A 478,174-nucleotide genomic window follows, 5' to 3' on the forward strand; every position below is an offset into this window, starting at 1 on the left:
CTCCTTGCCGGCCTTGAAGGTGCCAGGCACCCGGCCAACCCCGTGTGAGTGATGACCCCATCACCGAAGAGGGAAGCGTAACCACACCCCGAACACTGTCCATAAAATCATGCGGTTACGAGTCCTGAGTGGGGAACCTGGACCAGAGCTGCTGCTGGGCAGTGAGACCCAGGACCCCGCGGTGCCCAGGGACACCTCCGCCGCCCTCTGCTCCCTCTGCAGTCTGAGTGAGTGACTCGTATTCTTTTATACGATTTTCCAGCCTAGCCCATGACTGCTACACTGATACAGCAAACCATGTGTTAAGATCTGACCCAATCTGCAGAGGGTCCAGGTGATTAGAAATTATGAGTTAAATTGTAGTATTAACTCTGTATTACGCACATATAAATTGTACTATATTGATTTTGCTTGTAGAAATCCTGTGCCATTCTAAGAATAAATTCTGTGCTGTACTAATCATAATATTCTGTTAAGAACATAAAGCTTTCATTGTAACCACAATTTAATGCCACCATAATTCTGCCAAGGATCCCTAAAAGAACCTGTCTGTCCCTCAGTGACAGGTGACAGTGCATCAGCCACTTTACAGGAAAATGCACATTACCCAAGAACCTCTCATAAAGAAACAGGGAACTCTAGAAGATGTGTTTGGCACAACTGGAAAAGGGTTGGATACAGTGTTTAGCAAATGGGAAGGGATGGTATTCTGAGGAGTTGGACTCTGGATGCTGAGAAATTTGTGTGTTGCACATCCTAGCTACCTTGCTTAGAGGAATATCACTAAATTAAAACTTACTGCTTCAAATCTTAAGTTACTGGTTGTTTTCTTTGTTTTGAAGGAGGTTAACTGAGAGTGCTAAAGCTGAAAGATATGCAGCAGGAAATTTTTATCTTTTTTGGTCATTTGGCAGCTCTCTACATAGAATCACTTTAGCTATTTTATTCTGCAAAACCATCTGTAGTTAAATTTTGATAGGTATACAGTGTTTTTCTATTTTCAACACCTAACTTGAGAGAGTCTTGACTTTCAGAGATCACATGAACTTAAAACTCTTGTTGATTTGGTGGGAAGTCTTAGGAGTCCAGCACCTCTGGAAATCAGGTGTCTCATGCCTGTCTTTCAGAGATCTCAGATTTTGTGTATATTGGATAATAAATGTAGATAGTACCACTACAGCACTCTTCTAATTTTTGCAATGGCTGGCTTGTATATTTAATATATATATATTTGGAAATCAGGGCATTATGGAAAGTTCATTGTAGAAAATAGTCTAATATTGAAAAAATTATGTGTTCATTTAACCTAGATGAAAAGATAAACAAAGAACAACATTGGCAGTTAAGATCCCCAGTTTCAAAATTAAAATCTACAAACTCTCTTCCTTTGAGAAATATCAAGCCTATTTTCTGAGAGGGGACAGGCAGCAGTATGGAGATCATACTCCTTGCCCTCCTTCCTTGTTCTCTCTTCATAAGTTTCTGGACACCACACTCCCTTCCCACTAGTCAGAATGCAATTCAGGAAGGATTGTACCTTCTACTGCACAGTTTTAAACATATTTTTTGCCATCTGAAACTCACATTTTTGGGTGCAGGAGTGAACTGACACATAATTCATAGCAGGCACCAGAATGTGGGGAACTACAGCTTAAGAGTGCTGCTTCCCAACCGATGTGATACATCTTTTTAAAAGTTAGATTTCAATCACGACACCAAGCCAGCAATCTCATCTGGTTTTACTGTGTTGCATGCCATACCACAGCTAGGATATCAGCTGTTCCTATCAGCTAGGAGGAACTAGTGCGAGTGATTTTTTTATTAGGAAAAGTCAGAGACTGCTCCACTAGGTTTTCTTGGGACTTACCTTGAAGATGCAAAAATTAACTGCAGTTGATCCCCCAGATGGGGAAAAGCTGGCAGGAAAAACTCAACATATAAATAACCAACTCAGAGAGGTCATTAGCAAGGAGCAGAGAGAATATAAGGAATGGATGAATTCCTGATCTGCGAAGAATGCTACTGCATGAAGCGTGCAAATAAGATGAGAACAAAAGATAAAATGCCAACTGGGAAATTTAGATAGATTAGAGAAGATGTGGGGGATTAGTTTAAATAAAGAAAAATGTAAGAAGTGGCTGTGAGGCTTGGCAGATAGCATCAGTGCAGTGGGAGGTCATTCTCAGAGGCTCTCATTGCTATGTTTTGGATCCGATCTTGCTACATTGCACTGGTGGCTTTGTCAGGAAACACTGTTTTAGGACTCTGTGTGGTTAAGAATTTTAATTCTAAATAAGAAGTGTGTGCTGTATTTGCAGAATGTGTGCAAGAATTCTTGTGTGTGGTGTTGAACAACTAGTCTATGTGATCTGGCTGAAGAAAACAGCCTTGTGACTGCCCAGCTAATCCAATCTTCAATGTAAAACAAACAGCTGCAGTAAACAACCACTCTCACATATGAGCAACATCCTACATAGGACTGAGAAAAAGCACATGCGAAGACCAAGAGTGAGACCATTGTAGGTCAAAAGATGGAACGTAATACAAATTTTCAAAGATTACACACACCTGTATGAAAGAAGGATACTTGCAGTATTCTCTGTGCTCATTGTCCTGAAAGAGTATGGGAGTGTGTTGGCTCCATACTCCAGTGCTCCAGTCATCCAGCAAGAACCAGCGTGAGCAACGCAATTTGGAAAAAGGCAGAGACTGAGAGAATATGAGAGTGACTGTATGCATGCTTGCACTTGCAAGTAGTTTTAGTTAATAAAACACCATAGAGGCTCTTTGCCTTGTAATGACTTACTCAAACAAGGTACAATAAATATTAACAGAAGCTATTGCCATCAGTTAATATGCCTGAAAGGGACTGTGCAATAACAGCAGTGTGATAATTTTGCTGACTTTACATATTCATTAACCATTGTCAATAAGAAGGAAGATCAAGTTGTTATGTGGGAAGAACTGGATGTCTTCAAAGACTGAAGGAATAGGAGAAGGGTAATATCTGATAGTATAAGACAAATGCGTGTCCTTAATAGCAAGATTTTATTTCCAAGTAGAGATTAGGTCAGCTAATTAATCACAGGATGATGGAATAAGAAACGTAATGCTACTTTGAAACTGGCAAATGCTGTTCTAGACTGTTTCAAAGCACCCATTTCCAGTAGAGATAAAAGACACTGCCTTGAGTCCTGTTCACATGAATAAGAGAAAGAGGACTGATTAAAACGTAACCAGATGTTGAAAAGGGTGCCAACGATACTAAAGGAAATTAGGAAGCTGTCCTACACATGAGATGAAAATGTTTTATCTGGCAACATTAAGCCTGCAAAGAAAATTACATTTCTCTAAAGGAGACAGAAAGACAGTGAGAGGTATAAGCCATGAACAAGTTCAGAGCATCACCTGACCATGCGCTGTTGGAGCAGAAAAAGAAGGGATGTTCATTTGAGGCAAAATCCCATCAGTGGAAGGGAACTGGATGTCAAGAGGGGCTGGCGCTCTGTGCCCCAGAACGGTCCCACCCATTCAATACCCCATCCAACGGCCCCAAGTGCGAACACAGGGCTACTGAAAACGTTGGGGTTTGTTGTAGTTTGCCTGGGGTTGGCTTCCACAGGCCGGCCAAAGGCAAGCGAGGCCGCAGCACCCCCGAAAAAGAGGGCGGTGGGGCTGCCCAGGGAAAGGAAGGCAAGCGACCCCCGGACGACCAGACCGAGCGAGGTTCGCCCAGCACTCGGCGGCTGGACCCCGGCGGGGTGCGTGGCCGTAATCAGGAGGGCGGCGAGCCCTGGTTTGGCAAGGCCACGCCGCAGCGGCCGGCACCGGGAAAGAGGCCGGCGGAAAGATGGGGGTGGGTGCAGGCAGGCCGGTGGGGTGCCCTCCCCCCGCCCTGGGCCCAGGCGCCGGCGCTGCGGGTGCCGCAGGGCCCGGGCCGCGGCGGGGGGCGGCAGGCGGGGCTCGGCATCCCCCGGCCAGGCCACTCCGGCCGCACCGCCCCGGCCCCGCGGGGCCGCGCCTGGGCTCGGCGGGGGGTGGATGCGGGGCCGGGGCGGCGCGGCGGGGCTCCCCGCCCCCGCGTTGTGCTGCTGCCCGCACTTCGCCGGCGCGGCGGGATTGGGAATCCCGGGCGCCCGAGGCAGCCTCGCCGCCGCCGCCTCCTCCGGGACTGGGCGCATGATGGCGGCAGCCGCCGTAGCGGAGGTGAGCAGCGCCGGCAGTAGCAGCAGCGATACCTCCAGCACGGGCGAGGAGGAGAGGATGAGGCGCCTCTTCCAGACCTGCGACGGCGATGGGGATGGCTTCATCAGCAGGTAGCGACAGCGGGAGGGGGTTGTTTGCGCCGCTGGTACGGAGCCCTCCCGTCCTTCCCCCACACACACACCCTCAACCCCCCCCCCCCCCCGCTCCCCTGCCGCCCGCGAAGCGGCGTCTCAACTTCTCGGCGAGTTGGAGGAGTTACCAGAGCGCAGCCGCCGCCGCGCCGGACCCTTCGGGCCACCGTCCCCCTTGCCCGCCGCGGCCGGCCCCAGCCTCCGCCTCGGCGGGCACCGCGGCCGGCCCCGCCGCCTCCCGGAGCCGGGGGCGAGAGCCGGGCGCTGGCTGCGCCGAGGGCGGTTGGGCAGCGGGGGCGAGGGCGGACAGACGCCGACATCCAGCCGGCCTTGTAACCTGGGCGGGGTTTGTCGCCTCATGACCTAGGCAGGTGATTCTTGCGAGTGAGCAAAGAAAGCTGGTCACAGGTAATATGAGAGAAATTTCTGTTTTTTAATATGCTTTTGTCGATATCCTTGTTACACGGTCTCATTTAAACTTCTCTGCTGGTCGCCAGTTACGTTTTAGGGTCGAGACCCGGGCTGATAGGTTTTGAGGGGGAGGTGGTGAGCTTGTACGTTTGCAGTAAGTAGTTGGAAATAAGCCGTAATGAAATGTTGATGTATCTTGAAGTACTGGTGATGTGTTTTGCTCAGGACTGGGTTTTGTTGGAAGGATATTTCTGCAGCTAGTCCTCTGCTCTCACACCGTAATTTAAAAAACATGGAACTTCTAAAGGTGAGATTTCCCAGAGACATGGGAACTTGCATTTTCAACATTAAACTTATGCTAGTTGCAGCTAGTAAGTGCATCCAGAGAGCTGAGTCAGAGTGAAGGAATTCCAAGTCTGTCATCTAACCTGGAACCTAAGAAAATGACCCTGCAAAAAGGCTAAGTAATCTTCAAACTCCACTGTCATCTCTTTGGAGCCAGAAAGTTGTTGAAAGTCTCTAGCAGCTGGCAGTCACTTTAAAAATAAAATTTAAGGGTCATGATATTTCTTATCTAAACAGCTCCCCAAACACTCTTTTTTCCCTCAGTCTAATGATTATTTTGACAGTTGTGGTTCTGAATGTAAACTTTGAAAATGTATACTTTCCAACCAGTGTGTTAAAATCGCTTCTCTTTCCATTTGCTTACTGTCTTCATGGAAATTATTCTGATGTCTGAAAATGTAAGATGTTCACTTCAAAGCGCGTGCTGCCTCCTCAGAGCACACTTGCTGATAGGTACTGTGATGCTTTCCTGCAATGTAAACTCGACAGACTTCTGTATATTTATATTTTAAAGACCTTACTGAGGGACTGTTAATGTTTTCGTGCATCATGTGAACAGTTGAGAGATGCTGCCATGACATAAGCCACTCCTTTCTGATTGCCTTTTCTACACTGCCTAAGTTTTGTTCCAAGTTTGTACTCAATTTATTTCAAAATGGGTGTTTCTGAATGTTGCTTGAAAGCTTTGGAAACTCGGGCATATCTGAGGGGGGACACTGGATTTCATCGGGAAATGGAAATAAAGCCTAGAGGATAGTGGTTGAAAGTCCTTCAGGAGATGGTGGATACCTTGTTGAAGGTTGCTAGTACATTGTTTCAGAAGGGCCTTAGAGGCAGTACTGGTAAGGCCTAGATCAGAGATCATAGTGTTAGAAGTTACTGTCTTCCCTTAGATTTCCATATTTGTGAGAAAGTAGTGAATGAATATTTAACAAATGATCTTTGACATGAGAGGGAGTCATTTACTTTTCTTGACTTCATTAGCTACCCTGGGTAATCAGTCTCATAAATGGAATGCCTTCCTTGCTTTGTGTAACATCTCAATATCCCTCATGATCAGCTTAATGGCAGTGGTTTAGCAGGAGCTGACTTGCCCAGTGGTTTTTGGATACATTTGTAGTATGCACCACCAAAGTCTTACAGACAGATCTTTCTCATTCATGGACACGCAGTGTCCCTGTTAAAAGTATAGCGGCCAGGGTTTTGTTGTTGTTTACAGTCTTAGTGTTTAGGTAATTGTATCTTTTTTAATGTAATGAACTAAAATAAAGACAAAAAAGTTATGTCTGCTTTTGCACTAAACTTCATCTTGCAGTTCTGTGCATACTGTTTGTTTTGCTTCTGCTTGTTTTTTCACACAGGCCAGTTGCTTGGTTTTCCTGGTCCCTCTTGCCCTGCTTTCTTGGACTTTCCATTGCTCATTCTCGAGGTCAACAATTTCTTTGTTGCTTTCCTTTAAGCTCCAGTGGAGGTGGCAGGCGGACTTCTGCACATTACTGTGCCTTTTACAGCAGGCTAAACATTGCAATAAACGCCAGGGCATCTGTATAAAGAGCTGCAAACAGAGAAGCCAGCACTGTAAAATTGGCTGCTTCCTTGTGGACTGGAACTGGTGTATAGCTTTTTACTAATTTGAGCCTCTTTTTCAGAACTTATTTTCAATGCAGTGGCAGTTTTGCAGCTGTTACTCAGCATAAGTTGTCATATCTTTCAAAATTAGTGTCCCTTCTTGTTTGCTTGCAGGGCTGAAGCTTGGTCAGTTATTTGTTTGTGTAACACATACAGTAGTTTGTTTATAAGATTTCTTTCCAGCTCCAGAGCTGTTATGGAAATAGAAGATCTTTATTCTTGCAACAAAGGCAGGCATTTTGTATGCATATTTATTTAGTTCATATTTCATGGGGAAAAGAGCTATTTGCATTCCTAATCAAGTAACATGGTGTCTCAGCTGTGGAAATGCTTTATTGTGCATCAAACTGTAAACCTCTTCAGATAATAGGGAAGTAAAGGCACAGATGGAAAGGAGGAGCATGTTCCAAGATTGTGATTAATTTTCAGGCTCTCACCTGAGATACTGATTAATTTTCAGGCTCTAAATAGTTAGGATGATATAAAAATTATAAAGCATAATTAAGTGTGTACTGTTGGTGGTTATAACCCAAAATAAGCCGAATGTTGGGGTATGAAATGCTAAGCTTGCATCTGAGCATTGCATTTGACATGTGCATATTGAAATTTTGCAACATCCAGCTAAACAAAAATACTAAGCAAACACAAGAGTTTTAACTCGGTTTGTATTGTGAATGGCTTTTGCTTCTTTTGAGATTGATATTAGTTGCTTAATTATTTTAACATCTTGCAAGTGCTTGACATTCTTCTGATACTTCAACGATGAGAGGTAACTTCACCCAAAAAAAAAAGAAGACTGCAAAGCAGTCCATGGTTAAGGCTGGATTCTGAACACTTGGGATCAGTTGGTTCAGTCTTGCTGAGAGTGAAAGGCAGCCTTAAACACTGTTTAAAGCAGGCCTTTGTTTTTGCAGCTGTAGCTGGATTGTGTTGTTATTAACAAAAAGCTGTTAACTAAAAAAACACTAATTGCATTTGTTTTGCTTTTTATTCTTTTTGCTTTGAAAAGCTTAAGAACCTGATGTTACAGTTAAAAATATATTCAGCTTCAGAAGGTTGGTGCATTGGGGAGGACACCTACTACTTTTTTGTTTTGTTTGTTCCTTTTTTTTTTTTTAAGGTCATATGTGGCCTTGGTTGATGTCAGTGACAAAAGTTGAGAGCACGATGGATTTTTACAGGTGGCAGACTAGATTGGTGTCTTCTTTAGAAACTTAATTGCCTTGTAGCTTTATTATATGCGGATTGTACTGAAGTTCCATTTAGCATATAATGAATTTAATCTTTATTGCAGAAGTCACTAAATGGGTTTCCAAATTATTCTATTCTAACACTGCAAGGTCTAAATAAGGTAACTGAATCTGCAGGAAACACTCTTGGTTAAAAAATGAAGCTATAAGCAATGGAGATAATGGGTGAAGAAAAATTAAGTTCATTACTAAGTTACAAACGTGCTAGTTTTCTGATTTTCAACTTTACATGGATAAATAATTTCTAGGGTTATGAAGCAGAAAGGTAAAGCTAGTGTTAAATTCAGAGGGAGAATTGTCATATTAACAATAATGGAATGGAGTTCTATTTGTAGAGTTTGTTTTAAAATATCTTCTTCTGTGTGCACAGATTTTTTTACAGTGGAGTCAATGTCTTACAGAAAATCTCTTGTAAAAGTAGAATAAGATGTTTGAAAACCCGTAAACCTACTGATTTTGTATTGAGCTTATACAGCCCATTAAAAGGACATGCTGAAAGACTGCCTCTGTTGCAAGCCCTTAGCAGAAGCAATTAAAAGGAATTGGTTAGATTTGATCTGTTATGAGTGGTTGTAGTGGTACATAGCATGGGGAACTCAAAACCTGTGCAAGGACAGGCTGCTACTTCCCGTTTTTATGGGCTGCAGTAGTAGGGTTTTCCCAGCTCTCTTGCTGGGTATGATTTGGCACATGCCCTCCAGTGCTTTGGCATCTAGTGGACACATGGTACTAGAAAAGGAAAAAAAACTCGTTTCAAGAAAGCAAAATATGTATCTCTTCATTGTGTTTTTAAGGGAGGAGATTATACTTGTGTTCTCTGTTATTCTTCACTACAGCCATTACCATTTAACTTTTTTTTTAAGGCGGTTGCTCTTGCTAATGTGTTTGAAGTTCAGTGTTTTTTAGAGATACCTGTTGAAGCACAAAAGGACCAATTAAATAAAAGGAACAAAATCAGTGTGGGTTGTATGTGCCAGCCAAGTTACTGCCTTGACTGTTGTGCTGTTGTTATCTGGGGCATATAAGACTCAAAATATGTATGAAGGTTAGTAATTCAGGCTGACAGCCGGTTACAACTTTTCTTGTATAATTAAATAATCTGGGATTTTATAGGCATGGAAGAAACTGTGGAAGTATTTATAGCTATAATCCAGGTTGCAAAGTAGTGTTCATGTAAATTAATTTATTACCTTGGTGGAACGAAATCCATTTACAGGATTCTTGATTCTTTAAAAAAAGTTTTTTTTTTCTTTTCTTCAAATGTTCTGCAAGTAAAATCAGTACTGCTGAGAGGTATAAGTGCCCAAACTAACTGCCTTGGAATCTTCTTAGATAAAGGGTTAGAGAGTGGCCTTACAACTGGAGAATTTTTGAATAAAAATTATCCTCTAGTTATTTAAAACATACGGTCTTTATGTAAAACATGAGATGTTTTACTCTTTGCTGCCTGAATGTGGGCCAAACTTTTAATTGCTTATAGTATAGTAGCACAGAATTTGTCCTATTGAGTTTGATTTGTTGGGTCTTCAGGAGAGAACGTGTATGACACAGAACTATGAAATTATTAAAAGTGCCCGTGATTTTTGTGTTTAAAAAGTAGTATCAAAGTTACCTTGTCCCTAAAACAACCTTTTGCTATTTATTTTTTTCACTATCCCCTTTAAAATAAGTAATTACTGCAAAGTGTTTGAAGTGAATATAGATATTTCTTAGGACTGTAGTCTGACTTTTCTCCTTGCAGCTGTTCAAAGAGCATACAATATAATGTAGACTATAGCTCCATGTGAAACCATAAATCAGGTTCATACAAAGCATTGTCAGAGATACTGTCCAATCATCTGATGTTTTAAAATTCATATATAAATTGGAGGTAGTGATCTGAATGTCATAGAAGATGAGTAAATGATGAGCTCAGAGCTGTGCTGTACATTGTTATGGGGGGAGGAAGAAAGCCATGAAGAAGCTACTGATGTGGGGTAAATTGTGATGAACTTGTGAAAAGTCCTGTAAATTAAACAAGTGTGTAGTATTTAACATAAATACTGAATGAGAACTAAATGGATAGGTACAGAGTTCCAACTTCATCAATAGGGTAATTGCTGCACTTTTAATATAATTAAAGAAGAGGGAGGTCTGGCTTTGTCTGGTTGCTAGCCTATCTCTTCAGTGTGCAGAGGCATGCTGTGTTAATGTTGAGGTGAAACATTCACTGTTCCCAAGGGGGCTGACTGCAATGTGTCAAGGTCTTCAACCATGTAAAGAATATGTCTACTGCATGGCTATGACTTTCTCAGATTCTTCATTTCTACTGTGATTTCTGTGATGAGCAATTAATAATTTCCCCGTGCTGGTGGGAGTTGTCAAGCAAACAGCTCTGTTGACAAGAGAAAAAGGCCTTTTATCTCAAAGGCTGTACTTACCAAAGCAGTTTTGACAGTGGTAGCCACAAGTGGTTTCCACATATGTGAAAAAAAAAACATGAGCAGGCTCTTACTGTCGCTATATTTTGTTCCTTTAACTTCTGGTTATGCTTTGCTGGGATTAAATTGTTTTCCTTTCATAGATAGTCTCAGGACAACTAGGGGAAAGGTGAGCAGAGGCACCTCTATGGGTGTAATAATGTGGATTTAAAGTATAACGTTAAAATGATCCCTTTTCTGAAGTAAGCCCTATATGCAGACTTTGGAAAAAGATCGGAACAAGGAGCTTTGCTATTATTTGGTTCATATATGCTCTAGTAACCTCCTGGAGGCTGTTCTAACTTGCTAATTGCCTCTAAAATTATACTAAACTCTGTAAATGTACAAATTGTCAAACATACAGATTGACAGAGGTTTTATCAGCTTCTTTTGCTGTTGAGGACATGAAGTTTTACATACTGTACATACAGTTCTGCAGCCCTGTGGTGGTAAAACATGGGATTTACCCATAAGATGATCATTTATGAGCCCATGCAAATATGTTCAGTCAGGATCTCTGAAAACTTAATTTGGGCATGAGTTAATAGGCTATTCTGTGCTGGTTGGAAGCAGCATCAGGAACGAAACATGTAAGTAGAAGCTTCTGTGAGTGCTCAGATGTCAGCAGACTAGGAAATAATAAAATTGTCTATCCTGAAAACAAAAGGTTTAGAAAAAACCAAGTCTGTAACAGAACAGATGGAAATAAAAAAACTGCCTTTGAAGACTTGTGAGAGAAGTAATATTATTCTGCTAGCTTTGCAGGTATTGGGGTTTCAGATTTCAAAAGCAGTTTGGTCCTGGTACTGTACAGCTCTAAGTCTAGCCTCAATCTGTTGTCCCATGAGTGGGGTCATTTACCTGGTGTGCAAGATGCCAGTATACACACAGAGCAGAGGTATTTATTTATTCCATGTTTGCGCAAAGACAGGTGTTAGCTGCTAATTCCACAAAGCTAGCACACCACACCAAAGAACTTCAATGTATTTAAACACTTTGGACAACATGAATACACATTTACTGTAGTGACCACTGGTTAGTTTCTTACTACTTTGTCCCTCATTGTTTAACCATATGCCTCATCTCAATTTAAAGTCAGAGTGTCTTTTAATTATTCTGCACAAACTCAAAGGTTGAGGGAGGTCAAGTCTTCTTGGTTTTAAATCGAATTCGTCGTCACGGTCTCACCCCACCATCTTTACCTTTCCTCCAGTTACTGTGGATTTTCCACTGACTTCATGCTTCTCGGTCATCCAGCCTCTGGTGCCTTCTGGGGAAGTTTGTTTCCGTTTTATCAGTCTTTTAGCTCCTCTTCAGTGCTATAGTTGTTTGCAAGACATGCATTGTTTATGCAGAGTTGGAGTACCTCACTCCCTTAGCTCCTGGTTCCTTTTTTTGACCACAATATTCTTAAATCAGTAAAGTGCCATGTCATTGTTCTATTTACAAGTTCTTGTTTCAGCAGAATAAGCAGAGTAGAAAATTGAGACATCAAATCCAGCTATCTAACAAGAGAACATCATTTAGAAGCATCTGCAAAATATCACCAAGATATTGTTAGGCTTTTCTTAGCCCTTGCATTCAATCTGGCTCTTCATATTGATGGGCTGTTCTTACCATGGAGTTGGAGAAACTGTTAGACCCCACTACAAGATTGTATTCTCACTTGAAATCTGGACTTCTTGCTCTGTGCATTCTTTAACCACCTGAAAGCTTCACACAACTCAGTTTTAGGGATTCCAGAAAAAAAATGCCTGAACCTTGGTCAAAAGACCTGAGAGGTACAAAGGCACCATTTGCCAACCTGACACACTCTCTAGAGGTGTGTGGCTTACCAGGGGCTCATATCGGTGATATCACTGAGAGATCGCCAAGCCTTGTACAGTCCTCTGGCTATTATCTGGTGCTGCTGTTTCACATGGGCTCCAGTGGTACAGCCAGGAGCACTCTGAGGAGTTTCAAGTCTAGAGAGCCCTGGGAGCAGCAGTAAGGGACTCTGTAGCACAGGTAGTTTCTTCATCAATCCTCTGGGTCAAAGCAAAGGGGTTTGAAAGGACCCCTTGAATCTGGCAAATCAACAGTTGGTTACGGGAATGGTTCTGCTACTTAGACCATGAGACTTGCCTTGAGAAGCATGGTGTACTGGGGGCTGATGGGGTCCATCTGTCAGAGAAGGGGAAGAGCATCATCAGTCATAGGCTTGTTAAGCTGGTGAAGAGAACTTTAAATTAAAGTTGCTGGGGGAGGGGAACCTCAATCAATCCCACTCCTACCAGCTTGATGCCAGTGCCAGCAATAGATGCCCAGAGCCTGGAGAGGTGTCACAGCTCAGCAGGAGAGCACCTGAAGAGCAGCACAAAGGAATTTCATCCAGTCAGTCAGCTTCACTGGGGACCCCACTTAAATGCCTCTGTGCAAATAAGAGGATCTAAACACATGCACATGCCTGCAGGGCTACAGTGTTACCTGCATCACTGAGAAGTGGTGGGATGGTTCCTATGACTTGCTTGTTGGAATGGAAGGTTACAGGCTTTTTAGGAAGGACAGGTAGGGGAGATGGGAAGGGGCGGTTGTCTTCTATGTCAATGACCAGCTGGAGTGAATGGAGTTCTGCCTGGGGGTGGATGAGGAGCCAACCGCAATCTTATGGGTCAGGATTAAAGGGAAGGCAGGGAGAGGAGATGTTATAGTAAGGATCCGCTACAGGCCACCCAACCAAGTAGACCAGACCAATGAAGCCCTGTATAGACAGATAGCCTTAAGTTCACAAGCCCTGGTCCTCATGGGGGACTTCAGCTACCTTGATATGTGTTGGAGGCATGACACAGTAGGGCATAAGCAATCCAGGAGGTTCCTCCAATGCATTGATGATAAGTTCCTTCCCCAAGTGATAGAGGACCCAAGGAGGAGAGGTGCTATGATGGCCCTTGTTCTCACCAACAAGGAGTGTGAAGCTCAAGGGCAGCCTTGGCTGCAGTGACCATGAAATGGTGGAGTTGAAGATCCTTAAGGCAGCAAATAGGGTGCACAGCAAGTTAGCTACTATGGACTTCAAGAGAGCAGACTTTGTCCTCTTCAGGGTTCTGCTTGGCAGAGTATCATGGGATAAATCCCTGGAGGGAAGAGGGGCCCAATGAAGCTGGTTGATATTCAAGGATCACCTCCTCCCAGCTCAGGAGCGATGCATCCCAACAAAGAGGAAGTTAGGTAAGAACACCAGGAGACCTCCATGGATGAACGATTTGTTCCTGGGTGAGCTCAGTCATAAAAGGAAAGCCCGTAGAGGGTGGAAGCAAGCACAGGTTGTCTGGGAAGAATACAGAGAAACAATTTGGGTAGCCAGCGATCAGGTTAGGAGGGCTAGAGCCCTGATAGAATTAAATCTGGCCAGGGACATAAAGGGCAACAAGAAAAGCTTCTATAGGTACATCAATGGTAAAAGGAGTAGGGAAAATGTGGGCTCTCTCTGGATGGAAAAGGTCACCCAGGATATGGAAAAGGCTGAGGTACTCAGTGATTATTTTTTTTTTTGCCTTGGTCTTCACTGGCAAGTGCTCCAGCCACACCATCCAAGGTGGAGAAGGTAAAGTTGGGGATTGGGTGAAGGAATAACTGCCCACTGTAGGAGACCAGATTCAAGACCATCTAAGGAACCTGAAGGTGCACAAGTTCATGGGACCCCATGAGATGCATCCACAGGTCCTGATGATGATCTGTGGGCAGATGAAGTGGCTAAGCTACTATCCATTGTATTTGAGAAGTTGTGGCAGTCTGGTGAAGTTATCACTGAATGGATAAGGGGAAACATAACCCCCATTTTTAAAAAGGGAAATAAAGAAGACCCTGGAAACTACAGGCCAGTCAGTCTCACCACTATGCCCAGCAGGATCACGGAGTGGATCCTCCTGGAAGCTATGCTATGGCATATGGGAAATAAGGAGGTGATTGGTGACAGCCAACATGGCTTCACTAAGGGCAAATTGTGCCTGATGAATTTGGTGGCCTTCTATGATGGGATTAGTGCATTGGTAGATGAGGGAAGAGCAATTGATGTCATTTACCTGGACTTATGCAAAGTTTTTGACACTGCCTCATGTGACATCTTTGTCTCTAAATTGGAGAGACATGAATTTGATGGATGGACCACTTGGTGGATAAGGAATTAGCTGGATGATTGCACTCAAAGGGTTGCTGTTAACAGCTTGATGCCCAAGTGGATAGCAGTGACAAGTGGCGTTCCTCAGGGGCAAGTGTTGGGCCCAGTGCTGTTTAACGTCTTTGTTGGACACTGGGTTTGAGTGCGCCCTCAGCAAGTTCACTGACAACACCAAGCTGTGTGGTGTGGTCAACATGCTGGAGAGAAGGGATGTCATTCAGAGGGTCCTTGACTGGCTTGAGAGGTGGGCCTGTGCAAATGTCATGAACTTCAACAAGTGCAAGGTCCTGCACATGGGTCGAGGCAATCCCAAGCACAAATACAGGCTGGGTGATGGGTGGATTGGGAGCAGCCCTGTGAAGGACTTGGGAGTTCACATGCATGAGCTCATCATGCAGGCCTACTAAGATGAAAATTTTGAAAGTTCAGGTTCCCCCAAACCTTTTGGTATCTCCATCCACCTAAAACTAATACCAAGTTCTGGGTCATGACATGTGACAAAAAGACCACTTATCTTCTAGCTGTAGGCTAGGGACTTAAGCATTAAGCGGTTGTGAATTGCTCTCCAATTGCTCTCCTGAATCGCTCTTCTTATCCTTATCAGGCTTGTCACTCGAAAACAACATTCTTTCCCTTATAGTACCCAACTGGATGGTGCTTAAAAAAACCACTTCTATAACAGGATGGCAGGTGTTCCTGTGTAACATGTAGTTAGCTAGTACTTTCAGAGCATCCCAGTAGCTTTAAGTGATGGAGATGAGCTAGCACCAGGTGGTTGAGACATGCTGTTTGTCTGATAAGATTGTTTGTTAAAACATGCCCTTTGTTTGTTAGGACATGCCGTTTATCTGTTGAGACATGACCTTTGTTTGTTAAGACATGCCGTTTATCTGGTAACATGGGAGTTGCTAAGGGAGGGTTGGTTTTGTGCCTTGGATGAGCACAGAGGGCCCAGAGGGCTGGCGCCGAGGTTGTAGCTGAGGAAATCTGGCACTGATATGTTAATAATTTCTCAGAACTAATTGTAATATTCCCTCCCTATTCCTGGAATTGTAATGAATATGTAACATTCTACATAATAAAAAGGAGCTGCTTTTTGCTCCAAGTCTGCATGCTTGTGGAGGAGTGATCCCCTGTGCACCCAGCGCTGAATAAACATACCTTCTTTATATCCTTACTGGTTGTAAAGTCGTTATTCCGCACATCATAAGTGCCTTTGGGCTCTGAAAAAATCCTACCTTTGAATAGACGTGAGAATTCATTTGCAATATGTTTGGATGGGTTGAGTGGGTTCTCCAGCAGAGAGACTTCCTGTTCCCAACTGTCTCTCATGTGTCTGTCACCATAAAAATGGATCCAAGTTTTTTAGTAGTTAGTAGAAAGATGCCAGTTCACTCCCACAGAATAGAGAATTTTTAGGTTTAAGAGCAGATGTACTGGAATTATGTAAAACTCTCTGCCAAAGCTCAGGTTTTTTTCTGCATTGAACTGAAGTTTTAGGAGAGATTTTTATAGTTACCTTGATTTTAAAAGTTGAATCAAAATAGGTGGGTGGATTATTTTATAAATAAAGGTATTTTCATTAAAAGAAGAGGATTCTTTGGTTTTGTTCTTAAACAGTAGGACCATATATGCAGTAGAACCTTCTGGTGTCATAATGATTGGTTGTGGAATTTTATGTTCCTGAGTGTTTTATTTTTATTACATTTCAGAATGCTTCTGATACAATTTTCTTTTAAAGCAACCAGAGGTTCCAATTAGTTGTGCTTCTCAACATGTAGGTATTTACATGGAGAAACTCCTGCAGATTTACATGGGAATGTTTGTCGAATTTAATACGAAAATGTTCTTCATTACTTAAAAATCCTTTTGATAACGTTTGTAAGTGGAGATTAGGAAAACTCTTGGTGTTTCAGGTTGCATGGTGAACTCAAGGTAAACTAAATCTGTTTTCAGTAGTGCTTGTAGTCCTCAGTTACTCCAATAGTGTACCAATTATTACGTTTTGTAATTCATTACATCTTTTCTTCTGCTTCAATAGGTTGCTTCAGACAATGCACTCAGGCTGCAGACGCTGCAAATGATACTTAGTTCACATTTGCATAACAGGAGAGAAAGTTTAGCATCTTTTGCCTGTCAGAACCGGATCTGGATTTGGATACGCCCTTTGTGGGCGGTATTGGGAGGGAGGTTTATGGGGCTGTGTAGGGCGAGCCTTGCCTTAAGCCGGTGCCAAGGCCTCATCCCAAAGCCTTATCCCACTCCAGTGTGGCAACATGGTGCTTCTGAGGCTAGGGCAGCAGGCCTTTGACCGGGAACCCCCTGGCAGCATCACCCTGTGCTGCTTCTCCTGGTACTTATTCCAAAATCAGTCACACCTCTGAAGAGTCCTTTAGTCTGTGGTGCTAGATCTGATTTTTTACAAGAGAACACGCATAGACATTGCTTAATTGTATCTGTCATTCCCCTTGTAAAAATTTGAATGTCTTGTCATCCTTACTTTTCTTTGCAACATCCGTGTGAGATTGGTTTGTATTGTTGTCTTAATTTTTAAAAACGGGGAACTGAGCCATGCTAAGATTATTTAATCTATTCATTGACCAGATTCAAAGTTGAGAGCAAAACTCTGACCAAAATTCTATCTGCAAGTATCAGTCACTTATATTTGTTCCGTGTAATGTAATTTAATTCTCTTGTAATAAAGCTAATTTGTCATAAACAGAGATTTTTTTTTTTCTGCTAAAATACATGGTCATAATGTAATTATTGTTATTATACTCCAGTTATACTGTAAACATCTCTGCGAAGAATTTTCTTGAGGCAGCCCTGGAATTCCTCTGTAGAACTCATTTACAAAGCTCCACCCAATGTACAACTTCTTTCTGTAGAATAGACGGACCTTGGTTGTGATAACAAATTACCTTAGTGCAACTGTTCATGCAAGAACTTTGGATATTTCACTGTATCACGTTTTCATAGAAACCTTCTGGATGATGGTCAGATACTAGTAATGAAATAATACTACTACTAAATATGCTAATATAATTCACATAATATTAATATTATTATACATTTCCTTTACTTTCATCCTACAGAAGGATTTTGTACAGCATAAAAATAAGCAACACTTAAAAGAAGTCATGACATTCATATTATTTGTAGTATGAATTGGTGTGGTCATATTGTGCAGTCCAACTCAAAAAGTAGTTAAGAAAAGGGTGGCAGGAAAGAAAAAGTGAAGTGTGAGAGTGGCAAAGTAGTGGTAATTTCTTTTAACTTTTGAAATGTGAGAGAATGGGAAACCAAGAAGATTTTGATAATGTGGAACAGTTGCTTCTTCAGATCTGACTGAACTGGGTTACGCACATTTTATTTAGAATTTAATTAGTTGTCGTTTGACAAATATGTATCTGTCATCCTTCAGTTGCTGGAGAAGTAATTTCAATATTTTGTTTCCTTCTCTCTCCCCATACCTCTTCCTCTCTAAGATGAGATAGAGATAGGTGGGAGAAGAACAGGAAGAAAAGATGATAAAAGAGGGGTTTTTTGCTCTACCTTTTTTTGGTGCCTGAGTTTCTGAATAGTAGCAGAATGAGGCAGGCCTGAGTTTATCAACTTTGTCTCCCACTGTTTATAAAAACTGTTGACATCTGGAAAGGAGTAGAGGTGCTTTCTCTGTATGCTCAGTGAGGTTATTTGGTCTGGGTTTACAGTTGCAGAGTTGTAGCAGTGGGTTTTTTAGTGGTTTACACGTTGAAAGAAAGACAGTGTGACAATATCTTCAAAAAAACCCTTCCTTTTCTGAGGGGTTGATTTTGTCTCTGATACAGCAAATGACTGAGGAATTTCATTGAGGTGCGTATGGACCACTATTAGAGAGTATCAGGTGTTTGTCTAATAGGCCACTAACATTCAAATCCAATTAACATCTAATACCTTATTTCCTGTTGTTCCCTGAGTAGACTTGTTAATTATTATTCACCTTTGTTTAGTTATCAACTTCTGATTAATGATTTTTCTACCAGTTGGTACGGTTGAGAATGCCTTTAAAATACTTAATCTTACCTTAGTTTTGAAAAAGAAAAAAAACCAGAGGGGTGAGGAACAAACCCCCCAGAATATTTTCTCCCAAGACTACTGTTATACCCCAAATTAAGCCCAAGGTATGTTCCTGAGGTTCTTGTCTTCACATAAAATACAAAATGGCATTGATCATAGTGTTGCTGACTCTTTTTTTTTTTGCCTGGGTAGTATGTTTAGGGTTATTTGCATTCATCTCCCCTAAAAGCACATTGCATAAATTCGTAAATGTGTCATATCCTGTAAGTATCTTTCATGTTGATTTGGTTGCAGCTGTCTCAGACACTTACAGTCAGTGCCAGAGTGTTTTTTCATAGTACTGCCCTCTTCCCCCTTTTGTGAGTTTCGTTAAAGTATTGGACCAAGCAAGCTTCTGAAGAGGGTTTCATAGTCAAGAGTGTTTGGAGAGAGGCTTGAAGCCAGATAATCAAAATAGTATTTATATTTTCTGCTGTTTTCTTTGTCCTTTATACGTTTTTCCCTCCTTAGCTTACTGCTGTTCAGTGGCAAAAGGAAATTCCTTGGCCTGCCCTGATTAAAATGGAAATTTAAGTAGTCATTGATCTTGTCAAATAATTATTTAGGTTGTTATTATGTCACCTTCTCAGAAGTTACTGTGAAGATCAACAGCAAGATTCAGCTCTCCCTTGTGTCGGTCTCTGCTAGTGGAAGTGTTAATAATGGCATGAAATAGAGGTTAGCACTTAAACAAAAATGTTCCCTTCTTTTCCACAGTCTTTCTGTGTTGTAATTTCTTGCCAACCTCATAGTTCCATTGCTGGATTAACAAAAACAATAATTGGCTTACTGTTTTTAAATGTCTGTTAATTAATGCATTTCCAGATTAGATAGTTAGTATTCCTTTTCTAACTAAATTGTTGTTTTTTTCTTCTCTATTCCCACTTCTCCAATCTTTCTTCCACTTCCATCCTTCCCTTGCCCCCATTTTCCCTCTGAAAATATCCTCAGGAATGACTTGCTGATGGTGTGCCGACAGCTGAATATGGAGGAGTCTGTTGCAGAGATCATGCACCAGCTGGGAGCAGATGAAAATGGAAAAATTTCCTTCCAGGATTTTAGTCAGTGCCGCATGGAACTGGTACAAGAAATCAGGAAGGAGGAAGTGGAACTTTCTGTGAAATCGGATGACTCTTGTAAAAAGAAAAAGTTAAGGGATAGGATAGCTTCCTGGCCAACTAGCAGCAATAACAGTTTAGGTAGGTATGACTTTTAAATGTTCTGTTGGTGTAATGTAACAAAAGATAAACTCTGGGGTTTTGTTACCAATTTTACTGATATGAGGATTTCCCCTAAAGAGCCTTATGAATATGCTTTGGCATAATTTTGTCATATATTAGAGTGCTCTTGTAACTAATGCAGTCTGGTCATTGGTATGTAGACTAGAATGCGTTCAGAACATCCTCTTCTAACAACCCTACTTGCACAAAACAACAATCTTTCTTGAAGGGACAAGAGCTGTGAAGCTCTGCTGGTAACTGAGGATCCAGTGAGCTCTTTGTTGTCTGTAAAGCCCAGATACGTAGATAGGTAGAAATATTAAAAATGAGGAGAGAAAAAAATCTTAGTCCTTTGTCTTTCAGATGTAATATACTGTAGGAATGTGGATGCTTCTTGGATGCTTTGAAAATCATTCCACATTGGGGATCTGAGTGCTGGAAGTGCCTCATGGTTTAGAGAATACAAAAATTCTCCTTTCTTTTTACCCAGGGGAAAAAAAAAAGGGGGGGTAAAACCCCCTTGCTATGCCATCTACAGGAACATGGTATGTAGGAAGGGATTGTTTGTGCCATTGAATCCAGTCCTTGATAGCACTGTGATCAATCGGCATTATATCAGAAATGTTAACACCTACAAAATGCTTCCTTTCACCCTGCAACAGATGCAAGAGACCAGAGAACACAGTTTCTGTGGTCAAAAATCTCAGAATGCAAAGTACTGTGGAAAAAGCTGGAGATGTTCTCAGTGTTCTAGCCCTCTGTAGCAGCTGCATACCAGATAAACATGTCAGTTGGCCCATGATCTGAAACTGACCTACATCCATGCTTCAGAAAGCCATTGACCTTTGAATGTATTATTAGCTGTGTCCCCTCAACCTTCTGCTTAGACTACTTGGGCCTAATTTTTAAAAAATACTCTTTTCATGAGAGATTTTCCATCAGTTATCCAAATAGTCTTTCTTTGCATGTATCCTAAATTAAATTAGGAATATTTTTTACATTCAGATATACTTCGTACATCTTCCTGGGGAGTTTGCTTATCTGTGTTCTGGTTCATGTAACCGACCTGTTGTCAGAGACCAGTTCTCTTTGACCAGGTTCTTTTAGATGTTCCATGCATGGAGGGTGTCATGCTTAACATCAGATTTACTTATTTGAAGATAGTTGATGTTACACAGGATTTCTGATTTAGCAGTCAGAAAGATTAGATTCTAATCCCCAGTCTCACCAGTGAGACATGTGTTGAAGCCAGCTCAAGCCCTTTGCTCCCTTTTAAATTCTTTTGTTAGCTGTTTACATTTTTATAGTCTTCATGTTGGGCTGTGCCATGTGTACACCTCCTTCACTTTTGGGTTGGCTGTCTCACAGAGACATTCACACTCTTCTGATGAACTTGGTGCACCACGAGTTGATTCGCTCAGCTGCTGATGGCTGCTTCTCTGAAGCAAAGACCACCCTTGGGTCCACTTGGTGTTGAGATCAAGTCAGCTTCTTTGAAGCAGTTGTGAGTAGTCCCAGCCTGCATTATTTTATGAGCTTCATGGGCACATCACCCTGGCCCATCTCTCTGAGCCTTCTTCTGTTGTAGGGGTTTGTTGGTCAGTCACACCTGTCTTTTTTATTTTTTCAGTAGTCAGTCTTCTAGGATGTAAAACTGAGCATGTATTGGTTTTAGGGTTTGGTTTTGTGTTTGGGTTTTTAATTATTTATCTATTTTTGGGGGGTGGGTTTAGCATGTTGTTCTGTCTTCTAGTAACTCTGCACATGTTTTTTGCGGGTCATCTCAGACAATCAAATTTTCCTTGTTTGTTCTGTATCCTTGGTGAATTCCTTATCTTCCTGCTTTTTAGATTAACTGCACTTTTTACTCACCATCCCATCATCTCATGTTCATTGACTTTTCTTTTTGGATTCTCAGCATAGCAAATCTGTTTCATAGCTCTGTTTATTCTCCATCTCATCTCTTTTACTGCTTAATAGTCATATTTTGTTGTAGAGATGTTCTGTTGTTAACATTTCCTCTGTTTATCCTTCTTCCTTCTTGAATTGCAAGATGTTTAACTCTGTAATTTTTACGCCCATTTCTCCATCACTGTCTATACTGGATCTTCAGAATCCTTGGGCTCAATTGCATTTCCACCCCATGAATCTCTTTCAGGAGCTGTATCAGACAACAGTTCAAAACCAAGATTGTGCCTAATATCTTTTTTTATTGGATTAAGGATGGTGTGTGTTCCCTAGCTCATATAATTATCTTCTGCCTCTGTTGGCTGTTTTTTCAGTGCTGCTGCTGTTGTATTTTTCTGCAAAACAGAAAATGTCTTGTCTCCTCAGGCTGCTTTACAAAGTTGCTGTGTTTGCTGACTAGATTTCTGGCAACTGGGTTTTAAAAACCTTCTTTCTTAGACAAACAAGCCTAATAATTGTGGGTTTTAATAATCAGGGGTAAAAGATAGGTCCTAAACTTTACTGGACAAAGGTCTGCCTTAGAGTCTTAATGTATCCCACAAAGAAATATTATTAATTACTGCCAAAAAATAGTCACAGATGAACATTCAAATTTGTTAATATATACAATTCAATCTCTACTCTTTTTTCCTATTTTTCAGTTTCTGTTAGTTGTACAAGAGTAATTTAATGCATTTTTAAAGTTGGTGAGTAAATTCATATTTCTTTTCTTTTTTTTTTTTGTTTTTTTTTTTCCAAAAGTTAACTCCATAAGACCTTTGCCTGCCGTGGTGTATTTCACTCTGTGCTGGTGAAGCCTGACTATTTTACTGTACTGTGTTTTCAAACCTATAGGGAATTCATTGGTTTTGTAGTTGTCCTGCCTTGACTCTTGCAGATTCTGTAAGACTTTTTAATAATTAGAGAACATATGGAGATGCTCCACCATGTAAACAAAAAACAGAATGGGAGGAAATAATAATAGTGAGCATTTAAATGCAACTGGTTTTAATTTGGTTGTAAAAGAAAACCATTGTGGCAGCACTGTTCAAGATGTTCTACAGATCTTTTGTTTAAAGAGGCAAAGAAACACCACTGTAGTGTATTTCTGTGATATAAACACTGCACAGAGTATGAACATAACCACAGCTGAGGAATTATACTTGCAGCCAAGCTTGAATTATGATCTGCATATGCTTCCATGCCTTTCATGTCTTTGAGGGCTCACGTATGTACTCACTAGTGATCAAAGATCTGATTGTGTTAATTGACTGTTTGATATTGCTTTCTAAACATTGTTTAAAATGGGAGACATCTTCATGTGCAAATTCAGACATATAAACTTGGTGGATGTTCTTTCTTTGTGTCTCTTTTTTATTTTTTTTTTTTTTTTTGAACAAAGAACACGGGTTTTAATAAACATTATTTAAAGATAGTTTACAGGGCTTTTTTCAAGACTAATTTCTACATAATGTGTCAGATGCTGATAATCCTTGAAAGCTGTTATGTATCCATGTGGGGTGCATAAATTACAAAATTTCAAAATTAATTTGATGGTTACTGAGCCTTGGTGATCAGAAGCAAAGGAACCCAGCTACTGTCATGGATGTTTCTACACTGCAAGTTTGTATGTAATTGTGCAGAGATTACCAGTCAGACATTTTGTGCAGGCTTTTCTTGTAGCTGTTCACAATTTCTTAACAAAGAGTGAAAAAATGTATGCATATACTGAAATAAAATGTTTTCTTTGCTACCTATAATCTTTGCATGTCGTTATAAAGAAAACAACTGGAAAAAAGGTCTTAAGAAATAATTACATCTAAAAGACTACTGAACTTTGTTTCACTCATCATTTTTTGTCACTGATACACTTATCCTAATAATTTTACCCAATTTTACCCAACCAATGTTTCACTCCTGTGTTTCCAGGTGGGATGCAAAAGTAAGGAAACTGACCAACTGTTTTAGTCAAGGTACAGAACTGGGGCTTATTAATACCCAGGGATATGTGTGCTCAGTAAGGAAAACCTGCATCCATATCTACCATCTTGACAATCAAATGAGTATATGGATTTAAAAGTTTAATCTTTTATTCAAATGTGTGAAAAGGGACATTATTCCGGTTATTAGAATGATGGTTTTTGTTGCTTGATTATCAGCAATGCAGAGCTATTATAATGTATTGTAGTTCTTACCCTACACTATTCATGTAAATGGGAGCTTTAACAATAATTTGCAAGTAATAACCAGTAGTTTTTCTATAAGTGGAATGGAATGTGAACTCTGTTAATGGTCTTCTCACATTGTTTAAAATATAATAAAAATTAATAAAATAACTTTTGAAAGTGTTGCTGGAGTCTTGCAGTGACCATATGCTACCTGACTCTTTATAATTTCAGTAGGAAATACAGAAAGAATGTCAGTTACTGACCAGATCTGTGAGTCCTATTTCCAGTTATGGAGATTGAAAACCATGATGGGTACAGTAATTCTGTGTCAGTCATCTGGTGAGTGATAGAAGTGTATTGCTTGGTGAAGGAGAGCCAAGAACAGCAGAACTACACCTCTAATGATTTAAGGAAGAAAGTTCCCTGTACGGCTGTGGCTTTCATCAGGTTTTTCAGTGTTATATAGTTTTATATGTCTTATATAAAATCTAGAATTAGAATTATTTATATTACATGTTGTATAGATTTATCTACCTCTTTACAGGTAATTAGCAAATTGCCATTTTTTCCCATAATAAAGAATAGTCTATTTCTAGTATCCATTGTTTTTGAGGAAGAACAAGAAATGATACTGTTTATTAGTAAACTCTTTCTTCAGACAGGTGAATGGTTTCCTGTCCCACTGAAAGCTGCATGTACTTATTGATCTGATTTTATATTCTAGATAGATAGCTATGAATACATGAGTCCATAAGCAATCTTTGGCAGTGGGTTACTAGTTATTAATTCATAGCCAACTCCCCTGTTCTCTTTACTGAAAATAAGTCCCTTGAAAATTTGATGTGATAAGTTATTTACATTGTAGATCAAGCTTGGGAATTAGTCAAAGGAATGGTAGAAATCCCTTTGATTCAAATAAATCTTATGGGTAAACTTGAGAAGCAGGCCAGTTGGGGCTGAAAAATCATAACTTCTGCTTTGCATTAATTCCATGTTTGATCTTACTGCAAATAAACTGCTTTCAATAAACTGATGCAGTTATTACATTTATTTATGCTATATTTAATTAAAAACTAGAGAACTCAGATGGACTCAAAGTTGTGCTGCAGGTTTTCTTGGAATTGATGAGCAAAGTTTCACCTTAGATTTGTTTGACTGGAAAAGCTGTGAATACCCACTAGGGCAAATTTAACTAGATGTGAACTTCTGGTAACTAAGTGATTCAGTTTATTACTTTTAAATATTCTGATACTGCTACCTTTGTGCAAAGCAGCAAAGTATAGGTAATTTTTTTTTTTTTTTTTTAGAACTGTAGAGTGCTAATTGCTATGAGCAGTAGAACAAATTAACCTGGATTTCCAAGTGATTTCTATTTGACAGCTGACTAATCTTATTAAAACTGCAATGTATACGAAATACTAGTGAATCTACAAAGGATGGAAGTCATCCCTGCAGAGTGGGTTCTCTGGTGTCTAACAGGGCAACAAACTTGGTTGAAGGTTTCTTACGGTTTGAATATTTGTAAAATGTAAGAACAACTAATCTGCGTTAGACCAGAGGTTATTTTGAAATGGTATCCTGCCTCTTAGAGTGGTGCAAATCAGATGGTTAGAGAAAATAATAGGAATTGGGTGAACATGTAATGATACTTCCCTATTAAATTTCAGTCCAGGGACTTTGAACTAGAGATAGTTGCACTTGGTCATGAATTCGTTGCCTCCCTCCTTCCCTCTGTAACACTGTCTTACAGAACTGATTCTCTGAACCCATGCTGGTCCTTAGCATTTGCCATGTCCTGCCGCCAGGAGTAGCACAGCTTACCCTTATGTTCTATGAGGAACAAACTCCTTTTTCTTTGCTTCAATTCTTCAATATCCTGACCTCCATCTGTGTGTGGCGTTTTTTATCTTCCCCCCCCCAGTGTGTCTCTTCAAGGTTGAGCATTCCATCATATTATTTTTCACAGCAGAAGCACTGTCAGAGTCTGTCATCCCTGTGCTTTCCATAGAATTTACAGGAATTTAGAATTTAGTATATTCGAGACTTTGACACCACTATCAAATGTCATTGAAATTACAAAATAGCTTAAAAAACTGGAAGGAAAGACAGAGCAGTAGGCAAATCATGTTTATAGGGGAAACATAGGAAGCTGCCCTTCTTGATAGCTGCTGCTACCAAGAGTCAATAGAATGGCTGGACCAGACACAAGCATGGAGCTAGAGCTGGAGCCAGGTCCTTGACCTTCTTAGCACCACACAGCTCTAGAGCACCACAGATCTGTCTTGTTCCAAAGTAATGTTACTGCTCTTCATGCTTCTTGGCCAACTCCAGGGGCAAGACATGGATCTGTGGCTTGCCATAGGGAGTGTGGAACTGGATTACAGCATCACTTCATCACTTTTGTCCCAGATTATGCTTTCTACACAAACTGGGACAAGCTTGAGAAACCAAAAGGGTACAGCTGGGATTTTCATAGAGGCCATGCTTCATTCGGCTCGGAGATGAGCACTGTGGTATATTCCACTCTCTAGCTTTTGTAAAACAAGGCTTACCTCTCAGCACATTTCTGCCTACCCTCTCCTGACTTATGTGGTGGTGTGCTCTTCACCTGCCCATTTCTAGTATCATCAGTGTAGGTCTGACATATGGTTCATAAAACATCAAACAACAAAATGACAATGACAGACAACATGCTCAGGATGTTTTGTTTGTTTGCTTTGGTACATATGATTTGAAGTCAGATCGGAATTGAGATTGTCTTGAGTAGAAGATAGTCTGGGGAAGCTGATTGTTCACATATAGAAAAAATGGTCACGAGGGAAATATTTTTTTTTTTAAAGTACAGTGCATACAGTACAAATACTGTACTTAGAAGGTATGTTGGAAATTCATCTAGCCTCTGTATGATTTAATATTTTATGTGCCCTTTTTTCCTATTATATATATACCCCTTTTTGCTAGAGATTATTAATTTCCAGGAAAAAAAGGGTTATCTCCCTTACTATAAACTTCAAATGAGAGATTGAGTTACCGAGTACAATGCAGTTGTTAGCCATCAGCATTCTGGCAAAATTTAGTTTGGTAATTAAACAACACTGGGTTTTGGGAGACCTTGGGTTCTGGGCTGTTGTTGAGTCATTCCTGTCGTCCATTTTTTATGCCTGAATAGAGGAAATGGTTGTGGTGTCTCAGCAATAATCTTAAATCATTTCAGATTCAAGGACAGGTGTATGAAGGTGTCATGAATAGTGTGTGCTTTTTTTTTGTTTTCTGTTTCATCGTTTCCTGTATGGTCAATGCCAGTCAGCTGGCAAGTACTGCAACCACGATAGTTTACAGATATGTGTTTCTACAGTAATTGAAACAAATTTGAAGAAGGTAATTTGACTGAAATTCCATGAACATTTGCTAATATGCATGGCTTGGGCTACTGGGTTAACATGGCCAGCTTCTTCATTCACATAGCTGTGTTACATGACTGGGAAATTGTAATGTCATAAACTTTTTCCTTCACTAGACATTACTAAATGTTTTACTTTCTAAAGACTTTATAAGGAATGAGTTACCTGGTACAAACTTTGACTGTTTATGGTTTTGTTCTTCACAAGCTCATTCTTTTATCTGTCCTAATTTTCTTGTAGCTATTCAGTTCATTTTTCCTAAGATTTCATGTAGTTTTTATACTTGGTAAAAATCTGCTTAGAAAAATATGTCGTAGAGTGTAAAAAACCAAAAGCCTAAAAAAAGAAATGTTAGCATTACTTTAGGAAGTGAGAGTGCTGGTTAAGTTTCTAACTGTTCTAATTTCTTTAAAGATGCATTTAAGTATTTCCCAGATTTACTCCATAGTTACACCCTATAGTGAATCTGGCAGCACAGAATTCCAGAATTCCTGAAATCTGAATGTACCAATATTGAGGATATGTCCGTGAACCTGGAATGCAGTTGAGGTTTTATGGTGATTTGAAGAAATGTACCAGTAGAAATTGAAAAGGTTGTAACTGTAGTTTGGGGACACTGTGGAGACAAAAAGTGAGCTGACTGCACTTGGTATATGTACTACACTTACAATATGCACCTAAAACTGTGCATGAGCTTTCAGTGGACATTGAGAAACCTAACTGGAGAAGATTTATTTTACTGAGTTATGCCTACAAGAGAATTCTTGTCTATTGTGAGTATTGTTTTTATACATTCTCAAAGGCAAATAATTTTACACTTTCAGTCAGATCTTGACTTCTCTTTCCTTTTGTTCTTTGTCTTATTTTCATGCCAAAAACATTATGCTCTGTTAGGTCATTTGCTTGACACTGATGGGTATTTTTGTGATCTTTGCAATGCTATCTGGCATGTGCATTGTATTGCATGTTACTAGTAAAGGCATGTAAAATGCTTCTCATATTCTTTCAAAGTATACTTGCTTATCTTGGCATAATATCAAGCTGTTATGGAGCATTTTGTTGTTTGAGGGGTTTAGAAATCACTAAACAAAAATTATCAAAGGTATCAGATGCATTTTTCTGAGAAGTCCAAAGCTTCTCTTTTTTTAGAGCAAAAAATGATTGATTTAGTTCAATTTTCCTCTAAGATCTAATGTCATGAAACAGATTTCTCCCATGCAGTAAGTTGTCTTAGTTAGGGTGGGGTATAGCCATGTCTTCCTTCCCTTAGAGCTTGTTATCCTCACTTCCAATCCTAGTGAGAAGAGGACTGAAATAACACAGCCTAATACAGTATCTTCTATTCAGTGTGCCTCAAAGCACATAAGAATATGATGGGAGGAACAAGACCTAGATTCCACAGACCCTTGTCTCAGAGATTCCTCATTTCCCATAACACAGCAAATTATTTTCTTGTAGGTCACTGGAGAAGAGTTGCAAAAAGTTCCAATGAGAACTTTCTCTTAAGACTGATGAGATGAGAATGCGTTTAAAAATTATGCCTGCTGGGCTGGGCGAGCCGAGGACCCAGGCCAGGGAGGAAGAACGCAGCCGACTCAGTATGAGTGATAAAGCATGCTTCAATTTATTGATTTTTGTTACAGCTTTTTATAATCCTTCTACTAATTATGCCTACTAGTCACTAACTGATTGGCTTAAAGCTCTAAGGGTCGTATTCTCACGGTCCACCTACTTGCAGTTAGCTTACAGCACAAGTTTCTCATAACACTAAGTTTCTCATGCTACTATTTCTAATTCCTCTTGACTTGTTTTCGATACACTACAGTACCATAACACAATGTTTCTCAGACCACCGTTATCATAACACTAGGTTTCTCAGACCACTATTCCTAATTCCCCTTAACCTGTTTTCGACACACCACGGTACACAGGGCTGAAGCATCCTTGACATTCCTCCTGTATCAGCAGCTGCGAGCAGCTGCAGGCAAACCCTAGTGAGGCTCAGCATCAGCAGCTAGAGCAGGCTCTGATCATACAATTGCTCGGTGGGCTCAGGACCCTTGTCTCTGAGCCATTCTCCAACATATGCCTCTGCAAACTTTTTTTTTTTTTCAAAAAAGGACAAGCTCTTTTATTCTGAATTCTTCTAGAACTTGTAATGGGTGTTTAACAGACAGCTTTCTGTATTTTTCAATAAACATTCTCACCCATGTGTGCATGCAAGGATCACTTATCACCACTCAGTTGCCATGCTATCATTCATATATTTTTGTTATCTGATGCAAAATAATAAATAGAATTAGAAGTGGGTTTCCTTTTAAATAGGAGAGAGTTACTCTAGCTGACACGCAATGGGCATGCACAGGTTGTAACCATGGACAGTGAAGCTGGAGCCTTTGGTCTTTGATTCTTGTATGGGAGTGATTCCCTGGCTTGCATAGAGCCTTTTGTGGTTATCTGGTGGTTTTAAGTAGGTTCCATTCCAGACATAAACAGTTCTACCAGAAGGTTTTTATGAACAAAAAAGCTATCCCCACTTCCTCATTAGTTTTCTATCACTCTTCTGGGAAAAATGTTGCAGACAACAGGACGTGAGAAAAAGCACTTGTTTTCTAATGTGTTATGGAGAACATTGATTTTATGGAGACAGATGTTATGTAGAAAACAATGGAAATAGTTTCAGTAAGCTCCAAATGTGACTTAATAATTTTAATTTCTCTAGTCAAGTTGCCTTAGTATAAAGTTGGTCCCTTTTTGGAGGCTAGCTTCTTTTCACTTGTTTTGGTTTATTTTACTTCATATATTGCTTGAGCAATCGGAACTCTCTTCAACTTCTGAATTTTCTTTAAAGTGCATTTGGCCCCTGTACTTTTTTCATCAGCCTATAGGAGTTGAATGTCTGAATGTCCAAAGACTTATTTTCCATTCCTCTTAGTTTCCTGCCCTACCACCCATTTTTAATATCTAGGCCTCTTCACATTTTATTCAGCTGACTACTAAGTGCAAAAATGACAATTCTTTGTTCATTTTGTACTTTTTTCCTTCATTCAGTCATACTCTTACCTCCAAAACCATTTTTGTTGAAGTTAGTAAGGAGCTTTGAAATTGCTAGTGCTTGTAGCAAATCTTCCTCTTGCCTTTACTGAATAATAGAATAATAATAGAATAAGTGTTCATAATTCCCACTCTTTTTAATAGGTTGTCACATTTTAACTGTTGAATGAAAGATTAGCAAAAAAAAAAAAAAATAGCCATTCTTTTGGTAAGATCATGCTTTTGGTATACAGAAGGATACTGTCTTCAGTCAGTCAGAATCTGAATTTTGAATATTGAACAAAATGGAAGTAGAAAAGAGAGGAATTGTGTGGCTCACCTTAGAAAACTGCGAAGTCACTGATTGCCAAAATCTATATCCTGTTTATGCCTATTGAGTGATTAGGTATGTGAAATGAGATGGTAAAATCTGATGGATCATGTCTTCAGAAATTGCTGTATACACATAGTAAGGCACAAAGAAAATATTTTAAAATAATTATGCAACTTCTGATTACAAAATCATGGCTGGTTGAAATAGGTTTTGAGACCAGAAGCTAACACTGAACTAAGAGGACTTAAATCTCTGCCCACTCAGCAATGAACTCATCATATTCTAGAATAAAATTTCCAGAAGTTGCAAGCTGTGCTCAGTATACATATAAATTATATTATGTGTTAAATGTCAGAGTTCTTCAAATAAATTTAAATAACTAAATGTCACTGACATCTCATGGAAAACAGTGATCACACTTTGAATTTCTGCTGTTAAGAGTCTCCATATTGAGTGAGGTGTAGTTATGTGACCTAGAGGCTGGTTGTGCTCATAGCGTCTTACATTGTCAGCAGTCTTCGCAGAATCATAAAGTCATAGAACAGTTTTGGTTGGAAGGGACCTTAAAGATCATCTAGTTCCAACCCCCCTGCCACAGGCAAGGACACCTTTCACTAAATCAGGTTACTTAAAAGCCTCATCCAACCTGGTCTTGAATACTTTCAGGGAGAACACTTCATGTTTGTCATTCGTAAGCCAGACTCTGAGAAGCTGATACAGGGCTAATCTTACAGTACCTTGCTTTTCCCAATATCCCAGATCCTTTCAGCAACTAATACATCTTCAGCACCTTACCATCTTAGTGGGTTATCTCTCCTACTCTGTGACCAAAGATGAAAGCACATAATACTTGGTCTGTCAGCATAGCCTGGTAAAGTTGACCTTTAGCAAACCAAAAAGCCTAGCTGTATGGGTAGACTTGCAGTTACGGTAGGCATCTGCTTCTCTGTTGCAGAGTACAAGCCTTCTAGGCAGGAAGTTAACTGTTAGTAGAGAAGATGAAATGCCATCTTCTTTCAGTTCAGCATGGTGGGATAACACCAGTAGCAGAACATAGACCTCTGTGCTGTTACTGAAAGCTTTGGAGGTGATAAAGGAAGATTAGGCAACCAAGAAGTATCAATTCAGATGGGCAAGGTATCCTATCATAGTGATACTTGTCAAGGGAACTGATTAAAGTTACTTTAAGCAGCTTTGGTGCAATTCAACTAAAATTTTATCTGTGATTAAGGAATCTTGTATGTGTGTTAGTCGTCAAACTAAACTGTCATTTGTTTTTCTTAAATGTGATATCATTTGTCAAAGTTTAAACAGTTGCAAATTGTATGAAAATAAGTAAGAGCTGGGGCTGACGAAATGAACAGGAAAACCTTCAAAAGACAAGATCTTTAAATAAATCAGGCAAGATTTAGGTTCCCTGCTGTGATTGACCTGACTGATCCTAATGGATCCACATGTACTCAGATGGTCCACTCATCTACTCTACAGAAGGCTAGAAGCAAAAAGTTCTGTTAGGTACTAGATGTTTGCTATAACATGATTTTCACCCAGATTTAATTACAGGTGAAGACAGGCAAGTTCTAGTAGTACTAGGAAGGCAATTAAAGAAATACATATATAGAAGATTGTATAGAATACATATATAGAAGATTGTATAGCTTTTATACTGCACTTTTAGAGAAATTTATTGTATCCATTCAGTCCAAAAAGGATTGATTTAACTGTCTTATTCTGGAATTGAAACATTACTTACATAGTTTGAAAGTAATTATATGCTCTTATATTACTTGGCTCATGCAAATATTGTGTAACTGTTTTTTGTTTTGTTTTGTTTTTTTTTCTGCTTAGTAGTTGTAATAACATCAATTTTCCATCATGCTTATTACCTGGGCATTTTCATGATAACAATTTTGTTTCATTTAATACAGAAATTTCATGTTTCAAAAGGTTGTAAGTGTAGAGTGACAGGGAAGACTACTATGGGTTGTGCGTAGTTCTGTAAAGACTAATTCTTAAACACGGATTTAGGAACCGTAGATTCCTACTTACCAGCTCAGCTATTGGCTTTTAGTGTGCCATCATGCCTAATGATCCCTTCTTTCTGATTACTACTGTAAGAGCAAGAGTTGTATGTTACTTAGAGCAACATACAAGAGCTGTATGTTAATTCCTGACTGAATTTTCATACAACTGAAATCTCGGTTTTGACAGCTCCAGTGTTTCCCAGCAGAGCTGAGACTTGAAACATGCATGACCCAGGAGGACAGCAGCTCAGTAGCTAGAGTTTTGGAATCTGCTGGGAAAATAGTGGGCAAATTTAGAGATTGGGGTTAAGGCCAAAATGAAATACTGGAAATACCTTCCTTTGTCACATTCTCCTCCTTGTATTTTTAGTATGTATGTTTTAAATTAGGGGTACAGAGTTGAACTTCTAAGAAAACTTGGCTTAAAAATACAGTTGCAATACGGTAATAAAGAACCAATCTTTCCTGAAGCCATCTGTGACTGACGGGTGACTTCTGATCCAGCTGAGTGTTGTAAGTGCTTCCAATCTGATAGCAGATGGTGCAATCTATGAAGGCCACTTGGGCCTTCAGCAAAGCTACCGTTGTTAATTGAATGAATGGGAAAGCTCTTTTGCAGAAAAACATCGTTGAGTAATAGAAATCTAGTACATGTCCTCTGTTGAAATACGTGCAATATTTAGCTCTGTAAAAAGAGGAATATCTATATGATATAACCAGCTCTCTTAATTCTGTGGCTACACTTGTGCAGATAGAGTTGTTTCCTGTGTTCTTATCTAGCCTGGGAGATGGCAGAACTGATCCCCTCTCTCCCTCAGGCTCCTGAGACAATTCTGCTGCTTCAGCTCTGTGGGCTGCTCATTTTTTTTTGCTGTACGGTATACTGTAGCCACAAGAGGGCAGAGATACCTAACCCTGTGCATAGTCACTAGTCATTGTACACCACGCACAATGTAAATGTTGCTGGTAGCACTATCTTAGTTCAGCTCTGTTGGAGAGCTTGCAGCAGGTAGCTAGATTAAGTACAGTGGTTCATGCTCTTAGTGTAAAAGTAATTGATTTAATCTTTAATTGTTACCTGTACCTGTGGTAATGAATCATGGTAATTATATCAGTATACAAGGTAATACTTTTTTGTTTTGTGTTGTTTTCGACTAGCATATTCTCATTACAGTAAGGCAGGGAAACCACCTCTGGGTTTCCTAAATGGGTTTGTCATGCATAAACTGCTTTACAGGGTGGTAGGGTGTTTATATAAAGCTACGGATTAGTTGCTGTCTTACCTTCTGGCTGGTTTTTTGTTTGCACTTTTGTAGCTTCAACTTTCTTGTCAAGTGGGAGGCTTTCTCCTAGTAATTCATTATGTTGTTTATTGTTTCTCTCTGGCATTGCAGTGAATAAGTAATAACCACAGATTAGTAAATGCTCATTTAGAATGCTAATGAGTATTTGAGGGAAAGAACTAGCTCATGAAAAGATTTCCAACTAAGAGGATGGCATTACATAAAATTACTTAGGGTTTGAGGATTGCATGGTGGGTTTGGAGTTTTGCTCTAGTCTGTAGCTCTGGATTCTGTTCTGACTTTTCTATTAACTTAGAATGAGTGCTTGGACAAGTTACTTAATTGGTTTTTATCCTCATTATGCTATATATGAAATTTTGCAGTGCTGCCCAGGTTTATTAAATAATCTAGTGTCTATTGGGGAATGTTTTGCCATAGGAAATCGTTGAGTCTAAAACTTAGTAAGATTTTAAAAGGAGTGGGACAGTTGTATGGGAAGCAGAAGCACCCAGGAATTAAATAGTTACAGATCAAATTAGAAAATTTTGTTAAATTTGTTTTAGAGTTTAAGTCTGTCTCTGGCTGTAGGAAACTGGAAGAATTGTACATACAGAAACAGCAACCCTACAGCTTCATGATACAGAAACTTTCTCTGAAGCATTAATTGTTTCTCACTAGTTGCATAATATTCTTGCATTGATTTGCAGTGAAACACCTTGTGATTGATGTGTCTCTGAAACTTGAACTGAACCAAGCAAACCTGAGATAATAAGAAAGGCAGTGCAACATAAAAAGTGATTAACTATACAGCTAAAACATTCACTTACTGTGTTGGTATTCAGTAAACTAAAAGAGGTTAATTATGTTTTTTCTCTTATTCTTTGATCAGTGCTGCTTTTCAATCTGACGTAGTAACTGACGCTCTTTCAGTGGTCCTTAGCTATTTTATGTTACACCGTTTTTACTCTGTAGTAAATAATATATGCAAATGCTTCTATTTTTCCTTCTGGATCTTGTAATTTAGTAAATGATCTGTTCATTGAAAGTATTACTTTTTTTTTTTCCTGGCTTTATCAGCATGTGCCAGAAAGGGAATAATGGTGTTGGAGCTGTTTGCTTTTTTCTTTCTGGAAAGACAAGCAGGCTTATTCATGTGTCAGCGGTGTTTTTCTCTGGCAGCCAAGAGGACCAGCTGTGTCCCGGGGTGCATTGAGCACGGCCAGTCAAGGGAGGTGGTTGTCCCCCTCTGCACTGCACTGGTGCGGCCCCACCTCAAGTACTGTGTGCAGTTCTGGGCAGCTCAATACAAGAAGGACATCAAACTATTGGAGTGTGTCCAGAGGAGAGTGACCAAGCTGGTGAAAGGCCTCGAGGGCAGGACTTACAAGCAGTGGCTGAGGTCACTTGGCTTGTTCAGCTTGGAGAAGAGAAGGCTGAGGGTGACCTCATCGCAGCCTACAACTTCCTACGGGTGGGCAGTGGAGGGGAAGGTGCTGATCTCCTCTCTCTGGTGACCAGCTGTAGGACACAAATGGAGTGAAGCTGTGTCAGGAAGTTCAGACTGGACATGAAGAAAAGGCTCTTCACTGAGAGGGGAGTTGGTCACTGGAACAGGCTCCCCAGGGAAGTGGTCAAGGCACCAAGCCTGCCAGAGTTCCAGGAGCATCTGGACAATGCCCTTAGTCATATAGTTTAGTTTTAGGTTGTCCTGCAGGGAGCAGGGAATTGGACTGATGATTCTTATGGGTCCCTTCCAACTCGAATTATTCTGTGGTTCTATGTGTTTTTTATGCACAGTCCATACTAGAATGTTTTTTCATTTCTGCATTTTAGGTGCCTTATCAGGAGCCAGAGAAAGCTGGGAGTATGATTCAGGAGCAAGAGACCTTCAGAGTCCAGACCTCCAGAGTCATTTTACACTACAAAAGGCATTGGAGTACGGCGGAAGCAATGTGACTCAACAGGCTGCTCTGCAAAGACTTCTAGCTCAGGCCTCAAATTTTAGCAGCTCTGTTGGAGGAAGCTACTTAGAACTTGCCAATACTGTAAGTGCATTTTGCCTCTGCTTTTAAGTTTTGTAGAAATTTTTTCTTGTTTTTTTGTTGTTTTTTTTTTTTCCCAAAGAAGCATATTAATTTCAGCCTTAGAACCTTTGAGCCTTCATGGAAACAATGCCATGCTGCTCTTGCTTTTCTTTTACCAGAAAACCAATATGATTTTAGCAGTTGGTAGGTGCACAGTATTTCCAAAGCTTGTATAACTTTCATCAAAAAGGGTAGGAGTCTGTGAGGAGCCTAACTGAAGTTCTTAATTTATACAGTTTAACAGAAGAAGAGTTGTGTCTGAAAACTTCTTACCATTAATTTTTTTTAACTATGGTGTCAGATTGTTCAGAACTGTTGTGCAGAAAAATTCTTCCCATGTTATTTCATTACTCTCCACTAAATTCTTTGATAATTGTTCTAAACCCTTGGTCTGCTAGCACTGTGCTTATTCTACAGGCAAGAATTATACTTATTTCTACAGGCAAGAACTGTTCTCTGTTGTAAAAAAAAACATGTAACTGTTGAAGTAGGACATTATTTTTTGTTTCCTCATCAGTGTATTGGGATCAAGTTTGTGTTTTAATTTTAAGCCAGGTGTGTTATAAAAGACCACCCATTTTGTAGCATGTTTCTGATTTATGTTGCACAGGAGTTTCAAATGGAGGAGTAAGAAATGCTAAAATGAAAGGGAAAAGGTTCCAATTTTTAAAATGATTGTTTATTGGCATGCTTGACTGATGAAATAGTCTCGTTGTTCATAGTATTTTAGGATAATTCAAGCTGTAAGAGAACCTCAGAAATTTATCTAGTCCAGCATCCCAGCATCATGACTTAATGTCTAATGGAAGTGATTGCTAGCAACAGAGGAAAATCAACATCTTTAAGCCTCATTTTTTAAAAAGAAAATGGTGAAAAATATTCTAGAAGTGTTTTCAAAAGCCTTCTAAGTTTTATTCAAGTTCCTGATCATGAGCTGATATAGGACCTAAAGTTTCAATAGACAGAGTGAAAATATGTAGATATTAAAACTTAGATAAGGGAGAAAGTTGACGGTTCCTTAAAGGAATTGTGCCCTCGTTTTCCCTAGGAAGGATAGTAAGGGATCAACTGCAGTAAATCATGAGCTCCTTGATCGTCAAAACTGGACAGAAGCATATGGAAACTGGAAACAGCAGAAAACAAGCAGGCACACATATTTATAAAGAGGGTAAGATGGACCTGGGAAATTATAAGTCAGTTAGCAGCTTTATTTATACATTCCATTAGTTTTCTGGAAATGTGAGCAATTTTAAGTCAGTAAGAGAGAACCTCTAGATTCGTAAAAGAACAATCATGTCCATCCAATCTATTACCTCCTTTAATGGAATAGTAGACTTTGAAGATAGAAACAGTTTCTTTGAAGAGAAACAGTAGATATGTGTTTCTCCAGTAAGATATCTGACCCTGCCTTGAGTAACATTATCATCTTCAAGGCATGAAACATCATCTAAATGTAGCTACTAATAGTTGGATATTGAACTGGTTTGAAAATTGTGAGGCACTGTTTTTTGTTTCCTGAGGTTTGTTTTTCCTGTGTTCTCTGACTTGTATGAAAACACTGCCAAACTCTAATAAAACTATACTGGTTAAACAAGTACTTGCCCCACACTGAAAACTGCTCTCACAATAATGCATGTTAAAAAGATGCAAGTCTAGGTCTAAGGAAGATAGTGAGTGAATCAGTGTACAATTTCCTGTTCAGTTATACATGTTACATAGCCTTGACTGACTTGCTTAAAAATTATGATTTTGGAAAGACATGAGCTGTTTCACATTTGATTATTTTAAAGGATGTGGCATGCACTTTAGCAGAAGTTTAGATAGAGCTGCTTAAGACCAATATAGCTGTGCAAAAAGAGTGGCTTGCATACTTTTATTTCTGGATTGGGAACTGTGAGTTGCTGTATCCTTTTTGGATCTAGAGTTCATTCAAGTTTCAAGGTGGGTGTGTACTAATGTGTCATCTGTCTATGCTTCTGACTGATGAAGATTCAGAAATGCTGGGCTTTGGTAATCTGCTGTACATTTGCAAATATGGAGACACAAGTGTACAGTGTTATTCAAGAATGCACTGTGTGAAGGCTACTGCATTGTCAAGGCATGTAGAAATCCTAAAAATAAAAATGCTGAAGGCTCATACGAAATAAAGATCCCCAGGTTTTATGGCTTTCTTTTTATTCTCATCTCTAAATTTCTTCTATGCTTACTGTCATGAAAGTTGCCTGATCTCTGTTTTAACAAGCATCTGTTAAACTTCTGCTTTTAAATATTCTATGTTATTTCAAACCATAGTAGAATCAGCAGTCTCTCATTTATATGTAGATGAATACAGAAACATCTCTATTTGACTCCTGCTGAGCACTGGTGTCATGGGTCATATGTAAATTTTTGCTTTGGCTTTATTAAAATGGAGAGAGAAAGAAATAGGAGAAAATGGAGAGAATGGTTTATTTTGTTTTTCATTAGTTACATTTGGTTTCCTTTACACAGTTTTTAATAATGAGGGGCATGCTTACTGCCATCTACGTTTAGACTCTTTAAAGAGATAAACAGAACATTCTTAGAGCTGTGATTTAATATGGGTACTTCATTCTCTGTCTCAGATTGTTTTACCAAACTGCATTTGCCACAACGACAAGCCAAGCTGCTCCCTTGTATTCATTTTCAGAAATGGCAGATCTCAGCTTTCACATTTTTATGGGTTGAATCCATGGAACTTTTCCAGTTGTATGCAAGGAGCTGGGCAGACTTCTTTGTACTGTAACCAGAATTACTTCAGAAAAAATTATTGAGGTTTAATAACTGCATTTCTTCCCTTCAGGAGTTGATTGTATTCCTTTTTATGAAGCTGTGTAATGTAAGGACAGATTTAAAAACAGACTCTGAGGGGGTGTCTCTCTCTGAAACTCTAAATGCTCCTGAAGTTAACCAGAGAGGTTTATCTTCTTCAGAACACTTAAGAAAAAAGCAGAGCCAAGCCTTTGTGTGTCATCTTACTTCCAAATGGACAGTTCCTGGCAGCTTCTCCCAAAGGCATCTACACAGGCCACATGGACACACTCTTGAATGCAGTGTTTTTTACATTTCTTTGTATATATTTAGACTATTGACTCAGAGGTCTAACAGAGTAACTATTGTACGGGTGAACATAAATCAGTGAGGTGCTCTCTGGTTAGAATTCATGTGATTGTTTTTCTCTCAGCACCTTAAAGTGCTTTTCCCCATTGGAGTGTCAATTCTTGCTACTTAATTTCCTGTTTTTCTTTCTGACAGCCTTTTTTTTTTAGTTTTAAACTGTGCAGTCAGGCTGAAGACATCCCTGTGGTGATTATGTACTTCTACAGCATAGATTATACTCCTCAGTCAGTACAGAGAGTCTCCACGCTTCCCTTAACATTTAAGTTTTCCATTTACCAAAGCTAAATTAACATCAGTCCACTATCATTTTGCTTAGTTTTTATAAAGTGAATATTTTTAATGTATTTTTGTAATCCTGTGAATGTACAGCTTTGCAGAGCTTTATAAAAACATAATACCTGCTCTGAAGCATCATTCCTATTCCTTCATAGCAACAATGCAATTTTTTAAGAGATGGCAATAGAAATTTAACCATTCATACTCATTGCGTATGTTGTTATGTGTTCATCTCACATCATTTTGCTACATTCTGATTTATTAACACATGTTCATATTCAGCTTTTGTTTTACATCAATAATTTATACTGTAGTCTTTATAGGATATGTAACTCCTTCAGCATTTTTCAGATTCACATTTTTACAGCTAAATATTAACACATTTCTCTTTATAGCTCTTCATCTTGATACCAATATTTATGGCTAACATATTAACCTTTAACAAGACCTGTCAGCACTTACAGATGATGTACCTGTTCATGCCAGTAGGTTAAATACTACAGCAAATATTTCTGTTGGGAGCCCTTGTGTGTGTTCCAAAAGCAATAATTTATGAACTTGGTTTGTATTGCATTGGGATGTAAATAGTTTAAATATTCTTCATGGCTAGAAAAGAATTCAAGCGTTTCTTTGTGTGTGTGCATGTTTGGGAGCTGTTTTTATTTGTACTTGAATCCTCCAAGTTGGACAAGGATCACTAATGTGGATAGTCGTATAAATGTAGTGAAAGAGCTGATTCATGTGGTGTCACATCTGTTCACTTCCCAGGCAGCCATGTGATGTTGATGTGTTCCCTGCGGTGCCATCAGGAGGGATAGCACTCTGTGGTAGGAGCTGAAGTACTGCTGTTCGCTGAAAACATCACACAGGGCAGCATCTCGTTATGATAGGCATATTTCACATTAGAATTCCAGTGAAGTTTAATAAGCTGAAGCAATAAGATTTGGATATCTTTAATTCTCTCTTCATATTCTCTGTGCATGTGATTAAAATAGACTAGATTAACTTGATTTTGTTTTTTTAGTAGAATGTGTGCATCTAAATGCTAATACATATCTTCATGCTCACTGTTAGTTTCCATTGCCTTAATTCAGTGTTGTTTTAAGATCAATGTATTTGTTGTGACAAGTAACTACATTTACATAAGTAAACCCAATTGAGATTGCTTCATTTACCCCGATGATATGATCTCATACCTCTGGTTTTTAGCTATAAATAACTCTGCTTTGCTGAGAAAGTCTCTGCACAAAGATCTTACATTTTTAAAATGTGACCCCAAGTATGTGTATATATGTGAGGGTTTTTAAAACTATTTAGTCTCTGTATTGATGTGATCCAGGATCCCTTAATCTCTGATTTTCCCTTCCAAAGACACTCCAGCTATATTGGATAGTCTTTGACTGCATCTTCCTTGCCAGAGCTCTTTTGGTTGAAAACATTTAGAGAAATTTGATGAGAGTATGGTTGACTTGCAGAAGAGAAGAGCACAGCTGTATTTTTGAGAATAGAGTGTAGTAAGATTTCCTCATGACCACTTGCTTTTAGAAGTCTGTGTTGTTATTTCCCCCTCAAAGCAGCCATGCAAGTGCCACAGATGTTGTTCATACTAACTCTGAGAGAAGGGCTTGTTCTTACTAACTCAGAGCTGCCAGCATCACTTCCTGTGGCATCTCGTTGTTCTGGGCAGGATAATCCTGCTTTATTTTGTGCAGGGCTGTCAGTACAAAATGGATGCGTCTGGGTAGGAGGGCATTGGCGCACATTACTCCACCTGCCAAATGTGCACTTACTTCTCATTTTAAGGGGAGCTGGTTGTGGAGTGTCTCCATCAAGAACAAAACAGAAAGCTAATGCAACATAATTCTTAACGCATCTTCTTGTAACTACTCTGGTATATGCTCTTCTGCAGATATTCCTGTCTGATTTGCATGTGTGTGTGTACCTTATTTGGAGATACTAAAGACTTTGTTGAGCTTGGGAATGGACCATTTTGATTATGCATCTGTGTGACAGGGTATGCTTTCTGTACAGCAGAATTAAGGTGGCTAAACCGATTTGTTTTGACAGTGGACTGTGCCAAATGCAGATATCATCTCTGTTGGGTACACAACCCATAAGTACGAAGGCATACTGAAAATAATCATAGCAAAGCGATATGTAGTTGTATTAACATTAGTTTCTCAGCATCATCACTAGCAGATGAGAACTTAATTTTTTAGTCAGTGAATGTTTGCATTGCTAATTTTTCCTCCTTAAGAACATTGAGCTTCAAGTTATGACAGACAGAACTATTGTTTGGAGAAAGCTATTCTTTTTAGTTGACAAAGGTTATACTGAATGATAATACTCCAAAAGTCACAATTACATTTTTCAGAGGCAGGTGGCTTTTTCTTTCCCACCTAGATTATCTGTTCCATAGTCACGAAAACCTAACTTGCTGTGGCCTATTTATACAAATAGCTTTTGCATATAAAAGAGCACACTTAATGTCATCGTTGTGTTTACATTTATGTGAGTCTGTAGTGCTGCTGGTTCTGGATAACTGCTTGAAACAGCATTAGTGGACTGTTTCATCCTGAGTCACAACAACCATCTGTGTGCTCTGAGATGTGCGCAAATGTAAATTAAGTGATCTGCATGTAAATTCTGTACTGCTGTCATGTTATTGAGCATGTAATGATTTCTTGCAATGCTTTAACGCTATAAAGTGTACTTAATACTTTAGCAAGAGCATATTATAGAGATGCTTGGTATTTGGCATATATTCACATATGACATTCTGTGATGAAGTTCACAATGCTGAATTTAATCTCTTTGTCCAGCCCTTTCTCCAGCTTTTCAGACCATTTGACGATATATCAATTATTCTGTTACTTCCTACCTTACCTCCCAGTTTGGCTGTAAAACAGCCAGCTGATATTTCTAGTGTCCTTTGCTGTGTGACTAGCAGGGGATGTGCCTATGTAACCAACAGTCTTTCCTTACAAAGACTGATATTATCACATTATCCACTGATAACAGCTGTCTGCTTGTCCATATTATGTGTGTAAGTTTTTATTTGGCAAAAGTCACTGTAATGTTAGCATGTTTAGAGAGTAAAAATGATACTGCTTAAAAACCCCATACCACTCACCCTCCCTAAAAGCTGTAAACCTTATATGTGTGCTGTAATTTTTTTTAAGCTACATTAATGGCTCATTTTAACTAAGCTAGTAAATGCAAATTTTAAAATTGACTCCTTAAAACCAGGAAGGATTGTCTGGTTGCCAGAGAAAACAAAAATACTTTTGTAGGGGATGGGGAAAAAAAGGCTTCATAAAGATTTGTGGCAGTCCTAAGTATACTCTGATAGCTATCCTAAATATGAACCATTTTCTCTATTGTTTAATTTATAGCCATTAGCTGTAAAATAAATCTGAGTTTTATTGAAATCACACAGATATTTCTTTTTGGAGAAGGTCTTTTAAGGGAAAGAATCAAGGAAGATGGAACTGTACAGTGAAAGGTAATTCTATGGTTGTTCTGTAGGCTATTTTTGTATGGTGCCCTGTTAATGAGAACCTACTGTAAAGTGTCTCATTTAATTTTGAAAGTTTTTGTGGTTTTATAACTCAGTAATATTGGTATGTCCTTTTCTGGCAAAGTCTGTCCCTTTTTCTTCTCCCCCTCTCTCTCCAAATCTTCTCTGTTTTTAGCAAGCAATTAAGCTTGTCTGTTCCTTCTTTTGAGAAGCTCTTTTCCTTCAGCTTCCCCATCCTTTCCCGTATTGACAGAGAGATTTGGCCCCAAAGTATCAGGTCCCATGCTCTGAAGGCACATCTTTTTGGATGGAAGAGTTCTGCATGAGGCTAGTGTGGGTAAGAAACACTTAGATTCTGTGTATTTCAAACAATTTATTCAGTGCTCTAGCCACTTTGTAGGCTATGGCAATTCAGTTACTTGTGCACAGATGGATTTTTCCTAGGTTATTTTGTTGGGGAGTCTGTTCAGTGTTTGGGAACCAGTGCATACTGTTACAGTAAATCACAGGAGCTGGGTCTCTTCCCCTCCTCCCTTTACAGCCATTTGTCTTCCATGTCCTATTACAATTTCTTTTTCATGCCAATAATAGCTATTACTGTAAAAATGTAGCCTCATGATTCCTTCAGCTGGAACCCTAGTAGGTAGGAAGGCCTGAAGTTGAAGATTCTAGTTGTAGGGACAGTAGAGCCTACTCTTTATAAAAGATTTGTGCCCAAGGTAACCTTGGCTTTTGTGCCTTTTACTTCAGAACTAGGAGTTGTTTCCATTCTGCAAGGCTAAAAGTAGAATCTGAGAATTCCGTTAAAGCAAGAACTGATCATTGGAATATGGATTCAGGAGGCTTGGCTTGTCAGAAAGCAGTCATAAAGGCAGTTTAGTGTGACAGATGGTTTTTATGTTTAGGGATGTGGAAAGCTGTTTTCTGTTTGCCTTTGATTTCAAGTCAGCATTGTAATGGAATTTGTTTGCATGAAGGAGGCATCAGGTGTAATAGAATTATGCATGGTGTTTATACAGTCCTGGCTTCCATAGCTCTCTACTAGTGCTCAGTTACTCATTTTTCCCATGTAAGTTAAAATGGACACTATGGATTAGGTCTGCTAGGACTCATCTATTTTATATGAAGAGTAGTTTTTCTGTCTTTTGAACTTACTGGATCATAACAGACGTAGAGCTAAGCAAAAGGCAAATTATAAACTTTATTGAAAATTCCCTTTGGTAGCATATATGCTGAGGTTCTTTTTTTGGTGTTTTTTGGGGGGAGGTGGTGGGTGGGAGGATTGAATTCTGTTACTATTTCCATCTGCAGATGATCACAGCACAACGTGATGGATGTTAGCACAGGGCACATCTGTTCAGACAGCCTTTTAACAGATTCTGTTGACTGAGGCTTTTAGTTGGATCTTTTATGTGACAGTTGAACAATATCTCTTACAAGCATATAACGAAGGTGAAGTGCACAGAATGATGGGTTTTGACACAGCTCTGCAGTTGTAATTGGATGATGGTAACTGGCGTGTGGCAATCAGGTGCTATAGAAAAAGGCGTCTTACAAGTGTGTGTAAGTAGATGTTTTGAAGGTCTATGGAAGAAGTTTTAAAACATCTAATTTAACTTAGTTGCAGTGACTTTGTATCTTGCCCCACCTCATTGCTTAGAAACTGTCCTTATGCATCCCATTTTGTTTGCTGGAGTTAAGGGAGCTCTGGCTCCAGTGCAGGCATTCAGATCTATTTCCTTTTCCAAACTTTTTTTTTTTTCCAGTTGACTGAAATGAAGAGCAATTCACCTGGTACATTGGGCCAGCACCACTGCACACAGCTATACAGAATATAGTATTAATATTATTACCTTGCTTGGAAGTGGTGAGCTGGGCTCAAGGCCCAGGATTAGTGTGTTGAAGCAACATTAAGGTCCTGGATTCTGGTGTGCCAGAAGGATTACCATGTAGCTCTTGTCACACAGTCTTCTGCTTTACCAGCTTCTCTGCCTGTTCTCTGAGTGTGAACTGTTGACCTGGCATAGTTGCAGTTGGCAAAGATGAGCTTCTGTGAGTCCTCATGTATCAAAAAGATGAGACAACTTACTCCCTCTTCCATTCTACACATATACTGATCTCTTATGTTTTGGTTACATGGTATGTAGGAATTTTGATAATAAAGTGAAGATCTTCACTGCAGTGCACAATTGAAAATGGACTTCAAATGCTTCTGCAGTTCAGTGCTTGTTCAGTTATAACAGAGTAATCAACAATTATCCTGCCAACCAAGCAAGACAAGGCAGGATTTCCATAGAAGACTGTCAGTGCCATGGTTAAATTCATCAAAATGCTCCTGCTCCCTGCAATTATTTCTCTATCACTGTCAGGTCTGAGACATTGACCTGAGGCAGTTCAGGATGCTGCCACTGTTCAAGCTCCCTGCTTTTCTTTATGTTCTGGGGGTTTTGGGGAACTGTTTTGGTGCCAATGCAGAGAAAATGGGAGGTAAGTACTTCTGCACAGACGCTCTCTTGCACTTACTGTTTCTACTTTTTTTGAAGAACTGTGTCAGCATGATTGCTTCATTTCGGGCTAGAAAACCACATTATCACTTCTCAGCTGGGAGACAGATTATGATAATAGCTATGTTGCAGTGCATTGGTAAACTCCACTTTTCATCATGGTAGGAGTCAACCAAAGTAAACTTTGAGTTCAAAGAAGGGTGGTGTCCTGTGAAGAGTTCATAATGAAATAAGATTCATGAATATGAAATAAATACATTGATGTACTCAAGTGAGGTTTGTGCCTTTAAGCTAAATAGCCATCTCTCATTTCCTACACTGAGTTTTGTATTGCTTTACCTACTTGAGGCTATAATTCTAGGGAAGTGACTGGAAAAAAAGACATTGACTCTTTCTACCCTATGAATTTTTATAGAGATTTTAAATTCATATTATTGGTTTAATCTAATTTTTACATGTATATTGATTGTGTGGTATGCATTGTAGAAAAGGAGATAAAAGTCTTTGTGTAGCACCTACAGGGGTGCCAGGTGTTTCTTCATAATGATAAAATGACTTGTGCCAGGACTAAATTGTGAAGACAGGACAAACAATACTTTTTTTTTTTTTTTTTTTTTCTTTCCCCAGAGATGGCTTGGTTTGTTTGCTTTGGATTAGTTGGTTGATAGACCCATATCTGAGAGTAAACACAAGAAGTATTTAGCAAGTCATTTCTAAACTTAGTGAAGTAAGGAACCATCCAGATGAGGCCTGAAAGTAAAGAACATTTTGGCTTTGTAATCATGTTTCATGAACCTGAAATAAGTCTAAGTGGCTTGGGAAAAGTATGAACAGGTCTTGGGTTGCAGAACCGAATAGAACATACAAGAAGGTCAGAGATACCATAAATGCTGAAGCAGAGCTATTTGCTGTCCCTCTCAGTGTAAAGTGAAATTGACAGTTATGAAGACTGAAATATAAATGATTGAGGCAGAGGTAAGGCAGTCTTGAAGATTATGATAAGACACATAAATGTAGGAAGATGTATAGGAAAAAAGTCACTGGAGAGATTTAAATGTTACATGGCAAAGCAACTAGAAGGGCAAAAAACTGAACTTTATACACCAGACGAAGGGTTAGAATAGAGAGCTTGAATTTTATGTTTAGATATCCAGGGAGAGAAAGAACACAAACACACACATCTTTAGGAAAATAAAGAAATACTCATATTTACTGCATAGTAGATAGTTAGGGTGTTGAGAAGTGTTCTGCAGACTAACACACTGATCTTCATGAGCAGCCACCAAACTATGTAGCAAAGGAAGACAGCAAGTCAAATAAACTCAGATGAGGTCTGTAGGACTTCAGTTACAATAATCTTAATTTTGCTGAGAGTAAAATAGATCTGGTTGAAAACCAGGGGGTTTGATTCACCAGAGGTTTCATATATATCATTTCAGCTCACAACACTGTTGAAATAATTTTTATTATAATTTCTGCCAAAATGAAAGCTCCTCAGACCCTGTAAGTGCTCAGTGAAGTTGGTGCTCTTGTTACTTAAATGTTCATGCCAGCCAAAAAGTCCTGTAGAACTTCAAGTAGGGATTTGTCAGACACATGCCTTGCATTTGCCGGAATTCATCTGATTGAAAATGTTTCGAATGGAACTTTTTGTTGAATTCAAACTTTCAAATGCTTATGTATACCTACATGTATATGTTAATTTATATAGGTAAGTGTGTGTACACACATGTACGTAATATGAGTGTACATTTGTATATACTTGTTTGTGTAAGTATGCATATATACAAACACACACACTACATATACAGTAATATGTATATATCTCTGTGTGTGTATGTATATACATGTAGTCAGAAAGTGTGCATCAGTTCATCTGTTAAACACTCAGAAGAGGTCTTGACCACAGACAGTGAAATGGGATGCTTGGCAAGGTGGGGGGTGAAGCATCCAAGTACAGCTGTGATGTAAACCCCAGGGTCTCTTTGTGTCATTGTGGGCACTTACCTGATCACCGATCCAGGTCAGGGACTTGTGCGTTCAATATGCCAGTGGTAACGGAAGTCAGAGTGGACAGAAATCTTATAATTAGGGAAGATAATTACAGAGTGACCACACATACATGTCTTGGAAGAGTTCAAGAGTAAAAGTGAAGTGGGCAGCTGATGAATAGGGTTGCTGAATGTTTGCAGAGATGAGATCGTGACTGTGGAGTGGGGACTGGAACTGGACATGAGAGTATATGAAGGACAATATACAAACCCAAGAGAGTTTAGGAGTAAGGAGGGAGTGTAAATGAGGAAATCCCACTGTCAAGCATTGGGAAAAATAGGAGAGGCTTAGCAGGGAAGTCCTGGCAAATCTTTCTTATGCAAATGAGAATTTTTGAAAGAGGTTCAGTTCACAACTGATAAACGTGAGGGAATACAAATTCTGATAAAGTAGAAGAGTAGGTATCTTAAATGTAGGATTAATCCACAGGCATTTTACTAAGAGTGGTCATATTTTGACTGCAATAAGTATGCAAAACCACAGGCTGTATCTAGAGAAGCTAAATCAGAATGGCTACCAAGATTGTAGGGACTAGAAGTGAAATCTGTGAATTTACCTTGTGATTAATAATGGGAGCAATGCCTGACTGAACTGAGGGAATGCTGGATGGTGAAGGGAAGCTAAGCAGAAATATGATGGTATGAATTGTAGTTTACAGAATGGCCTTGTTTGTGTTTTTAAGGAAGGAGCAAATGAACAGTGATGATAATTAGTTGGCTGCGACATGAAAGGAGCATAGAAATTGCTACTGTCTCTCCCTGTTGTCCTCACAGACAGCTCTCTGACATGAATAACAGGCACATATCGACTCCCCGGTCCTTTTCCTGTCCTGACCTGATGCTAAAGCTCTGTTGGGTCAGAGGGAATCAAAATGAATGTGATGGCTTTGGATGAAATGACAGAAAATGAGAGTGGCTGTTTGACAGGCTGCTGAGTGGCTTCATGGCATGAAATACTGGAGGGTGGAAAAGGGATCAAATGTGAACTCCCAAGGAGACTGGTTAGGTCAAGGACATGACTTTTTAAGTGGATTAAGTATTTAAGGAAGGGTGAACAGGTAAGAGGAGCTGATTGAAGTGCTATTTGGAAATTACTTTATTCTAGACATGTTATCTGTTTTAGACTAATTGAGATAGTGTGATTGAAGGAAAGAAGAGAAGTTTTCTTCTATTTTCTTCAGAGTGCTTCATTCTTCAGTATAAGGTTACTTGCAATTGTTTCAAATGAGTTGGATTTCTTTCTCTCAACCTAGGTGCATAACATTCGCTAGCATTAATGAGAACAGTTTGCATCAAGAAGAACGTACCATCCCTTTCAGCCTCTCCCTTTTAAATCATAGTGCATTAGTGCTATTGAATAAAGAATTTTCTGGAAACATTATCCAACTACTGTATTGAATTTCCACTTCCAAGTTTAGCCTTCATGCTAACCTTCTGAGTGCTACTATTTTGTCCATGGAGATATAAACTTTGGCACTACACCTGTGTATTTTGTGCCAGAATGAGAACAAAACCATGTTGTACTCAAATTGTGTGTAGTAGATTTGCAGTATTTGAAGGCGTAATTTATTTGTGTGTGGAACTGTGCAGTGTGCTGCTCTAACTGTAGAGGCAATACTGAAACAAGCAAACACGAACTAAATGCTCAGTGGACTTCAGTTAGTTGCATTTCAACTACAAAGCTAATTAAACAGAGCGAACCAAGAAGGCCTTATTTTGTACATCCTGGAATTGCTATCAGCTAATCGTGAATGTTGTACGCAGAGTGAAACTCTTTCTCAGAAAGTGGTACACACTATGCTGAAGTATGTGATACATATGTATTTAATAGATAATTGGTTTTATGCTGTAGTTTTCACTCTTCATCTGTCAAAACAAAGAAGGAACATTCATGTGTAGCAGTTGTCACACCTGCTCCAATAACTGTTAAGAAACATAGAGTGTTGTAATTACTGAGACATACTATGAGCAAGAAACATTGTAAAATAACTACAGTGCTAATTTTTTCAATATTCTGTGTCGGTTTTAAAAGTAAAGGTGAGAAGGGCAAGGGAGTTGTATCTTATCCCGAAAGAATCCTTTTACACCAAGTGATAGAGTAAATTTTATTAAATGATTATTCAGATGCAATCAGAAGGTGTCTTCTACTCCTCAGTGAATCTCAGATACACATCAATGATTCTTCTACTACAGTTTGATAAGAGTAAACAAATGGAATAGAGTAGCCATAGGATTGTTAGATCAACAATTAGCAAACTGGCCACACTAATGGTTGTTACTGGATAATTCTGAAATTATCTTGGGAAGAATCTGTTAGTGCCAATGTACTTACCTACAAGCGTTATGCGTCATGAGTGCTTTAGAGGTACGGAAAGCAGTAATTGATCAGAATGCACTGAGACTGAGTGGAAGCCCAGCCCCGTGCCTCTGCCTGGGCCAAACATGTCAGGTGGGTGTTGTTTCTGAAAGTGTTGGTGACAGGTTTGTCCAGCTTCTTATTTCTCCCTTCTTGTTTGCCAAGTACACATACACTGAGGCATCCACTGAGACTGTGTCCTTTTGGGCTGAGAAATGTACATCTGTAGGTTAAGAGATTCCTCTTTCCATTCCCACACCACGCCCCCACACACACCTACCCCTGCCCCCAGACTGCAGAGGCTAAAGAAGACAGAAAAAAGGTTGAGGGCAAGGGAACATCACTATCCTAGGCGAGGAACTGAGTCAGGGAGAGAGGGAATGAACAGTCAGCTGCCAAACAGAAACAGAGGGACTGAGTCCAGCAGGCACCTCTCTCCTGCTGAATCACAGGGTGCTCTGTTCTTTTCCTGACAACGCAAAATTGGCATACTTGAGATTTTCTTTTGTTTTCTTTGAAGCCTGCCTTTTCCACAAGCCAATGGGAAAATATAGTTCAGCTTCAACAAAGTTCTTAATACCCTGCTACTGTATTAGATCATTTACTTGTATTTGAAAACAGTGAAACTGCCTGGAGACAATTGGTCAGGTCTACCTGGGAATTTAATTTTGTGATGTAATGTTTCTGTTCAGTTCATAAATGGACTTGTAGGAATGCTAGATAATACGACACTTCACAGAGGAACAAGTTCTACATCTTCAGGTATTCAGAATATGTTCTTGATGCTACCGAGTATTTAAGAAAGGTGATATACTAGTAATTATTGTAGAAGAATGAATACATTTAGTCTTAGCTTGCCCTCCATAGTGAAAAAATGCCTGCAAAGTTTATAAGGGCATTGAAACAAGCAGTGCCAGTACTTACGGATTACTTAAAAGTAACAGTTGATGCTTTCCCGTACCACTCAGTGCAAGCATGCAGATATTGCAGTGGGAGTCAGCTGGGGTTAAAGTAAAATAATTTTTCATCAGAGTTGGGTTTAACTGTTTCATTAATCTGCACATTTGAGTTACAAATAATTTTTAAATTTTAAATAAACTTTGTTCCAAAAGTACCTGCGCATATCTCTCGTGTTCTTGTGCACGTCTGAAACTCTGATTTCTGCTGTTATTTTTCAGTAGATACCTCTTTCCACCCTGTATGGAGTAGGAAGGAGGCAGAAAAAAAATCCTGTGCAGCATATGGGTATGGAGTGGATCTCGTTCAGATCCTCAAGTGTCCTACACCATTATGCTTGGGATGCATCTGTAGCACCATGTGCTGTGGTCTGTGACAGCTAGTCTGCCTGGAATGGACAGCAACGGAGAGCGAGGAAAGCAGATCAAAACTTTTAGTTTCTAAATGCCTGTTTATAGTCGGCTGAGAAGTATTTGGCAGTATAGGAATATAGTATGGGAAATGCAGTATATTGAAGCTGTAATTAATCTGGCTTTTCCTTTAGAAAAGGAAAACCATAGAACTTTATTCTTAAGTAATTCTGAGTCTCAGCCCTGCGTGGGTGAACCTGCGATACAAGTGAGGGAACTGGACAAAGATCAGATCAGAGCAGATGCTAAGCAGACAAGGAGAGGGAATATGAAAGTTGATAGGTGTGGTGATGCAAAATACAAAACCTTGCCACCCTCCCATTTGTGAAGACATAACTTGGAAAAGTAAAATGTACCGCGTCAGCTGCCGGACTTTTTGAGCTGCAGGCGGTTTTCTTCTCACGCATGAGAAATGAGGCGAGTCGTCACCGCGTCCCTTTGTTCCGGGGTGTAACGCACGGGGGGTCAGCGCGCAGGACTGCAGCGCTGTGCTACGCTGCGCTCCGCTGCGCTCCGCAGCCCGGAGGCATCGGCACCTTCGCGGCTGCCCCCGCCACACCGCCCCCACCCCCCCCCCCCCCTCCAAAAAAAAAAAAAAAACAACAAACAAAAAAAAAACGGGGGGGGGGGCTGTGCGCGCTTTGCCCGCGGCGCGGCGCCCCTCGCGTGGCCGAGAGAGCAGCCGCCCGCCGGCAGGGGGCGGTGCCGCCCGCGCGCCGGGAGCCGCCGGGACCCGCGGGGGGTGGGGGGAGCGCTAAAAGCGGGGACAGAACCCGGCGTGAAGGTGGGGCGGAGAAGGGAGGGTGTTCTGCAGCGAGAAAATAACGAAGAGCGGAGGCAGCGCAGGAGAGAGTAAGGGGAACCCAAAAATACGGACCGCTAGAGAGCGAGCCGGGGAAGAGGAGAGATACGGGAAAGGGAAGGCTGGAAAATAGACCTGGAGGATGAAAGTAAAAACTGTTGTAAAGAGATTGTGGCATTCCCCTTACCCCCCTGAGCCGGAGGAGAGTTGCAGTTCCTGACGCTGAGCACGGAGGAGGGACAGGGACCCAGAAAGTGCTACTGCTTTTTAGTATCATAGAGCGATATGTATGTGTTTATCTCAGGCGTTTTTCTTAATGCATTTTCTCTACTGTCATTTGGATAAATTACCCCTATGTCCGCAAACTGATATTAATCTGTGATTAACAGAGGAGAAAAAAAGATACCACAAGGTTATTTTCAAAGTGTTGCTCTTGGAGAGCATTGTTTCCCATGTAAATGTTTTTGCCAGTGTGCAGGAATTGTGCCAGACCTTGTATAGCATTTATTCCTGTTTCTCATGTGTTGGTTTTTGGTTGTTTTGTTTTTTTGGTTTTTTTTTTTTTTTCCCTTGAACTCATTTGTCACTTAATAATACATTGTACTAAGATGATCAGCTAAATTGCAGATGCAGTATGGTATTTTCTATTTGTAGTTCCAAAAGTACATCATAATTCAGCATCACGAAGTGTGTGATGCTGTCACTGTTTTAGGGAATGGAAGGAAGGGGAAAGGAGGTTGTCACTTCTTGCAATGAGTGCAGCATGTTCACAAATCCATCTTGTTAAGGATTTCTCTAGATTATTGAACGTTGAAAACAAAGCCTTTTTTCTCCGCTTCTTCTGGTAGTATCACCCCAAAGTCTTTGTTGAAAGTCGGCATGTTATGTAAAATCTTCAGCTTTATAATGGCACTTTTGGGCTTACTATGACCTTTGAAATCCTTACAACCCCCACCCCCCAAAAGCTCCCCAACTTTCTTTAATTGCACATGGGAATAAGGAAACAGGGATCCGAATTATTGTTCTCCAGGTGGCATTTCCTGTTACTTAGCTTTATAGTTTTGTGTATAGTAATTAGCATGCAGAAAGCTGGAAAGATGCCTCTAGTTCCAAAATGAACTCTCTGTAGCTCTCTCCCTCCCACTTACACTCTCCTTTTAGTACCACCCCTTCCATGCACCCTTTAGCCAGCAGCAAGACAGCTGTGTTTGATCATAAACCACTTAAACTCCAGGCTCACTGGCAGGGGAAACTTTAGCGTGAAGTGCAGCATTGGTTTGTCTCGGGGAGGGGAGCTTTATTCTCTTTTCCCTTCTCTCTCCCCGAACACTGAAGACTGTAGCAGCACTCTTCTTTTAATTTCTCTGTGAACTTGAGTGAAGCTCATCACATTTTTCTGAGCACGTTAAGCAGCACCGGGAGATGCCCTTAAACAGAGTTGTGGAGAAGAGGAGCATAAAACAGACAGCAGAGATGAAGCACGCCTTGCAGATGGACTAAGACAGCCCTGGGATCCTGGCAAGCAGATCCTTCCCTGCATTCTCTGAGCACTTCACAGTCTTAGTAAGTCTCTCACAGCAATGGATTGTCTGTGAAGTCAAAACCAGTTTGGCTCTTTTAGAAGGTCTTGCATCATTAATTTAAACTATCAATGTGGAGTAAAAATGGCTGTCTAGAGCAAAATGTGTAAGGTGGAAAATTTTTGGAGAAGAAAGTACTGAATCAGTTGAACACAGCTTTGAAGCATTAAAATCTGCAGAAATCATCAAGCCCTGAGAAGTCTAATCATGAATTCTGGAGTTGCTATGAAATATGGAAATGACTCCCCTGCAGAGCTGAGTGAGGTAAGCAGTTTCAGTGCCCTTCTTTATGCTTTAAAAAGAAACGCTCCCCTTTTGGGCTTTCAGTCTGCAAGCAATGCAATTAAAAATTAATAGAATGTGTATCTTGCTATAACTTGCTGTGCCAGTCAGGAAATGACCTGAACTTTTTTGCTGCTTTACTCTGAATAAGTGGTGAAAAGCAAATACTTGTAACCATGTAGAGACATTTTTCCTATTATCCTGCAGCAGAGATTGCCTTGCCTCCCAAACGCTCTGCTTATACCCAACATTCATCTTTGCAGTAGGTGAAATATGGAGATCTCAATTGAGATTAAGCAGATGGTGACTAATTTAGGAGGGAAGAGGGGTGAGTGGAAGATGACAAATATTTATTGATAAGACAACAACATTGGCAAAAGTTGTGTTTGCTTGCATCTAGCCAAGGTGATGTTTCTTCAGGTTAGATGAATTAGGTTACTTTCATTCCTTGCCTAAAGAAAACAAGCCATGGGAAACTTTCTGCTTTTCCATTGGAAACCATAGTAAGCTGTTATTTCTTATAGTTGTGGGTATGTCTGGTTTTTGTATAACATGATTGTATGTGTGTTTTTAATAACGTTGAAATTAGAGCCATATCAGATGTTATGCAAATGCTTAATACATATTTTAGAAGTGGCATATTTTGTCAGTTACTGAAATGTCTTAGATATGTTATCCTTATGTGAGCCATAGTGAGAACTGCTAATTTAATTATGCTATGAAATCCTAAGCGTTTGATTAAGGTAATTTTGTAGAAAATTGAATCTTCAGTCTGCATTGTCCCAATTTAATTGAAATGCTTCTCTTTCCCTTTTACCCATTCCTTTGATACACCTTTTACTGTAACATATCCTTTGTTTAGTTTATATGTTTATTTTTTTTAAGAATATTAGATAGGATATGCTTGACAAAATGAGTTAGTTAAGAATTTATTAAGTTAATTGTACAGAGAAAAGAGTCACTGAGGTATAGAATGGAAAATAAATCAGTAGGCTAGTGAGAGGGACAAGAGTGTAGGGGGAAGCAGAGTAAATGTGTGAGACCTAAGCAAGTGCAGTAATACACTGCCATGAAAGATGACCAGTAGGTTTATGACTGGCAGTTCTTGTGAAAGAAATTTCTTATGTGTTCCGCCTTTAAGTACAAAAGAGTTCCACTTCATTTACTCTGTGTTACTTTTTCAAAGGATTGCTTAGAAATTGTGTATTGGCAATGGAGCATAAATGGAGTTCATAAACCCAGCATAAAAGCTCAGGTTACTTTTGGTAGAAGTCTGCCACAGTGTTTCTGGATACGGTTGCACTGGTGGCATGCAGATCACTGCTTTCTATCTCCTCAGCATTTAAATTTCAAGACTGTGCAGGATCACATAAAACATAGTGTCGCAAAGTTTTAATACTTGGGTCATTGCTGGGAGCAGGCAGTATTTACTGGTAGCGCTGCTAGTTTGAAATATTACCTATTCAAGTTTACTTCACACATCCACAGAGTAAGACTTTTGTTGACAGAAATACCTTTTTCTGATGTTTTAATGTGGGAAATATTGTAAGAAGCCTTTGTGCACCATGCAACATTTTCATTGGGGTTTTTTGTTTTTTTTTTTTTTTTTTTCCAACATGCTTACTTTAATACCTAATTTACATTCATAATCTGGCACTACAGGTGAGTTAGAAATAGACCCCCTTTCTCACTGCAGACTTACTAGGGAAGATCTTACGCTCTTAACTTTCCTCAGCTGCTAATTGTAATTTCTTTGCGGCTAGTCTTCATCTTTGACATTTAAGCTGCTCGTATGAGCATGCATTAGCCTGAGTCAGAGGGCCAGGTCAGCTTCAGCACTGGTCTTGGATAAAACAGTGTGTTTTGAATGAAACATGGAGGCCTTACAGAAGCATCACATTCTGCCTGTCACAGGGGAGAAGATGCTTTAGTACTCTGAGATGCAGTTAGTTATTCACCTCTAACTGTTACCTTCTCAACCAACTCCCTGTGATTTGTATGCTCATATTAGTCCTTTTCCTGTTGGTGACTGGTACTGTGTTTCTTGCTGTAACTGAAGATAGAAAGCCCTGGGTAAAGGCTGTACCTACGGCTTACATATCTGTGTTTCTCACCTCTTTGTCATGCTCTCCCCCTTTTCCTTCCTTTCTGACTCTATCTTCTGTATGCCGTGTTTATTTTTGATCAACGGAAGACCATAGCATTGTGTTCATTTAAACAATGGAAACATTTGGAACTGGCTACAATAGGCTTTGATTAAATGACTTCTGTCTTAGTGTTTTCACCTGCACCTCTATTTCTCCAGTCAGCTCAGATTTTCACATTACACTGGGCAGCTACCACTGTGTATGTCTGAACGGCAAATATAATAATAGACCAAAAAAGACTGTGATTCACATGATGTACAGTGGGTTTTGATGTAGGTTCCTTGATCTCTTTATCTCAGTACATGGAGCTCTAGGTCTGAAACCACTGCTATTAAAATAAACAGGAAAACTACAAATCCCTGAAGATATAGTAAATGCATTATTGTATGGATGCATTAAACAAAATAGAAAATGAAATTGTTGCAACTCATTCCATTTGTGTTGAAACTTTCTACTTGAGATTTACATCTCTGTTTGGGAAATGGGCAAAAATTAAGGCTTTTTTTTTTTTTTTTTTCAAGACACAGCGTATTGTAGAAACTGTCTGGTTGACATTTGCTATTCCTAAACTCTTGTCCAGGTAAACAGAGATCTTGATAGTCTTTATTTACACCCCTTGCCCCTGTCCAAAGGTCAGGCAGAAAGCAGAAAAAAAAATCTGATTCCTGCCGTAGGTCTGTCAGATTTCTACATATCTCATGCTTTGTGCTTCTCTCGCTCCAGAGTTCAAACTGCTGTTTATCAATACATGTATTGGTACATGTTACCCCATTTCTTCTGCTTTTCTCTCCCTTCAACGGCCTTCTCTTTCTTCTGTCCGAAGAAAGAACAATTAGCCAGTGTGCTGTTGGCGGGGTAGATTCAGTGTGTTGTAACTGCATAGAGAGGTAGAAGAAGCGGTCGTCTTACATAGCAAGGTTTGCTTAGTGGTGGTGTTAGGTTTGGGGTGTTTAAAATTTATGATACATTGAGAGAGGCAAATCTAAAAAATCTGGAGTTTGCAGGTGACTGTTGCTGTACTCCATGAGAACATGCAACAGCCTTTGGTATGTTTGTAAATAAATGACAATGTCCAACCAAGCTTCATTATACTATTATGAAACGGGCCTTCACCTGTCAATATTATGGCTTAACATGATTCGCAGAGTTTGCTTTTTAAGGCTTGATCAAGGAAGGATGTGATTTTTATGCAATACATGACACCCAAATTAAGTAAGTGCTGTTTGGATCCTTTCAATTTTTCAGTCATACAGTACTGTAAACCTTTAAGGTAATCACAAGGCATAGTTCTAAAGCCAACATCATGAACGTTACTGAAAATGTGTACAGGTAAACAGTTTTGTGCACAGAAACTGCAATTACAGACTGTTTTTTACATAGTTAAAAATGAAACATTATATAAAAATTTATGTGCTTTGTATGTATTCAGTTTTTCTGCAGAAAGAGGTGTTCATCTAGAAGAAGCTGTATTGTCTAATCTGTATTTTCTTATTCTTCTTCCAAATTCAAAGACACTGCATGGCTTTATGCCCTGGCATTCTGAGGAGGTATTACTACATATTAGCTTTGTTCTTATATGCTCTCCTGGCCATCCACTGTTCAGATGGTGTGCTGAGGTAGGGAGATCTGTGGTCTCACCTAGTACTTCTGTTGGGCTTAATGTGGTCAGCAGTTATGCCCATGCCTAATTCTGGGACAGTTTAAATTAGTAGTATAGGAAAATGAAGGAAATTTGGGTACCGAGCTTAATGATATTTTTCCCAGTTGTATACTTAAGGGCTAAATTCTATCCTTCGATTAAAAGCCAGATTATGGTCTTGGATATAATTTTCATTAAAGTGAGCCTTGTGAATTTGCTGATGGTAAGATTGTGCCTAAGAGATTTTGCTGTGGGATAAGGGCTGATATTATAGTATTGCAATACATTCAGCACTTTAGATGCAGATGATTTCTGTAATGTGATTATTGTGTTGGTTTAGCACTTGCTGTAATAAGTTGATGGTGTATAACTTCTAAAAATAATATATTATTTTCTGCACAGCAGAGTCGGAAGATACCATGATGCTGTAGCTGCATATTTTTGCATATTTGCTTTTTCTTTGTGCTTGGAAGTCAAGTGTTTAGGATGTGAATATTGTGGCTTGCAACATTAGATACAGCTATATGTCCTTTAACCCCTTATTGGAATAAACTCTTACTGGGATAAACAGACTATTTGTCTTGGAAAAATGAGTAACTTCTTTGTTTACTTGTTTATTTTAACAATGGGTTATTTAAAATTTTGGGAAGGGAAGACAGAATTCAAAGTCTGTATTTGTGTAGGAAGCAGAATAGTGAGTTCATAAAAAAAGTTTCACCAAATCTTATGTGTAATACCAGATGTGAAGAAGTAAAGAGAGAGACAAGTTTGAAAGGCTTAAATTTATACTTCCTTTATAATTTTACAGTAGGACAATATTGCACTTTCTTGTTCCGCTGCTGCTATACTTAGAAATTGCACTTTGAGATAAAAACGATGTGGAAGAATAATTACAGAGACAAAAGGGGCTGCGTGGCTTGGAGTTATATACGTGAGGCCAGTGAGTAAGTCTGAGGGGAGCTGTGGGGAGAGGTGGATAACCAGCAGAAGAGCAGGATATTGGGCCAAGCCTCACTGGCAAGGGAAAAGTTCAGCAGTGGCAATCCCCACCCTGAGGTAATTTTCCATGTGTTCCTTTAGAACAAGCATCAGCTTGTGCTCACACTGTACATACCTGTGAGGAAATAGCACAAGTTTCGTATGTGTTCAAGGGTAGGATTAAATCTCACTTGTTTCATCTTCCTGGGTTTGGTAGCCTTCTCATTAAGGCAGTCGGTGAATGAATGCATCTGCTTCCTGAATAGTCTCTGGCCATGCAACAAGCGTGCCAGTGCACTTCAGTACTTCTCATGAGCAGATAAACACCATTTTCTACTGCAATGCTGTCTCTGCTACTGGACATGGCCTTGGCTGTCAGTGTCAAAGGCATATGCAGCTTGAAATGTAGAAGAGTTTACTGCATCTTGCCACCAGAGAAGGTGCACATTTTCCTCGATCAGAACATGTTTTGAGAAGTGTGATCAATCATTATTGTTAAACCTTTAAAATATTGCAGCCTTTCAATAGAACAGAGTGGAATGTGGTTATCAAATACTAAATATGGCATATTTTAAGATTATGTTAACCTTGAGAAAATTATGTAACAGATTTATTTGGTAACAGTAAACAAGCCAAAAAGGTCAGCAGTGTTTGTGAACTGCTAAAGTCTTAGAAAAGTGAGCACCCATATGATTAGATCAGAGTATCTTAAGGAGAAACTTTAAATGAATTGTAGTGGAGATCTAAATAAAACTTTCATCTGATGGGAGAAATAACATCTGCAGCCTTACAGGAGTGTTCTCAGCTTTATTGCTTCAGAAATGCTGAAGTAAAATTTACAGATTTTCTTTGGGTGAACTCTCTCGTCTTTCCTGGTTCAGATGGGCTTTGTGAAGTATGGGTCAACCCTGCAAACCTGACATTTTCCCATACTGTTGTCTTGAAGGGTGCTGAGACAGTGTATGTGAAATGTAAGTACAGAATTTAGAGTTACTCAATTACACTGATGTATCTATGCTAATTTAAAGAAAAGATTCCAATGAGAAACTTTAATGGACATGCTTCTGGACAGTGACCATCAAGTCTGAATGCAACTTCTAAATTGTATATAATTTTGTTCTATTTCATAGATCTACTACAGATAATTTATCTCTTTGAAAAATGTAATTTAATTTTATAGCTTACTTTTAAATCTTATGTTAAATTATGTAGGTGAAATCATCCTTTGAAAGGGGAAGGTCAGCTTTTCTGGAGTCTTTTGGACATCTGCAGTTTTTTAGTAGCCAGGTTTTCTGGTATATTACCAGTGAGCTGTACTGCTGATTTTAGGAAAGTGGGTTAGAACATGAACGTACATCCATAGTCAAGCTGAGGGGTCTCTGGCATGATCAACACAGGTAATTTACCGTGTGACTGATGCATGGTATTTCCAGTGTAAAAACCGTAGTGACAAAACATAGTGACTTCAAAGAAATTTTTTTCCTGGATTTGTGTGAGCTGCTTATCAGGCACAGAATGCGTTCCAGGCTTGGATGTTATTAAATTGAAGCACTATAAAAAGATTAGTCAAAATGCCCAGACACTGTCAGCACAGATAATGTTCTTCTGTAGCTTCCTAATGAAAAAAAGACAAAGATTATGTAACTTATCTGCCTGATATTTTAATATTCCTTGCTAATTTTTAGGAGCAATCATGTTTGAAAAATGCCTTATGGGCTGAAAAATCAGTTAAGACAAATGTGTGCTGTGAAAGTAACATTAACAATGTATTGTATCCTCTAAACGCTTTTAGAGACTTGATGTTTTTACTCTTAGATAAAAAAAAACAGAGTCCATTCCTGGGAGATTTTTGGAGATGAAGATCATTGTCCTTTCCCTTCTCCCCTTCCAACCTGTGTTGGAAAAGGAAAATGTATTTTTGTCCCTGGTCAGGCTTGGACATACTAGGACATGGCTCTGTGTGGGAACAAGTGCAAGATTCTCCTTTCAGAATGTATTTTTGAGTGTTTCCCTGCCATCTATGGACTTGTAGTCTATAAAGGAACACATAAACAAAAGCTTCTGAAAGAAGAATCCATAGATTGCAGAATTAATGTTTGGAAAGGCAGAAGTGACTATACTGTATGTATGTGTGAAGAAGGGACGTGGAGAGAGGCGTTGTAATGGGATTGGACAGCTATGGAGGGGTGTAATGAAGTATTTTTATTTTGGAGCTCTGAGTAGTTAGATATATGATTGAAAAGGAAATTGATTCTTGTCACTTCTGTTGTTTTTCCTCATGTTTAAATTTTATTGTCGTTAGGACATTGTATTTCTAGTTGCGGGTTTTACTTGTGCTGGGAATTTCTGCTTCCTAAATAGCATGGAAAAGCCTATCTGAGCTTTTCCATTACATGTAGTAATAATATACTGACTTATGAACTCTGTAAGGAAATGTGATGACCTCTGAATTCAAAGATTCTCTGTGATGGAAGGATGGAGGTTTGGTCTGGGGATCTGGTGCTGGGAAAGATAGTGTTTTGATGCTGGTGGCAGTCTGCATTAGTCAGTCCCTTGTCAGGATTTGCCATATAAAGGAAACTTCTTCTGCAGGAATGACTTCCATTTTTTGAAGATTTAAAATTCTACCATGTCTAATGAATAGAAATATTCATTAAGATTATGGAAATCGGCTTACATTTTGCAACTCTGTTCTTGTAATTATAAATGAAAATTTGTCATTGAAATTAAAATATTAATTGACAGGAATATTTTCAGTCCTTCCAAATTTAATGAAATACAGAAAGAAGTATTTTTTCAGTATGCTTAGGTATACCCCATCTGTGTACAAATTTTTATCCTAGATTGTAAAGTTGACTAGAGAGTATTGTCTTTTGTTTTTCTTTTGGCAAATTAAAGCTTCTGAAGGCATATTGTTGAGATCTAACATTCTAGAGAAGAATTATAAATGGGTTTTATTTTTCCTCAGCTTTTCAGTATTGCTATTTGTGATTACGGTTTTTATTTATTTTTTTTTTATTTTTCCCCCAGGTAAGACAGTAAACCAACATCTTGTCTGAAGGGAGGCCTCGGTAGTAGAATAGAGATGGCACCAGAGCTATCTGGGACTTGGGCTGTGTCTCCTTGTGGTGACTGAGTAAATCCCCCTGCTTCTCTGTGCATATCTTTTCTTTGTCTTGCTTGCCTTCACTGTAAACTCCCCTAAACTAAGGATTGTTTCTTATTGTTAGTATGGTGAAGCTGTGGTGGGACTGATGGTTGTTATTTGAATGTGCATAATTAACAATGATTTGAGTCATTTCAAGATCCCAAGATACTTATAATGAAAAGTCAGATGTCAGCAAAGAGTAGTAGAATTCAGAATCTGGCATTACAGATCCATTATGTGAGCTGGAAGCAATCATAGTAACAGGGAACAGTTTCCACAGTGGCATTAAGTCATCCACAGTCCAGTTCTCCATTTCATGGTCTGAAATTTTGTTTGGAGTGCTGCTCTGTGCTGTTGACCTGCTGCCTTGACATGAACATCGAAAAAGCTACTTCTTTCAGGGCAAGCCTATATTATACAAAATGTTTTTTAAAAAAATATGTATGTAAATATTTGTCTTTAGGAGGTGAACCTGAAATAGAAGCAGGAAAGCTTATGATGTTTAAATTTGTGCTTTTAAGCAGGACTTAACTTTTTTCAGGTGTTTCTTACTGCAACATCCAGATGTCTCTTTTAAATATTATGCAGATAAAAAGGTGATCAGTTTGTGATGACTGAAGAATTACTGGCATTACTTGCTATATTAAGAGCTTTCTACTTTGAGTATGTCAATGCTTGATTGTGCTTTTGTTGTTCCACTATTTTCAGCTAAATGAGAAGGTGCTGTAAAGAGCGGTTAATTATTAATGGCTGCTACCATAATAATAAACACAATTTTTGTTATTAAAGTATAGAACATTGCACAAAATATGGTAGAAATAATTTACCCCTCTTAAAATACTAGGTTTGTCCTTGGGTGTTAAATTTGCATAGTCTTTATGAAATTCCAAAACTTTCGTTGGCCTTGCCTTTTATTTTAAAGCTTTTTAAAAATTTGTATTGTAATAAAATGACAAAGTTAATATTTTTATGTGGAACTGATACTGACATCTGTTAGTGTTGCTTTCTAATGTAAACTCCTGTTGCATTCTGGCTTTGCAAGACTTTGACCATTGAAATTGCAGTCTTGCATAAGCTGAATTTCTTGGGAAAATTATCAGATGAAATCTTACGTTTGTTTCCACAAATTAAGCTAGTGAAACAGAGAAAGCTTCCTCATGTTAAAAATACATCCGGTGATTCTTTCTGCTGCCACGCAGGTTTGCGATAGAAATTGGAATTTGCCAGGGTATTAGCTTTTACGTGATTTTTCTTTTAACTGATCTTGAGAAACTATTTGGGAAAAGAAGCAAAAATGTTTGAAAGTGCTCACTAAAAGATTTGTCTAGATCACTGGAGCTAAATCTTTCACAGTGAAGATTTCACTGTTTGCTTTATCTCAGGCATTATTGGAAGTCTTCCACAGTTGTTCCCTGGGTTTTTGTGTTAGGCTATAATCACTGTGACAAGGTGTGAAGATGTCTGCTCTTTTCTGGCTCCAGACAATTCCCACTCTTACCCGTCCAGTCCAGCCTTGTCAGTTGCTGAAGATCATGCTTTCTGATTAAAAGTTGTAAAGGACAGGAGCTGGACTTGGAAATCAGGAAAAGGCACGAGGGACAGTAGGCTCTGGCTGGCAGGTACAAAGGAGGCTGGGAGGTGGGCTGGCAGGAGAAACCGGGACTTGAAGTGAGGAGGTAGCTTAGAAGGACGTGGTAGCAGAGGTCACTGGGAATGCTCCTTGTGCAGGAAGCTGGGTATGTGACAAGGTGTCTGTCCTGGGAGGTGAGGACGGGGACCTGTGAGTTTGGGGAGAGAGAGTGGCTGAGAAGGGTATGGGTGAGACCTGGCTGTAGGCCATGAAACAAAGAGTTGTGGGTAGAGGAGAATGCAAGAGAAGCTCAGAAAGGCGATACTAGACCTGAATATACGCGGATATAGGAAATATATGCAAGCTTCCCATCTGTGCAGAGGAAAAGCAACGTGCAGTTGTAGTGCCCATTTCAATGCATCAGTGCAAAGGCTTTGAATTATGTTTATGTTAACATTGTAAATCCAGCACATATTCAGTATTGAATCATGATAATATTTCCTTTTTAAAAAAACTGGTTGTTTATAGTATTATCGATTGCACGCTAAATTTTGTAAATTACCATCACTAACCTTCGTAGAATTTTAGAAATGCTTCAGCAGGTGGTTGCTGGATTTTATTACAGATTGCCAGATTATAACTAGAATGTAATACATGACAAAGTAGAAATTTGCATCAGGTTTATGGAAAATGGCCATCTGCTGATAACTGAAATGAGATACTGTTTTAAAAACAGGCCATTTATTCATTTTAAAATGTGAGGATATTTCAGTGTTAGGTGTAACTGTAACAGCACCTCTGGTTTCTGATCTGCCAGAGCAACTTTTTAAAATGTTTACAAAAGACTAAGTTATTTAGTTGCAGTGATGGAATTATAATTGTCAACACAGAACTATAATACATGGCTGTGATGGCAGAGAAATATAAGATCATTACTGTGCTATTTGATTAAGTCCAAAATTATTTCACTGATGACTCGCTGCCCTTCTGAACCATGTTTACAGCGGTTTGGATGAAGCTGGTGTTCCCACAAAACAGAACAGGTGCCTATTTTGCAAAGTCTATCCTTTGCAGACTGTAAGCCCAAATGAATCATTTGCCTGCAAAGACATTATATTATCTGACCTTCATCCACAAGAGTCTGAGATAACTCTACTCCAAACTGTTCTCGCTTGCTATTAAGAGTTACACTTCAGAGGGCTGAATGAATAGTTTTATAATCTTTTGTGCTTTGTATCCTATCTAAATTGCACAGGTTGCTTACACTTAAACTGTTGCCAGGTATGAATTAGTAGAATCTAGCTTGTTGACTCTAGTTGGGGTTGATACTACCATTCTTCAAGTGGCATGTGGTCTATGTCATCCTTTCTTGGACTGCCCAGGCTAGTGTGCTTGAGATGGGTTTTGCAGTGATGTCCAGAAAGCAAAGTGGTTATTGTCATATGCAGAAAAGACCAGGTACCCACTTCAGAATTTACTGACTTAGGTGGTTCTTTTTATTTAGAGTGATTTGCAGACATACTTAGTTCTTTTTATTTAAACTCATGTTGGTCTGCCTGTTCATCAGCTGATTCTCTCTTTTTATATATGGTAATCTGATTACTGTAGGAACAAAAGATTCTCTCGTGATGCTTGGTGTACTGGAAGTCAATGTTCTGCCAGGTATAACTAACCTGGTGGAAAGTCTGGCCCATGCTGAATAAGCATGCAGTTTCTTTCAATAAAATCAGTAAATAAATTAAATCTTTGAGGGAAAATTTATCTCTGCCTGTAACATGAAGTGTCAGTTAACTCCTATGGACTAAACCAGTGTGATAGCAATATTGAGGTGACTGCTATACATGAAGGAAAAGAAATGTTACAGTATTTCCAATTATTCTTTTTTTCTATCTTATGAGATGCTGGTTTTAAGGATGGATAGAATCTATTTCTCTTCCTCTGCTGATGGATATCTTCCCTGTGGTGCAAAGAAGAAGTGTATTGATTCATAACAGTCAAGCCATGATGGCATGGAGATCTCTATTAAATTAGTTTTGCAGCGATCTCTTACAGGGTAACACAGAACTCTTTTTTTCATACTTTTTAAAATGTACAGATTCTGTCTTGCATCCTGCAGGGCTGAATACCTGTGAACACCCATAATTACCTTTCTTTGTGAAACTCCATGTGATTGAATTTCAATACCTACCCTTTCTGCAAAGGAAATAAATATGCTAATTGCTTTTAATGAAAGTAGGTTTTCTCCTTTCCTGTGAGAATTTCTTTAGTTTCCTATATTTCTGTATTGTGTTATGCTGAATTTCTTTTTATGTCTTATTTAAACAGTTTTAAACCTACTAATTTATGCCAATGAGGTATTAGGTCAGTGTCATATCTCATTCAGAATGTTACATGACAATATTCTCAGTAATGAGATTTCAGTTTCCATCACAGAATCACAGAATGGCTGAGGCTGGCAGAGACCTCTGGCCAACCCCTCTGCTCAAGTGAGGTCACCTAAAGCCAGTTGCCCAAGACCATGTCCAGACAGCTTTTCAGTATATCCAAGGCGGGAAACCACCACCTTTCTGGGCAACCTGTGCCAGTGCTTGTCACCCTCACAGTGAAAAAGTTTTTCCTGATGTTTAGAGGGAACCTCCTGTGTTTCAGTGTGTGCCCATTGCCTCTGGTCCTGTCACTGGGCATCACTGAAAAGCCACTGGCTCTGTCCTTTTTGCACCCTCCCTTCAGGTATTTATATACATTGATGAGATCCCCCTGGACCTTCTCTTCTCCAGGCTGAGCAGTCCCAGATCTCTCAGCCTTTCCTCGTGTGAGAGATGTTCCAGTCCCTTCATCATCTTATTGGCCTTTTGTGGGACTTTGTCCATTGTGTCCATTTCTATCTTGTACTGGGGAGTCCAGAACTGGACCCAGCACTCCAGGTGTGGCCTCATCAGTGCTGAGTAGAACAAAAGGATCACCTCCCTCAACCTGCTGGAAATACTTTGTCTAATGTAGCCCAGAATACCATTGGCCTTCTTTGCAGCAAGAGCATGTTGCTGGCTCGTGTTCAACTTTGTGTTCACCAGGACCCTCAGGGCCTTTTCTGCAAAGCTGTTTTCCAGCTGGGCAACCCCCAGCATGTATTGGTGCCTTGGGGTTGTTCCTCCCCAGGTGTTGAACTTCATGAGGTTCTTCTTGGCCCATTTCTCCAACCTGTCCAGGTCCCTCTGGGCAGAAGTATGACCCTCTGACATATCAGCCCCTCCTCCCAGCTTGTTATCATCAGCAAACTTGATGAGGTTGGACTCTGCCCCATCATCCACATCATTAATGAAGATGATAAACAGTATTGGAACCAGTAATGACCCCTGGGGTAACTGCTACTTACTGTCATCCAACCAGACTTTGTTCTACTGATAACCACTCTCTGAGCCTGGCCATTAAGATGATTTTCAGTCCACTTCACTGTTTTGCTCATCCAGTCCACACGAGAGCAAATTCTTTAGGCAGATCTCATGAGAGATGCTGTCAGAGGCATTCCTCAAGTCCAGGTAGACAATATCTACTGCTGTCAGCTGATCTACCACACTATTGTAGTAGCTGATCATGTTGGTCAAGCATGACTTGCTCTTGGTGAAGTGATGCTGACAACTCCTGATGGTTTTCTCATCCTTAATTTTGAGGATTAGCTACTCCATCACCTTGCCAGTGGTCAAGGTAAAGCTGAACAGCCTGTAGTTCCCCAAGTGTTTCTTCTTGCCCTTCTTGAAGATAGGAGTGACATTTGCTTTCCTTCACTCTTCGGTCACCCCTCCCAGTCACCATGATCAATCAAAGATTATCAAGAGTGGCCTCACAATGACACGTGCCAACTCCCTCAGCACTTCTGGGTATGCTCTTATGTGTGTCCGGTTTGCTTAAGTCTTCCCTGACCTGATCCTCTTCCACCAAGGGTACATCTTCCTTGCTCCATCCTTTCCCCCTGGTGTCTGGGGCCTGGGATTCCTGAAGGCAGGTCTTGCTAGTAAAGACTGACGTGAAGGAGGCATTCAGTCCCTCAGCCTTTTCCATGTCCTGTGTCACCAGGTCCCCTGTCTCCTTCAGCAGCAGGCCCTAGCCTTCCTTTTGTCACCTGTCTACTTACAGAAGCCCTTCTTGCTGCCTTTATCCCTGGCCAGATTCAATTCCATTTGGGCTTTGGCTTTCTTAACCTCATTCCTGCGTGCTTGGGTAATGTCTCTATTCCTTCCACATTTCCTGCCGTCACTTCCACCTTCTGTAGGCTTCCTTTTTGTGTTTGAGTTTTGCCAGGAGTTCCTTATTCATCCATATACGCGTCCTGACATTTTTGCCTGGCTTCCTACTTGCTCGGGTGGACTTCTCTTGAGCTCGCGGGAGGTGATCCTTGAATACAAACCAGCTTTCTTGGAACTCTTTCCCTCCAGGACCTTATCCCGTGAGACTTTTCCAAGGAGATGTTTGAGGAAGGCAAAGGATGCTCTCCTGAAGTTTAGGGTTGTGATCTTGATTTTGACCTTCTCTCTTCTCTCAGGACCCTGAACTCCACCATCTTGAGGTCATGAATGATCAAATAATATTTCTGTAAGTGCATGAGCTATGGTGCCTTTGAAGATGATAGGAGCATAATATATATTGGAACCAAAAAGGAAAAAAAAAGAAAAAATTTTGAAAAAGGACTAGGGAACTTTTTGTGAATAAAAAATATTTACCTGCAAGACCATCTAATAAGTTAATTCCGTCAGAAAATTCTCTGTCTTGGAGTGGCAAGAGAGAGTAGTATCCTATCATGATTACTTTCTTACAACAAATGTGCATCAGAAATTGTCAGTTTATTTAAACATTTCATTTCATTCTGTAGAATGGTATGATTAGGATCTAGCAGATTTTGCAAGGTTCTGCTTTAAAAAAGCAACAAAAAATAAATTACAAATTACTACAAAGGATGACCTATACTGCTTAAGAAAAAAAAAAAAGAGGAAAACCGTTCCACTGCTCCTCTTTGTGCCCTTGCTGCTAATTTTTAGAGTAAGTTATAGTGGCTTTGCATGGAAGAAGTTTTCCTTCTATGAGAACAAAGGGAAAATTTTGCAGTTTTAGTTCTTACCATATGTAGACATTATGTATGTTCTATCACATGTACTGCTGTCTTCATAAGGATCTGAAAAAGCAGTACTATAGAAATCACAGTAGGAAAGTTTAAATTTAGATTTTGTTTTTGAAATGCAGTAATGTGGAAATTTCTAGTGATAATGAGTTTGCTGTTAATCTAGAATCCAGCTTGGTTTGGTCACCTAAATCAGTTTTGAAATTAAACTTCCATTTCAAAGACATACTCATAGTAAATTCAGTCTAAGAAGAATGTAAATATTTCCTGATGTGGGTATAGGTGTCTTAGTTTAGTACTGCATAATACCAAGTTCATTGGAGATGACAAGCCTATTTGGCATATGTATGTGTTACTGTCAGCAACTAATGGGACACCATTTCTGAGAAGCAAGAAATTCTGCAGTCATCAAAGTTCCTATATACTCTGGTTATTTCACAGTTTATCAGCACAGCTCCTAATGGATTAAAACAAAGTTTAAAATTTGTAATCCCCTTTTCCTTTCCCATGGAATGGACTGTCCTGCTGTGTGAACACTCAGTTTGGTACTTGGCACAATCAGGAGTGGAGTACCATCAGCAGTGTGGGGAAAGCAGAGAACCGGAGTTAGCATCCATTGGGAGAGGGGAGGAAGAAGTGGGAAGATGCCTAGAGGAAATGGACCTCAAACTTACCATAAGAAGTTAAGTGAGTTTCTCATTTGTGAATATTTTCCACTACTGCTAATTCATGACTTCAGAGGCATTTCAGGGCATCATTCTGAAAACTGAGTTAGTGTTGATTTTATAAATCTAACAGTAGAGATTTTTTTCCCCTACCTCTTGACTGTTTAAACTCCATCTATGCTCTTCTATTCATGTGGTCTCTTTCTTTTTCATGTGTCACCACCAGAGCTTAATGGCTTTTAGTGTGAAAAAAAATTGCAGACGAGCAATATTAATTTGCTGCAAAACAATACAGTATCTATGGTACAAAATGCTATGTATATAGGAAGTTAAGATAATGTAAAATATTTAAATAAAAAAAATATTCCCTACTTATAGAAATGTAGATAAAGACATAAGAGGACACTCAAGAATCCCTTTTTGAGTGTTTTTTTTGAAAGGTTTTTTTAGCTGTTTTGAACCACCTATGGATTTCCCCTGCCTTTCTTCTACAGTGGAAAATACATGATCAAAACCAGGTTTGCCATTGGGTTGCTGAGAAATTGAAATGATTAATTCAAGTGATCTTTTGGAATCAATGAAGTAATTCACAGTCCAGTTATAGTTCTGGTTTTCAGTATTTTCTAGATTTTTTTTTTCCCATCCAACTGGACTCTGTCTAAAGCTGCATTATTTTATTTGGCTAAATGGGAACTGTGAACAGCTGGTAAACATAAATTATCTATCTCACTTATCTTGGAATTGTTAAACAACCAAGTTGCAAAGATTTAGTGGGTATTATTTAGGCCGAAGTATAATACCCTGTCTTTTTTTACAGAAAAAATAAATAGAACAACTGATAGAGTAAGTTTTATTTCAAATTTGTTACATTTGAAATGCTAATAATATACAGTACCATTGCAATGACAACGATGCTTTGTACTTTGCGTTTCATTTGAAGAGCTGAGATAAGCTGTACACCATTATTGATGCAATTCTGTCACTGTAGTGTATGAGAACTTACATTTCAATTTGTTAATTACATTATGTCACATGCTTTATCAGAAATCTTGTTAGTCAAACTGATAACTCAATTCCAGTTGCCTGGCTTGGTCTTGCAGAGAGGAATGTGTCTTATTCGGGCATGGTTATGAAATTACACTTAAAAAATAAAATATAGAAAAGGTTTTTAGAGGATTTTAATGGTAGGCTGAGTTGGGACAGTTTTACTTTTTAAGAATGACAGTGTTGCAGCTTTTAAGCAGATTTTATGGCATTGCTTGAAAAGATATTGTGATTCAGTAATTTTGAGATAGATTTAAAAAAAATAGATTTAAAAAAAAAAAGGTGACTGTGATACATAGGAGTGTTAGACCATGGTGTCTTATATTTCTATGTTTACAGATAAATTGTTAGCAAAACTGTTGGCAGTCCTTTTTCTCCTACCTCATAATAGTTGTATCTAGAGCCTGGAGGCTCAATCAGCAGATGTTTATAGAATTTTATAGTTTACCTCTGGGCAGGCTTTTTCTTCTCAGTTTTCTGTGCCCACAGCTCATTCTCTTCTCTCTTATAGCTTTACTAAATGTCATGTGTGTTCTCAGCTTTCATTTGCCCTTTCTTTCAGCTCTCTTGCAGTTGCTAAGTTATTGTTGCTGCCTTTGATCCCTTTGCTTTTTACATGTGCCCATCTCCCTCTTTTCTGTCTCAGTCTTTTTATTTATGTTACACTCCAAGATTGTGCACCATACTCTGGAGTTCTCACTGATAGCCTTCAGTAAAGGAAGAAGGAATCCTGTCTCTTGCGGGGTTGACTGTATGAGGCTGCAACTGCTTGGAGAAAGGGGCCAATTCTTTTGGCACAATGGCATGTTTCTGCCCTGCGGTTAATTAGTGTAATATTGTAGCAAATGAATAGTCACAATTAAACCAGTGTAATAAATAAGCGCAATGGGCGTGTAATGTGAAAGCTAGCACAGACGTGGTCAGGGTGATGCCAGGTGGTGTTGGTCAAGGCATAACGCAGTGCTGTGCTTTCACTCAAAACCACTCCTGGTTGTGTTCTTGTAGATTTATAGTTCCTGAGGATTACACACTACTTTCAATTCTAATGCTAAAAGTAAAATTTCTGGAGAATTTATGGTTGTTTTGCTTTAGGAGTAGCTTTTTTATTGCAGAGTACTCTGAAAAGTCAAGATGCCTTGGCAGATTTTGACATTCTGTGGAGTGGTTTTCCTGGAGAACTCACAAGTGCTGATGACCAGGTTGAGTTTTGCTGAAATTTGAGTGTGTCAGACTATTACTTTGTAAATAGCTATTTCTTTAGATTTTAAGCTGGATTACTACTCTGACGACCATAAATGATAATAGATCATATGAGGATACCTTTACCTTTTCCCTGTGAGCCCTCCTGCAATCTTCTGAAATACTGTCTTCAATAATTTTTTCCTGCTGTAGCATTTGAGAGCTGTCTGAATGTAGTTAGTTCTGGTCATTCTGAGCTAGATTCCTAATAGGAATTTGCAAATATCATATGTGTAGTAGTTCCCTAGCCCCAGTGTCACTACTGTTTCTTCTTCTTGCCTACAGCCAGAGTTTGATGTCAGTTTAAAAGGGAAAACAAAATATTTTAAGCAGAGAAGAAAACATAACTGAATGTTTTGATGTTATTCTACCAAATACTGTTGTTTCCTTATAAAAGAAGAAATTACTTTGAAGTTTAACTTGGTTCTATTCAGTCTGGTGGTCTACTAACTTCTCTTTGACATTTTAATAGAAATTATAAAAAACAACTGATCTAGATAAACTGACACTTCTGTGACCAGAGTGAAGTCATGGACATTTTAGCATTGCTACACTCATTAGTGGTACTAACTCAACTGTTTTGCTTTCAGTGCTGCTGCATTTCATGCATAAAATTTTATATGCAGAAAGATAAAGACCTTGCAGCCTCCTAATTAGCAAATCTAATAAGTGGTACACAATTTACTGTTATACGCCAAGTATATTGAATATGATTATGAAGTCATTGCGATATAATAATGTAATTTGTCAATATGAATCAAAATCTTCCTCGTTTAGTGAAAATTTTTATAAGCCACAATGAAACATTGATTCTCATTAGGCTGAAATAAAATGAACATTGAAGTAAGAAGAGAATGCAAAGGACAAGAAAATACAGTTCTTTTGTAGGTCATATTCCAAGAAATATTTTTTGCAAGTCTGGCAACGTGTTCAAATTTTAATTGAAACATATCCATTTATAATTTGGCAAACATAAAAATAATACCCCTATTTTTCTTCACTTTTTTTGGTGACTGTTTTTGTCAAAGTGCTTTTAAAAAAAACCCAAAGAGCAATCCTAAAGCATCTGAAAGCTGCTGTTTCTATAGTACTGCTGAGAGGGTTCTGTTTGATTTTAGTAGATAGAATACTCCTATCTAAGACTGGGTGACATGAAAAAAGTAATTAATTGATGTTGTTGCTTGATCAATAGTTGCTGGCAAAAAATATCGATTGTCTTAATAGTAGACCAATAAAAATCATGTTATTTTATTTTAGTTGACTAGATGAGGATTTACAGTCATTTTTCCTTGGAACAATTATATCTTTCCTCATTTATTTCTCACTTTCATTTGAATTCCTAAGCTTTCCCTGGATTCATATTGCTATGTTTGAAAGGGAAGTTATTTCCTGAATATCAGAACCTTACTCTTAAGCCTACTGTGTTGGGTTTTTTTTTTAACCAAACAAGGCAGTACATTTTTTAAGCTCTTTGTCATACTGATATAACCTACAAAGTAGGTTATATAAATACACCAACTTTGTAGGTTACATCAGAGCCACCAGAACAATAGGGCTCCCAATGTCTTCTGGTTTGCTGGTAAATACCATGCACTTACAAAGCAGTCATTGCAGTTAAGAATGGTAATAAGCAATGGCTGAATTTTTGTATTACAGTGCACACTGAGTTTGGTCCTATACTGCAGTTCAGTGACACAGTAAATTTAACTTCAGGAGCCCTGTAGAATGTAGAGGGGAGAGAAAGGGAGAGGGATGGGAAGGAAACAGAAGGAAAAAACTGTACTCAGTTGGAGCTTTTAAAAATATGTCGATGTGTTCATTTTTTACCATCACATTTCGTACCAGATCAGGTAATGACTGAACTACCTTACTTTTGTGCTTGATTATCGGTTGTCTATGCTCCAGTAGTCAGTATAAAGGTACAAGCTGGTATAAATACTGCTGTCATTTCTTCTGGATTATTCATTGGAAATACAGAAATGTGACCTTCCCCAATCCAAATGGAATTTATTCTACTAGGGATTTGGTGGTGTTGAGATACGGTTTTAATAATTGTGGTACCACAGCCTAAGCAGTAGCTTTCACACATCTGTAAAGTACAGAGATAGGGAGGGGCACAGAGATGCTTGAGCTCCGTACTCTGCTTCCAGTGTTACACAGCTGTAATAGTAAAGTATGGAAGGAGATTAAAATCTGAGTAGAAGGAGCTTTTCCTACCGATAATCTGAAAAATTTCTGCTATTTTTTCACAGAAGACTGGAGGATAGAGCTAGATGCAGAGGGCAAGCTTCAAAGAGAAGTAATAATAAAATACAATAACTTTTTTTTTTTTATATATATTGGGACTCAACATGCTAACACAGTAAAACATTAAAACAAACTAACATTTGATGGTATAACGAATTTTTCACAACAGATATTTACTGAGGTAGGCCTACACATGTTCTTAATGAGTTTTTATATGAAAGCTGAAGTTACCAGTATGAAATTAATTCCTATTTTTATTAAAAAGCTCAGTGCAGCTTTTAGTAGAGTACTTGCCAAATGTTCTGTGGCAGAATAACTGGACTAGTGTCATGTGATTCTGTTGAATAGTTCTTACAAGTTTTGGGAAACATTGTACAGGGGTTTTTTAACTGTTTCAGAAAATAGGTGTTGTTTGTAATTTAGAAAAAAAAAAAAATTAAAAGGGGTCTCATTGTCCACTTCATTAAAGCCTGTGAACCAACTGGCAATGGGTGGATTCCACACACAGAGAAAAAAAATATTTTAAATTCCTTCAGGAAAAGGCAAATCAGTATATTGAAGCTGAACACAAGTAAAAGATAAAGTACTTTCCTTCTGGGTCCCAAATGACAATGTATATTATCTGTTAGAGAGTTTTATGCTGGGTAGCTGCAGGATGTGAGCAGAAACACACGAGAATATTAAATTCTCGCGTCTTCTAAAGCTGCAATCCAGTCCACTGTTGTTTGTGGCATACAGCTTTCAAGAAGTACAGCAGGATTATTTGGACCTTTTTTAATGTGTAAGATTCTTGGCATAAATTCCAGTTGAGGTGGAGCAGAAAGCCATTAGAGACATCAGAGATTCCAAATGGCTAATTGTTTTAAAAGGAAGAGCAGTAAGTGCATGTATTGCATTTGTCCCGGGACAAGGGGAAACTTTGTGATCCTCCCTTCCCATGCTTAATTTAATCAGAAGAAATTACTCTTATTTGTGTCTATATATCTACCTTTACAGGGTTATTCTGAGTATTAATTAGTGTTTGTACAGTGTTTTGAAAACAGAAAATATTACACCTTTAAAACCTCACTTGTATTGGGAAAAAAGATGGCTGTTTTTTATTTAAGTTAGAAGAAGGTCCTCTGTAGGAACAGTATTTGCTGATGGAAAGATCCAGTCATTGTTTGGATATTTTTTTTTTCTTGATTTTTTTTTTTTTTTTTAAACTGTAATATTTGCAGAATAATGTTTTGGGAAACACGGCTGACACATTATGCTCTGTAAGTGTCTGGATTTAATTTCTATCTTCTTTGCACAATTGACTTGAACCTTCAGAGTCTGGCCATTTGTTTCTTGTAAACTGCTGGTCAGTAATATTCTAGCTTTTTCCTCCCCTTGTTGTAGTCTAAATGGACTGCTGTACTATCTTTTTTGGCTTTTGGAATATTTTATTTTAGGGCTTTATCAGCCTCTCTAAAATGTTTCTTCCCCCCCTTGAGTTTTGAATATATGAAAAATCCAGATATTTTGAGCAATGCCATGCACTTTTTAAATTGCTGTTGTACTGATATGTTTTCCTTTGTTAACAGTGTGATATTAAATACGTTTTTTTCACGTGTTTTTCTTCATGTTTTCCTACTCCTTTGAGCCTTGCTTTCTCTGGCAGCATTCCAGAGAAAAGGATGCTGTTTCCCCAAAGGATTACTTGATTTATATATATAATTTAAAACCTGACGATCTCGAGGTCTGTTTCTTCATGTCAAAATACTGGTCTTCGTTAGACTGAGCGCATTAGAGAACATGTCTGACAGGCATGTCTGAAGTCTTACAGCCACCGTGAAAGTAGGTAGGATTAATTTTTTTAAAAAGGCCCCTCTTTGCTTTTTACCAATTCTCATCTTGATTAGTTTTTTGTCCTTTTTGAAGCCTGATCATTTGACCTATTAAATTAATATGCTGTTTTATTGTGGTAGCAGCAATAATCTAAAAGCAATTACTTGGGCAGCTGTCTGAAGGGCTCTGGTATTTTGAAAACCTTATCTGCTATGAATCATGGAGCAGATTTGGCTGTTATTGAAAATCCAGGCTGCCCAGTGTTCCAAAGAAATGTTCTGTCTGGCATCTTCTGAACAGGGCATAGCTATCAACGAAGCAAGTGATATGGCAATAATTAGACCAAGTCTTTATCTCTGCTCTGATACGTAGCTAACAATAAAGGATGTGGGAAATAAATGTATTCATATTAATGCATCCATTTATGCTGCATGTCTTTAAATAAGGTGGCAATACAGAACAGTTTTCACTCTCATAGTAGATTCTAGCAGATTTTAGATTTTATTTTTAAATAATTACCTGTTTCATAAACTCAGTGTTTCCATGCTTCTTTCCGGGTTAAATTATATTGTTTGATAATAGTGTACTTCTGTAGATTTGGCTGAGGTTCTTAGGATGAGAGTCTAACATCTCTCCTTGGCACTTGGTTCTCTTGAAAAGTTTGTTACATTAATGGCTATTTAATCTCAAATCAATTAAGAATTTATTTTGCACTGTATTTTCTCCAGGTTTTATCTGTGCCTCATGGTTACATCATGCTTTCTTGACTACAGCAAGTTCACTATCTTGATAAAGCAAAGATTTAAGAGAACTACTCTGCCTTGGTGACTCATCTCCTAAAGAATAACAAAAGGTCTTGACACAGAAATAAATTCTTCTTTAGCAGACAGTGATTGGTCTTGATGGAGATGAAAACTGGGTGAAATAAAACAAGAATGTCAAGCTCATTTCATAAAAACTATACTGGTATAATCAGCATGGCTTTCAGGAATCAGGGGTCTGTGCAAGCCAGGAGGACTCATAATTTGCACAAACCGTGTCTTTTTGGTCTTACTGACTGTATCTTGTAAAAGTCACAATTATACAATGCAATTAATCATCAAGGGAGTTTGGGTTTATGTTATATATTCAAAATAAACTTTTTGGTTTTTAATTGCTGGAAGTTTGTCTTGTGTGTTTTGAGTAAGTGTAGTAATAAATGCTTCATTTCAAGGTATGCTGTCAAGCTGAACCTTACTCCTTTTTTTATTTTATTTTTTTTAGCTGAGAGGAGCCTCAGAGACAATGCCAGTTCCCTTGTCAGCATTGTGATTTCATGGCCACTCTGCTTTTTGCTTCTTTCAAGGTGTTTTTCTTTCCAGCAGACAATAAGAAAATTACTAGCGTATAATATGCTTTATAAAATATGCAAAATGTAGAATACATAGAGTTAACTGTTTTCCCTAAGTAATAATTATTCTTGATAGATCTAGTGTTGTACCTCAATATTTATTTATTTATTTTAATTTAGGGAGTTTCTGAACCTTCCCAGCATTCAGATTCTCAATAGTTTTGTTATAGCATACTACATTCATTAGATAGCTGAAACTTCAAACGTACTATGTTAAGGAGCTGACAGACAAGCTCCTGCACATCTTGCTGCAGCAGTCCAAGAGGCTGCCATTTTTCCAGCTGTCTTCACCACCTCTGTTGGAGACTGCTGTTCCAACCGATGCCTCTGCTTTAACTCTCCTCAGTCTAAAGTCCAGCTCCTTTTAAGTCCCTCTTCATTAGAAGCATTGCCCTCCCTTGAACCAGTGAAGAATACAGGTAGGACATCCAGAAGTGCTTTAGGCTCACCACTGCTTGGAATGCTCGTGCTGCCACTGATGTCTGAGAAGTTAGTTTCCTGTGATATGCCACAGATAATGTTGTGATTATGTTCTTGCTTTAATGCAGCCTTGCTGGTCTATCTTAAAGTCCCAGCTGAATCTTAGACTCCTGTCTGAAATGATCCTCAGCTTCTCTTTCATCCATGCTCTCCCTTCTTACAGCCTGGCAGATAGTTTACAATGCATGCTTCTGCTGTCCTTTGCTTTCTTCTTTCCAGAACAGTATGTGTCGTCCAATGCCTGTGTTCAACTCATTGTTTTCCTATAGTGCCTGTTAGCTGTATATGCATGAATGTATAGACTCACCAGTTGTTCCCATTGTGATGTCCTTCAAGTCCTAGCTGTGTTCTGCAGACACAGCTCAGCTGCTGTCAGCTCTTGCCACACTGCACAATGCTCTTTTGTGTTTGGAAAGTGTGGCCATTGACAGATAAATTAGTTGCTGCCCGAGGTCAGAGGCTGACTCTTGTGTTCTTTGTTTTAAAGAACAGTATACTGCCACTGACTGCATTGAAACTGGGAGCAAACCTTCACTGCAGAACGGAACAAACTTTCAGTTGCGTTTTCTGAATATCAGTACAGCAGCTGATATTGATGCCATGACAAATTCATTGAACAAAAGCAATCTTTAGAAATATATCTGGTATGTTACTCAGTACCTGAAAACACTTTAAATATATCTTTTTTTAAAATCTCAGAAACAATCTTTGTTTTTTTTCAAGAAATAAAATTTGAGTATTTTTATGAGTTTCTATGTCTGTATGTACGTTTGTAAATACTTCCAGGTAAGACATTAAACAATACTTTCTTGTATTGTTTAATTCTTGTATTGATGATTGAATCCTGCAATATTTCTAGTAACTACATTATGTTGGTATTGCTTGGGTGAACTTGGGTCTTGAGAAGTATCCATTTCTTTCCTCTTCTAGGTACCTATTTCATGAGCTGTTTTAACAGTGATTTTTCAGTAGGCAGTGGTATATTGGTGATTTAGTCTGACAGAGACAATGGCAACTAAACCCCTTCTCCGAATTCAGAGCAATCACTGCATCCATTTCTCTGTTGGTCACAGTTCACATTTTGCTTTGAGGCTCCACAAGCTGTTCCACAGACATTTATAACCACACACAAGTAAAATGTTCTGTTCTCTGAGATTTTTGAAGTCTTGGTGAGACTGCTATAAATTTATTTTAATGCATTTAAGGTTGCAATAGACAAACATAAAATGAAATTGTCATGTTTATGCATCCCATTTTTTTCACTAGGAGACTAATATGAGACTTTAAGGATGTGGTATTGTGCCAAGTGTTGCCAGCATTTGCTGAAGTTCAACTTCAGCAAAAATCTGCATGTTTTGGTCAATCCATCATCTCCTGCCTACTGTACTGAAATGAGTACATGCTAATACCACTTCAGTGTAAAACTTATTGTTATAAATTGAGACCACAATGGATCATAATCCAATTATAATTTTATTAATTATAGCAAGTAGAATATGAGCAAAGACAGCGCTGGACGACAGGGGAGTCTGCGCTCCGCCAACTGCCGTACTGATCAGTTCAAACAGTTCCTTTTTATACATTTTTACATTCGTGGTTGTCTTTGATCAGTACCCCTTCTGCTTGCACAAGTATCTGGTTTGTGTAAGCAATTGCGGTTATCTTGTCTCACGCGGTCATCTTGTCTCACAGGTTATCTTGTCTCACACAAGCGGTGTCTGGCAGCTATTTGCATAAGCAGTTTTTCTGTCTTTTGCCGCCTAACCTTTACATTGAGCTTAACATAAATTTCAATAAACAATACCCTTAGTTCATAGTTTCTTACAATCCCCCCTTTTTCTTTTATCCTATTATTGTTTATTAGATGCTACTTTCATTTTCGTCACTGCAAACAAACCTTTTTCCACAATTCCAACATTTATCATAACACTCTCAAGATAATACCTTACAATTACAATCATAGTTTTCACGTGGCATAACGCATTCACAACAATCTTTTCCACCAGGAAGCTCCTAATAGATCATCCCACCATTCTGAGTCTAACATTGAGGGTGTTTTCAGAGCACCATAGGTAAAACAGCTCTTATTCTATCTGCTATGTGCAGTTGTCGCCTTAATGTTTTTGCCGTGTGTTATTTATTCCTTGCTTTGTTCAGTTAATCCAACAAGTTGTGACCAACATGCAATTTGCTACTACTGTTTCACCTGTTGGTGTTAAGCAAATTCGAGCTGTGTGCCGAACTGCACAGTCAACCGTACTATCAGACACTCTGTAAACAATAATCAACAATTTATTAGCAAACAAGAACCTGAAATAATTAACTGTATAACAATCCAGCAAAGTCCCACGCGACACAATCAGAAAGAGAAAAAGTAAGAACCAAAGATATCAGCACTGTCCTTTGGATGTTGTCCTTCGATGTCTTGTTACCCTTACTCACGGGGCGATAGCGACAGAAAGATAGAGTCCAAGAACAACAGTCACACGCCGCGCGGTAACTCCTCTGATCAATAACATTTTCTTTGAACTATAAGTCTGTTTCCATCACCTCATCACGGTTTCGAGGGCGTCTTAGTTGTCTTCGTGATCTTGGAGGATTGGGGGGAGGAGGTGATCTTCTCCGACACCAGCCACGAGACATTCCCTCGCATACCGCGATGGCAACGACAGTCACCACCAATATAATGAAAAATCCTAACAGCAGGCCGGCGCACACGGGATCGTCCCCTACTCCCATCTTCCCAAGATTGCAATCCAGCGGGATCAGTAAGATTAGTGGGATAGTCCAGCCCCAGGCTAGCGGCTTGACCGAGGAAGGTCCAAGTGCGCAATGAGCGGAAGTTTCTCTTTCACCCAGAATGCCTGTGCTGCCTAGATCTGGGCGGGCCTGGCAGGTGTTTTTGCCATCCGGGTATAGCCGAACTTTCGAGACCCTCCAACAACACATGCGCTTTGGACTGGGGGCGTGGAAATCCATTTTCCTGCTGCGTATGTGGACCCTGACTCCTGATCCCTACAGACCAGGCAGGTTCGCCACTCGCGCTCTCACTCTTGTACCTCCGATACCGCGAAAACAATGGAGCGTGCTTATGCATGGGCAGCAATTTATTGTGCAGCCTTGATGTTGGTAGCCCTCACTTTGTTTGCCTTTTTACTACATATCTTTTGCCCTTGTAAATGTTCCTCTTTCAAGTGCCCATGTAGTTGTATCTGCTGATGTAAACCACCATCTCCTTTGGTTAACCATGTCGAAAATTCTGTTATAGGTCTTTTCGGCGGTTTTTTTGGTACTGGCTGTTTTACTTCTGTCACATCTTTTACTTGGATTCTCTTCTTCCCACTAAAAATATCTCCATCCACCCTTCTGTCTTTGGGAAAGCAAAGCCACTCTGATGTTGGACATAACAGTAAAGCACTTGCTGCACAAATTTGCCACTATTAAAGCAAACCATACCAGGATGATTAGCAGAGGTCCGGTATAACATATGCTCCCACCTCTCATGCCTATGGGGTTGCAGCCCACAGCTGAGAAAAAGGTCTTCTTGGTGGCGAGCACAGAGGTTAACCCGGTCTTGCCCTCTACTGTTTAACAAATCCGTGTGTTAAGAGTTAGTCAATTCAAGTGCAGCTCCTTTGTAGCCACTTCCTTTGTTTCTAAGCAAAGCAAAATTTTGGCACTTTCCGATAGTGTCCTCCCATCAACTCTCAGGGACATCACAAATTCTGGGGACTAACCTCTTTTTCCCCGTAAATCAAGGTTACAGTTCATGCCCCTTCCCTATACAGTTATAAGACAATTTTCTCCATCTGCAAGAAATACCACATCCGGTAACACATTTCACATTCACACAAAACCCATGCTTCATGACATCCATGCATACACTCGAGACAAGGTATTACTCAATTAGGTTGATTTTCTAGCAATGCCTAATTGACTCCAAAATGCTCATAATCTCACATGTCTGTCAGTTAATGCTCGGTAAACGCCAGCTTTTCCCTGACAGTTTTTTTTGTTTGGTTTTGTCTGTTTTTTTGTTTTTGTTTCCTCATACAGCAAGTAAGTAAATGAATAAGTAAATTTTCACAGTGTTACCTCTGAACCCAGTCAAAAACCCAGTCAAACCACTGGTTAAGAGTCATTCAATCCCCTCCTGATGAATTTACTTAGTCCTTTGAGGGTGACTTGTAGTTGGTCAGTTGATGGTACCACAGTCCACTCCTGAGGCTTTTCCACCGGTCCTTTTCCTCAGGAGGCAAGAGTCCACCCCTTTTCTTTTGTTCGGATCGCTGTCTCGGTGGTCAGCAGCACCCGAAATGCACCTTCCCACTCGGGAGTTAATGATTAATCTTTCCACACTTTTATCAATACCCAATCACCTGGTTTTACATTGTGGATATTAAAAGCCAATAGTGGTATTTGAGGCAGAAGTCCTTTCTTTCTTAATTTCATTAAAGTGTTACCAATTCTTATTACATACTTTCTTACATATTGATCTCCTACTTCAGGGATGACAATATCCCTGTCATTACTCATACATGGTAATCCAAGCATCATTTCATAGGGAGAAATACCCAGGTCTGTTCGTGGCTGAGTATTGATCCTTAATAAGGCCAATGGCAGGCATTTAATCCAAGACATCTGAGTCTCAATCATTAACTTAGTCAAGGTTTGTTTTGAAGTTTGATTCATTCTTTCTCCTCTTCCAGAACTCCGAGGATGCCATGGGGTGTGCCATGCCCATTCGATCCCTAAGGCTTCAGATAGCTGTTGTATATAATTTTTAAAATGAAATGTGTTCCTCCGCCCAAGTCTATTCTTTCTATTAATCCATATCTGGGGATAATGTTTTCCAGTAACACCTTGGATACCATGCTTGCCATTGCCCTTGGTGTGGGGGATTGCTTCCACCCAATGAGTTAAGTGAGCCACTAATACCAACAAATACTTTCACCCTTGTATTTGAGGTAGCTCTGTTAAGTCTACCTGGAGGCTTTGTATGGCTAGCTCCTATTCCCCAGCCACCCTTTTTTTTTTATCTCATTACCTTTTTGTTCACTTTTTAACAAATCAAACATCGATCAACTACTTGTTTAGCCACCATATATATATTCCTATACACCCATATTGTCTAAGAAAATGATCACAAAGTGATTGTGTTCCCCAATGTATTTTCTAATGTATTAATGACAGAATTTCTCATGATCTGAATTTCTCATGATCTTGTTTTGTTTAACATCTGCCTTCCATCTGCTAAAGTCCATTTTCCTTCTGAATCTTTTCCCCCCTTATTTTTAAGTATATCCTTTTCTTGTTCTGTGAAATTTGGGGCTAAATTCTCATAATCCCCTGGTATTATTACCAATAAAACTACCAGTGATGATTCTGTAGCTGCTTCTCTGGCTACTTAATCTGCTAAATTATTCCCCCTTATTTCCATTGATGCTCCCCTCTGATGTCCTTTCACATGCACAATTGCAATTTCTGTGGGGAGCTTCAGGGCTTCTAAAACTTCTCTGATCAGCCGCTTGTGTACTAGCTCCTTCCCTTTTGTATTTATAAGCCCTCTTTCTTCCCATATTTTTCCAAATGTGTGGACCACTCCAAATGCATACTTTGAGTCTGTGTACACTGTCCCTTCCTTATCTCTCAAATATACCAATGTCTGTTTTAGGGCATAGAGTTCACAGACTTGTGCTGACCACCCAGCAGGTAATTTCCCCTTTTCAAACACTTCCATCTTCTGCCTCTCGATAATTACATAACCCAATATTTTTCCTTCTAGGCATCGAGAGGACCCATCAATAAATAGTTTTTCTCTATAGGGCAAAGGTTTATTTAACAGATCTTCTCTTATTTTCGTTTGATAATTTATAAAATCCAAACAGTTATGCTCTGGTTCCTAAATATCCTCCCCGATTCTCCTCCCATAATTCTAGTAATTTAACCACTAGTTTTCCTTCACCCAGCACCACACCTATTCCTAATTGCACTTGTAAATCTCTACCTAGCAAATTACATCCTACCCCTGGCATTAACAACAAATCATTAACAGCATATTGATCTTCCCCTTGTATTAACACATTCTTTATAACTGGGACCAAAAACCCCTTCACCTTTAGCCCCTACAGCCCAAGTTGTATCTTTTACATAATCTTCCTCCTGGGGTCTTAATTTCAAATTTATCAAGGGCTCTTCTGTTGGTATATCCCCCAGGAGGTAGAGTCCCTGACACCCCTAGTGATTACCACCCTCATCCTGTTGGGTTACTTCAAACACCAACAGGTCCCGTATTCTCTGGGGGCATTCTTGTTTATAATGCCCCCCCTCCCCACAATAAAAACATTCCCTTGTGATTTCCCTAGCCAGTGGTGCCTCTTGGTTCCACCTTCCCTTTCATTCCCTTGCCTGTTTCAAATTGTGATTTCCCGTCTGAGATTTCTTGTGTTTATTTCTAACAGCTTCTTGTGCAGTTATCATAATTTTAGCTTTAGTTTTAGCCTTTTCTTCATCCTTCCTAATATCTACTTTCTGTGCTTCTCTCAGGAGTTCCTCCAGACACTTATTATAATGACCTAGAGTCACTCATATCTCTCCTCCGCTCTTGTTCATTCTGATTCCACTGCAGAGGGGTTACAGGGAGTTTCCTTTCCCCGGGTATCCCCTGCTGATTTTCTCTCTCCCATATCCACATTCCAACCGTTCTGATCATCTGTGTTTCCTCAGGAGAGAAAAAAAAAAAAATTCCCGTAATCGACTGCATCTCCTCCCATGTATATATATACTGGGTCCCAAAAATTGATCAATCTTCTCTGACAGCCCCACAGGGTCCTCTAAAAACCTCCTAAATTCATTCTTATACGCCCTCACTTCTACATTAGTGAGCGGCACATCCACAAATCCCATCCCCCCTTGAATTCCTGCCGCTGGGACTTCCCCGCAAGGGATTAACCCTAGCCGCCCCGTGCTCCCTTAAACGATTTCCCTTAAATCATGTACGAGCCGATATTTCCCATTTGGTTTCTTTACAGGCAGAATGGGGGTGTTAAAGGGTGACATACAAGGCTCTAAGATTCCTTGTGCTAATAATCGATCAATTTCTGGTTTTAATCCTCTCCGTCCGTCTAGGGAAATGGGATATTGCTTTACCCTCACAGGTATGTGGGGTTCAGAAACTTGGATTTTAATCGGTGGGATTTCCAGTCTACTAATTGTGTCCGGAGAGTACCAGACATCGGGGTTAATTTGTTTTTGCTCATCCACGGTCAAAGGATAAGTAGACACTGTTAGCTCTTGATTTTTCACTTTAATTTCTAATTGTAATTCAACAATTAATCTCGTCCTAGCAGATTAAATTCTGCTTCAGGGACGAGCAAGAGTTCACCCATTCCAAATTTATTTTCAGTTTCGAATACCACATTTTTGATTTTGTTTACTTTAAATGGTTCTCCTTTTGCCCCAATTACTTGTACTTTTTTCCGAGGAAATTTTACATCCCTCAGGTATTTGTTTAATAGTCGATTTTTCAGCCCCAGTGTCTACTAAAAAGGTGAACTCTTGTTTATGGGGACCTATTTTTAATTTTATCAAGGGCTCATGATGACTCCGGTCCCCTAAGATATAGAGCCCCTGGCTCTCCTATTCCGTTTTCAATATTTCCTCATCCCTGATCCTTTCTCTGCAATTCTTCTTTATATGTCCCTTCTTTCCACAATAAAAACAACATCTCTGTTCCTTCTTTACTACTACGTTCCCTTGTTTCGTTCCAGCAGATCTGTGTTTACCAGTTCGTCCTTTACGATCCTCTCTGACCGCTGCTACCATCATTTTTACTTGTCGCTTGCTGCTCTCTTTCTCTCACCTTACATAGACTTTCTGAGCTTCTCTCAATAATTCATCCAACCCTCTATTCTGCCAGTCTTCTAACTTTTCAATCTTCTTTCTGATATCTTCCCATGATTTTGCCACAAACTGAGTTTTGAGGAGTGCTTGCCCTAAAGGGTCGTCTGGATTTACCCCAGAATACAGCTGAAGGGCTTTCCTCAGTCGTTCCAGCCACTCAGTAGGGCTCTCATCTTTCTTTTGCATTTCATTAAATGCTTTATTAATATTCTGGCCACAGGGTACTGCTTCTCTAATTCCCTGAATTACTATAGTTCTCAGGTCCTGCATATGAGTTCTATGCACCGGATCCTGATTATCCCAGTTAGGTCTTTGGAGTGGCCATTTAATATCCGCTTGAGGTCCCTGGGCATGTTGAGCATCCCACAGTCTCATTCCTGCTCGTCTAATCATATCTCTTTCCTCGGTAGTAAATAATTGACCAAGGATAGATTGCATCTCATCCCAAGTATAAAGGTTTGGTCCAAAAAATTGATTTAATCTTTCTGCCACTCCGAGTGGGTCCTCAATTAAGTTTCCCATCTCGGTTCTTTTAAAATCTCATAGGTCAGCCGAGTTTAGGGGTACGGAAATATATCCGATCACGGGTTGAGGTCCCCCCATGGGTATTTCCCTTAGGGGGTACATCTGAGCTGCCCCTTTTTGGCTTCTAGTTACACGTCTAGGAGGAGGGGGAGACTCTTGTTCCGACTCCGGTGGGGGAGTGGGCGCTCTGGGGACCTCTGGAGGGGCTGTGGGAGCAGGAGGGGAAATGTAAGGAGGGGGGGTTAGAAGGGTTTCGTCTAACCCTTCCTTCTTTTTCTTTTGTTTAGTTTTTATTTCATTCAGCGGGTAAAGTCTAGCTCCCGGTCTTTTTAGCCACACTCCCGCATACTGACTTTCTTCCGGGTTAAGGGGTTTTTTATTATTAACCCAGAGATTTAATTGTTGCCTTATCCAATCTTCTTCTGACCCGCAGACTGGCCAAAAGACATTTTTAGAAATCTTCTTCCCTCCCCATATCTTAGTACAATATTCTATCATTTTCTGCTTATCTTTCCCTAGTGTTCCAGGGAAATATCTCCAATTGTCTAAGATATATGCCAGAGGGGTATTCTTAGGTACAGTGGGTACCCTTCCCATGGGAGTCGAAGGCTTGCTGCCCTTCGCCCCCATCTTCTGGATTATCCACAAACACACACTCACTTGCTCCCCTTGTTCCTGGCCCAGTCCCTCGCGGGAGATGGGAAACGCAGTACTTAAGGGTCCGCACTCGCTTGGTTCAGTATATCGAACCTCTCATTCGTTATAATCCAGGAAACCCAATCCCGCCCGAACGGTAAACCCGCGAACAAATTCGCAATATACTTACGCATCCTGCGTCTTCGTCCGGACTCCCGTGCACAGAATTTTTATGGGATTTTACCGGTTTCTCCTTTGCTCATTATTCTAGAATTTAGGTTCGTCGGTAAGGATGGGGTGGGCTATCAATCGCGGGGCCGCGGATTGCCGCGGGGCGCCTCCCCGGAGGACAGAAGCCCACCGTTCCTTATCCGAGTCACGGCACCATGAAATTGTTATAAATTGAGACCACAATGGATCATAATCCAATTATAATTTTATTAATTATAGCAAGTAGAATATGAGCAAAGACAGCGCTGGACGACAGGGGAGTCTGCGCTCCGCCAACTGCCGTACTGATCAGTTCAAACAGTTCCTTTTTATACATTTTTACATTCGTGGTTGTCTTTGATCAGTACCCCTTCTGCTTGCACAAGTATCTGGTTTGTGTAAGCAATTGCGGTTATCTTGTCTCACGCGGTCATCTTGTCTCACAGGTTATCTTGTCTCACACAAGCGGTGTCTGGCAGCTATTTGCATAAGCAGTTTTTCTGTCTTTTGCCGCCTAACCTTTACATTGAGCTTAACATAAATTTCAATAAACAATACCCTTAGTTCATAGTTTCTTACACTTATCAATGGGGTTTGAGCGCAGATAAACATGAGATCTTATAAGAGACCATGGTTTGTAAGGAAGTCACTGGGTTTCTGGAATGTCTTCTCCTGACTCTGCTCTAAGAATGGCAAATGGGGGAGCTGGAGAGTTGTCGCTTTGTAAATGTTTTCCATGATATCTTGTCTGAGTGCTATGAAACCAGGTTTGTGGCTAATGTCTCTCTTCGGTTGTGTTGTTCAGAACCGTGCAAATGCCGTACTGAGGGACTGCATGTTCTGTTTATGTGCACCCTTGAAGGGATACTGTGGTTATTGACACAAGTGAAGTGCTCTCAGGTAAAGTTTTTTAGCTGTTTTTCTTGTTATGAAAGGCTCAATCCGGGTAGGCATGCATTCTTTTCTTGTGTCTTGTCTATGTCAGTGTATTTGCTCACTTTCTGAATGGACATGTCACTCATACTATATATCCAGAATAATTTTTCTTTGTTGTCTTGTCAGTTTAACTGCAACTGCTGTGAAGTTTTTGTCAGCTCAGTTAGGATAGCTAGAAACGTGGTTTTTCTTTGCTGTTAGCTAAGGTAGGTGTGCTATCAAAACTCTCAAAGCGTAGACATGATGTGGAATTCCCATTTATTTCCTCTACCTGAATGAGTATTGTAAAGTTATGCTCGTAACTATACTTCAGTTGAGAGTACAGAAAAATACATTGGTACCACAGGAAGAACCCCCTCAAAGCAGCATCAGTCAGTTTCCGCAACAAAGTAACTTTTTTTTTTTTTTTTCCCCCTTGTTTGTAAATTGTACCACGTTTTCTAGAAATATTTTCATGGAGATTGGATAGTCTGTGAAAGCTTAGTCTGTGCCAAATGAGGATCTCTTTTGTTTTTTGAAGTTCTACATTCAGCACCTAGACAAGTATGTGAAGGAAGCTTGATAATACGTTTGAGGAGACTGGTTGCAAACAGACTGTTAAAGAGGTAAAGGCCTAGGTGCTTCCTACCCCTCTTTTTGTATATATCGGCATGTGCAGCACCTTAACATTGTTATCCCAAAAGAAGGGTTCTTTCACCCAGTATGCAAGACAATACACACGGGGTTGAGGTATTTCCTTTATTTCATGTCTGCACAGAGGTGAGTGCAAGGTGGTAATTCCACACAGCTAGCACGCTGCACAAAGGAACTACAGCCTATTTATCTTCTTACATGATGAGTAAAAACCTACCTAAATTTACAATCATTGGTCCATAATTACCACTCCATCTGCTATTGGTTAGTTATATTTAAATCACCCTAGCTTGCTATGTAAAGTATCACACATGCACCTTACAAGCGTGTTGGGGTAAATCTTTGGTCTTGAATTGTGTCACGGTCTCCCCCTGCCACCTTTACCTTTCCCCTAGTTATCCCCGATTTTTGCTGACTTCATGCTTCTTGGGCAATCATCCAGCCTTTGGTGCCTTCTGGGGCAGAATGTTCCGCTCTTACCAATTTTCTAGCTCTTCTTCAAGGGCATAGTCATTAGCAAGGCCTGCTTCATTTATACAAAGTATCAGGTTTAGGCAATAGAGCCAGTGATTAGTGGTATCTATAGTTTAGGCATTTACCTCAACACATGATTTTACTCAGTCTAGGGGTGAAATCTGAAAACTTAAAGAATGAAGTAGACACTTCGGAGTTTTATGCAAATGCCTTACAAACACAAACTGAGTGTGCTTAAAATAAAAGCTGTTGGAGAAACTATGAATAGATACCATAGGTACTGACATGGCTGCTATAACTTTTAGCATCTACGGGGTGCTTTTTGCACATAACATGCACATAACATTTGTCACTTGTTTTAGAACTCATCTCGTATCATCTGGCATGTATTTTTTTATCCCAGTTTCCACAAATCAAATAGAAAGTTTTCTTGTTGACTTGAATTGTTATTTTTCCAGCCAACCTCTGTCGGTAGCAGAAGAAACAGCCATAAAGTATTTCCAGTGCTTTTACTGCTTCGTGACACCCTTTGTACCACAGCCTGTACGCCATAAGGATCCTTGTGCAATACCAGGCAGAGAGACTCTGTGAACGAGAGTGCACATCAGACCAGATAGTATCAGTCACGGGTTTGCAGCTTTACTCTGAGAGAGTAAAACCCTCTTCACATCCTTTTCTGCAGAGTTAAGTGTTGACACAAAGTGTCATGATTTCAAATGTACTTAATGCATTGATGCAAGCAAGCTCTGTTCCAGATGGAAGTCCTCAAGCTCATCTCTGAAGTGTCTCAGCCAGGTGGATTCTTTGCCTGTGTGTTAAGTTATGGATCTTTTCTTGTACCATTTTACCCTTGCCACCAGAAACATCTTAAATCTATTTAAATACACAAAACAGAAATTGATTATCTATCTCTCGTTATTAAATAAAATATAGATAATAGAGCTTGCAAAATTATTGTGGAGAAGTAATTTCTAAAACATATAAAATCATCTGCTTTAAGTAAGCTGTTTCCTACATAGCATAGCTTTATTATACCAACGTTTAATAAATAATGTTGTTGAGTTGGTTTTGTTTTGTTTTGTTTTTCAAAAAGCACGGCAGTGGCTTCAGTTATTTACATTCTATTCTAATAGAAAAAGTTAAGTCTGTAGCTTTTATTTATGTACTTCTCACAGTCCAGACATTCCCTTTGCAAGTATGCAGCATTTCTGAAAATAAGTTCTAGACTCCAACGGACTTATTTCAGACTACTCTGATGTGGTTATAACATCTGCCAGTCAGAAGCGGGGTGCTTATTGCACTGAACTAATCCCTGTCTACAGCAAATTCCTGAGGCTTAGAAGTTAATGGCATGAATAACTTAATTCTTTCACAGTGGTGTTAATATTTTTGCTTTCTGAAGTTAGGAGAGTCGAGTAGCTCATTCCATTGATACATTACTTTGAAAGTGTCTTCTGAGTAACAGTCAGCCTGCTCTATTAACATTATTTTGTATCTTGCTCTTTTGCAAAAAAAATATATTATTGGGAAAAAAACAAACCAAAAAAACCTTCAGGGACTGTTTTTCTCTTACGTGTTTTTCCACAAACTGCTTGTGAAGACTGTGAGATGATCTGAATGTTCCCAGTCATCCTGCAAATATCCTCACAGGAATTACTCTGGTCCTTGTACACTTTTAGTATCCTGTCCAATAAAAGAATTCCTAAGGTCACATAGTTTTGGGCACTTCTCTGGGTCATTTCTTCCTTAAATTAACTTTTCAACATTTCCATTTATTATGGAGACTCATATGTACATATAATTATGTATTCTTGAATATCAATTTCCAGATGTCCTGTTTATTGAAATACAAATTTCAGTAAAAAGATTGTTGTCCCAGAATCTGGGTTATTTCACCCAGTGTGCAATGAGCCAAAACCCACACAGGGTCGAGGTATTTGTTTAATCTGTATCTGCACAGAAATGGGTGCTAGGTGGTAATTCCACAAAGCTAGCACACCACACAGAACTTCAGTGTATTTGTACGCTTCAGACCACACGAATACACATTTACTGTAGTGATCACTGGTTAGTTTCTTACCACTTTGTCCCTCGTAGGTTAACAATATGTCTCATCTCAATTTAAAGTATCCTCTTTTTTAACTTTGCCAGTTTAGTGAGGAAGGGGCTTTTCTTGGTAGGGGGCTTTTTCTTACTGGAGGGCTCATTTTTACTATGTTAATGAGGAAAGCTCACTCATAGTTCACATAGTCTCTCCTTGGTTCAATTAGCAGCTTTTGTTGCTGTGCGCTTATCTTGGCATTTCCCTGCTTGATGGTTTTATGGTGTCATCCCTTGAGTTTATCTCAGTATTTCCTTATTTTAATGATAGTGTTGCTTCTTCAGTGTCACTCTGTCAGCTTTACCAGTTCCTGGCATTCCTTTGGTCATTTTATTAATTAAGATGTTTCAAGATCACTGAAGAAACTACACTTAAACAGTTGCTGCCTTGAGATGATAGTAAGTTCTGCAATTGTATGATGCATTTTACATAAAGACCATGTCTTAATTTTTCTCTGTTTTAAGAACATAACATAATAAGGAAGCCAAAAGTGCAAGAGGACCACATGATAAAAATAGTACTGTCACCTCATTTATCCATTTGGCATTTTAATTTTAAGACAAATATTAGAAATTACTGCCTGGCTTGGGAGGGAGTTAAAGTTGCACATATATATCTCTAAAATTACTTATTTAGTCTTAGAATGGACCTAATTTATCTAAGTAAAAATAATATTGTATAGTTTATTCATCATAAAATATATTTTTACACCTATGAATATATATTTCATTATCAGATAAACCCTGAGGAATTAGCTATTTTGCAAATAGTGAAACTGAGCTATAACATGTCAATTATGAAATGTTCCTACTCCCCTAATTTTTGCTACTCTGAAGTTAAACACTGCTGTCAGTGATATGCCATTGCCCAGTTCTCACCACAGCATTGGCATTGATTCTGTAAATAGTTTTAGTCAAATTGCTTAATTTCTGCTTCTGAATTGCCTCTTTTTTCATGGACACAGTATTTTTTTACAGTTGGTATTTTTCTGTAGATACCTACAGTTTATGTTTAAGTACAAGCATCCAGATATGATTAAAAAAAAAAAAAAAAAAAAGAAAAGAAAAAACCCCAAACAAACAGAAAAGCCCCACAAACTTAAGGCAAGAGAGGAGCATAGGTTAAAAACAGTAATGTGGTATGAATATTAAAACTATTCCCTCCATTTAAGTGCAGGTTGTTCTCTGTTTTTTTTTTTTTTAATTTATTGTTATTTGTATTTTTCCTGCTAGCAAAATGCCACTGAATAGGCAATGTGGATATAAGAGAAAACACCACAAACTCCTGTCTGTGATCACATGAAGCTTACAAGAAAGTTTATGGATTTCTGTCACTCTTTTTTTTTTAATCTGTTGCTTAGGGAGATAGGCATCAGATATGGTTTAATCAAAAGCAAGGGGCAAAAAAGGAAGGACAGGACAGGTGGAAGGAAAATTTCATCCTTTATATCTCACATCCAGTTCAAGGTTCTGTACAGACTGTAGAGTTGAACCTTCAAGTACTTTGTCATCCAGTTCAAGCTATCATTTCCACAGTCAGGGATGTCTGACCTTCAACCAAAGCCTAGCAAACCAAACCAAATGAGATACTAACCTGTACTTTCAGGCAACAAGGTTACTCGTGTATTACCTGTGACTGATTTGTAGTGCATCAAAAGCAGCAGTAAGAGGTATAGCACTTTCAAGGAAAAAAAATTTGCAGTTGGAGGGAGGAGGGAAAAACGTGAGACTACAGTATACATGAACACACCGACATGGTCTGAATGGGCTTAATTGTTAATAATGTGACTAAATCTTTAGCTGATGGAGCAACAGAAGAGTAGGAGAGACAAATAAGTGTTTATCTGTCCTCTTAGAGCTGAATCTATTTAGTTCATAGACAGGAGACCAACACAATTGTGAATGAGAATGCACTTCATGTTTGCAAAATGGAAGTGTAGCAAAAATGGGGAAAAAGTATTCCCATTAAAAGTGTGCTTACTTAAGGAACTTCTGCTGACAAAACTTTAGTGCCTTATCTACAGACTGTATAGTTGTGTTGAGTATTCTGTACATCATCCTGTATTACTTGGTCTTGGACAAGCGGTATACTGCGTGTCAGGTTTTCTTACTTATAATGTGTAGTTCTCCTACCCTGCCCTTGTGAATTTCAGTTATAAAATGACACAGCCCCTATTACAGCTCACCTCCCCATCCCCTACTAAGGAAGTCCCAAACCTCACATCAGTGAGCTGATTTGCTACTGTGACCTTCAGGTATTTAGGCCTTGGAATTAATTGCACATCCATTGGGAGCACCTGTACCTCGTCTGTAAAGTGTACTTCATAGGCCTAGAAGCAGTAGCAGGGGCCTTCTAGATAGGAATCTCTAGATGCTGTAGTAGTCCCTGTTGTAATCTGAAATAAATGTGGTATTCTTTTACAGCTGTTTTTTGAAAGAGCCTGTGGAAGCTAAATACCTAAATCCCAGGGAAATCAGGTTGTACTCTGAAATTGTTAGACTCCTTGGAAAACTCCAATTTGTATTTCTGGAGGCAGATTCCAAAATTGTCTCTAAATCTGTGCAAGACTATAATCATGTTTCAAGTGAGCTTTCTTCAGCCATATATTTTCAGTTCAGAAAAATGTAACTTTCCTTGTGACGTTTAAGGGAGGTACCAGTACAGTCCAATATTAGACTCCATATATAAACAAACAGGAAACATATGGGTGAGTATGTGCCCTACTCTTCTCCGTGCAGCAATTTATAGCTACTAATATGTAAATAGCAGAGTGCTAATTTGGTGACTGAAATACCTAAAGTTAGATGGTTAAATACACTTTTAATATATGTGTCTAATCAAGTCTCAAAAAACAGTAAATCAAGTCAGTTTCTGTCCTTTTCTTAATTAATTTCTTCAAAAAACAGCCCATCTCAACACTTACCAGGCGAGATGTTTAAGATAGTCTTCTATATTCTTTCAAGCATTTCACATTCCTCCCAAATCTGTTTTTTTTTTTTGTTTTGTTTGTTTGTTTGCTTGTCCATATGAAGGATATTTGAACTTTTGAGCCATGAGATAGTTCAAAATTACTTTGTTTCATATCTGAGGTGGCCATCCTTATACTGGTCCAAGTTTTTATCTTATTCCAGAAGGAGTAGTGATAGGCATAACCAAGCATTTGAATTTCTTTGTTGTTTTAAAAAGTTTCTGTAGGTTCTCTCAGTATCATGTTTCAGATGACTATCAAAGAGGTAAAGTATTACAGTATACCTTTTCTTGGCATTGTAGAATCCTTTAACTGTATTTTTTTTAAGTCCATGTCAAGCATTTTGACTTCAGAGCTTTGCTGACCACGATCTGCTCATTTAAAGAATAAACACAACAGTCTTGTTTAACGTGCCTCTGTGTGTGGCACGTTAGCTAGTTACTGGTTACGCATTGTGTGCCACCCTGGCTTCAGTGTGTCTGGGATGTCTGAAGCTGGGAATGTTCCAGTGGTGGCATCAGCTACAGCAGCAGTTTTAATTCTGGGTAGTGCCAAGTGACTTTTTTAATGATCCTTCCAGATGACTTAAGTAAACAACTTCAGCAACATTTTCATGCAAGACACATCAGCCTTAGCTAAAGGAAGAGTTATCGTACTGAGGGGCTGCTAAAGTAAGTAATTTTTGGAAAAAAGCTTAAGAAAACAGTCCCACCTGAAAAAAAAGTTGGTGAGATTTAATATTCGTGTGAAAAAAATGCATGTTCTGTTATCTAGAGTGCTGTAATTAATTAAAACCCTTGCGATGAAAGGAAGTAGAGGTATTCCTGTATTATATGTGGAAAAACAGTAAGGGCTTGTCTACACAGGGCTGTTTTGCAGTTGTACTGTTAGCCAGTGCACTGCTGTGTTTAAACAGCTGTAGTTATACTGGTAGAATTCCCTGAGTGAGACTCTCCTCTGAGTAGAAACATGCCTTTTCTGATTTGAGGTGTACTGCTTTGGAAGCAATTTAAACTGAGCCAAAAAAAAGAAAACAATCCCAACTTTTTGGCTAAATACGAAATAAGGCCAACTACACAGTAAGTTATACTCAGTAACTATGGTGTTTTAAATATTTCTCTCATCCTGTAGAGCTTTCCTGGCTAGACAAGCCTTGAATAAGTTAGTAATGTGCTTGTGTCACTTTTTATTCTGCTTGTTAATACTGTATTAGTGTTTCCTTGTGTCTGCTGTGCTCTCCCTGTATCATTTCTATGTACATTGTAGATCTTTTGCTTGGCCTAGAGGGCTTCTTTTACAGAAGAGTTCATACGTACAACAGTAGTACAAAAGCAGATCCAAGTGCAGTATTTTGACCTGTATCATCTTTATTATAGGATGGATAATATTTATTTGTGTTAATGTTAGATGTTAAATACAATCCTATTAACATTTAGCTGAAACTAAAAATATCCATGTGGCATGCTCTGCAACTCAAGTCCTACCTGTTAGATCAAACCCATTCCCAGAAAGCTAAAAAGTCTACTGCAGACTAAGCAAATCCTTGCTGATGATGCAGAGCTGGGAATAAAGTGGAAAAAGAGAATCATAGAAGGGTTTGGGTTGGAAAGGACCTTAAAGGTCATCTAGTTCCAACCCCCTTACCATGGGCAGGGACACCTTCGACTAGACCAGGTTGTTCAAAGCGGGCCTTGGACACTTCCTGGGATGGGGCATCCACAACTTTTCTGGGTAACCTGCTCCAGTGTCTCATCACCCTCACAGTAAAGAATTTCTTCTTTATATCTGATTAAAAACTACCCTCTTTCAGTTTAAAACCACTATCCTTTGTCCTATCATTACACTCCCTGATAGAGTCCCTCCCTATCTTTCCTGTATGCCCATGTTAGGTACTGGAGTTGGCTATAAGGTGTTCCTGGAGCCTTCTCTTCTCCAGGATGAGCAACCCCAACTCTCTCAGTTAACACTCCCAAGTCCTTCTCTGCAGGGCTGCTCTCAATCCACTGATTGCCCAGCCTGTATTTATACTTGGGATTGCCTTGACCCATGTGCAGGCCCTTGTTGAACTTCATGAGGATTGAATGGGCCCACCTCTCAAGCCTGTCAAGGTCCCTCTGGATGGCATTCCTTCCCTCTAGCGTGTCAATCGTACCACATTAAGAAGACACTAAATGCAGCAGAAATTGTGTCTTAATCTATTTTTCATTATTCCTTTGGGTATTTTCATCATACAGCTAGGGTAAGTCACTCCAAATGTTCCTCTTTGCAATCTGGTATAGCTGGTATTTTTGCTTTTGATTTTTTAGAGGATGCAGATAATTTTTTATGGTTTCTTGATGACCTTGGAAATTATGTCAAGTGGAAAACTATACAGGTTAGAGATGGAAAGATCCATAAAATCTATCCCACATCTCTGCCAGTGTAGGAGTGCTTTCTAATGTGTATTTTGTTATCTAGTCTAGGTGTACACTTCCCAAGTCATGGAATCTTTAGCGTTTCCCTTGGGAGGTCATTATACAACTCTTCTGAATTTTGTTGTCAGGAACCCATTTTTTCACACTTTGTCTAAGTATTCTTTGTTTTACTCAAATGTTCTTATATCTACCTTTAAGAAAAAAAACCACAAAAACTAACCCTGCATTTCTGTGTTTTCCTGTGCATAAGACAGTTGTGATTTTTTTCTTTTTCTTTTTTTTTTTTTTTTTAAATTCTAATGCTAATGTGAGTGCCCTAGCCAAATTTACAAGTTAAAAAATTGAAAATTCAGCTGCAAAGTAGTTCCACCTGGACAATCATTCATCCCCCATCTTCAAACTGGTTTTGCTCATTTCTTTCTTTTCTTCTTTCCACCCTTAATGTGGTTAAATTACATGGTTGCTTAGATAGGTTCTTCTACCTAGTAACACCTTGTAATAGCAAATGACCAATAAACCAATTAATATTCAGTGTGCAACCTTTGTCTCTCAAAATCGTAATTATTTTCTTGCCTTTCAGTGATATTTTCCACTGTTTATAAATGCTTGTGGTCATATTTTTCTTCATCTGCCTATTGGCTCATATAAACTACCACATCATCAATTAATGGGTACAAGCCCTGCATTTATAGGAAAATGAGTGAGGTGGCCTCTTCTGCTCCCAGTGAAGGGACAAAAGTTGAAGTTATTTCTTTCAGCTCTTCATGAGAGTTCTCTTTCACAGATGAGTGCTCTTTTTTCTATATCTTTGTGTGGCTATGTAGTTCTTTACATCTGGGTGCTGTTGGAGAGGTCTTTAATAGTCTTGCAGTCACGCTGTGAGAAGGCGTTAGACAAAGTCTTTCTTATGAAGAGCACTTACAACTCTTGAATTACACCCAGTGTAATTTCACAGTGGGAAAGTTGTTCCAAGATATAGGCCAGAGAATATCTCATATTTTGCTATATATTCTGTATATTTGAGTTTCCCTGTTTGTTGTTTTTTTTTGGTTTTGTTTTTTTTAAAAAAAAAAAAAAAACCAAACAAAAAACAAAACAACGACTAGTGATTGTCTTATCCCAGGGGTGGTAATTGGTATAAACTTTTATCTATGATCATTTAAAGTGGCAGTATTTACCCACTGTGGTGTTGGCAGGCTGAGAGAGGATGGAAAGATATATGAGGGGGCAGTCTACTTGTTAACTTATGACTAGCAGAGCCAAGGTTTTTTGTTGTTGAGATTTTTTTCTTTTTTTACAAATGGTGAAATAAAATCTGTGTTAGCACACAGATTTTTGTGCTGTCTGTCATCCCTTGGCTTGTTGCTACTTCATCAGTTTCTATCTTGTATTTCTGACCCATTGGTGAAGATTTCCAACCTAAGGCTGCAAAATCATTGAATATTCTGCGTCCTTTCAAGAAATATTCTTGGGTAGCCACCAGTTCAGGCACAAGAGAAAAGGTGCCAAAAATGTTTGTTGCAGAGTTACATAAGCAAGCAATTCTCATTGGAAAGATAGTATTTGGGAATCTTCCCATCTCACCACAGCAGTTACACCCCATAATCCCATTCTGACCCATATGGAACTTTAAGATTGAAGATTAAGGCAGCAGTGATGGCTAGTAGGTTGCACTTTCATCAGCATTTATGTAATCTTCCAATTATGTGAAAGGGTGAACCCTTTAATTTTTGAAACTCATTACTGGTTAGTGCTGGTTTGAAGAGCTGCTTGTTTAAAGGGTAGAACAGTGGATGATAACTGATGCATTAACTTTGTGAATCAATGTTTTCATCGTTATTTTGTTGAGACCAGTGGCTGAAAACCATTCTGACATGTTGACATTGTTTGAAGGAAAAAATGGTCTTAGACTGTCTTGAATTAACTAATATGATTGTAGTTAGTTTTCTCATTTTAGCATTCAAATACTTCACATATTATTACAAAACATGATGTGTTGGAGGAGGAACATTCAGTTTCAAGCATTTAACATGACTAAAATTAGATTTAGCCATAATGTGATGAATGTTTTTGTGCATGTCATTGATTTCATAGAATCATTTAAGTTGGAAAAGACCTTTAAGATCATTGAGTCCAACCATATAGCTAACACTGCCAGGTCCACCACTAAACCATGTCCCCAAGTGCCACGTCTACATGTCTTTCAAATACTTCCAGGGATGATGACTCAACCATTTCCTTGGGCAGCCTGTTCCAATGCTTGGCAACCCTTTCAGTGAAGAAATTTTTCCTAATATCCAATCTAAACCGCTCCTGGTGCAACTCAGGGCCATTTCCTCTCATCTTACCACTTGTTACTCGGAAAAGGTGACACCTTCCTCACTACAACTTCCTTTCAGGTAGTTGTAGAGAGCGATAAGGTCTCCCCTCAGACTTCTTTTCTCCAGACTAAACAATCCCAGTTCCCTCAGCCGCTCCTCATAAGATTTGTGCTCTAGACCAGATTTATTGCTCTTTGGACGTGCTGCAGCACCTCAACGTCTTTCTTGTCGTGAGGCGCCCAAAACTGCACACAGCATTTGAGGTGTGGTCTCACCAGTGCCAAGCACAGGGGGACAATCACTTCCCTAGTCCTGCTGGCCACATTTCTGATACAAGCCAGGATGCCACTGGCCTTCTTGGCTACCTGGGCACACTGCTGGCTCATATTCAGCTGGATGTTGACCAACACCCCCAGGTCCTTTTCCGCTGGGCACCTTTCCAGTCACTCTTCCCCAAACCTGTTTCATGGGGTTGTTGTGATTCAAGTGCAGGACCCAGCACTGAGCCTTGTTGAACCTCATACAACTGGCCTTGGCCCATCAGTCCACCCTGTCCAGATCCCTCTGTAGACCCTTTCTACCCTTGAGCGGATCAACTCACCCACCCAATTTAGTGTTGTCTGCAAACTTACTGAGGGTGTACTCGATCCCCTCATTCAGGTCACTGATAAATATATTAAACAGAACTGGCCCCAGTAGTGAGCCCTGGGGAACACCACTTGGGGCCAACCTCCAACTGGATTTAGCTCCATTCACCACAACTCTTTGGGCTTGGTCATCCAGCCAGTTTTTTGCCCAGCAAAGAGTACACCCGTCCAAGCCATGAGCAGCCAGGAGAGTGCTCTGGCAAACAGTGTCAAAGGCTTTACTAAAGTCCATGTAAACAACATCCACAGCCTTTCCCTCATCCACTAAGCAGGTCGTCTTGACATAGGAGATCAGTTTAGTCACGCAGGGCCTGCCTTTCATAAACCCATGCTTGTTTATCTTCATAGAAGCTAATTCCATTTGTAAGCATATTTATTTTTGTTCTGTGGTCCAAGTTCTAACCTGTTATAGGAAGTTGGACCTTTCATCATCATTACTGAGTTTAATTCTAGTCCTTCTTGTACTTACTACTGCTTTTAAAAAACAAACAAACAAACAAAAACAAAACACAAACCAATACTGGTAGAGAATCCTAACACTGAAGCTTAAGAAATTGTGATTCTGAGGAAAGCTTTCTGGACTAAGAGACTATAAAGAGCTACTCCTACCTGTGAGCAAACTGCCTTTGTTTGAGGAAACAAAACTTACATTTCTTCTTAATTTCTGTATCATTGTTAAAATGCAAATTCCTGGATGGATAATGGAATATGATGTTATTTATACACTAAATTTTTTGTAAAATTTTTTTTTTTTTTTTTTTGCATCTCGCTGCTGAGGGTGCACACACATATATGTTGCCTTGACTCATGATAATCCATACAATGCTTTGATCAGAATTTTTATTTCTTGACTTCTGATATTAATCTAGCCAGAAGTAGTTTAGCACTGATGATAGTTGACAGGAAGAACAGGAAATACTGAAAGAAACTTATTTCCTAGTTCATTTGATTTTGCTGCTGTTACTGAAGAGTGTAATTCAGATACAGGATGCAGGGCAACTGCAATAAGATTTCCATTATGTTTAACAGTTTAAGAATTTTTCAGGTTTTTCTTTATCTCCCTTAGGATAAATATGGCACATGCCACTTTTTCTCCTGCTTGCATCTACATCTTTTCTTTAACTTTCCTAAACCAGTATACTTCATGAGAAAGGAGAGGTCAGAGAGACAAATGGTTTTCTCAAATTACATACTGCTCATATGTGGCTGGTTTTGTATGTATATTATAGTTGTTGCTTTGTCTCAATAACAGGTCTGAATCTAGATAATTTTATTCAGCCTCTGATCTCCTATTTTGAGAGTACAGTCTTTAGTAAAATAATCAGAATGCTGTCATATATATAGACATTAAAATCAGGTTATGTTCCTTTCTGGAAATCCAGGGACCTAAACCCATTTCACTCTGACAAAGATTCTGCTTTCCTCTCCTTTTATTCTGGCTTTCTGGAGTAGAAGCTGGCCCTTTCTGTAAGATAAAACATCTTACCAAAAATAGTTTTTAATTGTTTTACAAATAGTGCAGAGTGGGATCAGTAAATAAAGCTTACGCTGGTAATCCGTAAATGTTGGAGGAAGTTTAATAAAATCTATTTATACAAATACAAACTGTCTCTCATGTTCAATTCAGCTGTTCATTATAATAAAATACTTTGTGATTTGCAGAAGATAATGTTTCTGTCAAACAGCTGCAGAGTCTGTGACAAATGCTCTTTTAGATCAAGGTGAAGATGGAGCTTTGGCCACCACCAATAGTGGGTCATATCTGTAGTATGAAGAGAAGCTGCACGCAAAGGGATCTTCTGGGGGCTTGATTTACTGACATTGTTTCCCTGAGACCTGTGTAACTGTTTTTTTTGCGATCTGTACAGCTGTAGCGAATAACTAGACCAAGGATTCAACAGTGCCTCTGTATGGAAGCTGGACTACAGATAATTGGCAATATCAGATTCCTGGCCTGGTGTTCAGGCCACATTCAGTTCTGCGACTGCCATGTTTTGAACTGTGGATTCCACAAGGGCTTGTAGGCTGTTGTGAATTCAGCCTGAGGTGAGGCTGGAAGTGCCTTCTGCTTATCCCATACTTCCAATCAAAACAGAAGACAAAGTAAATAGCTGTCCTTTTCAACCTTTCTGTGCCACTCAGGGTTTTGAATACTTGCTTGAACAATGAACAGATGAGTGGTTATAGATACAGACTAATTTTTAATGGTGTTTTAATACTGAACTTCTGATAGGTGGTGGCTTGTCTGTGACTAAATTCTACCAGGTTCTGTTTCATGGAGCAGCAGTTGTGTATCAGAATTAGTCAAGCTGGGAGGGACCTCGGGGAATCTCTAAACCAACTTATTGCTCACAGCAGAGTCAACACTCAATTCAGGCCAGGCAGCTCAAGGCTTTATTCAGTTAGATCTGGAAACCAATAAGGAGATTTCCTCTATCAGCACCTCATGGCAACCCCTTATGCTGCTTGGCTGTCCTCACAGGGAAGCAGTTGTTCCATACCTCTGGCTGAAATCTCCTTTGTTTCAACTTCTTTCCATTTTCTCTTGTCCTCCCACCACCCACCTCAGTAGAGAGCATGGCTATATCTTACTGACAGCCTCTTCGCAGATATTGACAGGCTGCATGAGGTTCTCCAAAGCTCTGTCATGTCGAGTCTGAACAAGCAGAGTTCTTACAGCCTTTCCTCAAGTGCTCCAGCCCCCTGACCATCTTACCAGCCCTTGGCTAGACTTGTTCAAGTTCACTGATGTTTTCCAGGTACTGTGAGGCCCAAAACCAAACACACATTTTCAGATGTGGTCTGAAGAGTATAGAGTAAATGGGAGTATTCACATATCTTAATCTCCTCTCTGCATTCATGTTGGTTCAGTCCAGGTTGCTGTTAGTCTTCATTGCTGCCTTTGTGCAATGATGGTTCCTGTTTAGCTGGCTCTTCACCAGTACCCCCAGCCCCTCTTCATCAGAGCTGTTCCCTAGTGAGACAGTTCCCACCATGCCCTGTTGCAGTTCATCTTGTCTGCCAGACATTGCATTTGTCTTTGTTGAATTTAATGACGTTGCTGCTGGCCCACCTCTCCAGCCTCTTTATGTCCATCTCAATAGCAACCCTGCCCTCGTGTGTATCATTGCAAAGAAGGAACAAAAGATACCGTAATCTTTTTATACCTTCTGTGTTAAAATACAGACATTTTCAGGCACAATGCTACAATGCACCAAGCAGCTGTCAATGGTAAATTGGAGGGAAGGGAATATAACTATGTTTTCTCTACTAAGAGAAAACATGTGGTTATGTTGAGGTATTGTCCTCGTTTTGGCTGGGATAGAGTTAATTTTTCTTCTTAGTAGCTAGAATAGTGCTGTATTTTGGATTCAGTATGGGATTTGGTATGAGAAGAATGCTGATAACACACTGATGTTTTCAGTTGTTGCTGAGAGATAAAGGACTCTCCAACTCCCCATGTCCTGCCCAAGTGCGTGTGTACAAGAAGCTGGGAGGGAGCAGAGGCAGAGCACCGGACCCAAACTGGCCAATCAAATATTCCATATCATGTAATGTCATGCTCAGTATATAAAGGAGGGTTGGCTGGGAAGGGAGTGGTTCTCTCTTTCTTCCAGGACTGTGATTGTGGAATCTCAGGACTTCACGATCACTAGCCAGGAACGGGCTGGGTATTGGTCAGTGGGTGGTGAGCAATTGCATTGTACATTACCCATTTGGACTTTCTATTATTTTTGTTCTTTGTTTTCCCCCTATTTTATTACAATTATTAAACTGTTTTTATTTCAACGTATGAGTCTCCCTTTACCCCTCCAATTCCCTCCCCCATCCCCCAGGCATGGGGAGGGTGAGTGAGTGGCTGCGTGGTGTTTGGCCCAGCTGGGTTTAAACCATGTCAGGTACGTAGCTACTTGTCCATTGTCACATAGCTTCTGTGTTAGCACTGAACATACTTTGCTGTTGGCTTCTGTCAGTTACTGGTTTTACTTTCAACCATATATTCATATATGTACAGTACACTGCTATGTAGGAGAAATTGAGTGTGAGTTCCTACATTATTCTTAATGGAATGGGCTGGAGGATAAGCCCGGTTTTTAACTCCCAGTGTGATACGTATTTATGTGTGTATGTGTCATCAAAGCTTTATTTAATGTCTGCTTTCCCTGTCTGAAATAGGAAGTCACAAAATAAAATGGGAAATTGAGAAAAGTAGAAAGAATTAAAAAAATCTTTGATGGGCTACAATAAAGCTTCCAGAGCAAAATCCCATGTTGGTACTAAATAATAACCTTTACTGTCAGAAATACATGGCTTAGTTATGAAGTATTGTGAAGTGTATTTTCAGAACACTTGTCTGGAGTCAGAGATCTGATAAACTTTTGTAGATAATGGGAAATATTTCTGGGAATACTTCTACTAAAGAGGAACTGCTTGTGCCAATGGGAACTTAAGATTTAAAAAACAACAAAACAAAAACAACATTTAAGAAGCAGCTTTCTTTTATGCATGTAGCCTGAGTGTTTATGAAGATTTCTAAGAAACAAAGGCATACTTAGAAGTAAATTAAAACCTTGTTATGGGTGAAGTATTGACAGTGTGGTTCAAGTATAATTTAAAGTAGTTCTGCAAAATGAGGAGTGCCAAGAAGATCAAAGTTAGTAATTGTCCTCAGTGAGTTGCTTGAGTTATATCCATTACTGATACATATTTAAGTAGGGGGAAAAGCGGTTAGGAAGATTTTGTTGTTGCTGTTATTTCTTTTAGAAGAGTTTTTAAAAATCTTTTGATTATATGGATCTTTTTCTATAAAAGCTCTTTCTTCCTCTCATATGGTTTGTGTTCCTTCTGTAATTTCATGTTGTATTTGCCCCTTTTCGTCATACCTTCTGTGAAGTTCACAAGATTTTAATTATCTTCTGCAAGAGTGAGTTAGTGGTGTATGTAGGGATGAGTGTAGGGTCCAGAGATGTGTCGTAGGATTTTCTTTGTGACCTCCTATAATGACAGTTTACTGATTAAGTTTCAGTAAAACTTTTGATTTTATTATAAGTTATCATTTTGACATCTTAGTGTAGCATTACTTGGTTGTTATGACATGCTGCCTTGGTTAATTAGCTTTGAAATTACTTGCTTACCTCTTATTTTAATTTGCCTATAATGGAAATATGACTGTATAAATAAGCAAGTTAATGTCCCACTGTTAAGCACTGTATAAGTTGTAAATATTGTGTGGTTGGCTATTGTTAATAAATAATAAAGAATGTTTCAGTCAAATGGAGGGGGGAGGGAGGAGGGAATCTTCTGATATGGGGAATTACCAGAGTAACAGAAAACTGCTTTTACTAGAATTGCTCTCATAACTTTCTTGGTCTTTTGTGGCCACTCTAGATTGTTCCTGGTAGGGTACCTATTTTCCAGATGCTATTTTTACCTTTGATTGGAATATGTAGTGTCCAGAAATTATTTTCAAAAAGCACTATATGAAATACCTTTTGCAGAATAAACTGGGTTTGGTCAACTGAATTTAAGTATAATTTCAGGTTTAGTTTGGTAATGATTTTACCCAAATAAGTAAATAATGCCAGCTTTCCCGAGACTTTATTTTTTGCATTTTTTGAGTAGATCACAGAGGTATTCATGAACACATAGGGAACAACTCAATTTAAAAAATCAACTGATGGCAGAAGTTGCATACATAATCCAATTAAAATCCCTGGGTTTTTAAATTACAGGAAAAAATACTGAGGTCGGACCTCACTGAAAAGAAAGTCTACCTGAGTGTCATTTGAAATTGGATGATTGGAAGCTTTATCACTATTGCAGTTCTAGCCATGTTAACTTTATATCAGATTAGGGACTAATTTTGAAACTACAGTAGTGACCTTGAGTTTGCCAGAGTAACTGAAGAATTGGATACAGTATTTGTCAATATGAAGACACATTGATATAATATGTTGATTCCATTTGTGGATATGCCAGAGTTTGGCTATGGCTTTTCATGCCTGGGTGCCTTTTTAAATTTTGTCAGTTTTACAGGTCATCATAAGCTTTTTCTGTGTGATTTCTGTGGCAGAAGGAAGGGAAGTGGGTTTTTTTGTTTTTTTGAAGAATGAAAGATGCTGAAAATGATATGGTTCCTGAAGCTACAAGTGAAAATAAAATATCAAAGACAACTATCGCTTATTAAACCACTTAAAATGAATGAAGAGTTTTCCTCTTTAAATTTAAAATTTGAACAGGCTTTGCAAAACAGTGTCAATTAATGAGTTCTTCATTACAGAAGAGACCAGACATTAGTGCAAATAGAATTGACATGTAGTATAGTCAGATGTAGCTTGGACATTTTAAAATATGCTGACCAGATTAAATAATCTGAAAGCAAATTTAGAACAGCACATATACTAAACCCTTCCTGATTGCTGCTTAAAGTCCACTTCTAAATCACAACATCTCAAGCCATTCCTTTCAGAGTTACTGACAAGTTGGCAAGGATAGACTGTACTACACTGTTTAAAGTTTCACAGCTGTCAAGAAAATTTGCCTGAATTTGAGCAGGATTTCCTTCTGGAAATCAGACTAACAAGGAAGTAGCAAAAGTGGTTAAATGATGTTTCATAACAGACTTGGCTGCACATAAGGAATGTAACAGGTAAAAGGTCATATCCTGTAAACAAAGCTCTCATTTCTCACTTGCCAGCAGTTAGCAAGTTGTAACCAGATATAGTATGCAGTGTGTTGAATGTGGAATTTTAAGAGAACATTTTAGTGGATTAATTGAATTATGTAGTGCTTACAAAAAAAAACAAACAAACAAACAAAAAAAAACATTTCGAAATCTTGGACTAGAATATGGAGGCACGAAGACTTTTCTTATCTTGATTAGAAAAACAGTGCTGGTCTTGATTGTGCCACATAGTTTGAACAGTAACATGGGCAGGTCGGACAGATTTTTGCTTCTTGCAGAAAATAAGGCCGGATAATATTAGCATGACCTGGAAGACACTGGAGCAATCCAGGATATTTTCTGTGTTTCTAAGATAATGAAAACCTCATCTTCAACAGCAGTCCTACAGCGTTGTCACAATCAAGTGAATTTAGTCTATGCATATGGGTTTTTTTAATCTATGCTATGCTTTTCTCTGGACCTTCTGTATAATAGAATTTCTCCATGAGTCAAATGCTTGATGAAGAAATATAGACTGAATCACCCACTTACTCCCCTAACCATCCCTTTTAGGACCCACTGGAAAGATACAGGAGGTAAGCATATGGTGGTGTTCTCTGCTTTTCATGGGAGGAAGTCATGTTTTCCTGTCTTTCTCTTCTGGGTGTACAAAATGTACTGTTTTTAATCAATATTACTTTAAGAAAAAAAAAGGAGGGAAAAAAAAAGGGGGGGGGGGAAATATCAGTGTATTGCTTCAGAGAACAACATTTTGCTTGTTTTGACAAGGTAAATCCAGTGATTTTTCCCTTCACTCCTTTTCCCATTGAAAATAAAGGAATTTCAGAAACCTGCTCATACGTGGATAGAAAAATTCACTTGAAAGTTGGGTTAGAAGTTAAATTATTTAAGTTAGAATTAAGTTCATTCAGAATTAATTTTAAAGAGCAGATACTACACTGATAGACACTTTCATGTCCTGAATACATCAGACAGATGCATCTAATAGAAATTTACACAGAGTAGGTAATAAACCTTTTGACTTTGTAACTCCTTGTTGCTCTTAATTTGTTTATTGACTCTTGGCTACGGGAACAAAGACAGAATTTTTTCTCTCATGACATAGTTATATACTGGGACCCTGTGGCATTTAGTTCTATATGTTTGTATCACTGCACACAAATGGCATGGACAACTACAAAGTCAGCCTCCTAAATTGTCAGTTCCCCACAGTCTTTCAGAGCACAGACAGGTTGAATGCTTAAAATCTTCCATGGGAGGAAGACCCAGCCAAGCCATTGTCTCCCAGGAAGGATGAGATGTCTGGCTGTCCTGACGTTTGTGAATGCTAGTAGTTGCTAGGCTGATGCCTTTTCTGGATTGGGGATTTTAGGAGGCTGCTGGCTGGACTAGTTTTCTGTGAACTGAAGTCTATTTGCCTATAAAAATAGTGAGTAAAATATAAGGGGTAATAAAACAAACATCAACTGTCTCCAAGGGAAGCATGGTTTGTGAAGGAAAAATATGCCTTTGGATTAAAAACAGGTTTTGTGTTTTTCTGAGAATTGTTCTGTTGTCACTTAGTATTTCTGTAGTTTTTATACATCTTTTTTCTGTTACATTTTTTTTTTTCCCTTTTTGGCTCTTCTGAGGAGATTGATTGATTCACAAATTATTTAAAATTGAGTAGTATTCTACAGACAAATCCAAAGCAAACTATGCAGGCCATACTCTTGAGGCCATGATCTTGAGTACACTCACTAATCAGTATCACAAGGAGAGAATAAAGTACAGGTTCACTTCTAAGTGAGACCCTCAGAAGAGTCTTTCTAAAATAAACATCTGTGAAAAGAGAAATATATCAAACAGTATGAGTGTGTGTGCTCTGCTGGGTCCCTTTATGCTCTCTCCATCTCTGTAGAACTTAAAATAATGTTATGCTCTGTTGCAAAAAGAGAAATGGACTCCTAGCCCTTTCAAACAGAGAATAAAAATAAAAGTTAGTATTTGATGCTACTTGCTTTGTGCTGCCCTGATCCACTGCCATTTGCAGTGTGCCAGGAAGACTGTTGATCATCCCCCAATCAAATAAGCAGTGCAGAAGTTAGTGATTCACACTTTCCAAATCACTACTATCACTAGCACCTAAGCTAATTCCTGTCAGAGAGCAGTTGTTCACATCTTTCAAAAGTTGAACTTGTCAGTCTCCACAGTTGCTTCTGCGTCAATTACATCCCATCACATTTTGCAGTTTTCACTGTGGTAGTAACAGCTGAAGACCAGTTATTACTTTTTAAAATTTGAATATAGAGGAGAGAAAGCATCTTTGCAAAGGAGCTGATGTCATATTGGAGCTCACCATACAGTTTTCTGAGTGTTAATTCTCCTTTGCAGGAATAGTATCTTGAAGTTGCATTTTATGGGTAGAGGTTGAGTGAAAGATCAAAGTCTCTAAGAGAGCAGGGCTTTTCCTGAATTTCCCATTCTCTTAGAATTGTAATTTAGGCATTACTTTAGTTTATTGCCTAGCATAGAGGAAGCACTAGTGAAACTGCCAGCTGCTGTGCTAGATAAATAAAGGCTAAGGTGCAGTGGAGTACCAACTGACACCATGATCCTTTTTGTAATGTATTAACTACAGAGGATGTAGAATAGCAAAGAAATAATTATGCAAGTCAGCTGAAGAATGGAAAACAGAAGTACTGCAAAGGAATACTAGTCCCAGTATAGCATGAAATGCTTTTGCTGTTCAAAGTCCAGGAAAAGTTTCCCAAAGAAAAGAAAGGTGGATCTTTGCTTATTTTAGCAATGGGCTAATTGCATGCACAGACCACTGCATCTATTAAACAGTGATGGAAAAACTTACTGATTACCCCATGTGTGTATCCTATTATTAAAATTAAATATACACACAAATATAAACAGGTCTCCCCAGGAACTATTACTTTGTCATAGAGGTATAGCAGTCTTTGGATTCTACTAAAACAGTAATGCTGTTAGCATCTTAGAATACAATAGAATAGTTCAGTTGGAAAGGACCTGCAGTGATCATCTAGTCCAATTGCCTGGGCTGACCAAAAGTTAAACCAAATTATTAGGGGCATTGACCAAATGCCTCTTAAACACTGACAGGCTTGGGGCACCAGCCACCTCTCTAGGAAGTCTGTTCCAGTGTTTGACCACCCTCTTGGTAAAGAAATGTTTTTTAATGTCCAATTTAAACCTCCACTGGCGCAGCTTTGAACCATTCCCAGGTGTCCTGTCACTGGATCCCAGGGAGAAGAGCTCAGCACCTCCCTCTCCACTTCCCACCCCCCAGGAAGCTGTAGAGAGCAATGAGGTCACCCCTCAGCCTCCTTTTCTTCAAACCAGACAAACCCAAAGTCCTCAGCCCCTCCTCACAGGACATGCCTTCCAGCCCTTCCACCAGCTTTGTTTCCCTCCTCTGGACACGTTCAAGGACCTTCACATCCTTCTGAAATTGTGGGGCCCAGAACCACCCACAGCACTCAAGGTGAGGCCGCCCCAACGCTGAATACAGTGGGATAATCACCTCTTTTGACCGGCTGGCTACGCTGTGTTTGATGCACCCCAGGAGGCAGAGGTTTGCCCTCTGGGCTGCCAGGGCACACTGCTGGTTCACATGGAGCCTGCTGTTGACCAGTGTTCCCAGATCCCTTTCTGCAGGCCTGCTTCATAGCTACTCCTCTCCCAATTTATACTTGCGCCTGGCATTACTCCATCCCAAGTGCAGAGTCTGGCATTTGTTTTGCTAAATTTCACCCAGTGCTCCAATCTATCTAGATTTGTCTGCAAGGCCTCTTGTCCCTTGAGAGAGTGAACAGCACCCTCCAGTTTGGTATCATCAGCCAAGTTGCTAATGGTGCATTCAACTCCTGCAGTTGGAACACTGATGAGTATATGGAACAGAACTGGTCCTAGGATTGAGCCCTGAAGAACACTGCGGGTGACCAGTCACCAGACAGATGTAGCCCCATTCACTACAACCCTTTGAGCCCTGATATTCAGTCAGTTTATCACCCAGCACACTGTGAATCTGCTCATCCCACAGCTGGACAACTTGTCCAGAAGGAGGTACAGTATCAAAAGCCTTACTAAAATCCAGAAGAAATACATCCACCACCTTCCCTACATTCACTAGGCAGGTGACCTTATCATAGAAGGACATCAAATTAGTTAAACAGGACCTTCCCTTTGCAAACCAGTGTTGACTGTCTGATGATTGCCTTGTTCTTTCAATGCATTTCAGTAGTACCCAGTATGATCTTCTCTAATTTTTCCAGGACCTGGGGTTAGACTAACAGGTCTATAGTTCCCAGGGTCTACCCTCGCACCCTTCTTATAAACTGGAATAACACTGGCTAGCTTCCAGTCACCAGGGGCCTCCCCAGACTCCCAGGACCTTTGATAGATGATTCAGAGGGGTCCTACCATAACATCCGCTAGCTCCTTCAGTACCCTGGAATGTATTCCATCAGGCCCCATGAACTTAGGAACATTCAGCTGATCCAGCTGGTCCTTTACAATTTCAGCATCCACAAGTGGAAAGTCACTGTTCCCACACTCACGGTCCTTTGATTCAGGGGAGTGGGAACCCCAGGGTATCTATATTACTGAAGACTGACACAAAAAAAGGCATTGAATGTCTCTGCTTTTTCTTCAACAAGTAGTGGTCTGATGTTTTCTTTAGATCTCCTCTTGCTATTAACGTACATAAAATGCTTGTTGTCTGACACAACACTGGCCAGGTTCAACTCTAATTGGGCTTTGTCCTGTCGTGTCTTCTTTCTACCTATATGAACCACAGCTCTGTAAATTTTCTGTGAAGCCTGACCTTGCTTCCAGAGATCATATAATTTCTTTTTTCTCTTGATCTCCATGAGGATTTCCCTGTTCAGTCAAGCAGGTCTTCCGTCTCACTTGCTTGACTTATGACAGAGTGGAATTGCCTGCTCCGGTGCTTCTAAAATGTGGTTCTTGAAGACTGACCAGCACTCATGGAGCCCTAAGCCCTCAAAAGCAGATTCTCAGGGTACTCTGCTTAGTAGATCCCTGAATAGTTTAAAGTTTGCCCTCCTGAAGTCCAGGGTAGAAATTCTGTTACCTTTTTTTCTCATTACACTGAAAATTTTAAACTCAACCATTTCATGATCACTGTGGCCAAGATAGCCACCTACTATCACATCCCCCCCATGAGTCCTTCTCTGTTCACAAACCACAAGGAGGGCATCTTTCCTAATTGGCTCACTGAGTACTTGTGACAGGAAGTTATCTCCTACAAACTTTTAGAATTTCCAAGACCTGCTCATCACAGCAATATGATATTCCTAGTTGATGTGTGGGAAGTTAAAATTACCCATAAGGACAAGGACTGCTGATCCAGCAATTTCTCCTAATTGCCTATAGAAGAACACATCAGTGCTAACATTGTGGCTGTGCAATCGGTAGTAAGACACCCACTACATCTCCTTTGCTTTCCATCCCCCTAATCCTCACGCAGAAGCTCTCAACCACATCACCGCAAACTTTAAGGGCTGCATAATCAAACCTCTCCCTTAGATATGGTGCAACACTTCCACCTTGCCTGCCCTGCCCTTCCTTCCTGAACAGCTTGTAGCCCTCCATCCCAGCACTGCAGTCATAGGACTCATTCCACCAAGTCTCACTAACACTAATGATATCATAGTTCTGGGAACTAACCAACACTTCCAGTTCATTCTGTTTGTTTCTCATACTGCATGCATTGGTGTACAAGCATTTTAGATATGCTCCTGAGCCCTCTGTGCTCCCAGGAACAGCATAAATGGTAGCATTGCCACCCTCAGGTGATGCCATTGCCATTCCAATCCTTGGCTTACCTTCAGCAATCCTGTTGCTATCCCCTTCCACCCTAGATTCCAGTTTATAGTCTTCTTGATCAATCCCACCAGTTTATATCCAAAGATGCGTTTTCCCCATCTGGACAGGTGGATTCTGTCAGGCCCCAGCATACCTTGTACTTTGAAGACTCTACCATGGTTTAAAGACCCACAGTTTTGATGGAGGCACTGGTTCTGGAGCCAGATACTGATATCTTGGATTTGCCTTGTTTCTTCCAAAGTCTCTCCTTATTACTGTTGCAATATTGATAGTGACTACTATCACTGGTTGTGCTCCTGAATTTTTTAGCGTTCTTCCCAAGACCCTGAAATCTCTCTTGATCGACCTTAAACTTTTTGTTGTGATGTCATTAGTAACCACAATCTTCCCTGGTTTCAGCTGGGACCTTTTTTTATCTTAAAGACTATTTTGACTAAACATTTTATCTTAAAAACTATGTCAAACAGAGCATTTATCTCATTATGCCCTTCAAATACATGCACAGTTGCAGACAGTTATCTATGGAGTGTGATGGCAGTGGTACTGTTGTGTTTGTAACAGTTTTCTACTTCTACTCTTCCTTTGGTTCTATGCATATGTAAAAAGTCATTGTATAAAGAAATGGCAGTAAGAATTGATCAAAAGCAGTAATTACCTGTGGGTTCAACTCATATTGAGGTTGAAGTTTAATAATTCAGGAGTGTTGCATTGGATTACTGAAATATTTTGGTCTCTTGATCCTGCTGTAACACAAGAATTGCTGGTTGTGTATGATTGTGTGTTACCTGTTGTGTATGTGTGTCTACACGTGTGCTTACTTACTCATGTTACAACTCTGAAAGCCGAAGAAATGCCTGCCTTAGATACTGCTGTCTGAACTCTGCCAGTTTAACAAACAGACCTTCTCCTTAAACTGCAAAGAGAATAGATGGTCTCACAGATGAAGAATTAGTAATTTAAAAAGTTTGTCAGATGTGCTGCCAAGTCCTCCTATCTTCATAGTTTTGTGCAAACAAAAAGTCCCAAGCAACATTTAAGCAGAAATCTGATGGTTAATACTTGCTACTAGGAAAGGTCATTTTTCTTTCAGAATGGTTACTGTGGAAAATCAGTAACAGTATGTCTTCTCTACTTCCACTTGCATAATGTGCTTCTCCTCCTGACACTTTAAACTTTTAAAGTACCTGAACAAAATTAAGCAGTAACACTGTGTCATGTATTTCAGTTTACTCCTGATTTGCATGCTAGCTTGTTTTTGGAAAGGTTAGGTCTTTTGTATTCAAAATGGACACTATTTGGAATTGCTTGTGTAAGGCTAAAGTGAGCCTTATTGAAGGAGGGCCTGCTACAAGTTTGAAAGGTTTTAAACATACCTGACACAATGATTGATGATTGTTCAGCATTCAAAAGAATCCTTCTGCTATTCTCTTTATACTTCCTTGTGATGTTTTCTTAGTTCAGATTATTTCTCTGGTATTTACAAAATGCAAATACATGGGTAGATTTCACAAAGCTTGCACATTCAGTGATTTGCTACTCTTCATGTAGTTGTCATACGTGCATATGGTAGTGTGCATAACTCCAGTCCTGAAAATAACCTTAGCAATAATCCTAGTAGTTTAAAAAAAAACAAAACAAAACAAAACAACAACAAGAAAAGCCTTCTCTCCTAAATTTAGCCAAATTCACATAGCTACTATTTCCACAGAATATTTCAATGATGGAATGTGGGTAGAAATTTTATCATTTAGTGTTTTATTTATTGATTTTGGAAATTGTTCTTGTATTGCTCATTATGTTTTGTGATCTGCATGTGAACGACCCTTTCCTTTTGGATGACTGAAATGCAATCATCTCAGTCACTGAACAACTGTACATCTCACTGTTGATGAGAGGTTGGTATCATAGGCTCCTGGGGACTGTTGTGTCCCTCAGCAGAACAATTCATCTTGCTTTACTCCCAGCTCACATATAAATGTCCCTAGGAAAAACAGTAGCTAGAAGCAGGTTGTGTGAATTGTTCTTGTGTCAGTCCAATTTTTAATGCTAGGGGGTGGTCAGGAAATCTAGGTATATGCACTGAAAATCTTTTCTGAGATTTGTTCGATTCACTAGACATGGCCAGAGGGTCTTTGTTGGGCTTGGGTACACACCAGTGCTTTGGCAGTGTATGGTTTCGTCATGGCTTTGTGGCAATCAAGGTTGTTCCCTGCTATGGCAAGGTTGCTCTAATGGGTATTGCCCTCTGTTTAAGTATTCACAGGGAGTAAGTGCTGGGCTCCTGCATATTCCAGTAAAACTTCAAAGTGATTTATTTGGCTTTGGTAAGGGAAAGATCATGAAGCTTGGTTACACCTCAATTCTATTCAGATATGTGCTCAAATGTGTCATCATATGTCTGCAGACATCTTAGTGCACAAGTGTGACCAGTACCTGCTGCTCCCAACCCGTGGTAACGTGTTTGTCGTAACTAATGCCATTTTATAAGGCAAGCAACCGTTCTCTGTGACCCAGTGGGTCACGTATGGGTCCCCTTTCTCTCATGATCAGGCTCTGGCAGTCCTGTGAAGCAAGTAGGCAAAATAATAAATAGATTTATTCTTCCCCCCTCCTTCCCAGCCCCAAGTTTCCTGGGCGCCAGAGTGATCACCCCCCTCCTTGCCGGCCTTGAAGGTGCCAGGCACCCGGCCAACCCCGTGTGAGTGATGACCCCATCACCGAAGAGGGAAGCGTAACCACACCCCGAACACTGTCCATAAAATCATGCGGTTACGAGTCCTGAGTGGGGAACCTGGACCAGAGCTGCTGCTGGGCAGTGAGACCCAGGACCCCGCGGAACCCAGGGACACCTCCGCCGCCCTCTGCTCCCTCTGCAGTCTGAGTGAGTGACTCGTATTCTTTTATACGATTTTCCAGCCTAGACCGTGACTGTTACACTGATACAGCAAACCATGTGTTAAGATCTGACCCAATCTGCAGAGGGTCTAGGCAATTAGAAATTATAAATTAAGCTGTGATATAAATTCTGTATTACAGTACTTATAGATTGTACTATATTGATTCTGCTTGTAGAAATTCTGTGCCATTCTAATCACAGGTTCTGTGCTATACTAATCATAATATTCTGTTGTGATTTAGTGCCATCATAATTCTGCCAAGGATCCCTTAAAGAACACATCTGTTCCCTCAGTGTCGGGTGACAACAAATGATAATATTTCATACACAAAATGCTTTTGAATCATTAGTTAGATTAAGGCTCATAAAAAAGTATGTCTGGGGTCCTGAGTTATCATGAGACCATCAGCAAAAATCTCTGTGCTAGCTTTGTTTTTCCCCTGAGCTTTACGGACTGTTACTATGGAGAAGTATTTTCTTCTGAAACAGACTTCATCTTGTTTCTGCTTGAAAACCTTCACTGCCACAGAGGGTTCTGCCGGCATGTCTGGTTCAATCCATCTCCACATTTTGAATGTTTCTGAATAAAAGTTGGTAGCATATTGTTTTCTTTGGGTCATTTTGAGACACTACCCATTGCTTAATTTTGGGGAGAGATGGAGAGATGTGCAGAGAGAAATAGATAAGTAGATAAGTGGAAATAAAGATACACTTCTGATGTCTCATGCTGCTGGCCATTGATTAAAGGATCCTTCTGCTTCTGTTCTTACTTGAGTGCCACTGTTTGCTGTTAGTGGATCATTGCTGCTGTCACAGGGTGGAAACTCTTCTAATAACACAGTGTTCATGTGATGTTTAAACTTCTGCTGATGCACTGCTACACACGTGAAGAAAATTTGACTTTTTAATTTTTTTGGTAGACAAAACTCGTCTAGGTCTTTTATGTTTAATAGTGTAGAGATTTAGCTTTCAATTAACTTACTTTAGGCTGAATTTTGACTGGGGTATAAGCCAGAGGGATTCACAGGGCTGCTACATAGCTTACATGTCCATGGTGATTAAGTTTCACATTGCAGCTGCAATTCTTTTTTCCAGGAGTACTTCTAACAGTACTAATCTCAGCAAGGTGTGACATAAATGGAGAACAACCAAAAGGTTCCTGATAGCAGGAGTAGTAGTCCTGGGGGCCTGGTTCATTCAGTGGGAGTGAAGGACATTCCACTCCTCTTCACTAGTCTTCATACCTGTGTTTGTGCAGCTGAGCAGCTCTGGAGAAAGCCCTGTGCAGAATTTGTCCTTTACCTCTTTAAATTATATCCTCCCTTGCAGCCCTGGTTTCTTTAGCCGTGGAAAGAAACAGTACCATTCTTAGCATACCAGTGAACATTTTACTTCTGTAGGCACAAACTTCCCTCTCCTGTAATGTTCACTGGTTGGTTGCAACTGATGCCATTGCCAAAGTGGTAGTTCTGACTGCAGCTGGATGGAAATTACTGCTGTTCATCTCTCCTCTCTTTCCTCCCACAATATTTTCTGCACTCTCTCAAATGCAGGTTGTGTAAAACCAAGCTGTCCTTTCTTCCTTCACACACTGCATTCTTGGCTGATTTGATGTATGAAACCTGTATGATGATGTAATCCCAGTTTCAAGGACTTCAAACTCTTCAAAAATCCTGATCTTCTCCTCTATGTTTTGCAGTCTTTGTTAACTGCTCTGTATTCCATTCTCCCAGAGGAAATTTTTCCTTTTAAAATTACTTTTTTCCTCATTCCCTTAGTGTTTCCTGCCAAACTTATGTGCTGTTTAGCTACCTAAATCCCAAAGATACCTTGGTAGAACCTCAGTGTGTATGCTTGAAGTACTCGCCTTGCTAATCGGTCACTGATCTCATCACCTGCTTCTTCTGTACTATGTTGGATTTGCGCTTCCAGTCCTCACCTTCAATTTCCTAAAGAACTTCTCTCCCTCTATTTTCCTCTCCTATTTCTCTTACTCTTTGTGCTCTTCCAGATTCTTTTCCTTTTCAGCCAATATCCTGCTGGAGTTGTTGTTGTTAGTGAAAACAAGCAGCACTGAACTTGAGGGGAAGTGAGGTAAAAGAAATTCTTCATGCCCACTCAGGCAGCAGCCAAACAAGCTGGCGTACAAACCAAATGATTTGGCATGGGTGAGGAAGGAGGTGGAATGCTCTGGGAAGAAAGCAGGAACAGGGATGGCATTTTCCTGTCCTGAGAGGAGAGTTTCACTAGTGTCTGCTCTGCTTCTGGAGGCTTATGCTTTTCTGCCTGCAAGGCACTGCGTCCTGTTGGGGCTGAATCATTAGGCTGCACACACTGTGAGAGTCTGGAAACAAACTTGTGGGAGTGGGACCAAATAGCTCTGTGCTGAAATGGAAAATCTTTAATAAGGAAAACAAGGTTTTGGGAGTTGTAACATTTAAATTGATAAATGAGAAAATAATTTCTTAAGCTGTATTTCTTGAGCTAAGCCCTTACGACATCAGACCAGAAGTCCAACTACCCCATGGTCTGGTTTCAGATGTTGGCTGAGAATAGTTGCCTGTTCAGAAGTAAGGCAGTGAGGTACTGCTGTGCCCTGCCAACCGTGATCAGCAGGGGACTTCCTAAGATAGAGCTGTTTTGCAGGTAGGCTGTTCTGCTTAATGGTTTTTGAAGGATTTTTCTTGCATTAATGGAAGTATTAGTTCTTTGAATCCATGGAAACTGAAAATATTAACGTGTCAGGGCAGTCATCCCAAAGCCTGGTGGCACATTGTGTGAAGATAACTTTTTGTTTGTACTCAACCTGGCATCTAATCGTTTCCAGCGTCACAACTTTATTTTTCTATTATGAGACAATAAACAGTCATTCCTTGATTTTCTTCCTCTTAACAGTCAGGATTTCCTTAACAGTCAGCTCTTTTATAGTCTTAATTACTTTTCTTGTTGCAGCCTTGGATTGTCCTTGTCATCCATCTTTGTTTTATTTTTGGCTCACTAATGTCTTTGCATAGTTGAGGTAGTTATCACTTAATAGCCTCATCCTCAGATTAGCACATTGGGTTTTGTGTTTGTTCACTCCTTTTACCAGAAACATTTTTAAAACAGATTTTCTTAACATTTCCTCCTTATTTTATTTTACAGTTACAGGTATTTTTTCTTGTATTAGCATGTGATTTGTGCACATTAATTTTTTTATTCTTGTATCTTGCCTGGCTGGGATAGTTAACTTTCTTCATATCAGCTCGTATGGTGCTGCATTTTAGATTTTTAACCAAAACAGTGCAGGTAAGACACTAATGTCTTAGCTGTTGCAGAACAGTGCTTGCACAGGGTCAAGGATTTTTCTGTTTCTCCCTCTGCCAATGCTCAGCGAATAGACTCGGGGTGTGTGCAAGAGGCTTGGAGGGGACACAACCAGGCAGGTGACCCAAACTAACCAAAGAGATACTCCATGACATATAATGTCACACTCTGCAGTAAGAAGGAAGAGGAGAGATTTTGAGGGGGTTAGCCATCTTTAGCTCAGGAACTGGCTGGACATTGGTCTGCCCATGGGAGGTGGTGAGCCAATGCCTTTGCATCCCTTGTTTAGTTTTCTTTCTCTCTTCTTCTACGTCTCCACTTATTAAACAATTTTCATCCTGACCCACAAGTTTTCTTGCTTTTACTATTCCCTTCCTCTTACCCTGTCCTGTGAGTGAGTGCCTGTGTGGTCCTTAGCTGCCTACTGGGGTTAAGCCACAATAACTCTATAGATATTTTATTTTTAAATAAAATGTGTTTGGTTCCACCTTCTTGGGGAATAGATCATGTCTATGTTCTGACACTACAGATAAAGGCATAAAAAGGAGTTAGGGCTGGACTTGCAAGTGCTTCACTGTCACTTTCATTAAAACATGCAAGTGCTTCACTGTCATTTTCATTACAACAAAAGAGCATTGGTTTTAACTTTAAAAAAAGGTGAAAAATTATTTGCTGCATCTTTTGTAATATATGGTGATGTCTGAAGGCCTCTAACCAGAAGCAGTTATGAACATTTGAGTTTTCAATGTTATTTCCTTAATTTTTAATAAGCTATGCTATTATTCAGATAGAGCTTTGCAGTATTGCACATCTGTAGTTTACTGGAGGTCGTACTGCATCACCTCAGCATTATTCCTAACAGCTTTGGCACACACTGAAACACGGGAGGTTCCTCCTGAACGTCAGGAAACACTTCTTCCCTGTGAGGGTATGTATTGGGTTTGCATGGCAAGGTTTCGGTAGTGGTGGCCGGGGGACTACATGGGTGGCTTCTGTGACAAGATGCCAGAAGCTCGCCCTGCGTCCGACAGAGCCAACACCACCCAGCTCCAAGACAGACCTGCTGCTGGCCAAGGCCGAGCACATCAGTGACAGTGGTAGTGCCTCTGTGATAAGATATTTAAGAAGGGGGCAAAAGCTGCTGCGCAACAGCAGCTGTAAGAGGAGTGAGAATACGTGAGAGAAACAGTCCTGCAGACACCAAGGTGAGGGGAGCAGGAGGGGAGGAGTTGCTCCAGGTGCCAGAGCAGAGATTCCCGGGCAGCCCGTGGTGCAGCCCACGGTGAGGCAGGCTGTGCCCTGCACCCACGGAGGTCCAGGGGGGAGCAGGTCTCCACCTGCAGCCCACGGAGGACCCCACGCTGGAGCAGGTGGCTGCACCCGAAGGAGGCTGTGACCCCACGGGAAGCCTGTGCTGGAGCAGGGTCCTGACGGGGCCCGTGGACCCGTGGAGAGAGGAGCCCACGCGGGAGCAGGTTTGCTGGCAGGACTCCTGACCCCGTGGGGGACCCACGCTGGAGCAGTCTGCTCCTGAGGGACTGCACCCCGTGGAAGGGACCCCACACTGGAGCAGGGGAAGAGTGCGAGGAGGAAGGAGTAGCAGAGACAACACATAATGAACTGACCACAACCCCCCTTCCCTATCCTGCTGCGCTGCTTGGGGGGCGAGAGAGGGGGGAGAGGACAGTGTAGAAGCCAGGAGTGGAGCTGAGCCTGGGAAGTGGGAGGAAGGCAGGGTTTTTTTAGATTTATTTTTATTTCTTATTATCCTATTGTGACTTTTGATTGGCAATAAATTAATTTCCCCAAGCCACATCTGTTTTGCCCATGATGGTAATTGGTGAGTGATCTCCCTGTGCTGAGGAGGGGGAGTGTAAGAATCACATCTGGTACTGAAAAATGCAAGTGTAAAATTTACTTAATTGCTATTTTATTATCTCACACCTGGGCAGACCATGTGATCTGCTCTTAATAAATATGCATATAGTGGATATATATCTGCACGTATAGTATGTGAACCTCTTGGGGGAAAGTAAAAAACATTTTTAAAAGAGATTATTTTGACTCTCAGTCAAGTTCTCAGGCAGAGTGAGTTTTCATGGCTGTGACCATCCAGCTGCTGTTACAGCCTTTCTGAGGTTGCTGTCATCTTTAAGAGGTCTGGCTCAGCTGGACATCGCTTGGGCTTCTCAGCCACATCATTGACATTGTTATACAGTGATGCAGCCAGAAGCTGGCAATGATTCATACTCGGTGGCGATGGCTGTGAGCTGCAACGGCTCGGGAAGAGGTATGTATTCTGGAGGTAACTGGAGAGGTCGGCTGGGGGGAAGAGCTGCCTCAGCTGCACAGTCCAGCTCTTCCCAGCAGTGTGAGTCAGTGCCATTGGCTATGCCTCCTGCCCTCCTTTCACAGTTCAAAAAGGATACAGCTGCAGTTTTTTGTTACAAGAAATGTTTTTGTATTTCATTACAAATTCCTAATGGAGAGGAGACGAGGTTGTTTGCAGAGCAGCTGAGCTAAACTCCTGCAGTCATCTGCTATAAGCCACCTTACCTGTTCTATCCAGTGATAAATAAAAACTTCAGTGTAAGACTTGTTATATACCAAGTTTTCTGAACACCAAAATACATCTTTTTTGTGGTCAAGAAGGTGATACCGACATCTACACAACCTTGCTTTTTCAACCATGAACCTATTTGAAATTATTTACCCATCTGAAATGTGGAACACTGTATGATATCATGGAAGTATGGAGTCAGCACAACTTAGTAGGATTTTAAAAATTAGAAGCTGGTAGAATACTTGTATAACTTTTTACAACTAAATCAGTGACCTGAGATCAGAGCATTCTGCTGGAAACTTCTCCCTCCAGCAATGATGCCTGTTGGCCCATAAAACCACATCTCTGTTTGCCTAAGGATTTCGTGCTCTCGCACTCTGTCACTGTATTTTTATCTAAAAATTAAAAGCATGAAAATAGTATTCCTGCATAAAATATTTTATGCTGTTTTCTCTAAAGGATTACTGTATTTGGAAAAGAACAAACATAGCGCTTGTCTTTAGTTTATACACTTGTAATTATTATACACTTATGAGTTGACTGTGTCTCCTCTGATTAGTGCTGAAAATGTTCTTCAAAAAATTATGGTGGACTGACTCTAATGTTGAACAGGGATTAGGCAGAAGTGCCTCCAGAATAGAGAGACCTGAAATACTGTGTCCCTCACTATGATGGCTGTCAGGTTGGAAGCTGCCAAAAAACATACCTACACATCAGTAAAATAGAAAAGCCCTTGTATTTTGTTAGGGATTTTATCTTTGCACTTTTGTATCAGTATTAAACATCTAGACCCTACGTGTAACTCAAAAAGAAAACCTGGAATGTAAAAGGCATATGGTGTGTTTGTTCCATCTCTTGTGGAAATGCTTCAGCATTTAGAACTTGACTGGTGGTTTTGTTAGTGATAAATGAAGCAGAATTGAGTATAGTAGCTAACTTAATTAGCTCATATAGCAACAGGGAAAAAAAAATCAGAAAAAATCTTTTAACAGTACAGTTAAGATGTTTTTACCTGAGGGGGCAGAAGGAGAAGGTGCACAGAGTTGAAAGATGTAGCTACAGCACTGTGGGTTTTCTAACTCTACTCGTGCTTTAGCTGTTTTGCCTCCACATTCCAAGCAATTTGTAATGCTGCCGATCCTCCGACCAGTTTTTATTGTCTGAAATGACTAGGAAGACAGGTACAGTACACAAAAGCTTTCAGTCTAATGCTGTATCTGCTGATTACCACTGCACTTGAAAGGGCAGGAGAGATAGTTAACCTGAAGTTAGATTTCTGAGGTAGACCACTTTGGTTATCTTCTCTTCTTCTGACTCATGATAAATAGCGAAGGAGCAAATCCTGAGCAGAGAACATAAGTAGGTTGCAGTAAGAAGGCAGATGTTTTTCTGGGAGAGTTTTCTCAGTATTTAAATGCTCGTGGGTATAAAGAATGTATTTAATTTAAAAACAAACAAACAAATGCTCATGGGTATAAATGTTACCGGAAAGTGGCAATTAATTCACTCTCTAAGACTCAATTTTGGAGTTTTAGAAAGCAGGCATTCTTTATTATAGCACCGGACACACAGGGGATAGCTCCTCCTAATATGTGTGTGTGAGAATGAAATCAACACGCATTTATACTACCTTAATCATACATATTCATTGCATTTTTATCATATTCATAACTTTTCTGGGAACTCATTTAGCTTATGTTAATGTCTCTTGCGCATGTCTGTTGGAGTCTTCGGGTGGTCGTCGGGGGTCTTCAGGTGAAGGCTCATAGTCTTCTTCACTGTGTTCGCCAGCTAACCCTTACCTCTGCGCAAACTCAGTCCTGTGGTCGTGTACATCTTGTCCTTCAAGGCTGGCCTGGTCTGGTTTTGTTGCTAATTTGCAGTTTCTTTATCTTCATGTTTCTTTGCACCTGCCACTACAAGGCCAAACCATCTCCAGTAAGATTATTTATGAGTGCCTTATCCTACAGTTATTCCAACTGTTCCTCAAAAGATCGGTATTTGTTCTGCAGCACAATTGTTAAATGGTTAAAACATCTTAAATTGATCTGAATAATTCTATCCCACAAATACATATTTTCTAATAATCTTAGTTTGCAGGTATCATGAAGAAAATATTTAATTTCAAAACAAATAAACAGAAACAAAAAACCAAGCTTTTAAAATCTTGTAGGTTTGAAAAATATAACAGTTAAATTAATTCCATGGAAAATCCTGTGTCCTAAAGAAAGCAAGTGTTTAAAACTCAATTTCAAATAGATTTCTGTATATGGGCTCAGGCTGCCAAACAAATTGGTTGAAATAATCATATAAGATATTAGGTATGTACAAAACCTAATTTAATGAAGAATTTGAAAACTTGAAATAATTTTATCTTGTCAATATAATTGGTTTTGTCTCTGTGACACAAAAATGTCTTTATACTTACAAAACATACCTTCAACATAAATCTTACTAAAATGTTTGTGTTGAAAGGGTAGGTGTCTGCTAGTCTATCTGAATAAATTATTTTACAATGCCAAAAACAATTAGAAGTTGGACAAATGTTTTGCTCAGGTTGTTCAATTTAGGTGTTAGGACTGTGGGATACCTTGCTCTCGCAAGGCTTGTGGAAGACCACCAAAGTCATGCAAGAGAGCTGCCTTGGGTCATCCCCAGGAGTTCATCCTAAGGCAGGGTGCAAATCTTTGAGCTGGAACAGTGCATTTGGCTTTATCTGCTGTCTGGAGAGCTGCTTGGCTTGACAGTTGCAACTGTTGGTGCTAATGCCTTGGGTGTTGCACCCAGCGCGTGCTCTCCGTGAGGCACTAGACAGACGATTGCTCTGCTGAAGGGTGAGCTAATTCGGCTGCTTTGTGCAAGTTAGTGAGGGACTGCTCTGTCAGCACAACCGTGGGGTGGTAACGCGGGGCAGTAATCTCTGGATCCAGAAGAGGACATACCTCCGTCTTCTGGGAAGCGTGTTTGGGAGGTGCAGAATCTGCCTGATGCAGCATGCTTCAAATTAGCATTGTAGGTGAATGTTTCAAAATGGATCTGGCAAAACCAGTGTTGGTGAGTTACCATATCAAATTTGTCACAGAGGCAGGTAATTGCTAGGTGCGGTTGTACAGCCTGTGTTATGCAGGAGGTCAGATTAGATCATCACTGTTTCTTCTGGTTTTAAATTCTGTGACTCTATTGCAACCAGTTGTTCCATGCGATCACTGTCCATACTTGTTTATCACCGACACACCCAAACTGACTTGCATCCATGTGTGGCTCACACTGTAATACAGCTGCCTGTTTTCCAGGGCATGAAGAGCTTTTCCATAGGTCAATGTGGTAAGCAAAATGGAACTTTAAAAATTACATACTTCTGTGACATAGATTTAATTCAGGGGGAGAGAGGCAAATTGAAAATTATGGAATTTTGAATTAGAAATTCAGGTATTCTTGACTAACTTAAGCTAAAATCGATAGAACCTGTTTAAAACTAAGGCAGCACTTCACTCAGCTTTAGAAACAGGAATAATAAAAACACACGATGCAGAATTGTGTGTTATGTAGAATTATGTTATTATTATGTATTGTGTATGTTACGTATATTATAACATATAACTTGTTTTTACTATATATTATTGTGTTCTTAATGCGGAATTAAGGACAAAGTAAATGGGTCAGCTTGCAGTAAACTGCTGTTTCTTGAAAGCCTTTTGTATGATGTTGGCTGTGTTCAAATGAACATTTAGTTTGTTTCCTTCATAGGGATTTCAGAGTACAAGTCAGGATTGGCCAAAAGATGGGCTTGATTGGAAGTATTTGGTATTCTTGAAAATAATGCCTTTTTGCAGTTCAGATATGTGTAAGCAGCGCTATACTTGTTCTGGTAAATCTTCATCTCTCCCTTTATTTTTACAAATGCTGGTTACAAGAATTAATTTACCTCTGCATGCAATTTTAGGCCAAATCTGAAGGCCTGAGTAGCTAAAGTTTAACCCTGTTTGCATGAGAATTACTGAGAGAGAGGTAAGGCTAGTTTTTCACGCACCTGGTTTTTAGACAGAGTTTGTATGCATGAAATACATAAAAGCTGCTAGATAAATGTACATATATAAAAATACAAAACATGAAACTAATGGTTGACAAAGTTGCTGATTTTTTTCTTCTTTTTTAAGAAATTTTTTTTTCACATAAATAAGTATGAGTTAATTTTTAGTTCTGCAGATTGAAATCTGTTGGTCATATTGAACTGGTTAATGTTTCTGTAGCGCTGTCTGCCGTGTTTGTTAGATATAAAGCACTCCTCTCCCCGAGTTCGTTGCTTCCCGGAAATTGTTTTGCCAGGCACATTGCTTTTAGAAGAAGGGAAGACATAATTTTCAAAGAAGGACAAGACTGGGATGCATGTCAGTGGACTGCTCCCATTTTAATACATTTCAGTCAGCACTACTCTGTGCACTTACTGCCCAGCCCCAGTTGATCTGTAATACTTAGTTTTATTTGGCGTAATTCAAATGGTAGAGTTACAACGGGTAGAGTGATTGTCATGTAATATTAATTAGTTTGCTGGTAGCAGTACATTTCCCTCCTTTTTTGTAGGGTCTGGGATAGGATGATGAGTCAGTGTTTTCCTCAGTCAAACAAATACTACATTTGAGATGGTATATAAATTTTACTCAACAAAGCTCATTAAAAAAATTACTGAGAAGGCTTATTTTTAATGGACAGATGAATAAATACTGCACTCACTCTTATCTTTGATATGTTCCAAACATTTTTTAAATGTCTTTCTGACAGATGGTCTGCATAGCTCTTCTCTGGAATCAGCTATGCCCATTAAAAGAGGGAATATAAATAGGTCAGATGAAACTGCTAACTGTTCCAATGTAATTCAGGAGCACTGGGCATAACACAGCCTTTTGGTACAACAGCACATCTTTCCGATTATTGTCTGAGGAATATGTTGCAACCTATCCAAAGGAAATTTGTGTATAGAGCTGTTGCTTTTATTGTATTTTCTCTGACACCCCTTGCTGGTTTTGTTTATATGGTTTGGCTGGATATTTGGTGTGGTTTGGCTGGATATTGATTTAGTTTCTCTGAAACAGAAATACAGATTTAAAAAGTAATGATTAAAAAAAAAAAACTTTTTAAAAATCCAGTTTCCCTTTAGAAGAACAGGAAGAAGGTTTAAAAGCTGAAAGTAAAAAAAAAAAAAAAAAAAAAAAAAAAAAAAAAAGGAGGATTTGCTACCAGAGATTATTTTTGAGTTTACCATTTCTGCAAGGTGGCCAGGCATTACTCTGGTATTATGATTTTACTTCTTTGTTAGCTGTAAACAGATATATTTTGGGTAAGTGGGGAGGTGGTTATAGCTACTTACAGCTTTTAGGGTTATCATTACTGGTTGGCAGGATGCCTGTCTGTGTCTCATGTCAAATATTTTCCAAATGTGAGTGCTTCAGAGGCTGGTCTGCCATAACCCACACACTTGTGCGCTCATTGGCTTTGGCTGCTTCATTGTACTATAAATGTGAAGTTTTTACCATTCTCCTTCAGAAGTTCATTCTGATAGTATGCGAATTAGTTGTTCCTGGTGGCATAAACCATTGGCAGAAGCACCTATCTCTGCTCTGATTATTTCATAACAGTTTTATTAAAGTTCTTTGATGATGTCAGTGTGCTGGTCAGAACCTTGTGTTTTTAAGGATACGTTTTAATGAGGATATCAGAGAGAGTTTTTCACTTTAACTACTAGGAAGCACTTTAAGCAACTTTATTCGGCTGATTTCAGTTGGTTTGTGTATTATTTATTTATAGCACAAAGGGGAAAAAAAAATATCCAGAAGGAAGCTTTTGAGCATGCAAGTGTGTGAAGCAAATAAATCCTGAGAAGTTGCACGTCATCTAAACCACCTTTTAAAATACTGAAATTTGATGATGAACCCAGAAGAGTTCCTCAGGGTAGCAGAGGCATTCTGGTATCAGTTATGAGGAAGGAAATTGGAAGCGCAACTTGGCATGCATCACAAATGCAGAACTCAGTGGTGGTATGGCACTTGGCAGGGGCAGAGTCTGAAACAGCTTTGGAAGCGAGCAGTTACAGAGAAATTTCTATGAAGAGTGGACTGGAGATACCTGTGCACTCAATACTGGCATAGCAGAACAGCAGGACTACATGGATAACATGGTATTTATTTATTTATGTAATCCTGTAATGGTAAAGCTTGCAAGGTGGACTGTTGTGGAGTGTATACAGAGACAGTGACTTGGAGAGATAAACCTAGAATGACTACCAGGGCCATTCACCTGGAGGGTAAGGAGCTCCAAAAACAGTCTGTCGGAGGAAGCTCCATGTCATTTAAGACAGCTAACAGCCATTACTTGGAAACATTGTCAAAGAATTAAATTTTGTTTAAATATGTCGCTGATCTTTAAGTAATTAACAAAATTTAATTTTTAATTTAATCAGGTTTCCATATCATTGCTTATAACAGGAACATGTATCTATACAAAACTGTTCATGTATTTATACAAAAGTATTAATGTATTGCAGTGTTTAACTCCCTATGTGTGAGACTATGTAATTAGGGGATTCAGGTCATTCATATTCAAACCAAACTTGTGATGAAATTTATCATCCAGCCATGTAGTTCCAATTAATACAGATTTTTTTTGTGTGATGATTTGTGCAAGAGGCGGGCATTCTCTTGCAAATGACTCTCTTAGAGTGGCTTCCTTCCATACGAAAGCACTTTGTAGTGTTTTTGTACTAAGCCATAGGGAAAGAGACAAAAATACCAGTCTGACCGCTGGTTCGTTGCCTTTCTAGACAAACGCTGGCAAGCAGCAGTGGCAAATAGCATGTGAGTTTTCAAATATAAGAGATCATATGTGGATAGTAATGACAGTCTATGCTGTGATGTACTGAAGTTGGCTGTGTTGTTAGGATCTGGTACCCAGAACTTTATTTGGAATGGATTTCAGCATGGTGGCATTTGTAAGTTGAGTATTGACAATGACATATGCTCATTTTACTGGTCTTCTGATTAACTTTAGGACCATCTTGTGTATGTCATGTTCGCATGCTTTCTTATTTTTTCATTAATCATAACAGCTACAGATTTAAGAACCCAGATACTTCACAGAAAAAGAGACTATCTTCCTGTGTGCTTTTACACGTCTTATAGTACTTTCTGGATGCTCCTTGAATGGAAAAATCATGTTTTGATCTGCCTTATTAAATAATGTAGTGCTGTTTTGTCAAGGCGATATTTAGCTCTGCAAAAACATATGAATATGCATGTCTTTAGATTAAAATAATAGTTTCCCATTCTTTAATTTCTAACCTGTGACTTCTAACCTTATGTTGAACTTTAGAGTGTTTTGTCCTCTGTTGTTGTACATGCATGCTCATTATTGTAGGTTTGTTACTTGGGAATTTACTACAAATGTGAGCACCTGTAAATAGATATTTTCCAAATCTGGAAATGTGATATGCAAAGGCAATGCTCTCCAGCCTCTAGATAAGGTCTGCAAAGTACCATTGAGACATGAAGTAATCAGTGGTTTGGGTCCTCCTGAAAGCTCTTATTGATATGAGTCTCAGTGGAGAAGTCCGGCTGTCACATGTTCATCATATACCGACTGCAAGCAGGGGGATCGACTCAGAGGGAGGGCTGAAGCTTTTTCCTATGCTGCAGAGACTGAGGGTGTGAAAGGAGCTAATGCTTCATTAAGCTGCACTGATTAAAAAAATTGCAGTTTGTTAGACCTAAGATACTCTGTTCACTGCAAATGGGACAAGTAAGCAGTTTATTAAGGTAAGGGTTCTTCAGCAGATACAAGAAGCTTTGTTTGTTGTGTATGTGTGTGTGGGGGGTGGTTAAGAGCAGTTTGCTGCTTTGGTATCGGAAATGAAATTGGCTGCTCTGTAACATAGCATTGTCAGAGAAACAACTGGAATGCAGAAATGCCTTTGAACTCAGGATGGATTTGTTTTTGCTTCCCAGGCAGTCAGCATCAGTGTTTTTAACAAAAGGGAGGAGGCTGATTACCACAAGGTTTCCTGTTCATGTGGATAAGGAGGTTTCATAAAGAAACAGGAAAACAGAAATTCCCTCAAATAATCGGTATTCTGCTGCGTTCTGAGACATTCTGCACAAATTGCAAACGAAGCCGAAATAAGTGTCTGCAGAATACGGAGGGCCGTGCGGAAGGTACTGAGAGAAAAGAACGGCCAAACATGCTGAATTATGCAAAGTGCCTCCCCCGGTATTGGATTTACGTGCTTGAAGGTACTTGGTGAGAGATGCCTCGATGGGTGTTCACGCAGGGCACACAGGGCGGCCTGAGGTCTGTACCCTGAGGGGGTAGAGCGGGAGAAGGGTTTCGTCCCGTGTGAGGAAGGCAACTTTCCTGCTGCTCGGGGAGCACGGCACTCACCCGGGGGGCTCCCGCGGGACCAGCGGCCGGACTGGCCACTCCTCTCTTCCCGGGGCACGTAGCTCTCGCCCCTTCCTCTCCCAAGTATGTATACACGTACGTGCACACGCTCGTAAACGAGAAGGGCTTCGCAGCGGCAGCGCGCGGCCGCCGGGACTGCCGGCGGTGCGTGGGTTGTGCCGGGGGGGCCGCCGGGGGGGGCTGGGGGCGGGGGTGCTGCCGCCGCTTCGCCTCGGGGACCCCAGGGAGCCCGCAGCCAGCAGCACCCCCCGGGGGGAAACAAGCAAGACGCAACAAGCCGTGCGTTCTAGGTGAGTTTATGCATTGATTTTTTTTTTTTTTTTTTTTTTTTTTTTTTTTCCCCCCTCCTTCCAAAAGCAGGACGGGGCAGTCCTCGTGCCGTGCAGCAGCTCTGTAGACACGAGGGCAGAACGCGACGGCGTCTTTATATCCCCCCGCCGGCGTTCCCCGCTCTTCCTCCCACAACTTGCCGGGGCTCAGACGTGGTGCTGCAGGCACCGCCCGGCCCCGGCCCCGGCCCCGGCCCCGGCGCTTCCCCGTGGGGCGGTGCGGGGAGGGGGGGGGGGGGGGCGGCCGGGCTGGGGGCAGGGCGGGAGAGGCGGGGCAGGAGGTGGGGGCAGGGAGGGGGAAGCGAGCGGAGGGGATCCCGGGGGGGCTGCTGTGGGCCGACGGCTCGCTTTTGTGCGAGAAGCCCCCTGCGGCCGGACGGCCCGTGGCACCGGCCGGGTGCGCCCGCTGCAGCGCTGAGGGCGAGACCCGGGTAAGGCGGAGGGTTGGTGGCTGCGTGCGTTTTCTAGGCTCCCCCTCCCGCCCCGCCTTCTTCGCGACCGAAGCTTTTTTTGCTCTGCTTTATAGCAGGGCAAGTACCTAGGTGGGCCTCGGACAGGTGCCAGCCTGCGTGAACAAGACATAACTTTTTAAAATCTAAATTTGAACATAAGAGCGTTAGCCTTTGGATAATAAATGTTTCCATCCTGCATGTTTAACTCCTGTGTGAGCTTAACTGGGAGGAGCAGCAACTTAAAACGTGATTCTGATTTTTTTCTGCAGTGTAAATACCTTTATGTTTGTGTGAATGTGGGAATGATTAACTAGCTCTCTGTGTATCTCCGAAAGGATTGGGAGCAGTCTTTACAAATCATAAATTCTCTCAGTTGTGCGCTGAGACTGCTACCCTGTATTTCAGAAATAGATGAAGGTTACATGGAGAGGAAATGCTGGTGGTGCTGTGTGGCAGTTAAGCGGCTTGAATATAAAGAGTTCAGATGTGTGAGGTGTTGGGAATGGGAGTTCCATCAAAAGAATGGAAGATCACATACTGGACACACAGGTGAGATGAATTACATGACTAAGCTGACCATAGAAACTTTAAAAATGAGAAAGAATTTTGGCTGATGAGGAAAGTTAAGTAGTGAAGGATCTAGAGAGTTACAGGGAAACTTTGTGTTTATAAAAAATATATCAAACAAAACCTCATGTCATAGTAAATTTATTCTTTCCTTTGTTCCAAAAGCTTCTCCATAGCTTTTAATCACCTCCATCCCCACAAATAATACAAGAGAAACAATTAACAAGCTTATTTTATATAAAAAGTTCAGAAAGTGTTTGCAGCAGTTACGTCGTAGAAATAAATACAGCATCTTGAAGTCTTTAACTAATTTTTTTTTTTTAAATAAATTATTTAACAAATTCTGCCTGCACTTGCGTTAAAGTACCAATTGCAATGAATACGGACAGTATAGCAAAATGGCTTTTTACCAAATTTTACGTGAGTATAAAAAATTTATACAATTACATTTTGATTGGCATTATACTTGCATTGCCAGCTGGAAACATGGCAGAGGTCAGCTGCAAGAATAGACTTGTTTTCAGTCATCAGTCCTTTTAATTCACATCAGTACATTTATTGTGACGCCCAATACCGGTAGATTGTAAATGGTGTTTTGATGTGAACCTACCTGGCAGTACAGAAGAGCTAGAGACAAATAAAAAATAAAAGATAATACTTAATTACAGTAATCATTAGCATTTAGACCACACAGCTGAATATACTGTATTTCAGGGAAACTTAATTTCTGCGCATTCTTATCTAGAGCATAAACTCTTTTGGACCAGACTACATTGGTGTTTTCTGTGTGTGGCAGGGCCCACGCAAAATGGTCTGTTGCAACAAATAATGGTAATAAAGTTTTCTGACACAAAACTTTTTTTTTTTTCAGTAAGCATTTCCCTTTTAATCTCAATCATTGTATAACAGCTATTATTACAGCCTTAGCCTGCTTCCATATCTTTGCATACAGTAGATTATTTTACTAGAAAACAAAGCAAACCTCACCAGTCAGCTCATGTGTGTGCTAGTACAGGTAAGCCCCACCAGCCTGTCATGCATTTGCTTTATTTCGGTCTTAGGACAAAGGGCACAAAGGGCACTGGTGAAGACTTCTGGAACCCTCTCTAATTTAGTGCTCCTGTGGCAGCCATAAAGCTCCCGAGAACTCGAGCAGGTGTAGGAAGGGGAGGAATTGTACACAGTTTGCTCAAAGAGGAAAAGTTCTTGTTACCAAGTCCACAATAAAGAAGGTAGAAAAGAGCAGTCCATTACACTCCTTCCTTCCATCTGTGTGTTAAGAGTAATGAATGTGCCTGTACTACATCCAGGATTGCTTCTGAACCTCAGTTTTCAATTTGAGTTGGCCAGCACTTCTGAAGAATGCTGCAAACCTCTGCGTTGTTCAGTAGTTGTTACTTGCTTTGGGAGGCTGAGACAAGGCAGAAAGCATTAGAGTACAGGATCCTCTGTTCACTTCTGTGTGTCTTAGCTACTTTCCTGTTGCTGAGGAAGTTGGGAGAGAGCTGGTTCCAAAACGTGCTCTTGGGAAATCCAGAGAATCTTTTATTTTTGAAAGATACTTATGCTTTAAAATTTACTTTTTTTTTTCCCCCAGCCTGATTCTCAAGTTTGAAGGCTCGTTAGCAGTTATGATAAGAGAAAGATGTACAGCAGCCTTCCCTTTCGCTGTATTGTCTGTGCCCTTTGGCATCGTCTCAGTAACACTGTGAACAATTCTTGCTTTGTTTTATGCCTAGCTTACTGTTTTGTTGGTGAAGGCCTTTCAAAGTGTCTGACCTTGTTTGTTTGTTTTCTTTTTTCCCCACTTCCTTTTGAAGGTGCTTGGGCTGGTTTAAGTTAGCACTGTATCCATCAGGTATGAATCACTATACACCAAAAGGTCACACCCAGAGAGGAAACCACCATGTGTCTTTCTGCTGTGTTCCTTCTCCTCCTGTTAAAGGAAGGTCTTTCCAAACTTTGAGTAAGAATGAGAGGTATGATGGATGCAGTGCCCTTTGCCACTCTGGATTTAGGGAAGTCACATTCACCATTTACCACTCTATTACTAAGTCAGTTCGCCCTGCATCAACAGTGACAGAAGTTCAAACGCATTATTCACTTCCTTCGTTGCTATCTCAAGGGCAGCTGTTGCATAGACAGGACTCAGGTGTTTTTATTTTTACCAGTACATTGTCTAATCCTCAATATTAGAAGATGATGTGATACAGATTACCTCATCCCAAGTACAGTATGGAATAAGGAATAATTTTGATCTTCCATGCAGGATATTTAATTAACTACATAAAATTTATAGTCATTGTTTTCTCTGAAATGCAGGATTTTAATCAATACTAAAGGCACCTCAGACAGGTTGCTTTCTGATCCAGTGTGGTAAATCCTCTATTTCCAGCCAAAATAGACACATTATTGCTGCTATTAGAGTCCTCCTTTCCCGTCCCTTTGTCATTGTGTAACACTATAGCAAAGTGAACAATGAGAGCTAGTATGTGTGATCTGAATGTTCAGCCATGTCCACAGGCCTTCCTCTTATGCATTCTTCCTCTTCCTTGTTTGAACTCATTGCATGCTTTACAGCTGTTCCTGAGACACCGGCCTGTGTGTGCCTGGAGAGACCGATGTGCACGTCTTGACACTCTTGCTTGCTCACATGCTGTCTCTGACTGTCTTTTATTTACACCCCCGGACCAGTTGTTCACACAGTCTGTCACTCAAAGAGAGGATAAATTTCACCTTCCTATGGACAGGATGCCCTGGGAAGCATAAACAAACATCTAAAGGCTGAGAAAGAGCACAGCCCAGTAGCAGACTTGCTCATTTCTCACTAGGGTTGCCGTTCTGCTTTTCAGAATTTGGGTACACCATATTTATTTTTGCACCGTTAATTTTCAGATTTAAATTTGGGGAAATCTGTCACAGTCCTGCTTACCTTGACAGCTTTTTTTCATCCTCTAGGGGATGGCTTTAGTAGTTCAAAAACCAGGCAAAAGTGAGCCTTTCCCCATGGAACTCTATAACCTGAATAAAACGCCTGTGATGATGAAAAAATTCACCACAGAGACAGCAGAGATGTTTTGAGAGGTGGTACAGGCTGGGATGGGAAGACAACAACATTTTTACATGCTGTTTTAGGTATTCTGGAGGAATTATGGGAACAATCAAGGTGACTAAAGCACAAAGCAGATCTTTAACGATAGAGGAAGGTGCTGGAGAGGAAGAAATTACAAGCTTCAGGAAGAATCTCACTGTGAAGGAAGCAGAATTAGCCCCTCTGTCTCACTGATGAGTGTTGCCGAAACAATGGTGCTAGCTTTCCCACTCCAAGGGAGATGGAGATCAGGCAAAGACAGAGATCATTGATACGTTCTTTATATGGGATGTGAACAGAAGGCGCAGGTAGTCAGTACGATGTGACAGATTGGAAACACAATGCGGGTAGGAAGTAGCAGCATAAATCTGTAGGGATTTATGAAGCTGGAGGTACACATTGAAGAGAGGATGATAACAAGAAACTCAGCGCAGCTGTGACCCACTGAGTTTCCTAGTGACTCGTGGAGGGTGGTCACGAGGACTAAGAAAATAGGTATTTCCTGGAAGTACCTCAGCTGAGAGTCTTGTTCTGTTCGGTTGAAACTTTTCAGAAGGAGAAAGAGATGCCATTCTCTGACCATGGAGACAGCATTTGCCTCCTTAATGCTGGGACTTGTTTCACTGTTGCAGGCTAGTCCCATGCTCTTGACTAAGAACCAAGGTCCATGGTCACAGAATCTCCTGGGTGTGCTTGTTAAGCAGAGTTTGCTTGGCTTCCTCTGTGATTTGATAGACCTGCTTTCGTTTTTGTCCAGTTTTTACTTCCGTTAGAATTTCCATAAAAACCAGAGGTTTAATTGTAAAGAATCTGGAAGAAGTTTTATGGCCGTGGCCTTTTGTCAGTGTTCACTCCAATACAAGGAACCTTTAGATGTGGTAAAACTCATTTCAGATGAGTTCTGAAAAGCTACAGTGCACATGACCCCTGTGTGCTCTACCCATAAGTCATTTTGTGTTCTGACCATTATAGAATAAAGAACAGATTGGTATTTGATGATTTTCCAAGTTGCTTCTCTCTGAAATTAGCTGTACGTTAGTCAGACCTGCAGAGGCAAGCCCCTTTCTTGCCGAGTTGGATTACAGCCAGCATGTGAAGGCAGCAAAGTCAGAATCGCTCATTTGGAAGTGAACTCACTCATTTTTTAAAAGCTATTTTTAGACGATTGTTGGAAGTCTCCTCCTCAGGCACAGAGTAGTTTTTCTGTGTCTCGGTGAGTTACAGAACATCTCACTTAGGTTTTTGAAAGTTCATTTTAACAGGCTGGATTATCGCATCTTTTCACTCTTAAACTGCGGTAGGCTTAAAAACCAAATTCCTGGACTTAGTTACTTCCTGATGCTACTTACTCATTTGCCCTCTTTGTCATTGCTCTTGCTGTAATCACGTACTGAAATGAAGTTAGTCTTCGGAGCATGTCTGGAAGAAGGGGGAGGATGAAGGTGCGGTAGGTGGTACGGGTTCCCTCACTGGGGAGCTCACTGGGTCTCTCAGCGCTGCGCAGCGCCGTGGTGGGCTGAGCCCCTCTGGCAGCCGAGCCCCCGGCCGGCGCTGCGGGGTGGGGGGAGAATCGGGAGGGCAGGCATTCCGAGGGCGCCTTCTGTCGCGAGCCAGGAATAACACCAACCTACTGCAAGATTAGACGAGTGCCAATCAAAACTATACTAGGCTATCCAGTTAATGCATTTGCATGCTTTCCCGCAGCGGTGCTCATTTACGACAAGTATGGCTCTTCTAAAGAATTCAGGCACAATTCTTTTATTCTGACCAGAGATGGATTGCAAGAGAAGCTATTCACTTGTGCACAAGAGGTAGTAATACTGTAATCAAGATTTGTTGGTATAAATCTAGTCATGCTGGTAAATTTTCTTTCTTCTAAATGTAAGTTGTATTTTTTTAAGGCTTTTAGGGAGAGAATATTTCTGTACTTCCATTTTTTAACCGGCTTTTTCTCATTTTTTTTGTTTTTACATATACTTTTATGTTTTAAAGAGATTAAGAGGACTAAATGCAAGGACAATATTTAAAGGTGTCGTAGAACACTAGCTGTGTCAAAGACCTCAGAGATTGCTTGCTTGGCTGTTGCAGGCCATTGTGTTTTTAAAACCATCATGCTTTGTACTCTAGATCCATTATTTTATATGCCCATTATGGCTATGCATTCAGTTTGGGGCCCATCAGTACCAGAAAAATGAGTCATTCCTCATGAGGAGGGCTACCAGGATGATCAGGGACTGGAGCACTTGCTGTGGGAGGAAAGAGTGAGGAAACTGGGCTTGTTCAGTCTGTAGAAAGCATGACTTCAAGTTGATATAAGAGAAGCCCTCTGTGCTTGCAGGGTGGTTATGGTGAGGGAGTCAGGCTCCTTCTGAGGTGCACAATGGGAAGGTGCATAGACAATATGCATAAATTGAAATGAGACTTAACTGAATATATGGGAAAAATTTTTCCCGGTGAGCACAGTCAGGCAAGGGAACTTGATTACTCAGAGGGGCTGTGCAGTCTCCATCCATGGAGGTTTTCAAGACCCAACGGTACCAAAAGTCTGGAGCAATCTCCTGTGAGCAGATTTGGGTAGAGAGCTACTGTCCCATGTGAATCATTCCACAGTTCTGTACTGTTCATCAGCCTTATACCACTGCCGATGTTTCAGACTGTTGGTGTCTCAGTATTTGCTTCCCTGTTTAACACTGAGTATGTTGGATTAGCTCTAGTTTCATAGGTCTTTTAAAATCCAAGTTGTATTTCCAAACATACCTCTCATGTAAACGGACAGATACATTTTTATCTACCGATAGGTGCTTTGTCAAGAACTAATTTGTTCATCTTTTAAAATGAAGGCAAGAACTCTCTCAGCTGGTCCTGTATTTCCATGATGTCTGACAACAGAGCACACTACTGTGATTAATTTATAAAAGAAAACAGGGTGTTCTGAAACATCCGCAGGGCTTCCATGAACTGTGATCGAGTTGGAAATAACTTAAGCTATATCTATTATTATGATCTATTATCAATTTCCATCTGAGGTCCTGCTTTCTGTACTATATATAATGTCCAGCCTCTTTTACATACTCTGTTCTGGACACTAGTGCTCAGTGTCGCTTGTGTATATCTTTGTTCCTTTTTAGTTTACTTTTTTCTCTGTGTTGTAGTTGCTGCATTCAAATATTTTAAGGTATAGGATGATGATCTAGAAAGCCTTTTTTGTTTGTTTCTGGTATGGGGGCGGTGGCTGCGTAAGCTCTTCTTGTTTCTCTGTTCAGCAAAGACAGATTGAAGTATCTTGACTTTAATTCCTACTGCAGAATTTCCAAAAAAGTGTTACCAAATTTTAATGTCTACAGTGAAAAAACCCCTCATTTCCCATTTCCATATTCATTGTAGTACAATAAAGATTTTTCTTTCATTCCCTTGATGTTTTTCTTCAGACAGCTAAAATTGCTGGTGCATTTGTGGTTTTATGTGAATGAAGTGTTTCTTCTCAATTACAATTTCAAAACAAGCTTGCTAATTCCCATTGTCCTCATCTAAAAAATCTGTAATTTCTTACCAGAAACATGGCAATGTCACCTCACTTTTTATTTAAAAAAAAAAAAAAAAAAAAAAAAAAAGATTTGCTTTAGAGTTTTATTAGATTCTAAGAACTAACCATTTCTATATCAATATTGTAGTGTATAATTCATGCACAGTAGAATAGGATAGTAAGTAGTGTTAACACTGTTGCACCTGCCAAAATATATTCCTAAGATTCATTGGGGGCCAAGATGGTTGAATGATTAGAGCACTGGTCTGGGAAATGAAACACCTGGCTTCCAGTGCCAAGTCTGCCATTGCCTGTCAAATGTTTGCAAAAGAAAAGCAATCTCATTTATTCTTGTCTATGGAGGGAAATATCATTTCCCACTTCTGTGAAGTGTTTATATGGTACTTCTCACTCAAAGATTTTAAAGTATTATTAATATTACTGTCTGACTCAGTTTAGGAAATCCCTAGGATCTTTAACCAGTAGCATGTGGTGTTTGCAGTCTTTAATTCAGAAGAGTTGACCATAATGAGTCTCCCAACTCTGTCTTTAAATGTTGTGTGGGAGTTTCTAGATGTAATGCTATTGTCACAGTTATTTGGAAGGTCAGAGTAAATGGCTTGGACTCCAAGAATTTGAAATTGTCTGGGATTTTTTGTTGTTGTAGTTTTGGGGAGGTAGGGGCATGGTGTGTTGTCTGGTTTGTTGTTGGATTTTTTTTTGGTGTAACATGTAAACTGCATCAGTTAAATGCCCTGATGCTATTTTGATTTTACCAAGCTGAGAGACTTGAGTGAGGGGTGATTAAGGACTTTCTTCTTAAATCTCTGCCCATGTAATAATTTTTTCAAATTGTTTGAAAGACCATAGTGTAATTCCGTCACACTAGAAGAGTCTCCAGTCTTCCCATGATCTGTGAGGTAGTGTGGAGGAGGAGGATGTATTAGTTTCAAAGTGGATGTTTCAGACTCATGGAAGAAACAGCGTTGTCCCATGTGTAAGGATTAGAAACCCAAAATCAGCTCAGATAGAAATTAAGCTACAATGTGTAAGGCCTGCTGGGATTTCAGAGGGCTGGGGCCTTACCATCTGCATGTATTCTGCCTGTGGCTGAGGAGTGGGATGAGTAGACTGAGTGGTTGATTCTCACAGTTTCCATAATTTTTGTTGGCAGTTCAAATCAGTCCATTGATATTCACATAGCTGAAGATGTAAAACAAACCCAAATTCTCCCTTGGCTGATTATGCAGCATTTGTATCTCCCGGAGTATATAGTACTGGGATATGGGATAACACTGGAACTGTTAAGCTGGTAACGCTGCAAAAATGTGCTTGAGTTATGCAGAAATATGTTTATGTTTAAATGTAATGTTCTTGCCTAGAGCCATCTGGTTTATACTGTCCTCGAATGCTTTTCCAGATCTCTGTCTTATTTTCTGATTCTGTAATGTAATGTAACATTTGTTATTAATTAGAAAAGCAAAGCCCTTAATGTCCTTACTCAAAGAAAAGCAGCTAACTTAAATTTCAGAGAACTTGGTTATATTAATCAGGAGCAGGATGGTTTAATTCACAGCACCATTTGCAGACCAAGTCCACACAGTCTGCCCTCACAACCTTTGGTTGAAAAGCGGGGTGACTGCAGGGGAAGCATGCGTAAGCCCTACAGCTGAATGTCTCCCTAGGTGCTTGTACACAGACTGATAAGGAAGCTGAGTTGCTGTTGCTGTATCTTTCTACGAAAAGGAAGAGAATGCAGAATTGGCAATTCCAGAGTATGACTGGTGGACAGCCCTGAATTACACAGCCAGCTGCTTCTATCTGAGAGGAGGGACATACAATAGCCACTGTCACCGCTGGAAAGTCCGGACCGCTGTAACTCAGAAAAAGCTCTGCTGGTCACAATACATTCCTGCTCTGTTTTCTCACAGCAGCCCAAACTGGCATTTATTCTTACCTATATGAGGGAAAGGGGGGAAGATTGAGAAGATACGGGCTTCTGTGGTATCCCACATGTTGCACACTTGTAGACTTAAGTCTCGAATCTTGTGCTTTCACCAGGCAGTGGAACTGGCCTCAGCAAAAAGATTTAACCAGGTAATACGAATCCAGTTTTCACCCATAGCACCTTGAGGAGACGGTGTAATGTTCTGCTGGTGCAGGGGGGCTGTTTCAGTCTCATAATGCATACATAAATGGAGCTTCAGTGAAGGTTTTCTGTGTCTATGAACTGCATGATCAGAGCTCAGACAAGCAGATTATAAATTTCTCTGGTTCTCTGCTGTTGAGACTGGACAAATGGGAAATCTCAGTAACAGGATTGAAGAGTGCTACAGATTAAATCCACAGAAATACTCTACTGGAGTTATTTGAGAAGTTAAATTTGACAGTGTCATATGGTTGCTGGATACAATCTGAGGAAACATTTCTTCCCTTTCTGCCCCTCACCTCCCTTCCTTCAAGAAATACCTGCACTTAAATTTGACCAGATACATATCGATGGTATGTTAGGAACATGAAAAATTGCAGTAAAATTTACATATCCTTGACAACTAAACCACACTGTACATGCAATTAAACTTGTGATTACAATTTCTTTGAAGTGGGGAGGGAGCAATAGGACTGAGGCTTGCTTTATCTCCACTATGGAAATTTGGTGGAGTATGTTTTTTATAAACTTTCTATCTCAGTCCAGTCCTTAGAAATAGCTCTTACAAAGTGTGTCCTAACAGAGGTTGACACCTTTTTACTCTAGATACATACAGTGTGTATCAGTAGGTCTTTATTTAGAGTGGCACAGACTTTTCTGGTTCTGGAACCTTAGAACATGAGAAGAAAATTACTTACTTCCCCCCTTTTTCTAGGTCAAATCCAATTTTATTTTTTCCACTTTGTTATAGTGGATGTTTGGATTCCTGATGATTAGATTGCCTTAGAGTGATGTTACAGCAACTAAGTTGTCAGGAAGGTATGCCACTGTGTGGCTGAACTAAGAGCAAATTTGCAGTGGCATCTGTAGCTCTTTTACCCTTTCATTTGTTGAGACTGCAAGAGCAATTTGTGGAGTGCTTTGAGATCTGCTCAATGACTGAAACTGAACCGTGGCCAGAGCCTTAAGCTGAGATCACAAGGTGAGGATTCTTTTTTCAGAAGGAGACTGTTGGCTTGCTTTTGGTTTGCTTCCTAATCTTAACGCCCTCAGAAATTTCAACATCTGCATGAGTAGAAGAGAGAGTCCCGAATAATCTTAGGTTCACTTAGGGAAATTGAGTAAACAATTGAGTGTATGTTTCAGAATCAGTTGTGTGATGCCAAGAGCTTGCTCCATGAGTCCCAGGTTCTGCAATGAGATTTCCTGCAACGTGGAACGATAGGGCCTCTGGCGGGATTAGAGGAAGGTTAAAAGAAAGCAGTGGTGAAAGCCTGTTGGCCAAGACAGCAAGCCTTGTACCAAGCACAGAATGCTGTCCTGTGATTGTTCTGGGAGTGCAGGGAGAGCTGGAGGAGGGATGTGCGCATTTGGCTGATCACGGTTTGGTTTGCAGACACACTGAACAGGTGCTGCTTCTGCCCAGGTAGTCATTTCCAGTTTTGCTGCTTGTACTTCATTGAGAGCTGTGCAACTTGTTTCAAGCTTGGCTGTTTTTTAATAATAGTTTTGTGTAAAATTCAGTCTGGGTCCATCTCATTACAAATTCAACTTTTGAGAATTGGATGAGACGCTTGAGGCATAGCTGTATATGAAAGGTATCCAGCAATATCTTCTTGTGTAGGTTCATCGAACAGACAAAATGCTTTTATGTTACTTGAAAATAGACTGAGAAATATGGGGGGTGAGGTTGGGAAAAGGAGGAACAAGCACCTTCTTACTGCAGAGTAAGAATATCCTTCTGAAGAATTAATGACAGCTTAATTAATGTTAGTTTTCCATGACTATCACTTTTTCTAAAAGGCTGATTTAGCAGGGTTTTAAAACTTTGTTTTTCAATCCACAATATTCTGGCATATGATTTAACAGTTAAATGCATTTCAGCTAAGTTAAATCATGAAGCATTCCACAATTTTGAGCAGGTTAAAAAAACAAAACCAAACTGAAACTGAACAGGTTACTTCTTAATGTTGCTGCTCTTTTTCAGTGATAACACATTTAGATTAGTCCTTCTGTTGTAAATCTGATCCTTGTCACAAAGTCTTTTAAAATACCTGTTTATGAACTTAAGTTTCTAGAAAGAGCCTTTGAGATTTTTGTGTTCTCTGGGGCTTAGGTATATGTGGCAGCTGAGAGTGCTTCTTCTACTGCATACTCAGCATTGCAGCTGAAAAAGGCAAAACGGTGCCTGCAGAGACAGTATTAATTGCTAACTGCAGTTAGGTAAATAGCTGCACTGGTGCATAACGGCAGGAGGGAGAGGGTTAATGAGGGGCTAATTCCTTCCTCAGAGGGACCACAGTGCTGATTGGAAGCAGCTGCTGTACAGCAGGCTCTAGGCTGCATGGGGTGATGCAGTGGTGAGCCGGGCAGCTTTGGTGAAGAGCAGAAACAGGAGACAAATGGTATGTAGGGAAGATAGTAAACAATCCAGAAAAGGACATAGAAAACTATCCTAGGCCTGGATTGCTGAGAGAGGAGAAATTGTAACAGACAGGAGGGAAGGAAGGAAGGAGGGTTCAGGCTGGAATTGTAGGAGGAGATGCCACCACCTGCATGTCCTTGACCTCTGTGTGAATGTCATGGCTTAAAATTAAGTCGACATGGTAGGTGTAGCTTGGATATTAAAACAACACAGATGTGTTAATCTCGTGTTTAGCAGAGCTAGCTGGTTCTGTTAGAAAGTGAGGGAGTGTTGCTCAGGATGGATGTTGGGTCTTATGTGGCAGTGATTCACGAGAACTGATGAATTTGATGATGGCAGTTGTCAAAATTTTAATGAAAATACAACACAGGAATCAAGTTATCCACAGCTCTGTAGTATATGAATAGTTCGGGTAATTGTCTTCTCTGGTACATACCCTGATGTTGTCACCTGAAGTTGGCTTCTTTCTCTTTCTACACCTGTACTGTGCATCAACCTGTCTTGTGTTCTTATTTACGTAACTAGTTGTTACCAATATTCATATACAAAAGCTTTCAGCAGATGGCTGTCTGCATTTTGAACTGATGTGGCTGAGGATACTTATTAAAGCCCCAGAAATGCTTTAGCTTAAGCCACAGCCTGCCCACTCCACAGAGAGGAAACTGCTGATGCCTTTCCCACTGCTTTTTCCTAAAGACAAACATTTTTTGCTGCAATTGCTACAGTTAGCTGGAGCTGGTGGGACACCAACTTCAAACTTCTCAGCACAAAGAGCCATGGAATATACCCCAGAGATGTACTTGAGAACGTGAGGATTTCTTATGTACGGGCTAGACTGACCCAAATGTGAATATTGCAGAGGCCGGTGATGTAATAAATGCATAGATTTAGTTTGCTGACAGCAAAAAATAGTTAGCCTTGTCAACCATGCAGCCAGGCAGTGTCCCACAGGGCTGTAACATGTCAGGCACCAGAACTGTAAAACCAGAGTGCTCCAAAGAGAGGTGAAAGGGAGGATCAAAAGTGAAAGAGCACCTTCTGTTAAATAGATTAGGGCATGTCAGCCTCGGATGGTAAGGGAGGAAAAGGGGTATATGTTTTGAGAGAGCATTACAAATTCATGTGTGATAGAAAGAAGATCAAAAGGGACCAAAGTTATCCTTGAGGTGCAGAATGTGCAAAGCAATACCAGGGAAGCATTATAAAGGTGTGCCCAGTTCTTAGGCTTTTTCTTCAATTTATGTGATTCACTGCTCTCAGAGGCAGGATGCTGGACTGTCAGTGCGTGGTCTGGCCTGACACAGCACTTCTTAAGTATGCTTTTTGAACAAGGAAACTTGCTTTAAGATGGGAAAGATACGATGCTATTTTTACCCCCTGATGTTTCTTCAGTTAGATTGGAGTGGTTACTGTTTACTTGTTAAAATGATGTTAAAGATAATACTTTTTAATATCTTGGGATTTTAGAGCCTGCAGAAAATATTTTTGAGAATGTAAATTAAAAATAAAATAATGCAGCAATGTAACTATTCACCTGAATTGTGAAGTATCATGTTATACAAATGGTGAAGCCATGGAATATATAAAAAGTAACTTCCACTTTCATTCTACCAAATTACGTGAGCATGCTACCTAAAGACACAAATGAAAATGATCTATGAGTGAGGAACATGCTGTATGAAGAATTAACACAGAATATCTTTAGCTTTGGTATCAGCATATGTTTGGGCTTATGTAATGTGCAGGGTTGAAAAATAAGCCATATATTAAATGGATTAATGCAGTGTTGATCCTTTTCTGTCAGGACAATTAACATGAGTAAAATATTTGCCCTACTTGAAACCGATAAGGAGGTACTGTATTGTGTTCCTCTTAAGATTAATGTTCCTATATGAGCAGCAGAGAGCACAGGATTTATTTCCTGAACCTTATGTAGATTTATAGCTGTGCCAGTTACTGCGTGAAAGCTCTTTGAGCTATGTTCACAGCGAGTCTTCTCTTGTGTATGTTAGTGAAAGTGGTCATATAAAGGATGCAGACATTTTGAAGTGTTAAATGGGATGTGTGACACATACAATGCCTTTAAATTATAAATTTTGTCTTGTCGTGCCCCCTGATTTTCTTTTGTATATGTGCATATGTTGGCATGCATTTGTATGATATACACATAAAAAATGTATTTTAATAAATGCTTTAGAAGTAACTCCCTGTGCTGTCCTGACTTCCTTAGAGAATTAGTAATGTTTTTTGTGTTATTATTTGATGATTTAAAGCAAAGAAAATTACACTCAAGGAGAGAATGGCAATCTCATGGGATGTGCACTTTCCATGGAACCATGCTCTGAACTCATAAATATCTAGGCAACTCCTGTTTATTTAATAAGATAGCATGGATGAAATATGGGGTCAAATTTGGCATTCAGAGTCCAAGATAAGGAGTGAACCTGGCTTGGGCTTAGTAGAGGCAGGCACGTAATGGTAGAAATACTGTGTAAATTAATCTCAAAATGTTAAAGCAATTGCTATTTTTAATTTTTGTTTGACTGAAGCTTTCAACTTTGCTAATTAGAAGCATCTGTAATTTCATTTAAGTGCAATTAAGTTTTGAGTGTGCGTATATACCTGTGAAGATTAATTGTCCAGTGGACCCTCTAAAACATTTAAATCTTAGCTTTTATTATTTTTCAGAGAAATTGCAGGGAAAATGTCATATTAAATGAGTAATCTTAACCAAAATACATATAGTAGTCTGGTTAGAAAATGGCTTTTCCATTTGCAGAAATTTTTGACATTTAAGAAAATTGTTATGCACTTTTTCCTGACAAACAAGGGATTTTATTTTTTTTTAAATGTCAGTTGAAAAGAAAATGAAGGCATCTTCACTTGAAGAACTAACACTGTCAAGTCCCTGCATCTGAACTTACAATACAGAAGAACAAAACTGAGTTCATTGGGGGGGGGAGAGTTTATGAGACACAGATTTAATCTTGTACGAGGATTTACCAGACACCTTTTCCCACTCATGAGTTGTGCAGAGTTGTGAACTGGATTGAAATTCTAACCATTACATTCAAGAATGGCATTTAGTTTGATTAGCTTTAGGTTTGTAATCACTGGCTACCTGTACCTTTGAATTACTTTTGATGCTATCTTTACAAATTGCTATCACCAGTTGACTAAAATGTTCTAGTATGGTTTTGTCATGCTACAGACACTTGATTCTCTGCAGATTTTACAGCTGCTTGGTTTTGTGTTTGGAGAAGCCTGCTGAATAAATGACTGAAAAAGTATGAAGCCACTTGAACAAAATGCTATAGGCAAAGATACAGTGTTGGATTATTAGTCCAGTGTGCCACAAAAGAAAATATTTCTACTGAATGGAATATGTCCAGGTAGTATTGAAATACTAAAGAACCTATCTACAAAAATTCCTATTCAGTAAACAGATTGAAGCGTGCCAGCTATGCAGACTTGTCTGTGCTAGTGCAATTGATAATAAACATTTATCACTGTTTGTTTTGACCTTTTCATTTGCTTGTGCACTGGAGGTTCCACTGCTTAAAATATAAGTCTTACAGTGACTCAGAAAGAAAAATACATTAATGCAATTTAATTTCTGTCAAAAAGTCTGATTCACAAATGGTATATCTCTGTGCTGTCTGCTTCTTTCTAAAGGTAGTTGACTTAAGGAGGGAGTTTGAGGCATCATGCAGAAATCTTGCATAAAGTTTTCTGATAGTTAGCACCAGATATGAACATGCAAATAACTGGGGCTAATGGGAGGATGACAGGGTGGTGGAGGGCATTTTCAGTTTCTCAATCCTTTGACTCATTGCTTTGGTCTTGCAAAAAAAAAAAAATCCTAGTGGTTTTCACTAATGCAAATTTCTTTCCCGACTTATTCCTGAAGGAGGAAGAGGTTTTAAGTAGAATTCTTCAATTAGAGATTTATTTCAAATGAGTTATACCATTGAGAGCAAGAACTTCCTCAGATAGACCTATGGACTCTTTTTAGAAGGAAGGGAGTTAGGATAGAACTCAGAAATTGTGCTGGAGAATTTTCTTTGTTTAAGATGCTGTCATTGAGAATTGGGCTTAGTTGTTTATCTAAATATGAAAAGAGCAGATACTAGTTACTGATGTACTAAAACACAGCTAAGCAGGTGCTTTTTTTAGTTTTTTCAGTTGCAAACAAATTCCCCTAATAGTATTGTAGTGACTGGTTTTGAACCTTTTCTCTGTAACATACTAATTTTTAAAGCTGGTTCATCACAGAGCCTTATCAGGGCTGCATTTTGCAACAGTGATTGTTTTCAATCCAATTTGTTAAAATTATTTTTCCAGTAATAACATGCAGTGCAGTGGGAAAACTCAACAGGAAGTAATGCAAAGTCTCCCGCAGTTTGCCATCGCAAAGCTTTCAGTAAAATCAGTCAGCTTTTCCCTCCTGTATTGACTAGGTAGTAAGAAAGAAGAGGCAATGAAAGATGCAGGACTTGAGAAGTCTGGAAATGCCAGAATGCACTGGTCGTTGCTTATGACTGAAATAATCCAAGAGAACTTTTACAAAGGTTTCTGGCATGGAGCTAGACGGAAATTGTCAAAGCTTCCTGCAAGAGCTGAAGTTACAGTGGGACAGGTAATTTTCCTGCCTAGGGATTTGTATTAAGTTTGAAGAAGTTAATTCCCATTGGTGAAATTGTACATCCAGTTTTGAACTGGTTGGCTGGTAAAGATTGCTAGGCAAAAGAACTGAGATCTGCCTAAAATGGCAAGTCTGACACAGGGGAATGTCGCTTGTGCCAAGGATTGACCTGCAGTAGTGAGATGCTGACCTTGGCACGTAGCACAGAGATTTACAGCCTGGAGTGTAAAGGTGGGTGATCCTTGGTAAACCATATACAGTGTGAGTGTTGTTTTTAGAAAGATAATATGCTATAAATATTTAAAAAAACACTACTTAGTTTTGTAAGCTGGGAGGTCACTGGAGATCTCAACTCATTCTCCACTTGTTCTCCACTCACCCTGGAGAGCACATATCTGGTAACCTGCTATTGCAGGGGAAGGGGTCATGGGAGAGGCAGCCACCAGAAGCCCTGTGAAGAGGGTATGGCTGGTGGTCTGAGGTTAAAGAAGCATGGAGGAGAATGTGAAGGTCTCAGAGATGCGCCTAATTTTGGAAAGATGAAATAATTAAGAACCAAACTGAATTTTTTTTTTTTGTTAAGCACGTGCTCATCCAGGGAATTTTGCTGCCACAACGGGGGGTTCTAAAGTTGTTCAGTTGCTTTTAGAAATCATTTTAGAGCTGTAGTTTTGGAAGCTACATAATGGATGTTCTAATGAAGTACTTGAGGGCATGAACTAACTAAGAAAAGCTGGGAAGATGTTTTCATTCTATGAATTTCAAATAATTGGACAAATACATTCTAGTATTTAGGGGGTTAGCTGATGGATTTGGTGGGGCTTTTTTTTTTTTTTTTCCTTGCTAAATGATCAGATTTTGGCATATGGCAGAAGCAGAATACTGGATGTGGTGGATCACTGTTTTGACTTGGCAATACAACTTTTGTTTCTCTCAGTTTGTGGTGACAGCAGATCATGCTGGTCATCCTGGAGACAAAGGTCCTTGCATCACTCTAAGTACAGCTTTGTTGCTAGTCCAAAGTCTTGTCTTTGGAAATTAGAAGTCATTTTCAGGTTGAGAAGTTTTGAAAAGAACACAAGAACCCTGCGATGCTTTTTAAAATTATTAAATTAGCATAATAAGTAATATATAATTTTTGAATGGCTCTTGAATGGTGATCTCTGTTTTGGACATTGTGAGTTGTTCTCAGTCAGAAGAGACTGAGGTTGAAGGAGCAAATTAAAGTGATAAGAAAAATGATGAGACTCTTGGAAAAGAAGTCGATGTGGATGAATTTACACCCCATCTGTGACATTGTTCTATTCAGCACTAGAATGTGGGTCACTTTAATGCTGAATGCAGAGGATTGAGTGAGGTGTGTTCTTGGGATTAGGTTTTCACTCCTTTCTTTCCTGAGGGAAGAATGGTATGCCTGTCACATCAGCGGTTTTCCTTGCAAGCTGGAGAAGAACAGAGAGAAGGATTTTTGCATCCTGAGATTTACAAGGGATAAGGTCCAGCGCAGAACCTCACTGTTTTTCTCCCTTTTTGGTTAATTTTCTCCAGTTGTGTGGGGCAGAAGGAGAGAGAGAAAAAAATAGGTCTGTTTCCTCTTTCCATCAATTCAGTGATAAAAACAAAGAGATAATTTGCCTTACTTAAATTATATTGAGAATAATTGTAAGGAGGTTAGGAATGCCTAATGGGTTCACTGAAGTGGGATCAAATCCTCTTTAGTATGGACATATTAAGCCCTCCCTAGTTTATAATGGTGTATTAATACCAGTTTTTTATTTTTACTTAAAGAAAGGCTGTGGTTGCAGTGTATTGAGACTGAGTTGAAATGAAGACAGTATTTTGTCCCAAGCAGGGTCTCCCCACCACCTCATTTCCATCCCCTTCATTACTTGTACTTTTCTCCCGCACTGGGAGTGGAAGTGGCAACAGGTTCCTCCTCTGGAAGGCAAAAGCAAGGCTGAGCCTTCATACATGGTACAAAAGACAGGAAAGAGGCTCTCGGTGTGGACATGTGGGCTGCCCGCACTGGGACAGTTGAGGTTCTTAAGAATCCCCAGAGAGTAAACTTTGCAAAGTGTAGTTGTTTTGTGCAGTCTTCAGTTTCAGATGTGTGTCTCTTTTGGTTACTTTTAGATGTCATTTTTTAGGCTTTTTTTCCTCATGTCGCCTAAAATTTTCTTTTCCATGAAGGTGTAAACATCTGTTTTAATAGAAGTAGAGCCATTAGTCTGGCCCTCAGGCATGCTCAGAAGTACAAATTAGCACCATGCTCCATTCATAAAGTGTGAATTGTCAGATTAATTTTTCAAAGGAAGATCTTTTCCATGATTACATCTTTTTTTTTTTTTTTTTTTTTGAGATGTTCTAAACCTGCTCCTACTCACTGGAATAGCATTGGATTACCTGTTCCATGACATTTTTTGAACAACAGTTGTAGTGTATTTTCTTTATCAAACACTTTTTACTGTGATTAAGGTGGGAGGGTTTTGTTTGTTTGTTCTAAGAAATGGTTTGAAATACTCAATAGTAATGTTAATTTCTAGTTTAAATAAAAAAAAATCAGTTGACATTGTTTATAAATAGTGCAGACAGATTGAACACATCTTCTGCAGATTTTTCAAATTAAAACAAAGTATGTCTTACAAACACTTGGTCTTTATTTTTCTAGAATTTAAATGGCTCCGTCCTGGCTTGTGTTGGCACATCATTTGTTCAGTATTACACAAGGATATGAAGTAACTGTCTAATGTCTAATGTGACAACAATTGCTTTGACAACATCGTCACAAAATGTCCATTTTGTATGTCACTCTAAATATTTGTAGGCTTTTTATTAGCACATAATGGTTGTTTCAAACATATAGTTTCAGGGCATGTTTGTAGGCACATCCAACAATCCAGTGGTACCACTTTTTTAGTCATTCTGACTTTGCCTTAGCTAATTACTTAAAGGACTGTTGACTGTGATATTTCAGGGCAATGCTCTAGCGATTATACAACTGAAATTGCCTAGAGAATATCAATCTGTCCTGTCACTGCTTCTAGGAGATGGTGGTTCCTTTAGAGTTTTTCCACTCCATCTTGTCAGTACATTCACAGAAATGCAATTTGATTGCATTTATCTCATCACTTGGACCATAAAAATGCATTTTTTCATGGAGTGTGACCAGATGTGCTCCTGATAAAATGTAAACTTGACAATGCCTTTGAGTTTTTATGTACGTATATTTAACTTCTCTCTTAGAAAGCTTTTTAAGCTTTGCCTAGATTTTCCTTTGTTTTGAACAGTTTTTTTGAAGGTGTTTCCTGCTTGTGTGATCATGTGCTATAATTTCTTGTTCTGTGTAAGTTTTTCCTCTTGTACCTTTCTTACATGTCTTAAGCATATATGCCATGTGTTCGCATACCAGGTTCTCATTCACTTCAGCAAATGAGTGCCAGCCTTGTCCAAGCTTTTCCTGGGCTAACCCTGATACTGTTCTCTGCTGCCATTAATGAAGTTTAGAAATGCACAGCACAATCACAGCCCTAAGATTCACGAAGTCAAAATCCAGGCATGTTTTTTTTGTTCTGTGTCTTAAAATGTGTTTTTCATTATGAATTTACATTACCAGCCTTTTGATTTCCTTGACAGTGATTGTAGGTTTTAGTCATATTTCCCTCTTTCCCTTGAAGAAGGGTGTCAGAAAATATAATGTATAGTCATTTGTTTTTGTTTTGCCCTTCCTGCAGTTTTAGCTGGAATTCTAACTGGATATTCCATGCTATCCTCTGCAACTCCCATCTCTCATCTTACCAAGCAGCTTGGGTTTTCAAATCCAGAGTAGTGTCCAGTGTCATTTGATAACAGAAAAAAATGGGGAGGTTTTCAGAGTTGAGGCAGCATTCTGAATATTTGATCAGGTGTTTCTGTGTATACAGCCTGCCATTAAAATAAGTAGTAACAATACACAGAAAACATCTGTGTTGTAATCTGTTTGCACTAAACCATGCAAAATGAAGCATGGGAAACAAAAGGGAGGAGAGGATGTCAGAGCCCAGTACTATTTGACCAAGTTCTTTTAGATGTTCCAAGCATGGAGAGTGTCACATTTAACATCAGATTTACGTATCTGAAGATAGTTGATATGACAGGGGATTTCTTATTTATCAGATTGATACTGAAAACACAATAAAAATATAAGTTACACATAGCAGAATACAGCAATTGCAATATATAGCTCAGTCCTGATTCCAGTGTGATTCCCACTGCCGGTCTCCATAATATTCACTGTCACAGTGCTGGGTGTCCCCAGTTTTGGTAGGACGGTGTCTATGGGTTGAAGCCAGCTCAAGCCCATTTCTCTCTTTTATTTTGCTAGTTTCCTGGGTTTTATACACTATGTTGTGCTGAGCCACATATACACTGCAGACAAGGAAGGCAGGAAACGAGGAAGAAGATAACATTAGTTCTTCAGTTTCACAGAGAAGAATGTGATTAGGTCCTTTTTGTGACTTTTCTGTTGAAAATAGCGAACATATGCAGTGAATACAACTGATTTTAGCAGTATGATTTAATTAATCTGGTTCCAGGCTGAGAGAAGGAAAAATGTGGATCACAGTTCACAATGACAGTGCTGAATATAAGAGTAACTGGACTGCTTTGCAGTGCTTTAACCTTATAATTTTTCTAGCACCCTCCTTCATTGCTCTTTGCATCTTTCTCTTGTTTTGTACATGACCTTAGAATACTTTCAGCAATATGTACTACAGATCTGTAGTAGTCCTCTACTTCCTCGGGGTTCTGTTCATATTACTAACCCATCTGCTTTTGTATTCTTTTCCCTGCAAAATTCTTGAGAAACCTGACTGCCAGCAAATACTGTTTTTAATTGTACCTGCATAGAATATTTCACAAAGCCCAGCACCAAAAGCAGTGTTTAAAGCACTGTGCAAAATATACATCATTAAATCAGTGTTACACGAGATGTTTGTGGAAGCAGGTATAATGGGGAAGAAAGTGCAGTCACAAAGGAGTCTGGAAGAGAGGTCAGGAGGTTGCTTTCCTAAGGTTGTGCTTTTTTTTTTTTTTTAATTCAGTCTTTCAAAACATTGCTGTACAGTGCTTTGCATTTTAAAAATAGCATGCTATGCACAGCTATTTATATTGTTAATAATAAATGATTATAATAATAATTGTTATTACATATTTAATATATAAGAACCTGGCAGGATAGTACTGGGTATAAAATGTGGTGTATATGTTTCATTAAACAACCTGCAGTTGTCCTTGCAGAAAATTTTGTAGAAATTATAGCTTCTAAGTTAAGATGGGTGATGCATTTTCTAATTAATATTATGCATCTAATTTCTTTTCTGAAAGAATTCTTATTTCCTTGGATGATGGTAGTCAAGCAAGTTGGTTGACTCGTCTGATGCCTTTTCAATCACTGCTCTCACAGGTGTTGAACTTGCCTGTCCTGTTGGACAGTTTGGGTGCATCAGCATCACATAGTGGGTTTTTTCTGCTGCAATTCAATAGTAGCTGTATTGGATCAGTATAAGGCTTATGAATAATACAGGCTTGTCAGTGAACTGTCTTCTCTGTATGAAGTAGTTCTCTGTGGGAGGTGTTGCTTAAAGATTCAGACCAATGTGTTGTACAGACGGGAGTCTTAGTGGTGTCTGTGTTAACATTTACAAACTACTGAGTTTTTGATCTGTTTCATAATCTTGTGTCATTAAGAGGCAGCCCAGCTTGAGCTATAAATATCTGTTCTAAATGTTAGTGATAGTAACTCTGACTTATCTATCACTGTTTGCTGAGGGGGATTAAAAAAGCAGTATGCCATATGGTTACCTCCATTTTATTCTCTCTTTCTCAGTTGTCATATCCCATAGTGATTCGGGGCTGCAGAGTTACAGTCATGACTGACCTCCTGCCTTCGGTTCAGATTTTTAAATGCAATCTTTCCAACTTTAATATTTTGAATTTTTAAATTTGAATTATAAAAGTGAGCTTTTTTCCCCCAGAATTACTCCCCTGTTGACTGTAGCTCTTTGCTCAGATGTTTCCTTGTCTGTGTTAAAGCAACATCCAAAGATCTGTGTTCCAGCTCCCACCCTGCTGTGTGGTGTACAGACACACAGGAATGCTCACACCTTAAAGGAAGATGCCACAATACTTTGTAACACCTTTTTTAAGGAATTGGGGAGGAGAGCTTGGCTCTGCCAAGAGTATACAGCTACACTAGCCATGTTAATCTTATTATATATTGCAGTAGTAGCTGGAGGCACCACCTGCATGTGACTTACTGCTGTGTGCAGTGGGATCATACATGAAACGGAAGAGTATCTCAAGCAGCTCTCCTCTGTGTAGGGTAAATTCCTATTGTCTAGCCTGCACTTTCAGTAACTTTCTGGTTTTTAAGATTGTTTTATTAGTACTTGAACACTGGAGTGGGTCAGTTTATGAAAGGAAAATTTTGGATAGTAAAAGATGCAACAAATTTTACTTATAATTAGTAAAGAAATCCTTTGGTTACCTGAAGAAGAGAGACCCTATATTGGACTAATATAACTCCAGTATTGGATACCCTTGTTTGACAGGAGCTGCCAGACCAGGCAGCAGTGTTGCTGTAAAACTAGATACAATTCATGCTGTTTCTTACCCAGTTTGGGGTGTGCTAGGGCACGTACAGAAGAGCTGAGCTGACTGCAGTGTGGCAAGAGGACAGAGACAAATTCATAGGAAGCCCACCTCATTAGTTCCACTGTTCAAAGAACCAGTTGTTTTTCACTGAGATTTTTAAATTAACAGTGTCCATTTATATTACAGTGCCATGTGTGTGGACATTATCGGTCTGCTATTTAATTAAAACCACAGCTGGTGATCATTTAATTATAGTGTACAAAAGGGAATGATACTTACTTGACTATGTAGCGTTGTCTTATTCAATTTAGAGAATTGTAGCCATTTTTTCATATATTATTTGAAAGCTGTGGTGAAGGATGCATGATCATGAACAAACTGGTGAGCTTCATTGCAACACTTCCCCTCTGTTAAGGGAATAAGGTGAAACAGTGGCTTATAAATTCACCAGCTTTCCTGAAAATTGGAAGTAAATTATGAACAGATTGGTACAGTTAGGCTGGTTTTTGTTTCTCCACACTGTAAAACCACTGCATAGTTTCCTGTGGTAGGAAGGAAGTCCTTCTGCTGAAGGCCAAGAATACTTAAGAATATTCAGGTTATTTCTGGCTTTGTTAAGAGATATAAGTGTACATACTTGAAAGAAACTCTGTAGCATATGCCTGTAACAGGACTGAATTACTGCTTTTTCACTTGAAAAATTAGACTGCCTTGAGAATCTTAAACCTGCTGTAACACAAAATTGTGTATATTCGTACTGAAACGAGTAACTGCATGTGAGTAAGAAGTTTCTGTAGCTGACTTAAAAATACTTTCAACTGCAGTCACAAATGAAGATGTCCAGAGCTTCTAGGATAACTAGTTACACTACACGTAACACTGCAAAATTCACATCTAAAAATCTTTATAAAACTATCTTTTCTGTCTTGAAGCCAGAGGTGGCCCTTTCTATAACAATGGGAATACTGTATGTGAAGAAGCTATTGCTGAATGATCTAGTCTTTCTGCTGTCATACATCTACTTTCACATGTCATCACATGCAAACACCTATAGTTTTGTCTTTCACTATTGTAAAGGTAAAATGATATCAAAATAGGACTCGTTAGAACATTAACTAGAAATGGAACAAGAAAAATAACTTAAAAGTGACCCACCCAATAAAATGTCAGAGTGAAGAACTGAAACTGGCTGAAGGACTAGGAACAGGTTTTGTATTTCAATGTGAATCTTGGCAGCAGAGCAGTGTTTGCTGAGTTACTTGGTCTGGTGTGAAAGGTCACTTTTGTTTTCTCATCGAGTATAACTTGGACTTCTTTATTACTACAGAAGAAAGACTTCAGAATTAGTAGCTAGTTTTCTTCCTGGACTTTTTGGTCATAGTTGTCAGTACTGAGTGTTGAATTCTAGCTGATGCCTTTGGTGTAATGATGGATGGGATATTTAAGGACAGGAAGAGAGTGTGAATGAGTCACAAGTATAGGATTCTTTTAAGAATTCTTCTTCATTTCTGAGTTATGTAGCTAAAGTAATTCAGATGATGTTAGTTATCCTAGTCTGCTCTATGTTTCCACATCCTATCAGTAAACTGTAGAATGTGTCTTTCTTCAAAAGGATCTACAGCAAAAATAAAAACAGTTCTTCATGTGTGGCTTCAGTTGATTACAGTTATTGAAACTCACTGGTGTGGGACAGAGAAGAATAAATACAGAGCAGTAGCTCAAAGTAGAGTAAACTTTACTTGCAAAATAAAAACAAATACTATGCATGGAGTTACTCCCTTCACCAAACTGATAACCTCTATATGTCTGAAGACATCAAAACATACACCTTCTTTTATAATACAAATCTGAGTCAACATTTAATGTAAGGTTTTATAACACAAGACTCAAACTACTTTCTGTTAAACTAATGTTAGAACTAATGTACACATTTCCAGCTGAATTACACTTTTTTGTATTTATTCTTATAATGTGTTTTCTGATGAAGGAACATGTGTGCTGTCTGGGGAGAATTCCATGTAAAAAGTATTTAGTAGCATGTGGATTTTTTTTAAACTTTTGTATACTAAAGTTCCTGCTATGGCAGAAATCCACAGATACTGTGGCTTCAGTATAATACTATATCTTCTTTCAAATGCTACTGGTGCTACATGGCTTGTGAACTGGTTAATTTTTTTCTTTCCTTTTGTCTTCTAGCTTCATTTAGCAGCCCTGGCTTCATTAAAGGGAGACATAGTGGAGCTTAATAAACGTCTACAACAAACAGAAAGGGAGCGTGACCTGCTGGAAAAGAAATTGGCAAAAGCACAGGTGAGCAATAGTTCAAGATTCTGAAGATGGTCCTCTGTTTTGTGTTGTCCTTGTTCTTCAGAGGGGAGTGGGGTATGTGGGGAGAGGATAAAATATGTGAACAATGTCACAGGTGAAAAGAATTTTAAGACTGCAAGAAGCATAGTTGCTGTGGGGTTTAAGTTTTATGTGCTGATGACATTCTTCTGAAAATTACAAAGAAATAATTAGATCAGTTTTGTTTTGAAGCCAATATGAACCGCGACTACTTTGAAATATTTTATAACACAGAAATTACTGCATACTCCCAGTAGATTAAGTAACTGATTGCAGAGCCTTCCACTCCTGCATCAGATTCAAACACAGCACAAATTAACACTGATCAAAAGCTATTGCCAATTGGCAGTGCTTGAGTGGTATGTGAGAAATTATTTGTGATCTCAGTCTAGCTTCTAGTAAGCCAGTTTGTATGTATCTATTGTGGAAAACACAGTCAGTGGAAAGCCAAGGGATTAAATAAGAATGAGGTCTGAACTCTAAGGCTTTCATAGCTCTTAAAAAACTGTCTTTTCAAATCAAGATAAATGTAGAGAGCCAAATGCAAACAAGGAAAACTGAACTGTTGTTCTTAATATTTCTTCTATAAATGAAACCTTTGTTTTCAGATACTGTCATTCCAGCAAATACCTTTTATGAGTACTTGACATTTCAAAACTAATTCAAGATATATACTCATTTATACTTGCATAGAGACAGTCAAAACATTTTGTCCTGTAAAGTATAGCATCTTATTTGTTGCCCAGAGAGGTGCAGTCTCCCGTCTTGGAAGTACTGAATCCACTGGGACCTGATCTTGAGCAACCCGCTCTAGGTGACCCTCTTTGAGTTGTGTAAGGGGCTGGATGAATGTTCTCCAGAGGTACCTGTCAACCTCAACCATTCAGTGATTTTGCAAATTTAGAATCTTCAGTATTCAGTGTATTTTGGTAGGGGCTTGTATCTGTGTCTTACTTTGTGGCAGACGCACCTGCCCAATGAAATTGTGGCTCCCTGGCTGTTGAACCTTTCCTGTGCCCTTGTTCTCAGGGCTTTACGGTATTTGGGGTCTTTGGCCAACAGGGGCTGGTATTGACCGCAGGTCAGATTCAGCTGGGGTATCAATGGAGTCCCGGGGGGAGCCATTTGGAGCTCGTCCCGCCCGGAGCCGTGTGCTGCAGGTAAGGACTCTCCCCTTGGGTTGGGACTCCCCCCAAGGAGACTCCTCGGGGTTCCTACGGGTTGGGACGCTGCCCGGAGATGTTCCCCGAGGTTGAGAGTCCTCACCTTTTATTAGGGGAGTGATTGAGCGTTTTGGGTTGTCGTTAAACCCCTGGTTGGTGTTTTGGGTGGTTGTTAAACCCCAGAAGTTTGTGTGGTGATAGTTTGTTCTCCTCTTACGGACATTTGGAACCATTGTCTGTATGTTTGAGGAATGTTGATTAATTGTGTATAAAAATAAATGTTAGGGTTTTTTTAATTGTTAATTGGTTTGGGAGTTTCCACAACGTACTTAAGCCAAGTGTAGAAATGTTTAAGCAGTCTAGATTTGAAGGCTCTTACTTCAGTCCTCCAACCATATTCTGGCCTTTGTCTGCATTCTCTGATGTTTTTTCAGCCACCTTTAAAGTTTTGGGGCTTTTAAGTGGTAGTCTTATTGCAGACCATCAGTGCAACATCCAGAAATAAGACATGCTTTCCTCCCAATATGTGAACCAGAACCACACTGGCAGTTAACATTGTTTATCAACTATAATTCTGAGAGCCTTTTCTAAGATACTCTCAAATAGAGTCCTCTTTCTGACACAGTTTGATAGGAGGCTGCATCTGACAATCGCTAAACAGTCAGATGAATCCACTGTATCCAAACAATCCACATCATGACTACACTGACTTTGTTGTTACTTATAACTGCAGAGTCTTGTGTTAACCACAGGTTTTTGTTAGTGTTTTAGTTTTATTTCCAGATTTTTGTTTAAAAATACATATAACATCTCTCAGCCAATGAAGAGTGCCTTTTAGGTGCTCCCATACAGTAATGAATACCCACTGATGATGACTGTGATTAAGGATCAGTCTTTAATCCCTATTAACATGTGCTCTGTTAGCATGAGATTGGTGTTTTCTTTGATAGGTTACCAGTTATGCATGTGTATGTAGTGCTCTATTTGTAATGCTGAGGGTTTTTACATGATCTTGGGCTGTGTGCTTGTAAACACAAGTATAGTGATGACTGCCACCCAAACTGTGAATAACACAAGCACACTAGCTTTCAGATTAAAAAATTACTTTTTAAAGAACAATTTCTATAAAGTTTTAATGTCTTAGCTTTTCTCAAATTTATTTTCTTTTAAAAAGCCCTCAAGTAGGTAGAAATGTTTTGGAGTGTGTATTAAATATATATTTTTTTTTAAGGAATAAGCCATTAAACAAGCACAATTCATATTCACTGTGCTGACCATGTTTAAGTACTGAGACAGACTCTGATGAAACCACTTTACCTTTTCTTCTTTTTCTAACTGAATCACTTCCATGTAGATGCTCCACTTAACATAATTTTTTGAACTTTTCCTCCCACTCCACAGAGATTCATCCAAATTCAGATCATGTGTCATATAATACAATTTTTGCCTCTACAACCTCTGTCTAATGTATTTCTTCCTCACTACCGCAAATCAAGAGATTCAGAAGGCATGAATTAAATAAGAGGTGTTTGAGGTTCTGCATAACCATATTCAGATGCTAGTGGGTCAGTATTAAATCTCTATTCTGCATCTGGACTATACTTAGAAAGGCAGCACATGTTTCATTTCAGCTGGCATGGTAAATGCTCTCTGGAACAAATAACTCTTAAAACACATTTTTGGTGTTACCTTTCCCATCATTTCATGAGGCATGTGAGGCACTTTGGAAGAAAGGATTAGTGATTTGCAGAGCAGAGGTGATTTGGGGAACCACAATTCAAGTAATAGATGACAAATGGTGAAGAAAGATAGTTGGAGAGCCTGTGCTTAAAATTTTGTACAAGGACGTAATTGATTTCTGGTTGTTGTATCATGCTCGTTTCCAAAACTGCAGTCTGTGGAGACCTGCTATAGCATTTGACTACACCCTTCTATTATTTCAGTAAGACAGCAGATTTCCTTGCCTCTGTGTTGTACAATTTGGCAATGGAGAAATCTCTTGAATGAAATTTGCTGTAAAGTACTGGTCAACCACAACTAATGTCTTCTTCCAAAAATCTTCCTGTGGTTATGAGAAGAAAAGTAGTGCTTTTTACTAGCTCTGTCTGGCACGATATCCTGGCTTTGATAATGATAAATAGTGGAAGTCTGGAGGGAAGAGCAAAAGAAACACATATAAAGAATTGTCCTCCTTCATACTCCCCCACCTTTCTGCCAACATCTGTGAGTAGGATGCTGCATCTCATTTAATAGTCCTCTATGGTCCTATCCTCAATGGATTTCTCTAATCTTCTTTCTAATTCGTCTGCATTCTTGGCATTTCCTACATCCTGTGACATTGAGTTCTGCAGTTTTATGATAGAACATGGGATTTAATAACTTGCTGAACATTTCAGCAAATACAAGAAGAATAGACAATTCATTTTACTACATCTTTCTCATAATTTCATCTCCTTTCACAAGGTAGTCCTGTTCTCTCCTTCTTTGTGCTTAGTCCTTACAATTTTGGAATTTTGTAAAAGCTCTAGACACAGGGTAACAAAGGCTGTGCTGCATCATTCTGGATCCTGTATCACACAGCAGCGAGTCCCATTACTGCAGTAACAATTCTTTACCATCCTGTCAATTACTCAGAATATAGAGAGGGACAGCAGAATTTCAGTATAACAATAAAACCAACACTGTAGGCATGTAAGAACATGTGAACCTCACAGAAAGGTTTCAGTTTCTCATTTAACACAGTAACTTGAAATAGAAATGCATGGTGTTCAGGTGAACAATGAAATTACTAATTCTGTTGTGTGATGTCCGTATTTCACATGGATTAGTCCTGTGTGCTTGTATTCTTCTAGTATACACAGAATATACCATCAAACAGTTAATTCTGATGATGCATGTGTTTTTGTGATTGAGGATTTGGAATAATGGATTTGAGTTTGTACTCAAAATTAGATTAATGGATTGCCGCTTTAAAATTTGCCACTCCTCTTGAAACACTGTATTAATTGAGCAAAGATTGTTAGCTCCAGCCTGTTAGGCAGGTTTATCATTGTGGCTCATTCAGGTGATGACTTGTATTCTTGGTGAACAATGCCATAGCCACTGTTTGTCGCTTCAGGGCCTGAGGCACTGGGGCATCTCCTAGGAGCACTGCTGCTGGTGCCTCTTTTTTTTTGTACTCTGACTGGCACTGCAAATTTAACATCAAGGTTTGCACTGGTAGTGTTTCTGGGGCTAGGAATTTGTGTACATTAATAGACAGTAGAATCATGTGTTGAGATGAGATCCTTGGGTTAAACTATTTTCTCTTGTCACCCTTCTCCGTCATACTCTTCTTGTTCTTGTAGTTGTTTCCCAGCATCAAGAGGTCAGACAAAGGTGTTTCCAGGCATTGCTAATTTATACTGTAATTGAAATAACCTTTTTAGTCTGTACTAAAAGCTGCCAAGGGTCACTTACACCGAGAACTGTGTTGGAAACTTCTCTCCTGACCTCAGCAATTGATCATCTTTTGCAGCCTCTCGGTGGATTATCCCTGTGTTTGCTTTATCAGAGAATTAGAGCTCTTAATGGTTTTGATCAGAACAAGTATGAGGCTGGAAGAGGGATGAGGAAAAGGATGTAAAGTATTTATCTTAAAAAGTTGATGTGAGTGACATGCAAATAAATTGCAAGAGCTGAATGTGTACATCTTGGAAAGAAATAGGAACTGGTGGCAGGTGGTCGTTCTGAGACTCAAAGGGCACAGAAACTAAAGAGGATGATGAACATGTTCAGTATCCCAGAAAAATATTTTATCAATGGGTACCAAAACACGCATCTGTCCCTTTTCCCTTTAAGCTTTGGGATGAATGTGCCATAATAAGGAGCAATCCTGCATAACCAGAAGAATTTTCCATTGCTGCATTTTGGGATTCATACTGAACTATGTTTCCATTGTTTGGTTGCTTTTGCCTTTTTTAGTTGAGTCTTGTCATGGCTGACCAGAACTTACAAGATGTAACTCTGTACCCACCTCCAAGGCACAGCAGTCCTTCATGTCCTGTCTTTCACAGTTTTCCTTTCTGCCTTTTCCAGTTACTTTTGCCCAAGATAATTCAAGAGCCCTTTAAAAAAATCAGATGTGAAGCTGTTGTCCTTCCTATACTGCAAGACTGATAGTGGTTCACAAAGTGTGTCTGCTACTAAATGATGGTTATCCTGAAAAATGGTGACTGAGAAGTGGCTGGAGAAAACAGAAAGCAAGTCTGGTAATGTGAGTGAGGTCCATTAGCAAGAGCCCATATATCTTCAGTCAAGATAAACTAATTCTGCTTTTCAGTGCACAGCTTAGAAAGACAAAAATTGTTGTGATAGGGTCTTTATTTATTGTCTGAAAATAATTATTATCCACTACATCTGAAACATCCTTTTGGTTTAAAAGAGAAAAAACAGTGCACGTAATTGATTGATTTGGATTATGCTTAAGTATTTGCAGGTATCAATGTATGTTATAGGAAATTTAGGTTTGGAAAGGCAGAATAAGCAACTCCTTTTATTGCACTTAAATCTATTCTAAAGCTTTTGTTAAACATTTTCTCTGTGTTATTTCTGCACTTTGAAAGCTATGGTATTTCTTCAGCCAGATACAATGTTAAGATACAGAAACATGAGAAACAAGTTGTGGAATTATCCTACAATAAAGAGACATTATAATATACATGTATAACCGTGTCAGTTGCCAGCATGAAGTCTTAAAAGCCCAGGTGAACATTACCAGTCTTCTAAAATGTGACCCTTTGCTCTCCTCTTCACTGTGAAAATATGGTCTGTTTGCCTTAGTGTAGGTGAAAGTGCTTTTGACTCCAGCTGGAGTAAGAAACTATTTTGTTGTAGTCTGTGAAAGGGTGCTCTAATGACTGGGCTACCTTTAAATGTGCATATTCCTGGAACTTAAAGTATTGAAATACATATTATTTAAAATTTAGAAGAAAAATGTTATTGAACTCAATGTGAAATTTAGTTTTCCAGCAGCCTCTTATGTAGAAGATGTTCTCAAGCTGTGAATGTGAGCAGCCAAAAAATACTAGGGCAAGCTATGAAAATTCTGGTATACCTGCTAGTTTGGGTATGATTTTTGTATTTATGATAGAAAGAGTTGAAGGAGTTACCTCTGCATAGAGTGTTTACTTGATTTGAAAATACTAGTTTTGATGTAGTAATGTTAGAGGAACTGACAGATTAGTATAAATTGTAGCCTTTAGAAATGTTAATAGGATCTTATATTGTAGGTCTTCAGTTAACGAGTATGGATTTTATACTGTCAGTTGGCTTGTGAGTTTTCTTTTATTGACAGCATAGTACATACCATTCTGTGGCTGCAAGGAGGCTTGACTGTTTCCTGCAGAGGGTCAGAAGCAAAATGTTAAAAGCTCTTTACAGCCACTACCAAGCATAACTTCAGTCAACATGCACTGCCGGATTGTAGTTGCAGTAGATTGTGTTTGCTGTAACTGAAGTAGAGTGTTTGCTGACCAGAGAAGCTAGATTTAAAATTCTATTGGAAAGAAGAAGGACAATTTTGTGATACATATAAAAACCAAGCAGCCATGTAGCCTTTTAATTGTTCAAATAATAGGCATTTTATTGGAGAGGATTACAATAATAAAAACCATGCTATGTTATCTTTAAAGGCTAATAAAAACAAATACTCATACTAGAGAAGAAGTCATAACCTCAAAGTATGGTTACTTTTCTTTATAATCATGTGGTTTCTGCCTTAGAACTTGTTCTAACTCAGACCATGTTGGGAAGGTTCTTGAAGATTCATGATGCATCATGAATCTCACAGATTCAAATATGAGATATTTTTAGCTATTTTGAGTTGTAAAATGGTAATTTTGTTCAAGCAGGAAGGTTAACTGCTGCCCTTTAGAAAAAAATAATAATAAAAGTGCACTGCACAGTCATTTCAGTTTCCTTCAATCTTGTAATTACATACCTTTGTGTACCTGTTGGTATTTTGCATGTCCTTTTCTCTTGCTAAGGCATTGTTGGGTTGATGAGTAAGGAAACCATTAATGGCGTGCAGTTTGTCCTTTTGTCTGATCTCTGTGTAGTTATTCATAAGATGCTTTCTGTTCCTTGCTTCTCTGCTTTAGTGTGAACAATCCCACCTAATGAGAGAGCATGAAGATGTGCAGGAGAGAACAACACTACGCTACGAGGAACGAATCACAGAGCTGCACAGTATCATTGCTGAATTAAATAAGAAAATTGATCGACTACAGGGAGCAACAATAAGGTACAGAAGCTTGTTGGAAATTCTGGGCCAGTGCAAGAATGGTGCAAAACATTCTGTGAATTATACTCTAAATATAATTTCATGATGACTTCAATGTAGTTAGGCTTGTTATGACTGGTACTGAGTAGCTGCCCGTAGTTAAGGTACGTGTTCTGAAGTGTATCATCCAGAGGCTCAAAAGTGCTACATTCTCTATGGCAAAATCACACTTTGCAAAGCCTAAAAAGAACTACGAAGAGCTGTACTATGCCATCTAAATATTCCTTTAATGTAACATACATGCCAGGGTACCAGATAAGTGTTGGCCACCCAGCCTGCACCTCTCCTTTTAACATTATCTTGTGGTATCCTATTGATCATCTCAGTCAAATCACTTGTGGAGAAAAATATGTCTCAAATGGATTTCAGTAGGTTTTGCATCTACTTGTACTGGTATTTGTGACAAAACACAATGATACAAAATCATATTGCTTGTCCTTAGAGCAGCAAAGCTTGGGATATTACACTAGGTCATTAATTGTTACTGTGTTAAAATTAACTTTATATTTGACTACAGGAAAATACTTATTTTTCCTCACTTGCTTTTACTCACTATTCTCAACCTAGACAAAGTTGGACTAGAACAAGGAAGGAGCTTCTTAAAATTCAGCTTGTGAGGATGCAACTAATCTACGAGTCTGTGAATTTTCCAGAGGTCACCAAATCAGATTTGGCACTCGTAGGTGATGTTGACATGGTGCTCTACCCGTGTAGCAAACTTTCAGTTTTCCTTGTCTGTTACCTGCAATTTTTTGATAACTGCTTCATTTGTTCTTCTTTCGAAACGTTTCACTTAGCACAAGTCAGTGTTACAACTACTCACTTAGCCTTTCATGAAAATATTTATAGGCAAAAAGAAAAAGGTTTGGTGTAACATAAATTAGAGAAAGTACCATCACACATATGTACCACTATAAAAACAGTGATAGAATCATATTATGTTAATGTTATTTAAGAAGATGAATCCTGCCAACTCTTGAGATTATTGTAACTAATAATGATCATGGTGAGATATTTCAGGTAAGTATTTTCTAAAATGGTAGTACTTCTCTGCAAAAATCCCTGTGACTCCTTTGTTCATTCATGCTTGATACCTCTGCAGACAAACTTCCCATTCATCTCGTTTCAAGTCACCTTTCTTTTCAGCATGATTCTGGCTGCCCATCCCACCCTCCTCTCTGGTAAAGCTCTACCAATTGCAAAGGCTGGTTGAAAAGCAAAATCTGAGAAGCGTGAGAGCTGCGTTGATTTTCCTTTTTTTTTTTTTTTTCCTTGAATGGCAGAAGAACTCTATGGCATTTAAGAAGGATATTACATAGAATCCATAAAAATGTTTAGCTAGACGTCCCATGGCAAGCCAAATGCCAAGTTGTCTTCAATTACAAAATACTGGAATCGAGTGGATACTGTGGATGTTTAACCATGTTGATAAACAGGTCAGCTGCGGCATGCAGAGGAAAGTGAGGTATAAGAACCGAGCTTGATGGGAAGCACGTGCTGCTTCTCTTGAGAAGTGCAGCTTTGCTGCCCCTTTGGAGGGTGCAGGCTTTTGAAAGCATCAGAACAATACTGCTGCAAGAGGTGCCACACCTCTGTCCTGTCCCACCCCTTTCATCTTACAGTGTGAGAGCTGGTTTTGCTCAGACAGCTAGGATGCCTCCTCTGTTTTTATTTGTTCTGGCTTTATTAGTAAGAACAAACATATTTATTTAGTGGATTTTTAAATTTCCTTTGATGATTGGAATAGCTTGTTTTCTTTGGCAAGCCAATAATTTGGTGTCTGGGGAACAGAGGAATAATATTCCTCCTAAAAACAACAAGCAGAGGTAGAATTGGAGAGATTCCATACAGTTTGCAGAGACAACTGAAAGAAGGAAAACTGATACTTCCTGCTGTGACTTTCTGTAAATCCGCTGTGGGATTTACTTGTGTCACTCCTGAGAAGCTATTCTGTCCCACAGAGCCAGGGTGGTGTAATTGCTGTCCTTGCTGGGACAGGTTTGACTCTCAACGCTCCACTCTTGACTGTGGGGGCTCTGTGCCTGCGAGCTGGGACAAAACAGCCCCGAGAGAAAGGGTTCTGGGAGCACGGCCCTGCTAGTGCCTCGGCATTTATCCTTTCCTCTAAATCAGAACACAGGAGGGATTTCAGTTTTGATGTGACTCTTGGATACCTGCAAGTACTACTGAGTGGAGGCTTTACTTGTGCTATCACAAAATTTAGTCTGTCTTTCTGGAAACAGTTTTCTTGCATATATATTAATTGCATAGCAGATAAGTGTTTCCCCCAGTGCTGAAGCAGAGATTGTTCAGTATTTTCATGTATTATTTTTAGGCTGTAAAAATAAACTAACTTGTAGCTTAATGTACTGCTGCTTTATGACATTGATGGTTCCTTACAAAACCTAAAAATATTCTGGAAACAAAGGAAACTGGAGTTTCATGGAGGGTATTTGACGATCCTCCTTAAGCTATATTGGTTTTTTTATTTGTAGCTCTTCATTTGAATGTGAGTAGTACCCTCAGAAAGTAAGCAGAAAGAGTGCTTAAATCTGAATAAGGTATTGCAACAGTTTGAGGAACGTTGGCAGGCTGTATAAACTAGTTAATATTCTCCTCTCCAAGAATTTTTCTTTGTTTTCTGGTGTGTTTTTCCCCTCCCCCACCCCCCCACCCCCCACCCCCCACCCCGCCTTGCAATGTCAGGGGTTTTACACAGCTTGAAGTATAATAGCTTTTGCTCATGTGGTTTAGTAATGTCAGCTCTAGAAAACAGCTTAAATCACAAGTCAATGTCTGTACCTCTTCCCAGGTATCTTTGATATGCTGATCTTAGTAACAGTAATCTTACGGAAGTATTTTTAGAAGTTTCCAGGGTTGTTCTAGATTTGCTAGCCATTTCTTGGGTACAGCAAGTTCCATGTGTGTGGCCACATGAAGTTAGGTGCTGCTCTTGCGCTATGTTTTTCCAGCATTCCCTAAGGATATTGAGGTCACCGTTGTTGTGTGACCAAGCCAACATTCATCTACAGTTGCCTCATCTCACTACTGCTGCTGTGGACAGCCCAGCTGGTTTGGAAGCCCAGTCTCGCCAAAAAAAAAGCTGCACTACAGCTGTAACTGATCTGATACTAAGGCTAAAAAGAGAGTTGCCTGTATGCATACTGTGCAAGCAGATGAGCCTCTTGCTTGCCTAGTTCTTCATGTGTGACAATGCAGAATTTACCTACTACCAGCTGAAGAATGTAGCAGTTTGGGAGAAAAAGACGCTAAAGAAGTCCATTAGGATGAGGATGCTTTTTTTATTTGAGCAGTCTGGAGACATAATAAATCTTGTCTCTATTTTTTCTTGGAGAATTACAGTTGTGTGACAGTGTCCTACTGTTCTTGCCTACATTTTTAGAGAGAGAATGGGAGGAGGTGGCTAGTATTTTGCTTCAGTTCATTGTAAAACTCAGCTCACAGGCTTTCATCAAACATTGCAAGACTGTTGGGCAGAAGAGCTTACGACAATGGTGCAGAGCACATTTTGTCAGCTTCCTTTTGAGTGAACAGCTTTCAGTGAGTGATGCTAGCTTGGGCTTCCTGTTACCATGTCAGATGGATGCTGGTGGCCGTGTTACCCCTACTTCTGCTGTTGCCATTTGTAGAAGACAGGGTTTTTGCATTGCAAAGGTTCTCTGTCCTTTGACAAGGTATATGCCTACTCCCATTTTCTCTCCGAGTGTGTACAACTTACAAGACAGCAAATCCAATCAAATGGATCTTCCCAATTGGAGAGTCATACTGTAAATACTTGGACAGAAAGGATACACCTGATAACTCTGGAGCACAGAAAGGATTTACAAATTACACTATAGTGTACTAAAAGGGAATTATATCTGTGTTAAAGGTGTATGTTCCCGACTTCAGAAGTTTTAGTATTGTCTTATATTCATTCAAACTAAACTCCTCTTTTTCTTAATCATATCTTTGGCTGGCAAAATCATCTGTAAATTGGTTGTGCAGAAACAACTTTGGCCTATGACTGACAGTCATTCTTAGATGTCCAATTGATGTTCAGCAAAAGGAAAAAAAAAAAGAAATCAGTTTGCTTTTAGTTCTAAACCAGTGGCTGGCTGGGTATGTCTATGCAACTCCAAAAATAATAAGCAACATTAATAATAATACCAAACAGAAGTACACTCTGTTGAACATTGGTCCCGGCTAAGGGTTATTTGAAACACTTGTCAAGAAGTTTGTAACCCATTGCTATAAAACCATTGGTTCAGACTTACATCTTTTGATCTGAAATATATTCAGAAAGTATGTTGTATTAGAGTTAATGAGGAAGAAGAAGGGTGAATAGACTACAGTATCACAAGAAATAACACGTCACTTATAGTCATATTTACACAATGACTTGGAGGTCTGATTCTAGCTTCGGAATGTGTGCTGGGTGGAAGCTACTTGGATTCAATTCACATGGCAGTGTGAGTGTGATAGTGTTGGCTTCAGCATAGAATGTTCAGCCCCGCGTGCCTTCAGTGATTAATTCCCATGTTGTTGCAAGTATGACCTAAAGTGTGAAACTATGCACTGTTTGCAGCCGTGAAGAGAATGTGCAACCTGCTAGTGTCCTGGCAGAACTCGTCAGTGGTGTGAAAGGATGCTGAAAGTGCACAGTTTTGCTCATTATTTGATCAAGTTTTTCTCAGTGTCTGTGCAGCAGTTGTCATCCTTGGTGGCATCCAAATATGAAAAAGGCAGTAGATGTGGGCGTACCTGTAAAACACACTTTTTGGCTCCAGCATTGATCCCAGGCCAGGCACAGCTTGATCTGATCTTAATTGCCTCCAACTCATCATGACATTTCAGCAGCTGGTTACCGTCAGGGCCCATAGGAGAACAAGTACTTGCTTTCTCCAGCCAGGCCCTAGATGACAGCAACAACAAGGAAGTTGTAATGCCTCCACCTTCTGGGTGGTGTGGCAGGAGCTCAGTGGCTAGTCATCATCAGCTGTTGGGCACCTTGCATTTCCAGTGACACCAGAGGACTCTTCTCATGTTTGGGGGAAAGGGGAGTCTCAAACAGTATCTTGTTACTGCCAACTTCAGTATTAAAGGCAGAACATATATTTGTGGTGCATTGCTCCCCTTGAATTCCCCCTTGTGTTTTTAGCCCTTAGTCTGCTTCCTGTGAGACTGATGGTAGAGAGATGGATTGACCTAGCTGTCACTTTACCAGAAATGCACTTCTGATCTTTCTGGTCAGGTCTTAGAAGCATTAGTTCACTCAGAAACTGACTTCTGGCTTGAGCCATCAGAATAGTGTGAGTTCTTCCTCATGACATGCTTTTCAGCTGCCCCAAGATACTGAGGGTGCTTAAACTGAGAAAACAGAGCTAGTGCTAGCTAGATGAAGCTGTGTTGGACTTTAAACAGAAAATCTGCAACAAGAGCCAGAACGAGTGGTGAGAAATTATTATTGTGTGTGACATTGTTTTATGATCAGTACAGCCTCTTGTCCATTTATAGAGGTAAATCAAGTTTTATAAGTGTGGGACTAATTATTTCATAAATGATAAAATTAATTACCTTCAGATTAAAAAAAAATGTAACTGAGTGCTTGGTAATTGTATTTGTCTGAAGCTAATTACTACTGGCTTGTGCTGTGGCTAATCAAGTTCACATAACATTAACTCGTGCTTATGTGTCTTTATTACACTGTTTTAATTCCTCCTATTCATGATTTAGTTCTCACACTTTCTTAAATGTGCATTGTGTGATACCTTAAAGACCTTTCTTTGATCTAAATCTCAGTTTTAACCAGCTGACCTACATTTTTGTTTAATAATAGTCATCAAGCACTTCTGATAAGGTCAGACTTTCTTTGCACTGAAGCAAATGTAAGGGGTAGGAGAGCTTAATAGTTCCTGTAGAAATTATGTCTCAGCAAGCTGAAATTCCTTCTTCGAGTTGGCCTGGTTCATAAATTGTCACCTCTGCTACTTTGAGAGCAGACTTTGCTTCTGTCATTGTTCCCTGTATGTATGGGCCATCTTCTCTGATATTTTGCCTGGCAGATCCAGGCACACCTTCAGGCTAAATCCTGCAATACTCCTGCAAGAAACACTCATCACCATATAGCATACACGCAGCAGACTTAACATTACATGTGCCCCTCCCAGATCCAGATCCCCAGATAACTCTTTGCTATTTCTTGTTTTCAAATCCAGACAGTTCCATTCTCACACTTTTCTGCTGAATCTGCAGCAAAATGAATCTCTGCATTTGATTTAGTGTGTAAGAAAAAGATGGTTGTTTGCTTATTTATCAGAGCAGCTCTGCACCTGGATAAGCTGGTGTTATTCTCATGTTCAAAATACATACTTTAGTGTCAAAACAGTCACTATGGAAGTAAAAAAAAAAAATAAAATTCTGGTTTGAATCAGCAAGTGGATCAAAAGAAAAAATGTTTACAAATGTTTTCAGGCAAAGCTATTATTCATTTACTTATCTTCTTTCCCAGTGCTTTGAACTCCTCATGTGGAGACAGGAGGGAAAAGCCCTAATTTTTTAAGCTCATTAGCTTTAGCTAAAGTATTCTGTCCTCAATTATTTTAGTAGAACCAGCTTGACAAATAAGTTAAAACCTAGGTAGTTTTGGCTTTTTATTTTCCACTAACTCCAGCAGTTTTATACTCACCTATTCTCTTACTTTTGAGAAGAGAAACAAAAATCCTACCAGTCCCCAAGAGCGTTTTGATACACATAGGCAGGTATGTGTATGTGCACGCTTGCTTTGAACGCAAGCCAATGGCATCCTCAAACTGAGAAAGAGACCAAAATCAGCAATTGCTAATCCACTTTGGGATCAAAAGCCACTTGCGCTGATTAAGAGTTGTCAGTTGGGGAGTTATTGCAGAGCAGTGTATGTCCTTCTTGCACACATCCTGACTTGCATTCAGTTCTACCCATTGTTTCTTTGTACAGTGGCCTGGGGTAACAATGAACTTGGGAATAAAGAAGTGGAAACCAGGCACTGGCTGCTGCAAGTGAGTGCTGTGGGCATAGCACAGTTGCTTTGCGGTAAAGGGTACCAATCCTTCTCTGCTGGCTGGACAAAACACTTGTTCTTGTGTGGATTGTATCCTGTGGCTCAGCTTACAGATCTGAAATAAGTGTCATGGAGATATGTATTTCCTCAGAGGATTTTATTTCTGCCTTTGTTCTCTCTCTTAGGGAGGAAGATGAGTATTCAGAGCTGCGGTCAGAGCTCAGCCAAAGCCAGCATGAGGTTAATGAGGACTCACGCAGCATGGACCAGAATTCTGTTTCGGTACCAGAGAATCAGTCCACCATGGTCACTGCAGACATGGGTGAGTTGTACTTCCTAGTTCACACAGTGTGTTCTCACAGTGGAAAGGTGTCATAGCCTTTGAAATGCAAATCCAAACATCTGGTGAGGAAATAAATTAATCTAGGCTGTGTTAATCACAAAAAATGCCGAACTTCATCACGATTACGAACTTACATGTGAAGTAACCTCTATGCCTTGATGTAGAATAGCTGTGCGGTCTAAAACGGAATGATTCTTCAGGATTGCTCATGACTTTCAGGAAAGAAGAGGGGGAAAAAAAGCTATTCACGTACCTTACACATGCCTGTAAAGTAGTTTAACGCTAGAAGAGAGTTGCAGACAGAGTAAATGCTGGGGGAAAAAGCGTGGGGAATGGAACTGCCTGTCTGGTCCGTTTACAGCCTCATTATAAAGGATGTCTTCACCTTCTGAAAACTGAGAGCCTTTTTAAGATATAGAATAGGGTTAGCCTACTGAAACAGATTTTTACAAGGGTAAATCCAACATAAGCTGTTCGGAATCAGTGCAAGGAGTAAGACAGTCTGTTACTCATTCTTTCTGGTTAAGAACTAAGAGAGCAAGCATCTTTCCTTCAGAATTTCATCTATTTTGTCATCCAAGCACAATTACTGATCATTTGAAGAACATTCAAGTATGGAATAATTGCTCTATAAAGTTTGCAGTGTAAGCATGAGCAGCTAGTAGGCCTTTAGTACAATAACATTTTAAGTGTTTGGGCACAATTGCTAAGCACCATAGCTGTAGACTAGCAGAAATCTGATGTAATCCTCACTATGACTGATTTCCAGAATTCTCTTCAGAATAATATTTCTCTTAATTTATTTTTAAAACCAAATAGTTGGTCTTCATTTTCTTCCTTAGGTAAACTATCTGAGTGCCTGGGAGCTTCTGCAGGTGATACTGTACACAAGCAGTGTTAATAATGTAGAAAACATGCTGATACTGTAAGCAACCATAAAAAGGAGATTTTCTGTATGATTTCTTAAATTGAAACGAGTGCACTAGCTCTGGAGCTGTATTAATTTATAAATGCAAGACCTGCCACAGCATATTCTTATTTCAGTGTCTCTAATTTCTAAAAACATGGATAGAATAATATTAATGTAATCATGAAGTGTCTGACATGAAATGCAAAGTATACTTACCAAAATATTGTATGGAGTCAAGATATTTTAGTAAAGGTTTTAATATTCTTAAAAAACGTATGTTTTTACTTTCAAAAGTTAATGCTTATTATTAAGTTTCTACTTGGAACAGATTCTAACATGAGGACCTTTATTTCCTTTGATTTTATTTCCTTTTTTTTTTTTTTTAATCTTCCTTTTGACAAAAAAAACCCTCAAACTAATTTACTTTTCAGCATTTATTTTGGATTTAGGACTTTGATTTTGTTCGTTATGGGGTGGAGCTGAAGCAGGATTTGTGTACATTAACAGCAAGTTATTCAAGTTTCTGCTAACAGTGTGAAACATGGCAATAAAATTAAATATAGCAACAGACAAAATAAGAGTATTAACTCCAGGGATTCTTGCATTTTTTTCTCTGTTTTCCTTCTATACATAGACTGTCCTTTTTGGGTTTTGTTTCTGTATTCATGTGAAAATAAATCCTTCTGTGTGTTTGTATACATATTTGTGTACATACACACACATACATATACACACATAGGTACACGTGTATATACAAATATGTATGTAGTTTTTTTATCCTTCTAGATATAAAAATATAAGGATAAAAAATCATGACCTAATAACTATGTGTACAACCTCGCTTACAGCCTTAATGGAATGAGCATCAGTGACTTACTAAAAACAGTAATACGTCATGATACACTAATGTGTGTGGATATGCTGCTCTGTTGCTACAGGCAATAAAACACCAAGAGTGAAAACTATCAATGCTATCCAGTATGTCTTGCAGAACTTGTGATTGGGTTGTACTGGTTTCCTGTGAGAAATGAGGTTCTCATTATTGTAAACTCTTGTTTTCTGGGGAAAATGTTATTGTAGGAACAAAACTCAGCGTACAAGGTCTTAAGAAAGTTGTTTAAATGGACAAAATGTCTGTTATAGAAGATGTTACAGAAACAAATAAGCAAACAAAATAGAGGTTTTTACTATTAAGCATCCTGTGTGGTATATGCTGCTCGTAAATGGGTATTATTATAAAGGGATTTTTGGTATTATTACAACAGATGGGTGGCTGCTAGTCAAGAACTAGTGAATATGACTTTACTCTTAAAGTTTTGTATGTGTTGCCCATTACATTTTTCATACAATACTGTGACATTCTAAATTCCTCTTTTGATCAGCAGTAGGTTTGTGTTTATGTACATTTGGCTGTGGAGTTAGATTTGTGGAGTTTATAGTTTTTTGCTTTCTGATCATCTCGTCCCTTCATCCAACTGCTTTCAGTCTCCTCTTGCACAGAGAGATTTGAAGGCAGTCTACAATAATCTGGTGTCTCACGTCTGTTAAATTTCAGACACAGTTCAATGCCACACCACTTCAGTCCCCAGTAAGAGCCACGGCTATGAGGCTAGTAGGGAATTCTGGCCACGGTGAAACGCTTGCAGCAGCCGTATAGAAATAACTCCCTCCAAGCAAGGATGCCTGCCACTGTTTTTTAGTAAGGTAGAGGAACTGCTGGTGCACTGCTCTCTCATAGGACACCACTTGTGTGCTGTACAGCTGGTAGTTATTGTGAACTCTTAACTAGTAAACCAGAAATACTAACTAGCACATCCGAGAGGCAGCACAAGGATGAGTTCTAGAATGTGTCTGCCTTACAAACTGCCACTGTCTGTCGCCAGGTCTGAGCCAAAGAAGAATGAAAATAATTTATGAAGTAGGTTAGCAAGGTGCTGAGACCCACTTGTTTGCACAGAAATGGAGGCTGCTGTGGCGGTGCCCAAGGCTCTAAAAGAGCTTTGCCTAGAGATTGAAGTGATTCTTTGGAGCATTTTATAATTAAAATAGCATTGCTGTATATGCTGCTAATATGCTCATAGTATGTAACATAGCAAAGAACAAGGTGTGCTGTTATGATCCCTAAATATTCTACAACTTCATTTGAGGAAGAAACAGCTACAAAAATTAAACACAGGCTCTAAGATAGTATGGATCATTTCTGTAAACACCAGGATTTTTTAAATCAGGCAGTGCCTAAATGCAACCACAAAAATTCCTCTGAAAAGTGCCAAATAATAATGCCAGTGAATGTAACAGGCAGGAAAAAATGTTGAATTTACAGAGAAAAACCTTTGAAGGTAATAAAATTGGGATAATAGGCCCTGAATGTCAAAAAGAAAAACAAAAAAGAAATAGCATTGTGTGTGAGCATGTGGTGTCTTAAAATGTCCCTCAGAAAAGAGTGGTTTTTGAAGCAACAATTAACACTTCAGATAAGTAGGGGGAGTGTTATTTGTCAGATGGGAGGCAACTTGTGATTTCAGTTGATGTGGTTATGGTATATTTAAGCCTATTGGTTGGTGAGGAAAAAGTGGCAGATTGCAAGGACATTCCTTGAACAGTATCAGTCCTGGCTGTTCCCCAACAGCCACTTCCTGGGTTAGAGTTTGTTTTTTCACTGAGTCACTAATTGTTGTGATAATTGCTTTGTTTTGCTTTCTTTTAGATAACTGTAGTGACTTGAATTCTGAACTGCAAAGAGTGCTGACAGGACTGGAAAATGTTGTCTGTGGGAGGAAGAAAAGCAGCTGCAGTTTATCGGTGGCAGAAGTGGATAGACACATCGAACAACTCACTACCGCCAGTGAACATTGTGATTTAGCCATTAAGGTAACGGTAACATTAGGCTCTAAATGCAGCCTGTACATTGCCTGAGACACCTGATCGAATTCTGTAGTGATAGCACTTCCAAAGGTGTCAAAGTACTTCACAGAAATCAACTCCAGCTCCCAGTGTGAGCAGTTACACCTGTTTTACACTGAATTCTCCAAGGCACAGGAGGAGCTACTAATAGACTTCCAATTTCAAATCAGAAGTGTATTTGTCTTATGCTCATTTGAGAGTTAAGAGAAACAGGGATAGTCAGCAGTTAATGTACTTTCTGAAGGTTATCCAGAAAGTAGGTTGCCACTTGCCTGGGGTCACACAGCTAGTCATTGACAGGTAACTGAAAACATGGTATGTAATACTCACTGGAATTTGAAGATAAAATGCCATAAACTGTGCATAAGTTGTGACTTTACTGTCTTAAAATATGAAGCTAGTATTTAACACAAAGCATGTGTGTTATATTAATTCTAATGAGACAAGCCAAACACGGGAACAAATAATTCAACTGATACTTGTATGTCTTGGTTTTATTGTACATGTAACAGAACAAGAAGGATGCCTAATAGCACATTAGTGAGGGGATTGCAATTCAGAACCTGAAAGTGAGGGAACCATAGAATATCTTACTATATACAGGGAAAGAGCTGAGTAAGTTTTTTATGTCAGATGGAAAAGCGTCAGTAACTCATTTATATAAGAACAAATATTTTGACATTTTCCTTTTAAAGTGAGGAGCTCCATGACCATTTTAGATGGCTTAGACAGCCCTTTGGCATACTACTGGGAAAGGTCCCCTCTGTCCCTGGTGGTGCCTGAGGAATATAATGGCCTATAAAAAAATTAAAGTTGAGTAGCAGTTTGAAGAATGTGAGTATATTTGAGAGAGAGACAGAGACAGGCTGACTTCTGGGTCTCTTGGGAACACTCTTAAAGCAGTTTGAGTGTCTCAGAGGATTAGGATCAATACTTTCAATGTTACCTAGTGTTAGCTGGAGTTTTAGGGCTAAGTATTCTCAGAAGTCAATATTCACCAAGAGAGAGTGTAGATCCTGTAAAACAGGTAGAGATTGGTATGTGTGAGGTCCACAGAGGTTTCTCAACTGAGATGAGGTGATATCTTCTGCAGGAGATGGATTCAACAGAATGTCAAAATAGATGCCATGAGCTTAATTCTCAACCTTTTTATTTTAACCCCATTATTGACTGTTGATTCAAATTAACCGCAGTCAGACTTTTATAATGAAAATAAATTGTCAGCAGCTTCTTCCTAGTCCAAAATGCAGGCCTTTTATTTTCATGTGATCTCTACGTGTGTAGCCATTTTGGGGGAAAGCTTCTCCCCACTGCCTGTGCTATAGAACCTGGGATTGTTTGTGTTTGAGAAGTGATAGAATGGAAAGGTTACTAAACCGTCAGGAAGATAGGAATCTCTCTGACACGCTCCGATTAAGTGCTAGGGAAGTGTGTCACCAATGTGTTTAATATAGCAAAACCTACACAAAGACCCCCCCTCCACAATTCCACCCATAGCTGCAGTTCATTTCTCCTTTCCTGCTTCCTTAGACAGAGAACTGAGAGATTTTTAAAACAGGTGAAATCACAAACAGAAACCTAAAATATTCTGACACTTTTACTTTGACTGTTAGCTTTTTTCTTTGCTGGTAGATTAATGCATTTAAATGTTTTGAGTCCTTCTGCCTCGATGGTTAAATTTCACGGGGTTTCTTTTAATGCTTGGTTTCCTTTAATGCTCTTGCTGGTAATTTTTTTTTTTTTCTTCTGCTTTTATACAAATCATGTGACCCTAGCTAGCTCAACTGTTTCTGACCCACAAAGAATGAAAAGGCCTTGAAATGAGATTTATCAGATTGTCTGAACAGTTACAAAACTATCCTTTGTTTAAGAAAATTTTCAGAGAGTAAGCTGGTTAATGCTTCGTATATTTTGAAGTGTAAATAACTATCAGTAACAGATGCCTACTGCTAAAACTCTACTGAGTAAAAAAAGATGTCAGTATTTCCAAACATGAACCATTTAGAGCATGAGAGCAGCTGCGCTGGGTCAGACCAAAAGTCTGTCTGTCTAGTGGCAGATGTCAGTGGAAAGACTGCATCCAGGAAGACATGCATTGTTGTATGTCTTCCTTCTCCTTCCTTCAAAGATGCTTCCAGCAAGGTGGGTTTAGGAACTTCTTGAGCCAGAGATGATGTCTTTGTGTTTAATAGTCGTGGGTGGAATTTTCTTCCATGTTTGTATCTAATGTGTTTTTAAACACATCTAAATTGTTGGCCTCCATAAATTCTGATAGGAGTAAATTCTACCATTGAGTTGTGCCTTGTGAAAAAGTGCTGCTTTTTGCCTCTTTTAAACCTGATACTTGCTGATTTAATCTGATTGTAACACAACACCTTTTGTAAGGAAAATAAGGCAGGGAGTAGTGATGGCAGTGTCAGAGACAAGATTGGAATTACCTTTATATGACATCCTGCCCTGCGCTCAGAACATTACATTGCAATTGAATCCTGGAATCCATGAAATCGTACCTGAATTTATCTGCTGTGCAGCAGCATGCTGGGTAAAACTGCTCTATAATACTGCTTTGGAGAAAAAATAAATGTAGTTTACATAGATATATCCATGTACAATATTTATGTTTTATTTACCATGGAGGGTGGTAGCATGTTGGTCATCAAACCAGAGAATTGTGGTAACAGTTTAGCCAGCAGTAGCATAGAAGCAAGCAGAAGGGTCGCTCAGCTTTGTTAAGGACTACAGAGCAGCCCTTAGTACGACTGTCGGGCACACGCTGATGCTGTCGCTGCCTGAACTTTGTACTTGTGTGGGCAGATGGTAGCAGTGGAGTCTGGAGAAACAGCAGCAGCCTCCTCTGTCTGAAGATACCTCAGTGGCATTGAGCCACTGCTGCTGCCTCCTCATGACAGTCCATCCTTTTCCTGTGTTGTTCCAGGCTTATCAGCCCCAGTAATGCTCTGAGGAGGAGAAGAGGCTTGGGAAAGGGAGGGGTTGGAAAAGCAACACTAGGAGCATGGAGAGGAAGGAGGCAGCAGCAGAACTTGGCATTAGAGGGGTGAGGAAACAACAGGGGAAGTGCGTGAAAGAGGAGAGGAGTTTTGGTGGAAAAAGGGAGAGGAGAAGACAGCAACAAAGAGACACGGTTTAAAATAAAGCTGGCATCATCAAGAGAGAGTGCTCCTGACATTACAGAGCTTTTTTCACAGTCTACTGCCCTTTGGAACTTGAACTCATCCTCACGTTTCATTGAAAAAACTTACCTTGTCATAGTTTGAGACTTGTAGGTCCAAGTGAAACTAATGTAAGGGAAAGCTGCCTCTTCTTTCATCTTACAGAGATGTGGCGAAGCATTGCTCTTTTAGGAAAGTTATTTAAGCTTACTACCAAACATGTAAGCGGAATTATAGTGTAGATACTCTGTCAATGCAATTTTATGTTTATGTCTCTAAATGTATTGCAGTTTTATGGAGGAAAGACATGAAATACAATTTAAAAGGATAAACTGAACTTGATTGCAGAAGTTTTGTCCCTCCTTCTTCCATAGAGGCATCTTGAACTAGTTGTCAAAAATAGGTTTTTTTCCTTTTGTATGAGTGCCTTTTCCTCCTCACTACGGAGTCTTGCTATAGCCAAGATTTGTTCTTTGATGTATTGAAAACAAAAAAACCCCAACTTTTCATTATAATGGACAAATGATAAAATTTCACTGATACCTTAATGTCAGACACTGTTGAAAACACTGTGAAGATTTCTTGCAGGAAAAAAAGCAGAGTTGTATATTTAACTTGGTCTGTCATTTTCAGCTCTACTTTAGTTGTTTCTTTTAGTCCCTCCCACATTAAGGACATAAACTTCAGTTAGTAATCTTTGTTATATATAAAAACCAGGTCCTTTTGAATAAAACAACTAAGTATACTATTTTTAACCTTTGTCATAGCAAATCTAAAAGTATAGGCTTTAGCTATAACTTGTTCTTGGATGATCCAGTGAAATTAAACCTTTTAGGTTGCCAGTTACATCATATATTAATTTATTTTCCATATTTCTTCCTACTATTTTAATGCAGACTCCTTTCAGAGAGAATCAAAAGCTTATAAGCAACATTTGGAGGGTTTTTGATTGTTGCAAAGGTCTTCCCGTAAGTGAAAAAATTTAACAGGTGAAAAAAAATTTAGGCACAGCATATGTTGTGTAGTAGAATCAGAACTGCATGTAGTTGCCTGACACGTTGAGTGTTATGCCGTGTTTCAACATGTTGAATGACCGATCTGACATTAAATTTAGGCATGGCAGCATTCCCTTGCTGGTTGCTAAATATTCTTTGTGCTGAACGGTGCCTACAAGGCACAGTTCTGAGCAGGGGGATGGTACAGGAAATGCTGAATGGCATTATACGTCCCAGAGAAACCCAGTCTTTTTTAGTCACTAGAAAGGCTGTAACGTCTTCTGGTATAACGTAAGCCTAGCCAAGACCATTTCTCTTTCTTTTATCTCTCTGTTGCCTCTAGGAGAGAACATGCTCAGGGGCACAGGAAGGAAGGGTCCTGTTTTTCTTCTGTCCCACTCTTGCCCTTTGGTGGAGTTGGTCTAGAGCTAAGAAAGGCTCCATGCCGTGCACATTCACAGGCTGCTACTTTCTGCTTGTTACTCAGGCAGGGAAACAACAAGCACGGTGCTCACCCTTGACAAGGAGTCATTAATTTGTTTTAAACTGTTCCGAGATGAAGCTACTGGAATTGCTGTTACTCACGGTGACATATGTTTCATTTGCATATAAAACATCCATTTGCTTTGGTGTTGGTCAGTATGAAATACTTTAATAAAATGGTCAAACTATCAAACAAAATAAGCAATAATTTTGTTTTATATTACTTTGTTTGATATTTCTTTAATATTGTTTAATATTACTTATCAAACAAAAGAAGCAAACTAATGGTGTTGCAGGGCTGGGTGTGTATATATATAGTTGCCTCTTACACACTTCTGTGTATCATTGGTCGTGTTCAATCATCTTTTTTCTGCTTCTTTCTGGTTTTTGATGACTCTTTTTGCAGACTGTAGAAGAGATTGAGGGTGTACTGGGACGTGACCTTTACCCAAATCTATCTGAAGAGAGATCTCGATGGGAAAAGGAGCTAGCTGGCTTGCGGGAAGAGAATGAGAGCCTCACAGCCATGCTGTGTAGCAAAGAGGAGGAGCTGAACAGGACCAAGGCCACCATGAATGCTATTCGTGAGGAAAGGGACAGGCTGCGTAGAAGGGTAAGGCTGCTGTGTCGATGTTGGCTTCTTGTTCTTCCTAGTGGGTTTAATTTTGTCACCAAAACAAGCTTCTCTTTAATCTCACTTCCTGTACTATCTGTAGGGCTTTTTGTTTTTAAAGCTGAGCTATACAGATTACACAACTAGGACGAACCTGGACATAACTGAAAAAGAGTGCATGATAAATGGCCAAGGTGTACAACCACCTGATGTCAGAAATCATGTGTTAATAGAAAACCTGGTATTCATCTCCAAGGAAGCATATCTAACTTGTCTATAGAGAAAGCAGATGTTCATTTAGTGAATTTTCCTGTGAGGCATTTTTTTCCTGTAAACAACTAATATTTCTTTGTTTTTGATGGGAATTCAATCTGTGATTAGGAGAAAGAAAAAGAGCAGCACTCCTGTCAGTGGGTAATAATTCTCAGAACTGAACAATGAGTAGTCCCAGCCATGTCCCACTTCCCTGTCTACATTTTATGATACTGCAAGGTCAGATAAAGGCCTTGTGCTCTGTGTGAAGTCCAAAGTAAAAAAAAAAACTGGGAATTTGTTCACAAAAAAAGATGAAAGATCTAAAGGATTGTGACCTAAATGTCTGTTAATTTTAAAATTTATTAACTTTGTCCCCATTAAATCTGCTGAGTTTTGGCTATATATGAAATAACTTTGTTCATAAAACAGGCAGTTTCAAATTTGTGTTCAATCTGAGTGACAATTTAGACCACTAAATCTTGTTAAAATTATTGGAAGTGGTGCTTTTTACCTACTGGCAGCAGATCAACCTTTTATGCAAATACTGTGTTTCTAAAACAACATTGTTCTGTAGTGACTGTATCATGTTAGCATGAATCTGTGTTGTGTGAGACTTCCAGTCTTCAAACATCAAGCCACAAATTACTTTTGCAAAACTTTCTAGCCTCTCTTAACACTAAAAACGGTATGTGTGATAAGGGAAGAATAGCAATCTGCTATCACATAAAACAAGACCACTTTAACTTTTTCTATGTAAAATTTAGTTTTATTATATACCATAACTGTAATTTATTTTCAGTTCTGAAGTTTTTGGACTGGTTTTATAGCAGCACTTTTTAAAAAAAAAAAAAGAGGCAGTACTATCCCTTGAACTACAGAAGTAGCATTTATACATCTGGTAAATTATTGTAAGAATGGGGGGGGAGAAGGGGGGGCGCAACAAACAGGTAGAGAATAAAAGCATGTGCTTGTGAAATTTGCTTACACCAATGTAGATATTGATACTACAGATGATAGAGATCATTACTGGGATGTCAAACAAGAAAAAATAAATGGCCTTGAGGATAGAATTAATAGAAAAAGATATACATTTTAGGAAGTATGTAATGCAAAGTTAAGGTGTTTAAAAGATTGGTAACAAAAATTTATGCTGACAGCCAGGACCTCCTCAATTAAAAACAAACAAACAAACAAACAAACAAACAACAAAAAAAAAAAACACAAACAAAAAACCCAAACAAAACAAAAAACAAACAAACAAAAAACAAAACAAACAAAAAAAAAAACCAAAAAAAAAAAAAACCAAAAAAAAAAAAACAGAAAAGGGGTAAGAATTGGTGTTTGTACTCTCAGGGATCAGCATGGCTGAAATGTTGATGCATGGTGGCAAATTCGATCCTACAGTGTACCAGATGAATTATTTCCAGTGGAGATTGGAAAGATTGTATAAAGAGTGGTATCTGATCTGGAATGTTATATGTAGTTTTTATCTCTCACATTTTAAAAGGTTCAGTTCAAATCGACAAACAAAGGTGCAGAAGATGGTTAGATAAGTGGGAAGCTTGCTTGGAGAAGTGACTTGAAAAGGTTGTACTCTTGGCAAAGCAAAATCTGAATTTGGTTTCTCTTTACAAGTGCTGGAGAAAGCAAATAAGGCTACTGACCAACTACTTTGAAAATGAGGCTTTAAAATATTAAAGTTACGTTTGTATAATGAAATGTATGACTCTGCAGGGATACCTATTAAAACCAGGATCATTGCTTTAGGATTGTATTCAAAGGAAAGCTAAAAAATGTACTTCTAGTTCTCTCAGTTAATACAGCTGCATCAATTCTACAGTTGCCCTTAGTATCTCTGCTCAAAACTTGTTCTGTCTGGCTGCCATCAGTAGCAGAGGATTGGATTAGATGATGAGGAAAATTGCTGTTTAGTTCTGTGTATGTGGGTCCTGCTTGACTTGATCAGTCTATATTGGAATCTGCAGAGAACCAAGCATTTGTGAAGCCATACAAGTACTGGTTATGTCACTGAATATTTCACTATTTATTTAGCACAGTCAGGGCCTAGGTCTGAAAGGGTAGTGTGTTCATCTAGTTGCTGGCCTGTCTGTTGGAAGTTAACAGGGATGCTGTGTGTGTTACTGATGTGTTTCTGTTATGGAAGCATCTCTAGTGGAAGCAGGATTGAGGTCATCAACTTGTTTCATGTAAGTGACTAGAGCAGTTGTCGGATGGTACCACCAGTGGGATGTTACTGACCCAACCTGTGTTCAGACCGCTGACCCTGGGTGAGGGGGTAAGTCTTGAATTGCTCTGTAGAGCAAGCCCGTTTAAACGTCCATTCGTTAATGAAAAGAATTCTTCTTGGACAGATGGGATAGATGTCTTGCCTGATAGGTGAAGGGTTAATGTTGGATTGGCATGGAGCATAACAAAATCAACCTCTATATTCAGACTTGGCTAGCAGGGGATTGGTTTGGTTTGGTTTTTCCAGTTGCTTTCATTTAGTTTGCACCTATAGAGGACTTTATTGAAATGCAGTTTTTAATATCATACTGACCTTGCAGAACAACAGGCGTATTGCTCCCACCAGAGAAGTTTCATCCTGGCATGTGACTGTCAGCAACGCTACGCAACTGTTGCACTGGAAACCATATTTGAATTTTTAATGTAACTTTGTGTCCATCATTGCAACAAAATAAACATTTTCTCTGACCTCTTAAATATTTTCTGAATGCCACCTGAACCCAGAGTCACTTCAGATTATTTCCCTGGAGAGTAGGGAAGACAATCCAGCCAAAATTTAGTTATTGTTCTTCTCAAATTAAATTGGATGAAGTGAATAAGCTTGAAGTTGACCAGATCAATAGGTCTGTTACTTTAGACCAATGTCTGTAATCAAGCAGAGTGCTTTCAATACATTTTTCTCAGGCTTGTTGGAGATTTAATTTAATTAGGTATTTACTGTGCTCAGCTAACAGATTGAGCGGCTTTCTGGAACAGTAGCTAAGAAACAATATACATACAGAGTTTGTTTCTCATGGGTCATTAGTAAATGAGGTAATCGCTTATTTCTGTAGGGCACCTGCAGTGAGGCAGCCAATTTCATAATGCAGAGGTTTATTTTACTTCTGTATGATATTGCCATATTAAAAATAAAATCTATTTAAGTCTGGGCCAGTTAGTGCCTTAGAAACTGCTTACACATAGCTGACCATAATCCTCAATACAGTAATACAGAGAAGATGCTGGGGAACTTCTGTACCGGTTCATAGGATTAATATTATTATTACAGGAGAATAAGGTTACAATCAGGTCAGCATTATTTAGAACTGCTATATGTAGTAACAGGCTTAAATAGTAGTAGAAAAAGTAGTATTTGTCTTCTTACACAAAATCTCTTGTATCCACCAGGCGAGTCAGATGAGCAGCACTGATTGAGTATATAAACGCCATCACGACTGCCGAGCAAAACTTTTGGGTTTTTTAATTACTGCCCATGAAAGTTGCTGGATGAGTAGTGCCTCAGCACAGTCCCAGGCAGACGGTTGGCATAAGAACTGGTGGGTGTGAGCAGTGTTCAGGCTTCCCTGAGGCTGTTCTTCAGCACAAAGTCTAAAGTGAAAAGGCAGTTCCAGGTGTAGGAGTCTGTTAAGTCTGTTCTCTGTGTAAGCCATATGTCAACTTGTTCAGATAATCAAATGCTTTTAGTTGTGAGGATTATTCTGTAAATGCTCCAAACTCCGCTGAATTCACCAGACTGACCAAGAGAAAACCAGATCATTTTATCTGTCTTCAATTTAAGACCTTCATGAAAACATAATCTGCAGAGGAGTGGGAAAGTGACATTTTAATGCATGATCTGTCCAACTGCCCAGATTGTTCCCACTCCAAGAAACTTCATCTTAGCATGAGGGCTCTCTCAAAATACCTTGCTCTTGCGAGGAGTTGAAACATACCCAAACCACTGCAGGAGTCAGATCTGTGGCCTTGCAGGCATTCTTGAGCCCACACTATTCTCAGATGACACAAAGCTGGCACAAGCTGCTCGACTGTCCGTGTTTTGGCATCATTCATTTTGGGATCAGAAGTTACTGTTCCAGATTGCTAGAGAACACTGATACGTTGTGGGCCTTTAGAGATTATTATCAGCTTGCACAGCTTAAAGTGATCCTTGAACTGTTCTGTCTCCTTGTCTCTTGGTACACACCAGAAACCTGAGGTAGCAGCCAAAAGCTATTTCCATTCTCTGCCTCCATAGTTCCATGGTATTTGCTTATGCAGCGGTATCTCTGCTTAGCTGTTAATGAACTAGAGCTTTGCTTCTGTTTACAAGCTGGTATGCAAATGCTCCGTGATTAATCTGAAATTAAATCAGAAAAAGCCTGAGATAGGCTTACTGCCCTTGCTTGTGTTTGTTTCTGCTGTGTGCTAGCAGGGGTCAGAACATTTCAGTTGTGCTCAAGAGTTTTTAGGGCAATCTACCCTTCACTTCCTATGTCACATCCTGCCATGTTCTTGGGTTTTGTTGCTTTGCATCCTTTATAGGGGTGCAGCACCCAAATCTTTTAACATGGAGCACTGCATGAGGGACTTTTGTCTGAAAGGTGTCAAAAGCAGAAGAGCACATTCTTGGTAACCTGTTTGTACCACCCAGTGCACTGTAGCCTCTCCTGCTACTTAAAAAAATCGTATGTACAAACCCTAGCAGCATACCCGTTCTCCTGTAGCTTGTTGTGTCTGTGTGTTGTTCCCTTTCTCCATTCCTCAAAATTACTCAAACTGCAGATTGATTTTCAGATCTGCCATAGGAATAGCACTCCTAGTGACCATTAAGTTCTTACATATTTCTTGAAAGCAGATATTTTTGCAGAGGAGACCGTTTCTGTAAATGTCTCCTTTGAGCTGATGAGTGCAGGTCTAAGCTCGTTCAGCTCCAGAGTATTCATTAAGGAGATGGCCCTTATAAATACCGGGAAAGACTTCTTTACTGTACTTGGTCAGCCACAACAGACAACCTGTAGGAAATCCAACCTTGTTGGCTCTCATGCTTACAATTTAAGAGGGACTGAAAATAATCACCACTAGGCCTGATTGAAACGTTAGGGGTGCTTTAGGATGGGAAGAGCCCTCACCACTCAGAGCAGCTTGAATTGTCACACTGGTCTTTCATTTTCCATCTTCCCCTCCACATATTTCTAGTATGCGTGAATAAATTAGAAGGTGAGAGACATATATTCACTTCCTGTGGTTTTGTTGTTCTTCAACTTCCTCCTCTGTATAATGGGGGAAAAAATGAAGTGGTATTAAAATGCTAGGGAGAAAATGTTTTTACTGGGGTCAAAGATACTTCATGATGAAACAGGTCTCAAGTAGGGTAGAAAGAAAAGAATCACAGACATGCCCCTTACTTGAAACTGTTTTAGGAACAAAGGCAGCAGGTGTCCTTTGAGTGTGGGAATCAGTGACAAAACCAGACTATTTGTAGCTATGCTTTTTTTATTTAGGATATCTTAACAAATCATGTAGTTGTGAATATGCATGTGTAAAATACAAAGAGTAAAAACATTATTTCTTAGATTAATAATTATAGATAATGAGCATATTCCACCTACGTATTTTCTATAACCCATGCATTTCTGCAAACGGGTCCGTGATGACTGTTAATCACTTATGAAATCTTTCATAAATCCAACATTACTGTGGTGTGTCAACACCTTGCTGTGTTTTTATTTAGTTCTTAAGGCACCTACAAGAAATTATGATTCATTTTTCCCTATTTCCTACTCCAATCCCTAAGATTCAAAGGAAAAAATCAGAAATGCATCTGAACAATTGGTTCATATTGGTAAGCATCAAATTAATTAAGTAGTTCATTTCCAGTTACTTAAGTTTATATTAACAACTTGTCAGGTTGTTACACTTGACATGTTGCACAACATCTATTTGCATCTGACTTATCTTGATATCTAGACCACCTGTCCACTGCTCTGAAGTCTAATGGCTCTGTGGCCTTGCATCTTGCTTAATGCTCCTGCTCTTTCCAAGGCTCCAGCACTACTTCTGTAGTTCTTTGGACTTTCTCCAGCTGTCTGAAGATCTTTGCTCTTTTTTTCATTGTGGATTTCACAGATATTTCCCTGGATTTCTCCTTTTTTCCTCTGTTCTCACCTCCTTTTATTTTTTTCCTTATGATATGATTAGATCTGCCTGCCAGCCACTTTTGATCTCAATTTAGATTTTTAGGACTTTATGGCAATTTTTATATCCTTCTGGATCTGTCTGTCTTTAAAATAGTATGATGCAAGGGCTGAAGAAACCTTTCTTTAAATCCTTCCTTGTTATTCCTCCCCAACTCACAAATCTGGTCTTTTAGCAGAACTTTTCTGGTTTTGTTTCTTTACTTGTCTTCACCTATTGCATTTTGCCAGTTTTGTCATTCATTTCCTATAAAATCTGCCCTTCTTCTCTCACCCATTTCCAAGTGTTGATTGTGTGTCATGCAGTACTGCAATTACCTTAATTCTACTAATAAATGTAACCTTCAGAATAATTTCTACTACATTGGTAACAATGCTTAGGACTGGTAGAAGTATTGAGCAGGGGTGGTCAGACAATTTTTAATGATTCTTCTTAAACTAGTCTTGTCATAACTCATACATTCACCAATCCAGAGGAGAAAATGGATCTTCTGAACTCTTTTTGATTGATTCCTGTTGTTTGGTCTTCCTGTAGAATTACTGCTAGTGTGGAAAAGTACTTTCTGAGGAGATGGTACATACTGCTCTATTTACGGTGTAGGTTTTGGTGACCAGAAATAGTTACCTAAGCTGTCTCTGGGCAATCTGGTGGGTGGGCAACCCAGTCATGAGATTCTGGCTTGGTGAATGTGTGAATTGTGAGATCAGTGATTTTACAGGTCAAACAAACTTGCCCTGTTATCCTGCTCAGAATTACCATCCAGTACTCTGTGTTGCTAAAGTTAGTGCAGCTATTTATAGCAATTAATTCAGCATGTTATTTCTCTAACGAAGGCCTGAATCAGTAAATAGATTAAGAAGCATGAATAGGCAGGCAATTTCTTTAAGTTGTGGTTGCCTCTCTGACACAGTATTAAAGCAGTGACGTGCATAGATTTATAACTGTGCTGTGCTCTGAGTTTTCTGTTATAAATACTTTCCTGAGCAAAGCTTCGCCTGTTTATGTTTTTAGTGATGTTCATTTCTCTTTCTGTTGCTAATGTTGTTTTACAGATCCTTAAGAACTATCGGGTTTGTAAGGGTAGTCAATAGTCACTGCTCAGTAATAAAACATAGACTAAAGTTTATATATAAAGTTTTATATAATATTGTCCTTACATAAGGTAGTTTTAAACTTTGGAGACAGTGAATGCTTAGCATTTTAAGCTACTTTAGCACTCTGTATCCTGGTTGCCCTTAAATTTAGAATGTTACTTGCCTTTGGACTGAAATTTTCCAGGACTAGCTTCTGGGCATAGGTGAATATTTTAGCCATTTTCAAGTGAGACACTGAGGCAGGGATTTGATTTTATGAAGAATAGATCCCTTGTGGTTTCCCTGATTGTTTGCTTTTAAACCATGCTGTAATTTAAGCACTTGGGGAATTTAGTTTAGAACAGCCTAAGTTAGAAGAAATAGTAATAAAATAGTAATAAATGTGATTTTGATTCAGTGAAATTTTGTGGTCGTTTTGTGTTGGTTTTGTTTTTTTTTTTTTTTTTTCCCCCAGTGTTAATGCCACAGTAGGAATCCTATCTGTGCTGGCATTCCACATCTGCAAACAGAAACATGAATACATGGTTTATTTCAGTTTTATGCATATCAACAGGCTGAAATGATTGGTTTGTATCAGTAGAGCACTTCTGTCCTTAAGGTTTGCATTAGTGCTGCTGTACCCATGTTGAAATTATATATGTCTATATGAGCAAAGGAGGCCTCAGCTGCAAATATGTAGAAGATACATGCTATGAATGTGCACTTTATACAGTCTGCTCAGTTAACTTCATGATGTAATTACAGTTAAGATGTATAATTCTGGGGCAAGCACCCATATCCATTTTCAGCAAGTTACTTTAAACATTGGGGATTTGAGTTGAGGCTTTGTGCACTTTTTTTTTTTAATAACAGAGACACCAGTGGAGTTGTTTGGATTAATTTTGTTTAAGGTGTATCACTCCTCCACAACTGAACAGGGAAGTTATGAGTACAGTTAGCTTTTATGTGCTCTAATTGTTGCCACCTACAGCTTTTTATTAGTAACCTGCAGTTGTTCTGCAAAACACTTTTTTTTTCTTCTTTTTCTAATTTCCACATACCTAAAAATTCTATTACTTTGACAGTAAATCCTCAGGTAACCTGACCTTCAGTTTGCATACAACTGAGGGAGAAGCAGGGGTACTCTTCAGGGAAGTAGAATTAGGCTGTAGGAGATTGTAGGAGGCATAAGATACTCCTTTGGTGACTGGAGAGAGTTCCAGCTTGAACTTTCTCCTCAAGGCAGTAGGTTGAAGGATTATGTTGCGCAGAGAACATGCTGATTACCGCTTCTTCAAGCAGAAATTGCTAAAGCACTGACACTGCACTTGGTAAGCCTATAGTTGAAGGAAGCCCGAGCTTTAATACAACTTCAGTTTTGATATTTTTTGACTAAGGGATTTCAGCTTGCTTACTGTGTAATGTGTAATGCCTTGCTTTGTGTAAATGTATTGCATTTAGTATAAAATCCCACCTTGTTTTAGAGAATAGGAATCCGAGTTGCATTTCATGCTGCATGGGGATATCAGATGGACTGAACTTTTATTTCATGGGATTTCTGGTAAAATTTAACCATTTCTATTTTGCAGATGGACCGTTCCAACAAAATTGGCATAGAAACTTGCATATTAAAGTAAACACTCTATATTAGAGGAAATTTCCTCTTCAGATGGTTTCCTCCCCCTTCCCTCATCTTACATGCTTTATTGAGATTCTATGGGGAAAATGATCTCTGTCACTTTACCTTGTGGCATAATTGTTAAGCAGACCATTTACTGTTTGTCTGTTAAGAATTAGTCCCAGGTAAACACTGTAATCTTTAGCTATAGTTTAGCTTGTACGGACTTTTTTTTTTTTCACTCTTTAGTCCTGAAAATCTTTTGACATCAGTTCTACAAGTATCTGATATGTTATAAGGACCATGCAGTGTTTGGGGTATATGTTTAAAGAGAGCTTCTGCAGACTCTTGGTTGGATACCTTGCTGGTATTTCCTTGTCTGTACATTACTCACTATATGGTAGCTTTACTTAACTCTCGTTTTGAATGCTTGATTAACGTTTGAATTTCTTTGACCTTTAAATATGACAAAGTCATCCTGTGGTACATTTATGTCAAGAGCTTTTTCAACACCAGAGCTTTCCATTAACAATAGGATCTTCATTTGATTTCTTTAGGTATTATAATCTTAGGCTGAAGCATTAGCTTCACCCCAGAGAGAATAATTTCTAAACATATAGTACAGCTGCACTGAAGGGGTTACATAAAACAAGCTGAAAATTTGAGTAATTACTCTACAGTATTACATTTGCATATTTCCACATTGCAAATAGTTTCAAAAACTGAAAACATTGGAATTTTAAAACAACCTCCATTCATCTGCTCCCCACATGAAAACTCATGGCCACAACAGGACAAAATACAACTTCTGTGCTCAAGCCAGAAGCAATTAGGCTTGGCTAGACAATGAGGAAAGCTCCAAAATGTTTAAACCATAGAAATGGAAAAAAGAGAATGTTATGTTTTATTGTAGGTTCGGGAACTGCAAACACGTTTGCAAAGCGTGCAAGCAACAGGGCCATCCAGCCCAAGTCGTCTTACTTCTGCCAATCGACCCATTAACCCCAGCACGGGAGAGCTGAGCACAAGCAGCAGCAGCAATGACATTCCCATAGCCAAGGTGAGCTGTTTGGTGTTGCAGTAACTCTTCTCACAATCTGGGAGAAGTGGGCTTCATTTTGCAGAGGTGCTGTTCAAGCGTGTGATTAACTGGGAGATACCTAGAATCCCCAGATTGTTTTCTTGGCTCCTAAGCAGGTCCATGAACTTGAGCTGCAGGAAGGAATTAAGTGCTAATGATTGTGATTTTCTCAGTTACAACACAGGTGTCAATTTTACAGTGGTTTACTTCAGGTTTGCAAGTGCAGCTAGCAAACAAATACATTTTGTGCAATCTAAGGAGCGTGGGTTCCTGTGTAACCTGTGTAGCGTTCTGACTTACAGATTGCTGAAAGAGTGAAGTTGTCAAAGACAAGATCAGAGTCTTCATCATCTGATAGACCTGTCTTAGGATCAGAAATCAGCAGCATAGGGGTAAGGACTAATATCTATGTGTATGCATGGTACCTTCTGGAGATGACCCATGTTCCCTTAAAAGCTTTAAAAGTTATTTTGAGAAAAATATTTCAACAGTGATTATTTCACCAAATATTAAGATCTCGTTTTCTCATGACTGGTGGCTAGAAATCATTTTCTGAGTGACTACAACAGGGTCATTTCAGAGTCAATTCCTCCAAAATATCCTTCAAAAAAATATGTTCAGTTGCATTTCACAACTTCCAATCAACAGAGAACTGGCTTCTGCTTTGTAATGCCAATGTAAATCCATAATGCTGTTGTTACTGTGTGTTAATATTTGTTTCGGTGAAGAACTTAGCTCTGACCTTGTGCTAAGTTTTGAAGAAAGTAAGTAACTTGCATATTAGGCTTTTCAAATGTGTGATGAAATAGTGGACTTCACCCTTTGGTTAGTAGAATTTTAAATCAAAATAGCTTCTTAAAATGGAAACTTGTAAATGTTCTATACAGTGTAAAATTTATAGTAAAAATTGAATAATGAATTCCTTGAAGTGAGTGCATGCAAGCAAATGCAGCTCTCGGTGCACACTGCCAGTGGGAGGAATCCAGTGGTTATCTATTTCACAGTGATCTATTAACTGCCCCCTGTGCAGGTGTCTAGTACTGTGGCTGAACATTTGGCACATTCCCTCCAAGACTGCTCAAACATCCAGGAAATCTTCCAGACCCTCTATTCACATGGATCTGCTATCTCTGAAAGTAAAATCCGAGAGTTTGAAGTGGAGACTGAGAGATTAAATAGGTAAGGTGAAAAGTTAGATATGCTCAAGTGTGTTGTCTGCCATTAGCTTTGCTAAAGTTACTACTTTTTTATCCTCTTTGAACATTTCTTAGTTCAGTCCCAGCTCAACTGTGGCAGCTGCAGATAAATGTGGAATGTAGTTGATGAAGAGAAGATTGAATCATATGCTTAGGTTTCTTTCCATTAGTATGACAGTTTGGTTATACATTATTAGATCTGGCACCTTCACTGGTGACAATTTGTGCTGTAGAGTGTCCTCTATGGCTGCCCAAGTAGACATGGCATTTTTTTTCCTAAGACATATCACTGCTAGAAATAAGGATTCCCATAACTTATTCTCCATCATTCTGGAATTAGCTTGCTTTGTTTTGTCCTGAAAAAACAGAATTATAGCATTAACTGTATCGGTGAATGTATTGATCTACGATAGTGTGGCATATATACTGATAAATAGACTTCTGTCTGCAGAAGAAACATTGCAGGTTTCTGGTTGCAGTTAAAATACTGCTGGTGTTATCCCTCAATAAGCTTTAGCAAAACCAATGTTTGTTGTCCTTTTTGGAACATAAAATCAAAACTGTGGATCAGGAACATGAGAATCATGTCTCAGCATGTTTCTTTCCAAGTTCTCTCTTCCCCACAGCTGTCTCAAATTTTATCTGATCAGTACAATATCTCTTTTATTTGTAGCTCATGTTTTTGTAGTGCTGCAAAACGTGATCCTTTTCTTTTTTTTTTTCTTTTTTTTCTGTACACTGCACAATTATGCTTTGACAAAACGTATCGTTATAGGAGGTGTCAAAGATACAGGAGTTGAAGCATCTGAGAGTATTAACATCTGGGAAAGTCAGAGCTTTATTCTATAGCTGAATAAATGGTATACTAGCCCTTCTGCTTCTTGTGTTTGTTAAGAAGTCAGTGATTTTAGAGTTCTGGATGGCACTGATTTCTTCATTAGCTACCTGTCCAAATTTTGAAATCATTTGCCTGTCTGCTTTGAGTGTATGTCCAACTCTTACACTTAGGCGTAGTACATTGATGTGTACTGCAGTTACCAGCAGTGAGAATAAACAGTAATAGTGGTACTCTGAAGCCTTATTTTCAGATTCAGAATTAATCTCATTGAGAAGAATATTACAGTGAAGTTCTGATATGAGCTTCTGTTTGACTATTGCCAGAACTTTTGGAGATTTTATTGCCTCATTGAAGCTTCCTATTTCGGAGGTTGCATCTCTGATTGCAACCAAAATGTTACTTCATGTGAAACAGTTATTTTGGATGCTCCAAAGAAAGGGGTCATTTATGCAGCTGCATGATCCCTACACGCCCCCACACGTTGCACTAATGAACGTGCCACTTAAAACAAGAAGCAAATATGGCAGCAGGAAGTGAGGAATGGAGACAGAAAAATTAAGCATAATGTTAATATGAAACTGTCCTGTGTCGTTTTGTGGCTACAAAATAGAAGCACAGATTTCTGCTTGATGTTGTTGCACAGGGTTACGATTACATTTTATAGAAAGGAGAGAAGGAGGAGAGGCTGTCTTAAGAGAAGTTACTATCCTCTTGGCATTTGATACAGGACACAGAACTGATAGATTTTACCACCTTCATTAAAAACCTTGTGTAGACCAAATGGTGTTTGTTGTTTTAAATTATGATTGTTCTAGAGTTTTCAGGACAGTGTCTGCAGGCTAAGGTTGAAGGTTGCAAATTACTTCCTTTTCTACAGCCGTATTGAGCACCTGAAATCTCAGAATGACTTGTTAACAATAACACTGGAAGAGTGCAAGAGCAATGCCGAGAGGATGAGCATGCTTGTTGGGAAGTACGAGTCCAATGCCACGGCCCTTAGGCTTGCATTGCAGTACAGGTATGTACCTATGCAGGGGGTATCTCAGCCAGAAAAAGAGGGAGTGGGGGAGACTTGGTAGAAGTGTTTAAGAGTTAAATTGTTGTTGTGCTGTGGTAACATTGTTTCTTTCTGTTTCCTCCCTGAAAAAGTGCCTCTTTGGTTAAACTACTTGACAAACTACAGAAGGCAAGTTACTGATATGTGTGTATTTCAACCCTAGTTCACCAGCAGTACTGAACTCGATCTAACAGAAGTATACAGATTTATCTTCTCATTTTTAAATACTGAATTAACATATGAATTAGGGGTTGTGTGTAGGCTCAAACTGTCTCTGCTGTATTTGATCTTAAGATACAGGTTCTCTGAGTTAGGCTGCCACCTTTTATAAGACCAGTGGACCAAAGAGTAGTATTGTACTCCACATAATTTAGAGTGATTTTATAATACATCAGTTAGAATTGTGGATTAATTGCTTGGCATTTGGTTATAAATATCTAAATTTCATTTAAACTATATGTAAAAAGGTGGTGTCACTTAACTCCTGCTGCAACTAATTTGGAACAGGCGATTCTGGTCTTAAGGCAAATTGTGTGTCTTTTAAAGAATGTATTCTGTTACTATCAGCCTTGAGCAAATTACAAGGGAATGTAAATTGCAAATAGGTTTATTAACGTATATGTTTTCAAAATAAATTAGAATGCAACAGGAATGAGTGACTCACAACTGTACTTAGAAGCTGTTGTGTTGTAAGGAGAAAAATCTTACAACCAGGACAGAGCAACAAGTGTTTTTCCTGTCTTTTCTTCTTACTATGTGAGTATAGTTGTATAGTAGAGTATAAAATACTGTATTTTGTATAGTAACAAGGCCTGAAAAAGATTTCTCAAAGGGATCCTATTGACTACCATTCGTATTGTTGACTGTTTCAGACATGCTTCTGGAGCTCATTTCACATCAGGTCATTCTCTCCTGTTTTAACTTTTTACATTACTTGAGGCCAACCTGGGACCATCGTAAGGAAGGAGAAACTGTTGAATGCTTGTGATAGAAGCCTATGTGTGTTATGACATTTAATATCCCTGCTGCTAGACAAGTAGTAGGCAATCATGCAGCTCATCAGCTACGTCTTTTATTTGTTGCTGTTGCAGGTATTCTTCCCCTCTAAATTGCAAATATATTTTGTGTGATTTTTGTTTCCTCTGGTTTGTTTTCTCTTTCAGTGAACAATGCATAGAAGCATATGAGCTGCTGTTGGCGTTGGCAGAAAGTGAGCAGAGTCTCATTCTTGGGCAGTTCAGAGCTGCAGGTGTTGGTTCTGTTGGTAAGATGTCAATGAATCACTTTATTTAAATTTTCTTTTTCTTTTTGCATGTCAGTTAGCATTAGAATTAGTTGTAACATGAATCATCTCATGACCCGTCACTTAAGAATGCTCTACAGTCTTTTCTTGTTTTTAATTAATTAAATCATTTTATACACACAAAAAATAGGGGACAAGAAAAAGAGAGACTGGAATTAAATAATAAAATTCACCAGCAATTTAAATTAACCTATATATACTATCACAGGGGTATGCCTATTCTGGCAGTGGTGAGGCTGCTATAGGCCTGCAACTGTACAAAGTGGATTTATTATTAAACAGTACACATGAGCACATGTGGCTTAGGGCCATACAGCTGTGGTAATTGCAAGTACAAATTTTGTTTGAACCATCAACATTGAGCCCCCTAGAAGTTGAGTGTAGTCTATGAAAAGCTGGGATTAAGACAATAAAAGGTAGCATTGAGTAGTTACAAAAAAAAAAAAAAAAGCTCTAGTTTTTCACCCTACATTTTACCTTTGCTCTGAAATTTTAAAACATTCTATCTTATGTTTTACTGTGTTGTTAGAGATTTTAGCCCATAAATTCTGGGGGTTTTTTTCTTAATTTTGTGTGTAGTTAATCTTGTGGCTAGGCGTTACTATTTTTTAATACGCTGCTTGCTAAGTAATGGAATGAGCTACTTGCACAGGCACAGTTCAGAAGTGTTTGGAGCTTGACATAGCTGCTGGCTCCACTTTTCTGATAGAAAGGGTTTACACAGTGAATGTGAATCTGGGTTTTATAGGCCCATTCCTTTTACTGATAGGAGAAGGTAGCTCTAGTAATCTTGAAGTAGAAAGAAGGGAAACCTTGAGAGAGAGAAGAATGGCTCTTCATGCTGTGCTGCGGCATAGTAATTGCCTGATTGAGACAGTTTTATAGCACTAGCTTCTCAGGAATCACTGAAATGTAAACAGAAAGCATTTACAGGCAGAGTGACCATCTGGCTTTAGAGCCAGAGGACTGACACGGTTAGCCTCTTGTTGCAGATGACTAGATGCATTCAGCCCACAGTCACTGGGCTGTTAACCACGTCCCTTATTTTGTATCTCTCCCACTGCTAGAAGCAGGCCCTTGTGTACCTGTCTTCACCTCTGCAGTGTGTGCCATACACTAAATGTTAGAGATTTTCACCCACCTCTCTTCCAGACTCTGGTCATCTCTTTCCACGGTGTTTCAGGGAGCTTTCCCTGCTGGCAGAGATCAGTGGCCAGCAAAAGTGAATTTAGTCTTGGATTTTCTGCTCACATAGGTGGCAGAAAGAAATCTTAGAAGGGAGAAATACTTTGGGTTTGAGTAGGGATTAATCTCACATTGCTTTTATGAAAGAGTGTAGTTTAGTTTTTATATAGGTGTCTGTCTGCAGTTCTTAATTATGGTATTATCAGTGACAACCCTGTGATAGAAAAAGTGCTAATTTCCCATTACATAACACAGCTTGGAGGAAGTTGTGTTTGATTTATGTACCTTTACTTCACCATGGCATTTGATTAAAACACCTAGATGAAATATCAGATTTTTGGTTTGAAAATCAGTCAAGTTTTATATCAACATCTGTGAGTGGAAAATTCATGGGAGTTGCTTCTGCATAACTTAGAGCTGAGCATAGCCAGCTGCTCTTAACATTCTCCCTTCCTTTCTTCTGCATTACTGTTATTTCTAGTGTATGCACTTCATTTTACAAGCGTGAAGTATGGGTAATTGGTCTTTGACTTAAATAAGGATGAAATTAAAATCTGCCATAGAGAAAACTGGGGTTTTTTTATACTCTCTGACATCTTTGCAGTGTATTTGATAAAGTATGAATATATTGTAGCTTTGATCAGACTTTCAGTGTAGCCACAAATGTGCTTTACTTTAATAACTTGACTCCAGCTGGAGTTAGGACTATAAGAGTAATGGAAATGGTGGTTTCTGTCCTGCCTCTGCTGAAAGCATGGCTTACAGCTGCATAGATGCTGCATAACCACTAGAAATTATAGAAAATTCATAAACACCAGTGCTAGTTTTCTTTTGGTTTAGTAAACAGGACTCTGCTCTGAGTCTCTGAAAGTCTGCTTCTAAGCAGTAAGTCGATTTTTCCAGCTGGAAAGGTAACCTGTAAGATGGTATTCTGGCAAACCATTAGGCTTGAGATAAAGGTGCATGTCAGAAGAAGCACTGGAAATGACCACACAGTGAAATGGCACTGGACTGATCAGAGTAAGAGTTGTTATTTATGCTGAGGCTTTTCCAGTGTATTATTAATTTAAACATCCTAACGTAGTCCTAATGCATAATCCACAGCCTTACAAACAGGCAAGCTAGCTAAGGTAAAACATCCCTTAAGACAAATACCTGGAGCAACAAGTACCTGGAGCTTGTGGCTGGGAGGGAGATGCATTAGGTCAGTAGCCCAGTTACCACTGGTGTTCACACAGAAGTGAAGTTGCTTTTACATTACAGATCGGTAATTTATTGTCATCGTCTTGGTATAAACTGAGAGTGCATAGAAGCATCTCTATTCTTGCCTTAATTTCTGTCAACCTCCACAAATCTCTAAAACGGAATGTCTGCTTGTAAACTAGGGGACCAGACAGGTGATGAAAACATCACGCAGATGCTTAAGAGAGCTCATGACTGCAGGAAGACAGCTGAGAACGCAGCAAAAGCCTTGCTGATGAAACTAGATGGAAGCTGCGGAGGAGCCTATGCAATCACTGGCTGTAGTGTGCAGCCCTGGGAAAGCCTGTCATCCAACAGCCACACAAGGTAACTGCAACTCGTCTGCTCTCCTGTTCCCCAAGTGTTTGATTTCAGACCAAAAGTTATGTTGTATTCTATTTGCTGACTTGCGTCCCTCAGCTCAGTCCACTGGCTTCTTTGTTTTGATTTGTAAGTCACCATGCCTCAGTGGTCTAATTTGTCCTTAGACTTCGAGCAACTCTAGCCAAGAATGGTTTTGTATAAATTTGCTGCAAATGGGTGACTCTGAACTTTGATCTTCCTCATAAAGGGCAAAGCCATTATGTTTGTTTTACTTCAGTAACTTTCTTGGTATTTTATTGGAACTCAAATCGTGTACTTCTTATTCATATCTATTGTATGTGGGCAGCACAGATATATGGAGAACCAGAGATCGGAAGTGTGCTTCCACTGGCATTTTGGAGTGCTCAAGAATTGTTTTCTAAATGTTGCAAATCCAGCCATTTTTCTTTTAAACCATTTCCTCTCCTTTCTCATTCCCTGTTGCCCCCTCCAAATTCCCCCTTCCCATGCTATTCTTTCACATGCAGAGTAGCAAATGAACATCATGACAGATAGAGTGGATTTGTCCAGGAAAGGCTGGATATTGGATTTTTTCTGAAGACCTATAAAATAATGAAACTTAAATGAGCTATTATTGCAGAAGTGTTCCAGTTCAAATACATCTGCTAGCAGCTTCATTTTGAGTCGTTGGCTGCCTGCAGTGTAATTGTACTCTGTGCAGTGAATATGTGTGCTTGTGTATGGATACGAATTTGGCAAGCATCCTGGATAAATATAGATGAACATTTTTCTTTTTAAAAGTTATTTTGGTTTCTCAGATTCACTCTAAAAATTCATTTTAATTCAGTTTTTGAGCCAGTTCTTTATTCAAATGCTGTCATTTTTTGACACTTCCAGAAGTTTATTTTAGTACTATATCATTTACTCTTCTTGCTGATGCCTCCTCCAAAGGATCTTATTTCCTGCCATGTGACTGTCATAGAATATCTAAAAAGTGAGCAAAAAGGTAACTTGGGGGAACAGGGTCCAAATTTGAGGTAGATTTTAACATTTTATTCAAAGAAGTACTGGAGTGCACTTTCAGTCCAAGAAAGCTGTATCTTTATTCAGAAACTAATGTGGCAGCGTCTGCACTAGTAATGCATTGATTGCTCATTGTGCCCAAAGTATTTACTGGCCTTGAAAAGAAGTTACACAAAGCTGTTTCAAATACTTGACTTGAATCAGTATGCATGCCGTATCTACCCCTGCATGTGAACATGTTGTAAGTGGTCACACATAGCAACTCCTCTACCTAGGCTGAACTTGTTCTCTATTCTGTTATTTGAAAGTGTCATTTTCAGTTCTTCATACCTATTTCAGTGTTTTTATTCCTTGTGAGATTTCTGGCATGTAGTCATGGCATTTTTTTTTTTTCTTAAAAACAATTTAGATAGTTTCCAGTATTGACGGGGGGGGGGAAATCAAGCATGGAGGTGGTATTCCTGTTTTTTCATTTGTTCTCCTGACCTTTCACTGAAAGTGCTTGGTAGGAATATAGTCTCTACAGTCCTTGCTTTGCTGAACATCAGCAAGGCTAAGGGATGGAATTGTGTGTGTTTGAGAAGGAAAATCAACCCTCATGATCATTGTTTACTGTGAACTTTTGGTGGTCAGCTCACAGTGTGTGTATGTGTGCGCATAATGTGTTGGCTGAATAGATAAAGTTTCAACAGAGGATGATTAAAATGACATAGGTTTTCAGATTTCATCAGTATAGACTCTGCCATGAAATGTAAAAATGCAAATGTGAATGCTTCTGTGTGCAAGAGAAATGTTTTAGCTTGAGTCATTATCATTGTAGGGTAATTTGGTGTGGAGCAAGATATTGTACTGAATAAGGTAACTATTATTATCTGCTTTGATATATGTGGAACATGAGAGAGAAAGGTTTCACTCACTAACCCAAGGGGCACACAGCAAGTCAGGAACTTGTCATATGGGCATTCTGATCTGATCATCACTTACACATTGTTGTCCCTCTCCCCTTCCCACATGCCCAATGTAATTTGTCTGTGTCTAAACATACATATATCAGTGAAAATATTACTTAAACTTTAGCTTCTCCATGAAATACAAATCTTATCTTCTTTCCCTCTGTTGTGTTCAAGTGACACACAGTAGAGGTGTTTTCAGATTTCTCATTCCTCTGGACTCTGTCTCAAAATAGAGACATCCCCTCTGCAGCTTACAGACGTACGTCAGAATACAGACATACGACACTGTGCCAGCCCGTATGTGGAAAATACATGTTGGTTTGATAGGCACACACTATTCTATATTTATATCAGTAAATGTTCTATCTCAGGTTTAAAAACTTTAAGATTTTGTTTTTAACTCTCCTCTCCCTATCATTCTGGATTCTTTTTGTTTCTCTCCAGGACCCTACTCCTGCTTTTTGGAGTTACCCTGCCTATGTTGCCAGCTCTCCCAACCCATTCATGCGTGCTCCCTTGTCACTTGGCTCCCTGCTGCTCTGGACAGACATCCTATTGCCACAGACCTCCAGCCCACTATGATTCTTTGATGTTGATGATTTCCATTTCCTTTCATTTTTCCATTACAATAGCAATCCAGGCAGAGATAGGAAAGCAGGCTGTGGATTTCTAGCTGTTCCTGCAGGCTTCGTGAATTTATGTGTCTTAAAGAACTTGGCAGTCTATGAAACTGGGGAGAAGAACAAGCCCACGTCACTAGTGAGTGCTGTGTAAACCACTATTTGGGGACCACTGCCCTGAAATGAAAGTATTTTTACATTATGTGGCTCAAGCATACTCCAAATCTTCAAGGCTGATCTTTTGCCATAGCTGTTTTAGTGTTGTAAGCTTTTAGTTTCAGATGTGTATTTCTACCTTTTCCCTTTAAAACCAGATGAGTAAAGAGGTAGAGGGATGATGAAAACTCTCCTTTGCTGAGACTTGTGACAAATGAGTAATTTTCCCTGCTGTTTAAAATTCTGTAGAATAGGGACTTACAACAGAACTGTTGACCCATCTTTAGCTTTGGCCTTTCAAATGAGATTCTGAATGTCAAATCACTGAACACATTACTGAGAATAAATGCTTGGTGAGCCGCTAGTGACAAGTGGTTAAAGACTCTAAAAGGAAGCAACTGAAATGAAAAGAAATGAAATGAAATGAAAGAGCATCACAGAGGTTGTTACTGGTGAAGTGAATAAAAATAATAGCAAACATCTCAACTGATTTGGCTGGCAGCAGCACAATAATGTTACCAATTAATTTTTTTAAAAGAGAAATAGGTGTGCAGTGTAGTTGGAAGTCATAATTATTTTAATGGACAGAAGCTAACTATAGAACATGTGTTGCCAACTAGGTTTGGCTGATTGCACCTTAAAAAGAAGGAAACAAAGGAGAAGGACTGAAAACAGTGGATTTTATTCCCTGCAGTACTAGTAAGCCCAGTCTTACATCTGGATTCATTGGGCGGGGAAAGATCTGGTCTCTTATATGCAAAGGGAATTCTTTTCAGTATTAAGCAGTGTCACAAATTATCTGAACTCAGCCAAATGTAGAACCATAACTCTCATCAGAATCACCTCAGATTTGAGATAAGTAGCTGACAGCCAAAATTATCTTGGCTGAAGTGTGCAAATAAGTTATTTAGAAATATCCCAACATATATCTTAATGTTATCTATATAACGCTTCATTGTTGGGCTGAGAAAGTCTCAGAAGTAAGTGGGGTGGTTTCACCAAAGGTTCTGATTTTAGCCAAATATACTGTTTGTCTTTTGGCTGGTTAAAGTGTTTTTCAGTTTCTCAGGAAGTTGCTATCTTTTGGCATTGTGGTCTCGAGGCACGACGTTCACCAAGAAGATGGTTGGCACATGTATACTGGTGTATCAAATACATTCTTTAAAGTGTAAGGTTGCGTGCAGACATTCAAGCAAGTTTTGTGGATTCAATTCTGGCTGTTATTTTAGTTCTGTCAACTTTTGTATTATCTGCACCATTGCTGAATTGCAGATTTATTTATTGACTTGATTTTTAACAGATGAACTGAAGCTTATACAGGGTTTTATGGACAAAATTTTGTAGTGTACAGAAGTTGAACAGAGGCACTGTCGGAAGCCTCATTTATATCCACCCACTGTATTTTATATATATACATGTGCATGCGAACACACATTTGCATGCCAGCAAATAAAACTGCACATTATGCTATACCAACCTGCATATTTTCCACAGGCTGTATATGAGAATTAATTTGACATCATCCATGCATGACATCATAGTAAAAGACTTGAGGGATGAAGCAAGTGGAAAGAACATTTCTCTTTGCTTGTTCTGAATACCACAGCAGTGAGAATGAGCAGATTGATGTTGTATTTCCTCCAGGTGTGATGAAATTGTGATCCTTTCTCTATCCTGACCTACATGCTTGTGAAATGAGAAACTGCATATCTTTTGCAGCAGTTTCACGTGGTTTGTGGATGGATGCATTGTAATACATATGCATTCTGTCGATCTGTTTTCCTTTGTCTTTACTGCTGTTAGAAGTGGGAGCAATATCTGAAATTCAGGATCATATGCTCACCAGCTGTGGACTCTTAAATATAGCAGCTCTAGACTGGCATTGTGGCTGTGGAGAGCTGTATGGAGGGGCTTTTGGGGGAACACACCCTGGCAGAGCTGTGCTGTAGTTCAGAAACACTGCGTTGTTCCCGTCCTTCATCATGCAGCCTCAATTTTACAACAGTCCAAAGTGGGCTTTGTATCCCAGCTTTCTGCAACCCATACTGCTTCCAGTCCTCTGGGTGGGGGCTTGCTCCTTATACCGGGGGGAGAGGGAAGGCTCTCTCTTGTCCTTTTGTGTGCTGGTTGCGACAGCTTCCTTGCTAAGCTCCCCTCACCTTCTATTAAAAAAAAAAAAAAAAAATAAAAAAAAGAGCAAAAAAAAAGAGCAGCTTGCTAGCAATTCACCAGAGGACCAACTCAGCTGCAGACAGACAGGCAGGCAGGCAGCCAGCACTAAAGTAAAAGCAGCCTGACTATCACTGGCAACGACCCAAACTGCCTTCCTCAGTTTGGACTGCTCCCCCCCTAAAATATACGTGCATAACTGTGGATCTTTAAGGGCCAAAATCTGTGAATATCCAGTGAGTACAAGGTCCAGCACAACATCACAATAGACTTTCAGCATTTTTGCTCAGGTTTCATTCCCAGCAGGAGAGCTAGGTTTTCTTTCCTTTGGAAGTGAAAACTGAGATGAGCTCTTTGTGTCCCAAGATTTGAAGGCTGTGTAGGCTTTAAAAGCTGTTCTTCCTCCAACAACAGCTGTTTTACATTTAATCCAGAAAAGCTGTGCAATTGCTGTCTTTGCATGCTGAGAGAACTTGCAACATGACTTCAGTACAGAATTAAGTATTTCTCACATTGTCTATCCCCATGATTTTTATATCAATATCTATGTCAGAGAGGTATCTTTACACTCAGAAAAGCAAGATTTACAAAGTGCTTTGAGATTCTCTAATGAAGAACTAAGTGTGAACAAAAATTTGTTTCAGCCTGAGAGGGTTTCTATGTTAGTGTAGGTACTAGGTGTTTTCAGCTTCACTGAAGATGGAAATGGATGAAAACAAAAGCAAAGACCAGTTTACACTTGTGGTAAATATGGCATCTATTATCCCTAAGATAAGGACGGGATGACGGGAAATTGACAGAGAACTGTAGTAAAGAACTGTAATGTGGTATTTCATGAGAGGGAAGGTTTCTGAAAAATCTTTGCAGACCTGCCTATTCTCCATCTTCTCCAAGGCTGTGCTTGGAATTTGTGGGAAGATTGGCAATTATTTGAGGCACTTAAAAATCAATTAGCTTTAGCTGAAGTGGAACCAAAAGGAAAGAGAAAAATCAAGCCTACCTTGATAGGCTTCCCCTTTTTCACATGCATAATTTTATTTTAGGACACGATCCTAAAATGATATAGGACATGATCCTGACTCTCACAGCATGTAGCGGGTGGGGCTTTTTTTCTTCCTACAAAAATGTTGAACAGCAGTGCAATTTGATACAGAAAGTGATTTATTCCCCTGCTGATAACTGAGATCATCTAGCATTCCAGGCAAGCACAGTTAATGGATGACTTATCTCTCCACCCGGCAGCTGATTACAGGACCTCAGGAGACAGCAGGCAGCTTTGAGTGAGGTTATAGAAACAACACGGCATTTTATTTTCCTTTTAGTGTTATTGCAACTATATTCGGCTCTGGAATGCTACGGCTGTATCAGTCTCAGCCCCCTGCAGCACTGGCATGCGTGTAGGTGGATAGGCAGCACCAAGCCACCTTGCTCTAAGACATTAGTTCTCCCTTTTTGCGATCTCTATGTAAACGTTTGTGGGGCAGACTAATGGGCAGTCATTTGTTTGATGCCTGTAGATAGGAGAAGTTCTGCCAAGTCTGATGATGACTTTTTATTAAAAATCCTGCTAACTTATGGGTTGGTTTTAAACCCCTCTAGCCCTGAGGAATGTTAGTGTACTAAGGAATACACCTTAACATGAATTGAAAGATGCTACCTCCAGGCATCTGCCAGGAGAATTTTGCTCAGGTTGATTCCTCTCTAAGAAGATAACTGGTATTGCCATCAGCAAGAGATAAATGAAGTCTGGGTCAATTCTTTCTTCTTAGCAGATGCATCTTCCCAAAGAAGATGAAGACTCACTGAGCAGCAGAGAGAAGCTTGCCCTGCCTAGGGTATTGCTAAGAAATCTTAAGTAGCTTGCTTTTTTATTGTTTTGTTTTAAGTATCTGGATTTTCAGATAAGTTGTTACATGATTCAATTTTCTCATGGAGCTTAAAGAATTAATTTATTTTGTGAAATTGTCACACCCCTCTGTGTCTTATGAACATTGCAATGTCCAGTCCACGCTATGTGTGTCCTTTCTGTGAACTTTAAGTAAGACTTAGATGTGTTGATGAAGTATTGGGAACGTGTTTAATGTAAAAATACAGATTTTTGTTCCAGATGTTTTCTTTTAATACTGTTCTTTCTCTTTCCAGTACTACCAGCTCAACTGCAAGCAGTTGCGATACAGAATTTACAAAGGAGGATGAGCAGCGGCTGAAGGATTACATCCAGCAGTTGAAGAATGACAGGGCAGCAGTGAAACTGACAATGCTGGAGCTGGAAAGCATCCACATTGATCCCCTAAGTTATGATGTTAAACCTCGTGGAGACAGCCAGAGGCTAGACCTGGAAAATGCGGTTTTGATGCAGGAACTTATGGCAATGAAGGTATTTTATTTATATCCAACAGGCTAAGTGTGCTGCTGACAATGCCCCTGTGCTACAAAGCATGCTCGGTCACACACATGGGAGGCTTTGATAGTGATCACTGGGTAATAAAAGGTAACTTTGTTGAAGCAAATTATCAGGGCTGAAAATCCAGTAGTCAAAAAGTGACAGAAGGCAGTGCAGTAACAGTGATGAGCTGTGTGTGTTTTGAATTAGGTGAGGACTTCATCTGTGGCTCTAAAGTTGGAAAGCTTTCCTTGACAAACCAGATGCTCTCTCTAAGAGATATGGCCCCTGAGTTTCTTGAAGGTGACCAAAACCATGATACAGCACTTCCAAAGAGACAGTTCATTACTTTACTTACAAGCTTGCAAACAGGCATCTTGAATATTTGTGTAGTGAAGCAGAACAAATTTACCTCCTTAGAGTGCTGCTGTGGGAGGAGGAATGGTCTGTCAGAGGCTGTCATCCCTGATGCTCTCCAGCAGTGGGTCACAAGTCCAGAGCTGCTCTAGGCACTGTGTTGCAATTTGTAGCTCAGTTCAGAGCCTGAGCAAAGAGTGCAGTATGTAATGACTTGCAGTAGTAGAGGTTTTTGGAGAAAACTCTCGTTCCTCAGGCCTGGCTTATACGTCCATTTCTAAAGATGTGATTTAGTAAAACTGACCTTTATTGACCAGGTATAGAGCTTGTGTAATTTTAAATCTGGCTTCTATATTGACTTTGAGAGAGGTGAACTAAAACACAGAAACATATTAAAGGTGATACAAGCACATGTCTGCATTTAGAAATTGGCTCATTTTCGTTCAGTTTAAAAAGTTTAATTTCTGCATTTGAACAAGTCCTGTTTTAGTCAACTAATGGCAGATATGTCAGATGATGGTATCATGTGGGACAGCAAATCCTAATAGTTTCGTAAGCATCTAAAGCTACAGATTTTTGTCCAGTTGTGCTACTTCTGGCTGATAGCTTAGTTATGATAATTATGTACGTAGTTGTGCTGCCTTTCCGTGATGACAAATGCAATCTTGCAATAATGCATTAAATATTTGTAGTTCAGAAAAAAAGATTGCCTGCTACCAGTAAGAAGATTTAAAGTTGTTAGTTGTTTGAATATATTGTGGCCAACAGCAATATATTCTCCATAATTAAAGCATGCAAGATGTACTGGAAGACGTTTATAATTAGATGTATATTTCAGATATCACACTTATTTCTCCTGTTTGTGTCCAGATCTTCCCTGAAATCTCCTGTACACCATTCTCACCTCTATCTTTAAATTGATTGGTAAAGACAAACTGCAGAGCTATCCCTTGTGATTAATGCCCTTGCATTCCCTGACCTGGCAAGAACACCAGTAGTTGCATATCATAATTTCTGGCACAGTTTTGAGTGCTGGTAGTCCTTTTCTTCACTAAATGACCATCTGACTTGTTTTTGACATATGGTGTCCAATCATAACTTTTGGCTGGACCTACCGCTTTGAGTTTTTCCTGCAAGAATTAATCCTAGAAGAAGTCTTTCTTCTTGGTTGGTTAGAGTGCGGTGCATACTGGAATAGATACACATTTTACATAGGTGGCTGAAGTCACCTTCAGTCCTTTCTGGTACAGAGAAACTGACAGTACTGTTATTTATTATAATTTGTTGTACTTTGCTGAAATTCACAACTGCAATAAATCCCTAGGATTCTGAAAGGGATATGGTGAAAACTCAAGATTGTCAAAGCTTGGAATGGACTCTGTTGGTAAGCGCTCTCCTGCTAGAGATTGAAAACTCCTGCCTTTCTTCTATGCATAAAGCCCTACAAAAGGCACAGCTACACTCTGCATGTTTTGGTCCCAAGAGAACGTGCTACCTTATTAGAATCCATGCTTGATGCTCACATCTGCCTTACAACTTGCTCGTATGTGCAGCAAGGTATAACATAATTGAACCTAAGGACGAGTGGATGTCTTGGCTTTCCAAATGTACTGTTTGTATCTATTATTTGAAATGTACCTCATACAGAATAGCCTATGCATTTACCTTCTTCTGAGACAACTGCAGAATTTAAATTTCCTTACAGTATTTTATTTAACTTGAAGCAGATGGACTCATCTGTGCTGCAGAGGACTACCTCATATAGCAGCTCTTAATTTGTTCCCTCCCTTCCACACTCTTAACAAGGATGATACACCTTGATTGAGTTACTGAAGGATTTCCTGCATTTCTGGGTCTTATGACCTGCTGCTGTCTTCCTGAAACTTGTATTGGTGTGTAATCTCTGCTGCATCTTTCTGCACCTTTTATTTATGACTCCCAGTGAAAACTGATCACCACTTCAGTCATACCGCTTCTTGCACCTTTGTGTTACGCTGATAATGTTGCGAAAATGCCTTTACACCATTAGTTCTTCATTATTGATGAAAACAATCCATAAAAAGATAGTTTGGGGATGGTTTCTCTGTTGCCCTGTTTATTTTTTTTTTTACTAATCCAGAATGAAAGACTGAAAGTGGTCTGCCAGTACTTCTGTAAAATCCAATTCTTTGCTTCAGGCAATAATTAACTATGTTTCTAAATATATTATCATCTGCAGTTTGTCAGCATTCAGTGGTCTTGCTTTGAGGTCAGTTGTTGTCACGCCCCAGTTAGCAAGGAGATTACTTCTGATGGGTGTAAATAATTCTTGGTTTACAGCCTTTCTGCATTTCAAAGGACTTCATCTAGATAAGAAGTCTCAGCTTTCTACACTGATAATTTTTCCTCTTTTGTGTACAGGTGATAATATTGCTCATAATGTGCTTTGAGACTACAGTCTCTTTGCAGAAAATGTTAAGAATCCTGTTGTCCACCTTTGTTACAGCTCTTATAGATGTATATAGTAAAATACAGTTAACTAGAGCATGGCATGTATATGCTCTGGTACTTGTCTTACTTATGAAGGCTCATGTATTTTACCTTGTGTACTGTGATCATCATGGAGTCCCATTTCATGACATTTAGAATTCTTTGCCACGTAAGAGTCCTTGTTGTTTTATTTTTATGACATGACCACATCTAACACAATTTTTAATTTTGAGGATGCTGTGGTGCTTCTGATTATATTGAGTCAGAAGTGGTTAGCCTTCATTCAAGTTTTCACCCAAATTCAGAATTACAGTACGACTGCAAGTACAAAATATTCTTCGTTATTCAGATAATTAGTCCTGAAATGACTGCTAGATTTGGTACTTGAAGCTTATGAACTTGCATGAGTTGTATAAGTCTTCTGCAATCAACTGAAGGAGTGATCACTAGCTACCTCCTTTTTCAAAGTTTCATTTTGTAAATGCCACTTGTGCTTTAGGCCCACAATATAAAGAAGCAGATATATTAAACTGAAAAGTGTTTCACCAAACCCTGTAATTAGGAAAAAAAGGGACAGTAAATATAAAAAAATCATGTTGTCATTGAAATGAAATTTAGATGCTATCTTTAGAAAACATATTTTCATGGGAGAAAATACTGCATATGTAAAGACTAACTCCTAAGTATACCCAGGCTACTCTACATTTTCCCACATAAAACATTACTGTTGCCACCTTGCCTCACAGGTTGTATGTGTCCACAACAGAATCCTCAACTAGAGTTTTAATTTTTAAATTCAACCTTTCAACTCCTTCCCATTTCTTCCCTGGGCACCTCTGTAAAACATTTGATTCTCTACTTCAAAGTCACATTGTCTTGACATGAGAACACTAACGTATGGGGGTGCTTTTGGAGTCCATGATATATATTCTGGGACAGGATGCAAACTTGTGAATTCATATATGATGATCTAAGCTTACTGTCTTCATAAACAAATGAGTTAGCCATTGATCCTCAAGCTTATTTTGAGCTAAGATATGTATTACAAACTAACATCCAATCTTTAAATTAAAACTTTCAAGGGATGAGAAAAATCAGTTCCACAGATTCATTGTTGCAGTGGATAAAGTCACCTTTTTCTTTTAGGAAATAAGTGTCCCTTTTTTTCTAGGCTGAATTTGCCTAGCTTCAACTTCCAGGCTGAGAAGATCTTGTCATGATCCTCCCACATAGATAGCCCTCTGTCAAGAGTATCTTCTAGTCACATGAGTGCCAAAATACTCTACTCAAATTACTTCTCAGCCTTCACTAAGCAGGCTGAGTAGATTAATGGCTTTAGAAATAGAGGCTTAAGAAGCTAAATGCATACACTTAAATATACCAGACAATCCAGTTTAACTCCTGTAACTAAATTTCCCCATCATTATTTATCAGTATTATTTACATTTTTACTGTTGACAAAGGAAATTAATGGTAAGTTTTCCTAACAACTAAATTTCTGTAAACTACATTGAATTAAACTGATTGTGCTTCTAACCTTCAGTTCAGAAACAAGTAGATGAATAAATTAATGATTTTGAAGCTCATACAAAGCCTTCCAAGCCTGAGGGTTTTTAGGATACGGATTTTATTTTTGCATGGTTGATGATTCTGAATAAGCCAATGATTACTGGTGATTATTATATGCTGTTTTTAACGGTGCTACACCTGTGTGCGCTGCTCACAGTTGATCCAGACAGCAAATTTTTGGTAGGAACATGGATTCTCTTTGACAGAAAAACATAGTCTAAATATGTGCCAAGATATGTGTTTGTATAGTCTTTGTTAATAATGGATGTAATACAAAGAATGTTCTTTTTGAAGGATAAGGTAAGATATCTCTGATATTTTTGTGACTAGAATATGGGGTTTTGTTAAAAATAATTTTAAAATAGTGATTTGTTCCTAGGCTGGCCACACAACAAGAAACTTATATCTTTCAGACATGTTAGCACACTGAACAAGTCTAGAATAGAACTGAACTGTAATACAGAAAATAGTACAGGAACTCAGTATTTACCCATGAGATGACCTAGGGCATGGCAAGGTGAACAGTGAGAACATGATTCTGGGTTGGTTTTTTTTTTTGTTTTGGTGTGTTTTTGTTTGGTGTTTTTTAACACATAATGTAAATTATGTTTTAGGACCATCTCGTTTAAGGTTTGGGAATGCTGGCTTTTTCTGGGTTCAAAAAAACCTAGATATTTCATGGAAGAATCTTTTGTGAAACATTGTCAAACTCAAAGAGCCTTTTGGTTCAGGATACCAAGCAGCTGCTTTTCATGGGTGGCTGGGAGCAAGTGCTGAAAGAGGGATCATTGCACTCATGCCTTGTTCTTACACTTCTGCCTGGCCACTGTCAGAGCGGATGATAAAGCAGAGGTCTCTCCCCAAATAACAGTTGTTGTGTTTCAGTGGTTGACAGCCTGGTCATAAATATCAGAGTGGCAGAAGAATTAAACACAAGAACGGGCTCCCAGAATTTACTTCTTTCTGTGAAGGACTTGTGTCCATCTTCTGTGGATCATATTTATGGAAGACTATAAGCAAGTGCAATTTTGTCAACCTCCAGTTGTGTATAGTTGGGATTCTGGCCATCTAGAGGCAGGAAGTTAAAAATGGACATCTGGTGGTACCATACCCAGTTGCCCTTTGAGTAACTCATTCTACCACAGAGGCTGGTATGATGAGGCAGGAACTGTGTTTGCTGTACTAGTCCGTCAAACTAATTCCATTGTAATGAGGTAAACCAACTCTGATTCTTACATATCAATAAGAAACTGGAATCTGGCATCGAGGGAGCTGTTTGACAGGGAAGTCAGATACTCCTGTTCTTAGGGTAATGGTCTCTGAAGGGCAAGGTAGAACCAAAGCAATTTCAGCAGCTGTGGCAACCCTCTCAGATCCCTGATACTCTATTTTCAGCACCACCTTAGCTGCTCTCTTGCCTCTGAGCTTGTTTCTGAGGCTGATTAAAGGATGGCACAGCTCATCATACTCACTGAGTCTCAACATATACTGGTCTTTTGACAAATACACTATGTGATGACAAAAAGCCTTCTGGATACTAATAGTGTTCTCCATGGAAGGAACACTCAAGTAATAAGAGTTCATAAAAACCTTGTTTAACCTTATCTTCCTTTAGATATGTAGTCCCATGAAGCAGCATGCTGATAATGTTTCTTCAACAGGAGGAGATGGCAGAGCTCAAGGCACAGCTTTACCTGCTAGAGAAGGAGAAGAAGGCATTGGAGTTGAAACTGAGCACTCGAGAGGCCCAGGAGCAGGCCTACCTCGTCCATATTGAGCACTTGAAGTCTGAAGTGGAAGAACAAAAAGAGCAGAGAATGAGGTCTCTCAGCTCAACCAGCAGTGGAAGCAAAGACAAATTGGGCAAGGTCAGGAGTCAGGTTTCCAAAATTGGTGTAAACATTATTTATCGTAACACTCCCCTCCCTGTAGCAGTCTTTAGCATGTTAATCATTCTCCTCTTTTGTCAATATGTACATCTTTCCTCTCTTCTCGGCTTGTTAGGTGGTTCATTCTATGCTGTGACTTACGAGCACTTTACAGAATTACTATTAAGCCTGGGCTAAAATAAGGTTGCGAGTTTGGGCAGGAGTACAACAAAGCCATTCTTGCTGAACATACTGGCTTCTGTGGTTGAATATGTTGTGTCTTGCCTATTGCCACTCATTGGAAACAGTGAGCCTAAGCAGAACACCATCCTCCCCTCTACTGAGCACACAACATATGAAAAAACAGAGCTTATTTCTATGAAGCAGTTAGAGCATTGTAATAACAGTCTCTTTTTCCAGGTCTGACAGTTTGTAATGATTTGAGAATGAAGACTTTTCCCCCCTTAGTATAATGCAAAATAAACAGATTTCTGCATTTACATTAATAATTTGCATGAAGAAATAGTAATACCTAGAAGAACTTTAAAACTGTTATTTTAGTGCTGTGTCCCCAGGAAACCTCAGTAATGCATTTAAAAACAAAATCCAGAGCTAGTGTATAACTTTCTTATTTGTTTCTGGCAAAACATCATCTGAATTGTTTGATCCAATGATTCTTTGCTTCAGGTGTGGTGTCAGAAGTAATACAAGGCATCATCACTTTTGCACAGTTAGAAGAATTCTGCAAATCAATGTGCTGTGGTGGTTTAGGAAACGTTTGGAAGTATTTGCAAAGTGTTAATTGGTTAGTCCAGTTTTTGGTAGGTTGATACACTGCCGTGTTGCTGTGACATTGTGATGTTTATTTTACCTCCATTTTAAAAGTAGCTTCTGACTAAGAGGTTTTCAACGTTTCCCCATTAAGCTGGCAAGTAACTTCAAACTGGGTGGCCTTTCCTCATTTCTCAGGAATGCAGCGATGGCACCGCAACACCGTTAACACTGGCTGAGCTGAGACCGTACAACGAGAGTGAACTGACGGCTGAACTGACAAACGCACTCAGGCGGTAAGCAGCTTCCTTCGCCAGAGACATGACTGGTAATGTAGGTCCAGGGCGAAGTTTAGTTCTGAGCCTTCACTCTTACCCTCAGGTGATTGTAAGAGTGATCACAGATTTTTCCTGTGAGAAGGAAAAGGATCAAAGTTCCAGCATTCCCCTCTCTTTGCTGTTGCTCCTCAGCTGATGAAAGTCCTCACATAGTGCTCAGCTCCATTCTCCTTGAGGTTCTCTAAAATTCAGATTAACTGTATCCCTAAGAAACCCTCAAATGTCAGGAATGTCCATATTCAAGGCAAGAGTGGGAGACAGTGACATGACTCACTTGAGGGCATGCAGAAAACCTCTATCGGTGACAGGATTTGAAGTGTGATCTTTGGTTAAGAGGGTAGGTCGCAGATTAGAATTTGGGTAGGAGTTAAAGGAGTGGGAATTGCAGTGATTTTGATGACTCAGATGCTGCATTTGCGTCCTGAATATGTAAGTAGAGCCACAGTTCAATTGCGAATGACATCGTTGTATGAAGCATTAGCTCTCCAACAAGAGAGAAAACTGATGTCTTGACAAACTGCTTTTATCAACAGCCAGATTTTAAACCAAAGCTTTCAGTACAGTTATACATTAACTAGATATTTGTTTGTGCAGCAGTTTTTGCTGCACCAGCTATGTGGCAAGCTTCATGACAAAGATATTCACTGTTTTGGTAGTTGTTTCAGTACTTTTCAACCTTTTCTAAGACATGGCTATTTAATATCTAATCTGATCATTGTGTTTAGAACCTGTCCAAAATGCTATTAAAAATTTTGGCTGGGAAGAATACATTTTGCTTTTCTGGTGTTTGCACCCTCTTTACTGGTGGAACGTCCTCTTGTGCAGCTGTGGTGTTTTTCATTCCTGAAGTGCTTTTTTCATAACATAGGTGCAACATTAAGTGTGCCTAGGGACTCTTAAGCCTGAAAGGCATACGTAAAAATGTAAGATCGTTACCACTGCAGAATCAATACATCTCATACCATTTGCTTAATAGTTTGGCAGTTGCTGAGTATTTAGTTTGCTTGATGCAGGAAACAAAATTCTGTGGTTAAAATAATAAAAACTGTCATTTGTGTGTGGGCGGATAAAACCCATCAACAAATTCATTTGCATAAACATTGCATAGAGCCATTGGCCTCCCCCATATCCCTCACACACCAGTCCTTGTGTGAGCAGCTCCACTGGTATTTTCTGTCTTCACTCAAGCTGCAGCTTTTTCCTGTTCTTGTTACTTGCACCTGGATTTCGGAAAGATGCCAGTGTCCTTAGTTAGTGGAGGCTTGCATATAGTCATGAAATGTGGTTTGCTGACAACACAGAGAAAAAAAACTTGGCTTTATCTACTAGACCTTAAGTTGATTAGCATGGATTTCCAGCCAGGGGCCTAGCAAGTACAGTTTGTCAGGCAGAAATGGGGGAGAAAAATAATCGGATTAAATCATACATAAATTTTACAGTGAAGATTCTCTGTGTAATGGAAATATGACTGTACTAAATGCGATTGCTACTGCCAGTGGGTCTCAAGCACATTTCTCATGAGCTGTGTGGATAAGGTATTCTTCTCCCTAATCACTGTGCCAGCCAAATCAGTCTGAATGCTTACTCTCCTTATCCTGAAGTCTTCTCTCTGAAAGTTGGCAGTAGGTCTGTCTAGCACATGGAGAAAGCTTACTGCAACCTGTTTAGCCACATCTATGCTAAAAAATGCTAGCAGTTCCTAACCACCGTCCTGGATAGACGGAACCTCAGATATCACAATGAAATTTATACCAGCATGTATCCCCAAAAGAGTTTTAAAAATAATCAAAGTACATTTTCCTCTCTTCAGGTGCTACAGCAGTGAGGAATTTTCTGAAGTGTCCGTGATATCTTTAAGGGCAAAGTGGATTTAACTCTTTGCACTTAACATATGCTGATCCCTCAGTGCTCTTCCTGCATGTGTGGGAAAATAAGTGCTGGCACTGTGTGTGAACCAGGAGAGATTTTGGTGTCTCCCTAGCACCCTTCTCACCTACCAAAGAAGCAGCACTAGAATTAAAAACAAAAAAAAAGTATTTTGCCCAGTAACTGTGTTTGCTAGGGGGCAGGAGGGAAATGTGAAACATGTGACTATTGCACACTGAATCTGTGGTCTTTAGGCAATATTTAAATGCCAGTGTTCGAGAGTATTTCAGTACTGGTTGCAGTTAGAGCTCACATCCAGCAACTGGGACCTATCTGTTGTTACTCCAGGCAGTAGACACTAGTGCAAGGGGCAGCAGCTGCAAGGATAGGGCAAAAATCGATTTGCTTTTGAGTCTTTCTGTTTGTCAGAGAGTGCGATATCAATCAGCAACACTGCTTGCTGCCCTCTCCCCATCCTGTCTTCACAGACACAAAAGCGCAGGCAGCTCCCCCCTCTACTGCTTTCCCATTCTGTCTTTCTGTTGCTGCAGAACTGTCAGGTTCTTCTCAGTTAATTGAAATAGAGCGAAACCCAAATAGAACAGCAGAATGCAGTTATGGTTGGATTTTGATGTAGTTTGGAAGCATTTATTTGTTCATAGTCTTCAAATGGCTTTGTAGCAGAACAGTCTCATCCACAGAGGTAGCCTGTCTTCTCTCTGCAGATGTGGATTTTCTCATAAATCTGGAATCCACCAGCATGTTGTAAAGCTCCCTGAGTTGTCATGGGTAGTGCCCATCAACAGAAATTCAAGTTAGGAGCAATTCTTAATTTATTATTTCCTAACATACTTATTTTGTAGGACTCGTGGTAACAGTGAGTAACAGTGTTCAGCATTAAAACCCATCTTATGGGCTTTCCATAGAAATCGCTTTTCTTTTCCATGACCACTATGCTAACTAGTAGAAATGTAAATTATCTACAAGTTCCATGTAAAATTTACATCCAGGTTACCAAATTTCTGGTATTGCAGGCTGAGGCCACTAATCTAGAGCCACATCTTGTTCCAGCCAAACATAAATAGTTTCTGCCAGAGTCTTTAGTAATTTTGTTTTCCCCTTTCTCCTTTCTTGATGGAATGATGAAACATTCCAATGGACTTGAAGCCTCTTGAGTTTTTTTCTTCAGTTTAACACATCCATAAACAAGCATGTTGTCAGGAAATACTTTACTCTTGAGAGGGTAGAAGGGTATTTCCAGCAGCCTCATGGCCTGGCACTGACACCTCAATCTGGTTGAATACCCCAAAATCAGGTACATTACACAGTCTCTGAGGGAGACCTTAAAAAAACATCTTCCTTGCTGGTATGTTCTGCTGTGCTGTGGCAGGGGAAGGAAGCACTGGAGATGACTGGTATGAGTTTATTAGTAGGCACATGCCAGGTTAAAAATGCATTAGAGATGTCAGGAAGGAGGCAGTAAGAAAAATTCCAGATAGGAAATGCTCTTGCTTTAGCAGGGTGATAGTAATAGTGATACAACTAATCTTTTCTTCTTTTCTGCTAAGTTCTTTCATTCTCTGAAAAATGGCCAAGCTGGCAAGACTGAAACTTCGTCCTCTTCCCACGCCCAATTAGAAATGCTTTGATTGTTGAGGTCGTTCTGCAGTCTCTCCTTGTATTTCCAGTTACTGATAGCTTCTCTAGCTGCATAGGGTTATATTTTGTGTATGTATTTAGAGAATCCTTTATAAGGATTCAGGTATTTGGGCAGGTAGGATCTGGCAATACTAGGTAAGAGCCATAGCAGACAGAACATTTTGTAAATAGACTGACTGTTCAGACGTCAGCTGGGTCATCAGTTGGCACAAAATTATGATCTCTGATGGCTGTGCAGGGTTACATGAATTGTGTAAGCCTAGATGTGTTTCAGTATGTCCCTTACAAAAGGATGACTTTCCACCTAGCACCACAACAAAGAGGCTATATATTTACCATGTTTGATGACTTCTGAACTGAGAAATAACCTAGTACATGATGCTACTAATAGGAAAGTTGCCATGGAGAGGGAAAAGAGTGGTAATCAGTAGGGCTGGCAAACAGTTATTTTAACAAAAAGTACATTTTGCACAGAGCTATGGTCGTGTCTCTCTGGAATTGGAAACTACAGGTATTTCTAGTTGGACATAGAAAATTCATCCTATTGCAATAACTTCCATGTGTCTGTTGAGAGACAGTAATGTTCTTTGCAATCTTGGGTCCTTATGCCTGTCCTTATGTCCTTATGACCACAGCCCTGTGTTGTGCCAAGCTTCTTGTTTCAAAAAAGCAACCGTTTCAACAGAAAGCAGCGACAAGGCATGGCTGTAAATATTTCCTGATGCAATGTCAGCCAGAGATAAATCAAGCCACCTTCCTTTATTTTCCACAAACTTCATGTGATGACATCTTAGTTTGACATGTTTTCAAGGGCTATCCTTACTTTTGTGATAGCAGGATCCAGGAGTAGGTAGAAGCATCACTGAAATTCAGGCCTATCTTGACCATCAGTAAGGCTGTCTTGGAAATGGGCAGTGAAACACCTAAAACACATCATATTGTAGCAATTCAGATTTTAAGTGGCTCTTAAGAATTGAATCAGGAAAATCCTCTTTCTGTTTGGCCAAACAGTGGATAAAAATGGGGGGAGGGAGGCAGAGGCTGGCGTTGAGGAACTACTAATGAGTTTTTCCAGTCCATTGTCAGCTGCTTTTTGTGAGTTGCATTTGCTTATTTCTGTTCTCCCATTATCACGTTCATTAAATGGGGAGATGTGCAACTCTGAGACATTTGAAAACCAGAGTCTGGGATGGATTGCAGTCATTGCAAATTTCAGTGATTGCTGTCTTTCTTTATGACTGTACAGTCTCCTGCTGTGATTTCCCTTGGCTGCGTGAGTGGTTCAGGAGGCATGGTGTGTACCTGGAAATCCCCCCAGAGACCCCCACTGGGAGAAACCTTCTTGCAAGAAGAGAAATGACTCATTGGTGATATAAGGGAGAGATTCCTCAGAAGTGCCTCGGGTAGCTATTTTTTTCTCCATGCATCACACATAACTCATTTTTCTTTTTCTCTGTTTTTGACATGGAATAAGTAGTTCTCCTTACCACTGCGTGGTTATCTGAACTGCTGAGCTGCCGTGCACTTGGATATAATCATCACAGGGAGCTCCAAATAGCTCTGGGTCTGGAGAGCTTCCAGACTGTGCTGGCAGAGCTGGATGGGAGGTTTGAGCAGTGAGTGCAGCAGGTATGCTGCTGCCTCCCTCCAGGCTTCTTCTTCCTTTTTGCTGCCAGCCTGTTGTTTGCAGGACCACACCTGGACTGTCTTCCCACTGCTGGTGGTGTAACACATGCCTGTGGTACCATCTGGTTTTTGAGATCTGCTCTAAATATCTGACAATCAGCAAAAAAGCAGTTCAGTATCTTACGCCAGCAAAGCATTTTTTAAAGCACTCCCTGTCTTCTCTGTGATCAGGAAAAGCTACCTTTGCACAGGTAGCAGGCAGCATGGGTGTTCTGAAGCCCGCTGATGCCGAAGGAGGTGAGACAGGAAGACGTGGCATTTGAAGAGAGTGGTTTGCAGACTCCTTTGGCATTTGTGTAGTGTTGTTTTGTTGCCTCTTTAAAACATTCTATTATATATTAGCTATTTCCTTAGCAGGCCAACCTAGACTGGTGAGGCAGGCATGCATTCGAATTGGCTTGGGGATTCTTCATGCCAGTCTGACATAAGATGTTAGGTTAAACTACCAATGGAAAGAGAATTTATCTGCATTCCTTTTAAATGTCCAGCTGTTATCTCCTAAGAGAAGAGGAGTCATATGCCTAGGAAAAACAATCATGTGTCACCCTGTTCAGCTGGAACTGAAAAAGGCAGAGAGGGGAGTGAGGGAACATGCCAGGCTTAAAACAACAGGTTATTAGGAAATGGACTAGGAGCAGAGTGGGGTGGAAAGTATGCGCCTCCCCCTCAAAGCAGGGACCATGCAGAAAGCTAGGGGCCAGGCAGGAGCTGCTTTTCCTCTCTCCTCTCCCCAAACCCCATGTGCCTGGGGGCTGTCCAGCCTGCATGGGTACCTACACCCAGGAAAGCTCAGGCCTCAGTCCCCCTGGACTGGCAGCCCAGCTGCTGTGTCAGGGCTTTGTGTGTGCGAAGCTCAGGGGCAGATGCTGAGCTGAAGCTCATGGTGCCGCTCTGACAGAGGAGCCAGAATTTGAAGGGATCTGCTTGTAGCAGGCAATGCTCCCTGGTGGGTAAAAGGATGTTCCTAGGGATTGCAAGATGTAGGATAATGAGGTCTCAAAGGCCTCTGACTGTCTGCCTGGTTGTGGGGAACTTTCTTAACTCCTGATTTGGAGAGGGCTCACTATTCCTCTTGCTCCACATTTGGCAAGAGCCATGGGTGCTCTTGACCCCAGGGCAGAAGGGCGATAGCTTGTGCTTTCACAAGAGGGGGAGTTAGCTGGGTACACTCCAAGCCAGAGGCAGAAAAATCAACTTTCTGCGTGCCAGGGAAGAGCAGCTTCCTGTTTGCAGCACTGAGGAATTCTCGATGAAATGAGCAGAGGCAGGAAAATCTGCCTGGGAAGACTTCTGGCATACAAAACCTGAACACGTCTGGAAAAGCCCAGACAGGAGGGAAAATAAAAGGTGTGCAAGACCTTGCTTACATTATTCTGGGCCAAACATGGTGTCATTGTGTGGAGGCCAAATTGCCAGAAACTGCAGAAATGTACCCGGTGTTATATAGTTTCCTTTATGGCTCTGGCAGAATTCCTCACTCTCTGCAGCAGTAGTCTTGAAACCAGAGAAATCGTTAGGTCCTGTGTGCTTGCCTTCCTGTTCAAACCATCCTGTAGATCTGAAACAAAAAGCCCTTGAAAACAGCTTAGCAACTGCCCACTGAGTGTTTTGATTGTGAAAATAGAAAACAAAAATGTTTGTCACTGGCATACTAGACATTTCTCTGAAAATAGTGTTTTTAGTGGATGTTGGAGCAGGCTGTAGGCCTCCGAATACATTTATTCTGAGCTTTTTCCTTGGAAAGGGAGCAGTCAGGGATTTCCTCAGCTGACTTTTCAACTGCCCCACAGCAGAGCACCTTTGTGTTGTAAGCGAGCCATGCCCTGAGATCATTGTTCCCTCTTCTGGGAATACTTGCTTGTTTTCACTGAGCATGCATAGTGCTGCAGCTGTTTTCCTCAGCTCCAGCAGCAGTAGCCAGTTGGAAGAGGAACTGTTGGGAGCAAAAGCTCTACTGACTTCTGTGGTCCTGTTGACTTGTGACTTGGGAGCTCACAGAATCTGTGTTCTCCTAAAAATACTTGCTTCTCCTTCCTGCATCCTAACAAAATACACACACAAGTGCTTTCTCAGGATCCATACTGATCTATGTTACGTGCCCTGGAGCATGATAGCAATGTGAGTTTGGCCTGTAAGCATCTGTGCAAGTTTGCTCTTCAGGCTTTGGAAGACTGACTGGCAGCAGAAGACTATGCCATAGCCATACAGCAATCCCTATCAGGAAGATGTTCATATAGATGTCACATGAAATTCAGTTCCATTCATGGTCCACAGCGTTCACACGCTCTCATCCTGGAAAAATGATGCATAAGGACTATTGTTTTAAAATATTCTGTCTTATTAAGCCTAGTGGTTGTAGTGGTTGATTCTTCATATCTTGCTGATTTAAAATAGAAATCAGGAAAATGAAGTGGTGCTAGAAATCCCGTAAAGACAGCTAACCCTGTAATGCATTAAAGGAATACAAATAGCACCTCAGGATTCATTATCACTCCACTGCCCAACTAAGCAGGCTGTTTTGGAGACACACAAATAAGGACAATTCTTCCAGTCCAAACTGAGGTAATTAGTGATAGAAATGGAGAGAAGTGGTAAGAGTTAGGATGATGAGGCGTGGGATTTTTACAGCGCTATAGAGCATTTGCTGGCCAGCCAGTGAAGTACAGCTCTGAGGTCTCCCATCTGCTACTAAGAGAGAAGGTGTGGCACTCTGGGGAAACACTGACATGTTTTTTGCATGTAATAGTCATTAGCCAAATGTACCTGGATCTCCGTTTCCTGGACTAAAACAAGATATTTAGTGTGCTTTTACTGTTGCTGCTATGTCTGTCTACTCAGGTGTTACTTGTCCTATGAAATGCCTCTTGAAGTAAAGAGGTAGACATGTTCTAAATTGGGAAGTGTGAAAGTCGATGCCTATGTGTTGCTTTTGTAAGATTTTGGGACATTACAGCCCATGCAATCAAACCGCCCATTGCTTTCCCTGAGATAAAGGTGGAAGTAGGCACTAGCTAGTACTGTTTTCACTGACTTCAAGACATCAAGAGCCAAAAGAACTGTGTGGGTCTTGTCAGCTCAGGGAATACATGTGTTTTACTGGTATAAATGTAAATTTGAAGCATCTGTAGATTTGAAGGACTACCCCCTGTTACCTATTTAGCTAGATGGTTCAGAACTAGCATCTGAAACTAGCCTGTGGAGGCCCAAGGTTCTTACCACTGCACTGGCTCTGTATCTTTGGCAAGCAGCAAGACAAGGATGTTACAGGCTAAATGCAAATAAATAACTCTTGATGTTTAGCTGAGTTCAGACTGAACTGACTGGTTGAAAGGTTTGAGTGCAAAAACAGACAAAAGGTGATGTAATGGTTTTATCAGGTAACAGTCACCATAGCAACTAAACTTTACCGTGCATGACAAGTTCCTCCAAGTCTCTCCACTGTGTTTCTTTTCCACATAGCTTTTGTTACAGCAGGTGCGTTAAGGACTTCAGCTGCAGTAAACTGTGGCTCTGCAGGGTTCTTTCCCATGGGACTGTGTGCAGTGTTTTCACAGCTATACCTTTTCTTGCATATAATACTAAATTACCCTCATGTGATTTTTAGTTTTCTCTCCCCATCTGAACACTGTGAATGTTTATTCAGTTGGACTTGCTGTTCATGGTGGGTTGCAGTGCTGGGCATGGTGCTACTGAGCCTTCACCAGAGCCTCTAGCTGTGGCGTGCTTTGGAGCAGACAGGCACCAAATTTACCCTACTCTGTTCTGCCAAATCAGTAGAGCTACACACACATTAGATAATGGGTCTGGCCTCGGCCAGGTCTGATCCTTTATTTATCTCCTATTGCAAGTGAAAATGGGGGTGGGTGGGTGGATGTTGTTCCTGTTTTCTCTGCAGAACACAGATGTTGACTACAGACTGTGCTGAGTTGTTCTGACTGCTAAGATAGCATATAAAAAATACAATTTATATTCGGGGTGGATGGCAGTGAGCTTTTAACTGCTATGGAAAAAGATTGTGTAATTTGAGAATGAGAGTATGTTACTTCAATGAAAGGAGGCATAAAGAATACTGATTATTCTTAATCAACAAGGAGCCTCTTATGTCCTTTTTAATCTGGCCAGTAAACTAGGGACTTCAGTGTGTTGGGATAAACTGCTAGCTTGGAATATTTCCCCAGCTGACTTTGTGAAAGCCCTTTTGTTGCTGAAACTAGGCACGGTGAAACTACACCACATGTGCTGTCCTTGTCTCTGGTTATAAAATGCTGCCGTTGCCTGGACAGCATCAGAAGTGCAGGCGGGTGAGCTGGGTTTCAAGGAGCATCTGTGTGGTCTGTGCAGAGCTGAGGAAGCTTTTACAAACTTTAGGGTATTCATTCCCGTGGGGCTCGGTGGGGCTATGTGGGAATTAGTGGTAGGCTTGTTATTGAGCTGAAATTCAATTTATTCACTTAGCAACAGTGCAACAAAAGGAGGAGGGAAAGGCAAATCACTGCAAAGCGGTTCCAGGCAGCAAATCACAGACAAATGTCTCCATATGTGCAAAGTTCCCAAGTGTAAAGTTCAACACAGCAAAATCTAACTTTGTCTGAGTTTAGCGCAGCTCCGTATTATTCTTATACCACTTTTTTTATTTTCAAATCTGAGGTTTTTCTCTCTGGGCTGTCTATGCTATGAGGATGGGTCACAGAGGAGGGCTCCTGGGTCTCCACATCAGCACCCATGCACAAGAGGTGGGACAGTCCCGTGTCTGTATAGGAGTGGGCTGTGGGCAGCCATCAGCTCTGCAGCAGGGACCTCCCTGGGAAGAAGCACCTGCTTCATGCTGTGTGCTCGCCTGCGCTGGGAAAGGAGTTATAAAGCCAGCTTAAAGCCCAAGCTGTAATGCTTACTCCTCCCCAGAACTTCTGCCTTGTTCACTTTTTCTTTCCCTCAGAGATCTTCACAGTGTAAAAATATGATAAGGTGCCTTACTTCCATTTTGGCACACTCCGTGCAATTAGTTTTTGGTTCATCATTGGTAAGTAAGTATTGGTAACTATATTAGCATTTTAAACCTCACTACTGTGGCTTATTTGAAAGAAAAAGTACCTCATAGAAGAAAATGCCTATGTTCTCTCTTCTGTATATCTTGTGATTGCCCTTTTCTGTCTATACTTCCTTCTCTGTTTTTTAACTTCTTCTGTTTCCCACTGCTACATGGGCTGCACTTGATGGCTCCTAAAAAACCCTAGTGATCTCTTGTAATACAGACTGCAGTATAAATTACTCAGGTAAATTTGAGGCAGTAACTGAAATAAATGGAATTGCTCTGAGGACGGTGAGGCACTGGCACAGGTTGCTCAGAGCAGCTGTGGCTGCCCCCTCCCTGGAAGGGTTCAGGGCCGGGTTGGATGGGGCTGGGAGCAGCCTGGGCTGGGGGAAGGGGGCCCTGCCCAGGGCAGGGGGGTTGGGCTAATGACCTTTAAAGGTCCCTTCCAACCCAACCATGATTCTGTAGTAATTTCCAAATAAAAAGAAATTTGCTTATCTTTAACAGTAATTCTGGTATGCTATTAAAATTCCTGTATGATTACTATGATGTTTGATTTCCTTTTCTATCTCATTCAAGACACAGTAGGTGGCATGTGCCAGGTATTCTTGAATTTTTATTTATACATCTTTGTAATTATTTCTTAGCATGACAGAATACATACAGTACCATGATCCACCAGAGAAGTTTGTTTTCTCTTTTGTCTGCTGCATCTCTGACCCTATATTCTAAAATGGTGAATGTTACAAAAATCAATCTGTGGAAAATCTTAATGAAAGAACTACCTCCTGTATCTTCCACATGGTAGTAAGGAAAATATTTTCAGCCTGTGAGCCCAGCACAGGACAACCATTCATACACTTGCAAGCTGTAGTGTTATTTATGTTGTGAAAATAGTCTTCTCCCTCCTTTTCTCCTGATTCAGGGAGAAGAAACTGAAAGCTAGAGTGCAAGAGTTAGTGAGTGCTTTGGAAAGACTCACGAAGAGCAGTGAAATCAGACATCAGCAGTCTGCAGAATTTGTTAATGACCTTAAAAGGGCAAACAGGTAAACGATCTACCAGCAGACGTATGCACCATTGATTTTCTTTTTGATGTGTTCTGGGAATGCACTGTAATCCTCCCCCTACCTAATAAGCAGTTTTGGGATCCTTGGCATTCACATGTGTTGACTCTTCAAGGTTATAGTTAGAGATGGGGGAGGTATAAACCTTCCACTGAAAACGACACAGGTAAGAACAGAGTGGGAGAAACAGGTTAATCTTAACTGAGTTACTAGTAAATGCATTATTATTAAAACAAAAACCTCCATTTGGTAAGATTTATGAATCTGTTATTTTGTTTAAAATTGCTCCCTTTTCTTTGGCTCCAGCCTCTTTATTAATGAACTGGCTTCAATAATCACACCTAAATTTTATCACTCACTCAGTAGATCTTACTGGCACTGTGTTTGGATGGACTGAGAGTATGGTAGACTGCAGGTGCCCTTCCTGCAAGGAGCCTATGGCTCACAATGTGGATTTCATTAATAAATTATACTTGAAAGCTCTTATGGTGAGGAGCAGTACCCATCTCAAGCTTTCCTGCTGAGTCAAGGTGGAGGCACAGAAGATACTTAGCAGCTGAGAAATTAGCCATCCTCTGAATATAACTTACTTTATAAAATGGAAAATGCAAAATCAGAGCTGGATTTTGTAAGTATATTCTGGCCATGAAATGTCTTTGTAAGTCATTACATATTTAATGTTGTGGTATCCTGAATCACAAAACAGTGCTCTGCGAGGTCATCATTGGCAACCTCTAGCTGGCTCTTTGAACCATGTTTTAAAATGTTTTTAGTAACCAGTTTACTGGTAAAGGTGTGTACTTGCCCTCCAAAAAAGATACAGAGATTAATATTGATCTGGGTTTGGATCAAATGTGTTTTAAAGCACTGGTAGATTTTAAGAAGGTGATCAGTATCCAAGCTCTGGAGTTCTCTGAAGATGGGGTTTTGGGGTGGATTTTTGGAGCACTTGCTATGAACAAGCCTTTTTTGAATGGCTGTGTATTGTTTTGTATTTCTAACAGCAACTTGGTAGCAGCTTATGAAAAAGCGAAGAAGAAGCATCAAAATAAGCTGAAGAAACTGGAATCACAAATGATGGCCATGGTGGAGAGACATGAAACACAAGTAAGGATGCTCAAACAAAGAATAGCTTTACTAGAAGAAGAGAACTCTAGACCACACACAAATGAAACTTCACTTTAAATGCATCTCTTTCAAAGATGCTTAGTGCCATTACAAATGTCTTTTGGAGGCTGACCTTTAGGTAGCTTCAAACACTAAAAGCTCTGACTGTCAATGCTGACACACTTAAGCACCTTCTTTGGGATACCAGAGAGGTGTCATGGGGATAATGTAAGTGTTAACCTTAAGGACTGTTTCATAATATAAAATGGCAGTGCCTGAATTATCATGTTATAATTATGTATATTGTCTGTGTCATTGTATCTATATTCATACAGCTTCTTTTCCATTTTATGTGTCCTATGGGTGACAGTGTCATGTAGCAAAGTAACTCATGCTAAGAGGTTTTGATTTGGGCAGTTTGGAGATAATTTGAATTTACAAAATCCCTGAGCTCCCTCTGCACACAACTCTGTGTTGTACCCTCAAGACTTGCTGCTGTGGTTATATCAACTAAAGAGGCAGCTGCAGAGCGGGGAGGTAATAGGCTGGCTTGGTTTTTTGCACAGTACTTGCAGTACTGTCGCTCATAGTGCAGATCAGGTAGGAAAACTCCTGTTGATTTGGAAAAAACCCAAGGAACCCTAGTTGCATCTCTAAAAACCATGAAAATGGTGTATTTCTTACAGTCTGTAAGAGGACTGTGAATCTCACCATGCCAGACAGACTGTGCCAAGGTTGGGTAGAAGGTATAGACCTTCTGGTATTTATATTGCATGGTGTTTGCAATTATTTTGTGAAACAGTTGGTTTTTCTTGTTAATGTGTTATAGCCAAGGTTTTCTTTAAGCAGCTGGGCCATTTTTGTCGTGTATAGTGCTTATTACAGCTTTCTGTGATCATGAGGTAGAATGTTGTCTTTCTATACTTATTTTGACCAAAAAAAGGTACTTACTAGGAATGTACCTGTTTAATATTGAATACATAGGCACAGAACTATAAACATGTAGGAGAATGGATATACAGCCATGAACAGAATGTGAATGAAGTCTTCATACAGCTTCTTAGGTTAGTTTTAGTTACTGCTAGCATTCTCTTCTCTTGTTTAAGTTGCACCATGTTACTGTACTACCAAACTAACTGAATTGAAAATATTGGCCTGTTATGGTAATGAACATTAAGCAAAGCATGGCGATCAGGTTGATTTCTCTAGGGAGTCTGCTGTAGCTCCTGTTTCATTCAGAATTTGTTTCTTTTTGACTGAGTACATAAAACAGCTTCCAGGTTTAACATACCAGACTAGATGCCATTAACTTCATTAGCTTGTTACTGTGTTACACCCCTGCTTTCTCCTTTGCAGACTGTTTTCAAGTGAATCTGATTTCAGGAGTCGTTTAACCTTTTTGCTCTACATGTTGCACCTCAAGTTTTATTAGTGTATTTAGAATTATGACATCTCTCATTTATTCCTCCAATTCCTAGTACTAGAGAAATAGTTTTACAGGACTTTAACCATTTTTGTCTACTTTTGGGTTAGGCCAGGCAGCTAAAATAGTGGTGGGAAGTTGTGTTCAGAATACGGCATTAGTGTTAAGTCTTGGTTGCATCTGATACTGTAGCAGTTCGTGTTCCTGACATCTCTCTTTACTGTAGCTGTTGTTTTCTTCTCTTCTTGGAGTAGTGATTCTTACTTCTCTAGAGTCTGATACCTCAGCTACAAAACCAACATTGTATGTAATTGATTGCAAGAGCAAGTTAAAACAATGCTGATTTCAAAATAAAGTTGTAGGTAGTGATGCCCTCTTTCTCAATATAATTGCACTTCTTGATTTATAACACAAATAGAAATTTTTGCAAACCAGTCTGAGGGAACAGCAGGCATATTGCTTTCTTACTGTCTTTATGGTTTTGCTAAGTATCTATCTATCTATCTGTCTCTGTGATACTTCCCTTTTCTGACCAACAAGTTTCTCACCAACAGGAATGTGGGGTTTTGCCATAAGCTTTAGTGGTAGCTGATCACACTTGTTTCTGAAGAAACGCAAAGAAAATTATCCACTGTGTACTGTGGCAAAATGCAGTTACAGTTTTGTCTTATTGAATCTGAAACACCCATGTAACCTGAGGTCATCTCAAACTGTCAATGTGAAATACCTTTCACGTAAGGTGACTAGAAAGCACTCACTGCTGCACTGGATTTCCTATTAGGCTCAATTTTTTTTCAGTTTCTTGGTAGCTAGAGAAGCTCTTAAAACATAATACAATGAACGAAGCTTAAAGCATTTGAATTGAAGCCTGCCTTTAAAGGAAAGATACAAATTAAGAAAGCATAAAATGCACCTGGGTTTAAAGGCATAAAAAGCTACCTGTCCCTCTGTGCCTTTTGCAGGCGTAACAATTTGCCGATTCTGCATGAACCAAACATTGTTTTACTGCATTTACTGCCTGTCATCTTCCCTGCCAACTGTGCTCCAAATGTGTTTCAGAATTAATTATAAATCATTGGTAAATGTAAGCCAGTCCCCCTTTCTTCCCCTAGGGCTTACAGATGAAAAAGCAACACTGGTATCATACAGCCTCAGCTGTGGCTGTAGTTTGCCAGGCCACCAGTTATTTTCCCTAAGCAAGCAGCTACTGCTTCATTTGTTGGCATATGGGAAAAGGCCAGTAGGGAAGTGGTAAAAAGTTTACTATTATTGTGAAAACTGTTTAATACTCACAATTAAGCTGCAGATCCAGTGCACCTGTTAAAACTGCACCAACCCTGAGAATGCCAAAAAACTAACCTCTTATGCAACTGTTTGAAATACCAGCACACCAGCCTATAGATGAGTGTGCAAATCACTGAGTGACAGCAACATAAGTCACTCAACACTTGTTGCAGAAATAATACATTTGCAAGACAAGAGGTAGTTCTTGCCAACAAATCCTAAATTGTTCATTCATTAATTAATTTTAGGGTGGTTTTTTTTTATTTTCTAAGTCACCAGAGTGCATGAAATTTTGTATTTCACAGTATGTTCAGAAGAATGCTTTTTTTCTAATTAAATATATAAATCTTCACCAGCTTGAATGTACTGTTAGCTATTGCAAAGCACATGTGACTAAGTTTGCATTAATGTCAGTATTGTTCTACTGGTTTTATTAGGATTTTCTCCTCCTGTAATACCATACCATACATTGTAATTTTAGAAACTCTTCACCTTACCAAATTAGCTTTAAATGTATTGCTGCTTTTTAGTTTCCTAGCTGCTGTAAAATAGCTATTTTGTGGTTATTTGATATAGAATTGTAAAAACTGCATTTATTTATACAGAGACATTTATAATACTTATTTTACAAATGTTCTTATATTCTGAATAAATTTCTAATGCTATTTCTTTGCCTTGGGGGTTGCTTTACCAGACCTTGTCATCTTATTGTTGAATGGATCTGCTTAAAGGTACTTTATCCAGTGTGATATTGAGGGAGATGGTATGACACTAGGAAATTTCCCACAATAGGGACATGAAAAATTGGTAAGAACTCAGCGGAGATCTGATCACAGGTTTTAGCTGAGCTCAAGAACATTAGTACTGGCCACAAACTCTACAGCTTCAACAACCACTTTATAGAAATGGAAGGGCACATATGAAACCATTTCCATACATCCAGTTCTTTTAATAACAAGTTATATGGACCAAAAAAAATATAATTCTTTCACAAATACTTTAAAAGGACTGATTGAAGTTCACATACTTCCTTTCTCCAGCACATCTAACACCTTTTAAATTTTTTTTTTTAACTTTCCATTATGTTTAGTGGGCCTCTTGTCCACCTTTACAATGGACTTTAAAAAAATAATACTTCTTTTCCTGGCACTATATATTATCAAGTGCTGCTGACTGGCTTAAGGCAACATTTAAACATTCTACACTGAAAGAATAACCTGTACCAGCAGCACAGGCTTTACATTTCACACTGATCAGCAATGCTTATATTCATACTTCGGTACTTCAGTAAGTTTAAGCATAAAGTTGTTTAATTTTACAGAGAAAAATTACAGTATGGAAGAAAATGTCAATTTAGTCATAGCCTCTTAAATGGGGTGCTTCAGTTTCTGAATCAGTGAATAACAAAATCACAATCATCAGTACAGCTGATGTTACAGGTAGTTACATATTTTATTTATTGAAGAGTTAACTAATGCAAACTTTCTTCAAGATAACATCATGGAAATAGAATAAAATCTGTAACTTTACATGGTTTTAACCCTATTAGCTGTATGTATTTTCTACTTAATTAGCACCGATATGCCATTTACATACCAGTGAGGAAAACAGATCAAGTTCTTGAGCTTAAACAAACAGGAGGAAGACATAATCCTTCATGCATGAGCCATATAATGAAACACTGGCTCCCTATTTTCTGCGAGACATGCGATGCTGCACAGAAAAGTGTTATCTTTGGGCAGCAATACCTGAGTCAGCCTGGGTCCTGGGAACACGTACAGCAATTTAGCATTATGCCAAAACTAATGAACAAAACCCCACCTTCTTCTGTGGAGTTCATTTTGCTTTTTAAAGTGCCTTGCAAACCCAGCTAAACTGCTCCTCAGGGCTGAAGTACAGCTTCCACATACTGCAGTGCCATGCAGACATAGTAAAGTTACCCAACGATCCTGTTTTAAGTATAGGTTTGAGAAGTATTTGCTGAGAGCTCTGAATCATGCAGTTTTGCATACTTCTGCATAACAAAAATATGTACCCAACCAGTTAAGACCTAAATGGTTCAACTCCCTAGTTTGGTAATCTTACTCAAACATACTTCAAAAAATTTGCAGTTTCTGAGTGAAAAGTGTGTTGTAGAGAACTGAGTTTGCAGTTCTTTATATTCCTAAAAAGCTATAAATGCCTTGTTTTGAAATGACTCATGCTCCATGAGCTATAATCATTTTCTTAAAGGCACTGAACTGTAACCCACAATGGAAACTAGAAGCTAGTTCTTCTGATCAACAATATAAAAGCTTAACAATGACAAAGTACTTAAAAGTGTTTCCAGTAAATTTCATAATGGACCTATTCAAATTTAAACATTCTGTACCCTGTGAAATGTTGATAATTTCTTAAAAGCAAGCTTTCCTTTTTTCTTGCAAGTATTGAAGGAAGAATTGAAGACACTTCTACTTCCTTCCCAGAAGCATCCCAGAGCTGAGAACAATTTAAAGAGAAGGGTTTCTGTAAAGCTGAATGTATACAATAAGTGTAGCTTAACCTAACATTCTCAGTTAAAAGATAAGTTAAACCCCAACATTTTAATGTACTACTAATCCAGAATACTTCCTCTTGTACAATCTTGAATATGGCCAATGTAATTGCTACATATGTTGTCTTCATTGCAAGTTCACAACCTACTTGAAACAGTGAAATGCACACACAGCACAAATCCTACTGCATCTATCAGTGCTTATGTACAGGATAAAGAACAGTGCAAATACTAGCATTTAGCCTACTTTCATTCTTGAACTACACTATTGCTATAAATGCGTAAGAACAAAAATCTATTATGCAAGAGTAGTTAAATTTCCAAGCCCAATTTATTGGAAAAGCACCTTCAGTTAGTTTGTAGAAATTTACCATATTTTACATAATTTTGGTTGCTTCTAAAGCTGAAACACTGTAATAACAAAAACAATCTGAAATTATGAAGTCATGTATAAGCACCAGATTATTTAACATTTACAGTGCAAGACTTAATTTCTGTAAATAAATGGATTTAAAAAAAAAAAAATTCAAACAAGAGGCTATTCTACCAGTTCTCAATAATTTTGAACTTCCCAGCACATTTAGGGTATAGCCTCCTACTTGAAAAAAACCCAAATCTCTTTTGTTCCGAATTTATGAAAAAAAAAAAAAGGTAGCTGTGGATTGAAAGGCCCACTGACCCAACAACTGGACAGCCAGTCGCCTATGGAACAGCAGTGCCATCTTGCACCACAGGATAGTAGAGCTTGGATTCTTAATGTAGACTCTTGCTCTTCACACCAGAATGAAGACTGCTGCTATAAATTGCAAATAACAAAAGCAATTCTACTACAGTAAATAAAAATCGGAAAAAATAATTTATCTAAAATTACAATCTGAGAACAAGTCTGTTAGAAATAGCCATACCCGAAACCTGCCTTGTTTCTAAAAGCAACTGTTACAGTTTTAACAGCCACAGGTAGGTGAAGGCAAAACACAGTAAATACTGTTCTCAAATCACCAAATTAAGTCAGGAAGTTTGGAGCACAGCACAGAAGCCTGAAACAGTGACTAGGCCCAAAATTTTATTAGAAACTTATTTATGCAAGTCTGGTCTAAAGAATTTACATTGTATTAAAAAAATACTTTGATTGTGCAATAAGCAAGCTATTTCCCCTCTTCCCAGTACCACTGTTTCCAGACTTCAAACACAGCTACTTTCAACATGCATGTACATCAAGGAGCTAATAGCATTTCAGCACAGAACATTCGTCATTCAATTAGGCAGATTACTCTTCAGTCTGAGTTCAAAGTTTAGAGCACTCTGAAAGATGCTAAAAATCTCACACTAAAGCAGGGAGTTTATGTAGTACTAGAAACTGCAAACTAGTACTAGATTCCCAGCACCCCCACATTTGTAGTTATTTTGTTAAACGTTTGTTTATGACATGAGTTCTTTAATTTCAAGAACACTGAATGACCATTCATAATCTGCATAACCCCTTACAGGTAAGCACTCTCAAAGTGAGCAATGTTTCTTTTTCAAGTATCTTGGCATCAGCTCTCAAGTCTGACATGCAGTTACTTGTTTCTCTGTGTCTAGCTCCCATAAAATAAAAACTTACAAAACTAAATTATATATCTCACTTGTTATTTCTTCACTGTTTTACAGAAGATAATGTAAACTGTACTTCTAAAATTAAAAATATACTTAACTATAAAAGGATTGTGAAATAAGAACATAAACAATAGTAAACCATTCAAAATGTTCACAGTGCAGGGCATGATGGAACCAATAAGGTAGACCATATGCCACCACACTTAGATTGTTTTAGAAACCTTACTGAGAAAACAAAGCAATGCTACTACAAGAAACAGTACCCTTATACAAAGAAGTAAGTTATTGCATATTTATCACATTTATTTGCAACTCACATTAAGGCTAGATTTACTAAAATGATAACATATGTATAAACCCCACTTTGGGCTGCTTAACGAAGCAACAAATTTCTCTTACACTAAACCAACCTTTCATGAAGAAGAAAAAAAATGACCCAGTGAATACAGCGGGTAGCCAGCATCTCCTATTCATAGGACACACTTGCTTCATTCTAAAGAATACTCTGTCTGGGACACGATTTCCCAAACAGTTGACAGAAGCTCCGAGTTCACTGTTTCATCAACATCCCCCTTATTTCACACAGCACTAGTTGAAATACAACTAATTTACTTATTTACTTACTTATTTACTTACTTAATTATTAAAGATTTCCACAGCCTGATACTTAATCATGCCTTAGGAGAGTCTTGTTAACTCCACAGGCAGTAGCAGCCTCAGGATATGAATACAAACTTCTGCCTCACCATGAGTAAAGGCACTTTTGCTGGGAAATCAACTACTTGAACTAAAGAAGTAATTAAAGATTAGTTTTCACCTGAGGCTGAATAACATAACCTCCTCCAGCATTATCCCACCTTCTCAATTACTGTTCTTCACCACTTACTGTTTTGAACTGCCTTTGGATACCTTTTTTTTTTTTCTTCTCTTTTTTTTTAAAAAAAACAAAGTGAGACAAAGCTAGATGGAGCTATTTCACAATTTTTCTTGAAAGACAAGGCCTTCAGGACTCTTGTCCTCCAGAAGGAGGAAATGCAGCAGTCTGTTTCTCTCGTTGACTGATACAGAAGTCCAACATTCCTATTGCCAAGATTCTTACAGCATTAGAGTCCCAAATCAGGCAGCAGGCAGGTAAATAAACTAGGAGATAGTTCTAAAGCTATTTCTGAGGAAAAGCACTAGGTAACAGATCAAGTAGGGTAGATGAAGTAGGGTGGTTGAAGGAAGACCAAGATTTTGTTTTTGGATGACAAATGAGTTGCATAAAGACTCAGTGCATGAGCATACACTGTGATGAGACAAGGGCGTAGTTCATTCAACCTATGAAGTTACCAATTACTCACCTTTATTTTAGGGAAAAGTCCATTTTTAAATTTGGGACAACATGCTTGCTACCACAAGCTGCTGTGACAAATTATTTCAGTGCATTCCTCTCAACTGCAAAGCACGTGTTCAAACCCCAATAATGTTGTAGCTGAAAATGACTGAGGCTACATCATTTCAATGCTAACTGCAAGTGCAATTCAATACAACTGGATATATACAGAGCATACACTACACAAGAGATCTGAGGACAACAGCACAGAATACAATACTGGACACCCTTAAAATAGTTATTGCAAGCCTGATTAAGCCATTTAGTGTCACACAATGACTATTATCCATGCACCTGCCTTCCTCCTCAGCGAGACCTACAGAGGCTTATTTACATTCGATATAAATTCTACACAAGTAACCTCTCACAAAGTTTACGCTTTTCTTTTTGAAAGCAGCTTCAACTGGGATAACACAAAATTTTGCAACTTCTTACCCAGCTGGGGACAGTGCGTAAGAGTTGAAGCTAGACACTTTGGCTGAGTTCTACCCAGTTTACATATCCTTACTGAAGACAGAGGCAGAGTAGGTACAAGAAGTCAACATGCTAGAGATCTGACTCCAAGTACCACTGATCGTCAGCCAACAGAAGGAGGGAAGGTATTTTCGGCAAGCAACCAGGACAGAGAAAGGATGACAGTCTGAGGCTAGGTTTGAAATGTGCAACTTGGTTTCAAAATCACTAGGACAGAGGAGTCCTCTGAGAATCATGTTCATTGCCACTGCCGTAATATTGCAATGTATTACACAATAACGACTAACAAGTCCAATAATGTACATCAGAGCAGTTAGAAGTTTAGCAAGCTGGTATACTCCAACAGGTAAAAAGTCAATGACATTATATAAAAACACACAGCAACTGAAATTTAAAAAAAAAAAAAGAAAAAAGAATGCCCTCTAATGCACAGCTAGGAACAAGTGAACTGAACACTGGAAAGGTACTTTTGTGGATAAAGGCTATACTGCATTTAAAGTGCAACACTTGACTATGCCACTCCCGTACTGCAAAGAGAACAAACCCTTCCAAACCACCAGTCAGTCCCTGCATTGTATTTAAAAACAAACAAACAGAACAAAACAAAAAAAACCTCCTGAGAAAGAGTAAGGCTGGATAAGAAACCCCCTCAATTGCAACAGGCAAGTCTGATTTTTGTTCGTGTTTTGCTGTCAGAGGTCAAAACTTTTCATTATGGCATCATGGTCAAACTTGAAACTCAAGAAAGCTCTTGATGAGAAAGCAAATGTGTAATGGCCATTGCATGCCACAGAATGTCCCTCTACATGGTCTGGCAGTCGGTCTTCACTGGAGCAACACACCTCATATGCTGCATCTGCTTAAAGAAAAAGAAGCATGAAATAAATTTTAAATAGATAGTTACTGATAAGAGTATCCATAACAATACAAAACCATACCTCAAATGTATGTTCAATTAATATGTATGACAAAATCTGTGTATCAGTCATAAAACAGAAGAAGGTATCTCAAGCAGCCAGATTTACAAATCATACAGTGGCTAGACCAAGTCTTAAGTCACAGCAATCTGGGGTCACTTTCAATAGCCAGTTTTACCCACAGATGCTGTTTTGCAAGTCATTTCTTAATAAAGAGGATAAAAATACAGCCCTATTTTCTGACCAGTAAGTTAAGAACTGTGTGCACTCTCCAGAGTAGTCCAAAATCAACTGCATCTTATTACTAGTAGGACAGAAAGCCTTGAACCAACACTCAATTACCAGCATTGTTTCGACTCAGATGCTATTTTCATAAAGCAGCTTTCAGTTACTTTTTACTCAGCCACCTTGTAAAATCTGACAGCCTTAATAATTAAGAAGAACTGCAAAACCAACATGAAGCAGCACATGAAGTTAACCAAATAATAATAATAAAAAAAAAAAAAAACCTGCCTTAGGAAAACATGGTTTTATAACATTTGGTAGTTTAGCACACAAGTAAAAACGCTCAACCATCTTCATTTAGGTGCCTTCAGCCTGGAACACATGACAACGGATGAAAACTCAGACTGCACTTGCCTGTTTCAAAGTTATCTTGAAGTCTTCTTGGATTAAGCCTTTTTTCACATTTCTGGTTAAGAGAATGACCATACATTACACACTTCATAAAGAGCATTCTATTTCTCAGTGGTATAGCTTAAGCACCAGCTAAAAGGCATGCTGGTTATTTATTTTGACATGCTTCTTGATGTATGAACTGTTTTACTTATAACTCAGCATGAATTCTGTCATGTTACTTTAACTAGTAAGCATGCTTCAAGTCCACAAGTCTTTCAGAAGCATGCAACCTTTTCAGTTAACCAACTATTTTTAAAATGCAGGCTTTTCAGGAAAAATTTTGAGTACTTTCTAAATTGTTTTAAGCTGGAAAGGTCTTGCATATGATGTTGTGGAATCAAAGCTGCACATGCATAAGCCCATTCTTCAATCAGCTTGTCCCAAAAAGCAGGGGGAATGTATTTGCAAACACGCTGATACTACCACTTGAATTAGCATGTGTTAGAGACACGAACTTAGAATTTTCCAGGGAAAAGTTAATTTTAGCCCCAGATATGCTTCTCTAAGTTTACAAATACAAAGAAAACTATGACCCTTTGCACGCCGTGTGAATTAAGAGTTCCCTGGCCTCCAAACTGTATTAGAAAATGATCACTGGGACATGAAATATTTAAACTTCAAAAGACTGACAACCATGAAAACACAAATGAAACACGACAGAAGTATTAGCAAAGTCTGTAAAAAGCCTACAAAGTAACTGCAGACTATTAATAGTTGCACTTGTTTCCATCAAGATCCTACAGATTCTCCTTACAGTTTTTTCTGTACAAGCAAATTTCTGGGCAGGCAATTCTTTGACTTTTCATTCTTCTACTCTCAGGCCCAAACACAACTAACCATTTCTTGCTACAGTGAGGAGTTTACAGGATGAGAGTTTATGGTTTCTGCATTTTTACATGAAAAACAGAGAGAAGGTAATAACCGCAAGCCAAAATATGAATAATCTAGCTTACAGCCAGAAAACAAGAAAAACTAAAGCCTGGACAAGTCAGCTGAGCTGCATGGAAAACTGGGGCTCACTGATGCACAAGAGCCAAAAAAGCAGAATTGAGGAACCATAAAAAAAGGGGTGAGGGAGGAATCAAAAAGACATAATAATAATAATAATAATAATAATAATAATAATAATAATAATAATAATAATAATAATAATAATAATAATAATAATAATAATAATAATAATAAAAAAGATAAATTTCAGTGAGCCTTCTCCCACCCAGTAGAACTGTGGGTACAGTTAGTTTCTGTGAGGAAAAGGTAACAAACCAAGAATGTAATACGGGAATTTACAAACTGCTGTAGTTCTCCTGTATGATTAAAAAATTCTATGAGATTCTGGCATTCAAGTCAAGTCTGCATCTCAACATTTTTGCTGGAGAGAAGGGAAATAATAAGCATATGAATTACCACTTTGTATCTAATCGTTGCATAACAAAACTCCATGTTTACAGTAATATAACATACACAAAAGACAAGTACTACCCTGACTTACTATGGCAGACCACAGTTGGCTATTGCCTGACAAGAGCATGGAAAGCTGCAGGACTGTCTACTAGAAGAGCTGACAAATTTTCAACTGCTAAAATAAGACTTACTTCCAAAATGTGAACTTTGAAGTTTAGGATGCTTGTCTAGAAATGTATATGCATACGAAGCAAGTAATATCATATTTCTACAAATACATACCAAATATTCTGATCAAATACACTTTTGATAGATACTCACTCTACTTGATTTCAGCCTAGACATTTGTTAAGCATTACTGGAACCTGTAAATTATGGTACATTTCTTACCAATGTATGGTTTTGCTTAACTGGTTGACTGTGGACTCCATTTGTTCGTTTCTTCTGGTTGGAAGCATCTTGACACTGCTTTCTGCCATTGCTCCTCAAGCTCTGACTCTGCCATTAAGTCGAAAACGTAGTAAAGAAGAGTTTAAATGGCAGCACTGAACATCACTGCACTGATAGTTCCTACTTATTAGTTAAAACTTTCCTCCAAATAACCTCAAAACATGTGAACAGTATGTCTACAAACTGAAGCACACTGAAATTAACAAAAAATACACTCAAGTTACAGTCATCAGCTGTTACTCTGTCTCTCTTGAACTATTACAGACACTGTATTACACAGTAAATTCATTTCAGTGAGTTCCCATACACTGATGCATATATACTAATGGTATGCAAAATATTTCAAAATGGAACATGAAGGACAACAAAACGGTGAGTAGTAATTACCATTTATACCTGAAACACAACTACCACCTGATACGCACCACCTCAAATGTCTGATAAATCTGAAAATCCCCAAGATTCATTTTTCTCCCCACGTTTTTATTTTTGCAAACTATGGTGATAAAATTCAGTATTTTCATTCCAGAGAGGAATCTTTACAAACAAAGACATCTGTTTTAAATACCCAGATGCATATTTGCCTAAGAAATAACCTACCTTTATTTTCAAAACTTCAGACGGCTCAGGATGATTATATGGCTTCTGTGGCTGTTTTGGCTTCACACTCTGCTCTCCTGAAAAGCCATCTGTAAACACCTGCTGACTACAACGAAGTTTGGATCTAGTACAGGAGAAGAAAGAGAGTTTATAACGCAACTTCAAACCTATTGATAGCAAGAAAAATATGAAAGAATTTTCTGCTTTTTGAGAACAACCTGTAAGACATGCTTAAGTAACCTAGTGTGGAAACTGTAATAATGCTCACTGCATTTACCCAACTTTGTTTCGCCTTTGGGTAGGAAACCTATGTTCTGTATAGACAGCAGGCTAGGTCCATGTTAGCATTTGTCCTATTCATGTCAGTGTTAGTGCTGACCTGACTCAAATTACTGGAGCATAGCCCTGTCTTTGGGACTATATGTTTTGAAGCTTGCTCTATGCCTTCTAGATCAGCTGAATCAAGAGCCAGCTGCATTTGCTCCACTGCTGACCTCCACAGGCTTTAGCTAACTGGCTACTTCTGATAGTACTTTACAGTACTACTTTAGAGAGTCCTATTTTTCCCCTGAGGATGCACCAAAAGTGTTGAACTTCAAGCACTGAAAGTTATCTACTTATTTTTTTGGATTCCCACAGTCAGGACTCAAGAAAATATTTCAGTTCAGACATGTGAGAATTTAGAAAAAAAAAAAACGTATCATTACATTAGCTTCTCATCCTATTTACAGTTCTATGCTCACAATTTATATTTTTATTAACCCAGTCTATTACTGAAACATGAATGCTCGTAGCAAGAGAAAGGGCAAGCAGTTTTGTATGGCTGATGTTTTATAGAAAGGATATAGAGGTGTTAGACTGACCTGATTCTTACCTAGCTTTTTCCAAGTTGGGCTTAGAGGGTGTGCCCCCTGTAGATGAAAGTCCATTGTCACTATCTGAGGAATCTCCATTCCTCTGGGAAATCCACTCCCTCAGTGGCCTGTGAGAAAGAGAAGTGCAACAAGATCTACTTACTGAAACAAAGTTAAAGTTGCCTGAAAAGCACTGGCCTAGATTTGTGTCATCTCAAACATACCTGATGAAGGGAATTGCCATAAAAAATTTGTTAGGTGCCAAACCCAGCTTGGACTTTGGGGTCATGTCATTTCTATGGCATGGTAATTTGTCAATGGAAAACCACTCAATATTCTAGAAAAACAAGAAATAAAATCAAAATAGCCACTACTGTTCCTTACAAAATATTACAACTGTGTAATTTCCCTTAATTAAAAAGTTACAACAGAATACTTTAATTAACAGACCACAACAGGGTTTTTCACAGAAGGTTAATTAACAATGGGTTCATTCTTCTGACTGCAACTACAAGAGTAACAGATGGTACAGCACACACTCACTGAAAGATATGGCACCTAAAATATGAAAGGTATTAACTAGCAACTGAATTCAAAATAAGGGTTTCAAAAACCAACCAACCAAACCAATGCACAATGAATGCCATAAATAAAGAGGCTTTAAATAACTTTCAAAGCCACTACTATTCTTGCTATTTTTATTTAAAATGCCATCAAAACTAGACCACCAATACCAGTTCAAAAATAATAAGAAAGAAAGGAATTTAGTTTACAGAGTTTTAGTTCTTGTTATAGAAGAAAAAAACATTGGTACAGGATAGGATTTGTGTTATAATGGATACCTTATAGCTTTAACTAGTAAAACTATACTTTGCTGAATGGGGAACAAAATCAGGAATTCTGAATATATACAGTGTAAAAGAACCACCATGAACTTTTCTATTGCAGAACCAAGACCCAGAACCTCAGGTCCAGCTTAGGTGTGTATTATGGAAAGAAGTTACAAACTGAGTTTTCAATACAGTTCTACAGGGAATACTAAACCGGCATGTCTAGTTGTATTAGACCAGATAAAGAAGGTGCTTCAGCAAGGAGACAAAAATCTGTTATTGTAAGAATTTTCCATCACTCCCACACAGGTGGTCACTGCTATACAAAGGAGGGTATTTACTGTACATTTTTAGAAATTCTCAAATTTCATATTTTGAAAAACAGGTCTCTAGTGCAAGAAATTAAGAGACTCCTGTCTAGTCAACTACAAGTACCTTTATCTATTTGGGTACTTTCACAATACCTTTTTAAAAGCCTAATGGTATACAAACCATCCGAAATAGTTCCCATTTTTTGCCCCCTTCGCAACCTCCTCCTTAAAATACACTGTTCTCTAAGTCTGAATGGTATTAGCCATGAAGACCACCACAATCCTTAGTTTCTCCTTCTGATACACAGGCTTTTGTGTATCACCAATTAATAATTACCTTTTAAAAGGAGTATGTAGTTAGATATGCAGCTGTAACTAGGATTAACATGAAACGATTAACACATACACTAGCTAAGAGAAAAGGGGAGAATTGTAGTTTGACAGCATGCTCTAATGTTGTTTTCATAATGAATGGAGATGTCAGACAGATGGTCAAGAATCAGTCTTCGTAGTAGAGTCGCAAGAAGTTGACAACATCCTACAGTGCAGAGATGCCATTTGTACCTAGTATTTGAGGTATTCATCATGCTTGGTAGTTTCATTATTTTACAGACCATTAGCTGTAAAAAAATCAAGCCGCACAAGGTTTCTGTAGATTCAAACAAGGTAACACATACCCGAATTTCCCTTCTAGTTTTGGGGTTGAACTTTGTGTTCTTGGGAACTCCTGGAATGATGTACAGCCGTGCTAACTGATCATTAATTCGCAGCTCAATGTATTGGTCTTTGCAGATATAATCTTTTATGTCAAACCCAGTTTCTTCAAATACCTGAAAACCATATGGATTTTATCAGTGTGTGTATTCAAATTTATCCTTTCAGAGCCTACCATCATAAGGAAGGAATGACTATTTTTCAGATCTATCCATGAAAGCAGGACACTGTTGGGAAAAACAAGCCTTTATACATAGATACATACTCAATAATGGAAAAATTATCTAAGAGCCTATGTGCTTTACATTTTTGTAAGATAGACAGACCTATACTAAAAGTTGAAACAACTCTATTACACCTTCATGTAGCAATTTATTAATATGGATGGGAAGTCTCTAGCTGTTCTTCCATGCTGCTGGATGCATAGAAATCTTATCTTATTCTCAGCAAAAAGTACAATTTGAGGAGTAAAGACATCTTTCAAATTCTATCACTGTTTACTTGCACCTCATTTTCTCTTCTCTTTCAACAATTCTTCTACCCCCAATACATATAATCATTTTTACATTCATAACAAAACCCAGCAATCGGGTAGAAAAGCTACAAAATTCAAACTGCACAATCACACTGACCAGCAAACTTAAAACTGCATTGTCAGCTACCCTGAAGAAAAATAACAGGAGTGTTATACCTGCTGGAGATTACTAGAAAGACAATGATATTTTAAAAACACTTCCTTTGCCTATTTTATGATCTTGCAGTGAATGATCATAGATGCACAGAATGGTTTGGGTTGGAAGGGACCTTCAAAGATCATCTAGTCCAAACCCTGCTGCCACAGGCAGAGACATCTTTCACTGGATCATGTTGCTCAAAGCCTTACATTAAAATACTTAATTTTTATAACATTCTCAAATATACAACGTTTATAATAAAAAAATATTCATGTCAAACACACCTCATAGAGGCATTATCTGATTTAAGCTAAGATTACTAAGTAAAGAGGTTTTTTTTAGAAGCTTCCTAGTCCTCAAAATCCCCACAGGAAATACGAGTACTCAGAAAATACCCAAGATTGATACCACTATCCAAAATATTTCTGCCCAGACAGTGGAACATGCATGTGAACAATCACTCACAGAACTGGATACTAACCCCAGGACTATTAAGTCCCAAAGCCAATAATCCAATAGAAGTTCTCAGTTAATTTTTTTTTTTTTCACAGACCAAATTTAGAATTAAAAAGAGGGACAGGATCTTCAGTAAAACCCCTTCTCAGCCCTCATCTCTTGTGGGTACATATAATTACAAAATAGAACCAATAACTGCATATAAAATCATAATAGCAGGAAATAAAATATGTTATGCAAAATACCAATATTTATATTGGTATCAGCAAAATGGTTGTAAGTTCCATTTGTGAAAGTGCAGAGGAAATTAAGCATAAATATGAAAAAAAAAAAAAAAAAAAGCAGTGTTTAATAGGAAGCAAATAACTGATTAGTTAGTCTTCAAATTAGCACATACAACCCCTCTTATATCAAAACAAAAAGCAAGCCATCTTCCCATCTGATTACATTAAGAACAGCAGAATTAAGGGGGAGAAAAACAAACAAAAAACCACCTCACACTGTCTCAATTAAGAGAAGATACGCTTTTCCTTCATAGTTATCCTTATGACTAACAGCAATGTTTTCCTTTCCTAAATGAGCTTTCCAGCTGATTTAAGTGAATTAATTGTAGAAACCCATTGTACCAAGAGAATCAAACATTTAGTATGTTTTTTCCCTCATCAACTTCTGAAATACTACTGAACTGTGCAGACACTGCCCACTGAATACCTCTCCAATTAGACCTTATACAGATGCAGTTTATGGTTTTAGACCTGTGCTGACTCCAATAAAAGCGGTTAAAATATTTATGCACAGATAATACTGACATCCTGATTCCAGCCACAGCAAGCCTGGAAGAATTTGCCAGTTTACCCACAATGACAATCTACCTTGATGGAAAAAGATCATAGCAACAGTGTTGTTCACTAGTGTAATTTAGATCAATTCTCCAAGTTAAAACCATCATCAAAAGAGTTTTTTCACAGTATAACTGTGCCCACTTGTGCTCATTTTGGCTGGGATAGAGTTAGTTTTCCTCACAGTACCTAGCATCAGTGGTTGTGCATGAGGTCATGCTGGAGCACCTCAGCGTGTGGCCACAACAGAGCACATACACCCCTGGAGGGACTGCAGCCATGGGCAAGGACACACTGGAGCAGGTTTACTTCTGAAGGGACTGTAGCTGTGGGTAAGGCCACACTGGAGCAGGTATCTCTCTAAAGGCACTGTGGCCCATGGAAAAGGCCACGCTGCAACAGTGCATCTCAAAACAACCACGGCTGTGAATAAGTCTATGCCACAGCAGGTACACCCCTGGAAGGACTGTGGCTCATAGATAAGGCTTCACTTGGAAGGACTCCAGTCTGTGGATGAGTCCAAGCCAGAGCAGGGTCAAGGGGAGGAGTTCAGTGCAATGTTAAATCAAATGGTTCGGTCCGAAGGCACCAGGGGAGGAGATTGTAATGAACATACCTTTAAATTGTCGTAACCTGGGATTTGAGCTGCACGTCAGAAGAGTTACTATAACAAGAACCCCTGTTTACTTGCCAGGCTAGGAGCAAAGGGGAGGAATTTATTACAATGTTAAACCCCAAAATCTGTCACCAAGGGACCAGGGGTGGAGAGACTGTAATGAGGTGGAAATTGTAATTACATTCAGTCATTCCTTTCTGAAGCAGTTGCACCTAGTTTGTCCTATCCACTGTGTTGTGGTCCACGTATTTTTATGATCTCCTTCCCTTCAATTCAGTCCTTTAGACCAACTCTAAAATCACCTGACTAGTGAAAGTTTAACTGAACAGCTACTTATGGGGTGGGAGAGAGAGACATGCACTGAATAAACAAGTTAACTTTATTAAGTCTCTGCTCATCCTTCCCCAGCCCTTGAGTTTTGCAATGACAGCCCAGTGTACCTGTAGCTCAGGTGTTTCACTCTTTTGCAAGTCAATTGTTACTGTAATGTTCCATACTCAGAGATCAGTAACTGCTAACATGAAAGCGTATTTCATCTGCGTTCATCACATAATAATGCAATGTTAAGATCTAACACTTTATTTTGCTTTTCCAAGTCCATCTAAATACACCAGTGGTATGGAAAACACCATCAGGGAATCAGAAATATGGAACTTTTCATTCATGCATCTTTGACAGGTGTATTTAAAAAAAAATATTCCATGATTTTTCAGACATTGATTCAGTCTAACCATAAAGAAAAGTAATGCATCTTTCTACTTCTCATCTTAATCTTCCCTCTCAAAAATTCTGGATGTATTATATTACATGAAAATTGAGTTTCTACCAGTACTATTTTTTACAGGCTATTTTTAATATGCAGCTTCACTATATATCTAAATCTCCATCAGCAATAAATCCCATACATTATTTTATTTTTCAGTTTTTACTTGTCAAATGCATTGATCCTTGTTCTTGCATCACTGAAAAAAATAAAAAAGCTCTTCAGAGTTTTTACATAATTCTTCAGCCTCTTCACACAGCCCAGCATGCATAAGCTAAATTCCCATTCTTATACTTTTTCAGTTATGGTGGCCCTTAAAATTAATATTCCAAAAGCCACAAATCACCTCAGAGTTCCCAAGCACCGAAAATAATGCTTAAAAGTAAACTGTTAGTTCAGCAGAGAACTTTAAAAACAGTACTCACTTAACTTAGCAAGTCAGTGCAAAACAATTAAAAACATTTAACAGTGGTTTTTAAACTGTACAGTCACACCCTTGATTATCACTCTGGAACTCATAAAAGCACTAACAGCAGAAAAAACCTGCAAGAAGAGATTACTTATTTACCTTACTTCAATAAAGAGATAAATAAGTAAAGTATCTTTTCCCATCTAATGCGTATATTATATGCAGGAGCTCGGAGCAAATTTAATTTCTTTAGCTGAAATTTAAGGGAATCAAATGTAACTTACTTCTCTAGCAGCACAGTCATGAGGAGCCTCTTCTTTATTTACTTTCCCTTTTGGAAATCCCCAACCAGACTTTGCTAAATAGCCCTGAACCAAAAGAACCTGCAAAATACAAAGGAATACAACTGTCAAACACTCACTACTCTAACCAATTTCTATTAGATGTCTTCTCCAAAAAGATACTTTAGCCTGGAGGAAGAAACCCATTTTTTTTTCCTGTGTTCTAGCAAGAACTGAGAAATTTTGTATGGTACCATGCAACTCAGAATAAAAAAAAAAAAACAAAACACTGAGTAGGAAAGCAAGCAGAAATGTGTTTACTGTCTCCCATATTGTATTTCTGTACACACTCAACAGTGTCAAGTAACTGTCAGATCTTCATGAATCTGAAGCACTTTTTTTTTCCTGTAGATGAAACATGTAAACAACAAAAAGATTCCTTCTGCCAGCACCTGCCATCCTTCCCTCTAGCCCTTCACAACTATTTCCATACTTACATTTTCAAGTGTCTCATCGAGAATAATTGCACCATAGGTTGGCACTCCCATTTTGTATTCTTTCCACTCTTCTAAAACCTTTTGTACATCTTCACCTTGAGGCAGTAAAAAAGGGCAGTGATTGAAGAGTAACAGCAGAATGTTAAGGAAGATAAACTTAAGCATCCTGTGTCAGATCACACACAGACATACAAAACATATCCACTCCACATTTATAGTAACCATCCTGCCTACTCTAAGTGCTTTCAAGACACATTCTCTGGGAAGTAAAAAATATTATAAATAATCCATAACCAAACTCTAAAAGTCAGAAAGCATCAAGTAATTTGGTGATTCTAATAGAGAACAACTGAAAAAAAAAAAAAAAAAGGACAAAAGATGGGGCAAGGCTGCTTCTTTGAAGGCCTCCCCTAATTTTGAAGAAGTGTCCACATCACAGGTATTTTGAATATGCATTATTCTTAAACACATTTTTTTTTTTTTCATTTTGAAGGGAGACAAACAAAAATACAGTTTCATCTCCTGCTTGAAGTGGAAATAAAGTTTTCCTACTATTATTTGTTAGACTATGGTACAGAATCTGTACTTAAGTATTTTCTATGCAAAAAAAAATATTTTTAATGGCATCAACTTACAGACATTTAAATTCTAATACACTTTACCAAAACTCGCCATGCAAACACGAACAACCTTTGTAAGTCTAAAACTTTGAAAGCAATTCTACAAGTCCTTAATAAAAGTATTAATATTATATATTACATATAAAAATTATACTGCAAATAAAACATATTCCATAGCAGAGTACTTGAAAATACAACACTGTGGAAGAACTAATATTTCTGGTAAATGTGAGCTGGAGAGGGACAGATGTAATGAGCAAATAACATCTATTACACTGTATTTCTCCTGCACTGCTTACAATTACCAAAAGAATTCTACTGGTCTGAAAATACATTTATAATTAAAAATTTATCTAAAATAAATAAAAAATAACTATAATGTCAAGCAACAGAAAATTATCATATTTTTACAGTTTAAAATAAAAGCTGTGGTGTTTCAAAATAAATCTGATCTCAAACTAACGGAGAAGTACATTGTGTAGTCAAACCACTGATAATATTATCATTAAGTATTTTGGGTAATAAAACCACAAATTAGTATTATCATGAAAGTAAGAAGCAATACTCCAATCCCACATCAAGAACACATGGGAAAAGCTTAAAACTAAAATACTTGCTAGAGGAAAGTCACAATTTTTTTTCTCCAGCAAGGACTAGATAGTGTATATTCCAGCGGTCCTTGCAATCAAGGAAGAAAGCAGAGGCCAACCATATGAATTCAGTGAAAACACATCCTCTCCCCTTTCAACACAACATTTTCTAGGAGCAACTGTCAGTATTTCTAGTAAATACATACCACTGCCCATGGGGGAACACACACCACTGGCATCTACTTTAACATCTATGCCAATACTTACTTGGAAAGGGATCAAATTAAGGATACAAGACACCATGACGAGCTCCAACACCTCATCTCTGAAACACACCTAGTGTGACAAAGTGCAACCATGAGGAAAAATCCTCAATGATCAGAAATTACCTGTTTTCCATAGTTCTTTAACAGTCTGAGAAACATCTCTTTTCTGGATGTCACAAAACTATGGAAGCAATGATGAACAGATAAAACCATGTACCTAGCGATACTAACTTTTAATCACTAACACGTGAACTGACATTTTCCTGCTGCAAGTACAAAATTCTGTTAACGATGTTCAGTTTGCACTTTACCCACTGAGACAGAAAACAATCACAGTAATAAAAAGGATATCAGCTTTAGCAAAGTCTCTTATCCCACACTGAGGTAATCCTGGTGTGTTTTGCATGTAGAAATCCAAGTAAAACCAGTGGGCAAGTTCAATCTGAAAACACACTCTAATTGCATTATCTCTCTCTTCACTTGGAATGTGCAAAATAAATCGGCTGTCAGGAAAGAAAGAAGAGTAAGATTAGTCCAATCAATTTAAATAAATCTAACAACAAAAATGCATTGCAACAGTGGAATTCATGATCAATTAGCACAAAGCAACAGATCACTAGATCTTCCTGGTAGTCTGGACAGCAAAATGTTTTCACATCAAAAATACAGCTTTAAAATCAAGAAGGAGAATTGATCATGATGATCTTTCACAAAAGCTATTCACAATAAACTAGCAAATTAACTGTTGTGAAAACAGGGAGGACAAGGACATCCTACTTAAATCCCTGTATTACAAGAACAAAAGCATTTTTACATGTCCAGTAAAGAACACCTACAAACTCTGATAACAGATGTCAACTAATTTTTCTCTGGGGACACATTAGACACAGTTATGTATTTTCACTTAAAACCAGTTAACTACTAATATATGTAGATTTAAAAATTCAATACTATCCTATTAATTTTCACAGTCTGAAATAGAACCTGGACAGTTGGTTTATTTTTCAAGCCTATTTTATGCTTTAGCTCTGATATTGACATACAAACTTCCAGAGTCCCAGAGATGTAAGTGTAAGTTGCAGTGAGATAGCCTATTTTACTTAAGCAGAAGACGCTTTACTTATTTATTTGTAAGATCAAGAGTTTTTGTTTTATAAAATCTGTCATTCACCCCATGGAACTTAAACCACTTGACAGAGATTTTTACATTGAACTCCTGAGTACCACCAGCTAAATTCCAAAAGCAGAGTGTCACTTCCAGAACCAGAAACACTTAAGACTTCTTTACTTAAAATTTGACACGTACGTATAAATTGAAAGAGGTCAAAAGTGGCTGCCTCTCCCAGCCACTCTGGCCGAGGACCACCTCCTGCCTGGCCACTGGAGCCCAGTCCCAGGGTCTGCTCCCCGGTCCAAGGAACACGGCTGCCACTTTCCCTTTGGCGGGTTCAACCAGTAGCAAAGCCCAGCATGCATCCCAGGAACACACACAGGACACTTCAACAGCACCTACATATAGGACTCGCACAAAACAGAAGCACAGAGAGCCAAGTCCTCTTCTCTTCTTTAGCTGGCAGAGGCAGAAGGTCGCTAGTGCAGGCACACACTTGACACTCTCCAGGTTCACAATACATGCCCATTCACAGATCCCCCAAGTACCAGCACAGCTCCCTCTGTCCACCCAATACCCCTACCCAGATCCTCATACCCATTACACAGGTCCCTGACTTGCTGGCTGGTCCAGCTTGAAGTTTGCTAGTGAGTACATGTGCACAACAGCTTTGGGGAAGATAAGACACACCTCTCCCTGAATCCCAGCAGCTGTCACCAGGCATATGGGCTACAACCCACAATCCCGCCCAGCCACCAGCATGCTGCCTCTCACTCACACAGTTCCCCCCAGCAGTAGAAGGTTTTCAGGACACTCGCTGTTCCCACCCCAGAGGCTGGAAGCTGAGAACCCCACCCATGCAAGTAGCTGGCACTGAGATATCTCCCCATCCACTCACACACATAGCTCTCATCAGTAGCTGGCACTTCATCTTTTAAACACACATGTACGTGGTGTAGAGAGCGAAATTATGCAGAAATAAAATTAAGAAAATATTTAATAAGAGGATAGGACAGACTATGGCCATCAGGCAAAAGACTCAGCCAGACAAGTGTAATGACCAGCCCAGTTATATCCCTTCCTTCCTACCCCTGATTTTGTCCCCTCCTGCGCCCCTTCCCCTGTCGTACCCCCTCCCACCCCAGTGTGTGAGATCCCCCCTGGTTTACAGCTTTATCAGATGCAAAGGCCAGGCAGATCTTCCTGGAAGTGATTCCTGTGGTTTCTTGATAGACCACCACTTAGCGTGACTGGAAGGTCTGTTTCTTGTCATTTGTCTCCATTTTTGTTTTCTTAGGTTTGTGTCTATATTTTTGGTTCCGATTTCCCTCTTTTTCCCTTAGCTTCCCAGGAGCAGGTCCTCCTCAAATCAACTTGCTGGAAGGAACATTCCAACACCCCCTAATCAATCAGTGGCCAGATTTGGTTCTCATCACCGCCTCCCTTATTGTTCCTCCCTCAGGTTTGTGCCCCTGTACATTTTGTTTATAGCTTCCTCCTTTTCTCATTATCACGTTTTTGCATTGAGAAAGGTCCTCAACCAGATACCCTTAAAGAAGCAGATGCTCTCCCTTACATAAATAACCTTAGTCACTTCGACAACAATATTTTTGTACTTGCTAATTTTCGATTGGCAATACTACCCTCCAACTGCTCCTTTCTTTTTGAAGGCTCTGAAAATAGCCCTTACATTTAAAGCTGCTGTATATTAAAGGTAAAAAAATAAAAGTCTATTTTATTTTTATTGTGATTTAGGCCCAGCCAGCAACTCAACATCATGCAGCCACTCACTTGCTCCTCCACCTCCAGGGGACGGGGAGGAGAAAACATAACAAAAGGGTCCTGGGTGGAAACAAGAACAGGGAAGACTCACTCATTTATCATAGTCACAGGCAAAACTCAGACTTGACTTGGGAAAAAGACATCAATTCAATTTGAACACCACCACTAATTATTTAATAATAAAATCAGAGTAGGATAAATAATACAAGCACATCTTAAAAACATCTTCCCCAGCTCAGCTTTGCTCCCGATTTCTCTACCTCCTCCTCACCAGCGGCACAGGGGGCGGGGGATGGGGGTTGCATTCAGTTCATCACTCCTTATCTCTGCCACTCCTTCCTCCTCAGTGGGATGACTCCTCAAACTCTTCCCCTGCTCTAGGATGGGATCCCTCCCACGTGACACAGTCCTCCACGAACTTCTCCCACGAGTCTTTCCCACAGGCTGCAGCTCTTTACAAACTGCTCCAGCATGAGTCCCTTTCGCAGGGTGCGGTCCTTAAGGAACAAACTGCTCCAGCACAGGCTTCCCATGGAGTCCCAGCCTTCTTTGGGAGCAGTCACCTGCTCTGACATGGGGTCCCCCACGGGCTGCAGGTGGCTATCTGCTCCAGTGTGGACCTCCGTGGGCTGCAGGGGACAGCCTGCCCTCCCACCACAGACTGCAGGGGAATCTGTGCTCTGGCACCTGGAGCACCTTCTCCCCCTCCTTCTTAACTGACCTCAGTGTCTGCAGAGGTGTTTCTCTCACATCTCACTCCTCTCCCTTCTTCCCCACTTCGCCTTGCTAGTTCTTCCCCTCTTAAACACATTATCACAGAGGAGCTATCACCGTTGCTAATTGACTCAGCCTTGTCCCAGAGCCCAGGAAGCTTTGAGCAGGTTCTTGCAGGAGCCACCCCTGTAGCCCCTCCCTCACTACCAAAACCCAGCCACACACAAACCCAACACAATTTTATAACTAGCTGATGATGTCTGCTTGCCCCAGCACTGCAGCTGAACATAAATCTGAGGATACAATATGTAGAAATAGTAGCAAAGAGGAATATGCCAGCATTAGGCTTAGAGTACCAAGAGCAAAGTCAGTTAGAATACTACTTACTGATCAGAAAGTTAACTCCTAAGATACTTAGAGTGACTGAAGTGCTAACAACAGACATCTCTAGGCAGTATAAGGTGCAGGTGCCCATGTGCTGGCAGCTGGGGGCTGTGGAGTGGCCGCAGGGGCTGCCCATGATGCATACAGCTGTCTCAGCTGAAGCCAGCAGCCAAGATGGTGCTGCCTCTAGGAAAGCATATTTTAAAAAGGACAAAAGTGTCAGACAGGCAGAGGACGAGACAGAAACAGTGTGAAACAGCAGCACAAACAACAAGGTCAGAAAAGAAGGAGGGAGAGGAGATGCTCCATGGCAAAACAAATGTCCACACTGCAGCCTGTGGAGGATCCCATACTAGAGCAGATGGTTATTTCCTGAAGGAACTTCAGCCCATAGGACTGACCCCACTCTAGAGCAGGAGCAAAGCATGAGGAGAAAGGAGAAGCAGAGACAAAGTGTGATGGACTGACCACAACCCCCATTCCCCACCCTCCTGTGTTGCTCAGGGGGGACGAGGCAGGACTTAGGAACGAAGGGGGGAATTTGAACCTGAGAAAATAAAGGGATGTAGGGGAAAGTGTTGTTTAAAATTTTTTGTCTTTGTTTCTCTCTATTCAAATATATTTTAACTGGTAACAAACTAAATTAACTTTCTCGAAGTCAAGTTTATTTTGTCCATAATGGTAACTGGCAAGCAACTTTCCTGTCTCATCCTGAGCCACAAGCTCCTATTTTCTCCCCCATCCTGTTGAAGAGGGGGGAGTGGTTTGGTGGGCAGAACAACTCAGTAGCACAAGACAGCAGGACAAAAAAAATTATGTTGATATCTGTGACTTGTTATTTAACAGAATAGGTCAGAACAGTCCTACTACTGAAGCTTAAACACACAGCAACTTACCAGAACTAGAATAAACTGTATTCTGGTATTGTGTGGTTTTAAAAAAGCCTAGGAACATAACAAATGGTTGAAGGCATTATGTACCTGGCTTTAGCTTTCAACATGTTAACAGATGCTGGCAAGTAACATTTTAGTGCCTGACTAAGAATGGAGGTGTAACATTTTACTCCCCGAACATTAATTCAAAGTGTAGAAGTCTCTTAATTCAGTTACCAGGGAAAAACTGTGACAACTTGGAAAAGAAAATGTTAAATGCAAGTATACTAGATTAGTGTTTTTAATCTTATTTTTGTTATCCTTCAGATAAGGGCTTTGCAGTGAAAGCATTTAACAATAATCACGACCACCATTATCACTTACGCTAAATTCTCACACAGATCTCTACAGCGGAATATAAAAGCCTACTTGTTATTTACACTGTTGGGTATAAGTTGTGGGTTATGGGTTTATGGCCCTTTTAAGAGCCAGCTTATACTGATCTCTAGTACAGGTTTCAGTGCTGTGTAATTTCAGTATTAGATTCTTTGAAGTCAGCTATGAATATCTGACTCTGAACATACCTATTACAGCAGGTAATTTTCTACGTTGAGCGCCACAGGACAAACAAAGCCCATGGCCTGAAAGGCCTATATCCAATGTACTTGATTTAACAAAGCTACCACACAAGAGAATTTTTAGTAATGTAAAAAAAAAATCCTTCATTTGAGCTTAGCTATAACCTATATGAAATTATTGTATATTCCACCACTCACGGTATGGAAAAACATTAAGGTTAATATCAGAGAGAAAATCCACAAGTACATATTCAGCCTGCAGGGTTTGAAATTTTTTTTCTCCCACAGAAGAAACAGGTACACTGTTTCCCTTGTCCAGTTAAAAACTTCATTTGATGCTGAATGCTACAGTTGCTACTGAATGGCCAAACTTCACCCTCAGCAAAATCCATGATGGCACAAATACTATAAGCAAAACTTTGTAAAAGTATCATCAAGGTACAAACTCAGTCTAAGAAAGTAGTCCAGACCCTCATAAAAGTTCACATATCTCAAAACTGAGTTAAGTTACTGCAGACAATACAAATTTAGAGTCTTAGCCCAATTAACTACACAATTGAACAGTGTTTGTCAACTTAAAATTAAAACTAATAACTACAAAAAGAAATCCAGTCATTCTGCACAGTACCCAAGAACTTGGAAGCTTTAACTCACAGTTGCAAAAATAAAATAATTGATGTGGTAAAGGTTACCCAGCAGTACTTCATGTTTTTTTAACCTGTTGGGCTCAACAAAAACAAAGAACCACCACACCCTCCCCTCAAGACATAAAAACTAAGATACCAGCTGAAGCACCTTTATAAGCCTTTGGAGCTAACAACAGCCATGAGAATTACCTGCAGGCATTAAACAGCTGTAGCTGTCCTGACAGTGGAATTATTATTTAGGCTCACTGAATTAGCTGGAACAGTTGCAAGTGATCTGACAACCTACACAGGAGCCTACAGAGAATCCAGGCCTTTTGCTTCAGGCCAAAGGAAAATATTCCTGTCCTAAGACAAAGTGTACAAGTCTGAGAGATATAGTAGCACTCTCAGGATACAAATAACAGTAATTCTGTTTTGTGGACGTGCAAGCTTTAACTTGGCTTTTTGGTTTTCAAATACACCAAAAAATGAAAAATGAAAAATGCCTGTTAAAAAAAAAAAGAATCTCAAACTAAGGGGCAATTTTGACTTGAAAGCTGATTTAATTGCTTAGCTTAATAAGAATAATACAAAAGCTTGCCTTCTCATAAGAATTCACTAAGTTATTTAGATTTGCAGCTCACACTGCTACAGTTCATATAAAAAGATACTAGAGAATCTGTATGGGTCCTGTAACTTTCCAAGGGGGAAGGGGAGGAAGCAAGGAGGAAGGGGAGGGGGGGAAGAAAGAAAGGTAAAAAAGAAGTATAGGTTGTACTAAAAATATTTTGAGTCTTCTCAATAACTGAGTACAAAAAATTGCTTGGCTCTTTCTATGAGAATTTCCACTAATATCATATACAGACTGAAGAATGTGGGAAGCAACAGATATTTTAATAACCCGTTTATAGCCAACAACCTGAAGCACTGCACCACTGATCTTCCACTTATTTAATAATTTATCTTCTCCCTTGATCCAAGGCCTGTCAGTCCCTGTCACTCTTCCTGTTCATACCAGAATCTTTTCTCTTTCCAACAGGAAAGCCTGACTCCTCTGCTTCCTTCAGTTGTTCTGTCCATATCCAAGCAAGGCAACATATTTGAAGCAGGGCTGATCTGTTAGCAGTAATGAAAATCAACAAGGTGAATTAGGAAAAGATGAAAACCGAGACAGATGGTAACTACAAGCCCCTGATGTACCATTCTAAGGCTTTTTTTTTTTAATTAAAGCCACATGACTACATTCATACAATTATAAGACAAAACAGCATTTCAAAGGTAGAAGATGACAGCAGCTCAGAGAAACACAGTAAGACAGCAGGACTGACCCTGTAACAGTGCAAGATCTGATTACACATGTGTCCTATCAGTCACCCCACGGGAGTAACACTAATAGGCTATTTCAGTTTTGTAAGCATTGCGATTCCCCTTTGGATTGTCTGAGAAAGTCTTTATATGTGAGCAGGCATCTAAAAGACAAGACCCAGCTCTCTGTGGGGAGCCCAAAGGAGACGATGGAAACTTGAACATGCTTCACAGGCCGGACTGAGAGAATTGAAAATTTACTTGCTTACTGTAAATTCCGACTCTTGCACTAGCTACACAAAAAAGCACTACTGAGTGGAGCAGTTCTAGCTTCTGGTGGTAATCTCACTTCTAAGCATTTTCACTCATTTGAAGACAGTAATTCCAGTAGGTGGACTACCCTTCAGCTCTAGTAACCTTCCCTCTTGTACATATATAATTCAGAGGTGGTCCTTTCAAGGTGGTAAAACAGAAAGATTATTTAATGTCAAATTATCATACCAGTTTGGGTATCAAATTCTGGTGATAATAGAGGACCTAAAAAGTCCAAAGGGCTGCACTACAGATGATCAGAGGATGAGATCATATGGGGGAAGTGTGCCTCCCCCCCTCCCCAAGAAAACAGAATCCATGTTCTCTGAAAATTTAAACGTGCAACCTTCAGGATAAAATCCAACCATTTCACACCAAAAGGACCGGCAAGCAGGAGAGGACAGGTTCAGACTGAAGGATATTCCCTTGGCGCTTCCTCTTCTGTCTCACTGGAACATTCCCTTCCTGCAGAGGTAAATCAGCAAAAGGGACTTTCTGCCCCCCCTTGTAAATGAAACCAGACTTCTGAATGTGTCACATCAACTCATCACTACACACATCACATCAACCTTACGCTTCTAACTCTTCTTTCACCCGCACCGTTCCACCTCCCTCGGCCAAACATTGTGAACACCATAAGGAGCACCTACAGGCCTTTTCCTCCACACCCGGCCTCTTCCCCGCCGTCGGTTTAGCCCGGGGTCGCACGGGGGGAGCCATGCCGAGCCGCCCGGCCGCAGCGGGACCACCGACACCTCCCCCTTCCCCGGGCCGCCCCCCTCGGAGTCCCGCCAGCCCACGGAGCGCCTCGAGCAGCCCCGAGCAACGCGGGCCCCACGCCACGCCAGCCCCGCGGCCCGGTCACACGCGCCTCGCAGCGGGGGCGAAGCGAGGGGCAAGGCAGGGGGACGGCGCCCTCCCCCCAAAACGGAGGCCCCGCGGCACCACCGGACGGGAGGCGCCGCCGCGCAGGGAGAAGAGGGAGGCGTCGGCAGAGCGGGGCTGGCGGGCGTGAGGCGGGCCCGGGAACGACCCGCCCCGCGGCTACCTGCACAGGTCGTCCAGGACCCTGCTGGGGATCTCGGCCCGTTTAGACTCCATGGGGAAACGCGGCTCATCCCGAGGCGAGGCCTGATCCACGGCACGGCGCTCCGGGCGACATGGGGTACCCTCCCGCCGGCGAGCGTGGCAGGGAGCCAGCAGAGCAGCAACCTCCTCCGCCAATCGCCTTGCGACGGCGGCTCTCTACTCCTCCTTCCTGGCGGAGCGGCGAGCCAATCAGCTGGAGAGTTACTAAAGGAACGGGACCATCAGGTGATCGCGGGGGCAGCCAATGGGCGCCGCGGCCAGCCCGCGGCGTCGCCGCCGCGTGCGCGCGGGAAAAGCCGCCCGCCGCGCCGCCATATTGGCGGCAGGTTACCCCCGCCCCCACCCACCCACCCACCCCCTGCCCCCACCTCACACCCCTCCCGGGTCCCGCAGGGGCGCGCTCGGCGTTTGGCTGCCTCCGTGTCGGGCTTCGCTTCAGCCGCCTCGTCCGCACGTTAAAGCCACTGCGGGCGGGGGGGCCGCGTTTTTGGCTTATGGGGAGAAGCCCGAAGCTGCGTTACCGTCGAGGCTTCAGGCCGGAGACGCGAAGGTTTAGCGCTTGGAGATGCTTAAACCTCGCACTGTGGGGAACCGGGGGCTGGAAATCTTCCCAACTGCAACGAGGGGGCGAGAGGGTGAGAACGTACCAAACACCGGCGCCTCGGGGCTGTTGCTGACGGACGCGCCGTCCGGCCGCGGCCGGCGGAAGGCGCCGCTGCCTGTCCCGCTTCCGGCCGGCAGCGGCCGCTGTCGCCTTACTTTTTTGGTAGGAGTTCTCGCCGTGTCCCCGCCCCTTCCTTGCCGAAGGGCCTGTGCTCCCTCGGAGCTTCCGCGGCAACTTCACGGGAGTTTGCCGCTGCTACGGTCCCATCCCCCTCTGCACTGGAACACGGGGAAGTACGGGACACAGAACCGGTTGAAAAACTGATATATAAAGCAGTGAACAGTTTCCTGCTTAGGCACCAGAACCAGCAAAACCAGCTAAGTATCAGCAGAGGAGAGAGGATAGGAAGAGATGAACGGGAGGATGGTAGGATGATAGCTGCACCAGCTTGGAGCAGCTTAATTTTCTGTAGTGAATTTACACACTATAGCTTGCTGAAAGCAAAGGGGGATGTCACATTTTATGCTTCCCTCTGCCGCTCTACCTCTGGCATTCCACCAGGTCTCGTACTGACCCAATTCAACTCCCCAGTCCAAATTTCAGTCTTTTTTCAAAGGAGATTTGGAGTGTTGTTTGCGCAGAACAAGTCTGATAAAGGAAGAGCGATTCACGCCTAGCCTGTGGCCAGAAGATAAGCGGTCCTTTTGTTAACTGCGAGGACCCAGTACTTGGAACTAGTTTTAGGTGGATGGAAATACCAAAAGGCTTGGGGAACCTGAGCTTTTGAACTTTTCCTCTTAGTACGGTTGCGTGATGAGCTCATGCGTATGAACTTCTCCACCTTGGAGAGAGCCAAGGTCCATTTCCATGAACATGTGATGTATGAACACAGACATGAAGAGGCGTGTCGGTAGGCGGGTTGGGAGATCTGTACCCCCTGTGGTACTCAGCCAGTGAGGAATCAGGGGAGGGAATTTGTGGTCCGGAGACAGGGATATAAACCATCACACCATGGCTGCCAGGCGCGTCCGCCTGGTGGGGTGCCCGGTTTTGCAAGAACGTAATGAGAAGTGCTTCACAATGTATCCCGTCTGAGCTGCTGATCACTGGCAACTGAGCATTTCTCACAGTGGTAAAGAAAAAAATGTAGATAAATACAATGATGATAATACAGTCTAGAGAAATTTCGGCTCTGGCTGTGCTGCAAAATTAGGCACTTTAATACTAATTCAGTGTGTTTACAGGCTCATCTGAATAAATAAGAGATAACAAAGACACCAGTCCGGTGTTACCCTGAGGAGACAAAAAGTATGTAAATTCACAACTCCTTTCTTAACTGTTGGGGACAGAAAGTGAGAAATGTGCCCTTTGCCGCCTTTCCAAAAGTAAAACAAAGAACAAGAGACTCCATGATAGCTCCAGAAGCACAAGGGAAGGGCATTCAATCAGACAGAAAAGGCACAGTATCATAAGACTTTAGAGTACAATCTTGTTACAAGCAGCACATTTACATATATTGATGTCTCTCTTCTGCAAACTCCACACAGTGGTATTTGACAATGATTTTTGCCCCACTACTTCTACTGCTCTGGTAATTGAGATGATGTGTGGCTCACATCTATTTGACTTACAGAAGTACTTTGGCAGAGGAAGAGAAGTCAAACACAATACTATTAATGTGGCTAGACAGAGGGACAGATGGAAAGGTCTGGAATGCAAACTGATAAACCCCATTGCTCAGGGATCCAGAGAGTTCATTTTCTACCAGAAAGGGTAGGCATACGAGATTCTGTAAAAGTTACATGATCTGCATTCCTTTCAGGTATTAGGGTACTCTTCCAGCTAGTATTTTTCCTTGCCCTGCTACCTCTTTTTTTTTCCTTCCAACCACCCCCCTCCTTCCCCATGTGGACATGGTACCACGAGCTCCTAGAACTGATAAGGGGGAAAAAAAAATATTCTAGAAAATGCACTTTGACAGCTTATGTCAACCATGCTACTATTAGTCCATTCGTGTTTTCTGGAAAAAAAAAAAAAAACAAAAAACCAAACTGATACAATGATGAAAAAATGAATGTGTCAACTGTTACCGAAGTTATGAAACACTTTTGGGTAAGCTGCTTAACATAGGAGAAACATATTCACTGAAGAAGAACACAATGAAAGTTTATAGACAGTGTTCCCAAGCACCTAGGACGGGAGAGCAAGAAGAGACACATTTGAACATTTCTGCTTGCTCTATTTTTGAGACATTGCTGAAAGACTCTAGGTTAGCCAGAATAGAAATGTAAGAAAAAATGTGCTCATAAGTGGGATTTGGAACTGTGTATCATTGTGGTTTCTTTCTTCTCACTTAGAACTTTGTTGAACATTTTCCAATTTTTTTTTAAATAGCATACACTTACCCATTAGCTCATGCAAAGCAAGTTTAGTTAAATCTGACACATTCATGTTATAATATTTCCCCAGAGATAAATTTACACGTAGGCCCATCCACTGAACTTGCATGCACAGATGTGTAGAGGGCAAAGTTGACAATGCCTCCTGTCAAGCTGCAAGGGCAGTTAGGACAGTAGGAGGACCAGGTATAGCATGGAGAAGTTTACCTCACAACCACAACACCTCACAGCTTCAAGCAACCTGCAGAATCACCGAGCGATGCAGTCAAACAGGTTTTTAATCTCTGCTTATCAGTCAACCTTGGCAGTCAGTCAGAAAGGCAACAATAAGATATTTGGAAAATAATGTTTGTTGTCTGCGCTGGGGCAACGAGAGAAGGTAGCAGAAAATTAAAAAAGGGTCAGTCGTTTGTGTAGTCGGAAGGGAGTTTCAGAGCTAGATAGCACAGGAAAAGCAACAGTTGAGGGTAGTAAAAGTTTTGCTTGCAGAAGTTGACCAAAGTGGAGGATAAAACTGCATTGAATAGGAGGACACTCTCAGAATCCAAGAAGCAGACAAACCCAGATCTCAATGAACATGTGTCTGCAGTTTATGTTAATCAGAATAAAGACTGAGGCAGAGCCTGGAGAGTCTGCAACAAAGTGATATGGTGTGAGGCTTACCTAGGTCATTGGAAAAAGACATTAATTTCACTCAGCTCTTCAATAAACACCTTCTATACTAAAATCTCCAACAAAAGATACCTAATGGAGGTAGGGGGGGAGGGGACGGAAAACCACTGGCTTAACTTTTGTAAGCAATGTGAGCTCAGCACCCCCAGTTGCTGCAAGCTGGTATTTTGAGTCAAATTTCCATAAAATCTACAAGAAGACAATGCAAGCACTGCTTCCCTGCTCTGCTCTGTTAATGTGTTATATGGGAAATTAGGTGAGAGAGCTCCCACTGACCTATACCTCAGGTGGATATACTATATAACCCATGCTGAGAAACATAAATAAAGTATTTTGAAGCAAGGTTTATATATAGGAGATCACTCACACAAAGTTAATGAAAATGTAGTTTTAAATCCATGTTTGTCTCAGTTCCCTGACTGTGATGGAAAGATAACCACAAAGATCTGAAAACAATCTGGCAGGGTTTGTGATTTTTTCTTTCTATTAAATGAGAGGCACCATAGAAAGGGCCACACATGTAGTGATGCCCGACAAATTATGATAATTAATAAAATGCATTCAGTAGAAGATTTGGATGAAATATGGTAACTAAACCCTGGTGAGGTTCTCTGAACCCTGCAGTGGAGGTTAAGAAAGCTGTGGAAAAAGAAGGGTCAGTGATCACATGGTTACTTTATGTATAGAGAGCTGTGGTATGCCTGCACAGAAAAATCTGCATTAGGCTTTTCCTAACATTACAGTACTTCACTCAAATAATTTTCTGATTTAAGACTTTGCAGGTAATCATTAATTTAATGGCAATAACATGTACATTGTTACACATACAGGACAAGCATGCAGTAAAGCACAGCGCACACTGCAGGGCGTGGCTGCATGGTTTACTTAAGGCAACAGTGAACTCAAACAGGCTTAACCAGCTGATCCAGGTAACACGTTTGCACTTCCTTTGGGTATGATTATCCTCTCAAATTCCAAATTAAGCAGATTGTTGGACAAAGAGTGCACCTGTGCTAAAGCCAGAGACTAACCTTTAACTCTGGATGAATGACAGGAGTAGGCTACAGCTCAGGGTGAAATGACATGCAGTGTGGAAGACAGATAAAGAAATGAGTGAGTGCATCTAGTCCCTATGCCATTCTGATCTTAGACTAAATAGCTCAAAACATCAAAGTGGAGAAGCAAAGATACTAATTTGCATTAATGGAAAAACAAAGGTAAGCAAAAAAATAGGGTACAAAAAGAGAAAATGAAGAATGGAGGACAATAGAAAGGAAATAACCCTGTTACATGCCGTTTTAGTACATTTCAGAACGCAGCCGTCAGTGGGCTGAATATGCAGCCTGCCAGTCCGCATGTGGCCTAAGGGTGCAATTCATCTCCCAGCCCAGGTGTGTCTTTGTAGCCTGTGACTTTAGATGTCAGCCCTGGTATTTCACGATAATCTACAGCTAGAGGCAGAGCAGCCTGAACAAACTGGCTACTACTGCATCTGCTTTGGTTCTGATACCTAGGACACCACTATTTTCAGAACTTGCAATGCGGAAAAGCACTCATCTCTTGGTCTTCCACAGGATAGCCCCACTGCATTTTTCTGCTTTTCCTCATCCCCAGCAGCAGCTCCTGAGGAAGGTCACACGATCCACCTTCAACCTTCCTCCCCAGGCTAGCTCCCTCTGGTTACAGTATTTCTTCCTTTTTCTTAGTTTCAGGCTTTTCAGGGAAGAAGAAGGAGCACTACCCAATACTGTGTGTTCTCCATATTGTGTTGGAAGTGTGTTTTTATTTTCTAGCACAGCATCCTACTTTTTTTTTCTAGTTGCCTTTACAGTTTCTTCTAACAAGCCATTTTTCTCTTGATCCATAACAATTAAAGCATCATAAACAAAACAGTTATGCACATTACTGCTAAAAGAAATGTACTGAGCACACTATAATACACTGAAAACATTTGTCTAGCACAGATCAACTGTGGAAGACATTAATGCCACATTTAAAAACATGTTTTTGAATAAAAGAACAAAAATGCAAACAGTTATGAAAACTCAGCTGGGATTCAGTTGTTTTTAACATTTGTATTAGACTCCCTTTTCTGTAACAGTTTTGTGTCTTATCTGCCCTCCTCCTCAGTCCTGCAGTCTTACAGGTACGATGAAAAAACCCAGAATTTTTAGACAGCTCTTACTAAGTGTGAGGAGAGAGACTATGGGAGAGAAAACAAAAACCAACAGACCAGAGTAAGTTTCCATGGGGCTTCTTGCACTCCTGCAAAATGTGATCTGAGTCTGCAGGTCCCTTTTCAGTTTGCAAATTGCTCATTTAGAACTTAGCAGGGCCTGTAATTTCTCCACATCACAGCACAGCCATAAGCAAAACAAGAGTCACACTGCTTTCTGCATCCTCTGGTGATGCTTACCTTATGTCACTTGTAACCCTTAGGCACATGAGAATAGCAAAGAATTCTTGTAAAAATGGGGTATGGCTACACAGCGATGTCTTTATGCTTGACAAAAAAGGGAATCTCAGTGAAGTTGCTAACATTTTTAATATTGCTGTATTTTAAATTCAGGTATAGAATTTTGTTTTCTTTGAAGCTAAGAATTAAACCTCTCACACATTTTAAGGACCATTTCTCAAGGATATCTGACACTGTTAGTAGTCATTATTAATTTAAAAGCAGCAGCACCCCTTCATGCTATGTAATGCCTGTTCCAGCAGTGTCCCCCCCATTCTCTGTAAAAGCCAAGGCACATCATATGGATACAGCAAACAAAGAAAAGGAAAGGAAGGGGGCTGGACACATGGCATAGGAGGAGGCTCAGGGATCTGATATTGTTGTGCTTGTTCTCAGAGGTGAAGGCTAAGTGGGGACATTGGATTGCTACCTTCACCTACCTGTTTGGAGGCTAAAGAGAACTAGACCCTCCTCAGAGGTACAGAGGACCAGGACAAAGGACAAGATGAAAGATTCACGTGACATCAAGGGAAATTTCAATTTCAAACACAAGGAAAAAAATCTCTGTGATTGCAGTTAAGCACAGCAATGGGCTGTCTAAGGAGTCTGCAGAATTTCTATCCATGAAGATTTTCAGACCCCAGTGGTCCAAACCCTAAACACTATGGTCTAGCTTTGGCATTAGCCCTGCTTTGAGCAGAACACTGAACTACATAACCACCAGAGATCCCATTTAACTGTATTTTATGATTCCATTAAACAAGATGAAACTTTTTATCACCAAGAAAAAAAAAAAAAAAGAACTTGTGGGACAAACCTTTTAGCCAGTCTTATGGGTTAGGTATTATTCTCCCTCTTCTCACCTCTGCCTTTAATAAGACACCTACTTGAAAGAAGAACAGGTATTTCAGCAGTTAAACAAATTTGTTTTAAATTCTTTGCAGGATGCCTTCCCTCAAAGCAATGACAGCTCGAAAGCACAATGTGCTATTTACATTTAAATTTTTCTTAGGTGAAGATAAGACAAAAAAGATCTTTAGAAGACTGATTTGTATTTTCTGGCATGCTTTGGCATGACACAGATTTGAAGAAGGCATAGAGAGTCTATGTTACTAGTTGTAATGCTGAGTCAGATGCAGAGGAGTTGCTGGGAAGGGTCAGCCCAGCCAAGGAAGTTTCCAGGACTACATCATAGCCAATAAATTATATTTAGTTGGCAAGAACATTGTGCACACCATAAATTCTAGGGTACAGTTACAGGCAGTGTTACTTGTGTAAAAACATAAGTTTGAATAAGTGCCTAGGTTATAGTGACACAACTCAAGTTAAAATTAGATATTCTGCATTTAAATCTTCTAAGGAGGCCAGGGAGTGATGGCCTTACTGTGTAAGCCTGATCACTTTTTATAAACAATGCAAGCCTTACAAATAACTATGCCCTTGAAGAGAAACTAAAAAGCTACAAAAGGGAACATCCTGCCCAGAAGGTGCTGACAGTTGATTAATTGCCAAAGAAGCAGAAAGTGTCCACAAATCTATGGCAACTGGGGGAAAAGCTAAAGGCGGAGGGGGGAGACTGTGACCTCCAATTCAGTTTAAGACCGAAAAGACTTGCCTGCCTTCACCCTTTTGAGTTTGCTGTCTGACTCAGCATTACAATTAGTAACATGAACTTCAGATGCCTTCTTCAAATCTGCGTCAAGGCATGGAGGGTATGAAAACTCTTTTTCACGAGAGACTCTGCGAGACTCTAGAAAATCAACAGATTTGGATTCAGAGGATGAAAGTAATTGTAAGATATTTAATACGTTGTTTATGGAGCAGTCAACTTCAGATATTAGACGGAAACTGCAAAAAATGGGGTTGGTGGGATGTCTATCTCACAACTAATAGAAATTGGTTACCAAGTCTATAATATTAGAGAGGGAATAGAGGAAAAGAAACAGCAGAGTAGGATGAAGCTGCAAGCTTCTCTGCTGGCAGCTTCAGTAACCGAAAGTAAGGGAAGAGGTCGTGGAGAGATGACAATGCGGAGGAGAAAAGTAGAGAAAATGTGGGAAGAGGGACATCCAGATCATCTTTGGGGTCTAACCAATGTGTATATTGTAAAAAAGAAGAACATGGGAAAAACTATTGTCCTAGTCTCAACAATAAAAGGGGGAAACAAGAAAATGAGAATGAGGAAGGAGACGCGATAATGTCAGAAAATCTGGATTGAAGGGTACTATTATTATATAATAAATAATAAACTGCTTCTAGTTAGGTTGGGGAATGAAACTACAGATTTTCTTTTTAATAGAGAGTGGGGCAATGCACTTCGCTGTAACTACTTGCAAAGGACAATTAAGTAAAACTGAGATCCCTGTTATTGGTGGCACGGGAAAGAAAATACTGAGGCCATTTTTGAAGCCACCAGTATGTATAATTGGAAATACTAAATTAACTCATGTTTGAATAAGTGCCTAGGTTATAGTGATACTATTCAAGTTAGAATTAGATATACTGCATTTAAATCTAAGCAGGCCAGGGAGTGATGGCCTTACTATGTAAACTGGATTGCTTTGTATGAACAAAGCAGGCTTTACAGCTGTGGCCGTGAGGAGGACCCAGATGACTGATAAAAAGGGAACATCCTGCTGAGAAGGTTCTGAAAGTTGAATAATTGCCAGAGAATCAGGAAGTCTGCTGAAGTCTGTGGTAACTGGGAGGAAGGTAAAGGCGGCGGGGGGCAGACCGTGACCATCGACTCAATTTAAGACCAAAAAGACTTGCCCCCCACCCACCCACCCTTTGAGTTCCTGGAGAATAATAAAAAGACAGTAACCTTAAATCGAGACGAGGCATGTCAAAGCATTAAGCAACTACCCAGTGCTCATGACAGTACATACACCCCCGTGTCCGGCGCTCCCCGGGGAGGGGGCTCGCCCAAGCCTGGCGGCGCACCCCGACCTCCATTTCGCGGCGCGGGCACGGCTCCAAAGGCCGGCAGAAGATGGCTTCCTGCTGCTTGCCGCCGCTCCCTCACCCCCGCTTCGCCGCTTCCCGGCGGCCGGGCGCGGCGGCGGCGGCGGCGGCGGCGGCGGCGGCAGCAGCAGCAGCATCAGGGCCGGGCGCGGTGCCACCTCCCGCCGCGGCTGTGGGTGGGTGAGCGGGCGGCACCAGAGGCGGAGCTAGCCGCTCGGCCGCCGCGCGCCCGGCGTTGGGGAGGCTGAGGATCGGGCGCCTGCGGCGGCCTCGCCATGACCGCGGCAATGAGGCAGAGATTTGACCGGTTTCTGCACGAGAAGAACTGCATGACCGCCGTGCTCGAGCGAATCGAGAGCAAGACCGGCGTCAACCGCACCTACATCGCCACCGGTGAGCTCCAGCTGCTGCCACGCCGGGTCCCCTCGGGGCCGGCGGGCGCCTCGCACGGGGGCTGGAGAGCGGAGGCGGAACGGCTTGCAGCGGCGGCCGCGCCCTTCCCGCTCCTCCTCGTCCTCCCCCGGCGGTGGCGGGCCGCCCCGGGGAGCGCGGGGCGGGGGGGCGGGCGGGGACACGCCCCCCCCTTCGCCGCGGGGTGCGAGGCCGCCGGCGCTAACTGCTCTCTGCTCTCTCCCCGCGCAGCCGTCGTCGGGGTGGTGGCCGTGTACCTGGTGGTGGGCTACGGCGCGTCGCTGCTCTGCAACACCATCGGCTTCGGCTACCCCGCCTACGTGTCGTGAGTGTCAGCACTTTTGCCCCTCTTAACCCACGGCGGCTGCGTGTGTTACCCGTGGGGGGAGAGAGCACGGCTGCGGAATCACAGCCCAGCGCTGGGGCACAGCCTGTCACCGTAGCAGTCCCGGACCGCGCTCCGAAATACTGTTTTTCCCGCCCACACCGTTCCCTCAGCACGTATAGGCGCAAGGTGCTAAGTAAAGAGTGAGGTTTCTTCCATTTGGCAGGTGCTACGTAACAAATTGCAGATGGGAGATGCTGGGTAGTTTCCACACTTGAAAACCGGTTCCTGTAGGGCGTTGCGTTTCGGCGTTTAGTTCCCAGCTTTGTCATCTTCAGGGAGAGGCTGGGTCACTGTGACTTACCTGCTGTTAGTAGCAGGAGGGAGAATCACAGTTATAACGGTATTTCCTAAAACCGACACTTATTTTCAGTCGAGGAGACTCCAGGTAATGCAGGAAGGCACTGATGGCAGTGTTGGTGTATGTCTGGTATGAAGCATTAGGTGGTGTAACGGGCTAGAGACAGAGACGCATTAATAAGTGCTGTTTACTCCAAAACCACCTAGCTGATGACGAGGTAGAAAGGAAGACACTGTGTCTCCTCTTGGGTGTAAGAGACTTAAAAATGCTTCATTTTCCAAATGAAAACTTCCTTAGATGTTTTTTATTTAGGAATATCTGGTGTCTTTCGTGGCCATTAGATTGTTATTAGACCAAAATGGATTTCCTTTTAGGTAAGATGCTGGTGGAGTATGTTCAAAAAGATTTCAAATTGTACTAAAACCACCTGTGTAGCCTGATATGTTCAGAAAATATCAGTCCTTCCCAGCTATACTGCTGTATCATTGAAACACCGTGCTTGTCTTTTACATAACTATTTAAATGCAGTCAGTAACTTTAAAAACTATGTTTTCTGTAATTAGCTCCTCAACAATACAAAATAGGTTCCTTCCCTTCTGTTTTTATTAGACACATGGGAGATTGACTTACTTTCAGACTGTCTTGAAATGTCTTATGGTTTTGATGCTTAACACTAAGCAATGCTTTTCTAAATGCTGTTTCCATTGAGGACTAATTTGGGAGATACAGGCCAAGAGCTCTGGAGAAACTTAGGTTTTATTTTCTGTAAGGCAATTTTTAATGAAAAGATTAGCTAAAAGATATGTTTTCATGAAAATCCCAAAGCGCAAATAAAGTCAACCAAAGGTTGAAACCTTAAAATAGTTGTGTAGAAATTATGTTTATGTAATATTTTGTGTCTGACTTAGGTCACTCTTAAATTTACATAATTACTTTCTAAAATACAATTTAAATTTTAAAATTTGTTTTAAAACTGGTTTGGGATTGTATTTTAAATCTGCTGCTATACAACTATGGTTAATAAATTTATAATAAAAGCTCTTAGAACTGTGGAGGCAAGACAGCTGCAAATCAAATATGAATAGTGCATTTTTTTTCCCTCCAAATCTGGAAAATTAGTTTTTAAAAATCTTTTTATATGGCGTCTACCCCTTTTTTGTGTTGGAAGGTAGTTTTAAATGTATCGTAATGTGAAAAATTACCTCCCAGATGTTAGTACCGTGGGGTGTTTTTTGTTATTTTTTTCTAGTAATAGGTGCATATGCCATTGTCCTTGGCTACAGATTTTACTTAAAAAAACATGATGAATAACATGTATATGGATACAATGCTAATTCTGTTTTTTTTCCAATTCATTCTCAGGTAATGATTTCCCTTTCGCTATTTTTTTAATGCTGAAATGTTTTTAGGAGAAAATTATAATCTTGGGTGAAAATCCAATTTAAAACGCATGTGATGTGTTGCATGCCAGTGTCTCAGTGGCAGCCTGCAGACAGGTTCCAGCTCAGGAAGCAGCCTGCTGACAGCACAAGTGGGCTCAATCCCCTCCCCTTCCCAGGGACAGAGCTGGTATGTGGAGTTTTCCCACACGTGTTGCTCTGCCTGCAGAGCCAGCAGCGTGGGTGCAGAGAAGCCATGGGAGGACAGTGCACTAGTGCACGTTTTCATGGTCCTGATCAGTTTCCTCTTTTCTGGGAGTGAGGGATGTGAACTCAGATGGTATTGCCCTTGCCAGCCTGTACAGTGTTATGGGATCAGTCTTGACAGCTACACACTGGGACATGGGCTGACTGACCGTGAGAAAGAGTAAGAATCCTCTTTGGTGATGACCCTTCTTTCACCATACGGGGTTCTTTTTTGTCTTGGTGATACCATGCTGCTCTCTGTATCTACAGTATGATCTCTATCCTAATGCAGGGCTAAGCTCCAAGGAGATAAAGCTGAATCACTGGAGTGATTCCTGCTTTCATTTTTGGTGCTCTGGATCCTGTACTGTAGTCAGGTTGCTGCCAAGTGCTGTCCCCCATTCTCATAAAGCATAATGATGCAAAGCATGAAGAACACTAGCTGGGGTGATTTATTTATTCCTCTCTTCTGTTTGGTCTGTTCCCCATGAGAAGACAGCTGAAGAGTCTGCTATGCGAACTAACAGTAGTGAGATTTGCTTCCTGGCATTGGGCAGAAAACAGTTTCCAGCTATCTTCATCAGCTGCAAACTCCCTCAAATGGCTTTTGCTGTAAAGGCTATGGCTTCTGGAAGAGGTCAAGAAACATAAACAGAATGTATTGTACAGGGTGTTATTTTTGATGTTTACACAGGTGCTTTAACAATGGATCCGAACGTGAAACGTCTCAGGTGCTGAAAGAGAAAAAGCAGGTTACTCTTCCCCAGTTAACTTACTTTCTTCCCTCGTGAAGTACATAAGTGTATCACTTCTACCATTGTCAGTGACTGAATTGTTTAAAGTGAAAAACAACCAAGTACTGGGTCAGGTTTCTGTTCGGCAGAAAAAACATTCATGAAGGAGTGGGATAGATGTCTGACGTCTGTGTTCTGCAAGGGAGACCGCCTCCTGTCCTTACAGTTGTTTAAAACAGCAAATAGGCTACGGGGTGCATGACCCATTAGGCAAGTTCCTAGGGATTTTGTTCTGGGTTACCTTTGTCACAGTAGTTACTGTTCATCTCTGTGCTTGCCTGAAAGAAAATATATTGGGGAAACAAACAAACCCAGAGAAGAATGCTCAGCTCAGATTTCAATCTGTTCACCCATGAAACCAGGACAGTTTTACGGATCTGCAGGTATCTGCCTGCCAGTCCCTGTATAATTCTGTAGTTTATTTTCTTTCGTTTACATCATTCTCCGTATCGGTTACCAGCGCGTGCCGTGCAGCAGGTGTGGATTTCGGTGGAGAAGTGCTGGGGGCTGTGGCTGCGGGGTGATGCCTGGCAGATGGGGTGCGCCTGGCCGTCGGTGGGAAGCAGCGTGGCTGCCTGCGCTCACGTCCCCGCGGAGCTGGCCGGGCTGCAGCTGGGGGGCAGCTCCCTGGTCAACTGGTCAACGCCTGCTGCAGTTTCAGCCAGGCACAGCTGGTTCCCTTCTCCCTCCTCCCCTGTTCACGTTCAGCTTTCGCTTTCTGTAAGTCCTCAGTGGTTTTGTACGCAGAGGAGTTTCTTCTGTAGCAATACAAAATCTTCCCCAAAATCCAAATCTTCTATGCCATGTCTCCAGCAACGACCCACCCGAGGCTCTTGGCGTTGCCAAAATTAAGCAGCAGTTTTCCAACTAAACGTTATCTGGCTGTTTCACAGAAAATCAGACAATATGGAGTAAAGTTTGTCTTATTCCCTAAAATTCCCATAGTCTTATTCCTTACAATTCTGTTAAGTGCTGTGTGATGAAACAGAATAATTAAAAGTTGAAATCAGATATTTGTTTGCAGGCTTTTGTGTTTGCAGTAGACCGGCACTGAAAAGTTTACCACAGATGATAGAAGCAACTTTTTATACTGCTAGCAAGCTTTAACTACACAAGGCAGTATTCATACTAGTTAACGGAAGAAGTGAATGTTGGCAGTATATAAATAACATTGCCAATATTTTTTCTGCTTCTCTAAACTTTCCAGAGCTAGACTGTTTAAATGTAACTCCACCCATAGCCAGTGGAGGTTAACTGCCTTAAAAAAATTAGAGTGCAAGCAGGAAATGGGCCTTTGATGACTAAGAAATGCGTGCAAAGGATTGGAAATTTCAGAAATGCAGTCATGTTTGGTTTAAAAATTACAAAGATGAAAATAGCTTTGGGCAGTAAAATGTCTGAACTTACTACTGGTGTCTTCAAGGGAGAAAAGCTGTACAGTTCAATCATATATCTGTCTGTTTTGTTTAATTTTATGCTGTTACTTCAGCTTAGCTGCTTTTACTATGCAAGTGCTGCTCGTGGCATTTTACAAACAAGAAACAATCTGATTGTAGAAAAGCATAAATGTACAATGCAAGTCTTAATTTTTAATACTGTCATGGTGTCTTGAGTGTGTCTTCTAGTTCCTTTGCCTCTTCCATAACACAGTTGTTCAGAAAACATAAAATTGGTCTAGTGTTATTTGAGAGCTAGGACAGCAAATTTCCTTTGTCTTAACAAGTTTTGAGGAGAACGCTTACTTTTTTTCCTTCATGGAAAATGCTGATGTTCACAAGTAAAGCTCTGCTGCTGCTTTCTGCAAGTGATTTGAGATGTGTTGTATCTTACCAAATTGACAACGCTTGGTGTAAATATAAGGAGAAAGTTTTCAAATCAGCACTTACGCTCTTTCCTCTCCCAGCTGATACTCTTTTCATGAGGCTTCAGATGCTAAAAAGTGTATTTTGACTTTTTTGTATATGTTCTGCCAAATCAGTTCCTCACAACATACTTGGGTTTTGTCTTTTATGTTTGAGTGCCATGCTTAAAATAATAGCCATCTTATCTATTGGTTGGACAAATTATATGCTTTTCTTTCTAGAGATAGCAAGTTGTTAGATGCAAGAGAGTCTAATATTATGACAACTGTAGGAAAATTTGAATTTATCTTCCATATCTTAAATTCCGGTTAAAATGAGAAGAGGTCTTTGTTGTACAGATGGCTCCACAATCTGAATTAAACTAATTGAAAGATTTCCAGTTTGTAATTGATGTAGATGCTATTTTTAGGGACTGCGGATACGTTTGAGGCATAAAGGCATTTTACCAGACCTTCTTGGCCAAGGTGCACTGCAGTACTGCACCTTGCATGCACTCCTCTCTCTTACTGTATTGACCACTAGCAACTTGGTTGATGTAGGCCTACAGATGTTAAAGGAATAGTTAGAGTTTTATCAGTGGGGTTTGCTGGAATATATTTTTTAACTATTCTCCCTCCTGGTGAGTCATAAGGCTTCTAACATTTAATGTGTAGCATTGCCAATCCTAAATGCTGAAAAAGTGAACTGGAATCAAAAAGTGAGATTTTTTTTTTTTTTTAAAAGCGGATTGCTAGGTGATCTTCCTGTTTTCATGTTTGTTTTGTTGTGGTGATGTCCTCTAGTTGCATTTTAAAAGTCTTTCTTCTCAGCTTTGAGACTATCTGACCCAGGAGAGCTGGCAACATCTTGCTCTATCCCGAAAGGAAGGGAGCCTACTTGTCACTATACATGCCGTGACCAAGATACACAGTTTTTAGATGAGGTTAATGAGGCTGTCTTTGGCTGTTAGGAGAAGAAATGCAGACTTTCATGTGAAGGTCTGTGAGCACTAGCTAAAACTTAATTTTTTTAAAAAAGAAAAATGACAGAATTTTGTTGCTGCACAGCTTAGCAACTACCGCTGTACTCATAAAGGAAATTCTTCAGGTCTCTCTAAACGAGCCTCAACCTAGAACTTAGTCCTCAGCCTAAAACTTAAATGCCTTTCCCACTCCCTAATGTATCAGCTTTTTAATTACACTTGGTAATTAAAACTAGGATTTTTGGTTTTAGTTGCCTTGAAACAGCAGCATTTTACTGAGACAAGTCTGAAAACGTTTCACCATGGTTCATGCTTTACTGTACATTTGTATAAATTAAGTCCTTATGATAATTCTTTTGCCAGTATTACAGTAAACAAGTGAAAGATAGTAGTAGAGCTGTAACAAAATTACACTTGAAATATAGTCTCCACAATGTGGCATAGATTGGAAATGTAACTTTTATTCTTTCTGTATTGTTGTAAGCATGTAGCAGGGGCCCAGTTCTTCTCCATTTGGTCATGACAGTACTGTTTGATCTCTGTGCCTGCAGCCTAAACAGTAACAGCTGTGGAGAGGCAACCAAAGCCTGCGAAATGTTTTTTTCCCCTATAACAAAATTGTCTGTCATGAGAAGTGTTGTGTTGTGGATCTGCAGCAAGTGGCTTCATCTGGTGGGATGCAGCATATCTGCACTACGCAGGTAAAATGTGGCTTTTTTGGAAGCTTCATCACTGAAAGCCACTTCTTTTTCTTGTCAGTATCTTCAGGAAGGACAACCTGAAACAATTCTGTAATATAAACTGGGATTAGACATCGCCAAAACAGGGCTTTTAGACTAGCAGGCGATGTAGGAGTACTGGTTTATCTGCTAGTGTTGACAAGTACAGCAAATGGTTAAGCTGGTGAAGCTTAACCTGAGACTGCATACACTAGTGAGCCCCACTGAAGGCCACAGTGACTTCCTTGCCCGTGTGAAGGGTGGAAGTGGAGGAAGTCCCCCTTCCAGAGAGAGTGCGTGGATGTCTTCTTCTCCAGGAGTGAAGAGCTGAAGCCACTGCTCCACAGCACGTGCATTGCCTGGCCTGTGTGGCAGAACACACGGTAACCAAATGGCTTGGCAGGCTGGACTGAGGCACTGACACATGTTAATTCCAGCAAAAAAAGCCTGCGTGTGTGTGTGTTTGGGGGAAGCTGGTTTTAACCTGAGGCTGAAATGGGGAACTGACTCATCATGCAGCCCTACAGATACTTGTTCTGAAAGACAGCGGGCCAAGAATGAGCAGCTGCTTTTTTTTTTTTTTTTTTTTGAGGAATCTAGTGTAGTGCTGAGTTAACATGTAGTCTGTAGGACTCACTTCACTGATGGGCAAAATGGCGTGTGCTCCTTTTGTTGCCTCGGTCTTAATTTCTTAATTTCCTTTGAAGAAACAATGCTTTATACTACTGTCATGTTGTTTGTTGTTGTCTTCTAAGTGAGCCCCCCTTTCTATCCTTCATGAATTTGTCTGTTGCCATCTTCTGGGTACACAAAATTTGGAGAGGGGACATGGTAGACTTACACTGCAGCAGTTGTGTAATTGTCCTCGGCAGGAAGATGCTTTCAGTATCTGCAAATGCACGACTCTGCTACTGGAGTCGGTAAGGAGGAAGGAAGATGTAAGACAGAAGGCTTTTAACTGATCGGTGAAAATGTAGAGGAGAAGATGATAAAGCAAATAGAAATATGCAGGTACGTGTTTCACTGAGATGATGTCATGGAGGCAGCCTGCCAAGATGAGTCTGAAATGAGCATGACAGGGAGGCACCAAACTGAGGAAGTCTGTGGTGCAATGGAGTGTTGATCCCACCGGGGTGCCGGGATAGATAGGTAGGAGTAAATTATTTTTGAATTGCCACAACCTGCTGTAACGAGTTGGGACAGACCAATAAGTAGAAGCTGTAGAAATACAGGTAATTTTAGGGTTTCTTTTTCAGTTAAAATGGGGGAAAAAGGAGTTATGCTTGGCTAAGAGGGTCACAAATATGCCTGCCTACTCCTTTAGTATAACACTGATTAGAAAAATGAAGAAAGGATGCACGAAATGGTCCAGTCTTCCCTAAATACAACATGAACACAGTGCTTAGCAGAGACTGATCTTTTGTTTTAAACTTGTAAGTATTTATACAAGAGTCATCAGGTACATTTTGTAAATCGCAGGGATTTGAACGATCACTTTACATGAGATGAGAACAGTAGAATTTGGCATTTCTTTATTTGTGGCTTCCACATACAGACTCGGGAAAAAAAAAAACCAAAACACTAAAAAACCCCAACACCCCAAACTCATAGCTGATGTACTTATATTATGCTTATTCTGTGAGGACTGTATATGTGAATTAACTTTAACAATGATTTGTTACGCTAGAGCTAATTCAGGAGTGTATAACAGTCTCTTATTGGAAAAGAGCTGATTTTTCATTGAAATGAGTCAGATGCTTGAAGTGAAAGAACTCAGCTTGGCAACTTACTAAAATTAGGCCAGTGTCTGTTACTATCAGGTAACAGGATAAAGTAACCACACTTGATCTAGAGTTCAGTTTGATTGATTCTAGGATGCACACACTCAAAATTGAGCTGGTACTCATCTGATACTATAGGTACATAGCTGATACGAGCCCTGGGCTACTGGAGACCATGGCAGCCTCTGCTCTTCCCCATTGTCATCACCAGCTAGCAGGGTTATTGGGGAATAGGTCTGGCTAAAAATTAAGTTTTTACTTGGATCCCCTTCTGTCTGCATATGTTGCAATGCTGGCCCACAGCAGGCTGTCTGCACTGCTGGACAGGCATCTGTGTTGAAAATTACTGAGCAGTGATGTTTACCATCCAGTCTGCTGGAAGCTGTTCCTGGTGACTGCTCTTGCCTCCAATGTGCAGAACTACTCCAAATGGTTATTTGAGGCGTTATTTAAAGTCCTCTACGGTTAGTGTGTAAGCACCATATAAAATCCTTTGTGATGTGTAATTACTGCACGTAACTAACGTGGACTTTAGTCAAATCAGTATTAGAAAAAACTTAGGAAAAACTTGACAGTGTCTCTTTTGTTTTTAAAATTGAAACTATAGACTTTGGATGCTCCTTCCTTTGTTAGGAAATCTTAATGTTGCATGCTAATGAGACTGACTTATCTGCTTTTGCAACATAAATAACCGTTACAAGAAGGCTATCCTAAAGTTGTTTGTACTGCCAGTGCCTCTTGATCTGTATCTTTTTCACTTATTGATGGAGATTGCATTTTGAATATCAGACTGATTGATTCATGACTGAACATGGTGAAGAATAAAATGTTCTTGGCTTGAAGTAACAAGTATGATGTATCTCCTAAGGTTAATTGTGCAGATCATTATACCGGAATAATACCTAATAATTTATAGAATAACTTAAAAGAGTAAGTCTAATTAGGCATGTTGAAAAGGGTATAGTTATAAATAGGTAAAAAACCTGTCCATTCAGATGCTCTGCATAACTTACTGTACTTACTTGTTCTTGGATAAGGAATATTTTAATTACTATTGAAAGAGTGTGAAAGTAGCAAAGGATGGAGACAACTTTTGCCCTGTTAGTTAAGAGGGACACGTTAGACTGGATTTCCACTGGCAGCCTCAGCTGAGGGACATATTTTCCATTCAGAAGCAGAATATCTGTAAAATACTTGACTTTCCTCACCTTCAGTTAAAACTTTCATTCACAGATGGCCCCGCTATACCCTGCTTTTTCCTTCCTTCCCTCCCACTAAATGGGATTGGGACTGGAGTCTTTACTCATAGATGCAGTTTGTGCCCTTCCTTCAGAGCTGACGTGGCTGTTACCTAGTGGGTGTGGTATGTGTCTGCCATCTGAGCTTGTCCCACGGTGCCTACCTAGATCAGAGTATTACAGGAGGAGGGGAAATTTGCTGTTTCCTACAGTGTGCAAGAAAGCACGTGTGGGTTTAATACTGCGCATCAGCTGGTTAAATCAGATGGGTTTTTGACTACTTGTAGTAGTGCTGCTTGTGACTGTCTGACCATGAAAGTGTCTTGTTCATGTATTCCCTTCAAGACATCACCGTAAGGAACTACAGCAGCAGATGGTGAATTTTCAGGGAGCACACCCATGGCACTGCATTTAGCAACTCTCAAAGGCCATCCATTTTTACAGGAGAGAAGATAACAGAGTGTGCCTCATTAACATAGTGATATGCCATCTGCCCTTTGCCATAAAATTGAAGATTCTGAGGTTTTTGTATGAAAACTAATTTTCACGATTACTAAGATTACTTTGATAATCTTAAAAAAAAAAAAAAAAAAAAAAAAGCTTCCTTAAATCCATGGATTGCTTCATACAATGACCAGAAAACAGCAAGACTGTTAACGGTTTCTCTGCCAAATATTCTTGGACAAATACCAAGCTAACATGCTTGTGGTAAAACAAGCCTTCCCCTGTATGCCTGTAATGGAGAAGTCATCAGAACCAGAGAAATTTACGCAAGGAACCCTACATCAAGTTTTCCTTAACACTGAGAAACTGCAGTTAGTTCCTTTCTGTCCTCTGTTTATCCACCACTCTAACTTCCCTACTAGTCACTTGTACTGTTTCTTTCCCTCTAAAAGTACAGTTTCACACCTTGAAAATAGATCAGTAGCCCTCTCCCTTACCTCCCGTGTTGTTTGGGGATATTTTTTTTGTATGGCCCCCTCACCCAGTAGTATTAAAATACCGGAGAGGTGGGGCCATAGAAGAAGTGTGGTTTATAGTGGGAGGGCAGGAGCAGCAGAAGTTGGCACTGCCTTTGAGCAGACTATCTGGAATAGCATTTCCTAACACGGTGTTGTTAGGAACAGCAGTAAGCAAACCTGCAGCTACCTGCCTGTGGAAAACCTGTTCTTCCAGTTGTGCTGGTGCAGTAGCCCATTAGCAGCCCCTTATTGTGCATATGGAGTATGGCGGGGGCTGTTGCTCTTCCCTTTGCAGGGCCCGGCTGGCCAGCCACATGCTCTAATGGAAATAATGCATAAATTAAGTATCAGATCCTCATATTGCATTTCAGAGTAATTCAATGCGGTAGCTACGCCTGTCCTCTCTATGTGCAGTGGGTTTGCCAGTGCTTTTGCGAAAACATAAGTCATGTCACATGCTTGATGATTTATTTTTTTGTCAATTTGCAGAACTAGGAAGTGACAGAGTCCAAAGGGTTTCTCAATTCACAAACCAGGAAATGTACTCACAGCCAACCATCTATCTGGTTTCTATTTTGTAAACCTGCCTAACAATCTTTTTACAGACTAAAAGAAAACTTTGTACCTTTGATATATCCCACAGATGGTGCTTCAGCAACAGTATAGCAAATATTAAAGGAATAAGTTATAAAACAATTAAAACTAAGTTTATTAAACTGAGTCTACAGATTTTAATCCTACGGCGTGAGTGGAGAGGACAAATGCTTTTTAATACTCTTAAGCTTCACATTATCAGGCTTACAGTTGCTAGCATTTCCTCATAAAACTTCTTACAGCCCTAATCTGGAATCTAGCAAGTCCAGAGTCTGCAATTCACTGCTTTTACTGAAGAAAGCACGTGTGTCTTTCTTTCAACTCCCTTTTTTTTTAGAGCTGTATGAACTTCGAACTGCATTCTCCTAGCAGTTGGAGAACAAAAATCAAGTTAGCCATTATGCAGGAAGCTCAAGACTTTACTAGAGGTTGTTGCATCCTGTTGTTAATACGTAGTATACAGGAGAATTTGCAAGTCCTGTAGCAGTGGATCTACAGAACAAAGCAATTGGCAATGCAGATACACAGGCCTCACTGCATGGGGCAGGGGGTACTGGATCTCCTCTGCTTCTGTAGACTGAGTGCTTGTTCGTAGGCAGAGCAAATCTTACGCTATACCTTTTCAAAGAGGAATGTAGCGCATGTATGTTATGATTAAAGATATCTGAGATTCACTTTAAAATCCTGAACTAGATTTAAAATTTTTATCTAGGTGCTGTTTGCACCAGGAGGTGCTGGTCTGTTGTGATCCCAGTAAGAATGGCATTCAGATTCTGTAAAGCAGCATTTTAAATGAAATTTATTAGACCTAACACTATAAATAGAGAATAGTACAGACAATCTTATATCCCTGTAGATGCTGGCAGAACCCCAAATTGCGCAGCACCTGATGGGCCTCGAATCACACACAGCACACTGTGCAGACCTCATCTGTAGACAAGGTTACCCCATTTTGATAATTTAATTTATTGTAGGATTTGTCTTTCAAGACAACTCTATTCATCGTTCCTGCTGTCAGAGAGGGAGGATGTCCACTGCTGGATGCAGGCAAGGTGGTGTAATCACTGGTACCCTGTGGAATTCTCTGTTTCAGTGAGCTTGCTGAGTTTATCCTGTGACCAGGGAATTTGTGCAGCACAGTACAGGGCTGAAAGCCAGGCTGTAAGTGCGTCACAAGCCTGGGCTCACTCAGGTTAACTGTTAACTGTGTCCCATATGTCACTAATGCTTCAATGTATAGTAGTCTTCTGGTCAGGATTACCACAATGCATCCAGAACTGGAACTGGCCAGAAATTATTCCCTTTCTTCCCTGTCCCATGAACTGCCTGATGAACAAGGTAAGGATGCCCCTATTTTGGGGTTTTGTTTTTTTTTTTTTTTTTTGTAGTCACAGAGCTAGAAATAGATTGAATATCTTTTCTTTTTGACATTTGACATGCAGGGAAAACCTTTGCTGTTAAAAGATCTTGGGCCCGTTGTCTGTATGGTAGATAACTACTTAGTTCTCTTCTGTAGCGCTTGTAGAGAAATTATGAGGATTCACATGTAACAACAAACCTGAATCATTAAAACTTCGCCATTATACATGAGATTGAGGCTACTGATCTGATCACCTGTTGTGTTTTCCTTGCAGAATCAAGGCCATTGAAAGTCCCAACAAAGATGATGACACACAGTGGCTGACTTACTGGGTTGTGTATGGCGTTTTCAGCATAGCAGAATTCTTCTCTGATATCTTTCTGTCCTGGTTCCCTTTCTACTACATGCTAAAGGTATGTTAGTCCATGTGACCCCTCTGCTAAAATGAGACCTTTAATATAACTGATTTAACGTCTTCGGGAATGGATGGATGACAACATATTCGCCTAGAATCATTCCTGGGTCACACCTTCTTTTGAGATGCTGGTTAAGTGTAATTTAGCAGTGTGGAGGTGATCTGTTTACTGCTGATGGCTTTGTGAAGCAAGAGGGGAAGTTGGGATGGGCGGCAGGGAAAGGTCTGCCGTGTTTTAGGAAAAAAGAGATGGTGTAGCTGTATTGTGAAAAGACAGTTCTTTGTCTTGGTGTCCAGGTAAATTTGGGCAAAATGACAGCACATGGTAAACCGTAATGAGTGGCTCTATTTCGGCTTTAAGTGCATTAGTGGAAGTGGAGACTAAAATCACAAAAGCAGCAAAAGCACGTATTCGCATCTGTGCTATTGGGAGCAAAGAAAGAAATTGCAACATAAGAATAGTCTGAATCACACAGACTTAATTTTTAACTAAGGCCTACTTTCTTGAAAGGGAATGCAGGTATCGGAGGAGCTTGTTGCTAATGTACATTTGTTAGAGCGGTTTCACTACCAACGATTTCCTTAATGTGTTTGAAGCTTTGTTTGTCAGCTAAGGTGTGAGTGTATCGTCAATCAACTTTAACATGTTAAATTGTTCTAGGAAATAACCAAATACCATGTGTGCTGTTGGGTAGAAGACATTCTAGCTTGCTGGAGAGTCACTTGTTAAGCTTAAAGAACTGTTACCTATATTCTGTTTCAATGGGCTGTTGTATTACTTCTCTTTTGCTTTGTTAGCCTGGTTTAGCTCCACCAAAGTTCTTGAAAGTATTTGCTTGCCAGCTGTTGTGGTGGGGTCAGTTGAAATTTCAAGAGTAGGGTCTGATTTTGCCAAATGCTTTTTTCAGGAAGTGCCATATTTTAACGACAAAAATTGACTTGAACAGCTTTGTTACACTTCCGCATTGTTCTTTTTGAATCTTTAACAGGCCCCAGCTGTGCAATCATTTGGATGCTTATTTCCCTACTTCCCTAAGAAAAGCACATATTTAAGCTACTGCTTCAAACTAAAAATATCCTGGCCTGTTCCACAAAATGAATTCTCTTCCCCCCACCCCTTTATTATTTTCACTTAATCAAAAATGAAAATATGTTTTCCATTTTTAAGCTTAATGGGTTTGCAGAGTTTTTAAGAAGAATCTGATAATTTTGAAGTTCAGCATGGGTAACATTTGCGAAATTTTTACTGTTTAAATTTATTAAGACCAAGCCAAATAGTGATCTAAGTGCAAGCTCATCGGATCTGAACAGGATCCAAAAGGATTACTTATGGCACTGGGAGAATCTGTTTTTAACTATTTATGCAGTTATTTCACATCCCCAACTTCAGTTTAGCAGGATTATGACTTTACCCATTGTCTGCAGTGACGGATACTCACAGTTCTGAATTCATACAGTGTATCTGCAGAGCTTCTTTTCTAAATTCTTAGTGGTAAAATATGTTGCAATGATTCCTTCATGCCAATACAGCACTCTCTTTCCAAAAAACATGCAACTGAAGTTCAGGTTGACCTAGCAAATAGAGACCAACCACAGATGGCTCTGATAATACTGTATCAGAAGTGCCACATTTGCATGTAGTGGTGGCATCAACAGAAAGGTACTTTTCTCAGTTCAGTAAAAGCAAACACAAGGAAGCAATTATGGTAAATGCACAGTTATCTACAATAGCTGCTAGAAGGCACATAGAAGTCAAGTATTTACTCTCAGTAGTGCATAGTAGGAGAGGTTTACTTTTGTAATACAAAATCACACAGAAGGTGTTGGCTGAGAATCAGCATTGCTGACTGGGTAGAAGAATGGAAGTTACCCTGTGTGGAGAAGAGGAAACAGGCAGTTTCCAACTTTCAGTCCATCCATGACTAAAACCTGTTGTAGTGTCGCTTGTGATGTGTCCATGTCTCTTTCATGATGTTATGAAATAGAAGCCCAGATACATCATTCATGCAAATTCCAAGCTCATGTTCATTTTCCAAATATACTAAATTTGAATATTCACATTTATTTGATTCAGCTTGTAACTTCTGCTCCAGACTGAATTTTTGGTGCTCAATATTTCTATTTACCTTGACGTGCAGGGCTGAAACACTGATCATGTATCATATTCCCCTAAGTCCAGAGCCTGCACTCTGTCACCTCAAATCTTGCAGCACACTAGTTTTTATAGATGGGAGGAAAACATGTTGAAGAACTTCTTTGAATATTTTATTGTATTTGCTTATAATTTTGTTCTCCAATTGAAAACTGTTTTGAGATTTCTTGGGTTTTGTGTTTTTTGTGTAATGCCTACTGTTTATTTATCTGCTTTTTTTTTCTCTGAAGCACAGGACATGCATGCAACTCATAATTTCATGTGTGTGTGATCAGTTTTTCAATATTTCTGCTAATTATTTAAAGATTTATTTGCCATTCAGGTATTAAAATACTGTAGCCAGTGAAAGTAACAGGATTTATCATCCTAGCAGTATCCTTGCTAGTGGGAAGGAGAGGAGACTCCTCATTCTACTAACAGTTAGGTCTTGAAATGTTAGAAAACTATTTCTGAACAGAATTCCCAGCAGACACGCCAGGATGGCTGCATTATGCAGACGCTGCTATGAGGCACTCAGTCAAATGAAGCAGGAGGAGTTGTCATTGTGAGTGTAGCTGTGTGCCAAAGGTGGCAGTCTGACTCTGCTTCAAGACAGAGATCCCCTCCTCTCACCCGTGCACCCTGTGCAGTTAATTATTGGTTTTGACTGAAGAGCTCCTTCACTTCCATTAAAATGAACACCTTTTTTTTTAATGACTGCAGCCATCTGTTAGGACTGTGTTCATATTTGTGGTCATATGAGACGTATCTTGGGTGTTGACAGTCTCTGTCTGTTGAAGCTTGCAACTGGACAGGGGCAGGCTTGCTGTGTTTCTCAGCTGCAGTCACTTCCTCTGCTGTAGTGGCAAACCCAGCTGTACTGGGTTTCATGCTGCCAGGGCGAGAACAGCTGCTGGAACCAGATCCAAGTGGGTTAGACCCAGCTCAGGTGTCTGCCAAAGGAATTCACTCTTACACACATTCTGTTCCCTCCTCTGGCTGGTCTGGAGGGTCACAAAGGATATGGGTTTGGGTTTTGGTTTCTTTTGGTTGGTTGGTTGTTTTTTTTCCAGTTAATAATTTTACTACTCTGAGCTTTCCAGACCTTTCTACAAACTGCTTTATTTTTAGTAGTCTATGTTAGTTCAGTTTCACGAGAGACAGGGAAAATAAACTTCAGTTACCAGTCTGACATTCTCAAGCTTTGAAAAACCTTTGGTATGTGTCCTCTAGAAGACATATATATAAACATCTGTTTCAGTACATTTCAAAAGTAATAGATATTTGAGAATGAATCCATAAAATATGTGATTTTTTTCCTGACTGGACTGGGGCAAAACTGAAAAGTCAAAATGACTAATTTAGTTCTTAGGCAAGAAAAAGGAAAATTCAATTTCTTCTAATTTCAGAGGAAGTTTGACTTACAGCTGAGGAATTTCCTAAAACAAAGGAGAACTAAGTAACATCTTTGTATCGTGGGACAAGTAAAATAACTATCAGTAACTAGCTAGGTATTCTTTAACAGGAAATAAAATTGATATACTTTTCAGCTTTTAATAAAAATTAGCAACATAAAATAGTACCATTTATTCTTTCTGTTAAGTTTCAAATAATAGAAGCTTTTGAAAATTGATATTCTACCACTTTTTAAATTTAATTTCTCTGACCATGCTTAATGATACTGCATCAGTTGTTAGTTACTGGTGCCAAATTTTATTGCATGTTGCATTATTTATCTTAATTCATTTAGATGTTACTGGTAGGCATTCTCACTGGTGGACACTTCACTTTGAAAAACCTTTCTTTATCTTCTGATCAAAGACTCCTTTAAGTCATTCTATTCTTACACCATGGTCAAATAAAGAAGAAAGCCTAAAGCTTACCTAAAAGGGTGGTGAATTGGTTTGACAAAATCTTCTGAAGAATGCAGTTGTTATCCCCAGAAATCAGTGATCCTTTTCGAAGAGACAGCCTCTCCATCTCCAAACATATAACCGATTTTCTCTAGGGCAGGGGGAATCAGAAGTGGCATTAAAGAAGAAAGGAGTAGCAATCTCCTCCAACAACAGTCAATGTTTTCTTTGGCTGATGTGCATCAGGGGGATCAGTTTTACCGTGGTGTGCCCTGCAGTGAAGACAAAGCCAAAATTTTACAGGTATAAAGAGCAGAACCTACAGAAAAATAAATCTCAGTATCCCTTATCTGAGGAAGAATAGAGGGGAGATATTCCAAAATATTTGGAAGGTTTGCCTGGAGAAGACTATGTGGTTTTCATAATTGAAAAGGGATTTTTTTTTTTTTTTTCTTTTTGCTGAACTCAGAGCATTTCTTTTAAAATAACCTCTCTTGACTTAAATCACCTTGTAATGGTCAAATTGTTATTTAAGAGTTTCTTATGTAATACCAAAACAAATATTTGGATGTGGTTTTGTCTTTGCAGCTTTACAGTGGGAAATCAAAAGTGTAAGGGCAAGTAGAGGAGACAAATGTCTGACTAGGTGTAGTGGAATTCTGAAAGGATACTGTGATCGAAGTAGATTCTAGGAAATGCTTTTGTGCTATGCGGTGTACTGGAAACCTCATAAATAAATAAACTTGATTATATTTTTTAGATGACTTTCAGAAGCTCTAGCACATGCATTGAAACAATTCTTTGGCTGCTGTAGATACTGCTGTGAAAACTGGGAAACTGAAATCTAAGCTATTTAAATAACTGCTACTGTATTTAAATGCAGACTTCTAAGTTGCTTATGATTTTATTGTAGTTTAAATTATTAGTTCGATTTTTTATGCCTAACTCAGCTAATTGCGTGGTGGTTTTTTTCAGGAGGAAGAGATGAGATTTTGTTGCTATTGTATTTTCTTCCTTTTGCCTTTTCCTCCAGAAAATGTGTGGAAATCCTCAACTGTTTAATCATGCCTAACGTCAAAACAAAGCACATTTTGGCTACGGCTGGGTTGGTTTTGTTTTGTGTTTTAAGAAAATGCAGTCTATGAAAAGCTATTCTGCCCTTATTTTCTGAAGAGGCTTTTGACACAGAATAATATTGTACTATATGTGTCTGGAAAGAACGGTACAATTGCTGAGAAAATGTGCTTAATATTGTTGCGGTTTTATTCTGTAAAATCTTTTTACATATACTTTCAGAGCTCAAGCAAATTTAGTTATGGCACTTCCTGTGCCTTAAATGTTTTGATCCTGTTTTGCATAACTGTCTTCATATTATGTATGACAGTGGAACTGAAGCCAAACAAAGGTGCTTCAGTAGTAAAGACAGACATTTGTAATACATGTAAAAGCTGTATTTCCAATCCCCTTTGTAAGATGCAGAAATATTACCCCACACACTGTGGTGTTCGTTTTTGGGCCGTTTTGTTTTTTGTTTTGTTTTTTTCCCAGAGAGCAGATCATGCTGTAAAAGCTATACCTAAACTGTGCGATCCAAAATCATTACCCTTTTCTGTGCACTATGTGTAGCTTAGATGTATCTTTTGTTCTTGTCACTTTAGCTCTGGGGTGCACACAATCCCATTCTTTCCCCCGCTACATTTTCAAAGTGGGAGGCAGAGAGGGCAGGGATATATTTTAGATGGATTTAAGTGATTTACGGACCACCTATACCTTCTGTTAGGCCTGTGCTACATAGTTTAGAAGTAGCCAGAGAGACTAATGTTTTGTCTAATCAGGTTGTATACTTCTACCTTTAAAAAAAAAAAAAAAAAAAGTACATGCAATCTCGACACACCTGTTACCAGATTAATTTTACTACTACAGCTCTCCTCCTTTATCCTATTAGTATCCGTGAAATTACTCCAATATAAAGATTCACTGTATGTAGCTATAGTGATGTGCATACTTACTGGACTGTGACCATACAAAGTGAAGGGGATGATGTACTTACTGGTTTAAATATGCTGAAGTCTGTGACAGAGTTAGGAAGGCATGCTACACCTTGTCACCTACTCATTTCTACCTAAGCAGATGTTCTTGTTCCTTGTAGTGTGGCTTCCTGTTGTGGTGCATGGCTCCAAGTCCTTCTAATGGGGCAGAATTTCTCTATCGTCGAATTATCCGACCTTTCTTCCTGAAGCACGAAGCTCAGCTTGACAGTGTTGTTAAAGACCTGAAAGACAAGGCTGCAGAGACTGCAGATACCATCACTAAAGAAGGTGAGGAAAAGACCATTCACTAATCACATCAAGTAGGAGGAATTTCCCTGGGCAACTCACAATATTACAGTTAATATTCATCATCTGGGGAGAAAAAAAATGTAAGAAGATTATATAGATTATCATGGAGAAGTTAAATTTGGGTGAAGATGCCAGGAAAAGAGGACTGCAGTGGATCTCACTTTCTACGAGTGCAGTTATGCTAGAATGAGTACAAGCTGTATGAGTGGAAGAAATGGCTAGTTAGTTTGTGTGTCTTCCCACTACAGGTATCACTATAAACATTCTTTATAGAGGCAGGTCCAAACATCACAAGATACCCTTCATAAATACAGTTATTATTTCAATGTATTCTTCTATCTCCTTGTCATGGTTTGAGCCCAGAGAGTAACTGAACACCACACAGCTGTTTACTCATGCCTTCCCTCCCAGCACTGGGAGGCAGAAAGTGAAATAAACGGCTTGGGAATCAAGATGAGGACAGGGAGGGGTGGATTACCCATTGCAGTCACAGGCAAAAGACACACTTATTAGAGGAAGAAAAAGAACATCACTTTAATTCAAACACTAACTAAACCAACACACAGCAGAACAACAGACAAGGCGGGACAGTGAGAAGCACCACCATATCAAAAAACCACCTTCCCCCCGTCCCTCCCCTCTTCCTGGGTTCAGCTCGGCTCTAGATCTCTCTACCTCCCTCCCCCCAGCAGCGCGGGGGAGCAGGGGATGGGGGTTACAATCAGTTTGCCACTCCTTCCCTCATGGGGGGTGGGTGGGGGCTCCCCTCTCACAGAGCCCTCCATGAACCTTTTCTGCACTGAGTCCCCCACCACGGGCCGCGGCCGTTCCCATGCTGATCCAGCACGGGTCACCCCCGCTTGACGCAGTCCTCCCAGAGCCAAACCACAGCAGCGGGGGCTGTTTCTACCCTCAGAGTCCCGGCCTCATTTAAGCACAGCCGCCTGTCCTACTGTGGCCTTCTCCTCAGGCTTCAGGCCGGCCTCTGCTCCACCGCAGCCCTCCATGGGTGTCAGGGGGGCGGCCCGGCTGTCTCACCGCGGGATACATGGAGGCTCTGCTCCAGCACACTTCCCCCACATCTTTCTCCTTCCTTCCACTGGCCTGGGTGTCCACATAGGTGTTGCAACTCCTCCTCACAACTCCCTCTCCTCCCACCACATTCCCCTTCTTAAATATGTTATCGCAGAAGTGTGGCCACGGTTGCTGGTTGGCTCGGCCCTGGCCAGAGGTGGGTCTGACTTGGAGCTGGGGGAGCTTTGAAGCAGCTTCTCACAGGGGCCGCTGCTGTAGCCCCCTCCCCTGCTGCCAAAAACCCTGCCATACAAACCCAGCACACTCCTAAAATACTGTCTCAAATACCTGGTTGTATAGAGAGGCTGCCAACTGCGTAGTAAAGCACATCCTTTAACTCCAATAAATGGCAACGTGGGAAATTAAGTTTTCCCACGTAGAAGTTCTTTGTACTTTTCCTTCCTCTGAAAATCAAAGGGTTCCGAGCCCATACTTAAATAACTTAGGTTTTTATTTGGTTAGAATAAATGTTATCACAGACTGTAGATGGCTTAATTTTTGCTTTTATTTCCTTGCATTCTGTAGTGGATCCTCATACTCTAAAATGTCTGATGATAGTTTTATGGATAAGAAATGTATTAGGTAGCTAAAATGAAGGTTTATTTAAATTTTATTTGAAAGGAAATTTATTTATAAGATACTTGAGAGCTCCTTAAGTCTCCTTTCCCTCAAGTAACATGTGCAGTCTCAATTCCTCTTACCAACTTAAGCAGTTTTCCTGTAAATGATCTGATTTCCCAACTATGTTTGGCAATTTTGCTGCATGACCCTTCCTGAATCATTATTGTTAGACAGGCATCTTAAATAATGTTCTTACATGTTGCACATGCGATTTTTCTGTCCCCATTCCATGACTTACTCTTTTTCCCGTTTTTACATATAAAGATGCCAACATACAGACATTTATTTTTTTAAGAAATCCTGCATGCACATATGCATGTAGACACACCTATTAGTGTTATTCCAGCCCTATTTCATTAGCTTGGAAGTATATTTCTTGCTATCAACTATGTATGTCCTAAACACCGTGAGCAGCTCTAATTTACTGATACAATAGTTGTAAGTCAGTCTGTGCTGTTCATTGTGCTGCTCCTTGCTTACGGTTCATTTTTTGAAGACTTTATATAATCAGTTTTATCACTATGTCTGTGTGAATGTGTATACAAAAGCTATGATTTTCTTTTGTGATGTTTCTTTTGTGACCTCAGAAGAAAGTTGTTTTTTTTTTTTTTATGAAGCTCAAGAACATCCAATAAGCCACTTCATCTGTAGGCCTCTAAGATTAAACTTGCATTTATTTTTCTACAGCCAAGAAAGCAACAGTGAACTTACTGAGTGAAGAAAAGAAGAGTACTTAAACTATTATCTGGATAAAGTTTCCCTACCACCTCCTTTATGAAGCTTGATGTTACTGGGAACTGTGGTATAATTTTAATAATATTGCCTTGGAAACATTTTGATATATTAAAGAAATGTGTTGTAAGTTTGCTTACTACTTTGCTGTGTCTGTATAGAAAGTAAGCATTTTATTTAAAAGCAATGCAGTGGGTGGTGTCTGAAGCTTAATGAAAATATTTTATTCATCTTGATGCAGAAATCTTTCAGTAATCTCTTTCTGCAGTAACATAAATAAAAAGTATATATCCCACAGGCTCTGCACTTTAGTTGTCTCTTTGTGTATGTAATTATTCTCAACACTTTGACTGTGGTGCATCTGGTAACATGAAGCTATTGCATAAGAAAAATACTAGTCTGAACGCATCTTCTTGAATATACAGGGAATTATTGTGACAGATGGCATAACAATGTATTCCCCACCAGTAAAGTTGTAAATGATGAAGTTACATGTTCTAGGCACCTGATGATAGAGATTATTCATTGTTGCATGTTTTGCTGTAACACAATTATTTGGTACAGTGTGTGTATTCTTAAATGGCTAGATACTAAATATAGGAAAGAGTAACTTCATTCAAGTGATCATGCTTATATTAGCATGAAGTAATTTGAAAGAAATGGATGCATTAAATTGCACAATATTAGCACAAGATGATGAAAGTACAACTTCTTGCCTCTTCTTGCTAAATCAAGTTGTCATCTAAAATTGTTAATAGAGTGCCTTTTAAGATCACACTCAAAAGCACAAACCACATTTTGCTAAGGAGCAATACCACTTGCAAACACTTTTTCCTGAAGTCCTGTTGAAATACTAACTGCCTTGGGTGTCAGTCCCAAGAACTAGCTCATTAATAGGATAGACTTCAACCTCCATGAACTTTTTCTGCATAAAAATCTGGAATTCCTTCTGACTATACTAAGAACAACTTTGCATGAGCACTGACACTTCCTGAATAGAGATGCTGCTTTTGTTACTTGATTATATTCCTGACCAATCAGTAAGAATGCCACCAAAGTTAAGAGAATAAAGGCTCTTTTGCAATCAATGGAAAATATATTTTTTTTTTTGTCCAGAATCTGTATTTACTCTTTCACATCACAGTATTTTCAACAAATTCAGCATGAATTACTGAAATCAACCTGTTCTCATCTCCATGCTGACTTTTCTTTAAAGCCTACAGGAATGCTATGACAGTTCTTAACTCACAGAACATGCAGAAGGTGAGAAGCTTTTGATACAATGAAAAGTGATTTCAGGTCACAAACTTAAATTCAAAAGATTTAATCTTAAAATAGACTTTCAAAGACTTCTGGCTTTCTGCAACAAGTCAGTATATAAACATTCACTGTAAGTTTTCAGAGGCAAGAGCTGCAAAAGAATGAAGTACACAGTGCAAGTCAGCAGGTCAGTTTTAAATCTGAGATATATGTTTTATAAGAAGAGATGTAGAAGTGTCTTAAGAGAAAGCATTTTAAGCTTTAAGGTGGAAAATGGCCCTTACGGCTGTCAGCTTGGCTAGGAAAGCATGAGACCTACTAGGCATCATTTTCTGTAGGACAGCATGTAGTTTGTCATTCAAAAGAAAAATGTAAAGTACCACAGCTAATCGTTCCATGACAGCTTTTTGTTGTGAGTGGATTTGCTGAAGAGGATAAAGTTTACAGCAAAGTTGTAGATGGAAGGGAATAAAAAGTTTGAAGGGACTCACCATTTTAGTGGTTTAATTTCTTGTCTTCCTCTGTCTTAAACTCACTGAGCTTTTCTGTAAGCCATTCTAATTCCTAGTGCTGTGTTTTAAATTCTGTCAACCGTGTATATAGCAGGCATGTGGCCAGTGTAATTTAAGTTTCACCCTTTGAAATAAGTAATAGGTAAATAAAAATACTTAATTGTCTGTCTGATTTAGGCACAAAGTACTACCTAACTTACTTCTCTAAAAACTGTTGATAAATCTTAGACTTTCCAAGCCTAACCATGTCTGTAGTAGAAACAGAACTTATTTTTTATTTCTCATACTATTCAACAGTTCTTCCACTGTTATTAATGGGGATAAAACATTTCTTAACAGTTAGGCTTTAAATCAACTTCTCGTCTTTACAACTTGCTATTTCTTGACCAGTGGCTAAATTCTGTGCTCCTTTGTCAGATTGCTACTTGAAGTAGAACTACAATCTGTTGTGAACAGAACTTAATCTTGTTGTTTGCATTGATGCAAGTAGAAATGGCTGATTTTCTGCAGCAAGTTATCCTTTCCTGCAAGTAACTCAGCTGGGCTGGCCCCACAGATCAGTGCTCTTCTGTTTTCTTCACAACATTTACATGCAGATGTTGGTACCCACATCTACTCGTCTGTGCTGAAGTTGTAATGTGCTAAATAAAAATGGACACAAATAAAGAGATTCTTACAGGACTGGTATGGTGTCTCAGTATTTCTTAAGAACTTTATACCTCAACACCAGAAACCTGATTACGAAGGCAGAAGGTCTTTATAGGATATTCACTTTTTTACCCAAACTTCACTAATGGGGAACTAGTAGAAACCTCTCTAAAAGCCTGGAGGAAGTACTGCTTCATGACTGGATCTCGGGGTGCAACCGAGCTGTTTTAGAGCATCAGGCCTTAACAGAAGAGTTTGGAATACAGATCTGTTCTCAACAGTGAGCACCATGAGCAGCTGCCTACACAGCACAGCTTTCCAGACTTCATAGCCTTGCTTACCTAAGGAATCATCCAGGTTTACTGTTCTTCAGAAATACAGAGAGGAAAGCTGATAAACCACAGGGATTTCAACGTTTTTTCTTTGCCTATTGATTTTATAGTATTCCATAAATGGCCTAGACAAATGATGCTGCAGTTACTGGCAGATGGAGGGGTGTTACAGTTCTTTCTGCTACCAGTGTAAGTAGGACATTTCTTCTACTTTATCCTACGCATTTCCAAACTCAGCAAAAAGGACAAAATGTTCAGAAAAACATTTAAAAAAAACCCACAATGATAACATTTAGTATCACTAGTGATACTAAAATTAAACTAAATTGTTCAAACCAAAGCAAGATAGTTAACAACAGAAATTCTTGTAAGTAGTAGAAGATGTGACTAATTTTTGTCAGGTCAAACCCTCACAACTTTTTTTAATTTGACAAATTTAAGAAAGTGTCTTGAGTTTGCATTCCAGTCTTGTCAAAGCTGTTAAAGTAGTCTGAGAATCAACACAGAAATATTACAACTAATTTCTTAGTCACCTTCCGCCCACATTTCAAACTCAACCAACAATAACCTCCTTATGCAAAGCAAGAACAGAATTTTAAAAAACATAGTCACGAGTTCTTGGAGGTCATAAGAGACTGTCAGTATTTCCTGTAAACTGCATGTCCAGCAACCATGCAAGTATAGTGAACATCAGTCCTGTTGTTTCCAGAGGACTTCTACATCCAGTGTGATCAAGTGAAACAGTACTTGAGGAAAGAGTACCTAGGACCACGAAGGGAGTCCTCAGCTGTACAACAATGCTGACCTGGCTTTCTGAAGAATGTATTTCCTACTAGTACATAAAACATTAAGATATTCCAGAGCAAAAAAATCCTGATGATTACATAAACTAGTCAAGTAAAAGTAAGTGAAGATGAGCTTCTTTGAATTTAGCATCTTTTGGAAGGCTATGTAGTTGATGCCTTTGCTAAGGCTATGGAATTTCACAAAAGAAGTAGCACTTTCTATACCTGCTAATTTGGTATTATTGCATCCTTGCAGGAGGAAAATTCTGAAAGCCTCCAATTAGACATGTCTAAGTTCTGCTATCTAGAAAACAAAACAAAAAACTCCAAACCTTGACAGAGGAAGAAAAGACACATGTAGCATTTCATAAGAAACAGCACTACAGAGTAGGCTGCTCAGTTCCTAGCTGGAGTGTCTCCTGCCCTCTCCCAGGTCCCATACTACCAGTGACCATGGGTTTCCTCCCATCTCTCTTACACCAGCCACTACATTATATTCACTTCTATCTCTTAAGGACCTTTAGCAAAAGGCAGGTCATTTGGTAGGTATTTTATCAGATCCAATCTGTACCTAATCTGCAGCTGCACGTGTGCCAGCTGAACACCCAACATATTAAATGCAGTTTGGTCAGAGCAAACTGCCAACCACAATGGATGCACACTCAATCTCCTTGCCTTTCCTTGTTCCATCTGCAACATAAAAACTTTCTTCACTGGATCATACATTAACATAGTCTTATCTCCTAATTTGACTGCTTAACTTCATGAGTTACTGGAATTTATTATCTTTGAGACCTCTGCTCTTTTTATCATGTCAAGCAAATGACTCAACAGGCTCAAAAGTTATCAAGCAATAGCACAGGAGAGAGTTTGTATTAAGCCTTTTTTCTTTAAGGAAAAAAAAAAAAAAAACCAAAAAAACCCACCTCTTCGAAAAGTGAGGTTGTATTATTCTTGTATTATTCTAAGATGTAAAATAACCCCATAAAGGCCAGTCTACCAGGAAGGAGCTAAACCCATGGGAATGGTTCAAAGCTGCACCACAGGAGGTTGACAATAGGAAGCATTTCTTTACTGGGAGGGCAGTCAGACACTGGAAGAGGCTTCCTAGAGAGGTGGTCCATGCTTGTCAGTGTATAAAAGGCATTTGGACACTGCTCTTAACACGCTTTAACTTTTGGTCAGCCCTGAAGTGGTCATGAAGTTGGACTAGGCAATTGTTGTAAGTCCTTTTCAACTGAAATAGTCCACTCCATTCCACACAGCTACAGAGAAGGAAACAAGGGAGCCACACCACCTTTCATGCTCTCAGTACAGCACATACGAACATCCCAGATGTATGTACTTCCCCAAAAGGGAGTTCTGGCTAAAATGCTCTAACCATTAAACACACACAAGTAACAGTATATACCCACAGACAACTTTAAGAACAGTTATTTTCCAGAGCTGGTATTTGAGAAATTTACTTCATGGCTGAAGGTGAAGAACAACTACACATTGTCACACATTATTGTCACTTTCCAAGTTAAAACACATTTCAAAATAATGTAAAGAAAGTGAATTTCAAAAGGTTAAGAGCTGAAAAATGATGGCTGTGCTTCTACTACAGCAGCTACATGGCCCCTTCCACACATCTGAAAGAGTAAAACATCTCTTACAGCAGTGCTGAATTTTCATGTTTAGTCATTCCTTTGTTAATTGGCTGTGTCTTCAGATCTGCCTAATGGCCAGTGACCATGTTCCCATTCATTACTGACACAGAAACTGTTATAAGGATTCTGAGCTCACATGTCCATTTCAAATGTTTAATCAGTGTTGGTACCCAAACAATAGCACAGGAACACAAGAAGTATATACTTTTAAATAGCTAGACTAGTATCTTCTGAAGGGACACTACCTCAAATATCCACATTCCAAGTGTCTTAGCTGCAGAGTAAATTCCGACTCAGTGATGCACATCTTTGCTAGTACTGCCAGGTACAGGAAAGCACAGACCAGTGTCTTTTTAGTAACTATACTGCATAAGCAAATTCTCACAGGCACTAAAAGCAAGACAGCTGAAATAAAGACATCCATTATCACCCAGTTTTTCATTCCAAAAAAGATACTTTATTGATAACATTGAGACCAACAGTTGCAATATTTCTGCATTTTCACAACCTTATCTCCACTCCCAGTCCCACAATGGCCTCTAACCATCCTCCCTGTTCCCAGAACTAAGGAGGTGAAAGGGAAAGGGGAAAGGTGCTGAAGAAGGGGGAAAGAACTGCAGAAGAACATGACTTACTATCTTGACCCACTTGTTTTTAATCCTGTAAGGAACCCAGTTTATTAAAAAAAACCAGGAAATACAGAAATGAAAGTTTGTTTTATATGCTTAACCTATAGCAGGAACAGTAGAGTTGTGCTTAACTTTGTGATGCCTCATTTAGGAACAAGTGTTGCTCACATAGTATACTTTAAAGACAGAGAGAAATCAAAAAAAGCAAAATTATTAATTAATTTAGAGATGGAGGGATAAGCAGCCAGGGGTTGGGGGAATATGACTTCAACCCCGTTTTTAGTAGATATGTTATTTCCTAGCAGCGCATAATTTCCTTAAAGAGTCAGCTTTACATAAAACATCTGTAAAGCTTTCTCTGTTTATTTGATTAAGTCAGTGTTACGTATTTGAGGTCAATATTACACTCTTCAGAAATCTTTTCTGTAAGATCCGTATACTTTAAAATAGTTTTACTATTTTGGGTTCTTTCATTAGAAAATTTTGGTAAGCAATGCCACCAATATTCTTTCTCAGTATACGTACTGTAACACAGACAAGATATTTAATTCCTATCCATTGTAATAATTTCAGCTTAAAGTGCCGATTTACAGTACTTAGGCATAACATGATCATGACTTGGTTGGAGTCATTCCCTTACACTTAACCTCATGGAGCTGAGTTATATTCTACTGCATTCTCCACATTGCAACTAACCTGTTGTAACTTCCTCTATAGAGGGGACATAACTAACAACCTCTGACCATGTCCACTTGTTTTCTATAACAAAAACAAAACAAAACAAAACAACAACTTTTCAAATAGCACCTGCTTTCACTGTTCATATCCTATGTCATTCCATTAATTGAGAGGTATCATTTAACTCGCAAAAATTTAGGTGTCTTTTCAAAGCCAGGCACCCTAAAAGTAGCTTGTGTAAACTTTCATCAGCAGAAAAAAAACCTGAAGACATTTATATATGACCACGGTTAATTACAACTTTAGAATACAGGATTTCTCCTCCACAGCCCTTCTATTTTAGAGGTCCTACATATGGCTACTCTCACTCTAGTTCAGGGCTTGGCCTGAGGAATTTTGTCATGGCAGATTTTGTATTTGGCACAACCACAGTGAGAATAATGCATCCTCCTCTTTCATTAAACAATGCAACACAAGAATCACACTTACAAAGCAGTACACACAGGAAATACAATTGACTGAATTATTCACAAGTTAGGGTCTCTATACAGCTGCCTTACTGGTACCTACGAGCGTCGCCTTCAAGGGGCATTGGTAACTCACCATCTATTTGAAAGTGGTGCAGTTGAGTGGAACAAGAAATACAAGGATGTAAAGAAACTGAAACTACAAGCACAAGTAACTGGAGCAGGGATATCAAGATCTTTATCAAGTTTCAATACTTTAGAAGAGTCATTGAATGTCTATATATATTTTGAATGCTGTCTTTAAAATGGGAAAAAGGTGATGTCATAGAATAGCATACCTGATAGACAAACATGACAAATCCTAAAGAAAATATTGCCACACGAAAAATTTATCAAAAACAACCTGGTAACTTGTTTCCAGTAGTCAACTGGAAGTCAAGTATTCAACTGACTTTGTTTTCATACATTAAGGATTAGAAAACTCATGCAATACATCTGTTTTTAAACTCAAAACAGGTACTTCTGCTTTGTTTTCAGTCTCCTTATACTAAACTACCCCCCACTTAACTTGTACAGTACATTATTTTGTTACTCTGAAGGCGCCTTCCTACTGGACAAATCTTCTGACCAACTCATCTTCTCCAAATAACCTTCTGTCGCTGTCCGTAAACTACATTAAAAAAATATTTTAATTTACCAGATACTGCAAGCCTTACACATCTGAAATATTGAGAGGTAGAAAATAAAGATACATTTTCTAAGCTCTCAAACAACAATCCAAAATAGGATAACACAGTATTCCACATTTTACAAGACTCAAAAGGGAGCTTTTTTTTTTTTTTCAAATTGTCTTAAAACTTTACCTTATTATGCTTACAATCTATGTCACTGACCTCTTTACAACAAGCTGTGCAGGAAAATAAACACTTTTGTAAAAAGTATCCTGTAAAATTACCTTTTCTAAAATCAACATGTCACTTTTAGTACACTTGACATTTGTGAAAAATTATTAGCAAGGAAAGTTTACAGAGCCATAACTTCACTGATTTACATTTCCCTACTAATGACAAAGATCCTCCAGAATTAAGACAATCACTTCACTAGCATAGATAAAACTAAGGCAGCCAGCTTTCAAATAGTGAGTCTGCGTAAGAATATTTCATTAGCAAAAGCTGCATATTTCCTCTGGAAAGAATAATTCCCCCACCCACCCCATTTCCCCATGTTCTTCCACTTTTAAAAGTGGATGCTAGCTTCAGACTTGCAGGTTGTGTGTGAAGACAGATTTATCGTTACACAGATGCGAGGCAGCTACATGCATTCCAGTTCTGAGAAAAGCAGGCAGTTCTATTTAGCTTCACCTATTTATTTCTTGCTTCTATCTTTCAAAGTTGCAGCAAATAATGTGTCCATCCGCATTTTTCCCAAGTACGACTATGTGATGTAACAATTACTCCAGATGTGAGGTCATTTCTTTTCTTTCCTTTACCTTTCTTGCCTGCCTCTCCTTGCTGAAGGCTTTGATCACTACCTCCTATCTTTTGGGTCCTTGTTTTCAGTTTAGGAATGGTTTCTGCAGCATACAGCATTACTGATTTACCTAAAAATACAGGGAGAGATCAATGCATGTCTACTACGTATGAGAACATTTGCATCACAAGTTAGAAATTTCAGCCCCACTTTAGGTTTCTGCTAAACTAGATAAAAAGCCTAGGAGTTCTGCTTCCTTTCCCTGTGTAGCTAGATATTTGTGCAAAAAGTCCTCTCAGCCTTTCATTTTAAAGAAGTACAGGATAGCTAAATGTTGCAGCAGACTGCAACAGGCACATAACCTGATAAACTCCGAAGTATTCACATCCTTCCTGTTACTCTTTCCCTTCACCTCTTAATGGCTTAAAATACCGAAGACAGAACAACCAAGCAAAACCTACAAGCATTTTTAGAAGGGTGCTGCTGTCCTCCAGCAGGAATATGGTTTTAAATTGTCTCCTTCTGACCAAGAGCACTCTACTACTACTCTGGATTCAATATTGGTTTTGATCTTTTCTTAAGATATGCAATTCGTGAGATATGTACTTGCTTCCCTTTTACATACTGATTCATTTTCAGGAAAATACAAAGGACTGAGTTACTTATCATTCAAGATGAATGATTACTGTTAATTAGTTAAAGGGAGCTGCTCCATTGTTAATTTAAGAAAACAGTCAGAGAAACCCCCAACTGACATCAGGATTGTATTTTATCAATTTCATGTTCATACTGATGCCTAGCTGATGTAACCCAAGAAAAAGATGGAATTTAGCCATTTTAATATAAAATCCTCAGTTTTAACTGTTAACAAAACAGTAAGCCAAATCTGACTAGCTGCTTTGTTAAACACAGCAATCAAACAACACTCCCTACAATCCCTTCCAACACAACAGCTGAAGAAACAGCAGGACCAAAGAGAACAGCATTTTACAAACTCCACTCAGGGCTCACACACCAGCTTGATTTGGTTGACTTACCCATGCAAAGAGATTTAATGTAAAGTTGTAAAGTTTGTAACAGTAAAACTAATTAAACACACTGGTAACATAATAAAACAAAGTCTGTTTTATTGACAGATAAAGTGCCTAACCCAGGTACTCTACTCACGTGTTGGAAACTGAGGTAAACATGGGTTGCCATCATCTTGTTTGAGCTGGATTCGAACTCTACCTCTGTACTGCACATCTCTGTTCCACTCTCTAGGATACATCTTATTCTTCTGTCATACAAAAGGGAAAACTTATAATAAAAGTACTGTAATGATTTTCTGCAAAATTTGTCAGGCAATTGATCACACCAGCCTGGGATTCTGAACAGATGTAAACTGTAACTCTCCAACAGTGTCATCCACCATTGGCCACTGCAGTAGTTCGTATCCAAAGCTATAGCGTAACTGCTTCGTAAGCACGGCTGCAACCACCTACTGGTACTGAACAGTTTAGCACACTACAGGGACTCTTCTACTTCCCCACCAGCCTGGGCTGCAATGACATGGGTTTTTGTTTCACCTCCACAGCCACAAACCCTTCTGGACACGTAAAGACAGCAAGTCATAGGTCACAGTCTGAGGCCCACTGCTTTTAGATACTGATTTTAGCCTTCATTTTTGTTACAGGTTTCTTGCTGGTACTGGCTATTTCACAGGCTGGTGTGCACTAACAGGGATATATTTGACTTATTCTGAAAAGCAAAGTGATTTTGTACTCGTTTTTAGATATCAATCACACTCCTAGATGAGGACCCAAGTTCTTCTTAGAAAATTCAAGTGTCAAATTAACAATTATATCAGAAAACAAATTGTGTAAAGTTGCCTCTCTAGAAACACAGACTTATTGCCCAAGAAAAAAGTAACCAACTTGAAGAGTAAGCAGGTATTGCAGTAAAAAAAATAACATTCTTTGGCTAAAATATAACTGTGAAGGACTCTAAATATTTCAAGCATCAGAATTCTGTTCCTACAGGACACTCATTCCAAAAGGTAATCACCTTTCATTAAGAATATGCCTTTTTAAAAGCTTCATTTGCAGCGTTACAGCTTGCAAAATTAGCTTTTATTCTGACACACTTTTAAGCATACAGGATAGTCTTCTCAGAAAGACAGTTAAATAAAAGTAGTCTTTCTATAAGCTTAAAAGTGGCATTGTCTCAGAGATCTGGGTTATTCCTGCCTTGCATACAGTTTTCCAGCATTTACTGCATTATAATCAGTTATTATTCAAAGCAATATCCTGGCTGATAACAAAAACTTCTCAATTGTAATTTATCCTGTCTGTAAGAAAAGATACACTGAAAGAAGACAGACATATACTAGCTTTGCGAGGGGTCTGTTTGTTTTTAATATTACCTCTAATAGCACATTGAATCCAACTGCTGCACATACATCTTGGATTTCCACAGAAGTGGGATTTTCAACAGCCTGATGAAACAATGTGTTACAGTTAATTATTTTTCAGTTATGAACTACCTATACAGCAATAGTTCGCAGTTTCCTAGCCTATAGTCTGTAACTAGAAAAAGCAGATGAGGAAAGAGAAGGTGCTTCAAATTCAACTGTATCCAATCAGATCTACTGTAGAAGCCATCTGTGAGCAGACCTATGGTCTAGAAAACATCAAAAAAAAAAGGGAGAAGACGTAAGTAAAACAGGAAACAGATGAGAGAATTAATTAGACAAGGGAACAAGTAAAAGAATTCCTTAGGAAAAGTAATTGAAATGAAATACCATCTATTATATTTACCAAAAAATTCCAAAAGACATGAATCAGAAACTGCAAACTTACAGCAAGGACTGCAGAAGAAAAGAAGAGAAACTTTCTTGGTATAGGACAGCAGATTCCTCCCACAGATGCATCTTTGGCAACTTGCACACTCAAGAAAGATTTTATTTTTTAAGTATTATCAGAGAAAACCTCAATCTTAAGCAGTGAGAAAAGCCCTTGATATTCCCTGCAGTGCTTGTTAAAAATATTACAAAGGGGTGAGATGATAAAAAAACTATTTCTGGACAGAATAAAAGCAACAACTACCAAGACGATATGCCACATGCATTGCAAGTCCTATCTTTGACAGCAGCAAAGGGGACAGGGCACATAATACAGACATATATAGCCAGTCACCAAAAAACAATCATTAGCTAGCTATTCTTTTCTGTATCACTTTCAAATTTGGCAAACTACTTGAGACTGAGTGCATCAAGTTTTTTATTACTTCACCTGCTTGCTAAAGGTGCTGCTCACATTAAAGTAGACACTTAAACCCAGTGCTCTTCTACCAAATTCACATGCTGATACTAGGATATCTTCAAATACACTAATTTCAGTTATTGAGCTGCTTGCCATGGGGGATGGGAAAGATCAATAGCTTTGAGATTTCTTTTCCAACTCTCTACACACTATTGCATAGCAAAACAAAACACTGTATTTCCCTGCCACCCACAAAATTACTTTGTCTATAGGTATCCTTCTTCCTTCTGCTATTGTCTTCTTGTTATTCAAATAGGCTGGATAAATGCAGATGAATCTAAAAAGAAAAAACAGTGAGTTTAAGCAAGACCAACTCCTTAGGTTGTTTATGCACTATCTCCCTAGTAAAACAAAAAATAAATCTTGTGGTTGCAACACCAGAAGTTCCCAGAGCAGATTAGAACAACCATTTATTCTACCTAGACCAATCTGTAAAATGTTACAAAACTCCATTTTGAGTTATCCAGGACTGCACAACTATTTGGCTGAAGTGTTCCTTGCATGATACCACTTTCTGGGGTACAGTGTCTGCAAAGGACAGCACTATCTACCTTGAGGAAAAAAGGGCAGCTGAATGTTTTGACCCACTTCTTAAACCCCTGAAACCTACAAGGAAACATACATATTTTCCTGAGAAGCAATAAAGAAGGTTTCCAGAAAAGATTTTTGTACACTAAGTGCTGACTCAGTTCTTCATAGAAGCAAGCAGCAGGTTTTTTTTCACTACCGACTTCAGATTTTTCTTTTTTTTTTTTTTTTTCTTTTGTGCTATTCACACACAGAACCACCCCGATCTGGGTAAGTTATAAAGTGTCTGAAAAACTACGCTTAAGATTTTTCAGTAGATTTAAACCCGTAAAGCACGTACATGGGACAGGAGTTACGGAGCAATTATACTTCTTATTCGACAGTAAAAACCCAACTAGCTGAAGTCTGCAAGGAGAGGCTGAAGAATGCCGACATTTGAATGAGAAGCTATGGTGGCGTAAGAAAACAGGAAAGCAGAAAGTAAAGGGAGTAACCTGGAGTCGACTAATGCTCAGTTGGAGACGGACAACGATCACCGACCCTTACTGCCTCTCAGGAAATATGTCTTGCTGCCTCTAAACCCAGCTTCAGTCATCCCCACTCCTACACCGCTCCTCTCCTAAGTGCCTTTTCACCGGCGTTCTCCCCTGTGAGCCGGCAGCCCTCTTTACAAGCCAATTAGCACCCCCGCACAGGAAACGTTCAGTCTCTTCACGGGCGCTCGCAAGCACCATCGCTGACGGCCACCATCTCAACCACGCTCAGTTTACCTCTTCTGAGCTTTAAACGCTGCGTTCAAAGAACAACCTGCCTCTCCAGCTTCAATCCCTCCCGACTCACACGCTGTCACGTCCGTGTGTGCCCCCCCCGCGCAGAACGACCTTGGCACCGCATCACGTTGGCGGGCGGCCCCGCCGGCCCCCGCCCCGCCGCGCCCCCGGACACTGCCCCGGCGCCCGCCCCCGCCGCCATCTTACCGCGCACCCGCGGCGGCGGTACCGCGGCGGCGAGGCGAGGCGAGCCCGCTGCGCCCCGGGGGACGCCCGCACAGCCGCGCTGCGCAGCTCCGCGCCCCGCCCCGAGGGGGCAACGGCCATTGCCCCACCAGGCGCGGGCTGCACCCTGACCCCATGATGGCGCGGGACCCGGACGGCGCATCCCGCGTTACCTTTCCTTGTCAGGCAGGGACGGGGCAGCGGCCATAATAACACGAGCGCCAAGACCGCTCCTATCACCGCCTCACGCTCCCCTCAGCCGCTTTTTTATCCTTTTTTGGACAGTCCCGCCCTCCGGGCCCAGGAATCACATTGGCCGGCGTTGCTGTCTCTAAAGTTCATCATCCTATAAGGAGAACAAGGTCCACGCCAGTAATCACCCGCCTACATCGTTTCTCTGCTTCCCTCCCCCGTGCGTACGCCTCTGGCGGGAGCGTGGTTGGGGGACGGGGTTTCATCGTGAGGGGAGCGACTGGACTGGTCTGGTCTGGACGGGGAGGGTCCTGGGTGGGCTCTGTGGGGAAGGGAGCTCAGGGGCGCCCGGGTCCGCGAAGGCGGGAACTCCTCGGGCAAGGCCGGAGTCGTTAGGCGAGAACGACCGACTCCTGAGCAGCCGCGGCGGTAGCTCGGTGCCGGTGTTGGGGGGGGCACAGGCTGCGCTTCCTGAGGGAAGCGTTGAGGGCGGCGGGCGACCGGCGAGGCAGGACGCGGTGACTGGTGCCTGCCACGCGTCACAAATTATCTGAAGATGACCATGCACGCTAGAGAGTGCGGCTGCTGTTCAGTGCCTATCTGGTGCCCGGTAACTGGGAGTGCGCCCCAGCAGCCAAAATGGGCGCCAGTTGTTTTCAACATCCTCATTAAAGAGCTGGAGGACGGGGGCGGAGCCGCCCCCTCGGCAGATTTGCCGATGTCACCACGCGGGGAGGACGGGGTGACACGTCAGAGAGCTGTGGTGCAATCTGGAGGTGTGGTCACGCGCGCGGCGTGCTGGCGCGCGCCCGGAGCAGAGGGACGTCACCGCTTTCACGTTCGCACAAAGAGGGAGGTAGGTGGCAGTTCCGCAAAGCTAGCACACCGGTCAGGAGAACTGGAGTGCATTTGTACGCTTCAGACCACACGAATGCACATTTACTGTAGTGACCACTGGTTAGTTTCTTGCCACTTTGTGCCTCCTCAGTCAACATGTCTCGATTTAAGGCTACAGTCTCTGCGCAAACTCGGAGTATGTGTGTGGGGCGCAAGTCTTAGCGGTCTGAAATTGGGTTGGTGGTCGCCGTCTCCCCCCCCCCCCCGCCCCCCCCCCCGCTGTCTTTACTTTCCTCCTTTATCACGGATTCGCGCATGCCTTCTGCTGCTTCGGCAATTCCTCAACATTCAGGGCCTTTTTGTCAGGGTGTTTCCCTGTTACCGGTCATCTGCCTCCTCACCAAGGTCGTAGTTGTTAGTAAGGCCTGCATTGCTTATGCAGAGTGATCAAGCTTACAAAGTAAGGCCATCACTCCTGGCCTCCCTAGAAGATCTGAATGCATTACATCTAATTTTAACTTGAATAGTGCCACTATATCCAGTGCATTTATTCAGACATACAGTTTTACACAGGTAACAGAGAGACCTGAACAGGCAGGGGAAATGGGCTGGCAGGAACCTCAGGAAGTTCAGCAAGTTGAAGTCCAAAGTCCTGCATCTGGCGAAGAACAGGCACCAGTACATGCTGGGGGGCTGCCCAACTGGAAAGCAGCTTGGCAGAAAAAGCCCTGGGGGTCCCGGTGGACACCAAGTTCAACATGAGTCAGCAACATGTCCCCGTGGCAACGGCCCATGGTGTCCTGGGCTGTATTAGGAGGAGTGTTGCCAGCAGGTCATGGAGGTGATCCACTTTTCTCAGCACTGGAGAGGCCACTCCTGGAGTACCACCTCCAGTGCTGGACTCCCCAGTACAAGACAGACATGGACATACTGAAGAGAGTTTCACAAAGGGCCACCAAGATGATGAAGGGACAGGTGCATCTCTCCTATGAGGAAAGGCTGAGAGAGCTGGGACTGCTCAGCCTGGAGAAGAGAAGGCTCAGGGGGATCTCATCAATGTATATAAATACCTGATGGGATGGTGCAGAGAGGACAGAGCTGGGCTTTTTTCAGTGGTGCCCAGTAACAGGACCAGAGGCGATGAGCACAGACTAAACACAGGAGGTTTCCTCTGAACATGAGGAAACACTTTTTTGCTGTGAGGGTGACCACGCACTGGCACAGGTTGTCCAAGAAGATGGTGGAGTCTCCATCCTTGAAGATACCTGAAAGCTGTCTGGAGATGGTCCTGTGCACGTTTGGACCAGATGTCTTCCAGAGGACCCTGCCAGCCTCAACCATTTTGTCACTGAATTTCACAGGGCATATTTTGTGCACTGTTACACTCACCAGTTAAACTTCACGCAGCAGCTATATACCACAACAAAAAACTTAAGGTATTTATTCAATATATATCAATGTTGTTGTGGTTTGGGTTGTTTTTTTTTTTTTTTTTTTTCCTGCTCCACCAAAGCATCCAGCTCACCATGATGAATTACTGAAGAGAAGGGTGCTGAGACCCAGCGCAGCACAGTGGTATTGCTAGGGAAGAACTGCAAGTACAGTTCAAGAAAACTTGGAAGAGTTGAGTTATGGAAGTTGAATCTTCAGAAAGAACCAGGGTGGCCTTTGGCAGAGATTAACAAGTTATTTGTCTATTCAGTCTTTTGGATGATGGGCAGTTCTTTGTTCACCCTGTCAGAAGTGAATACGCTGCACAAAGTACTACAGAAAATACAAACAGTAGGGCTGTGTGGCCTCAGCAGGAGCAGCTCTCAAATATGTGACTGCAGCATTCTGGTAGCAAGTCAGCAATTCGGCAGTGCCTCACAAACATGACTCAACAAGCTTCTCAGCTGAAAAAAAAAAAGGTTATGTAAACAAGGTGTGTCAAGTTACGAAGGGAGATTTGATGCAAAAGTTGTCCAGTGATAAAGACAGATTCATGGAGGGTTATCTCCCGATTACCATGTTAAACCATGTTACAAATCAAGCTTATTGCCGTTTGGTTTTGTTAAATGATATGCATATTCCTTTCCTTCTGGGACACAGATTTGAACCAACCAAAAGGGTATAACATAAACCTCCCTCTGAAGGACAGTGCTCTAGCAGAATTTGAATCAAAGAATAATCCAATGCTTTTACAAAAAAAAAAAATGCTAAGACATATTTGCTTGGCATTACCACAGCTTCATATATAATTAAAGTAAAAAAATCTGCTAAAATTCAATTAAAATTTACTTCTTCACAGTGTTTTTTTCCCCTTAGATTTCTGTGATGTTTAGTTTTTCAGTTACTTTGTAAAGCAATTTCTGGTGCATAATGGGCTACCATTGGACGTCACCTTGAGAAACACTGCTCTGACATTATGTTAAAGAAGGCATTGAACACAGCTGCAGATTGCGAGTGGCACAGTGTCATCATTGCATATGAAGACTGTTCTTCGTCAGCCCACTTAATTCAGGACACTGAGAAAGATTTTGTATTTTTTTAAATTTGACAACTGCATGTTATTTTTTTTCCCTTTGAATTCTTACAGCTTCTCTTGATTCTGCAAATCAAGTATTTAAGAATTGTCATTAAAATCCACATTTATTACACAAGACAATATTCACAAACTTCACTCACATCAACACAAAAACAAAAAAACAAAACTTCCCCACACCAAAATTAAAATAACTATCACAATACTGAAACACAGTACATGAAATCCACCCCTTGTCCTTCTACCACAATTACAACAGAAATTCCAATCATTGTTCTGCTAACAGAGTTCAATCCGTGTTTTGCAAGTTACCTTTCCCAATTACTGTCCTTATCTTGCATTCCTCTGCCCTACATTGGACACAAAAAACAACTGTCCTGGTTTCAGCCCATAGGGCAACTGAGCACCATGCAGTTCTTCACTCACCCCTTCCCCTTCATGAACTCGAAGCAGAAAATGAAGCAAGAGGTAGGGAGGGAGGGATGGCTCACCCATTATGGTCAGGGGCAAAAGGCAGACTCATTAAGGGGAAAAAAAAACCATAAATTTAATTCAGACACAACAACACTCTAACAGAGAGGGAGAAATACAACCACATATTAAAAACACCTTCCCCCCACCCCTCCCTTATTCCTGGGCTCAGCTCTCCTCCCAATTTCTCTACCTCCTCTCCCCCAAGTGGTGCAGGGGGCAGGGGATGGGGGTTACAGTGGGTCCTGCCACTTCTTTCTCCTCAGGGTGGGGGTAACGTCACATTTGTCCCCTGCTCCAGCCCCTCTCAAGGGATAGTCCGCTGACTTTCTCCACCATGAATCTCTCCCGCAAGCCACAGCATTTCCTCAGCTGCTCCGGCGTGGGTCACCCCCACACGCTCCAGTGCTCCCAGTGCCGAACCACAACAGCGGGGGCTGCTTCCCACAGGGCCCCGGCCTTCTTCAGGCGAGCTGCCTGCTGCTGTGTGGGCTCCTCCACAGGCCGCAGGCAGATCTCTACTCCACCGCAGACCTCCATGGGTGGCAGGGGGGCAGCCTGCCCTCTCGCCATGGGATGCAGGGGGGTCTCTGCTCTGGCACACCTCTCCCCCCTTTCCTCCTCTGTCCTTCCACTGACCTGTGCGCTCACATAGATGCCCTCTTCACAACTCCCAACTCCTCCTCTCAGTGTCTCCTTCTTAAATACGATATTGCAGAGGTGCAGCCACCGTCACTAATTGGCTTGGTCCTGGTGCTGAGCTGGATCCGACCTGAAGCCGAGGGAGCTTGGAAAAGCTTCTCACAGGGGCCACTGCTGTAGCCAAAACCCCTCCACACTTACTCAAACCCAGCATGCTCAGGCATGTTGTAGCTGCATGTGCTTCCCAAATATCCGCTCGCTGACCTCAGAAATTTAATGATGAAGGAAATCAAAACCTGACAGCTTTTAAATGCTGTAAAGCAGTATGAAGAGTAGTTATAATTGCTGGTGAGAATAGGACTTGTGTACATCTGCAGCAGAACTTCAAGAATGCAAATAATGTGTTTGGCTAGTCGGAATGATTCTGGTCTCTGAAAGCTACATGTAACTTGGTGAGATTATTCCATTTGCAGTAATTGCAGTGGAAGGGAGAGTGTCAGAGAATGAGCACTGCACTACAAGCATCCCAAGCAGAGAATTCCTGCACTGCATACAAGGTCAGCAGCAAGTCAGGTGTGCTTAGTCAGAATCCATTTTTATTGTTAAGGGTGGGTGGGGAATAAAAATATGAAAAAAACCCAAACAAACCAAACCAGCAATAAGAGCTCTGTACAAGTGTGAAATAGAAATTCAAAGCAGTTCTGATACAGGCTGGTACATTTCACTGGGGATAAATCCAAATGCCCTTACTACAAGTGGGAGCCCAGAATGTAGATGGTTTGAGGCAACACAGTTCCTCTATGTTTGTCCTGGTTGGGGCTGGCCTAGAGTTCCCGTTGGTCTGGCAGCGGGAGGAGCTGCAGCACCCTGAGACCCCAGGGGCTCCCCAGGTCCCAGTGCCCTCACCTGTGTGCGGGGGCGGGGGGAGCACAGCTGGAGGGCTGGGCCCCGATTGGCCGATAGTCCATGTCACGTGACATTGTGCTCACTATATAAAGGCAGGAGAGGGCCAGGAGGGGCTCTCACTTCCGGGAGTGTGGCCGTGGGGCCTTGGTGTTGGGGATCGCCGGCCTGGAGCAGGTGGGTGTTGGTCGGCGGGTGGTGAGCAGCTGTATTGTACATTACCCGTTGATACTGCTGTCAGTGTATTGTTCTGTCACTGTTATTAAACTGTTTTTATCTCAACCCGCGAGTCTCCCTTTGCCCCTCCAATTCCCTCCCCATTCCCAAGTGGGGGGAGGGTGGGTGAGCGGCTGTGTGGCATTTAGCTGCTGAGTCGGCTCAAACCATGACAATGTTTTACTGAAGTGTCATGTACAGATGCCAGCTTATTCAGATTTAGCTTACTTGTTCAGTTTTCTCTAACTTGATGTTACACTGCATAATTTAAACATCCTAGCAATGCCTATATAATAATTGGACTAGTGAAGCCATTTGGGAGGAGGTATATTTTTAGCTAGATTGGTGGAACAGCTCCATACTGGACTGCAGATAAAATGCAGAACAAAGGGGATGTAGAGTGAAATCTTGGTTGGTTCAATAGACATTGAAGGGAAGGGGGCAAGCTGAGACTGATTTTCTCCACTGTCTTTATAAGCAAGGATTCTAAAGATATATTTTTAAATAAAACATAGGAGCTGCAAAAAAAAAAACACCAAAACCAAACCTGTTCAGAATTGAGACATACTTCATGAAATACAGCTCTTAAGGGAGAAGTAATAGTCAGGTGTGAACTAGGTCTGTCCAGCAGAGAACTTCCAACAGCATAGAAAAGAAAGAAAATAATGCTGTCCTTCAGTTTCATAAAACTGGTATTTACTTACCATGGAACTTCATCGTGCAGAATTAACTGTACCGTTCTTGGTATATGCCATGGCTTTAGAAGACTGTATACACCATTTTCCCAAAAGAAGTGTTTCTTTAAATCCACAGACTACCCCAGTTCTTTCAATCTTAACAATCTAAAATCCTGTCTTCTACATAAGTGTTTTCTGGAGAGGCACTAGCTCATGCCTATCCTATCAAGACAACAGCTACACAACTTTATTAATCAGCAGGAGCATCGGTTTTCTTCATCTCAGTTGTAGAGGCCTATAAACAATCTCGATGGCCTTTTTAAGTCATGCGGGATGTTCTGCCACACTAGGCTTACTTGTTTCAATCTGTGTAAGTGTTGTACCACAAGAGCAGCTGACAATCACAAAGTGGCCTTGAAACAGCTGTCATGGCTTGTATGCTGTTCAGAGCTGTACGTTTTTTTGGATTTTATCACCTAGACCCAAACGTTGACTTACATGATTTAGAAAGTACAGCAGACAACATATACAGTATTTCACTGAAATACAGGGGAGACTGACAGGCACTACATGGCCAAGACTCTATCCAAATCCCTATTTAGCTGGCAACAGCAGAACTGGCAAAGTGGAAATCAAAAAATAGGGTTTTCTATCCATCTCTCATGCTTTGATATTTGCAAAGACTATGTCTCTTAAGTATAGATCTCAGTTTTACATCGTCATTCTTTGGCCTTGTTTCAGACTTGTAGTAGACCTGACAGCTGTGTAAAATCACACCTGTGTACCGTCAGTTCGTAAGATCAAAAGGAACCATCTATCATCTGTGCATGACACAGTAACACAGCATTTGCACTGAATTCACAGCTTTCACTTAAACTAGGGGATTTCTATTTGTAAGAAGTCCAAATGACTTAAAACATTTAAAAGTGTCAAATAATCCATCACAGTTGTTCAAATCCTCAGTGACAGTAAGAAAATAAAGATGCCAACTCCCTTTCATCACACAGTGGAATTATAATAATAGATTTAAAAATGGGAGTTTTCTCACCATTCATATTATGGCTTAATTTCTACATCTACCTTCCTGCTCTTGCTATTCCATAGCTAAATGTCTGCCATCACTGACCGTACCAATAATCTAGGTAAGATGCACAAACAAATCTGAATTCTGTGTTCTGAATTATATTGGTGTATCCAAACTGCCTCTTCCCCCCTGCCCCAAACAATATGTGTTTTGTACAGAGGATTGTTAGAAGAAGGGACAGAATTAGGCAAAATCTACCTTCATGGGTATTAAATGTAATCACTCAAAATCTCCTGTTTTTCATGATTCCTACAGACCTTAAACTTCAGGTGATAGTAATAATGCTTTTTCTTTGTTCTGAATAAAAATGTTTAAATTACTAGCAAGGGAATTTCCTTTTCTGCATATAAGTGAAGAGTTAAGTGCATCTTTCTCTAGAACACTTAAAAAAATAAGGTACCAGCTAATCAGTCCTGAAATTAGAACTCATTTTTTCCACTATGAAACAGAGTGCTACAAATACTAGAAAACAAAGGATCTTAATAACTCAGTAACAGTGCATTTTTTTAATTTTTTTTTTTTTAGTTTAAATGCTTCTATGTCAAAGCATAAAGTGAATGTAAGTGCAAAATATGCATGTATATATAAATACCTGTTTGTGTGTTGGGAATTAATCAGTCTGGGTCCCTTAATAGTCTCTCATCAGGCACTGAAGAATGCATTCATTATAAAAAAGACTTTGGAATTAACTGAGTCTCTACTGTGTTTATGAGTCATAATGAAATCTTTTTGTGAACCTCTTGTAAGTAACAGAGAAATTATAGAATTACACTGTGTTGGAACTAGATTTCACTTTGTGCAGTTTGTCCTAAAATCAAACATGGAAGAGAACAGAGAGCTCTACTAGTGAATCGCATGTCTCTAAGCTTATTTCTTCCACGTCTTACTTACCTGAAACATGACTACCACCAAAACAAAACTGTGTGGCTTTTTAGAGCATTTGTTCTGATACACTGAATCACAGCTGACATGTCTTAACAGCAGCTTCCTTTTTAAATGAAATCGTATTTCTAATACAGCAGACACCTAACTTTTAGTAATAGGCAAGAAAACAATTCCACTCTGACAAGGTGTAATCAGGAGGAAATTTTATGTAACACTGCAATAAATAAATTATGCATAGCAAGACTAAATTCAGAATAAGTATACTGTGAAACAAAATACATTAAAATAGTTGAAGAAATAATTACAAAGTTCGGATATAAACAGTAATGCATCTCAGGCAGACGCAAACAACAAAACTGAAGGACAGATAATTGTGGGCTGAGTTTGTTAAAGAGAAACAACATTTACAGGTGGGAAAATGCATCTGATCTCAGAGGATGGCGATTTAATTACTTTCAGAGAACCAGCGTAAGATTTATGCATGTTAAATCCCACCAAAAAGTAGGGCACTGGAAATACTGTTTGTATGTATGGCTTGAGGTCTGGACAGAAGTGCATTTTACTGAGTGAACGAGCTCCCTCTACATCTTCCTGATACCTTAATTGCAATTCGACAGTCACTCAAGCAAAGGATGCTTTCACAAACAGCAAATTAGATATTTCCTGAAATCTTGAAGTGGCAAAAATTCATATTTACAGAAGCCTGTAACTATGTGGAAATTTCCTAAGAAAGGTAATTTGAAAAACTATGCTAGGGAGGCATTACCCAGTCTTAAAGTAAGTAAACAGCACATCTGGTAAACTGAAAGTTGACAGCAGAAAACCTATGTATTAAATACATACCTTATACTTATCTTGGCATCACAAATTAATTGACACCTACATTAATTACTATTGTGAACTCTTAAGCTCTTCTGTACCACACCAAATTCCCTTGCACTTCCAATATGTAACCAAACACAACACGTAACCAATTAATTTACCATTCTGACTAAAAACTCAACCTTAACTACGTAACATTCTCTATAAACACATTTACAGATACAATCTGTTATTCTGCATATAGGAAACTATGAAGCAGGAATCCTATTTCTACATGTGATTTGAAATGAAAATAAAAGAGTGACCATCTCTTATGGTTAAATGTAAGAGTGCAAAGGAGATGGCTGTGGAACCAGTGTGAATACGTTTGGGTAATTTGGTGTTAAGAAGGTCCTCAAAGTTTCAAGCATGTGGAGGAAGTCATGCTTCGTATTAACTGACACTTCACTTCAGATTTAAACCTACATCCAAATCACACATCTCATCAAGAGCAAAGCTGTCAGGTGGATGCAACTTTGTAAGGCATTACAGTAGAGACATGAAGTTATTTCTAGGTGGAAGTCTACATGTAATTGTTAGCAAGACTTTTATGGCTGTTCATACTATTTAATGAAAGCCAGATGACAACAGACAGTTTTGGAGGCATCTAGTAACAAAATAAGAACTTGTAAGAGTCCACCTAAACATCTTCCAGATCATTCCTACAAGTAGTATTGTCTTCATTAGGGAAGGAAGATGTTCTCTCCCTCTTCAAGCCTCTTCCAGAAAACAACTAGTTGCAATACATCTTTTTACTGGAAGGATTTACTGCATTGCATTTAATATTACAAATTTAAAAACTGTCAGCTAGAAGTTAATGCATGGTAGAAAAATTTGTTCTTTGGGTATTTTTGATGAGTATTTATTTTCCACAAGCACAAGCTATAGACTGATGTAAACCTTCTGAAGTTAGTTGTCATAACATAAAGGACTTATCCAAGTATAATGTATTTAAATCTGAAGTGCTAGGGGCCATTGCTAGGGGCAAAATTCAGAGTGTACAATAGTTAACAGTAAAAAAAAACCCCAACTTTAATTTGCTTTTGCAAATCTCAAAAAGGGTGAAGAACAGGTCTGAAACTTGCTATACTGGTTTAAAATTGTCTGCAATCCAGCTCACTGACCACCCATAAAGGGAACTATCCCAACCTCTTTCTACCAGCCCTAGCTGTTTATCTTCTTTGCAGCTGGCTCAGGTGGCACTTGTCCAACTCAGCACCGAACAAATTCAGCATACCAAAGGCAGCACTCATCCTACTGCCCCCATCAGTTCTGCTAGGTAAGAGGTGAGTTAGTCCACAGAAAGGTGAGATGTGAGCCAGGATTCAGAGTCAGGAGCATGGAAGGGAGAAGACAACTTCTTCCAACAGTGTGTGCTGTTTCTTTGATTCTAGAAATAATATGGATCTTTATCATTAAGAAGAATGAAGAAGCTAATACACTGTTACCTTCTTGGTCATCTCAATTTCTGTTGGGGGTGGGTGTGAAGGGGGGCAGTTTAGAAGGCACTACAAAGCAACCATCAAAGAATTCAGCTGTCAGTTTAACAAAGAAAAGATTTGCAGTTTCATGGTCTACTGGTATACTTTCAAAATAAAACCTCATTAATTTGTGGACGAAATGTTCTCTCTCCTGTGCAGCTTATGCAATTCACCGGGGAAGACAGGAAAGTACATCCCTGTGACAATATGGCCAAGAGTCTCTGAAATTGCCCCTTTTCTTTCCCTCCCCCTTTACGCAGGACACAGCAACAAAATTTCCAAAGCTGTCAGAGATACTAGTCTATGTTGAAGAATACTGTTGCTCACTGAAGTTTATAGCATAAATTGTACTCCTATTCTGCAGCCAAATCCTGCTTGAAACAACATTCCAGTCTCATCCAAAAATCCTGGCAAGGCTTTCAATTTTTAAGCTGTCATCTCTGATAGTTTTGAGAAGTATCTTTTAAGGGCAAAATGCTCTGATAAAGAACTGCATATGAAGAATAGAAATAGATTAGTTCCCCTTTAAAGTTTGCAGTATTTAGTCAGAAGAGCTTTGACAGAGACTGAGCAATAACCTTAATTGTGGCACATTGCAAGAAACTAAAATTAATGTATATTTTAAAAAGTGAACTAATTACAATTTGTGGGGAGGTCACATTTCTGCTTTTCACATCAAGAGGACAAAGCTGTAAGTCAGTCTAAAATGAGTTTTACGAGTGTATTTTCAGTATAAAGTGATTTTTACGTACATTTGATATGCTCTGGATACAGTAAACTAATCTGAAGACAACTAAAGGTCTGAGCACAAGTCACAAAAATTCTACCAAAATCTGTAGAAAGAAAGGCAGTGTGTCCCAGAAGAACAGTAAAATGAGTCATGGTTTCCTTGGCCCCTTCTTTCCTTTGTCTTCCCTTGACGTAAATAATGTCCTTTTACCTGCTGTGGCAACCTCATAAAAATAAAACCAAGGAACAAGAGTGAATCTTCAGCAGCATAAATCAAATCACCAACCTAGATATCATTAACAAAATCCAAGACCAAATATACTTATTACAGCCATTTTTTTTTTTTTTTTTTTTTTTTTTTAATTTTACATTTCTGGGATCTGTTTTTATAGTTAAGCTTAAAATATAACTTTGTATCCTCATCACTAACATAAATCAAACATCATGGATGTCCTTAAATATTCTAAAAGGCTCTTAGTGGATACTAATTATTTTAGGTAAAGAGTCAGAGAAATGTAGGTCTGGAAGGGATTTCAAAAGATCACCTAAGCCCATCTCTGCACACAGGCAATATGAAATATGCTATAGTCCATCCCTATGAGATGTTTCATAAACCTCTTCTTTCAACTTCTATAATGGAAATTTAACAACTCCCATGGGAAGCACATTTTAGTGTATCACTACCCTTATAGTTGGAAAGTTTCTCTCATCTGTCTTTGCTACAAATATAGGTTTCTGATGACAATATTAAGAGAAATTTCCCAATTATAATGATCATTAAGAACCTCCAAGACTATCTAGAGAAGCCACTACAATTTTCAAAGACATTCTGGTGTTTGATATACATACAATTATTTATAATTTCACCTGATCTCCTGATTCCCTCAGTTATAAAACTGAAATCAGAATTTCTTTACTGAGATTGAGTTTACCTTTAAATTCTTAAATTGACAGGACATACATGTAAAGCCAGTGTTAAATAGTGTTACACAACTATCCCGGATTACATGGTGTATCTTATTAGTAGGTAAAAGCACAGCACAAAAGAAGTATCACATTATTTATAAGAGAAGTGGTCTTGCATTTTAAAATCAAGGATGGATGGAGTCTGTTCTACTCCAGTAGGAAGTCCTGCCTTTGAACACAGCACATAATCTCTATTTAATCTTTAAAAGGACACTAATATTTATATTAAAAGTTCTGTGAAGATTCTATAAGTGAAGTATTTCAGATGCTAACATGAGCAGTGCTGCTTGTTAACAGATTCACCAGGTGACACAGAAACATGGCATGTCTCTAAAGCTAATCTGACAGGATACAAAGAACAAAAGAGCAGGTAAGATGCCACTTCTGCCAAACAGGTATTTTTGGTATTGGCTTTTAACTTCATCTTAATTGACTTTTGTCTGCTGATAGTATCTAAATTCTGTTCATAAACAGAGCATGTCTTATAGTGAAATCAAGATAAGAATGGATTAATTTCAATATCAGATGAAGTACAAAAGCCACAGATGTGATAAACTCTGTGGCAACTATGTTAAAGCTACTGTAAAGGTAAATTGCTCTATTTCAGGGCTTCCTGAAATCAGGGCATTTTGAATCCTGAATATCAATTACTCAGAATGCTAACTTTAGAGTAGTCCAGTTGAGATACAACAAAACTGACATACCATTTCATGGTTTGTTCAGTCATGCACAGAATGGTTAATGTTCTATTCTCTCATGTTTTTAGTTTAAACCAATTCTTACATAATTTCAGACTATATTTCTAAAGTACAAATCTGTCTTTTCAGCATTGTTCTAGCGCAGACTCTATTCACATCATAAAGGCTCGAGGCAGCAAATGTCCTGATTTGTGTATAAAACTGATTTTCTACTATGATAACAAATTTCTTGCTGCCATGGGATTCTTGCAATATTTTCCCCTTCATAATCTTTAAAAAATAAATTTAAAAAATGCATGAAGATTTCAAATAGAATTAAAGTTTCATCTTATAGTCACTATTTCATATTCTACATTATTTCCCCCAATTAAAAAAATCTTTTGTTTTACAAACATTAATTTTATAGACACAATATTGTTTCAGGCTTGCAGTCATGAAAACAATTATACTGCTTGGCTACTGGAAAGACCCCGCCTTCAGCCTTGTTATGCACCTGAGATGTGTGAAACTCTCTCAATTACAAATATATTACAGAAGACCTAGGGCCTGATCCTGCAACTGTTATAAGCATCCTACAACAGCCACTTTTCAGTGATAAGGAAGAACAAATATTGGAGGTGCAAGATTCTGCTGGATCAGGCCTTAAGTGTAAGTGCATTATACCACACATTATACGGCGATATCTCAAAATAAAATACTGTATTTTTATGTGATGCAGAAGTAACACACACAATTTACATATAGTAATAATTTATTCTGAAATGTTCATTTTAGTCTCTGTTGAGACATCACCCATGTCTCATTAATAAAAGAGCAGCCATCTCACCTCAAATACCAGAATATACAACAAGTTACAGCATAGCAAAAAAATTCTACCTACTTTAAGATAAAATCTAATTCAGATAAAATAATTTTGTTCAAGGTTTTACAGTTACACAGTTTTCCTTTTTTTTCTTTTTTTTTGCAGAGCACAAAGAAAGTGTAAATTATTACACCATAACTAACTATGCACATTATGTGACCACAGAAATGTTAATCATTACTCCAGAAAATGAACCATCAGTTCCATTCATGCAGAAAAGCAGGCTGGGAAAACTTGTTCAGCAGAAACCATATTACTGTGAATTTCACAGCCACATGATTAATTACCGGGTTAGATGGATTCACAGATACTAAAACTGAGTATACTTTTTTTTGCATAAATAATACCAATTCTTCCCTGATGTAGTTTAGTCAGTCTGTAATCTAGACATGATTGATAAAGCAATATGACTGTATCACCTCTATCTGCAATGTTCCATGATTTCAATGACAAGCAATATTTAAAGGATTATGGGATGGGATGCTAATTAAATACATGTTAAACATACTGTACAAATATACTTGCGTTAGCAATTTTATTCCAAACTGTCAATCAGGTATTCCTCCAAAATATTACCAGTGAAGACAAAGTATACTATCAAATATGGCTTCCAGAACAAGGACCCTCTAACAAGAATCAAACCTATTTACAACAAATAAAAACAACAAAAAGTCAATCCCCAATTTTTTTAGTTTCATTTGAAACAAAATGTCTAAATAGCTGCTGTATATAATACATCAGTTTTATTTATTTTTTGTTGCACTTAAACAGAAGTTACCAGGTAAGAGCCAGAGTGACGTTTAGGACTCTGACTTCCACTGGAGTCTGGATTTTCAGACTTGGATTCACGTTTCTTCGTGCTGTTATTTACTGGTGTTGGTATTTGTGATGGTCGAGCAGAACTATTGTCCACACTACTCTTCCTGCGGCTTGGATTGTAGTTGAAAGGTGTCACTCTTGCTGCAACAGCACCAATGGGGGAGCTATGTTTGCTCGAGCTACTGGAATTGAATGGTGTACGCTCACTTACAGTACTTTCATTATTTTCTGGTGCAGGAACAGCATTATTCTGCAGAGGCTTTGTTTCAATGCCTTTCTTGTCTGGACTGTCTATCTGAAAGAAAGAGTTCAGACGGTTTTCTAAACCAATGGTACGAACAGGAACACCTCCATTCCCTGGGGTTTGTTTTTCTTGAATCTCTTTAGAATCTTTACCATTCACACCCCCTTTCTCTGAGACACTGTCAATAACTGGGGGAGTATTTCCAGTTGGAGACCTTCCAGATCGAGGATTGTTAATTGGACAGTCCTCTATCCTCACCCACACATCCTCTGTCTTAGAGACAGCTGGTGCCATCTGATAGATGAGAGTTTTGGAATCTGAGACATTCGTGGCACCCGAGGAAGAATGCTGAGGATCATTCATTATTTGAGGAATTTCATTTTCTTTTATTTTTCTCCAAGTGCCTTTTGCTGGTGCTTGGCTTTCTTTGCTTTGCTTGTGTCCAGAAAGAGAACTTCCATGTTGCTTTTCATCTTCACTTTTTGCCTTTTCACTGGATTCTGAAGAAGCTGACAGAATTGAGGAGGAACTTCCAGTTCTTCGCCAAGTGCTTACACGAGGAAGTGATGAGGAATGCTTACTATGCTCACGTTTCCATGTTCCTGATCTATTGATCAGCAATCTAGACGGACTCTCAGAATGAGAACGAGCTATATCATGACGTTTTGCTGGTCTCCCATCATATTCTACAGAAGGGCTCAGATTAGGGGGTAATTTTCGCCAAGCACTAGTCTGGGCAGTTGAATGAGTGGACAGAGACATATCAGGAAGAGAGGGACTTAAAACTGGGGTCTGTAGCTGGGACCGTGTGGGAGAATCTGGTCTGGGAGGGGAGAGAGATTCAAATGAAGCTGACTCTTCTAATTTCCGTCTTAGAGTTGGGCTTGGAGCTTCTTTAATAAAAGTTGACTGGCGAACGAGAACAGGTCTCTCGGATCTGTCAGATTCACTTCCGCTAGATTTTGTGGATGACATTCTGGATAGTTCAGTCTTTTTGTTTGATCCACCACTGCTGAGAGCTTGGTTTAACCCTTTTGAAGCAGACTCACTTCGTGGAATGCTACTGGTACTCTTAGGTAAGGCAGTTTGCTTTGTAAGGTTTTGCTGGCTCATCTGCCTGCCTGGTGATGTATATGACATTCTACCTGAACTGGAAGATTTAGTTGAAGCTGTGCTAGGAGATGATGTCCTTGGCAACTGAGATAATTTGTTGGGAGGACTTATACCATTTCTTCCTGGGGAAATTGAGTTTCGTCCAGGAGATTGCAGAGGCCTACTTAATGGCTGCTGTTGAGGTCTAGAAGGAGTGGAGTCTCTAGATCCTGATCTAGAAGGTCCTTTACTTGATCCACTCTGGTTCAACCCTGATGGTTGCCTAGTTACAGGAGCTGGCTCAGGTTTCACTGATGACTTGACTCCTCTGGGAGAACTAGTCAAACTTTGGCCTTCACTGGGACTCTTGGAGTTTGTATTTTTGAGTGGGGGACCTTTTTTGGAAACAGGACTAGTACTTGAAGAACTATTTCGAACTCCTGGAATATGGATCATTGTCCTGCCACGTGAAATTGAAGGCACACTTGTCTGTTGTGGTTGCTTCAACTGGCTCGAAACTTCAGAATTAGAGCGAGCTTTCCCTGTAATTATACTCTTATACACTTTCTTCCCTCCTTTGATTCCCCTACTTTCAGATTCTACTTTTTTAGACTCCAGTGTACTCTTCTCTCCTGGCTTAAGAATTCTTGGACCTTTATTACTAGTGAAAGGTTTTTCTTCTTGGTCTGGGGTAAGATGAAACGGTGACCCTAGAGAAATACCAGATTTTAATGAAAGGATAGAATCAGAGTCTGATGAAGCTTGTCTGGACAGTGATGCAGCAGCTGCAGCTTGATGCAAGCTACTAACTATAGAATTTGCACCTTCTTGTATAGCTTTCCAGTCAAAGTTCTCTGAATCAGGTGAGAAACCGTGTTCTGAATCCGGCCTCTGTATCTCTCTCAAATCCAGTGTTAAATCTTCTGCCAATATACCACCTGTACTTCTGGAATTATTTTTTTCACTTTCACTCTTTATTCTTGAGGGTTTTTTCTTTTTAGGCATAGCAGAACTAATGCATTCCTGCAAAAGATCATCTTCTGAGTCAATACTAAGAGAACTCAGAGAGCTGTTTCTAGAAAAACATACAGGAGTATCTTCAACATGAAATGATTTAGGTGCATAACCAGAATTCTGTGGTCTGTTTGATTCCATCTGTGAATCAGGAGCCTCACTATGTTTTGCAGGTTCCCCTTCTTTGTTGTTATTGTTTTCTTGATCAATATCACTGAGAGAACTAAGAGATGAATTGCAAGAAAAACAAACAGGTGTGTTTTCGATAGCAAAATTCTGCATTTTCTCATCTGTAGCTGCTCCTCTGTCTGGATTGTCTTTAGTTGACTGAGAGAAAGTTTTAGGCTGGCTTCTCCCTGTTGGGTGTTTCTGACAAACTTGTGTCCTGTTACTTGGTTGCTGATTTGAAGACTGTTCTGGATTAGTGCAGTCTTTAGCTTCTATTTCTTTTGCTTCTTTTCCTTTTCTTAATTCTGCCTTCTCCCTTGAAAGGTCAACATCATCATCATCAAAATCTAAAGAACTTAGAGAATCATTCCGTGAAAAACAGTAAGGAGTTCCCTCAATAGGTGTGTAATGATGAGGGGAATCAAATGCAAAGCTTCCTCTCACACGCTCTTCATTATTTGGCAATTTGTCATTAAAATCTCTTGAATTATTTTTAAGATTCTGTTTCTTCGCATCTCTGTTCTCTGGATAGCTTCTTTCATTATTAATATTGCTTTTAGGCTCTGTGTTTTTTCTTATACGTGCTCTGTATTCGTTGTTTTGGGGAACAGGCTTTACTGGTGATGTTGGCTTCTTTTTCTCACCTTCTGGTTGGTTTTTATTACTTAGAGATGAAGATGCTTGTTGAATTTGATCCATTATCTTCTTCACTCTGAAAGGTTTGTGACTTTTTCCTTTTGGCATAGCTGAGTTAATGCACTCAGCCAGAATATCACCCTCTTCTGTTTTGTCATCATCCAGACCTGGGGGAGTCACAGCTGAACTTTTCGCTCTCTGAGAGTCATCGGTACTTCTACCTTCTGTAGGAATGGTGTCTCGTTTTTCAAATTCCCCTGACTCTGCTCCTGTACCCACAGTGTCTACATTGGCCAACTCACTCGGGGGTGATTCTATTGTGAGATCACTCAGAGATGTAGCTGTTGAAAAATTTATTGGTGTACCCTCAACACAATATACCCGTGGCATATCATCTCCTGGTGTAAAACTCACATGCTTTTGCGACTGCAATCTGCTTTGTGAAGGCAAAAGTTTGTAAACTGGCAATTGGCTGGGCTTTCTGGCTACAGGAGGAGGTATTTTTGGAGCAGATGCTTGAGAAGGCTTTTTGGCCTTACGTGAAGACTTTGTTGGCATTGCAGAAATAATACATGCTTCCAGTATTTCAATATCATCATCATCATCAGAATCATCCAGAATATCTTTTTCTGCTTCAGTAGGCTTCTCTGCTTTCTTATCTTGGTTATCTTTTGTATCATCTGACTGTTCAGGTTCTGCTTCACTTCCATGTTCATTTTCATGAACCGGAGGCATTATTCTTAACTCTACATCTTTCTGTATATATGGCTCATCGAGACTCAAAGCACTCAGACTAGAAGAGCAAGAAAACCCGTCTGGTGTGCTTTCTGTGGCAAAATGTAATAGTGTATCAGCATCTGGCAGTACCTGAACTCTTTGAACAGCTGCATTTACAGCTGCCTGTCTAGGACCAGGCTCTCTCTTTTCTGCGCTAGGTATTTTAGCTTTAGCTACATCTCTTTTTACTTGAACTCCTTGAGCAGGAGGTGGTGTTTTACTTCTGCTTGGAGGCATTGTCTGTCCAGGACTGTCTGGAAGGTCACTGGGACTTATAATACCACTTACCATCCCACTGCAAGGCTCACTTTGAACTGAACTAGCAATTGAACGGCTTTCAAAACTATCCAGAGAACTTACAGAAGTACATCTGCTGAACATGAGTGGTGTTTCTTGCACGTAATGTTCTGGTGGGCTTTTAGGAGTCTGTGCACCACTCTTTGAGGGAGATTTGGCACCTGAAGAAAATTCAACAGCTTTATGTCTAGAGGAATCAGAAGGCGACAAACTAGAAGTCTGAAGTCTACTAGATTTTGTTCTGATATGTTGTGATGTTGATGTGATTTCACTTACTGCACCTTCTGTAGATAGAGCTCCACTGTTTTCCTTTAGTTCTGCTATCTGTAGTGTGTTATTACCATCCGTCACACGTGTGGATTGATCACGTCCTAGTTCATCTTCAGCTGATGACAAAGACGACAAAGAGCTACACCTTGAAAAACATATGGGGGTATCTTCTACACAGTAAGTTTGTATAGTTTCCTGATTAATAGAAGGAGTTTTACAGGAGGCAGTCTTTTGTGCATGACCACCTCTGCTCTGTGCAGAATTTGGGTGAAGCTGATTCTGTCTCTTCGAAGCAGCTGAGGGGGCTGATGTGCTCCCACTGCTCGAGGAAATATGGTCAGTTTTAGTGCTTTGCACTGAAGAAGTCTTTGGAAAAGTAAAAGGTGGCTTCTGAGAAGAAGGAGGAACTTCTGTAGAGTATTTTAAACTATAATCAATAGGCTGATCAACATGATGTTCCTCTTCATTGTACTTTATGCTATAATTAGTTGGTCTGTCTTCTTCTTCATGTTGTTCCTCCTCAGAATAACGTTCACTATAGTTGGTTGGCTTATCATCATCATAATCATCAACGTGGCACAAGGACTGGTTTACTTTCTGATTCATTGCAAGAGTTGAGCCTACTCTGTTCTGATCCGAACCATTGGATCCTCTTGGTCTAAAGGAAGAAACGCACTCTTGCTGTCCAAAAGGTGACTGGTATTTCATATGTTTATCATCTCCACTTTCAGTGTACACGGGGTAGGTTGCATTTTGGCTCCTTGACTGCCTTTGTTCATTTTGTTTCATTTCATCATCTATTATATGCTTAGGCCTTGCCCATCTTTCACTCTGAGAGGGACTCTGCCTTCCTGAATTTAACTGTTCATCTGAGTATTTAAGACTATAATTAATAGGAGTGTCTAGCTCTCCATCATTGTCATCCATATGATTTGCACTATGAATCTTATGTGCCAAGTCAGCTGGATATTGACCGTAACTACAAAATTTACTTTCATCATCTTCCGAGTAAGATTCAATGGAAGGTTTCATTTGGCCTCTTTTACCATAGCCATCACTGCTGCTGACGCTATTTAAACTGTCATTTGAAGCTCTCTTGTATTCCATTTTTGTATAAGGCACAGGACATGTCCTGTTTGAATTCTCAGATTTAGGAAAGTATGTGTTTGAGTGAGTATGGACAGTGGCTGATCTCCTTGGAGCATTTCTGTCTTCTGTCAAACAGTGCATTTCAGAAGTGGAAGCAGAACTTCTGTCTTCCTGTGGAATATGCATGCTTGTTACTTCTTCCATAACTTTGGCAATCTGAGCTGCAGCAGTAGAAATCTGCATTCCTATTCTCTTAGAGGAGTTCCCAATATTCTCTGCAGCTGGATGATAGGTATTTAAACCTACTGCTCGATCCCTATCAAGACTTCTGTCTTTCTCAGATCGAGAATTTTCTATGTTTCCTCTACTGGAAGAGGAGGAGGCAGGCAATACTGTAGTATTTAAATACGGTGAAAGTACCGTCATATTACCAGCATTAAAACTCTCTGATCTGCATATACCATCATCATGCCGACTGGAGTCCAAGACATACTCACTGTATATATTTTGTTTATGTCTCTGCTTATTACGGTGAGATGCTTTTGGGCTTAAATTATCAATGTTGTCAAAAGTCTCTGATAAATGCTGAGCATCTAATTCTGCTTCCAGTGCCTTTTGTTTTCTGACATGAAGAGACGGTAAGCTTGATCCTGGAGACATAATGTTGGCATCCTTATATTTTGCTGGCCTGTTTGCCATGAGGTTTCTTAGAGCTGCAGCACTACCCATAGCTATCATTTTATGTTTTGAGTGAATGAGATTTTTCAGCATGCTGACTGCTCCCATGTCCCACAGTGCCTCCTGATCCTTTGCATTTCGTGCAGAAAGATTCCACAGGGTCCCACATGCATTACTGACTATTGTCAAACTGTGTGACTTCAAGTGTTGTAACAAGGTTTGCAAGCAGCTGTTCTCTCGCAAGATTTGCCTGGTGTTGAGTAATTGAAAACAAACATCACTTAAGTGGCATTTCAAAAGGATGAGAGACAAAGCAAAACAAAAACCAATTATGCTAGAGGCAAGTTTTGCCTTTAGAAAGGATAATCATGAATTCTCCAGTGCAGATTAATCTCATATTTCCCTAGCTTTCATCTGAATGATAATAAAATCCTCCTACAAGTATGAATAGTCAGCTTTTAGTACAGTTCATCATTAATAAGCAGCAGGTATTAATCTATTTGCAAACTCCTGTTATGTAAGTGAAATACTTGTCTTATCAAAAGCATTAAAAATTAACTGTACTTAATTACTGTACTTAATACATGCACTCATATTAAGACTCGGTCATAGAAAGTATCTACTAAATATACATATGGAATTGCTAACAATTTTCAGACGTCTACCCACCTGTGATCCTCGTTAGTAGCAATTAAACTAGAAACATTTCTTAATATTCCTCCTCCACTTTCAATGATGGCTAAAGTGTTTGTTTGGCTCCGGTATGTCAGTGTGCCAACTAGAAATGCAAGAGCACCATCAACAGCACATATATCAGCTTTGTTCTCAGTACAGTGTGCTGACAAATTCCATAAGGCACTCAGAACACTTTTTAGGGTGGATTCCTAGGAAAACAACAAAATGGCAGAATTTGAGAGGTGTTCCACTATTGATCACAAGTTCTCAGAAATACCTAAGTTAGCTTCAAGGAGTTATGTATGTTCCAGATTCTGCTTTTTGGGCTGGTAAGCTAGATGCAGGCAGCAGTGCACACATAATTACTTCTGTTTGCTTCTCTCCTTCCTTCAGCTATGGATTTGGTATTGCTTGCCCCAATATTTTCAGAAATATGTGCCACAATACTTGTTAGCTGCCATAATGGTAAAAATGGTTTTAAGACTAGCTGGTAGGAGACTCTGGGATGAAATATAATCCTGTCTGGATACCAAAAATATATCTAGAAAATGACAGAAGTGTTAGTTAATCTACTCGCTAACTCAAAGTAGGTTTTATTAAATTGCAAAATTATAAAGAAGGCTATTTCAACAGCACAGCTCATGAAACTGAAGAGCAAAAACTGTCAATCCTTATAAATTACAGAAATACTAGTAGTTTTGAGATGTCATTGCTACATTGTGGTCTGCTGCTATGCAGCTCTCTTCAGAACCACCCCAAGTATTCAACCAACTGCTTTTATAAAAAAGGACAACAAATATTTGGGTTTTGTGTAAAATAAATGCAATCTCTTCAAAATTTATCTCAATCATTTATACAGGATACCTTCTTAACTTCTAAAGCACATTCCATCAATGCTTTCACACTTCCAACTTCTCTTAGAGTCTTTTTACTGTTTACATCTGCTCGCCAGGACAAGTTCCTCAAAACACTTGCAATGACCTGAAAAACATGAAAGAAAAATAATGTATCCTACTATAGCTACTTCTTTAGCAGGTTATCAGACGTTCCTCCTGGATTTTGGGAAAGCTATGGACTAATTAACAGTGATCATGTTCAGCTACTAAACTAAAACTTGCTAAAATCTGCTTTCTGTTGTATTGCCTACTAGACTGTTCTAACATTTCAGTATGAAGTTTGATCGAAGGTACTGGCTTTTGTGTGTGGCTACCTAAAACAAAGATTTGAAATCAGGTTCCCTGCTTTCCACACTGGTTAAAAAAATTGGTCCAAAAATTTAGATTTGTGCTCTATTCCGATGTCTGCTCTAGTTTTACATAATCTCAGGAGAGATTTATATCATCTTTTTCATAGCTTTTCTGCTTGTAAAATGGAACAGTAACACTTGTCTGTCTCTCGGATGGTATGATTACTTTGATTAATATTTATAAAACTCTTTAAAGTTTTTTAAAAACAGCCTTCCAGCTTATGTCCTTGTTCTTGCCAGTGGATAGACTGAGATAGACTGTCACTATCATGGACGGTAATTACATATTGAACTCCATCCATTTATGGGCTGCAGTAAGCATGTGTATCCCTCATGAAATATATTTGACAGAAAACTTTTACCTATGGATGTTCTCATTGTCACAGGAGTGCATAAGCTTGTTAAGATTATGCCGTGAACGCTCCCCTGCTCACACCCAGAAGGGAGCCCAGGGAGGCAGTGGCAGATGGAGGTGCCCAGTAACACCCTGCCCTGGCTGCTTCCAGGCCCACCAAAGGAGCCACCAGCCCATCAGAGGCCCACGGCCCACCTCAGCACGCCCAGAGGAGCGCAGGGGGCCAAAGGCAGGCGGGGACCCAACCTAAGGGCTCAGAGGAGGGGGCAGCCTGTGCTCTGAGGCACGTCAGTCCGCAAGTCCCGGCCGAGGGATGTGGGACAATTTATGGGATCCAGGGGAAGAGCATTAGCGCCTTCTGGGACTGTAGAAGACTTATTAGGGGATCAGAGGACCCAAAAGTTCCAAAGGCAGGAAAAAGGACGAATCGAGGTGATTCGGGGAGGTACAAGCATGGGAATGCACAGGGGTAAGGGGACAGAAAGACACAGTTGCATCTAAACAGGCAGCTGGCTGATATGCTTGTACTGCCATGTCCTTTGTCTGATGGCCACAGTCAGTCCCATATTCTTATTAAATCCCACATCTAACTTTTCCTGACTGAGGGACTTCCTGCTCTGTCTGCATGTATATGGGGGTGCTCTACATGCCCGTGGCTGGATACATATCACAGGTCAGAGGGCCCATGTGCCATGACTTCCTTTTCAAGAATATTAAATATACTTAATATCCGCCCTAATTCCAAATCAGAGACTTTTCCCAATAACCTCTATTGTAAATCTAATGATTTTCTCAGTCATAACTAGCTAGCTCCTCCTCTAGTGGAGAAAATATTTTTTGAACAGTGTTTTAAGCAATAAAGTCAATTTTACTTAAAATTTTCCTTTATCTGCTGATTCATTCAAACTGCAATGAAAACAGGGTTCTTCTTTCCAAAAGCTTTTCCAGTATATATTAATTAAAATGGATTGTAATTTAATATTTAGTAATGTTAAACAAGTTCCATACAAATGGAGATCAGTTCTGTGCTTTCAACTCTCAGGGTCACCCTAAGCACTTTCTAAAGGCTTTATTTCCAGGCTGCTTTCTTTACACAGTGGGAGCCATTGGAAGAGACACTCGGGTGTCACACGGAACACTTTGCTCATACTTAGAAAGCTTAGAGGTACTGGTGTCAGGAGTAGTTACATGTGACTTGCCAAGTCAAATGCAGATTCTCTGAAATACGGCTTCCTCTACTATTATTCCCCTATTATTTACTCACTGCAAGTGTAGGAGAAGCCACAACATTGTATTAACCCTCCAGGTAATCCCAGTCCATTTGCACCATCACTAGTTAACTAAATTAGAGAATCTCAGATAGCTCAATCTTATCTTTAAAACTGGACTTCTACTAACTGATCAGGGTCATAAATGTGAGTTTTATATATATATAATATATATATATATATAGACTATATATATATATAAAAAATATATATAGCCTATGTGTTACATGTGCTTTGGTAACAAAACAGTATGACCCACCAATAAGCATTTTTACAAGAAGTAAGTTGTATTTCTTAATTTGGGGAATGAGTACAGCTACAGGCTTTGCATTAAAGTTAAGGCACACAAGACAATGTAAGAACAAGAATTACTAAAAAAAAAGAAAAAAAAAAGTCATGTTGGGATGAATGAAGCACATTTCAAAGAGAAAGCCTATTAAAAAAAGAGAAGGTTGTCTGTGGACAGCACACTAGAGACTTCATTAAGACGGCAGAATTTAAGTATAAAAATAAAAGGCCAAATGGGTAGAAGGAAGGTAAATATTAGGAAAGGAGAGCAGAAATACAGTATTTTAATACAATGCACTGCAATTCACAGGACACAAAGCGATGGTCCAAGCTAAAGAAATATTTCATCTCAAAAGGACATTACCTGCTGTAAGTCTTCACTTTCAGATTTCAGTTGGGCTACAAGAGCTCTCATGCAGCCCTTCATAGAACATAATGTAGCCTGTTAGGAATCAGAAGAAAAAAGAAGGTGACTAGTGTGAAATGACAGGTTAGGTGGCTTGCTTCTGCACAATGTTTTGATATTTTAAGCTAATCATACCTGAAGTTCAATAAAAGCTTAGTAAAATATGTTGCCAAAAATATGTGGTTTACAACTACTAAAAAGTTAAGCTATCAGTTTCTAATCTGGACAATAGATAAGTGGTAAAATTGTGTTAAATTTTATATTTTTTACAGCAGGTCTAGTACTTGATCTGGAATTTCACTACTTTAGAAGCCTTCCTTAGTATGTGCCAGATTAAAATCACCTGTGAGATGGTAGTGTGTTGTTACCTACTGTCTATTGTCTCACAATCGTACTTTTTTTTTCTTTCAAATAAACATGGTATGAAATATAATATATATATATTTAAAACTGACACAACTATAGCAACATTCCTGACATTTGAAGAACAACTTTTGAGAATACAATAGCAATTGAAAAACTATATGGTTGATGTTGGAAATTTTTTGTGACAAAGCAGAATTAAAAGTTCTGAAAAACCAAACTATGTGTTAGATCTGTACTACAGCTGGACAGCATGTATATTTACATCCCTGAGTAGTTTAGTTTATGCTATAAACCTAAAACCTGCAGCTCTGTAGCAGTTACTGATTGGATGATGTAAAGAGACAATTATTTTGTGAAGCAATTCATTTGCAGCAAGGATTTATGCTTTACTCTTGTCTAAGACTTGGAACAAGAACTGAGTTATATGAAGCCTGTAATTTCCATCCACTCCTGAAATGTCTTCCTCTACAGTAGAAAGATAAAAGTCTTCTCAGTATGAAGTTATTTTAAGATGCATAGCTTGGCAAACTCTGGGGCAAGAAATTACTGATACTTTCTATCTTCTGAAAGCAAGGTCCTTGTCAGAAATTAGGGAACCTATTTTCTCTTATAATAACTTGAAGTGGTGCCCATTATGATCCAGATGTGGTCCAAATATTTAAAAGCAAGCTCCAGCCTGAAGAGGTTTGCAAAATTTCATCAGACACTAATAGTATCATTAAATAACCAAAAGCTTTACAAAATTTGACTCAATTAGCAGTTTTATTTCAACATCCTCAGGAAAATCAGACACTATCTGTAATCACTGGTCCTTAATCATTATGTGCTACACTAATCTAATGCTCATTAAAAAAATTACCCTATAAATAAAATCCTTACTTTCAGTGACAATTTAAAAGTGATTTAACTTAATGTGAGAGTTGATGCTTCACTTGCATGATACAACATTCACTTTGTGGTGCTCTCTACCAGGAGCAGGATGGAGTGACAGAGGTGTTTTGAATCTAGGATATTCCTGTCTGAACCTAGGATGGGATATTGAGCTAAAACTCAATATCCTATCCTGGAGATCTTTATCACCTCTCTTGGGAACTGCAGTTCAAACATAGCTGTGAACTGAAAATACTGTATGTTTAAAATTCTACTCTTACCTTGTTTGCCACATCTCCAAAAGTCAAGTTTGTCAGAGCCATTCCAGCATATCTCCTTAAGGTAACACTATAGTGATCATTTGTAAGTCCATACATTTCACAATCCACTTGCAACAGTTCTGCAATGGCCTGCAAACCTCCTTTAAAAAACAAACAAATGAGAAAATAAGTAATATCCATACTCTAATATCACAAGTACAGTACATATATATCAAGGAGCAAACTGCATTTGTATGTACAGCACAAATCTCAAATATCTGAAAACCAGAAGGCTCAGAAAGGTAAATAAATTGTTAAATACTGACTCTGGATCTTGAATCCTGGGCCTAGTAGCAGCTGAAAGGTATGACAGAATGACATTGAGGTTTCAGGGAAAAATTGGAACAGGAGGAATTATGAGGAAGTAAGAAGCACACTCATCTTTTAATTCCAACCAGTCAAAATCACGTTTGACCAATGAACTCACAACAGTCACATAAAAGGCTATTTAGTAAATCTGAAAATTACTGGTGTTATTTTCTGAGAAGAATGTATAGAATATTTTCATTGATGATGAGAAAGTGGCAAATTAAGAAAAATTGCACGCACAGAGTTTACTGAGCATGGACTAAAAAAATCAGGCTGTTAAACAGGAACCAACTCAGGACACAAAAAAAGCTATGAAAACACCAACAAAGAACCTTCCACACTGCAAAGTAGTTTTCATTGTAAGTCCAGTACTTCCAAAATTGTAAATATCTTCCTAATAATAATTCTCTTCCGAAATACACAATTCATGCCAGAAAGAGAGTAACTGACATCATAATCTATCCAGTGGGAAATGGTCTGGTTAATTTAAACTGCATTCATCACTTAGAGAGCAACATCTAACACAAATGAACTGATGATCTATTTAAACTAGTAGTAAAAAAAGCCATATATCCAGTGAGGTACACAAGGAGTGTCAGCGTTTCCAGTCAGCTTCTCAAGGAAGTCAGAGAAATACATTTGGTCTTACCAAGCTCATTCATCGCATGCCTGTGTTCTTCATCAAATGAAAGTTTCATCAGAACACACACTGCAGGACAGATCTGATGATCCACTGGAGCAGGCACTGATCCAGAAACAGGTAGTAATTAGTATTTCCTAGGTGGTTTTGTCTAGATTATAAACTCTCCAAAGCGAATCTAATCTTAAATCAATTGCAGTTTTGTTCAGCATTTGTATCTTCCCAGTAATCCACAAACAATTAGTTAAGAATGTTACTAACAAATGTGTGTACTAGAAATATATTTGATGCTGGAAAAGAAACAAGGGAGAAACCTGACTGTATGTATTAAGGAAGAAATATGACTCCTACTACAAAAAAAAAATCTTATTACTTTAAAAAAATAATAATCTTAGTGAAACAAATCAATACAGTTAAATAACCTGGTATATTATAAATAATCTACCACCTAACATGAAGCTGTTTTTTTGGGTGTTATGTTCTTATGAATGGTTAACTAAACGCTTTGTTTCATAACCAAGAAGTTTTTATGTTTGTATTTTTGTGAGCTAGATTCTGGATAACGCACAGATGTTATCAGTGCATCTCGTTCAGAGCCCCACTCCTGCTGAATACTTCTTGCAGTAAACTCCAACACCCATGATGCAGCCCACTGATTTCAGCAGCATGTCCGTCATAGACACCTACAGCCCGTATTTACAAAATGCTCTCAATTCAGGAAAGCAGCTCAACAATCCAGAAGGTTAAATCTTTTTTCTAATTGTTCCCTGAAAAAACTCCTATTCACTTACATTGTCACTTTTTTGTATTTTAATACTAATTTACATACAACGTCATAAGTAACAGCTCATGCTATACTGAATAGATTGAGAGAATTTCATTTGTGCTCCCTGTCCCTCTCCTAAATGAAATGTGCTATCTCCTGAATACATCTGCATGAAAAGCAATTTGGGATTATTTATGTAGATATGTTTCATTATCCATTAAGAAGTGTAATAGAATGAGTATTCAATATTAATTTACAGATTATAAATATAAAACACTAGAATTATTATCTGGAAAGCACACAAATGTCTATGATTTAAATAACAAGTTTATTAATAGGTTATCGTATCTGTAATGGATACTATTTCCTACCGCCACCTCAACTTAAAATAAAAATTAAAATGTACACACACACATTTAAGAAAAATCATATACATTCAACAAGAAGTCAGATTAAAGTTTTACTTTCCGCGAATTCACTGCTTTCAATATATCCCTGAAACACTTTTATACAGCTTGCAGAACCTACTTGGGTTTTTGTCTTGGTCCATGCCTTGTTCATGGGCTTCCTGCCATTCCCAACACGTTTCACAGTAAGCACGGATCTGCTCCAAAAGATGGAGCACGCGGATTTCCCGTCTGCCTCGCTTATCATCAGGCTGGGAGTGAATGATGTTATGCAGTGCTGCGCTGGCTCTGGCACGGGCCTCTTTACTACCACGAGAATTCCCTAACAAGACAGAGTCTTTATCGTTGCCATGTAAAAGCTGGATGAGGAGAGGAAGACATCCAGACTGACGCATGGCTATGCAGCTGTCTTGGGAGCTAGACATTGCTAGCAACGTTCTTGACATGTCATCTTTATCGTGAGTACCAAGCATTGATAACAATGAATACACCATTTCCACCTGCAGGTCAAATGATTTTAAAAATACAGTTACATTTAAAAAACACACATTAAATTAAAATGAAATTTGGATGATACACATGAGCAAAAAACCCCTTATTTAACGGCACACAAACCTGTGCTATTTAGAAAGAATTAAATACTGTTACTACTTCAGCATTCATAATGTTAATAAATTTCACTTAGTGATTAAATGGCTGGAAGAAGTGGGGTGGTAGTTGTATGTAACTCTACTAATCTGCAAGCCAATGGCAAAGACTTCTAAATTTCCATTGTACAAAAATATTACAGAAACATACTAATGAAAATGTTTCTGTTTCAGAAATCTATTTAAAATTAATTCTGACTCAACAAAGTATGATCTGCATGAATCACGCTTTCATGTAAAAAAGCTCTTCAGTGAAAAGCTATTTATTATGTTGTATTAAATACATTATTCTAGGCAAAGGGTAAGAATAATTGCATTAATTTTAAGCTTACATTGTGCTAAAAAAAATATGACATCCATGTATTGTAAGGTTTTCCTTTAAAACTATTTCAAATTAACTAATAATTTTATGGTATGATGACTGACTTGCACATGGACCAGATTATTCACAGCAAATGCAAACATGAAGTTAAATTAACACTTTTTCAAGTTTACAGGAATAGAACCGGTAAAGCAAACAAATGCTCATTTAACATACATAAAATACTGAGCATTTGTCAAATTAAATCGAGCCATGGAAACCCAGCTTTACACATTTAACTTGGAGTAATCAAATTTCTCATTAAAATATAGCAATTTTTGCGGTATTCCCTTGGCTGTTGTATAATACAGAGGTCAACACACTATTTGGTTTTTCTTTCCCATTCTGCTTTCTTCAATAATAGCTTTAGATCCAAGAAATGCATTTGGTTCTTCTAGTGTACTTTCAGTAGAGTAACAGAATGGAGAGGATGATTTTAGGTACTACCTAGAAACTCCAAACTCCTGAAGTCAAGATAAATAGGAACATTCAAAATCAAAGCACAACATAAAGAAACTATCAAAGGGAACTGTAAAGTAGCAGTATGTATGTTTCTTTAGAATATACCAATTAAGGAAGAAATGAGACTTTGGACATGAGAAATGAGACTTTTAGACAAAGTCTTCTACTAATAACTAGATATCTGCACTGGTTACCAGACCAATGAATGATTTTATTTGAATTGTCTCTGAAGATGAGTACAAATACCGAGTTAAAAAAAAAAACAAACAACTGGATAGCAGTGGGTAAACTAAGCAGCAAGTCTGTTAACATGTACTATAGGATTGCTGAAGCAATAGAAATCTTAGAATCTGTGAAACTGTATGATCACATGCAAAACCCACTGAAATAGTCTTGGAGTCATTTTTATGACAGCCTAGCATCCCAGTATGGAGATTCTGTCTTGGTGTGGGAAAAATCAAACGTACTATTAAACCAAACCACTCGGATTCTTAAAGGAGAGTAAATTTAATCTGCTTTACGCATGCCTTGTGACAGGTATTTCAAGTGGCAGCTTTAATCCAGAGCCCACAGAAACACCTCTTTCTGCACCTGAAAATGCATTCCTCTATTTAGAATCTCTACCTCTTTCCCTTCTTCTCAGTTGTTAATATTAAGCCTTTCCTACACCACAGCACACTGAGTTCAACCTATTTCGTTGCCAGTATCCTTCTGTGCTCAGTCCCTTTCCCTGCCTTCAGGGATATCCCATGGTTGGCAGCTTTTGGGAATTCTACAATTTGCAATGAAAACTCACAGACGGACAGACAGACTAGCTGATGTCACCTCCATTTGGTATATGCATACAGTGCAGGACCAAAAGTCCAACATCATAATGCTGGTTTAAGGCCCAAAGTAATTAATACTATGTCAAGCTAACTGGCTCCCCTTCCCAGAAGACTGCACCCAGCACAACACTGACAGTATCTGTACTGCGGCTGATTCCAGAGGCAGCATAAACGCCAGTGGTTCATGAACTCCATTTTGTGTTACAGAACTGCCCTTTTCTTCCCCTCTCTTTTCATACTGCACATATACTTTGAGCACAGTCTTTTGTGAACAGACATTTATCACCATGAAAGGCTTACTTACTTTTTTTTTTTTTTTTTTTTTTAATTTCTTTGCAATTGCATCTACTTTGTGGATTTGGACTCTGGAAAAATACTCAAAGAACTGCTCTTAAAAGAGTTAGTTCTCATCATGGATTATAAATCAACATCACAAGCTTTTTAAATATTCTGGTAATTTCTAGCAATCATTTTTTCCTTACTGTAACAACTGATCATCAACAAGTAAAAAAAAAAAAAAGTATTACTGTGCATATACTTTAAAAGTTGAAAAAATATTCTAAAATTTTAATTCCATAAAATTACTAGGTGTGGACAGATCGTTCAGCTAGTATTAGTACTATTGGCAGAAACAATGAGGTTATTGTATTAGTAAAAATGTAGCATTAGCGACCTGTGGTTTGTAATCTTCGGTTACCTTGGTACCCAGATGACTTGTCAGTCTGCGAGGAACAGAATAGTTATTACTAGAGCTCATAACACTGGCTGTCTCGTGGTCCATTCGAGCAGCAGAACCCTACAAATTTAAACAACAATTCAATATGAAACAAAGTCCAAGTGAAAAAAACACTATTGCCTAATTCAGTTTCAGCACTGGATCATGAATCGTATTGATAGTAATGAACTGTCAACTTACTTTTGTTAAATTAGGTCCTCTCTGCACTAACACAATTTAGAGGTCACTGTTAAACTGGGTTTTATTAACCACTTTTCCTGAAATTAAGTCTCAATAAGTTGTATTTTCAATTGAATTAGTTTGTAAATACTGTGGTCATCAAGGAGGAAAAGTGGACTTTGCAACAAACCAAATTACACATTTTATAGAGAGAAAATAACAGCCTCAACTTTTACGTCAGATTATGTAGTGCATAGGAATAAGTCTGTACTTCAGAACACAACCAGGTATGCAAGAACTGACAAGTAAAAAGAGATTCATCTGGACAAGGAGTAACCCTGTTCAAATTATTTGTCCATATCAAAAACAAATTATGAGTGGATGAATCTATTTAATTTTTTAATGAAAAGCTATAAAATAATGTGGACGGTATTTGCTGTAATCTTCCTAGAAATTATTGTAAATAGCGTGCTCCTACATGTAGTAGCAAGATTCAGTTAGTAACGTTTTTGTCCCCTCTTAATGCATTTTGTATATTTAGATTTTTCCTTTTTTAAACTGTCATGTATTCACTCACTCTCTTTGCCTTTTTTTTTTTTTTCCCCCTATGTTGTTGTTTTCCTTCTTTTTCCATGATTACTATCTGTGAAGTTTCCCATACTATGTCCCTCCCTTCCAGTTCACTTTGGGGACCTTAAAAATACATTCGACTAGCAAATACTTTTAGTATCAGAACACTGTTTTAGTGGGGTAGTCACCAGTCTTTTGTTGATCCTCTACAAAAGCTAAAATATGTTCATGAAATTATTAGCTTATATTTGCAAAACAACATTTTCAAGCTGTGTGGACCAATGAATGTATTTTTTTTCCAATAAAAATATGTAACGCACTGAAGAAAACTGTATGAAAGACACTGAAATAATTTCTATGTTTTTTCCAGGTGCACCATAAAGAATTAATATTCCTCTCAGACTATTTGCTGTTCATACAGTTGAACAGCAAATCTTAAATTTGAAGTTGAAACTGACTATAAGTAAAAGGTAGGAATAACTTCATATAGTGTTTAGACAGACGGAAAAAAATTCTAGTTATACTGGAATATTTAAACACACATTATTATACTCATTTCACTCTCCCATTTGAATCCAGAACATTTTATGCATGTTCCAGAATAAGTATTATGCTAAAAGAGTATAACTAGAATAATTTAAATGCATACAATTTATTCCGATATGTATTTCCTATGCAAACAAGCCCTTACTTTCTGTGTTGACTAGGAAAAATTCAAACCCTTAAAGCTTAGAATGAAAATTATACTGGATTTTCTCAGTTACTCACTTAAATAATACGTAGTGCTAGGAACATGGGAATAAATTACCAGATTTTTACACCAAGCAATCCCTTGATATCATCTTGACCTCGAACTACATTCAGAGGATTACAGGTTCAACATAATGTACAATGCCAGAATTCTTCATTATTCAGTCCAGTAAGATTGTTTTGACCAAGAAAGTAAAAAAGACTTAAATTTGGAGCACTACTTATTAAAATTCACCACGGTGTAGACAGAGGAGTAGCATAATTTTCCTATCTTTTTTCCAAAACAGTGTTACCTTTGATTCAGATAACTATTTCCTTCAGTCATCATGTGGCCTTGCTACTTTGAGGATGTGAGGAATGCCCAAATGATGTGTAACTACATTTCTTATTGGCTCCTAGAAACTGATGTGAAAAAAATAGCTAAGGTGTGTAGCCATTCATCTGAGAAAATGGGAAATGAAAAGGAGATGTTACGTGGACCCTTCTTGTATAGAACTTTCTCTTTCAAAATCTTCTCCTACCTGCCTACTTCATCTTGTTTTCTCCTTTCATACTTTGTAGTCTTTCACTCCTTGCTTTACTATGCTTGCTATTTACTCTGTCAGTTAGGTAATTTTCCCTATTTTGTGGCACATTTTCTCAACAAAACAGTCCCACTGAATTCCTTTATAAAACTTGCTAAACAAAGGTATGAAAAAAAATTTATTTCAGCAGTATGACAGTAAGCATAATGAAAAAGAAAAGACAGATGAAAGATGGTGCAGAAAAGGACATAAATGAATCCTGAAAAATCTGGGATTCAATTGGCAGTGTTTCAATTAACATTGATTATATGACTACAAAACCAATTAAAACGAAATGATTTGGTTAAAACTTTTTTTTTGCACTCCATTGAGTAGTGACTGCTAAAAGCATATTGAGCTGGTTTATCAGAAATAAATGTTAATGCCCAATCCATTAAACCTCCTCTGTCTGGAACTGCACCAAAAAGTAAATAATCCCCTGATGTCTGTTTTAACACAGATTCAGTGCCCTGGCTCTATCAACCTCCAGAAAGAAGCAATATGCATGTTTTATATATTTTTATGAGGCAAAGTTAAAAATTGCACAAATCCTCAACATAAGACCTCAAATGAAGTATGAACAAAGGTCCCACTTGCTTAAGTCTGCCAAGATGTGACAATGCCTTCTGCCTTTCTTCCCTGTAAAATATGTTGTGCAGAAAAACTCCCGATTCATATACTGAAGATGGATGATATAGCCACAATGCATCAATTATTTAAGTACATTATGCTTTCAGCCCCAAAGCACCACTGAACTATTTTATTTTCAAACAACAAAGCTGTCATAAGAATTAGAGTCAGAGCCTCAAGCAACTCCTCAGATATGGCTAATAGAACTTAATTCCAAATGGTGATCAAACATATTTCAAAAGCAAAATTATGGTCCGTCTAAATGTTTAATCAAGTGAAATATTCTAGCCAAACCACAATTCTTTCTGATAAATCTTCTTGTACAGGACACTCTCATAAGTATTTAAATAATTCTACTTCCCTGGAGTAGCAAAAATATTTTGTATATGAATTCAACTATTACATCTGTAGTGCAAAGTTTTAAGAATGCAAATTACTAGTGAGAATGTCTCAGCTACACTTGGAAATCATGAAGGGAATGATCATTAGCACACAGTAAATGAATCAAAGTATTTTTAGCCAAAGAGAGAAGTAACAATTTTTGGTAAATATTTATTTTAAAAGACAAGTAAAGAATTTAATGTACCCTTCAAAATATTCCATGAACATATTTCATTAATAAAAGGAACAGCAATGAAAGATTACCTTAAAGCATTTAAATAACCCTTCAGTCCACTTTCAGATTGATACTACTGTTTCAAAGCTTTATCTAAAACAATATTAAAGAAATCTTCATGATAAACCTGCCACTTGGTTCTCTTTTTTTAAAAAAATCAGTGATAATTTCTAAAGTGAAAATTTGAACAATCTTCCATAATTAAACCATACTTCTAATATTACAGTTCACCTACAATAAAACATATTTTTTTTGTAGTCATTCCGGTCATCTTCTTCGTAGCATTAGGCTCATTAATAATTTAAACAAAATTCTCCCTGCATTATCCAGTATTTATACTTCATCTTATTAGAACATTTCCTTCCAATAAATACAAGAAATTTCTCATGTATAGATGGAAAGAAGACAAACATCTATCTTTTTAAAATGAGCAGGCATACAAACACCGTAAGGTATATACCAATATACCAGCACTGTATATTTCAAGTATTTAATTACACTATCAACAAACAAAATAATCAATTTACCTGACCAGTACTGCTAGTTGCCACGCTGATTTCTGCTGCTCCTTGACCTTCGTTCTGCCTCTCTGTATCATGGGAACCGGCATCATGCTTGCTTTGAGGTGCTCTCTGTTAACATAAGAGTTTCTGAAATTATGTACAGAAATTAAGTACACTTTACCATTCAAAGCTTTCTAGACTGTGAATGCATCAATGCTGCATCCTCACAAAGCCACTGAACAGTACGTTGTATTTCCTAACACTTAGCCTCAAAAATTAACAGCTGAGACTGAGTGTCTTTGAAAAGCTGCAAGATGAAAGTGAAGCATGTCCTCTGAGGATTATAGCCCTGCAAGACAAAGGATTTGCTGTGACACACAGAAACACCATTTTCCACCAGCTGTGCTCACATCGCTATCAGAGATGTAACAGAACTGGAACAAACAACTGTCTTCTCTGCGCTGTCACATGATCCATGCATTTATGGAGACTACAGCTAGCATAGTTCAATCAAGCTTTGCATTCAAAGATGAATAATTTCTGCACGAACAGGGTATCTGTACTGTAAGAATCCTTCTCAATTTTAACGATGAACAGTCCAGGAATTGCCACTTTGATGCAAATAAAATTTATGTAACCTGATACTGATCTATCTTATATTTTATATATAAAAAAAAAATTCAACTGACCTGTCAGGCTCATACAGACAGGTTTCAGTTCCTCCAGAAGACCAAATTTTCTATATATCTACATGAAAATTAAACTGGTGTCCCTGACACTGACAGAAATCATGAGATCAACATGAAAATCAGGTCTTTAAATAGTTTCTTAATAAAGCAAATAGAATAACCGAGCAGTTATGAAGTGTGTGAAGTATCCAAATCTATTAATGTGTTTAAAATGTTTCAGATTCTCATAAAGACAGAAATAATCCTTTCCATGGAACTAGCTTGAAGTCTGGAGTTGAAAAGGCGTCACCTTGCCTCCAAAGCACAATTATTCTCAAAGTATTAGTTTTGATGCCAAACCTCATTTTTCAGACTCAGAGGCTACTACCTTAACAGACAACACTCTTGTATCCTTCTCAATTAATTTGTTTAACTACACCTGGTATATGAAGTTGGTTTTATGTGGCTCTGCAATGCTCTTGAGCAGTACAGATATGAAAGTATACCCTCTCCTATCTTGCTTCATGTAAATTTCTCTTTGACTTTCAGCAGAAACATACTTCTCTTCAATGTACATACACTGAAACTTCTTCAGTTACCCAGTGATCAAACTCATACAATATCACTGGTGTACTAGCTCTGTCTTGTTCATATAAAGACATCAGAGTCTCAAACCCAGAAAATATTTAATCTCTAACAGAATTTCAGAAACCAGTAACTAACTAAATACATGTGAAGTGATAATTCAGGGGTAAACTTAAAAAATGATAACTAAATCTATAGAGTTTAACTAAAGGAATAGGGTACGTCAAAGAACACATATTAGACAAAGTAGCAACATGAGAAAATTTAAAACAATGATTAGTAACATTTTTCTTAACATTTTATGTTCAGTTATGGAAAATGAGTAACTCACAAAGCAAAACTCACAAAATATTTTAGGAGAGACACCGTGTTACTATTCTTTTAAATCTGAGCTGTAATTTTAAAATGCACCACCTCTGTCATTGTGTATGAAATGGCATTGCTATTGATGGTCATACAGTGACTAAAGAAATTTTGGTTCCCAATACAAGAGCGGGGACCCAGTCAAGATCAGGCCTTGCTGTACTGTGTGCTGAACACAGTATAATGTATGCTGAAACCCTCTCACGTTACTCTCAATCTTTAATAAAGTGTAATGATGAGTTTGACAAAATCTAGATCTAAGCCTCCAGTACAACTCAGGACAGGATTTTTCAGTCATTAGGTGTCAGTAATTTTCAATCCCATGAAGAAAGCAGTACTCAAGATACCTAGAGGTGAAAAGCTCAATTGTCCATTAGTGGGTCACCTGAGGGGGAATACTACTACACCTCCAAGAACACTCCCAGGTTTGGGCAGTCTTTTTGGGGTGGTGATGATGGTGTATCTATTAAATAGTTTTGATGCATCTAGAGCACAAACACAGAGATACTTCATTCTCTGACAAGAAAAGTTTCTGCTCTCCTTGGCATTCTATGTCCTTTTCCTCCCATTCACATACATTTTGTTTGCTACATGCTATTAATGAGTAAGGTGTCTTCCCACTCCCTGAAAGCACTATCAAAAATACGCCACTACAAAAAGTAGTCAACATGCATAACCACTGCAAGTATGCCCCCTCTTTGCATTACCTTTTAACACTGAATGTAGGACCTGTGGATGAAAATATATATAAACTACCAACTACATCTGCAAAGAACCAGCACACGTAAACAGCAGCAGACTGTAACCTCCGCATGAGGAACAGCAGCTGGAGGATGGCTGGGCTTAACTCAGGTCCCCTGCGTTAAACAGCACCACCTCTTTTGAAGCGTGATATCTGAAAAGGCATAAGCTGGGTTTATAGCCCTCTGCTATTTCTGAATTCCGGCATCAAGTCATTTTGAGGAAGTACGCTCGTTTGCTCTTGCAGCAAAACGGCAGCAGACGGCATGTGCCCAGCACAGGAAGACAGAGCCGCTCCCTCCATTTTGTTTGCCACTATTTTCTAAGTGCTTCTCAAGTCAACAATAGCTATCACTTGTCAATTATTAATTTCCCTGTATTTACTAGTAGAAAAATTGGAACTGTCTAGCTATTTTATGACATTTACAAGCATAGTGGGCCTTGATAATTTTTGCTAAGACAACCAATTGCAGGTAATTTTACTGAATGCTTTGTCAGCGTAAGTTGCCAAAGCAGCCCCTTGTGTGTCTGTTAGGACAGAAGACTTTTCTATGCATAAACCAGTGTTTTCTCCACTATTCAACTACCCTACTATTTTCAGTGTATTGAAAACTGCAGATACACTATTCTTTTCTAGATACCAGAAAATGTTTATTTTGCCATTATTTCATATTGAACAGAATACACACACAGGTGTATGTAAGAAGGTTAGACAAGCAATAATGTAACAAACAAAAATAAGAAACGCTAATATTGAAACAATTTTGCTACAGCTGAGTCAAAGAAAAAAGGAAGTCTAGTGAATTAAATTCTTGAGAGAACCCCTGTCCATCACAGTTAAAACAGTTTAAAGCTTGCTGAGCATATTCTCTGGAATAAATCCTTTATATTTTATCTACAGCAACACTGCCCAGTGGAAATACTTCACATATTTCAAATGACAGATATTATCAAAGAACAGCCTGTACCATTATAACAAATTGAAAACTCCATATTAGACACTTGACAAGAATTTGCTTTTTTTCTTGTAAATAATTTCAGATTTGTACTCAACAGCCAAAAATTCCCTTTGGAGGAGTCTAACTCTATAATGGATTTCCAACCTTATTGTAAAAATCTTGCAAAAAATCTAACAAGAAGTCTCATGAAATTTGAAGGTACCATCACTTGCAGGTAAATTACTTCAACTTTTTCTAGTAACATTTACAAGACTTAGTAATTTGCCAAGCCTTAAAAATGTGCTAAAACGTGAGTCAAGGTTTTCTCTGCTCATTCATTTCCAAAAGCTGTTTTTATGGTGCAGGATTATGTTTTGTCTTACTCTACAAGATATACTGCACTTGGATTCACAGTCATTGGCATCACCACAGGGGTCAACTACATCATCAGACAAGCTATGGTATTTATTATTGTAGTTACTAAATCTTTACAAATATAAGAAGCACATTCAATTTGGGTATCACTGTATCAGGCACAGTATCAGAATATAATAATTGCCTCATGTTTGTATTTTTCAGTTATATGGACTCTGCAGTTTGACTGCTACTACCTTCCTCCTTAACATCTGGGCAATTTCAAAATTAGATCCAGCTGTTTTCCACAGGAGATGGACATCCTGTGGAAATTATTAAATCACACTATAAAATATTAGTAAGTGCATAGTGACCACCTCCTTTACCACCAGCATCCTGGTAATTTTGTCCTATACAACCAGCCATGCAGACACTTTATGGATAAGACAGACCACAACAAAATTTCAATATATTAGCATTTCCACATATTTAGCAGCCAAACAATGTGGTGAAAGGAGTGAAGAACTAAGACAAAAACTTCTTTAATTTTGTAGTTGCATCTCAATACTATTTCAGTCCTTGAGCTTAAGTGAACCCAAAACACAGTGTTTTTTTTTAATGGGAGTAAGAGATAAGCACTCTGGGACAGGATCTGTCTGACGAAATGGGGCAAAAGTATCTTTTGAGAGGCTGGGCAACTAAGCAGGGAGAGCTTTAAACTAGGAATTATGGGGGACAGAGCAATTCCTCAACAACCAAGTAAGGAAGCTGGGGACAGGGCAGGCAAGGCAAGGGCCCTGGCTTATAGAAACACAAGGGCAATCCACTCAAATGAGATGAAGTGGAATCCCCTTGAGCACAGACATGTAAGGAAGGAGGTGCAGCAGAACAGCCTTGTGGGGAAAGCTATCAAGCCTGTGCTGGGGAAAAGGCACACCTGAGTGCCTCTCTGGCATGCCTCTACACTAATGCACACTGCATGGGGAACAAACAAGAGGAGTTAAAGCGTGTGCAGTCATGGGGCTATGACCTTATTGGGATCATGCAGATGTGGTGGGATAGCTCATACAGACTGGAAGGCTGAAATTGAAGAATGCGGAGATTTTAGGAAGAATGGGCTGGGAACGCTCAGGGGAGACCTTACTGCTCTCTACAACTAACTACCTGAAAGGTTTTAAAAAGGTGGGTGTCGGTCTCTTTTCCCAAGTAACAAGTGATAGGACAAGAGAAAATTGCCTCATGTTGGACCAGGGCAGGTTTAGATTGGTTATTAGGAAAAATTTCTTCACGGAAAGGGCTGTCAGGCACTGGAACAGGCTGCCCAGGGGAAGTGGCTGAGTCACCATCCCTGTCAGTATTTAAAAGACATGTAGATGTGACGCTTAGAGACATGATTTAGTGGGACTTAGCAGTGTTAGGTTTACGGTTGGATGTGTTCTTAAAGATCTTTTCCAACTTAAATGATTTTATGATTGTAAGGTGAGGAGGGGGAGTTGTCCTTTATGAGAGAGCAACTAGAGTGCATGGACCTCTGCCTGGGGATCAGTCAGGAGTCATTCAAGAGCTTATGGGTGATGATTAGCAGGCAGAGCAACACTGGTGCTGTTGTAGTGGACATCTGCTGAAGACTTCCTTATAAGTGAAAAGAAACAGATGAAACCTTATCCAAACAACTGGAGTAAGCCTCACGTGTACAGGCCCTGGCCCTCATAGGGAACTTCAACCACCCTGGTATAGGCTGGAGGGCCAATAGCAGGGTGAAACATTCTAGGAGAGTTCTTAAATGCTCTGATGACAACTTCCTGACGTGGGTGACTGAACAGTCAACAAGGAGAGGTACCGTGCTGGACCTGATACTTAAAAAAAAAGGAAGAAGTGGTTGAGGACATGGAAGTTGGAAGCAGCCTTCTCTGCAGTGATCATGAGGTAGTAGGGTTCAGGATCCTAAGAGGGAGAAGGACAAAACCAGGACCGCAGATCTGCAGATTTCAACCTCTTCAGGTACTGTCTGCTTGGAAGAATCCCATGGGATACAGCCCTACAGATCAGAGGAGTCCAGGACAGCTGGCTGATATTCAAGGATCACCTCCTCCAGCAGGAGGCTTGTATGGATAAGCAAGAAGGTAACTGAACTTGGGCATTAAAAGGAAGACTACGAGGCTGAAGTGGGGTCAGGTGACCCAGGAGTAAAGAGTTGCTGTCCAATCATGCAGGTATGTGGAAGGCAACAAGAAAAGAACTCTGCAAGTATATAAACAGCAAACGGAAGATAAGGGAAAATGTGGTCTTTCTGCTGAATAAGGAAGGGGATCTGGTGACATAGGACACAGAAGAGGCCAGGGTCCTCATTGCCTTCTTTGACTCAAGTCTTCAGCAGTAAAACCACCTTTCAGAAATCCAGGTCTCTCAGACCAGAAGGAAAGTCTGGAGCAAGGAAGACATCCTTGGCAGGGAGGACCAGGTTAGGAAGAGCTTAAACAAACTGAACATATGTAAGTCCTAATGGCCTCATCAGTTGCACCCATGAGCACTGATAGAGAGGGATGATGTCATTGCGAAACCATTCCTGAATGGTCATGACATCACGGAGAGGTTCCTTAAGACTGGAGGAGAGCAAATGTTACTATCTTCAAGAATCGCAAGGAGAAAGATCAAAGGAGCTACAGACTAGTCAGCCTCATCTCAGTCCCTAGCGATTGAAGGCCACGGAGAAAATCCTCCTGGAAAGCATTCCCAAACAATGAAAGACAAGAAGGTGACTGGCAACAATCAGCAGGGTTTTACAAAGGGCAAGTCAGGCTTGACCCTTCACCAATGAGGTGACTAGCTTGGTGGGTGACAAAAGAGCAGCTGATGCTATCTTTATCAACTTTAATAAGCTTTCAGACACTGTCTCCCATAAACTATCATAGCCCAGCTGACAATGTGTGGGTTAGATAACTGTACAGTGATGTGGATTGAAAACTGGTGGAACAGCTGGGCACCAGAGGGTTGTGATCAGTAGCACAAAGTACAGTTGGAGGCAAGTCACCAGTGATGTACCCCAGGGGTCAATACCAGGATCAGTACTGTTCAATGTCTTCATTAATGACCTGGATACTGGGACAGTGCACCCTCATCAAGTTTGCAGATGACAGTAAACTCGTAGGAGGAAACATAGACCAGATGGTTCAGCCGCCTTTCAAATAACCCTGGACAGGCTGTAAAAATGGGCTGATGGGAAGGAACCTCATGCAGTTCAACAACGGGAAGCAGAAAGTCCTGCACCTGGGAGGGAACAATCCCAGGCACCAGCACATGCTGGGGACTGCCCAGCAGGAAAACAGCTGCGCAGAAGAGGATTTGGAGGTCCTGGTGGACAAGCTAAACATGCTAGCAATGGACCTTTGTGGCAAAAAGACCAACAGTATCCTGGGCTGCACTAAGGAATGTGTTGCCAGCAGGTTGAGGGAGGTGATCCTTCCTCTCTACTCAGCTGGTGAGGCTGCATCGGGAGTACCGTGTCCCATCCTGGCCGCTCCAGTACAGTAACAGTATGGACTTACTGGAGAAGTCCTGTGCAGGGCCACAATGGTGCTTAAGGGACTGAAGTGTCTCATATGCAGAGAGGCTGAGAGAGCTGGGACTATTCAGCCTGGAGAAGAGACAGTTCAGGGGGGATCTCATCAATGTGTATAAACACCTGCATTGGCTAATATGTCAAAAGACCAGGCAACTGTGATTATACACACTACTGTCTGCTTCACTTATAAAACCACATTGTCCCCAAAATCCAGGAATTATGAAACCATTATTTTTCAGAACGGAAAAACATACATCCCTTAGCAATCCAAATGCTGCTCTGAGCTTTCATGGTAGTTATTTTGGGTGAAGACAAACCATAAAATATTCACGTCCAACATACAATTTAAAATTTGATTTACCAGTACAAGAAATTGAGTTGACCTTGTAAGTGAATTTCCACTATAACAGTTTTTGCTAATGGCAATTACTACTATGGACTTTGCAGTTTACAGGAAACATTATCCTGTATTTCTTAATATAGAACCCAATACTTATAACACCAAAAATATGCCAGGTTTCTATAATGAAGTCTGACAGAAGCTGTATTCACCCTTTTTTAAATCTCATCTCTCTCAAAAGATAAGCATAACATGAAGGCACTTATCAAAATCATATTTAGAAAGACATGTGCAACTGACTGTTATAATTATTTTTTAAAATCAAGACTCAGCCTTTGTAATGCATTGAACTTTGGCATTTATAATGAACTTTCAAGTTAAGCATTTAACTGATAAATCATTAGTGATTGCAGTTCAATAGTAGCGAGTTTGAAGACTAATCTAAGTATTCCACCCTCAGTTCACTGGTAAGAAAGAAAGTGACAGTTGACTCATACTGACTAGTTGATTAACTGTGACATCACTGGCTGATGGAGATAAACCTGACTAACACTTTATTCAAATAATTTGGGTGTTTTTAGAAAAAGATACATACCATAATCAAAAGAAGGCAAGTAGTTGCTCACTAACCTCTGCTTCTGCTGCTTGTGATTGGAGGAGCTGTCGTATACGAAGAATGTCCTTCTCTATTTGTTGAATTCTTGCCACTCTCACCTGAAATGAATGCATTTTCATGTTTGATTTTGTTCAAAAACTCCTTTTACTTACTATGTAGAATGACAGTATGAAGAGTTCTTAGCAAATACAGCTGACTACAAAACAAAAACTACTTCATTCATGTGGTAATTCAAGTGTTCTTCATAAAACACCGGCATGATTGCAAACATTCCAAACGTGGTCAGTAGTTGGGTATTTAGTAAGACTGATGTTCATTTGGATATAACAAGTCATCACACTGTACACATTCAGGTATAAAAAAATGCTCCAGTTAACTCAAACAATTTTCCTGTTTCTGAAACCTGACATGTTATGTGAATCTTTAGCAAATTATTTTACTTTAATCTCAAATGTTAGAATTCTACTTGCTCTACAGAGATTTGAGGGAGATTTATATTTGCAGAGTGTCTTGAAGGTATAAAATCCTGAATGACTTCTATTATATTCAGTTCCTACAATGATTTAGGAGTTTTGCGTATCCACAGCCTCTGAATATTTTCTGCTCCTACATATCTCAAAGAATTTAACAGGCTAAGTACGAAGAAAACTAGATACTGCTTCTTTGGTTTTCCGGGATTTTACAGTCATCTCTGAATCAGAGTCTTTTACGGTCATATTGCTACTCATTCCCCACTGCAGCCATCCTGTGGTTAGTAAAAGGAATGTTAAAAACCCCAAATGTTACAGGATACATATACTCCACACAAGTTGTACTGTGATGCACAGATGCATTACGATTTAAGTGTATAAAGTTATATATACCTGTATAAGCTTGATAAACCTTTTATTTGACTTTAAAAGTGGGCAGAAAATAAATAGCCCAATAGTATCAGGATATGAACAGAAGACCGAACTTATTAAATAGTATTTTTTTGCATGATGGATAGCTGAGTAAAATGGACACATAGTTGAACAAAAAATCCTGATTCTTTTACCTAACTAACATTTACAGTGCTACACAAAAAAAGGAGTCTTTGTGCATCTAGTGAACACTGCAAAGATCATCATTATAACCAATCTTATTTAACACATTTATGACCTGAAAATGGAAATACGATGAACTTTTTAAAAGGTGCTAATGACAAAAGATACACATAGAATAGAAGCACAGTATTACCTAGCAATTTTAGAAATACAGTAGAAAATGTAATCACAAAATAGAATTAATTCTTAAAACAAGCATCGTAAGTGGCTATGGGAAAAGCATCATAAACATCAACATTTAGTAGAGATGCAAAGCTGTGAACACTGAACTATAAATTTGATTTGAATTTGTGAAGCAAAGTATCTGACAAAATGCCAGTAAAAATATGAAAGCCGCAGACCCAGAAGCTTCAGTACCACCTGAGGCAAACAGATAATTCATACCTGCTTTGCTTCTGGATCAAGAAATTCTTGAGTATAAGAAAGATGATAAAAATATATTCCTGGAAATAATTGTGCATCGGTGACATGATGCATGACCGACAGAATATGCGTCTCATTAAGAACAACTTGAATTTTTCCTAAATAGAGTTTCTTTCTCTGTAACCAGAAATTTATCCCATAAAGAACATGAAGAGAATCTGAACATCTGTATGTACACATGTAAACATGAGGTAATATTATTGTGCAGATGAAAAAAAAAAAAAATTGCACAACTTGACCAGTATCACTGACAGAGTCCTCAAAAGGGACAGAAATTAAATTCACCCTTCCCAATTTCAGACCACAGATTTAAACATCAAACCATTCCTTCTGCTGATTTATTATTTGTATTTCAGGGAAATTGAGGATTTCCATTAATCAGGAGCACATTTTGTACCAAACACTGTATGAGCAGAAAAAAGAATGCATTTCTTACCACAGAGGGGTATAGCCTAATGGCAAACCCGCAAAAACAGAGGTACACAGTTGAACAAACACCAGGAATGGTTTGAGTTTTAGGATCTATATGAGAAACATCACTTTTTAGTCCTATTTTTCATAGTATATTCCCATTCATTATTATATACTCATCACCTTCATTAACATAAAATTGTTGGATAAAGTAACATTTAAAGCTACAAATTATTCGGATTTCACAGCTCCAATAAGACTTCTAACAAAAAAAAATCCTCCATATTCACAGCAACAGAAAAACATTCACTTTCTAGAAAGTAAAAATAAGGAATATTATTTTGTTTTTAAAAGGTTGATTTTTTCTTTTAAATAAAGATACATAATAGATGAAATTTTTAATGGGTTGGTCTACCTTTACAAACAAGACCACTAAGAATCTAACAGAGCTGAAATCTTCATCTGTGCGAGACTCCAGGATCCAAATTTTCTTGTATCTTTAGTGGTCTGCTGTTTTAGCAAACTTTTACTGATCCTGGGATAAAATCTTATAAAAATGATCATTCCCTGTGAGATTTTAAGAAACGCTAAGCCTAAAAAAAACGTGATCTTTCTTGCTCTGGCATGAAGGAAAAATAAATTCTATGTGAACATGATTTCAGTCTTCGTAAAAGATAACGTCAACAGTGAGTTGCTGTGTGCTAACTTGTTTCAGAAAGGGGAGGGTAAAGGAAACAAAGCCCAATCATGACAGATGAAAGAGGGAGAAGGCCATTATTTTAAGGTCCACAAGAAAGGGTGGCTAGTACATCATTTAATTGGACAACAACAGGTTATCAGCTCTCTCACAGAATAATGTTTGGGATTCTTCATACAGAGATGTCTGCAATGCCAGCCTTTACATAGCTGAACCATTCTCTCCCTTCAGTCTACACTTTGCATTGTATTGTGTGTCACATTCAGTTAGGGTGGAAGGAAAATATAGAAAGTTAAAAAACTAACAAGTTAACTATACTTGCCAAATACGAATGTTTCAGTTTGAACATTTAAACATCACAGTGAAATAATCCAGAATTTGCTTTTATGCATTTGTACACCAATGAACTTCTACACGGTTTTGGCATCTGTCCTTGGCAAAATGAAACCAAGGGAAATTACCTGTCAAATTCATAAGAAGAACATGCAGAAGTAGTTACTTCCTATTTTATAATCTTTATATAACCACAATAGACACAGTAATTTCTGTAAGTATGTAAGTGTTATACATATATAGAGAGTAAAACAGTTGTGATAAACCCATGGGCAAGCATTAATTTAGAAAACCATAAAATATTTCAACATCTTGTTATCATTTTTTCCCCCTCAAAAATTAAAAAGAATGAACAGGAAGGAAGCTACTTTAGGGACAACTTAATTACTTTCATAATGATGTAACTACAGTCAAATTGTTTCTCTGAAAAAAATTAATTTATCCTCTGCCTGATTTTTGCTAGCAGCCTACCCTATTTAGCTTAATTCACCTTACTCCACGATAAGCTTGTTATCAGCAAGAGAACTTTCCCAGAAGTTCTACTATCAATGCCATAACACTTTCTTCTGCAACAGGGATAACCAGACATCTGCAGACAATCCTGAAACTGCTCTGCCTTCACTCAGGACTGGCTGACACAAGCTGCACAGCTGAATTCATGCAGGGCAACACCACTGCTGGTAAATCTTGGTAACACAGCCATACAGCTTCCAGATCAGAGCCAGTTACTAACCAGGCACATTAAACATGGGTTTGTCAGAGTATGTCTGTATAGACAAATCCATACATAGCCTTTACGTATATAACTGACAACTGCAGGATATCTGTTTTGCTAAATACTTATAACCATATGAATTATCTGAAAAGTCCTACCAAATTACTCACTTTAAAGTAGCCTTTCTAATCATAAACAAAATTAATCAGAAATGTTTCCTATGGAGCAAAATTTTGTGTTGAGTAAACCTAGTGAGAAAAACAGAGACTAAAGAGACTATTTTTTTTGAGAGCACTTATTTTTGTAACATTTACCATAAAAAAAAATATTATTTTACCAGGTCGGTTATTTAACACCTCTGGAGAGAAATGGTAATAAATAAATCAAACTGTCACTCTACTGCTGTGGGGGAATAGTTTTTATAACCAGCAAGCAACTGATTAGTTCATTTACAGGTTCCACACAATTACATTTTGAGTTACACTTCCAGATGTATGTAATATGATTTGCATACAGAATTGTATGTGTCCTTGTCATGGATGCAAGACCAACTCTTGGTGAGACTAAACAACTTCCAAATATGTACGTGAATTACATTTTACTTGAACACCTTGTTTTTAAATATTATTCCCTGATACGTGGTTTCTGGTTAAGGAAACTTAACCGTAATAGCTGGATTTTATTCTAAACTTAAAAGCATGAAAAAACCCAGCATGATAGATGCAAAATAAAGCAGTTGCAAATACATGTTTGTTTGAGGATAAAATGGTAATAAATTATAAGCAAATAGTCACAAAAAAAAATATTTTTCTTTTGAAGAAATTGTCTACTTCTACCTATATGCAAGCCTTTTAAAGAGGCAGAGGAGGCTACTTTTTGCTGATTAGTTAATTCCTATGTTATGACTCCTACTTTTGTATTTGAAAGGCTAACTAAATGCTCTAAGGTATCACTGTATTTACACACAATTTAAAGATACAACTACCAATAATTTAATAAAAATGCAGGAAAACTTTTTTCCATTCTTTCTAATAATGAAAGTCAAGCTATACCTGTGCTCGCTTCTCCATGTCCTGACAAGTACCTAGTTGTTCTTCCATTGCAGCTCTGATCTGCCTTGCTTCATACTCCAGCTGCCTTCTGGTCATATCTGTTTGCAAGGAGAACTGAAATTGAAGTACAGAGAAGGCATTTTAGTAAATAACGTTTATGTAAACTAGATATTTCTCTGAACAAAAGCAGAACAATTACTTTTCCACACCAAACTTCATAAAAAAACAACACATAATAATAGATCCTTAAAATATGACTGCATTATTAAAAACAAGAACACATAACGTTGTTCAACCAAAAGGCTACCTGTGAGTTTTGCCAAATGACTAAATATAATACATAAATATTGAGATGGTATAATTCATTGAAAATCTGGAACATCTGGCTACTAACATGTGTCAGCATACCAACGAAATTATTATGTGTGCCACCTGAATCAGTGTTTTCAAAAATATTCATAGGTATCAAACTAATGCACGTAGTGATGGCATTCATACTACTGCTATCTACCCTATTTTTAACTATCCTGTGAAAAAAGCCTAAGCGTTCAATTCAGGAACTACAACACAGCTGAAGGGAAGACATTCCAACTGATAGATTTTTCAAGGCAGGAGCAAAGCACTTCACTGGTTTTGGACAACTACTCGGTCTGAAAATAAGGAGTGGTATATGTCATTCTGCTGTAGCTGGAGTAAATATATCCGTATTTATAAGGGATATAAATTACCACAAGAGAGATTTAGTGTAGGTGTTAAGTAAAACATTCTAATAAGAAGAAAAGCTAAGTTAATTCATTACCTATGAAACTGGGGAGACAATCTTAAAACCTACAATAGAGTGACACAGGTACAGCTAACAGTGCTTTTGGGAATGGGTTGCACTTCCTCAAGATCCCTTTCAGACCCTCTTGCCTTGCTTCTGGTGCTCTGATAAGCTCAGCCATGACTCAGTGTTAGATTTGCTGAAGTCCAGATGCTTCATCCCAGTCACAGAAGTGTTTCCATTGTCTGTTTCCACTTCCAGGAGGCTGACTGATTCCTGATCAGGTATGTCTCTAAAGATGGGCAATCAGGTCTTACCAACACTGTATGTGAGAAGGAATGCACTGAAGACACATCCAAGCTGCTGAGGTCTGACAACCTGTATTATCTGGGATGTGAGACATCTTCATTATCCCAGCTAATGGTGACTTGACTATAAATAGTTTCGAGATGCCAAAGTAAGAGCTTGGAGCAGCAATACCTGCATGGGCTATAGCACCACTTTACTTGCTGTTATGAACTATGAGCTCCTGTGTAAACCGTCTCTTAGGCTAATACTGCTCTCAAAACAAAAAGAATCCACTAAGTAATAGAATGGATAGAGAAAAGACCTTTGGGGGGTAGAGTTAAAGAGTAAGTCTACTGACATGTAATTTATTTGTCACAACAACTTTTCAGTGCTCCTCTCTATCACTGACATTTATACTGATAGGTATTAATTTTAATGTGTAAAATTATGTACGGAAAAAGCATTATTTAGGCTAAGTTAGCTCTACATAGAGAATAAAACATGTTTTAAATTAAAATGATAGTAGAGAATGTCATCAAATCCATAAAATACATATAGCAGTGTCTAAACAGAGATCACTGTACCAGATACATGACCAAGAATACTAAAGGTACTTACATTTTCTGTAAGGGGGAGACTATCAATCCTTTTAGTCAGGTTCTGAAGCTGGGCATAATACCAGTCCTTTTCTTTTTCTTCCTTCTCAAGCTCCGCAAGCAAAAGAGATCTATGAAAAACAGAAGTGGGAAATGTCTCACTATGAAGACCTCATTATCATATGTAGGTACAGAAATAGGCATTGATACTCATAAAAAGGTTAAATGAGAAACAAGGTTTGAAGAGGGCACTAAGAAGACATTTGAGATGGTGGGTGCAGCTCCCTGCCCCCCGTTAAACAACCTATCCACTCCTCTGTGCTAAGGAAGTCACTAGCTTTCTGTATCCACACCTTTAAAAGAGGAAAATACCTACAATTCTCTACAAAAACGCTTTGAAATCTAAAGCTAAGAGGCATTTTGTAAAAAGAAAACCAGTTCTTAGTCGTGTGCTAACTTGTATCCTGCTTCTTTTAGACATTATGCTTTGTACAATGCATCAAACTACATTTAAGAAAAAGCCTGGATGTTACACAAGCATATACATCCCTGAACCACATAAATGAATTAAATTATCTCATCTGCCTTTGCAGTGTCTCCTTACTAACTTTGTCACCAATACCAAAACCATGGGTACCACTATTTGAGTATTAATAAAAAAGTATTTTCCATCAAATGTTATAGACATGATACATCTGCAGCCATTTAAAACATTTTAAATGGGTATTATAAGCATACTGCATACCTAGTAGTCTATGAGAAAGATAAGAAGATTAATATATGCAGACTACCAATAAAAAAATGTATTAGAATTTTTACATATTGTTTTATCAATTCTTCATGAACTACATTTATACAGTTGTGAATTTTATCAATATAGTTATATAGCTTTCACTGTTACACCACTTTTCAAAATATATACTAGAATTTTCAGGCAAAATTGGCTAGTAGGAGCACACAGAAAAACAACTCTTGTTTTGGTTTGTTTTTTTTTTTTTGTTGTTTTTTGTTTGGTTTGTTATATTTTTTTAAATACAAGTTTATTAGTTTCTTATAAATGTTTTCTGTGATCACTCTTTTTCCTTCTGTCATTTTAATATCACTCATTAACATTAATGGAAATGCTAAAATCAACACTTATCCAGAAGACAGAAAGCTGCATACGAGTTTGCCTGATATTATTCTCCAACCTTTAACTTCTGCATCCCTCTCTCTAAACTCAGGTTGTGGCCTTTCTGAACAAGAACCATATGAACCTTTTAAAAAGCACACAAACACATTATGGATAATTACTGTAAGTCGTTAAGGAACAAAACCACAGCATACAACAAAAATACAAACTTCCCCTGGCTGCTTTGATAATGCATCCCAGTCATGACTTGTGATCAAACTACCACATGACAGAACTTCATGCAGAATAAAGTGGTTAAAAATATGTATTGTAAAGGATGTTAGACTTAGTTCCTGCTTTAAAAATGCTTCAAACTAGTTTTCATCGGTTAATATTTACACTCCATATCCAATACAAGTGACTTGCCCAGTGTTCAAATGGAAAATTAGCAAGAGACTGAAAAACTACACACATCTAAGAGCACTGCACGTTTTTAAAGGTGAACAAAATGATTTGATTGAACAGCTATGTTGAAACAGAACTGTTTTAAGATTGTCAAGGCTACACATTAAGTCATTTATTGGGCAGCTTTTATATCAGACAGGTTTACAATCAAAATCAGTGAAAAGAAGCAACAATTACCACACTGTTGCAGGTAACTGTAGCAGAATTATAGGAAAACATTAATTCTTCAGCCACAAGGATGGGGGTGGCAGGATTTCCTCATGTCCTTTAGACAGGCTGAAGGAAAAGCTAATAGGATGGTGCTCAGGGTAAGCCTGTGAGGAAGGTAATTTTTCTGACCTCCCACGTGCCTATCATCTTAACACATACCCTGGGTGTTTGACCTCTGTGCAAGCAGGCATTCTGCATGGCCTCCCATTTTCTCACCTTGGGTGCCCATGTACCAGTTGCATCCAGTTTGTGAAATCAAATTTGCGAAAGCATAATTAATGCAATCCTTATAAAAAGTATTTTTACCATATGAGGATTTGCAAATGTGAAAGGACTACATTCTGCCTCTGGATGTTGAAGAACTGGTATTAGAAACCAGAGGGATTACTTTCAACTGAGTGAACATGTGATTAAGTCCCTCTTGTAAAATGCAGGGTATTCAGTTTGTGAGACACTGTGTCATTCCATCTGCTCTGACACGCACAACGGATGCTAGAAGCAAGAAAAGAACTTAGGAACCATCAGTGCTCCATAAACAACATAATGCATGACCTGGGGGTGACTCCATTAATTTAATAGTGTCATTTTTGCTTCTGAGTAATGCTTTATTTGGGATCACTAGTTTGGTAACAGTGCTCCATGAGAATTCAGGTTTTAACAATGTCTTTAGGGTCTTTAGCACAAAGCCTGAAGGGTTGGTACAACTACAGCAAGCTTTACTTCAATTTCCTTGAAAATAAGAAGCAAGTCTCTGCAGATGTAACTGGTAAGCTGCTCCCCGCACTTAACATTACTACCAGATACTACACCAACCAGAAGTATAGCTCCTTGTCAGCCTTCTGGGACTTCTTGAGGTTAGGAGAGCATTTAAGGTGGAAGAACTGTTACTGATCATGGAAAATAAAGGATGGAAAAATCCAGCACAGTTATTCCCTCCTTCTATACTGCAAACTTTTTTACATCAGCACTTCCACAGTATCAGAGAAAATTCTGTTCTCTGTCACACACTGTCAAGGCCAGTAAGAATGCAGCAAAGTAAATGGAGCAAGCTTTTGGAACTTTACACTATTTTTATGAGTTAACAAAAAGTTTCCAATTTGAACTGCTTTTCTGTAGGGTCAGTATTGCAACAGACTTCTCTAATGGAGTGTTTCTGAAGCTCTCAACAATATATGAAGCTGAATGAATGCAGAAAACTGGTTTCTTCTTTTGGAAATATTTTTTGAATAATTATGTCAATGTTATTCCCAGTTAAAAGGGAGAAGGAAAACAAACTATATGCTATACTACTTGCATTATGTAAATTACAATTATAACTAATACTTTCACTTCAGTTGGTAGGTGATAAAATAAAATCTTGGAAATGAAACGCTGCTGATAGATACTGCAAAGACTTAGGTAAGTTGTACAGTCAGCCAAAGTGAGATAAGAGTAGGGGGAGAAAGAAGTTGTAAGACAGAGAAAATTATCAAAATCAACATTAGTAAAAAATTGACTGGCAAAACCCAGAAAAAATAAAGATGGCATACAAATATTTTCATGAAAAAGTCATCCTAAGACTGTCATCTTTAGTGGTAAATCACAAATTTACAAAGGTGAGATTACTGAATTTACTAAATTGCAAAAGGGAAACCAACACAAAAAGTAACTTGCAGCATACTGTTCTGTTGTTGATACAGAACAGAACTGTTCTGTTGTTGACACAGTGTCTTATCAAATACACTTCTGTGCTGGGTTTGTGTGGCAGGGTTTTGGTAGCAGGGGAGGGGGGTACAGCAGTGGCCACCTCAGCAGCGGACCCACCTCTGGCCAAAGCTGAACCAATTAGCGATGGTGGCTGCACCTCTGCAATAACGTATTTAAGAAGGGGAACATGGTAGGAGGAGTGGGAGTTGTGAGGACACCTATGTGAACACGCAGGTCAGTGGAAGGGAGGAGAAGGGCATGGGGGAGTTGCGCCGGAGCAGAGACCCCCCATCCCACGGTGAGACGGCCGGGCCGCCCCCCTGACACCCATGGAGGGCTGCGGTGGAGCAGAGGCCGGCCTGAAGCCTGAGGGGGAGCCCACACCAGAGCGGGTGGCTGCACCCAAAGAAGGCCGGGATTCTGTGGGAAGAAGTGGCCCCCGCTGTTGTGGTTCAGTGCTGGGAGGGCTGCAACACGCGGGGGGGACCCACGCCAGAGCAGCGTGGGAACGGCTGCAGCCCGTGGGGAGGACTCACGCCAGAGAAGGTTCGTGGAGGACCGTCTCCCGTGAGAGAGGAACAGTGCTAGAGCAGGGGAAAATGTGAGGAGTGCTCCCCCCAAGGAAGAAGAAGAGGTAGACTGATTGTAACCCCCATCCCCTGGCCCCTGCGCCGCTGCAGGGGAGGAGGTAGAGAGATCAGCAGCAGAGCTGAGCCCAGAAGAAGTTCGGGGAGGGCAGGAGGGGGAAGTTGTTATTATGGTGTGGTAAGGCTTCTCACTGTCTCATTCTGTTAAGTGGTGGTGGTATTAACGTCTGAATTAAATTTATGGTTTTTCTTCCCCTAATGAACTTGTCTTTTGCCCATGACTATAAAGGGTATGCCATCCCTCCCTGTCCTTATCTCGATTCCCAAGCCTTTTAGTTCATTTTCTCCTTCCCATTCCTGAGGGGAAAAGGGGGGAGTGAGCAGCTATATGGTGCTCAGTTGCCCTCTGGGCTCAAACCACGACAACCTGGAAATAGCCAGTGAGAAAGCAAGAGATATTTAATGAATAATATATTCTAAATTGGCAATCTCAAAACACAGACACACACACCCCACACCCCCCCCCCCCATTTTTTTATCTTTTCTTTTTTTGACTTTGAAATCAGAGTAGAGCTAAGCAAATGAGAAACAGACAATTTCAACTTTCTGGTAAGTGAATCCATTGATTAATTTTCTTCCTCTTGGAAGATCACTCTTAGCCAAGCTAAATAATTTTTTCAATATACATCAAATTTTAGCTATTTCTTCATGTTTCTTACTTGTTTACATTAATAAACATCTATTGAATTAGTTTATTAATAAACATCTTGTGAATTTGCCAAGTTCACAGTTAATACATGATTTGGTCCTTGCCCAAACGCTGTTGCCCATGAGCAGAATATATTGTGACACTGTGTTAAGATATCAAGTAGAAACTTTGCCCTGCTGCAGGTTTGCAAAAAAATGTTATTTTCTTCTAAATTATTTTAATATTTTGAGGCTTGTCAAGTTCCAAGAGATCTGAAAGCCTGTTCTAAGTGCCCAAAAATTTCTATTAGCAAGTAACAGGTGTTTATATACATGCTTAGAAATACAAAAATGCAGTAATTATGCCAAACAAGTTCAGACACAAAAGCACAGTAAAATAAGTGGTTGATTTTCTTTCAGAAAGTTCTAGTGATTTCAGGTGCATGGTCCTACAGCTCCCACCCCAAGTTCCGATTCATTTGGCTACCCAAGGTCCACATCAATGACCTACACATTTCTACATGTTCCCTGAAACAGCATGAAGAATAGGGCAGTTAGGATTATCCATCATTTCACTCACAATGAAGACGTGATCTGGCCATGCCTCTACATATCATCTTCACAACACAAATCTTTACGCCATCAGCTGTGACAGTAATACTGCCTAAGCTCATCTGAAATTAATATATTCCTTTTATTCAGTGTTATTTGGAACAAAGACCAGTTCACTGCTTAGATGTCTTTATCACCAAGAAAAATGTCCAAAGAACTATCACCTTAGAACCCACAAGAGTGGGAAAGGATCACAGATCATAAATCAGATGTGCTAACCACCTCGAAGAATTCCAGCTGCTATAAATTAATACTCCTTGTTCCAAGTGACCTGGAGTTCACTTGAATCATAACTTAGTCCTAATCACACTTAAAGCTTTCAGTATCACTTGGTGAAAAACAGCACTGGAAGAATATGAAAAAGTGCACTGTTTTGTTAAGATGAAAAATGACAGACATATTAGATTCTTGAAGACCTAGGATGAGCAAGTGGGAAGAGACTCCCAAATTCCTAAATATTCTTATACAGCTCCTCAAGAATCTAGATTTATGCAACAGAGCAAATATGATTAGTGATCCTAGCTAGGAAATGAAAAAATAGAGTGGCTGCTAGAAGAGGCTCAGTATGGACCTATGGGAAGTTACGTTCATTCTGCTGATAGGACCAAAAGAAAGGGACCTAGACATAGTATCCTGGAGGAAACGTGTACTCCTTTGAGGTCTTGACTGCAAAAATTTTACTGAATGCCAGAAAAGGCCCTTTAGAGGAGGGGTTTCTGAATAGCTGCCCACAAACCACTTACTACCCGCCAAACTTTTGTATTATTACTCCAAAATGGATTTTTTTTTGCTTTTTAATGACTACTAGGCATAAAAACAGTGTGTTGCTCTTTATTTGGTTTTGCAGTCCCCAGCTTGACATCCCATCCATTAAGTAGCTGTCAATGACCAAATCTTTAGGAAATCCTGTCTTACAGATAGGCCTCTGAAAACATCTGGAATTTCAGTCAGATTCATTTTAAGATATAAAGATGTCTTCAGTGGAAACAGCTGCATGTCTCTTTCTTTGCATTTCCTTTGTAAGCAACTGATAAAGTGCTGCAAATCTCTATTATGCCCTGAAAGTATGTTCTTCCTGTTAAATGGATACTGCTACCTTCCAAGAAAAGAAATTCATTTCATCAACACAAAACATCAGCTGAGAACAACATCTTGAAGACAAGAGCAAATATTTTTGTTTAGCTGACATTTCTGTTGAGAGAGTAGAATCACTAGATAAATGTCTGCTAATAATAAATAACTGATCAACTGGCTATGGAAGTTAAAACTATTTGCAAAAAAAAGAAAGAGACTGCACCATCACATTGTTACAGTTTCAGCACTTATCAACAGTGGTGAGGAGATACAAAGGTGTTTGGGATGCTCAAACATTTCTCTAAATATAATTCTGATGCTCAAAATCTGCTGATCAAAATAAAATAATCTTCAGTCAACAAAGAGTAACAATGAAATGCATATATGAGGAAGCAGCAGAAACCATATGATGTTTTAAGATTTGTATGTGTGTGTATCTAAATACAATGTCGATTCCTGGTTTCCTTATCTGTCAAGATAAATACACCAGTGATCAAACCCACATGCATGATAGCTAAACACTAGGTGTGTCTGTAAACTTTCATGTTAAAATTAGAAGTCAATCCATACTGGATGAATAAGTGAAGAAATTTACCTCTCTTTTTCTAGCTCTTCTAAATAACCAGTGCTTTCTCTGCTTCCATTCATAAATCCTCTTCTTGGAAATGATCCCATGGGAACAGGACTGCACTCTCCTGAACGGCTTGACACAGACCCTTCCCGGCTCCCATATGAGCGCATGGACACCTTTGGCCTTAACTTCACTCCAGGGAAGTTGGTACTTTCCAAGTTCAGTTCTGGATAATAAAGACCAAACATTTTCAGAGTTGAAGTTCAGCAGCACAAATGTAAAAGATTACTTCTAAGTTAGTTTCTTATTTCCTGAATAAATTCATGATTTTTTGATGGAAACATTTTGCATGGAAATCCACAGAAGAACATAATATGAACAAAACCAATCTTAATGGTACACTTGGAGAACACTAGTCATCTGAGCAGATGGCCAAAGTGCAATCCTAACAATCAGAACAGTATCCTCAGATGAGTCTGCCTGCCTCTTTCCAGAAGACCTAAAAAATAGGCAAAGTTTTACATAAATGACATATGAATTGTTCTTGTGGCCCACTTCCTAATGGCTTCTTTCTCAGAGATCCTGCAGATGCTTTGCTGTCACATAAATTATGACAACTCCGTTCATCACAGAGCCCTTAGACATGCTCTATATTTCCCGTTCAGTGTCAGGGAGAATGGATGTACATAGGGAGTCAGTGGTCCAGGCTTGCTTTGCACATCTCATGTAATGGGATGATGAACATTCCAGCACATGTTCTATAGGAAGGGGGGCATCAATTTGCAGAATGACAGGTATAGTTCCAGTAACATGACATGGAGAGGGCAGGGCATGCAAACAAATTTAGAAAATTGTTAGAACTAATCCATCATTAACTTAAAGAAATGTATTTTTTCTAAAGAATTGAATTAAATGCAAGTTACATCAAAAGTAATTCACATGAAGCCCTAGGGTAACAGTAGCAAAAGCATAAAAGTGGCATAGAACATTTTTTTTTTGAGAGTGTGTCATAAAATGCTTAGCAAAAATAACACGCACTGAGACTATGCCTAACCATCAAAGTCAGCACTGGAAAGAAGATGCAGCTGAGTTAGAAAACTTTTGTCCCAAAGAAAAAACAACTGAGAAACAAATGAACCTACTTAAAATATACTTCTAGATTTACCTTTAAGTCGTTCCAGTAAGTCAATTTGTCCAGAAGATGCCATTGCCTCATCTTCAATACTTCCTTGTAGCTGTTTCAGCACCTCCTGTAAGAAATGAAGCTTAATTCAGAAATCTTTACAATAATAAACCATCAGGTAAATACATCTTATCCTGCCCTCAAGTCCACATTTATGTAACAGCTACTGAGACAATGATGTAAATTGTGAGCAGTGATCAACTGTCATAACTTTAATTGCCATCAAATATATTGTACAGTATTTCTCCAAGCACTGTTACAATGTAAAGTATATCCTGGATAACATATCCTCTCTGGTAGTTCAATCTACTGGCTTATTCAAAAGTTCTTCTCAAAGTGAGTACCAGTTATTTCCAATTTACAGATGGAGAAATGGAAGCACAGACAAAATAATTAAATTTCTCCATCTGTGTACTTAGTCTTGTCAAAACAAAATTTGGATACATAACTAAAAGTTATAAATGTATCTTGAATACCACACTTTTTAAACCCCAAAAATATCAGAGCAGGTAATCCCCAGGATTTATTTTCTGCAAGACTTTAGCACCACTGTAAACCAGCAGGGAGAGTCATATTATTCTTACTACTACTACTGCTACTACCACCATACCTATGAGGAAAAGACTTAGAATTCCTTCATGGTAGAATTTGGCTTATTACAATTTTATTTGGCTTATTACAATTACAACTACCACCGCCACCACCACCATGCCTATAAGAAAGAGATTTAGGACTCTTTCATGCAGCTGAAGCTTCAAAGCCAAGAATACTGCCGTGTACTGCTGAAACTACATATGATGAAATTATACAGCTGAAAGAACACACTTCTAATACTAAAAAAGATTCACAGTAAACAATGACTACTGTACTAAAAGGGGGGGCTTAAGCCCCCAGGTCCTTAATGCTCAGTGGCCTAAATTCAGGTAGAAAATTAAATGCAAGTCAGTGAATGCCTTTTCTGTATCATAATGGCAGATACATCGATAGCAAAAATAAATTGAAAAGACTGGCCACAAGGCAGAAAGCCCTTACTGGAATTTAAAATATAACTTTTCATACTGTGGCATAGAAAATATTACTAGAAGCAGCAACAGTCATGAAATTAAAACAATTCTGAATAATGAAAGGTACTCCATATGTTTCATGCTTATAGTCTATGCCCAGAAGTGTACTTCTCTTCAGACCTGAAAACTAATGAATTTTAGACAATTTAAAAGATTTCTACATCACTGTTAACATTAATGGTTCTTGCAACTCGTACAGAAGGTACCTTTTAAATGCATTTTGCTCCTTTCAAAGGAAACAAAATGGCAACTAAAAGAAGTCAACACATTCTTTAAATGGAAACACTACTGAGCCTTTCTATATTCAAAGTGCCGTTCCTTGTACCAAAAAAAAAAAAAATTAAAAAAAAAAATATTATTTTGAGTAAAGAACTGCACAGGGTTCTGGGGAAATAAGCTCCAAGAACCAGACTCAGAGCAATCAGTAGCAGCACAGTCACCGCAGCCACCCACTGTGTAATTAGATGCTGGCACTCCAGGAAGAGAAATTCTGGAGTACAGATGCACTTACTATGTTTACGCATTTTTTTTGTGGAAATAATTCTGCAGGTGGAGTTGAGGCCAAATTTCCCAATTTACATGTTGCCTTACTGGTAAGAGTCAAGGTGTGTGTCAGCATTTGCTTTTTACTTTGGATCAGTCTGACGCCAGACTCCCATCTGCCCCACCAGCTGTACTTCAGAGTTCACATCACAGGTTGAGCTCGGAGTGTGAACCTAATTCCTTTCTGATCAAACCAAGCCAGCAGTTATACTCAAGACTGATGATAAGCATTCACTCCATGGGACCAGGCTGGAGCTAGTCATAAAACAACGTGCCCTGAAACAAATATAGTATGCACTCTGGGTCCTCAACATAAGTAATCTACAGATCTGGTCTTAATGCATTACCTGTTAATGCTGGCATAGCCTATAGGATCAAGTCTGGTGTGATAAAATCACTACTCTCTGAAGGACATCTCCATTGTGCTTGTGCTTTTAAGTGCATTCAAAGGCATCCTCATTAGTCATATGGCCCAGCCATCTCTATACATAACATCTGCCCTGTCAGCAAAGTCAGACCAACAAGTAATCTGGTGTTTTTCAGAGAAGGACTCCTACACTATCTGATGTAAGGGCAGATAACACTTGCAGACAGCAGCCTTAGCTTAAAAGCCTAAAAGGGCAATGTGGAGTGGTCGTGGGAGTTTTGCAGGCTTCTGAAACACCTGTCAGCTCAGGTAAATTTAGAAATAACTAATGAATCCCTTTCCTCTGCGAACAGTACCTTGGTGAAAGGAAAAAAGGCAACCCAAACATCCAACTCTTCCTCCAGCTCCCTTCTTAGAAGCCTCTTTCTCACCTGTCTGCATAGCAGTTCTGCTATTTCAGAAATTGTATGGTCAGGATACTATCCTACATAATGTGTCGTCCTGCTTCAAGAGTCAATATGAATAGCTAAGTTGAAATACTATCACCTTTTCTTGTGCTACCAAATTACATGACAGAGATGTCCAGGCAGCTAGAGACAGCTTCTTCTGAATACTGGCAACAGTTAAACATCAGCATACTGGATCACCTTTCTCAATTTCCTCTGCTACAATTCATTAATTTAGGTTTCAACTTTTAGTTTTTAAATTATCCATTGTTTTCATAAGCACATGCGTCTTTTTCAAGTTAATGGGTAAAATGTTCTTTTCTGTATTTTTCTACATTCATTTCCTATAGTCCCATTCCTAAAGTAACAATGCTATTATGAGGTTGTGACATCAATTTCAAACTCAATCATGGTACACTTTGAAATCTAAGCTGACAAAGCAGACAAATGTTAAGAGAGCGAGATGCAGCTCCTGAGCCAGGTGCTACTGGAAAATGAGGCAGGGTGCGAAAATGATGAATTGGAGAATTTACATTTTTACTTTAATAAAGGAACAGAGTTTTCTGCAATAACCCATTTGGAGGAAACAGGGCAAGTTATCTACTACTGTAATAATGCATATTTTTATGAAGTCACTTATTATAACTCCTGGACTCAACACCAATGCTGTTTACATGCGGTTCTCCCATTTTTTCCCAAAGATTAACACAGTGCTTTGAAATAGTACTTTTCCACATTAATTTTATATTACATTTGATGTCACGTCTGATAAATAGTGCAAAATCTTCTCCACAAACAAACCTGAATAAATTTAACTAAAGTTAAATTAATATTGTTTAGTTACACAAGTTGGAATAAATGCATTAGTAGCGGTTTATAGCATTATTCTAAGCAAATTCTTTATTGACTTACTAGCGACTTAACAAAAAAAATACACAAATGTAAGTGTGTCTGTAAGGAAGGCTGCAAAAGCTTTTTTCTGTTCTTTTAAAGAATGTAAGTCAAGTTATTTTAATGGTCACTTAAATATAACCTAGTTTATCTTGTCCTACTTCAGAAGTACAAAAGAATGCATTTAGAAATGGAGCTCGTCCTGTGACTCATCATCATTTAAAAAGGTTTCTGTTTTCACAGTCTCTGGACTGTAAAGTACAGAAACAATGTCAATTTTTTGCTTTGTTTTGTTTGGACTTTATGAATATAGTCCTGACCTTACAACTCCTTTATGGATAATTAAATAAAAAATATCAGACCTGTCAGCAAGTAACTGGAAAACTACTGAGAAGAAACAGTACCTGCACCCAGCTAAGTGGTAAGGGGTATAAATAAAATTGCTTAAGGGCTGTGAATTTACTCAAGCTGCTAATAAAGAAATCTCAGCAGAACAATGCAAAAAACGCCAAATTTCAAAACCCAAATGAGCTGTGATTTTAAAGTATATTCAATTTTTGAGAAATGTAAGTATAAATATTAATATTTATATTTTAAAATATTTCAAAAGATGGCATTTGTAAAAAGACATTCTGGCTTAGACATATACCTCTTCTTTTGTAAGAAAAGGAGCACTGATGACAATTCAGACAAATCAGGTATCTTTGGTCTTCTGTAGATACTACCTGCTTTCCTCCCCCCCATTTTAAACAGAATAAGCGTCATTACTTGTATTCAGTTTTTTAAAAGTTTTGTGTATTCAGCAAATGCCAAAATGTATGAAAATCCTAAGTATATAACGTATGATAATCATAAATATATGAAATTGTTGGCAGCAGTACACCAGATATACTCACAGGCCAGTATCAGCTGGAATAGTAAGCCAACAAGATGTTTTGGAATTTACTGGATGTCTTAAAGGTAAGCACAAGTCTACATTAAAAAAGATTTCCAACAAAAGCTATTTTATCAATTAATTTTTAGTAAGACACTCTTCATACCTATTGCTCCTTTTTAGCTAATGACTATACTTGGGCCTGTGTGAAGAGACATTCCTGTATCTATGTATATATACACATCGACTTCACTGTATGTTTCTTTCAATGTTTGTAAACAAAACACAAATTGAGTTATCCTTCAGTTTAGGTTTTTTAGGTTATGCAGACCTTGGTTACCACTCTATTTATAATACCTGAGTATAAAAACAGGTTTAACTGCACAAATATAGAAACTGTTTACAATTTCAGACAGTAATTGAACATCTATCTTAGCATCACGTAGGATGGGAATATGCATACTTAATGACTGAGAACTATTATTTTTAACCAAGTCAGCATTATTTTTAAGTATTTCTGACAGCATTTGTAGTCATGTTTTTAACTCAATATGCTGAAAACATAACATACAACTGCACCCTAAACTGAAAGTGATTTTTGAAGTTCAATCCAGTGTTGCACGCTTATTTCCATTACTATTTGTTTGAAAGAGCAGAAAATAAGGTAACATATATTAAAAGCACATCCATCACTCAAATTCAACAAAAACATCAGATGTCAAAACAGTGGGGGTGGGAGACACGGGAACAAACAGCAGAATACTATTTCCTATGCATTTATACATAGCATAAACTTAAGTTCAAGGTCTTACACAACTTAAGAGTGTCTTAATACTACCACACATGGTACAACACTCACAGGAGTCGAGTGAGAGCTATGGAAGAGGCCCTCTACTCCTATACATTTTGGCAAATTACACCACTACTTCATCAAGATTGGCAGGAGCCCTTCTAATTGCCTGAAGTGCCAAGCAATCACTCTGGCTGCTCAACTCTATGAGCAGGTCCAAATGATAACACTGATGATGACAGCAGTGCTGACTGAGGTGAAACAATGGAACAACTCAGCTTTTAACACTGTAGAAAGAGGAAAGCATTTGTTATGTGAAATGATGTTGTTTATCTTGATTTAAAACAATGTCATTATTTAAAAGAAAAATATTCAATTGATGCCACCATGCTAAAGAGCTGTCACTTGCTGTAACCACATACTGAAGTCAATACTAAGTTTAGTGCAAGCCCACTGTCAGATTAAGTAGTGTTATCTGATTTTATGTTCAGAAAGAATGCTGTCTGAAGTAATGGCAGTAACTATATATATATATATATCACCAGCTCAATTTCACCCAAATTCTAAAAAAAAAAAAAAAAAAATTCCTTTTTAAAATTTCCCAACAAATTTGGATTGGATTCTGGTAGAATCTTCAGAATTGCAAAGACCATGCTACAAATATTACTTATTGTGAAATCATACCAAGAACCTTAAAATGACACAAACCGAACACAATATAATGATACTGCTGCTTCTTTACTGCTTAAATAAATTCACTGATATTTTAAATGTCTATGTTTTGTATGATGCTAAATATTTTTATTACCTCATTTTTAGTTCACATGAATTTAAAAAGTTATTTTAAAAATGTCTGACAGCATTAGTCGTGCAGTCACTGAAGAGAAGTGTTTCTCAGAATTCATCAATCAAATTTGTAAAAATCAGTTCAGCTTATGGGATTTTCTTCTACTCATGCACTAGAATTTATAAAGTGACCAATACAAATTAATGTCTTCAAAAACTTTTTAGAGGATATATCCATTGCACTATCTCTTGCATATGTACTGTATTCCTAGTATCCTTCCTCTCCACATCAAAATCCTGATGTGACAGTCTTCTTTATGTACCTTAAGACTGACACCACCTCTTCCCTCCTGAAAGCGTGGGTGTGTGGGGCACCACAAAAAAGTCTGCATGTGCAAAATCCACCTGTGAGTAGGGGAACTAATTTAAGAAGAAAGATGCAAGTTCACATTAGGGTAGGAAAAAAAAAAAAAAAAAAAGCACATATAATGTCACTTATGCTAACCACTAATTACCTTTTTCCCTTGAAGCACTTCAAAATTTCAAGCGCTTACACACTGGGAAAGGACATACTGAAATCAAATGGAAACCAAGCATATACTGGAAAGAAAATACTGGATGAATTCACACAGCGTAAGTTATAGAAGCTCAGAATTTAGCACCTATTCCACAAATATTTATACAGGCAAGGAATGTTCCTGCTGAATCAATGCCTTTTCTCCCTACTAGTTCACCAAATAATGCATTTGTTGAAAAACATTGAAAAATAATATTTTCATGAGTAGAAACTAAAATCTTCAGAAATTTAGCTTCAAAATAGGCATTGTCAATGTCAATGGAAGACTACTAGGCAGCAAAAAGTAGCTAGTACTCTCCCAACATGCCCCTATGAGTTAATTCTCCAAATGAACAGCCTTTGTGTGTAAGGCTATATGGAGCTCATTCCTATTTCAAACTAGGCTAGCTAGATATTATGTACAGTAAGACTGTTCATACAGGCAGTTAAATAAAGCAAATATGAAGACTTGAGGAAAAAAGTAGTAAGCTAGTATGGTATTCAAACAACTAAACAAGGTGTCATCATGTTCTGTCCATCTTTATCACACCTGCTGTGCAGAATGGGATGAATATAAAGCTAAAATATGAGTATCTGCTGTGCAAATGTCTATATGGCCAACTGTATGAAAGAGGACGTGACCTTCAACATGTCAGATCCTATGCTACTATTGTATTTTCAAAATTGTCCCTTATTAATATTTTGGCAGTTTGTACTGAATGTAATTGGATTTTGAGCACTGTCTATCTGGGATGCCACAGCACTGTATGAGACCTATATCTCCCAATTCTCATTGAATGATCCCCTATTTGCTCAGCTGTCTGCAGACAGTGTTTCTGACGGTGACTGCAGTCATCCCATTTCCATGACATATGCAACCCACTCACAGTAGGACCATAGCTCATTCAAGGAAACATGGTTTGGCTAAGAAATTCAGCTGACAGAATAGGATGGAGCTTTTAGTTTTAATACTGGGGAAAAAACCCAAACCAATCCAAACCAAAAAAACCCCTAAAATTATTTTCTGGGAAAAAAAGTTCATTTTTTTTCCTTCAGACTGCATTTCTGTCGAGAAATAACTTGACAGAATACCTGACCCTACAGATCATTATACACAGGCAAAATCTGTGTTTAAAGATTTCATTTGCAGAGGTAAATTAGAAAATAATGTTATTTTATACAAGGGTAAATTTTCATCCTTACTGTGAGCATCGAGCATGCTAATTTTGAAAGGTCATTTTGTAGAATAGGTAAAACTGTATCATGGGGTGTACAAACCAGCTGACAAAATCAGTGTGGCACAGTCTACCTTAAAGATGGCATTTCTTTAATGTTTGAATGTGCAAACCCAAATAGAATAAAATGAATTTTCAGTCTTTTTTTTTCTGGTAGTATTTTTTGCATCTAAAGAGGAAAAAAGTAAAAACAAATTCTGTTGTGTAAACTACTACTTTTTTGTACCTTATTTCAATCGAAAGGTTTGTTAGTGCTACCAGCAAAAACTGATCTGGTGGTCAGATTCACTGCAACATCCTCACTATTGAAAACTGATACAAACAAGAATTGCACAGGAATTTCTTTAATTTATGCTTTTGATTCATTGATTCCCTCCCTTAGCTTCCTTCTCAAAAGCAGGAAACTCATTACACCAACTCCTCGTTTGCTACCGCACCTTGAGCTGTTCTTCAGAACACTTGTAGTTCCTTCTACGTTTTGCTTTATTATCTGCTGTAATTTATGTCCCTGCTTAAAGATACCCTAAAGCTGGGCCAGATCAAAATTCAGTTAAGTATCAAAGAAATCAAGACAAAGTCTCTACTGTATGCCAGACAGAGCATGTATCAAAACGAGCTTTAAAAAAATGGAAGTTTCGAGAAGAAAAACAAGCTCTGTTAAGCCAGCAGAGTGCACAGTACCACACAAATAACTCTTAAGAGCCAGACATACAAAGTATAAAAAAGCTCCTTAACTTTGACCACATGAGCCAGAACGCTGAAAAATAAGTCAGGCGAAATGAAGTTGACTCATTGGAGTTGGCTGGAAGACGCATGGCAACAATGCCTGGACAAGGGCAGATTCAACACAGGCACCACTTTATAAGGTACACTGCTTGCATGGTAATGAGCAAATGAAGAGCATGCTAGAAGGGTCTCATCAGCCGGTGACACAAAGGCTAATGAGGAGGGAAAATTTATGTTCAACTCCTGCTAGTAGCAGACAAAACCCAGAAGTTTCTCTCACTACCATCTGTATCCAGGTAAACAGGATTCTTCTCCAAAAAGCTGAAAGCCAGGCACGCACAGGCAGAACTAGGATGATGTAAAAAAAAAAAAAAAATACTAGAACTGAAGGAAACAGTAAAAAATGGTTATGTGTCTGCAGCCTCGTAGAAGCATAGTATTGACAACACAGGATGATCATAACTATATACTTCATAAACTATAAGGAAAGTATGGGATCATATTGGCAATTTAATTTATTCAAATTCTGTGGACCTTTACATAATAACCCAACATTACTGGCTTCCTAAAAAAACACCAAAACCAAAACTTACCATACAAAACCTACCAAATTTTAATGTGACAAAGTTATCCTAATGTCATATCAAATAGAATTTTTGAAGTTAAACTACCACACATTTTAATCCCAACTGACATAAGTACAAATTTTCACAAAAAATCCTTTCCTGACATTCTTTGCTTAAGTACTGTTCAGGAACATAAAAACTAATGCACTGGGGACCACCCTACTTTACAGGTGGCCAGAGCATTGTGGTGAATCTGCTTAGACCTTCTCAGTAATACTTTCTGTTGAGTTCCCAAAGAAGACTGAAAGGCTTTTAAACAAAACAAAAAGCTTAGCTATAAACCAGGATAATTAGCTAAACTTTTAATTAAAAATATTAACCGTTCAAATGAAAAAAAAGGTTACCTGAAGAGGCTATTCTTGAGTCTCAGTACAACTCTCCCCCGCTGCCTACTGTACCCTTGCAGGGCAGACGTGAACTGCAGAGTGATACCTGGTCCAAGAAAGGGCTCTCCAAGACCAGCTAGGCAGAGGTCTCCATCTCCTATTCTAGCACAGGCCCTTTCAATTTGTTCTTCAGCCATGGGATCCCAGGCTGCTGCTGTCACCTTCTCTCCTTTAGCCCACTCCAGGTCCCCCTCGCCCAATCTCTGAAGGCCCCTTTCCTTCACAATGTTTGAGAGGTCTGGAAGGGAGTGAAATTCCTCCTTGTCCTCCTCCCCTCTTCTTAAGGGAACATAACCCAGCTGGGAAAAAGACAGGAACAGAAACAAGAGCAAATGCTGTCCTTCACACTGAGACAGATGAGATGACCATCCACACTGACATCCCATGTCTAACAGCACAAACCTAGCGAGGATACATGAACAAAACAAAACCTACTGTTCATTTCTCTCGTATGTCGTCTCCCTGCCTTCCAGCTAGCTTTGACTTGCAGACTTCCTGAAACTATGTCTCCAGTGGTACTACACCTCCTGACCAATTCTTCTAGCATCCAAATGTTCCCATGGCAAAGACTTAAAGATGAGAAACTAACATTGTTTTGTTTGTTTTCCACCTGCTACCTGATAATGTTATTTGATGTCCCTTAGATATGGTACTGAGGGAAACTAATCACTCTTTACTAACTTTCTTCATGGTATTTATGATCTTTCAGAGCCCAACAACATTATTCCCAACCTGTTCCTCTCTCTCTTTCTCATCTCTCCACCTGAAAAGTCCTATTCTATTCAATCATGCCACTTAAGGAAGCTTTTTATATCACTCAATTTTTTTTTTTTTTTTTGCACCTATACGAATTCTACCAGATCCTTCCTGAGGAGATTCATCAGAACAGGACATACTACTCAACTTCTGGATGCAGCATGATGTGTCCCTCTTGACAAAATTAGAGCTTTTTTGTTTCCCTGTCTATGTCCACTAATTCCCGGTATCAGATTGACTTTCTGGATCCAAACTAAGCACTAACCTGACCACTTATAAAAAATCCCTAACATTTTGAGTTATATACAGTACCCCTAAGACCTCTTTCAATGTTGTTGTCATGCTAATTCAGAACCCTTTGTTATATATATAAAGTTATGGCTGTTCTCCATCATGATTGTTTTACGTTTAGAGCACTGAATTTTATATACCACATATTCAATTCAGTCACTCAATACCACAAGACTTCTGCAGCTCTTCACATTCCATGTTCATTTTTACCACACTGAAAATCACCTGTCAAACCTTTTCATCTCATTCTTTTTTTTCAGGTAACTTATGAGCATTTTGAAAAAACACAGGTTATGGCAGAAATCTTAGTAGGACACTACTGGTAAAATGAAAAAACCAAACCCTGACTATTAATTCTGCTCTCCGTTTTCTACCTTTTGGTTGGATAGTAATCAAAGAACCTTCGGAAACAACTTAGTTTCTTCAGGAGTCTTTGAAGAGAGACATTACTAAACTAATTTTAGAATCCAAGCAAATTTATCAATGCCAAAATTGCTTACCTCCTACTCAATGATTCCTTCATGGAACTCATATTTGTGAGCTACGTTTCTCCCTAAGAAAGAAAAGTTAACTCTTTTCCCACTAGTAGTCTGTTTTTTACCGTGTTTTCTGACAACACATCCATTACAAACTCAAGCTTGCAGGTCTCTAGATCAGCAGTTTTTCCTGACCTTTTTTCTTTAAAAGTGGCTTCACACCTGCCACCTTCCATAACTTGCATGCTGAGGCCATTTTAAACACAGAATACAGATCTTGACCTTTGTTTAATAATCACAAACAGTTGTTATAAACCAAAGGGCTTAAACACCTAAAGGATCTTGCAGGAAAATTACATACATGCACACAAATTTGGTAAGCAATGTAGATGTCTGTCTGGTGGAAGAGGTTAAAAAAAAAAGATTACAGAACTTTCTTCAGTTTGAATTCTATAGTTTGACAGCATATCATTATGTTTAACAGACAACAAATAAGGTACGTAAGAAAGCAAGTGGAAAGATGTTGGCAAAGAATCTCAGGAGCTAGGGGGTACCTAACTAAAAAGATCTCTCTCGAGCAGTAAGGCTGACAGAGAGTGCATTATACAGAAGAGAAACTTTGACTAAGAAGCTATACTTGGTGAACTGCAGCAAGGAGGGAACCTACCACAGAGGAACTTCAGGATCCATGAACAAAGAAAAAATTACTGGCTGACAAACTGATGAAGACTTTTGACAGAAGGGAAATTATTTGCATGACTACAATTTTAAGCATCCAGATCTCACAATAACCCCAGTAAATGATTTCTCCTCTTCTGTAGGCTGTAGTCTGCTCTTTCTTGAAAGCCAAAGGGGTCATACCTCAATCCTCCCAGCCGCTGAAGAGGAGAGGGTGGAACAGGTTACAACTCACAGATGACAGTTCAACAGTTTCATACTTAAGTTGCTTTTGAACAGTCAGGTGAATATAATTTATTTCTGACATTTCACTGTATCTGTTTTATGCCTTTGTTCTAAAAGACTTATTGTTGATGCTTAAATTTGAGACAGGGCCACAGAGATGTTCTCCGCATAGTAGGGGAATATCCCTTAGATCCATATGAGCAATCACTGTTGAGATATCACAGCAGTGGTTTTGGTTCATGAAGCAACTATAATCTACTATCTTACATCACCTGACCTTTTAGCAGAAATAATAACATACCAGGTAGCTCAGATCACTTGAAAATCTGATTTCCAGTGACAGTTCTTGAAATTATGCTAATACTCTAATACTTAACAGGATGCACAAAGAAATGCCTATCATACTAAAATCAAGATTCACATAGAAACTTCTCAAATTATACCAGTTTACTTACTATATGTAGCCTGTTCACTAATAGTAATTCCAGATCAAATGTATCTATTTTAACATAAGCATTTCTCTTCCATGTACTGAATACTTTGGTTTCATAGCTTAACATAGTTTTTCAAATATTTTTTTATTTCTGTATGCCTTGCTGAAATATTTCACTGTGTCTGATATCAGCTAAAAATCTTCTCCAAAGATAAAAGGAAAAAGGCTAGATTAAGCTAAAAAATCCCTCTCCCTTTGGAAAAAACAGTAAAGTGCTGTTATCCGACACAGTAAGTATCCCCAGGAAAATGTGTAATTTCTGGTACCTTAGAATAAAAATTGTTGTTAGATTTAGGAAGAGGGGACTGCAAACACGGGTATCCATTAAATGTATTTACCTACCATCTGTCTGAGGAACCTTATATACAGATAGACAGATACACCCTAGCTAGGTATATAGTGCATGGCACAATTGTTAAGCTGCATTTATTAGAGGTCTCTGTGAACGTTAGGCTTCAAATTCTGATTTGCAAGCATGTGGCTTATCATGATACAAAGAACTAAAAATTCTTGTGCCAGTTATAAAAATACCTCCTAGCACCTCCTGCGCTTTATGATGAGGATCATTAAACACCGATCATCAGAGACAACTGATCATAATCAGGTAGGTTTTCAAGGTTAAATATGAAGAAATGCTGGCTAAGTAGCCTGTATGTCCATATCATGAGGTTTGATGAGATAAAAGAAAATGTGATCACCCACTTACCCAATCAAGGAGACATCTGATAAAAATAGTCACACATTCCAAAATGAGAATGTCTTAGCAGCCATTTTAAAGCAAACCTTAAAATTTTGGCAAGGAGGATAAAGGGTACCAATATTATCTGAAATCTTATGTTATTACAAGAGGAAACTTCTAAAAAGAGGATGTGATTCTGTCACTGGTATACCTGATGTAAAAGATCAGTAATATTGCTCCTTCCATAGAAGGCTGACAAAGAGTTCATGTCCAAAAAGTGTAACAGCCCATCAAAACATTGCAAGCCTGTTAGTTCCTGGAACATTCTGAACACCAGTCTTCTGTTTTTATAAACAAACATATGCTAACAAACTCCAAGCTGGAAGTAGTAAATTTTTCAGATTCCCTCTTGCTAATGAAACAAACAAGCTACTGTAACTGTTAGTTGCTAACTTGCTAGTCAGTCTACTATTCCTGCTAAGAATTTGTATATTCATCCCTTTAAATAGTCATAAAAAGATATTACAGGAAGTTATAGTTGCAGAGAAAATAAAATGCAATTTAATCATATTTAATTATAAAAATCACAGTTCTAATAGGATGCAAGCTTTTTCATATTCTCACCAATCCGTCATAACAAAAACGACGAAAAACAGTCACCATGGCATCTTCTTTAGTATACTTTTTACCTTTAATTCTGCTAATTTGAGTACTAATTAATCCACCTTACAAAGCATGCACAACACTGCAATAAATCAGGGAAATTACATAGGCTTAACATTTCTTTTGCAGCCACATTAAATTATCTTAGCTTAACGTTGTACAAACACATTCAGAATCAAAATCCTCAAAATATCTTAGCACTTGCTTTTTTATTTAGTCAAAATCCATTCCAATCCAACATAACAGCATTGCAAGGCTTATTACCCTGATGTCTAATTAGCAGAAGAAACCCACAAACACCATCCACGTCAAAACCAAACCACTCTTTGGATCTGCACTGGACATGCTAGTAACTAGCTCTCTAGGACATTGTCTTTTAAACCTGAATTCCTTAAAACAAACAAACAAAACAGTAACCAAAAGTACCTACATAAAATTATTAAAACTACAACCTTTATATGAGGATAATGACCTGACAAAAAAACACACTCAACAAAAAACTGTAAAAAAACCCCATGCATTAGCAGCTCATGATTTTCTAAGAACAAGAGTTTAACCATTGCATTGTTTCTTTACATGTATATTTAGCTCATTAAAATGTTTCTCAAAAGAATTCTAGAAGTCTGTATCAGTTCTACTGGCAAGTCTTCCTATTTTATTCTTGATACATGTGGACACAATACAGAGGACATTAAATAAGCTGGAAAATCATAGGTAGAATATAATTTTAGGTGTACTATATAAAGGAGAGAACATTTTGTCCACAGAGCATCAGATATAATAAAGATGGGTTTCTTACCCAAGATAACACATTAGTCATTTACTGTAAAATCCAGGAACTCGGAGAGTGAGTGTGGAAATCAAGCATGACATTACTCTTTTGTTACTTCTTGAATACTTGAATTTCAGCTACATATACTTATTTACACACACACACACACCATTTTTATGCAGGGAAAATTGCTGATATGAATTAGCTATGACATAAACAAATTTATATGCCATACTTGACAGAGAAATACTTGTCATTTACAGGAACGAGGAAGGAGAGTCACAAAATGTCTCCTACATTTACATGCACAAAGCAGTATAGCTGATGTCGGACTGCTTTTTGTCTCTTCATGAATTTTCCAGGTTTTGAATTCAAATAAAACTATGTTAATTTTCTTCTAAATTTGTTCATAGTATGTGTTTTATGCAGTTACTGTTACTCTACATCTAGACATTGAAACTGTTTTTATTCATTTATGGGCCAACATCATTATTTCATTGACAATCAAAAAGCATATTTGTTGATTTAGAGGGAACATTTTATCATATCTAACTGCTGTATTTCATCTGACAGTAAGCCAATAGTAACAACTGAATTTTCCAAGTTAGTCATAATACTCTGAGGGATTTCTTTTGTTTGAACAGTTAAAACCCTAGGACAACACAAATTAAAAAACAAAGTGGTCACTGTTTTACTAATCATTTTGGCACCCCCATCATCTCATTTATCTTTGTTTACCCATCATGTTGGTTTCCTGTCAGCAAATAGACACTTTTCACTTTTAAATATGAAATTTAACTTTAAACATGAAGCATTCAGACATTGTTCTTATGTAGGTCAGTAGTACTTTATAATAAATACATGTGCAAGATGAGCTCATGCTAAGCTTTTAATTCCAGCATGATTACCTTGTATTTCTGAAATGGAGTGATCATAAAGATGAGGCACACTTACACAAGATTTTAACACTGCCACTTTCAGAATCAGTTTCTTTGAAGATACAATACTGTCTTTAAAATGCCCTTCCAAAACTGCCTTTCAAAACCCATTAAAGAATATAAGGCAAAAAAAGAGACACAAGTACACACATTAACAGTCCAAAGAATCACTGCAAGATGTTTCTGCACTAGCCCACATATCAAAATTCATGGTGCAAGAACAGTGATGTTTGCAACAGAACCCCAGCTAGTTTTCCCCACTGCTGCTCCCCCCTTGTCACACTGATATTTGGGATTTTTCTTGGTGGCAGGGGCTGCTAGGGCTCTGTGACACATTCTCACAAAGTTTCATTTTTTCCAAAATATTTGGAGTTTTAACTGTTTATATGGTAGCCAAAGGGCTTTCAATCTCCACTGCTCTGGTTCTTCTAATTACTTTTCTTGTAATTATCCATAATTATGGCACTGGAACCATACAAGCCATGCAGTTTGTTTCAGTGGAACAAAGCCACTGCATACGTTCTCCAAAAGCTTGCAAAACTAAAACTATCTCCTGACTAAAGAGAATCCTGCTATGATTCCTGTCGAACTTCACCCACAGATTCCAATTAGACTCCAAGAACATTCCTACACCATTCTTCAGGTTCACATCAAGTCAAAGCTAGGTTTTGACACTTTCCAAACACACCTGAAACAAACAACGGAAAGAAACAGCTTCTTGTGTTCAGGTGCAGGAGCAAGCACTCCTGACGAACACAGCTGATTAGGGTTTCTTCATAGAACATGGATTAAAAAGAAAAAAAAAAAAAAATCTGAACAATCTCCTCCCCACCCATCCTCAAAATGAAAAGAAACATATTGAGTTTGATATTTTAGTTGTAATTGTTTTTTAAGGATAAATTCCTTAGATCTAGAATGGCATTTCAGGAGAGAAAAAATGCAACATCTACTCTGAATATGCTCATAAGCACTCCTCTGTGGAGTGCAATAGAGCCACTTTCCATTTGGTGGTCTGCCAGGAAGTAAGGACAGAAAGCTGTTCCACATCCCAAACTAATGCCCTGGAGACCAACTTATACAGCTGGCCTGTCTCTAAGTCAGTGGAAATTTAATTATCTGCTACAAACCCCCCCCAAACTGCATGGGGACATTGAAGGGAAAAAAGGCATTTTCAGTCTTCCTTTGTCAAACTATGAGGAAGATTATCTCTCCTGTTCTTCCCTCCCTTATTTTAGGCTGCAATGACAGGGAGGGAAGGGGAGTTACTGACAAATTTTTTATATTATCTTATGAAAAACAGTATAAATGACAGAACTAGCTTTCAAATACATAACTGAGCAAACAAACATTTTTTTTCCACAGCTGCTAATGCCAACTGCTGTTACAAGCAGCTGATGTAAAGGACTATAATTTCATCTCAATTTAGGCAGCAGAGCCATTTTCATTTTACACTGTGATGTAAGGATTAAATGTATCTGAAAAATTTGTGCTACTTTCAAGTGTTGTAACCAGTGACAGTGCTTCAGAACACATGAAAATTTTTCTTCTTACAGTGAATACACAAGTCACAATCTATGCAATGAGGAGGAGAAAGTTCAGTTCAAAGTATTTTTAATTGCTATATTAATCAGGTTACTGTATTAAAAAAAAAAAAACTTATTTAGAATATGCCTACCCTATACAGTATATGCAGATATACGATCAACTTCTGAGGCATATTAACTGAGGTATCAAAAGCAGCCTCGTTTTACTGGCTCGTCACAAAAAGCAGCAGTATTTGTCAGCTTACAAAGAATCAATGCAGCTATAAAGCTTGTGAAATTCTGCCTTACTCAGTGTCATGGATCACACAAGATGCAGCTGTGTACCTATCTTCCTACTGATGAAAATCTGAATTCCAGCTGAACCTAGTGTTTTCTCTTGGATAGGTGGCTCTGAAGGTCTATACCTAGCCCATAAACACCAGATGGACAGATCTGGGTGAAATTATTAAGTATGAGTTTAGGCTTTGGCAGAAGCTGGAGAACTTTGGGATGTTCAATATTGTAATTGGAGTAAACCCTAAAATTTCAAAAATTACCTTAAAACACTGAAAAACTCCAGCCTCCCCCATATTTAGCCAAATAGTACTTGCTTTGTCAAACTATGTTAGCAGACTGGACATCCTGCTGGTAAGCAGAGCAATGCTAAAATGGTAGGGCTTATCACAACACACAGAAAAGAAGCTAGGAGAACTGGCAGCTGTTTCTAAAAAACTGTTTTGAAATACTTCAATTTTCAAATTTAAAAAATAAAAATAAAAAATTCTTCACTAAATAGATTTGATAGTTTTCCCTTACACATCCTGGAAAAGGACTTCTGTAGGAATCTAAAAGCACACAGAACTTGTCGAGCAACTACCAGTTCTTGACACAAATGGCAGTAATAGAAATGCTGATGCATACAGGCATAGAGCTTGCAATACCTTCATATTAGATGCTTCAGTTTCCAGTTTTGTTAGGTGATTTGAGTTATCCTCTAGCTCTTGCCGAAGGTTGGAGTTCTCCATCTTTAATGCCTCAACTTGCTTTAACAACTGATCATATGAAGCTGCGGCCATCCTGGGCTACCCTCAGCCCTAAAAAAAGTAAGAAAAATATTAAACACTCTAGAAAAAACCCCAAGATTTATCTGACTTTAAAGCTATCTCCCCATTTACCACTCAACTTTCTAAACATTTAATTTAAATCCATTAAACCAAACTATTAAATCCTAGAACTAATGCCACTTCAAAGATTTTTTTCAGTAGACTTCCATTTGATATACATGATTAAGCAAATGAAAGTTCATTAACAACTACATTAAGTATTAGGGGAAGCCAGAATACATGAGAGAAAATCATAACATCATACGAAAGAATCCTTACCATTCACATCTCAATTCTAACACTCAATAACTATGTAGATAATAGATCATATTTAATAATTTGTTGATAGACAACAAGCACCGTTAACCATACCTAAAAGATGCTAACTGCCTATTTATTTTATGAAATGAAAGATAGTCACAGATGTTCAAAATTCCTAGGAATAGCACTAAAGGCGATGTTGTATGAAAGGCAAACAGTAAATATTGAGGAGTTTTAACAGAAAAAAAAAAAAACATAAAATGTAGTGGTAATCAAGTCTTTTGTAAAAATATCCCCCGAGGCATAAAAATTAAAACAAATATACTTACAAAATTCCAACACAAAGACTGGTCATATTGCACAGTAGAATAAAAAGATAAAAGGCTATTCTTGATATCAAGGCATCCCATATTATTTTGGGTAATATTTTAACACAGTCCTAGAACATCATCACAATTATTCAGCCGTTACAAAGGAGAAAGAAACAAATACTCCAATTTAAATAATAAAATTTGTTTCCCACTTTCCAAACAAAAAAAAAAAATAAAAAAAAAATCAAAGTTGTTCATCTAACAACGTAAGTTAACATGGCTAACCACATTTGAAGCTCTTTACAGTTGAAGCTATCAATTTCCTACTCTTCAGCCATTCAAGAGAATAAAAGGAAGCTTAGCACTTCATACACGTAGAAGTTACCCTTCCAGTGTCATTGCAGGAATTTCCTAAGTATGCTGCCTGTAACTCAAAAGAAAAAAAAAATAAAAAGCTTACAGGACAACATTTATTTTCATCATTACTACATTACTTTGGAAAAGTTTAAAGAACTAAAAGCTCTTATTTAGCATTTTCCGTGTATCCTCTCACTAAGCCTTTGACCTTATTGCTTATGTAACTCCTTATGTAATCAACTTTGCTCTTCCAGGTGACTCTTAACTAAATTATCCAGCCTACTAAAAAAAAGGTTAAATTACTCAAAAAGGTTTTAGTTCCCCAATACAAATTTTGAAAATTGTTTTAATCTTTCTAACTTTAGAATCAACGAAATGTAAAGAAGAACATGTACCACTGAAGACAGGAGCAATAATGAAAGCTATAATGCATTTGATATGACTAGTTTATTTCCTTTTCAACAAGCAAGTCTTCACACCTGTCATCATCAAAAATGGGAGACGGAAGAAGTCTGCTACTTATGGAACTGTGATTTCCATGACACTGCCACTAAGCTGAAGAAAAAACATCCCCAACAAATTTATTTTTAAAAATTTGGTCGTGCTTTACTGGAGATCTCATTTTTAGAGAAATTAAGGCAATCTGAAACATCTACTCTATTATGTGAATTATGTGCTTTTACCATCAGGATGTTTTCACCGAAAAGGTGGAGAGCTGTCAAAGAGAGTTGTAACAAAGGAAAAAAAAAAAAAAGGCAGATTATTTCTGTTTAATTTCATGTATGTTTTTATTTAATAAGTAACAGTTTATGTTCTTAGAAATAAACCCAACAGCTCTAGTTCACATTTCTTTTCAGAATATACATTGCATGGACAATTCTGCACAAGCCCACAGAAAGATAGATAGAAGTAGAAACATTTTCACATTAGTTGTCATAAATTAGTATTATAATGTAATATTGATAGACTCCCTTGGTTTTAACTCAGGTCTATCACACATTTATTCATCTACATCTAATTTATGGAAGCTGCTGTGTGCCATGTATTTGACATGTATTTTGATTTTATCTAGAATATCTTTTTCTCCCACTATTTTAATTCAGGATTAGTATGAAAGGACAGACAGTTATAAAAAATACCATGTTATTCCATTTTCTGTCTACACTATGGAATTCTCACTCACAAATCTGGAACTTAAAACAATCAGCCACATTAACAACATGCATACACACAGCTAAGAAAATGGAGAAAACTGAACGAAGACCTACAGTAGAAAGACGGCAACTGCATAGCTGATATTTTAAATGCAATATAAGCTTAAATGTACTTATCTTAAATAAGTAAGCATACAGTTTCTGAAGGGGATGTTTGGTTTGTCTTCCCCTCCCCTCCTAAGATCCTAAGCTTTCTTTTGTGTATTTTATTTTTGTAACATGGAAGTAGGACATCACCACTGAGACAGCATTCTGTCTCAGACTAGGAGTCCCTTCCCATTTATTCAAATGTCAAACTTCATTCTGTGGGTTTTCAGATTAAAAAAAACCTGAGTTAGCTGATTACCACAAACTGGGCAATCCAAAACATCTCAATTTTTTTGTTAAATAGATGCCCGAATGGGCAATAAATGACACCGCCACAGGCAGAATCTCACTCCTGCCAGTTTGTCACCCAGCAGGATCCACGATGCCCGACTGCAGCTCTGCTAGCTGCTGAGGCGCTTGCCAGAAAGGTGCCTGCACAATCAACGCCTGGCAGCTGCTCTCCACTAGCAGGGCATTCATATCACCTCAGGATACGGCAAGAATTTCAAAGAGAACCTCCTGGAGCAGGGGGCGGAGAGGGGAAGCATACATTTTATTTTTTGGGAGCATGGTGAGGTTTGGGCAAAGTGTGTTTGCAGTCAGTACACCCACAGTGAAAATGGGACTGAAGGCAGCCAGCCAGTCTCACGTTAGCAATACGCTGCGAGCCACCTCAGCATCTGCTTCCAGCAACGCCTGTCATCCCACCGGATGAGGCGTCTGGATTTCTTGGGGGCAAGCAGATGTGTACCTACCTCCCTGGCTCTCCAAGATAATTCTCCTTTTTCCTGCTTGTAAAGGAAAGACTAGCATGTATTTGAGAAGAACAGTAAACTACATTTTAGAAATAATGGATCTCACCTACCCCAACTGCACCAAGGTTTTTGATACATGTAAAACCAAATGTAAAAACTAGCCACAGTTAAAATAAAGGTGAGCAGAAAAACTGTACATGCGTAAGGAGTAGCTCAAAGGCAAGACGACACAGAGCAATGCTTAAAGCCAAATTGTTGGGCTGGAGACAGGTTGTTAGCAAAGCTCCCCCAAAACTAGTCTGCAACGGATATTTTTAAATGTTTTATTATTGACATTGGCACAGGAAGTGGCATCAAAACTTGCTCCCACAAATTCAAGAAGCCTCACAAGGTCAGAGGACTAAATGTAATACACAAGGAATGTGATGAACTGAGAAATGGAGCAGTAGAAACAGGGTGGAAATAAATAGCAGAACAATGTAAGGTTACTCATGTAGGAATCTTGTCACATGGAAGCAGTGAGTGGGAAGAAGCAACTCAAGCCCCTGGGCAGCCAGTCTGCAGGGCAACTGGACACTGCCAACATGAGAATGGCACAAGGAAGCAAACACTTTCCTGGGAGTTATCAAGTCATTTTACAAAAACATGGGTAAGAAAAGTAAATTTAAGAGAGTGCAGAGAAAAATACTAAGTGATGAGGGAGGGGACTAGAGGGTCTTCATATGAGAAGAGACTCAACAAGCAAGCCTTTGCTGCCTCAGCACAACAAAGGCTGGAATGACACAGCTACACTTTGTTATTATGGAGAGGAAAACACTGAAGAGGGAGAAAAATATTTATGTTAGAAGACAATACTGACAAAGAACAAATGGGTATAAACTGGTCATTTATCAATGTAGGCTGGCAACACCCATTAGAAGTTGTAAATTCAGCAACATCCTTGCCTAGCTCACTGCACGCGAAGGAACTGGTCTTAGTGGTTCAGAAATGCAATCTTGTATTCCTAAATTTCAGTACTGAAGAATACTGCGCTTATTTTCATATCTCCAAGATATTTGTATCTTTTCCTCCTGAAATAATGCAATGCCAAAGCTTTTCACAAAAGACATCATTATTTAAAGTTTTAAAATGGGGGAAACAGACACAGGTAGTGCATGACCACAAAGCAGCTTAGGTTTCTGATGCTGAACACTGATGCTGAACATTGCAACACCTCTTAGGCACTTAAGTTTTTAGAGTGAAATCACAAGGCTCCATTACACACAAGCCCTTTCAGGCATATCGAGCTAACACCCTCAAAATTAAAATCTGACTCTCTTCTGGAAATAGGTTTTTACTAATAGACTCAAACTAGACACACAAGATCAGAGTTCAGGTCCCAAAACTAATCCTTGGATTTACACTCCAAGTTATTTGAGTGCAAATAAATTACTTTAAAAAAACAACCAACCAAAAAAACCCCAAAACTTTAAACACAGAATTGGTGGCATCAATAGAAACTGACTGTATCCCTACATTCCCTTCTTGCAATTACTCAGTGGTTAACAATTGCCTTCAGGAAAGAGTCAAACTCTGGACCCTCTTGGCCAAACAGGGTTCATTCACAGCCACATACCACCTCATTCACAGCAGAATTAACCAGTAACCAATCCAAAGAAAAGCAAGGAATAGTTCACACATGGCCCACTAGCCTGAAGCTGTACCACTGCACATACACACACAAACATATTCAAGATTACTGGGGCCTGAATCTGATGAATCAAGAAAAAATTACTCTTCTCTCCCTCTCCCCATGCCGTACAAAACCACTACAGTGGGAAAGAGTGAAGAGGAAGGGAAGAGGAAGAACTCTGGCCTCCAGTACCCATTTCACATTTTACCCAGCCCAAGGAAAAATGCATGACACATGCAACACAACCCACCTTTGGCAAGTTCACTACTATGCTTCAGCCAAGCTCCCTTTTACACTTCAACTGTGTTTCTTCTTCAGAGAGTGGTCATCATACAGGGGGAGGAATGGAGGTACCCCTTTCTCTGTATTTACTTCAAGAAATAACTCTCTTAGATTACCAGAACTTTGAAATTTAATTCCCTCACTAGAAGAAGCACCTAAAATCTAAGTCTCCTACTTCCCTGACCCGTATTTCTCATCATTAAGAGGTTTCTTCTCCATCTCATAGCAAAGGTGAAACTATGACAAGAAATCTCATGCTTTACTGAATCAGCACTTTGCACGAATGTGCACATCAAAGAATTTCAAGTGGCATATAACTCCTTTACACACTAAAATCAAACTGAGAAGCCTGAATTTACACATACTATTAAGATACAGATATACATTATTCTACATGAAGAAAACTATAACAGTAACAACTGCCCAGAAATGAGGAATTCAGATACACTCTTTTTAGTCTCAAATCCCAAGAGATAGGAAAAAACTGCAATATTATCTGAAAACTTACAAATTTTTATTGATCAGGGCCTTTCTCTTTGAAATCAATAAGCATACTCAACATGCCTTCCAGAGATTTTACTTAAGAACTCAACAATTTGTGATATTAATTAAATCTCCTTATAAAAATACTTCAGACACCCATAACTATTTTTTCATCCATAAAAGCTACCACTGTTACCTGAGCATCCTATTTTTAGAAAGCAACTTTTCTAGATCATTTTAGTCTTAGTTTTTCCAGAACAGAGGTTAAGAAGAATCTAAGATATAAAACCCTACCATGTTTTTTTCAACAATAGAGACAAAGACCTGGCACTGTCTATATGTAAAGCCAGATAACATTTTTAGATAACCACATCCTATTTGTTTCAGTTTTAGAAACCTTCAACGGAAATTATTCTGGCACTCACAGTAACTGCCTGAGGGTGATTTTTTTTCCTTTTTTTGCTGTCAGCAAGTAAGTTGTACGGCTACTTCAGATGTCAAAAATCAGTGAAAAAAGGTAAAACTACTTTCTTCAGTAAGGCCCAATCCAAAAAACACCAATGTCAATCAAGGCTCCTGTTCATGTAATTGACTTTGGATTATTAAATGTGTTGAAAGTAGTAAATCAGATGTTCAACTCTCTAACAAGCAAACAGAATTTAGCATTCTACTACCACCACCAGTAAACAGATGGGCTCCTGAGATCTGTAACTGAAGATTTTCACAATGTAGTTTATCTTCTTGATAGAACAATTCGTAATCACTGTATCTAAAGTTCATGCACATCATAAGCAATCCAGGAGGTTCCTGGAATGCACTGATGATAACTTCCTTCTCCAAGTGATAGTGGAGCCAACAAGGAAATGTGCTATGTTGGACCTTGTTCTCACCAACAAGGTAGGCCTCATCGGGAGTGTGAAGCTCAAGGGCAGCCTTAGTTACAGTGACCATGAAATGGTGGAGTTCAAGACCCTTAAGACAGCAAACAGGGTACACAGCAAGCTCGCTCACCTTGGACTTCAGGAAAGCAAACTCTGGCCTGTTCAGGGAACTACTTGGCAGGGTATCATGGGATAAATCCCTGGAGGAAAGAGGGGCCCAAGAAAGCCAGTTGATATTCAAGGATCACCTCCTCCAAGCCTAGGAGCAATGTGTCCCAACAAAGAGGAAGTCAGGTGAGAATGCCAGGAGGCCTGCATGGGTGAACAAGGAGCTCCTAGACAAGCTCAAACACAGAAAAGAAGCCCACAGAGGGTGGAAGCAAGGACAGATAGCCTGGGAGGAATGTAGAGAAACTGTCTGGGTAGCCAGGGATCAGGTTAGTAAGGCCGAAGCCCTGAGAGAATTAAATCTGGCCAGGGACATCAAGGTCAAGAAGAAAAGCTTCTATAGGTATGTCGGCGATAAAAGGAAAACTAGGGAAAATGTGGGCTCTCTGTGGAAGGAGGAGGGAGATTTGTTTACCTGGGATATGGAGAAGGCTGAGCTACTCAGTGACTTTTTTGCTTCGGTCTTCACCAGCAAGTGCTCCAGCCATACCATCCAAGATATAGAAAGAAGAACTGCCCACTGTTGGGGAAGATCAGGTTCAAGACCATCTAAGGAACCTGAAGGTGCACAAGTCCATGGGATCTGATAGGATACAGCTGTGGGTCCTGAGGGAACTGACAGATGAACTGGCTAAGCTACTATCCATCATATTTGAGAAGTCATGGCCGTCCGGCCCCCTGGAAAAGGGGAAACATAACCCCCATTTTTAAAAAGGAAAAAAAGAAGACCCGGGAACTACAGGCCACTTAGTCTCACCTCTGTGCCTGGCAAGATCATGGAGCAGATCCTCCTGGAAACTATGCTAGGGCACACAGAAAATAAGGAGGTGACTGGTGACAGCCAGCATGGCTTCACTAAGGGCAAATCATGCCTAACAAATTTGGTGGCCTTCTATGATGGGGTTACAGCATTGGTGGATAAAGGAAGAGCAACTGCTATCATCTACCTGGACTTGTGCAAAGCTTCTGAAACTGTCCCACATGACATCCTTGTCTCTAAATTGGAGAGACATGGATTCAATGGACAGACCACTGAGTGGATAAGGAATTGACTGGAAGGTTGCAAAGAGTTGCGGTCAACAGCTTGACATCCAAGTGGAGAGCAGTGACAACTGGCATTCCCCAGGGGTCAGTACTGGGACCAGTGCTGTTCAACATCTCTGTTGGCAACATGGACAGTGGGACTGAGTGCACCCTCAGCAAGCTCGGAGACACCACCAAGCTGTGTGGTGTGGTTGACACACTGGAGGGAAGGAATGCCATCCAGAGGGACCCGGATAGGCTTCAGACCTCATGAAGTTCAACAAGGCCAGGTGCAAGGTCTCGCACACGGGTCAAGGCAATCACAAGCACAAATACAGGCTTGGATATGAGTGGATTGAGAGCAGCTCTATGGAGAAGGACTTGGGGGTATTAATGGATGGAAAACTGACAGTGAGCCAGCAATGTGCACTCACAGCCCAGAAGGCCCACCATATCCTGGGCTGCACGAAGAAGTGTGGCCAGTAGGTTGAGGAAGGGGATTGTCCCCCTCTACTCCACTATCATAAGACGCCACCTGGAGTGCTGTGGCCCCAGTATAAGGACAGACATGCTCAAGCAGGACCAGAGGAGGCTACGAGGATGATCAGGGGGCTGGAGCACCTCCCTTATGAGGACAGGCTGAGAAAGCTGGGGTTGTTCAGCCTGGAGAAAAGGCGGCTCTGGGGAGACCTTATTGCAGCTTTCCAGTACTTAGAGGGGGCCTACGGGAAAGATGGGGAGGGATTCTTTATCAGGGAGTGTCGTGATAGGATGAGGGTAACAGTTTTAAAGTGAATTTAAGATTTAGATTAGCTGTAAGGAAGAAATTCTTTACTGTGAGCTGGTGAGACACTGGACCAAGTTGCCCGGAGAAGCTGTGGCTGCCCCCTCCCCGGCAGTGTCCAAGGCCAGGTTGGACAGGGCTTGGAACAACCTGGTCTGGTGGAAGGTGTCCCTGCCCATGGCAGCGGGGGTGGAACTAGATGATCTTTAAGGTCCCTTCCAACCCAAGCCAATCTATGACCTAGATTATCATTTATTAAGTTTGGAAGGGGCCATCAATTCTGATTTCTTTCTACATCCACAAATTTTATCCAACTCTTCAGTGCTGAGCCTGATATCCTTATTATTCTTTACCATTCGGTCAACTGTTGTCATTCACTCCCATGTGACTAATGGAGAATTGTTTCTTCGAGAGCATATCACACAGAATTCAGGAAAAAATAGGCATACTGTAATGAGATTTTTCCAATTAGTTTAGCTTAAATGCATTTAAAACCAGGCTTTTTGAAGCACTAGGTCTAGGGGTTCTGTCTCAGAAGCAGTTAGTGCTAATGCTGGGACGGCTGGGAGGGCTGCACCAGTGCCTGCCTCCAGCTGTCTGCCCTACCCATGTCCGCAAGGTTCCCACCCAGGGAAGAGAGAAGGGCCCAGCTGCTCAAGTGGCAGCTGCCTAAACCACTGCAGATTACTGCCTGTCTACCAAGGTAATCTGAAATAGGTGCTGGTTTAATTTACTGTGCTGAGCCACTAACCACAATGGTTCAGCTGCTGTTACATGGCTGTTTCCAGAACAGGGGCAAGGCTGACACACAGGGGCAAAAAATCCACCACAGCTGTTGTAAGGTAAGCCAGCCCCACTTACTAACTTCAGCCGTAAATAGACCATTTTCATATAGTTACCTTTATCAATACACTCAAGAGACTAAAGCCAGGGGGTTTTTGGCTGTTCTTATTTTGAACCATGCCAATTTGCATTAATTCAACTTCTCTGTTGAATGAATCCTGTGTCCAATTTTCTATTACTTTGTCTGAACCTTGTCTTCAGGTTAAATCATTTATATGCAAATATCCTCCTGCTAGTCCTTTATCAACTCTGGCAAAATATCAGCACTCTAAGCCTTGCGTTTATCAAAAATGTGTATCAGTGGGCCACAGACTGTCTTACCCATTTTAGTTAGGAGCAAGCTTTCCCAGTTTGCCAGTTTAAAAATGTTTACCATTCACAGGCATTGTTTAATACTCTCCTACTCACCAAAAAATATTCCACCAGCCTCAGATCATAAAAGCCTATTATCCTGATTCTTTCTAGACAGAGCAGAAAAATTGTATTTCTGCGTTCTCCAGCATTACACTGAACAACTATGTTATTTCTACCTGGTGATAAGCCTATGCTTTATTAAAATGGCTTTTGTTGCCAGCACGCTTAATCCTCCTATTCCTACCTGCATTTAAGAACAACCCCCAAACTTCTAGTGACAGCTAGAAGAGAGGTTATTTTGTTTGGATTTTCCTCATCTGGGCTATGTGGGCGCAGAAACACAACAATAAATCTGAAAGTGCTGTCCGGCTTTGGGTGTGGCTGAAGAGTATTAAGAAAATACTCCACACAGAGTGACAATTGCCCATGAGTGGAACAGCAGACCTAGTACCTTCTGTTAGTGTTTTCACTCATTCTGCTTTAGCATGCTCAGGTCATCAGAGTGTTGGAGGAAGGAGTACAAAACAACCACCACAGAAAACTGCTTTTCGTGTTCTTGTTTTAGGAACAAGGGCTTTGATATCAGAAAGTGAATTGCAAGTTACATAACAGTACTCCTTTTAATAAATCTGAAGAAGATGACATTGAAAAAAAATGACTACAAATTGTATCAAATTATAACCTCTAGATTTGGTACCCTCTGAATTGCTGGGTTTTTCAGTTGTGTAGAAAAAACAAGGGCCAGCTGTTACTATTATCAGTTATCCTTCTACAGTGTGTGAAAGGGTGAGTCTGTCTGAAAGGAGGCCACACAATTTTCTCTAAACCTCAGTTGCATCTGGAGGATTTTCTGAAGTTTTTCTATCCACTTCTACATGAAGGTTATTTATGTGGACAAAAGACTAAAACACTGAAGTGTTACTATACCTGATCTTCCTAAATCCTTTTGACTGGGTGGGTAGAGTGAAGAGTTTTCTGGGGGTTTTTTGTTTGGTCATTTTTTTTGTTTGGTTGGTTGGGTTTTGTTTGTTTGTTTGGGTGGGTTTTTTTTGCTTTGTTTTGTTTTTTTTTGTTTTTGTTTTTCCATAAATTAATTCATAACTTGACAAAAGCTTTCAATCCATTGTTCTATTTTGGGATACTTCCTTAAATTCAACACTTGGCCTGTACTCACCAACCATAAGCAGAACCATCGTCTGTTCTTCCTAACCAAAACATAACTTAGCTGATGAAATAAGTGATCCACGTTCTCCACATTCCTTAAAAGACCAGGAGGAGAAGGAAACAGAAGGTGATGGTCTTAACTCCTGGCTTGCACTACTCATTAATGATCAAGTATGGTGGGGGTTAAGAGTGTGTGTGTGTGAGAAACATAAATGAGGCCGTGTTTAGAATTTTACTAATGGTACCAATCAAAAAAACATTCCTATTAACAAAAAAAAAAAAGAGTAAAATCAAGAAGCCATACATTTCAGACTATGAACAGTCAAGTTCAGCTTTTATTACACTGCCAAGAAAAAAGCCCCACTTCTTCCTTTATAATTCTGGGTTGGGAAGTTCCTTAGCTGGTTAGTCATGCTGCATTCAGAATACAACTGTGAAAATACGAAACATGATTTGCATTTAAATACTATATTGAACACAAAGCAGTCCAGACATCATTTGAATCATAACTTATATTGGACCAGAGATGATTCACAAGCCTGAACACTCATTCTTCATGATGATCATCTCTGCTATTCATGGCTAATTGTGTATGCCCTCACTGCATGACTTGCTCCTGTTTATTTTTATATTTCTCATAATCTTTTAAGGATTCAATTCCAGAAAGTTTAAGCTATTATGAAGTCTGAGACAGGCTTTTATTGTCCTGTTTTAATTAAAATCACAAATTAATCCCAAAACCATTAACATTAAATAAATCAGCTTTAATTAAAAAAAAAAAAAAAGAAGAAAAAAAGAACAATTATTATTTTAAAATAATGATGTATTTCCCCATATTGAGTGACCTATCAGGGTCATCCTCAGGGTTCCCTTCAGCACTTACAGGGAAGAGAAGACCACTGTCTTGCAGGAAATGTATCAGCATCTGTTCACACAGGTCCTGCATGATTTTGGAAAATCACCAGTGGAGACCTGGTCTTCACTGACACTAACTATCACAGAATACCATTAACAGTATATCCTATTTTAAATAGGATTTCATTACGTTGATGAAAATATAATTAATCATGTTTCATCAACATTTTACCAACTGAATTAAGACGCATACTGAAATCCAACATAAGAATTTAGAGACCAAAGGAACCGACTTTAGTCACAGGCATTTCCAACTTACGAGGTATTATTCTATGCTGATGATACATTAATAATGTACTGTGACAACATACATCAGAACATTTATCATAACCAATTATTTTGTATAAATGTTTTGGCAAGTATCATGATAGCATCTGAGGGATGATGTTTAGGAAAGGCTGCACTCATAAACAATTTAAAGTATTATATTTAAAAGTGGTCTTTTATTCAAGCTGGCATTTTTAAGAGTGCGACTACAGTTTCTTAACGGAACAACTCCACTTGTTACACAAAACAATACTGTTTCTTTTTAAGACTTAAAAAGGTACAGGAAGAAGCATCACCATAATCATCATCATAATCACTACTGTGCTTTTGTCACTCTCTTTCCGTTCAGAAAAAAGTGGTGAAAGCACCTCTGCGTCTACTGTATCTTCTAATATTTAAGCGACTGTAACGAACATTCAAAACGTTACAGCTGAAACATCTAGTATCACCAATTTACCTTTTGAAACCAATTACTCCAAATAGTATGTCCTCAACTGATTTTTTTAAAATTCAGCATCATCCAAAGCCTCTCTTACTGATAGACAGGAAATCCATGATTCTAAAAATAATGGTATGTACAGAAAATGTTTGGAGGGGATGTTTACTATAAAGTAGAAATTTAAACTCAATTAGTTACACTGATCAAACGTTTTTTGTGCATCATTGTACTTAACAGATCTGAGAAGGAGAAAAAAAAAATATTTTACCAGTTACTTCAAGTCTCCTTAAAAATACAAGAGTCTGGTTCCAGGGAACTACTTTCAGTACATATGTTTACTTGTATTTTCAAAGAACTGTAATTTTGACAAAATAGATTTATGACTATTAACTGTATTAGAAGAGAAAGATTTGCTAAACAGTAGAGTAGAAAGAACATTAAAGGAGTACCTTCAACAGGACAGCAGAGGAGAATAGTATTTAAAAATGGAAATGGATCTATACTGTATTATTCATGCATGCACAGTAATTTACTGAAAAGACTTCTGTGCAAACCAAGGAGCTGAATGTTTCTTGTTACGCCTTTAAAAGGCATCTCTCAGTGTGTGACTATCCAAATCAAGTCAAAACTGGGCTCCACTGATCCCTTGAAGAAAATCCTATCAAATGAAAAACGCTCCTTACAGCTCATAACCAGGGTCTTCCGTGTAAGTCAACAGGAAGAATTTTAAATCTGGACCCAAACAAGTAGGATGCAATAATTTGGCAGCATATGTGCCTTCCAAAAATCACTACACCTTTCTGCAAAAGGAGCCTTCTGCTGGCAATGACCTAATTACTAGAATAAAAGCTGCGTATCTGACAAAGGGAGAGAAAGGACCCACTGCTTCATACATAATTTATTAAGATTTCCCACAGCAGTGAGGTTAAGTCGCGGACCCAAGCATCTCTTTGTGATGTTAAATAAATTTGCAAGAAGTCAGCGGATCCCAGGGCGCGCTGAAGGCGCAGCGCGCCCCCCCGAGCCCTCCTCGCCCGACCCCCCGCCGCCCGCCCGCGGCTCGCCCTGCCCGGCGACCGGGACGCGCTGCGGCAGCGGAGCCACCGCCGCCCCCGCCGCTAACAAAGCCGGGATGGTGCCACCCGCGGGCAGCGCCTCGACGCCCCCCGAAGGGCACCTCCGCACGCCGGGCAAGGGTTGCCCGCACGCCTGCCTCCCCTCCTCCTCCTCCTCCTCCTCCTCCTCCCAGCGCCGGAGCCCGCGCTGCGGGGCGCACGGCCGCGCCAGGGCTCCGCGGCGGCTTTGTGCCTCCCGTCGGCGGAGGGGCGGGCTGCGGCTCGGTCCCGCCCGTCTCCCCGGGCGTGGGGCTTTCCCCCCGCTCCGCGCCGACAGCCCTTTCTCGCAGTCCGGTGGGGTTTTGGTTTTTTGGGTGTTTTTTTTTTTTTTTTTTAGCCACAAAAGCCGCTTTCTTCTCCCTTCCCGGCGGCGCCGCCGCCTCCCTGTCACAGGCGCAGGGAGCCGCCCCGCCGTGCCCGCCGCTGCTGCGCGGGTGCGGCGGCCCCGGGGAGCCGCCGCCGCCGCCACACTCACCCCATGGCCGCGGCCGCCGCGCCTCCATCCCGCCGCCAGCGCCCGGCCCGGCCGGCCCCGCCCGCGCCCACCGGCTGCGCCAGCGCCGCGGCCAATACTGCCCCGCCGGTCACGTGCGGACCGGCGCGGCGGCGCAGCCAATGGGGCGGCGCTCCCCGCGGAAAGCGCCCGCCCCCTCCGCGGGGAGCAGCTGCGCCTCCGCCCCGCCCCGGGCCAGGCCGGGCGCTGCGGCCAGGCCGGGCGCTGCGGCCAGGCCGGGCGCTGCGGCCAGGCCGGGCGCTGCGGCCAGGCCGGGCGCTGCGGCCAGGCCGGGCGCTGCGGCCAGGCCGGGCGCTGCGGCCAGGCCGGGCGCTGCGGCCAGGCCGGGCGCTGCGGCCAGGCCGGGCGCTGCGGCCATCGGCACCAGCACCGGCCGGGAAGTGGGGAGAGAAAGGGAGGGAGACGGGCCTTCGAACAGCGCCTGACCACCGCCCGCAGCGGCCAGCCAAGGGGAGGGAGACAAGGCGAGCCCCGACGCAGCTCCGTGCGAGGACGCCGTCCTCCCGCGGGACAGCGCTGCGGCCGCGCACGCCGCTGAAGGCCCGAGCCCTCCAAAACCTGGTACCAGCTACTGCGCACGGGTGACGTAAAACACAATATGGTTTCTGTCCCTGCTGCCGGGCTTACGTGCCCGCGGTTGTGTAGGTTCGAAGCCACCGAGAAGGCGGGCAGGAACATATTCCTCGGTGCAGTAGCACTCCCAGCTCTATGTTCCAGCACCGGTACTCTATAGCCATCGGCCAGAGGCTTAACGCCCTCTGCAGAAATTGGCTCGTAGGCATCCGCATCACTTCAGGTGTGATGGCTGTCATTCATTCTCCTTTCTGTAAAAGTACCCAAGGACTACATGTCGCATAAGACTACAGTCTTTTGCATTTATATTAAGGATAATACTTTGGTTTTGTATAGAAATGAACTGAGGTTCTACATGTACCAGAATTAAAGCTAATACAGTTAATCTAATTTTTAAAGAAATACAGAGAGACACTGCTTATGACGAAGGCAACTAAGCATATCCTTTAAGGTTCTCTCATACTTACTGGAGGTTCAGTAAAATACTGCTTTTGTGTGCTTTTTAGATGTAAAGTTGTCACTACTGCTTGGTAGTTTAGTAACATCAAGTATATATACACTTAAGCTATACCAAATTAGAACAGTGATTAGCAGTTTAGTGGTGAGTTGGAAAAAAAATCCAAAAAGACCGATGAATAGACAATTAATGAAACTATTATTTCCTTCCCAGAACTGATCTCTCTCCAAGGATAAGGATGTAACAACATATCCGTGAAAACTAAACCCAACAGAAGCACACTACTGAATACAAGAGACATCAGGAATTAAGCCATATTTCAGCTGTTTGAGTTTGTAGCCTGCATTTTCTCTTTAAGAAAAAAGGTTATACTGATAACAGGTACTACGGGGATGTTGTTTTAAAAAAATACAGCTCTAATATAAAAGGCAGCTTTATAGAAACAGCACAATATTAAGTCTTTTTAATCCTCTGCAAGAAGTATTCAAGAATAAATCTATGGGCAGTGCAGTCCATCTCAGCAGAATAGTGTGTGATAGTAGACATCTGAAAAAGTGCAACTGTTTCTCAGCTAGAGCAAATAAATGCCCCTGCCCATGGCACTTCACAAGGATGGAGTTACATGCTTATACAAGTGGACATCAGGGTAGATAGCTCATTAAAAACATATATCCTTACATGCCTAAGGAAATTTCATTCTTCCTATAATAATTTATTTGATTTTTATAAAACCAGGCTCACATTACTTCGTGGTTTGGACCAGATGAAACTAGAAGGCACTACAGGCTTGAGTATGCATGTGAGCAATTGCACCAGATACTTAGATACTACTACTTTAGTTTCAGCTGTTTTCTCATGGATCCTTTCTTCAGTCATAGAAGGCAATACCACACTCTCAGAAAAGACGTTCTTTACCAGACAACCTTTCAAACATCTTCACGATTAAGGAGATGCATAACATTATGTCATCTGCTACCTCCAGCCCAGTGTCACCAAAATCCTCTGACTTCATCAGTATGGCTAGCTACAGAGGTCCTATCACTTAAGCTGTTAGGGTAAACTATTTTAAACAGAAGTTAAGTGGGCCAGTATTCAAGGGCAAATGTTTTGGGCTATATGTTTTTTTTTTTTTCCTACAAAGCTTGTATTAATTACAGCAATAGTTGACATCCCTCTTGTTTCTGATCCACTCAGTTTTATTTCACAGAGAACTGAGTTCATACTCACTCAGCTGTAACAGACTATCACATTACTCTTCACAACTTTGGAGTTTAGAACCTAGCTAGGCAATATATCTAAAGCCATCTTACTATCTTACTGACAGAAGCCACTGTTCCTCCCCTCAGAAAAGCAAACCAAAATGCTCCCAGTTGTTACTGTGTAGCTCTCTCTGTATTAGCATAAATGTATACTCAAGTAAGTACAAACATAGCTCAACACCTACATTATCAGCTGGCAAGTTGTCGCAATATGAGTTGTGGCTTATATACCCATTGGGTTAACCCAGTGATGGTTTTAAATCGTGTTCAGAAGTTGCAAGTGCAACATAGTCTGGAATCACTGATTTAAGTGTGCAAAGACAATACCAGATAACTGATGCCAAAGAAAGTGACAGAGAAACTGAAATCCTATATGCTTTAATGCTAAACTGAATACTTTAAAGAGAAAAACTAAGCCTGAGAAGTACAGCTAATTTTCTAGAATCCAAAATGGTAATATCAAAGGCTACATAATGTATTCCATTCGTTTATACATTATAGTGCGTTCTCAGCAATGCTTGCTCTGTGAAAAGATTCTTGATAGTCCTGGCACTGGTTAGTCCTTTCTGAGCCTGGTAGTCACAAGCTGTGCGAGTAAATTCAGTGCTGATGAGCAGTGTTAGATTCACTGCTCTATAGCCTGAAGTCCCATATTTATTTGCAGAACAAACAGAGCACAAGCAACAGCACAAATTCTCTAATACTTTCTGCCAAGATGACAGCTGAGTGGGAGGCAGAAAGCATTCCCTCCTTCCTCATAGTAATGTCTATTCTGATTTCATAAAAATTCTTGGCTGTATTTTGTGTCTGTGTCACACACACCTGCCTCTGAAGCAAAATCCAATATTACATGAAATTCAGTTTAATAAACAGCATGTTATTAGTAATAAGATAACCTTTCTTATACTGTATCTTCCAGTAGTGTTAAAGCATTGATACACAGCCTAACAGGTGAATGGTATTGTGACACACACTCTTGTTTTCCTTCAGAACTGCTTTCTGTGCACAGTACTAGATTCTGCTAATAGAACTGATAACAATGAATCAGTATTTGAATAAAAAAGGTCAGGCTCTCAGGAAAAAATAAAACAGAAATGGAATTGTACAGAGGAAAGCCTTGCTTATTTTTGGTTAGTTATCTTCTATCTGGCAGAAGGAAAAAGACAGCTTTTCATACTTTGAAAGATACCATTACCAAGACGGATCTAGCAATACCTGCTCCATATTACTTTAAAAAAAAAAAAAAACAAAACAAAACAAAAAACAACCTCCTCTAAAATCTATTACAAGAACGAAGTCTCTGCATCTAAGCTACCAAAACTCAGGGACACAAAATTTTGGTATTGAAAAGTAGATCAGATTATCAGATTCAGTATTCAAAACAAAACTGCTCCTTATTATTTCGGACAAGATCCCTGCAGTCTACCCAGCACAGCATTCTCAAACAGCCAAATGGGAATTTGGCTTCAGGAAAGCAACTGGCAATTTTTTCATCAAATATTTGATGTAATCCATGCACCAATTATGTTCCAACTTCTTACTGCTTTTATAAAACTCCAGTCTGAGACCAAATACAATTCTAATAACCCTGTTTCCCCTCATTACTAAACAGTGCTAAATAGAAGCTCTGAGCCAATTAAGATCCGTATTTTTTAAAATGTAAAGGACATTCCCCAAAATATCTGCACTTCATAAAATCAAGACTATTACAACACAAGATGCATGAGGTTTTCTATTCATAGATAACTAGCTCAAAAATGGGACAGTTCTCTGCCTTCACAACCTCACCTGCTTCAGCACTACCCTTTTCCCTAGCAGCTTTTCACTATTTAATATATTTAAAGTGATTGAGATTTCATTATTAGTCATTGTACATGCACAGTGCTACCTCGCTCAGAGACTCTGGGCAGGGAGTGGGTTGGATAATGAGTTACATTCTCTCTCTGTTGCCAGGCTCTATGGTTGGAATTACTCACAAATGTGAAATGTAGCATTGCCAACTTAAGAGATCTTGACTTCTGAACTTCACTTGTAAATCAATGTGTAAAAATTGTATTCATATCAGGCTGCACATTTTAGAAAGGTGTTATAAACAGATTTTAATAACAAAATAAATTCCAAATATTTTACATTTTACATAGATGCAATTTCATCTTAACACAGGACTTGGTATTTTAGCAGCTGCTATAACCAAAGATTGTATCCTGCCTTTCAACTTTATTTTAAAAATCAGTGAAGCTGAACATGCTCTGCTTCTCATTTATTTGGAAGTTGTGAAGTTACTTTCACCTCTCTCACTACCACACACAGACAGTGTATTGTTTCCTCTGAGACTTGTCCTTACCATGTGACTAGGATCAGTGATAGTTTGTATATACACACATTAGTAATACTTATAACCTGCTCCCATCAGAATTACTATCAGTGTTTTGACCATGAAAAACTGTATTCCTACTTGGCCCATCAAGATTCTCTCAGAACTGTTGCATATTATTTACCCAGATGACCTCCAACTATGAGCATTAGAGAGATCATCAGAAAAAGAGGTTTCCTGAGGATCAAGAAACTAAAGGACCACATTTCTCATACAGATGCAGAAAGAATAGAGAACTCTGTCACTGTTCCTAATGCATCATCCACAACACACAGTCAACTCTTCTGACAATAGTTCTACAAAAATATACAGAAAATTTCCATACTGAGACTACAGAATCAGAAATCAAGTTGTTTTAAGATTTTCTATTACACTAATATACCAAAATTCCACTTTTTTTTTTTTCCTCCAGAAGGCTGCGCTACATATTTCTGAACTTGAGATTTTTCCACATGCAATGAAAAGATCTTTCTTAACAGTCAGTTAACTACTGGAAAGTCATGTAACAAATGAGAATAGCAGAAAAATGCATGCTGTTTAATTACTTCGTAAGTCAAGAGGTACAGAAATCTATCACCTGCTCTTGAAATCCTTTACTATCCAACACACACTCTCATTTTCTGCCAATTCCTTAGTTTTGTCCAGAAGTACTGTGCTCTCTGGGGCATCTCCCACTCATTCTTTCTTCCCTCTCCATAAGTTTTTCCATCTGGATGCAGGTTTCTTGCTACAACTTAAAGAAATGAAGACTCAAAGAGAAGGACTGCTTCCTTCCTCACATCTGTTAGATATACTATGGAACCATGGACCAATCTGTAATAGTAATTACATATGTTCTGAAAACAGTACAACAATAACAAAAAGAATTTGCATAGCAAACTCCACAATTCATTTACCCATTCTTCTCTCACTGCTATGTAATAAAGCCCACCTGACACAACTTTGTGTCCCATTACTTATGGTTCCTCATCCTCTAATTGAGAGCATAACAGTATCCTGGTATTGTATTGCTTTGTTTCCTCTTCTGCAGCTTTCAGGCTTGCTACGTAGTTTACTGTATCTGTGTTTACTGTAATTACCACCTCTTACTTCAGCCATGCTGTGTGTTTTCTTTCCCTTATATCCCGCTGCACACTGTATATTCATCCTTCCTTTTATTTACCTTTCTTTTCCACCTCATCTTAATACTATGCCAAAGCATGACAGTTACTAGCGCTCACTTCTAATGAAGTTTGTAATTTAGAATACAAGCCTTTATCAGAAATATTCCTGCTCAGGTGTCAACAAACTGAGCTGTTACTTAATCTGGGCCTCACCTGCAGGACATCCAGAGGTACCAAGTCAGAGCAATGTTGTGTAGTATCTCAGATGAAAGACAGAGACATTCAATACACACCTACAACAGCTCTTGCTTTCCCCAACTAATTGCAGGTATCTTCATCTTACCCAGTATTAACATTGTTCACTAATTTTCACAGATGTCTTTTTTTAAATGGAAAAACAATCCTATCCAAAAAAGTTCCTTGCAACAATGTAAAAAGGAAGATAAAAAAGCCAAAAAGACAGAAAATAGAAATGGATGATGTTCATTCAATCCACTAAAGGGGGTAGGCTTTTACAGAAATTTGGAAAGCTGATTTTAAAGATGTAAGCTACAAAACTTATCATTTGTCTGCAGTGTGCAGAAAGTGAGTTCACCAGTTGACCAGATGAACTAAAGAGTTGACTTTCAAGTGTAGTTTAGTTTATTCCACTGATTCATGCATGTGCCTACTCACTCATTCCAAACCTCTGGCAAACTGAAGGCTTATTCAGCACTTTTGGAAATCTGTAATTGCACCTTCTAAACCATCTTTAACTCCATTTCTGTAATCTGTTAACGGTATTGAAGGCTGAACATCCGCAGTGCTGAATATCTCCCACATAAAAGCCCTTGTCCATCTTACCTCAGGGATTTTCTGGGAAATTCTTTCCAAACAAAAAGTTTTTCCTAGAGGACTTTGTTCATTAATACAGATTTCTCCCTTCTTCCCTATCTCGGCTACAGAGTAGAAAAATACTAAATGTTTAGAGAAAGATCAGGAATTTGATATTTCCCAATGTTTCTTGGAGAGTACCAATCAGGCTCTGCATCTGTCTGATCTCCATTAGAGCTATCTTTTGTAATCATAGCAGTTTGTCTTAGAACACTCTGTCCTTAGCTGTTGCACAGCTCTTGGGTCACCTTTTTACCCAGGGCTGCCCATCCACCAGCTGCTCCGAGACTGACTAAACTTCAAATCCAGTAGAAGAAACTGAGCATGTACCCAGAATACTTAGTGACCTGAGTTACAAGCTAAAGCCCTATTTTGCTGCTTCTTAATATTTAGCATCAACCATAAGAATTTGCAGTATTCACATCTGTACATGACAAATGGATAATTGCACATGAAAATGGATGATCAGATTCAGTTCCTTGTTACACCATGGTTGACAGAGGTCACTGCTAAAAAAAAACAGATGCTACATGGTTATATAAGGTTTATAGTGAACCCAGAACATCCCAGAACTCCACACCACTCCGACAAATGGATGCTCTGTCACTTCAGTGGAGTATTTACTTTTTTTCTTCACAATCTTCTTTTCAGTCTTCCCTTTGTTTGGTTTGAACCAGATGTTCTTAATACAAAAGTTGATTTCTTGCAAGCATTCTGACATTTTAGTAATAATAAATCAGTTAAAAATCTATTTAACTAAAGGTCATCAACATGTCTTTTCCCTGGGATATTGAAAAGAAGGGAAGGTCAATTTTTTTGTGAAGTCCTGTAAGCAAAGACCTTTTACAAAAAAAGGTATGTTAACCATCACCATTCTCCAAGTCTACTAAGAAGAAGAAAGTTCCAGCTATAGGCAAGTTTCTTAAAGCCCACTGCATCAAGAAAGTCTGTGATAAGGTCTAAAAACACAAAGATCTTGCTAAGTCGTGGCTGTGATTTCTCTCACCCTAATTATAATCTTTTAAACACTTAAATAAGGCCTGAGCCTCAGAGGCACTTAACTAGAATTGCATTATAACTAGAAAAACTGTCCTTTACAAGATAAATGCTGACAAAGAATCTGAGGATATATATATATATCTTCCTTAAAAATATTTTAAAAATTCACATTTCAGTACATAACAGTAATTACTAAGGACTTCAAAGAAGGACTACAAAAAACAGCTCAGTTTGTTAAGGAAGATTTATGCTGTATGGTTTAAGGAGTAACTTAGCTGGTTCAGTAAAAAGTACGCAGTTTTTTATTACTGTATATTGAAAATACTTCCAAATTTGTCACAAGTTAAGAGATCCATCAGCTGGGAATCGGACAAACTGGAACTGAATTTCCTAGCACTGGTGTGGTTAATAAAAATCACAAAAGCTCAGTAGAAACTGAGCCCACAAGGTGAGGCAAGATATTACTTTAAGAAATACCGATTTTTGGTGTTCTGCAGCTTCTAATATAAGGGTCATACTGAACAGTCCTGGGATCCATTCTAGGATTAAAATGCATGGAAGTTCACAATTCATTTAATCCTGCAAGAATTTAATTCCTCACAATGTGAATATACTCATAATGTGCTACAACAAGTATAATCAAGTCTCACACTACTGAGATTTAGCTGATTGCTTGTTAAGGTTAGGAAAGAAAGTCCTCCAGCTCTTTTCTCAGAACCAATGCAGAACTTCACCATCAATTGATTTCTGTATATGCAGAGATGATCTGTACTGGGAGGCAGCACTCCTGCAGAACAGACTTGTGCTCCCAGGTAGCACGAACCCCACAGACACCTGGCCAGCATGCAGTTTTCCTGCTCACAGCCATATTAATCAAGAATTATAATTCATGTCACATTTTTGGGTTAACTTTTGTTTTGGAAATGTTCATGCTCTCTTCAGCTTATTTATTCATATAAAAATTCTTTCTTGGATGATTTGGGTCTCACTCCCTTAGGGAATCTGCTGTTACACAAGCCTCTAGGCATTGGTGGCATACTAGAAATTTTTTTCCCCTCCTCTTTTGGCACACAGATTAGTGGGTTTACTGCAAATTAAAAATCCACAGTCTCATTTCAAAATATGAGGTTTGATGGTTTTGGTGGGGTGGGTTCTAGGAGTTATGGGTTTTCTTTTAGGGTTTTGAATAAGTGACATCTTCAAATCTTAATTTCTGTAACACTCGTGAGGTTGAAATAAGACTTGTTTCCACCAGGGTGGGAATTGTTTTTATAAAAATCCGAGGAGTGTATAATATCTTATGACATTTTCTTCTAACAGTGAAGGTTCAGCTTACTGAAGAGCCAGTAAAGAACAAAAATTCAAGTATAAGCTGCCCTGTCCAGTATTGAAGCAGTATGAATACTTTTTTGAAATTGATCTATCCGCTCAGTAGAAAAGGAATGCAAAATTCAAATACTCATTGTATTTCTAGGCAAGCTGCTTCCAGTACAAAGCTCTACACATGTAGCAACAGTGGTCTATGATCCACACTTTTATAAGTCACATAATACTGAGCATTCTTTGGGCCATTCTTCATCCTGGAAATCAACATGCAACTTCAACATAACAAAACCTGCATCTGAGATAGATACTACTAAGATCTTACCACTACTCAAGTTACTTCAGGAAAGTATTGGGAAAAAGCAATTGAAGAAGGGCTGATAGACATGCCCAGAACAAATAAAGCATCAGCAGAGCAACAGAGCAGAAAAAATGCACTTAACTGCACTTTGTCAAAAACTGAGAAGCCAGAAATTCCCTGATCTAGACAGAGTGCATATTTGAGTCCCAGCTTCCCTTCCCCAGCTTGGATCCAGGGCCCACCGGCTATTCAGCTTAGATAATCAAAATACCTAAATTGCATGCATTAAATCTTAGAACTGTATGATACAATTGTGTAATTAAAGTGTATAACATTTCAACTCTCTTGAAACAGTCTGAGCTAGAGGTACAATTTAAAAAACTATCACTGAGAGGAAAAACATCTTACTGATTACAGATACATTCTGCATCTCAGATTCCAATCCCTACGGACATGGGAAGGGAAAATTTTAAATAACCACAACCATATTTAGAAGAGTTCTCCATCACTAAGTGTACTACAAGAAGACTTTTTTTTTTCCCCCTCCTAACACATAACCCCTATACTTCAATCTTAAATGAAAAAATGTCTTTTCAAAGATCCCCAGGGCAAGTCAGCCAGAATACCAGCCCTAACTAGATGAGATTTAGGGAAAGTCATATTTGACACAGAACTTCCTCCTCATCATGATCCATTATTCCTCCTAATTATTGATTCATTACTCTTTTATAACTGTTTATATTCTTAATCAAATACCGAATCCCTTTATAGAAATAATTTGTACTGTTTTAATGTTAAAACTCAAACCATTCAAGTTTAATGTTTGCCCAGCACTAAGTGATCCTGAGTAAAGTCTGCAAACATAAGACATTACTTCTACACAAACAAAAATTTCAAATAAAGTAGTCTTGCAGGCAAACTTAGTGCCTGCAAGTCAAGGTATACTGAGATACCAAGAATTTTAAGCATTTTCCACAACACTGAAGGGGTTAATTTTGCAAGCTGATTATCCCAGGTGGCAAGAGAAAGACAGAAATCTTCACAGTAGGTAATACTTGTTCTGACAAGGAAGAAACAACAGAAGAGTTCAAGTCATTTGCAAAATCCCTCCTGTCACATCAACAGAAAACCAAAGTCCTTCTCCAGAAACACAATTAGCAGCAATTAAAATCTTCTTATTTAAGATTATGAATGGGTTGTTTCTCAGTTTCACTTCTTTATTTTTCTGCTCTTCCTGAGTTTTTTGCCTTATCTTGTGACCAGACGTGCCTTATGACTTAAAAGTTTCACGTAGCATCCACATCATGGCACTCATTTGTCATGTGATCAAACATGTATGTGACTAAACTCATGTGCATGAGTGACTTGACTGGAACTGTCCTTGTGTGGCCAGATGTGCACCCACCACATAGAAGGGTACACCTATGCTTCAGTCCTGTGATCCAGCACGGACATTCCATCAAGTCCAAGAATTTCCATGAAAGGCTGCATAGCATGACTTCACTGAAAACTAGTGAGCTACAAGAACAAGGGCTTTCTACTCTACACCTGGCTGATACTTTTCCAGTGTTCTTTTATTTACTGTTTATTACTTTTTCCTTCCCAAAGAGTAAATGCTGGCATGTGCTAGTAGTAAGCCTCATGAAAACCTTATTCCCCAGCTCAAATAACCAGTAATGTTCTATACCGCAGGATATAAGCAGTGTAATTGCTTCAGTAAAGGAATTGTGTCATTTTACAGAGTTGAGGTTTGCCCAACACAAAGCAATTCTGATGCTTACAGGGCTTCTAGAGACTCCTGCAGTATAATTACATAACAACTTGGGAAATGCAGAACAGAGGCAAAAATTATGAAAAGCACTACCCATCCACATTTATAAATGGTGTGATAAACTTAAAAGAACATTAATTGAATAACATAGACAATTCCTCTTCAAACATCAAACCAAGTGGCAAACTGCCCACACAAATAATTACTTGGCTTTGTAAAGAACTCCATCACTTAAGTCACAAGTCAGAAAATTTTCATTTTCAAACACTGAGCAAGTAACAAATTTGTACATTCCTATGCTACCTATATTCTCAGCAGTTGACTTCAAATGCAAGAATTAATATATTGGCAGAGAGCAAATGTAAAACTTAGACAAGGTAATACCAGTATGTCGAAGGTAGACATTTTCCTATTATTGTCTGAACAAGTTAAAACATTCTAGAACACTTGATACTTCTAAAATATAAAACAGTGAATTACACACAGGCTTTGTCATTACATCTAGTTTCAGATCTTCCTTGCTGCATGCATGCTAGTGTCACATGGACTCACTCTTCAGTACTTTTACATCATTCAAGACACTATTTCACTTGTTAAAAAAAAAAAAAAAAAAACAAAAAAACAAAACCAACCCAAAACAAAAAACAAAACCAAAAACCTGGACATCTTGCTCACAAGTAAAAATCAGGGAGAGATTTGGAACAGTATAAAGACAGTCATGTACAGACAACTACTTTTTTCATGCAAATAAAGCAATACACAAATCCACTGGTTTTAGAGGAAGACAAGCTCTCTTTCTCCATTCACTTGATTCTTTTCAGCTTCCAGCACTTGAAACATTTTTTGGGAAAAGGCTTATGAATCAAGTCTAGTTCTCAAGGTCTTAACAATGACATTTAGACATTTAATTATCAAGCCATCACTTGGACTGGCATCTAAACCTTTTGTCAGAGACCTAATTCCATGCCAATTCAAACATCCCATTAGTCCTACATTAACTAACAAGAAGTCTCGTAATATTCTGGCTACTTGAGTGCAGTGGCATGTATTAACACAACAGTGGACTGAGTAACTGAATGTAAGGACATAGATTTACAGTATATGCACATTAAACTAGCAAGGATATTCTAAGATAAAAATATAATAACCACACTCGTGTATGAACTCATGCATACTCTGTGCTTCCTCGTAGCCTGGATGTAATTATAATGACATCCAAGTGAAAAAAAAAAAATCTGATCAAATGAAAACTGCTTCATTGATTCCAAGCTGAGTCCTCATCTTAAGCCTTTCTGGAGCTCAGTCTGAACCACACTTAGAAACTTGTATGTATGAATTAAGCACCATTATTCCATGTTGGCATTTCTCAGCATACAGACTTTTTAAAAAATCATGAACATATATAAACAAATAAGCTGTGTTTGGAACCAAAGAAGAAAAATCACAGTAGCTAATGCCCTTTTTCAGCCTGTACCCCTACTTTACATCTGTAGTCTCCCCTGAAATAACAATGAAATACAAAACGTATAAAAATGCTAGAGCAAGTGGCAGGAACACTGTGGGGTTTTTCCCTGCTCTTGTGGAAATAGAAATTTTACAGAAGTTTGAGTCACCACTCCACCAGACTGGGCTAAAATTAGAGTCCTATAGAATGAAAGGCTTGTAGTTGAATAATCTGAATACCAGGGAACAAAATCCCAATTGCCATTATGTTGAAATAGAGAGGAAGAGTGGTACCAAGAAATATTAAAGAAACAAATATTTAAGGCAATTGGGAAGTATTCAGAGTTGTGCTTAATCCTGGTGTCTGAAGTTTGTAAACAAAATTTCTGTGACACTGTGCTGTAAAAAAAATCAATTTATATTTGTGTTAAAAAGCAACAATGTGGAAGGAATATGGTCATATGCTGAATTCTGCTAACCTCAGAATCTCACGTATCTCAGTATTGCCTGCTGACACTGTCTTCTCAGCAGTGATAAGTGCCAATTATAGTGTCAAGGTTACTGGCACCAAAGCTTTTATTCCAAAACTGCTGACAAGGAGGCTTTTGATGCCAAAAGTAAGTAAAAAAGTAAATTCTAACATATTCAGCATGGGTTTTTTTGTTGTTAGTCTAGATACTGGTGTATAGCACCTGCGGACAGCTAACAGTTTTACCCAATTTCATTCCACATCCAATCCTTTAATGACTAATACAGAAGTTGCTAACAATCTCAGCAAAACAAGGCAGGCATTTAACTCCAGAAATCCCATTATGCAAGGCACGTGCAGTGTTTCCTTTGTAGAATGTCTAATTCAAATACCTAGATTCCTCCTCTCCCTGAATTCTTAAAAAAAAAAAAAAAAAAAAAAAACCAAAAAACACCACCCAAGAAAAAAACACCAACAAAACCAAACAAAGCCCTTAAAAAATTAAACCCAAAGAAAATAAATTCTGGGTTCAAAACAACCATGATCTTGTATCCCTCCTACTACAGAAAAGGGCTACTTAGCCCTTTATGACCTATGCTTTGCACATCATAAATTGTAACTTTCAACTTGAACTCCTAAACACGAGGAAGAGAGACAGTCCTTCCTTGGGGCAAGCACTGTGAGCACTGGAAGAGGACTAGAGCAGGACTGATAACTTTCTGAATGGAAGCTGAGTTCTCTTTGTCACAAAAATTAAGTGCCTACCTATCTATTTGAAGCTTTTACTGAATAGCAAAATGATAAAATGGCCAGCATTTCACCAAAATGAGCAGGTTGCAACTTGAGACTAAAATTTCAAACCACGCACTAGATCAGCTACAGAAAAGGTATGTTTTACTAAACAGTCAAGAGCAGCGTGAAGGTCACCCACTTCCTTAGGCCTTTACAAGGCATTAAGCAGAGTTGTGACTGTTTCAAAGCTTTGGGAGCTAGAATTCAGCATTTAACTGCACAAAAAAGTTTACAAATGAAGGTATGCTAAATTGCTTGTCTTAAGAACAAGCTTCTAGAATTCCAGAGTTTAACTAAGCTGCATTTAATTTTTACTGAATAGTAAAGACCAATATGACCAACATGAGCAGCAGAAGACCCTGCAGCAAGGAAAAATATTTTCAAATCCAATTTTCAATTGGATTTCAAATCCAGTTATTGGATGGTGTTTTGAAAACAAGTAACCACAGAAAAAAGGCATTTAATCTGAGTAGCACAAACCAAGTCAGTGACAATTGAATGTTACAATGTTTCTATTATCATTCACATAAAAATAAAAGCTGTTGTTATATCACACTATTAGAAGGAGCCCTGATCATTAAAGCATCTATTTGGATTACAAATAACATGATTGCTTCCTGCAGAACACGAACATGTCTGCTCTAATTTTTATACCACAGCCTCTTTAAAAGCTTAATTCTGAGAGTTACTATATTCCAGGACAGTACTGTTACCATGTCTGAAATAACACTTCTAGAAAAATTAGGAACAGAGAGTCTAACCTCCAAACTACAAAATTCCAGTGCTACTAAGCATGTATCAATTTGGTAAATTTATTTCTCTTTACATCCTTCATGTGCAATCAAACATATGTAGAGAAAGGAATGTTAATCTTAACTAAACAGCAGTACTTCCTAGAATGTATGCTTAGCATATAAATAGTTTGTACATAAAAGATAGTACATACAATCTATGAAAAAAGATCATCCTATTCCTTAACAAAGAACACACATACATGCAGCAAGAGCCATTTTAGTATGTAGTCCTCTTATAACAGCATATACTACTGCTTCTCAACGGACTGTGTAAATTTGATCTTCCAGTCTATGCTCTAAGGAATAACTAATCCTCCGCCTGTTCCTTCCCCCAAAAGTACTGAAATACAGGTATGCTATATACTCACCTCAATTTTAACTTGCTATGCACCACACTCCTTTGTTTCTTTTAATTGCAACATATAACTAGTCTTCTACCACCAGTGCCTTCTTATATATTCCTCCAAATCCAAGCACAACTAGCATGAAAAGCAACACTACTCACATCAAACTCCACAAGCCTGGCAAATCAATAGTTTCTGAGAACAGGTATCAGCTGCAAGATAAGACACTGTAAGCAAGAACTTTACATCCACAGTGCAGTAACAGCTACCTATAACAAACAGGAGAACCATCATTACAATTGAATTATGTAACAACTATGTCCCAGCAGAGAAGGCCACAAACCTACTACAAAGACTAGCTATTAAAAACTAATTATAAAAACCCAAAACAAGAAACACTTCACAACAAAAATCTCTGCATGATACAGGCCATATTTATTTGTTTTTATTAACACCCCTGAATTTCTAGGAAATTAGTACAACAAAAAGCCACATTACATAAAACTATTAGGTTGGAAAAATTTGCAGTAATTCCAATGTAGTTAACACTTTGTTCCGATCACTGTGATGATTACCCCACTTCCCCAAGGACAACACAAGTAGCAACACAGAATCAGATCTGTTCTGCTGTATATACCTGAATATAAAGTCTGTAACCAAAGATGTTCATATGACTTTTGTCCAAAAAAAAAAAAATCTTACAAAAACAATTTGATGGGAATTTCCACTATAGGCATACATTTAATATTACAGTACTTTTGATTTTCACCACCCTTGTTTATATAACCAGAGTTCAGTGTATGTCATACTAATTCACACTAATTCTTATACGTACTTTCCCATATTCCCAAAAATCAGTTAGGAAAAATACTCAATAATAATAACAACAACAAAAACCCACAAAGCCAAAACCAAACCAAAACCCCAAACAACCAAACAAATCACACATCAGGAAACAAACCAAAATAAGGAGCAGGAATCGACTTCAGCATAGACAGTGACAGCTGTAAGTTCTATACTGACATGCTTACTCAGGCATTCAAGTAATTTTATTAGACAGAAGCCACCCCACTACCTAAATGGGCAGTTTGCAGTCCAAATGCAAACTCCATAGAGCCTGTAACAAAATGAGCCAGAGTGGGCTTGAGGGAAATGCTTCTCATTGACCAACTGAATTTCAACTTATATTTTGTAAAAAAAAATTAAAATCTTACTCCTAGAAATAGTAGCAAAGCACGATCAAGTCATAAAACTCAATATGTAACTCTAGCTTAAAGTGAAAGAACAGTGAGGCAAAGGAGACATGTTTGAGTAACAACTAAATTTCTGTACAAAACTTGTGTGTTAAATTGGAATTTTTAACACTATTATATAAGAAAAATTATTGCTTAGTTCTAAAGAGATTCTTAGCTGAAGCCCTTTAGACAGATGAACAGCAGCAATGTGGAATCTCCATAGCAGGGGTTTCAGAGAGGAGAAAAAGCTCATGTGATCCTGAGAACCTTTTTCCATTAATAAAGGGAGAGCCAACTCACACAATTTATGCTTTCATGGTTTCTTTGCACTCTTGTCACACAACAATGAGAAGTCCTAGTTTCCTTCCAGTTCCCTCCACATGCCAGTTACTACAAAAAGGCCAATCTAACAGCCAAATTCTGTTTTGTAAAACTCAGCACCTTCCAGAATCTATTTAAAGCAACCAACACTCATACCATTAACTGCATAAATAAACTTTTTATTGATATCCAATTTCCAGAAAAAATACATAATGTTCATTCAAAGAATTTAATCTATGCATGAAAAGCTAAGGCTTAAGTGATGACTTACTGTGTCACCAGCGTTCTATTATACAATAAGAATACAAAGTTCCTATCTTCAAAAAAAATAACAGCATTAAGAGAAGCATACTATTTCACACAGGCCTAAATTCTTTTTACTTTGGACTACAGTCTACATGAGTAACGTTTTCTTCCATTAGAGATTAATATTCTATCAATTTGTGGTTAAAATGTACCCTGAAAACACTATGCTTATGAAAGGCACCTCAACATGCTATTGATCGGCAAGATTCAACATTTTAGTTCACCATTTCCATAGAGAAATCAAACTATTTGTGCTCTAATACAACTGTATTTACTAATTCGAAGGATATTATTGTCTACTGAATTTTACTTCTCACCTTTTGAAAATCCACATGGAAGTAATAGCAAAATTAATTCTCTCTCATCTCAAAAAGCATACATGTTTTTAAAATTTCTCATTTCCACTAGTGATGACTAATATTAAAGCAGTCTTCCTCTAATAAAGACAAAAATCAACACACTCATGGAACTCAATCTTTGGCAGTCAATTCAAATTAGCATATGCTAGCTTTGTGACAATGACCAGCAGGCAGTATGCGAGGTACTATTCAAGTAGCATGTAGACATAACAAAACCAAGTAAGTATAATTCTTTCTAACGTTTTTGCCAACTACCTACCTCTCCCATAACCTTCACTGAAACATACCATCATCACTGAATACAGACCTTTATTTTGAGCAAATGCTTACTGACTAGTAGCTTTTATCATCCAGCTACAAGTGATGCAACAAAATGCAAACTTTCAACTAAAACTGAATGGCAATCACACAACAACCCAAGTTCTACAACAGCACAGCATGAATCGCTATTGAAATCACTATTACAGGTTATTTTAACACTATTTGAACAAAGTCATACTTGTAGTCATAATTCAAGTTAATTAAGATCAAAATCCCATGAGTGTGGGGTATTAAATATCAAAACATTATAGGCTGGGTATGTGAATCTGGAGGAGTCAAAGCTAAGACTATATGGTAAAAGTGGTTTTGCTTTGCTAATGCTGGTAGTAAATGGATGCTGAAAATAATACGAAATTGGACAGCAAACAACTAGAAGATCCATTTAGGGATCCATTACAACTACTGGATTCTACTTACCAGCTGAGTCCATATACATTCAATTAGTACAGTCATAATGTATTTTTAAATTTACAATGGAGGCTCCATTGACAGCTAGGCACATAAAATAACCCTGATACTTTTTTTTTTTTTCTTTTGACATTCATAGTATCAATACTCTCATTAAAACATGGAAAGTTAGCAGTGTATGTTTTATTCAGCAAGGTGGTTACCTACATAATTTCAGTCCCTTAAACCATTGCTTATTCCGTCACCATCCCATAAGTTACCGGAAAAAAAAAAAAATCATACTGTGAAAACATGGCAACTTGATATAAAGAAAAGAAAAATATGCATTGCTTTCTCCTGTCCAAATTAAATCGAGACAACTCGAAGGAGAATATATGAGGCACAGGAAAAAATAAAAAAGGATTCTTATGCTGAGTTTCAGATAGTATGAGAGAACATCACAGAATTAATGGATTCTACTGTACAATGAACCGAAACAACTTCTACAGCATAGTTTGAAAGTGGAAACAAGATGCATACTATTCTAAATCAGTGTTATGCCTTCACTTGCCACTCATGGTATCTCAGAACAACTTGCTACCATAAAATATTTCCAAAAGTATATATATAATACCTGTGTAAATGATTCTTATTGTTACTGAGCTGCTTGAAACAAACAAGAAAACTACTATAAACAATCCAAAGTTAGTTTGCTTTCACTCAGTGAAAGAATCTTCAGTGTCCAACCAAAATAAAGTTAGCCAAATCAAAATGTTCTCTCTTGCTCATTACAGGATTAAGGAAGTTTTAGTGTTAACTGTGGTACTTAATCTTAAATACAATTATAGAGGAATATGACTCCCTTACTCTACAGGTTATCTAAATATAAGAAGATTCTAGAAATAATCTAGAAGTCTTTATTGAAAGTAAATACATACCTATACACACAAATACATTTATGTTTTGAAAGCATACACAAGGTATTGTAAATAGAAAATGCAGGTGTTTGCTGGAGCCAATAGCTATTAGTTTAGCATCCGTACAGCCCACAGCAGTATCAGAAACTTTCTGCACAGAGTGACACAGCACACTGTTGACAATATTCATTGTACAATCTAATGAAACTGTAGTTGTGATGTTAAGTTACTCAAACATTTTGTGCAACAGACGCGTAGGTATCAAAACTTGTCATACCTGAGCATGGATTTCATTGCATGGAAATAAGACACATGGTAAGACTTGTTCTCATGCTCAATAGTGTTTCATATTGTATCATTTAGAAAGAAAAAAATATTTCATCAACTCTATCATCATTTGGATTTCCATAGTTTTGGCATTTTCTCCTTTATACCACTAAGTATAAATACCTTTTACCAAATATGGTTTTTTCTAAAAACCTACAGCATCCAAGGAGAGGAAGTACTTGCAAGGTCTTTCTCACTGGGCAGAACTATCCTATAAATGGCCTTCAGCATAACTAAAGAGGAAAAAAAAAAAAAAACCACATCAAGGAAGTTGAAGCATAACAATGATCTCAGGACATTCACTTTGAAACTAATAGTTCTTGAGTGCTTAGGATTGAATGTACCTATCTGGCATTTAATTTTTTTCAAGCCCAGTTTAAAAATATAAGATTACAGCACCTGAATAGGACAAAGGTTCAGTTTCTCTGCATTTCAATTAGTGACCTGATCTTACTTAACTCTTCCCTAGCCTCAGCTTACCAAAATGTTAGCAGTACTCCTGAATCACAGCTTTCAAATCCGTGCTTCTCCACTGGTACATAGAAAAATTTCTTCTTCTTCAATCAGAAGTTGGCAGAAGCAAGTAAATGAAAACAGCTTCTGCAGAGCCTTATTTTATTTTTAAGAACGTTAAAGTTTCTGACGGCTTTACCAAAAGACTTGTCTTCCCAGTTTTACAGGCCACTACCATCATATAGTTATAGGTATTATGAGGGAGGGTGGTGAAGCAACAACAAACAAGTCAGTTACAGAGTTTAGTACCCTTGCATCTTCACTTCTCCATTACTCTGCAGTTACACAAAAGAACCTGACATTTACAGAATCTAACCTGGTTTACTTTGCATTCAATCACTTCTGAGGCTATGAATGGACACTGTGGCTAGAATGGCTTCAGAAACCGAGGCTGTAGTCACAGATACTTGTACAGATCCACACCTCATTACAAGAGGTCAGAAAGGACGCATAACAGAGGAAATACACCCTACTAATATTGAGTTTTGAAGTTAAAGACTCATCTAACAGTTAGAGAAAGATTTCTGCAGGTCAAGGTCTCTATATATCTCTTCCTACAAGACAGCAGCTGAGGTCTTCCCAAGACACAGTCGCTGGGCTTCGACCCTATTGCCTTCATATTCTAGTGGTATTTTAGCTGTCGAATATCTGAATACTTCGAGGCAAATTTTGAAGAACGAAACCACTAAATGAAGTCCAATAGCATTATATCACCACGGTTAAAAAAAAAAAAAAGCCACTACTGGCTTTGCGTAACGCTCACTAGATCACCCACCGCGTGGGGGGCAACACCCACGGGCCTCAGCCCTGTCCCGGCTCAGCGGCCGCCTCATGGGGCGGCAGGGCCGCCGGGGACGAGGGCCGGACGCCTTCAGGGAGAAGCGGACACGAGCCGTGGCCTGGCGGATGCCCGGCGCAAACCCTCCCGGGGCTGCCGGCGAAGGGGAAGGGCCCCGAGAGCAGGCAGGCTCCGGCGGGGCCGGCGCGACTCACCTGTCTGATTTCGTCTCCGCACCCGGCAGCGCCACCGCCGCTCTCCCGCCGCTCTCCTCCCGCCGCCGGCGCGGACCCGCGAGGCCGAGCGCTGCGCCTCCTCCCTGGGGCGGCGTGAGGGGGAAGCCGGCGGGCGCGCATACGGGGACCGCCGCTCCCCCTCCTCACCAGCGAGGGCCGGTCCCTGCCTCGGCTCCCCAGCGCCTCATCCCCGCGGCGGGCTCCGGGGCAGCCCCGGCCTCCTCCCCAGCTCCCGCGCGGGCCCAGCCGCCGCCTCGCTCAGGTGCGGCCTCAGCGGCGGCGCCGGGGCCCTCTCCCCGCCAGCCCGGCTCCCTAACCTCCCCCCTCACTCCCTGCCCCCCGCCGCTCTCCCCGCCGCCATCTTGCCCGAGGGGCGAGGGGGAGCACGCAGGCGCAGACTAGGAAATCCCGGGCGCGGCACGCATGCGCGCAGGCGGGCGCCCCGCCGCCGCTGGTGGCGCGCACCTGCCGCGCGGGGCGGGCGGGCGGCGGCTGAGGGCGCCGGGCGGGGGGAGGGGCGGGGCGGCCGCCACCGGGCACCCGCCGCCTTCCCCCGCTGCCCGGGGCTGGGCCCGCGCACCCCGCGACTCCCTTCCCTCCCTTCCTGGGACACTGCTCCCCGGAAAGCTGCGTCCAGTTGATGTGGCTCCTCTGGCACCCCCAGTGTGGAGCGGGCGTGAGGTTGCGAATCCCCGGCACCCGCAGCGGCAGTCGGGGGCGGGCAGCGCCGGGAGCTGCTCGGTGCTGGCTTGGCCACTCATGGCGAACCCCCCCCGTCCTTTTAGGCTTTTGTCATTAAGCGGCCTCACCGATTTCAGCCCTACCTTCTTTCTGTTAACGTATATAAAGCGTTGAGCGGGTACGTAGGAAAGCTGGTACATACTGATAAAGAGACAAGTCATGCGTTTTGTGTTTCGATACTGTTTGTACTGCTTATTTCAGTAACGCGTTTTTCGTTGGATTTGAATATAACATCTAGTTGTGATTTCTGTCATTGCGGTGTCTCGATTACCCCTGGTTCCATTTCAAGGGCCATAAAATTGTATCATACAAACCAGGATCATGAATAGCCAAATATGAGCTGATACGAGTTTGACCAATACAACAAAAATGGCCTTGGTGAACTAATATTATCTGTTCCAAAAGGTGTATTTTACATAATCATATGATGTATCACACTGATGATGGCTTTTTGAAATACAATAGTTCTTGGTAACGTTTTTGTAAATTCAGTTACCTTTAGTTTCCCTCGCATATTGTCTAAAAGCTAAAGGATGATAATATTAATCATAATATTATAAGGAGTTTGGATTAAATCAAATACTGTCCAACTGTGTGACATTCTAAATAAAACCAATTTTATATGCCTCTGGGTACGCACAGTAACCTTCCTATTCATAAAAAGAGAAACTGTCAACATTTCTTTAATCCAATTAATGAGAGACTGCCTGCAAATAAATTTTCTCCTGACTAGTGACCTTCTATGACAGAGTAACTGCATCAGTGGACAGGGGAAGTGCTATGGATGTCATCTACCCAGACTTCTGTAAGGCCTTTGATACAAAGGAGAGACTTGGGTTTGATGGATGCACTGTTCAATGGAGAAGGAATTGGCTGGATGACCACATCCAAGGAGTTACAGTTAATGACTCGGACACCAACTGGAAACCAGCAATGAGTGGTGTCCCTCAAGGTTCTGTGCTGCCACTAATACTGTTTAATATCTTCATCACTGATACAGACAGTGGGATTGAGTGCACTCTCAGCAGGTTTGCAGATGACACCAAGCTGAGCAGGGCACTCAATACTCTAGGGGGACGGGATGCCTTCCAGAGGTACCTTGACAGGCTTGAGGGGTGGACCCGTGTGAACCTTCCAAAGTTCAACAAGGCCAAGTACAAGGTCCTGCACCTGGATCGGGGCAACCCCCACTATCAATACAGGCTGGGAATGAAGGGATTGAGGGTGGAGAAGAAGAGTTTGGGGGCACTGGTGGATGAAAAATTGGATGTGAGCTGGCAATGTGTGCTTGCAGCCCAGAAAGTCAATTGCATCCTGTGCTGCATCAAGACAAGTGTGGCCAGCAGGTCGAGGGAGGGGATTTTAACCCTCTACTCTGTTCTTGTGAGACCCTACCTGGAGTACTGTGTCCAGGTCTGGGGCCCCCAGGGCAGGAAAGACATGGACCTGTTAGAGTAAGTTCAGAGGAGGGCCAGAAAAATGGTCAGAGGGCCGGAACACCTCTGCTATAACAAAAGGCTGAGAGAGTTGGGTTTGTTCAGCCTGGAGAAGAGAAGGCTCCAGGGAGACCTTATTAAGGACTTTCAACATAGAAAGTGGGCTTGCTTAGAAGAAAGACAGCAAGAGACTTTTTACCAAAGCCTGTAGTGACAGCACAAGGGGCAACGAATTTAAATTGAATGAAGGTAGCTTTAGATTGGACATAAGGAAGACATTTTTTATGATGAGGGTGGTGAGCCCCTGGCACAGGTTGCCCAGAGAAGCTGTGGATGCCCCCTCCCTGGAGGGGTTCAAGGCCAGGTTGGAGGGACTTTCATCAACCCAATCTAGTGAAAAATGTCCAGGCCCAAGGCAGGTGGGTTGGACTAGATGATCTTTAAAGGTCCCTTACAACCCAAACTACTCTGTGATTCTGTGATTGATTTGTGTGTCAGGTGGAGAGTTGTAACAATAAAAGCAACTAATGTTGAAAGCAAATTAATCTGCTAGTGCGTCTCATGCGAGGAGACTGAAAACAGAAGAAAAATATGAAGTAGCAACTCTTTGTTTATATTTTTTTCATTTTGTATTTCCTAAAGCATCTAATTTGAAGAAATCATAAACAAGCGAAATCCAAATAACTTCAAGAAAATGAAACAACAGCAGTATTGGTTCCTTCAGGTAATAAAGGGAACATACGCATTTGACTATGAGCTGCACCTTTGTGTTTAAGTGCTGCAATCAGGACTTATCTCCACAGGGAAAAAGCAGGGAGAGTATCTGCCCTAGAAGTGTGAGCCTGATCAGCCTAGAGGTATGCTGAGAGCATTTTGAGAAGCAGCTGTGGTGCTTTTGCAGCTATAGCTCCAGTCTGGCCTCCATAGCTGAACACCTGCTGCACTGCTAGGAAAGAAAGAAACTTTGATTTATACACCGTCTGCCTCCATGGAAGGGAAAGCAAGTCACTGTATTGGACTCTAGAGCTGATTTGCCTCCTACAGCATAAGAGTCGCAGGAGGGGTGGAAAAACAATAACTAGTTCTGATTCTCAAGAGACCTGGCTGTAGCTGCTTTAAATTGCAGCATAAGGAAGCATATGCTATTAGAAATCAGGAGGAGTTTGCCCAAGCTATGACCTCTCTTTTCCCTCCCATTGCACCCTGTGCTGCTGCAGCTATCCATTTTGGAAGTAAACAAAGGATTTGCCTGTATGCCTGCTGGGGAGTCCACTGAATGAGGGTGCATGGTATACTGTGGTAGCATAAAAGCAGAGGACTAGAATATGTTTCTTAATATAGCCTTTGAAATAATCTGCTTTATTGTCTTTTCAGCCTGCTGGCCAGTCACTTCTCTGAAGAGTGTTGCTATTTATAGTTTAGTTTTTCAGAGCACATTCAGATGATGATGACACTAGTATCCTATTGCACTAAATGTCTGACACACGTACACAAATCAATTTCTACCCTCAATCACTAAACATAAGACCATATGCCAGAAAGACCCCAAAACCTACTGAGTGACATAAAATGACAGCAGGTCTAATTCAGTGGTTTGACAAGTGAACAAGATGATCATACTGAAGATACATTCTGAAAAATTATAGCCTGTTCTAAGGGAGATTTGCCCACCAAGAAAGGTTCTCTGGGTATTGATCCATATCTTCAGATGTTTGTTGTAAGACAGACCATTTTTCAGACATACAGGGGCACTTCTACAGCTCACTGTGAAGTTTTTCTGCTGGCCTGTTTTAAGGAAATGCATGAAAAATAAATTATTTGTCAATGATGATAACCATGTTACTAAGTAGAGTCATATTCTCCACACTGAAGAGGAAAGCATTTCTCACAATTGGCAGTTTGCAGTGTTGTGTATTTAAACAGCATTTTGTAGAAGCCATTTTGGCAACATTTGCCTTTCAGTACAAAGGCCAGTCCAGATGACCTTCAGTAAGTAATAGCGAGAGAACCATTTAGATAGTAATTTTACAGATGTCTGATATGGAGGGACTAGCTTTCTCTATTTAAGAATTGCCTTAACAAGAATTACTTCCCTTTTTTATGTTTGGTTTGAACAATTAATAGTTTAACTTTAAAATGTCATTCATTAATGTACTTCATCTTGTGATAGACATCAGTAGATAGAGATAGGTGCAATCAACAGAAAGACATGTGAAAGCCAGAAGCCAAAAAACACTTATGCCTAGGGTTCTGAAGTATAACAAAAAAAAAAAAAAAAAAAAAAGATGCTTGTCATGAGAAATAGTCCTAAACTTGGATATTCTGTAATCCCAGAATCCTAAAGGTATAGTTAGAACTGTAAAATTTAGGGGGGGGGGGTTTATAATTTTTTGTGTAGTTAAGTATCAATCCGTCAGCTAATTAGATCAGAAAACTTGGAGCAATGAAGCATATTGCCAATCATTGGTGGGTAGTCTGGTTCACTTTAAGGTTCACACTTCTACAGCAAAGAAAAGGAAAAAAACACTAGACACTAGTGCCAGAAAAGAAGTCCTATGTTGAGGTTACAGGATTAAAAATAGAGGCAGCTCTTAAAGCCACATAATTTTTAGTTAATTTTATCCTGTCAGTCTAAAGGGAAGTGATAGTTTCATGGAATATGTCCAAGTTCCCTGTGCTGGAATTAAAGTGGGAAAGAAAATTATATATGAGGGTCTTGAATATTCATGAAAAATGGCTTTGAGTTTAGTCCAGAGGATGAGTCATTTTGAGCTATGTTCAAGTCCAGACATCAGAAGAGGTCTGGATGTACAACCTAAATTGTCAGCTGTCTGAAAGAACGGTAGGGTTTTTTTGTGAAAGTCGGGGGTCTGCATCTTTAAATAACACTGTTACCTCCTGAGGGACAGAAAGGACAGAGAGATCATAAAGACCAGATTCAGTTCATGTACTTTACCTACCGAAGCTCATTAAGCCTAGAAGATTTTGAAGTAGTTCTTGCCTTGCAATAAGAGAAGCCAACAGGCAATGAGACAGAGTTAGAAAGTTCCTCTTGGATTACTCAAAATACCTGAAAAGAGTAGAGAGTAGAAAACCTGGTACCTAACAGATGGGCAAAGGAAGCTCTTGAGGAGAGTTTTAGCTAAAAGTCTGCTGTAGCTACCAAAGGTCAGGACACAAGTGATAAAATCTTTGAGGAAATTAGAATCTGATCATTACATCTAAAACATTGCCCATGATGAACAAAAGAATTACACATGGTACAGCAAGCTACTATAAGCATATTAAGAAAAATTGTATTATGAGTAAAGACAGGCAGCCATCTGCACGTTAACACTTCAGCACAGAGCAAATAGTAATGGTAAATGGCTTACATGGTGAATGTACTAAAACTGAACTTATAAAATAAAATGTCTTGGTTTGGGCTGAAATAGAGTTAATATTCCTTTTCAGGGACTAGATGAGTGCTGTGTTTTGGATTTAGCTTTGGGTTTGGTATGAGAAGAATGCTGATAGCACACTGATGTTTTCAGTTGCTACCGAGACTTCAAGGACTCTCCGACTCCCCATGTCCTGCCCGTGCGCAAGGGCACAGGGAGCAGGGAGGGAGCACGGCCACAGCACCTGACCCAAACTGGCCAGTGAAATATTCCATATCATGGAACGTCATGCTCACTATATAAAGGAGGGGTGGCTGGGAAGGGGCTCTCTCTCTCTCGCTTCCGGGATTGCGATTGTGGGATCTTGGTATCTCGGGGTCGCTGGCCGGGAACGGGCTGGATATTGGTCAACGGGTGGTGAGCAATTACGCTGTACATTGCCTATATATATATTTCTTTTTGTTTTTCCCCTATCATTGTTATTGTTCTCGTTTTATTGCCATTATTAACCTGTTCTTGTCTCAGCCTGTGAGTCTCCCTTCACCCCTCTAATCCCCTCCCCCATTCCCAGGTGGGGAGGGGAAAGGGAGGGCGACCAGCTGCGGGGGTTGGTTGCCCATCAGGCCCAAACCACGACATAAAAGTATGTGAATTTGCTGATAAGTTCATTTCCAAAACTGGAAAAAAAAAATATAGTTGTGTTAAAATCTTTCTCTATTCCTCTGTGTATAGGAGGAACTTATTGCTGCAAACAGCAAGAATACCATGGGTTTCAAATGAGCTTTAAACGCAATAGAATTAACATTGTTACTAAACAAATTTTTATGGATTCTTCCAAATGAAGAAAATCCCTGTTCTCTTCGTCAAATTTTTCTCATGATCTTATACAACTTCTGATAGCATTCTTTATCAGGGAAGAAACTATGCAAAAGTGTGGGCTCGACATACTTTTCTTCTCAATTGGTTGTTAAGTAGAATAAATGAACTAAGACTGCTGCTACCTGCACTTACAGTTTTCTTGGCAGAAAAAAGTTAGAAATTATAGAATAGGGCAGTACATCTCAATGTTCTCTAGAATATGACATTTTATGTGAAAGTCTTCATACTTTTGCTTATGCTCCAGTACATACTATACTAATTATTTCCATATTAAACTTTAATTTCTGTGAAATTTGAGTAAATATGGCAGATAATACAGTGTGCTGTTTGGATAGGACAGGTTTTGGACACTCTGTGTAAGACTCCTCTCAGGCATCTGAAGCTGCATTGAAATACCACATAGGGCAATTAATCTAACTTATTTTAGACATTCAAGATAAATTACCTGCTAGAGTCACCTGATTCTGCCCGGTGATTATAAATGGAGTCTAGAGGGACAAATTTAGACTTAAATGCCTAGCATTTATATTCTTAAATGAAAACATATGAATCTTGTCTCATATATCAGTACATAATAAAATACAATAATCCAGTAAATTACTGCAAATAATTTACTTTTAGCAAGCTATGTAAAAATCAATGCACATAGATGGTTTTGTGTAAAAGATGTAAATTTTGAAATTTGAAATTTTGATATTTCTGATTGTTACTATCATTGGTCTATTCTTAAGTCATATGATCTTTATCTGAGATACTGCTACTGTTTCCCTGAAAAACACCTTCTGGGGCCTGAATTATCAGATCCAGGTCAGGTGTAACACAGTTTAAACTAATGTGTTAGTATCAGAGAGATTAAATGGCTACAGTTCTGACCATCTCTACAGTGGGTATTCATTCTTTCTGGAAGTCTGTAATAGTTCACTGATAACAACAGTATTTGCAGTGCTTATTTAAAGTTCAAATTAACCATAGTCTCTCTGTCCACACAGCATTCTGGAAAAGTCCTTGAAGGCTGCCTAAATTAAAAGCTTATGAATATAACTACATCACTGATACAGGTGGCAAATTTTGAGAAAAAAAATATTTAGGGAGTCAAGATGCTTCCTTGAAAGCTTGGTGAAACCTTGATTTTGTGTACTATCCAAGCTTCCTTCATTTACATGATTCATTTACTGAAGTTCATGTAATAATGAGTAATTTACAGGGGACATTTATCATGGAGGAGTGTATTAGGAAGCAGAGTCTAGCTAATTATCATTGATTTGATCATTGTATACCAGTACTGTTTGAAACTCTGAAAGAGAAATGCTGACCTACTAGAGTTTACATAGCAGCTGAAACACCTGGTGCAGTCAGGGCACTGTGGGGGGTCAGATGCTCCATGGGTGCTGAGGGAGACCCCTGGACCAGTGGGGCAGGGACATCCCACCACCCACAGACAGGAAGCAGGGTGGGCCAGGGGGTAGCCAGCAGCAGCCCCCAGCCTGGAGCATCAAGCACTTCTGTGGGGACAGGGTTGGGTCAAGGTCCTGCGGGGATGTTAGCTGGTAGATGGGGGTCAGGATCAGTCATGGTGAGGTGAACCAGTGCCAGACACAGCCCCGTGACCGGTGGGCAGGTTCATAGTGACAAGGCAGTGCCAGGGTCAGTCCAGAAGCCAGCTGGGGCTCAGGGTCCATGACCAGATGAACGGGGTGGGTGGCCAGGCTCAGGCAGGGCTCTCAGGCAGCAGGATCTGGGGCTCAGGTGGGGCTGAGCAGTAAAGCCTCTGCTGGTTTTGTCTCGGGTAGAGTTAATTTTCTTCATAGCGGCTAGCATGGGACTGCGTTCTGGATTTGTGATGAAAACAGTGCTGATAATACAGGGATGTTTTAGTTACTGCTGAGAAGTGTTTGCACAGAGACAAGGCCTTTTCTGCTCCTCACCCCACCCCACCAGCGAGCAGGCTGGGGGTGCGCAAGAAACTGGGAGGGGACACAGCTGGGACAGCTGATCCCAACTGAACACAGAGATATCCCATGACATGTGATATCATGTTCAACGTAGAAAGCTGGGGGAAGAAGAAGGAAAGGGAGGAACGTTTGGAGCTACGGCATTTGCCTTCGCAAGTAACCATTATGTATGATGGAGCTCTGCTTTCCTGGAGATGGCTGCGTGCCTGCCAGCTGATGGGAGGTGTTGAATGAATTCCTTGTTCTGCTTTGCTTGCCTGCACAGCTTTTGCTTTGCCTATTGAACTGTCTTTATCCCAACCCATGAATTTTCTAATTTTTCCAATTCTCTCCCCCATCCTGCCCTGGGGGAGTAAGTAAACAGCTGTGTGGGACTTAATTGCTGGTGGAGGTTAAACCACAACAAGTCTCAGCCAAAAGTGTCTCCCATGGGACAGGATTTGGCCCTGCCTAAATGCCTCACCCCCGAGTCACTGGCTGGAAGGGGCAGCTGCCCTCAGCTGCCTTATCCTATGTTGGTCTCAAGCCCTGGCCAAGTGGGAGTATGCTCTCAGGGCCCTTACAGGCACTTATGTGACGAACCACATCTTAATCACAGTTCTTGTACAACAGAAACCAGCTGAGTTTAGCAATTTCCTAAGGAAAAAAAGAATAAATATTTTTTGATTGAGATAGGCGATAGATACCAGTATTATTGAATTCGTCATTATGGGAAAAACCTAACAAAAGGTCACATCCATAACCAGTTTCAAAATTCCTGGTATGTTACTAGAACTATACATAATAATCTTATTTTAGATATTTTTATACTTCAGAGACAGGATATTTTAGCTCAGCTAAGATTTCTAATGTTCTGCTCTCATGTGTTTCATTTTTTAATGGAAGACAAACTCCAAGAGTTTTAGTCATGATTCAGAAATAAATACTTCTAAGTAGCTACTCAATTGGTTACTTGAAAAACAAAGCTGTTCTGACATGCCCGTTAAGTCTAGGCCATTAAGTGGAGACAGTATTTCCACATTCACAGGTGTTACTGCAATATAGATTTTTTGAGGCATTGGTTGGTCACAAGCAGTGCTGATCAGCTCGTAAATCCAGCAGCAGCACAGCTGACAGGAGCTTTCAAGCAGAATGAAAGTCACAAATGTAAATCAGTTCTGAAACTGATGGAAACTGCAGTGGGATGCTGCAGGAGTATTGGAGAGAGATGTATGCTTCTTTTGCATCAGAATGCTGTCATTTGCGCTTATTTCTGGGTCAGCATGTACCACTTCACAGAGTGGTAGAGCTGTGAGGCACAATGTACAGATGACCTTGAAAAAGCTTATTTGTAATGACAAGCACTTAAATATTAAGAAATCTGAAGGTTGCCTGTGCAATCTTAATTAATTTCATTTGCATATGTATACTATGAAGCAATGCTTGCTCAAAAAATCATGGTATCTTTTCCACAGGAATCAAGAATCAGTCAGTGAACCACATCTACTAAAAATGTAAGAATGTGGTATGGCTTAGGTATTCTCTGCGTGAAGAATGCATTGGTCTGTTTGTTCCGAATGGGGATACTGCTAGTTTTATTTGAAGCCCCTTTGTTCATGTTTTCAGAGAGATAGTAAGGAGTTCTTTCCTAGAAATCCTCTGTTATACAAAATGACCTCTCAGTCATCTTTTTTCCCAGGATGATCTGTTCTAATTGAGCTAGTCGGTCCTAATATGGATGGTGTACCATGTCTTTTACACCCATCTATGTATCTCTTCAAGTTTTACTCCATATGTTTTGAGACAGAGGTACTACAACTTTGCCTAACCTTCCAAATACAGGGGTACAGAGTGACATTGTTTGGAAACTGAGGTAGACTATACCAGCAGGACCTTTCGAATGCACGTGATTGATGATTCCTTCAAAGAATGCCATTGGATTCGTGTGTAAAGAGAAGTCACACAATATCCATACCGATTCTTCTCCAATTGAAAACCTTTCTCCACACTCCCATTAATTTTATATGACTTTCACCAACTTGTCCAATGCAGAAGTCAGGTTTGCTGCTCTGTAGTTCCTCTCCTACGTCTCCTGTGGAAGCTCTTTAAATGTCATACTGACTGTTTTGCAGTCCTCTGATACTTGAACCCACTGAAAAAAGGTTGTGCAATCAGTCACTCTGCAATATCCTTTGGTTTCTTTAGCACCCTTGGGTGAATGTCATTGTGTCCTGGTGATCTGATACTGTTCCATTTGTTTTTCTTCTTAATGTAGTCTACTAACACTTAAATTTAAGGCAGGCTCTTGGACACGTTACTTGTGTGGAAAAATTTGCATTCCTGTCCTCCTTGTCCTCATTTATAATTCAGAAAGCTTGATTCTCACAGTCAAGTTCAATATATGATGATATTTCTAGCAAGTTAGGTACAAATGAATCATGTAATGTATTGAGAAATATCCTTGTGATGAAGTAAAAATAAGGTTAAACTGATGAAAACACTGATAATTTTAAAAAGGATTGGTTATCTGTCTGAAAGTATTCTTTGCTTTTCGTATATCAACTGTACTATGTTAAAAATAAATAATGTTACAGGGAATCTCCCATCTGTAAATACAAAATTTTTTTAAAATTGTTTCATTTATTTTCATGAATGTTGTCAACAGCAGAAGAGAAAAAATGCTAAAGGTTTGTGAAATCTAGGGAAACAATGGTACCAGATCTTGCAGGAATTGATAGACCAACTATAATTTCATGTTTGTAAGTCCCTGTTAAGGAATATTGTATAGGTTACACTTCTGCATACTTATTTGGTAGTGCAATATACTTCAAGTCCATTTGAAAAACTTGAGTGTGCTTGTATGAAACAGCTGAATTTAAATATTTCTAACTTTTAGAGTGCTAAAATAACTTTGCTTAAACATGGTTTAGTATTTACATCACAGTCTAATTTTTTAAGTAATATTAATCTGAGATTTCTATTCCTGATCACTTAGTTAATAAGGCACAAAATCTGCATAATTACATTTTCAGTATTTTTCTGAAGTTTTCTATAAAGTTAGATAAAAACACCTACGGACTATTATGTGAGCATGCATATTCTCAAATGCAGAAGATAATATATGAATCTTTAATCAAGTACAAAAAAAAGAGAAAATTGAATGAACTGGGCTCTAACTATAGTGTTAGGATTGTTATTTCCAAGTGAAGCAGAAAGTGTATTCACTATGAAAATGTTTTGGTAAAGTCAAGCTTTGCGGCTCACTATGATTATAACTTAAAGGTCCTATGAGAATTAGCTCCAAAATATTGACATATATGCCTATACCTGTGTGTGTTCAGATTGTCTGCAAACTACAGACTACAGGGCAAGCACAGTGTCCCCTATCTTAAATGAAGATTTTTAATATGTAAAAACAATTGAATAGAAACCAAGAGGCTGTTAACACACAGAGGTTACATGAGCAAGAGAATTGGCTTCTCTTCCTTCCTGAGTGACCAACTGTTGACATCCTTGGCATTATCTAGTTTGTAACACTATTATAAAACCACTACAGAAGCTGAAGCGCAAGTTCTCAGAATCTTAACTGTACATGAAGACCTTGTCAGAAGCAAAACACAGGTTGGTTGACTGAAACTTTGCTATTGATATGAATATGTAATAGGAAGATTCCAGTCTAAGTAACAATTATCAGGATAATTTTGCATAATTAGCAGCTGGAAGAAAAATCAAATATGAGATGCATCACCATGCACTTTTTTTTTATTTTTAGAACCTCAGTTTAATTACCTCTGGCACTGTCACAGCTGCTACATGATTCTTAAATACTTTCAGTGAACAGTTTGCATCTTAATAGAAAGGTTGCCTCCTATACACACTCTGTCCTGCATACAATTTCATGAAATAATCTAACTGCCTGAACTATAAATACCCTATGAAAAAAAATGTGTGGTTCACTTTTTATGCAGTTCATTAGATGGAAAAAATAAGGAAGGACAGAATAGTACAGGAGGTCAATTTTACCCATTTTCTAACCCGTAGCTGTGTAGCTATTATAGGACACTTAAATAAATAATGAGGATATGTGGATTATATATTACCTATTTGAAGAGTGGGCAAGTTACTATGCCCTCAACTCTGACATAAGTGAAACCTAATCTGGTAACTTCAGTTAACAGTTAAGAACAAATCTGCATCTAGCTATGTGGGAAATCACATCTAATGATTTATACTTTCAGAATTCTCAAAATTGATGTAATTACTGGAAATTCAGTTCAATCAAGCTTAATATGATTATGTTAGGAATTCTGCAAGTTCCTGAAATTAATCCATTTTCATATATTATTCAAAATGTCTCATAATATACAACTTCACTAAAAAGCAGCCTAAATTCCTGTGTGTTCTCAAGACAGAACATTAAATTAAATCAGTGAACAAAAAATTAGAAGCATAACAAATAATGATAAATATTTAGAAGTAGGCCTGAGAGGAGACCTTATTCTGAGACCTTGAAAATATTTGGCTGCAAAGTTACTTTTTGCAAATGAGGTTGATTCATAAATAACTGTTCAATATCCACACCTTTATCTTTTCATCATATTAAAGAATATATATTTGCACCATTTTATTTGACTGAAAGAAGTGTGGGTTTAAAGTATTTCCTGCATATAAGTGCATTTATACTACTACTGTCTCCACTATCTTCTTCTGTCCCCTGAGTTATTCTCTAACGTCTTTCTGATTTTCACTGATTACTTACCATGTTTACAGTGATCTACTCTGCTTGGCTGGTACTATACATAAGGAAACAGAGACAGAAGAAAGAGAGGTTAACAGATTTGCCTTAATTCAACCATCAGATACATGGTACTGCAGGTAATCCAGTTCTTGATCATGGAAGCATCTGAGCATTTACTTGAGTATTTCATTAAAGGAATAATGCTGTGCAAGATTATGGGTTTATGTAACATTTCCATGATTACAACCCATGGATTATAGATTAGAAACTTGTATGGAAGAATCAATAGAATTCATTTATTTAATTCTTCTGAGATCTGTACTTAAAACTATTGCTGGAGACAGCAAATATGTACAAACTTTCCTATACAAACAGGAATTTTAAAAAGATCAAAAACAGAGGATAAGCTGTGTAAGCATACCTGTCTCCTCATGCCATGTACCTGCCTTTTCTGCATTGGGGTGGAAGATGAGGGGTGAGGTGAGAGAGAGAGAGAGTGTACAGGGCTTTTTCTGGATCAGTAAGAAAGGCTTAGCAGCAAATGGTTTAATAAGAATAATTTAATTAGATAGAATAAGAAGAGTAACATAGGTATCGAGTAAATGTTATCTCCCTTCAGCTGCTGGGCACCCTGCCTTTGTGCAGCGTTGGATGGAGCCCAGATGGCTTTTCCCGTGGCACACCGTGCAGAGCAGATCCTAGCCGTGGGAGAGAAGCTCTCCCCTTTGGTCCTGTGAGTTATTATATATTTTCCTTACAAGAAAAAAACTCTATTCCTAAAGGATGCTGAAATGAGAACTACTTGTTGCACTGTTAGACACAGGCAAGGCCAGGCAGGAGGTGTAATCGCGGGTGCCCAGCGGGAGCTGCCTGCCAGCCCCTCTGTTTTGGTGAGGGGGCTGCCTTTACCCTCAGGCCAGGGAGCTTGTGCAGCACAGCACAGCTCTGAGGGCCGGGCTGTACATGCAGCACAGAGCACCTGCTCAGGTTAACTGGTATGTGGATCACCGCCTCCTAAACGTGGAATGTTCTCCTGGTCAGGGTCAATACACTACCTAAGAGGAACAGTCATATTTCCTTTGAGAGTTCAGTGTAAGCAAATACCCCTTCATACGAAGCAGTTCATTCATGTTTATGTGGAGGGGTAAACATATGTTTTTAAGGATGTAGAAATATAACTTCTAATCAGGGGCTGTTGTATCACACAGTACTGTGTAAGGAAAAGAAGGTGGAACATACAGGGTATTTAAAATAAATACATATTTTCAAATTAAATCTTACCATCTAACACCTTGTAAAGTCATTTTAGATCAATAAATGAACCATCTAGTAAATAATAAAAAAAATTAATTTTCAGAGGGTATAATGCAGGTGCTTCTGTGTATGTATTCTAGCAAGGATGTTTTCTGTTTCAGAAATGAACCACTGTTTGGAAGAAAGTAATGCTTCTCGTATCTGCTAAGTGGTACATCACACACACACACATCTTTAGCTCTTTGTGGCTTGAATAACAGTATATTCCACTGCATCCTATCACAAGACTTTGTACATTATACTGTTGTCTACGCTAGTATTGTATTTTCTTGCAGATCAAAGAAAAAAAAAAAAAAAAAGCAAACCAGAACCTATCTTCATGTTCTCCCCTTGTGAAAATGAATGGCATACCATAGCAATGAGACATCAGTCACCCCTGCTCACTTTGTCTCAGATGTGTGTGAAGATTTCTAACTCCAAGCTTGCAGATATGATTACATTTCTTTTTCATTTGCTCTGTGTTAATTTTTCTATTCACGTTTAGCTTTTTCCCTCTCCATGTGTTATCAACTTGCTCCACTTTTTACAAATTAGCAAAACACATCTGTATATGTATGCTATGTTTACGTCAAAGGCTGGGTTAATGCCCAGACTTCTGTCTCAAGTACAGTCTTACTGTCATGTCAGCATGCTCTCTTGTGGAACTAATCATTAATCACTACACTACAATAAATATCTGTTTCCAAACATAAAAACCTATGCTTTGGAAATCACTCCTTCGGTTGCATCTCTCCACCGCTTACACACTGGCATTGTACCTTAATTTCCGGAGAATGTATTTAATTTAGTAAATGTTTTAGCAATAAACAAATTAGATTTTTTTTTTGTTGTTTAAATTTTTAAGTATAAATCCAAATTCTAAAAATGTTTCTGTACAGGAAGGAAATGGCAATGTCAGTTAGGCTAATAAAAAGATCAAGCTTAAATATAAAAATGTAAGGCTGCTTTCCACAGATGAGTAGTTTCAATTTTGGCCTGTCTGGAATCTAGAAATTATCTGGAATTAATTATTTTGTTGTTGTTTTAAAATAATTGGTAAAACATACAGGATAATGACTATCATACTTTTCCTTCTTTTCTCTGTGTGGGTTTTTTTTTTCGTTTTGTTTTGTTTTTGTGCTAACTGGAAAGGACAGGATACAAAAACTCTGTTTCTATGTGTTCTCTATTTCTCTTCTATAAATAGCCATCTCCAGGTGCTTCTGTGCAGAAACCAATGCTGCTAAGGAATGTGAAACAGAATAAAAATTACAGTTGTCTCTTTTAAGCTTTTAGGCTGTAATTAGGTTATAATCAAGCTATTCACAAGCCATTTTATCCACATTCTAACCAGAAAACATTACATTGAATTTAACATGTTGGGATGAGCACTAGTCTCAGGAAGTTCAAGCTGGAGGTTTTAAGAAAGGGTGGATTTTACACACAGATGGGGGTGCTGACAGTGCTAAACTAAACCAAAGGGACCACGGAGGCTGCACAACATTGAGAATTGTGTTGCTACCATATTCCAGTTACAGTATTAACTACTGCTTTGTTTCCGAATACCAGTGGGATTCAGGCAACACAACATGGAAATATTGAAGAGAGGGCTGCGTATATGACATTTCCTCTTAAAGGCAGGTTGCTTTTTTCTAACAAAGGGAACTGGTGTTTTAATTTCCCATGATCCTCATGTAGGTTGCATCAATCTTGTTTTCCAGTATATTGCATTGCCTTAGGGGACTCAATTAGTTTTGAGAGAATCACTGGCAGCATAGCAATACTTTCTGGGATGTTGCTGATTGCTGTGCCCATACAGCATGGACACATGCATTTTGCCTGACAGATTTTCCTCAAGTACATGCCTCCTGTTTATTGCATGTTACCATTCAGTCCTTCTGTAATGGCTCCCCATCTGTATATATTTTACAAAGAAAATATCCCGTTATAGATTGCCCCCTACATTTTCCAGTTTCTGAACACCTGATGTGCTCAATTACTCTAACAAGCATGAATATGCAACTCTGCATCACTTTCAGATATTAGTGTTATTAGTGCTACTGCAATCTAGGGCATTTATTTAGCCCTTTGTGGTGTCACACAAGTACAGTGTAACAACCTGTGCTTATAAAGGAGATAAAAATAAAAAAGAAGTGAAAGTGGACTGAAGCCTTCTGGTTTAGTCAGTCCAGTCCATTCTGGTTTTATCTACAGCTTCCCTCTTCCAGGGATGAAACACTGGAAAAGAATTGTGAGGCATGTATTCAGACCCACTTGTCTTACACACCTACTTTGCAATATTAAGTGCTCAGAGTGACCTTGGCTAAAGGAGTCTGGAGAGACAAGCAGCCAAGATGGGTAGCATCAGTGTCTCAGTCCTGGTGCTTCCTTCTTTCTCTGCTTCTTTCTCTGCAACCAGTCATCTCTGTGGACTGGTGTGGAGGACTGTCAAAGGAAAAAGGCCACAGCTCTGCTAAATGGATGCTTCCTCATGTACCTAAATGCTCACAAGTAGAGCAGCAGGACAGGGGCTGAACTACTCTCAGAGCCACATTTGTGATACAAGCAGCCTGAACGCACTCACTAGGAGGTAAAGACACTTTTCCCTGCTGTTTGTTCATGTTAGACTATAAGTGAAAATCTATCCCTTGTGATTAGTCATTTCCCAAAGGAAGCGTAGGGATTTTTTGGTATATCCTCTTACCGGAGTTGATGAGGAAAACAAGAAGTCTGAATGTTATTTTCAGTCGAAAAACAATAAGGAGGTTAGGTAAATGTAAAGGAGGAAGGATGGACTGAGGAAAGGGAAAACACAACACAGGGAAAAGGAGAAGGAAATAAGGGTAAGGAAACGTGTATCTTAAAGACACCAAGGGAGCTTTTAATTATCTGGTACTTTTCTATCAGTCTCTGCAAATTGGCACAGTCACTGTATTTCAAAACCTGTTTCATTGGTATTCTGTAGCTTCCAAAAATATAAAAGTGTACTTAGCTATTTTACATGAGAAAAGGAAAGTAAAATAGGAGACAAGCAGAGCTGCATTATGAGGGAAATTATTTTATTCAGTGAGTGAATGAAGGGAAAGAGTGACGAGAACTTCATTGCTTTAATTTATGCCTTTTGATCTATATCCGTCTGGAAGATTTGCCTTCAATAGAGGCAGCGTCAAGGTGGTGAAAAGGGGAATGTTACTGTCCTCCATGGTCTAGAAATCATAAATCTGTTTCCTTTGATGGGGTGTTGAGATCCATTTTTAGAAATCATAGTAGAGGTATTACCCTTTATATATAGTTCAGAGTTACAGAAGTTAAACTTTAGAGAGTGTTGTCATAATTCTTGCTGTTCACTTATTTAGTTCAACCTCAAGTATTCTTGTAGTTTCTAATCTGAGTTGACTAGTTAAAGAAAACTTGAGGGGAAAAAAAAAAAGTTTTATTTATTTTTTGAGTTTCTGGTGCAAAAAAAAGATTTGTGCTTATTTTCAAGGTTAAAAAAATTAATACATAACTTGCTTACAGCAGTGTTTTACTCACATTTTTTAGCTGGCTTGATCTGTCATGGAGCTGACTGTCAAATGGAAAAATAATGTCAGGAATGAAGTGGTCTTATTTGTAGCATGAGGGCATTTGAAATGTTTTTGCTAAAACATGATTCTAACCAGAAATGGCATTTATTAATAGCCAAAAGGATTTTGGCCAATATCGAGTCATATTTCATAGACATCTGGAGTGATCACAGCAAAGGAAGGGCCTCAACTGAGGAATCCTGAGGTTGTTTACTTCCAGCATTGGCAGAGCATTAGTCAGAGATTCAATTCTCTGTATTTCGTCTCATCCCTATTAGAAAGATGTTCAATGTTTTGCTGCAGACATATAAGCTAATAGCTTGAGTGGCCGAAGGGGATCACTGTGATCACCTATTCTGAACCTCTTGTGGGGATTATTTCTGTTTTATGCTGAGTGAGTGTTCATCATAAAGCACACAAACAGGCTTGGGAGGATAAGGTAAGAGTACTAATCACTAGGCTATGGAGAATAAATCTGCATGATATTTAGCACAAGTACAAGCTCTTTCTACCTATTTAACCAAGCAGTCACATAATTGTCATTAGTGCAGTTTTGAGGTTAAGCTGGTAGTAGTGATAATGCTTGGGGACACAGAGTACTTCTAAGTGACTGAAGTGGGTTGACTGGCAATTGTGTGATGAATGTAGAACTAAACAGGTACCTCAGCTCCCTTGAGGGAATTCAGGGTTCCAGACAACATCCTGACAGTATGTGTGCTGCAAAGTTTAATTCATTTTGCTGCTACACAGATGTGTGTTTAACTTAAACAACCAACAAAAACTATTATTTAAAAACAAGTATTTTAAATTTTACCTGCTTGTCTTGTCTTGTTTTTTTTACATCTGTCTCAGGGGTTCTTATTTTTGGGGTCCCATCTATTAATCACTCATTCTAATCCATGCTGTGTTTTTTGCTTTGAACAAAAATTATTCTTCCCCACAGGCTAAGATTGATTGACAACTCTCAACTTTAAATATTTCAAGTGCTATAGCCACTTTTTCTTTGTACAGTCACATGCTGAGCTGTAAATATGTCATATATGTAATATTAATATAGGTAACTGCTTTACCAGATAACTCTTTGCTCTGGGTGACTTAAGCAAAATTAATGATATTAAGTATTAAATATATAATATTTTTTTTGTCAGTGCATTTTGGAGTTTACTGCATCTGTAGAGAGATCTGTCTTAAAGAAAATTCTGCCTCTGTGTTAAAACACTCAGTGTTTGAAGACTGGCTCAACATGCATGAATTATGTATTGTATCTGACTGCTGCTTGCCTGTGCCAGATCAGAAAAGAATGTTTTTAATCTTATTTGAGTACTTATAACTGTGGAACTAAACGAATGCAAAGTCTGACACTTAATTTTGTTTCAACAATGCAACCACTAATTTCCAAGACTGAAGGATGCATATAGGGATATTTATCCCAGTGCAGTGTTCTAAACTTGAACCTACAGGACTTCCTAAGCCTTGAAACTACATGTCAGAGCTTTTCTTCCATGAATTTGTCCAACTGATTTTTAAACATTTACGTTTTTGATGTCCTTATCATTCTGTATTAACAAATTCTACAGTCTAACAGTTGTAGTATGAAAAATTACCTCCTACCATTTTTTCTTAAATACTTTGAGTGGTAATACAGTTTGATACTCCTTCAAATTACAATATTAAAATAAGATTTTGTAGGAAAAAACTGTCACAGGAATGTTAAAGGGCAAATAATGTGGCATGTATTTTACTTATCTGCTATTGGGGCAGAAATGTCAGGGAGACAAGTTTTGTCAAAGCACTGTCCAAACTTTTAAATATTGTGAGTTGCTTGGATAGTAGATTTAAGACTGCTTTAGGCACATTATAATAAGGGTGTTTCCTGTATATATGACATGTTTTATAATCATCCCTCAATCTCTTCTTTTTCTCCTCTTGAGAAAATGAAACAGAAAGCTTCTTTTTAAATGACTTATCTATGTCTTGTGAGAGAAAATGTCGTCAGATGTGGGACCTGAAAATTCACCTGAGAACCATTGCTTTAGGGTGATTTTTGTCAAGCCCTGTTGATTTCAATTACTTACACTTTTAAAACATTTTTAGATTTACATCTAAAAATCCTTTAGCCCGTTCATTTCCTCTTCTGAAGGTTGTATTCCTACTACCTTGTTATTAAACTTAATACGTATGAAAAATTGGGTCAGAATGCTTTTTATTTTAAATGAAAGGGTGAAAAGAGCCATTGAATACTTCTGATTTCTAATTTGCCCTTACATACTTCAGCTATTGTCTTGTACTGTACTCTAGCAATATGTCACTGCTTTCAGGTTTATGTGACTATTTCCTGGTTTTCAGAACATTAACAAGCTTCCAATACAACCATTTTAGTCTTATATTAAACTTGTTTTTCTTGCTTTCTGCAAGCTGAGTTGCTTACACTCCAGTAGAACCATAATCTCCTTTACCCTTGTATGTTAAGTAACTTAATTTTGGAAATAAATGTCATAATTATCCTAAGGTAAAATTCGCTACAGTTTTTAATGTTCAGTCTTTTAACTGATGGTTTGATAGACTCTTTTTTCTCCTTTAGATTTCATTCTCATAGGGACAAGTTCCTTGAATTTGTTGAAGAATTTTTTGAGTGTGGTCTGAAAGGTAAAAAAGGGAAAATATATTTTTTTAAAAACAATGTATGTTAAAGCCAGTGTTGTTTACTGGGGGCTGGCTTTTGGGGTTTGAATTCTCAGAACTGGCAGTATCATGGTATACCACTATCTAAAACCACAAAACTTTTTAATGTGAGATACTGTTAAGTTTGCTTTCTTCAGCAGTTTTGTTCTACTTGTATACATTCATTCTACTATTAGTTTGTTGCAGTTTGAAATGAACTGTTTGCTAAGCAAATCGTCTGCCATAGATATCTGAAAGAAGTTGCTGATACAGTAATGGAAATAACTTGGTTTATTCTTTTAGCATTCTATCACATAATTTACTGAAATAGTAGCACTTGTTTTGCCAAGGCAGAAATAAATAAAAGATGTTAAAGGACATGCCAAAAATTACAGTGAGAACATAGGTCACATGATACAACAACTGCTTGTTTCCATGTCCCCACTCACACCTGAATGTAGATCTGCAAAGGAGGGAAAGCATGTTGTCTACCCTGAAAACACCGATGTAAAAATGAATGGGAAAATAGACAGAAACCAATGTTGTTCAACTTTTCTATAATTAATATGACGCATGGAGGTCACACCAACAGCAACAAATTTTGCTGGTAGACTCACTATTTGGAACAGCTGTGCATGAAGCACAGGACATCATGTGCCAGCTGTGTCTCTGAAAATTGCAGCCCATAGATACTCCTTTAACTAAGGAAACAATAGAACTGTCATGACTATATTAATAGTTCTACAGAAAAACTGGGGGATGCCTTCAGCTTGTAAATACATATGTCTTTCACCACTCATTTCCTGAGGCTCTCTTAATATTCCTTCAGACTCATCTACTCCTAAATCTAGTTAATGTCTACTGACTGATACTCCTTATTTTGCAATGTGATCCTGTCTGGAAATCTCATACTAATAATATACTTTACATTTCTTGAGTTATGTGTGGATGACAACCATGTGGTAAAACTGTTCTAAGATGACATGCATGTGATTATTCCAAATTAGGCTGAAATGAGTCTATATTCAACAGAAATAAGTAACAGTCTTCTGAAATGAATGGCTGTTCAATAGTTAATGTCATGTACTGTGATATGGTTTCAGTAAGGTGATACCCACTTTTTAAGCATAACTATGTGTTAATATTCTTCAGAGGACAAGAATCTTTCTTGATCTTCACATGACACTGTCATCAGCCTTTGAATTCCAAGCAGTTCTGAAGATAGGAAGAACAAAATAAGTAGCTTAACATTTAAACTTCATTTGCTTTATGATAATTATGACATTTATTTCCAAAATGAAGCTACTTAACATACAGGGGCAAAGGGGATTACAGTTCTACTGGAGTGTAAGCACTCAGCATAAATTCCAAACTGTGATAACTAGCTGCATTTTTATTCCTAGTTGTTATCTGTACAAATACTGTTGAAATCAAGATATAGACACAATTAAAATAGTGAACCCTCTGGGCTAGGGAGCCAGATTTAAAGCTGGGATACTCATCCTTGAAAAAATAACAGTTAAGTGTATGTCACTCCAGGTAGGAACAGTAAATACCTAAACACCAGTCAGTCAACCACTAAGAGAGAAGACATGTCCAAGGGAGGTTTTAAGTTGTATGCAGAGGAGCTTGGTACTGTTTTTTGCTTTAGCACATATTGATATCATGAAGAACCAGTTACAAGATATCATTCCCCTCCCATTGAACTTGGTGTGACAAAACATATGTTTTTCAGAGATTTCCAGCTCCCTCAAGGTAAAATATTTCTTTCTTCATTGCACATGTAAATGTATCCTTAATGCTTTTGTAGAACCTCTGTGATACAAAAATATTTCATGCACAAAAGTCAAGCTTGAAAGGGAACCATTTAACTATAGAAAGACCTGGCATCTCTGAAACAACTCTCTGTACTTATGATCAGAAAACGTATAGTGCTCAGATAAAATAAGCTCCATCTTAAAAGCTCTGCTCCAAGTCTGAGTTTTGATGAGCTCAAAGCCTGCTGGGCTAGCTTTCTGAATTACAGGGGTATGAAAGTTTCATCACAGGCTGCTGATTCTGCTTCTCTGCTTCCACAGAGTTTAGCAAATCAGCAGAGCCACACTTGAGCTCCAGTCCTGCAGAGTTCCTGATCACTCAATCTGCAGTGTTTAGCTGCTCAGCAAGACTCTTCTTACTGCAATGTTGCCGCATTCCCAGATTTTGCAGGACTGAACTGCTATAGAATTAGATCTTTTCAGTGTAATTAGCTCTTTCATCAGTCTCAGAGATGACACATGACCTTTTGCCTAAAAATTTCTAGGTAAAGCAAGCATAGACATTCTTGTTTTGGTGGGATTGTGGCAAAAATGCAGTCTGTTTTTATTTCCTGCACAATAAGTACAATTCTAGCTTTAAAATAAGATACAAAAATATAAGCAATTAATTATCTACATAACAATGGTGGGTCAATACCATAAGTAAATGAAGATTATTAGGTGTTTCGAGATTCAGAAATGAGGAATTATACTGCCACAGCAAGTACCTATAATTTTTATTTACAAGTATTTAGTTTTGTTCTGTTTATTGGCAAAAAAGGTTTATTTTGAGAAAAAAATATAAAATTTAATACAAAAATAATAAAGTAAATGTATAATTTAATGCTTGTTTTTAATTAAGTAAAAAGTCAAAGATATAGGGGGATTAAATGATTCCAAATACTCTTGAAATCTTTTCATTTCTAACCATCACTTTGAATCAAAGACTGCAGGGTCAGACTGACAAGCAATGAAAGTCTGACTCGGGATGGCTAATGAGGTGCTCCATTCCTTCCTGCTATGCAGACAGCTCAATTTCTCAACAGCCAGATCTTGAAACACCATTGTTCATAGCACAAAATTATAAAGTAACCATAATGACTCCCCTAGTTTAGGAGATGCAGGTGTCAGATATCTCGGTGACTGGTAAAGGATGGACAGATGGCAGTACTGCCCTTATAAGGAGCCTTAACCTGAGAGTCCCCTGATTACAAGTCAACACCCAAAATGGCAAGTTTATACAGTAATTGTTTAGTAGCATAAATAAATTAACTGAGTAGTATAACATATTTTCTTGTAAATGGAAACTGTCCAACCTGGAGTGCTGGTAGGACCCCCGTAGGGGCTGGGAAGACAGGTAGGGGAGGGAAGACAAGTTTAGAAAAGGACACCATAAATGCATGCTACCTTTATTATTGGTGTGCCATGTATGGTCTCCTGGGAAAACTAAAATGCAAGCTAGGAGTTAATCAAATCCATACATAATGAATACTTCTCATACTATATTATTTGTAAAGTTTTTGGTGGGCTTGAAGATGTTAGTGAACTGTAGGGAGGGCCCTTAAACTGGAAAGGTACCGTAATGGAGAAATACAGCAGGGCAGGGCCGCTCCCTGGAATTGAGACATCTGCATTTATACTACCTGTGTCTGTACTGTCAAGTACAGGCAGCTTTGAGTCATTATTGATGTAAGTCAGAGACTTTAGTTCCCAAAGCTAACATTATAAAAAAAAAACCAAACAAACAAGAACCATGAGGACAGTAGCAACCACTCACCTGTATCTAAGAAGTATCACTTATTTCTTTTCATTTATCAGGTTAATAAAGAAGAAGATGAAACAATCAAGTTTCTTCAGGTTGAGCTAGATGATATAAATTATTAGGTGTTGTTTTAGACTAGATGATAATTGTTTTCTTGGTATGTTTTCTTGGTAGGAAATGCGATAGTTCAGAAAAATGGTTGCTGTGAAATGAGCAAAATCATAACATTGTAAGCTGCATCTCTTTAATGCTAGTTTGAACTTTTAAGGACTGTAAGATGGTTTCAAATTTGAGTAACTTTTAATTTGCCATTGAATACAATGGCAGCAATCATAATAAAAACCAATACCATTTTCAAGGATTGATCTGGTAGGATTGGCTAGGTGTATGACGACAGAAAAAAATGTGAAAGCATGCCAGTCTCCAAATAGGCCCAGGCAGCACAGCAAGAAACATGCTGTGTCATTTGTATTCCCAAACTTGCCTTGGGTGGCAGATGCTCAGTGTTTTTGTCTCAAATCACCACTGATCACATGTAAATATCTGCTCTATCTGGCAAAGTCACTGTTTCAGCTGTTTTGTCAACCAAAATAGGAACTAATACATCAATGTCAATACTTAAATATATGTTCAGTTCTGCCAAGATGTAGGAGATGATTGGAAAACACCTCTACTTTATCTGTGGTTACAGCCAAGTGATACTGATGACTGCTACACATTTAATGTGGAAAGGAAGATGACAACAAACGTTGTACTCGACTGATGTAGTTTGAGGAACTCAAACTGGAATTCACATATCTGGCTTACACCTTAATTTTATACTGGTGTAAAATCTCACTAGGAGTGTATTATCTTATTGGTAATAGGGAGCATACACAGATTGTCTCTATGAAGAGCCATGTTGGTGAAGCAGACTGATGCCCACTAGCCTCTCCCAATTTGCTAGTTCTGTCTGTCAGAATTTCTGGATGAACTACTTGTGTGTTTCCTAACCTCTCCCTGGTAAAGACCACTTAGGCAAACCTGCAGGCAGAGTGGAGGCAGAGAGGTGGCACATTGCTGCAGGCAAGGCAGTATACGATTTCTGGGAAAAACAGTCCAACAGCAGCCTTAGCGTTACAACTGCTGATGGGGACACCATTATGCCAGCATGCATAAGCTTCCACTGCTAAGGCCCGTGCTTCAACACAGGAATGACGTGGGCTGAATTAATCTTAAACTGAATTATTTCTGGAAAGATGATGTGCCTGAGTTATACTGTTATTAAGCAGTACAACTAAGTGGCACATTAATTTAAAGGATTAACATAAGAATGTAACGGTAAACTAAGAAGACTAAGGCACAAATTGAGTTTCAGTTTGTTGCAGGGGCTGGAAAAATGTGGAAAGTAAAGTAAACTTGTGTAGAAGGGCTGCAGAGGAAAATATAGTTTAGCAATGTAACAAAGGGAAAGGGAGATAATGGAGGAAGCAGAGAAGGCTGAAGTGTTCAGCTATCTCTTTTGCTTCTCTCTTCACAGAAAGGCAATTAGAGCTTATTTATGATCACTGCCTGAACAAAACACAGTTTTAACTAAGGGTTAAAGAACTGGCAAGAAAATGAAAGGAAGATTCTTGAAAGAATATGAAGGTAAATTATGTGTATTCCAGTCAGCACACTGTAAACCTCAGCAATTATTTTCAAGATCTCTTCAAAGAAAAAGGAAGAGTAGAAGAAAGGCAACCGTGATACTTATCTTTAAAAAAGGCAAGCAGAAGGGACATCATGAAGAGTTACAGAGCAGTCCCACTTGATATTGATTCTTGGAAAGATATGGGAACAAAGTATATGTGACTGTTTCAAAGCATTTGGATAATAAAGCAATAAAACAGAGCCTGCACGTATTCATCAAGAACAAATAATGTCAAATCAATTTAATTTCATTGTTGACAGAGTGACAGTTACAGTAGACTAAGTGGGAAAAAGCTGTTATATCTATTGCCTTTTATGAAATGCTTTACTGCTGTTACCGTTGACATTTTGTAGAGTAAACTAGTAAAATATATTCCAGATTAAATTACTAGTACATTTATATGCCACTGGTTGAAAGGCTGCTCTCAAAAATTAGCTATCAATAAGCTGCTGTTAGAGAAAGAGAGAGAATTTCAGGATGGGTCGACAGGTTACTGTCCCAAATCCTTTGTTTAACAGTATTTCCTTTCATGGTTGAATACATACTATACTTGTGCAGTTTCCAGATAACAACATGATAGAAAAGGTTGTAGTCACTCTGAGGATCAGTATCAGAATTCAGACTCAAAACATTTTTTTTGCATAGAAAAAGTGAATTCCATTTTTTCTTATTTAGTTCAAACATTAGGCTGAAAAAAACCAAACCTCTCTGACAGTAGTAGGGCAGTTCTACAGAAATTTGTGCTTTAAATAAGCAACTGTTATTAACGTTTGCATGAATCCTAATTTTAGAAGCACACAGTGTAAACTGCTTTCTGACCTTGGGAGGCATCTATGCTGATCCTTTCCTTTTGAAATACAAAATAGTGGGAACATGGGTGTACGTTAGATTTTAGTATGTTTCAGAGAAGGCCCAAATGATAATGGCATTAAAAGGCTGTCAGTTGCATGCAGCTGGTATTTTTTAGTATTTCCCATTGTTGTTCTCATCTATAATGCTGTAAGTGAAAGCAAGAGCAGAAAACTAAAGAAAAAGTGTAAGCTTAAAACCAGATCTAGAGGATGTAGTTCATGTTAAAGTTGTTCCCTCAGTCTCGATGTTGATCCTTTTGCTTTGACCTCACCTTTTTTTGTATGTTTATTGTTGCTTGGTTGTGGGTTTTTTTGAGTTTTTGTTTGTTTGTTTGTTTATTATTATTTTTTAATTTTTATTTTGCTTCAAAACATAACCATCAAAATAAGTCTAAATCTTCCCTTGTTGCATCCAGCATTCACAAACAGAAAAGTATGAAAAAATTGCTTGGTATTGTTCTTCAATAATTTGTTTTCTGGATTATCAGAAAGGCCCACAAAGTAAAGCAGCATCTCTTTTAATACAGAAGCGAACACACCAGGCACTTGTCTCCTTAGCACGTATCATGAGTGTTACTTTTCCTTTAAAAAATAAAAGAATAGTAGTAAAATAGATTGGATTTTTTGATAAGTCAAAAGCTGGAAGGTTAGCAATACCCTTTCAAAATCACTCTGTTTTAATATATTAACCTAGTGGTATATAGAGGAAACTGTTGGGCAACGATTCGAGTCATTTAAGAAACAATTGGTTACATTTTTTTCTACCTGGAGGGAATAGATGGAAGAGAATGGCAGCACAGCAGAGAGGAAAATTACAGTCTTCACAAGGTGGCATGGTAAGCAGCAGTCAGGACCTCATTGTTTTGATTTGCTGCTGTTAAAATATCTAGGGATTTTGCAAGACTTGATTTACTTTTCCCAATGAAAGTTTTATGGTCAGTCACACAATTTTTTTTTTCCTAAGCTACTACTGCTTTTGTAGAGAAACACACTGGTGTTGTAGATAGTCCAGATATATGATTAAAAAAAATAAAATATCTGATATTAAGTTATCTGGGGTATTTTGTGTGTGTTTTTCTCTCTTTCTCTCTTTCTCTCTTTCTCTCTTTCTCTCTTTCTTTCTTTCTTTCTTCTTTCTTTCTTTCTTTCTTTCTTTCTTTCTTTCTTCTTTCTTTCTTTCTTTCTTTCTTTCTTTCTTTCTTCTTTCTTTCTTTCTTTCTTCTTTCTTCTGCTTTCTTCTTTCTTTCTCTTCTTTCTTTCTTCTTTCTTTCTTTCTTTCTTTCTTTCTTCTTTCTTTTCTTTCTTTCTTTCTTCTCTCTTTCTCTCTTTTCTCTCTTTCTCTCTTTCTCTCTTTCTCTCTTTCTCTCTTTCTCTCTTTCTCTCTCTCTTCTCTCTTTCTCTCTTCTCTCTTTCTCTCTTTCTCTCTTTCTCGTTCTCTCTTTCTCTCTTTCTTTCTTTCTTCTTTCTTTCTTTCTTTCTTTCTTTCTTTCTTCTTTCTTTTCTTTTCTTTATTTCTGTCTTTCTTTCTTTCTTTCTTTCTTTCGTTCTTTCTTTCTTTCTTTCTTTCTTTCTCTCTTTCTCTCTCTCTCTTCTCTCTTTCTCTCTTTCTCTCTTTCTCTCTTTCTCTCTTCTCTCTTCTTTCTTTCTTTCTTTCTTCTTCTTTCTTTCTTTCTTTCTTTCTCTGCTTTCTTTCTTTCTGTTCTTTCTTTCTTTCTTTCTTTATTTCTTTCTTTCTTTCTTTCTTTCTTTCTTTCTTTCTTTCTTTCTTCTTTCTTTCTTTCTTTCTCTTTCTTTCTTCTTTCTTTCTTTCTTTCTTTCTTTCTTTCTTTCTTTCTTTCTTCTTTCTTTCTTTCTTTCTTTCTTCTCTCTTTCTTTCTTTCTCTCTTTCTTTCTTTCTTCTTTCTTTCTTTCTTTCTCTCTTTCTTTGCTTCTCTCTTTCTTTCTTTCTCTCTTTCTTCTTCTCTCTTTCTCGTCTTTCTTTCTTTCCGTTCTACTTTCTTTCTTTCTCTCTTTCTTTCTTCTCTCTCTTTCTTTCTTTCTCTCTTTCTTTCTTTCTCTCTTTCTTTCTTCTCTCTTTCTCTTCTTTCTCATCTTTCTCATTTCTCTCTTTCTCTCTTTCTCTCTTTCTCTCTTCTCTCTTTCTTTTCTTTCTTTCTTTTCTTCTTTCTTTCTTTCTTTCTTTCTTTCTCTCTTTCTCTCTTTCTTTTCTTGCTTTCTTTCTTTCTTTCTTTCTTCCTTTCTTTCTTTTCTTTCTTTCTTCGGTTCTTTCTTTCTTTCTTTCTTTCTTCTTTCTTTCTTTCTTCTTTCTTTCTTCTCTCTTTCTTTCTTTCTCTCTTTCTTTCTTTCTCTCTTTCTTTCTTTCTCTCTTTCTTTCTTTCTCTCTTTCTTTCTTTCTCTCTTTCTTTCTTTCTCTCTTTCTTTCTTCTCTCTTTCTTTCTTATCTCTTCTTTCTTTCTCCTTTCTTTCTTTCTCTCTTTCTTCTTTCTCTCGTTTATCTCTTCTCTTTTCTCTCTTTCTCTCTTTCTCTCTTTCTCTTTCTTCTCTCTTCTCTCTTTCTCTCTTTCTCTCTTTCTCCTTTCTCTTTTCTCTCTTCTCTCTTTCTCTCTTTCTCTTTTTCTCTCTTTCTCTCTTTCTCTCTTTCTCTCTTTCTCTCTTTCTTTCTCTTTCTTTCTTTCTCTCTTTCTTTCTTTCTTTCTTCTTTCTTTCTTTTCTTTCTTTCTTTCTTTCTTTCTTTCTTTCTTTCTTTCTTTCTTTCTTTCTTTCTTTCTTCTTTCTTTCTTTCTTTCTCTTTCTTTCTTTCTTTCTTTCTTCTTTCTTTCTTTCTTTCTTCTTTCTTTCTTTCTTTCTTTCTTTCTTCTTTCTTTCTTTCTTTCTTCTTTCTTTCTTTCTTTCTTTCTTTCTTTCTTTCTTTCTTTCTTTCTTTCTTTCTTTCTTTCTTTCTTTCTTTCTTTCTTTCTTCTTTCTTTCTTCTTTCTTTCTTTCTTTCTTTCTTCTTTCTTTCTTTCTTTCTTTCTTTCTTTCTTTCTTTTCCCTCTCTCCCTTTCCCCCTTTCCTTTCCTTTCCTTTCCTTTCCTTTCCTTTCCTTTCCTTTCCTTTCCTTTCCTTTCCTTTCCTTTCCTTTCCTTTCCTTTCCTTTCCTTTCCTTTCCTTTCCTTTCCTTTCCTTTCCTTTCCTTTCCTTTCCTTTCCTTTCCTTTCCTTTCCTTTCCTTTCCTTTCCTTTCCTTTCCTTTCCTTTCCTTTCCTTTCCTTTCCTTTCCTTTCCTTTCCTTTCCTTTCCTTTCCTTTCCTTTCCTTTCCTTTCCTTTCCTTTCCTTTCCTTTCCTTTCCTTTCCTTTCCTTTCCTTTCCTTTCCTTTCCTTTCCTTTCCTTTCCTTTCCTTTCCTTTCCTTTTTCAGCTTTCTTTCTGGTACTGTTGATGTATTAACATGCTGTTAAGCTCACATCTTGCCTTCTCAGTGTATTGCTTTGTTGGTGTATTTTGTTTTATCAAACTTCCCCGCCTTTTCCTTTCCTCTTGGCTATTTTTTTATTTAAAGGTAAAACTACTTAATAACTGAGTCAGAACAAAGCACTCCAAAAAACTGAATAGGTGGCTAAACTATCCTATCTACCCTAAGATGAAAGTCATGGGGACACAGGTCCTAAATCTTCTGAGAAAGGACACTTTGAAAATGTATTTGCTACCCATAGTCCCAAGACTCAATGAAACACTCCTTCCATGTGAGCAGAGCTGAAAATTTTATCAGTGCTGGCAAGGGCTGAGTAGAAGGACTGCTGTGCAATCTACAGAAATCAAACTGAGCCCAGGACTGCATGAGGGTCCTTTCTTTCACTATGCCTACACTGGCATGCATTCCAAAGAGAAAGCATGCCGCTCTGGGGCCAGATATCACAGCTCTTCCTCATGTGACTGACATCAAAATGAACTCAGTTTATTTGTGTCTCTTAATGAGGCTTGTTTGGCTGGGTCAAAGAAGAAACTAAACAGCTTGAACTAAACACCAAGGGAAAGCAGAGGCATGTGCAATCATATATACTGACAGAGCTGCAAAACATGGTCCCATATGAGATCCACATCCACACTGGGCAAAATCACAGTTCTATAGTAACATGGGAATCTAGATCAGAGCAGGCCTATCGAGTCCAACTTCCTTTTCAGTTCTTCCCTGCTTCACTCTCTGCCCCAAAAATGCCACTCAAAATAAAAGGAAAGAGCTGTTGCCAGGCAACCTCTTGCCATATCCTTAAGTCAATTTTTCATATGGATGCTAGATGCTGATATCTGGATGGATATATTAGGCACAAGATACTTCTTGAAATGTTAACAAAGAAAGAATAATCACACCTCTCCTAATTACATATGTACTAGATAGGGACCAGGTTTATTAATTCCTGACAGCCTTTCCAATCAACGTTTTCATTAATCTTCATAGAATGTGAGTTTAATGTGTAAAAAATGAAATAAACTTTGTACTAATATGAGATCAGGTAACCATTCCACTGAATAATTAGAAAAGGAAAACAGCATTGTGACTGAGATTCTTTACTGCAATCTTCAGACCTCCTTCTGTTTGACTGGTAACTCATCAGTACTGAAATAAGCTTACAAATATTTCCTTTAAAATTCACTTTTTAAACTAAATAGTTGTTACAGTGCTATGGCTTTATTTCCTAATCTAAATTTTGCCTTTTAGCTCAATAATTTGTTCTAACAGAGCTCTCTCCTTCCAGATGGAAATAGGAACTAGTCCATGTAATTTCATTTTAATCTTAATAATGAGGAGAGAAGAGAAAAAAAGAATAGGGAAGTCTAATTGATCACCCAGGGAGAAGGAGACTTTACTTCGTTTCCTTTTTCCTAATTAAGTAATGTAATAATGGATGAGTTAAACATGTATATAGTGGAGATGGTCCTATCATCAGTGCAATGTCAGTATAAAATGAATGTTTTCCTTCAGTTTAATTGCAAAATTGTGATGAGTACAGGAAGCATTTATTAAAACCCATATTAATTTGATCAGATTTGAAATAGCATGTTTATAAGTAGTCTTTCATTTTGCATTTAGATTTTTTGAAGGTGAAAACTAGTAACAACGATTATGAAAAAGGGATCATTTAACCAATTCTGCAGATTAAAGGTAAAATATATGGTAAAAGTGTTCTTCTGAGAATGTCACAGTGGTTAGATGCATGGATATTCCATTCTATTAACATTTCTATTTTGGATGTAGAAATGGGGAAAAAAGATCAGAAATATCACTGCGTTGACATAAGCCACCTCCTTTTGTCATTGGTAATCTATTAGGCTTTTGTTACTGGTTAAGACCCTGTGTGAAGAAGTGAAATGCATATTTAACAAGTCAGGAAGGAAAAAAATTGCAAAGTTCTGTGAATTGTAGGGAAGAACACTTAAACTTCCCTTTTTCATAACCTAAGCAGCAATGAGAAGGCAACAATAAATAATTATAAGATGATTCTCATGTTCCTGTCTATATAGTGGCACACGTCCAGCCAGGAGAGTGGAGGTAGCTGCCTCAGGCACCTAAGCGGGACAGTCCAGCTGTTAGCTGGGTGACCTGCCACCAATTTAAAATACAGCTGCATAAGATGGGTTTAGTTAATGTTACACCTTGTTGCACCTAAAGAACATATTCTGCTCCTGAGTGCTACTTCTTTAACACTCACCCCTGACACTAATTAGACCTCCATAAGCTATTTTAGTTCAGTGATGTGGCAGAGATTACCATAGGAACAGGAAGGTGGGTATTTGTTTCGGATACTTTTTTTTTTTTTTTTTTTTTTCCCCTCGGTGTTGCTGTGTCACTCAGTTAAGGCATCTCTGCAGAGGGTCTTGCAAGCGCCAGAGCAGATAAAAGGACATGGACAAGACCATGTGGCAGCCGGGGAAGGGAGATGGATGGGTGTCAGAGGAAATTCCACCTGCAGGTGTCATCAGAACTTTTATAAAACCACAGGCAAAGTCCATAGAGAACAGGTTTGTAAAGAGACTGAGCCATCTCCCCATGATTCCAGAAGCATTATGAATACCTTCTTATCAAATGGATCACTATACATTTAACAAGAAGATGATTAAGCAGCACTGTTCAGTCATAAATAAACATTAAAGTCTACGTTACCCATTTCAGCTCATTTCTCATGTCAGTAATTCCTGTGGTCAATCAAATATGAGGAAAAACTTCTGAGCACCATAGTACTTATGCATTGTTTTGCTTTATACAATATAGGTAATTATTTCGGAAAAAGAATAGTAAACCAGATCTATGCTGCATGCTAAAATAGCAATTAAATTCAGTTAGAATTAGAGAATATTTAACACCTTTAAATCCCTATTACCATGTGTTGTCAGTATTTGGAATGATACCATGTTACAATGTGGCCGGTAATATGATCTTAAAATATGGAACTCCATCTCCAGCAGGTGTTAAGCAACTTTAAAATAGAGTAAGCAGCTGCTTGTGTTGCACACCCATGTTGCTAGCACCAGTGAAACTTAACAGGAAATATTTGTAATGGTTCCTTTTGTTGCTCTGTCTCTCTTCACATCTTTTTCCACCTCGTATAGAAGGCCCAGCTGTCTTTTAAATTCTGTATATTTGCAAGCATTTTATTCACCTTTAGTCTTCACCTATATTCTGATCTGAATTTCTCCTGTATCCAATGAACCGGAGAATACACACACATACTTTGTGCACTTTCTAGAGGCACATATATTTCCCTTTTCTGAAGAATACAGCTTTCAGTTGTCACAGCAGAGAAACTGGAGTGGGAGATAGCTTTACCTGGCATTAATAATTAATTTCTACTTCTTTCTGCAACTGACATTACAATCCACTGATCCAAAAGATGGATGCTTTTTTGGCTCTCTGTGGGTAACAGTGGTGAGGTATACATCTAGAAAGAATTGAAAAATATATAGCAAACTGCTTTAGTTCTGAAGCTCAGGACCTCTGAAAATCAGGTCTGAGTCACCACACGATGAGATATCTTAATGTGTTTTGTTATAGGCACTCCCAAATGCATCACCCAACCTATTTCTCCTAAGGCTATGATTAGAGCCATAACAAGGGTGGGGTACAGAGATGCCTAATGTAGGTGCAGCTATGTTTGATGAGGATCTGCAGTGCATTTGTTTTGTGAAGAGGACTAAGTAAGTGTCAGGGCTTAGTGTTTCTTAGTGGCCAGCTGCCCTGCAAGCTGGTCAATAAGAATAAATGAAAAACAACAGAGGAACAAAAGTAAAATTTTGACCCACAATATGATGTTAGTAATGCAAAGATCATGGTTGTATAATATCCTGCTTCAAGTATTGTGGGGGTGGATATCTAGATCTAATCAGAAGATCTTGTGAGCATTTGGTGTAGATATATCAACCTTTGTAATAAAGTCCTTTTTTTTTTTTTTTTTTTTTTTTTTTTCCCCGGATTAACCTCTGGAGTCTAGTAGTTCTCTGTGCAGTTGTTTACAAATCCACTTGTGTTGTGGTACTCTTGTTTTATTTGATGTAAACTGTATTCTTGGCAGCTCCTCCACAGAAGTTCCACTTTGAAAAACCAGATGCACAAAACATAAAATGAACACATCTGTATGTGCTTAATAGTTTTCTTTAATCTTCTAAGAAAGATACAGGGAGGAATTAAGAGATGTTCTATACATCTGTTTGCTTTTTATGTGCGTAAAACTGTCTAAACTTCCTGTTCAAAGGTTTTATTTTAAGTGATGGGAGTTGGAGAAGAAAGGTTAGCAGCCAAAAGGAAAGAACAAAGTCTATTCAAGTGGACTGGCAGTAGAAAACACGATATATTGAAATGCTATCACAGCCAGGCATAACTTCACAGAGGAGACACACACAGACATCCGCTGCTGGATTTATTGATGCATCAGTAAAATGTAGCATGTTGCACAGGAGATACAGGATGTTATAAAACAGAAATGCAATAGCCTTACAATGAGCTTAGAAAGTCCAGATGTTAGTGACACAAGCAACAGAAACTCAGCAGAAACAGAATATTTTCAGGAGTTGCCCTGTCTTTTCAGCTGTATCCCTGCAGTGGTGGTGACAGATGCAGAGTCTCTACAGGAACTCTATGAGGCTACTGCAGAAATCTTCATGATGAGAAGGAACCATCCTTCCTCTTCCACTAAACGGACAGAGTTACCCTGTCCTCTGCCTCTCTGGTTGGTCCCTTCTTCTCTGGTGATGTACATCTGGGCCAGGTGTCCTGGCAATGCCAGGTACACCCACCAAAACAGTATTTCCCAGGACTGAACAGTCAGTGCTGCAGAGGAAGCACACTCTCTTTTTAGCATTGATATGAACATGATTCTCTGAGAAAGTACGGGAGCATTCAGTGTTTAGTTACACACCGTGTTAAAAATATTTAAAATTAAATACACAGACAACTACAAATGAAGAAATGGAATATTTAAGAGGGTCCTCCCTTGGCCGGCAAGATATATTGTGTATTTCCCCTTTAAGGAATGAAAATGCAGTTTCCATTTTGTGCCTGCCTTTTTCTTGTTCAAAGCACTTTAACTTCTTCCCTCTTATCATTCAGTTTAATTCACCATCTGTTCACCCATGACTTAGTAGTTTCAGCTGAGATATCAAAAGGAAGACCACATTAATCAAACATTAGTACTTTTGAAGCAAGTAGGATCTAGAAGAAACAGACGTATAAATCATGAAACCTAATTACTTATCAGATTTTTCTTCAGCACTGCCTGTAGGAATGCATGTGCTTCACAGGTTGCTACATTACCCTGAGTTTTAAGGGCTCAGGCTGCAGAGACAGAAGAATTAGATTTTCTTCTTGCCATTAAGAGGACTCAGGTGTAGTTCCTGCTTACAGCTAATAAGCTGAAACCAGAATTAGTGCTGTGTCAGCACATTTGCAACAAATCAAAGGTTAATAAAAACACACAGCAAATAGCAAAATAAGGTCAGAAAAGGCATCATTAAAAGCCAAACTGTCAAACAAAAAATAGCTATTTGTGAAAGTGTTGAGACAATAGAGCCAGTTTTTGTAAAAACAGAGCATTGTAAGACAATAGGTTGGAATAGGTAAAGAATGAGAAACACTAAACTGCAGTTAAAAGAAAGAGATAATTGCTTGATGAGTAAGTGTTTTCCACTCCAATTAACACAAGCATAATTTCACTGACCTCTATTTCTTGTGTGTCACCAAGCAGTTCAGGATCTTTTTCTGTAAAATGTCTAGCTTTAGAATTTCTATCACAGTTTTTCTTTTAACAGATTTCTATAAGCAATTCTGTAATGTTTTATCTAGTTTTCATTTTAAATTAATATAATTTCTTCTTCCTGCATATCTTCTCTTTGCATAAGATGTTCCCTCTTTTTTGAGACACTTCCAAACTTTCCTGCTGAAGGTATTCTCTCTAGCATCGCACCTAGCTGGGTATTCAGAATAAAAATCACCTGTCTGAAGGACTTTGTTGAAAGATCACAAAACCAGCAAATAAAAAGTCCTGGCCAACTACCAGAGTTATGTGGTATATTCAAGACATTTCCTCAGACATTTTAAGAGTTCCATAATATATCAGGATTGTGGTGTGAAAAGGGGCTATGTTGTACATAAGAGTTTTCATTGTGTAGCAAGAGGATGTATAAAGAAAATATCATCTGCAGCCCAACCTGCCTGTATTTATCCTGGAATAGATTTGAAATTTCTGAAAAATTGCAGTTTCTCTTACCTTTACACAGCTTTCAACATCTGCCAGGCTTGGCCGTGTGAGAAGCTGCTTTTGCTATTCACCACATCCTGAGTGCCCTTCATGCCCTGAATCTGATGCTGTGTCCTTTGAGTTTTGCTGCTGCCTCCATTAAGCTTTGTATGAGTATATGTGGCATGCTCAGCTCTCACCAGATCAGGAGCAGGGGTCAGGAGAGAAAGATTGTTTGAATCTAGACAGTAGTGCTTCTATATTTACCCACTAAAAAACTCTAAGTACAGTCTGTGAAAATGGTAGACTTTCCTGTCATTTGTCAAAAACTTGTGACCTCTAGGATCTCAGTTTGATTTAATGTGTACCAAAGATCAATTAATTTCAGTGGACTTGCTCCAGACTAATGTTGCTGTAGGAGAGCAATCAGTTTTGATGTCTGTCATCAGAACTAATCTTAGGTATTCCATCCATTGTAAATACAGTTCTAGGAAACAAATTTAGTAAGTCAGGCTTGCTGACAGGTTATTACTGTCTCCTGGTATTTAGGTAATAGATGAAATTTGAGAGGTTATTTCAAATATATTGTCATTTGCATAATAGACCCTTTAGTTTCTAGGGTCTCACTGAAGTTCATGGCTCACTGGATGCGCTGGCTGCCCGAGTACTTGCCTTTTATTCACATCAGTTATCAGAAAATTATAACTATTTCTCAACTCATAGCTATCAAGAAACAACCTAAACTGTATTTTTCACACCAAATTGAAAGGTCTTCAAGGAGACCCTGTGACAGCATTACTTTGTCACCACATTTAAATTTTGCACTGTTTAATGCAGAAGGAAGTGTAAAAGATATACAGTAGTTTCCTTGTATGGGAACACAGGATTTCTCAACCAGAGCTGGTCTGTGTAGAAACCTCATTCACACAGAGGTCTCTTCTGGGCTGAGGCTCTTCGAAACATGACACAATGTAAAGGGACAGATTCATCTTTATGGGAGATGTTCGTTATGAAAGGAGATGTGTAATAGTTTTATGTCTTCAGAGGCCAAGTGCAGGCCATTTGAAATGGAAAAAAAATGCTTTTTGTTCTGATGTGGTCAGAAACAGTCTTACTCAGACCAGCAGGAAGCTGTGAATCCTGCGGACCAGATATGAATTTGACACTTGTTAAGGGGTTAATTTATGAAAAAAAGGCTACTCTCACTAGTTGCTAGGTAACAGTGTAGTTCCCTCAGGCTTCTGATCAGCAAATGAATTTTTCTGATGATATACTGCTGGTAACTGTTTATCTTGCTGCTGGAGCCAGCATAAAGGAGGACTTTTTCTGAAACTCCTCGTAATGGAATTAATTTTATTTGCCTAGTTTACTCATATAATTTTATTTGCTTCTGATGTAATTTGCAGCGTTAATAAAAAGTTCATTTTCATAACCTACCCTCCATGCAAATATAGTTTTCCACTATTATATCTTAGAATAAACACCTGCAGTTTTAAATAATAATTACTGTGAAAACTGAGGCTTTAAAACCCTTGCCCCTTCTACATGTTAAATTTATATGTAAAATTGTGTCAGTGTGTTCTCTAATTAGCTTTCTAGCTAAGGGAAGTAAAGAAAATAAGGAAGAAGGTTATGAGGAAAATTGAGTGGCAAAGAGAGAAAGCATAGCTGTAGTTGAGAGATTTAATTTTCTTTGCAGTAGACTTTGCGCCAGAGCACAAGATTGATGGCTTCATGCTAGGGTTCCTTTTCTTAACAAGTTATGCAGAATGCATTGTCACTAAGGTCAAAGCACTGCCAAGGAAGGTGCAGAGGCCCATCCTCATAGAACTCATGAGGGATGCAAGCCTAGCAACAGTCTATAAAAGCAGAAAACAAAATCCTGTACCATACCACATTTTCTAACAATATGGAATTTGGAATATTTCATCCTGTCTATTTACAATGTCCTTCATATCATTTCATTCTCATAATACCTATAATTGGTTGTTATTTGAGTGAAGGGAAATAATGTCCAATTTTTGGTCCCCAACATAAATTTTCATATATCTGAAGAGATAAAAATGGTGGCCTGCTTGTATTGAGACAATTTTCCTGCCCTGCAAGCTCGTGTTGTGTTGTGCAGTATAATGCAAATCAGTGAGTTCCTACTGTGTCACTGGATGAATTCTTCCTGGAAGAAAAAAAGTAACTGGTATGAAATACTAAAACCAGTTTTGTTGCAAGTTGGTGCTGTGTGAGTTCCTTAATATCTTGTGAATTATTGACAGAGATTAGTGCTTCATGTGAAAAAAAGCCTGCCAGGTTTTTCTGTGCGCGAATTATTTCCTCTCTTGCAGTAGCAATCTCATTCCTTAGGAAAAGCTGCTGTCAACTCAAACAAAACATTTTTATATGAACAGACACTGTTTGTGAAACAGTAGGTTACCGCATTACTGTCAGTGACAGTGATGAGCAGCTCTAGTAGTAGTTTGAGGTTCTGGCATTGTCATGGGTCTCTGGGCTAATAGAAGGTTACTGCTGACTTGTGCAGGGTGTGATGGCTCTTTGGCTGGGTTCCTGTGCAGTTGGTATCCAATTAGGGGATGAATCAAGGTGATGTATATGCTATGTGTTGAGGCTGCAAATCAGATTGTGCTGAGATTAGAGGTTCAATAAAAAGGATAGTCTGCAACAAGGTAATTATATGATGTGCATCAGTCTGGGTTATGATTGTAATGGAGTAATTAATTTTTAAGAATTTGCATCCAACAAAGGAGAAGAATGACTGGAGGAAGAGGGTATATTCAAATATATTTTGTTAGTTTGGATAGAGACAAATGTTTCACTCAAAGAGAAGACACCTGAATTCATTTTATCCCACAAATGTGTACAGGAAGGAAGGAAAAAAGAAACCCCAAGGTATTAAACAGTAATAGCAGTAGACAAAATTTTAAATGAAGTGTTGTATTAAATGAATCTTGCTCTAACTAACAATTAGGTCACATTGAAAGATTTATTCTACCAGCAGATTTTCTTTCCTAGTTTGAGGTTAAACTGGCAGGAAAGCTCAGTAGGTCAGTAGGATACCCTGAGCAGGAATGCTGACCATTCAAAATGTTAACAGACAACATGATTTCCTAGAACTGTGGAGAATAAATATCTAGGGATAGTACTTGAGAAAACCTGAAGATTAGAGGTGACCAGAAGAACAACTTCTGAGTATATTTTTAACTAATGGAAAATACTCACTTATTGTTAGAGTTTAATGGCAGGGCACTTCGCTCCTCCACCCTTAGATAAAGAAGTTGAAAGACTTTTAAATGAAAATAAAGGGGCCTTATTTAAAAGCAGATTGTAAATTGTAGAGTTTGTTATGTGGGAATTCCATGGTTTAAAAATTTAGTTTCATCTCAGCTGAATGAAGTCCAAGCTTTTAATTTTCTATAGACCTCATTTTTATACAAATACTGAAAAAAAAAAAAAAAAAAAAAAAAGAGGAAAAATGTTCTGTTTTGATATAAATGCAATATTTTGTTCCACATTTGTCTTTGTTGTTTTACAATGATGAGCATATTTGGGCATTTGGTAGATTACTGTTTTCTGAGGAGAAATATGAATCATTGTAAACACACTGACTTTTGAAGTAATTGGTTGTGTAATAAACACTATGCTTGCATAACCTGTGAAATACACTTGGACCAATTCCTTTCGTATTTCTGTCAGCTGCTGCTCTGGCTGTTTCATCCAAAGTACAAAGGACTGGGTCATGAAGTAAAAGGAAAGGAACTGGCAGATGTTCAATGTATCACCTTTTCTTTACGAAATTCCTTATCATCATTCCTTATCACAATAGATTATATAAGGTACTCAGTTACTCAAAAAGCTCTACCATTATCATCAAGATCTGTTATTAAAGACATTTAGTTACATAGTCTTTCTACATTACTTTTTCATATTTCCTTAATCATGACCTCTTTATCTTCCTGTTTCTTTATCTGTTCATGTCGCTTAAAACATGTTTTAGCTTTTAACATGAAAAAATGTAATTAAAAAAAAAAAATAAAACATGGACATGGACATTAAAACAGAGGCATGGGCTGAAGTTGACAGGAGACCAAGTATGACAAGATTCATGATACATAGCCTTTTAATACTGCCGATCTCTCTGTGCCAGAGATTACTCCTGTGAGCAGCATGAGAAGTAATACATTAGTAAGAAGTGTGGTGGCCTTTCTCTGCAGAGCTCTATAACCTGTTGTAGCCTGTCAGATCAACCTGAAGATACATGTGATTTCTTCCTAAAATTAAGTCTCCTTCAGGGTAATCTTTAATCACCTAGGAGTTCTCTTCCCATTTTTCCAATGATGTTTTAATTTGAACCTTTGCCACTGACACTTTTTAATTTATTTTCTTACCTGGTCAGTGGCATAGGTTTGCTAATGCTAAGGATTGGACTGTCTACATCCCAAATTAGAGTGAAGCTTGCTACCGTTGCAAAAATATGAAAAGAAAGGCATTGGCTGAGTTGGGGAATTTGCTAATGGATATGAAGGCATTGACCACAGGAACTCTGCTCAGAGTTTGTTCCTGGCTGGGTAGCAGCCACATGTCTTTGGTATCTGGTAACTGCATATTTCTTGTGGGAAATTAATTAGAAATCTCAGTCACATTCACTCTGGAATTCAGCTTCTGCCTTTTTACATTCATAAGTGATCATTCTGGCACTGTTGTGGGGTTGATAGCTTGAGTCTACAAAGTCACGGAAATGTAGGGATAGACTGATTGCTGATCCCAAGGATCTCTTAATGCCTGAAATCACTTACATCTCATTGATGCTGTGGATGATTCTGTGTCAGTTCCAGCCATATTTTAATTATGCTGCACAAAAATACAGGGGCATAGTCAGAACTGGGTCAAAACATATCAATTATCCAGTGACCCATCTCAGACAGCATCCATTAGTGGGTAACTTAGGAAATTATATAATAATATTAAAATTATATAGTATTGAAGTAAAGATTATCTGTCAATCAGTGATTGAGAAACTTCCCGAACTGGTGGTTGAATCCTGTCTGTTGTGTTTAATAGCCACCCTTGAATTTGTCTCTTGCCGATTTTTCTAATTCCACTCCTACACTGACTATGTGGTATTTGAGGATGATTAATTCACCAGTTTAGCTGCGTGTTATGTTCCTTTTAATCATTTTAAGCTTCCTTCCTGATAACTTCAGTATGTGCCTCCTGTGCTTGAACTATGAGAAACAGTAAGGAACTGTCTCCTGTTCAGCTTCCCCTTGCCTTCTCTTCCACTTTTCTAGTCTGAAGGGTCCTGGTCTACCTGGATTACCCTCATATAGAAATCTAAAGCTGTTGTACACTTCTGATCATCCCTGTTACCAAATCCTCTATTTTTTTTGTACTTCCACTAGATGCTTTAGACATGCATTTAATGTTCAAAATGTGGGAATGGCAGAGTTCATATGGTGATATAATGATATTTTTCAGTTTCTTCTCTACTACTTGCTTAACATTCCCTAAGTACTTATCCTTTTGCATCCTACATGCCTTTATAAGCACACTGAACACTGTGCTGATGTTTTCTGAGAACAATGACTCCAAATTCTCTTTCACATAGATGTTGTGATTTGGAGGCTGTCACTGTGTATTTGTAATTATATTTGGGTTCCCAGGAGACTGTCACTGAATTTCACTTAACATTTTATTACCCAGTTACCTAGCTTTAAATTAGACTATCCTGAAGAATTTATGATTATCAGCAAATTTACTCACTTTCATATTTAACTTCTTTTTCAAATCATTTGGGGATTTATTTGACAATATAGTCACCCATGTTCAATGCTGGGATCTTGCTCATAATTTGCTTTCATGATGAAACTTTTCCTTGTATAACTAGGGTAACAATCATAGAAAATGCAGCAAAACAATTAATCAGATCCTTTTTATGCTGTTTGAATGATTTTTGCTTGAGCCACTCCCCGTTTACTTAAAAGAAGGAATCTGACTCTCTGCAGTTGTTAGCTTAGTGTCTTTAGAGCATACTAAATTCATACATATAGAGAAAAAAATAGCTTTGAAGATTTTCTTTATGCTTATTATCTGGAATAAAAATACTGAAGAAAAGAGCAGGTGAAGGAAAGGAGATGCCTGCAGCATTTTTATAATGAATGACATTGAAGCAATGCCACTACAGCATATCACACTTCTGGATTTGCAGCTATCTTTTCATGTTAGATAGAGGAGAATCAGCTAAGCATAGGGAATTTGTCGTTCACTTCCTGAGTCAGGTACAAATGAAAGCCATGCAACTCACTCTAAATAGTGTTTTTAAAAAAGTCCTTTTGATGTTCTATTGCTATGAATGAAAAAGTATGTTTTTATGACCACAATGTACTTACAACAACACAGATATTTAAGGTATTATCTGTTTTTTTCTAATAGATTTTAAAAAAAGTTTTTAAGTGAGAAACCTCAGGCTGAATAAAAAAGGGTTGACTTGGTAAGATCATTCACAAGGCTTCAAAGACAGAAATATCAATCTTTCACATTAATTCCTTAACCAAATCAAAGAAAGTAGTCTAGAATAGACTGGGTGGCAATAATTGAATTTTATTCTATGCAAGTAAAGGTAAGAAAACAGGACTGAAGTAGATTTTTCAAAAAATGTACATCTTTCTGAATGTAGTGATTCTGTTAATGGAAACAGTAAAGGCAGAGATTTCTATAATGAAAATAATTTTGAATCTTTAAAATCCAGTGAAAGGTAATGCAACTCAACAGCATTTTACGAGAGAATGGAGAAATTAAAAGTAATGTCAGTTTGAGAGAATCAAGTATTACATTTTTAGAAAGGCACTTCTGAAGAAGTTGAACAGAGATGATGCAAATTGCTTTTGCCTGTGGACTTGAAACTCGCATTACGTGGATATGAGCAATAAGAAGTATTTTGCTACTTCTCTTTATAAGTTTATCACTATTCCTCTGAGAGACAGCTATTAAAGAGGTGCCCTTAAGGGTGTCCTAATCTTTAATGGTGTTGAGATCTTGTAACTCTCTGTAAATCAACAGAGGGTTACAGATCGTGTTTGCCACATTAGTCTTTATATCCAGTCAGTGCAACACAACTGCTCATATACTGTGCCTATTAAAATCTTTTACCTGCGTCTATATATAGCATTTTCTGAAAAGATGTAGAGATGAGTTGTCCAACTGGTTTAGAGAAGGCTAGAGAGTTTTTCTCTTTCTAGAAGTGCAGCTTAGTAAAGTCAGGTAATAAGATCAGCTATTCTTTACTGTAACGTGCTGAACACCACAAACTGCTGTACAGGGGAACTGCCATGTTCCAAGAGTATTGTTTGTAGGATGCCTTTTTTTGATACTCACTTCAAATACTCTTTTTTTTTTTTTTATATATAGTGTAGGATGTATCCCAATGCCATAGTTAATTAGGAAAGTACAAGACAGGCCCCAAAAAATGGAGGTAAACAAACTTAATGCTGGCCTTCTGTTCACATTCCTTACAGCTGAGGGATTTTCTTTAACAGCAGAATTTCAAAAAATATCTGCATTATTTGGGACCTGAACTCCTTTTATAAATACATGTATAAACAGAGGTATGAAGGAGGCTGACTCACTAGAGTCAAACTTCTAGTCCTACTGTCCTCTTGAAATGGAGACATCTGCACTACATAATCTGGGTACGTACGAAAATTTCACTTACCATCTTTTAGAGAACGTCTTTTTCTCTTCAGCTCACAGTAATGTCCATGCCATCCATAATCTCAAATAAGACTTGAGAAGCTGTCCACTAGGAACGTAACGAAAAATTGAAGGTGTATTTGCTGTGTGTTTGATAAGCTAGACAGAGGCTGTAGCTGAATATACCCTGTAGCAAACAGTAGTTAGTGATTAGAAAAGCATTCCTAACCAACTGTGTGTAGTTATCGCATAATTTGATTTGGATTTAAAACCAGAGACTACTTTGTCAGGCTGTTTGAGAGCATCCTGCTAGCTCTTTATTTCTGAAGGTGTTTGCTTAAAACTTCTAGAATATTAATTAATGTCAGTCTTGGTGAAGTAATTTGAGCTGCCAATCTTTGGAAATTTCACTTAACAGCTCTGTGTTACTATGGTAACTACCAATTGCAAATGTTTTAGGGAAATGTTTGTTCACTGTGGCCAATGCTGCTCTGATATGGTCTACAAAGCACTGAACATGGCACCAACACAGTGGAAACACAGAAGCTGTAATGTGGGGTTTCTTACCTCTCCAGGGATCATTACCTTTAGAAGGCTGACCTTAATATCACCTTTAAAATAAATTTGATATCAAATACTAAGAGGAATCTTTGAAACTGTAGTCATCAAATAAGCTGTGGAAATCAGTAGTTTGGAAGAAATTTGGGGAGAATAAGGATGTTTTAATAGCAATTGGGCTGGTTTAATTTACAATGAATTGAAGGTGGTAAGGACAGTGATTACACTGGAGGATGGGTGCAGAAATCAAAATTATGTTGGCAAACAAAGTAATTAGGGTGGCATTCAGAAGGAATAAGAGCAAAATAGGTCAGTGTCATCACTAGTAAAAAATGAGGAAAGGTGATGAGGTAGAAGTCCTTCAAAAAGAACACAGGACTACAAGATAAACTACAATAAAAAACAAAACAAAACAAAACAAAAACACAAAAAAAGGAATGCAATTGTAACAAAGGGAAACAACATCCCAAGATGTGTGTATGTGAGAACAGTAACGTGTGACTGACAAAGGCGGCCAGTTGAGCAGCTCGCCGCTGAGGCAGCCTGCCCCACACGCCCAGGCGCTGTGGGTACCGATGCCAGTGAGCGGCACAGAGCTGTGGGCCACACAGCCTGGGGCCCTGGGAACCCGGACAGGGCACACACCAGACATCTGGGCACAGCAGGAAGCATCTCCTTAAGTTAACAAGTCTATCATGTCTTCACAGTTTCTTGGCTCAGTCAGTTTGCAGTTTTCCAGTTCTTCATGTGTATGTGGTATTGCCTTCACTGTCATCTGCAGCTCCTTTACCCGGACTCAGCTAGTGTTTCCCTTTCCATACCTACCCATGGCCGCTTTTCACAACCTTCCTTATCTCTTTCAATTCTGCTTAGGTGGCAAATGCTGTTCTCAGAAATGGGAGGGGGTTCGGCCACTGCCTACTCCTGATCGCTGTTGCCCATAGCAACAACAGGATATTTAGGGTATAATAGAGCATTAATCTGTCTGCTCAACACAGGTGAAGCTCAGCTGGAGTCTGTTCCAGGCTTGGGTATTGCCCTTAAGGAAAATGTGAGCAATTGGAGACAGTCTGGAGACGCATTGAAAATGATCAAATATGACCAGTAAGGAAAGATCGGAGGATTTTGTGTTCTTTGGCCTAAGGAAGACTGACAGGGCACAGAAAAATAATCTGTAGCTAAGTAGAAGGCTGCCATAAATTCAGACACCTTACTACCTGTGCAAAGTGGGGAGGATAAAAAGTAATGAGCTTAAATCAGAGCAAGAGAGATTGTAGCTAGATACTGGAGAAGATGGTCTAATGGAAAGTGAAGTACTGGGAGGGGAACTGCCAAAAGAGACAGGAGTGGTCTTCCACAGGCATTTGTTGCAGGAATTAGAGAGTGAGATGATCTGTCAAGGTCCCTCCACACTGTGCTTTCTCTGATTCTGTAATTCTACTGTTTTTGTTTCTCTCCTTATTTTACTTTCTTTTAAAATAGTAACCTGTATCCTAATATTTTAAAGTTTTGGGACTTTTTGTTGGTTGGTTGTTTTTTTTTTGTTTTTTTTTTTTTTGTTTGTTTTTTTTTGTTTGTTTTTTGTTTTTTGTTTTTTTTTTTGTTTTTTGTTTTTTTTTTTTAACAGCACATGTACATTTATAAGGATCCACAGGAAAGTTATTTTCCTATATTCACTGTGTGGTGGCACCTTTAAATAAGGGAGACACCTTCTCTCGGGAACCTTTTCTTGCTGGGAAGTAGGATGGGTGATACTGTAATACATAACCAGGAAAATACAATAAAATATGTTTGTGGCCTGCAGTTAAAGCTTCATTTTAAGCAGAGGGATGTTGGCCTGCAGACATCCAGGAGAAACAGAGACAGGAACGACACCTGGTGTTCAGAATTCCTTACAGAATTTCTTGACTAGGATGGGGATGAGCAGCCTGAGTAAGGAAGATGGTTACCAAGTCAGAGAGGAGAACAGGAACAGGACAAACAGCAAATGATGGTTTAAGAAAGCAGCTGGGATGAGCATAGTGGAAGAAACAGAGAAGAGGATTTTAAGCTTGAGGGACAGAGAGCCAACAACTCTGTGTGTCCAAGCCCACGGCCCTGCCTGGTGCTGTACAGGTCCACTTCATATACATGTGGGTTTTGACTGGTGCTGGTGAGTCATCATGCACCTCTCAGCAGAATACTAGCTTGGATCCCATAACAGCAGCCACCTTGTGTGGTGATTGTCCTGGGCTGCTAAATCCTGCAGTGATGCAGCTAGACCTGGAACCAGTACATACAGCTCTTGCATGTGGATCTCTGTACCACAATGGACAGCATGTGTCCTGAATGTCACTATTCCTTTACAGCCAAAAAATGGATGTGAAACTAAAAGACAATGCATCTTGTTCACTCCCTGGTTATACACTTCTTCACCTCCTGCAGAAAGCAAATTATCCTAATACTGAATCAGTTACTCAGCTAGCTCTGGTGGCAGAGGTTTGTGCAATGTACTAAGTTTCCAGACTGAGCTCTGTGGATTATCAGCAGGATACCACTCATCTCACAAGTGCTTTATCAATTTATTAGTATTTGTGAAGTGGCTGGATATTTTTGCAAGGAGCCTCATAGAAAAACTCATAATAATTCCCTTGAAGGAAGGGCTTTACAATTTGCAGAAAACCATCCTAATGTCTGTAACTTAAAGTTTTGACAGTGAGTAGAAAAAATAGCAATTTATTGAACGTTGCCCTTTCTATATGTTGACTCAGGCAAGGGCTCTGCAGACAATGCGGATGTAAAAGGCTGTCTCAGGCTGTGTATACAACCTAAGCTTAATTCTGGTATCTTCTGACATTCATAAATTTGTAGCCTGGATAATACAGAGACAGGGCTAACTCAAAGCAGCCACCAAGGACAACAGGCTCCTGAGAGAAACAAAATTGCCTTACTTTTTCAGCCTACACTGCCGAGCAGGAAAGCCAAACAGCCTGTGTGTTGCCGCTGCTGAGGAAGCAGCAGTGAGCAGCAATGCCCACCCCAGGTCAGTGCTGGCTGCTCCAGTGGTAGCAGCACCCATCAGCCCATTTCCTTGGCAGGAGGGGAGCAGCAAGCCTGGCTACCTGCTCTCCTGCCTGGCAGCTCCCTCCGGCTTCCCGTGGCAGACACCTCAAAGTTTTCATCTGTCTCTTGCCCCGGATCTTCTGTCTTGCCCACACCACTGTCAAATGGAGGAAGATGGCATTTCAGCTTTGATGTCCAGCTCCTCCGAATCTTTTCCGGTACTGGCAAGTAGCCAAAGCCCATCATGTGGACATATCAGAGCACGGTCATGTTTGAAACGTCCCGAGGCTGAGGAAAACAAACTCCTTTGCCTCCGCTGCATCCCAAGCTGCAGAAGCACCAGTACAACTGCCTCCAGCTGCTACCATGGCTCAGGGGTTTTCTGTGCAGCTGCTTGTGCAGCCTTCCCCACCACCCCCACCAATTAATCAGAAGATTTGCGTGTTCAGGCTTGTTTGACCCCTAGTGAAAGTCTTATAGAAGAGCCAGGGTATGTGGGAATGTGGAGAGAGAGTACTTAAGAGAGAAAGGAGAAACAGTAGAGCAAGGGAAACTCTCATAACTGAGAGATAAGGCTGAAAGAAGAGAGGTTAAGCTTGGAAGGGGGCAAGGCAACAGAGAAAGAAAAACACAGGTACTGAGTTGTGAAGTAAAAATTAACCTCATAAATAGACATATTCAGCAGCCTCCTCTGAATCAGTTAAATCATTAACTCAGCCAGAACAACTCTGGGCTTCTTTATGCCATACAGCTTGAACGATAACATCTCTGAAACTTGGATGCAGTGCACAGTGGGCCTCAGGACCTGCTCTGTGGATTATGCCTGACACACCTGGTAGTAAACAGAGCAAGATGTAGTGGGGACTGTGGGGTTTCAAGGTATTATTTTACATCAGAAAAAAGGCACGAAAGCTATTTCTGTTCCCTCAGCCTTGGGGTGTCTTTATAGGATGACCTAATAATACAAAAAAAAAAACAAAAACAAACCAAAATATGGATTAAGTAGATATAAACTTATTTTATTCTGTTCATTTTTCAATCTATAACAAGATTCCTCATGAATGGGTGGAAATAAGTCAGACAGATCCTACCAGATCTGTTCCAGGTAGCTAATCTATCCTTGCACTTGAAATTTACTTCTAAGGAAACAATAAGCATTTTTGATTTAGATTAAAAAAAAGAAGCAGGGTTAGGTTTCTGTGTCTTCTATGTTACTTCTTACATAAAATAGCCAAATGGCTTTTCTTTTACAGACACTGTGGCTTGCTATGTGAGTTCTGTTTCTGCTAACCCGTTTGAAATGAAAATACATCATAACCTACTGCTTGTGTTAATTTTATTGAAGTAAATGCAGCAGTCCAATATAATTTCATATGTCCCTGTAGCTAGTAAGGAAAGGTAATATAAATGTTGTATTACAAAGACCACTGTGTTACACTCTACTGTATTGAATGTCTCATCTTTACTTTTTCAACATATCATTTCAAAAGGTGTCTGAAGGTTTCCATGATGAGGAATAGTCAAGGCAGTTCAAAGGGGAATCCACATAACAAAAATATGCCTCTAGCATTTGTAAAATTATTAGCATAATGAATGTTATGCTTTGCTCAGAGAGTCAGCTGCACATGAAATACCAGAATGATTTACATCTTTTGGCCACTATGTGTTGTAATGTAACAAACTTTTTGCAGTCTTTCAAATATGTCATAAAATATAAATTGTGAAAGTTGATTTTTCTGGCAGAAGTTACATGTACCACACTGAAGTCAGACTTACATGGGAAACACAGAGAACTCACTGTCACTGCAAGCATTTGCTGGCTACCTTTGAAGTCCTTCATGTGGCAGAAGACCTTAAAGCTTTGAAAAAATCAAAAGAGAGATTCTAGCTTCCTTAGTGACGAGTTCGTTACTTACCCTGGTCCCTGTCTGGTTTTTCTACAAACCTCGGGGGGTGATACATTCCTTCCAACCTTGAACTCCATCATTTCCTCTTCACCTCCTAATACTCTGCCTTTTACTCCATGATCATTCAAGGCTCCTCTGAATAAACTAAAAACTGGCCTTAATGACCACTGCCATGTCTTCATTCTCCTTCAGAAGCATGTGCTTATGCCCTTATTTTTGTTCGGTCTTGTTTGGGCTTCTAGGATATTGGCATTATTTCATTCATGTCTGAGTACTCCACTGGACATGGCTCTAAGTATATGACATCCCTTTTTGTATGACATTGTCTTTGTCAACCTTCCATCCTTTATCTACTGACTCCCCAGATTTCTTTGATCATTCTCTGTGACTGCAAATTTTTATTATCGTGATTATTACTGATTTGTTTTGGAGTAGCACAAACATGACAATTTGCACAAATCAAAGAGAAAGCCTCTCTCCTCATGAGTTTGTAATACAAGCAATTCATTATTTGATTCCTGAAAATCAGAGAAGAACATACTTTGCACTCTTAGTCTTCTATGGTATCAGTATTTTTTTTCATGTGAAAGGAAATTAATATTTATTAATTGACAAAAATATTATCTAATGAAGATCCACAGTGGTCTTAGATAACAGACTAGTTTCAATTTCACTTATAGTTAGTTCCAATGTATTACTGGTCTGCGGTTCCATTACATTAACACTATTACAACATAAGGGCTATAAAGTTTCTATAATTGATTGTATACGAAATCTGCTAACTAATCTTCCCCAGGCACTAGAAGAGTTGGCATGAAGACCCTGGCCCCTTTCCATGTTCTCTTGGCATGGTCTGAATTGAGAATATTCTTGGAAAATACAAATGAGGAGAGGTGTCCCCCCTGTTTTTGCTAGGACATTGATAGGTCTTTTTAAGAAACACACAAAAGCAGCATAAAACTACCTCTGAACACTTACATCTGACCACCTCCTGCATGCATATTCTCTTAAACTTTGAAACGAACAGTAGGTGCATGTATCTATGTATCTTGTGTGTGCCTGAAGAAGAGAAACAGAAAGAATATGTCATAAGAGAGAGAAAATGGAAACTTTCAGGCATTCTTCCACTGTTATTTCTATTTTTAAACCGTGGCATCTGTGTTTTTGAATAAATTTTCATTTCTGTATGAATTGGTAAAGTAGTTTCAAATAGATTAAAAAGATTGAGCTGAGGATGTCTGTCTGGGTTTATTTTTGTTTGGAGGCTAGGCTACCAGTTCTTGGCCATGTCAAGAGGCATAGGTGTAGGGGTAAGGTATGTATACATGCTTTGCATGTGTGTGTAGATAAGGGTTTGCTTCCATCTCCATAGATGACCACTTTTCTTGCCATTTTTATGATTTATCTCATCGGAGCATTTCTAGGATATTTTATATAATGTTTCACTTCAGGGGTCATACTGTCCTCTCCTTCAGAATTCCTGCTTTCTGTGGTACTGTAGAGAGAGAAATGTCCTTTAGCCAAATAACTTTGGTGCTCCTCTGTTTCAAGATTCCCTGGAGACATTGGTTATCGTTATTTAAAAAATCACTGAATAAAACAACATGGTCTTCTGGGCACATAATGGACTCCCTTAATTTATTACTAAGGAGGTCAAGGAAATCCTGAGAAGACGGCTGTGAAATTTATGGCTCGTGCTTTGAATGCCATCTACCGGTGTAACGATTTATGCAGCTCCAGCGGTACGACAAGGGAAGCGAGCAATTTCTCATGCTACTACTGCTGTAATCCATAACCACTAGGCAGGAATACCTGATGAACAGAAACAAAAGCAGTGTGATGGATTGTTAGTATTAATGGAAGAAGAATAAATGGCCCTAGGACAACTAGGAGTAAAGCTTGGCCTGACCTTTATTCAGTTCTTACAAATATCCAGATGTCTCTGCAGGAATATTAATGCTTACTAAATTTCCCGCAATGGTTTGCAGAAACCATTACACAGCCAATTTTCTCTTCTCCCTGTACTTTACAGCTTACATACAATATCCATCTTTCTTACAGATCTGCAAAATATAATAGTTCACAGAAACCGAAACAAATCAGCAACATCTTCATGGTTTTATTTACAATAGGCAAACCTGGACATTTGATTTTCACAGCTGCCAAAGGCACATTATTCTCCCCTTAATCTTTTGCACTGGCTATTGAGATTGGGTATCAGGACAAACCAGAGTATGGCATCCTTGGGACTTCTAGTTTTTACTGCCTTGATCCTTCTCTCTTATAAATGAGTGAAATTCCAGCTGCAGAAAGTGAATGCAGCCCTAATCCCCCTTCAGCTGCTCCAGTCTGATCTGGCTAAGAGCAGCTGCCTACCAATAAAGAGCAACTGCCTGACTTTGGCAAAGGCTACCAAACTCTTGGGGCACAGACTCTATGCCATGCACAGCTTTCTAACTAGTGAGCAGAGCACAGATTTCCAACCAGCAGGCAGGACAGAGATTTATGGCCTCTCTTGGAGCTCTGCTCTGACCTATCTTCCTACCCTGATACTTACCTCAGGTCTAGGCTCTCATTCCTGCTCTTGTTTCTTGCCCCTGTTTCCCATTTACTTTTACTGACTAGACTGCTCAACCTTGCTCAGATCTTGGCTCAGGTACCAAAATGTGCTATGCTGGATCCAGGGCTGGTATGCTTTTGACTGTTTCTGGCCTCAGTCTGCTCTGAACGTATTGTTTATTTTCTATATCTGTTGGTTTATTCACTGATGTAGTGACATAAGCAGGTTTTTCTGCTGCAGAATACAGAGGATGACAAATGATGGCATCATTACACAGCAACTGTGACACAGATCATCGGTCTTTCCCTAGTGCTGCTCTGAGCTTTTGCCCTTCAATATTGAATTATCCTCCTCTTCTACCTTCTATATACAAGCAAGGATGAGGATTGCCTTTTCTACTAGCAATTTACTATGTACTTCTATTACGTAATTTAAAAAACCTTAAAATAGATTGAGGATTCTGTGTCATGTTCTAAGGCTTCTGAAAGATAATTACAACAAAAACTAGTATGCACCCAAACTTCAGTGCAAAAGGCACGATTTTACTTTGAACATTTTAACCAGCTTTACTTTGATTAGATCAAATATAAAGGATGAGTTTACAGTTCATAGATATTTAGTTTTTGAGCAAGGTTTTGCCTTCATGAGAGAAGTCTTTCAATGACAGATTCAAACAGAGTAGAATAGAGTAGAATAGAATAGAATAGAATAGAATAGAATAGAATAGAATAGAATAGAATAGAATAGAATAGAATAGAATAGAATAGAATAGAATAGAATAGAATAGAATAGAATAGAATAGAATAGAATAGAATAGAATAGAATAGAATAGAATAGAATAGAATAGAATAGAATAGAATAGAATAGAATAGAATAGAATAGAATAGAATAGAATAGAATAGAATAGAATAGAATATTTCTGTTGGAAGTGAGTTACAATGATCACCCAGCCCAACTGCTTGACCACTTCAGGGCAGACCAAAAGTTGAAGCATGTTAAGGGCATTGTCCAAATGCTTCTTAAACACTGACAGGCTTGGAGCATCAACCCTCTCTAGGAAGCCTGTTCCAGTCCTTGACCACCTGTTCAGTAATGAAATGCTTCCTAATGTCCAGTCTGAACCTCCCCTGACACAGTTTTCAGCCATTCCCACATGTCCTGTCACTGGATCCCAGGGAGAAGAGCTCAGCACCTCCCTCTCCACTCCCCCCCCCAGGAAGCTGTAGAGAGCAATGAGGTCACCCCTCAGCCTCCTTTTCTTCAAACCAGACAAACCCAAAGTCCTCAGCCCCTCCTCACAGGACATGCCTTCCAGCCCTTCCACCAGCTTTGTTTCCCTCCTCTGGACACGTTCAAGGACCTTCACATCCTTCTGAAATTGTGGGGCCCAGAACCACCCACAGCACTCAAGGTGAGGCCGCCCCAATGCTGAATACAGTGGGATAATCACCTCTTTTGACCGGCTGGCTACGCTGTGTTTGATGCACCCCAGGATGCAGAGGTTTGCCCTCTGGGCTGCCAGGGCACACTGCTGGCTCACACGGAGCCTGCTCTCGCCCAGCACCCCCGGACACCTTTCTGCGGGGCTGAGCTCCAGCTGCTCCTCTCCCAAGTTATACTTGTGCCTGGCGTTACTTTGTCTTAGGTGAAGAATCTGGTATTTGGACTTGTTAAATTTCATGTCATTAAAGACTACCCAACTCTCCAGTCTATCTAGCAAGGACTCTTGTCCCTGAAGAGAGTCAACAGCACCTCTCAAAAAATTATTCTGTGAATTGCTTTGGCAGTGCTTATTTTTTTTCCTGAAATTAAACATTCTGTCTGTGATCTATTTACTAAAATCTTATCAGACCAAAATCAGAGATTAGAGTAAGGGTGGAGAATCTTACATCTTCTAATTGATCCAAACCTTATATCCTTGTTCAAAAATGCCACCTTATTTCAAGTATACCATACAAATCTTTATGTACCACATAAACTCATGTGAAACTCATAATTCAACTACACAAATTAGATCTGTTCTAAGTATTTCAAAGGTTGCTCACCTTTATTTATGGAGCTACTGGTGAGAGTCCAGTAAAGGGCTACCAAAATGATGAAGGGACTGGAACATCTCTCACATGAGGAAAGGCTGAGACAGCTGGGACTGTTCAGCCTGCAAGAAGAGAAAGCTCAGGGGGATCTGATGTGAGCAGCCATAAGGGCAGCCTGGTGAGAGGGGGAAAATTACTGAACAAAAGAAAATACCTGCCAACATGGGAGCTGTGAGCCTGGGAACTAGGCCTTGTAACCAGAAACATCCTTGAAAATTGCAGCTGGCCTCTTTGAAGTATAGCTGGGGTACCTAGAAACCAGAGACATCCTGAGATAGCATTGGAAAGCACAAAAACTCAAAGAAACTGTAGTAGCAACATACTGTCTGAAAAAGTGAAAACAGTCAGGTAAGATAAAATTGATCTGAAAGAACAGAAACCATTATCATCTATTGGCTGTCTTACATGAAAAATTGAAATTAACAGCATCTTCTGGTTACTTGGAGTGGTGATGGTGGTCCTCTTATGTCTCTATGATGTAAAAAGGACTTAATTTTTATCTAGAATGAGCCTTTCTCTCTGAAAACTTCCTGTGCTGCATGTACTTTTCCTTTGCTAAAGAAGTTGAATTTCTCACAGACCTCCTATGAGGTCTCAGAGTCTCACTGGGGTTGCCTGGCTGACTCCAAACTCTATGACGCAGATCATGTTTGAAGTTCATCTCTGCCTGTTTATCTTATTTGTCCTGCTTTGGGCTCAGTTTTGGGATCAGTTTGGTTTGTCTTCCTACCTCTGGGTTGCTTGGGTGCCCCCCTGGGATAGGTTTGTCCTCCCCTTTTGGATGGTTTGGCTCCTTCCTAAATCTAATTCACTTGATACTGTTATTATATATACATATAAGTTATCTATCATAATTGTAACTGCTCCTATATTGCTGCTAAGTTGCTTCACTAATGATAAGTTTATAGTAACCTGTAATAGTATATACTTACTTGGCTGTTGCTGTAATTGGTTGTTGCCATAGAATTGGTTTGCTGCTATTATTAACTGCTGCCATACCACTGACTGATACTATATTATTGATTGCTGATAGTAATTTGTAATAGCTTGATATATATATATATATATATATATATATATATACTTTTCCTTGTTCATCATAGGTATACTTGCTAGTGGTGTTTTTTTGTTTTTTTTTTTTTTTAATTTGTCATAATCTGTAATAAATTAGAGAAATTTAGAGGATATAATCTTTGTGTATTATGGAATCCTACAAACCCATGTTTGTGATCTCTACACACCCACAGGCTGTATAACCCTTTAGGTTTTGACAGGATCAATGCATTTAAGGGAGGGTGCAAAAAGGACAGAGCCAAGATTTTATTCGGCAATGCCCAGGATAGGACCAGAGGCAACGGGCACACACTGAAACACAGGAGGTTCCCTCTGAACATCAGGAAACACTTTTCCCTGTGAGGGTGACCGAGCACTGGCACAGGCTGCCCAGAGAGGTGGTGGAGTCTCCATCCTTGGAGATATTAAAAAAACATCTGGAGATTGTCCTGGGAACTGGCTCTGGGTGGCCTTGCTGGGGCAGGGCATTCAGACTAGATCACCTCCAGAGGGCCCTGCCAACCTCAAATCTTCTGTCTTTCTGTCATTGTGTGATATCTGACTTAATTTTGAAAACCCATTATTTTTCCCAAATTTTTCTTCAGTATTGAAAGCTGAAGGCAACAGACCTGATTGTGGTAGCAGAAGAGATTGAGTGATATGATACCAAACTCACCAGCTCGATTTAGTGATTGAGCTTAGTCAGGAGCACATACAAAGCCAGAACAAATTACAAGGAAACTTAATCTAGAAAAAATCGTATTTTCAGTGACACGATGTAGTGTTAACATGACAAGCAAAAGAAAAATCTCTTTCTAAATCAGATTTTTATCTTGGTAATATCCCTTTAGTTGGGAAGCTGTGGGGAAACATTGGCTCCTTGTCAGTTGCTTTTGACAAGTAACTCAACTGTGACAGATCATCTTGACTTCAACCTGATGTTTGGCTGCAATAACCAGCATTAGTCAACTTCAAAATAATGCCTCTTTGTCTACCACAAAAAAATAGCACCAGTAGTTGGAGCTATCACATGTCTGACTAGTTCTGCTTGTAAGAATTGTCAGCAAGCACTGAATAAAATTCATTAAGCTGGGTGTGCATGGAAAACTTAATACACTTGGTCTCATAATTTAACAGGTGACCTACCCTCTCCACAGCTGTCTGATAAGTGTAGGCATTAAATGGCAGTTTGTGTATTTATTTGGAGACATATTCCAGCTTTCATGGAAAAGGAGGAAAATACATGATTTCTCGTTGTTTTCTTTTCTAATGACATAAAGTGTGGTGGCATACTCTTTATTTTTATTATAGTGGTATAGGTGAGTACTATATATGAACTGGGAACAAGAGATGGAGTGTCAGAAGACTTCATTAGACATCCTATAAATGTTATTAAAATGCTATTTTTGTGAATTCTGCTTCCAGAATGGAATTTCTGGATTTGGATTTCTTTCGAGGTGTTTAAAAACTTTCCACAAGAAATTTTACTACCATGAATCTTCAGGTTTTCAGTGGCACAATGTACCTGATAACTGAGTAGTGTTTGCATTCTTTCTGCTTTTGTTAACTTTATGCACCCATATTTTGGTGTATCTAGAAACAAAGGCATGGGAAAACACATTGGCATTATCATAACCAGAAATGTGACTTTGGTTTTAATTGTGGATGTGCAGCTTAAACACTGTGGAGTGAAAAATGGCCTGTTCTCCTGTAAAGAGGAGTAGCAGTGTAATAAATCAGGACCATGTGATTCCTTGTACAAAGGTCACACTCCTGATACTTTAGTACAAAGTAGTTATCTGAAGGCTGGTTTTAAATGGTCTGTTTGGAAGTGATTAGACAGAAGCCACAGATGCCTGGTTGCTTTTCTGTCATCAGAGAGCACACAGGGCTTTGCTATGGACTTTACTTTTCTCATGGTTGTATCAAACCAATGTCATTGCCAGGAGAAAACAAAAAAAAAAAATTCCCAGTTCTTAAGCAAAAAGATATAATGGAGGATGTGAGTCCTATGGCACAGCAAAATAGATGGGTACAAGTTGTATCTGCGGAAGGCTGAGATCCATAAGAACAGACATGCCCTTTCTCCCAAGTGATTTCTCGTGACAGCATCAGCAAAGCTCTTAAAAATACTGCTTTGTTGTTGGCTAGACTGACTCAGTTCACATGTCCTACCCTCACTGTGCAGGCTAATTAATGTCATAGAAGATAATTTCCAGACACTCAGGGCACAAGTTATAGAATGTGTATAAATTATATACATCTTGTGTTCTGATTGTCTTCATTCCTGTTGATTTCTCTGGAGGAGAAAAATTAGGTTGATCCCAAGACCCTAGTTTGTACACAACAAAGCAGAAACATATTATTCTGGTTTTGAGTAAGATGACAAATTAAGGTGTTTGATTTCTCATTCTCATTGTACAGACACAGATTGGTTCACACACAATCTTCCTTCCACTTCTTCCATGTTGAAGGAAACAAAATTGAAGGCTGAATTCCAGCTCTATAAACATGCTTTCCTCAGGGAAAAAAAACACTGATATTATTCTTGTGGGTCTGTGGTCCTAGGAATCTAAATATTATCATAGGATATACATAGGATTTTTTTAACAACCAAAGTCAAACTAAAAATAATGGAACAACAAACATTAAGAATGAATTTCAGTATAGTGGGTTTTAACTATATCTGGTTTTGATAATCTGAGATTTGAAATCTGCCTTTTTAAAAAACATGGTTTAATATATATGTCCTTCTGATGTTCTGCACCTGTTAACGTGACACTTATACTCTCTTCGGAAGTCATGAATTACCATGATCACTAATATTTTAATCATAGGCATTTTTTTTTTTTGGAGGAGATGAACAGAATTGGCATGTCAAAAGGCAATAACCAACTTGTTTACACATGAGAGGCTGGCATCTGAGGTGCAATTCCTACTCTTCAATGACTTGGTATAACTCCCTGATGAAATTGCTGTCTATACCTCAGCTTTGTTGGCTACAGAAAAAGCATAGTCACGTTTGTCCATCTCACTTGCTTCTCTTTGTAAGGGTCAATCAGTTATTTTTATGTTTTCATAGTGCTCTGCAATACTAAACTTTATGTTTTACATTCCCTTAATGATTTTTTTTTATTCATGTTTGTATTGTTATAAGTAGATGTTAGAGTTTCCTATCAGAGGATCAGAAATTGATCTCCTTAGATTTAGTATTATAATGGGAAATAATGGATATTTATGGAAGAAGAAACTTGAAGGCAAATTAGGGTGCAGCACATGCTGGTTATGGAGGCAGTGGTAACTGATGCTGGATGTCAGAAGAGAATGGTCTGGTCAGAGACTCATCCTGTGAAGAAGGCAACTGTTTTCATGGGCCATGGCTCAATGACTTTGCCATGTAAATCAATCAGTTAATCACTCTTCTAACCATTCACAAAGTTGCTGGGGATGGAAGAAGATCAATAGGCACCTTTCTGCTCCTAGGATCTTTTCTGTCAGCTGACTAACACCACAGCAGAAAAAGAGAAGTCTCTTTCCCAAACAGTGTATGAAAAACCAAACCTCAAGATTCTCATTCTAGGTTGCTGCTGAATTAATAACTCCAGGAAAATGCTGAGAAAGAACATCCTTCATTTACAAATAATTGTCTGCAAGTAATTTTTATGTACCCAGTTCAGATAAAGCAATGTGTGGGAGAGTGACCTGGAGCAAGTCCTGCCCTGAGGTGGCATAGTCAGCAAATCACATTTTCAATGAATCTGCATTACTAGGAGGGAGAAATGTAGGAATAGAAATTACCACTGTTCCTAATCCGCTGTTCTGGTACTGACACTGTGTCATAACATACCCTCTGCAAAGTGAGTAACTACTGTCCTAACTGTAGTAAGGTATTGAGCACATACTGCCCTTCAGAAAACTGACTAATGAAATACCAGAAGGTATGACAGGACTTCATGCAAAATCAGCTGCAGGCATTAGAAACCACTTTAGGTGTTACAAGCCAATGCCACTGGTAAAGAACTATCAGCTTCTCTGACCGTGAGTTTAAACACTGAACTCATTGTGCTTGGACCTGATGAGTGGCTACTGGCTTATTTAAAACCAAATATCACAGGATGGATTGTGGTGTTAGGCTGGCTTCAAGGATCATGTCTTCTGGCTAGCTCTTCTCTAGATGGTAGTGGTCCTGCCAATGCATCGACTCCTCGGTGAAGAGGAAAACCAAAATGATTCTTGATTAAAGCAAGCTGTTCTGAGCCAGCTGATACCATGGAGGGATGTCCTGGAAAAAACTTGCATGGAGGAACTTTTCTAAGTGTTGTTCCCAATAAGCTGGAGATCCTGACTAACCAGCAACCAAACTATTGACAAGTTTAATAATTTAATTATAGCTGAATAACTTCTCAGCATTCTTTTACCAGGGATGTCTCTGCCTATGAAGAAACACACAGAATAATCACACAAATGCTGTGCAGATTGTGGCTAGCTCTGTAGGTGTTTGAATAATCTCAAAACTCAGCATCTGTTCAATTGCTCAGATTTTCTCCATGAACTTAAAGTTCACATTCTCGTAGAAGCTAAAATGAAAGCTCACACTGTTACTGAGCTTTCTTTGTGATTATGGCCAAATTATTAATCTTGTATGAGTCTTGTCTAAAGGGCATCAGGCATACCTGTGTTGAAGAAACTCATGAAGCGAATGCTCTGTTGTTGGAGAACTCTGGTATGTTCCAACACTCATGCAAATTGACTCACGTCTGATTTGGTGGCTGTCTTGTGCATGTTTATATATACGCAAACAATATTCTGCCTTTATGGCTGTCATTTACTTGCGTGGGAGTATAAAGCTGTGTAATCTTCATCTTTTGAGGTTCTAAAAACCGGGCTGAATAGTGTCCTGAGGCAATCTTGTCTGGCCTCATAGCTGATTGTGCTTTGAGCAGGAGTTTGACCTAGAAACCTCCTGAGACCCCTTCCAAGCTCATCCTTTGATATCATGATCCTAAGGTTTCACTTTGACCACAGCTGAATTATTATCAGTTCTGTGGTGGGTCAACCTTGATTGAGTGTCAGATGACCAGCCAGCTGCTCTTTCACTCATGGTTCTTAACTGAATAGGGGCAGAAAATAACATGAAAGGCTTGTAGCTCAAGATAAGGACAGGGAGATCTCTTACCAATTACTGTCATGGGCAAAACAGACTTGACTTGAGGAAGGTTGATTTAATTAATTGCCAATTAATAATAGAGTAGGAAGGTGAGAAACTAAGACAAAACCTAAACACCCTCTGCCTCCTCTTCCCAGGCTCAAATCCTCACCTTCACCCCCAACTCTTCTCCTGCCTTCTCTGCCCAGCCCTAGCAGGGCAGGGGGGTAAGAAATGGGAGCTGGACTCAGTCCATAAAAGTTCCTCTCTGCTACTCCTTCCTCCTCACATTTTTGTCCTGCTCCAGCATGGAGCACAAACTGCTCCAAAGTGGGTCCTTCCCATGGGCTGCAGTTCTTCACAAACTGCTCCATCATGTGTCTTTCATGAACAGACTGCTCTAGCATGGGTCCCCCACAGGGTCACAGGTCCTACCAGAAACCTGCTCCTCTGTGGGCTCCTCTACACAGCCCACAGCTCCTCCAAAGTGGGATGTCCATGGGCTGAAACTTCCTTCAGGGCATCTACACCTGCTGCAGCATGGAGCTCTTTCTCCATGGGCTACAGTGTGGATATCTGTTCTGCCGTGGTCCTTCATGGGCTGCAAGGGAACAACTTGCTCCACCATGGTCTTCACCACAGGCTGCAGGGGAATCTCTGCTCCAGCACCCAGAGCACCTCCATTCCTTGCTTCTTCACTGACCTTGGTGTCTGCAGAACTGTTTCTCAGATTCTTCTCAGTCCTCTCTCACAGCTGCTGTGCAGCAATTTTTCCTTTTCTTAAACATGTTACTATGCAGTTACTACCCTCTTGGCTGAAGGGCTCAGCTGTGTCCTGCAGTGGGTCTGTTGGAGCCGGCTGGAACTGTCTGTGTGTGGGACAAACCTATTCTCTTCCCACAGAGGTCACCCGTGCAGCCCTCCCTGCCAGCACCTGGGCACCTGCACCCAGCACAAGTTCTGCTCAACCGTATTCTAAACTTGGTTGCTCCAAGGCTGAAAGGATTACGCAAGAAGGGACAAGAAGTGGGTGAATTTCTTAAATTTGTTCCTGAAATGGGATCCTGATCCCGAAACTTCATGCTGATACCAAGCTGAGTAGTGTCATAATTTCTTTCAAAGCTTTGAAGTGGCAGATGAAACAATCACTTTAGAAGACCTAATTATTATTCTGAAAAGGTCAGAATTGTTTCAACCAGCTTTCTGTCACTCCTTAAACCTTTTATAAAAAACTGGAAGCACTGGTAATAATTGGTATGCGGTCAATATTGATTTCTTGGTTTTCTTTATACCTCTATAAAGAGAGCAGTATAAATAAAAGACTTTTACTTAGTTTTTAATGATCTATTAATTAATTTTTGGTGGTACAGACAGAAGCAAGCAGAAGTATAACGTAATTAGGCTTAAATTTTAGTTTGTAAATTTAGTAACATCACAGTCTGTGCAAATACATGTCTAGAAATATGCGAAGAATTATGTAGAACTTAACTATAAGCATCAGTTGGGTTAACAGACTTAAAGGTATAAATAAGCAACCATTCAAAATGGTATTTCAGGTATGCTGTTCTGGCAATGAAGCAAGATGCTACGAATCCAGACCCTAACAAAGTAACATGAACATGGTATAAATTGCACACACAAACAAAATAAGAATTCATTGTGATCATTTAGTGATAGCAGCAATGTAACCATTGTCAGTGAATTTGTTATTATGAATATGGAAGACTATCAGGTAGTAAAGAATAAGCTTTTCTGTAGAAGTATTAGTTGGGAAGGAATGGCTTAATCTCATTAATCTTCTCTTCACAGATGCTGTGCACAGAGCTCTTACATCCTTGGAGCACTGCTCTATCTATACCTGGCAATCTGTGCTATTCTGTAACGTGGTGGGTTTGAAAACATGCATATATTAGAATAGTAATACATTTTACCTGTTGTGTTAGCTGAGGAACATTCTTACTTTTGTGTCCTAGAAAATATATGAATGTCCATGCTGTAGTCATTTTATATATATGTAATATATATAGTGTGCTATGCATAGAGGTGTGCACTTTAACACTGAGATATTCAGCATCATCTACCAACAACTAATGTAGGACGTGTTGTTTTCCAAGACTATGACAAAATCAATTTTTATTTTCAAGATATAGAAATGTATTTTGCTTCATCAGCAATTGCTTAATTTTATACACTCAGCTGCAGAAAACAAAACAAAACAAAACAACAAAACACCTCGCAAATGCCCAAAAGACTTTATGTGAGAACGAGTATATGCCTTGCTGTTTAACCCACACGGTCAGGAGGAGTTACAGTGAGACACGTCGTTAGTTCCGTGCCTGAAACACCAGAAGCACATGTTTAAGAATTGTGTTACACCAGGTGGCAAAGTAAGGAGCCAGGCAAGAAGGACAGCTTGGGACTGTGAGGAGCACAGGAGGGCTGTGGAAGCAGCTAATGGGGAGTAACACCCATGGTGCTTAGACCACACTCCAGTTGCCTTCAAGGCAAAATGTTTCACTGGAGGATAAGACCTCTGCAAGCAGCATTTGCACTTCAATTCGACCAGACCTGTTTACATTTTCATGACCCAGTCTGATCCTGTCTGTCCGTCCCTGTTTGGCAGGCCCAGCTCCTACAGAAGCATCCCCTGCTTAGAACATTTTTACTATACATTCCTCCTCTTTCTGTTTTTCAGTTTATATGCTTTTTTCCTCCACTTTTTTTCCTTTTGTTTCTCTCTTCTCTGATGTGCCTCTCATGGTTTCTTTTGTTTTCCTTACTTTCACCTCTGTATTGTATACTTACTTTGCAGTTCTTGTCATCCCAGCAACAAACTTCTGTTTGTTTCTCCTCCTCCCCTTTCTCTTGACCTTTCCTTGTATTTCTCTCTCTCCTCCCCTATACCAGAAATGGAGTGTCTTGTCATCCAGCTGAATGTTACCATGACCAAGTAAATTGAACTCAAAAGTGAGGTGGCAAGAAGTTATAGTTAGCTATACAGAACGATGAGGAGCAGTAAGTATTGCTATACTCTTAAAGGCCATGTCAGGCTTATGCTATGACAATATGAAATGCAGCAGTACCCGGATTTCAAAAATGCTGCGAAACTCTTATCTACCTCATCCAGTTTCTTAAATAACTTTAGGGGCTGAGAAATTTTTTTCTGAAGGTAAGTTGAGTTCTTTAATTTCCTTCATTGATTAAGGGACTTCCTGTTCCATAAAGTTCTCATTTACATCTTTTTTTTTTTTTTTATGTTTTAAGGAAAGACTCAAAGGCTATCAAACGATGCACACACAAACATGTCAGTCCGGTGTAACCACACTTGCAAACAAACTCCCAGAAAAGGGGCAAACTTTCCAGATCTTCCTGTTGTTCAGCCTGACTTAATAATTCCAGAAGATATGCTTTATCAGAGTGAGTCCCAGGCTCTGCAGCCAGAAATGTTCCCCGTGTTCAAGGGGATGTGATAAACAGGAAGCCAATTAGGCGGTTTAGTGGTCCAGTCTGACTTTGAACTTGAGCAATCCCTCCACAGGCTCAGTATCAGTCAGCTTCTGTGACTGGTGTAGAAGCTTAAGGGAATCCTTCCCACCCTCCGACTACAGAAAGGAAACTTGGAAAAAAGTCACAGCATGCTACATATGACATGCTTCAGTTTGTGTTTTCCTGGTTATTTCCTTGATCAGCTGCAGGGAGCTGCTGAAGTCCTTTTGCTTATGAAACCAATGTAGGTGAGTGTAGTCACTGAACAAAAGATTTATTTCTCCCTATAGCCTACAGCATCTCATCACCATCCCATCCCATCATAACTCACAATAGGTGATGTTCTCCAAACAGTGACTACATTTTCTGAATTCAAGCTACAGGTAAAGAGGACTGCCTTCTCAGGAAGGGCAATCCTTTGTACAAATTGTATTAGACAGTCTCTAGATTTTCAGATTATCCCAAATTTGAAAACCTGCTGCATACTACAGCTGATACTATTTTAGTATAGACCTCATGATATTAGAAATTGAGTTAGCTATATAAGAACGACAGCTCTAATTTACAAACTGTAAACTTTAAAGTTAGCATTGAAGATCTCAATTGTGAAAGTGGCTGTAATATCCAGACATCAGAAGACAAACAGAGTAAAGATCTAAAAACCGTTAAAAAGAAATCTGGACCTGACTTTTAAAATTAAGGTACGTGGTGCTGAGTTTAATAAACTTCATAACAGTAGTCAGTAGTTTTCTCTATCAGAGCTTCCTACTGATGGCTTGTCTACATAAGCACTGTCTTTCTTTTATGGATGAGAGACATTCCCTGTCAAAGTGTTCATCTTAATTGGCATCAGTGTCACTTTAACCAGGTCTTGACTGGTTGCTTCCCAGAACTGACTTGTAGCTCTGGCTAGGGGAATCCTCTTCAGCCTATGTTTGGTTTGCCTAAGTCATTTCTTAGGTTTAGTATTTCCCTGGATTTATTTCCATGGTGTGTAGAGGTCTAACGACTGCCTGGAAAACAGAACTGAGGATCTCTTGTCAATGATGCCCCACAAAACTTGCATTCAGAAAGAGGGGGAGAGGAAAAAAAGAGATGATAATTACAGACAAAAAAGGGTTTCTGTTGTCTTCGAACAGTGTGGGGCTCAAACAACACCAGACCGCCTGATTACCCGAGTCTCTTGTAATTTGGTAATCAGCATGATATCATCCTATCTTTGGGATAAAAGATGCTCCACTAAGCGTATTCAGAACTGCCTTTTATAAGAATACCAGAGTATATCTAGTGCCTTGTAACAGGCATAGCACCAGCTCCCTGGGCATGAAGGTTTTGGCACATCATTGCTGATTGTCTTACTCCAAAGATATACTTCTGGATCTCCGCTAATCTGGTAGGAGAGTGCATTAGTTTGGAGACAATAATCTTTTATTTTCTATGCTTGAGCATGGGTCTACTCAGTCCTGTTTTACTAAGAAAGATGACAGTTTATCAATTAGATAGTATTCTTTGAAAAAGAGATGCTTTTCATCACAGGAAGCTCACCTCCTAAATGTCCAGAGATCTTCACAGCCTCTATTTTTCTGATTTAGGCTACAAGGTACCAATCTAAATTGTCAGAGCATGACTTCAAGTCCTAGAGAGAATGTATTTTTTTTTCCTCTTCATAAGTTAGGTTGTTACATATTGCCACCCAATTATCTTTACTATTAAAACATATTTAAGTTCTGCCGAGGAAGCTGAGCATAAGCAAAATAAAACAGGATCATCTGGTTCTTCTTTGCATAGGGGCAACTTGTCAAAACCTTGACAGAGACTTTGTAAAACCACATCACACACAAAATTAGATTCAATAAACAGTAGCTAAAGACAGATATTTTTTTTTATTTGATAGATCTGTACAGATTTTGCAGTTCCTAATTTTAGCTCTATAGTTTACAATAAATAACCTGAAAGACTTATTTTATATTTTTGGGTGGAGGAAGTATATTTAATGTCATGTTTTCTTTATTAAAAAATCAGAAAGTGAAAGAAGTTTATGATTGCCTTAATTATCATGTGCTTGCAGTGCTGCAATCTTCTAGGGTCTTGTTAAACAAGTGAACAAAAAGAACAATGGATTTTTATTTGGTGCTATGTCAATTCAAAGGCCCTCAAGGTGTTCACTGCTACAGAAGTAGTAATCAATTTAACCAGCTGTTCGAGTGTACTTTGGGGCCTTTTAAGTTGTTGTTTTTTTTTTTTTTTTCTGTTATCGCTGCATTATGGATCTGAGTATTGGCCTTAATTTAACATATCTTATATTTAAGTGGTCTTGACGAGTATGTCTTACTTTAAGGGCTTTCTAAGTGTATTGTGTACAGTATAATGTCAAGTCACTACATTTTTGGAGGAAACACAAAACTGATCAATATATCAATACACTTATTTTTACAGTGTTCTTGACTGGGGGTTGTTACTGTGCAGGGAATGCAGATATGTGTGATATGAATTAGTAACACAGGGTCTGGAGAAATCATTAGATGATAGCACCCATAAGCATGTTTCAGGTAAAACCATCAATAAAGTGAGAAATGTGAATTCATTCACATTTGTAAAACACTCAAACTTCAGCTTCTGAATGCTGTAAAATGCTATGTGGAAATTATTCTTGTTCCATTGCCTGCTTTTGTCCTCTTTTTGGGTGGAAGAGTCACAAATAGCATGTTGAACATCTGGAGAACCTCTCTGGAAGGACTGTAGACACCTGGGGGCAGTGATGTACAGGCAGGTGGGCACGAGTGGAATCAGAGCAGAGCAGTGCTGCTGCTGCAGGAGTTGTATGCTATTTTCCCTTTAAACACCCCAGACCCGTCTGCACAGTAACTGTTGAACAGTACCCTTGGTAGGAATTTTTTCTTTAAAAGAAGATGCATTCAGGGTTGCACAGTTAGCCCAGAGAGTATGTGCAGTTGCTTTCTGCTTCCATTTTAAACTTGCACTAGACCTCACTGCTTTTCTCTGCTCACTGTGTGAGCAAGAAGCTGAGTGCAGGAGATTTGTCTTTACATGAGGAGGAAGATTAAGAGGTTGCACTGTGGCTTGCTTTTAATTTTCACTCATCCCATGGAAGCCCACATGGATAAAATACAGGAACTGCATCTCTACAGAGCAGTAAATAACAGTGGTAGGTAAGTGATAGTGCTAATGGGTAAAACCATCATGCCTCTTATTACTTGTTCATCTACTGGCAGCAAATGTTTGTGAGCAAATCTGTGTAAGAATTAGTGAGAAATCAGATATGCCGACCCATTTCCTTTGGGCAGTTCGTCTCCTTGCTGATACGTCAGAATATGGATGTAGGTCTCTTCATATACAGCAGTTCTTGTGGTGCTCAGTGTCTTGTTTATACGACCTCATGGAAAATACTTGATTACATGTAAAACTGATCATTTTAATGAACATGTATTGCATCATAGTGGCTGCAGTGAATTGCGCTGGATACCTCATCAAACAGGCAATGGCCAAAAATGCCTTTATGCCCTGGTCCTGTACTTACATGCCTGAGTTAAACATGTCCATGAGTGTTCGTGCGATGACAGCTTATGTCTGCAAGTTTTCCTCTGCAGTGCTTGACCCGTGTTTTTTCTTGTAGAGAGAAGTAAAAAGGAGCTCAGTTTCCTAATGGATTTGGAAAACAGATGATTATCTTATGTTTCTCACAAGTTGTGAGCTGGCCTGATACTTGAAATACTGAGGCAGGGCTGGTTTTATGTACTGTGGAGCTCCAAGAAAAGCTTGGGCCTTACATTTTTGACCCTATAAATAATAGTTGTTTTGCTTTCCTGAGCTCCTCAGGACTCGCACTTGTTCCTAGTATAGATCTCATCTTCTCTTCCTCTGCTCCCCTGGATAATTTTCTCACTTCTTCAGTCCAGGACCCCCTCCCTGTTCTTTTACCTCAAATCATAGTTTCTGGTACTGAAACTGAATCAGCAGCTAGCTATTGGCAGTAGCTCATTAGGAGACAAGTTCGTATGTTAATGGCTCTGTGCTCCAAACACTGGCATCAGCTGAACACAAGTGCGTATTTTACATAATCCCTGTGGACCAATCAGCTAAAATGCAGTACCAAGGAATGGATCTTCAAAAATGGAAGATATGAAATAGTTCACTTGTACTTATAACCAAGACTATTCTTGGTTTAAACTGCTCATCTGTAGGATCACGATGTAGCTATACGAGCCATTTAAAAATTATACATAAGGGTTTTAAAACAAGTTTTGAGTTCACCGAGCCCTCCCTCTCACTAGATTAATCAGTGATTTATACATATATAATGACCTTAACTGACTTAGGGGGTAATTTATGTCATCGTGTGTGTGATATATAGATCTAAATAGACTAAAAAGAGGGAAAAAGGAACCATCTGTTATCTAGAAAACCATCCGCTGTCAGAAAGATTCAAGAACTGTGTTTGAAAAATGTGTTTAGAAAACCAGAAATAAATTTCTCTCAATTTCTTGTGCTGTCTGGATGACATTCTCATCAGGTATACATTGCCCAACAAACAAGGCTAGGAAATTGAACTCTTAAGCTTTTGCAAGACTTCATATTCTGTAAATTGTTCAAAAAGCTGTACTTTTATGAACATACATAATGCTTTTTGTTTGTTTGTTTGTTCTGATCTTCACAGTATTCATGGAATACTGTTTCTGCAGCTACAGGATGGATAGAGAGATCCCAACACCCCACTGCCCAAGCTGAAACACCACCTGTGGAAAGTGATTCTCCCTGGGAGTTTCATTGAAGGCTGGGGTTTAAAAGCAGAGGTACCATTCTTTGTGCCACTTACCTACACACCTAGTAGGGTTTGTCAAGTGAGAAATCTCCTTGTGCCCTTCTCTTATGCAATATGAGCAAGTTAACGATCATAAGCAAAACATTTATGCATATTCTTAAATTTGCATATACA

The 478,174-nt window shown here is 39.3% G+C and overlaps 5 protein-coding genes and 1 long non-coding RNA gene across 18 annotated transcripts; 2 read left to right on the forward strand and 4 right to left on the reverse strand.

Moving 5' to 3' along the window:
- The first annotated feature begins 3,967 nt into the window (after positions 1-3,967).
- On the forward strand, positions 3,968-226,984 carry MCC (MCC regulator of WNT signaling pathway). 5 transcript variants are annotated; one of them, XM_042787721.1, is made up of 19 exons: positions 3,968-4,316; positions 19,637-19,884; positions 35,929-36,140; positions 155,056-155,169; positions 162,509-162,651; positions 169,915-170,051; positions 173,690-173,853; positions 178,941-179,147; positions 189,208-189,354; positions 189,678-189,767; positions 190,406-190,554; positions 192,287-192,427; positions 193,630-193,730; positions 196,340-196,523; positions 203,584-203,818; positions 209,881-210,087; positions 211,057-211,154; positions 222,365-222,487; positions 223,510-226,984. In XM_042787721.1, the coding sequence occupies exons 1-19, from the start codon at positions 4,042-4,044 to the stop codon at positions 223,688-223,690; spliced, it is 3,156 nt and encodes a 1,051-aa protein (XP_042643655.1). In that variant the 5' UTR covers positions 3,968-4,041; the 3' UTR covers positions 223,691-226,984. The 5 variants fall into 5 exon arrangements, with proteins under 5 accessions (XP_042643655.1, XP_042643656.1, XP_032839980.1 ...); XM_032984089.2 differs by lacking the exon at positions 3,968-4,316 and adding an exon at positions 4,474-4,745; XM_042787722.1 differs by lacking the exon at positions 19,637-19,884 and having other exon boundaries at positions 4,215-4,316.
- Positions 226,985-227,607: 623 nt separating this feature from the next.
- Positions 227,608-254,557, reverse strand: DCP2 (decapping mRNA 2). 3 transcript variants are annotated; one of them, XM_042787726.1, is made up of 12 exons: positions 254,487-254,557; positions 253,799-254,043; positions 245,418-245,569; positions 243,591-243,718; positions 243,097-243,195; positions 239,019-239,171; positions 237,425-237,537; positions 237,221-237,328; positions 236,347-236,470; positions 235,687-235,794; positions 233,854-233,905; positions 227,608-233,153 (listed from the first exon to the last, which is right to left on the reverse strand). In XM_042787726.1, the coding sequence occupies exons 2-12, from the start codon at positions 253,849-253,851 to the stop codon at positions 232,990-232,992; spliced, it is 1,254 nt and encodes a 417-aa protein (XP_042643660.1). In that variant the 5' UTR covers positions 253,852-254,043; positions 254,487-254,557; the 3' UTR covers positions 227,608-232,989. The 3 variants fall into 3 exon arrangements, with proteins under 3 accessions (XP_042643660.1, XP_042643659.1, XP_042643661.1); XM_042787725.1 differs by having other exon boundaries at positions 227,608-233,156; XM_042787727.1 differs by lacking the exons at positions 253,799-254,043; positions 254,487-254,557 and adding an exon at positions 246,373-246,620 and having other exon boundaries at positions 227,608-233,156.
- An 8,417-nt stretch (positions 254,558-262,974) lies between these two features.
- Positions 262,975-287,544, forward strand: REEP5 (receptor accessory protein 5). The gene is made up of 5 exons (XM_032984092.2): positions 262,975-263,326; positions 263,576-263,669; positions 276,201-276,339; positions 282,475-282,643; positions 285,047-287,544. The coding sequence occupies exons 1-5, from the start codon at positions 263,209-263,211 to the stop codon at positions 285,094-285,096; spliced, it is 570 nt and encodes a 189-aa protein (XP_032839983.2). The 5' UTR covers positions 262,975-263,208; the 3' UTR covers positions 285,097-287,544.
- On the reverse strand, positions 266,099-282,468 carry LOC116959458. 2 transcript variants are annotated; one of them, XR_004405849.2, is made up of 3 exons: positions 280,356-282,468; positions 277,781-277,913; positions 266,099-267,331 (listed from the first exon to the last, which is right to left on the reverse strand). It is a non-coding gene; the product is annotated as an uncharacterized LOC116959458 (long non-coding RNA). The 2 variants fall into 2 exon arrangements; XR_004405848.2 differs by having other exon boundaries at positions 266,099-267,421.
- A 3,170-nt stretch (positions 287,545-290,714) lies between the features above and the next one.
- On the reverse strand, positions 290,715-298,755 carry SRP19 (signal recognition particle 19). Of its 2 annotated transcripts, none has more exons than XM_032984094.2 (5): positions 298,523-298,755; positions 297,028-297,103; positions 295,929-296,000; positions 294,692-294,803; positions 290,715-293,654 (listed from the first exon to the last, which is right to left on the reverse strand). In XM_032984094.2, exons 1-5 carry the CDS (start codon positions 298,555-298,557, stop codon positions 293,440-293,442), a joined length of 510 nt encoding a protein of 169 aa, XP_032839985.2. In that variant the 5' UTR covers positions 298,558-298,755; the 3' UTR covers positions 290,715-293,439. The 2 variants fall into 2 exon arrangements, with proteins under 2 accessions (XP_032839985.2, XP_042643662.1); XM_042787728.1 differs by lacking the exon at positions 298,523-298,755 and adding an exon at positions 298,332-298,516.
- Positions 298,756-312,248: 13,493 nt separating this feature from the next.
- Positions 312,249-409,611, reverse strand: APC (APC regulator of WNT signaling pathway). Of its 5 annotated transcripts, none has more exons than XM_032984083.2 (16): positions 409,248-409,336; positions 374,643-374,795; positions 356,900-356,984; positions 355,759-355,960; positions 348,754-348,862; positions 347,085-347,198; positions 342,383-342,466; positions 334,226-334,330; positions 330,372-330,470; positions 327,499-327,877; positions 326,214-326,309; positions 325,217-325,356; positions 323,658-323,735; positions 321,001-321,117; positions 320,131-320,345; positions 312,249-319,711 (listed from the first exon to the last, which is right to left on the reverse strand). In XM_032984083.2, exons 2-16 carry the CDS (start codon positions 374,775-374,777, stop codon positions 313,141-313,143), a joined length of 8,529 nt encoding a protein of 2,842 aa, XP_032839974.1. In that variant the 5' UTR covers positions 374,778-374,795; positions 409,248-409,336; the 3' UTR covers positions 312,249-313,140. The 5 variants fall into 5 exon arrangements, with proteins under 5 accessions (XP_032839974.1, XP_032839972.1, XP_032839973.1 ...); XM_032984081.2 differs by having other exon boundaries at positions 330,348-330,470; XM_032984082.2 differs by lacking the exon at positions 409,248-409,336 and adding an exon at positions 388,655-388,705 and having other exon boundaries at positions 330,348-330,470.
- Positions 409,612-478,174: the final 68,563 nt, after the last annotated feature.

This window comes from Tyto alba, unplaced genomic scaffold, assembly GCF_018691265.1.
Source record: "Tyto alba isolate M040663 unplaced genomic scaffold, T.alba_DEE_v4.0 Super-Scaffold_13, whole genome shotgun sequence".
NCBI lineage: Eukaryota > Metazoa > Chordata > Aves > Strigiformes > Tytonidae > Tyto > Tyto alba.

Coding starts and splice junctions, on each gene's coding strand:
- MCC (XM_042787721.1), top strand. CDS start 4,042: ATGCGGGGCCGGGGCGGCGCGGCGGGGCTCCCCGCCCCCGCGTTGTGC. Junction 170,052..173,689: donor CATGGTCACTGCAGACATGG/GTGAGTTGTACT, acceptor GCTTTCTTTTAG/ATAACTGTAGTGACTTGAAT. Junction 193,731..196,339: donor TGCAGGTGTTGGTTCTGTTG/GTAAGATGTCAA, acceptor CTTGTAAACTAG/GGGACCAGACAGGTGATGAA.
- DCP2 (XM_042787725.1), bottom strand. CDS start 253,851: ATGGAGTCTAAACGGGCCGAGATCCCCAGCAGGGTCCTGGACGACCTG. Junction 237,329..237,424: donor ATGGCAATTCCCTTCATCAG/GTATGTTTGAGA, acceptor TCTTTCTCACAG/GCCACTGAGGGAGTGGATTT. Junction 235,795..236,346: donor CTGAAGTTTTGAAAATAAAG/GTAGGTTATTTC, acceptor ACTTAATGGCAG/AGTCAGAGCTTGAGGAGCAA.
- REEP5 (XM_032984092.2), top strand. CDS start 263,209: ATGACCGCGGCAATGAGGCAGAGATTTGACCGGTTTCTGCACGAGAAG. Junction 263,670..276,200: donor GGCTACCCCGCCTACGTGTC/GTGAGTGTCAGC, acceptor TTTTCCTTGCAG/AATCAAGGCCATTGAAAGTC. Junction 282,644..285,046: donor AGATACCATCACTAAAGAAG/GTGAGGAAAAGA, acceptor ATTTTTCTACAG/CCAAGAAAGCAACAGTGAAC.
- SRP19 (XM_042787728.1), bottom strand. CDS start 298,486: ATGGGGTCAGGGTGCAGCCCGCGCCTGGTGGGGCAATGGCCGTTGCCC. Junction 297,104..298,331: donor ACCGCCGCCGCGGGTGCGCG/GTAAGATGGCGG, acceptor TTTTCTTTTTAG/ATTCATCTGCATTTATCCAG. Junction 294,804..295,928: donor GATTCAATGTGCTATTAGAG/GTAATATTAAAA, acceptor TTTGTATGACAG/AAGAATAAGATGTATCCTAG.
- APC (XM_042787718.1), bottom strand. CDS start 409,388: ATGCGCGCCCGCCGGCTTCCCCCTCACGCCGCCCCAGGGAGGAGGCGC. Junction 348,863..355,758: donor GAAGAGCTAGAAAAAGAGAG/GTAAATTTCTTC, acceptor TGTTTTTCATAG/ATCTCTTTTGCTTGCGGAGC. Junction 323,736..325,216: donor TTGGAGATGTGGCAAACAAG/GTAAGAGTAGAA, acceptor GATTCCTAACAG/GCTACATTATGTTCTATGAA.